Consider the following 576,716-nt stretch of genomic DNA (forward strand, 5'->3'; position numbering starts at 1 on the left):
GCGACGTCAACATCCGGGAATAGGCGGATCGTCGTGGCGACGGACTACTTCACCCGCTTCGCTGAAACTAAAGCTCTACCGAAAGGCAGCGCAGCCGAAGTGGCGAAATTTTTCGTCGAGCACATCCTGCTGCGACATGGTGCCCCAGAAGTCCTCATCACCGACAGAGGAACGGCTTTTACAGCAGAGCTCACCCAAGCCATTCTGCAATACAGCCAGACAAGCCACAGGAGGACAACTGCCTACCACCCGCAGACGAATGGTCTCACGGAGCGCCTGAACAAGACCCTCGCCGACATGCTAGCAATGTACGTCGACGTCGAGGACAAGAAGTGGGAGACGGTCTTGCCGTACGTAACCTTTGCTTACAAGACGGCGGTGCAAGAAACAACACAGATCACGCCGTTTAAGCTGGCTTACGGCAGGAACCCCACGACGACGCTTGACGCCATGCTGCCGCACGTCACCGACGAAGAGAATCTTGACGTCGCGACCTTTCTCCAGCGCACCGAAGAAGCCCGACAACTAGCCCGCCTACGGATCAAGAACCAGCAGCGCACCGACAGCCGACACTACAACCTCCGACGACGCTTCGTCGAGTACCAGCCCGGTGACCGTGTTTGGGTTTGGACCCCTATACGCCGACGAGGACTGAGCGAGGAGCTTTTGCGTCGCTATTTCGGACCGTACAAGATCATTCGACGTATTGGCGCTGTTACGTTTCGCCTACGACGCGCGGTATAGCCGGCGCGGATGCAACGGACGCCGGGGCTTCGTCCAAAGCGGCGGACATTTTGGCCCGTTCAGCGCCGCCGATACGCCTCCCCGCCACGCGCGTCCAGGCATGTTTCAGTGCCACGTGTCTTCAAGTGTGCGTGTGTGTGTGTGTGCATGTTGGTGCCCACGCTTGTCAAAGCGCGGCAGCCGGGGAGAGGAGCTCCCCAAGTGTGAAGCGAGGAGGTCTGACCGGCGCCGGCCTGGCGGATGCGTCACTACACTCGTCTCAACGTGTCTCTCAGCCTGTCTGTGCCCAGTCACGTGCGCTTCTATCGAGGCATTCCCTCTTGCTCTCAACTCCGAGAGTATAAGAGCAGCTGCCCCCGGACGCCAAGAGAAGAGGCTCCGATTTCTTCCGTTGAGTTACGTGCTCTCCCGTCTCTCCACTTCGGTCAACCTGACCGCCCGCTCTTTTGCGATGCTAGAATAAACAAGTTGTTCTGTTACCAGTCGACTCTTGCTTTGCCGGGACCTTCGGATGCTTCCAGTTGTGCCCCAGGCCGCCAGGCCAACGCTACCGTTGGGGCTTGCGACCCAGTTGCAACAACTCGTGCCAGCGGTCCGATTGCAACAACGGGCGTCAGCGCTGAGATTCCAACAACTGTCTGCCTGCGGTGAGATCGCGACAACGGAGGCCAGCAGCGAAGATATGCAGTTGACTGTATGCTGAGCAGCACAACGACCATTCGGGAGCAGTGCAACGAGCCCTGTGTGATGACTGGTTGCCTGCAGCGGAACGACTGCGCTGAATTCTTGGCTGCGAGGTTTGGTGAGTGCGGGACTTTCTTCTTCTGAGTTTTGCCAGGCTTTTGTTAGTGTCAGAAACAGAGCTGGTAATTGTGGTTGTCGTTGCTGCCGGGTTAATTTGCGGCAAGACAATAGTAGGCAGTAGAGAAAGCAGCATTCAGAGCAGCCATTGATTTGAAGTCGTTGCGCAAACCGAAATTGCTGGAGCTTGCAAGAGAGTTGGGTCTGGATGTCTCAGACAAACTCAGAAAACCAGAACTGCTAAGGGCTATTCTTGAGTTAGAAGCTGAGGATGACGAGCTGTCGTAATGCCTTGAGACCATTGAGGAGCGGGCAAAAAGACAGGAGCTCGAACTTAAAGAGCAGAAAGAGAAAGATGAGCGCGAACGAAAAGAACAAAAAGAGAAAGAAAAAGAAGAGCGCGACCGTCAACACGCTTTGGAAATGAAGCGTCTCGAGGTAGAGATGGAACGCGCTCGTAATGGAAGTCAGGCACACGGTGCAGGAGAACGAGTATTGTTCAAAATGACTGACCTGATGCGGCCGTTTAAGCTTGGAGAGGACATTGGTTTGTTCCTGGTTAACTTTGAGCGAACGTGCGAGAAGCAGATGTTCTCTCGGGAAACGTGGCCACAGCGCTTGCTCACTTTGTTACCCGGCGAGGCGGCCGACGTAGTCGCTCGCTTGAAGAGAGAGGAGGCAGAGGATTTCGACCAAGTGAAATCGAGTCTGCTAAAAAAGTACAGGCTGTCAGCGGAGGCGTTCCGTCGGAAGTTTCGGGAAAATGAGAAAGGCAGAAGTGAGTCATATACAGAGTTTGCCTACAGGCTAATGTCAAACATGCAGGAGTGGCTCAAAGAAGAGAAAGCGTTTGGTGACCACGAGAAAGTTCTGCAGTGTTTCGGGCTGGAACAGTTTTATAGTCGGTTACCTGAGAACGTGCGGTACTGGGTCTTGGATAGGCCAGACGTTAGTACGGCGGCTAGAGCCGCTGAGCTAGCCGAGGAGTTTGTGACGCGTCGGGCTCGCGGAGCTAAGGACGGTCAAAAGGGTGAATTTGGCTCCAAGTTTGAGAGGCCGAAGTTCACAACCATGAGAGCAAAGGGGGACTCACGTAGTGCGGATGCGAGTGAAAGCAGTCCGACCGAACGTAAGGAGACGGCGGCAGCCGAAGCTGAACGCAGAATGCGGTTCGAGACGAGGCAAGCGCGCGTTTGTTATACGTGCCAGAAGCCGGGTCAATTTTCGGCGCAGTGTCCAGAAACAAAAACAAAAGTCGTGTTTTTGTCATTATGCAGCACTGACGAGAACATGAAGCTTCTCGAGCCTTACATGCGAGACCTCCTCGTGAACGGGAAAGAGTGCCGAGTGCTTCGCGATTCCGCAGCTACAATGGATGTAGTTCACCCCTCTTACGTAGAACCCGATATGTTCACGGGCGAGTGTGCATGGATCAAGCAAGCCGTGGAAGCTCATAGCGTGTGTCTGCCCGTAGCAAAAGTGCTTATTGAAGGACCTTTCGGAGCGCTTGAGACGGAGGCCGCAGTGTCATCTATGCTGCCCCCCCAGTACCCGTACCTATTTTCGAACAGGTCCGATCACCTCCTGCGCGAGAAGGGGCTTTTGTTTGGTGAGGCTAGCGTTCAGGCCTTAACCAGATCGAAGGTTCGGGAGCTCGCTGCAAAGGCGGTAGTTGCGGGGCCGACGTTGTCAAACAATGAGAAAGGATCAGAGGCGCAGCAAGCTGATATTCAGAGCACGTCCGAATTGAATAAAATTGAGCCTGTAGCGTTAAAGGCACCAGATACTGGAGAGGAAATGCCCGACACGGGAAAGTTAGAAGAGCTATCTGCAGATTTGCTCATCGCGCCTACGTCAGACGGACTTAATAGGTTGCTAAAAGTCAGCCGGTCGGCTTTGATAGCCGAGCAAAAAAAGGATGGAAGCCTAGAAAACATACGCTGCAATGTCAAGGAAGGTATCGCCAAGAAAAATGCTCGTTTTGTGGAAAGAGGTGGGGTCCTGTACCGGAAGTATCTAGACCGCAGGGGAGTGGAGTTCGATCAGCTGATCGTGCCTCAGTGCTACCGTCAGGATCTGTTGCGCTTGTCGCATGGGGGTTCGTGGTCCGGACACCTAGGAGTTAAGAAAACTAAGGACCGTCTCTTGAAAGAGTACTATTGGCCAGGGTGTTTTCGGGACGCAGACCACTTTGTGAGGACATGTGACACCTGTCAGCGGGTGGGCAAACCAGGGGACAAATCGAGGGCGCCGTTGAAGTTGGTACCTATCATTACGGAGCCTTTTAGACGGCTCGTTATTGATACAGTGGGACCTCTGCCGGTAACAGCCACGGGGTACAGACACATTTTGACTGTGATCTGCCCAGCGACAAAGTTCCCTGAAGCACTGCCGCTTAAGGAACTCAGCTCAGTTGAGATAGCCACTGCACTACTGTCCATATTTGCGCGAGTTCGTTTTCCTGCGGAAATCCAATCAGATCAGGGCACAGTGTTTACTAGCGCTTTGACGACAGCCTTTCTCGAAAGGTGCGGGGTAAAGCTGTTACACAGCTCAGTGTACCACCCACAGTCGAATTCCGTTGAGAAGCTCCACTCCGTCATGAAGCGCGTGTTGAGAGCATTGTGTTTTGAACAACAAACTGACTGGGAGCTGTGTCTGCCTGGGGTGACGTTTGCATTAAGGACCGCGCCGCATGCGGCTACGGGGTTTTCGCCAGCTGAGCTGGTGTACGGTCGCTCGCTGCGGTCTCCGCTTCGCATGCTTCGAGAATCGTGGGAAGGCAGGGGCGACGACCCAGTCGTGGTGGAGTACGTGCTTAGGCTCCTCGAACGCTTAAGAAGGGCACAGGAGTTGTCAGGTGAAGCAATGGCAAAGGCCCAGCAGAGGGCCAAGGTTTATTATGATCGGACAGCCAGGGCCCGTCGTTTTGAGGTGGGCGATGAGGTCATGTTATTGCGCACGTCGCTAAAGAACAAACTCGACGTGCAGTGGGAGGGCCCAGCACGGATTGCTCAAAAACTGTCGGACGTTAACTACGTGGTGAGTCTGCCAGGAAAGCGGAAAGCACAGCAAGTTTACCACTGTAATCTGCTCAAACCCTATAAACAACGGGAAGCAGTGGTGTGCATGATGGTAAACGTTCCCGAAGAGCTTCCGGTCGAGCTTCCGGCACTAGGCTCAGTGACGAACAGGAAAGACACCGATCAAGTCATTAGTGACTTAATCAGTAAAGCATCGCTGTCGCCTGAGCAGAAAACCGAACTACACCAGCTCTTACAAGAGTTTCAAGGTCTGTTCTGTGAGAGGCCTGGTAGGACTTCTGTCCTTACTCATGACATAGAACTTACCTCCCCAGAGCCAGTACGATCCAAGGCGTACCGGGTGTCACCCCGCCAGAGCGATATTATGGAGGCTGAGGTAAAGAAAATGCTACAGCTCGGTGTTATTGAGGCGAGTGAGAGTGATTATACCTCCCCTTTGATTTTAGTTGAGGTACCGGGCAAGGAACCTCGTCCTTGCGTCGACTACCGCAGGCTTAATTCCATCACTAAGGATCAAATTTATCCGATCCCTAACATCGAGGAGCGCCTTGAGAGAGTGAGTAGCGCTCAGTTTATTTCCACCCTAGAACATGTCAGGGGTTATTGGCAGGTTCCACTTACAGAAGAGGCTAGTAGGTATGCGGCGTTCATTTCACCAATGGGGACATTCCGTCCTAAAGTTTTGAGTTTTGGTTTGAAGAACGCGCCATACTGCTTTTCAAGCCTCATGGATAAAGTGTTGCGGGGACAGCAAGAATTCGCTTTACCGTATCTAGACGACGTAGCGATATTCTCCGCATCCTGGCCTGAGCATATGGCCCACTTGCGGGCAGTGCTAACCCGCCTGCGCGATGCGGGCTTGACAGTCAAGGCTCCCAAGTGCCAGTTAGCAGAGGCCGAGGTTGTCTACCTCGGTCACGTGATTGGACGGGGTCGTCGCCGCCCCTCTGAAATAAAGGTGGCCGCTGTGCGAGACTTCCCGCAACCGCGCACGAAGACCGATATTCGGTCGTTCTTAGGTGTCGCCGGCTACTATCAGAGGTACATCCCCAGGTACTCTGATATCGCGGCTCCCCTGACGGATGCTCTAAGAAAAACAGAGCCCCAAACAGTCGTATGGGACGAGACAAAGGAAAGAGCTTTTAGCGCCCTAAAGAGCGCCCTAACAAGCCAGCCTGTGCTACGATCGCCAGACTACACAAAAGGGTTCGTTGTTCAGTGCGATGCTAGTGAGCGAGGCATGGGCGTTGTACTGTGCCAACGGGAAAATGGAGAAGTGGAACACCCCGTCCTGTATGCTAGTCGTAAGCTGACCAGTCGTGAGCAGGCGTACAGCGCCACCGAGAAAGAGTGTGCGTGTCTCGTGTGGGCCGTTCAGAAATTGTCATGCTGCCTAGCCGGCTCGAGGTTTATCATTGAGACGGATCACTGCCCTCTCCAATGGCTGCAGACCATCTCTCCCAAAAATGGCCGCCTCCTGCGCTGGAGCCTCGCTTTGCAACAATATTCCTTTGAGGTGCGTTACAAAAAGGGGAGTCTCAACGGTAACGCCGATGGCTTAAGTCGAAGCCCCTAACGTAAGAATCAGCCTCAAAGTTATTTGTTACTGATGTTTTTCTTCCTGAGGCAGGATTTTTAACATATTGCTTTTGTGTAGTGTTTCAAAGTGATGACGTGCTTTCTAGTGCAATTTTCCAATTTGTGGACGCGTTCTGAGTGCTGCTAGACTACTGTAAGAAACTAGGCAGTAGTATAATATGGGAAAGAGCCTGGCAGGGCTTAGTGAGGGTTGTTTCGTGCTTGCTGACTGAGCGGTTGAGTTTCGGCGTAGTTCTAACGCTTGCCGGGAACGAGAACAAAAATGTCAACTCTCCCGAAGTCACTTTGCAGTGTCCTGTGTTAACCTGAACGAGAGAACGAGGCCTTCTCTGTGCGCTGCGCTCAAGAAACGCCGAAGGACGCCCGACTTCGGTTATGAGCATCATCGAGCGACATCCCTCCGGACAGCGGATGCAGTCCCCTGACCATCGGGATCTCCTTCCCCCGGCGGGGCGGTCTGTTACGTTTCGCCTACGACGCGCGGTATAGCCGGCGCGGATGCAACGGACGCCGGGGCTTCGTCCAAAGCGGCGGATATTTTGGCCCGTTCAGCGCCGCCGATACGCCTCCCCGCCACGCGCGTCCAGGCATGTTTCAGTGCCACGTGTCTTCAAGTGTGCGTGTGTGTGTGTGTGCATGTTGATGCCCACGCTTGTCAAAGTGCGGCAGCCGGGGAGAGGAGCTCCCCAAGTGTGAAGCGAGGAGGTCTGACCGGCGCCGGCCCGGCGGATGCGTCACTACACTCGTCTCAACGTGTCTCTCAGCCTGTCCGTGCCCAGTCACGTGCGCTTCTATCGAGGCGTTCCCTCTTGCCCTCAACTCCGAGAGTATAAGAGCAGCTGCCCCCGGACGCCAAGAGAGAGGCTCCGATTTCTTCCGTTGAGTTACGTGCTCTCCCGTCTCTCCACTTCGGTCGACCTGACCGCCCGCTCTTTTGCGATGCTAGAATAAACAAGTTGTTCTGTTACCAGTCGACTCATGCTTTGCCGGGACCTTCGGATGCTTCCAGTTGTGCCCCACGCCGCCAGGCCAACGCTACCCTTGGGGCTTGCGACCCAGTTGCAACAACTCGTGCCAGCGGTCCGATTGCAACAACGGGCGTCAGCGCTGAGATTCCAACAGCGCACTGGACTATGAGGTCGTGCCAGACGGCATTTCGCTATCACAGCGGCGCCGCTCACGACCTGAAATAGTCCACGTTGTGCGACTCAAGCCGTACTACCAGCGTTAATGAACTTGGGACTTCGCGTAACTGACCTTTGGACTTTGTTTCTTTTCGTTGTTTTCTTTTGTTTAATAAGTGCCCTTTTGTGTTTCGCTCTCTTATATTTGTAGCATCGGGACGATGCTTTTGAAGAGGGGGGTAATGACACGTGTACTTATCTCTATCGGGCGACCACGTTTCGCCGCCTAACAAATGTTATCGCACAGCGTGGGACGCGCCTGTTGTATCCGAAGTTTCTGGAAAGTTATCGATGCTTCTATCCGCTGGCTGTTGTCGCCAAACCTTGCGTTATCTGATTTCATCGCGTGACGCGAATGGTGTAGAACTTTGTGGAAGGCACGTGGGTCCCAACGATTAGTCTGGAACATTCGACGACTGCTGTATAAAGGCCGACGCGCTTGACCCGCTCATCAGATTTTCGACGATCGCCGACCGTGTTAATTCGCCGCTATCGTTGTGCTATAAGTGTAGCCTGTTTTTGTGGGCACAGGTTCGCCCAATAAAAGTTAGTTTTGTCCTTCACAGTATTGCTACTGCGTTTTTCAACGTCACCACCACGTGACAATATTACTTTGCTTGTTATCTAGCAACACAATGTCGTCCGCATAAAACAAACCTGGAAGCTGCTGCTTCAATAATGTACCCGCCTGTTTATACGAGAGATTAAACCCGATATTACTTCCTTCTATCGCCATTTCCATCCTCACCATGTACACCATAAACAGCAGTGGGGACAAAGGGCATCCCTGCCTGAGTTCCTTGTTGATATCAACTTTCTCCTCGCTACTCAACCCTTCCCATTCAACGCAAACGTCATTTTCTAGATAAATCTCTCTGAAAAGCTGTAGACAATTGTCCCCTAAGCCTTCCCCTTCCAGAATGTCCCGCAAAATGTTGCGGTCTACATTGTCATACGCTCCTGTAATGTCTAAAAAGGCCACACATGACGGTCTCCATTCCACTCTTGACATTTGATTACACTGAGTACGGACACATAATTTATCATCAAAACGCCTACCTATTCTGGAGCCATTCTGAAGTTCTCCCAAAATGCCATTATTTTTTGCCCATGCTTGCAGCTCTAACTTAATTGCTTACATTGCTAACCTGTATGTTACCGATGTAATTGTCAACGGTCTATACGAGCGAATTCTATCTTAGTCCCCCTTACCTTTATAAATAAATTCTTTCTACATTCTCGCCGACTGTCTGGTATTCGTCCATCTTTTAGACTTTCTTCTACTGCTTTCAACAGAGCCTCCTTACTTATTGGTCCTAGTTTATTAATCAGCCTAACGGGAACCTCGTCTAGCCCTATGGCAGTGCGCTTAGCTATTTTCTCTTCGCCTTTCTTCCTGTTGAGTTTTGTCAGCACCAGCTCCTTTTCCCTCTGGTTCTCTTTCATGCTCTTTATTATTCAAATGAAACCTCACCATTGGCTCGGAATGATTCGGCTGTTATTTTTCGGGTGTAATTTAATGCCGCGTACCCTTTGTTGTGCCACCCTGCGTGCCTACATCGAGGTACCGGGCACTTCCCCCTTCCCACCTCGTTCTTCTGAAGTGGTTACCCTTGGTGACAAGCTGCAACGTTACAGAAAACTGCCGAACCCTTTCCGTAGGTTGAACTGAGGAGTCCGGGGGCACACAGCCCCACGACGAATCCACTGGCAGCGTTCAGAATTCCACCAAACTGCTGACCCCTGCCGTGGAGACCGGTTTTCTGCAGCTTGGGCTTCTCTTTCGACGAAAGAGGAAGCGACGCGGTTGATGTCAGCACCGCTCCTGCCTCGTCCCGCAAACGATGGGACACTCCAAAGGATTTAAGGCTGAGCCAGCCCATTGTTAGAGAGAGAGTCGCCTCTAGCCGCCCCGTCGACCTGGTGCGTTCTTCGGCAACGTTAATTGTACGCTATTACCTGCTATATGTACATATTGTATAAAGCTTTTCATCTCCTCTTCGCCTACTGCAAGAGTCTGCCTCTCGTCTACGATCCGAGTCGCAATAGCTTCCAGTTTGTTTCCACCTTCGTCTACGAGGTGTTGTTTCAGAAGGGTTTGGGTGCGAGCTAGTTGGTACGGATCATTCATATTTAAAACAGCGCCAAAAAACACGGACAAGGGAGGACATAGGACGAGCGCTGACTGCCAACAACACCTTTATTGGAGCCTGCGCAAATATATACAGTTATATACAGCAGTAGTTGAACGACGATGACTCGCCTTCCCCTCCCCTTCTTTCACTCTCTTTATGCCTGTTGCAAAATGTATATATTTGCGCAGGCTCCAATAAAGGTGTTGTTGGCAGTCAGCGCTCGTCCTGTGTCCTCCCTTGTCCGTGTTTTTTGGCGCTGTTTTAAATATGAATGAGGTGTTGTTGTATTGTTCCAGGCTACCTGTCTAAAAATTTTATGGGGTTCCAAAATATTCTAGGTACGGCCTTCTTTTTATCACATATTTCTGACAACCAACACTTCCTTTCACCTTTTCTCTTTGCTTGCACCAGTATTTGAATCATAGATGTTTTTTCTCCCAGTATATTTCCCATTTTCTAGCTATTTCATCCTGCGGCACGTGCGTTTTTTTGCCTGCCTGTGCTCTCGGGATGCTTTCGGTCGTTCGGTGATCCCTTTTCGTATGTCCCTATTCCACCAGCTTTTCGGTTTCTTTTTTTGCCTGTTCAACGAACAAGTTGCTTCTATTTCCGTGTTTCTGTCGTTATTACATTAGAAGCTCACCATATTCCCACTCTTTGCTTCGCCATTTGGAAAGTTCTTCCGCGACTCGTGACTATATTTGTTATGTGTTCAGTGTTCAAATTAGGACTGTCCCTTTCGCACCCCTTGATCTCTGTCCCAACTACATATCCCCTTTTCAAAATGATGCGTTTATGGTGACTCCCTATGCTGCTATACCCTTCCTCGTCAATGACCATTTCTCTCAACTTATCACGAAATCCTTCTGTAATCGGGCAGTAATCAATGGTCGATTACCGGTTCCCCACTTCACCCATGATCTGGCCTTCACACTTAGGCCCTGTATTTAAGATAACAAGGTTAAGTTGCTGACAAGGATCTAGCATCGACTTCCCGTTGCTATCATTATAGTCATCTAGATCCTGTATTTGGGCGTTCATGTCACGTAATAGGATAATTTCGGCGTCATTCCTGAAACCCTTAACATCAGCACTTAGGCATTACATTAACTCTTAGTTCTTTCCTTTGCAATTATTGCCGGTGCACAAATACGCTATGCCCAGTCAAGTTTTCTTTCCGCTCATTGTACCTGCTAACCAAAGATGCGCTTGACATTCTGAATTTACTCTTTTCTATTTGGCTCCCTGACAGCTGAGGATTCCGACTCCCGCTCCTTTTTTTTTCGAGTTAGTTCTATTCCACCCTTCTTAAGTATAATTTTCAATAACTGGCGGCTCTTCCGAGTCTCTAAGTTGCGTTTCTGTAACCGCATACACCCCTATTTGTTCTCTATTTAACTGCTCCTCAATCTCTACCCACTTTTCCTATAACATCGAGGAACATCGAGTTCATGTATATGCTCCAGCAGGTAGCAGAGTTACGCATAACTTTTCCGGCGCCGCTCGCACCGCTATTCGCCTAGCACTATCCCGTGTTACAAAATTACATCAAATGTTCAACTGAGACGCTGCGAAGCCAACTTTACTGGCGCGACGCCGACTCGTTTCCGTCAGTGGCACCGACATTGCAAATAGCGGACCGTGGACCGTGCGTTGCATTCACCGGCTCCGGGTGGCACGTACGGTATTCGGCGATATTAAGTTAAGGACTTTGCTGAAGTGATGCTAAGCACATCATATTGACACTTGTATTCGTGTATGACGGGGTGCAGCGCACCAAACTGCAAAAACTACATGAAAGACGGCAAAGTTTTTTGCACGGTGCCGTGACGACGGGCAGACGTGCGCTGGAGTATGGCTACTGCGTATGGGCTGAGACCGGCCGGCTCCGAAAGGGACCAGGATATGCGAGGTGCGTTCGCCTTATTTACACGTAAAGCAACATTTATCTCGAGTAAGACTCCTGTACACGCTGAAATGCGTAGCCCCGCCATGAAAGGTTGTTCACTGGTACGATTTTTGGTGTATATGTACAGCGCGACACAGACGCGAGACAAAGAATAAATTACACGTCTGTGTCGTGCTGCCAAGAATGTTAACTTACCAACTCACCCAATTCGCTGTGTTGCTTGTACGATTGTTCTGACTATGCAGGTCTAGAACAGTGTGTTCAAAGCAGAGTAACCCATGTGAAAATATTGCAACTGAAAAATGGGACCAGTTCAAGTGTTTTATGGCACGATTCCCAGTGGGGACCAGTTACCAGTGGGTCCTAGTTGGGACCAGTTGCCAGTTGGGAGCAGTTCCCTGTTGGTACCAGTTGGCACAAGTGGGTCCCTGGTACAGAAACCATCTGCTAGAGCGGTCTGAACTGGTCTCAGTAAAAATGACCTGATGGTGCCGTTTTTTCCTGGGGCTCCAGTGCAAGAAAGACAAGCCTGGATACTCATCGTATGTTTATTTGATGTGTTACCTACATAGTGATCCAGTCGTTGACTATGACCGGTTGTTTCTCCAGGTATTTCCTACAATCTTGCATTTTTCTACCAGGAGCCTAGGTACAGCATATAGCGATCCGGTCACATCCACTTAACGAATCTTTCCCCAATGCTGTAGTGTAGCTGGAAAGCAAAATATTACGAACATATGGGTAAAAATAATGTGTGCATACTGCATCAGGTCTGCGACAGTCATTTCTTCATAAAAGTTGACACACCAGTGGTGCAGAAAAAGTGGCGCCCACAGTTGTTACTACCACTTTAAGAACTTCCGTTCATAAACTTTTCCGCACGCTATGTTCAACCAATAGTGCTGCAAGGCAGTCATCAAACCAATATAAAGTTTGCAAACAAAGAGGAAATATTGTCAATGTGTTTAATGCTGCCCTCTTGGACTAGCTAGCTATAGTTTGCTGGATGCATAAAGGGAAAATTCCTATTTACCTGAAATGACGTCCACTTTTTCTGGAGTCAGGGGCTGCTTGGGCGTTTCACCAAGCACTCTCAATTTTGGTGCATCATTGTCGCTGACACTTTGCGCGGCAAGAACACTAGAGGTCCAAATCGCTTGAGCAGTGTCCTTGACAACCAGCGTTGCCTTTTTATTTCTTAAAATCTTTTAGCTTACGCTGCAGTCAGAATTACCCCTTTTGCAAGATGGAACTGTGAATAGTGAAAATGAATATATAATGACTTAAAGGCAGTGTTCTTCCGTTCACAATCCTTTCAAAAGTATATTTCAATAAACCCTGAAACGAGAAAATTGTACGTTGAGGTCCTTGAATTTTAACCGCATTCATAATGCTGTTAAATAATATTATCACAAACACTGCCGTCAGCCACTTTTGCTACTACATTTTTGAGCACACATGGAGACAACTAAAACGTGCAAGTATCGTCAACCGGCAACAGACAGAAGTTTGGAGTGGAGCTTGTTCAAAAAGTAACATAGAAACAGCGCTTAACAGTTGCATATAGGCAATTGAAATAAAAGAACTCAGATTTGCACTTACAGATCCATCAGCCCTGTGTGAAAATTCCTGTCCCAAGCCTAAAGAGAGCAATGGAAACATATCAACCAAGGGCACTGCTTAAAGATACATTTCTATATACAACATAGTAAATATAGTAAAGCCACCAGTGATGTTTCAGTTAGGCCTGTATTTTTTCCTTATCATGGCATGCACTGAAGCAGTCAGGCACATTGGAAATATTTTTTTTTTCGTTTGGCAAACATACTATTAATTTCTTTACATACAAATATATTTTGCAGTTTCAATTATTATACTATTAGGTGATGTGTCTGTACTGCCTTTCATTAGCTCACAAAGCTGTATAATATGAGTCTGAAGTGGCACATTCTAATTCTGGCTTTTCACACAAGTGATCTTGTCGTACTCCAAGTATTAAGACAACATAAATCAATGACAAGTACACAACCATCAACCCTGTCCCACAACGAACATAAAAACTGAGCTTAAGTGTTTTAGTGCCTGATGTTATAAGAGCATTTTGACCAGAGAGTTCATCTTGTAAAACGGGGATTACTGCGCTATAAGTGCAATTATGCTTGCACGCCTGTAATCTATTTTCATTTTGATAGACAAGCAGTTCGACTGGTTCGTTCATAGCCAAAATTCAGGAAAAGCATAAGCACTGATTTCATTCTCAGAATGTGTTTTGCTGCACTTTTTTGAGATTTTATTAAGTTTTATGCCATATTTGCACTGTAGTTCACTATATATGCCAGTATAGCAGTTCTTGCTTTATTTGTTAATTTTGTATCGGGGCAGAGAAACATGAAATCTTAATGTACGTGCTGCGCTTCTTCAACAAGCTCAATAATACCACTGTTTATTTACCTTTTAGTCCAGTGAAACAGATTTTAGCCATAGCTTGTTTCAATTGATTTTTAATCTTACTTCCTCAATAAAGTTCCTTAACAGTTCTACAACTTAAGTGTCATAAATAACTGAGCAGTAGACTGCAGAGGTATCTTACATTCTCATGATATCACAGATAACAGGCAATGACATGGTAGAGATCGACCTAATGCTATGTCAGAGCCTTCATTTCATTGAACATCATAAAAATTTATAATCAGCTACTACTTACAAGCAGTGGACTTCATACTGATCTCAACACAGGGTGGCACTTGCAGCTGACTTGCAGCAGCAGCAGCAGCAGCAGCAATAAGTTCGCAGCCTGAAAGAAGTTCGGGGTAGATTACTAGCAGCTTAAGCAGACCCTAAAGAGGCTAACCAAAGAAGGTGATTCTGGTATAAGTGCACTCTCATTTCTATTAATTTAGTGGAAAGATAATTATTTGAGAAACTGAAGGTCAGCTTCTTTATCTTTGTGTAAAAATCTCAACTCCAAAATGTGACATTAAAAATTTGAAAGTATATTGTAATTTAGCCATTGCGGCACAGCCAAATTTCAAAAAATTTCCTAGGATGGGCCTTCACTTTTTTTCGTAATCTGATGTAACCTGACCCCCTTCCTTTTGGGGATAAGCAATCAATTCGACAAAATCCATGATGTCGCAGCACCCTAAATAGCGGCACCAGTTTTTCATTTTTGAATCATTTATTGTTTACAAAGCCTCTTCTCACTGTATCACATTAACAGTGGCTCATTTAGTATCATAGATTATTATGTTACTAATACAGCTGAACACATATTTTTCTCATTACTGTTCATTTATCCACAGTGCGGCAGGTCACAAATTTACTTGAACATGATGTCGCAAAGCTCTTTACTTCAGTGAGAATCATATCAAAATGTGGACGTTTAGGACCACTTGACGCTTACAACATGTAGACTGGCTGTCCATGACCGATGCCGAAATTTGCAACGGTGGAAGTGCAGTGAACAGCGAAGCATCTGAAAGGTGCAGTCTTCAAGTAATTCTGCAACAGTATCTTTGTTTGACTAAACATGGTATTTTGAAATGGATGCGCGACTAGATTGAAAACGTATAAACTGCTCAGCACAGTACAGTATTTTGGTTCAGCGCTCGGCATCTGTTTCGAGAATGCATGACTACACAGAAAAAATAAAAACCTTACGCGCGTTTAAAACAGTGCTAATATTTCAGTTAAACAAATAGGTCATAATAAGCAACATATTTGTAACAGCACAGGTGCGCTCCTGGATGTGCCACAAGGAAGGATGCTGGAAAGTCACAAGTGTCCGCAGCGTCACCAGTAGGCAATTGCACATACTCTAGCATTACTTAGCCTACAACTCCAGTTTCAGTAGCCATTTTTTCTACATTTCTTTTCATAATTTTCTCCACAAGACACAAAGCATTATCAGGAGCAATAATGGTGACATTAAAACATTAGCACATAGTCTCTTTGAATGAGCATTTTTTGCATTATAGCGCTGCATAACAGCTGAGGCTTTGCACATGCATAGAGTGCTGAAAATACATTCACGCAGTATTTCCTCGGCATGCTTCATTCTGTAATTTTTTGTTCGAACATGCCATGGATGGCCTGCTTTTTACAATATACACTGAAATATGATGAAAACTTACAAAGTTCATTGTCACTAAGCAAAATATCTGTTCCGTCTATGTGAAACATGCTGGCTATTGCACCTTCATCTGTGCTGCAGATTTCCACTAAAAAGGAGGCAATCCAGACATGACAACTATCCCAGTAGGTCATTTGCAGTTTATTAAGAATATATATACCAAACAACTCTAAATATTATCGCGATGTTTAACATAAAGATGGTCTGTCACACAGAGGCAGAGAAGAGCCATCTTTACTTGTGTGTGCCAAATCTTCCTTATGTTCTAAAATTAATGTTAATGCTCACTTCAAAGCTATGATCTCAGCATTAACATTAATTCTAGAAATCACTTTTCAGCTACAATAACTGTCACGTGATAGATTCTTACTGAAACGCTCTTTGGAAAGAAAATTAGTAGGCTAAACAATCTGTGTGCTTAAAATATTTGTGTGGCAGCTTGTAACTACTTACACTTAAATGTTTTTGCCTCAAAGCAGCGCTGCAGTGATGCCATCTGTTGCATTAAAAGTCATTTTATTTTTCAAGCTTCAAGGCCTTTTCTTTGTTGGCATATTTTTTTCGGCCTTCTCCCACTAGTTCAGTTCTGAAGCCAGGCACAACGAGTCATCATCTGAAGAACTAGTTTCCAAAATGCGTCATTTCGTGCCCTGGAAATTAACCAAAAACATTCAACATGTTACACTTCCTGCAATGTAAACCAACACTCATTCGTTACATGTTACACTTCCTGCAATGTAAATCTATACTTTCATTTATTAACTCAAGAATCACGGCTTACTGGGTTCTGATGGTTGGATTTGGCTTTTGCACTCTTGTGTGCATCTTGCAAATGCTTCGCCAGTATTTCATTATGCTGCGCATTTTTGCTGTCCTTATTTTGCTTGTGCTTCGGAGATGCCTAGTTGAAACAACGCAGAGTACAAGATTTCCGATAGGTCAACCAAAAAAATTCCCTGCTGACAGCATGCCAGCTTCATGTAGTTACAGCGTGAATAGATTCCAGCTTTTCCCTTTTACTTTCCTTAGCCTCATCCGAGGCACCAACTTGCTTGATGAGCTTGAGGCTCGCAATATGAACTCTCTTAGGTGCCATCATGGGCTCCAGCTCCTCACGTTTTTCTGCAAACGAATAGGCAGGTGGCCGGTGCAGTTACATTCGTCATGATGCTTTATTTATGGTGTACTACATTCCAAAGCTGAGTTACACAAAAATATTTAAAACCGCGTCTAGCAGGTTGCAAAATTCTATTTTGACGCAAATTACTCAAACAGGCAAACAGTACTCGCGCAACTGAAGTGCATAATCGACAATGTCATATCGCCGATTAACCTTCAGTAGCTTTAGCACGTATTTCAATTTGCGAATTACAGCTAGGGAGTTATCAAGACTTGTTGTTGCCTCTAAACCATGGCCCGCCCATATTCAACTACTTTGGATATCAGTATAAACTAGTGCTGTGATAAACGCCTTCAAACTTGCGGGAAAATGCACTGTTGTACCACTTACTTTTGTAAGAAATGCTCTTTTGTGCATTGAAACGCAAAAATACCGTCAATGCATTTGGCGACACCCCTTAAGAAAGCTTATTAGTGATGATGTGATTAGTTGATTATGCATTTCGGTTTACTGTGCAAGTAATGTCTTCTAGCATACCTGTTCGAAGGATGAATTGTGTTCTATGCCACTTGCGATATACAAAAATACTGTGTAATTCATCTTGAAGGAGGCAATATAGTCTTTACAGATGAAAAGTAATCAATGGCGCCGTTTACCTATACTAGAATTATACGGCACCTATTGTTAGTAAACGCGTGAAGCTTACACACACGCACTGCAGCTGTCATGATCTTGGCAAGCCAACCATTTCAATGCAACTAAGGCAGCAGTAACTGCGCAGTACATATACAACCAGAGAAACTGGTACACTGTTAACAGAACATAGGCGTAATGTGCCAGTACGCGCCTTGTGGACGAACAGCTTACCGGCCATCATCAAACTGTGAGCATCGTAATTTTCCGTGCCTTCCCCATCCTCATTGGGAGAGAGAGAGAAGTGGGTCTTGTGTGGAAGGAGGAAAGGCTAGCACTGGGGTCAACCCAGAAGACGTTATAAACCTTGTCAAAAACGTCGGCACGGTCTGCTTTAAGTTGTCGATATTGTTGGCGTGCACCACGTGGAATTTTGAATCGTAGTCATCGTCCACAGCGCGAACATGCTAGTCGATGACGCTGATCACAAAAGAGTTCGTTATGGGATTGGTATAACGCAGCCGCCGTTGTCAGAAGGCCGAGGTACAAGCAGGAAACGTACCGTGAAGCTAAGTTGAAGCACGCGAACACGGTGACGAACAAATACGCATATATCTGAGAATGCTGGGGCATGATGGACGTAATTTATAACATCGTTGCCACCTCAAACAAAAACTTGGCTAAACATGGCAAAGTGGTACAAGATAAACAAACGCACATTATACGTCAATATTTTTAACTCCAAGTTTAGCTGTCCAAGCAATAACTTAAATATTAGGTCACCTATTGGCATATAAAGAACGCGAGGGCTCTGCTTTTTTTTTTTTTTTTTCAAAAGGGCAGAGCCATTTATTTGTTCCAGACAGCCTGCCAGAGCCTGTCGCTTGTTGAACCCAATCCGAAATCAAGCTAGGTACTCTGAATTTTCGGCAAGTAGGCGCGTGTAGTCGATATTGCTGTAGTACATACCTAGTGCTAGCTTTTTTTTGTCTGCAATGCGGCCGCGAAAGCGCTACCTGGATTCAGGAAGGACATTATCCGACTTTCCTGAAGCGACAGAAAGGAGATTGCTTCAAGCTCAGTCATCTGTCTCCGCGTCTACCGACGCAGCGTCTGCCGAACTGGCAGCAGACTCCGACGATGGCCTGGCAAATGACGTGTCAGAGCAAATGATGAACAAGGCGATGGCACAGACACAGAAGACACTGCTGAACCCGACCACGTTCAGGATGCAGACGAGCTAAGTGCCGAAGACTTACTAGTGTTGGTGATGAACTTCGTCATTGAGTTTGGACTATCATGGAAAGCAGCAGAAGCTCTGCAGAAGTTGTTAATGCAAGTACTTCAAAGAAGTGATCTACCAGCATCAAGCTTTCTCTTCAAAAAAAGCATGGCTGTTAGCGTAGAGGGAGCGAAATTTCTCTTCTACTGCAAGGAGTGCATGAGACTTCTTGCTGAAACATCCGGCAACCTTCGCGAAAGGATCGCAGTTGAGGGCGTCTGTCCGAGCTGCAGTAAGGAGTGCAGTGGGCAGAAAATGCTGCTTGATGCACACTTTTTCTTGAGCTTGCCAACTCAGCAGCAGCTTTCATCATTCCTTGGAGCGAAGAATATTTCTTCTGCCATCTTCGAGCGGCTGAAAGGCATAGAGAGGAGTCGGCAGAGCGTCATGGGTGAGATGTCAGACATTACTGAAGGAAGTGAATATAAAGCTTTGCGGCTGAGACTGGGCAAGCATGACTTGACGCTGACTATCGGTTCTGATAGCAACCCGGTGTTTGTGTCCTCCAAGTACTCGGTATGACCAGTGCAAGTGATGATAAACGAACGGCCACTACATCTCCGTCACAAAAATGTGCTAGTGGTAATGCTTTGGTACGGGCAAACGCACCCGGACATAACTTTGCTGCTCAACAGATTTGTGCTGCAAATAAGAGAATGTGAACCTCATGGTTTCACCTAGAAGGCTGGTACGACCATCATTCAGTCACAGGTAAATAACAATGTCAGTTTTTTTTTATGTGAGGCAGTCAGTGTGGGAAAAAGTCAGTTTAATTGTTAACATTCTGTGCCCTGCCAAGATTAATGCATGGTTTTTCAGGGTTTCAGAAGGATGTACAAATTAACCTTGTTTGGCAACGCACTCTCACACTTTCCTAGCGCATAAATTATAGTGCAGCTGCATGTAGCAAGCATAAGGTGCAACATTAGATAAAACTGCAGTTGACTAAAGGTAGGTATATATACCGTGAAAAATACCACGTAGTGAAAATAAACAAGAAAGAAAGGCGGGGATGTAAATCAAGGTACTTCTCACCTTATTCTCTACCCTACATGTGGAGAAGAAACAAAAGAAGATGGGTAATTGTGTGCATACCAGTAAATGAATGTTCACTCACAGCTGCCATGTAGCGGGAATATGGTAATGACAAAGGCCTCTTTCTATGTCCAAATACACTCTCAAATTACGTTACTTTAATGGGGAAGACGGCTGTGGAGATTTTCTTATGTCAGCTCACGTTCATGTCAGACAAGTAAAAATAATGTGTATATGCAGCAACATGTAGCATTGTGATATACCTCACATGTAACTGAATGTGTGATGATTATCTTCATTTTGCAGATTTGCTGCTTCAGCTGCTGTGCTGATGCCCCTGCCAGAGCATTGATGCATAATATGGTACAGCATAACAGATACTTTGGTTGCGGTTGGTGCTTACACGAAGGAACCCATGTTGATGGTGAGTAGCATTGTAACGAGCACGGTAAAATTATATTGGAAGTAAGGTCTGTGTTGTGTCTTCGTCATGCTAGTTCTGCGCATGCGCAGTATACTTCCGTTCCTTCTTTCCGCTCCCACTTCCCTTCCCCCTTCAGGGGATAAAAGCTATCACACTCCCCTAAATAAACGTCTTCTATGTTCGAGCGCTCTGTGCCTCGTAACTGTTCGGGCCGCGTGCCGTGGAAATGCTACAGTGGCGACGAGCCAGGGTTCCCCCCATTCGGTGAAAGAAGACCCGGAATCGGCGACCGCGAAGGCAGCCTCGCCGACGACAAGCATGGCTCATCATATGCTCCCTGCATTCAACGAAAATACAGATAAGCGGAAGCCGTATCTCATTAAGGCAGATGCCTACTTTGAAGCTAACGGAATCACTGATTCAGCCAAAAAGAGAGCACTTCTCGTGGCAGCATTGAGCACGCAAACCGTGCAAGTATTAGCCGGCAAGTTCCCACCGCGAGCCCCAAACGCGTTGAGCTTCGAGCAAGTTGTCGAGGTGCTAAACGAGTACTATGATCCGAAGCGACATGAAATAACGGAAAGTTTCAAGTTTTTTAATCGCTGCCAGATGGAAGGGGAATCTGTCACGCAGTTTCTAGTGGAAATACGCCGCATAGCCGATAACTGCAATTTTGGCAACGCCCTGGAGCGGATGTTCAGGGATCGTATTGTGTGCGGTGTGCGGTCAAGCGCCCTACAGAAGCAATTACTTGCAAAGGCCGACCTCACGCTAGCGGAGGCTGAAGCGCTCGCAATTTCAACTCAAACTGCCGAGAATGATGCTATGAAAATGTCATCCGAGCCAAAGGCTCTATTTAAATTGCAGGCGGCTCGAAAAACACCCTCCGGGGAAAACAGAAACGCTGAAGAACATCTAGAATGCGGAAGGTGCGGCAGCTAAACACACGATGATGTCAGTTGCGGATGGGCAAATGCACGTTGCTATCGCTGTGGGCGGCGGGGACACCTTGCTAATAAATGTGAAAGCCACCCTAACCGCGGAAGGTTAGCTGCCAGAGCGATGCACGCAAATGTACTGGCTATAACGGAAACAACGCCAATGGACGATGGCAGTGACAAAGTTCACCTTTAGAAATTGCTTTTGGAGCGTAAAAATTTTCTCGAGCCGCCAATCCGCCGCTCACTTATACGGGGCGGCATTCAAGTAGCCATGGAAGTCGACGCCGGGTCGCCAGTATGTGTCATTTCTCGGGATCTGTACATGAAGAATCGAAACCATTGGCCTGCCTTGAAGCCGTCGCATGTGAAGTTGTCTTGCTACGCAGGGCGGTTACCGGTGCTGGGCGACCTGACCTTACGTGTGGGCTTCAAAGACGTGCTCGTGGACTGTCCCCTCACAGTGCTCAACTGCGAAGGGCCAAGCCTATGCGGAAGGGACCTGCTGACGCTGCTGGACAACGCTGGCGCTCCGGTGCTACATGTGACGTCGGCCTGCGAAGCCACAGAAACAAGCGAAATGGACACCTGCAAGGTCAAGGCCATTTTCACAGACTACCAGAACATCTTTACCACGAAACTCGGTCTAATGAAGGGTCCTCCAGCAAGCCTGCACCTCAAAGATGGAGCAATACCAAAGTTTTGTAAGGCGAGATCTCTTCCATATGCTCTACGTGACAAGGATAGCTTTAGAGCTGGACCGACTCGTTTCCCTTGTCATCTTATCGCCAATCAGCCATTCGGATTGGGCAACGCCCATAGTACCGGTGTTAAACAAAAGATGGCTCGGTGTGGATTTGTGGCGATTTTAAAGTTACATTGAACCCGGTTGGCGCAGTCGAACAGTATCCTATTCCTGTAATCCAGGATATGTTCACAGCTTTAAGTGGCGGTGAATATTTCAGCACCCTCGACTTGGGCGACGCTTACAGTCAGGTGCCTCTAGACGAAGCCGCACGCAAACTTTGCGTAATCAATACGCACAAAGACTTATTTTGCTATAATTGGCTTCCGTTCGGAATATCGTCTGCACCGTCGATCTTCCAGAGAAAAATCGACACGATTATCAGTGGCTTACCCGGCGTTCAAGCCTATCTTGATGTAGTCGTGTCCGAGAAGAAAGGCGATAATGGAGAGGGATTGAAAGTCGTCTTAGAGCGTTTTCGGGATCATGGGGTTAAGTTACGGTATGACAAATGTAAATTTCGACAACCGGCAGTTATATACCTCGGACATCGCATTGACGGCGAGGGCCTTCATCCAATAGAAAACAACGTGGAAGCTATCATGCGCACACCTTATCCGCGGAACGTGACCGAACTACGGACATTTATCGGAATGTTGACTTTCTACGCGAAATTTTTGCCAAACATGTCAACGTACCTAGCACTGCTGTATCAACTATTGGAAAAGAACGCGCGGTGGCAATGGAACGCACCGCAAATGGCTGCTTTCGATGCAGCCAAAGAAAGTCTTAAAAATGCTCCAATTCTTGTACATTTCGACCCTGCAAAGGAACTCAAGCTAGAGTGCAATGCGTCGTCACTGAGGGTCGGAGCAGTTCTGTTTCACTCTATCAACAACGTAAATAGACCTATAGGTTTTCGCTCAAGAACACTGATCCAAGCAGAGTGGAACTACTCCCAATTAGAACGTGAAGCGTCGGCTTTGGTTTTCGGTGTAACAAAATTCCGGGACTATCTTCTAGGTCGTGAATTTACGTTGGTTACGGATCATCAACCACTCGTCAGCCTGCTGAGACCCGACCGCCAGACACCGACTATGGCGGCTGCGCGAATTCAACGCTGGGCACTGTACTCGGAGACTACAAATACAAGCTTCAGTATGTTCCTGGGAAACAACTACTGTACTCGGATGCCCTCAGCAGACTACCACAGCAGACCACCGGAGACGGAGGTGAAGGTGAACCCCCGGAGTACGTCCTCGCACTCGAAAACTTAGATGAAGGTGTCGTCCCCACGCGTGAACTGAAGGACCTAACGGCCGTCGACTCGACATTCCGTAAGGTTCAAGATTACGTGTTACGTGGTTGGCCGAAAAGCAAGACAAACATAAAGCCCGATTTAGCACCTTATTATGAGCGTAGGCTAGAATTGCCTTGGCCCACGACCTTGTATACTGTGGAAATCGCGTCGCCATACCAAGTGACGCCAGAGAGCGTTTCCTGCAACTTCTTCACGAAACCACCAAGGATCATCGGCTATGAAAGCCGTGACACGCTCCCTATTTTGGTGGCCAGGACTTGACCGCGACATAGAGCAGCGCGCGGCCAACTGTAGGAATTGAATTGCAAATTTACCTATGCCACCGGCCGCACCTCCCCTAAACTGGCCGAAGACGGAAGAACGGTGGTATCGGATTCATATCGACTTCGCAGGCCCCGTAACGGGGAAGATGGTCCTAGTTGTAGTGGACGCGCACTCCGAATGGATAGAAGCGATTCCTATGAAGTATGCAAATGTGGAACGCACACAAAGGGCTCTGAGGAGCATATTTGCCCGTTTTCGTGTGCCCCGTACAATAGTATCGGACAAACGGCACACAGTTCACGAGTGAGGAATTTGCCACATTTACAGCAAAAAACATCACGCATCTGTGCACGGCACCTTTTCATCCGCAGTCAAACGGAGCTGCTGAAACAGCGGTGCGAACGATAAAGGAGAGTATTCAGAAAAGAAAGGGAGGCGATCTCAACGGGAAACTGGTACGGCTACTGTTCAATTATACACGAACACACCTGAAGACTGGGAAATCTGCTTCAGAGATGCTCCTCGGGTATCAAATAAGGTCGCGTCTAGACACCTGCTGCCCTGTGACTGTTGCACGTCCAACTGAGGGGAGCCACGACTGGACACTGCCGCCAGACAGCAGCGTATACGTCCGCAATTACGGAGAGGGAGAGAAGTGGATCCCTGGTCGTGTCAAATCGGTGACCGGAGCTCGAATGGTAACCGTAGAGACTCCCACTGCCATTGTTAAGTGCCACGTCGATCAGGTGCGCCGCCGCTCGGATTCATCACCAAGGTTTCCGGACGCCGATACGACTGCTCGTAGTCCAGAGTCCAGCCACACGCCAGGTCCCAGCACGGCCACCAATGCAACCACTTCCTTGGAAGCGGCCGCCCCAGTTAATTCTCCAGATACAGCCCAAATGGCGGACGACAGCATTCGACCTCGCAGCCCTCCTCTCCCAACCACCTTGAGTCCGGCCGAAGCTTCGCAGCAAGTCCTGCGCCGGTCAACGAGGCAGCGCAAGCCAGTGCAACGGTTCCATTTTTGAGGAGAGGGCAGTGTTGTGTCTTCGTCATGCTAGTTCTGCGCATTCCGTTCCTTCTTTCCGCTCCCACTTCGGGGGATGAAAGCTATCAAACGCCCCTAAATAAACGTCTTCTATGTTCGAGCGGTCTGTGCCTCGTAACTGTTCGGGCCGCGTGCCGTGCAAATGCTATAGTCTGTTTTCGAAAAAAAAATACTTTTGTGCCAGTAAAGTGGCTGTGAATCCTAAAGCCTATGTGTCGTGCTGGTAATGGCAGCATATAAACCTTCGTGTTTATTAATGTTGAGTGAGTTACTGAGTTTGCTTATTAATGAAGCAAGGTTTGGGTACGGGCTAGTTGGTATTCCATGGTATCAATCGTCACTTACAGCGCATACATAGACGAGGGACAAAAAAGGACGACGAAGACAAGCGCTGACTTCCAACTGGTTTTTATTTTGAGAAACAAACATATATATACTGAGACACCAAGACAAAAGCGCCCCTTACACAGCATCAACCCGACCGGTCGCTCCGGTCGTACTCTACTCGTAAAAGCGCTATTCCTGTTGAAAGGGTGTTTTCCTACCTCACGGACAATAGTCTTTGTCTTGCAGCAGCTGACAAAGAAGGTGGGTTTTTCGTCACAACTAGATACAATTTCTTGGAAAAAGCGAAAGCTTTCATTGATTCTGTCTTTATTAAGCGAACTGGTGTTGATCTGAGGAGGGTAAAATCGCAGGCAAAACGCATATTATTGGAATTGAATCTAGGCACTCTTGCACAATCTGTAGACAGCAAGGAAGAATTGGCCCTTCAGATGTTTTTCTCGGCGAAAACCCACAAGCCAGGAACGCCCTTCCGTATCATTATTTCGGAAATAGGCACGTGGCAATATTCTCTTTCCTGTTGGCTTCAGTGTCACCTAAGAAGCCAGATGTTAATAATCCGTTTCTGGTTAAAGGATCTTTCGAGGTTATAGAATACCTTTCTCAACATTCTGACGTCCCACTTAAGGCTATGTCCATAGATATAAACGACTTGTTTTATTCTATTCCGCGTCAGGCGCTCTTGGTTGTTGTCGAAGAAGCCATTAGTAGTTTTGGTGACGTTGCCTTCCAGAATGAATGTGGTGTGTCTGTTTCAGACTTTATAAGATTGCTTCAACTGTATCTTTACTCAAATTTCGCCGAATGGAATGGAAATGTTTTCCTTCAAAAAAGCGGGATATATATAGGGTCATGTATCGCTCCCTTGTTGAGCGAATTATTTTTGGCGTACCTAGACGGGAACGTCATGTCACGAATGGGCAACACAAAAATTGAAAAAGCATTTCGTTATGTCGATGACTTTTTTGTTCTGTTTAATTGTGAGGACAGCTGTGTGGCGACCTCTGTTCGTCAAACGTTAGATCTGTTTGAAGAATGCTTATGAAGAATGCTCACACTCACGCATGAGCTTCAGGTGAATGGGTCACTCAGGTTTTTAGATTTGAAGTTATCTTTTACCCGGCAACATGTATGCTAAATGTACGAGCCGCGAGCCAACAAGCCTCTGTTGTTTTATGCATCTGCCCATTCAAAGCTCGTTAAGAGAGGTATCGTTCAGGCTTGTTTGCATAATGCACTAACGAAATCCTGTTATCATTTGATAGAACCTAGTTTCAGTTCGCAGATGGCTCGGTTGAGGGCGGCAGGGTACCCGAGCGACCTTCTTGTCTCAGTCTCGGAGAACTTGCGTAGTAAGTTTAGCACCGATCCTCACAGCTTTGAGCCTCAAGTACATGATCGAAGAAACAAAAAAGCTGTTATCCCGTACATTCATGGAATCCAGCAAACTTTAAAAAATAAGACAAAGAGCAGGTATTGACGTTGCATTCTCGGCTCCAAAAAAACTTGCCCAGCTTTGTGTCAGAACCAATCCTGTTGTTAAGGAACGTTGGATTTGCAGTATTAATCATAGAAAAAAGTATACAGTTTCTTCGAAAGGTGTTGTGTATAAGATACCTCTGAAATGCGCTCGATCTTATATAGGGCAGACAGGTAGATGTCTCAACGTTAGGTTACAAGAACACAGCAATAAAGTGCACAAAGGGCGGGAAGGGTTTCTAGGTGTTCATTGCGCACAATGCGGCTGTATCCCGCTTTTTTTCAAAAAACCACTATCTTAGCTTAGCATTCTAATGAATGCACCAGACTTATCATTGAAGCAGCAGCGATTGCCGATGGTAACTCAGTTAGCAAGCCATCAATTGCATTAACAGACAAAGAACTGGTTTTTCTGAGGTCGCACATGCGCTCTCGTTCATCTTAGGTCATGAATTTTGAATGCATACTCATGTCGGGTTGATACTTTGTAGGGGGCGCTTTTGTCTTGGTGTCTCAGTATATCAGCGGCGTAGCCAGAAATTTCGTTCGGGGTGGCGGGGCTCACGTTGCAGCTTGGCCTCCTCCTTAAGAGGAAGCTTTAGCTCGCGTGCTCCTATTTAAATACATGTAGACGCGGAATTCGTTTTCCCCCGCAACCACTGCACCAAATTTTACGAAGTTTGTTGCATTTAAAAGAAAAACTTAAATTCTAGTGATTGTTGGTTCCGAATTTTGAAAAATTGGCCAAAATCGCAAATTTTCAGAAAACGAAACTATCATGTTTAAAATTGTCTCTCAACAATGAAAAATTATGTCACAATTCTTTGAATTGCATCTAATAGTACATCTACAGGGAATATATAGATATTACACATGAATTAAAAAAATTGTATTATGGAAATACGGCTTTTGCAGAACCCTTATACACAACGCAACCAATTCACGTAAGATACAGATTGACATAGCAAATCCATTCATTCTGGCTATTAGAATAGATGCCGTTTACAGAACCGCGATATCTGTTCTTGATGTAAATGTCATGCTTCTATTTTTTCGAATTTCGAATTTTTTAAAATATTTTGAACTAGATTCAGGCCCTAAATCGAAATTCCGCTTCCAACAGACAATAGAATTTAACTTTCTTTCTCAAATGCAACAAATTTCATTAAAAGCGATTCAGGGATTATCTCAGAATAGCCTATCTGCGTTTTACATGTATTTTAATGGGCCACGTCGGAGTTGGCACCGAGCTAAAGCTTCGTCTTAAAAATTTTCTCGAGGCATCAAATACATGAATAATATAATTGCATTGCCATTGCCAAAGATGCTGCAAACGAATTCTTGAACACTACGCACTGTCGAAACAAGTAAAATATGCATTTTTCATAAAAGGACATACTCTTATGTGCCAAAAATTGCGCCCAAAATAACTTATATCAATGCTTCCATGTCTTTTTGTCTCTTTAATAAGTAAAGAAAATATCACACGAACTTTAGAACTAAATCAGTTCGAAATCAGGAAAGCAGTGCATGCCGCTGATATGAAAAATGAACAGGCTATAAAATGAACAAGTTGAGGACAAATACGTTAATGAAACTTTGTCATTCAAGAACCGTGTTTACATTCTTGTCCATATGCAACGGCCAGTGAAAAATCCCAATGACGCTGTCATTTGTTCCAATGTATTACGCAAGAGCAGCTGTCACAGGTCGTGTATCGTGAGTAATTGCACCGAAATTATAGTCGCAACAGAGAGCACGTATAAAAATCAGGAGTTCTGCAAGATATACGAGGGCGAGTCAAATGAAAGTGAGCCAATGCGAATATATGACTAACGGGGTACTGTATTTAAAAGTAGTCTCCATGAGCATTTAGACATTTGTCCCATTGACTAACGAGTCGCGTGATTCCCGTCTCCCAAAACTCTTTGGGTTGCTGCTTCAAAAAGTCTGTAACTGACTCTTTCACGTCAGCGTCCGACACGAATCTGGTTCCCTTGAGCTGTTTTTTCGGTTGCCCCAAAATGTGGAAGTCGCAAGGCGACAGGTCTGAGCTGTATGGCGGATGTTGCAGCGTTTCACACTTGAACTTTGCCAGTTTTCTGTTAACCACATCAGCGACGTGGAGACGGGCATTGTCGTGGAACAAGATGACTCCATTCGTCAATTTTCCATGTCGTTTGTCCTTGACTGTGACACGCAGCGGTTCCCGCGTTTCAAAATATCGGAAGCAATTCATAGTGTCTCAAGATTTAGCAAATGTTATCAGTAATGACCACTGACGATAAAAAAAAAAAGTCAACAACACCTTCCCGGCGGAAATGACGGCCTTTGATTTCTTTGGGCGTGGTAAATTCGAATGTTTCCACTGTAAGCTTTGCCGTCGTGTTTCAGGCTCGTAGTAATGGCACCATGGTTCGTCGCCGATCACAATTGCAGACAAGAAGCCGTCATCCTCATTGTGATACCGGATCAGATGAGTCAAGGCAGCGCCAAACTTATCCGTCTTCTGGCGGTGGATCAAAATCTTGGACAGGCATTGCGCACGCAAGAGCCGATAACCGAGGCGTTCATGAATTATGGCGTGAACCGAAGCGTGACTGATGTTCACACGGTCTGCCAGATCATCGATGTTTATCCTCCGTTGTTGTCTCATCAGCTCATCAAACTTTTAAATTGTGTGGGGGTGATTGCACGATGGCTTTGGCCCGGTCTTGAAATGTCTTTCCCACTTTACCATCCTTCGCTGAACCATTTCCTCCAACGCTTCACAGTGGCCAATGAAATGCAGTGTTCCACGTACACGGCAGCCATACGACGACTAATTTCTTTTTTGTAAACACCTTCATTGGTCAAAAACTTCGCGACGCCATGCTGTTAAACTTATGGAGTGTCCATTATGTCACGCAACCATGTTCAACCCAGTGCATGAGAGCATTAAAGAACATTTATCCTCCCACCTGCGTGTCACTTTTGTAAATGAGAGATGCGTGTGTGCTGCGCGCAGGCCTCGCAGATAATGAACCGAACCATTGCGCGGTGAGCGTAGGCTCACTTTCATTTGACTCGCCCTTGTACATTAGAAATGCGAAGATACAACGGGATATACAAACGCGAAAATACAGTTTGATAAAGGGCAAAAAAGTGTCACTGGAAACGAAGTTCACTGCGCGTATACACAAAACCTCGCAACAAGATATTTAAATATACGTATAAATATTCAATAAATCTACATATATAAGCAAAAGTTACTCTATATAATGCGTCAAACAAGGCAAATAAACATGTTGCGCCATCACAGATTCACAGAATCCTAGATTCCGCCCCCATTCCATCCTTACCCCCGATGTGTCGCGCGCGACGCAAGGCGGTGCGCTTGCTCCCCGCTTTTCTCCTTTGCGCACACAAGACTGATTCACCATGTTCGGCTCACCCATTCCCCCCCTCCCCCTTTTTACGCTTTCACTCGCACATACAGCATGCGGCGCGCCGTCACGATGTTATCGCCCTTGAACTCTATACGAAACATGAGGGCCACGGCGACGCCAGGAATTCGCTTGTAGTATCCATGTAACTGCTATCGCAATAATATAAGAGCATCCGGCAACTGAAGCGTCGCCTGCCCCATTACTGTCCGGAAAAGAAGAAGTAACAAAATCGAACTTTCACCATGCGACAATTCGCTGCGTCGCAACAATGTTTTTTTTTCCTTCAGTGAGGCGGGGGGCACCGCGAAATGAAAAAAAAAAGAAATGCATAGGAAAGTATGTTGGTCACACTAGAATGCCCGCTTTGGGCACCTAATGTGGCTACCGAAGGAATATCGAAGAAAACATGAGACGCTTGGTCCACCGAGAACCATAGGAATACTGCTCGGTGTCCTACACCGGCCAGACAAGACTTTCTGGAGAGGTTGCGCACAAGCGAACGCAGTGCAATCCGTTGAGTCCCCACAGTGATGGCGGAGAGCGACCATTGTTTCTTTTTCTCGTCTGCTAGCCAGGAAGCGTCGAACACTCTGCCAGGCGAAAATCCACTCGGCCAGAGTGCGCCGCGCGGTGGTCGGGGCAGCACGAGAAAAACGTACGCGCACTGGCTGGATATGGCAGCCCGCGGGTAGGGTAGCGAGAACAAAAAAATGTTGAAGAGGCTCAATGTGTCCTCGCGAATAAAAGTCAAAGTAGAGAAAATAATTAAGAACGTAGTTACCTTGGCTGGCTTTAGTGTCTTGACATGGATGTTCTGGGGTAGGTGAAAAAAAAATTTTGATATTTTCTTATGTGATATGATGGCACAAATGAACTACCAGAACGCTTCATCTGATCGGACCTCGCTGCGTGCTTTGTCAACGTGTCTGCTAGTGTGTTGATTTCTCGTTGTATGTTCCGATGTAAAACTTGAGAAAAGTCATTAGACCTATGGCGTCAATTGTTTATAACAACATTAAACCCACAAAGTTCTCCAATTGAAAATCTAAAGCACAACTTTGTAAATGTCAATGCACCTTTCACATCTAGAGTTTATGCGATTTATACCCATAAAGTTTCTGAATAGACATCCATGCGCCCCATAGATTCCGCGGCCTCGGCGGTATACCGCGGCGAGCCCGTTCGCCATCAAAACGTCCTTGAAACTTGGTGCTCGAATGGGGCTGCTTGTGTTATGTGACTCCCGGTGCATGGGTGTTGCCGCGAAATCCAGCCCGAGTTCGCAATGTTCGCGGTGAAATGTATTTTCGAGCGTGAAAAAGACATTCTAGACAAAATCCAGAATGATTTCCGACCACGCCGGTTGCTTTGGTCGGCAGTGCATGGACAGCACGAAAGAATTGGGGGGGGGGGGGTCTGAAGCCCCATAAGCCCCCCCTGGCTACGCCCCTGCAGTATATATATATATATATATATATATATATAGTGTGTGTGTGTGTGTGTGTGTGTGTGTGTGTGTGTGTGTGTTGGCAAATCATTTGGAAGTCAGCGCTTGTCCTCGTCATCCTTTGTTGTCCCTCGTCAATGTATGGGCTGTAAGTGACGATTGATACCTTGCTTATTGATATGGCATTTCTATGCACAGAGATTAGTAAATGGCATTTCAGTATCCAGATTCTTTCTCTTTATTGTTATTCTGTAGGCTTCTTTCCTGCAACTTCCATTTCCTTGCTAGAAAATTTGATTCTCTAATGCAATATTGACCTACTTTATTGAGTGTAAATTTATTAATTTTGATTCTCTAAACAGAAGCAGTTCTGTCTCGTTTCGAAAGGCATCTCCAATGCACGAAACAGGCAGCCGAGACCGTGAACTGTTTTGTGTACCTCCCTCCAGACGCGACTAGTGAACTCGCGGTAAGCGCTGAAAGCTTTTCATTTTCTAATTTTCTTTTTTTCCACACTACTTTTAAGTGCTGTTCCATTCCACTATAAACACATCGTGTATCCAGCCGCGTTCATGGCCCCTTGCGTAGGGTAGAATCCGAAACCACGATGTTAGAACCATTCAGAAATACTTTGCCGTGCCACCTGCCGCGATCATTAAGACCCGTATACCGCGGATAAGTCATGCATGTTTTTAGGCATCTGAGACATACTAAATGGACTTAAACTTACTCTACCGACATGCCTCGCGCTGGCTTTCTAGTGAGAGCCCCCCCCCCTCCAAAAAAAAAAGAAAATATTACAGCGCTAAAGGAGGAGAAAAGTGATGAGAAGGTTTGCAGTAGCACGCAAACAATAAGAAATAAATAACGTAACGCCCACAGTTGCAAAGTTCATATACAGATTTCCATCAAGTAAACAAAAAAGGCGCAGTTTGCGTCGAGTTATCTCTTCTACATTTCCTCTTATACTCGTTTTCGCGGGTTTCCGTTTGCACTCCTGTAAATCACGAGCATTTATTCGTGAATGGTTGTCGGTACGGCTGTAGTGTTTGCTTAGACGAGTTCGCGGCCGTCTGCGAACGTGCGATACTGGAACTACGAGGCCAGAACCGTTTAGAAATCGTTCTATATTGATCACCCATCGCGATCAGGAAAACACATCTATCGTGGATACATCAACAAGTCTTTAGGCACGTAAGATTTATGAAATGGGTTGCAGAAATCTCCGAAATGCGCTGCAGATATGTGCTTACTGAGATGCCCCCTTTTGTGTTCAAAGTGAGTGCATCGTGCACGTTATTAATATCTTAAACGCGACATGGTATCACCACTTCTATCGCGGATAATTCAAAGAAGTTTTTAGGCATGTAGGGCCCTATGGGCTCTACTTGTCGGCGATAAGGTAGCCTCGCCGCCGATAGGATTATCTGATTGAACTATGCCGACTGCTCGGTTGCCATAGTTGGAAGTTGGGATCTCTCTATCAGGTTTTTTTTTTTTTTTTTTTTTTTTTTTTTTACGATGCTGAGTTTGAAATTCACCTCCGCCAGCGCACAACATCTGCAGGCTTGGAGTGACGCCTGTCACCGGCAAAAGATACCGAGAGTGAGAGGGGCTATACTAAACCAGGTACAACCAAATTAGGAAGGCCCACTAAGCTTCAACAAGACACTTCCTCACCAGAACAGGAATTAGCCTCCTTGGTGCAGTAATCGGCCACTCCCTCCCAAGTGACTCACTCAATTACCCAATGCACCTCAGTCCCCAGCAGCTGCTGAACACCGGGCCAAGGCGGCGGTCAGACCTGTAACGCAGCAGAAGGTGCTAAGAATCTCTGGGTACGGACAGGCCGCCAATGGAAACTGACCCTTGCAACGTTTAACACCCGAACCCTCTCGAGTGAGGCTAGCTTAGCAGGACTCTTTGAGGAAATATCAGTCATTGTTTGGTATATGATCGGCCTTAGTCAGATTAGAAGAACTGGTGAGGCTTATACATTGCTGAATAACAGACATGTCCTCTGCTATCGAGGTCTAGATAAGAAGCAATACGGGGTAGGATTCCTAATCCATAAGGACATAGCGGGCAACACTGACGAATTCTACAGGATTAATGAGAGGGTAGCTGTAGTCGTAATCGAACTTAATAGGAGGCATAGATTAAAGGTAGGACAAGCCTACGCTCTAACAACCAGTCACGATGATGAGGAAATAGATCAGTTTTATAAAGATGTTGAATTAGCGATGGGAAAAGTGCAAACGCAGTATACTGTAGTAATGGGTGACTTCAATGCAAAAGTGGGGAAAAAGCAGGCTGGTGAACAAGCAATTGACAACTACGGTGTCGATTCTAGGAACGCTAGAGGAGAGATGCTGAAAGAATCCACAGAAAGAAATAAGCTTTGAAAAATGAACACCTTTTTCAGGAAGCGTAGCAACAGAAAGTGGACCTGGAAGAGCCCTAATGGTGAAACAAGAAATGAAATTTTCTTCATACCTTCTGCTGATCCCAGCATAGTGCAATATGTAGAAGTGATAGGTAGGGTAAAGGGCTGTGATCACAGGTTAGTGAGGTATAGGATTCGCCTCAATTTGAAGAGACAGAGTAAAATTGATCAAAAAGAAACAGATCAACCTTGAGGCAGTAACGGTAAAAGCAGACAAGTTCAGGCTGGTACTTGCAAACAAATATGCAGCCTTAGAACAGAAAGATGAAGATGACAGAGATAATGAATGAAACCGTAACTAGGCTGGCTTCAGAGGCAGCAATTTATGTGGGAGGCAACGCACCAAGGCAACCCGTAGGCAAGCTCTCCCAAGTAACAAAGGACCTAATAAAGAATGAAAGTGTCCAACAAGAGACCAGATAGAATTCGCGGAACTGTCAAAACCGATCAACAAGGTGAAAAGTGATATTCGTAACTATAACGTGACAAAAACTGACAAAGTCGTAGAAGATGGCCACAGCCTGAAATCAGTGAGGAGGAAGCTTGGCATAGGACAAACCAAAATGTATGCACTGAAAGATAAGCAGGGTACCATCATCAGCAATCTCGAAGATATAGTAGAAGCTGCGGAAGAATTCTATACTGACCTGTACAGTACCCAGAGGAACCAAGATACCTCCATTTTACACAGTAAGGAACAGGTTACAGAAACTCCTCCTATAATTAGCAATGAGGTCAGAAGGGCCTTGCAAGACATGAATCGAGGAAGAGCGGCAGGAGAAGATGGAATAACAGTCGATTTAATAAGAGATGGAGGTGGCATAATGCTTTGAAAACTGGCGGCTCTTCATACGCAGTGTCTGTCGACTGCAAGGGTCCCAGAAAACTGGAAGAACGCGAACATTATACTAATCCACAAAAAGGGAGACATTAAAGAATTGAAAAATTATATGCCCATTAACTTACTCCCAGTATTATATAAAATATTTACCAAAATAATCTCCAATAGAATAAGGGCAGCACTTGACTTTAGTCAACCAAGGAAACAGGCTGGCTTCAGGAATTGATACTCTACAATGGACAACATCCATGTCATTAATCAGGTTATCGAGAAATACGCAAAGTATAATAAGCCTCTCTATGGCTTTCATAGATTACGAAAAGGCATTTGATTCAGTAGAGATTACATTTGATTCAGTAGAGGCATTACGTAATGAAGGAGTACAGAACGCTTACGTAAATACGTTGGAAAATATCTGCAGAGGTTCTATAGTTTTGTTAACTCTACAAAAGCAGGAAGATACTTATAAAGATAGGAGTCAGACAGGGAGACACAATCTCTCCAATGCTATTCCATGCGCGCTTGGAAGAAGTATTCAAGCTATTAAAATGGGAAGTCTTAGGAGTAATATCGACGGCGACGCCATTGGAGAACCGACAAGGGACAGAAGCCATGACAAAATGGTGAAGCATATGAGAAAGGCAGCACTACTAAGCACGACTGTGAAGGGCGTGAAAGGTCCCTCACCCTTAATGAACCTTCCAAGTTTTAAACTAATTTGCGGGTTCACACCCGATTGCATGCACTGTGTGCTGCTTGGTGTGGCATGACAAATCACTGAGTTGTACTTGTCAAAAGTAGGTGAGAAATTCTACATTCGTAGTGCAAGGCACCTGAACTTGCTTCATGAGCGACTTTGCAGTGTGAAGCCACTTGCCCATTTTCACCGGCTGCAACGGTCACTTTCGTTACGAAAGTACTGGAAGGCGAGTGAGTGGCAACAATGGTTGCTGTTTATTGCAATACCATGTATGGATGGAATCTTAGATGCTAAGTATTTAAGACACTTTGCTTTACTCATTAGAGGTGTCTCGCTGCTTCTTCAAGATACAATCGGTTGTGAAGATGTTGCTGCGAGTACAGGTTCTCTGGTAAAGCTTGTAGTTGAGGTTTAGTTCCTTTTTGGTGAAACAGAAGGGACTTATAATGTGCATCAGCTTCTGCATTTGCCCAAGAGTGTTGCACAGCAGGGACCAGTTTGGGCATACTCGTGTTTTGCATTCGAATCAAATCTTGGACAAATAAAGGAACTTGTAGCATCTGCGAAAGGTGTCCCTCTGCAAATCGTCGAGCACCTAATGATGATAAGCTCATTTGCCATTCTGAAGGCTTTGGCCAGCGCTAAAGTTCAGACACTCCCAATCAAGAATAGCACCCTGCACCAGGAACGTTTTGACCCACTGGTAAGCCACACGCAGCTCCTCAACCACTTTTGAACCTTCTACAAAGCAAAATTTGCCATAATATTGGTTGTCCTGTAGTGGAGCACAATGGAGTTGCACCGCCTCGGTATATTCTTCACAGTGAGCAGTATGCAAGGCCAACCAAAACTGACTCCACAGCTGCAGTCACTCCTCTGGGAAAATGTTTCAGAATTGTTCATTTGCTCTCGTTTAAGGATATAGTTGGTCGAGTGCGAGCCTTTGCAGTGTCGAAAAATTTTTTAACAGCCGCGGCCTATCATACCACATATATTATGAAGGTAGAAAGGGTCCATTCGAGAAACCTTGTTGAAATAGAAAGTGGTGTTGTTCCATGTGTCTACGTTAAAGTTGCATCACAAATGTTTCTATATCACTTCCCTTCAAGGCTTTGTTTAGAATTTTCTGATAATTTTGTAAAATGTTGTTTTTTACTGAAAAATGGCGTTAATTTATTTCAACTGTAAGACATATTTCCTCTGGTAAATGGTGCCTTTAATTATATTGTGTTTTTGTTTACGTAGTTATAACATTGTAGAACTTGTTTTCTGGCTTTTCTTTGTTATTTGTACCTTCCTCACACTTTCTTGTGGAGCCTTTGAAAAATGTAATTATAAAGAGCCAGTTTACTCATTGCTTTTGCAAATAGAACAGAATGGTATGGGTTTCTTTTACAGATCAATAGAATGGAACGATCCCATTCTATTTCTTTCTCATCTACTGCTTATAACTGACTTGTCCTAGAGATAATGTAGGGGCAGCCCCACTTGGTCCACTGATAAAACAGGAAAAAAAGTCCATTTGAGTAGTTGTGTACACTATAGTGGCCAAGCACCACATTTCATGTTACTGTTATAATCCTTATGTCAATAATGATGTTTTTCTAAATTTCATTGAAACAAATGAATGATATTGCACTTTCAAAGAATGTTTTGCTGTTCTAAACTGTTTCAATGATATTTAGTTACCCTTTGGTGTTGTGGTTAACAATATCTTAGTGCAAGCGGATTTAATGTGACTAAATTTAATGCGAAGAAAACGTGATGAAGGCAATAAATTTTTCATCCCCATGCTTTGGTCTCTCCCTCAATTTTTCCATTAAATTAATTGCTTGGTCTTGCTGAAATAAGCAGTGTGACCAATTGATTTCATAACAACTACACAAATTCATTATCATTTGTGAGGCTAGTATAAATGCCATGTTATAAGCATTATAACCTTACACATTTTCCTTTTGAGCATACATACAAGTTAGTCAATAAATAGCAACTGTGGTATTTTGCCTAATTATATTTATGTGGGCCTATCATATAGGCAAATAAAATACCTTTAAAATATATATTCGCTAACAGATCACAGCTGACTAGGCTGTTTAGTTGTGGACACGCCCCTCTCTACAAGAGGGCAAAGCTTTTGTGAAGATACTGAGAACTGTTCTGTGCTCTTTCGTGTATAGTCAAGCTGACAAATTTCAACTCAAATTGTGGGGTTCTTTAAATTTATGAACTAATATCACAGACGGAAGTAATTTATAAGCTGATCACAACCATCATTAAATGCAATTTCACTCAAAGTTGATCCATGCAGAATGAATCGATGAAATTGTCTGACCATATAAACAAACACCAGTTACATATTTCCATGCCAGTTGGATCTGAGAACAGTTGCACAGGGACCACTTGGTTTCTGTCCCAACTGATCCCAGTTGCGAACCAACTGGTCCAGTCATGCCCACAGGACACCAGTCAGCCCCGCATTGGGACCAGTTGCAAGTGGTTTTCCTTGTTACTGGGACCAGTTGTGCCCAACTGCAAACCAGTTGCTTTCCAACTGGTACCAACTGAAACCAGTCAGCCCCAGTTGAAACCAGCTAAAGACCAGTTGGCTATGTTCACCTGGGAAATACTAGCAGATACAATTTTCCCGCTGCGCCCTGGTTTTTTCTCTTTTTTTTCGGCGTTGTGATTTTTCATATAACGTTGATTGATGTGGTAGTGTTCATTGTTTTCCAGTAAGCGAAAAATAGTGTGCTCACGCTTATGAGACAGCTTTGATAGCTTCAGTATTTACGTACCGCCCGCAATATCTTGCTTCTTCGATCGGCCTTAGAAGACGTGAGGAATGTAAAATTATTTTTGTATGTTTAATAAGCGCTGTGTTATAGTAAATTAACCTGAGTAGTATGAAGAGATAAATAAAAATCTGTAGTCATATTGAAGTGTGCAATATGTGAGTAATTAATTTACAAGTTTGACATGTTATACGATCAGTGCAATAAAAATAGCCGGTTGTTACTCCTTATAGATTGTTGCCTTTCCAGTGGCTTCGAATTTTGCCCCCAAGGCTCCAAGAACCAGTACTCTACCCCTGCTGCCACCAGCCGTTGCTCATCCATTCCCTTGTACGCAATAAATTTGATCTAGAAGCTTGTGCATCTTGAACCTTTTTCCACTTGCAGATTTGCTGCTACGAAGCAGCTGTTTAGTTTGCGGTATGAGCCAATCGTAAAAATGAGCTTTGCAATAAATGTGCGCGTGTGAACATTTGAAATGCCTTTAAATCTGCCTGTCTGCACCGGGGGCATAGCCAGGGAGGGGTGGCTTATCCGCCTTCAGCCCCGCTCCCCCCTTTCTCCCGAAATATTTTCGTTCTGTCGTGCACCGCCCAACCCAAACAGCCCCCGGCACCCGAAATCATTCTGGATTTTGTTTAGAATGCCTTTTTTTGCGCTTGAACAGATATTTCGGCACCAACATATTTTCCCTAACCTGGTTTTCACCTATCTTCCTCCGCCCTTACCTTTATAAATTAATTTCATTCTACTTTGTCGCCAACTGTCTGGTACTCTTCTATCTTTTAAAAATTTTTTGCACTGCTTTCACCAGAGCTTCCTTACTTTTTGGTCGTGGTTCATTAATCATCCTAACGGGAAGTTCGTCTAGTCCTGGGCGTGCACTTGGGAATTTTAACTTCAGCTTTTTTTCCAGTTGAAATTTGTCAGCACCAGCATCTGGTTCTCTTTCACGCTCTTTTTTTCTTCAAATGCAACCTCGTCATTGCCTTGGAAAGATGCGGCTGTTATTTTTCGGATGTAATTTAATGCCGCTTCCCCTTTAGTTTGTTTCCATCTTCGTCTAGCATATGTTGTATTTGTTGTTGACTTCCGGCCTAATAATTTTATGTGGTTCCAAAATATTCTAGGTGCGGCCTTTTTTTTTCTCACGTATTTCTGACAACCAGCCTTCACTTTCACCTTTTATCTTTGCTATCTTTGAACCACAGGCTTTTTATCCCCGTATATTTCCCATTTACTATGGCTGGATGGATGGATGCATGCTATGAGGGCCCCCTTTGGAACGGGGCGGTGGGTTCCGCCACCAAGCTCTTGCCATTATACTGCCTAATGGCCTACCCAGGTTAAAAAAGAAAAAAGAAACACGATAAACTCTCACAACCAAATTTTCTGACCCCTTATCGTGAACTTTGCTTTTGTACGTCTCCGTTTGTTTTGTTGTTGTTTTTTTTTCGTTTCCCTACTTTTCTTCCACCAATCTTGGATGGACGGACGGACGGACGGACGGACGGACGGACGGACGGACGGACGGATGGATGGACGGATGGACGGATGGATGGATGGACGGACGGACGGACGGATGGATGGATGGATGGATGGATGGATGGATGGATGGATGGATGGATGGATGGATGGATGGATGGACGGACGGACGGACGGACGGACGGACGGACGGACGGATGGATGGATGGATGGATGGATGGATGGATGGACGGACGGACGGACGGACGGACGGACGGACGGACGGATGTGTGTGTGTGTGTGTGTGTGTGTGTGTGTGTGTGTGTGTGTGTGTGTGTGTGTGTGTGTGTGTGTGTGTGTATGTGTGTGTGTGTGTGTGTGTGTGTGTGTGTGTGTGTGTGTATGTATGTATGTCTGTATGTATGTATGTATGTTATGAGTGTCCCCTTTGGAACGAGGCGCTGGGTAGTGCCACCAAGCTTTTGCTATTATACTGCCTAATGTACTATCTAGATTAAAAATGAAAAAAAAAGGAAAATGAAAAAACAACACGATGAACTCCCACAACCACATTTTCTGACCCCCTATTGTGAACTTTCCTTTTGTACGTTTCCGTTTTTTGCCGTTTCCCTACTTTTCTTCCACCAACTTGCCAATCGCCTCTTACTAATCCCCCAAGCAACAAAAAGTCCGTGGCAAAAAAGTCTGCCCGTCGTCTCCGGTCGACTGCAAAACGGTTGGCCCGACTTCGGCAACCAAGGGCGGCGCAGCTTTGGGGATTGACATAGGCCTAACCCGGCCGATCGTCGGCAATCGATGTAGGCCCGACCACTGTGGCCTACTTGGCCGTCGGCGTCTCATACGGGGACCTACCAAGGTTTTAGGTACGCAGTCAGTCGGCCAGCTTGCAGGCCATTCTATTTGGCCAACGCAGCCGAGCGCATGCCACACGCGGGCAAGCCACGGCCCTGACGACAATAATGGTCGGCATTACATCGGCCCGGTACTGAAAGCCGACGTTGCTTTTGACGCTCCGAATAATCGTAGCATTTGCACTTACAACAGCATGCGCATCATGCATCATGCTTGTGTGGTGGCCGGCATAGAAGTACCGGCCACACGAAAGCGAACGCTCTTTTGTACTTTTCATGCCACATAAATGCCCGGCAAAAGATTCTTATCCAGGTCTTTATTTCTTGTATTTGTCTTGTATATATACACCCACACGTTCACAAAAGTTTCAAACGCGAGTTCATGGTGGGCTTGAAGCAGGGTCACGGCGCCTTCTCTCGTTCCGGCCTCCATCCCTGTCAGCTGCTCCGACTAACCAGCGTTTGGTGACTCCAGCCACTGATGCCAGTGAAGCACCTGGGAAGGTGCTCCTCACAGATGCTGCAATAAAGCGACACATAAGAAAGCTGCCCCCGCTTTATAGTTCAGTTGGTTAGTCGCATTCCATTTGAAGAACTGAGTGAAACAATCAAAAAGATCATAAGCCAGATATTCACGAAACATTAAAGAAACGATAACAAAGCAACGTGCAAATCAGTATCGAAGTTGTCAGGAAAAGTGGCTGGACGACACAAATCGTGTATGTACCGGATAGCTGGTAATTTATATGTCGTTAGCAATAGGGGGAACTCAACACGGAACCATAACAAAACACGCACACAGTGGCTACTGTGTCTATAGGTAGCGCGGCTATTTACACCACGATCGGTCTTGTTGCTTCCCGTGAGCACTGCATGAAACAGCCAAGTTGAGACGCTGAGACAAAGAACGCGCCGGAGCCCGGAGCGCCAAGCGGCACAAGGAGGTGAATAGGTAAATGTCTGGTGAGGCAAGAGGGGAAGTTTATGGCATAATATATATACTTGCTGACATGATGGCAACGATGATAGGTCTATGTTTTGCAGAAAACAGTTAGCATACATGGATTAAAGCAGAAACAGCATATACAGCATATATTATGTGGTGAAGCAAAAACAAACTCCTCAAAAGCAGTGACAAAATATGGACGCCGCAAGTAGAACTCACTTATTACGGCATTATTTTATTCAAGAAAGTGCTAATACTGGACGCAGCAAGATGCAATATGCAGGAGCTTGTTTGAATGAAAAAAAAAACGAAGCATGCAGTTGGCAGCGATGTTCGCAACGTGCACAAGAAAGCTGATTGTTATACCATATTTCTTACTTAGAATGAGATTCGTGATGGCCGTGAGCTTCACGAAGGCGCGCTTCCTCCCCTGCGACCCTTTCCAGCTGAACTGCAGTGCAGCTTCATTTGTAAGTATGCCCTGCAGAAGAGTGCGCACGGCATGACCGGTGTCCGTTCCTCCGTATCTGGAAAAAAAGTTCACCTGCACGAACCAGCGCATGTAGAGTTAAACCAGACATCCAAATACGTGGTTATCGTGGTCTGGAAAAAATAATGGTCAGGATAAGAAATATGATCGCTCTCGTTTTAAATGTTTTAACCACATAAAACAAATATATCTAGAAACAACGTTCTATGACAGAACGGCATATGGCTGCGGTATTGTATGAATGACAAAATGAAAATCAACCAAAAATTAAACATGAATACATAGTTTCTCTAAAAAGAAAACACAGCATGTCACTCACCATCTGTTCCATGCGGGAATCTAAAGCTAAATATTCCTCTAAGATACGCTTTAGAGCCGCCCAAGGAAACATGAGGACAGGAAGAATGGATTTACTGGCTTGGCTCAGAATATCATTGCAAAAAAAAAGAAAACATCCAGGCAGCGCGATAAACGAATACAACACATAGTCTCACAAACAAAATTGCACGCAGACTGCCACGAGACAAATGTATAGGTATACATAACGTCGAGACCACGGTGACAAAGTATTACACGTAAACTACGAAAATGGAACAACAGAAAAATTGAGGAACAACTTACATAACATAACAACTTACATTCTTGTCTGATGTTCCTAGATCTACTCTAGTCCACATGCGGTGAAGCGCCACACACAATCCATTCTTACCTGCAATGCACCAGACGTATATCGTACAGGCATTTACAGTTTTGTTTTTTCATCTGTGGGAAGGAACGAAAGCAACTTCTAATTAATTATGACTTTTCCGCAATGAAAACCAGACAAGCGTCTTACCTGATTTCTTCCCGAATGGTGACAACAGTTTCGAGCGTAGCAGGTCATTCGCACACTGTGCTTCAATTTAAGCAGTGTCGTTCTAGTGTTTCCTAGAGAAAAATTAAGGAAAATACAAGACGAAAGAATAATATTAGAAATATATACATGAAAGTACGTCTCACATTTCCCTGTCCCAACTCTAGAACGCTTGATCCGTTCTCATATAAAGCCTGTTTTTTCTTTTTTCTTCCTGTCAGAAAAAATAAACACAAGAAACAAGCAGTTTATCATACGTTGCAAAACCACTTACGCAATACAAAGCGAATTTTGTTCACTTGAAAAAGACGGTTATGCATTACACAACATGAAATTAAAATGCCACTTACGAGTACGCATATCTTGAACGGCGAGATACGGCGGCTCCACTGCATGGAAAGGGCTTGCGCTGTTCTTGTCCATGTCACTTTTGTGTAGTTTGCGTTTATATGCGCAGTCCATGATAACAGAAATGCACCAACTAGTCTACCAAGAGACGCGGAACGAGCTGGCATCCAGAGCTAGCATTTGGCGGCAACTCGCGCCCCTGCTTGAGCCTCCGCGCCATTTGGCGGGAACTCGCCTGCGCCCCTGCGAGCAGGCGGCGTTGCGCTTGACGAAGAAAAAATAGATAGCAATGAAAGCCCCGCTTGGCTTTCTCGCCCCGTCTTCGCTGGTGGGAGCTGATGCTGCTTTCCAAGATCCTCTTCATTCCTTCTGGGAGAGGGAGTTCGACCGCGCAAGACTCGCAAGACGACCGCGGTTCCCCCAGTCTTTCCCTTTTTTTTTTTTTCAGGCGCCTCCTATGACGTGTCGCCGTTTCCTTTTGGTGTGTGTTGGGCACGTGCGTAAAAATGAAAATGTGCGTTCTATATTTTGCAGGGATTGGGAGCTCTATACGAATATGTATATAGCTTATGTATACAATAATTTTGACCTCTTCAATGCGTCGAACAGTACTTTGGGTGCTATGTACGTTAGCATGTAGGTTCTGTTTTCTTTTTTGGGAGTATCGTTTAAATATTGTATAACCTTGTTTTGTTTCCTTTTGTACTTGCTTAGTATTGTATAACTGTTATTACCGTGTGCAATTATCTTTGTTATAAAAGTCTTGCTGTAAAGGCTCTGCCAAGCGAAAGGGGGCTGCGGCTTCGTCAATCTGTCTGACAGCTTTTTCTGCGCCTCCGCTATCTGTGCCTTTACAAGGCTGAAATAAATCATTTGAATTTTAATAAATATTTATCGTCAAAGCATCACGTCTATATGTGCACGAAGTTCGATATGTGCGTGCATGCATACACAGTCAATACGCTTTCCAGGGAGCTTTGCACAAAAATGGTAGATATGCTTCACAGGAGACGGCGCTTGAAAGAACACTCATGATATACCATGAATTTTTTAATTCTTAATTGCTTGATTGTTGAATGTCATTAATTCATTGAGCAAAAATTGGAAGAATTTGATCTAACTCTAGTTTTTCCCAATCAAATCCACGTCGACAGCAGAAATGCTCCATTTTATGATTTACATTGATTAGCATACAGCCTTAACTATTCCTAGACGAATCGACAATAGCTACAAAAATTGCAGATTTAGACATCTCTTCACAATTCGGCTTGGTATAATCGCTTCTTTCACCCTCCCCAGTGAAAACATCCAACTGAAATGTTTCCTAGAACTGTACAGTCCACGAGTCACCTACGCTTAGATCGTTTGACGATTTTTGCTGTGCTGCGACAGGGCCGTTTACAATTTGTTGTATACTTATCGCGTGTCACACTGCATTTCATAAGTATCGCTTATCAGCCACGCAAGCAGCAGTCGGCGGATCACATGTTCATCATCCTATAAAAAGGGCACTGCATCCAATAAACGTTGTCTGTTCCACCCTGGCGTCCGGCTGATACGCTACAGTTGGCGACGAGGAAGCGGCGGCGATGGCCGTCGGCAGGATCGGCGAGTACCGTCTGGGCACAAACGCGTCATGGGACGAATACGTCGAGAGGCTCGAAATGTTCTGCGAAGCTAACAAGATAGCGAAAGAACAGAAAAGAGCCGCCCTGCTGAGTTGTTGCGGCGAAGAAGCGTACGGGCTCATCGTGACTCTGGTGAAGCCAGCAAGACCGACAGCAGCAACCTACGAGGAAATTGAGACGGCGGTCCGCAAGCACCTGCATCCAAGGCGTTCAGAGCTGTACGCAATGTTTTTGTTCTACAAAAGAAACCAGGCTGCCGAGGAATCGGTTGCGGACTACGTCACGGCGCTTCGGAAGCTAGCCGAAGACTGCGGTTTTGGCGACGAGCAGCTCCCGTTGGACATCATGATGCGAGATCGTTTCGTATGCGGCCTCCAGAACGAAGCCCTTCAACAGAGACTTCTCGCAGAACACGACCTTACGTTCAACGTTGCGTACGACATGGCCGCTACCGCAGAAGCGACAGCCAAGCAACAGCGAGACATACGCATGCAAGGCCGAGACGAGTCGAAGGACTGCCAGGGCATGATACAAGACGCCGCGGCAGAGGGATCCAGTTGCTACCGTTGCAACGGTAAGCACTCTCCGCATTTATGCATTTTTAGATAAGCGGCATGCTTCAAATGCAAAACGGTTGGACATATAGCGAGGGCTTGTCGTTCAAAAGACGAAAGTAGAGCGGCCTGGAAGACGCCTGAGCAAAAGAGGAAAGTTGAAAAGAGCAAGGGCGTGTACGAAATGAGTGCATTGTTTTCACTTTGCGAAGTGAATGAGCAAGAACAGAAGTTTATGGTTAAAGTACAGATACAAGGACAAGAAGTCCCGATGGAGGTTGATTCCGGAGCCTCATGCTCAATTGTGAGTGAAGATACATTGCGAGTAATCGAGAGAAATCGGGGTGAAATACCACTCGAAGATCCTGGAACAACTCTCGTAACCTGGTCAAAGGAGGCGTTACCGCTGCTGGGACGAGCAACCGTCTTGGTAGCATTCAAGGGCCGGAAGGCAAAGCTGCCTTTGTTGGTTGTAAAGAATCGAGGCAACAGCCTGATTGGACTAAACTGGTTTAGGCATTTGCTTGCGGGGAATCGAGCAAGTAAACGCGGAAGACGTGCGCTCACGATTTTCCGAGGTGTTTCGCAGGGACCTTCCTGGCTTCAACGGACCACCAGTTCACATCGAACTGAAAGACGACGCTCAACCAGTGTTTCTGAAAAGTCGACCAGTTCCACTGGCCCTCAAGGACTACGTGGGCAAGGAAGTGGATCGCTTGGTGCAACAAGGGGTGTGGGAACCCGTCGCCTACTCCAACTGGGCCACACCACTGGTAATGGTAAGAAAAAAAGACGGAACCTTACGCCTGTGCGGCGACTACCGCAGCACCGTAAACAAAGCTATTCAAAGCAGCGGGTATCATTTACCCACTACAGCTGAAATGCTCGCAGCTCTGGGTTAAAAAAAAATTAAATTATGGGGTTTTACGTGCCAAAACCACTATCTGATTATGAGGCACGCCGTAGTGGAGGGCTCCGGAAATTTCGACCACCTGGGGTTCTTTAACGTGCACCTAAATCTAAGTGCACGGGTGTTTTCGCATTTCGCCCCCATCGAAATGCGGCCGCCGTGGCCGGGATTCGATCCCGCGACCTCGTGCTCAGCAGCCCAACACTCTGGGTTCAAGCAATTTTTTTTTTTACAAAGCTGGATCTAGCTCAAGCTTATCAACAGCTAACGCTAGACGACGAGTCGGCTGAAGTGCTCACAGTTAATACGTTAAAGGGACTGTACATACAAAGTCAAACGGCTGCCGTTTCGGATTTCGGCGGCGCCGTGGATGTTTCAACGAGTTATTGACTCTGTTAGCAGGCATTCTCGGCGTGAAAGCCTATCTTGATGATATCTTGATTTCTGGCAGTATCGCGGTAGAGCACGCCGAGAGATTAGAAACCGCGCTATCGCGTCTGCAGAATGCGCACTTAAGAGTAAATAAAGACAAGTGCGAATTCAGCCAGCCGAGCATTGAATTCTTGGGTCACAGGATTGACGCCACGGGAATACATCCGAGCCGAAGCAAGACGGACGCCATCCATAAAACGCCCGCACCCACAAGCAAAAAGGAGCTGCAAGCCTTCTTGGGGTTACTGAATTTTTACAGCAGTTTCCTCAAGGGCAAGACTGAAGTGGCAGAACCACTCTATCGACTGCTCGACCATAACCACGAATGTAAGTAGTCAGGTGAGCACCAACGTGCGTTCGATAGACTAAAGACTTTGCTTAGCTCCGACTCTGTACTTGTGCCTTATGACACCAAGCGTCTTTTAATTTTGTGCTGCGACGCATCTCCTGTGGGAGTGGGGGAAGTGCTAGCCCATCGTACGACTGACGGGAAGGAACAGCTTATGCGTCCCGGACGCTTGGAGCCAGTGAACGTAACTATTCTCAGGTTGATGAAGAGGGCTTGGCTGTTGTCTTTGTTGCTGGGCGAGAATTTATGGTCACAACAGACCACAAGCCGCTACTGGGCCTGTTTAATACGGACAAGAGGGTGCCTGAAGTTGTGTCGCCCAGAATGCTCCGTTGGATTTTGTTTGTCTGCGTATAACTACAGCCTTCAGTACAGGCGAGGCCAAGAAAACTCCAACGCCGATGCACTCAGTCGTCTGCCAGCTCCGGGAGACGAAGACGAGCCACAGCCACCTGGGGTCATGCTCCTGTTGGAAGCGGTCGAGTGGGCACCGCTGCATGCAGGCGGCAGACATCACTGCGCTGATCAAGAAGGACAAAGTCTTATCCATGGTAAAGGAATGGATCCTTAGTGGCTAGCCGTCAACACAAGTGGACAGCAAGTTCGCGCCTTACGAGGTGAGGAAGTCAGAGTTGTCGTTGCATCGTGATTGCATACTGTGGGGGAATCGCGTTGTAATTCCTAACGAAGCAAGAGAAAGTGCTTCAACTCCTGCATGCAAACCATCCTGGGATGAGTGCCATGAAAGCGTCGGCTAGAGGGCTCTTGTGGTGGCCGAAAATGGACCACGATATTGAAGAGTTTGTACGGCACTGTCAGCCATGTCAGAGTAACCGGCAAAGTGATCCCAAGGTTCCAGTGCATATTTTAGATCAAGCCAGATCAACCTTGGAGTCGCCTACACATCGATTTCACTGGTCCAGTTAATGGAGAAGTATTCTTAATCGTGGTAGACACCTACAGCAACTGGGCTGAGGTCGAAGTCATGTCATCCATGAAAACTACAGCTATCGTCACCAGTTTAAGGAAGATGTTTGCGACACACGGTGTGCCAGACGTTATTGTTTCGGATAACGGCACATCATTCACTAGCTCGTAATTGTTTAAAGTGCAATGGTGTGCGTGCTATTTTCACTGCACCTTATAATCCCGCCAGTAATGGTAGGGCGGAGATAATAAAAGCTCAAGAAGCATTAAAGAAGGAACAGGGAGGTTCGACGCAGTGCGCGATTTCGCGGTTCCGGCTTAAACGGCACACGACGCCACATTCGGTCACGGGAAAATCTCTGGCAGAATTAATGATCGCACGAAGGCTGAGGACAGCCTTGGACAGACTTCATCCGGACCGGCAACACGCGCCTGAACCGCAATGACCGGAGATTAAGAGGTTCCGTGTCGGTGACGCGGTCTATGCTAAAAGCTGTTGTCCAGGTCCACGGTGGAAGGCGGCCAGGGTTGTGGCAGTCCGAGGCCCGGTGTCGTACATCGTCCAGCTGGACAACGGCGAGTGTCATCACAGGCACCGGAACCAGTTGAGGAGCGCCTGGACGAGGCTCGAAGCCGATCCAGTCTCAAGTGCAGACTACCACGTCAGGCTGCATCCTACAGCCAGACGACCACAACAGCTGCCGGTCAGCACGGAAGCAGCCGCAGGGGCAAATCCGGGCCAAGCTACCCAAGACCCGGTCGAGCCGCGAAGATCAACACGCGTTAGACCGCCTATCGCACGTTATGGTATTGATGAATAACCAGACATTTTGCCATTGTGAAACGAATCTTGGGAGAAAGGAATGTTGTATACTTATCGCGTGTCACACTGCATTTCATGAGTATCGCTTATCAGCCACGCAAGCAGCAGTCGGCGTATCACATGTTCATTCTATAAAAAGGTCACTGCATCCAATAAACGTGTCTGTTCCACCCTCGCGTCCGGCTGATACGTTAAACAACCGTTGGCCGCGTTGGTCGCGAACAATTTTGCTTGATTCTTTCCGCAGTTCAGATGACTTTAACGAGAACTGTCTAATGCAATATCCATATGATTAAATTTTGTTCCCAGTTAAATCGTTATTTTCTCGATAGTTTAACTACAAAAGAAGAAAGCAATAATGAACGATACAATAGTGTTGCAAACATATCCGTTTTTGAAGTATTGAAATCTTGTGCTTTTTGGTAAAGCAAATGCACTACTTATGCGATGTGTCTTCTTCGTGAGACTTGCACACTGGTCTCCACGTACTCTTGCTCTCATAATAGTGGTCGTTGCGTGACACCCGCATATATGGCGAAATTAAATTTGATTCTGATTTCATTATTCAGTCTAATTACTCGAGTTCGATCAGTCTAGAATAAAACACAGAACCATCCTTTAGCCGAAAGCTGATATAACTGCCAGATGAACAGTCACTAACGTCTGTATGGGATGGCTGCTGTCTTTCCCCGTGTGATGAACCGCCGTCATCGCTTTTGTATAGCTGGTATATATTCCGTGATTATATATATTCGTCCGTCAACATTTGTTAGGCAAAAGCAACAACAAAAAAATTGCTGCCTCTCACTTCTTCAAAGCACTGCGCAGCCTGTCGGAACGCACTGGCGCGTGTGAACGCATGACCTGAAGGCTCAATTTCAAAGTGTTGTTCAATTGCTGCCTGAACCACTCGTGAAGACCTTTCGCGCCACGTTACCTTATTATGCTCGCTTTTCTTGTGACCGATGACAAGACATTAAATTTGGCGGCCTCTGCAAGACAAAGCTGCATCAACACAGCTTCTTAAATATACGAATTGGCTCAGCGGCTGTCGGACAGTGTGCATGGTCCGTTGTGGCACGTCACTAAAAAACCAATTAAACACTTAGCGTATATGCACAAAATGACGCGACCACTATTATAACGGGAGCGGGGACTTTCGGTCTCACAAATATATATATATATATATATATATATATATATATATATATATATATATATATATATTACACGAAGTGATGCCGCAAGGAAACAGGAAACGACGTATAAAAGCGGGTGCTCGCAAGGCGCAATTTATTCCTCGTTACTGCGAACTGCCGTCGCACAATGCCGTGAAAGGACGAGTGCCTGCGCAATTGACTTCTTTGTCACCGTCGGCGATGACGGTTTCTGCCCCCCATGCGACCAAAGTTATTCGGCAGGCAGCACTTCAGAAATACCCGTAATAGAATCGAATACGGCGAAGGCACTGTGCGACGATTCTCCGGGCGACTTCGAAGGCCGCTCGCTTGGCGCGCCTGCACATCACCGCCGATCGTCTCGCACAAGGTTTCGATTAATACGCCGTAACCATATCGATGCGGCACTAAAAGCATCTTAAACCGGGAGGATAAAGGCGACGCGAAATGAACAGTGAGAACTGCCAGCTCGCGCGCTCTTACGCATGGTGAAATGTCTGCGTTAGATAAAGTATAAAAGAAAAATAGCACACATTATGTTCATGTCACGAACCCGAATATAATGCGAGGCGCGTTCCAAGGCGCGAAATTTCGGCGAAAAAACTCGCGCTATATTTGTGCAAATATTAAGTGCGTATCTCTCGTGTGTCGCCTCTTCACTGGCTCACGCTGGTAGCAGCAAGTAAAGAACACCTTCTTTTATAGTAATGTTATTTCAATGGTCAACTTACACCAGCATTCAGGCACTCCAGCTACGTGTGTCTCTGTGTGTGGTTGTACCCATTCGCTACATTATGTCATTTAATTACAAATACTCATATAGGCGTAAACCTCGTTTATGCATTATGGTATATGTCTTTATCAATTAGACGTCGTTTCGGACGTTCGGTGGTTTCGATTTGTCATGTACGTGCATCATAGCTCCATATAAAAACCAGAAAACATGTATATTCGAACGCGGAAACCGAAAGTTTGATCACGTCGAATGACTTTTTTTTTTTTTTTATATATGTGCCAGCTAGAAGAAGTGCGGATATCTACCGGACGTTCATATATAAAATATCCACAATGAGACTTCCGACGGATGCGATTTCGTACACTGAGGCAGTACATGCATGAGTCATATATTCTAATGACGCAGCTTTATTTTAGATGGGAGCTATAGGTTACGTGGGCGCCTGCATGCAGCGCGCAGTCTGCCATTTCGGAAGTGGTGCCATTGTCGAGAAGGCCCTTCCTCTTGCGCAATAGCGATATATGAAAGCGCTATACGTGAAAACGCATAATGTTGATGGACAATTGATGGACAAGAAAAAAGAAACCTATATAATATTGCCTAATGTAAGCCGTTACATGTTTTCAGCCAGAAACTTATAACTATATCAGGCAAAGCTGTATAGGTAGAACTATACTGATGAAAAAACTATTACAATTAAACTGTACATTTGTTGCATCCATGTTAATTCTTCCGCATGCAAGTGCTTTTGTGGTGCTGCCTTGGGTGCGTTTCTCAATTTCTCATCTTGGGCTCAGATAGATCGCACCGTTTATTCAAAATTTATTGACAACAGACACCGTTGGCTTCTCGGCCGCAAGCGCAGCCTACAGCGACCGAAAAGTTTCCCGCGCTTCTCCGCCTGCCTGCCCTGGTTGCACGTTTTGTATTTCTCTTTCTTTTTTTTCTTTCCCCTCCTAGCTCCATACTGCGGTTACCCGGCCACGCTACTCGGCCTTGGGCTCCGTCCTCCCTTCTTGCCCGCATTCTTCCCCGCCTCTGGACTATATTCCTTTTTTTTTCCCTTATAGTCCGAGCCGCCAGAGGCTATATCAGCTTGTCGTTGGAAGTAGGCATGCGCGTTTACATTGATTGTTCGTTCGCGCTCAAATTTCGCTATGAGGTCGCATTCTTTCTTCTTGCATTTTTCACAGAGTGTTTAATTAGTATCTCTGCTTGCCACGGTTTATGCGAAAAAGACACCTTCTACCCAGTCGAACCGAACCAGCTGCGAACGAACCAGTTTAAAAGCAATGTAAAGCATTTCACCAATGCGGAGAAACAAAAAATGCCGCTTTTTAGCGCAACGTGAGTTGAAACCAACACGAGCAAACTCATCAAAAAAGAATTTTAAAAAAGGTCCGCAGTTGCAGTCTGGTGCTTCGGCAGCGTGCGTCAGTTGTGGCACGGCCGCTCGATGCAAAGCAAGGTGCGGCCAGCTACGTCGCGCCGCGGACAATAGGCGGGCGCGTCTCGGCCGAGTTTACAGTTGCGACCGCTTTTCTTGGTGAGGGCGCCACTGCTCGGGGGTGCTTTCGCAACTTCGCGCCGGGGCTAAGCGGACGTTGGTTCTCGCGTCAGAACGTGTTTGTGTCGTGCTCTATGCATTCACCTCGGGCTTTTTCACGTGCGTGCGTGTGAGCAAGTTAGTTCGCGTCAGGACGTGTTTGCCTTGTGCTTTTGGATCGAGCGGCCGTGGTTGTGGCAGCATGCAAAATGCTTGTTATTATTGTAGTTGTGTGCTTAGTGCAATACATTTTATGCTGTCTAACAAAAAAAAAATACGTGGAGCCAAAGTTCAGTCGGCAACTAAAGCCGGCCCGATGCATTGCCGGCTTGTCGCACCGCCGACGAGCGTTTGGCGCGCTTGGCGTGCAGTCGTGCTCTGACGGAGGCCCAGCCGGCGCGGCCGGCCGCGTGCCGATGTGGCTGGAAGGAGACGTCGGGCCAACTGTTTTCGGAAGTCGGGTGGCCAGTGAAGCCGGCTGCCGACTATTTCCCAACAATCGGCCAATCATTGGCAGTCGGCTAGGGTTGCTTGGGAGCTCCATTGCGGACAAGTTTACTTTTCCCTTGCTCTCGCTGAACCAAAGGGCTTCAAGGAGGCCAGTGGTGCCTAAATCGACCGCTGGGCAGATGTCTTCACATTCTAATAAAACATGCTCCATCGTTTCCCTAGCTTTACCGCAGCAAGCACGTGCTCATTCTTCCTTCTTGTATCTCGCTTTATAGATGCGTCTTCTAAGGCATCCTGATCTCGCTTCGAAAAGTAATGGGCTTCCCTTTGAGTTATCATAAATTGTTGCTTTCCTGATTTCGTTTTTTTTCCTCTCAAGTAGTTACTCATGGCAGGTTTCTTTTCAATTGCCGCCACCAATATGAGATTATTTCAGCCTCTCTGACTTTCCGCTTGACGTTCTTTGTTGCTCACCCTACCGGCCACATACTTGCTGGTAAACTTCCTAGTTCCTTTTCTCCCCTGTGAATCAATGTTTTCCTCTACAGATACCTCAACATTCTCCCAGCCCATTTACTTTCTTCCATATTCCTCAGTCGTTCTTCATAATCAATTTTACTGTGAGCTTCCCTCACTTAAAAAGTAGTCCAGCCCATATATCGCCCTGCACAGCTTCATTTGTAGTCGTGCCGTAAGCGCCCAATGCGAGGCGTCCCACTGACGTTTGGTTCCCATCGAGTCCTGATTTTCAGAACGACAGATTGCTGAGCTAGTTGGTAAGGATTCACTATGCAAAAATAGAGGTGAGGCGTGCAGACAGGACACAAGATATGGCGTTCGTGTTGTCCACTTCTCTACTATTGTGTCCTGTCTACACGCCTCACCTCTTTTTTGCATAATGAACCCTGATTGTACCCCTGATTTCAAGCAAGCAACCGCATTGCCAAAAGTAAGTCTTGGAACCATTACACCTTTCCACATACCCCGGAGCACCTCGTACCTATTGTTTCACCATAGCGCTTTGTGCTTCATTATCTCTGCATTTCTCTTCCACTTTACTGTTACTGTTTTTTCCTGTGTTTCCATACATCAACTGCCTTCGTTTATACATATATCAAGGTATTTATATTATTTTACCCGAGGTGTTTCCTGACCGTATATTGCCACTGTCTGTTAACTATTTTCGTTGAATACCATAACACCTGATTTTCTAACACTAAATTTCAAACCTAAATTGTGGCCTTCCTGTCCACAGATATTAGCCAGACGTTGCAAATCACTTTACTTGTTAGCTAGAAACACAATCTCGTCCGCATAAAACAAACCTGGAAGCTGCTGCTCTATTACTGTACCCGCCAGTTTATACGAGATATTAAACCCGATATTACTTCCTTCTATCGCCCTTTCCATCCTCACCATGTACATCATAAAAAGCAGTGGGGATAAAGGGCATCCCTGCCTGAGTTCATTGTTGATATCAACTTTCTCCTCGCTCGAGATCCTCATACCTTCCCATTCAACGCAAACGGCATTTTCTAAATAAATCTGTCTCAAAAGCTGTAGACAATCGTCACCTAGGCCTTCCCCTTCCAGAATATCCCACAAAGTGCTGCGGTCTACGTTGTCATACGCTCCTGTAATGTCTAAAAAGGCCACATATAACGGTCTGCTTTCTACTCTCAATATTTCGATGCAATTCTTGGATGGATGGATGTTATGAGCGTCCCCTTTGGAACGGGGCGGTGGTTTGCGCCACCAAGCTCTTGCTACTATGCTGCCTAATATCCTACCTAAGTTAACCAATGAAGAAAAAAAAAACACTATGAACTACCACGTCCAAATTTTCTGATACCCTATTGCGAACTGTGCTTTTGTACGTCTCCGTCTTTTGTCGTTTCCCTACTTTTCTTCCACCAATCATCCAATCGCCTCTTACTGATGTCTATTGCGGACCTGTTTGCTTTACCACTGCTCCCGCTGAACCCAAGGGCTTCAAGGAGGCCAGTGGTGCCTAAATCGACCGCTGGATAGACGTCTTCACATTCTAATAAAATATGCTCCGTCGTTTCCCTAGCTTTACCGCAGCAAGCACATGCTTCTTCTTCCTTCTTATATCTCGCTTTATAGGTGCGTGTTCTAAGGCATCCCGATCTCGCTTCGAAAAGTAACGAGCTTCCCTTCGAGTTATCATAAATGGTTTCTATCCTAATTTCGTTTTTTCCCCTTAAGTAGTTACTCATGGCAGGTTTCTTTTCCATTGCCGCCACCCATGAGATTAATTCAGCCTCTCTGACTTTCCGCTTGACCTTCTTTGTTGCTGTGTTGCCCACCCCACAGGCCGCATAGTTGCTGGTAAGCTTCCTAGTTCTTTTCCTCCACTGTGAATCAATGTTTTGCCTGTACAGATACCTGAACACTCTCCCAGCCCATTAACTTTCCTCCATATTCCTCAGCCGTTCTTCATACTCAATTTTACTGCGAGCTTCCCTCACTTCAAAACTAGTCCAGCCCATATCCCCTTGCACAGCTTCATTTGTAGTTTTCCCGTGAGCGCCCAATGCGAGGCGACCCACTGACCTTTGGTTCCCGTCGAGTCCTGATTGTACCCTTGATTTAAAGCAAACAACCGCATTTCCAAAAGTAAGTCCTGGAACCATTACCTCTTTCCACATACCTCGGAGGACCTCGTACCTATTGTATCCCCATAGCGCTCTGTGCTTCATTATGGCTGCATTTCTCTTCCCCTTGACTGTTATGGTTTTTTCCTGTGTTTCCATATATCCGTTGCCTTCGTTTATCCATATACCAAGGTATTTATATTCTGTTACCCGAGGTATTTCTTGGCCCTGTATCTCCACTGTCTGTTCACTGTTTTCATTGAATACAATAACACCTGATTTTCTAACACTAAATTTCAAACCTAAATTGTTGCCTTCCTGTCCACAGATATTAGCCAGACGTTGTAAATCACTTTGCTTGTTTGCGAGCAACACAATGTCGTCCGCATAAAATAAACCTGGGAGTTGCTGCTCTATTACTGTACCTGCCTGTTTGTATGAGAGATTAAACCCGATATTACTTCCTTCTAGCGCCCTCTCTATGGACGTCAGACTCTGGAGTTTGGCAAGACGCGTAGCGCCACCTACCGGTGCGAAGAGGCAGTAATTGAGTAGTGCGAAGCTAGACTCCCTTGCTAAGTTGCCTATGCAGCTAGCGACTGCGAAAAAACGATTTAACTAGATTTTTGTCCATATTGCGAGCGTTTTGCGCATTTAACACCCCGACAGAGAGCTATGAAATTCTAGCTAGTCGGACACGCCGCCGAACTGCCATAAAGCGCTTGCTGGCCCACTTTTCAGACGGATGGCGCAAACGACGGCAACCGCGATAGCTCCGCGCGCTACGAAGAAACGCCGCAATCGACGCTACTGTTGTGTTGTAAATTGCCATGAACGTGAAGGACGGATGAACAACGTTCAGTTTTACTGATTTCCATCGCGATCGTATGAAGGGGAAAGGCGAGAGCGCTGGATACGGGCCGCCGTTCAACCTGTTGGGCAATCGAATTACTTGCATTCCCCACAACACAGCGGCTCGCATGAGAAAGTGCGACAATTTTGTTCTTCTGTAATTGTGTTGCGTAGCCCTGACGGAGGACCGTGGTAACCAAGCGAAAACTCAAGAATATGCAGCCGCCACTTCGTTGGTAACCGAAAAAACAACGTTGCGAACCATTCTTTTATGTGCCATGGATATCTCCACATTTTAACAGACGTCCGCCTCCGCTTGACTCAACAAGTAGAACGGAGAGATTTGGCAGGTCAGCTTAACCAAACATTTTGGTACGTTTATGAATTCAAAATCCTGTTCTAGAGCATCGTTGTATCGCGAGCTCATTTCTACTTTCGGTATTTTGTATGTCCTGCGCCGATACAACAAGCACGCTTCGCAATGTGCTGAGCCTGCTCGACTGCGTTTTTCAAATGTGAGCAATGAAGTTGCTGTAGGATCACTGGACAAGTAATTGCGAAGTAACGCACGTGTGTAAAGAAAAAAATGACGCGTTTATTTGCATTTATTTGTGCGCGCTTGTTGCTCGAAGCGTCTGCGAAAAGTTCAAATTAAGGTACGAGCGATGCTGTAGCTCCTGCGAGAAAGATGCAGCGCGCAGGCACTGTAGGAAGCTTTCTTTCGTTATGATCGCACGCTATTTGCTGCCTTGGAAAACGTTTTCTGTTTGCTGCCCTGGAAAATGCTATGAAAGGATTTACTCTTTGTACATAATTGCGAGACAAAACATTACGATAAAATACATAAAAATATAGGAGATACTTAAGTCTTGCGTTCAGGACATATTCAATATGAACCAATTTGAAATGCTTAGATATTTATGCTGATATGCCTATAGACAAACCTGATACTCTCTGTACTTGCGAGTTGCAGCACGCCGAAATAAAACTGGAGACTTTATTTTATATTGTACACGTACTTCGCCCTGCTGAGCTTCCTTTCCGAAGCGTGGATGGGCGGAAGACGCTTTCCAGGTCCCTGATTTTTAGGAAACCGTGCCTCAACACAAACGAAAGAGAAGGGTCCATTGTGGTCTATGCACCTTCGCTTGCGGACAGCTCTCCTTGCACTACCCAGTTCGCGTCAAGGCTCCGATGGGGGCGCTGGTGACGGGTTTTTCCGCAGCGCCGCCTGGGCAGAGTCTGAGGTCTGACCATGTACGTCATAAACAGCAGCGGGGATAAAGGGCACCCCTGCCTCAGTCCCTTGTTGATATGAACTTTCTCCGCGCTCCTCATCCCTTCCCATTCAACGCAAACAGTATTGTCTAGGTAAATCTCTCTCAAAAGCTGTATACAATCGTTACCTAAGCCTTCCCCTTCCAGAATATCCCACAAAATGCTGCGGTCTACGTTGTCGTATGCTCCTGTAATGTCCAAAAAGGCCACATACAACGGTCTGCTTTCTGCTTTTGATATTTCAATACACTGAGTAAGAACAAACAAGTTATCATCCAAACGCCTACCTATTCTAAAGCCATTCTGAAGCTCTCCCAAAATGCCATTATTTTCTGCCACGGAGGAAGGAAACTAAGGAGAGGCCCTACCCCCTCCGCGCGCTAGGAGAAAAGTGTGGCGGAAATGACGTAGTAGGTTCTCATTTTTTTGCTGCTTTTTTATTTTTTTTGTTGTATGGCCACGCCTTTTGGGCCACAATGGCGGCGTTGTTATGGTTTTGAGCGCTCACACGTGTTGCTCTGGTAGGTTTCGGGCCGTGGCAAAGGCGCTGAGTGGGCGGGTTTGCGTTAGTCACCGTGTCTTGTTGCGCTGTGTTACTTGCACCGTGCTCTGCCAGATGTTGCGCGAGCGCGCGCGCTCCGCGCGCGACACCACGCGCAGCACGGCGTGGTTTCGCGAAAGATGTAAACAAGAGAGGAGGGTGGCCCAAAAGGCGGAGCATCGCCATGAGTAACGCCAAATTCCGGCTTCACTTTTGCTTCACAAAGAGTGACGTCAGGGCCTCTCCTTAGTTTCCTTCCTCCGTGTTTTCTGCCCATGCTTGGATGCGTTGGATGCGCCCTGTAGCGCCACCTAGCATACAAAATACGAAGGCGATAGCGCAATGTTGTAGCTGAGCCCGAGACGTGGCGCCACCGGCAGGACCCCGAGTATCCCGCTCAGGTCAGCGGCTCCGCCGGTCGGGAGCCGGTTTTTCCGTGCGCTTTGAAAAGTTGCTCGGGTCGCCGGTTGTTTTTGGCTGCTGCGCGGTGGCGCGCAACAAGTGTGCCCCCGGCGACATGGACGACAAGAGCGAGCCGCGCGAGAACGACAAGTGCATGGAGCAGGGCGAGTCCACGGGTGGCGGCGGAATGTCCAAGCTTCGCGCCCAGGTCACCTCTGCCGTGGCCAACATCCCGTCGCTGGTGATTGTGCTGCTGTGCGTGCTGTTGCTCGTCTTCTTCGTCATCATCGTCGCCCTCTCGGTCAAGGTGCACTCGGGCTCGACGACGCCTGACGATCGCTGCCTGTCGGCGGCTTGCCTGGGCTCGGCGGCTCGCGTGCTCGCCGGTCTTCAAGACGCCGCGCCCTGCCAGGACGCGTACGCACTGGCCTGCCGACCCGGCACCCCTCGAGGCCTCCGTGGCCAGCACGCGGTGCGGCACCTGGTGGACCTGGTGCCTTTCGACGGCGACCAGGCATCGGCCGAGACGAAGGCGAAACGCTTCTACGAGACGTGCATGGAGCCGCGCAGCCTGAGCCAGGACGCCCTGGCCCTGCTCAACTACCGGCTGCGGCAGGTTGGCGGCTGGGAGCTCGTCGCCGGCTCGTCGTGGTCCCTGCAGAGCTGGGACCGGGACACCGCGCTCGAGAAGCTGCACGTCGACCTCGGAGTGAGCCCCTTCTTCGCCATCGGAGTCGCCGACCGAACAATTCGGGTGAGATTGGCGTCCTGTTTGCGCGGACGACCTCGATTCCGTGGCCACTCGCGCGGAGGGCTGCGCCGCCCACAGGGGGAAGCTTTTGTAACTCTGGTAGAAAAAGCTTGTAGCACTTGCCAGTTCCACGGCGAATCTACTCAAATTTTGTGCTGTGTAGGTTTCGTGGCGCAGCTGCACTTGGTGGTCGGCACCAGTTAGGTGGTTAAGCAGCGTGACCCACTTTAATCGATCCTTACTTCAAACGCCTTCTGGCTTATATATGGTGAGATTGGGCGAACAAAGCCGTGAATATAAGTTAATTCGGCAGAATTAACTGGCGGAAGGGGGTAGACCCCTTGCAAGCTTGTTCCAGCAAGATTTTTGCGGGCATGTTGCTAGTCGAAAGAATCACACGATTTCTTACTGCAGTTTTTGCAATTTTAAGGGTACGTTCGATTCGCCTGCACCACTTGAACCAGTTCACGAGGTGCTGCACCCTGCCATTCGTTTCAGCGGTGCAGCAATGGCGGCCGCAGAACCACGACGTTCGTTTCAAAAGCTGCAGGAAAGGTGCAGGGCTGGTTCATGATTTTGCTGCACCCGCTCCACTGTCGGTGCCAACTTGGTGCAGGCATACAGGTGCGAAGCAGCGACGCAGCAGACGACGCAGCACACGGGCGCGAGCACCGTAAAAAGCCCGCTTACACACGTGTGATGTATCTACGCAACTGTAGTGTGTATTTACGCCCCAGAAACCGATCATACCTGCAGTTCAGGACCTCTCAAACTTACGCACTCCGTGCACATTAGTCTGACATAGCATAACATTTACACCGCGTCTGCACCTTTGCATTCGTTTCGAGTGTTTCGCTGGGCCTGCACCTCCGGAATCGAGCTGCACAGTTCTTGAACTTCTCGTGATCCGCCGTGAACTGGTTCACAGTGGTGCAGGCGAATCGAACAGACCTTAAATTACCGAAGGGAGCTGCTTGGGAACGTAGAAAGCTAAAGTCTGACTAACGTTTCGGTACTTGCCAGTTAATCATGCAGTCTCGAATCGCATGCGTAACGCTTGCATCATTGCAATATCGTGAAACAAGGATTATGCAGGCAGGCGGCCACCCATGGTGTCATTTAGAACAGCATGTTGAACTATCTCACGGAACTGCTGGCAATTGTCAAATGTCTTGTTCCAGCAAGCTTTGTGCGAGCATGTTGCTAGTCGAAGGAATCACATGATCTCTCACACAGGAACTCTGGTGTTCACAAGGGCGATTTGATATTTCACGTTACTGCAACTCAGAATAACTGCAGGAAAGAAAAGAAGAAAAACAAGAGACATTCTGAAACCATTAGCAATGAAAGTTGAGCTAGTCGGTGTGAATTCATTATGGTTAAACAGCGCAAGTGAAACACGCAAGGGAATACCGGCGCCCTTGCTCTGTTTTTTTTTTGCCACGATGTAAGCATTGCGCCAATGTCAAGGCTACGTTCTGTCGCCTTCATTTGGTATTGGGTAGCGTCTGTGTTTCATTGCGTTTTCCAGCTTAGCTGGATTTTCTTGTAAATAAAAGAAGCCCCGCTCTAAGCGTATTCACCGAGCCTTGGAGCGCTCCCCTTTGCCAGTCTTTGATCATTTTTATTCTGGTGTCATTGGAAGCTGTGTAGCCAGGTGCTGTGAACTCCAGTAGCGGTGATTCTTTTGAGTGGTAGCGCCGTATAATATAAGGGGACCAAGGTTGCGGAGGAGAAACTCCGGAGTTATGAAATCATTCCGGAGTCATTCAATATTTTCAAACTCCAAGAATATAATGGGAATGGAATTGTGGCACCGTTCAGGCAGATGGAAGGAGTAGGAATGAAAATGGAGCCCGATATTCGGGAATGGAATGGGCACACATACTGTATAAGTACTGCACGCGCGCTGACCCGAAAGCCCCGGCAAGCGAGGGAAAAAATACTTGTGGCCGGCGGGAATTATTTGCCGCCTTGGCGTACCTTATTCATTTCCACGTAAAGGAAGGAGAGAGGTTTCAAACGCTTTCTTTCACGATGAAATAATTAATTAACACAGCGGTAAATAAATTCCGGATTATACATATGTTCACAAAGTATGTTGCCTACTGAGCCATAGTGCAAGTCGCTACAGGTTTCCATTTAATTTCTTGATGCTGTGATCAGGTGAGTGGAATAATATGACGTAATTTATTGCGTAAATAGTCCCATTGATTTCATACTTTCAGGTTTTCTCGCATAAATGCTTGAAACCAACGCGAATGCTGCAAAATCTTGCAACGTTGGCAAAGGGGATCTGGAAAATAAACCAGCGGAGAAAGAAATTAATGTCTCGGTGCGTTTTTTATTATTATTATTATTATTTTGAGGGAAGTTTTAGCGTGTTAAATGGCGCAGTCCTCACGCTAATTGCTTTCGTCCTTCCTGGCATTGCGCGGGTTCGCCGGGAAGGAAGAAGTATGACATGTTAAACTTGACAGCGGCAAAAAAAAAAAGAAGAAAGAAAGGACGGAAAAGAAAATACGTTGTTTACGCTGTGCATGCACCAGGCATAACACCCCGCGTGTTAAACTAAGAGGAAGCTGGCCCGAAATTCGCTCATGTTACGAAACATGGATACTACAATCGCTCACTGAAAAATTGACGAGTGTAAAATAAAGCAATAAGAATTCCTTATTCCATGTGACAGTGTGGTAGCGCTACCTTTCACCGATTGATAAATAATCGAGCTGGAAGAGTTTGTAGCAGCTTTGTATTAAGGAATTCTGAAAACTATGCGTCTTTAAATATGCATTCGCGCCAAGTTCGTTCGAATCGGTTATTGTTCGTTATTTAAGAGTGAGATAAATTGCCTAGCGCCGAACATGCTGCGTCTTCGTTGTATATTTGGCGAGCGTAGTTCGGAGGTTCATCGCGCAGCGACGCGCGAACATAGTGAACAGCTCCTCGGGGTAATCTTTGTCTCGTAACAAATGTAGTTAAACAGTCTCAACTTCTACGGTGTCGCCACAATAACCGCAAACATGCTTCACTCGGGGACTGACAACCGGGGGTCGGGTACGCACGCTGTTATGATTGGGGTTTCAATCCCATCGCTCGTGATCCGTTGTCAAGATTGGAGTCGGGCATGAATTAGAAGGTAGCTGGCCCATGCCGTCGTCCAACTTATCCACGCTGAGGACGTTGATGAAGGGAAGGACTGCTTCTTATCGAGAACGAAAAATATGGGTTTATTTACAGTATTTATATCAGTCTAACATGACTGTTTTAGAAAGTACATCAGTCTAACATGAATGCTTGAGAGAGAGTGTCCTGAGCAGCTGCACAATAGCAGTTTATAAACACTCGGTCCTCCCCCGATACCCAGGTGACGGAAAACGGCCGTCCAAGCACCGTAGGTGAGTTGACCAGGCACTGTAGGGGAGACGAGGCACCGTAGGGGCATTTATTCCCTGAACTGCAGCGTGCCCGCCGGCCGCCTATTGTCTGGCGTCTTGGTCGGCGCGTGGGAAGGGGTGTCAGTAGACGTTCCACGGCTCAGTAACAATAGTTGGTCCGCCGAGCCCGTTTAGTCATAATGGCGACTTCGTCAAACTCGGCTCCAGCGACGGAGAGTCGAGGACTCGCATATTGTTGTTCACACACAGTCGACTTAGTCACGCCGTGGCTAGAGGTTTGCGGCGACGCTCCCGGAAAGTTGCAGCCACAGTCGCAACTGGTTGGCAAAACTTGCACTGCAGCTGGCCGTTCTTTACAGCGCGGAGCTTGAAACTACCGGGCCCGAACCAGAAAATGCCGCCCCTGCAGTGATCTATAATACTGCAGCATTATATGTTAATCTTGAGCGAGGCTACTAAGCCGGCTGAATCGAATATTAGTCTAAACTCGACGGGGCCAATGAAATGTCGCAATTTCTGCTCAATGCCGTCTCTGTCTCAGAGGACGACCTCGGCCGCGAGCATTAGGGTCGTTCCATGCCGACTGCTCCGACCGAGAGAAAAACAGTTCTCTCAAACAATTGCGAAAAAATTACAAGTATATAAGCATTATCTGAACAGTATTTCCCCGAAAAATTTTGAACGGGAAGAATTTTTGGCCACGTGAGCGCCACTTGAATTTAACGAAAATATGGAAAACCAGGTGCAAGAAAGAATTTCGCCGAAAATTGGTCGTATTGCGCATTACTTCGAAATTGGAGTTTTGCGTTGTGCGAACATTGTCCTTTCATTACAAAACAGTTTCACAAAGAACTTCATGTTTTTTATTCCTTATCACCCAGGTGAAAATGCGCAAATTCTAGCGTTTTTGCAAAATGTTTCGCGAAGAAAGGTGAAGGGGGGAAACCTGGAATTACTTTTATAGAAGTGTCACTAAAGCTTACTATTTCCTAAAATTTTATTTTCGCCTATGTGATGTTCATAGACTCCAAAATAAAAGCCTGAATTTGGCAAAAACGCTATTTTGACCTATGTTCGACTCGATGGATGTTTCGAGCTTTCAGCGCGGCAAGCGATGCAAGAAGGGTCAGCCGCGTGGGTGTCGAAATCGCACCCCTGCACAGAACGTACGGTGGCCGACGAAAGCTTTCGGGTGCCCAGGCCCGTCGTCGGACGCCAAGCCCGTCGGCCTGCGCAGCCGCACGAAGACATTTATCTGGCGGTCGTGACTCACTACTTCTGACTGAACGACGTGTTAAGAGACGACGAAGCCACCCGCGTCACCAATTTCACACAAACGTCGACAAGCAGCGCGCGCGTGCGAGACGTTTGCGTACGAGCGGCATTGCGCAAGCGATGGCGGCGCTGAAAGATGCAGTCGCCTTTTCTGTAGTCGTCGTGATAAAATTGATTTGGAATTTTATTTTCCTTGAATGAATCTGTGTCTCGCTTTAAGAAAAAAAAAAAGACGCTCTATTTCTTGCACCCTCCAAACACCGTCGTGCTTCAGTCGCTGCTCCCATGACGACCCTCGCTGATGTCGGTGACAATTTGTTCCGAAGCTTCGCGACCTATGTGGATCGGCCTGGATAGCAGTGGGGAACACGTGACCCCGCATACGTTTGCCGGTAACCGTTGCGCCAGCTGCCGCGGCGACGGGAGACGCGGTGTGTGAGGCTTTCGTGTATAGACCGTTTTTTCGTAGGCGCCGCCATATTGTGAATGCAGTGGCGCCGCCTATGAGCAGCGCCATACTGGCTTGGGTGAAAGCGGTCTTTTGCATGGCAGGTATACGCTTGGCGGTAGGTTCTGGCGTTTGTTTTCGCGGTCGTGCGGTCTGTTTAGTATGACGTGCGTCTTCTACGTGGTAAACGGTTCTGTGAGACGTGCTGGAGTGGTTTAAGGCGTCATGGCCGGAATTTCTGCTGGCGTTGAGGTGTACAGAACACGCAGCGCGATGTGTACTCGCCTATTTGAGCCTACAATCAGCCTCGGAGATCAATTGTGTATTTCTAAATGTTCTAATCACTAATGTGACCTTATTGCAGTATTGTCCTCTATTTCTGAGCTGCGGTTTAGGAGCCTTAAAACATACGCGACGATCGTAACAGCATGGGTACTGTTCTGCTACGAAAGGAGCTGTGCTGTTTGACAAGCGTTCGAACTATTCACTGCAGGTTACATTGCGTGACTACTTGGTTGGATGGGTGAGGTTTCCACCCATGGATAAAATAGTTTTGGCTAGTAATAGCAGCATACCTTACAGTCTGAATTAAGCTTGTCCAACAAAGCGACCGTTTACGAACTGAGCGAGCGTCCTAAGCAGTAGTAGGTGCTGGATTACAGATATCTCTGTTCTATATAGCGCATGGTCCAAGCATACGGCATTAGCGGGTATATATTTACAAACGTTGTGCGGCGTTAGCCCGTTTTCTCGTGCTTTTTAGAGAAAGAGGACGATAACCGAATTTTTTTTTTTTCGGTTGTGTTCGTTCAGCTCTCTACGATGCCCTCACACGCATTACGGAAATTTTGCGCTCAAAAATAGCCTTCGCATTCTTTTTATGCGAACCGTCTCATATATTATGGCTGTATACAGGCCAAAAAGGCAATGCCAAAGCACACAGCTTCTATGTGTATCGTGCTGGCTCACCAACCGCAGTGGTCGCTGTGTTGAGAAGCGCCATGGGCCTCATGCAGCAAGGCTAGCGTAGACATATGGTAATTTCAAGCATACTAGACTTGAAATGCGTGAGAACGATGCCAGTGTATCACAAATATTTGATAGCGCCTGCCGCTCAGATGTTTCGTGGCTGTCTTAGGTTGGCCGTGCACGAGCATGCGCTCTTATGTTTTATGTTTTACTGCCTACGCCAATCGATCAGGCAGTGAGCTGATTTACATTTAATGTTGGTAATACAGAGACGCCGGTTTTTTTTGTTGAATTAAAATCGATATAAGCAAAATAGTAAACAACACATACACGTACCGCGACTGATAATGCTCGTACACCGCGGCTGATTATGCGTGCCACATTTTTGTGCCCCCAAGACATATTTCTGCCTACAGTAGTTACCGATGCACCGAAAGGCTTCCCTGACGACGTTATATCAACGAACATGGTGTAAATTTCACAAAGTAAGATCTAAAACACCTCGAAATCGTTCCGCAGCACGCGACAGCAATACTTTCAAGCAGCGCCGCGCCGGATCGCCCAAGCCAGAGAGGAGGAAAGGCTCTCCGCGCGCCCTTTCCTCCTCGCCCGATGAAACGGTCTATAAGAACGAGCAACTGATTGCAAGGTTGTTGCAACGCCGCTATGGGCGGCGGCGTGCTGTCACCACGATTCCTACCATTACGTAGCGCTACTACCATTAAGCCTTAAAAAGCATTCCGGTTGCAGTGATGGTTTTCAACAACTTCGGTGGACATGCACTTTCGCAGGGCCGGGATGGCGAGGTTTCCCCCCCCCCCCTTTTTTTTTTTTAACCAAAGTCCCTCTCGCTTTCAAGTCCGTCGTGAATATGTCACCCAACTAACTACTGATAAAAAATAACACCAGCCCTGACATTCAATTGTTGAGGGTACACGACGCACGCGCCAAATTTGCAAATGGTTTTCTTTGTTTGACTCTAGCGGACAGAGCGACCTGCCTGTCATTTATATGTTGAGAGAAAGAGATGTGTATCTACAGAAAGGATTTCTGCAGGGCATGATCGATGCACAACCTGACAACACTCTGTTTTAAAGAGCTTCGAACGAGCCGACTTACAGGGAAGGAGCTGCCTGGTTCGCCAAGGCCGCGACAATGAAACAAAACATACCTAAGAGCAAAAGCGTTCTCTAATTGAGCGTGTATTTGTGTCCTAAAATTTTCTATAAATCTGCTGTCAAGATGAGCCAACGTTTCATTTGATGTGTATTCACTGCATCAGCTTGTTGCCCACTTTCGTCTATACTGTTGTCTATGCCACTGCATCAGTGCTAAGACCCTTAAAACTCGGCTATCGCAACCATTGTTTATGTTGCCGGGGATGTTGAATGCGGTGGGGGTTTTTGTAATAGCGCCTCCGGTATGCACTCGCGCAATGGCCACGTGTTAAATGGAAGCCCATCGCTCCTCTTCGGGGACAACCTCGTTGTGCACGTGCAGACCTCCCCCAGCCCGAATCTCGCGCTATCTCCGTCCGATTGTTCTAGCGGCCGTTGACTCAGTTTTAAAAGTAACACCGAGCAGATAAAACGGAACGTCCCATCCCATATGCTTTTGTTTGAGTTCGCGACAGTAGCCGCCCGCAGCCGGCAACATTCCGATAGCGCCTCGGGTGAGAAGCCTACAGCTGGTCGGAACTAACCGTGCGTAGCGGGACGCCACGATTTCACTTGTCACCGATGCGATGGAAGAACGTTGGTCGTATCGCGTTCGCACATTCTGGCCGATGTCTTGTGGGCTGCTCGCTCCGCCTGGCCCGAGTTACTGGTCGCCTGGCGAGGCCGATGAGACACTCGTCAACCATCTGCTTGATCTCATTTGCATAACTGTCACATATGCTCTCACGACGCAGAGCCGCTCTCAAACGCATTTCGAGAGCGGGGTCGCCGTTCCATCGCGTGTTGGGCCTCCTTTCTCGGTCCAACGTTTCTGCACTTTCACCAAAATGTTCGCGCTTTCTCGGAGAAACTGTTTTAACAATGCTGTTCCCGGAGTTTCCAGCTTTATTTTCTCGTGCAGGCACGTCTGAAACAAAAATGTACATCCATACGATCGCAGGTAATGTTTACGATGATGGCGCAGTTAAAGTAACAGTGCGAAAGTAGAACTCCGACACCAGAGAAGGGACGAACCACTCGGGTCGTAGGTGTTAACGTGGCTGCCTCCGCTGTGCGGTTTCCTTAAGCGAAACTAATTTTTACCAATTGCATACGGGCCGTTCGCATCGCAGATTGGCGCTGCGTGTTCGTAAGAGGCGTGTCGTCGCTACCGCTCACGTGGTCCTCGCCTGATGTCGGCCACGACGACCGGAAGATGTTCAACATTTCACAATCGCCATGACACGCGCACGAGGCGAGAACATCTCGAAACCCTTGCAGGCACCGTCGATTCGGTAGCAGCCTCTGAGGTAGCACAAAACGGCCGAGGCCGGCGAATCGCTACCAATCGAACACTAATTATTCGTATTCGAAAATTGACTATTTGGTATTTTAAAATGTCGTTATACTTCGCAACAACCGACTGCTCAAGTTCAGTTTCTGTTCTCCGTCTGCTAAACAAAGTATCGCATATTATCAGAAGCGAAACAACGACAAAATTTTTCGAACCTGTGCAGAAACCAAATGGGTAATGCTTGCGTTGTTTTTGGTCTCACAGCGAGCCTACCTGACAACCTGTAATCCTTGCTTGTAGCCTTATCGTAAGAAACCTTCTTACGGTTATTAAAAATTGGGCCCCTTGTACTCTGTAATTTATCGTTTATGCTGCAACCAGTGAAATTTTCCTTGCAACGAGACGTTTTTTGCATGTTTCTACTTAACGCAATTCTTTCGGCAGATGTTTTTTTTTTCCACAATGTCTGAACTTTTTTTTTTAGAATTGCGGATAGAAAAAGCAAGTCATACAGCAGCAATAAAGTCTTGGAAAGCTTGTTCGCAACCGTGCTCGAGATCTAAAGATGTTGAGAGGCTTTTCTTGCGCTTAAAACTGATCCGCCGTGATCATGCGCTGTATTTATTTATTTATTTATTCATTTATTCATTAATTGCTAGTCAGTATAAGCGTAGTGCCTATGTCGAAATATATGTTTCTGCTGACAGTACGCAGGCGCGTATTGTCATATACGCGCCTGCGTGCACAATGCGATATTCCTTTCGATATTTCAGTAATGTTTAAAAGAACAGCGCTAGTACGATACGCTGGTACGAACAGTTCTAGTAAGATATTTCAGGTTTATTACAGTAATGTTGTACATTTCCGCCAGTACAAGAAAAGGTAACACGATGGGACGTCCCGAAGTTAGGAACAGTCAGAGCAACACCCTAATAATATATATAATCTTGTGAGACAACGTTTAGGCAGCCAGTCTCTTCTTTATTCTCCCGAGTGAGAGCCCCACCACCAGGCCCCAAAACGGTGATGATGAGTATGTACAGGTGAGAATATGAAGCGTATGCATAATACTCAGCCAGGCTGCGACTTAGCCAGGAGGGAAACGCCGAACGAATCGCTTGAGGCGCGAAACGTTAACGATCTCCGAAGCACGATAACGATGTTCCGAAGAAACGTCTATGGGAGTAACGCGATAGTTCACGGGGGATGTTTGTTCATTAATAATGTCCAAGGAAGCGGGATTCAACCTTCTCATTCAAACCGGGTGTACGAATGGGCGTCCAAAGGAGCACTTCCTCTCCAGGACGAAAGGAGACGTCGTTACGAGAGATGTAACGTTGCTTGCGATCTAGCCGACTCACTTCGGTGTTCAAGCGAGCACGTTGACGGCATTCCTCAAGTCTCGACACGAACTATTCGGGTATACCGGCCGAGGTGTTAGTTGTGGCATTGAAGAAAGCGGTGTCGATGGTGAATGTCGATGAACGGCCGTAAACTAGGTAGAAAGGTGAGCACCCCGTAGTTCGCTGGATAGGGGTGTTGTGAGCAAAGGTCACAAAAGGTAAAAGTTTGTCCCAGTTGTGATTTGGCCCGATATACGTTGATATATCTGTTCTGAAATCGCTCTGTTAAGCCATTTGTTGGTGATATGCAGATGTCGTCTTATGAACTGTGCCACAAGCTCCGAGTACTTCTTTGATCATTGTTGACAGGAAAGTCTTGCCGCGGTCACTTAACAGTACACGAGGTGCACCATGACGCTGCACAGTGGCATCCAGAAAGAAGGTGGCAACGTCTGAGGCCGAACTAGAGCGTAGAGGAGCGGTCTCTGCGTAACGTGTGAGCTGGTCAACACCTGTCACGATCCATCGATGAGCTGCCGGCGTTATGGGCAGAGGGCCGACTAGGTCTATCCCAACGATGGCAAAGGGTGTCTCGGGACATGGAATGGGCTGTAAAAGCCCAGCAGGAGGCGAAGTCGGTCGTTTCCGCCGTTGACACTGGACGCAAGAAGCGACGTAACTTGGCAACAAAGGTAGACATGCCTGGCCAAAAGAAACGGATCCTAAGGCGGTGGTATGCTTTGTGGAAACCCAAATGGCCAGCAGATGGGTCGTCGTCAAAGGCTTCAAGGATTTGTGTGTGCAGCGAACGTGGAGAAACAGGCACCCAGCGGTGTCCGTCGGAGTTGTAAATGTAGCGGTGCAGCTACATCTACAACTCGTTGTCAAGGTTAAATAGCCGCACTTGTCGACGTAATCTGGCATTCGGTGCAGAAGTAGTTCCGCACAGGCGTTGGATAATGCTGTTGCAGTAGGGATCAGAACGTTGACACGAGGCGAGCTGAGTGACACGATTGAAAGGTAACGTGCCAGTAACCGCTAGAGGTAATAACGAGAGTGGAGACTTCGTCTCATCATCAAGTGGCGAGCAATAGAGAGATATACTCGAAGGTAATAGTTGCAGAGGGCAGCGGGCAGGTCAAGGCTGCTATCTCTTCCCTCACGATATGGCGCCGCCACCAGGAGGCGTCAGATGGACCTCAGGAGGATTTGACGAAGCGTGGGCGTGCAGTTCCTCACGGATGATGGAGCGAATTGGGGCACGTAGCTCGCTGTCGTTGGAAGCCATGAAATCAGATGTGTCAGGGTGTAGGCGGAGCAATATATATATATAATGTTGGCCTTTGTACTGCTTACAAAGATTATACATAATGTAAACAGAACGTTTTATACTACGAACCATCGGACTATACAAAAATAACATTAGCAAAATAATTAAGAGAAAGAAAAAATTAAAAAAGAAAGTAACACGCATAACATTGCACTAGAAGCACAAACGATGCGCGTTAACAATTCGTCAGGTATATATTCTGGAGATTTTTAGTAAGAAATAAATGAATGGAACGATAAATAAATGAAAAAAGAACTAATTAATTAATTAGTAAATGAAGAACTGGATTTGATTTAACATTAAATGCTATTCCAGTTTGATATCCCAGCAAAAAAAGACTATTTGCTTGCCGCGATTAGTTCCAGCTTCTGGCAGTAGTAGATTTTGTAGCTATGCAAATCTGGTTTTGTTAGTATAGATAACTTTTTCAACAGTGAAACTTTCGGCAGTTACTTCATTGTGTAGAAGACTAGAACTGAATATTCATATCTTATGACAGCACAACTCATAGAGAGGAAGGATATTTTTTTTTTTTTATAAATGAAGAATGCCATATAAACAGGCTGAATGTCTGAAGTCTTACGCCTTTGTTTTTGTAAGTGTTGGAATGAATGAATGAAACCACGTTTATTCCACATTAAAATGCGCCGAAGACGCTGCGGTGGAAAGGGAGGGGTGTTATTGCAAAAGGGGAAAGGTAAGGCTGCCTCCGTTTTATTAACGAACGTCCTGGAGGCAGCTAACTGGGGGCCGCATGACGCTTGTGGCTGTCGCGGCGCCGATCGCCGACGGGTGGGGCCGCCGGGTCCTGGGGCCGCCGGGTGTGTTGCCGCAGGATAATTCGCAGTAAGAAAGGTGACTACAAGCGTAAGCGTAATATAGCTGTAAAATAACGTGGCGCGGAAAGTGCGTCGTAATAGTTACATGAATTCCAAAAGAAGCTTTTCGAAGCAGCAATGTGACAAAGATCAAGATTGAGGGATACACCATGAAACTTGGTACTTTCAGACAGAGGTGGAATGTGATTGTCAAGCGAAGCTGCTAACCAGACCTTATAAGTAATTGTAGAAAATGGAATGCGATAAATGTGTTCTTAGAAAGATTAGTATACAAGTTTGGTTTACATCAGGAATAGACATGATGAAGTCGGTGTTAAGCTTTTCTTGGGTAGAATTGTGAGATTTATCGACAGCGATAATGGTAGGATCACGAGCATATAAAAGACAACTAGAATTACAAACTACTCTGGGTAGCTCATTAATGAATGAAAGGAAGAATGGAGGTTGTGGGATTTTACGGGTGTCTCACGGGAGTACCGACCACGGCGGGTTCGAGCTTAGCGAGCCACAGGGCCGCGTCAGCCCCTAGCGCCGCTGCGCGCGAGCTCGGGCCGCGAGGGGCTGCCGAGCGACGCAGTATGGCCCCGAGCTGACGGAAACCGTCTGCGGTATCTGACGGCACTGCACAAGCGCTGCGGCGGGAAGAGGTCCAAGGGCGATAAATACAGTCAGGGGCGCCACGTCGCTGTGAGAGCACGGGCTGGGACACGCCGCTGGGAAAAGTCCCGGCGGCTATGCTACTTGCTCTCACGATAACCAATGGGCCAACTCGCGATAGCTCGGGCAATCTCCTTCAGCGTGGTACGACCTCGCGCGAGCACTAGGCACCCGTTCTTCGGCTTAGCGTCCGGACACGATTAACACGAGGTCCGCGCTCCCCGCACGGGCAAAGGAGCCGTTGTCAGATGGGAAGCGAACTTGGCACCTTTGAAGGCGCCGCCGCGTCCATGAGCTTTCGTGTACTCATCAACCCAGCATCATTCGATACATTGGCCCCGGCTCCCCCCTTCAACCCGGGTTGACTGGGCGGGGGGCTTTGATTCGGGCCAACGGTCCTTCCCTGGCAAAGGGACTGTTGTGGTGCAGCAACACTGAGTTACTGCACTCAACACACAAACAGCCATGTCGGTCTTACACGACACAAGCCTGACTGACCCTCGGACTGCCTTGACGCAAAAGAGGTCAAGGCATACTACCATGGAGAGCACCAAAGCCGTCCGCGGAGCAGCGTGACCACCCGGGGGTGCGCCACCACCGGTTCCAGCTCTGGGTTCCACTGAGCCAAACAAAACCCCGTAGATCGACTGGCACACACGGCCTAGTCGAGCGAGCTTGTGAGCACGCATCATAACTTAATGGATAGCTTTCCACCTGGCTCATCAAAAATCACTGCAGGACGAGCCCACACTTCGAGAAACTTCTCCCCCAAGCGGTGCCGCTCCCGGGTGAGCTGGAACCAGACCTTCCATGCTTTCGCAAGCACTTCGTGAAAGCCCGGTGCCCGACCCCCGAAAATTGCATCGCGGCGTGCCAACCAAACTTGATATGAGCACTCGGTGAGAAGAAGCACGAACTGGTTGACCGCCTGATTAGACAAAGGGTGCAAAAATTGAACTGTCGGATAAGGAATGCCTGGGAGATCTTAAATACACAACCTGGTCCGTGGATTATCACCGCGGACTTCAACGCACACCATGCCATTTGAGGAAGCTCAGAGGCTAGCGTGGCGGGACGACTAATAGCTTCATTAGTTTCCAACAATGGTCCCTACATTCTGAATGACGCGAGGCCAACGTTTCCGCAGGGAATAGCGTACAGCAGCTGCCTCGATTTGACTCTAGTCTCCCACCGCCTCGCCGCACATGTTAAGTGGTTTTTGGACATTGAAAAGCATGGAAGCGACCACATCCCCACTTACCTCAAGATCAAGGGGATGTCTTACCCGTATACGTCCACCACGATACGAAGAATAGATTGACCTATCTTTAAATCCCAGATTGAGGACGCTTGTCACAAAGGCCTCTCTTGTGGACTTCAACAGCTGTCAAGAAAACGGCATAGACAACCGCGCGCACACTCACGTGTTCTCCAAATTATTCTGAATTCGACCGGGAATTGGAGCAGCTCCCTGCGATACGCCGTCGTGCTGAAAGGAGATATCGACGCACTAAGTGAATTCAGGATATAAGGACAGCCCGGCGAATGCAAAAGGAGATACAACGCCGCATGGATAAACTAGAGGCACAGCGGTGGTCGAAATTTTGTGTGTCGCTAGTCCCCGCAAACCGCTATCTCAAATACGGAGAACTATGCGAGGTGTATACATTCTGTAGCATTTTCCGTTTAAGGCCCTAGACCATTCCAGCGCAGACAAGACGTTGATGTGGCGGAAGACTTCTGTGCTATGATTGCGGGCCAGCCAACTTGCACAGGTTCGCTTACTTTGAAACGTATTCCAGATTCACGAGATTCATGCACAAGTCCGCCTTTCACGACGCAAGAGCTTGACGCGGCTCTCGCCCTTTGTAATCGGTTGTCGTCGCCTGATCTGGAGGACATATCTTACCGTAGGCTATGTCACATTGGTGAACGGGCATGAAGTGCGCTCCTTGATATCTATGACGAGTCCTGGCAGGATGGCAAAGTTCCTCAAGATTGAAAGATCAGCCGCCGGGTACCGCTTCTTGAGCCTGGCAAGTTTCCCTTAGAGATTACTTCATACCGACCAATTACGCTGGCAAGTTGCGTTGGGAAGGTAATGGAGCGAATGATCCTCGACAGACTTGAGTGGTACCTTGAACATTACGAAATCTAGCCAGACACCATAGCTGGCTTTCGACGTCACCGATGTTCTGTCGACAACGTTATCGATCTGGTAACCTATGTACAACACCAAAAGGCGTGTAAGAGGTTATCGGTCGCGATGTTCTTAGATATAAAGGGAGCCTATGACAACGTTTTTCATGACGCCATACTTGAAGTATTGGAATCAGTAGACCTAGGCGGTCAATTATATCGTTGGACACGCAGTTACTTACATAGGCGGACTCAATTTGCTAACACTGAAGCTGGCCCAACCTCGCAGTATTATACGCACCATGGAGTTCCACGAGGCGGTGTCTTGAGCCCCACGCTTTTCAACCTTGTACTCATTGGTCTCGTGGAACGACTTCCGAACACAGTTAAATATAATTGTATGCCGCCGACATCTGCGTCTGGGTATCTGGTGTGACACGGCCGCAAGGCTTCAAAAAGCTGCGACGCCAACATCCACGTACCTAAATGAACAAGGCCTCAAGATCTCGCCAGAAAAATGCGCATTCGTCGCATTTAGCCGAAAGCCAATGACATCATACGATGTCTCAATCGACGGTCAAAGCATACCTTATGTCAGGACACACCGATTCTTAGGCGTAAGCATTGATCGTGACCTCTGCTAGAGTCCTCATGTGGCCTACCTAAAGAAGCGCCTGACGGATGTTTCTAATGTGTTCAAGTTTCTTGGAGGAAAAGCCTGGGGTACGTCAGTACATGCAATGATGCAACTAAGCAGGACGCTCTTTTTTGGGTATTTGCGATACAGCTTGCCTGTGCTGACCAACACCTGCAGCATTAATATCCGTACACTCGAAAGCGTCCAGGCCCAGGCACTTATAATGTGTCTTGGATTGCCGCGGTGCTCGTCAACAGCTGAAACAATGGCGACTGCACACGATTTCCCAGCCAAGACCCATGTACTCATGGAAGCGCTCAGAGCACACGTAAGAGACCTTGCTTGTGTCTTACCATCATCCCTGCCCATCATCTAGCCTCACTGCCATTGGATCGACCGCTTGCCTCCTTTCGTGAAACAGTCCTGCCCTATTGGGCATACCTTCCATTAGGTTATACAGCTCCAGCGAGAGTTCCGTTTCCCCCATGGTGCTTGGCTCAAGTAAAGGTTCGACTAATGGTACCAAGAATACGAACAAAAGCCCAACTACCGTCTCCAGCACTCAAGCAGCTTTCACTGCTCTCGTTGTACGAGACATACAACGAGCATCATCATCTATATACTGACGCTTCAACCATGGTGAATGGGTCTGCAGGATCGGTGATCTTTCCTGCAAGAACCTCCACCATAAAGCTTCGACTATCTCACCAGACTACATCGACTGCCGCGGAGCTCGCTGCTATTCGTCGTGCACTTCGTGTAATTTCTGCAGAACTACCCAAGAAATGGACCCTGTCCAGTGACTCCAAGGCTGCTCTTCATTGTCTGGTTTCTGCTTTAATTACGCCGCCGACCCCACGAACAAATAGTTCAAGAAATCAGACTGCTGCTTCACTACCTCGTCGAGCAAGGACACGACATCACGTTACAGTGGATTCCAAGCCACTGCGGCATAATGGGCAATGAACATGCCGACGCAGCAGCACGATCTGCACATGAGGAGGACTTGCAAGATTCCATTCCATTATCAAGAACAGACGCTGCAATGAAAATTCGTGTGCTTGCAAATGAAGCCATCAAAACTTTATGGAACACACCAAGCTTAAAGTACACACGTCTACACCTACTTGACCCATTTCTTCGACTTCGACCACCATCTGGACTCTCTCGACTCGAGACAGCAGTACTTTGCCGACTGTGGTTTGGTGTCGCTTACACAAGATCTTTCCCCTTCCGAGTCGGTATGGACGAGAGCGCGGCTTGCAGTCACTGCGGCGGCGAGGAGACTGTAGAACATGTAATTTGCCACTGTCCTCGATACAGCGCGCATCGGCTGTCACTAGCGACCGCGTTCGCACGCCTTGAGGGCAGGCCACTTTCAGAACAGTCAGTCTTAATGCCGACATGAATTGTCGTCGCATCGAAGGTCGGTCAAGGCTTTGTTGACCTTTTTACGCGGCAGTGGCCTATTAGAAAGACTATATTGATCCCATTCCGTCCCTTTTCATTCTTTTTTACGCTTTTCTTTTTGTCACGCTCTTCTTTCCGTATTTACTTCCCCTCTCCCTTCCCCTAGTGCAGGGTAGCAAATCAGAGGTTTTAGCTCGGGTTAACCTCCCTGCCTTTCTCTCATTTGCATCTCTCTCTCTCTCTGTGAAGCGCGAATAAATGTTTGGTTACGTTACGTAATTTCCACCGTATTTTAGTAGCTTGGCTTCGATATCACTTTCAAACAGACATCTCGAGGAATCGCACGACCTGAATACGCCATTTTTGCTATCCTCGATGTTCAATTAGCGCCCATCACGAGTGATGAGCGGCGCGCGTTGTGCTCACGCTGCGAAAACAGTTTCTTCGCATCAAACTGGAAAACGCTGCGCAGCTTGTCTGTCTCGTCACTCCGTTGAAACTGAACGTCCGATTTCCTTTTTGACGGTATAATCCTCGCGTGATATTGGTTCGCCGACTTTCTCACCAATTAGCACTTGCTCAAGATGTGGTCTGTCGACTTAATGTCGATTGAGGAGGCTACCCGGTTCTCTATTAAAGTGCCGCTCGTTTTATTTCAGTCGCTACCATTCTCTTCATCGAGGCTTCCGAACAAATTCACGCTCTTGTTTATTTCATCGATTTCGGTGCGCGAATTTGGCTCCTCGGACTGGATGCTTTTTTTTTTTTTTTTCACGTGTTTCCACTCAGTTTCTCCCTGAAATCGTGCAACATTCTCTTCCTCGTTTATTTAGCGCGAGCCAACGGAAAGCACCAACGCCGGGCACCGGCTGTGCAAGACCACCACTTGTGCGCACCAGCGCTGTATCGCACACCATACGGTCGTCGCCCTTCACCGTGTCTCGGCAGTCTTTCGGTGCTCTTCGAGACCCGCGCGCCCCGGTGTCCAGGGCATAGGATAAAAGGCTCGCCGCCGAAAGTTGATCAGGAAAGTTCGCTCCATCGGCCATGTTACACGGTCTCTCCTTATGCGGCACTATAGTTCGGTGCAGCTTCTCGCGGGTGTGTCGCTCCTTGGTCGTGGACGGCTCGAGATACGACAGGCCGAGCCGCCGATCAATCCGCCCTGACGGACCCCGCCACAACCGGCACGAGAAATAGTGGCGATCCAAAAACCCGGCCGACGAAGAGGGGGCACGCAAGGCACTGGCGCCGGCTACAGACCAGCACCGCACTTGCAGAGGCTACACAAGGTGTAACCCGACAGACACAAATGTCCCTGACAGCACATCACGTACGAGGCGCCCGGCACACGCCGCCTCGCCGCTAGTCGCGCTGTCGTGGGACTCGCCGCACGGGATTTGGGAAGCCTCGACCAGGCCCGGCGAGCCGCACAAGTCAGTGGGGCCCTGGGATAGGGGCTCCACCCATAGACTCAGATTCAATCAAGTTGTCGTTCTTCTTCGATCGCCGCTGCGTTTGCGCGTTGCTTCGGCGAACGAGCGACCGGCGGAACAGACGGACGAACGCGCGCGGAAGGCTCGCAAAGCGCGATGACGTCATTCGGAAGACGCGCGCATCGCGTAGTTGTTGCTCCTCGTTGGCGAGGGCGGAAAAAAGCGCGCCCAACGCAAGTCGACGTATCCTCGCTCTGTGCGCCCTGTATTTCATCCGCGGCTGAATACGCTCGCGCACTTGGCACACTTCGGGGTTGCTGCTCTTCTCTCGCGCTCGGCTGAGCAAAGGAAGTTAGTTGCGGGCCCGTTAAATGCACGTTCATCGGCGGACCGTGTCAACAGAGATTTGGCTTTGATGTGGTACGTTACCGTAACATGTTTTGTTTATTTGAACAGCGCGCGTCGCCGTGAGGACATGGTCGCAGCGGGGATGCAGCACGCATACTATGCAACGTTGCTTGAACGCCTCTCCGCGGAGTGACTGCTGGACACGTGGCACGAGATGGAATTCGCGCTAGAATCAAATTAATGATGCAGTCAGGAATTAGGCAGCGTACCACATCGTCACGTGTTATCTCTCGAGGCCCACTTGCACCATCACGACAGACATCTCGTACCAATAGCAACGACACGTCGCTAGTACATTGGCACCAAGCGATGACTAATTTGTCGCCATCACGACGCATTGTGAGGGGGAATTCTGATCCAAGTGGGCTGGTCTAGGCGCCGCCATGTTGTTAACTGCCGTGGTAGTCAGTGGTACAAGACGCGCAATGAGCCTAACGTGTCGCGTTGTGCTAGCTCAGAGCGCTGGGTGCGACGTCGTGAAAGCCAACGTGGGAAACAGGCTGCTAGGTTGAAATCTGTTTATCGTCGTGTCACTTGCCCGAATAAATGATCCAGTATGTGGGGATGCACGGCTCGCGTGGCCTGGCGCCCGCGGCGGTCGGAGTGGTACAAGCCCAGTGCGAGAGATGGCGCGAGTGTCGCGCCGCGGCGGGGTTACTCGGGCTCCGAGAGACAAGGCGCGTCCTCTTTGGGTTCGGGAAGCAAGCGGGACGGATGTGCCGTGCCGCGCGTGCGCCGACCATGCTTCTGCGAGACCGTCTCGCGTGGCCGCCTTGGACACCGTTTGCGTGACAGTACGCACGAACGACCAGGCGTTGGGATCCAGCTTGGGGCGAACATATTCGCTCGCTATCAGGTCGCGGTAAGTCGGACTTCTAGGTTTATCGCGCGCCCATCGGCATGTTTTGTGGATAGCAACTCGGCTAGCAGGCATTGATCTATGAAAGGTGCAATAAATGCCCTTGTGATTGTTTGCACTACTGTATTGTCGTTCCTTTGTCCCAAGAGTACGGAGGAGAATCCCATATACCCCACATCTAAATGTGGGGGCTCCACTCTGCGTGCGGCTAGGGCTGAAGGCGAGCTCCGGATCTAGCCCCACGCAGTCGCTTCGTGGTACTCCCAACCCGTAGCGCGGGAATCGCGGCTACGCCGGGTTCGATCGAATAAGGCAACCAGCGGTGTCAACGGTAATAACGTTTATTGCTATTAGCAATAGCGAACACTCGCAGAGGGACGTCCTCTCAGTAATAGTAGTAAAAGGCTTGCCTCGTTGTCTGGGTGGGTCAGACAAACGAGATCACTCACGGGATGCGGCAGGTGCTTTCGTCCAGGCGGTCCAGGTGTCGGCGTCCCAAGAGAGAGGGTTTCCCCCGGTCGCGCTGTTTTGTACCTTTTTACCTGGGCGAGGGGAATGTCCTCCTCGCCCGTCAGCTACCTGCCCGCGAGTCGGGGAGGAAGGGCGCGCGCGCGTCGCGAGAGCGAGGGAGAATCGGGAGAGGGCTTTACGCCTCTCCCCCGTCTATGCCGGCTCTCGACGCGACGGCGCGGGGGAGGATGGGCGCGCGTGTTCCCCACAAGTATTAGTCATGTTGTCAATCTTTCATTACGTGATAATAGGGCGTCAGATTATGCTTGCTCATCGTATACGAATGCGCGATTAACCCAAGCATAGGGTCGTTTCCCGGTTTCACTACGTGTCACGTGCTTTCACTAAGAAGCAACGCATTTCATTCAGCTAATTGGTTTATATTGGTGGTCTTCCCAAAAGTTAGCCATCTGAATTAGCTGTGCTTGCATTTCGAGTTGTACCAAGACTCACTGCGGTGCGGCGTTGTACGACGGCTAAACGCACCGCAGAGTCGAGCCGTGCAGCGCGCAAAATAGAAAACGCGATAAAGTAGAGCACTGCACATGCTCGTGGCGTTTGCTTATTCTGTATGTATTTTCATATATTGAGTGTTCTCGGGGACGAAATTGCCGCGCAACCCGCCTAGACGGTAATGCGTTTCCCATTGGGTCGGTATACGGCGATACAGCCACCGTCGAAACGAGTTGCGTGCACTGCAGCGGCACTTTCCCTCAAAACGCGCGGCGCCATCTAGCGCATTCGCCGTGAAGCCTCCGCGACCCATTGCGTTCGTGGCACGGCTCGCTCAAGCGTCGTCCTGAAAGGCGTCGATTGAGAAGCGGCACGAGCCCAGTGTGGCCTGCCACAGTTGCTGCAGGGACACTTGCGGCGAGGGTTCGCTCAGCGTCGGAGAAATTTAAAGGGTCTTTTTCGTCATCCTACGGCGGCACATGCAAAGTGGCACACGCATAATAACTCAAGTTGCTACGAGCGACGTTCACTGAAGAGCGGAAACACATAAACCGTGGCACAAGTTTGCATCGGTGTGTCTCGTTGGAGACCATCACAGACTGAATGGCACGTGTTCCAAGTCGGCGACAAAGAGTGGTCCATGTTAGTCCGATGGTTGGTTGCCAACCCTGTAGCCTCAGCGCAGCAGCCTCCGTGCCATTTGACCGCAGACTGCCTCTAGCGGCCGAGGTTCAGGCGGGAAAACGGTTACACCATAGTTGGCCCCTGGACAGCGCGTCAAGTACTCCAAGAAAGCATTAAAAAATTGGTTCCGCATACATCTTTCCGAGATTGTTGACGACGTTAATATTATTGGCAATCTATCTCATCGTGGGTTTTACATCGATGATGGTATGCGAGTATTGTGAGGAGTAGCACATACCCAGTGGCCTGAGTTGTCGTGAAAGGAAAGCGGTTAGTTGTGCGAATACATAAACACCGGAAAGTCCTTCGAGCATACCATCAGTGCTGATCGCATTTATAATTCGCGTGCCATGATGTATTTTGTCACCGTCTGTTTTGGAAGCATGTATTACATAGCGTGGCCTCCGAAATCGCGGCGGCGCGCGGTGCAATCTCGAAGGCCACGTGTATCGCATCGAATTTCTTACTAGGAACACTAGAAGGGAATCCAGTGAGCGTGTGGCGCCAACGTGGCTGGTCGTCCAGCATGCATGGCTGGGCAGTATCGAAGATACGCGGTACTATCTTAAGAGACTTTGTGGGTATCTGTATCATGATACATTCAAGACGTGTGCATCAATGTCTGTATTTTCGATGCATTATACTAAGTATCCTGTGTCTTAACATGGAAGATACACGTGCACCTGTCGCAAAATCGACCAAGACACCCAGTGACACTGATGGTACTTGAAGTTTATTCTAAGAGACCTCACAGTTATGCTAACTTTTAATTATCTTTTAATTTGTAGTCACTATAGTTTCTATTCTCCAGCCGCAAAATGGAAGTCAAGCCAGTGGGAATAGCACAACATTTCGCCAGAAACTGTGCTTAGAACCGGCTTCGAGAAGTACTTTCCGAACACGCCCCGGGAAAAAGCATTGTTGCCCCGGCTACGTACAGCATATTGCGCTGTGCAGAAACGTATGATCTCGGACAGCAACGCACGTTGCTGCAGACCTTGAGTACTTTAGTTACATTTTACGAGCGCTAATCAACTCGCTGCTACAATACCCGCACAGATGTTCCCAAATGGCATTAGGCGCTACAAAATCAGGCGCTCTAACTGAGAGAGAGCTACATTCAGATCTTTCCTAAGGAACGACCGGAAACGGCTTCGCTTCTCGCCCACGGGTGACAGCTTCGCCCCAACTGCGAAGTCGCGACGACGTCCGTATTATGCAGACAGTAGATCTCCTCGAGTCGGTGTGATCCCTTCTCGTGAAACGGGGCCGCTTGACAATGCTTCAAACGACGTTTATGAAAGAGGCGCTGAGCCGTGCGCGAGGTTTGGACACTTCCGCAAGAGCAAGATTGAGCGCCCTCACTTTAAAGGGCAACTCTGTCGTTTTTTTTTTTTTTTGCGATATTAGGATATTGTCATTTTCAAATGGCATTGACAGCCCTGTCACCGACAGAGTGGTTCAAGTTGCTTATAAATTCATCAATAATTTTAAATAACCAATAAACGTGATACCGAAACAGTAGCTGCTTCGTGTGACGTCACGATGAGTCGATGGCGTCAGATACTACACTACCGTAATGTAAACACGCAGAACGCTTGCTAAGCACGCAGTGGCGCTAACGCCAAAGAAGCCAAGCCTCCTGACGACACAGAGAGCTTTTACAGATCTTCCCATCTAGACAGCGGCGATTTCAGCGACAGTGGCGGTGTAGTCTCTGACGTCACAAACACAGGGGGGGCCAGCTAGAAGTCATGAGTTGGGAACACGCAACCAGTTTTTAAAATTCATTTTCAGGAAAACTAAATCACTTGCAGCCATATTGTTTGGCACAGATAATGAGAGGGCAAAGAGAACGTATATTCAAAATTGTATTAAGATCAGTGGACATGGAAAGATCCCCGGAGTTACCCTGTAGGCACAGCGCGATGCAGACAAGACGGACACTGAGACGCACACAGCACTCGAAAAATGACGCGCGTCATGTCTATGCACACCATGACGTCAGGGGTGTTTTTGGAATCATTTTGGTCGACCTTTAACCAAACGATATTTTCCAAAAGGCTCAACAAAAAACGATCCGGAGTCGTCAGAAGCTGCTGGCGGGCGTTCACACTCTTGTGTGTGGATTTTGAGGGTGGAATATAGGCGTCGGAAAAGTTGCCACCATGTTCACGTGCCTCGCAAGGGACAAGAAATAATGGTCACGTGTTTTGTTTCGTGCCGTGACCAGCACCTTTCTTTGAACATAATTACGCTTTATTGTGCAGGGGCAGATTCGTTCCTCCTGGAGAGACTCTCAATCGGCAACTTTAGGGTTTCCTATTAAGGCGATAAAGAAAGATGTGGGACAGAAACGCGAAAGGTTGTGAAATGCGGATGATCAGTTTCTCCATCACAACAGCGCTGTACCTCACACTGCTTTAGTAATGCATATTTGTACGTATCTGGGTACGTATGTATGCATGCGTACGTACATGCATACATACCTACACACTTAACAAAGGGAAAATCAGACATCCACCCGTTCGTAGCAATTGCTACAAAGAAAACCCATACGGGTTCCTCGAAAGAAAAGCCTCAGAGTTGAAGAAAAATTCGTCGTGGTCCGGGACTCGAACCCGGGACCACCGCCTTTCCGGGGCAGCCGCTCTACCATCTGAGCTAACCAGGCGGCTAGCAGATAGCAGGGCGAAGTCGAATTTGTCGACGACACACGAAGTAAAGGAAAGTGTTTGACGTAGTAGTTCTGCGGAAACCCGCAAGGTGGAGAGAAGTAATTAATAAAGGGAAAATCAGACATCCACCCGTTCGTAACAGTTGCTACAAATCAGACATCCACCTTGCGGGTTTCCGCAGAACTACTACGTCATACATACACACATCTTCATTTCAGCAGCTCACAGCCTATTCCACATTTCGTGCATGCAAGTCGCTTGTGGGCGGGCCAGGGCAGACGTGAGATGCCACTTCGCTGCTTACAAGAAAGAAATACGATACAGTATAACATACACATGGCAACAGCTTCAAAAGTACTCTATACAAATATATCTTAGTTACGAAAAAAAAGACCTTGATTTATTATTCCGATTCAGTGTTCAGTTATTTCCTTGAAAAGAAAAGTAAGAAGGCACACAATCTTCTTGCTGTGTACAGGGCAAGAGTTAAAAAAATAATTGCAACAGCTAAAAAAGAACACAATAAATAACAAATATTTTAACGACAAAAGAACTCTGACATCATATTTTGTGTGGCTTACTTTTTGTAATGTTCTAAGTTATTTCTTTGGGCAAACGGTTAAGGTAAAGAAAAAGAGCACAAAATTTTGGGGTTTTGATCCCGTAGTGTACACGCGGCGTTACGATCGGCCTGCAGGGGTCGTGACCTTCGAACCTCTCCCAGCCCGCTGCGACGAGTCGCTTTGTAAAGCCAACAAATGCGCCTCCTTCTGACAGCCCAACTGCGCCAGCAAGGCTAGCCGCGTTTTGCGGACCGAGTATAGTTATTTGACGTTAGGATGGATAGTTGGGCGTGTTGGTTAAGCATGATTCTGAAGTGAAGGCGCTAAAAAGACGGAGGCCCTGTGTGTGTGTGTTTCTTCTTTGTCCTCCGTCTTTTTAGCGCCTTCACTTCAGAAATCGAGTATTGTTAGTTGGTTCACTGTCGCCTTCACGGTCTAATTGGAGCAAGAGAACTCCTGGAAAAGGGTGTTTTACGTCGCTTTCTCACGGGCCTCAGTAATCGTCACAGTCGTTTGACAGACGCGGCGGCTAACTGCGGAGTCGGCTCTGGAATCAAGAGGCGCCAGTTTGAGTCAAGCTTGACAACCCCTGTCTACGTGGACCCTCTACGCTCGGTTTGTTCAGTGAAACAAAAGCTCGGGAATGAGTGTGTCATCTCTCGCCCTCAAAAAAGTGTCGACTACGACTACGACGGCTTTGGACGAAGGTTGGACGGCAGTTTTCCCTCGCCTAGGGATGTAGGGAGGACAGAGGAGTTTTAAGCAGCCGTTTTCGACTGATCGGTGTGCTTCGTTTTCACTCATGCTAGACTGATGGAACGTAACGTTCTCCTGTCTTCGCGTAGATATTGTAAATAAATCCAGTTCTCCTAGTTCACGATGACAGCAAGTTCCTCCCTTCAACGCCGTCCCAAGCGTGGATGAGCTGGACGACGGCATGGGCCCGCTACCACATATTTACATGCCCGACTCCAACTCGTACAGCGGTAAATTCTAAAGGCGCGTCTTTCTTAGATTCGCTCTGTGTTGAGAAGCTTGAGAACAAGTTAAGGACCACGCAAGCAGCGATGGAACGAAGATTGCTAGGCATAACGTTAAGAGACAGAAAGAGAGCGGTTTGGATCAGAGAGCAAACGGGTAAAGACAATATGCTAATTGGCATCAAGAGAAAAAAAATGGAGCTGGGCAGGTCATGTAATGCGCCAGTTAGATAACTGTCGGACCATTAGGGTTACAGAATGGGTACCAAGAGAAGGGAAACGCAGTCGAGGACGGCAGAAGACTATAGGTGGAGCGATGAAATTAGGAAAGTCGTGGGCGTTAGTTGAAATCGGTTGGCGCAGGACGGGGGTAATTGGAGATCGCGGGGAGAGGCCTTCGTCCCGCAGTGGACATACAACACGCTGCTGCTGATGATGATGTTGTTGTTTTGTGGTGATTCGAGGAAACATTGCGAAGAAGTGTCACTTGTACAAACAGCTCTGAAGGGCATTAAACACCTGCAGTGTTATTTCTGGAGTTATTGTCTGAGCAGTCATAAACGCCACCATACAGTACGCTCGCAGATATCCCATGTAATAGCTTATCCACCCGATCTACTTTTGTCGTTGTGGACGAACCTCAAACTGCAATACGATATCGGTGCACAGGCTGGCTCAGAGTCTTAGAAACTCACGTACGCAACATAAGGGGAGAATTACATTTAAGCCTTTATAAGTGCGCTGCTACCGCTCGTAAACGTTTCATTGCGTAGATACGGTCGTCAAAATAAAGTCCAACAGAATGGGATAACGGTAAAGAAACGCATGGACACCCTAAACACTGAGAACCGTGTAATTGAATGAACAGGTCAAGGTTAAGTGTTATGAGGATTTCCAAAACATCTCATGGTAGTTTTTTCTTTTTTTTTTCGTTGTTTAAACGTATGTGGTTTGCGTTTAAGCCATCAACCACACATTTCGCGTTTTTAAGAGTAATTTTACGGCATCCGCATGTGATGCAAGTGAATTAGCGCCCGGAGGCGTGGCATTTCGTGGCAGCACGTCGTGTTCCAAGAACAACGCCATTCTGTGAACGTGTGATGTTAGCAGTGCACGTTGAAATGCTGCAGCGTTGAGTTGTAGGTTGGCAATGTCACTGACACGAATGTGCTACGCGGCCGACAGTGACGTAGTGCCTCTCAGAGATCGCCAACCGAGCTCCCGGGGATCTCTGTCTTTATCCTCAATGAAGAAAATTCGATAAAGGAAGAATAGTCACCACTGTGCAGAAGACGACTTCGCAGGCTCCACTGGGCAGCATTAAACTTGAGGAGCTCCGCAGTTCCTTCGAACAGGTTGGACAAGCGTAGCCACTCCGTTAGTGATCAGTTTGAGAGGAACCTAGCGTCCTTAACGAAAATATTTTTTTTTCTTTTACAAACAGTCTTTTTAACAAACGGTACAGACGAACCGCGTGCTGCACAAGCTCGTCGTGGGCCTATTCGTAGAGGCAGCGGCTCCAAGTATCGCGTGCGTCGCTTTGCTCTACACTTCCGGCCATAAAATGGTGCGGTGAAACCCGACTTGGAAAACTTGCGAAGCTGGGTTTCAACTTCCATATTTCGTTCTGCCCTCACATCATCTCTTTAATGCTGTCTGTTCTGATGGTTAATCTTCCTTACGATTTCCGCTATTGGTGATATTTTTAAGAGAACCACTGCGGTGTTAGATTGACGCGTAAACATAGCGCCATATTGGCATGCTTTTTTAAGTTCAGCGTGACATAATATTACGACACATCGAATTTCGGCAGATAATATATTTTGTACATATTCGCATATTTAGGTTTCTGTGCAGATTCAAGCGTATATTATAAACAACCTCTTGAAAGCACCCGTGGTTTCTTTAATTTTTTTTAAACATAGAGACTGCAGATTTTCGGTGCTTTTTTGTTCCTCGTACCTCTGCGTTCGCCTCCGGGCTCGCCGGAATGTGAACAGTCAGTTGTGCTGACGTAGCCAACCCGTCGACATATTTTCGAGCGTCGGCCGTGATTGTCAGGCACATAGCAGTGTGACGTCACACTATTATATGCTCGGGCGACGACTGGACCGCCTGATTGTAACAGGGCCATGAGCAAGCTGCCGTAACCATGGGAACGAGGTGCCCAGTAGACAACGGAGTTGGTGGCCTGCATGCGCTGTGCCGATCAGGCAAAGCGCGCACCTTTGGTTTGTACGTGCTTTGCCGACCTCGTGTTTTGGCGCATGAAGAATGCGTAGACTGGGGAATTTACAGGGATTGTGTGGCTGTAAACAAGCGAGGAGAGAGAAAGAACCTCGTAACCATTTATACTGTAGGCGCTCACCGAGTCACAAAAGGCGCAATAATGCTTTCGCGGCCTTCCTGTGGGATATGGCAACCGTAAAAGTGGCCCGCGCCGCCAAATTCCTTCCGGGCGTCGTCCGAAAGCACCCGTGGCCGTCCTCGGCACACCCAAGCTGTGGAGGGGGAGACGAGAAGCCAAATTCGGGAGCGGCTCTATGAAGGTGGCTGACCAGCGAAGCTGCAGCACATCACACAGGGTTAGATAGCGGTACGTGTATTTACTTTCAGAAATTGGTGATGGTAGTAACAATATCTTGTATATACGGTTCGGTTACAACCTCATGGCCAAAGTTAAGTCTATACACGACCGTTGTTAAGTAGTTCAGTGACTTGGATAGGTGTGTCACTTCAAACCAGACTCTTCTAGCACTATCTGAGTGAACCAGTCATTGTCTGGTTTTGAAATGTCTACATTCAAGTCTCCAACGATAATCACAGGGGCAATGTCATCACGGCTAAGCCATGCAGAGTGCGCAGTCATGAACTTCTCGATATCACACTTGGGTGTGCCTGGAGACATATAAGACAGTTTTAGTATAGCGTAAAGCAGCAAACGCAAAGAGTTAGCGTTAGCGTTGCGTGCACCACACTGCGCATGCGCTATACGTAAACGCTACTGGAGCTCTTACGTACGTACGCTATTTTCAGGATTTAGCGTTGAACGCTAACGCACGCAAGGGGAGCCTTACGTACGGCAAGATGGCGGCGCCAGTCGAAGTGAGAGCAGCCCGCTTCGGATCTATCGAGTCGTCTGCCTGCACTGCTAGGCTCTATCCTTCCCCACTAATGCTCGTGTTCGCCTTAGATTTGTGTGATGATGCTTCGGCAGCGGCGCACAGGTGACAAATGGGCGTTGTTTGCGATATACGTCCTCGATTAGCCGGGCAGTAGGCTTAACTAGAGGGTATGCTAATGTTTGCTCATGTTTGTTGTATCCGCCTCGAGATGGCGCCCAAGTGTATTTCGCTCGTTCGCTTGGTGTAAAGCCAACGTTACTAAATCTAGTAACGTTGGTGTAAAGCCGCATGTGAAGCCGATGCATGTCATGTTTTCCGCGGCAAAACACAGTAGTGTGGTCGGTGCTGTGGTCACAATGCGTGTGCGTTTTACCAACGACGACGATATGAACCGCGTGAAGGAGGTTTTCGCCTTGAACCCATTCGGATGGACGTCAAGGTGGGCGTCCGTTGCAAAAAATTGGAAAGAAGTGGGAAATCCGCTTTCTGGAAGCGAAATTGCCGGCGAAACGTCCCCTCCGGTATAGCTTCGACGTTGAGTGGATCTTGAGGAAACGTATAACCTGCGCGGTCGCTCTCATTCCTGAAGCATGAGGGCGTCTATGTCATCCCAACTTAAAAAGGACACGTAATATGGGTCCCACAGAACACTCGATCGCGGCATGCCAACATTAATCGGTGTGTTTCGCGACTCTCGACAAAACAACGCTCGAACCAAACACCTACATGCGTAACTAACGCAGCGACTGTGGCTTTCGATAAGCTTGACTTAGGGACACACCTGCGGATTCGGCATTGGATAAGCTCGACATTTCGTGTGGATTTGGCTTTCCAGTACTTTGTGTTTTTACATCTAGATGGCGCTGTATTTGTTTGCGTTAACGTTAACGCTTTTCTCCGTTCCGCTATTCTAAAACACTACCTTGTGCCGCGCAGTGCAGTCTTTCTTTGCGTTAGCGTTGCGTCGCACGCTAACGCTAACGCAAGGATTTTACGCTATACTAAAACTCTATATACTCAGCGGACATCGCCATTCCTTCTTTCGTTTGTACGGCACAGACGTCCCCACAGTCGATGGCGTTGTCATGTGAGTCAAGGGTGTGTGGTTGCACATACATGTTGTCCTTTGCGTATGTGGCAATGCCTCATGCTCGCGAGTCCATCTGCTGTTCACAAACGATTCCAGTATTCCCATCGACTTGGAAGTTTCATCGATTTATTTCATTTATTGCCTATCATTATTATTATTAGGGGCGGACTGCTTGAAGGCTGCTTCACCTCCGCCGCGGGTCGGCCGGGTATTGCACTACCTTCGGGATCGGCCCACATTTTTAGAAAGCCCACTGACATGACAAATGCATTGGCTGGTAGCTTATGGTAGCTTATGCATTGGCTGGTAGCATATACAGCTTCGCTGTAAAAGACCAAGCACCAGGTCGCGGTACATCTCTGCCCATTCGAGAAAAAAATGACGGTGAGTTTCAAACGGCAGCAGGATTCGAACTCAGTACCTTCCGCAAAGGGTGATACTGAGTTGTATATCTGCGTATCCACCTCCTGCGCGCACTACTGCGCATCTCAACTCATTTTTCATTTGAACAGCGAATGACTGGAATAATCTGCCCACCGACGCTGCGCAGCGCTCCAATCCTAGCCACTTCAAGTCATTCATCGAATACGTGGCACAAATGTAATACCCATCCCTCATGTAAAACCGCGCACCAGGGACATTTGGGGTATAAATAAATAACTAAATAACTAAAAAAATAAATAGCGGCTTGCACTGCTCGTGTTCTCATTGCCAGAGTTCTACTAGTACGCCGTAGAATTCGTAATCCTTTCCTTCTGCTCTCATAACATTATCCTCGGCTGGGAATTTCACTGGCGCCTTAATACCGTTATCCATTGCGCACGGGCCGAAATAGAACTCTCGCCGCGGTTAGATTTGCCGCTCACCGGCATTTCTTCGCTTTCGAGGAAACTGCTTGTCCAAGCCGACGTTCCTCCGAACGCGTCGACGGTCGTGTCCTTGTACTGCAGCGGAATCTCAGACGGTGTTGCAGTCTCCATCTGACCGCTTTCTCACTCGGAAAGGTCTGCTGCTACTTTTTGCAACAGTGAACATCCCGCAGGACTACAACACCATTTTTGTTTGCAACTGGTTCCCGTACCTTGTGATGCTGCTCAGAGGGGACTTCGACTACCATCTGTGCTTCCATGGCGGTCAATTAGACAACAGGTCAAAGTTGAGTTTCCTTGCGAAGATGGTTGGTGCTACGTTATTTAACCCTCCACTAATTTGGCACCACGTCTCTCATTCAGAAAGATTAATTGGTAAAATCACTATTGCACCGTGCTGTGCAAAGTCGCGAGTAACTGCACAGCGACACGGACAAAAAGAACAAAAAACGTCAGTCGTGCGAAGAGGCTTGCAGGTGCATGCGGCCGTAACGAGTGCTGTCACCCGCTTCCGGTGCTGAGCCTTTGTCACGTCCGTGGCTCGAACACGTCACGGCGGGGCGCCAGCTGCCCGGAGTGTTGAGCGCGCGGCGATTCCGTCAAACCCGGCATGGTCGGCTGTCCTGCGCTCGGCGAGGCCTATAATATGCGGGCACATTTCTGACGCCCTCAGGTGTATACGCACTCGTTTTGCAGACCCACTTGCTCGCGAAGGGCACGTGCAGATGCTGCGTAAATGAGACGTCACCGCGACTTGCGACAGACTCATCTCGATAACGATGGGATTGTTGGCCATCCCTCGAGTCAACGTCTAACTTGTCTGCCTGATGCGCCAGCTCTCGGCTTGAAACAATGCAAAGTACAGTGAGCAGACAAACACCGCTCGGCAGCCAGCTCCACTTCTCGACGCATTCCACACCGCAGCTTTGTTTCCTGCCCCGCAAACGTCTGTTCGTTCAAGAGGCCCGCAGCGCGCTCACCGCGCATGTTGACGTGTGCTGGCAGGTGACGTTGCCGGGCTCTCGGATCCAAGCCTCGACCAGATCGCTGAAACTACAGTAGCTGCCGTGCATTGCAAACGCCTTCGCTCGCGTTCAGGAGTGTGGCATGGACGACGGCGAAGGCGATGGCTGCCTTGGGCCGAAGCAGTCCACGGGTGGCGGCGGAATGGCCAAGCTTCGCGCTCAGGTCACCTCTGCCGTGGCCAACATCGCGTCGCTGGTGATTGTGCTGCTGTGCGTGCTGTTGCTCGTCTTCTTCGTCATCATCGTCGCCCTCTCGGTCAAGGTGCACTCGGGTTCGACGGCGCCTGACGATCGCTGCCTGTCGGCGGCTTGCCTCGGCTCCGCGGCTCGCGTGCTCGCCGGTCTTCGAGAGGCCGCGCCCTGCCAGGACGCGTACGCACTGGCCTGCCGACCCGGCACTCCTCGGGGCCCCCGCGGCCAGCACGCGGTGCGGCACCTGGTGGACCTGGTGCCTTTCGACGGCAACCAGGCATCGGCCGAGACGAAGGCGAAGCGCTTCTACGAGACGTGCATGGAGCCGCGCAGCCTGAGCCAGGACGCCCTGGCTCTGCTCAACTACCGGCTGCGGCAGGTCGGCGGCTGGGAGCTCGTCGCCGGCTCGTCGTGGTTCCTGCAGAGCTGGGACCGGGACACCGCGCTCGAGAAGCTGCACGTCGACCTCGGAGTGAGCCCCTTCTTCGCCATCGGAGTCGCCGACCGAACGATTCGGGTGAGATTGGCGTCCTGTTCGCGCGGACGACCTCGATTCGGCGGCCACTAGCGCGGAGGGCCGCGCCGCCCGCAGGTGGCTCGCGGTTTCGAAGGCACACTGGCCCGTTGGACGATTGAGACTTGAATGAATACAGTGTGGGGGCATCATTGCAAGTGCGAGAGACGAAATTGAAAGCTTCACTGCGAATAATGGTTTTTAGAGAAGCTATGGGCGGCACGCTTGCAATGTTGAATTCTCGGCGCAGAAAGAAAGCACGGTGGCTTTCTAGCATGAGTGAGGGCACCAAGCTGGACGCGATGGAACGCTGCGCTGCGAAGCATTGCTAAGGACGTAAACACTAGACGCACATTAAGCGCAGAACGTGTGTCCTTTTTGAAAGTGGAGCACGGGATATTGACACGTATACCTGTATATCTTTAAGCCGATGCGCTTGACCGGCAGATCAGATTTCGACGATCCCCGACCGTGTTCGCAGCTATTATCGTTGTACTTTTGAAGTGTAGCCTGTTGTGTGGGCGCAGGTTCGCCCAATAAAACTTAGTTTCGTCTTTCACAGTATTGCTACTGTGTTCTTTACCGTGACACCTGGGGGAGGTGCTACTGCGTTCATGTACCGAACGCCCCCGCAAAGTCGCGATCCAAAGCGGAAACGCGAGGACAACACCAACGTTGATGAGGACAAGCGAGGTAGCCGCAGGCTTCAAGGACTACCCCCGGAGCACGGACTTTTGCCTGAGACGACCAGGAAGGTCGTCGACAAGTCAACCCCAATGGCAACTCCAGCGTCCCCCATCGTGCTGTAGCAGCCCAAGGAGCATCCGACGTTCCACGATTCAACATTCGAGGACCCGGAAACGTGGCTTGAGACGTATGAGAGGGTCGCTGCATTTAACAGCTCGAACAGCAACGACAAACTGCGAGATGCCTTTTTCGCATTGGAAGACGCCGCCAGGACGTGGTTCGAGAACCGAGAAGCCACCTTAACGACTTGGAACCTGTTCCGAAGGGGCTTCCTGCAGACATTCACAAGCATCGTACGCATAGAGCGCGCCCAAGGACTACTAGAAACCCGAGTGCAGCTGCAAATGATACCACCGCGATCTTCACGGAGGAAATGAGCCATCTATTCCGCATGCCGACTCGGATATGTCTGAAGAGAAAAAAGTCCGCCTGCTCATGCGTGGTGTGAAGTAGGAACTTTTCGCTGGAATGATACGAAGACAGTCGACGAGTTTCTTCGCAAGGCCACCAGCATCGAGAAGATACTCGAAATGCGGCACCGGCAATTCAACCGCCGCACGAACTCTACAAACTACGCCGGACTGCAATCGATGGCCAGCGACGATCTGCGCGAGACTATCAGAGCGATCGTGTGGGAAGAGCTGCAGAAGTTCTACCCAAGGTCGCAGCCTCAAGCGGCTTCAGTAGCTGAAATCGTCAAAGAAGAGGTTCAGCGATCGCTTGGAGTTCCTGAGGTGAAACCACAGTCGCCGCAGCCCCAGTCGGAAGCGATGACACGCCGCCGCCGCCAGCGCGCCCACCCGCGCCGCTATGCGCGGAAGACGAACATTTGGCGCGCCCCCGATCACTGCCTGCTCTGCTACCATTGCGGGGAAGCAGACCACATCTACCGCTGATGTCCTTACCGCGAGATGGGTCTGCGAGGGTTCCCCGTCAACGCACCGCACCCATAGCAAGGTGAACGCCCACGTGACATCGCCACTTACCTCGCCATCACTAAGTGGAGCCCTCGACGACCCTCCCGTTCACCATCACCAGGCCGGTAACTGTCGCCGCAGCGTACACCGGCCCAGCCCGTGGTCGGTACGTCAGCCCATATCCGGAAAACTAAAAGCAGCAACCGATGGAAGTGCGATTGCTGTTCGTCGAAATGATCCCCCAACACCGACGAACACGCCGAAGGCACTATCTAGACGACATAACGACACGCCGCCATTCCTATGAACCCTAGAAGCAAAGAATGCACCGACCAAGGATCTGATGACGCGACGTACCAGCCATACATCAGCACGACGCAGCCGTGATCCCAAGCCAGGACTGACTTATCATCATCATCAGCCTGGATATGCCCACTGCAGGGCAAAGGCCTCTCCCATACTTCTCCAACTACCCCGGTCATGTGCTAATTGTGGCCATGTTGTCCCTGCAAACTTCTTAATCTCATCCGTCCACCTAACTTTCTGCCGCCCTCTGCTACGCTTTCCTTCCCTTGGAATCCATTCCGTAACTCTTAATGACCACCGGTTATCTTCCCTCCTCATTACGTGTCCTGCCCATGTCCATTTCTTTTTCTTGATTTCAACTAAGATATCATTAACTCGCGTTTGTTCCCTCACCCAATCTGCTCTTTTCTTATCCCTTAACGTTACACCTATCATTCTTCTTTCCATAGCTCGTTGCGTCGTCCTCAATTTAAGTAGAACCCTTTTCGTAAGCCTCCAGGTTTCTGCCCCGTACGTGAGTACTGGTAAGACACAGCTGTTATAAACTTTTCTCTTGAGGGATAATGGCAACGTGCTGTTCATGATCTGAGAATGCCTGCCAAACGCACCCCAGCCCATTCTTATTCTTCTGATTATTTCAGTCTCATGATCCGGATCCGCAGTCACTACCTGTCCTAAGTAGATGTATTCCCTTACCACTTCCAGTGCCTCACTACCTATTGTAAACTGCTGTTCCCTTCCGAGACTGTTAAACATTACTTTAGTTTTCTGCAGATTAATTTTTAGTCCCACCCTTCTGCTCTGCCTCTCCAGGTCGGTGAGCATGCATTGCAGTTGGTCCCCTGAGTTACTAAGCAAGGCAATATCATCAGCGAAGCGCAAGTGACTAAGGTATTCTCTATTTACTCTTATCCCCAATTCTTCCCAATCCAGGTCTCTGAATACCTCCTGTAAACACGCTGTGAATAGCATCGCAGAGATTGTATCTCCCTGCCGGACGCCTTTCTTTATTGGGATTTTGTTGCTTTCTTTATGGAGGACTACGGTGGCTGTGGAGCCGCTATAGATATCTTTCAGTATTTTTACATACGGCTCGTCTACACCCTGATTACGCAATGCCTCCATGATGGCTGAGGTTTCGACTGAATCAAACGCTTTCTCGTAATCAATGAAAGCTATATATAAAGGTTGGTTATATTCCGCACATTTTTCTATCACCTGATTGATAGTGTGAATATGGTCTATTGTTGAGTAACCTTTACGGAATCCTGCCTGGTCCTTTGGTTGACGGAAGTCTAAGGTGTTTCTGATTCTATTTGCAATTACCTTAGTGAATACTTTGTAGGCAACGGACAGTAAACTGATCGGTCTATAATTTTTGAAGTCTTTGGCGTCCCCTTTCTTATGGATTAGGATTATGTTAGCGTTTTTCCGAGATTCCGGTACGCTCGAAGTGATGAGGCATTGCGTATACAGGGTGGCCAGTTTCTCTGTATACGCAATGCCTCATCACTTCGAGCGTACCGGACTGACTTAACTGCAACGCAAAACAAAGAGTCACCGACATCGACGTGTTGCTCGATGGCAACGCAGTCACCGCATTAGTAGACACAGGAGCCGACTACTCCGTCATGAGTGGCCCCTTCGGCGCCAAGTTGAAGAAAGTTAAGACTTCAGTTAAGAAAGGAAGACCCCCAAGTTCGGACCGCTGGAGGACACCTAATAACGCCGAATGGAATCTGCACCGTAAAAGTTCATGACAGGACTTACCCTGCCACCTTCATTATCTTCCAACAGTGTTCACGAGACGTCATTCTCGGCATGTACTTCCTGAACCAACACGGGGCAATCATGGACCTGAAGTCGAAGTCGATAACGCTGTCAGAAGATCAAGCGATACCACCGTAGAGCTGTCGTAGTCACCACGCCTTCTGTGTGCTCTAACATCAAGAGAGCATCCCGCCTGGCTCCAGCCAGGCGGGATGCTCTCTTGATGGCACCGTTGGCACCGAAACACCCTCAGACATAGAAGGCGTCATCGAGGGCGACCAACGTCTTTTACTCAACCGTGAAATTTCCGTCGCGAGAGGGATCGCTCGACTGCACGGAGGGAAAACGAAAGTGGTGCTGACAAACTTCAGCCAGGAGTTCAAGCACATCAGCAAGGGCGCGACGACCGCCTACATCGGGGAACTTCTGGAAACCAGCAGTCCGGTTGTCTTCTCGGATTCTGCCGCATCTACCACGACGACCATAGTTCCCGAACCAGACTTAGACATAAATCCAAATCTCCCCATTATTAAGCAGCAACAACTCAGAAGTGTGCTCCGACGATACAAAGACTGCTTCTCAACGTCATCGAATCCTCGATGACGATGAGAACGCTTTGCAACACCTGTTGCAAAGCGTCGCATAATGACCGAAGAGCGCGCTCGACCACTCCGCCAGAGCCCTTACCGAGTTTCGACGCGAGAACGTGAGGCTATAAGGCACCAAGTCGACGAAATGCTGCGCGACGACATTATCCAGCCGTCGAAAAGCCCGTGGGAATCTCGTGTAGTCTTGGTGAAGAAAAAGGACGGAACCCTACGTTTTTGCGTGGATTATCGTTGACTGAACGAGACCAGAAGAAAGATGGATACCCCCTCCCACGGATAGACGACGCGTTGGATCGGCTCTGCAACGCCAAATACTTCTCGTCGATTGACCTCGAGTCTCGCTGCTGCAAATAGAAGTCGACGAGAGAGATCACGAAACGACCGCGTTTATCACGCCACATGGCCTCCATGACTTGAAGGTTAGTCCATTTGGACTATGCTCGGCACCTTCAATGTTCCAGCTCGTGTTGCACACGGTGTTAAGAGGACTGAAGTGGCAGACCTGTCTTGTTTACTTGGGTGACGTCGTCATCTTCGCCGGAAATTTCGATGCCCACCTTAGGCGGCTTTGGAAAGATTGGTTGCGCTTTGTAGACGGTCACAAGTAAGAAGACAAGACAGGCGCAAACCCGACATGACCGCTGATGCTTGGCATGAAGAAGGGAGAACACTAAAGGAAGAGCCCGGCTTGCGACAGTACTAGAGGCCATCAAGTCATCAGGCGTCACACTGAAGCCGCAAAAGTGCTGCTTTGCTTACGACGAGCTTCTGTTCCTTGGCCACGTCAACAGCGAATCTGGAGTCCGCCCTGACCTGCAGAAAACAGCTGCCATCGCAAAGTTCCCGCAGCCTATCGAGAAAAAGGCAATGCGTCGATTCCTTGGCATGTGTGCCGACTACAGGCGCTTTGTCAAAGACTTTTCACGCATCGCTGAGCCGCTGACACATCTAACCAAATGTGATGTCGAGTTCAAGTGGGAAACGCCGAAGGCCGACGCATTTCAAGAGCTCAAACGACGCATGCAGTCGGCTCCTGTACTTGCGCACTTCGACGAGGACGCCAATACCGAAATCCACACTGACGCCAGTAGCCGAGGCCTCGGTGCCATCCTTGTCCAGAGGAAAGACGAACTGGTGATAGCTTACGTAAGCCGGTCGCTGTCAAAAGTGGAAGGCAATTCTACGATCGAAAAGGAATGCCTCGCCATCATTTGGGCTACAGCAAAATTCCGCCTTTACCTATACGGCAGGCGATTCAACGTCGTCAGCGACCATCACGCGTTGTGTTGGCTAGCGAATATAAAGGACCATTCAGGACGAGTGGCATGGTGGAGCCTCAGACGGCAAGAATATGACATCACTGTAACCTACAAGTCCGGACGAAAAGACTCTGACGCCGAATGCCTATCACGCGCCCCCATTGACTCGCCGCCGCAAGATGGCGAGGATGACGACGCCTTCCTTGAAATAATAAGCGCTGAAGGCTTCGCTAAACAGCAACGCCCAGACCCGCAGCTAGAAGACCTCGTTGAATATTTAGAAGGGAATACCGACGTTGACCCTAGGTCATTGAGGCGCGGATTGTCTTTGTTAACGCTTCGAAACAATACTCGTAAAGAAGAACTTCTCACCAGTCCGCATCAGCTACCTTCTTCTTGTTTCCTCAGGGCTGCGTCCAGAAGTACTGCACGCCCTACATGGCGATCCGACCGGTGGGCACCTCGGATTTTCCTGGACACTATCGAGGATACAGGAAAAGTACAACTTGGCGCGTCTGACTGGCGACGCAAGACACCACCGACAAGTACAACGGGATTACTACAGCCGATCAAGCCTCCTTGCCGGCCATTTCATCAGATCGGGATGGACTTGTTGGGACCCTTTCCGACGTCAACATCCGGAAATAAGTGGATCGTCGTGGCGACGGCCTACCTCACGCGTTTCGCTGAAACTAAAACTCTGTCCAAAGGTAGCGCAGCCGAAGAGGCGAAATTCTTCGTCGAGAATATCCTCCTGAGACATGGCGCCCTGAAGTCCTCATCACTGACAGAGGAACGGCTGCTACAGCGGGTCTTACCCAAGCCATTCTGTTGTACATCCAGGCAAGCCACAGGAGGACAACTGCCTACCACCCGCAGACGAATGGTCTTACGGAGCGCTTGAATAACACATTCGCCAACATGCTAGCAATGTACGTCGACGTCGAACACAAGACATGGGATGCCGTCCAGCCGTACGTAACATTCGCTTAAAACACGACGGTGCAAGAAACAACACATATCCCGCCCTTCAAGCTGGCTTACGGCAGGAACCCGACGACGACTCTCGACGCCATGCTGCCGCACGTCACCGACGAAGAGAATCTTGACGGCGCCACCTGTCTACAACGCGCCGAAGAAGCGCGACAGCTCGCCCGCCTGCGGATCAAGAATCAGCAGAGGACTGACAGCCGACACTACAACCTTCGCGGATGCTAAGTCGAGTATACCAGTCCGGCGACCGTGTTTGTGTTTGGACTCCAATACGCCGACGAGGACTTAGCGCGAAGCATTTAAGCCGCTATTCCGGAACCTACAAGATCATCCGACGCATTGGCGCGCTCGACTATGAGGTCGTGCCAGACGACATTTTGCTAGCACAGCGGCGCCGCTCACGACCTGAAATAGTCCATGTTGTACAACTTAAGCTGTTCAACAAGCGCTAACGAGCTTTGGGACTTTGCATAGCTGAACTTTGGACTTTCTTTAGCAGTAATATTTTCGACTTTCTTTCTTTGTTGTTTTGTTACTGTTTGATACTTGTCCTTTTGTTTTTTCGCTATCCTGTTATATTTGTAGCATCGGGACGATGCTTTTTGAGAGGGAGGCATTGACACGTATATTTGTATATCTTTTTCGGGTGACCGCTATTCAACGTCTGAAACATGATATCGCTCAGCACGGGACGCGCCCGCACTTATCGGAAGTTTCTCGAATGTTATCGACGGTTCTTGCTGATATGTGTTGTCGACGAAGCTTGTGTAATCTGATTGCACGTGCGACGCGAATTATGTAGAACTTTCTGGAAGACACGCGGGCACCGGCGATTAGTCTGCAGCCTCCGACGGCTCGTGCATAAAAGCCGACGCGCTTGACCGCCAGATCAAGCGAGGTAGGGGTCCACCTAGTGGGCGTGTCCATTTCACCTGCTGTTAAAGTGTTGATTGGCTGGTCTGGTCTACGCGTCCGCAGCAGCGAGGCGCCACTGCCAATCAGCACTTCGGCAGCAGATTTCATGTCCACTAGGTGGACTTTAACAAAATACGTCCCCTGATTTCGACGATGGCCGACTGTCTTCGCCGCTATCGTTGTGCTTTAAGTGTAGCCTGTTTTTGTGGGCACAGGTTTGCCCAATAAAAGTTAGTTTTGTCTTTCGCAGTATTGCTACTGTGTTTTTTACCGCCACTATCACGTGACATGTGTCGGAGACACCTTATGAGAGATTCCAGGAAGACGGGACAAATATGCAAGAGGACGAAATGCTGTCAGAGCTGCGCTGCAAGGAAAGGACGAGGCTCAGCACGGCGTCGTCGTTTCGATGTCGGCCGCATTCCGACGGAATTAAAGAAAAAACAGAAAAAAATCCCTCGCGTAATTTTATTTAGGCACGCGTTGAATAACCGTAGATGGTTAAAGTTAATCCGGAGTCTCTCACTGTGGCGTGCCTCGTAATGAGATCGTGGCTTGTGAAGTCCCGGAATTTAATTAAATAACGGAATTGTTGAGCCCACTAAATGCGTATCTTTGGCTACCTCGCAGGCAAAATTTTGGTCGTCTTGCACCGATAAACAAAGGAGTGCGAAGAGGAAAGCTTTACGACAGAGGTTGAGTTCACGTAAGGCAACCACATGCAGGGGAAAGGGGAGGACAGGAGTCACGCAGCTCGCTTCTATGCGAAAATCACTAAGCTAAGTGGAATAGCTTTTGTTTAAGCTAGTTGGTCCGACATCCTTGCATAAGTGTTAAAGGCCCCTTACCAGGCCAAGTAGAAAATTTTCGTTATACGCTGGAAGTTGTTACGTGCCCTCTAAGGGGTGTTCTACTGCAAGAACTTTTCAAATTAGTTCATGAATAGCAGAGATAAAAATATTTAAAATGCCGCGAACCCATGATTTCAGGAGGCGAGCGTCTCCGCCAACATAGACACTCTCTCCGTTTGCATCGTCCAGCCTCCGCAAGCAAAGTTCCTTCGCTGCGTTCTCCCATCCCGTGTACCCGGAGGATCGCATAACGAATAGCTCACGGGTCCGGCCGTCTTTTCTTCCTCTCTTTTTTGCTGCACGGCGCACTTCCGGTGGCGGCCTCGCGTGCGAGCTGTTGCATTTGTCTTGTTTCCGCAGCAGATGATGTTGTGCACTCTGCACGAGAACACCTGATTAGCGGTATAAGTCAGTGCCACAATCACGAGCAGTGAGGCAGGCGCGAGAGGATGAACCTACATGATCGCGTCGTTGGAACATGGTAGAAAATGGCATAGTTTCTCTCTTGCTACGGTACGAAGTAAAACAAAAACACGCAGACATTCGGTTTGTCACCTTCTTCATCAGCCTATTTTATGTCCACTGCAGGACGAAGGCCTCTGCCTACCATCTCCAATTACCCCTATCCTGCGCCAACCGATTCCTACTAGCTCCCGCGAATTTCCTAATTTCATCGCTCCACCTAGTCTTCTGCCGTCCTCGACTGCGTTTCCCTTCTCTTGGTACTCATTCTGTAACCAATTCAAACCTGCGCATTACATGACCTGCTCAGCCCCATTTTTTTTAATGATCATTAGAATATTGGCTATACCCGTCTGATCCAAACAGCTCTCTTTCTGTCTCTTAACGTTATGCCTAGCATTGTTCGTTCCATTGCTGTTTGCGTGGTCCTAAACTTCGTCTCAAGCTTCTTTGCCAATCTCCAAGTTTCTGTCCCATATGTCAGCACCGATAAAATGCACTGATTGCACCAGTGGAGTAGCCAGAGGTGGGCGGGGGGGGGGGGGGAGGTCTTATGGGGCTTCAACTCCCTTTCCCGAAATTTTTCCGTGCTGTCATGCACCGCCGACCAAAGGTACCCCCGTCGCCGGAAATCATTCCGGATTTAGCCTAGAATGTATTTTTTACGCTCGAAAGGACATTTCGGTGCGATTATTGCGAACTCTGGCTGGATTTCGCGGCAACACCCATGCACCGGGAGTCACATAACGCAAGCAGCCCCATCCGAACACAAAGTTTCAAGGGCGTTTTGATGGCAAGCGGGCTATTCGCGGCATGTCCCGGAGTCCGCGGAATCTACGGCGCGCATCGATTTCAATTGCGAAACTTCATCGGTACAAAGTTCTATAAACTTTTGTTGCGAAAGGGACATTGACATTTACAAAGTCGTGCTTTTATATTTTCAATTCCTGAACATTGTGGGTTTAGTGTCCTTACAAACATTTCACACCAAAGGTGCATTGGCTTTTCTAAGATCTGTGAATCTGTGATTTCACAGCATCCTTACTTGCCTTGTTTGGCGCAGTATATATAGTGACTTTTTCTTCGATACCTAGATCTATTGGAGACTTATACGTACATTGTTTTTTTGTTTTTTTTTTGGCGAGGTTTTGTGTATACGTGCAGTGAACTTTGTTTCCAGTGACACTCTTTTGCCCTTTATCAAGCTGTATCTTCGCATTTGTATATTCCATTGTATCTTCGCATTTCTAATGTACGAATGCGAGTGAAATGAAAGTGAGCCAACCCACCCCGCGCTATAATGGCTCAGTTGATTATCTACGAGACATGCGCGTAGCAAGCAGGCATCTCTCACTTACAAAAGTGACACGCAGGTGTGAGGATCAAGGTTCTTTAATGCTCTCATACACATACACTGGATTTAACATGGTTACGTGACATAATGGACGCTCCAAAAGTTGAACAGCGTGGTGTCGTGAGGCTTTTGACAGCTGATGGTGTTCCCCAAAAAGAAATTAGTAGCCGTATGGCTTCCTTTTACGTTTAACATTGCATTTCATTGGCCACTGTGCCGCCTTGCATCAAACGACTCAAAAAGAAGAACGTGAAAGTTGCAAAGACGATCCAAGACTGGGCCAAAGCCACCGTGCAATCATCCACAACACAACTGCAAATGTTGATGAGCTGATTAGGCAAGAATGGGAGATAAGCATCGAAAAACTGGCAGAGCGTGTGAACATCAGTCACGGTTCGGTTCACACCATAATTCATGAACATCTTGGTTATCGGCACTTGTGTGGGCAATGGATGCCCAACGTCTTGAACCACCACCAGAAGACGGAGAGGTTCGGCGCTGCCTTGACTCATCTCATCCGGTATCACAATGAGTGTGACGAATTCTTGTCTACAATTGTGGCCGGGGACGAACCATGGTGCCGCTACTACGAGCCTGAAGCAGCTTACAGGGGAAACATTCGAATTCATCACCCCAAACAAAGCAAAGGCCGTCATTTCCGCCGGATAGGTGTTGTTGACGTTTCTTTTCTTTTTTTTTTTCTATCGTCAGGGGCCATTACTGATCGAATTTGCTAAACCTGGAGATACTATCAATCGTTTCCGATATTGTGAAACGCCGGATCGGCTGCGTGTCACGATCAAGAACAAACGACGTGAAAAATTGACGAATGAGGTCATATTACTCCACGACAATGCCCGTCCCCATGTCGCTGATGTAGTTAACTGAAAACTGGCAAAGTTCAAGTGGGAAATGCTGCAACATCCGCCATACAGCCCAGATTTGTCTCCTTGGGACTTCTACATTTTGGGGCTATTGAAAAAACAGTTCAAGGGAACCTGAATTCGTGTCGGACGATGAAAGAGTCAGTTGCAGACTTTTTGAAGCAGCAACCCAAGGAGTTTTATGATACGGGAATCACGCGACTCGTTAGTCAGTGGGACACATGCCTAAATGCTCATAAAGACTGCTTTTAAATAAACTAGCTCGTTTGTCATATGTTAGCATTAGCTCACTTTCATTTTACTCGCCCTCGATATTTTGCAGAACTCCTGCTTTCTTTGTGTGCTCTCTGTAGCGACTATTATTTCGGTCCATTTACTCACAATACACGACCGGTGACAGCTGCTCCAGCGCAATACATTGAAACAAATTACAGCGTCGTTGAGATCTTTCCCTGCGTTGCGTATGTACAAAAAATGTAAGCAAGGTTCTTGAATGGCAAAGGTTCATTAAAATATTTGACCTCAACTCGTTCATTTCATGGCCTTTACGTTTTTCATTAAAACTTCTTTCTGGGCGAGTTGGTGCATACTTGACATGAAAACTGTTTACAGCGCAAACACATGCAACCACAAAGTATAAGGGACAGGACACAAGCGCTGTCCCAAAAACAGCGCTTGTGTCCTGTCCCTTATACTTTGTGGTTGCATGTGTTTGCGCTGTAAACAGTTTTCATGTCAAGTTTACGTTTTTCATATCAGCGACATGCACTGCTTTGCTGGTTTCGAACTGATATAGTTCTAAAGTTTGTGTGATATCTTCTTTACTTATTAAATAGACAAACAACATGGAAGCATTGATGTAAATTATTTCGGGCACAAGTTTTGGGAATTACGAGTATATTCTTTTATGAGAAAAAATACATATTTTGCTTGTGTTGACTGTGCGCGGCGTTCAAGAATTCGTAGTGCAGCATCTTTGGCAATGGCAATGCAGTTATTATTAATGCGATTGGTCCCTCGACAAATTCTATAAGGAGGAGGCCGAGCTGCAACGTCAGCCCCCCGCCTCCCTGCCCCTTCCCGAACGAAATTTCTGGCTACGACACTGGTGACTGTTAAATAATTTGTTAAATAAATGTGCACAATCTTTAATGCTACATGAAGCTTTCGTACGTCACACTGGCGGTAGAATTTCCCCGTTCACTCCGGCCTCGCCGTGCTGATGGCGACACGCGAGCGCGCAAGCGAAGGGTGTCACCCCCTCTCCCCGCGGGACCGGGTGAGAGCGACGGCAAACTGGAAAGGGCCCGAAGCTCAGACACGGCTCCAGAACAACCGCCGCTCGCTCCTGAGCGAGCCATCTCTGAGCTGTTGTCAAAGGATTGCTCGCACGAGCGGAATTTTCGCACGAATCGAGCGCGAGAATTGCACCAGCCGTCGCGTCACCGCACAACATCGTTGGAATCGCGGTCATCGGAACCTTCTCGCCATGTGAGGCCGAGCCCCGCCAAATAATCAGCGCCTGGTAAACGGGGTCCTGTGTCGAAAAAGTGATTCTACTGTACCGACTAGTTGCCCGATTATCGGACGTGACATGTTCGCAATAGCGACATCATCCTGCTGTAACGCCATCGTCTACCAGGGATAACACCGACTTGCGGTGAGCTAAACCCATGTTGCTCCGTTTCCAAGTCAGCCGAACAAAGACAGGCAACAGCCGCCACAGCGCATATCGCAAGAGGGCTACCTCGCGGCTACATTCGGATATCGTCGGCGCGGCGCACATGGAGGGACGCGCATGCGTGCAGGCGTCGGTCTCGACAACAGGGGTCACCGCTAGAAGGGGAGGAGTAAAGTCCCTTGATAATGTACCTCCATCTGGTGGAGGTGCACCGAAGTGCAGCCCAAATTGTCGCTTCCCGTGCCGGAAGCGATAACCTACGCCGCCGTCGTCAAGGTCCCCCTCCGCGACCGCACCAGGGTCGTCCACCGCAGCCAGCACGCCCGCCCTTCGACCAGCGCAGCCACCCGAGTAAGAGGGACATTTGGCGTACCCCCGACCACCACCCGATCTGCTATCACTGCGGGGAAGCCGGACACGTCTACCGCCGATGTCCTTACCGCGAGATGGGACTACGAGGGTTCGCTGTCAACGCTTCGCGCCCGCAGCAAGGTGAACGCCCTCGCCATATCGCGGACTACCTAGCCGCCACTCAGTGGAGTTCTCGACGACCCTCCTGTTCGCCATCACCAGGCCGCTACCTGTCGCCACAACGCCGTCCACACACTGACCCAGCCTGGGGCCGCTGTGCGAGCCCATATCCGGAAAACTAAAAGCAGCAACCGATGGAGGTGCGGTTGCTGTTCGTCGAACTGACGAAGATCCTCCGCCGCCGACGAAGACGCCGAAAATCCTGTCTAGACGACATATACGCCGCCATCCCGACGAAGTCTGGAAGCAAAGAGTACGCCGACAAAAGGCGACCTGACGACGCCACGTACCAGCCACATGTCAACACGACGCAGCCGCGATCCGACGCCAAGACCTAACTGTAACGCAAGACAAAAAATCATCGACCTTGACGTGCTTCTTGACGGCCACGTAGTCACCGCCATGTGGACACAGGGGCCGATTGCTCCGTCATGAGGACACATCGCCGCCCAGTTAGAGAAAGTTAAGACTGCATGGGAAGGACCTCAAATTCGGACCGCTGGAGGACACCTCATTATGCCGAATAGAATCTGCGCGGCAAGAATTACTGTTCATGACCGGACTTACCCTGCCACCTTCGTTATCCTCCAACAGTGTTCACGAGACGTCAGCATCCGGAAATAAGTGGATCGTCGTGGCGACAGGCTACCTCACCCGCTTCGCTAAAACGAAAGCTCTGCCGAAAGGTAGCGCAGCCGAAGTGGCAAAATTCTTCGTCGAGAACATCCTCCTGCGACATGGCGCCCCAGAAGTGTTCATTACCCACAAAGGAGCGGTCTTTACGGCGGAGCTCACCCAAGCCATTCTGCAGTACAGTCAGACAAGGCACAGGGTGACAACTGCCTACCACCCACAGACGAATAGTCTCACGGAGCGCCTGAATAAGACCCTCGCCGACGTGCTAGCAGTGTACGTCCACGTCGAACACAATACCTTGGATGCCATCCGGCCGTACGTAACATTCGCTTACAACACGGCGGTGCAAGAAACAACACAGATCACCCCGTTCAAGCTGGTTTAAGGCAGGAACCCGACAACGACTCTCGACGCCATGCTGCCGCACGTCACCGACGAAGAGAATCTTGACGTCGCCACCTATCACCAGCGCGCCGAAGCCCGACAGCTCGCCCGCCTACGGATCAAAAAGCCAGCAGAGGTCCGAGAGCCTCCGACGACGCTATGTTGACCGGCGACCGTGTTTGGGTTTGTACCCCGATACGCCAACGAGGATTCAGTGAGAAACTGTTGCGACGCTATTTCGGACCCTACAAGAACATCCGACGTATTGGCGAACTGGATTATGAGGTCGTGCCAGACGGCATTTCGCATTCACAGCGGCGCCGCGCACGATCTGAAGTGGTCCACGTGGTGCGTCTTAAGCCCTTTTACGCACGCTGACGAACTTCCTTATTTTGTTGTTTCTTTCCTACGGGTGCTTTTGTTTATTACTTTCGTTTTTTGGCAGCATCGGGTCGGTGCTTTTTAAGAGGGGGGCATTGACTCGTGTACTTGCTTATCTTTATCGGGCGACCACGTTTCACCGCCTAACAAATGTTATCGCACAGCGCAGGACGCGCCTGCATGTATCGGAAGTTTCTGGAATGTTATCGGTGGTTCCATCCGCTGTCTGTCACCGAACCTTGTATAATCTGCACGACGCGAATAGTGTAGAACTTTGTCGGAGGCACGCGGGTCCCAGCGATTACTCTGGAACATTCGACGACTGATGTATAAAAGCCGACACGCTTGACCCACTGATCAGAAGGGTTGAAATCTGGGCCAGCTGGTACATACTTGAACGAAAAAAAACAGTCAAAAACACAAAGGACAAGAGGAGAGGTTCACACCACAACGACTGGACTATCAACTGAAGTTTATTAGAATCGGTGTAGTCCCAGCAAGGCCAGCAGAGCATGCGCAACTGCATCATCGCTAATCACATAGCATGAAAAGACAAGAAACGCTTCTATCGTGACCGACCTAGAAATTCAAATTCTTTTTCAAGTAAGCGCACCGAGGTTGTACTAACGCAGTCGTCACCTAATAAGCTGATGTAGTACGCTTCCAAGATTTCTCGCTCTTCTTTTCCCTTGCCCCTACCAAGTATCGTCACATTGCTTGAACAAAGGGTAACAACCACACTCATTGCAATGGCGAGGCAAGTTTGCACCGTTATCTGACCGCAGGGAGGAGTGGTGCTCACGCAGGCGGTCATTAATACATCGACCGGTTTGGCCTATGTAAAATCTTTCGCATGTGAGAGGGAACTTATAGACAACCCCTGCAGCACGTGCCGTAAAACGGTTTTCATGCTGCGTTGTGCAAACGTGCTTCCTTGCCCTGCCTCGAGAAATGCGCGAGCACAGACCCGAAAGCTTACAAGGGGCAGAAAACACAACACTTACTCCCTGCTTGGCGGCAACCTTCTTGATGTTGTGGCTCACTTTATGCACATACGGCATAACTTCAAGTTTCCTACGTTCAGTTGCCCCACCATTTACCACCTTCGTACGTTCCTTCTTTAGCCTCTGAAGCAGCGATTCAGCCACCGCTTTCAAAAGAGGCGGAGGGAACCCTGCGGCTTCTAATCAGATCTGATCAGATTTCGACGACCGCCGACTGTGTTCGCTGCTGTCGCCGTTCTTTAAGCGTAGCCTGTTTTTGTGGGCACAGGTTCGCCCAATAAAAGTTAGCTTTCTCTTCCGCTGTATTGCTACTGTGTTCTTTATACGTCACTACCACGTGACAATATGATCTCCTTTAGAGGGCAGCCTGTGAACGGAAACATCACATGGCGTGATGTGCGGAACCTCAAGTTTTTTTGCGACAATGTTGAATCAGGTTGAACGTCAGGTTGAATCGATTCTTCTGAATGTACAACACAATTTATGATATGTAGTTTGGCTTTCGAAAAAAAAAATCACCTGAAACGCGGCTTCCTAATATTAAACACGAAATAATAAAAAAAATTGAAAACAGATTCTGTACATTGAACTGATTTATAGATTTTAGAAAGTATGCCGTGGCATATATGAAGTGTGGCGTGGTGGTGTTATCTATTATGCCGTGTTGGCATAGCGAATTCATTTGTGTGAAATAAAGAAAAGGGGGTTGATCCTCGGGCCTGTGGTAACCTTAATTTATATTATGCGTGATATTCCAGTCTCTCATAAGCCGATAATGTATGCAGATGATGCAAATGCTTTCCTCAGCGGACTTTCAAGGGCTGGAACGCGACGTAATTGAGTAATTTATTAAACTGTCACATTGGTTATGGTCTAAAAAGTTGCAAATGGATGGCAATAAAACTGAATATATAATCTTTGCTCCTATAAATAAGCCACGCTGATTCGCAACTATTATGTTTGAGAGAAAAACACTGGAACAGGTAGATAGCCAAAAATTCTTAAGGGCGTGGTTCACTGTGGGTTTAACATGGAATAAGCAGGCAGGAAGGCTCGTAATACAAGTGAGTAAAACTGTGGGCGTATGTACAAAATTGGATCCTTCCTGCCTAACTGGATGAAAACAATTATTTTACGCGGTCTTCTACTCCAATCTAACGTATTGTGTTCTGGTGTGGGCCACAACCACGTAACATAATTACAAGAAGTTATTAGTTGTGCAAAAGAGAATGTTAAGAATACTTGAACTAAGTGTACCACCTCAAACTTATGCAGTGAATTAAACGAAATGCACCGGAATGTCTCTCTAAACCACATCAGAACATACACATTACTCAGCACGTCAGAAAAACACAGCAGCTGAAACTAAGGACTAACTTCGGTAAACAGAGTGCATCAGATACGTGCATTGTTAAATCGCCTAAATAACATCAGAGATGCCAGTGTTCTCTGTACCAATTATGCGTTGAAATGTGCTTTAATAGAACACAGTGTTGCTGCACGCGTGTGGTATACGAACGAGGCGCGTGGGCGCCATCACTCCAGAAAAGAAGAGGAAGAACGAACTGGACTCGCGCTCTGAATCTAACCGGTCAGCGCTGTGACCGCTGTTGTAAATATAACCTGTTAATAGTTGCTCGTCTTACTGACTCGTCCTTCGCGTAACAATATTGAGGTTGTGTAATTAGTTCATGTTTTATCTTGTCATAGGTGTTTCATTTTTATGTACATAGCTTGTGCAATAGACCTATAATATTGTATGTGTTTTCCATCGCGTTCTATAAACTGTAGTTTTCATTATTTCTTTCACTGTAGTACTTGCTTGCTCATATTTGATTACCACGTGATTATTGCATGCTCGTCGAACTGCATCAGGAGCAGGGGCCTTTGTCAGGCTGTGTACAGCCTATAGCTTCTGCTCCCGCTGCCGTAAGTAAACAGGACAAATAAATTAAAGTGGGTGCTCAGTGATACGAAGGATAAATACGAGAGTAGACATGCAATCTAAAGTTCGAGCGCAACTACAAGGTAGAAATAAAATAAATATGACATTTGGTTAACCTGTGGGCGCGTACCACTAAAAACAACTAAACAAAGTGTTTAACGCAAGAAACAATTGACACGTGCAAGTGAGGAACAAGTAACACGTTCGATCTTGGGAAACACAAAAGGCAGAACATGCAGTATCCGGTCACGCAGCAAGGTGACGAAGGAAACGCTGTTCGCCGTTATTACACACGATGGAAGATTATTCCAGTCGATGATCGTTCTCGAAAAAAAGATTCGCATAGTTTGTCTTGCACAGTACTTCCCGCAGTTTATATTTACGATCTCTTTTCTTTTTTTTTTTTCTGGCACATAAGGTGGCAGTCTCAGATATTTACCTTTCTCAATTTCTTCGTCAAATCAAAGTAGATAGATCGCAGGAGCTATAATCGGCTTCTCCTGCAGTGTTTCTAGTTGGAGAAGTTATCTTGGTGACCGCTGGCTTCCTTGCCTGAATGCTGCTTGAATGACCGCGCGGCTTTGCGCTCCCTCTAACCTATTAACGATACATTGTTGGGAAAGGACGTCACCGAACGGGCGCCACAGCAAAGTGTTGGGCCAATCTGTGGCCACGTTGCGCGGTCGCCGAGTCTCGGATCGGTCCGCCGTGGCGTGCGTCTCTCATGCGACGACTAGGTGAAAGCGGTTTATTAGTGCGCCATACTGTCGGTAATTTCGAGGTCCAAGCTTGCACGACTGCCCTGTTTGCTCGGCAGACGAGCCTCGCTCGATGACGTGCGCAAAAGTGACCCCACTCGTTTACGGGGAGCATCTTTAACCGAGGAGAAAGGTGGCGCAGTCCAGTACGTCGCGTCCTTGGCGGGGCGGGGCGCGCGCGGGCGCTGACCCGGCGATTACCGAGGCGACCGGCCCTGCTGCGACCGAGGCCTCGAAGAGAGGCGCACGCGGCGAACATCCGCCCGCTAGGCGGCGAAGACTATCTCGGGCCGATTTTCTTTCGCCATAGAAAAAGATTCGCAGCTCCACCGGAAAGGTGAACCAGCGATTGCGATAGCAAACAAGTAGATAGTTGTACGAAGTAAGCAATTAGTACTTTTTATCGGCCGTATAAGCTTGTAAACATTCGCTTACTGACCAAATTAACAATGATAGAATATGTAAGCGTGACGGCGAGAACGTAGAAACATACACACAGAGACAGCGTTGTCTTTGCGTGTCTGCGTCTTTCTACGTCTTTGTTCAGTTGCGCTTACCCATTCTATCATGGATTCAAACCAACTTACCCGTCAACGTGTTTTAACTAAGTTAACCAGCACGGTGTCACTCGCGCACAAGTAAATATGAACACATCTCGCTCGATGAGCGCGGAAACTCGCTGTGAAAATTTTGGAGTTAGAAATCCTGGCAGCAGCCGCGAGCCAATTGACCTCCGTGCACCTGTCGCTTCAACGCGAACGAAACGTCGAAAGCATAGCGCATAAGAAGCTACCGGCAGTACGCGCACTCCGCAAACATCGCAGCTCGCTTTGAAGGTGAGGCCCGCGCGGACGCCCACTTCGGCCACGTCGCAGATCGCTTTCAAGACACACGAGCGCCGTCAACGCGTCGCTGCGGCATCCACCAAAGGCGTCTGCTGCGGCGTCCGCGATTCGCGTGACCAAAGCCGTAGCAGACGCCGCAATATGTCTCCACTCTGTACGGAGCGGCGGGCGAGGAGGACATCTAGAAGGCCCAACCACTGGCACGCGTCGGCAAACTTCGGCACGCGCCGACAAGCGAACGCTTCGCGTTCGTCGGAGGAAGAGGGCTCGCACCTCGGCTGCGGCACACTGTTGCTGGACCATTTTGACTTCATCCATCAAAGTCCGCCCTAAAACAGCCTGCTGTAAACTAAGCTTGAAACAATATGTTAATGATGTGTATGCTCTTTCAGATATGAAAAACGTGTTTGAATAATGACTGTACGCCTGCCGCAACAGTTTCTTTTTATCTTTGAAGTAACAATAGTGCGCAAAATATCGACATCAGCGCTCATGCTCGCACGTCGTCTGTCTACAAGATCACTTTGCAAACACCTGCACAATGCTGACATATCATATCAAAAACTGTTGTACCATTTCATTTTTTTGTAGCTCATTGCACAGCCAACTATGTAAGAATTAGGCATGCAATCTATTATTGAAAAAATCTGTGCTGGAAATATTGCAACAATAGCGGCGAGCAAGACGGGCGACGTATCCTTGAAGTAATCTGTGTCTGAAATATTCTCACGCAGTAGTGACGGTGAAAAATGATGCAGACTCAATCGCAGCGATAGCTGCGAGCAATGTCGGCAATAGTCAAAAATCTCATCTGCTGGTCAAGCGCGTCGGTTTGCATTACATCAGTTGGCGAAGATTCCAGCATATTCGCTGGTGCCCGAGCGCCTTTTAGAAACTACTGCACAATTCGTGACGCGTATGCAATCAGATTGTACAGAGTTCTTCGACAACCAGACAACTGACCGCACCATCGATAACATTCACGAAACTTCCTATACATTCAGGTGCATCCTGCACCGAGCGATAACGTTTAAAATTTTTTAGCCGGTGAAATACGATCATCGGATACAGATAAAGTATCCGTGTCAATATAATTATGCTTGTTGGTGCATGAAAGAAATGTGAGAAAGTGGGTTCTGAGAAAATCGGCAAAAAGAAATGAAACACCTGTATCACTCACAAAGAAAAATTTAGAATAGCTAAATTTTACGTAATTCGTAGCTTGTTTCCTTCCGATTCTTGATTATGTCAAATCTTGCCCATGAAGCACCTCATTTATTATTCCAAGTTGTTTTGATGCATCAACACCGCATCGAGAGGCCTTCACATTGAGTGCATTACTGGAAAACATTTTCACCGTGTAAAGGCCATGTTCTATTGTAACTGGTTTCAACATGTCAAGTTTGTCTTTCTGGACATTAATGAAATGACATACCGTCAGATAATACAAGCTTGAGAATTGGAGGGTTTTAATAGGGGTCTTTCGTTGCCCTTTGCAAAGTCGGAACTATTGAAGCGCTTATTCGAATGCAGGGGCGGCTCATTTGCATAATACAAGAAATATATATTTCTAAACAGGTTATTTTCACAATTTATGCACTTTGTCACCACAAAAAATATATCAGTTTATTGTTTTCAGCCTGCTATGGTGTTTTGACTGAGAAACATATATTCAATTTGTTCTGTGAGGCACGCAATAATTGCTGTGGCATATTTTATTGCACAACACTGCATACAGTAGCCAACCATTATTAAAACTCATAAGAAATTAGCACAATGCATATAATCAGGCACATAGCATATTATTACACTTTCTTAATTCATGCCTTTTTTTTAATGGCACAGAAGCTGCAGCACTGAAATAATGGACTAGTACAGACTTAAAAAGCACTATTTTATATTACGATAATAACCAATCATTCAACTATTTATTATAGTGCCCAGGAACAGCTAGAGAGCCTACGTACTGGTGCATTTAACGAGCAATATGCGAGACAAAATGTACAGAAAACATGAATGTGGTAGACGTAAAAATGCAAGATAGAGAAACAAATAGGGAAGAATTAAAACGAGGAAGAGTAAAAGGGAGTTAAGCATACTTGATTATCTGCAGATACACAAAACACAGGAAATGAACTATGAAGTATGTCAATATAGGCACAGTTCTTATTATGTGTTTTGGAGTCAAGTCATAGCACAGTCTTGCAACAAGGCCACGCACAGAATTTGGAATGCTGCCTGGTATACTGTTGTGGCACGAACAAATTCATATGATTGAGAAGCTTTAGGAAATGTATAATGTTGTGGACCATCATATATATACAGGAAAAAAAGGTGGGATTAATTGAGTCTTGAAGCTAGAGGTGCAAGTTGAGGTATATTTGAGAAGGCTCAACTGTGGTCGCCTGAATCACAAAAGTGGTGCTTGAAGATAGATATCAATTTATTTTGGATGCGTTAAGGAGACCTGAATTAGATTTACACGTTGCACCCCCTCCTTCAGAGGCGTACTCTAGTAGTGGAAGGCACACAGCAGAATTTCAGAAACACAACATGTGAGTGGAAATCACGTAATATACGGCATGCAATTCTAAGAGCGTGAAGGGTGTGTTGTGTAATTATCTATGTGAAGAGAAGCTTAGCATTTTGCCGAAGTACACACTAAGATCCTTCATTTCATCGACCCTGAGGAATGGAGCATCCCGTAGGGTATATGAAAATTTCACACGGTGTATTTTTCGCATGTAACTTAATGCCATAGTATTAGAAGCATTTAAGAGTACCTATTGTTTCTGTACCAGTTTGAGAGCGAAAAAATGTATTTTTAGAGGTCGATGCAGTGGTGAACACTGTTGACAATCTCAAATAGTTTTAAGTCATCGGCACACAAAGCCATGCTGTTTATTTATTAAAATGCTCTTAGCACTAACAGAAAGCAAGGAATCCAATGCCAATTAAAACACCTTTGACGCACTGCAGAGGATAGATATAGGCCGGCAGTTAGTAACTGCACATCTAGCACCCTATTTGTGCACAGGCAATGTCCATGCTACCTTCCGAGTGCTAGAAAACGTACTAGACTTTAGGAAGCTATTGAAGATGCTTGTGAGAACTGGGAACAAGTATGCTTCCATACGTCTCAACCCTTTCAGATGCCACTTTATCCCATTGATTGAAAACTTGCTTTCACCCAATCTCTTGCATTTTCAGAATCGTAGAAAGTGTACAGCTGCAGAAAAGATTAAGGATTTTCAGTTGTTTAACAAGTTTTGTCAAGTTTACAAAATTTCGACTCCATGCAAAAACTCACTACAGGAACATCAAATATGTGAACATGTACTATTTCGTGTTTTGAAAAGCTTAAAAAGCACTTATCCAGCCACTTGAAAATTAGGCTTAGTACATGACATTGTGAAAAACAGTGAAAGAAGTGAACCCACTACATACAACATACTGACAGAGTAAAAACACCCAGCCATCTACCTTTCCACTCATTTTTCTAAAACATTCTGCACATTATTCAATATTGCAGCACAGTTCCAATAATAAGTGTTTCAAGATGTATGAAACACATTTTAAATACCATTGCTTTCATCGGTGCTTTTGCTGTCAATGCACTCTGATGCTGTACACAATTGTGTAGACAGTGTCTTAGAGGGTTAAGCTCTGTGGAAGAAATACCATCAGCACCACAAGAAACAGAACGTTTGAGGCACTTCATACACTTGAAAACAAGGTTTTCATTGACTGATTGCGTACGCACCGTGCCAGACTGAGAAGCAAGGTTACTTGAAGCATATTTCACACCATATAGCGAACAGAAATGCTCTGCAAGGGCATCAGCAGTGTTCGAGACAACATGACCATTTTCATCAAGAAGACATACATCTTTGGCACTCTTCTTAGAAGAGTGTGAGTGCACGAAGCTCCAGAAATATGTTTAATTATGTGTCCCGCTTGCTTCAACACAATGAATGTCATCATAGTGATGATGATAATAACAATAATAATAATAATAATAATAATAATAATAATAATAATAATAATAATAGTGGTAACATGGCACTCTAGACTAAATGAAAGGCTGATGCCTCTATGTTAGAGCGTCTGATAGCCAGTCATCTAAAGCAGGAATTTGCAGGATGCAGAAGACACCCCCTTCCCCTTCACGTGCACACACACGCACATGACACGGTGCACAACACACAGAAGTGCCAATTCAGTCTGGTCGCTAGGAAGGGGAGTCCGAATGGCCAGGGGGAGAAAGCTCTGTATGCCAGATATAATCATGGAGTTGTAGTGTCGGGCCATACAGGCTCAAGCTGTGCTGACCACTTGTTCAGAAGTACTGAAGAAGAAAGATGAGTGCTGTCCAGAGAGCCATCAAGCACCCTGCAGAATAGACTAGTGCAATGTTGCACTGGTATTGCAGGGTGTGCCACTTGAAGGGTTTGAGGCAATCCTCGTAGGCTGGCATGAGCTTGTGACAACCAAAAAGACGGAAGTAGAAGGTGCATGTTGTCTGGCTCTGAACAATCTTAAATTTGTTAGCGTTGCGAGTTTGGTACGGGGACTATACTGATGAGCAGTACTTAAGTCGTGACAGAATGATAGAAATGTAGAGTGCTCGGAAAACATTAGATCCGCAGGGAAGGGAGACATGGGACACAAACCCAAGAATGGGCCGATGCTTAGATACAGTGCTGGTGTCATGTGCAGAAAAGTGGAGAGAAGGGCTGAATGTTACACCCAGAATGGTAAGGGCCCGAACAGTCTTTATAGGGCTGCGTCTGAGCAAGTAGGTTGGACACACATCAGTTTTGTTGTGGCTGATACTCATGGCAGCACTTCTTGCAGTGCTATTACAAAGTTTGTTATTGTAGGCCCAGTCATTCACCTTTACGGAAGGTATTTATTTCAAGCACATATGCTGTGCATCGGCATATTGTTGCTGGGAAAATATTAACTTGTTAATCAAACACATTCTGCGCAGATGCATTAGTAACTTAGTTTTGAGTAGCTCTTTATCCCGACTACAATTTATAGTATCGCAGCAAGAAACATTTTAGTAGAAGCTGAAGGTATTTGAGCAGTTTAAGCATACCAACTGCACAAAGCACTGATGACACCTTTTCACCTTCCCCGCAATGCACTCACACCATCTACACCTCCATAAACAAAAAGTGAGGTAAAAAATCAATCGCAGTTTCATTGACTCAGTACTTGCTGCTTCCGAAGCAGGCATAGAAGCAATCCTTGTATATGCTGCTACATGCATAGGTCTTGCATGATGCAGGTCCTGCTACCACTGCACACGGTCCACTTGTTGCGGATTTCTTTTTGCAGTGCTCAAGTATAAGGACACACTGACTCAAACATGACTGCACTGCCACGTATGCTTCAGTGCGTCAGTGTTCTTGAGTGCTACATGAGCGATTTATCCTCAACTAGCCCAAAAGATGCATGCACTTGAAAGAAGTGAGTAAAGGAGTTTAGTGAACTTGTACTGAACTGAATTCACGTGCCGAATAGAAGAGCGCACTTTCAGCTGGAACTGGCGGCGTGGCTGATGATGTACGTACTTCCCATAGTTTGGCTACTAGTGTCTTTCGATTTCGAAGGTTATCTTTGCCACTGGAAATAGTGAAGAGCTTGCCCGTTAAACTTGAGTCACCTGAAACCACACGAAACATGTTGTGGTTGACCACCCGAAGTTAGACCAAGGTCATTCGCAGGAACATATCTACAATGAGTTGTGATAACAATGAAATTGGACAGTTATAGCTGTAAGAGGTTGATTAGATTTTTTATGATGATAAGATACTGAGACTGCAACGCTATGTAGGCTGTCTCTGAACAAAGATGAATAGTTCCAGCATTTGATAATCCAATGATTTCATGCCATAAGGCGCGCAATCGTTAGGTGCGGCTGATTATCTTTTATCTTTACCTCACCCTCGCCCGTAGGTTAAATGTAGCAAGCTGAGCCGAATGCGGATATAGCAGCAAAAAAAACTGGGCATGATGCAAGTTGCGCAAGCTGACATTTGTCACGGGGGGAAACTGCCCAGCACCAGGCATTCTCCGCAATGCGAGCGTGTATGGTGAATCTCGCGCGTTGTCCGCTACAGGACGGCCCGAGAAGGCACAGAAGACAATCATCGCTGCTGTCCAACCATAGGATGCATAGTAAGGAAGAGCATTACTTATGTGGTGACTCAGCCCTTCTCTTATGACTCCTATCTCTCTTTCTCTCTCTCTCTCTCTGTTAAGAAAGAAAATTTCGCTTCATCTGTACTTTTGCTCGACTTTCCAGTATGCAGCCGAAAGTGGCCGCTTTCTAAAGAGGGAGGGAGCGGGGCAAATGATGTACTTAGCCTCCCCCACACTTTGGCAGTGGGGGGTCAAATGCCCCCCTTTCAAGTGTCAAGTGCCCCCATGGTGCCTCATAATCAGATCATAGTTTTGGCACACAAAACCCAATAATTTAATTCCTCTGAACCTGTACATCCGGGGCCAGCGTAATCACTACACACACACACACACACACACACACATATATATATATATATATATATATATATATATATATATATATATCATGAACAACATACTGCAGCATTTATTAACAACAAGAAAAATAATATTGTTTTTATACGCCAAAGGCGCAGGAGTAAATTGGGCAAATTTATACTATTTTATTTACCGTTTCCCGAAAGGTTAACTTCACATAGATTTCAACGTGTCCGTTGGACCTGCGTAATTTTTAACGGCTTGCATGGTTCGCTTTTATATTTACGCGACACACAACGGGCACACGTTATGCCTGGATGTGGTGGCTCTTTCTCGAGCAGGTCGATGAGTGTGGCGCCATTTTGTTTCTTTGCAGCTGCACCCATCAGGGTTCACGTTCCCTTCATACGAGTACTACGCCGACGGCAAGCCCGACACCCTCGCCGGCAAGGTAAACCCTTTCCTTCGTGCTTTCTATCACTGGCCGTGCTCTCTCGGCCACACCTCATCTGTTCTGCACGCATGTGTGAAGGGGTCCGCGAAATTAAAGTCCTACATACTGAAATCAGTCAGTTAATGTCAACTCTTTTTGCTGCAGAATTATTTTCCCCGATGCCCTTTATGCAAAACTCCTGTAGTCAGGTTTGAACAACTGCTGCAGAAGGACAATGGTACGACGACAGCGGCACAACAGCGGCAAGGCGACCGCACTTTACCGGCATCTAAAGCAGTCGAGTTTTTTGCGCGAATGGCTGCTCAATTACGCTTGCCCGCCGTGAACTGCCAAGTGCGAAAGTTGAGCTGCTTTTGGGGGAGTATGGCGAGGAGGTGGTGCCGCGGTGATGATAAAAAACATTTATAGGTAAGGGTGGCTCAAAAGCCGGTTACATGAATCGGGAAAGAGGCTGGCATATTCAGAGCAGTCCTCGGCGAAGAGCGCGCCCAGAGTCCATCGACTACATGCCCCGGTATTGAGCATGGCGCCGCAACTCCGCTCTGTGTTGCCCCTCTCAGCCACTGCGGAGAGGCGGGCCACTTTCGTGTTTGAGCTGTGCGTTTAGCCATATCCTCATATACGGTGCTACCCATGCCTTCGACTACTTTTGTAGGTCAACACGATCATTTATTGGCATCACCTTTGAAACGGAACTAGCCTGCTTGAGCTAATCAGGTATGTTATGCATGCTTTTCATTCTAGCATTTTTCTATAGGGGTCATTCCACGCCAACTGTCCCAACCTTGGCGATGTTAAATCGTGCGCTTCACAAAGGTCAGCGGACTGCCTCATTTGGTCTGAATGTAACATTTAACTACAAGAAAGACAGAGAAGGGAGGAAACTAAACATATTTATTTCTTTCTATCATCTTTTTAAATGCAGTAGTTTGAACTTAGGCATGCCAAAACATTTAATGACGAGTCGACATCACTCCTCTAACATCATTGCCAACATGGTCACTAAAACACAATTGTGTTGGCTGATATTTGCTACATATTTGCCGCAATAAAGCAACAGATAGTTTTCGTATTCACAAATTTTTTGCCCATTTCTAAATCTTAGTGTACGTAACTGCACTCTGTTCTTACCGGCGTAACTTTCCGATGCCGCGTGACGACACTATGCAGCCCGTCGGTGTACGGCGACATCCGGTTAAATGCACTCTATTAGGGCTCACGTTTTTTATTGGCTAGGCTAATAATTTCTTATAAAGCACTCAAGTAAAAACTTGAGGTGTTGATTATCTTGTCTAGATGTTCCTCCATCGACTTGGGAAATTTTGCATCCGCGCTAGTTCTACTTACCGCTAGGACGCTTTCCTACGAAGGGGAAACACGTGCAAGAACAGTGACCGGCATAACACAAATTCAAATATTTTTTTCTTGCTTAAAACAAAAAGCAATTTGATAAAAGTTTCTCAGTTTGTACACAATGAATGTTTCTGATAAATGCACTATTTAGCGAATTTTTACCCCGACCACCTCAATGCTAAATTTACGACTAAACATAGGCTAAAACTAACTTTTTTGCTCATTTGTCACTAGCTGTACAGGCCCTTTCACGTTAGATTCGTTCCAAATTATTTTTCGCTGACAGTAAAACTTGCTGGCAATCAGTTACTGTAAAATATAACCTTTCGGTAAAAGTTATCTTTCTGCAAAAAAATTTCCAATATGCACCAAATTTTCCATATTTAGTGCCGTATAAAAAAGCTCACGGAAACATAAAGATCGATAATACCTTTTTTAAGTGAAAAGTCTATCTTCATTCTCAAGGAAAAATTGTGTGCTCGCCTAATTTAAGAAGAGAAAATTTTTTTACAATGCGTTTTACGACTCGCACTTTCGAGCTTTCTAAAAAACTTCACATGTTTCTAGCGGTGCTGAAACGTTTTTTTTTTTTTTTTTTTTTTTCACAAAAATGTCTTACAGAAAGAATTCTTACTTTAAATAGATTGTCCTCAATTTTTTTCAAAGAAATTGCTGATGGTCGAGCGCCAAGGTTGGGACAGTTGGCGTGGAATGACCCATAGATCTCAATACTTTTTTCTCTTCCTCAGGATTTCCGTATGTAACTTGTACCACTTGTATGCCTGTAACGTATCCGATCGTATCACTCTCTTCCCTCTTTCTTTTTCTACCAATATTTTAAACATCTCTTGCTTATCTCGACTGCTGACCGGTTGATGCTTCCGTCGACTTTTAAGTTCAAGCGCTTCTGGAAGTTGTATGTTACGTACTGGTCTCGCTGGCTCAATCCCTTCGCATTCAATTAGGATTTGCTGAGTTGTGTCCGGATCTTTGCTGAAGCATACACAGGTCTCGTCTAGTTCCGAATATTTGCTCCGGTGTGTTTTTGTCCTTAGACAACAAACTCGAGCCCCAAATAGCATGGCGCTGCACTTTGTGTTATCGTACAGATTTTCCCTTCTAATTTCTTTCTTCCCGTTCTTGTAAATATTCATGGACGTTGTTTCCATTCTCTCCATCCAATTCACTATCTTCTTTTCTGTCACTTTTTTTTTTTTTTTTTTTGATGACTCACGTGGTTGCCAACTTTCTCGACCTCCGTGTCTGCACTTTTCAGGTACAGATAGTTGGGCCGTCCATTCTGTGTTCTCGAGTCTTTCTTCAAAACCAGTCATGGCACGTCCACGAACAAACCGAAAAACTCGCTTGTCGGTGCAACCACGCTCCTGCTGCCACTGCTCACGCGTTCCTTCCACAGTTGGCTCCATTGCAGCCCATCGCTTATTCATTGGCAAGAGGAATCTAGCGTCATCATCGCGATCATCACCAATGACTCGAGCGTCGTCTTCCACAGTCGTTGCCACTTGTCATTACAGCGTAGAATTGCATTTCTTTCGTCGACCTCCATACGCGACTTGAACTTTCTGATCAACCACTTTGGATGGCTGCTCGATCCGGCCGATGACAATCAAACACCAGTCCTCGTCGTTCGTGATTTCTACGTGCACGTGTCGCGGCCAGATGGCAATTGGCTGCCCTCGTTTATGCTCGAACAGTTCGGGCTACAGTTGACACCAATCCCAAGGTGCCAGTGGCCACGAAGTGCTCGCACAAAGCTATAGTAACTTGCGTGAAATAATAAACACCACCAAAATATTTATGTATCTCTGTGTTGTACATTTAGATATACCATCTTCATCCATCTTCACAGAATGGAATGGCTGCCCAATTACTATTTTTTTTCTCTGCGCTTCTCTGACTTCAAAAGAGGCCCAACTCATGTCACCCCCGCTGCACTGCCTCATCTGTGGTTTTACCGTGGTCTTATTTTACGGCATACATTTCAATAGACGCAATGTAGCCGGCGACTTGGCAAGGTATCCATATTGAACGATTACTCAGGACACCACCAGTTTCGAGGTATTAATTTTCAATGTGTCCGACGAAATGGACTGGCATTCCAGTTACTTTTTGTGCTTCAATGAGTATAAAAAAAGCCGTTTTCTTACAAAAGTAAGTGGAACAAAAGTGCATTTTTACCGCAACTTTGACGGCCCATATCTCAAAACGAGTGCCATCCTCAGAATTCGTTCCAAGTCAGTATGCCTTGCAAACTCACTAGCTACAGTTTGTAGATTGAAATATGTGCCGTGAAGTTATTAATGAAAAAATTGTCAGTTCCACCCGAAAGGTGACGCACCTATTGCGATAGCGAATTAGTAGATAGCTGTACGAATTAAGGATTGTACTTTTATCGGCCATATAAACTTGGAAACATTCGCTTACTAACTAAATTAATAATGATAGAATATGTAAGCGTGACTCAACGAGGACGTAGAAAGAAACAGACACACAGAGACAGCGCTGTCTTTGTGTGTCTGCTTCTTTCTACGTCCTTGTTCAGTCACGCTTTCACATTCTATCACGGATTCAAACCAACTAGCCCATCAAGGGAAAACAGGGGATAGGCGCGAGACAGAAATTCAAGACGATGAGCAAAACGAGAACAAGGTAAAAGCGAGAGCCAACGTTTCGACAAGTGAGCTTCTCTTCTTCGATGCGTCATATTGTTACGGGATGTTGGGAGTATAGAAGATTGTATTTACAATATATATACAAAATTAGTCATATTACATAAGATGGCTGACCACCAACAACACGCAGCAGCCAGCGTCCCGCGATCTTCCTCTTCCTCTCTTCTTTCATGTTTCCGTAACAGGACCCCTGGGTGGTGAAGCGTCGCCTCGGCGCATGGTAGGCGAAGAATTGCGAGCCAAGTATGGGCTTCAGCCGCGAAATGTGGACGACGTCAACAGGCATCGGACTAGAGAATGCATTAAACTGTGGGATACATCCCCCGATCTCAACCTAACTCACCGCATCACTCAGGCGAGGTAAACCTCCAAAACAACTTGGGAAGTGACCATTACATCCTCAAACTCTGTGTAGATTTTAAGCACAGACCGCTAGCCACGAAACCACTAAGGCTTACCAACTGGACGGAATTCAGAAAATCTCGCTGCAACACTAACGAAGAAACCATTACCGACATTGATCAATGGGCGAACGCCTTGCAGGCAGGCGTAAAGGCCCATACCACCACTCTCCCGCTAGACACACCCTTGGCCACAATTGATTCCAAGCTCCTGCACATGTGGGAAGCGAAGCAAGCTTTACTTAGGAAATGGCTAACAGCATGTTACAGTCACAAACTCCAAATCAGAATCGCCAAATTGAACTCTCAGATCCAACAATACGCTATCAAATCGGCGACACAGCAATGGACTCAGGTTTGCGAAGGAGCGCATGGTACTCTCAGCACTAAAAAGACCTGGAACCTGCTCGGCCCCACCACGTCTAGGACGCACAATAACCACCAGATGAATAAACTGCTGCATGAACTTGCGGCGGACCTGCCGACCATGTTCAGCAACGTGGCCTCCAAACATGTGCCCCCTCCTACGTAAATACCCATGCCCGACTATGCTGGTGAACCCAACGAGGAGCTTTGCAGTCTCATCACAGAAGCGGAGGTTCAACATGCTTTCAACCAAGTGCAAACCACCACAGCACCAGGCCCAGACTGTGTGACCAATAAAACGCTTCGCAACCTCGATGAGCAATCCATACGCCAACTAGTATTACAATCACTGTCTTGAAGAGGGCGAGATAGCCCAACAATGGAAAGCAACCAAGGTGATCTTCATTCCGAAGCCGAATAAGCCAATTCACATTGATTCACATTGAGCCAATGGAAAATTGGGAAGGGGATCCCACTGCATAAATAAGGTAACAAAAATATAAGAGCTAATTATCGCCCCATCTCACTCTCAAGCACTTGCTGTAAATTGCTCAAACATATAATTTTCAAACATCTTGTTAACTTCCTGGAATCTAATGCATTTTTCACACCAGCTCAGCATGGATTTAGAAAAACATTTTCATGTGAAACTCAGCTTGGAATCTTTGCGCAGAAATTGCATCGTATTCTCGATCGTTCGTCATTTCCAGATTGCATTTTTTTAGACTTTGCTAAAGCATTTGATAAGGTCTGCCATAAACTTCTACTTTATAAACTAAGTCAGCTGAACCTTGACACTAACATCCTGAAGTGGATTGAATGCTTCCTATCTAATCGTTCTCAATTTGTAACTGCAAACGACCATAACTCCCCACTTCGAAGCGTAACTTCCGGTGTACCTCAAGCTTCAGTACTCGATCCTCTTTTGTTTCTCATTTATATCAGCGACCTCCCTTCATCACAGTCATCTAACATTCACTTATTCTAATGCAGGGGACGCTAATCATCTTCAGTTTGATCTAATTACCTAGTGTAGCTAACGGGTGCAAACATTGGCTAATGGAACTAAACGTCGAAAAATTTAAAGTGATGCATGTATCCCGATTAACTAACAGCATGCATACATATTACCTAAATAATGTTCCCTTGAAATAAGTTCTTTTGTACATACCTAGGTGGGCATATCTCTGTTAATTTATCTTGGAATGATCATACCGACTACGTAATCTGCAATGCTAACCACATGCTTGGCTACCTACGCCGCAACTTTTCAACTGCCCCTTCATCCCAAAAAATGCTTCTTTATACTACTTTTATATGTCCGAAACTTGAATATGCATGCGCTGTTTGGGATCCTGCCATTGACAAACTAATTAATTCATTAGAACTCATGCAAAATAATACAGTTCATTTCATCTTAACTAATTACAACAGAACTGCAAGTATGTCTGCCGTGAAAACCAACCTTGCACTTACCCCACCTTCTTCTCGGCGTAAAATCGTACGTTTTGTCTTTTCATGAGTTATACCATCATTCAACACTCCGCAGTGATTTTCCACGACACGTATCGCCTCGAATCGACCACCGTTAAAAGTTGGTCTTGATTCATGTAACACTAAAACTTTTTTGCAGTCATTTTTCCTGCAGTCATCCATGGAATGGAACCATCTTCCTGGTGAAGTCGTATCCATATATGATAACCAATGATTTTGAGCAGTTCTAGCTAACATTGTCTAATTGAAGCATTTTTTTTTTTTCTTTACTGTATGGTTGTAACCGAAGCACTTTTGTATGGACCGCTTCGCTATGTTAATTTTCCACCAATTTATCATGACATTGTTTGTTAACCCTAGCTAAAACTGTATAATCAGAAGCCTTTGTACTTAAATGTCCTAACTGCTTATATTTGTTTCTTTTCCCATTTGCTGTAACCCACTCCTATATTTAATGTCTTTAGGCCTCAAGGTAATAAAAAATAAAATAAAAAATAATATAAATTCAGATGAAAAGCACACAAAGAGGACATTAGACTTGATACAAGCGAAAAATTTTGTAGATTGTGAACACAGTGTGATCTACATACAAGATCCCACTTTCATGTGGCAAGGCCTACGTGGGCCAAGCGGGACGTTGTCTCAGTGATAGGTTTATAGAGCACCGATACATGTGCCAGCAGGTAGCCACGTCTCGCAATCTCGCCACGCACTACAGAATGTGCAAATGCACACCAAACTTCCAGAAGACAACAGTCGTCTCTAGTGAAAAAGAAAAATTGACAAAAGAAATTTGAGAAGCTACAGAGGTAGAAGAAAAAGACAAATGTGTGGACACGTCTTCAGCCATGCTCACTGATCCCGAAATCACATATGCACGTGAGGCATGCATACTTGGGAAATCTTAACAAATACCGAGCAAGTAATGTGAGGATGTGACCAGACAGGATTTGTTAATTTCCTCCCTCACTTTGTTCAAGCAGAAGCAGTGCATTGTTGTGTTCATTTAAATATGTGATCTGATGTGTTAATAAACCAGTGGGTAGTTTGTACTTCCTTCTCTCAGTTTGCGTCTTTGTTCCCAGTCAGTGTCCATTTTGTTCCTATTAGTTTGTGCTGTACATAGTGCAATGACAATGAACATACGCCAACTAGCCCAATTCATCGCTCTGTTAAACGTTTGTAAAGAAACTTCGAACCCAAATGTAAGCGCAAGAGTGGACATTACAGTGTAGTACATGGACAGGTTTTATGTGCTTGTGATGCCAGGTGACTTTGTTTAAGAATTGTTCGCTGACAGATTTCCCTAGCTGCGTTGCCTCTCCAAGGCCCCAAAGAACAGTAAGCAACTCGTTGAATCGACATTTTCTATGCAATTGAAGAAAAGCGCAGCATCTCTTCCAATTTGCCGAGAACATACAGGTGACTAACACCCTTCACAAGCGTCATCAGCCGTTGTTCCCGACAGCAACTCTGCGAACCGCAGCGATCTAAAAGCTGAGATGATGGTATAGAATGAGGTTGCTCAGGCTCACCTGTTGGAGATTCTTCTTGTTTTCAAGTTTGCTGAGCGACATTCCTGTTTTAAGACTGCGAGTCGGCCTAGTTGGAACAAATTCATCTTAAAACTTATTGCGCTCGTCCTTGTGTTTCTTCTATTCATCGTCCCTGTTTGTTGCGCACAATAAGTTTTAAGATGAATTCCTGTTTTGTTTCCTCCCTCGTCATCGTCATTTCATCAGCTGAATTCAGCAGTGTGAAAAGCATTGTCCTTTCAGAGCTGAAGCTTGTGAAAAAGCTTTCAATTGGTAGCTGAAAATGTTTTGCAGCAAAGCTGTATACCTCTACCGTCCAAGGAAATTTTCATGCCGTTGTGGTAAGCAAAAAACTCCCCATATGTGGGCCGATCCCGGAGATGGTGCAATGCCGGGCCGACCCGTGGCAGAGGTCAAGCAGGCGTTAAGCACTCCCCATACATGGGCCAATCCCGAAGATAATTCAATACCGTCCCGATCTGCAGCGGAGGTGAAGCAGGCGTTAAGCACTCCCCATATGTGAGCCAATCCGAAAGATAGTGCAATGCCGGGCCGACCCGCAGGGGAAGTGCAGTTCGCCATTAAGGGGCCCACATACACAGCTTCACTGGTCATTCTTCTTCACAGAGTGGGAGGGCACTGAGATTTTTTTAACTTTCTTTTTACTAGAGCATTGTACATATGGATGAAGAAACTCACACAATTACAGTGTTTACGGGAAAGCAAGGAATAATACATACTCATAAAATGCATAACTTTATTGTTCCGTATGTTCATCATATTGCTCAAATGCTTTTTTTTTTTAATGTGAAGCATTTCTGTACTTAGTCAAAGCCAAGGTCAAACGCAAGGCTGTCCAAGGAGTCGCCGATGCACACGGAGTTGCCATGTGCCTGCTCGCACACTGCTACTGGCTTGGCACCTCCTGCTCGCACCAATACAGACATGCGCACCACAAGTAGGCAAGGCTCAGATGCGCTAGCTGTGCTATTCTATATGTAGGCCTCTACTTGGAGATACAAAATGGTTGAAAGTATCAAGCAAGAGAGGAGAAAGACTACAGAGGTATGTGATGTGTATCGAAGAGGCACAACAGAAGGCAAAGCGACTGGCCGTCGAGATATGCGCTACCAAGGAGCTTGAGCAACAAGAGAAGTGCCGTGCGGCTAAAGAAGAGCGGCACGCCAAGCGAGCAACCGTCGAACACGCCACCGAGACCAAGCGGCGCCGTTTGGAGGACCACCACTTGCAGGATGCAGATGCGTACTTTCAAAAGCACTTTGTTGAAGACAAATTTGGGGCAGTGCTTGCCACATTGCCACATCAATGTTCCCAGCTCAGAGGTGCTCGAATCCACAGCATAGAGCATAGGTGTGATGCCTGCGCAATATTAAAATTCCCCTAGTGACCCTAATGCCACACCTTTTAATTAATTTGCAACAACTGTTATATTGAATACAAAAACTATGAAAGGTTGGTGTATTTGGCAGTTACAATCTTTGTAAATAGACGCCGCTATACAAACATTTGCACCGACTGCTTTCCGCTTGTCGTCACACAGCGTCGCAAAGTCAAACGAGTGATGCCGTCCCCATCTGTGTGCTACGTTGATTTGTGTTAATATGTGTGGGAAAGTTTAATGGGCTGGCCTAGGTATTTGGCTAGTTTAAATTACTGCTTCTAGCTTCATTTTGCACTTGTTATCAGGGTCTAATCTAATTTGCTACCGACTGCTAAATTTGGTCACTGCTTCACCATGTGGAATATGTTATGATGCCCATTAATGTGCACCCATATCAATTGCGAAAACGCCTTGCTCAGCACAAACAGTCCACAACCAGCTTTTTTAAAAGGAGAATGCATTTTACAAGTTAGTTTGCTTGCGCACTCTCTCCTAAAAATATATACACCAATCCAGAGGGACCCTAATGAATGGCCCCCACTTTCCATACCATCTGTAGCAGAAAGCACGCAACATTGGTAAGTATTTGCTCTTGTTTGGAGGCCTTTTCACACACCTCTCACATTCTTACACTGTGGTTACACTAAGGCTCTGGAACTCTTACAGTGACTGTGCTTGACTGGAACCCTTACAGCGACTGTGCTTGACACATTACAAGTTAGGAAAGCCACAGGGTGCCATAAACCAACAGTTTAAGTGTTAACATTCTAAATGTTAAGACATATTGCCACATCCTATATGGTCACCGCGGGTATGTGCTAGGCGATGCACGAAAATTCCGCAATAAACCATCAGTAGTAGGCACAAAGGCCCAGAAAACGTCGCACAGCCTTTTTTTCTGATGGCATTGGGAAATTAGCGATGGAAGACATTTTATCAGGGTCAGGTCGGACACCTTCACAACTAACAACGTGACAGAGAAATTGAAGTTCTTCAAAACCAAAATGGCACTTTTCAGGTTTCAAAGTTAGACCAGCAGAGCGTATTGCTTCAAAGACAATCGTTAGTCTCCGTAAATGTTCCTCAAACGTGACGGAGAAAACAATCACGTCATTGAGGTACACCAGGCAGGTTTGCCATTTGAGGCCTGAGAGTACCGCGTCCATTAGTCGTGGAAACGTTGCTGGCACAGAACACAAACCGAAGGGAAGCACCTGAAATTGATAAAGCCCGTCGGGTGTCAAAAAAGCGGTCTTCTCACGATCTCTCTCATCAATTTCTATTTACCAGTAGCCGCTTTTCAAGTTCATCAACGAAAAGTAATGTGCATATCGTAGCCTGTCCAGTGAATCGGCTATGCTCAGTAGCGAATAAACGTCTTTCTTTGTGATCTGTTTGAGTTTTCAATTTTCGACACAGAAGTGCAGGCTACCGTCCTTCTTTTTCACCAGTACGACAGGCGGTGCCCAAGGACTCTTAGATGGCCGAATAACCTCGTCCTCAAGCATCGTCTTCACTTGTGTTTGTATTGCCTCGCGCTCTTTCGGTGCTACACGATAAGGATTCTGCCCAATTGGTCTGGCGTCGGCTTCGGTGACATACGGTGCTTAGTGAGTGGCGTCTGGCTAACTCGTGACATGGACGAGAAGCAGCTCTTAAACTCATCGATGAGCTAAAAAAGTCTGTTGCGTTCCACAGGCGATAAGGTGGGACTGATGTCAACCACAGGCACAGGCACAACCACGGTGGACATCGCGTGCTCCACTGAGAGGCAGTCCTGTATTGAAGTAAAGTCGTCGAAGTAAGCAACAGCCGTGCCTTTAACAATGTGTCGACGTTCCCTGGTAAAATTTGTCAGCAGGAGTTCAGCATGTCCATTGCGTACGTTAATTACGGCCCTGGCGATGGAAATTCCTTGACTCAGTACCAGTGCGTCGATGTGTTCAGCGACGCCAGTCTCGGTGTTCAAGTTGTCGCAGATTACCCGGTACAAGGGAAAAGCTTCACAGCAGAATCGTGACAGCGGCGATACGTAAGCAAAGTCGCTGTTGTTCCACAGGGTTGACGTCATATGAGCTCGTAGAAGATGTAACGACGAGGTCACAAACATTAATCACTGCACCATACTTTCCCAAAAACTTCCTCCTGAACGATAGCAGCAACAGAAGCCACCACTGGTGCCATGGGACTCTGGTGCCATGGCAATAAGACTCTGGCAGACATGATGAGTAAGTACATCGACGTCGACCACAAGAACGGGGACGAGATTTTACCATATGTTACATTTGCACATAACACGGCTCGTCAAGAGACAACACGCGTGACACCTTTCAACCTCTTTTACGGCTGGGTAGTGACAACAATGTTGGATGCAATGCTCTTACACGAGTGCGGTGATGACGAGACTGGTGCCGAGGAGTTTACGCAACGCGCAGAGGAAGCCAGGCAGCTTGCGCGTTTGCGAATACAAGAACAGAAATACAATGCCAGACACTACAATGTTAGGCACAGACCCGTCACATACAACGTTGGTGACCAGGTGTGGGTCTGGACTCCTATTCGTCGATAGGGGATGTCTGAGAAGCTCCTGCGAAGATACTTCGGGCTGTTTGCAGTTCTGCGCCGCATCAGTGATGTGAATTGGGAACTTGTCCCCGACAGTCATAACTGCTCAAACGCCAGCAGCATCTGCCTGAGGTTGTGCACCTGCTTCGTATGAAGCGATACTTTTCCTCATGACCTCAACTTTGCACCGTCTGTGCACTGCCTTCGGAGGTTGGGGCATAGGGACAATGCCTTTTCTTTTTTTTTTTTTCAAAGGAGGGGCAAATGCCACATCCTAAGTGGTCGCCACGGGTATGTGCCAGGGGATGAAAACGACACTGGTGTAGCGCGCAGGTAGAAAAACAGAGACGACAACGACGTCGTGTTGACTGCTCTAATAAAGTGCCTTTATACGTCCTCTACACCGGCTTTCCCATCTCTTACTAGGCTGCGGCAATATTGTTAAGCTAAATCCAGATTATGTCCTGTGCCAGGGATGCACGGTACAATGAATGTCCTAATGACATCTAAGAAAAAGCCTGGCTGGGGTATTCGTAGAACATCTGTTGGTGGTTTACTTGGAAAGTTTTCGGGATTGTATGTCGTAAAAAGACAAGGAACCCTTGGCCCTTCTGTCGTGGGGCCCAAGTACTGCCAGATGTCAAGGAGGGCTGAGTAGTAATCTCGGTCGGAGAGCATCTGGCAACCAACCCTTTCCCCTCGTGCAGGTGCTGGGCAGCTACAGGGAGCTGATCGAGCATGTTTCTAGCCACCTGCGGGACGGCCCACCCACCTTGGCAAACTCGGTCCTGGCCGACACCATCATCAACTATGAGCGGCGACTGCTCGAGGTTTGCTGCCATTTTTACTCATTGCTGTTCCAGTTACAAACTTATTAGATACGCATGCGGTGAAATATTCCCGTGTTTGGTTGGCAGATGGCTCTGCTGTTTTTCTGTCAGTTTATATTGTGTAACTGCACGTGATTGTGCTCCCATTACTTATTTGTTATTCTTTGTGCAACCAAAATACCTGGTCTTATTCTTGCATAATAGGCAGCCCATTATTTTCTTATACAGTGTCATAGTAGTGACATTGTGTACAAGCTTAAGTTTTGTTTGCTTCAACTGTCTCATTTGTAGATGTGTGAATATTCCAGATCTCAGATAGGAATTCAGTACTTCTATTTGGATTTGATGACTACGATGTTTTCAACAACTGCATGAGTTCAGTGGTAGGTAATTCAGTTCTTCATGTAACAGTGCATTCTCTGATTATTTATTTATTTATTTATTTATTGTTACATGCTACAGCTTTGTAAAAGCTACTGCAGCAGCGCGTGCAAATGAGACTCAAGGGCCCAATAACAGCACATGCATTTAAGCAAGGAGAGTATGGTACTCAAGCCTCAACAAAATTTTTAAGTTTGCAATAGTATGATGAAAAATGGGAAGAGCAACTCAAAACTTGAAGATTGTGTCAAGCATATGCTGAACGGAAGCTATTATATTCAAAGAAAAGGGACACATCGTGAGAGTTTAATTATGTGACACGATTTTTGGGGTGTACGAACATAGTAATTTTTTATACTGAATCGAATAGTGCCACAAGCGAGTCAAGTTTAATCAAATATTGAATAGTTTTCAAATAATGAACAGCCATTTTCACAATAATTAAAAAAGAATCTTCACATCCTAGTATTCATAACGTTAAGCAAATTTTTGTCATTACATTGTGCTTTATGAAGCATTGATTATCAAAAACACAAATTGACCATGAGGAACCACTTTATTTGCACACACAGGGCTCTACGGAAAGAACAAATTATTGCTGTGTAGCCTTTAAAAGGTCTGGCTCCCTGAGCAATGCAGCCTGCTCTACTACTTAAGTTGCCATGTACAATTTATTTACGTATTAATTTATTTACCCCCAGGTTTCGCACATTACAGATGGGAGAGGCATATTACAGACCAAAATTAGAAGAACAGTTCATACAATAGTAATGAGCATGAACAATTGACAGATTTATACAAAAATGTACAGCCGCAATAAAATGACAAAAAACAACACAAGAAATGTAGCAGTATCATCATCACAGTTGATGTTTTGAAAAATGATAAAACTATTGGAAAAATATTCATCTTTTTGGATAATGATTTTAAATCCAAAGGCCGAATGGAACAGGACACTATTCTATTCATTATTCAAAAGTTTCTGATATTTTCACGTCCCTAAAGATTTGGATGATGTGGTTCAGTAATTAGCACACATGCATAATAGCAAGACAATGTCATGGACCATAATAATGGTTGTAGTGAGCACTGCTTTGACATGCCCCTGTGGCACACCAAGCATGCCATGGTACAGATGTTCACCAGGTGTGGCTGAACAATCGTGTAAGGGATGTCTACAGAACCTGTTCAGCAAATCTCAAAGACATCCACAGAGTAGCATTTTGTCACTGCCTGGCTACATGGCAGCGAATGGTTCTGTTACTACTGCTTCAACTCGGATCACTTGCTCCTCAGCATCATTAGGGATGTGCTATCTGTCAGATGTTAAATATAAACAGAATTAAGGCATAGTAAAATGAAGCTAATTAAGTTTTACTTCCCAATGGCTGCGCGATGGGCCTGATGTGCTCGAGTCTTTAATGCGCAGCACTGTGACCTGGTGGTGAGTGATGAAATTGGCTGGATAGCATACAAGTCGCAGCTCTCTGCATTAAGTTACGCTGTCATTGGGCTGTACAGCCAGTCTCATGAAGCCAGTTCTGGCTTTGTTTGTGTTCAGGCTGAATTTCTTACTTTATTTGGGTGTGTACTAGCAGAAAAGGCAACTTCATTAACTGACAGTACACTGTGTCTCATCTCATCGAAAATTAATCCTGTGCTTCACTTAATCGTGCAAAAAGCTCGAGCGCAAATTCCATTGAGTCTCTAAAACCTAAGGTAGCAGTGTGTTTTTTTGTGCACTTATTTAATAACTGTGCACGGACAGAATTTTTGATGGCAAATTGGCACAGGTAATTAAAGGAAGGGTCATAAAGCAGTAGAAACTACTACAGAGCATGTCGCTGAAAGGATAAGCGAAACAAGATCAACTGGTCTACTAGTTGTACAAACAGCCAGCAGCTACAGAACGAAGCTAGAAGGCTGTAAATAAAAAGTGTTTCAAGATCTGTTGTTAAATTATATGTTGCTGGTAAACAAATGAATACATACATAAACATGTGTACATGCCTCTTTATTTTCAATTAGTACAACAATGCAGATATCGGGCCAGCCAGAGCCTCAAGGGCTTGAAATGTTGTGCCTGGCATACAGTAGGGAACCACTATTCACCTAATGAAGTTCATCTAAGAATAAAATAAAACAGTGCATTACAAAAAAAGAAAGGAAAGAAAGACATGAATACATGATGAAAAGCATGTCATGTCCAAAAGCAATAAGAATCATCAGCGGACACATAGTTAAGGAACATTTTAAGCTAGAACTTCAATTTAAGGCAAAAAATGCTGAGGTTTAACAGATTGCAAATATTGGTAACATGATATTTACATATGCAATTCCCATATTGTGTTAAACAATGGGATTTTCTGTAACATTCCGTTGGTCGAAGGCAGTGGGCTTGAACATACAGTGTTTTGAACAGACTCGTCCAAAAGTGTTTTAAGGCAATAACTTTGGTGAGCAGAGAATCAAAATACGGGAGCATCCAATAATTAAAAATGTTGCCTTGTTGCTTGATGTGCTGATCATATGCAATGATTGTCAACAAGGAACATAATATAGGGCTTATTCTTGATGACAAACAAATGGAACAGTTGCGGCTGCATCGTTCCCTCTCGGTGGTCTGCGTCTCAACACCAAGGCTAGGGAGACACAATCGCGCAATTTACCGATGGAAACTGCCTGGAAGTTGCCGCATAAGCATGTCTGTGTCCAGTAGTTCAACAGACGCCAGCAACGACACATAGCAGAAAAACTGCTCAAATTGAGTCTCGGTAATGCTATTGCAGCTTATTTATTCTTTAATAGTTTTACTAGTTTATTACATTGTCTGCCATTGCAGCTTGACGTGTGACTTGAGCGATACATGCTTGAGTGTGGCAGTGCAGGGAAACTTTGCCCAAAACTTCTTGTATGCAGTGCACGCATTTGGCCCAGAATGCCTTGCTCTTTTGGTGGTGGTAAGGCATGCTACAAAGCCTCCCATTCACGAAATTGTCCAAAATTTTCACCACACCGCCACTTGGACAAGCAGACATAGCGCGGGCGCCTTGCGTTCCCCAGCAGGGCCTCAGATTTTGTGCTGCCCAAACCAATAAGCGTGGCATGGAGAGCGCTGTTGACCAGGGTCTCTGCTGCACCATCTAGGCAGTGCATCACGCCCATATGTCCCTGTAATGCACCATCTGAAACCCTTGGACTTTGCAGGAAATTGATGTAGCTCAGGTGTAATTAGTGCTGTAAACACAGACACAGGCCCGATCATGAAAGCCTGTCCTAGCACCACAGGCGGCCCCACAGGCAGTGTTTATAGCCGTAGCCAAAGCCCCGACAATAATGCAAGGATGCGTCGGACAGCAATTTATTCGGTTGCAAGAAAAGATTGCACATTAGGTGTTGGAAACGCAGTGAATTGGGTTATGGTAACAGAAGCAGCAGCCAGACATAATTGCCAAAATTGAGGTCACAGAAGTGTGAAAGCCTTGTGCTCCAAAGTGAGCTTGACTCAAGTTTTCAATAAGTGCAGCACCCATTCTTCAATCTTAGTGGTTCTCGCAGATGTCTCAAGTTCTTTCTTTTTTATCACAAGGTGTCCTCACTGCTTGTCTGCTGAACCAGGTGGAAGTTGTCGTGGATCTTGCTTTCTTTATATTCCCTAAGTTTTCACGCTGAAAAAATTTCAAGGAAAGAGCGGTCAGTTGCCTTATCCACCACCAATGCCATTCTTGCATTTAGTTTGAGTTCAGGCTTTCAGCGTGACCGTGCCCTTCCAATGCAAAGCAGATTCGGCTCAGTTACAGCTCTAGTGCAAGTAGGAGGAGGCTGAGGTTAGTCAGGCTGCGTTTTCGGACAACTCCAAGCTCATTTCCCATTACTTCGAGTAGTGTTTTTTACATTGCTGCCCAGCCCCACTTTCTAATTGATGGAATCAGTGTGCACTGGGAAGAATGCCACAGCTGTCAGCGCACCCATGCATGTAATCTGCATAAGATAGCTTAACTTCTGTTCTTAAATAGCTTACACAATGCTGCAACACTGGGGATTGGATAGCTGCAACAAGCACTGGTAGTGCTGTCATCTTGTGATGCTTCTTTCTTCAGCCACATTGTGTTAGAAATGCTTTTTTTTTTCTCACTGCATCATTGTTCTTGCAAAAGGGGAAAAAAGAAAACTAAATCCAGTGTATGCAAATGATTGTTGTTGCCAACACTTTCTCACTAGCTTGGTGCCAGGGCTTTGCACCATGACCGTGCAGATATAAACCCTTGGGAATGTAAAGGTATTTTTCTACTCATCACACCCTGTGGGTGAAGCAGCACTGAACAGGATGACAAAGCGGAAAGAACACAAGTACGATTAGTCACTAACTCACACAACTTTCCAAATTATTGGAATACCACGGTACTTGTCATCGCTCAAACATAACTCTGCCAATGCACTTATGCACATGGAATAGAAAAAGATGTTTTTTGTTAAATATTCTCATGTGAATGTAGGAGTCATAAATTCTTTGTGTCGGTGGAAAGCATTGGCAAGAGGAATAAACAACCATCTAGAAAGTGTTCTGGGGCAATCTTATATACATGTATTTTCAAACCTTCTTTTCAGAGACAAAATGCTTTGTCCAAGACCTGTATTTTGCACAAGTAATTCTTCTGATAGCACTTCTTTCTTTTCTGTGCTATCCCAGAGCAGAGTGGTTTGCAGAGTGGTTGAAAGTTTCCGCGTATATATACATATATGTATATGTATACGTATATATATATATATATATATACCGCATATGTATGTATGTATGTTTGTTTTCACGGGTTTCTGTTTGTACTCCTGTAGATCATGAGTATGTATCCGCAACTGCTAAATTGCATGTATTGCAAGTTTGGTGGCAAACGGGACGTCAATAGGTTTCCTGCACGAAGTGTACAAACATTGTCTAACTGATCACAGGCAGAAGCTTACGCTGTAGCTTAAAGGAGGCGTCATATATGCGCTTTCCAACCACAGAACAAGGCCACTTCCAAGGTCGCCTTGTTTGGCGGCCCATCACGCCTCTGAGGATTTGCCTTTGAGCGAAAGTCTCTGTCAATGCACCCTCCTCACATCCGACGTCCCAGCCCTGTGCGGTGCATCAGTACCAGTTCCGTCTCATTTGGAAAGACTTCTCTGATTCATGAGACAGGCAGCCGAGACCGTGAACTGTTTGGTGTCCCTCCCTCCAGACGCAACTAGTGAATTTGCAGTAAGCGCTGAAAGTTTTTTCATTTTCTTATTTTCTTTTTTTTTTTTCCACATTAAGTGGTGTTCAATTCCATTGAAAATATATAGTGTATCTAGCCACATTTGTGGCTGCTTGCATACGGGAGACTCCGAAACCACGAAGTTAGAACCATTCAGAAATACTTTGCCGTGCCACCTGCCGCCATCATCAAAACCCGTATACCATAGATAATTCAAGCATGTTTTTAGGCATTTGAGATATACTAAATGGACTTGAACTGACTCTACCGACATGCCTCACACTGACTTTCTAGTGAAAGCCCCCCCCCCCCCTCCCCTCCGAAAAGAAAAATATGTTACAGTGCTAAAGAAGGAGAAAAAGTGATGAGAAGATTTGCAGTAGCACGCAAACAATAAGCAAAAAAAAGAATAACATAACGACAACAGTTGCAAACTTCACATACAGATTTCCACCAAGTAAAAAAAAATGTTGCAGTTCGCGTCCAGTTATTTCTTCTACATTTGCACTTATATTCGTTTTCGCGGGTTTCCGTTTCTACTCCTGTAGATCACGAGCATGTATTCGCAACTGTGAATGGTCATCGGTATGCCTGTAGGGTTTGCCTAGCCGAGTTCACGGCCGTCTGTGTATGTGCGATTCCGGAACTACGAGGCAAGAACCGTTAAAAATCGTTCTAAATTGATTACCCATCATGATCAGGAAAAGACATCTATCGGGGATAAATCAAATAAGTTTCTAAGCACGTAGGGCCCTCTGTGTTGTACTTGTTGGCGATAGGGTAGCCTAGCTGCCTACAGGATTATCTGACTGAGCTATGTCGAATGCTTGGTTGCCGCACTCAGAAGTTCGAATCCTTCTGTAAGTTTTTTTTTTTTAATTTGACAATGGTGAGCTTGAAATTCACCTTTTCCAGTGCACTACATCTGCAGGCTTGGAGTGATGCCTGACGCCCCCCCCCCCCCACATGGTTTTAATGTGGTTCGGCATGACAGAGAATTCGGGAGAGGAGGCGGTGTTGCTCTGTTTCTTCAATCGCACCTTAACTTTTCTGTACTCCTTGCCCCACTTGATATTAAGTCTTTGTGGTGTAAAGTTCAACTTGAAAATATGTATTTGATTATACATATTTACAATTATACATATACAATTTTACAATTATACGTATACATATTTACAATTATACATATACAATGGCGGACAGGCTGCCATTGGAATATGAACCTGGCAACATTTAACGCTAGAACATTATTTAGTGAGGCGAGTCTAGCAGTGCTATTGGAGGAATAAGAGGGCAGTAAATGGGATATAATAGGGCTCAGTGAAGTTAGGAGGCCAAAAGAAGCATATACAGTGCTAAATAGCGGGCACGTCCTATGCTACCGGGGCTTAGCGGAGAGGCGAGAACTAGGTGTCGGATTCCTGATTAATAAGAACATAGCTGGTAACATACAGGAATTCTCTAGCATTAACGAGAGGGTGGCAGGTCTTGTTGTGAAACTTAATAAGAGGTACAAAATGAAGGTTGTACAGGTCTATGCCCCTACATCCAGTCATGATGACCAGGAAGTCGAAAGCTTCTATGAAGACGTGGAATCGGCGACGGGTAAAGTCAAAACAAAATACAGTATACTGATGGGCGACTTCAATGCCAAGGTAGGCAAGAAGCAGTCTGGAGACAAGGCAGTGGGGGAATATGGCATCGGCACTAGGAATAGCAGGGGAGAGTTATTAGTAGAGTTTGCGGAACAGGATAATATGCGGATAATGAATACCTTCTTCCGCAAGCGAAATAGCCGAAAGTGGACGTGGAGGAGCCCGAACGGCGAGACTAGAAATGAAATAGACCTCATACTCTGCGCTAACCCTGGCATCATACAAGATGTGGACGTGCTCAGCAAGGTGCGCTGCAGTGACCATAGGATGGTAAGAACTCGAATTAGCCTAGACTTGAGGAGGGAACGGAAGAAACTGGTACATAAGAAGCCGATCAATGAGTTAGCGGTAAGAGGGAAAATAGAGGAATTCCAGATAAAGCTACAGAACAGGTATTCGGCTTTAACTCAGGAAGAGGACCTTAGTGTTGAAGCATTGAACGACAATTTTGTGGGCATCATTAAGGAGTGTGCAATAGAAGTCGGTGGTAACTCCGTTAGACAGGATACCAGTAAGCTATTGCAGGAGACGAAAGATATGATCAAGAAACGCCAATGTATGAAAGCCTCTAACCCTACAGCTAGAATAGAACTGGGAGAACTTTCAAAGTTAATCGACAAGCATAAGACAGCTGACATAAGGAAGTATAATATGGATAGAATTGAACAAACTCTCAGGAACGGAGGAAGCCTAAAAGTAGTGAAGAAGAAACTAGGAATTGGCAAGAATCAGATGTATGCGTTAAGAGACAAAGCCAGCAATATCATTACTAATATGGATGAGATAGTTCAAGTGGCTGAGGAGTTCTGTAGAGATTTATACAGTACCAGTGGCACCCACGACGTTAATGGAAGAGAGAATAGTCTAGAGGAATTTGACATTCCACAAGTAACGCCGGAAGATGTAAAGCAAGCCTTGGGAGCTATGCAAACGGGGAAGGCAGCTGGGGAGGATCTGGTAACAACAGATTTGTTGAAGGACGGTGGGCAGATTGTTCTAGAAAAACTGGCCACCCTGTGTACGCAATGCCTTATGACATCGAGCGTACTGTAATCTTGGAAGAACGCCAACATAATCCTAATCCATAAGGAGACGCCAAAGACTTGAAAAATTATAGACCAATCAGCTTACTGTCCGTTGCCTACAAAGTATTTACTAAGGTAATTGCAAATAGAATCAGGATCACCTTAGACTTCTGTCAACCAAAGGACCAGACAGGATTTCGTAAAGGCTACGCAACAATAGACCATATTCACACTGTCAATCAGGTGATAGAGAAATGTGCGTAATATAACCAACCCTTATATATAGCTTTCATTGATTACGAAAAAGCGTTTGATTCAGTCGAAGCCTCAGCAGCAACATATGCATTACAGACGAGCCGTATGTAAAAATACCGAAAGATATCTATTGCGGCTCCACAGCCACCGTAGTCATCCATAAAGAAAGCAACAAAATCGCAATAAAGAAAGGCGTCAGGCAGGGAGATACGATCTCTCCAATGCTATTCACAATGTGTTTACAGGAGGCATTCAGAGACCTGGATTGGGAAGAATTGGGGATAAGAGTTAAAGGAGAATACCTTAGTAACTTGCGATTCGCTGATGATATTGCCTTGCTTAGTAACTCAGGGGACCAACTGCAATGCATGCTCACTGACCTGGAGAAGCAAAGCCGAAGGGTGGGTCTAAAAATTAATCTGCAAAAAACTAAAGTAATGTTTAACAGTCTCGGAAGGGATCAGCAGTTTACAATAGGTAGTGAGGCACTGGAAGTGGTAAGGGAATACATCTACTTAGGACAGGTAGTGACTGCGGATCCAGGTCATGAGACTGAAATAATCAGAAGAATAAGAATGGACTGGGGTGCGTTTGGCAGGCATTCTCAGATCATGAACAGCAGGTTGCCATTATCCCTCAAGAGAAAAGTTTATAACAGCTGTGTCTTACCAGTACTCACGTACGGGGCAAAAACCTGGAGGCTTACGAAAAGGGCTCTACTTAAATTGAGGATGATGCAACGAGCTATGGAAAGAAAAATGATAGGTGTAACGTTAAGGGATAAGAAAAGAGCAGATTGGGTGAGGGAACAAACGCGAGTTAATGATATCTTAGTTGAAATCAAGAAAAAGAAATGGGCATGGGCAGGACACGTAATGAGGAGGGAAAATAACCGATGGTCATTAAGAGTTACGGAATGGATTCCAAGGGAAGGAAAGCGTAGCAGAGGGCGGCAGAAAGTTAGGTGGGCGGATGAGATTAAGAAGTTTGCAGGGACAACATGGCCACAATTAGTACATGACCGGGGTAGTTGGAGAAGTAAGGGAGAGGCCTTTGCCCTGCAGTGGGCATAACCAGGCTGATGATGATGATGATGATTTGATTATAGGGGTCGTTTATTTATTTATTTATTTATTTAAAATACCTTACAGGCCCCATGGGGGCATTGTGTAAGGGGGGTTACAGAGTAAGCAGCCTTCTAATGTGGTACACAAAAGATATACCTCAATACAGGCCTCATCAACAACACTACCAAGATTAAAACATGAAACAGGAACAACTGAAGCAATGAAAGGCCACAAAGGTACACTTAAGGAAATAACATGAGTAAAACGTAACGTAAGGCATTAATACTAGAAAATAAAATACACAAAAGATGAACATATCAGGGAGTACAATTCTTGAAGTGGTATTCAAAAAAGCAATAATATATACAAGGCATACAGGTGAACACACGAAGCAGCATAAAATAGCAATTCACAAGAGCGAGATAGCAATGCAAAAAAAAAAAAAATATCACACGATGTTCGAAGCAGATTGCAAAGTGTACGAAAAAAGATAAAGTGATTTGTAAGTGCTATTATGAAAAATGCTCGTGTAGGAGATGACGAAATTTTTCTTGATCTGACTCAGAAGCAATGTGCTCAGGCAGATTGTTCCACAAGCGAATGGCCGTAGGGAGTGCGGAAAAGTTAAAAGCATGTGTCGTACCGTACATGCGCGTAAAACTTAAGGGGTTATTTAATCGACGAGACGTGTTCGAGGCGGTCTGGATATGTAGTGTAGATTGTGTGGCATTATAAACATATTTGTGAAACAAGGATAACAGAGCGATATTACGGCGAAGAACTAAAGGCTGTATGGAATGATCGAGTTTCATTTGCGTTACGCTGGAGTGATGGCTATAATTACGTGAAATGAAACGGGCAGCTCGGTTCTGGACTGATTCAAGCATGTCGATTAAGTATGTAGGATGTGGGGACCAAATGGATGATGCATACTCGAGCTGTGGACGAACAAATGTATGTATGATCGTCCACTTGGTTCTAAAATTGGGCATTTACGCAATCTATGTGAATTTTTGCATGGTCATAATACTTCATCGAAGGTTATCTGCATGGGCGATTTTAATGCCCCTGGTGTTCATTGGTCTTCTATGAAAGTAAGCGGACATGAAGTAGCTATCGGGCGGGAGTTGGTCCACATTTCACTGTCCTGTGGCCTGCGCCAGATCGTTCAGGATTTCACTTGGCAAACTTCAGTCCTTGATCTTGTCTTTCTTACTGAATCTCTCTTTAATGCCGGTTACGAATACAACGTTATTATAGCATGTCTGACCACAATGCTGTGTTAATTTCAGTTACTGGCATCGTCCCTAAATACCGCTATATGTGCCGCACATTTCCTGACTTTAACTGCACTGATGATTTAGCAATAACAGACACCCTATGCGATTCTTTTCATGAGTTTCAACTAATAAGTACCACTAGTGATACTAATACCTTGACAAGTTTCTTCGAAAATCTTGTCAGTAAGTGTATTAATATTAACCCTTTTATTCCTTTAAAAACAAAGAAAACAAACACTGAAATTCCTTGGATGACTAAGGACCTTTTGCATTAATCACGTCGTGTGGCCAGATTACGTCGATCGAAACGCTCTGGTGACTCAACAAAACTCATGCGATTCCATAGCGCTAAAAAGGAACTCTATTCTAATATGGTTGCCGCAAACGAATTTTATTACAAGGTAACCTTGCCGAAATCAATGACAGCTAATCCCCGAAAATTGGTAGGCTATCCTACCACCTGGGTCATCCTCAGACACGTTAATAATTAACAATGTTGCAGTTTTTGATTCGCAGCCAATAGCGTCTTCTTTTAACACCTACTTCCACTCTGTATTTACGACTGATAACTCTGTGACCCCTGTTTTTTATTCCGATTCGTACCCTCCAATCGACGATATATCACTGTCTCCTGAGTGTGTACTTAACTTAATCCTAAATTTAGACACTAAGAAATCGAGTAGTCCTGACGGTGCAGCAGATATCTAACAATTATCTTTAGAAAATCTCCCTCAACCGCCACCCTTCGTGGAAACTTGCTTCAATTCTGCCATTATTTAAGTCGGGTAACTTTCAATTGTTATTTAACTATAGGCCAATCTCCTTAGCAGAACACTCATCTAAATTACTCGGACACATTATCTTTAAACATATTAAGAATTTCTTGAAACTAACAAAATTTTATGCACTTTCCACATGGTTTTAGACATGGCCTTAGCACTATAACTTAACTGACAGAATTCGTTCATGACATCAGCAACTGTTTAGACACCAGATTGATGCTATTCTTATAGACTTTGCAAAGGCCTTCGACACTGTCTGACGCCCTAAACTTATGCACAAGCTGTTCGCTGTACTAAAGAATGCACCTTTGGTCGGCTGGATATCAGACTTTCTTTCCCAGCATTCTCAATATGTATGTTTCAACTCTACTAACTCACCTTTGATGCCTGTTTCATCAGGGGTTCCCCAAGGCTCAGCACTGAGTCCGCTTTTATTCCTACTTTATATTAATGATCTCCCTGTACACACCTCAGTTAAAATATGCCTTTTTGCAGATGATTGCATTTTATATCATACCATTGCATCTCCTACTGATCATGTTGTCCTTAACAATTATTTTTCTGACTTCTGTAATGGTCCGAAGCATGGCAAATGAATATCAACTTTTCCAAAACTGTCTCCATGTCCTTTACACGACGCTAATCCCCTTCCTTTTTTGCCTATGCCTTTAACAATATTACTTTAAATAGGGTCTTAGAATTCAAATACTTAGGTATCCTACTAACACGTGATTTGTCATGGTCGAAACACATTAATGTCACCTGTAACAAGGCCCTTAAAAGACTAAGTTACTTACATCGTGCACTGCATCTTGCTCCTCAAGAAACTAAACTTCTTAAATATAAGACCCTCATTCGCCCCATCCTTGAGTATGGCTGCATTGTATGGAATCCATACAAACACTGTGACATCAAAAAACTGGAATCGTTACAAAAAAAGGCAGTGCATTTTGTTTGTAGAAGATATGACAAGGAATTTTTGCCATCTAACTCTCTTCCCCTACTTGGTCTCACTCCTCTTTGCAGAGCGTCGCAAACTTAAATGCCTAAAATTCCTTCACATGTTAATCAATTCTCCTTGCCTCTCGTCTCTAACTATTTGACTTCTTCCAAACCCTCATGTACGAGGAGTCACCATGCACTAAATATCTAAACCTTTTTTACCCGCACTGATTCCTTTAAACACAGTTTTTCCCCATCAATAATTGAAGTCTGGAATTCATTACCGGGTAACATCCGTTAACTAACACTGAAACAATTCACGCAAGCTTGTTTATAAATGTTTGTGTTTATTGTTCATCCCACTCCTGCAATAGCCTCATTGAGGCTGCAGTATGAACAAACAAATAAATAAATAAATAAATACATTGCTGAATAACAGCCATGTCCTCTGCTATAAAGGTCTGCCAGATGAGAAGTAATACGGGGTAGGATTCCTAATCCATAAGGATATAGCGGGCAACATTGACGAATTTTACAGCATTAATGAGAGGGTAGCTGTAGTCGTAATCAAACTTAATAAGAGGTATAGATTGAAGCTACTAGTACAAGCCTACACTCCTACATCCAGTCACGATGATGAGGAAGTAGATCAGTTTTATAAAGATGTTGAATTAGCAATGAGAAAAGCGCAAACTCAGTATACTGTAGTAATGGGCCACTTCAATGCAAAAGTGGGAAAAAAGCAAGCTGGTGAACAAGCAATTGACAACTATGGTGTCAACTCTAGGAACGCTAGAGGAGAGATGCTGAAAGAATCCGCAGAAAGAAATAAGCTTTGAATAATGAACACCTTTTTCAGGAAGCGTAGCAACAGAAAGTGGACCTGGAAGAGCCCTAATGGTGAAACAAGAAATGAAATTGATTTCATACTTTCTGCTGATTCCAGCATAGTGCAGAATGTAGAAGTGATAGGTAGGGTAAAGTGCAGTGATTATAGGTTAATAAGGGCTAGAATTCACCTCAATATGAAGAGAGAAAGAGTAAAATTGATCAAGAAGAAACAGGTCAACCTTGAGGCAGTAAAGGTAAAAGCAGGCAAGTTCAGGCTGGTACTTGCAAACAAATGTGCAGCCTTAGAACAGAGAGATGAAGAGGACATAGAATTAGGTAATGAAACCGTAACTAGGCTGGCTTCAGAGGCAGCAATTGAAGTGGGAGGCAAGGCACCAAGGCAACCCGTAGGCAAGCTCTCCCAAGCAACAAAGGACCTAATAAAGGATGAAAGTGTCCAACAAGAGATCAGATAGAATTTGTGGAACTGTCAAAACCGATCGACAAGGTGAAAATAAGTGATATTCGAAACTATAACATCACAAAGACTGAAAAAGCCATAGAAAATGGCCACAGCCTGAAATCAGTGAGAAACAAACTTGGCACAGGACAAACCAAAATGTATGCACTGAAAGATAAGCAGGGTACTATCATCAGCAATCTCGAAGATATAGTAAAAGCAGTGGAAGAACTCTATACTGACCTGTACAGTACCCAGAGGAGCCAAGATACCTCCATTAGACACAGTAATGAACAGGTTACAGAAACTCCTCCTATAACTAGCGATGAGGCCAGAAGGGCTTTGCAAAACATGAAACGAGGAAGAGCGGCAGGAGAAGATGGAATAACAGTCGATTCAATCAAAGATGGAGGAGACATAATGCTTGGAAAACTGGCGGCTCTTTATACTATCTATCGACTGCAAGGGTCCCATAAAACTGGAAGAACTCAAACATTACACTAATCCATAAAAAAGGAGACGTTAGAGAATTGAAAAATTATAGGCCTATTAGCTTACTCTCAGTATTATATAAGACATTTACCAAAATAATCTCCAATAGAATAAGGGAACTGGCTGGCTTCAGGATGGGATACTCTACAATGGATCACATCCATGTCATTAATCAGGTTATCAAGAAATCCACAGCGTACAACAAGCCTCTCTATATGGCTTTCGTAGAGTATGAAAAGGCATTTGATTCAGTAGAGATGCCAGCAGTCATAGAGGCATTACGTAATCAAGGAGTACAGACCACTTACGTAAATACCTTGGAAAATATCTACAGAGGTTCTACAGCTACCTTAATTCTACACAAAAAAAGCAGGATGATAACTATAAAGAAAGTGGTCAGACAGGGCGACACAATCTCTTCAATGCTATTCACTACGTGCTTGGAAGAAGTATTCAAGCTATTAAACTGGGAAGGCTTAGGAGTAAGGATCGATGGCGAATATCTCAGCAACCTTAGGTTTGCCGATGACATTGTTCTATTCAGCAACAATGCAGACGAGTTACAACAAATGATTGAGAACCTTAACAGAGAAAGTGTAAGAGTGGGTTTGAAGATTAATATGCAGAGGACAATGAATGCTGAATAGCCGGGCAAGGAAACAAGAGTTCAGGATTGCCAGTCAGCCTCTGGAGTCTGTGAAGGAGTATGTTTACCTAGGTCGGTTAATCACAGGGAACCCTGATCTTGAGAAGGAAATTCATAGAAGAATCAAAATGGTTTGGATCGCATACGGCATATATTCCGGCAGGCATACGGCTTCCAGTCAGCTCCTGACTGGAAGCTTACCATTATCATTGAAAAGGAAGGTGTACAATCAGTCTTGGAGACTGGCAAAGAAGCTTGATAACAGGTTAAGGACCGCGCAAGGAGTGATGGTACAAAGATTGCTAGGCGTAACGTTAAGAGACGGAAAGAGGGCTGTTTGGATCAGAGAGCAAACGAGTATAGACGATATTCTAATTGACATCAGGAGAAAAAAATGAAACTGGGCAGGTCATGAAATGTGCCGGTTAGATAACCTTAGACCATTATGGTTACCGAATTAGTACCAATGTATGAGAAGGGAAACGCAGTCGAGGATGGCAGAAGACTAGGTGGAACGATGAAATTATGAAATTTGCGAGTGCTAGTTGGAATCGGTTGGCACAGGACAAGAGTAATTGGAGATCGCAGGGAGAGGCCTTCCTACTGCAGTGGACATAAAACAGGCTGCTGCTGCCACCGCTGGCCTTGCGCAGAACACTTGGGAAAAGAGCCAGCTGCGCGCATCATAGTTTGCTGCGTCATTGATCGTGCTTCTCGGTCTTATTCACCTTTTCAGAGCAAAATAAGCAACGCCCTTCGCATGTGTGGGGTAGCCAAAGATTCAAGGAATGTCGAAGAATTGTAATTGTTACACGGTGGGAGGCTCAAATGCTGGCGAAAACATGCCGGCGATATGGTTCTAATCATCAGCCTTAAAGCCTTATCAATGGGAGCAACAGTAGCAATGGATTGCCGCCGTTCAGCGGGAAATTTCTTGTTCTCATCCTTTCCTTTGTCGTGTCAATATTCTTTCCACTCGATCCTATTTAGACGGGTAAGCGACCTGTCTGCAGTTCAGCATGCGGTTTAAAGGCATTTCACTAAAGTTCTGAATGCTGTTTTCCGCTTTTTTACCGCATTGCACTAGCTAGGCAGCACCACTGCATGAGCGCATTGTGTTGTATCTTAAAGCTACTGAAGCTTGCAAGAACTGAAATTGTTGGTTTTATGCGGCCCAGTAAATCCTAGCACCAGTTGTTGCGCACTTCATGGTTTGCACTTCATGCTTGGCTTCACGCATGTTGAACTGTTGCTAGTTGCTTCATACATAACTGTTGTTGATTTTTTTGAGGTACGAGGTTTTCACCCTGGCTTCTTTTTAAAGGGTCTAAATCACGCTGTGCCTTATCGAAATGATACCAAGCAAGCGCTTCTTTAAGAGCTTTATTCTTTTCACCTGAGGGCGCCTTAGATATTGTGGTTTTTGGGGAAATATGTTTAGATAATAGGTAGTTAAGGGGAGAGGGGGGGGGGGGGGTAGGGCTAATAGTTGCTGCATGCAGTATTTTTTTTCCATTTTTGCTGAAAAGTTCACGTCACGTTTGGGAAGTCATCACACCTCTATGCTGTCTGAGCAGACTTACCACGCCAAGTGATTTGTTTGTTTCACTACATAGTCCCTTTTTGCATGTGAATGTTGTACTCAACTTAATTCTTCCTTATTACGCTTACGCCACAGAGGACTAAACCGGGCCTTGCCGCCAGCGCTCATCTACTTTGACTGGCACTGCTCTGCCTTTAAATATATCACGTGGCACCTCTCTCTAGTAGCATTAAAAAAAGTACTGATATGTTGGTCAGACTTTAGCTTTGTACGTTTCCAAGCAGCTCCCTTGGGGATTTAAAATTAAAATTTAAGCTTTAATTTAAAATTTGAAACAAAATAGAAATTGCAGCTGCAAACTTCAGCCACCCTTGCTGCAAATGGTTGTCATCTGCTACTGCTCTCGAGCGTACTGTTCGAAGTGCCCGCTAGGTGGCTATCAGTGGTGCCTGTATAGGCGGTGCACTATGCGTATAGCAGTTGGCTATAGCAGTAAGCTACATATGCGTCTGTTATGGTATTGGTTGCAGCATAACTTAGCGCTTCGAATGGGTGCCTGAGAATACAATAGCATACTGATATACTTTCAGTAACCATGCAGGTGAGTCTTCTGGAGTTTTACTATTGGGCTCTTGCACAGCATGCACATGTTTGTTTGCCTTGGTTGAGGTGAAACCTGAAAGTTTGATGCAGTGGTGTCTGTTTGCAGGCGCAATGTGTGCTAACTGTGTATTGTCCTGCGCAGCGTCTGCGTCCTCGGGAGAATGTCACCGAGCCGAGCAGCCTGCGCACCACTGTGGCGCAGCTCACACGCTTGGTTCCCATTGTGAGTGCCATTGCATTGCATTGCATCGCATTGATTCTTTGTTTGATGCAGCCAGCTTTCTGTGATTGTTTAAATTACTGTTCTCTACTGTTTGCATTTACAAAACTTTTAATTCACTGGCTAGACGAGGGTTAACTTTTGCCATTTTAGAATGTTCCACCCACCTTGAGGACTACAGGGCAGTGAACTAGGAGCTTGTAGCCAAAACCCACAGTGAGTTACCTACTATATGAGGTCAATGCATCTGATCCAATTTCACAGTGACCTCACGCACTGAAATTTGTAAACACTGCAAGCCTCACAGCATCTTCATGCACCTAGAAAGGGCCACTCCACGAGTGCTTGTGTTATTTGTATTTATTTATTTATCTCATTACCATCACTTGGCATTACTGAGGGTGTAGGTGCATATACATACAAACTGTAGTAGAATCAAACACATAAAAGTTAATGGTATGAAACTAAGATGCCAAATTCAGAATATAGTTGGTAACGGCTGCCTTGGAGGGCATTGCATCTTGAATGCAGGTGATGAAAGGGCAAAGGTGATTCCACTTTGTGCATGTGTTAAGCAGAAACGAACAATAGAAGAATTATGCAGATCCCACATGGCTGTAGGAATAACTTAAAGTGAAGTTAGGCTGCAGATGGGACAACCACCAAAAGAAAGACAAGACGACACACTTGCATTTTGTATGTCGTCTTGTCCTTCTTCTTGTAGTCATTCTGTTTGCACTATACAGCCCGAAAATCCTGAACCAACAAGCCCAAATTTCCACTATTTTTTAAGTAGCTTTCATTGTCGTTTTCGATGAACATTCTGATTTCATAGCAATGATTTGCAAGTATGGGGCAGACGACCAAGTTGGGCACATTTTCACCGGGAGATGCCTTCCTCAGTGTAAACATGGGTCCTCGAATATGCAGATCTCACGCATCATGACAAAGTAATCACAGTGATGATACGACCACAATGGCATGACATGAGACAAGATGTTGGAATGACGACAGTGGGCTGATAATTATGGGATGACCACGACAGCATAACAATCACAAAACTTTTAAGGCAACGTGACCACGATGGTACGATGACAACAGCATGATGACGGATATAAGGAAGGTGGACAAAGACAAGCGCTACACTCACAACTGTTTAATGGAAGGATAGAATCGTACATACCCATCCTCTTGTCACACATGCACACACCAAGCAAAAGAGAACAGGCACATGTACATCAAAGGTGGCTGTGCAAGAAGTCAGAAATTTGGCATCTAGTAAAGAGATAGAAGGCTCACTTATATGCCTATCTCTATTCTTAATAAAGAGGGCTTAACATTTTTCAGAAAACACGTCAGTGTGCCTTAAAATTAACATAGCAAACATAGTAAATAGCCTCAAAAGAGCCAGCCTTGCAAACAGTGTGATCACACTAGTTGCTACGAATCCATGTATTTACAGGCAACCCATGTTAAGAAGTTGTTCAGCCTATGCAGTAAGATCTCTCCACTTTTTGAGGTACAAAAAGACATGCATTGTTAAGCAGTGCAACAAGTGCATAGAACGCGTGCACAGGGTGGGGGCATACAAGATCTTCCTGTCTTGCGGCCAGGTTTACTGTAATCGGACTGTGCTCTGTGAGAATGAACATCGAAGAGAGCGGGATGACAAAATGTGAAGAAAATGCTGATGGACATTTAGTGCTGCACTACCATAACTGCGAGTGCAGACTGTATTTTGATAACTCCATTATGCTATAGTATTGTGATTCACAACAGTGTTGTTGCCTGATGCTAGAGGTTGTGGAAATGTAGCATGATTAAGCAGATTGTGTTAGTGCACCTTTGACATGGCTTACTAAATAAGAGTTGACATTTCTTGAGGCTGCACAGCACAGTAACAGCTAAAGTGTGGCTCTGCACTTTCTCATGACACGTGATAGTACTACATTTTTTTTAACATAAGTGTATATGCAAATGTCATTTTGCAATAAAATCGCTACTGGTTAGTGCTCATGATTGTTTGTCCCTTTGTGTCCTCGTTGGGCTCACACTGCCTGTCCGTCCTGGAGTTCTCAGGGTGAGGCTTGGTGAAAAGGGTGTGCATATATGCTGGCGTTCAGGTCAAGTGGGAGCAGCTGCTGAGTGCCTACTTCCACGGCCACTCCATCGGCCAGGACACTCCTGTGCTGATAGTGCAGCCGCACTACTTCAGCGGCCTGAGCCAGATCATCTCGACCACTGACACCACGTAAGTGCTGCTCACAGCCACTTTGAAGGTGTCACTGGGGCATCGGAGCACGAGGCAGGGAATGCGGCTAAATTATGCAACGCTGGTTCGGAGCTGGACTTCATTTTGGAGACCAAGCAATTGTGTGTGCTCTAGTCAGAACGAGGTGGTACCAAACATGAGTGGAAGCTGTAAAACAGTACGAATTGCAATTAAAACATTGTTAAATGCTGCTTATGGCGGATAAGTTCTGCAGAAGCGTACAAGCTGGAGGATGGTTCATGAAAGGTAAAATTGTAGCCCACCTGACCGAGCATAAAGCTACAAAGAAAACCCAATATGAATGTTTCAGGAAGGAAGTGTTTTGATCATAGATAGCGCTGCATTGGCAGGGCCACGAGAAGGCATGTGGTTGCCCCACCCAGTGTGTCAGAACAAAACAAAAACGAAAAACGAAAAAAAAGGCTATTTTTGACCAGGACAAAAAACTTAACCAGAACATTATTTATTATTTTGCTTCAGAGTGAAACCGAAATATATTTTGTTGGATTTAAGATCAAAGGGAAAGTTTGCAATCTGGAACAACCAACATTAGGCAATGTCAGCATTAGGTGGGAATAAGGTGGGAATTAGTTGGGAATGAGCACGTATCTCAGGCAGACACAGTGTGAGTGATAGCTGATCAAGGGCTCCACTAATCTAAGCCTGCCGTTTGGTGCACTCATAGATTGGCATCGAAGCAAAACCCAGAGCTTGTGCGCTGAAGAGTTTATCATTTCATTTTCTACGGGTACAACGATTTATTACAGATGTCTTATCATTCATTTATGTTCGTTTAAGTTGGTTTTATCAGAACAGTGGCCTCACATTTCAGTGAGTATATTCGATGACATGCTACTTCAGAGATCATGCTCAGCACCTTGACTCAAGGCACTGAGCATGATCTCAGAGTTTATAAGTGACTTGTTTAGAAAAAAAAAAATACTATGTTCTTATCATTGCTGTGCTTCGAAAATTTTTACATGGGAACCAATACCGTATTGAACCATTATGAATCTTTTTTTTTTTTTTTTTTCATGATGGAGTAGAACTGGAACTGAACTTTTTTCATTGGAATGAAACTAAAACCAGAACAAAAAGCACTTCATTCTGACACCCTGGCCCCATCTATATGAAGCGGCCCAGAGTGTGGGGCTAATAGTTCAGTTTGACCAGTTGAGGAGGCTCACCATATTCTAATAAACATTTCTTATAACTTTTGAGGGAAAGCTTTGCAGTTAAAGAAAAATTTATCCTGGACCAGGGATCGATCCTGAGACAAGGATAAATCTTTCTTCTCTGCAAAGCTGCTTTCTGAGAAACCTTTATTCAGTTTTCATTGTAGCTTTGTGCTACAGTTGGGTGGATGACAACTTTCTCTTTGAAAAGTACTGCTTTATCTCTAGTGTGTGGAAATATTCAAACATTAAACTTTTATAAGCACCTGCTTTCAGCACACCAGATAGGATGGGGTTGCCTACGCTCAGTGATGCAGAACTGTCGTACTTCTGCAAATAAGTTATGTGGTTGTTTCTCAAATTGAAATACATGCAGCATCATATTGTTTCATCCTTGTATTCTGTATTCATTTTCTGCTGTTATAACTGCATTGTGAGTGTTGCGATTAATTCCCATTCACATATAATGCAACTTTGAGACAATAGTCTCACTGTCTCAGTGATCTCACATCCAAGTCCCATCCCAAACCCTAGGTGAAAATTTTGAAGTGTTGTGTAAGTGCATTAAAAGGCCATTTTATTTGCCACCACTTATTCGCCACCACTTGGCACCTGCAAGAATCAACTAGAACAAATTGCATTCAATTTATAATTTGAAAAATAAACTAACGTATATTTGGCTACTCATTTTTCAACCATGAAATGCGTTTGCACTCTTATGGTGAAGCAGTGCTGTAAAATATTTGTACAATTCTTACATTTGCTATCGTGCACAGTTAGTGGTTCGCCTAGATCTGTTGAGTCAGTTATTTCATTATAAACTTTAAGAACACAGACAATTAAGACAGACAACACCAGTGCTGCCATCTGTTTTGTTTGTATTTCTTGCGCTCATTTTACTTGTCGCATTTTCATGTGCTGCCCGTGCCACTGCTTGGAAGACTTAGTTGTCATTTTTCGTAATGTGAGTGGACTTCAGTTAACACTGGACTGCCTAACGAGAAAAATTGCTTTGCATGGTGGCTTTGCACCATCAGGTCATTTGGTCACGGTCTGCAACATCTGCCATTTCAACAGCAGAAAAAGAAATGCTCCAAGTGTTCAGTGAATCCACATTAACATAAGAACTTAAAGCCAGGCGAGTTGGTGTGGATTCATTATTAACTACTCTTATTATTAACTATTCTTCAAACGAATTCATTTGAAAGTCAGCGCTCTGTGTTCTCACTTCGTTCTTGTCCTTTGTCCTTCAGTTGTGCTGCAGTTAATAATGAATGAACAATGGCTGCAACTGTATTTCCCTTAGCTCTATGGTGATGAGGAAGTACAAACAATGCACCAACAATGTGAATCCAGAATATTTTGCGAGTAATATGCTCTGCCTTTGGTCATGCATAAAGCCTTTCAGTTGAAAGTACCGCGTAGTAGTTTATCTTTCTTTTATTAATGCAAAAGCATTATACGGCTCATGAGCCGGAAAACCCGGCGTTGGTATGACCACATCCAAGGAGGCTACAAACCCTCGACCTTTGATGGGAGTCGGATCCACAACCTTTGGTGTTAATTAAGACAACATTAATCAAGGCACAGTTAATTAGAGTTAATTAAGCCACTCGAATTCACAATCTTTGTTGGGAGTTGAACCCTCAACCTTTGATGGGAGTCGAACCAAGAACTAGGTGGCCCTAGAACTAGTTACTAAGGACTGAAAGAGCATAGGCATCGCGCAGTGGTCACAGTGCTTTCACATTCATCCACATAAGGACAACAAAGTGCCCCTTCAATTTTTTGTCTACTGCTTAGCAAGTAAGATACTGCAATAGATCTACACCAAGTAGCCTAAATGTTAATTCTTCTTCTTTCCTTCATGCAGTACACTGAACCACTACATGATGTGGCGCTTGGTGATGAAGTATGCGCCGCACCTGGACAAGACCGTGCGGTCTGAGTATTTCCGTTTCCAGCGGAACATTTTCGGTGAGCTTTTTGCCAGTTGTTTTTGGTGTGGGTTGTTGCTGTCGTTGCTCCCCTTGAACTTGGTCAGTGCAAGGGAGCCTTGTGCCCCACGTTTTGCCGCTTGTCAACTGCAGTGTTCTACAGAGAATCTTTGGAGAGGAGCTTTGCAACAGTTTTCATGGGGCAGTGAAGACCAGCGTGTGATAGCATCACCATATCAAATGTGAATGCTACATGCCTTGAAGAAGACAAGTCCACTTGTCGAAACGTTGGCTCCTGCTTTCACCTTGTTCTCGTTTTGCTCATCATCTTGAATTTCCATCTCCCGCCTTCCCCGTGTTTTCCCTGGAATGCTACACGATGCATGTTGGAGCCCTAAGTTTTCTTTTAAACGTAATGATCCATGATTATAAAATAAAAGATAGCTTGCATATTCATGTCATTCAAATAGACAACAACTTATATGGGTGATTTTTTTTTTAACCAGTAGTCTGTAATGTTGTTTCCCATGTCGTGTTATGCCGGCTCCTCATTGAACACCGGCCATGAGCTTGTGTGGCTTCTGTGGTAAAAGCTGACGCCTCAGCGCTGCAACACAGCCTGCGTGGGAGACAAAAGTACAGTCAATGCATGCCCCAAATCAGCTATTACTATGCGGACTGGGCTTTGCTAGTTTTAGTCTCACGGGCAGATGACCATGCCGGTGGTGTGTCACAACGAAAATATCTGCATGACTTGGTGGCCACATTAGCACGCAATTGTGCTGTCCGAATTATTGCACAATACACTTTGAGGAGTCAGAAATTTCGATCGTCTTTATACATTAAGTAGGGCTAGTGGCAGTCCTGCGGTGCTCTCTGAATAATCAAGCATGTTTGAATTATTGGTGTTAGAGTAATCGTTCGTTGACCGTAGTACACTCTACCAGTATACAATGACCGCTCGTAAATGGTGCATTGTAAAATGCATGTGCATGTTGTGTTGACGCCCGATTTGCAGCACGAGTGTCCTGGTGGTAGCTTGGAGCATGTTCATGCAGGCTGGCTTGCTTCCATGCTGTGTGTATTTCTATCTTATCCTGAATAAGAACGCACAACAAACACTTTGTCTTGTGCAAGGTGCACCATGTTCAATTCCGATCACCACAACCGGGTGATGCAGACTTCTAGGTTTATCGCTGTGATCAGTATATCAAAGACCATTCCACAGCACGAGTTATTTGTGGCATTCATGTGTAAAAAATGAACGTTTGTGCATTTGACACAGCCTTAGAGAAACGAACTGGTAAATTCCCGCTTTTCACAATCTCAGAAAACTGTTTGGAATGTGCGTCTTATATTTTGAATTGCCAATGTATCGAACTATTTTTCAACCCCCTTTGAGTTTGATGTATCCAAGATCAACTAATTCAACCAGTGGGTAGAAACACAGGACATGCGACAGGTGTGCACTCACAGATGAACTTTGTTGGTTGTCCTTCATTCATTTCATTTGGGAAGGTGCACCCGGCCCATTTCTACATTGCGGCATCCTGTGCTTTTGTGCGCTGCTGTATTATTATTAGCTGGGCAGGTCATGTAATCTGCCGGTTAGATAACCGTTGGACCATTAGGGTTACAGAATGGGTACCAAGAAAAGGGAAACACAGTCGAGGATGGCAGAAGACTAGGTGGAGCAATGAAATTAGAAAATTCGCGAGCGCTAGTTGGAATCGGTTGGCGCAGGACAGGGGTAATTGGAGATCGCAGGGAGAGACCTTCGTCCTGCAGTGGACATAAAAACAGGCGGATGGTGATGATAATGATGATGTATTATTTTTAAAGAATCTGTACTGACTATCCTGTTGTACTACAATTATTCTAAGTTCTGCAAGCCAGTCTCTGCAGCCTTTCTTCTATCTTGCACTGAGTCTTTCTGGCATTGCGGCACAACTGAAGTTGTTGAAGAATGATAATAGACATATATGGCTGCAACTACTGCTGTTGCAAATGCTTCCACTTTGCGTCTTCACTTTGCACATCTGGTTCCCACAAAAGATCCCAATAAATGCCCTTGCTTGCTTTTCCAGCATTATATGCCTCATGTGCCTTTATGTGGATCAGAGAGCAAATGGCCAATATTCTAGTATGGCCATCATTCTAGTATAGGAATTATTCATAGAGACTATGGCCAATATTCTAGTATGGCCATCATTCTAGTATAGGAATTATTCATAGAGACTATGGCCAATATTCTAGTTGGGACTAGGGAAGCACTGGCACAAGTTACAGAAATCTATCACACGTTTCCCATGGAAATGGCTCACGCTTGGCAAGCATGATAGTTGGAAAACGTAAGATGTTTATTTTATGTTACTAAAGTCATCTTGCAATGACAGGCTTGGCATCATTGACATTATCCTAATGTTATGAGGCGAAACAATATCTGCTGAAGCCGCGCAGCCTAGGTACAATGGTGTTGCTTGTGGAAAGCTCATGTGCTGCATGCTCAAGCTGCACGCGTGTGTGACATCTGTAGTGAATGCAGCGAGCCAGTGTATCACGACCTCACAGTGCATCTACCTGCTGACTGCCGAAACCATGACTGGTTTGTAGAAATGTATTCCAGCAGCCGACTGTGAGCGAGCACGTCTTTCTGGCCTAGAGCAATGCCTCCGAATCCGCAGTTTGAACACAAGCCATGTCACGCCGGAATGTAAGAGGGGAAGCCCTCAACCAGACCTAGGACACCCAGCTGTACGTCTGTTTCCGCTGTTTGCCACCAGTGTCATTTGCCTGTCTGTGCTTGAGCTTGCACTTCGATTTCAGTAGTTTTCTACTTGTATATCTCACCAAGAATAAGGGTTAACACTTTTTTTTACTTCGTTGTCCCAGCATTGCTGAACAACGTCATCGATGAAACCAATGACCTTGGGTCTCTTTGCTGGCAGTTGAGACATCCTTTCAAAGTGCCCCTTCATGAGTGGTGGCTTCAGTGTCACTCTCTGTGTCCGATTCATCACACGTATAACTTGAGGAATTCGAGCTAAAGTTGTCACTATCAAACATCAAAAGAAATGCAGCGTGCCACAACGAGTCGTCCATGGCACGTGCCATCACCACGAAAGCGGCAACTACCGCAGCACCACCGAGCGCAGTGAGCAGGAAATAGACGAAAATGGGTGCGTAAAGGAAATACGTCGCGCAGAGTTTTGGTCCACTGCACCGATTTTTATGTAGGAGCTTTGACTGCTCCACAAAGTATAATCACCGCTTGAAATCTGCTCATGATCTCCCATTGGAACATGCAACTTGTACCCTCACTCTGTCATTGGAATGCACTTGCTGCAAAAAGAGCGGGAAAAGTTGGTCCGACTCTGCACCAATAATAAATTAGTTAGGGCACTCTGGTGCTTGCCAGTACTGGGCCTTCATTTAACCCTTTCGCTGTCGGACCTTTCTGGCCGTGACGCACCCCCAGTGTCGGCTTGGTTTCAGGGAACGAGCATAACAGGGAATGAACATAGCAATTTATTTTTGATTATGATTGGTATACAAATAACGTAGTCAATGCTATATGCACATTTCACTGTTCTGCAGCTGCTGTTAGTAAACATCATCATCATCATCAGCCTGACTATAATATCCGTTCAACATCCGAATCTGACGATGCGGAACCTTCTTCCTCGCATGCGACTCGGTCCGAGTCCGAATCCGAGCTCTGCTCGTATTCTAAATCGGAATTGAGCCACCGCACCAAGGAGCAGACGAAGGTCCCTCGCGCTCAGCCATCCGAAAGTAACCGCGCGCTGGGAGGATGCGCTTTCAGTCGCCCGCACAACGGAGAGAAATGGGACGTTGCGTGATCAAGAAGACAGAGGGAGATGGAAAAAGGCTAAACAAAGTTCGAAGGGCTTTACGTTTACTGCTGCAAGTCGGAAGCGAGGGTTCGGCGAGAGAGCAAAAGCAGCAATCGAGTCACTCTTTTCGGAGAGGCAACGGCAGGGCACGTGCGCCTGAACTTGACGCGGCGTAGCAGACACACCAACAGAAGAAAAATAAAAACCTTCAAACCAGCGGAGATGGCAGAACAACCCTTGAACCCATAACAACACGCGCGCGACGCATGATCCAGCCAACGTGGAGCCACCGCGCCACTCAGCAAAGAGAAAGTGGGGAGTGGCAGTCGCACCGTACTCTTCAATACATGGGTTAACACAGGTCGGGGAGAATATATGAACTTGTAGAAAGAGTCAAGAGATGGCGTGGCCAATTCAGGAGCGCCAGCTTTGCGCTCAGGCGCAAAATTTTGAACGCACGATAGAGAACGTACCGGTACGTCAGTGACACCGTGGGGGGGAAGCGCGATGACGTACCGGTACGTCCGTGACAGCGAAAGGGTTAATGTAAAATATGACAAGTTGTAAAAAATGCTGTGCTTGTAATAAACGGCGATTCCTGTAACGCATGTGGTCTGTTAGGAGTGTGTGCAGTTAAGGAATGTCACATGAGTTTAGTAGATTTGGAGGCTCAGGACAGAGGGTTACACGTGACATGTTGCTGGGACTTGAAATGTGCCGATGATAAACACTCTGTGGTGGTGGATGCAGGTGCTCCAGACAGTGAACCAGAGGAAGAGTGGTGGGAGCAGTGCACCCGACACACGAGCCACTACCTGCGCCATGCTGTGGGCTACCTGTACGCCACCAAGACAGCTGGCAGCCGGGTGCAAGACACCATACAACAGGTGCACATTTGGGAGGTGTGGCAGAAATTGCATGAAGTAAATAAAACCGAAATGGGGGAGAAGAAGCTAGGAACAAGTCAAGCCTAGATGTCAAAAGGTCAATGAAAAGGTCTTTTTTGGGGCTTGCATTGCATCCTCATTTCTGTTCCAGGTTTTGGATGTGGGCTAATTGGTATTCCATTGTAAACATCACTTAGAGTGCGTGCATAGACAGAGGGACGGAAAGAACAACGAAGACAAGCACTGGCTTCGTTGTTCTTGCATGATTCATGGCACTAATTGTACAGGTCTGTAGCTTCATTGTCACCCTTTTTATTCAGCTGTGTTTGGGTGAATCGGGACAACATGACTTGACCGCGTGCAAACAAAGGCAGAAGAAATTGATGCCCATCAAGCTTCAACCAGATTACTTCTAGCTTCACCATCCCGCACGTATATGCGCATAATGCAGTATCCAAAAAAGACTTATAAAAAAAAAAGAAAAGCATAACGAAACAAGAAAATTATAATTTTAACAGCTCGCAGTGCCACCAGCCACACCACACTATCGTCATTCTAAAAAATTTCATTTTTCCAACAGCCCCATCTGATACCTTTCTCTTTTGCCAGCTGGTCAGAATATTCACAGTTTCTGCAATGTTTGTATGCGATTTCAATATAACGAAATTTCACTGCCACCGCAAACTAATACCGAGACATTATACGGAAACTTCCACAGATGCAGATGGTCAAAGGATTAAATTACAAGCCGCTGTTCGCAAACGCACCTCTCAAGTCACCAGCGGCGCAACAAGAGCGACCGCGGAAGTGGAGCCCCGTCATGTTCCGTACAAAATCCAACTGCGATAAGCATCATAAGGTCCTATCGCGGCCCGCACACTGTGTGCTTTAAGTGTGAGTGAAGACTTGCGAGGGTGAGACAAGAAAGAAGGCGGCTTCACGAGTGCCACCTTCCCGCGCGAACAAAGGGAAAGAGGAGGAGGGAAGCAATCTCACGGTAATGCGATCAAGCACGCGAGGGAGCAGGAAGAGGCACAGTGGAGGACAGGTTGGCACGCGTCTCGGTTTCTAGTGCGCATTTTGGCCGTGGCTGCGCAGGGCTCTAAGCGCAGCTGAGCGCATACGCAGCCTCACCCTGCTTAAGAGGTAATCTGCCGCGTGTGCAATGAGTGGGCGTGCCGAAACGGCAAGGCATCATGTAACCTATCTTCCCACGTGTTTAGTATTGGAGGTTGCACAATCTCGAGTGTTGGTGAGCCGTTGGAGTGAGAGGCAGACGAACCATTCGCTCTCCACTGCCGGCGCTTTTCACGAGGGAGACACTATCAGCCATTTGGGTAGATTGGGCACAAAAGCATGGCTGGCTTTGCTTAATTCATACCGTCGATGTGGAGATATCGATGTGGAATGAAACCGTATCATTCGTTGCCGACTTCCAAATTATCAAAAGGAATTGCTTTCTCATTCAAATTTGCTTTTTACAATTGTCCAATAATTAGGAAAATTCTGCAGCCCCTTTCCTTATAAGAAGAATCGGATTGGCGACCGTGCTTACTTGCATAAAAGGTCGAATTTCAATACACTGAAATTTCTATATATCGAAGCAAATTGCCGATTTTACCGACTTCATTGTATCCAGGTGTATCACTGTCTCTTTTGCTTTTCTCAATAAGCACTGTGTGAGAAACGGCTGTGCGTTGAGTTGGGCAGGAGTGTGCTCATCTAGGCCAAGCGGCCCATGTCGTGAAAGGAAGAAGCCACACAAAGTAGCAATGTGTTAAGAAAGCATGGGGCAGGCATTACCAAGTCACAACTGGCAGCTTACCATTATCCTTGAAAAGAATATTGTAATATCAGTGCATTCTGCAAGTACTAATTAATAAGGTTGACAAGCTAAGGCCTGCCCAGTGAGTAACAGGACAAACAGTTACAGGTGTAATGGACAGGAGGATGGACAAATGGGGGTGGACAACATTCTAGTGGAGATCAAGCGGAAGAAGTGCCTAGAAATGAACAGACGGAGTGCCTACAGTGAAGTGCTGTTGAAGGAGGTGCTGTGATGAGATTAGGTATACACGAAGTAGTTTGCTGGCACAAGGTAGTTAAATATTGCTGGGAGTGGAAAACATAGCATACGCTCACTGCGATAGAATCCAATGGTCCAAGTCCGTTCCAAAAGGCGTACAACGCTGGAGCTCAGGCACACAGTGGAACATTATGGTAGTTAACAATGGATGCATATTGAGGACCTGACACAGTTAAATACAGTGACTTTCATGCAGGCAGTAATGTGATCATTCAAAAATCAATTTGGTGGCAGCCGCAGTTGTCAATGTTGTGGTCAAAGACTACAGTCATTCCCACAAGTACGGCAGGCGGCCAGGTATAACAACCAGCACATGCAGTTGTCTGACTCCTGGACCTAGCACCTATCTAGACAGGTTGTGCTTTCAGGGACATTTGTGCAGCAGCACGATAGGTGTCCAGCAGAAGGACAGGTTTACATGCCATGCCAGGAGCTCTAGGCTGGACATGTAGCGAGGAAGAGCTGGCCTTGGAACACCATTTAGGTCGTAAACCACACTATTTTGAGACATGCACTGTGTGCTGTTGATTGTGTTCTTTGCCAACGCACCGTCTTTTCTGTTGTTTTCTTTGTACATGCCTACGTCCTACAAGAAAAGGCATGGGTCTGCAGGAAAGCATGCGTACAAAAAAGGAAAAAAATACTGGGCATCAGCTGACACAGTGTAGAACTGCTATTGTGATACGCATTCAGATTGACCAACTGGTCCAGCACATCAGTAGGCTGCATTGCAGCATTTCTTTTTTCCCTCTTTCTCACCAAAACTAGTCCCTCATGCTATGTCAATGGTTGAATTATGGTCATACACATAATGTGTCCTGTTTGTCGTCTTGTACTGTTGGCTCAGAGAATCTTGAACGACTACTGAGAAGCATTGTTCTCAGTCACTGCGTATGTTCGTCATTGGTACCGTCGTACCTAAATTTTTACAGAACATTGGTCAAGAATGGTCATTTATCAGCTTTTTCACACTGAGTGAAGCAGTCAAGATGAAATTAGGACTGTACGTTTCATTTTGAACAATAGGTTCTGCGACACCTGAACTAGGCCTTAAATGCGTGCAGAAAAAAGGGAACATGAATGGGCCCCAAAATATTGCAGCAAGTGGCTAAGGGTCCAGCTAGTGATGCAGGCAAAACATGAAGGAGAGACCAAGGGACCACGGCAGGGCTAATGCCCGCCCCCATCACACTGAAAAATTTCCAGTTGGCAACAAGATCGGTGCCCGAAAAATCTACATCGCGCAACAGGAAAAAGCCAGCGTTGCACCAACCAGTCTGAGACTGATTTTCGATGCTGGAAAAAAAAAATTCTGTTTGTCACAAGCCAATCAGGATGCGGAATTACGAGAGAATGGAGGTGGGTAGGAGTGGAAGCTGCCCTTCCTTGTAAGTGCCCAGTTAGCTGTTTTGCAAAATGGTGCAGGCGTGGCCGGCCACATTGTTGTTTGCAGGTGTACTTGATGCTGTTTTCTGAATTCATGCTGTGCTTTGTGTGTTCATAAATGAAACTCGTTGAACGATTTCCACTTTTTGCTGCCACTCTCTGCCTTTGTGATATGCAAAGTGTTTTCAACAGGCACAATTAATTGCCTTCGATGTCTGCAGGCGGAGGCCCTCGCTCAACGGGTGAAGAAGGCGGCCATCGAGAGTGTGGCTGAGGTCGCATGGCTGCCCGAGAAGGGTGCACTTCGAGAAAAGGTGATGAGTGCTACCACCTTGGCCTGTCCACACTCCTTGAAACAAGAATGGCAAAGCAGTGAACAAATAGTAATTTTTTACACCAAATGGAACATGAGTCAGAGCACTGCCGGAAGGAAATCGAATGTAGAATACTTTTCAAATAGTTCTTGAATTTTCAACAGCCTTGTTCACCATGCAATAATACAGTCAATCTTGGATATATCCCGCTCTGAAATATTACCTCCATTGAACAGTTGTAACACCCCCTTGGAGATCCCATGCAGATGTATAGGGCCGTGCGACACATGTACCGAACTCTCATTCACCGCCACATACATATCGAGCTTACACTGCGCCACTACAAGTCCATTTCTCATAGTGGATGCACGATCATTTCTTGCACCATTGAAAGTAATAGCTCTGTTTATGTCAGATGCTGTCAAACAATGCACTAAACCTGAAGGGCAGTACAGAGCAAAGATAAGCAGGGTGCGTGTCTCAGTTTTGCTTGGCGATGCGGCATCGCCACCAGTAAATGTTCTCTTCAGTTTTGCTCACTGCACTTCTGAACGGATCGTGCACACTGCGGCCATTCGTTAGCAGCACATCACCACACGGCTTCAAGAACACGAAAGCCTCCCGCTCCTCCACAAGAAAGCATGCACGACACCGACTGGCAGGAGGCCTGGGATGCCGAACTAGAGATGGCTGTGCTGCTGGGTTGGCCTTGCAGACAAGAGCCTTCCACAAATGGTATTTTAGGGTTCCACAAGCAGCCAAACCGAATCGGTCTCCAACTTCCTACCTAGATTACGTGTGAATTAACGAAACCACCACAGGTGAGATCATCTCAATTGACAACAAAGTAATCTGGTACTTCAAAAGTCACCTCAATTATGTCCAAATTCATTAATATTATGAAATTGCTAATCCGCAGTTTTCCTCTGTCATTACCAATGCTCTTACAGCTGCCACAGCATTGGTTTCCTGCAGAAAAAAAGTATCTTGCATCAATTAATCTTTGGTACACACTTAGTCTGTTAAAATGCTTGCAAGAAAAGGACACCTTATGCAATGCAAAAAATACAAAAAGCAACCAGTTAATCTTAATCTACATAAGTGTTATAAAGAATACTCCAACACATGAGGCAAGCTGCTTAAGGCCACTAAAGTACAGTACCTTGAAGATAAAATAAAGTAAGCCGGGACCAACAGTAAACAAAAGTGGCAAGTTGTAAATTCCTTTCTTGGCATTTTGACTTGATAACCTTGATTCACTCAGGAGACCACGGGTTTGAAAACTCGCATGATATAGCAAATGCTTTTAATGACTCATTCTGCGTCAATCCACCCCACCTGACAGATTTCTCAGCTACACATGCTGCCCACGTTTACCTCACACTTTCTTTCTTTATCCGGCTTCGCCCGAGGAAGTTTACAGTCATCAACAGTATAAAAAACAGAACCACTGGACTGGGTTCTTCCCAACAGGGCTGAAGAATTATTCCTGAAAATTATTCATGTTTTTGAGAAAGGCAACATGTGCCTAATCTCTAATTATCACCTTATAGCAATTCTTTCATTTTTCAGCAAAATTATAAAAGGAATTCTTACAGGATGGTTCAGAGGTTATCTAGACAAGTACCATATTCTTTCTAAATATCAGTTTGGCTTTAGACAAGGTTGCTCAACTGAATTAGCTAAAAAATCATTAACAGATGGAATTAAAACTGCCATCGACACCGGTAACATTGTTGGTGGCTTATCTCTTGATCTTTCAAAAGCGTTTGACATTCTACATGACATTCTACTTAATCTGTCAGTATAATGAGGCCCCCGTTAAAATAATTTGTTGTTACTTTCATGACTCAGAACAAATGGTATACGTGTCTGCCACCTATTCTAACCCTGAAACCATCAAGGTAAAGTAATAAAATGGGCCACAGTTGGTGCATGTTTGTGATTGCATTGCACTGAGTTTTACACTGCCAGGGTTGTAAAACTCATCAAGATGGCAAGTTGGGCCAGTTGGTTAGGACTCATAGTAAGGTTTGTTATAGCGCAACACAAGACACGGACAGAAGGAACGTACAATACGACGACACAGTGCTGACTCCCAACAGATATTTTATTGAAGACACGTCGAACATATATATAGGTGCCAGTTCATAACCATGACATGCACAAGACACAGAGATACATCGAGGCAACTCTGACCAACTTATGCATAATCAAAATTGACATAGCTAACGCAGTTCCTTGTCATGAAGAGCGATAGACAGTTTGCTGATACCTGCCTTGTCTCTAATCTTTATATTGTAAGCCTCAGTGATTTCCCTTGTCAATTGGCTTGCGTGTTTATAAATGACATTAGTTTTTTTTTAAAATAGGGGCGACAACCGCACAACTTGCAATGCTCTGGGAGATGGAAGTGGCGCAACCCCTTGAAGATTTAGGTCATGATCCCTAAGTCGAACATTCACACAGCGCTTCGTTTGTCCCACGTACTCTCTTCTACAAGATAATGGAATGGCATGTCCAGCCTGCTCAGTACAACATAACCGCGAACTAAAACCATCAGTATTTGCATTCCTCTGGGGTCCATAGTGGGTCTGCATTCATTTCTAATTATATTAAACATCTTCTGCAACATCTTGCACATTCTACTTGTATAATCTCTACATTCTACTTGTCCATGCAGACGATACCGCTATTTTAACTGTTGCTAAACAGGCGGATTTGCTGTTATCTAAACTTAATGACGACTTGATCAATGTTGTTGATTGGTTCAGCAAGAATGAATTAAATATATATGCTAGTAAATCGTACTTCGTTATCTTTTCAACAGCTAATCAAATTACTCCTACCAGTATCTTTGTTTCCATAGGCAATACTCAAATTCAGGCCACTTCCAGTGCTATGTCCCTCGGTATTGAGCTGGACGAGCATTTCAGGTCTAATTCGCAGGTTGTGTTCCTTACCCAGAAAGCGGCCTATGTGATTAGAATCTTCCTAAAAATTCCCCCTTTTCTTTCATTCTGAAATTCTGTTGTCGCTTTATTACACTTTCTTTCATAGCAATATTATCTCTTACATCTCATCATGGGGAAACGCATACATTAGCCATTTATCCACTATTCAGCACCTTCAAAATCAAGCAGTAAGTATAATAACCTTCATCAGCTTCATGTCCAATGCATCAGCTTTGCTCTTCACACATGGTATTTTATGGGGGCAAAAACTAAATGAATATTTTTTCAGTGTTATCATAAATAGATTTCCATAAACTTCCATTTCCTTGACTAACTCAAATCAGTTTCCTCATGTACCACCGACCTGCTTTGCAGCATTAAATAATGTCCTCTTACCTGAATCCAGGGCCAATTATGCCAAGTGTACTGCAAATTTTTCATCAGTTTCATTTTGGAATTCTTTGCCTGCAGGTGTACCTCTTTCGTTACCGCGCCTATAAAAATAGCTCAATTTGATCAATGCTTTTTTTCTTTTACACATTGTTAAACATTTATGTTATAACTGTTCTACTAGTAACATCATTGCATCGTCTTAAATGACAACTGAAGTTTAACTATTTGTCAAGTTGGACAATTTTTGGCAGGTGGGGGAGTCTGGAAAAATAAAACTTCGACTGGTGATATCGTCAAAACTAGCCTCCAGTGCTCCTAGCACTTCTTCAATTTAAAAAAATGCTAAATTTTCACTTTGGCTGACTCTGCGACATAATTTTAACTGACAGTAGTAGTGAAGAACAAAAGCTTCTCTGCAGTTGTCAAGTTTCCGATCCGACGTAATAGGCTGTTTTAATGATGTCTCAAACAAAGTTTATGCTCAAGATTGTGTGTTGGTTTAATAATTGTGTCCAACTAATATGAAGTGCAACTTTATTTTTAACACCGTGAGTTGCTTTTATACATCAGCAGTTCTACGGCGTATTTACTAATTATTGCAAGCAATCCTCCCGTTGCGTGGGGTTTCCACTCACAGAGCCGATTAATGACCAACCTTCGACCGAAGATTGACTAGCTGTCTAATATATTGTAATAAACTGAGTATGACGAGGTAGCCATCCTTGTTTATTGTCACTTCTTCTTCTTCTGCCCCGCAAACCTGTCCTCTTCGTCTTCTCCCTTACACTACCCCTCTTTTATGTCTCGCCCCTCCTGGGGTGATATGGAAGGATATTGCTCACAGCTGCAACTTCCAATTGTACACTATTCATATACCCAACAGTCTTGAGTACGCCTTGCTGCACACACATTTTCACGACCTGGAACGAACCAAGAATTTTTATGTCGGTTCCTGGTAGTCCCTTTCGGACAAAAACAAAGTTGTTTAACTTGATATCAGGTATATGTCCACGATGCCTCTTGTTGAACTGGCATTTCATCGCTTCGCGATACCTGCAGCACTCCTCGGTGGTTTTTGTTCGTTCAGTTAGCTGAAGTTTGTGGGAAATTCCAAGCTCCTGGTTGGCAGATAGTTTCCGCACTTCACCATACCCGGCGAAATGGAGGCTACATCCAAGGCTTGTGGTATGTGTCCAGTTATGGTGTATAACAGCTGCTTCTAGGCAGCACTTCCATCCACCTCGGAAATTTGGGTACGTTGACATAAACTGCTTTATATCACGGATAACCCTCTCCGCCAATCCATTGGCTTGGGGGTGATATGGAGAGCAGTGCCGCAGCACAACCCCACGACTGTCTGCCCACTGCTGAAACTTCTTGCTCATGAATGCGCGTCCGTTGTCAGAGACTATGACCTTCAATTTCGAAAACATCGCTCGGTCAAAAAGCGTAATAACACTATTTGTATCTTCTTTTCCAAGGCGTGCAGCTACCATTCTTGTGCATTGGTCGACTGCCACTAGAAATGACTGTGTTTGGCACACACCTTCGCTCTTTTTTTGTCAACTCGGCAAGGGCCACATGCACTACTTCAAAAGGTGCATCTGAGTGAAGCGGTAATATGAGCTCGTCCGGCCGTGGCCGGTACTTTGCCTTATTGACCTGGCACAAGTGACATGACCGAACATAGTTGTCTAAACCTCTGTGGAAGCTCATTATAGGTTCGCCAGAAACCATCATGACCGCCAGAGTCGGGAGTGTCATGGTACATGTGGAGCACCTTTAGAACGAAAGTCTCTGGCACCACGAACCTCCCATTGGGAAACTGTAGACTTTCGCATCCTTCCCATAGTTTCATCATGTTTAACACTTCATGTGTAACTTCAACCGCCAGTCTTGATAGTGCATCTGCATCCATCAACTCGCTGCCTGCCCCTTGGATAGCCTCAAAATCATACTGCTGCAGTTCGTTTATCCAGCGCACCAGCTTTCCTCTTGGCTCCAACTGACTGAGGAGATAGGTCAGAGCCTGATGGTTCGTATACAGTTTGAATTTTCTGCCGTCTATGTACGATCTAAAGTATTGCACTGCCATGGGGACGGCAAGGGCCTCTTTCTCCATCATAGAGTAGTTGAGCTGAGAAGTGTAGGAATGGTACCCTACAGACTCGAAGTTGTTGATTTAGTGGAGAACTACAATCTCTGATGCAGCACTGCCCCTGTACCATAATGTGATGCATCTGTGTTCATTTCGAACGGCAGGCTGAAGTCTGGTAGCGTTAGTACTGCGTTAGACGAGATGCGGCGCACTAGTTCTTGATAGACTACTTCACAATCATCGGACCAAATAAAGGGAACATCCTTTTTTGTCAGCTTGGTCAGGCACTTTGTCATCTCTGCAAAATCCTTAATAAAAACCTTGAAGTGCCCTGCTAGTTCAAGGAAAACTCGCAGCGAATGAAGGTCATGCGGCTTCGTAAGCGTGGAAATCCGATGTACAGACTCTTGTTTGGTACTTTTGATAGCACCATCGAACACTCTACCGAGAAAAAGGACCATGGGCTGAAAGAAGTCACCCTTTTTCTTCATTTATCTTGAGATCCGCATTGCTGAGGGCTTGTAAGACCTTCGCCAGGAGTTCGCTGCGCTCCTGCTCAGACCTACAATACACAATGATGTCATCAATGTAAACATTGCAAGAAATTCTGATATGTGGCTTTAGATCATTGTTCATCATCTTCTGGAACCATGCGGGTGAGTTCTTCCAGCCAAAAGGTAGTCTGTTATATTCGTATGTATCGAATGGTGTCACGAATAATAATAAACATTACCAAGCTTTTTGCTTCACTTTTGTATCTGATCATGCACAGTTGACAAAAGCAAGTATTCAAACACTTATGGAGAAATATCCGGAATAGTGTATAGTGAATGTTGAATTAGCGATCAGAAAAGTGCAAACTCGGTATGCTGTAGTAATGGGCGACTTCAATGCAAAAGTGGCGGAAAAGCAGGCTGGAGAACAACCAATTGGCAACTACGGCGTCGATTCTAAGAACGCTATGGGGGAGATGCTGGTAGAATTCGCAGAAAGGAATAAGCTTCGAATAATTAACACCCTTTTCAGGAAGTGTAGCAACAGAAAGTGGTCCTGGAAAAACCCTAATGGTGAAACAAGAAATGAAATTAATTTCATACTTTCTGCTGATCCCAGCATAGTGCTGGATGTAGAAGTGTGAGGAAGGGTAACGTGCAGTGATCATAGGTTAGTGAGGGCTAGGATTCACCTCAATTTGAAGAGAGAAAGAGTAAAATTGGTCACGAAGAAATAGGTCAGCCTAGAGGCAGTAAGGGTAAAAGCAGACAAATTCAGGCTGGTACTTGCAAACAAATATGCAGCCTTAGAACAGAGAGATGAAGATGACATAGAGAAAATGAATGAAACCGTAACTAGGCTGGCTTCAGAGGCAGCACTTGAAGTGGGAGGCAAGGCACCAAGGCAACCAGTAAGCAAGCTCTCCCAAGTAACAAAGGACCTAATAAAGAAATGACAAAAAGTGAAAGTGACCAATTCAAGAGATAAGATAGAATTCACGAAATTGTCAAAACTGATCAACAAGGCGAAAATAAGTGATATTTGAAACTATAACGTGAAAAAGACTGAAGAAGCCGTAAAAAGTGGATGCAGCCTAAAATCAGTGAGAAAGAAACTTGGCATAGGACAAACCAAGATCTATGCACTGAAAGATAACCAGGCCGTTTACATGAAGATGCGGACTGCTTTTCGCGCCATCCTGTCAACCCTCCTGACGTTTCTGCAGCCGGCATACCTGTCACCATTCTCTGTCTGGCTGCTTTTCGCGATATTGGAGCCAAACAACGTCGGGACGCCTCCTTGCAACACCTTATTCACCGACTCACTTCAACGACGCCCGATACTTCCCTTCGCATGTTTGAACTCCAAGATGGTATATTGTACCACTCTAACATGCACCCGGACGGCCCTGACCGACTCTTCGTTGGGCCTGAGCATCTGCATCAGACTGTTTTTGCCCAGCTTCATAATGTACCGATTGCCGGTCACCTTGGTGTGTCACGGACTTATGACCGCGTTCGTCGGCGCTTCTTTTGGCCTGGTCTATACCGTGACGTCTGCCGTTATGTCGCTGCATGTGACCTTTGTCAACGGCGCAAAACCGACCACACTCCCTGCTGGTTACCTTCAACCACTTGACGTACCATCAGAACCATTCTTCCGTGTAGGTGTTGATCTTTTAGGCCCTTTTTCTACCTCTGCTTCGGGAAACAAGTGGATTGCTGTAGCAACAGACTACGCCACTCGATATACAATCACACGGGCTCTTCAGACAAGCTGTGCAACCGATGTCATCGACTTCCTCCTTGAGAACGTCATCTTTCACCACAGCGCCCCTCGACAGCTCCTCACCGACCGAGGCCGCTACTCTCTTTCTAAAGTTGTCAATCACATTCTACACTCATGCGCGACTAAACACAAACTTACCATCATTTGTGGATGCTTACCATCCACAAACGAACAATCTAACCGAGCACCTTAACCGCACCCTTACTGACATGCTGTTCATGTATGTCTCTGCTGACCATCGCGACTGGGACGTTGCGCTGCCGTTCATTACTTTCGCCTATAATTCGTCTCACCATGATACCGCAGGCTTCTCTCCATTCTTCCTCTTGTTTGGCTGTGACCCTATGCTACCTTTCGACACTGTTCTGCCTGCTAGTCTGAATTCCATGGCAGACAGTGTCGTCTCCTGACTGGAAGCTTACCATTATCATTGAAAAGGGAGGCGTACAATCAGTGCATTTTATCACTGCTGACATATAGGGCAGAGACTTGGAGACTGACAAAGAAGCTCGAGAACAGGTTAAGGACCGTGCAAAGAGCGATGGAATGAAGATTGCTAGGCATAACGTTAAGAGAGAGAAAGAGAGCTGTTTGGATCAGAGAGCAAACGGGTGTAGACGATATTCTAAGTGACATCAAGAGAAAGAAATTGAGTTGGACAGGTCATGAAATGCGCCGGTTAGATAACCGATGGACCATTAGGGTTACAGAATGGGTACTATGAGAAGGGAAGTGCGGTCGAGGACGGCAGAAGACTAGGTAGAGCGATGAAATTAGGAAATTCGCGGGTGCTAGTTGGAATCGGTTGGCACAGGACAGGGGTAACTGGAGATCGCAGGGAGAGGCCTTTGTCCTACAGTGGACATAAAACAGGCTGATGATGATGATAATGAGTGAGTGGCAACTACAGTGAAACCTTGTTAAACCGTAGTTGGCCGGAGCTCGGAAAAAGTATGTACTAAACGGTAGTACTGCTTAAAAGGCCCCTCACCAGGCCCCATAGCAAATTTTGGTTATATGATAGAAGCTGTTACATGACCTCTAAGGAGAATTCAGCTGCAAGAATTTGTCACATTGGTTCATTAATAGCTGAGATAGAAATATTTTAGTGCTGGGAACCCATGATTTCAGGAGGCGACTGCCACTGCCAAAAGAGACACCCTTTCCACTTGCCCCGTCTAGCCTCTGCAAGCGAAATTCCTTCCTTGTGTTCTCATGTTCTCACATACCAGACCTCAAGGATCACATGACACATATGTCACGGGCCTCGCCTTCATCTATTTCCGCCTTGCTTTCTTGCTGCGCGGCACACTTCCACCGATGGTGGCGCACGCGAGCTGTGATTGTCTTGTGTTTTGCGCAGTACACGATTGTGCATGCTCTGAACGAGGACACCTGACTAGCAGTATAAGCCAGTGCTACAAGAACATTGAGGCCGGCACAAGCGGATCACAGAGCATGATCACGCGCTGGAACACGCTAGAAGATGACATAGTTTTCGTGTCGACACGTGCGACTCCACGACGTGGGAACAAGCAGACGAAATGGAAGTACAACTCCCTTGCTGTGGTGCAAAGTAAAACAAACACATGGAGACATTCGGTTTGTGTTTTTTAAACCTTAATTTGTCTATTGATGCAACAAGTTACACAAATAACAGATGTTGCCTTGAATAATTCTCGAAGTCACGTGTCACCACAAGCACGTCACCCTCCGGCTTGTAGCGTGGCACCCGCAAGGATAAGGGCAAACAGTGCTTGGTTTGAAATGTCAGCTTTTTCCACGGCACGTACTGAGTTAAATTATTTATTTATTTATTTATTTATTTATTTATTTATTTATTTATTTATTTAGAAGAATACTGCCAGCCTGAGTGTCAGGCTTAAGGCAGGGGTAGGTGTACAAAGCAAATGTGACGTTACAGCATTTCACACATGGGATCTTAACAAACATCACTGTAATCAAATCATCATGAGGACAAACCAGCACATTCTGCCAAGTTTTGTATGAAAAAATAGAACAGATAAAAAAGGAAAAACAAACATTACAAAACAAGAGAATAAAGACAATGCAACTTGGTGCCATGTTCTAAACTCCACTCAAAAAACAAAACGAGAAGCAAGTAACAATACGAAGAGAAAATTTCATGACAACACACGAGAGAACAACGAAACATCTGTGCATTGTACGGTATCTGTAGACAAGGCATTCCACTGCCAAGCTGCTCTTGGGAAGTACGACTCTTTAAAAATGTTAGTCTTGCAGGAATATTCCTTAATCTTTTTAGGGTGAAAAGAACATGTTTTGCGTGAGTTAGCAGTGTCGATGTAATGGGCTCTGTTAATACCTAGCTGGTCATGAAAAAGCAAGTGAAAAAGTTTCGTCCGTTCCTGTTAACGCCTTGAGGCCAGGCTTTCCAACTGTGCGTCAAGTAGGAGCTGCGTTGGGGATGCGTGCCAATTATATGTGTTATAGATGAATCTTACGAATTTGCACTGCACCTTTTCAAGTTTGGTAATGTTCGTCTGTGCGTAGGGGTCTCAAACAGTGGCGGCATATTCCAGTATTGGTTTAAGATATGTTTTATATTCTAACAGTTTTATGTCTCATGTTGATTTTACCAGTGTTCTTCTCAGGTACCCAAATTTTTTCATTGCCTTTTTTTTTTTTCAATATATGCTATGTGCTCGTTCCATCTAAAGTCGCTTGTAATTATTACTCCGAGATATTTATAACACGATACTACATCTAAGGCGTGGGTGTTAAGGCGATATGTGAAATGTAATGCTTTCTTTTTGCCAGTGACCGTCATTGCTACAGTCTTTTTGCTGTTTATGGTCATTTGCCATGTGGTGCGCCATTCCTGTATTTTGGCCAAAGAATAGTTTAAGCCAACCTGATCTTCAAAACTAGAGATTTCATTGTAAATTACGCAGTCGTCTACGAAGAGCCTGATTTTGATAGGGATTGCACCGGCAATGTCACTAATGAAGATTAAAAGAAAGAGTGGTCCAAGAACCAATCCCTGAGGGATTCCAGACTCAACTGAAACTGATTTAGAGGACACATTATTAATCTTCGGACAATGGCACGAGCGTAGCATTAGCAGGGTATCAGGGTATCATCAGCAAGGTATCATTTTTAAGTAGCAATTTTATATTTAATAACAGTTTGGGATGAGACACGCGATCGAAGGCTTTTTCAAAGTCTAAAACAATAATGTTGACCTGGCTATTGTTATCTAATGCTGCAGCGAGATCATTAACTATTTCAAGAAGTTGGGTTACTGTCGACAGCCCTTTTCGAAACCCGCGCTGCCGTATATCAATTACTTTCTTACTATCAAAAAATACGGAGATACTTAGCAGACACAATCGTTAGCATGCATTGTATGCACGGCGCTTGTCAGCTCAAATTGGCCAGACCTGATGAGGGGCCCTTTAACCGAAATAGCGTGAGATTGCCCACTTACCTGTCATGAACAGAACTTGGAGAGAGTGCGATGAAAGGGCAAAAAACATGCAGTATTTATTAATTTTGCACTGCAGAAGTCTGTTGTTTTCATTTGATGCCGCGGCGACAGTAGCCTCAAACTCTCTTAAGCTGCGAGCCAGCTTTTCTGCCAGCCCCTTCTTCCAGCCCCTTCTCAGCAAACACCCACACGAGGCTGACATAATGTGCAGCTTTTGCCACTGTCAGGCCTGAATTACCCATGCTGTCACTTTCCGTGTCGTCCTCATCACTGTCGTTAGGCGAGACTTCGGCAATAACAGAGGCAACGATGGTGAAACGTTGAACGTTGAAAAGTTGAACCTTGTACCCAACATGTTATAGCGGTCCCAGCAGCACTGCTGAGCATCTTCTCCTTCGCATTCCGAATGCTACACACCATCGTCAACGGTCAATATCTCTCACGTGCCAGCGCCGACTTTGTGCCATGTTCGATAGCACGAACGATGCCCAATTTTTCTTTTATGTTGAGCACCCAGTTTTTGTCCTAGCTTGCACAGCGCCCCAACACAGGCCACCACTAACAAGCCACAACGCTCTCTGGCTCGGCACCGAAATGATGTTAATGTGGCATCACCCTTCCAAGTGCCCTCTGCATTTGAGCTTGGAGGCTGTTCTGATCTCTGAGGCTCATTCTTCTGCTTGGCCGACCTACCGCCATGATTGCGCTACGAAAAGTGCAAAACTATGTGTTAATGATACGTACGCAATAAGCTAGTACGGATTATGCGGATACAAGACGCAGTACGTTCAATGGCCACCGAGTTCAGGATTTGACTTTACTACTTTTAAAACAAAACTACCATTTAAACAGTTTAACAAGGTTTTACTGGATTTGGTTGTCAGCAGAATGGAAAGTGAACAGGACAGGTGCTCACATCGTTTCCTTCCATCTTTATTCCGCCCTACACCAACTGCCCAAACAGTCAATGATTCTGAACAACAATTTGGTTCAGCGACTGAATTGAATAGGACAATATCTTCAGTTCAGTATTTGACACTTTCAAACCTTTGCACACCCCTACAAATTAACTTAAATTGGTATTTTCAAATTAAGTATCCCAGCAGCAATGCAAAAGGGATTCCACAAGAATAGAAGTGTCATAGAATAGAAGCAATAGAAGTGAATAGAAGTGAATAGAAGCATCTTGCAGCGCCTATAACTTGTACAATAATTTTTACATTTTACTTTGCCCACTCCTATTGCTAGCAGTAAGTTAGCGTCATTTTAGGTGGCAGACATTTGTCCAAGACGTTACTTCTGAAATAACAAGAGCCCAGAAGTGTGGGGAAAAGGTTTTCAGCAGAACAGTCGTTTCGAAGCATTTTATCAGGAGGCTCACGTGAACTGGACAGCCCTTTTGTTTTGAACAAATCGGGTGACTGTGTGGGAGCTTGTGTGCCATGTGGTGAACATTCTTTCTTGTGGCTGTGCAGCTGTCCAGCTTGGATTTTCGTGTGGGCTACGCTTTCAAGGACAAGCCAAAGCAGCTGGACCGCTTCTACCTGGACGTAAGTGTTGGCCAAGTTTGCTGGGACAAAAGCAACAGCTTGTTTGTTGGGCACCCAAACCGAGCCACCCTTTCCACTTGCCCCGTCTAGCCTCTGCAAGCGAAATTCCTTCCTTGTGTTCTCACATACCAGACCTCAAGGATCTCAAGTGGGCACCCCTTTGGGTGCCCACTTCATGGGCACCCAAAGGGGTCAGTTCCTGCAGTAAGGCAAGAGAGAAGTTACACAGTTAAAAAAAAGGAGTAACACACAGCACTGTGAATACAAAATAGAGCACGAGAAGAAAATGTCTGTTTTTCAGGTAAGGCTAAACAAAGTAAAAAAAAAACATGATTAAAACACTGTTGATTACGTAGTACACTACAATAAGAGCAATAGTACACTACAGTGCAGTCCACTTATAACGATATCGAGAAAGACGAAAAATATGATCGTTATAATGGATATCGCTATATCTGGACTGCAGTTATTAAAAAAAATTTTTAAATAAAAAACGCGGAACATACCTTTGCAGCTTCGAATTCGCTACTTGCTCTAATGAATAGATGATGTAAAAAGTGGGCCGTGAGAAACAAACTTTATTTCTAGCACCAGTGACCGTGTCAAGGGTTAGGCGCACCGAAATAGTCCGAAATCTGCACTTGCTTTTGCGGCAGCTTTTGCGGTGTGCATGGATTCCAGCTGCTGCGCGAACACTGGCAACAATCCTTTAGCATGCATAAAATCAATTAAGGAGTCGATCGACGACAGTGCACTTTGCGTGGACATCGTGGTCGGGGTCAAGGAGCCACTGTCAATCTCGCCACTGTCGCTGCCGCCATCGCCTCCGTCGCACAACTTTGCCGTCTGTCGAGACAGCACATCTTCAGCGATGACCTCGTCGGTGACCTCATCGCAGAACGAGGCAGCACTGTCTGCAGTCAAAAACTCCTCCTTCGACGCACCACCTGTTTCACCAGTAGGAACGAGCTCCCAGTGCTCGGTTATGTCAGCGACTTCCACCGTGTTGGTCTGAGTGGGTTGGGGAAGTTCGTCCTTACGCACAAAGCCCGCCTTTTTGAAGCAATTGGTGATGAACCACTGGTAAAGCGCCTCTTCAACATCGGCGTACAAAGGGTCTCTAACTCTTTCCCGCTGATCGGCATGGCCGCTGATAGCTCCTGCCTTCACAATCGCCGTGCTCCCGGTTTTCAAGATGGTTGATATCGTTAACTGGGCGAGCTCATACTTCTTCACAGGGGCGCTTACCTTGAAGCCGCATCGAGAGTCCTGCAAAATATCCATCTTCGTGTCAAGCGACACAGCTTTGCACTTTGTCGGCACCATCTTCGAACTGGGTTGAACCGTTGGTTGCATGCTGCTTCGGTGGCGTCAGCCTGCTATCGCAAGAGAGGGAGATGCGGGACGGGCGCCACCGCGCCGCTTTGCTTGTCGCTTCTTTTTTTTCTTTCTCTCTCTTTCGGAGCGACTGTGGCCGACGCGCATGAAGCAGCTAGCGCCATCTTGTGGCGCGCTGCGCCTACTCAGCTATTCTCCGGTGTGCGGGCGGGGCGGCACGCGCTGCGCGGTAGTGGCGGCAGATACGAACTTACGGAGGTCAACATTGCCTCGTCTCGACATCGTTCATTTCAGGGAACTAAGCAACACAAATGTTATGATTATTTGGCACGGAAAATGTCGTCCAGACGGCAAAATTTTGATCATTATATCCGATATGCGGTGAATAACTTATCGTTATAAATGGTTTTTTTCCCCATAGACCTAATGCATAAAATGACACTCTCATGTCAACCCATCGTTATAACCGATATATCGTTATATGTGGTATCGTTAAAAGTGGACTGCACTGTAGTCGCTAGTCAGCTATAACACATCAGTCTCATATTTCACTTAATTGTTCGTTTGAAAGTATGTAAGGTCTGTGATGTTGGCGTGTTATGACAAAACTATTCATCTAATGTTTAGTCTTGAATTGAGTTAGAATTGATATGCAACATTACACGCTGTATTCAAACTTGTTGACAATGAACTGCTCACATGCAATGGGAAAACTACAATCAAAAGAACATTCCTCATCTGCCACCATGGCCATGCCGATTCACACTCCCTGGGCTGCTACACACAAGAAAGTGGGTGGAAGGATGGTGGCCGTGGTAGCTTAATGGTAGAGCATAGTACACATAATGCAGAGGTTGCATGTTCAGCTCCCATTGGCAGCAAGTTGTCTTCTAATTTCCCTCATTACCTTCACATTCCGGTTTAACCCTTTGAGCCTCACAGTTGTGCTTGCACAGCGGCGGCTAAACATACAGAAATATGCGCATTCTCAAAACGAAGCGCCACGTAGCGTCGCAGTGGAGGTGGTGCAACCCTCTAGAAAGAAAATCTTATTCTGCTATCAGCTCTCGGCTTCTGCCAAATCTGATTTTTCTCTTCGCTCTGTGGTGGCTGCCAACGCGGAAGTTTAGGAGTATTCCCGCCTTGCTTAGCGCACTGCAGCTTGTTAATGCCTGCACTTGCACACTCTATACAATCAGCATTCTGGTGCATATCGTTTCATGCTATACACATTGGGAAAACTTATTTCTGTCTGCTTACTTATCACTGAAAGCAATAGTGCGAGACACTCGCCTGCATGGCTGGTTGGTGCTGAAAGAGTGTGTACTCCGGGAACATATGAACCGGTAAAGATGAAGCATAACAGTATTGGGTAATTTTTTATGTTCTCGATCAGGAACGGTGCCAGAAATCATACATAAATAACGGGTTTGTATCAACAAGGTTCTTCCATGCTTGGCTGACTGGCCATTGGACCAGTGCCCCATGCCTGTGGCGCCATCTCCCACACTCACTACACGAAAGTGTCACAAGCAGCCCTGGCTCGGGAAAAGGGCAAAGGGACGTGGTCTCTGTGTGTGTGTGTCACCTCTGTGACAGGCTCACTTTGAGTCTGTAAGGGGCCCACTTTGCAGCAGGGACAGCGAGTGACTATGATTGGTTCATGTCTTGAAGCCGCACAGGTTTTGACCGCCTGGAGTTGCATGCATGTCAGAATGAGGCTGGAACATTGTACTCGGCAGAAAAGAAATATAAACGTCTCGTGGAAGGCATTTATCTTTTATTTATCTGAGTATAAGTATCTCGGTGTCATTTTTACGCATAACATGTCATGGTCTAATCATATTGATTACATTTGTAACAAAGAACTAAAAAAGTTAGGTTACCTATGTTTTACACTATCCAACTCTCCAAATGATACTAAGCTACTGTTATATCAATCGCTAATCCGTCCTGTTGTTGACTACGCATCTATTGCTTGGAATCCTTATAAGCAATGTGAGATAACAGACTAGAAGCAATTCAGAAAAAAGCTGTAAGATTTATATGTTACCGTTATGATCGTGGCTTTTCACCCTCTTCTGCACTTCGTTCCTTGAATTTAACTTCACTCTATTCAAGTTGCCGCATAGCATCGTTAGATTTCTTGCACAGCATCATCAGTACTTCCGTTAGACTTTCAAAAAACAACTCTACTAACCAGAGTCATCGACGAGACTGCATCACATCTTGAATTTGATGCCCTACTTTGCACGCACTAATATGTTTAAATTCAGCTTTTTTCTCGCATTTCATAGAAGACTGGAATTCCTTACCTGGGTCTATTCGCTCATGCTTACCCCAAAGTTTTGTATCTGAAATCCAAGATGAATGGTCTTAGCTAGCACATCACCCTCATCGTTGTGTCGTATTTTTCTGTGTATAATTTCCCTTTGTTAATCTACTCCTGCTACAGCACTTATTGCACTGCAGCATATGCAAACAAATAAATAAAAAGCAAAACTTTCTTTGCCTGCTTTCCCGGGCTTGGCATGGTTGCCTGACTGCTCTAGGACCAGTTGCTAACTGGATCTATATATACATATAGTGGAATCTCGATAAATGGAAATCGCTTAAATGGAACTGCCTCTTAAATGGAACACCATTCACATTGTTGGTTGGTTTTGTATTCATGCAATTGTATTCAGCTTTGTCTCTCACTAAATGGAACTCCTGATAAACAGAACCGATTTCCCTGGTCCCTTGAAGTTCCATTTAAAGAGAGTCCACTGTATATGTATTGTGAAGACGAAGTGAACTGGGTCTAGAAGAGGCAGATGTAAACCAGGTGCAATGGCCATCTTGTCTGCTTCTCTCCTTTACAATATATATATATACATATACACACACACGCACACAAGAGTAGTATAATATAAAACTACCCACAAAGTGATTTATATAACCCTTGTAAGCTGACCAAATATGCCCAACTTTGTTCTGTGTAACCTAAAATAACTTCCTACATAAAACTGGAACGTATAATTCTGGCTCACAGGCATCCTTAAAGAATGCCGATCTGTTAATGAAATGGTGCATTATAATTGCACAGATTCCTCGATTTACTTCATTTTCTTTGAGTTAGCCACTTAATATGTGCCCACTGTGTGTGTGCGCTTGTTCTATGCCAATCCTCCAGAAGGGCATGTGCTCATCAAATCACACCAAACCTACCAAACCAGTCTTTATATAGCATTAAATAAGCATCACCAATCACCAAAGCTGCGTTAGAACGGCATCATATTTTTTTTTTTCTTCTTTCTTCTTTTTTTCCCCGCTCTCCCTGTAATTTTCACGACGAGGGAAAATACAGTAACCGAAGCCAAGGAATCTTCACTTGTTGACCATTTGTTGGCAGTGGGCAAGAGTCTTTGTTTTTGTTGTTCCTTTAGTATGAATATAAGTGAGATAATGAAATCAGACCTACATGCAAAGAAAACCACAGCTTAACACTCTTGTGTTTCGTTTAGCTTCAATGACTCCTGGCATTTCTGCTAGAGATACCAGATATGGTACAATGCAAGCTACCATAGATTACTTGTAATTTGGGCACATATATTGATGCACAAGTTTTCCATTGTTTGTGATACAGGCTGCTCTAAGACAGGCTTTATTTGCAAGAAAGACGGTAGGGCTCTAGCCTGTGGAAGTGGGAGGGACGACGACGTGTTCATGTGCATGTGCACAATACACCTGCAAAACGCCAGACCATGTAGCATGCATGAAAGGTACCCAAATAGTTTTTTTTAAAGATAGCACGTTTAAAATGTGTCTGCTTTGACTAACCCTGTGGTCCAAAGGTAAATGTTAGTAAAAGGGGGTTTAAAGATTCTCACTTCTGTAACCTGTCTTTGCAGCTCATTGTCAAGCTTGGCTCACACCTGGAGAACGTGTTTGAGGCTGAACGTTTCCTAGGACGCAAGAAGGCCCTGATGCTCAATGACCGATCATACCTGGCTGAAGAGACGGCTGAAGATGAAGCGTGAGTCAAAGAATGAGGTTATCAAGAGATGAGCCAATCACAACACCCAGCAAGGCTCATCCATGCTGGATGTTCCATAGTGGTAATTACTAGCAGTGTGCAGATATTCTAAACCTCGAATATGCAATTCGAATCAGTTAGTATTCAATTCGATTCGAAAGGCAGTTTTACAATAGAAAATATTCGAAGCCCCGAAAATTGTTTATCTGTTCTTTAAGTCTATTTCGCTGCAGTACAGTTGTGTATGTGGCAAAGCATACAGAATGTATTGTAGTGAAGCATATTTGCCGTGCAGTGAACCATATCAAAAGTAAAAAGGGGGCATTGTCACGAGTCTCCTACTGGTGCTTATATCCACACTGGTGCTGCCCCTTTGTACATCCGGACACACAAGCCACCAGGTGAAACCTCTGTCTGCTACTAATCGGACTGTTTCCAAACTACAAATTCAACCAAGTAGCAAGCTTGGCAATGTTTTTAGACCCTCATTCTAAAGTAGTTGAGTACCACCAGGGTGCCTCAACGGCAAAATGGATTAAAAACATGGCGTTGAAGAGGCAAGGAAAGTTTCGACACCAAGGAACCGAGATATGTCCTCAACAACGAAAGCTCCTGAAGAGGCTCCTTCCACGCCAGTACTGTGGAAAGAATTTGATAAGCTCATCAGCCAGCAGCAGTTTTCACTGCCACAAGCACAGGTTGAACTCTGAGTGCGTGATGAAACTTTAGGCCAAAAAGATCTATGTGAGTGGTGGCGTAAGCCTGGTGCCCACTGTTGGCTCGACTTGCGAAGTGACACCTGCCGATACCAGACACTAATGAAAAGAGCAGCTCTTTCCAGTGTCTGAAGGAACTGCCACAAACAGGAGGGTGTCTAGTCTCCCCGAACATTTTGAGCAGCTATCCTTCCTTCGTGACAGCATTAAATAACTACAGTTATAAAACCGTCAAGCAAAAGTGTTGTACTGGAGGATTTTGTTGACGACAAAGCATAATTTTCCTGTTTGCTATTTGCTTTGCAATAAGCTTGCTTTTTTTTTTCTCGTACGTCTGGTTGGTGAAAAAATTTCATTTTTCTAAAAATAATCAAAAAAGATGTTATTCAATTTGCATACAGTTTTTATAATTCGAATTTACTTAGAAATTGATAACTTTATGTTCACGCACCCCTAGTAATTAGTCGAACCCAGTTATAACAAACAGGTTTATGCACTAAAAATTGCATTACAATCGAATTTCAGTAATACGAACTCGAAGGGGCCCAAAAATGTGCTCAAATTAAATGGAGTTCGAATTAAAGGAAGCTCATTGAATGAAGCACTTAATTTCAGGGCTGCATTAGGCAGCACATGTGCACTGGGCTAGCAGAGTGATAAGTTCCGGAAATGTGACTTCATTTCAGCAAGGTGTGTGCTACCATGAAGCCATACACTTAGGTAAAATTTTCACTGCTGTGAAGCGTACAATTGGTAGAATCTGATCAGCAGGTCAAGTGCGTCGGCTTTTATACATGAGTCATTGAAGGTTCCAGCGTAATCGCTAGTGCCCGCATGTCTTCTAGAAAGTACTACACAATTCGCATCACACATGCAATCTAATTATAAAAGGTACGGCGAGAACATACACAAAAGATAGAATCACCGATAACACTTGTGTAAGTTCCAAATCATGCAGGCATGCTGAGTGACAACTCCAAGCTGCTATTGGATGAAATGCAGTCACAGAGAAAGGAACAAACAAGTACCGTATTTACTCGATTCTAATGCGCCCCCAATTGTGACGTGCACCTGTTTTCCATGACCGAAAAAATGAAAAAAATCGCCTTCAATTGTAATGCGCACCCATTTGCCACGACCTAAAGAAAGAAAAGTCCTTTACAGTACCGTGCGCCTCATTCTTTCATACAGGAACACAACTTTCTCTCATTTGGAAAAAACAAACATTTACTGCCGATACATTAAAGTTGCGATAAATAAAGAAAGTCACTGCTTCGCCCGAAAGGTGAAGCATCAATTGCGAGAGCAAATTAGTAGACAGCTATACGAAAAGCAAGGATAGTAGTTTTATCGGTCGTATGAACTTTTGAACATTCGCTTACTAACTAAATTAACAAGCATGGTGTCACGCGTGCACAAGCAAACATGAACACATCTCACTCAGTGACCACAGAAACTCTTTATCAAAATGCTGGAGTGCAGAAGCAGGAGTGAGCTAATTGACTTTTGTGCGGCCTTTCTCTTCAACGTGCACTAAGCAAAGAGCACACGACGCAGTGCGCCTGAATGCGTAGACTGTCTCCATCGCAGATTGCTTTCAAGATAGGGGCCACGTGGCCGTGCCATACATAGGACCTGCCGGACTAGAACGCTTCTCCTGTTTGCGCCAGCTCCGCATGCAAGTTTCGGGAACTCCAAACGCCCGTGATGTGGCCCCATTTCCGTCCACCTCCGCACACGTGACCACTTTCCTTTTAATTGCAGCATTGTGATGAACTCGGCATGTCTTTACAGTCGGCACTTCCATGCTGATAGAGCAAACACAAAAAAACGCGAAGACCGGGAAGACGGATGGTGCACTAATTTAAGCACACATACTGCAGCACATGGAGGAAGCTACGGCAGCTACGCTCGAAGCGCGTGCGAGGCAGCCATTTTGAAATGCCGATGGCGATATGGTAACGCAGATATAGGGTTGTACTCAATTGTAGCATGTACACCATTTTTGAACCCATATTATCGTAAAAAAAGTGCACATTAGATTCGAGTAAATACGGTACACATGTCAATGACCCCTCTTAAAAAGCTTCATCTCTGTGCTACAAACATGAGAGCTAAAACCTAAAGTACTCATATTAAAGAAAAATAACCAAGAAAAAAAGAAACAATGTTTGAGAGTTCATTGGCGCTGATAGAAAGGCTTATGGCACACAACGTGGACTACTTCAGGTTGCGAGTGGCGCTGCTGTGATTGCATAATGCCGTCTGGCACAACCTCGTAGTCCAGTGCGCCAAGATACCAGATGATCTTGTAGGGTCCGAAATAGCATCACAAAAGTTTCTCACTACATGCTTGCCGGCATATCAGAGTCCAAACTTAGACTCAGTTGCCGTGCTGGTATTCCACTGAGCATCGACAAAGATTGTAGTGCCGGCTGTCGGTCCTATGCTGGTTTGCTGGTTCTTGATGTGCAGGCAGGCAAGTTCTCATGGTTCCTCGGTACGCTGTAGATAGGCAGTGGCGTTGAGATTCTCTTCGTTGGGGATGCTTGGCAGCATGGCATCGAGAGTCGTCGGGTTCCTTCTGTAAACCAGCTTGAATGGCGCGATTTCTTGCACTGCCGTGTTGTAAGCAAACGTTACATACGGAAGGACGGCATCCCAAATCTTGTGTGCAATGTCGACCTACATCACTAACATGTTGGCGAGCGTCTTGTTCGGCGTTCCGTTTGGCCATTCATCTATGGGTGGTAGGCGAGTCTCCTCCAGGTGACTTGTCTGGCTAAACTGCAGCATGGCTTGAGTAAAAGCTGTAAAGCTGTAAAAGCCGTTCCACTGTACAGTTCAGAAGCACAGAGTACTTCTGGCATACCATGTCGCAGCAGGATGTTCTCAATGAAAAATTTCGCTACTTCTGTCACAATACCTTTTGGCAGGGCTTTAGTTTCTGCGTAACAGGTAAGGTAGTCTGTGGCCACGACAATCCACTTGTTTCTAGATGTTGACATCGGAAAGAGTCCCAACAAATTCGTCCCGATCTGCAGAAACAGTTGAAAAGGAGTCTTAATCAACTAACATAAAGCCACTGGCCTTGTTGGCGGTGCCTTGCATCGCTGGCAGTCTCGCATGTTTTGACGTAATGGGCCATGCCGGCAGTCAGGCACAGCCAATAGTAATTCTCTAGTATTCTAGTGAGCGTGCGGGAAAACCCTAAGTGCCATGCAGGGTCTGCAGGATTTCTGGCCGAAGTGCTGCGGGCACAACGAGAAAGTTCTTCGCACGAACTTGGGAGTTCTTCTTCACGGGGACATGGTTCTACAGTAAAACCTCGTTAAACCGTACCCGCTTAAACAGTAGTTTTGTTTAAAAAGTAGTAAAGTCATATCCCCGACTCAGCGGCCATTTAACATAATGTGTTTTGTATCCGCATAAACCGCACCAGCTTATTATGTACGTATCGGTTAAAACGTAGTGTTTCCAGTTTTCGTCGCGCAAACATGGCGTTGCGTCGTCTCCATCGGGCGGCCCGGCAGAACAAAAGCCTCAGAGATCGGAACAATGGCCTCCAAGCGCCCCGTGCGTTTGCGCGTGAAGCTACATCAATATCATTTTGGCGCTGTGCTGGAGAGCGTTGTGGCGTCATGCAAACAAAGGCCTCGCGTCAAGCCGAAGCTCGAATAAAAAAGACGCCGGGTGCTCAGCATAGAAAGAAAATTAGACATCGTTCGTGCTATTTAACGTGACACGAAGTCGGCGCTGGCACGCGACAAAGATCTGCTGTTGAATACGGTGTGTGGCATTTGGAATGCGAAGAAGTTGCTCGGCAGTGCTACTGCGAGCGCGAAAAGATGTCGGCTAAGAGGTTCGACTTCTTGCCATCGTTGCCTCTGTTGTTGCCGAAGTGTCAACTAGCAACAATGATGAGGACGACATGGAAAGCAACAGCATGAGCGATTCAGGCCCAACAAGAGTTTAGAAGCTACACGTTATGTGAATGCAGTTCTGAATGCAATCGTCGTGACAAGAACAGCACCCCTCAATGAAAAAGGCGCCCCGCGACTTCTGCAGCGCTAGTGCACGCATGCACGGAGAACGCCAATGAGGAATCTGCCATACGAGTGTTTGCTGAGAAGAGGGGGCTGGCTGAAAAGCTGGCTCGCAGCTTCAGTAAGTTTGAGGCTGCTGTCATCGCTGCTAGGCCGCCGCGGCATCAAATGAAAATAACACTTTTGTCACACAAAGTGAATAAACACTGCATGTTTTTTGCCCTTTCATCGCACTCTCTCTGAGTTCCGTTTTTGACATGAAAGTGGGGGATCTCGTGGTATTTCGATTAAGCAGTACTACCTTTTAGTACGTACTTTTTTCGAGCTCTGGCCAACTACGGTTTAACGAGGTATCACTGTATAACGAAAATGAAGACAATTCACGCCTAAACATCCTCAGGTCAAATTTGGTCTTGCCTTCCAATTACTTAGCAAGGCTTTTTAGCTCCGGGTCTGTTCGCTGCTGTTCGGTGAAGTTGTCGGCGCCCAAGGTCCTCGAGAAGGTGTCCTCATCTTGCGGCAGCGAGTCAGTGGTGACGTGAGACAGGCAATCTGCATCAGAGTGTTTCTGTGCGGACTTGTAGACCACGGTAACATCAAATCCTTACAATCTGAGGCTCCATTGTGCTAGGCGTCCTGAGGGGTCCTTTAAATTTGCCAGCCAACACTATGTGTGGTAGTCGCTCACAACTTTGAAGGGCCTACGTACAGGTAAGGTCAAAGCGTTGCAGTAGTTTGACTTCCGCTTTCGATAGGGAGCAGCTAGCGTAAGCTATGATGCTTTCGACTCCATCCTTCCTTTGAACTAATGCGTCTATGTGGAATTCTGTATCAGCATTTTCGTCGAAGTAGTCAAGTACTGGTGGTGACCGCAGGCGGCATTTAAGCTCTTGGAATGCTTCGGCTTGTGGCACTTGCTACTTGAACTTGACTTCTGATTTTGTGAGATGGGCCAATTGCTTGGTGATGCAAAAAAAAGTCCTTAACAAAGCGCCTATAGTAGGCAGAGGCCAAGCAACCTATGTACTGCTTTCTCGTCGACAGGCTGTGGGAATTTCACTATCACAGCTGTTTTCTATAGGTCAGGATGGACTCCAAACTTGATAATGATGTGGCACCGGAACATGAGCTCTTGGTACACGAAGCAGCATTTTTCCAGCTTAAAGGTGAGCCAAGATGACATGATTGTCTTAAAAACGGTTCCAAGTCGCCTGAGGTGATCGTCGAAGTTTCCGACAAGGATCCAAATAGACGAGACACGGCTGCCACTTTAGGTCTGCCAGGACTGTGCCCATTATGTTCTGGAATGTTGCATGTGCTGAGCAGATACCAAACGGCATAACCTTGAATTTGAAGAGGCCATCCAGCATAACAAAGGCTGTCTTTTCTCTGTCCCTCTCGTCGGCTTCGATTTCTCAGTAGCCACTCTTCAGATCCATTGACAAAAAATGTTTTGCATCGCAGAGTCAGTCCAGTATGTCATCCATTTGGGGGAAGGGCTATACAGTAAAAGCTCATTAATTCACAACTCGTTAATTCTAAATTTCGGATAATTCGAAGTAGCCGCCGCGGTCCGTCCAACCACATATAGAAGGCAATGTGTAACGCATCCCGCTAATTGACACTAAAATCCGCACCGCCACCGGTAATTTGAACTCCATGCCATCGTAGATGGGGAGACTGCTAATGCGCAGGAGCACGTTGGCGACGCTGGCTTTGCCACACAGTTTGCTCTTTCCATTTGTGGCCCTTTGTTTAGGCCTGACTGTAGAGAGACGCGTTTGCACCTGACCAGGCAGGGCCAATGCCTTCATTGCAGATCAATTCTCTCCCTTTCTCAAGAGCTTCAAGATAAAAACCCGAACGCGGTGCTGCGTGTTTCTTTTTTCTTCTTATTCTTTTTTCTTTCTTTACATCTTTCTCTTACATCTTGGAGGTTATGCTCTTTCTGTATGTAGTGTTCTGCCAAGAAGCGGTACCAGGTAATTTCTGAAACATGGAATGACGTTTATCGACACTCGCAGTACCAAAAAGCATAGCCTTTGAGATTCATAGCTATTACACGTATCCCAGCATCACTTGGATACATGTTTAACCGCTGCCTGTACGTATAGTGGAATGCGGCAGCGTGCATCTGGTGCAGCTATGAAAGTACAGCGGAAACCAATGTCACAGCAGGTTGTGCTGCATTTCGCGAGTGCATTTTAGAGTGTAGCTCTTTTTCCTGGTGTGAGCATCGGCGGCACAAAGGCACGTTTATAATCTGACGTTTTCAGCACGCATCGCTTGTGGCCAGTCACGCTATGCCGCTTGCGCTGCGCCAGCCGAAATGCCGTCTCCTGTAGACTTCGACGCATGCGACGTTGACTGCTCTCTTCGGCGCGTGCACAAAACAATCCTCAACTTGCACGCCGCTTTGAACACTTTGAACGGCTGTCTGTGACCGTCGGCAGAGCAGTTGGGCACCTTTTTTCTTCGCTCTGTGCATTGTGGGTCGGCGCAGTCGGCGCGATGAACGTGCGGATGGAGCAAGAACCATCTCGATGTCGGGCACGTCAGACCGCGTTGGCCACATCCGGTTACATTGGCTGCGCCTGTGCTTCGAACTATAGACTTTATTGTTCTCGCCAACGCGATGTGGCATGTGTGTGCGCATGCTCACGCTACGTCAGACTGTATACGCACCTTAACCGAGCAGTTTTTTTCTGACTTCCATTAGTTGGAATTTAATATAATTTGAATTTTCGTAGCATCCCCGCGGATTCGAATTAACAAGCTTTTGCTGTATAGTGGTGGTGGTGGCAGCTGCTGAGCACCTACTTGACTTTTTGGCACAATGCATTGCCATGCCATCAGGTGTTGCCTGTGAGGCACGGCAGTGGACAGAAACACTTTGGCTGTTTCTCATTTGGGCTGCAAACAAAAACAAGACTGCATGATTTGTTAACATAGGTCGGCAGAATAATTGGATAACTCACCCAAGCTCACTCACCGATCTTGGTACATAAAGGCCTACTGAATGACTCATGTAGCAAATTTTTATGTGCAAAGGCAGGGCTTCCAACTAAATTCATGTTTGATGCGCCGGGAACGTCCAAATAGACGGATTTTAACAAGTGGAACTCGATACGAGAGAAGTTTAACAAGATCGTCATCTGTAAATTCCTCCACACTGGAAATAATGCCAGAAGTTGTTCCCCATACACCGAAAAGGAATGAATGGAGGTGTTTCCCAGTTGTGAGATTGTGTTAAGGGTGACATCCACAGAAAGAATGTTCTTCCGGGGCTTTACTTGAATTTCTTCAACTCGGCCTGAACAAGCTTTGCCTGTTCAGCGAGCTTAAGATGTTTGTAGCTGTTCACATTTTCTGGTACCAAGTTGCTGACTGGTGAAGTCCTTCTTAATTTTTTTCTCCGCGTGGTGGCTGGACACCAAGGTAAAGTCCTCGTCCAAGGCCATCTCTTCCATTAATGATTCTTCAGAAGACAAATGTGAGGCAGCGCTAAGGTCAAAGTGGTCGACCATGCCCAAAAACAGTGACCTGTTCATCCAGGGTCTGCTCGTGTTGGAGCAGATTGTCCCCATTGCACAGGCTGCCAGCGTCAAGGGAATGCGGGAAAAGACAAAAAAGTACTCGGGTACCAAAGCACAGGCTCTGCTGTTAAGGCACTCCATCCCGCTCCGATGAAACTCTGCATTGTATCAAAGACGTCCATGACACGAGATGCTACTGGCATGGGTGCACACCCTATGGCAGGGCCTTAACCATCCGATGTTGCAAAATTATTGTGTGCAATCCTGACTAGGTTTTCATCGCTGATTTCTTTGCCAGTGGCATCTTTGCTCACAATGCACATTCGCAGCTTGGTGGCATCAGTTCTTTATCTAAATGGCATCAGAAGCAGTCGGCCCGAATAATAATGACAAAACATTCCTAATACTATGTCCTCACTTTGAGATAAAACTGAATGATGGCTGATTTTGCCATTTATTTGTTGCTGTTATGCCTGAAAGCAAGTAGCAGACAGGCTGAAGCGGGCAGCCTCACATCGAAGCAGGTAGCCTTGGCGCTGCCATGTTTTTATGCAATCATGCTAACCCATAGTAGCCACCGCCATATGGTAGCCCTCATGCGATTAGTGCCATCCACAAGTTACCGCACATAGTCCACACATGCACACCACTGTGCTTATCTTCGCCTTCCCAGCTTGAATTTGTCGCACTTTGTGATCCGTAATTTTCGTGGCGGTGCTTCCAAAATTGCATGGTGATGCGCTCGGTGATATGTTTCTGAGAAAATGGTATCGCAAGTGCTATGTAGATGACTGATGCTATATTAAATGGGGCTCTCTGTAGTTTGCATCTGTTTGCAACTCCCTTGAAGTCCTAGAGATCACACATAAGAAGAAGAAGCTGTCTAACCAGCGATACACCAAACACGTATTTTGACAGGCATTGTGTCTCTTGTGTGCAGGTGGACCATTTCGGCAGTTGACAGCCATCCCATATACAACCAAGAGCTGAACTCAATTGGTGAGTTTTCTTTTTGCATGTCTTGGCCACTGCAGGTGCATTTTTACCTGGTAGCATGTCATGTATTTACTCTTGTTTATTGCTTGCTGCTTGTTACTGCTGGTGATTGACTTACACTCCAACTAGGCCAAGAGTCAAAACATGCTATAGCCCCAGTTGGTTTGTCTACATTGTGAGTGAATAAACCGCTGGGTTTAGTAATGAGCTGGTGTTTATCTCACTAAGTACTGGCTTACAGGCAATCAGCTGGAGATGCACAACAGAAGTATGATGTGACAATGAGAAAAAAGCTGTGGTATGTTCCTGAAACATTCATGTAACCTATAGGTGTAAGAAGACTAGTGGAATCTTGTAACAACATGAATTTTCTATAGATCTATGACAAACACTTTCTTTTCAAAACTGTATGACCACCAAAGAAGGCAGGAAAATCATGGATAACAGAAGAACATATGAAAATGATAAAGCGCAAACATTGCAAGTACCATTAGTTCTTATTCTGAAATAGTATTAAAAGAATGCAAGGTTTTTAGAGACAAACTATATGCTGAACTTCAGCAAGTGAAACACGCTTACTATCAGCACATTTTTGCATCTGTTACTCAGCAGCGTGCTGACATGGTGTGGTGAATAACAAATAAGGAATTAGGTCATACCACCAAAATGAGTACAGTATTATGGATCACAGTTGTGAATTGAGCTGTAACGCACTTGCAGACTACTTTAATGGGCACTCTGTGAACCTTGCCATTTCTTGGGCCGATTCTTTGCCACCCTCGTCAGAAAGAAGAACGTTTCGGAAAGCATCTTCGTTCATCCTACAGGATGAGCAGGAGGTGCTCAACACATTTGATGGTTCACAGAATGCAGTCTTAGGCTACTTCAGAAATACTTTGCCAAAAAAAGTACTTTAATGCGTACAGCAGAAGTGGAGTCATTGGTAATCAAACACACCCTTTGTGGTGCTTCTGCTCTTTCTTCAATGCCTTTCACTGTGAAGGCTACGGCGGAGCAGGGTGTGCCCACAACGCTCCGCCTACCGAACGTCACCCTGGTGCACAGCTCAAATCTGATTTCGGATGTTCACGTAGACGCCACTGTTTCCAATTTTCTCAACTACAACGCACCAAATGTATTCAAATGTGCCAAACGCAGTTGTCCTCAATGAGCTGCAGTGCACTCAGTCAGTTGACTCATCGCGGCACCTCACGGCGGTGGCAGTATCTGCGCTATGTAGCTGACCGCAAGCTACATGCAACAGCAGCGTTTGCTTTGTGCACGACAGGGCCAGAGTGCGCGCTCGAGTTCATATGCTCCTGTCTGGCTGTGCTACGTTATGCAGACTGGCTTTGTGCTGCACCAGTTTGACTGATGGATTGTAGCCACATCCAACTTGCGCATTTTGAGACGCTATCAATCGCTTAATCATTACGAAGTGAAGCCTGCCAAGGTGTCTAACCAGGAGTGGCTAGGAGTGAGCACGCGCTGGCTAGTGTGCATGTGCTCCGACCTTAAGTTTTGCGTGGTTCGAGGCTGGTCGAGCATTCAGAAACTAGTTAAAATTAGCGAGACCCAACAGCTACGACACCGATAAGGAGAATGGCCCAAGTTGAATTCCTACACGGGCGGCCGCAGCCAAGTGTGAGCAGGCGATAGTCAGCTTCTTCCGGAATGATGTAATTATTATTGAAATTCGAATGCATATCTTTGCTTACTTCAACCTATTTATTAAATTGCATCAGTAGAGAGAGAGAGAAAGAAATTTATTTACAGGAAGGCAGAGAGATCGGCCTGAGCTATAACTTGCTCTGGCCAGCTACTCTACACTGGGGAAAAGGGACGGGGAGGGAAAGGGCTGATGAATGATGATGATGGTATAAGGAAGTGATGCGTGTATACAAATTCACAGAGTTGTAGCATCCTTAAAGCCGTGCGTCCAGCCCAGTGGCTTAGAGAAAAGCTATAGTGGCACTTGTTATCAGGGCTGCGCTGTTTGCAGTAGGCCATGGACCTAAAAGAAACTCGTCTGATAGCGGCCTCTTATGGATCTTTGCAATGGAAGAGACCAGTTGCTGTTGTTCTTGCGCGTATGCGGGCCACATGCAAAATATATGATAAAGTGTTTCTGGCAACTCACAGTATTCACAGTTTGGGCTACTGTCACTGCCACCTATCTTATGTCTATCAGTAAATATACGCAGTAACGGTAGGAAGAAGCGCACTGATCCAAATGCCCTTCTTGATTGATGTCAGCTGTTGGCCAATAGCAGCCTCATATGGGGATCCCCTATATTACGAAATAAAACGTCCAGAAAAGAGAAAAAAGCAGGCTTTTCTTGAATAAAGAGCATTTAAAAGAAAGATGACTTCATGCTCCACTTGCGAGATCCACGCGTCGTGCATGACTGCAAAATTGGCTGAGATATTCTCAGCAACGAATGCTATCCGTGGAATGTATTTTTTTATCGAGCCCGAGGGGTGCTTCGGGATCCCTTTAAATCTTGTACTGCTATAACGACTGCTTCAAACCAGAGGGCACACGGCAGCCCGTGCGCCACTCCAGTCCAACTGCGATGACGGTATGGCTTTCGAGATGAGCGAGTGAGCAACCGCCTCACATAGATTTCAGAAGCCGCAAAGAAGCTCATGCATGGTCACCTGTTTTCAAGGCACATCGCCACGGCAAGAGCATGCCGCGTGCAACATAAACAGCATGTGGCGAAGTATGCGTTGGCATGCAGTCGTAATGTCGAGACCTTGATGTTCATGCTTGCACCGCGAGCACATGCCACCCAACATTATTTATTTATTTATTTATTTATTTATTTATTTATTTATTTATTTATTTATTTATCATACCCTCAGGGCCAGAGGCTTTACAGAGGGGAGTGGTACAAAAGAAAATGTGGTACATAGGAAGTAAACAAAATGCAGCGATTAATATGAAAGATACGCAATGCTAGAATATGAGAGGTTTCTTTCCATACAATGTTAGCTGCTGTGTCACAAGAAAGGAATTCCTGGTGATACAATGTTAGCTAAAGTTTCATGAAAGAGGCTGTTCTCAGTAGTATTTATGATATCAGCGGGAAGGTGGTTCCAATCTGTACATGTGTGAAGGAAAAAAGACTGGGAGAAATGCTTTGTGTGGCATAGATACCGTAATTACTCTATTCTAAGCACCCCCTTTTTTTCGTGATCGCGATGCCCAAAGTGAGGGGGGTGCTTAGATTCGAAAAATCTAGAATGACCCCCCCTCCCTCTTTTCGCTGCGACATCATGACGATACGGGTGCGAGAAATAACATTTTATTTTGCAAACGTTCAAAAGAAAAAATCGGTGCATACAGTGAACCCACCGCTTGTGTCGGATGCTCAGTTACTATCATCACTGCCACTCAAGTTCGTCGCACCGCTTGAACCACCGCTCTCGGTATCCCACAGCAGGTCGTCTTCCGTTCCGTCAAATTGGTTTTGGATCGAGCACTTCTTAAGATTTGACCACAACATCCACTTGGACCCGCTTCCACATGTCCGAAATTCACTTTGCCGTGGTTGATGGGGACGCTTTCTGCAGCTTTCGCCGTACAGCCGTACAGTCCGGCTGTACAGCGTACTCGAGCCGCGGATGCCGTGCCACCTCAGGACTCCGACGGCCCCGGCTCGATGACAGAGTGAGCAAACGCGCTTGGCGGCCTTGGCCACACGCTCTTCCTAACAAATAGGGAGGTGCTTAGATTCGCATGCAAACTTTTTTCCCAGTTTTCTCGCGAAAATAGAGGGGGGAGCTTAGAATCGCGAAAATACGGTAGGTCCCAACTTTATGACAGTGATCAACACGCTGTGATACATAATGGGGTCTTGTAAAGAATTGCGTGTGCAGTGTAGGATGATGACAAATCCTATGAAAGAGTGCTATACAGGCAATTCTGCATTGAACAGATAGCAAAGGAAGACTAAGATTAACGTTTCATGGAAGAAATTCTTGCAGTTCTATTATAATTAGAAAAGATAAATCGAACTGAGCTATTTTGGACAAGTTCTAGGGTCATTTTTAGGTTATCCTGACCAGGATTCCATACAGAAATAGCGTATTCTAATTTAGGACGTATTAGAGTTTTATAGAGTAGGTGTTTTAGGTTAGAAGGCCATTTTTGTCATTTTTTGCCATGCCGACCGAGGGCGCCAACCTTTAGTGTCCACGCGTAACGGTGTCGGTGAGCGCTGCAGGACCCCCGCCCAGATGTAAAGGCGAAATGTACTCATCAACAAAACGTAGACAGTGCCGTCTTGGTTACATGCAGGTCCGCAGATGTGCCGGAAACATCTGCAGGGAGCTCTATAAGAGGCGTCTCGTGGTAGGCCAATTTGAGGCGGTCTAATGAAACTACCTCTTCATCACCATTTCATAGGATCGTGGCGGACTTTGTCATCTTGTGGAGGACATGGTACGGCCCATCGTAGAAGGGTGTAAGAGGTGCCTTTGCAGCGTCTTGTCTGAGGGGAATGTAAGTGGAAAACGCAACGTCCGGATGCTAAGATGCTTTGGTCCAAAGATTGAGGCAGGACAGGGCACAGTTGCTGAATGCAGTCCTGTAGGCTTTGAAGGTACTGCAGCGGCTGGGTCAAGGTGTCCGAAGGAACGGAAAAGTCTCCAGGAAGCCGCAAGGGCGCACCATAGACGAGTTCGGCCAGAGGACAGCCAAGGTCACGACGAAGGACAGCACGTAGGCCGAGAAGCACCATAGGTAGGGGGTCGACCCAGTGCTCCTGATCCAGGCGCACAGTGAGGGCAGCCTTGAGCTGGTGATGGAGCCACTAAACCATGCCTTTGGCACTGGGATGAGATGCACTGATAAGACAGTGTATAGCGCCCAGCAGGCGGTTGAGGGAAGTGGAGAGGGAACAGTCAAATTGCCGGCCGCGATCAGTGGTCACGATGCTGGGGCAGCCGATGCGGGAAACTCATGCTGAAACGAAGGTTTTGGTGACCGTTTCCGCAGTGATGTCCAAGACATAAAAGCACGGTCATGCTTGGAGAACGGCAGTATGCTGACCTCAGCACCAGTGTCTACAAGGAAGCACCAGTCGGAAATGCAATCCATGGCGATGAAAAGGCGACTGAGCTGTAAGGTGAGGTCACATGCCGCCGTCAGTGATCTCGCAGTGCTTCTCCCGACCACTGGCGTGGGGACTTGCACTGGCGGGCACGGTGCTGGAAAGTGCGATGGAGCCAGCAAATAGGCGAGCTTCTACGATTGTACGAGCGGGGACTGCTCGGGGTACGACGGCTGGGGCGTGAGAAGAAGCCGTGCTGGTCGTGAGAGAATGTCCGAAGGGTGTCAATGGGGACAGCAAGCTGGTCGATCCGGGACTCTAAGCGGGCCACGATAGAGGGCTCTGGTGTTGAAGAGCGGCGACAGGAGAAGTCGCGTCGTGGACTCGATCAGCGAGCTGGGCGAGGATGTCAAGGGTCAAGTCTCCTGCAGCAGTCAAGACATGGTGGGCGAACAGCAGCAAGCGCTGCAGGAAGTGCTCCTTCAACAGCGCACCATTCGCGTCGATGTTGCTTCAGCACAGGAGCCGTCGCATGTGGTTGAGCAGCTGGGAAGGGCGGCGATCTCCAAGCTCCTCGGAGGTGAGCAGGTACTGGAGGTGTGCGCTCTCAGACACCGTGGTGCAGTCCAAAATACTTTTCTTCAGTTGCTGGCAAGGGGCATCCCTCTAAGGTGCAGCAATGACGTCCGCCACCTCGTGAGCAACCTCAGGATACAGGTCGGCAAGTAAGTGGCGATACCAAGAAGTTTCCGAGGAGATGTGGTGTAGATCGAAGGAGGCTTCGACCTGGGTGAACCAAACATGTGGGTCCTTGTGCCAGAACGTGGACAGGCAAAGCTGTAGAGCAGCTACGTCCCGAGGGCGCGAGGTAGCGTCTGGTGGAAGGCTGCCTGAGGGCAGTAGGTTGCTGGGGTCGGTCATCTCGTAGTCCGAAGTCACCAATGTCGGGAACCGGGGGGTTGCAGCGGAGTGCCAGAACCAGATCCAGCATAGCAGGCTCTTAGAACGGAGTAGCGTGTGCCGGGCTTGCGCCACGAGCATATGCTTCCCAACTTTATTTTTGTCATATTTTGCCATGCCAACCGAGGACGCTGACCTTTAGCCTCCGCCCGTAGCAGTGTCGGTGGACGCTACAGTAGGATGCCTCAGCAGTTTTCGAAGTTTACGCTTCCAGCCAACTAGAACGCTTCACCATATGGCTTTGCTCTCTTGTGCAGAGTACATTCATGTCCCGCTGGTAGTAAAATATATCACAAGCTCTGGAATAAAAAATTGCGACTGCAGTTGCAGTTTCTAAATGACAGCTGATCAGAACCAGTCGCTGCTTAAGAGAGCGTTACGACAATGTATTTCATTCTTTAGATGGACGCTTCAAATGGAACTTTGTAGTTAGGTGCTGGAACGCACCAGGAACAAAAATGACACTGAAAATCTGGTTTTCAGACCAATGTGCTGCCAAATTTTAACTGCTGATGCCAGCTTCAGTGCGATTCATTTTAGATCATTTTCAAGGGCGAGTTCATGTATAACGAACTACTGATATAATCACGTCTCAAATTTGTTATAAACAAGTTCGACTGTAGTAGAGCACTCAATGTGGACAATTTGCAGAATAGAACTCAAGCATTGCATTGGTTACATTTCCCCAATACTAGCACACATATTCAATTTAGTATTTGAGTCGGTAAATGTTCCATATGCAATGAAATGTGCTAGGGTTTCAGCTATATATAAAATGGGAAGGGGGGGGGGGGGATAAAATAACATTTAAATGCAGCTTATTTCTTGATGGCCAGAAAATTAATATAGTTGATTGCCACATAATTCTAAGAGTTCATTTCTCGTCTACGTTGAGTTGCAAATGCGAAAGTTGTGGGTTCGGTTCCCACCTGCGGCAAGTTGTTTTTTCATCCACTTTAATTTCCATTAATTTATCGTTTCTTGATTTCATTTATTAAGTGCAAGTAATTTCCCCTATGTTGTCCTTGGTGTCAGTGTTTGTTGCCTTCTTATGATATAGCCACACTAGTTATTTATATCTGTAAAGAACTTTCTTCAATAATCGGGAGAGTAGCTTGCTGCTGCATTTTGCTCCCAGTTACAGCTAAGCACTAAATCTATTATGCTTTGTTTAATTCACATTTAATTTCTTGCACTTTAGTGTTGCATACCACAAATAAAAGTAGCATAAATAGGCTTCTCATTCCGTGGAAAAATATATTCACCTTATTAGAAATATGAATTCACTATCCACAAGATATGCTCTCCCAAATTCAGTATGATTAAAGTTGAACATATTTACACTTTCGATTTATTACAGGCTATGCAATTTTCGCCTACAACTGTTAAAACCTTTTTCACGAATCTGGCGTCTCTAGGAAGTCGTCAAATTGTTGTAAACACATGAAATTCAGACACTTGGACGATACCATACTCTTGCTTAATTTACAGGCACCAATATTTACTGCATAACCTTCCACTTACTGAAAATCAATATGCAGACACAAATGGCTTAAATTAGTGGCAGTTTCGTTCATATCTTGCTCATCTGTGAAATTAGAATGTTACTATATTAGTGTCATGGTGATATTTACAATGTGCAACGTTATTTATTAGAATGTATCTTGTGTGTGTGTATGTAGAATGTTTTAGTGGTTACATGGGAATTGTGTTGTGTAAACAGTTGTAGATATTTGAAGGCTACTGTGACTTACCATTGTGATTTTTGACAGTATCCAGTGTGATATATTAGAATGTATTCTGCATGCATGTTTGTAGACTGTCTTAACGTTTGTATGAATTGAGTCTTTTAACTACAGTCTATTTCTGTTAATTCAACTCTGACGCAACCTACGAAATTGATCGAATTATCCAGCAGGTTGAAATAAACAAGATGCATAAAAAATGACAAAACGCCGTCAAATCATTTGGCAGTATTTGCCAGAGTTTAACACACTCCTCCAATCAAATGCGTGCCCACTTTCTATGTGTTTAATGTAGAAGAGTGATGTAGCAACTACATTAAAGCTCATAAGCAAAGTAGAAATCTAACGCATGCCAGATTTTATAGCAAGAAAAATATGTGTGCTGCATAATGGCAGCCGGTTTCCTAAAGTCGGCTTCGCCTCTTACTATTTCAAAGTTAGCCTCGCCGCAGTACATTTGTGTTATGCGGTAAAGCATACAAATGCCACCCACAATGGTGTTTTGGTTTCGTACCTGCTTGCACCGTGCAGGCAACTTTTTGGCCCAGTTTTCTTGAAAAAAATAATGTGCACTTAGAATTAGGCAAATACCATAATCAGACGTTGTGAGCTATGGTTGTTGCTTGAAGATCTTCCTAGGGCTGGCTGAAAACAGGCATTTTCAACAAGTGATGACTTGTGTTCAACACATTTACCGTCCTCTAAGCTCTGCTGAAACAGACACTGCCACTACAGCGGTCGCTATTGGGGTCACCATAGGGGTCAAGTTGGAATTAACCAGCAAAGGCCAATTTTAGGATCGAAATAACGAAAGTGTGGGCCCACAAATATGCATGGGCGCTGGCCAGGACCTTCGGTTGAGCCGCAGTGGCCGCAGTGCTGTTAAAGTAGTGCACAACGAGACAGACAAATGTTACTCCTTCCACGTGCCCAAAGTCAGTCGAACCAAGACCCTCCCTCCTGCAGCTTGCTCAAACGAGCCACTCGCGACCAAGATTGCAATTGAAGCGCTACTAGCTTCCATATGGCTGGCTTTCCTCGGGAACAAAATGATCTCTATATGTATGTCGTATGTTCTGGCTGTGATCACTGATGTACTTCACTTGTTGCTTCCCAATTGGTTTCAGTGGTACCCTTGGCAGCATTGCAGCAGCCAGTCTTCTCTCTGGATGAACACCCGTGAGTTCTTGCATCCCTGTGCTGCATTCGTTATGCAAATGCACAGTCAGTGCATTCTAGCAGTACTGGCAAGTTATAAAAAGTAGGCTCTGCAACGATCACCGCAATGGAAATAAGTAACAGCACAGTGAGCTGAGAGCAACGAGCATGTAATGGTTAAAGTGTGTGACCACTGGTATAGCAGAGTAATGGAATCAAAAATAGCAGAGGCTTAAATCATGGGATGAGATTATGAAGTTTGCAGCCATGGATTTTGCAAGTGCAGGAGTTTACTAATACAAGACAAGTAACCATAAATCACTGGCTGATGTGTGTGTTTTGTAATTGACTTAAAGAAGCTGATAATGCTATGGAATATCTTCCCGATGCCACTCAGTGATAAATTAGATAGATAAGCTTTGCTGTGCATTTTAAGAAATATATATTCAAGTGCAAAAACGCTGCTTGAGAATCTCGACTGCAGACATTTCCTGACATTTCTGGCAGTGTCATGGCAGACATGTAAGTTCTTCTCCCACTACCATGGATAGACTTATTTAGACACTTCAAATATTGAATACATGAACTTGAATGTCACTGCTAAAAATGGAGTACTGATTTGAAAGTTTGTTCTGCCATTGTTTTTGTGTGTGTGCGAAGGTCCTCGAACTGGAAACCTTAGAAAAAAAAAAAAAACTAGCAAGACTCGGAGTGCCCTAGACGATATTTACTATGATAGATTTTCTACAGAGAAGTTTCAGTGTTGTTTTCCAGGAAATCTATATGTCATGACATCATGACGGAGAGGGCAGATAGCTGCATAACAGACCAGCAAGCAATCATAATGTCCTGCTCCCACATGACCACCCTCTGTGCCATGACCTGCTGGGAAACAATACCAACACGGGTTTTTAAAAAGCTGTTAAGTTATATTTATAGAGTTTTGTGGTCAAGGACCTTCACTTGACAAAAAAAAATTTCAAGTCAGAAGTGTCATCTCACTACTCCTTTAAGCAAAGAATTGGTATTAGTTATATGTAACAATAGCTTCTGATATAGGCGGAGAGAGTTCATTTTTCCAGGGGTGGCTGGGGCCCGACCAGCTTTCCGAACCCTATATTGACACGTGAACTCGTTTATCTTTTACGGGTGAGCGCTTTTACCATCTAACAAATGTTATCGCTCAGTGCAGGACGCGTCTACATGTATCAGAAGTTTCGAGAATGTTATCGATGCTTCTATCCGCTCTCTGTTGTCGCCAAACCTTGTGTAATCTGATTGCATGCACGCACGACGCCAATGGCGTAGAACTTTGTGGAAGGCACGCAGGTCCCAGCGATTACTCTGGAACATTCAACAACTGATCTATAAACGTTAAATGCGCTTGACTCGCTGATCAGATTTTCGACAATCGCCGACTGTGTTCGCCGTTTTCGTTGAGCATTGAGTGTAGCCTGTTTTTCTGGGCAGAGGTTCACCCAATAAAGTTAGTTTTGCCATTCACAGTTTTCTTGCTGTGTCCTCAACCGTCACTATCAGGTGACACCCCAATGGCAGCCCCAGCGTCCCCCATCGTGCTTCAGCAGCCCAGGAAGCTTCCGACATTCCACGGTTCAGCATTTGAGGACCTGGAAACCTGGCTTGAGGACCTGGAAACCTGGCTCTGGCTTGAACCTGGTATGAGAGGGTCGCTCCGTTTAACAGCTGGAACAACGACGACAAACGACGAAAACGAGCCCAAGCACTACTAGAAACCCGAGTGCAGCTGCCTAATGAGAGCACCGTGATTTTTACAGAAGAAATGAGCCGCCTATTCCACCACGCCGACCCGGAAATATCCGAGGAGAAGAAAGTCCGCCTACTGATGCGTGGTGTAAAGGAGGAACTTTTCACCGGAATGGTACGGAGCCCACCGAAGACCATCGATGAGTTTCTTCGCGAGGCCACCAGCATCGAGAAGACACTTGAAATGCGGAACCGGCAATTCAACCGCCAGACGAACTCGACAAACTACACCAGAGTTCAGTCACTTGCCACCGACGATCTGCACAAGACTATCCGAGCAGTCGTGCGGGAGGAGCTACAGAAGCTGTTCCCATCATCACAGCCTCAAGTGGCTTCAATTGCTGATGCCGTCCGTGAGGAGGTCCAACAACAACTCGGAGGAGCCCCTGAATCGCCGCAGACTCAGCTGCAAGCGATGACATATGCCGCTGTGGCCCGCCGTCACGTTCCCCCTCCGCGCCCACGGCAGGACCCAGTGACGACACAGTTCCCACGTGACAATATACCTTCATCATCAGCAACCTGGTTTATGTCCACGAAGGTCTCTCCCTGCTATCTCCAATTACCCCTGTCCTGCACCAACCGATTCCAACTAGCGCCCACAAATTTCCTAATTTCATCACTCCACCTAGTCTTCTGCCATCCTCGACTGCATTTTCCTTCTCTTGGTACCCATTCTGTAACCCTAATGGTCCAACGGTTATCTAACCGGCGCATTACATGACCTGCCCAGCTCCATTTTTTTCTCTTTATGTAAATTAGAATATTGTCTATACCCGTTTGCTCACTAATCCAAACCGCTCTCTTTCTGTCTCTTTACGTTATGCCTAGCAATCTTCGTTCCCATTGCTTTTTGGGCAGTCCTTAACTTTTTCTAGAGCTTCTTTGTCAGCCTCCAAGTCCCTGCTCCGTATGTCAGCACTAATAAAATGCACTGATTGTACACCTTCCTTTTCAGTGATAATGGTAAGCGTCCAGTCAGGAGCTGACAATGTCTGCTGTACGCGATCCAATCAATTTTTATTCTTCTATGAATTTCCTTCTCATAATCAGGGTTCCTTGTGATTAATTGACCTAGGTAAACATAGTCCTTTACAGACTCTAGAGGCTGACTGGTGATCCTGAACTCTTGTTCCTTTACCCAACTATTCATCATTATCTTTGTCTTCAGCATATTAATCTTCAACCCCACTCTTACACTCTTTCTGTTAAGGACCTCAATCATTTGTTGTAACTCGTCTGCATTATTGCTGAATAGAACAATGTCATCGGCAAACCGAAGGTTGCTGAGGTATTCGCCGTCGATCCTTACTCCTTAGCCTCCCCAGTTTAATAGCTTGAATACTTCTTCCAAGCACGCAGTGAATAGCATTGGAGAGACTGTCTCCCTATCTGACCCCTTTCTTTATAGGTATCTTCCCGTTTTTCTTGTGTAGAATTAAGGTGGCTGTGGAAGCTCTGTAGATATTTTCTAAGGTATTTACGTAAGCGTTCTGTACTCCTTGATTATGTAATGCCTCTGTGATTGCTGGTATCTCTACTGAATCAAATGCTTTTTCGTAGTCTATGAAAGCCATATAGAGGGGCTTATTGTATTTCGTGGATTTGTAGTCGCGCATCCCTACAAACTGCATACTCATGCAAGTGGTGCGGGCATTTGTGCTGTTTCATGACAGACACCAACACGTTGTTGCGTACGCGTCATACTTTGACGAAAGCAGAGAGCAATTATACAGCCATGGAACTGGAATATCTTGCTATTGTTTTCGCCACCCACAAGTTCAGATCTTATTTGTATGGCCACCATTTCAAGATTGTCACCAACCATCATTCTCTCTCCTGGCTTGTTGGACTGCGTGACCCAGCTAGGTAGCTGGCTCGGTGGGCCTTGTGTCTTCAAGAATATCACTTTTCTGTTGCTTATAAGAGTGGTCAGTGCCACACAGATGCCGACTGCTTATCTTGTCTTGCCTCTCAGAGTGAGGGTACTGATGATGACAGTTCCAACGGCTACTTGACTACAATCTCATCGGACTTCCCTGACTTTGTCATCTTCAAGAACGAACAACAGCGTGACCCTTCACTATAAGCCGATTATTGATGCGACCCACAAATCTGAATGGGCTACGCCATGTGTGATTTGTGACAGTCTGCTTTACCACAAGAATTGTTCAAACAACTGTTCTCCACTGCTGCTTGTCATCCCAAAATGCCTGCGCCTTGCTGTACTTCGGGACATGCACGACAACCTTACATCCGCTTACGTTGGATTAGCTCGAATGCTCCACCACCTCTGACAACGTTTCTATTGGCCTCAGTAATGGAAGACAGCCAAGCAGTACATATCCAGCTGTGATGTCTGCCTGTCACGATCCACCCCTGGTCGTGAACAAGGGATGGCTCGAGGCACCCTCCGATAGACGGACGCTCCATAGCGTGGTGGTGGTGAACGATGACTGACCGGCGAGCAGCCGTGCTCGTCGGTGTTTATTGTGGTGCAGTGACTAATGTTGCCTGCCGAGCTTTAGCAGGCCACCAAGCTTGGCGGGCGAACCAAGATTATGCCCGAAGGGGCGTCACATACTTGCTTGGCCTCAGTAATGGAAGACAGCCAAGCAGTACATATCCAGCTGTGATGTCTGCCAACGCACAAACAACCAACTACAGCTACTGCAGGAACTCTGCAACCGGTTAGACTGCCAACTTCACCTTTTGAGAAAGTTAGTATAGATTTACTCGGTCCCTTCCTCAAGTCTACCGCTGCATAATCGTGTGCATGGATTATTTAACACATCATACTGAAACAATGACACTTGTCTCAGCTACAGCATCCAATGTTTCGGGGTTTGTTTCACATTCGATTATCCCCCGCCACGGAGCTCCTCATGTGGTGATAAGTGATCACAGCCGGCAGTTCACCGCTGATGTCGTGGAAGAGTTGCTACACCTTTGTGAAACTCAATATCGTCATTCCATGCCTTACCATCTGCAAACCAACGGTCTAACTGAGTGTACCAATCATACCCTCGTCAACATACTTTCAATGTATGTCTCAGCGGATCATAAGAACTGGGATGCCGTATTACCACTCATCACATATGCCTTCAACACAGCCAAGCATGAAGTCACAGGTTACGCACCTTTCTTTCCCCTCCACACTCGCCATCCTCAAAGTTTTCTCGACACCATACTCCCTTTTTCACCTCTTTCTTTTCATAAGAAAGAAACACACACCACACCACGAGCGCGGACTACCAACTGTTTATTTTTGGAAAGCAAGCAACATACATATATTTCATTCGGGAACCTGTACACGTGTCCGCATTGTCACACTCACATGTACCAATAAACATAAAAACGCAAAAGATTGCTTGCTGGGTAACAGTGTATCCAATATTGCGACAAGCAATCACCAAAATAACCATGAGCCATTCTTACAGCATCATGAAAGAAGGGAGATAACATTAAAAAATAAACAGAGAGAGACCGCGAGTATGTGAATGAAACGGATATGGCACTTTACAAATAACCAGTGTAAAGGGTAAGGATGAGGGCAGGAAATCGTTTCAAGAAAGCAAAGAAGGCACAGAAAAAAAGACGGGGAATATCACACCAATCAACATATGTGGAAATGACATCATGAAAGCATGAGGCTCAAAATATGGCTTAATGAAAACAACCATGGAAAGTGGGGGTGATGGCGACTATTGAATCGAAAAAAACTATTGAAAAAACTAATGCTCAGTGGCATTCACAGCACAAAACACCTACAACAAACAAAACCAAAAGAAAAAAGGAAAAGAACTTAGACCGCCAAAAGAGATTTTTCTAAAATGCATATTCCAGAAAATTTACTTCTTCTGGAAGCAACGAGACAGGTGGCATGCTGATGCATTTGTCGCTATTTTTTAGCATATAGAACAGGAACGTTGTTTTATTAAAAATTGGTTCACACGGGTTGTTTCTTCCGCCCTCTTCTTTTTACCTCTGCATCTGTCACAGTGCAGGGCCTAAGTGCCTCCTGCCTCGTTCATTACATGCCACTGGTGTTGCCGTGCCCTTTCATTGAAACACCTGCCCATTTGTCCAATATAAATGTTGTCACATGTTAAGGGAGTCGAGGAATCTCTCTCTCTCTCTCTCTCTATTCTTTTTCTTTTTTTTGTGAGTCCGAGTATAAACACTGCTGTGCATGACTGCTGTTGATTCTGTTTTCGAGTGAATCCAGCTTGGCCTCATTTTGGTTACTGAGTGAATTATGCAGTATTTCCCAACTATCATGCACCAAGACTTGAAAAGAGCAGTTGCGTCACTGGAAGAAAACCTAATGCATATTATTTCCAGTACAGTGGAGTAGCTGCCAGTAATTGGTTCGTTACTGAGATTTAATTTGGTAATTGCAATGAATTACCTAACTCGAGAAGTACTGTCCTAATTTTCAAAGTGTCAATGAGGCATTTGTAGGCACCCCAAAATGACTTCTAACTGCGGTGTTTTCAGCGACATACTAATGGCGTACAATTTTTTCTGACAGTCAAAAAAACCCACGAAGTATGAAAAATACCACGTGAGTGCACTGCCACTCACATCATAAAGCAGTACCCTCAAACAAGCTGATTTAAAGCAACTGCATTGCCTGTCGCAAACCTGAAGCAGCGGCGCATCACCTTGATAATCGTACAGAAAGAGCGCCAACAGAGGGTTTCGCGGCTTCTCAGCTAGTCCTTCCTCTCATTTCTACATCACACTTATTATCCGTCTCTCAAGGCCGACTGATCACACTGATAACAAAAGCCCCTTGATAACGCGGTCGAAGCACCCCTCTGACCACGCACAAAGTACGACAAGCAATGTAATAGGCATAGAATGTTTCAAAATTCCGGATTTTCTCACACCGCATCGAAAGACTGCGCGTGAAGCTATATTTCGCGCCAGAAACTTGCTTCGGACCAAAGCCAAATTAAAGTGACCATCTTATTTTTCATGAACGTGTATACATGCTGCAAGGACAGGTTCGTGTAAAAAAATAAAATCGAAATAAATATATTGGGAAGCGACCAATGTGTAGAGAAAAAGCAAAGCCGATGCATTCAAGAAAGTAAATGTACCACTTTAATTGAGCTGAATTTGCAATCAGGATGTCTGCACCAAAAAAAAAGCAAGAAAAAACATCAGATTTCAATCTGCCCTTATTATCTATTAATTCGTAAACTCTGTTGAACACCAGCCTAGAGGACATGTTCAAATAGGCCTCCTTTTGCAGCTACGCAGTACTTTGTTCATGTTATCACATCTTCAATTGCTTTCTTGATGACCAATGCCAGAATTCTACAGCAGACATCCATTATCCTTGCCTTGAACTAATCTGATGTCCATCTCGATCATGTAAGCACGATCTTTCACAAATCTTCACCCGATTTCAAAGAAAGAAATCTGGTGGAGAGAGGTCAGGGGACCTAGCCGGCCAATTTACAGGCCCATGCCTTCCAAACTGTTGCGCATGAAAAGTTGCACCCAGCCAGTTTTGTGCTTGGCTGCTGCTATGTGTGGGTGCCCCATCTTGCTGATACCACAGAAGTGGAAGACGTGACAGCAGGACTTCGCTGACAAACTCCTCCACCACTGCTTCAAGGACTTCATTCACATAACGCTGTCCAGTCAGTGTGTGGTCGATGAAGATGGGGCCAATTATAGCACCGGAGTAAATTTCGAACCACACAGTGAACAACCACTGGTACTGGTGCCGATTGCGCTTTACCCTGTGTGGATTGGAGTCCCTCCAATAGTGTGCATTATGCAAATTTACCTAAGTATTTCTGCGAAAATTGGCTTCTTCTGTGCACATGATGTTTCTCAAAAAGTCTGGTGACTCATCAGCTTTTGTGAGGGCCCAATTCGAGAAATCTAGACGATTCTGCAGGTCCGTATCTTTCTAAGCATTGGTGCAGGCTAACATGGTACGGGTGAAAGGCCATCATTTAGAATCCTCCAAACTGAGGACTTGGATTGGTACCTGGGCATCCATGTCCCACGCCAGCATGAGCGTTTGAGGCCATAAATGCTAGAAGATCCGTGCGTAGGTTAGAACTCAAAGATGGAGTCCTCCGCCGCTGTTTCTTGAAGCTGCCGGTTTGTCTCAGGTTTTAATAATTTCTGATGATAGTCAATGCGTTTGGTCTATCGCCACACTTCCATGACTGATATATATATTTGCGACCTTCCTCTTGTTGCCATTTGCAGATCGCAAGGCAAGGATCATTTTCACCTTCTGCTCATTAGAGAAAGACATGACGACTGGGACGAAACAAAATACACCTTTAAACCTTTGCCTTGATGTCAATTCGCTTTCGTTGCGAGAGGTTTTGTGGCAAAAAACAAAAAAAACATCCATGCACTTTATCTACACTAAGACAAGAGCTATCACAGCTTGTTTCCAACACCAAATGCGACGTGTTACTTCAGCTGGGGCGTGGCAGATAAGGCACTAGCTCGATCACAATGTTTTTCTTTATTTCCTTTACTTTGTTCTGGAAAACTCAGAAGGAGCCTGTTCGAGGGTGCTGCTTTATGATCCGAATGGAAGCGCAGTCACGTGGTATTCTACATATTTCTCGACATTTATTTATCAGTCGGGAAAAAAATTAGTATGCAGTTAGTACGTCGCTGAAAATACCGCAGTTAGATGTCCCTTGGCTGTGCCTTCACATGCCTCATTGATACTTTGGTAATTAGGATAGTATGTCTCAAGTTAGATAACTAATTACAATTACCTAGTTAAATCTCAATAACGAAAAAATTACTGAAAACTACTCCACTGTACTGTAAACAATGTGCACTAGGTTTTTTTTCTAGTAATGCATTGCTCTTTTTTTAAATCTTGGTGCATGATTGTTAACTGGGACACCGTCCTTATATTTATGACCTTTGCATGCAACTGACGATGTTTCCATCCCTAATAAATGTTGCAAATTATTAGAAATGTTTTTTTTTTTGTGAGTCATTAGCATCGCTTACTGGAAAGAGAAGCAGTACTGAGACAACCAACATTCACATGCATTTCACACGCCATTGATAAAAGACTCTGCCGAAGGGTTCACTTAAGTCTGGTTTTTTTTCATGGTCAGAGAAGCACGCAAAACAATTTGAAGCGTCATAAACATTCTCTAGGCACTACCCATACCTTTAGAAATATTTTTGCTTGGTGCACACTTCATGCACTGTGGCTGCAAACCTTTGTTTAAGAAGACGAGTGATGGCCAAACATTCTAAACAAGTGACAAGGGAAGGTGTAGAGACGTTTGAAATTAACAGAAACAAAGATTGCACAAGCCGCCCATCTGTTGCTTTGTCAGAGAAGCTGTTCTTGTCACAGTAGTGGTGGCTTGTTATGCTCTCAGGCGATTTGTGATGCTGTGGTGACTCTACACTCCCTTTCCGCCTTTTATTGTACGCTGCTATTTGTACTGTGACCAAATGCAATGAAGCATCAGTTGTTAGTAGCACTGTGTCCTGTGTGCCTTCTCTCTTGTGCATTTTTTGCATTAAAAACTATCAGTATTAGGTGTGTTACGCCTCTATTCGACCCTTTAGCATTTTCGGTCATTATTTGTTTGTTTTTTATTTACTTATAATTCATTTCTGTGCCTGCATTCAAGCTAAAAGATTTTTATGTTTGGACACATGGGCTTTTTATCTATGTTGTAGAAATTTTTTACAAGTTTAGGCTGAGAATTCAGTGGCACAAATAAATTGAGATGACCAATTGAGAACACTTTCCTTCTCAGATGATGTAGTAAGAGAAAATGAAATGTGTGGATTGCAGGGCATTGCAGTACGGGTCCTTTGGGAGCCTGATCGGCCGCCTGGTCTTCGAGTGCCTCCGCCAGGAAGGTGAGGCGTGTTTTGAATGCCACTCTGATGATGCAGGGAAAATGTGCACCTGGCACAGCGGCCTCTTAAACCTGTTCAGCGACAGAAAGCTGGGTCCAAACCAAGTCTAGGCATCGTAACCAATATGGCTGCATTGTTAGAGGGAATACTGTGTGTATCCTCTATAGCTCCCTGTCAGGAAAAGATGGTGCCAGCTTGCGTCCAATCAGTTCTGCCGCCCATTTTAACAGATAGCCTGTGATAGGACCCAGGGTGCTACGGTGTCAGGTTCTCACTGGATCTTACTGGCCTCATAGGACTGCTACAGCCGCTGTGTAGTAGCAAGTGCAGTGGTTAGCCGCCTAAAGCGAGCACATGAATCAGCAAAAGCCCTGTTCAGGAAAAGCTTGTGACACGTTGGATTATATAAGATGAGAAAACAGAAAGCAGGAACAGGATTATCTTCACACGTGAGCTCTACAAGGGTCCTGCTACTTGCAGCAGTAGCTGGTAAGGGTCCTTTTGCCTTTCAATATTTCTCTTCGTGTAATGCTTTCAAAGCTGTCATCATTATCATCGTGACCACAGTTGTCTGGAGAGCGAACTGTGTATCAGCAGCAAGGAAGTTACTTTCAGACCTTAGGAATGCTGCATTTTATTCTCAAGAGGCTCCTGCGGTTTGAGTCAGTTTCGGAATGTGTGCTTGTTTTATGTGGCATTTGTGTATCTTGATTGGAAAAGGCACCGTGCTTCTCTAAGTATACCTGGCCTAAGCTTTTGTTCGCAATCCCAAACATGTTGTGCTGCAGGTACATAGCTGCAGTGTTGTACATTTCCTTTTGTGAAAGATCCATGGGACATCATAAATAATGGTGTTTGCCACTGTGAATAAGGAAAAGCCTTTGTCTTGCCTTGTTTCTAGATACAGAAAATAAAATGACGAATGCTTACAATGGAATGGTACCGACACTTCAGAAAATTAGGCCACTTTGTCTACAATGTGCAAAAATATTACCACTACATACCCATCGCAATTTTTCAATATTTCATTTCCTTTCTTGACATTCGCTGTTCTAAAAGCAAAAAATAGCAATGAGTCTTGTCCACTGTGTCACGCAGTACTGAGAAACATCAACAGTGCACAGTCACTCAGTGCCATCTGCTGTCTATATATCCGGAATAAATGAGGCACTCGTCTTATAGGCTAGCATCACCTTGCACTATGTAGGCCTGACAAAAACATTTTGAAATATTTTAGGATAATTATATTGCAGCTAAGGGTTAAATAAGAAAAACTGTAGATGCTTATACCACATAATTATGCAAGTATTAAATAGCATATAATAGTGAACATGCAAATATGATGACATGACTGAACAAGCAGTGTGCTCATGTATTCTTAATACGGCAGTTAAGGGGCATGAAAAGCAAGCGCGCGACATAAACTCCGCTTTGCGAACACATTCTGAGCGCTCGGGCTGCGATACCATCATGCAGGCTTCGTGATTGTGTCGGCGACGTGGCTTCTGAGACTGCGTTAGTTCAGAGGCCACATTAATGAATTCGCTGGGTAGGAGGCTATCTACTAGTAGTGAAGGAGACGACGGCAGCGATAAGAGTGACTTCCAGTCACAGTGCTTTAAACCTCGGACAGTCCCCAACAGCTGGGGCACATGGCTGTGATGCGCTCTTCTGTCGGGGCTAGTCGAACCGGAAGCCGCATAATGTTTTCGGACAGTCCGGGACTTCATAATCGAAGAGGCCCATTGAGTGCTGTGGAAAGGGGAGTCATAGAAGGCCACTTTATATCCAGTCTTGCACTATAGGCAGTTACGTTATAAGTGGTCTGAGCTTAGTTGAGAAACCGACAGCTGCAATTTTTTCTTTTTTTCTTTTACGTTGCAGTTTCTTGCACCATGTCCCCCCTGTGCAATTCTATGTGCAGCCACTTCTTTTCCTTTACTCATAGCCAGTTTACTCTGCTGTTAAAATACATTGAATAAATTATTTATATGAAATTTTTTATTGCAATGTGGCACTACCTTCATTAACAGCTTTTCATCTCATCGTGGTTTTGTCTATCCTCTTGCTTTTCTTGATGCACTGCTCATGTATTTGTGAGTACTTGGGTATGTGAATCACATACCAGGGTATGTGATTGCAGATGAGAGCCTGTTCCGCAACAATATGACACGTGCCAGTCTGCGAGAGAAGTTGCACTGCCTGGCCAACAGGTATCCTGCCTTGGACAGAACTTTGCCGGTAAGCATTAACATCTCATGGAGCTCCACATGTTCCTGCTGGCCCTAAGATTGTGACCCGAAATTTCTTTAGGCCTCGATTTAATCAAGTTTTTGTATCAATTTCTTAGTGGTTTTGCGCCTCACGTAATTTCTTTGTTTTCATATAATGGATGTCTTCCTAAGCATGCAGTGCAAAAAATTGTCGCCTCTGTCACTGCACTGTGTGATGCATTTCATTCTTTCCTGATATTTTGTTGTCTTTTGTGTATAATTGACTGCGAAGGCCACAATCGACTTCATTCTTCAAACTAGGCACAGGATGCATTCATGGGCTGGTCAGCAGAAAAGAAATGTGCACATTGAACAAGTATTGTGACTTCTGCATCTGTGATATGGCAGCCATGTTTTGCAATGGCCAAAGGGGGAAAGCAAACTCGGCTGTGTTGCAAAGCACCTTAACTCTTTCCTCAATGGGAGAAAAATGTCCATTTTTTGTAGGTTACGCTAGATTTTCTTTTTTCTGAAGCAACTACAGCACTCAGAATTTTGCGCAATACATATGTGAAAGCAAAGCAGAATGAATCCACTTTTCAAGCATACAACTTTTATTAACAAGATTTGTGTAAAAAAAATATAACTTGCCTAAGACAAGATTGTAATAAATTTGTTAAATGTACAAAATGTTTTGCAGTGTCATAGCAAAAGATTTGGGAAGGATATCTGCAAGGAAGTCAAAATGTTTCCTTGAAAACTACTTGCCCTACACCAGTTTAACTGGAAGCCCTACAGTTGGGCACGCCATACACCAAAGCAGCTCCTCCATGTGAAACATAGGGGCACACTGCAAGTCTTGCAGTAAACGAAGGTGTCAATGTGGGCTTGTTGGTTGTTCACCATGAAACAAGTGAGCTGTAGCATCAACAGGGTACTAGGATATGAGAAGGCACAAAAAAATACACACACGTACGTACCATCATACGCTACGTATATGTATTCTTTCGTGCCTTCTTGTGTCCTAGTTCCTTGTTCACACTACGACTCACTCACTTCTTGCAGCGAACTCTTGTTTACTGCTGCATTTTTGCTGTGATAACATTTCTCTTAGTTTCAGTATGTCTCCATGTTAGCTGGCTAGAGCTTAACGGCTTCAGTTGGTGGAGGAGCACAAACAAGCAGTGCATCCTCAATTTCCAGGTTGATATCTGTCATCATTTTTCTCAGAATCAAAGTAGGCAGCATCCTCCGACTCGTTGTTGCCTGCGCTGTCGATAAAATCGGCTCCAGGCACAGCGGAATCGTCTGCTGTTTCTGAAGGCGCACACTGCTTCTGGAGGCAGCCGGTTTTGTCTTCAACTCCGTCGAGCATGCCCGTTTTCAAAGCCTGTTCGAAAACCACCACCAAGTGGGAAAAAAAAACGAACTCCATAAGGAACAAAAGTTCTCATACAATACGTCAGATAGCAGTGTCTCCGTGAACAGTGCAGAAGGTCTCAAAAAACGCATTTGAAACCATCATTCTAACAGTGCCCAGTGGGTGCAGTAGGGAAACAGTTAAGGAGCAAATAATCACAATTTTTTGCCAAAATCCTGTTTCCATATTATAGAAGTTTCAGGTTTCTTTACTATCTGAGAATGTGCCAAAAAAATTTTATCTCATCAGTGCATTAAAAATGCTCGAAATAGTGTATTTTTCACAAGCCGGGGACTCCGCATGTGTGATAATAGTGTTTTAGCGTGCCCAGTATTCAGTTAAAATGCATGTGGACTGGGCATTTTACCAGATGAGCGGAGGCACAAACCTGAGCAGCCCGCACGGTGCAGAAACCTGGTTCCATATAACTCAAATCAGACGAACACAGTGCTAATGTAGCAGTAACCAAGTGTATTCTACTTTAATGCTGGTGTAAGTTTTAGGCAGCAACATGATTAAGCCACTGCCGAAAATTTGCACCAGCAGCAAAATAATATGCACTTGGTTACTGCAACATTAGCTCTGTGCTTGACTTGAGTTATGTGCAGCCAGGTTGCTGCACCGTGCAGGCCACTCAGGTTTGTGATTCCACTCATCTGGTAAAATGCCCAGTCCACATGCGTTTTAACTGAACACTGGACACGCTAAAACACTTTTGTGCACCAATTTCCTGCAGCTCTTTGCGGACTCTCCACGGTTCACTCATACACAGCTGCAGCGGGCAAGGAAAAATACTGCGCACTGACTGTGGCTCACAGTGATAGGAATCATGTACACTCTGAAAAGAAGGCAGCGATGGTTCTTGTTCTTTATTTTCTTATATATATATATATATATATATATATATATATATATATAAACGAGAAGAAAGGGGTATAACCAAGGGGTGCAATTTTTATTAATCATATCATGAGAAGCCAACAAACATTGACACCAAGGTGGGTCTCAAATCCAGCAACATTGATGCCTTCAAATAGCACGTGTGGGTTTATTGACCAGTTGCCTTCATCCAAAAAGATCATGTACTCATGACGCCTGAGGCAGAAAGGATGTTCCACATCTGCCGCTATGGTTTGTGAGTGGTGGCGCTGGCTAACACTCCCAGGGTTCTAGTAGGAAACATAAATACCCAAGAAAGTGGATGGGGAAACGGCACCACTGTAGCTTAATTGTTAGTGAGCATCACATGCATAATGCGAAGATTGTGGGATTGTTCCGCACCTGCGGCAAGTTGTTTGTTGATCCACTTTCATTTCCATTAATTTATCGTTTCTTTATTTCATTTATTAAGTACTAGTAATTACCCCTATGTTGTCCTTGGTGTCAGTGTTTGTTATGTATATATATAGGTGCCATACATTTCTCTTAGCACTCATTTCTCTCAAAGAGAAGCTCCGCTTTTGGAGACCTTGTTTGGTTTTCCTATGCGCGGGTAATACGATCACTCCGCAATTTTTTCCAGGCAGTGCTTGCCACAGGCAAAAGTCAGACTACTTGACAGCTTAACAGTGCCTCGGAAAAAAAGAAAGCTTGCAGCTATAGCCACAGAAAAATAATTTGAAGAAGGCCCAACATATGCTGCAGGATAATTTTAGTTACTATCGATGCAATTTGAACAAGGTGACACACTTCAGAACTCTTGGAATCATTTTTCTTAGTTTGTGTTTTTTCACAAAAGCTTGTGATTGCAAAAACGATTATTCTTGTATAAGAAAAGGAATACTTATTGGTAGGGTGCTTACTGGTATAGAATTTTGTGCAGAATGCAACTTTCAGATTTTCAGATTCCACAATTTTTTATGAGAATTGAAATTTTGGCTGCAATGTGGAGGTTAAATTTTTGGTGAAGCCAACAATGCAATCTTTTTCAATAAAAGCTGCGCAAATAGAACAAAACAACTGCACAGTGGCATTTTTGGCCTTTCTAATAATATATTATGCACAAGAATACTAAATGTTTTCTCATTTTAGAACAATAGTTTTCAGACCAACCACAGTCATTTCAGCATCTTAAAATTAGTAATTCTTTCAAGACTTCTTCTAGAATAATAAAATTTGGCACCTGGACTTATAATGTTGTCCTGGCAACGTCCTCCAATTTTTATCAAAATCAGACTAGTGGAACAAGATCTCACTTATGTAGGCCATGTCCCCCATTAAGCTGTTTCATTGTTCCAAAGGAAATCAGTCCATTTGGTGGATAGCTTTTGAATACGCTACTAAGTGCCTGTCTTCAAGCAGCAGCATGTGTGGTATGAATTGCAGACCATGCTTTTATTGTTTATCAAATTTCTAATCCGTCAGTGTGCTGCTTTATGAGCATATGCCCGCAAGCTTTGGCATATGCTCTGTTGTGTGCACTGCTTTGATTCCAGTGAATTCGACTGCTATTTTTGCTTCCACGTCGTGCAGAGTTTTTCCCATGGGCTATGAGCACACAGCTGCTGTCAGCTCAACCACAGAAAATTGGGGAGTGCCTTCACATCTGACATTCTTAACGCAGCCTGTGCGGGTGGAATTATTCCTTACTAGGAATGTATTCATTTCACACCCGGCCAAAAATCCAGGCAAGCATCCTTCTGTCCCTGTCTGTGTCGTCTGCAACTAAAAGCACCATGTGTGAAGAATTAATTTTTTGAGAAGATGCCTCATTGAAAGAGAGAAGAGTAATTGGGACATTTGCCCAAGAGGAGGAAAATGGGGAAGGAAGGTTGAAATGAACAAGTTTGTTGGTACTTTACCCTGGAAGTGAGATGCCTTGACCACTCGGCTTGCTTTCCCCCTGAACATACTAAGTGTGTGTGTGTGGTATAGCTTGAACTGGTCGCAGTAACTCAGAAATATGGTTACAATTGAAAAATCTACTTGCTAAATGGAAATGAAAATTGTTATGACCCAAACTGTCAACATTATTGAGAAAGAAAGACGAATTCCGAGTTGGCACTGTGTTTTCCGTATCGCTTTCTCAGTTTCAGTTTATTCTTCATTCAAAAAAACAATAAGTAAATAACAAATAGTATGCAGACGAGGCTCCCAAAGTCAATGACTGCAACGGGACCCTCTTGAAAGAGCAATGAAAAAACAATGGCACCAAGTGTATGACTCAGCCTGCCATCCATTTGTAATTCCCAGCATTGTGTGGTCTCCACTCCACAGCTGTAAGCAAACCATTGTGCATAGTGCCACCATATTACTTGTAACCGTTCTGTGGTGCATTGTGAGATGCTGCTGCTGCCGTGTGTGTGTGTGGACGGCTGATGTGTGGCAGTGCATACTCACGAGAGGGTAACCCAGCTTTGTTGCTCTCTCCCACACCACTTGCAAACAGAGTGACACCGCCACTGGTGAGTTCTGACAGCAGTTGGGGCGCTGCTGTTGCATGCACTTAGTCCCAGCTTGCACACATTGGGTTTCTCAGGCATGCACATGTGCAAGGAGTGATCTTGTGGGACATCTACACTGGACATATGTTGAGTGCATGCATGTTAGTGGGCATGTTTAAGTCGGCACTACACATTCACAAGTGCCTGAACCACTTAGTCGTTGTGTTAAATGAAGAAATCTCTTAGCCAAAATGCTTAGTTTGTTATTGCTGATTGATTACGTTATTTCTGTGACAAAATGTAAGTATTATAGGCTAAAATATAATTGACTATAGTCGGGCACAAATTTACAAGGTAGCGGCATTTGCCCTCAAAGCCGAATGCACACCAGCTTCCACCCGTAGGCTCTAGACTGACATCATGAGCCGGACAGCCGGTGACCCCGCCAACGGAGAACATGGCAGCTCGCGCTTCAGTCTGGGCCGAGTCGCGTCAGAGGGACTCTTTCTTCAGTCGCTGAGGCAATTAGCTGCCACGTTTCGGTCATCTGGGCGGGGCTTCTCCTTCCTTCTTAGGTGGTACTCAACTATAGTGTGACAATTTAAAGTTGCTAACCAAAGTTTACTTTGGATATGATATGAAGTAACCAGCTCCCTGCTGGTAATTGGCAAACAAAAGCATAAGGCAAGTATACACACTGATTGTTCCAGTTACACGTAGGCATGGCTGCTAACACAACCCCTTAACTCTTTCGTTACCACGCCTATTCAAATCGATCACCGGTGATCCATACTTTAAATCTCTGATTTTGACATGCTGGAACCATTTCTTATCCACTTAAGGACATCCAGTAGTTAGTACAGGCACTGCACTTTCAGAATCAGTTTACATTTTCGCGTTCCGGCGATGTGATTTTTGACGGACTTTTTTGCGAACTAATGTGCGTATGTTGTAGCAAAAAGAGGCTTGGCTGTCACCTTCTGCTGCACTCGAGAAAAAAGCATGCCGCTCACTACTATGCTGCACTAGCAACAAAATTTTGTAATCAAGGTGCACTGCTGGTGTCACTGCACAGTTATCGAAAGTCGCTCCCATGGCATCGTCCTATGCAGCTGCGTCACGAGAAAACCATCATGGTTGAAACTATGCTGCACCCGTACTTCAATTTAGTGATGAAGACTCAAGTTATGATTCTGAAGATGACAGCAAAGCAGATTCAAGCTCTGAAGGCAACTATGTTTTGAGTCAGCATGGGACATCCGCAGCTGTTCACCGGCCTTGGGTGGTCTCCTCCGTTGTGTGCTCTTATCTGCCGATCTTTTTGCACAACCTGAGAGCTCTACTGGTTATCTTCAGGGGGCACACTTCGCTTGGTTATGATGTGCTGCCATCGGCAGCAAGGAAACTTCTGTTCACGCCAAGAAGGCTGCCCATAGCACATCTCGGCCCAGCACTACGGATCAGTGCAAGACAGTTTACAACTGCGTGGGATTTCCTTGTACTCTTCTTCTCTGCAGAAGCGATAAAGACAATCTGCAAAAATGCAAACAGATATGCTTGGATGCATAATCTTGTAGTTGCTCATGTACGCTGAGAGCGATTGGTCCTGGAAGAGTTGCATGACTCTAGATGAACTCGTGAAGTACGTTCCTTGGACTTCTCATTGGACCATCCTCAGAAGATGCTGAAAAGGCAGGAACTGCAAAATGTCTTATGGGGACCACGAAGATGAACAAAAACCAGTCGTTTTGTGGGGAAAGTACGGAGTGCACCTATGCTTCCCAAAATCCAGGAACTGCTTCACCGCATGGCATGAGCGACGAACTGGTCTTAGTTTCTTTTTTGTATCCGAAGAACAGCAGTGTATGAGCATTTATTTTTTACAGAAACTATTCCTGGGTTATTTATCGTTGAAATATATATTCTGAATTTCCTTTGACATTAATGTTTTTGTGGATATCAGGTTATAATGTTTGTGTTGTTTTATATAATCTGTTTTGTTTTTCGGTTTTGTGCTCTTTGTGTAACACAAGTTCACCAATATTAAGGCGTCACGCTGTTCTTGGGCACTTTAAGAAAATCAATAAAGAAATGTTTTCATTGTTTTTATCAATGTTTTCAAATGTTTTTATCAGCTAGCAGCAAAACTGGCGCTTTCTAGAATTTTTATGTGTTACATAATAAATTTTTTTGCTTGGCAACATATTCTTTGGAAAAGAGCACTTCATTATGCACAATATGCCATGCTGCAATGTGTGCTGGAATATTATTTGTAGATGTGAATAATTTTTTTCTGAGACCTATGAAAAACAACCATTTTCTCACGGTAACGAAAGAGTCAAGAAGCCTTGGCAGTGTGGTGTACACAGTAGTGCTCTGATGTGTCTACACCACCCATTGTGTAGTCAGTCTCACCATTCCTCAAATGTTTTCACTGCGCAGTCACCAGTCTTGCCACTTTAGGGCAACACGCTGGTAGGCCTGCTCATCACCTCTTTTCATCTTTTGCATTTGATGTTCGGGAAGCATGTCCTTTGTATTTATTCTTTCAGTGCCGTAGACATCTGTGCACTGTTGAAAGACAAGATCAACAAGCTCCAGGGAAATATAAACATTGTCTATAATCAGACAGTAACCCTTACAAGCTAGGGTGCAAGCAGGTTCATGGCAACCTTGTTGACAATCAAGGCTGCAGATTTTCAGTTGTGCTCGGATTAGTCCCTTTTCTAGTGTGAATTAACGCATTCCACATGCACCGTGACAACACCTAACAGAGCATTCAAAAATTTCAAGACAACTTTTGCTCTCTTCTGTAGAATGCACATCCCAGCCTGCTTTTATCGAGCATGAGACTCTCATCTATGAAAACATCTCTCTCTGGTTTGTGTGCAGAGCATTAGTTCTCCAGTGGACAACTCAAACATGGCCATTCATTTATATCTTCAGTTGAGCATTATCACTTATACTGTTGACGCTCTTGCATTATCCACAAAGTGGGGTACACTCATCAGCAGCTCAAATCTGCTGTCGTGCATTGCCTCTCCAAAAATCAATTTAAACAAGAGCCCATTTCTTAACTAGTACTGGTCTTGTCGTGGCTTGTAAACGATTGCTTGCAGAATAATCAGTGCAGAGAACAAGTCTATTCCTTTGCCACAGGCACCCACTTTTTAAGGTGGGAATGCTCGCTGGGATGGCTGCTTTTCAGCTTCTCAGCAACATTCCGATTCATTGTTCCTTCGATGATCAATAAAACAAGCTCGTCACTGGGAAAACACTGAATATATATTGCAGCAATTTGAGAGGCAAAGTAGTGGCTATCACTGTAAGAGGAAAACAATTTTTTAGGGGAATGTTGTCAATCTTTGCACATGCACTGGCAACATTGTTGTCCAATCTTCCTCATTTTCTCATTTCAATGTTGTTGCTGCTATTTTGGCTTCGTAAAACAATGTACAGCTCTGTCTGAACCATCGCCATCGGAAAAAGCTGACAATAACAGAGAAATTCTTTTTTTTTCAAAGGCGGGTGGGCCAGCAATGCAAGTATTGCCTGCTCTAGACACCATTTTTAAAAGCTCATGTTTTCATACAAAAACAAGTGCTCCACCCATTACAACAAGAAGAAATGACCAACGATCTGCTGCCATCTTTTAAATGAGCATGTCTCGTCCGAAACCCTCAAGCTACACTCATCCTGAATGCTTTGGGGAAGGCTCAGCATGGACAAGCACAGCTTGTAAATGGTTAAGGTTCAAAAGGGCCCTCAGACACAGCAGTTATATGGTGAAACAAGACATCATGGGCAGACACTCCTGGATGGATACTCAATTATTGGCATATGCGTTACTTTTTAATAAAATGTGTGCTTGCTGGTGTTGGCTATATTCAGTTCTACTATATTAGCAGACAACCTGGGCAGACAAGACAGAATGCTTTTAAAGTGGAGGTGAAGAACATGGAAGCAACACAAACCTGTAGGACATCCAAGGTCCACACTGAAAGTAATGAACAATAGCTCTTCTGACAATATTGTGCTGCGTTATGTACAGTGAAACATTGTCTTTTACTTTTCATACTTTTGTTAATTTTCTCACGTTTCTCTGCATACATTTTCAATAACGATCAGCAAGCTTGAAAATACCCCTCTGGTAGAACTCCATCCCAGCATTGTATAGGTGCACTGTTGCATAGATTGCCTGCAGTGTCTCGTATCGTTTGCCTCGAATTTGAAACAGGTGCGAAAGCACATCCCTTCTGATCCTATCATTCTCTCCACTGTTAAGCGAGAAGTTTAAGCTGCAAGATCATTTTTCTTGCAGGTAGCTTATTGCGCAATGAGCAACAGAACTTGTGGAGTATTTCAACACATAAATTCATGCCTGTTTTCCAGCCACAGTCACTGCCTAAACTGCACTGTACCCTATTTCAAGCATTTTTGCCATATCCTCTAATGTTGTGCTCCCGTATTCTTCGGTGAGTGTATCAACAGCTGCCTTGTTTACTTCAGTCATGGCTGTCAGAGGGTGACCATTTCGAGGCTCATCTTCAGTGCTCATCTGGTTATCTTTAAAATGCCTGACCTCCACACACTGTATTAGCTTATTCAAGCATCAGCATACCCAAGCTGAAGCCTCTTATGAATTTCTGTGGCTGAAATTTGCTCTCTCACCACGTATTCTATCAGTGCATGTTCACAAAACAAGTTATTGTATGTTGTCATTTCATTTAACATACTGGTGGCTAGATTATGTAACCTGTTGATGTCAAATGGCCGTACATATATGCAGGAAAGATGACAGCACATGCCACCAAGCAACCATTCTTGTGTGCTTTGTGACTGGTGTGCGAAAAGGTCATTACTTTCAGCGCGACCCTCGTACATACTTGCAGCACCAGGGATGGTCATGCAGCATGACATATGTAGGACAAGCATTGTTTACCATCTAGTTTACTATAGCACAAGCAGACAGTACATAGCAGCAACAACACTGGCAGCAATGATCAAAGGAGACATTCATCAACTTTTACTGAAACAGCTGAATTTGTTGTTTTGGAACGCAGCAGAAAGGATGCTCACACAGTTGTTGAATGCGGAAGTCGCTTGAGCTCACCACCTAAACTAAGTGGCTGGAAAGTCTAGCATCTCAGCTAACATACATTCACAGTAAGGTTCGTTACCGCGCAACACAAGACACGGCCAAAAGAAGGAATAAAATGATGACTTGACACTTCTTCCTTCTTTTGTCCATTTCTTGTGTTGTGCTGTAATGAATCTTACTATGAATCCCAACCATCTGGCCCAACTTGCCGTCTTGATAAAGCTAACATTCATGTTTTATTTAGTAAACTGGGCAAAACTGCCAAAGAGGCCGCCTTTGCGAAAAGCCATGCTGTGTGCTTTGTCAAATGCAGGACAGGGTGCACATATCCATGTCTACATGTATGTGGCCAGACTGGGCCTCAGTGACAGGTACCATGTGCAGATGCAGGTTTTGGTGGAACCTGGCCATCTTGCAAATCACTGTAAAAGTTTGAGAACGCAACAGGTGCACTCATGTGGTTGGGAAGCAAAAATTTGAAAAAATTTTAATACGTGGAGAGGTGGAAGAAGACTATTATCAATGCACATGTGTGAGTACGTTGGCTCCCATTTCTACAAATGTTTTGGATCGGATTTTTTGCCTCAAGCCACAAGAATTATGCATCAATCGATGCAGTTTGCTCCAAGGAACAAGCGGCTACCAAAATCTCACCGGTGGCTGCATTTTTCGAACTTTTCCGAAACTTTTTCCACCGCACACCACATTGGCACGTAGCTACACCTAACGGGCCAAACCATACGGGACAGTCGGGTGGGCAGCGAGTCTACGCCCAACGTGTCGTCGAGCTAGAAAATGGCCTCCAACCCCAATACCTCGGTTGTAGAAGGCATGGAAATCAATCTGCAGGAAGCGGAGTGCTAAGCTGGATCGATGTTGTGAGCAAGAAGAAGAAACTTGCCGAGCGGTGTGATCCTAACGCACCAACGTCAGCAAAAGGAAGCGGTAATGGCGGTACCCACACCCACACAGAATGTGTTGAGACGGGTCGTGGAAGCCTCCAGAAGCGCAAACCTTCCTAGGGATCACTTTAAGACCATTATACGGCCTCGTGGAGGGTTGGATGTTAAGAAGACAGACCTTATTATCTTCAAGCATGCACACAGCGAGGCGGCTTCCCTAACAATGGAGCCAGTGTTCGACGACACATTGTGCACGAAATACGTTCTAGAACATTCTCGTGGTTGCCACAACGTTCGAGGTAAGCACGCACGCCTACACCAAGATTCAACAGATCTGTATGGGCTATTAATATCATCATAAAGGTGGTGGCCTACGTGGCTGTGTCGGACGACACGTGTAAAGGAGTGATCCGCGGAATCAACCTGGATATCTGTGACGCAGAATTGATAGAGATGATTGTCAACTGGAGAAACCCCAGTGCTCTGAGGGTTCAAAAAAACAAGGAGACACCAACAGTGATTGTCTTGCTCGACGAACACAAGGTCCCCCAAAACGTCATGTGGGATGGTATTCACTACCCCTGTTCCTTGTATTGCAGGCAAGTAGACATTTGTTATGCGTACGGAGAATTGGGCCACAGGGCCGACGTTTGCCCTAAGGGCAAAGACCAGAAAAAATGCCGCAGATGTGGCATGCTCACACCATCAGAGGATCATCAACATCATCATCATCAGCCTGGTTACGCCCGCTGCAGGGCAAAGGCCTCTCCCATACTTCTCCAACAACCCCGGTCATGTACTAATTGTGGCCATGCCGTCCCTGCAAACTTCTTAATCTCATCCGCCCACCGAACTTTCTGCCGCCCCCTGCTACGCTTCCCTTCCCTTGGAATCCAGTCCATAACCCTTAATGACCATCAGTTATCTTCCCTCCTCATTACATGTCCTGCCCATGCCCATTTCTTTTTCTTGATTTCAACTAAGATGTCATTAACTCGCGTTTGTTCCCTCACCCAATCTGCTCTTTTCTTATCCCTTAACGTTGCACCCATCATTCTTCTTTCCATAGCTCGTTGCGTCATCCTCAATTTGAGTAGAACCCTTTTCGTAAGCCTCCAGGTTTCTGCCTCATACGTGAGTACTTGTAAGACACAGCTGTTATACACTTTTCTCTTGAGAGCTAGTGGCAACCTGCTGTTCATGATTTGAGAATGCCTGGCAAACGCACTCCAGCCCATTCTTATTCTTCTGATTATTTCCGTCTCATGATCCAGATCCGCCGTCACTACCTGCCCTAAGTAGATGTATTCCCTTACCACTTCCAGTACCTCGCTACCTATTGTATATTGCTGTTCTCTTCCGAGACTGTTAAACATTACTTTAGTTTTCTGCAGATTAATTTTTAGACCCACTCTTCTGCTTTGCCTCTCCAGGTCAGTGAGCATGCATTGCAATTGGTCCCATAGTTACTAAGCAAGGCAATATCATCAGCGAATCGCAAGTTACTAAGGCATTCTCCATTAACTTTTATCCCCAATTCTTCCCAATCCAGGTCTCTGAATACCTCCTGTAAACACGCTGTGAATAGCATTGGAGAGATCGTATCTCCCTGCCTGACGCCTTTCTTTATTGGGATTTTGTTGCTTTCTTTATGGAGGACTACGGTGGCTGTGGAGCCGCTATAGATATCTTTCAGTATTTTTACATATGGCTCGTCTACACCCTGATTCCGTAATGCCTCCATGACTGCTGAGGTTTCGACAGAATCAAATGCTTTCTCGTAATCAATGAAAGCTATATATAAGGGTTGGTTATATTCTGCACATTTCTCTATCACCTGATTGATAGTGTGAATATGGTCTATTGTTGAGTAGCCTTTACGGAATCCTGCCTGGTCCTTTGCTTGACGGAAGTCTAAGGTGTTCCTGATTCTATTTGCGATTACCTTAGTAAATAGTTTGTAGGCAACTGACAGTAAGCTGATCGGTCTATAATTTTTCAAGTCTTTGGCATCCCCTTTCTTGTGGATTATGATTATGTTAGCGTTCTTCCAAGATTCTGGTATGCTCGTGGTCATGAGGCATTGCGTATACAGGGTGGCCAGTTTCTCTAGAACAATCTGCCCAAATCTGCTGTTACCTGATCCTCCCCAGCTGCCTTCCCCCTTTGCATAGCTCCCAAGGCTTTCTTTACTTCTTCCGGTGTTACCTGTAGGATTTCGAATTCCTCTAGGCCATTCTCTCTTCCATTGTCGTCGTGGGTGCCACTGGTACTGTATAAATCTCTATAGAACTCCTCAGCCGCTTGAACTATCTCATCCATATTAGTAATGATATTGCCGGCTTTGTCTCTTAATGCATACATCTGATTCTTGCCATCAATGAGTTAGCGGTAAGAGGGAAAATAGAAGAATTCCAGAGGATCATCAATGTAATCCTAAGTGTGCCATCTGTGGTGGGGCACACCAAATGGTATGCCATAAGTGCAAACAGCGCTTCCAGGTACCATATATCGTGTGCCAAAGACGGCAGCGCCGCAGGCAAGCACGGCACGTGCAGGTGGCAGCAGGACCACGTGGCTCCGACACAGCTAGCGGCGGAGAAGCAATGGCGGGAGAGAAACCATTCTCCTCCCACCGCCACAACATATCGGCATCGAGAGGGCACTCCCGCTCCTGTTCCAGAGGGCGCCATGGCAGCAGATCGCGCTCTCGCTCCAGAGGGTGTGACAATAGCAGCAGACGCTCCCGTTTGAAAGGACAATTGGGCTCCAGGGTTCGAATCCAGGAACCAATGTCCTGGGCGGACAAGGCCAGGATGAACATCCCAAGCAGCAAAACAGTAACACAGGGCACCTCACCGGAGCATAAAAGAGAGCAATCTGAGCTTTTAATGCTTAAGAAAGAAAAATGCAGGACTTAAAGAGGCACTACAAATGCTGAGGTCTGCGTTCGAGCTCTTCTCCGTAACACGCGCGTGAACCCCGCGAAGTAGCCTTACCCATCACGGTTCAAGCAGAAGGGTCGAATAAGCGCAAAGCCATCCCCCCCCCCTCCCCGTGACCATGGAAAGAGAGCCCATGCAAACTGACGAGTCTGCCGCTCGGGACCCTAAGTCAGAGCCAAACATACTCTGACAGTGGTTGAGGAATCACTCACGCAGATGAGAGAGGCCTTAGCCATTCAATCTAGCACTATCGAGCATATGGACGGGAAGATCTCCCACCTAACACGTAGAGTTGGCATCCTTGAGTCTAAAATGAAAATGATAGACTCTAGCAACATCGAGACCATCACAACTGGCACCATTGCAAAAGCCAGGAAAGTACAGCAGGATCCAGATAACACGAGTTCCCTCCAGGCTATGCGATTTCAATAGAAATTAAAATGGCGGGACAAACCGGAAACATGATTATCTGGCAGTGAAATTGTGCCAGCTTCTTAAGGCACAAGGCTGCTCTATTGCAGCTCATCAAAGCACAAGCGTCAATGTTGCACATGCTGCTCTTGGAAGAAACACCTAGTGAGAAGGTAAATTTATCGGGCGATCATTCGGTTAGCCAAAAAGGAGAAAATGGAAGAGGTACCGCCACATTCATCAGGAAAGACACCTCTTCTCAGGAGCACGAAGTCAAAATGTGTAACTCGGATAAGAAATCCGGTCTCGAGGCACAGTTAATTGAAATCATCCCCCACGGAAATATCCGATGTAACATTTTCATCCTCAACTTTTACAGCTCTCCTTCAGCTTATAAGCATAATCTCCGCTCACTACTAAATAGGGTCGCAACCACCACGAAATCGCAGCCCTTAATCGTAGCAGGAGATTTCGACGCTTCCCACCCGGCTTGGGGTTATGTAACACAAACAAAGAAAGGGGCCAACCTAGTTGCAGCGAGTACAGACCTGAACCGAATGCTGGTCTCAAACCCACATTTCCCTGCGAGGCTGGGAAACTCGGTTGCCAGAGACACGACGCCTGATCAGCAGCAGATGGAAAAATGTGCAAAGGAGGCAAATGGACCTCTTCAAACATCTCTTAGATGATGGACAATCCAAGTGTAATCAGAGACTAGTCATAGACCAATTAATTAATAAGGGAAAAAAAATTGAAGGCACCTCAGAAGCCTCCATATTTCAGAAACTAGCCAGAAAATACCTTCCACGTGGCCAAAGCCCAGGTTCTCCCTCCCCCCTCAGTATGAGGGCACGCCTGCCCCAGAGCTGGACGCCCCCTTCTCGGAAGCTGAGATCAGGGAAGTGCTGCACAATCTAAACAGAAGGTCTGCCCCAGGCCCCAACCGGCTCTTGAGAAATTTGAACGACAAAACCATTCAAGCCTTAATGAAGGAGATAAATGGGGTATGGGAGGAGGGCATTGTACCAGAGAGTTGGAAGAAGACCACAGTGGTCGTAATCCCCAAGCCAGGTAAATCACCCAGCTTTCAGAACCTCCGTCCTATCTCCCTTACTTCTTGCATTAGCAAAGTAGCGAAACATGCAGTGCATAACAAGATATCGAGACACATAGAGCGGAACAAACTGTTCCCATATAGTATTTATTTTTATTTATTTATTTATTTATTTATTTATTTATTTATTAGTATTACCCTCAGGGCCAGAGGCATTACAGAGGGGAGTGGAACATAAAAAAAAAGACACTATACAGGTTTTTCTTCTGCTAATACAATGTTAGCTGAAACGTGAAGCAACAAAAATTCAAGCAATTGACGGATAACAAATATAATTACATAGTTGGTTAGTTACATTGCAATACATTAGTGTTTAAAACATTATGAAACTGGGAATATTGAACAGTGGACGTAACTGCTCCAGGAAGGTGGTTCCAGTCCTGTGAGGTGCGGGGTACAAATGATTGATAACATGTTTGAGTTAAGCACGACATTATTCCCACCTTTTGTGCATGATCGAAACGAGGGGAAATGTATGATGGAGGAAGAATAAGGTCGTTGTGTAGGGCGGGACTGTAGTATATCTTGTGGAAGAGACATAGGCGGGAAAACTTGCGGCGGCAGGCGAGGGACGCAAGCTGTAGGGACTCTTTCATTAAAGTGATACTGGCAGTACGACTGTAGTTTCCTATAATGAAACGGACAGAGTTATTTTGGACAAGCTCGAGGGCAGAGGTTAATATAGCAGTGCTGGGGTCCCAGATTGAAGAGGCATATTCGAGTTTACTTCGGACTAAAGATTTGTAAAGGAGGAGTTTTAAAGAAACAGAAGCAGATGAAAAATTGCGCCGGAGGTAACCTAACGAGCGGTTTGCATTGCTAATTATTTTGCTAATATGAAGAGACCAGGAAAGAGAGGAAGTTATGTGCACACCCAAGTAGCAATAGGATGTTACGGATTCGAGAGCGGAATTCTCGAGCAAGTAGGAAATGGGGTAAGAAGTTGTACGGGAGATGCGTAATACCTTACATTTTGTAGTGTTGAGTTCCATCAGCCAGACTTTACACCAGTTAGATATACAGTTGATATCGTTTTGAAGGATCGTAACATCATTTTGGTCAATAATTTCTCGGAAGACTACGCAATCGTCGGCGAATAAGTGAATGTTAGAGGTCACGCATTGCGGCAAGTCATTAATATAAATGAGAAACAGGAGAGGGCCGAGCACTGAGCCTTGGGGCACGCCAGAATGAACTGGCTTCAACGGGGAATTATAAGTGTTAGCAGACACGAATTGTGAGCGTCCGGTTAGAAAATATTCGATCCAGGAGAGAAGTTTCCTATCAATGTTCAATTTGCTTAATTTAAAGAGAAGTAAACTGTGGCAAACTTTTTCAAAGGCTTTTGCGAAATCTAGGAAGACACAGTCAGCTATAGAACGACGATCAAGAATTGTATGTAGCTTGTGTGTAAAGGAAGCTAACTGTGTTTCGCAGGAAAGAGATCGGCGGAAACCATGTTGAGCCTTCGAAAAGAACGAGTTGGCATCAAGGAAATTAACAATGCTTGTGTAAAGAACATGTTCGATGATTTTACACGGGATACTAGTTAGTGAAATCGGGCGATAGTTTAGGGGTGAATTTTTGCTTCCAGATTTATGAACTGGAACCACCTTGCCGACTTTCCAGTCGGATGGCAGTGTGGATTCATCAAGTGATTGTTGGAATATTTTGGATAGCATAATACTAGAATATATTTTGGTACTTTTTAAGAATTTCGCATTGATAAGGTCAATTCCTGGGCTTGAGGACACTTTTAATGATTCGATAATTTTTTCGATGCCAAGGGGTTGTATAATTACTGGATCCATTGTTAGAGAGTCAAAACGCTGCACGTTGGGAAGTGTTGTAGACGAGGCTATAACAAAATTACGGCAAAATACATCATTTAATACCACAGAGCAGTCGGCAACTGGAATCGCATCACCAGAAGAGTCAAGTAACGTGATTTCGCTATTACGGTCGGGGTGAATCGTTCGCCAAAACTTTTTTGGGTCATTACTGAGCATAGCTGGCAGGGTATTTTGTAGGAAATTATTACGAGAACATTTCAGTGCGGAGACATAAGCATTATTCGCTTTCACATATGCATCCCATCGCTGCTCGGAGGGAGAATGCTTGGCAGAGCGATAGAGCCGCTTTTTTTTGTTACAAAGTCGTTTTAAATTCGAGTTATACCAAGGTGCTGTTGTATGCGAAGAAATAGTGCGCATAGGTACGTGCTTGTCGATTAGTTCATGTACTTTTCTTGTAAACATATTCCAGTTAGTTTCGGTAGTACGGCTTTCAAAATCATCTAAGAAAACGTTGAGAAACGTAGACAGTTCGTTATTAATAGCTTCAAAGTTGGCTTTACTGTAATTACGAAGGGACTTTTTGACTCTCTGGTTTATCGGCTGACAATACTTTACTTCAAAACAGAGCGTTAAATGATCGCTAATACCTGGCAGATACGATAAATCAGAGACCATATCAGGACAGTTCGTTAGTATAAGGTCAAGCGTATTTGCCGTATTGTGCGATAGCCTAGTAGGTTGGGAGACAAGCTGATAAAGAGAAAATACCGAGCAAAGATTAATAAAGTCAAAGCTTTCTGATGAAAACGGTTTCAAAGCCGGGGGCTCAGTAGACCAGGAAATGTTGGGAAAGTTGAAGTCTCCCAGGAGAAAAATGAAAGCGTTAGGATGACGTGCAATAACAGTATCAATGGCATCATGTAAATGGGCAGCAAAATTTGGGCAATTATTGGGTGGACGATAGCAAACCCCAAACACAAAGCTTTTATGGCAGATGTAAGCGTGCGCCCATACAATTTCTAGGTTAGTTTGAACAGGAATATAGGAAGACGGAATATCTCGCGAACCAACATAACACCGCCTCCTACACGTGAGTCACGGTCACAGCGATAAATGCTGAAGCTAGGTGCGTCATGAAATATTTCGTTGTCAGTAATGCTTGGGTGAAGCCAGGTTTCAGTGAGCGCAATGATAGATGAATTACACGTGTCAACAACTGATTCAAGTGACTCACGCTTATTAAGTACGCTTCTGACATTTGCCAAAAGTACAGACACACTGGGTGCCGGCAACAAACCACCACCTCCCCTCGCGCTTACCTATGATGATGTTTCACCAGTCAAGTTTGGCGCTGAAGGTCGTGATACACTGTTAGTTGAATCACCAGAAACGGGCGGGTTTAGCTCTTTAATGCTGCCGCCGGCTGCGTCGTACACGTAGCGTTTATTGTGGACAATCAGCTTGTTGTGCCGCAGCTGGAAGTTCGGTGACCCGGGTAAACCTTTGGCGAATTCAACCAGCTTCCTTCTAGCATGGCGAGTGGCGGCGGAAATGTCTTCGGCAACTGACATTCTATCCTCTTTAAATTTTGAGCGTAATTCCAACACTTTTTGTCTAGTTTTAAAACAAGTAAACTTTATAATAACAGGCCGACATCCTGATGCTGTGAAAGTGCCTAAACGGTGTGCGCGTTCGATCTCGGATTCCGAGATGCTACTGCCCATCATGGTGGACAACACGGCAAGCGCTTTCTGCTCGGTTTGTTGCCATGTTTCACGTGCGTCAGGAATACCATGTATGATCAAGTTTTCGCGTCTGGATCGATCTTCTAGATCGTCTATGCGATGCTGGATTGAAGTTTGCTGTGACGTCAGGCGCGTGGCAGTATCCTGCACGGCAGCTATGTGATGACTCATGGAGCTAGAGTCGTTGCTTTTACGTTCAAGGGTTTCAATGCGGTTAAGCATGTCAATGAGCCTAGATTCTAATGTTTCTTGGTTAGACTTGATTGTTTTAATATCGGCTATTGCAGTCGCTTGGCCCAATGAAAAATCTTTTGATAGTTCCTTGATGCTGTCATTTGTCTTTTTCAGCATCTGCATCATGACAGCTATCTGCGCGTGCTCCGAATCGCTTTCGGTTTGAGTAGATCGAGTGCGGGCTGGACCAGGGTTAGTCTCAATGTCACCACAGCAGAGCAACAACAAAGAAGAATCAAAGCAATTGCACAAGGTTTCACAAAGCACCCGTGGGCATGGGAGCACTACCAAGCAGCGGTTGTCCGACCTTCTAGCGAAGATAGAAAAGCGGTTACACACCTGCGGAGCGTAGAAAACGAAGGGATTAGCCATGCTTCCGCGACGGCTGCTCCCATGCCCACTGAAAGCACACGGTGGCGGCCAGGCATATAAATACGAGGCGGGAGTTGATTCCAGCGTCGATCTCGTCAACTTGATACCAGGGAAATTGGTGATCCGAGGCATGAATTCGTTGAGTGCGCGCGCACCTTCCAGGCGGTAGTGCTGCGCAGGGCTTTCGGTGAGCGACAGTGTCAAGGGCGGGATGGCGGACGGCATAGCGACCACGTAGTATACCACCAGGGTAACAAGGGCCTGCGGAGCGTAGAAAACGAAGGGATTAGCCATGCTTCCGCGACGGCTGCTCCCATGCCCACTGAAAGCACACGGTGGCGGCCAGGCATATAAATACGAGGCGGGAGTTGATTCCAGCGTCGATCTCGTCAACTTGATACCAGGGAAATTGGTGATCCGAGGCATGAATTCGTTGAGTGCGCGCGCACCTTCCAGGCGGTAGTGCTGCGCAGGGCTTTCGGTGAGCGACAGTGTCAAGGGCGGGATGGCGGACGGCATAGCGACCACGTAGTATACCACCAGGGTAACAAGGGCCTGCGGAGCGTAGAAAACGAAGGGATTAGCCATGCTTCCGCGACGGCTGCTCCCATGCCCACTGAAAGCACACGGTGGCGGCCAGGCATATAAATACAAGGCGGGAGTTGATTCCAGCGTCGATCTCGTCAACTTGATACCAGGGAAATTGGTGATCCGAGGCATGAATTCGTTGAGTGCGCGCGCACCTTCCAGGCGGTAGTGCTGCGCAGGGCTTTCGGTGAGCGACACTGTCAAGGGCGGGATGGCGGACGGCATAGCGACCACGTAGTATACCACCAGGGTAACAAGGGCCTGCGGAGCGTAGAAAACGAAGGGATTAGCCATGCTTCCGCGACGGCTGCTCCCATGCCCACTCCAATATGGTTGGTTTCAGGCCCTTGCTTTCAACGCAGGATGTCATGCTCCTGCTCAAAACACAGATAATCGACTCTCAAAGCAAAGATGTAAAAGGGGTCCTCGCACTGGATCTATCCAAGGCCTTCGATACTATTACACATGACTATATCCTTAAGGAGATATCGGCCTTGAACTTAGGAGTTAAATTTGTCTTCTTCATTGCATCCTTCCTCAAGAGTAGGACAGTGGCCGTAAAGTTCAAGCAGTCAGTCTCGGAATCTTTCACACTCAGAAGAAGGGGTACTCCCCAAGGGGCAGTTATCTCACCCCCTTGTGTTTAATATAGCAATGTGCAAGTTGTCGGAAAGCCTTGAAGCAATTCCTTATGTAGGTGATGCATTACGTTGAAACGGGCAGAGATATAAGGTTAAATGGGACTGTGTTTACTCTGCAGAAGATATGGCCGGTACAACCAGTATGGCCGAACATTCGGTTCGCCCCGCTACGTCGTCTCTTTCGTCCTGTTGGTGATCGTCATCTTTGTCCCTCTCATGGCACACTGACAATATGCTGACATTACAATCTTGTGTCCCGGAGGATTGGAGGTGACGGTCGAACAAGCTCTACAGGAGGCCCTGGATGTTACAGAGTCTTTCCTGGAAGGTACAGGACTGGCACTATCACCTGTAAAATCAGAACTCCTGCTGTACAGATAGGCTAGACGAGGTACTAGGGGACTCACCCCACTCGATCAGGTGCCCATTAACGTTCGTACCAGAGATGGGCACACCATCCCTATCTATCACTCTATCAAGATCCTAGGGCCTTCAATAGACTCAAAGGGCTCTAATGCTAAGACTATGGCCTATCTCACCACGAAAACGGAGAACATTCTTAGATTAATAATGAGAGTGTCCAACAAGAAAGGCGGCATAGGCGAGGAAATACTCTTAAGGGCTCACCATGCTTTCCTCATGAGCCATGTCATTTACATAGTCGCGGCCCTCAATTGAACCAAAATGGAAAGAGACAAATTAGACACACTCATGCACAAAAGTGTCAAAAGGGTGCCTGGCGTGCCTGGTGTGCCAATCATGGCTATCACTGAGAAACTGGTGACGTTGGGAGTACACAACATAACTTCGGAGTTAATAGAAGCACAAAAATAAGCACAAATTATTAGATTATCAAACTCCAAAGCAGGCAGAAGACTGCTGCATGCAGCAGGCCTCCATCCTAGCTTCAATCAGGGAGATACCACACAACGTAATATTCAAACAAGGAATTCCTTTATTGTAGACCTTTTTCCAAGAAATGTCCACCCCCAACACAATAAAGGTCGAAGGTTAGCGAGGGCTAGAGCTTTCTTAAAGAACATATCCGGAACAGAGACCTTTGTTGACGTGGCGCAACACGCCAGTGCCAAGTTTTTCATAGCAATAGTCAATGACAGGGGAGAACTCCTCTCGGCAGGCTCGCTGAAAACCTCCTCGGTCGACATGGCGGAACAGGCTGCTATAGCTCTCGCATTACTTGACACAAAATGCACTATAGTGTACACGAACTCCCGAGCAGCCATTAGAGCGTTCGTATCAGGATTGATAGCCAAAGAAGCAGCCAGGATTCTGAACGGCAAACCCCCCTCTGACATTATTAACCACATAGTCTGGTTCCCAGCTCACATGGGATCAGACATATTACGTACTGGGTCACCTGAACCCCAATGAGATAGCCCACAACCGTGCACGAGGTTTCATATGCCGCGACAGGGTGGTGTCTCGGGTGAGTTCGGGAGAGCTCGTCCACAGTGATCCTCTAGTTACTTTTCACAAAATCACATCTCATTACAGAGGGAATAGGCAGAGTTTTCCCTTCCTCCATCATAAGCTCAACAGGTCACAAGCTGGCACGCTCCGCATGCTCCAGACGGGGTCCTACCCCTCTAGGGGCTTTCTGAACATGCTTCACCTGGACATTGATCCACTCTGCTCAGATTGCGGCACTGAATTTTGCTCATTAAGTCACATGCTCTGGCAGTGCCTTGTGTTACAGGACTTTAACCTAGAAGAATACTGGATGAAGGCCATCACAGACACGAAACAAGACCTCCAGCTCCTGTCTGTCCAGAGGGCCCGTGAACGAGCAGAGAGGCATGGCCTCTCTGTTCCGACATGGGACTAGCCAACAGCTGGGTAGGGACCTACCTAGCAGTCCCCCTGCCTAGCTCCTTAGGACTCCAATAAAGTTGTTTACTACTACTACTACTACTACTACTACTACTACTACTACTACTACTACTACTACTACTACTACTACTACATGGTTGAAGCCTTATGCATTAATAACAAACATGGTAATAGTGTAAAGACTGCTTAGTCAGAGACTGCTCAGTTGGTTTTTTTCTCTTGATCATTGCTTCCAGCACAAGTGTTGCAATGACATGTTTGTTTGTGTTTTTACAAACTAGTTGAATGCCCATCCTGTGCATTTCATCCTAGTTTTTCGCTTCTGGCACTGTGATTATCTCATATTCAAGTCAAACAAACCAGCTTTCTGCCTCAACTAAGGTAGCATGAAAAGGCAGCTTGCCTTCAAACGTGAGTGTAAGGCATTCAATAAATCCTCTTACGCTGCCCGAGTGGCAGCCCACCATTTCCAGGGCACTTACATGAAATTAGTTTTGTGCCACTACTTTAGCAGCACTGAAAATCCACTTCAAGTATTACTGCATCATGTACAGCAATGTGTGTCATTGTGGTTCTTTGCAGGTCAATGGTCCTCTGGTTGCTCCTGAAGCACTAGCCGACCTTGCTGGCATCACAGCTGCCTTCAGGGTAAGATGCACCCTCGCTGAAGCAGTTCCTTTGCATGGGGACTTCGTGTGCCAGGCTAGGCTGCTCACACCTTCTGTACCAAGCAACATTATTCCTGAATTAGACTTTGTGAAATCATTTTGGACCAGCTGGTCATTCAAGGTTTGGCAAGATTTTGAACCATTTTTACTGTGCCTTTGGACGATTTACTCAACCACTTTGAGAACTAAGCCTACCACTTGGCTTAACCACCCAATACCCTGTTGATGCTCCATCCAGTAGCAGTGGAACGCACATAATAGTGGCGCCTTCTATGAACATGGAGAGTGATTGCCTTGACACATGCACACTCTACCAGTCTGGCACTTTCATTTCGTCCTTCTGCCTTGGCAGAGGTGTGCCGCACGACAAACAATGCATGTAATGAACAAGACTCTCATGATGGCAAGCATGAAGCAACAACTGCAGTATGCACTGCTTAAGTGGAAGCCAAGCATGGTGTACTGCAAGCCAGTAGTCTGGCAACACTGACGGTGCAGGGGCATATAAAAGGGCAACTACAACAGAATTTTCGACCACATAAAAAGCCCAGTTTCAGGTCATTTAGACAAGCAGTAGTCCCTGTGGAAAATTTTATGCTTCATTATGTGCGTCACAAAATGCTCACAAACGTTAATGTTTTCATACCAAAACTGAAAAAAAAAAAGAACGCTGCCATTTCCACTTGCCGGGTGTGACGTACAAATGAATCCAGATATATCGAACCTGAAGGGTGTCACAAAAAAGTTCAGTGTATAGGTGATTCGATATATAAAGTAAAAACGTTATAACAAAATTTTCAATGTGATTTTACTACTGTTCGTTATATACAATAATTCGCTATATGTGGGTTCGATATATCCAGGTTTGACTGTATGACTTAAGACTTTTGAGAACCAGCGCCCATGTCATCTGATCCCCTTGCTTATACCAGTCCAGTGTATCATCGAACAGGTCCCACAGTTCTGCTAGTCACAGAATGAATATCCTCTGCTGGGTGCTTCGTGTGCTGTGCTCACGCTGTTGCGTGCCCACAATGTCCTTTTAATGCGAAGCATTCTTCGAGTCAAGCAGGTTGTGTGCATGTGGTTATCTACTTTTAACGAGCAGAGCTTCGGTATCCACCTCCACTCGGAGATGAAGAGCACACTGGGGTGATGAAACTAAATGCGCAGATGTGGCCCACGTGCGGTGCAGTTACGCTGTGTTGGCAAAAATTAGATGCTCCACAGTCTATCATGGCTGGCACAGGAATAGAACAGGTCCTATCTCACAACGGAGCTGAGTGCATTCCACGCTAGCTTGGCTGAGCAGCAGCATGTTGGCCTACAGTTGGGGTTCAATGAAGTGCTGCGTTTGCACCTTTGACAAACAACAAAGCACTGGCTCTCCATGCACTTGCGCTGCAGCAACAACTGATTGCCACACTGCTGCAGGCCAGATTTAACGCACTGAACATTTTTTTTTTAAGTTTTGCGGCATATGTCATCAGCATGACATACGTCAGCCACTTCCTGGCATACTGGAAATGCTAGACTATTGTCACGTAGTAGTGACAGCAAAGAATACAGTAGCAATACTGTGAATGATGAAACTAATCTTTATTGGGCGAACCTGTGCCCACAAAAAGAGGCTACACTTAAAGCACAACGATAGCAGCGAACAGAGTCAACAATCGTCGAAATCTGATCTCCCAGTCAAGCAAATTGGCTTTTATACATGAACCATTGAATGTTTCAGAGTAATCGCTGGTGCTCGCATGTCTTCCAGAAAGTTCTACACAATTCGTATCACACATGGAATCAGATTACACAAGCTTCGATGACAACATACAGCAGCAAGAATCGTCGATAGCATTCAAGAAACATCTGATAAATGCGGGCGATAACATTTTTTAGATGGGGAAAAGCAGTCACATGAAAAAGATGTACAAGTACACATGTCACTATGTTCGCACCTTAGCTACCTTAGATCAACTCAATCAAACAGGCAGCTACTACCAACTGTGAACTAGCTCTGAGAAGTAGCTGAAGCTCGGCGGAAAGTGCGCATAGTCACAGTGGCACTCTGTCCATGGTAAAGTTTTGCCCGTTTCCGCTCTGATGGTATCGCATTCCAGCATTGTTTGCAGTCATGTCTTCACCATGGCTGCCACATCACATTCTCCTTCATGACAAATGCAGCATGACAAATGCAGCCGCTTTAGATATCTTTCAGTATTTTTACATACGGCTCGTCTACACCCTGATTCCGTAATGCTTCCATGACTGCTGAGGTTTCGACAGAATCAAACGCTTTCTCGTAATCAATGAAAGCTATATATAAGGGTTGGTTATATTCTGCACATTTCTCCATCACCTGATTGATAGTGTGAATATGATCTATTGTTGAGTAGCCTTTACAGAACCCTGCCTGGTCCTTTGCTTGACACAAGTCTAAGGTGTTCCTGATTCTATTTGCAATTACCTTAGTAAATAGTTTGTAGGCAACTGACAGTAAGCTGATCGGTCTATAATTTTTCAAGTCTTTGGCGTCCCCTTTCTTGTGGATTATGATTATGTTAGCGTTCTTCCAAGATTCCGGTACGCTCGAGGTCATGAGGCATTGCGTATACAGGGTGGCCAGTTTCTCTAGAACAATCTGCCCACCATCCTTCAACAAATCTCTCGTTACCTGATCCTCCCCAGCTGCCTTCCCCCTTTGCATATCTCCCAAGGCTTTCTTTACTTCTCCCAGTGTTACCTGTGGGATTTCGAATTCCTCTAGACGGTTTTCTCTTCCATTATCGTCATGTGTGCCATGGGTACTGTATAAATCTCTATAGAGCTCCTCAGCCACTCGAACTATCTCATCCATATTAGTAAAGATATTGCCGGCTTTGTCTCTTAACGCATCTGATTCTTGCCAATTGCTAGTTTCTTCTTGACTGCTTTTAGGCTTCCTCCGTTCCTGAGAGCATGTTCAATTCTATCCATATTATACTTCCTTATGTCAGCTGTCTTACGCTTGTTGATTAACTTCGAAAGTTCTGCCAGTTCTATTCTAGCTGTAGGGTTAGAGACTTTCATACATTGGCGTTTCTTGATCAGATCTTTTGTCTCCTGCAATAGCTTACTGGTATCCTGTCTAACGGAGGTACCACCGACTTTTATTGCACACTCCTTAATGATGCCCACAAGATTGTCGTTCATTGCTTCAACACTAAGGTCCTCTTCCTGAGTTAAAGCCGAATACCTGTTCTGTAGCTTTATCTGGAATTCCTCTATTTTTCCTCTTACCGCAAACTCATTGATCGGCTTCTTATGTACCAGTTTCTTCCGTTCCCTCCTCAGGTCTAGGCTAATTCGAGTTCTTACCATCCTATGGTCACTGCAGCGCGCCTTGCTGAGCACGTCCACATCTTGTATGATGCCAGGGTTAGCGCAGAGTATGAGGTCTATTTCATTTCTAGTCTCGCCATTCGGGCTCCTCCACGTCCACTTTCGGCTATCCCGCTTGCGGAAGAAGGTATTCATTATCCGCATATTATCCTGTTCCGCAAACTCTACTAATAACTCTCCCCTGCTATTCCTAGTGCCTATGCCATATTCCCCCACTGCCTTGTCTCCAGCATGCTTCTTGCCTACCCTGGCATTGAGGTGGCCTATCAGTATAGTGTATTTTGTTTTCACTCTACCCATCGCTGATTCCACGTCTTCATAGAAGCTTTCGACTTCCTGGTCATCATGACTGGATGTAGGGGCGTAGACCTGCACAACCTTCATTTTGTACCTCTTATTAAGTTGCACAACAAGACCTGCCACCCTCTCGTTAATGCTATAGAATTCGTGTATGTTACCAGCTATGTTCTTATTAATCAGGAATCCGACTCCTAGTTCTCGTCTCTCCGCTAAGCCCCGGTAGCACAGGACGTGCCCGCTTTTTAGCACTGTATATGCTTCTTTTGTCCTCGTAATTTCACTGAGCCCTATTATATCCCATTTGCTGCCCTCTAATTCCTCCAATAGCACTGCTAGACTCGCCTCACTAGATAACGTTCTAGCGTTAAACGTTGCCAGGTTCATATTCCAATGGCGGCCTGTCTGGCCTCCTATATGAACAAGTATATTGTCAATCATATTCACAGCTCTGACTTGCCCTTCAAGAATCCGAAACATCTGCCGTTGGAAGTACTCGAGTGCTTATGCCATCTCCAACGGCAGTCGGAGGAAGCAGTACCGTCCAATGGGGTTACGAACATTGTATCCTTATCGGCATCTTCATCTTGGCGAGCATGTGCAAGCGCTTCTTGCAGTGATAACTTCAGGTTACGAGCAAAGCTGGTCCAACAACTTTCGGTTGTGCAGACAAACGAAGAAACAGTCTCAAAAAAGCCTTTCTTCCACTTCATTTGAGCTGTAGTTGCAGAGTTTGACCATTGTATGCCGTGCAGTGGAAAGACGCTGACAGCCTCGCCAGGCTTTTGATTGCAGGGGTGGAAACGTGCCGATTCATAAAGTTCTTTCAGTGGATAAACGATGTGATCACTGAAGGCCTTTCTTGCCGCTGACAAGCCCTGAAGTGTGACGTTTCCAAGTGGTGTAAATGCCAAGACGACCCTTGCTCAATTGAGGGCTCATGCAATAGAGTGCAGAGCGTATTTGCACTTGCTGTTCCACGGCATATAGCCTCGTGGCGAAAGAACAGTCTTCATACTGCAGAAGCCACGAGGGCCAGAATCCACGATTTTCCAAATTGAACAGTGGCGGTTAGCATAGCTGCACGAGTCCTGCCGAGTATGGCTGGGCAACGGTGGTAATTGCAATGGACATTGCTGTGGCAGCATGAGTGGTGCTCATGGCTGGACGCACAAACAGATGCTTTGGCAACGGTGATGGTGGAGGACTGATGAAGCCAGATAGGGATGCTGGCTATGCCAGCAATACTATCTCACTTCTGACATCACGTTGTCATAGTAGTGACCTGAAAAATGTCAGCCAGTAGAATGTACTGCGATGCTCCAGCTTATTGCCTTTTTATTGAGCGCGATTTGTGTGACCTGCTGGTCACTACCACCAAGAATTTCAAAAGCACCCTGAATCTGCATTGTAGTAGTTATGCTGATGATATTATGAACTGCTGTACAAAAAAAAAAGCTTAGGGTTGTGGAGCAGAAAAAAAATCATTCAAGTGCAATTTGATTGCATCAGTGCATTCTTTCTTGCCACTGGCATCACATGAGCATGGTCTTTTCTGGTGCCATCACCAGAGAAGACCCAGTTCTTGATTCTTCACTGAAATGACATGCATGATGAGACATCCTATCCTGTCTTAGATTCATTTATAAGACAACCTGGGTGCAACTTCTTTGGTATCCCAATTAACAAAGAAGGCAACATCCAGCTTAACTTACATGTGAAGAATATCTCGTAATGCACTGACATGAATGGGGTGATGGCCTTATCACCTTCTGATGGTTTGCCTTGAGTATAAAATTCAGCGGAACCCATCTTATGATGACTGTTGACAAAATGTGTTGAATCAATACAGTGACACAACATATTGTCACTGTCAAAATGAGTTATGTATAAGGCATGCACTGCAGTGGTCCTTTCGTCCTTCCCTAAGAACACTCGGTGCCATCTAGTGCTTCCACTGGAAGCCTGAATGCTTAGAAATGCATCATGCAGCAACCATGCTTCACTCTCGCTTCTTTCTGGACTCGCTGCACCATCTAGTGGTGCCGAGAAATTTGTGTAGCCTCCGAGACAAGAAGCGGGGCACACCAATGCCTGCGAATGCTTAGCAGGCAATTGCTGAAAAATACTGTAGTTTATTCATCTGTTCTGCTTTCAAAAATTTTTCAGCAATCTTTAGATGCCAATCAGCTACCTGCAGATTGGAAGGTCAGGAAGGTGGTCCCACTTCACATGTCCGGTAGAAAAATTTGCCCCTCAACTATCCCCCCATTTCTCTCACCAGCATTCTGTGCAAGGTTCTTGAACATATTTTATACTCACATTTAGCAAGGCACTTAGACAATAATTCATTTTTCACAAAAGCACAACATCGTTTCCAAAAAAACTCCTCTTGCGAAACTCAACTTCTTACTTTTACTCACAGCCTTCATCTTATTCTTGACAAAGGTTCATTTGCAGACTGTGTTTTCTTTGATTTCGCCAAGGCCTTCGACAAAGTGTGTCATAAATTGCTTCTGTTTAAACTTAGTAAACTTAATCTTGATCCTAACCTGTTTGCATGGCTTGAGCATTTTCTCCTTAATCGGTCACAGTATGTTGTGTCAAACAATCATATGTCCCCATTTAATCCCGTAGACTCTGGTGTGCCCCAAGGATCAGTTATAGGCCCTCTTCTTTTCTTAATTTACATTCACAATTTACCCAATGACATTTTTTTCTAATATTTACCTTTTCGCAGATGACTGTGTTATCCTCCGTGAAATCTCAGACAAATCTGATAAAAAATTCTTACAAGATGATATAAACACTATCTCTGACTGGCGTGACGTATGGTTAATACAACATAGCATAACTAAATGTAAATGTATGTACGTAACTCGCAGAAGTATTCCTCCACCGAACTATTACTTTAATGATACTCCCTTAGAAGTCATAACCTCCTATAAATACCTAGGTGTCCACATAACCTCGTCACTTTTCTGGTCGTTGCACATCGATAAGGTAATTAACAATACTAACCGCTTGCTATATAGGCTGTCTTCGCTGAAGTTTTTCTTCTGCTCCTACATCATTAAAATTAATGTTATGCAAAACGCTTATGAGGAGTAAAATAGAGTACGCCTCATCCATCTGGGACCCGCACCTCGAAACCCTTATTCAATCACTTGAACTAATCCAAAACAATGCCGCACATTTCATTTATAGCAATTATAGCCGCGCATCCAGCGTAACTTCCACGAAAAACTCTTTGCTACTTGCTTCTCTCTCAGCCCGACGGAAGTGCTTTCACCTTGCTTTATTTCATAAACTATATTTCCACAATTCCTACCTGTGCGATAAACTTATATAATATCTCCTACCTACATTTCCTCTCGCATTTATCATAGCCATAAGGTTGGAATAATTCAATGCCACACTAGAAACTGTCACGACTCATTTATTCCTAGGACCTCCCAGGAATGGAACCACTTTCCCGGCGCAGTTGCCTCAATGAAGGATAACTCAAAGTTTCATTTTTGCTGTAGTAACTAACCACTTTTTGTTGCTTTGTTATTTACTCCCACTCCCCTCTGTAATACTTCAGTCTTCAGGGTACAATAAAATAAGTAAATAAATAGAAGTGTTCCCTAGCTTGCCACACACGTAAGGGCACCTATCAATGACCCACGCTGGCGAGAGCTTCACTGAAGAATGGCACGTACTCAGTGCATTTGTGGTGCAGCCCGCTAAAGCATTTTGTTCGTCCTTGAAGAACACGTGTGATGTGTGTTTGGTTTCGCTCAGCATCACTACCCGTTTGAACATGGACTCCCCAGTCCAATAAGAGCAATAATTGCTCAAAATTACTATAAGCAAGAGTGCAGCTGCTGCAGAAGACAGACAGCGCGGTAGCTGTCATCATGTTTTAACATGGCACACGTGGTACTCGCTGATATCTGCATCTTCTGTTTTAGTGGATGCAGTTAATTTGCACGCTCTTAAAAGGAGCGGAGCTGCGTGTTTGTTTTTAATGCATGGCTCCGCTAGCCATGCATTAAACAATATTCTCTGTCAAACAATATTCCTGATGGCACACTTTTACCAGTACTGTCACCTTGTTTGTAGGCCTTCCTGTACCTCTTTCTTTTTTTTTTAGGTGTGTCAGAGACCATTGCATCACATTTATACATGATGAAGGATGTTATGTTAGTCTGTCCTGGCACATGCAACATGGTAATCTTATTTCCTGAAAACAAACGCACTGATCGTAATGAAACTTGCTTGTGTTTTAGAAGTGGTAAAAACCGGTATAACACAAAACAAGCTCTAAGTAAAACACATTGTTAGGCTAGTTGGTGCATTGTATTTAAGAAAAAACCAGCCAAAAAAAGATGCACACAGGAAACATACTACAAGACAGGCCTGCTTCTTTCCTGTCTTCTTGTATCTTTCCTGTGTGCGTCTTTTTATGGCTTGTTTTTTTCTTAAGTAGCTCTAAGTGTATTTTTTTCAGAACTTTGGAAAACCAGAGACTACATAGACGGTGAGACTACATACGGGGTGTTTCTGTTTTTTAGACCATACAGAATTATCCAGAATAATCTGTGGCAGATAGCAGTATACTCCTTGAGCTGGGTTACTCGAAGCAGTGGACATTACTTGCATGAAAAATCAAATATCTACTAATTAACAAAAATGTCACTAATTAACTTTATAATAAAAAACATTAGGCAGAACCCATCTCACTATTGTCGACAATAACGTCTTTCACATTGAATCATTACAGCGCCTCAAAATATTGCCAGTATCGAAACAAGTTATGTATGAGACATGTGCTGCAGCGGGACTCCTCTTTCACACTCTTCTAAAAACACTCGTCGTCATCTAGCAAAACCTTGTGACATGGGTTTGATTCTTCAGTGTCGGAAAAATTTAAGGGATCTTTTCGTCATTGCAGAGTAGCACACTCCTTGTGGCACAAACCAAGATACCCAAGTTGGCGTCAGAGATGTTCGTAGAAGAGCAGCACACACCTAATGGCACACACTGAGTGACCCAAATTGGCGTCATTGAAAACCAGCACAGACGAAGTAGCACATACCCAGTGATCCAAGTCAGCATCAAAGAGTTTCTTCGAACAGCACTACCGGCCCAGTGCCACATCAACAGGGACCCATGTCAGTGTGTTGAAGAAAGGCATGTATGTACACACTGCCACACACAGTCAAAACCCGCATTAATGAAATCCCGTGACTACGAAATGCTCGCGACAACGAAATATTTTCATATCCCCGGCGGACGCCCATACAATTCAATGCATTTCGTACATCTCGGCAACGAAATGTCGCTGTGCTACAATCCCGCATCAACGAAATTGCCGGAATGTAACCCCGCATATTACCTACACGCACAAGGCTAGCACGCTTTAAGATGCACTCAAGTGCTACTGCTTTGCACTAAAATTGCATAAAATACCACCACTTTATACTTGCACGGGTGCCGCGTTTTTTGTTTACGAAATACAACCAAGCACCGAAAGCGATCGCGCCGGGAAATGTGTCATGGCCGCCATCTTGTTCATTGATCGCCCATTTGAAGCGGCACACATGTTGCTACCGGCATGTGACGACAGTTTTTGCATACCTAATGCAGTGCGTAGCAAAAAAAGTGCAGCAAAGACAACGAAATCTACATCCCACTGACGTGGAATTGTTTATGGCACTTGAGATGGTGGTCACAGCATGGAGTTCCATGCATCGGACCGTGATTGAGCGATTGTCCGGGAATACGCATTCCTTGTTTCAAGAATGTTGCTTTTAGTGCCACTTGACAGACATTGTGTGCGGACTCGCCACCGGACATAAATTTGCGCTATGGGGTCGTAATCTCGATCGACTTCCTTCAGGTATACGAGATGGAATCACTTTTGCGCTCGGCATGGGATTCGTCAGCACCTATGGGTGGGGCAACAGTGTGCACCGGAGAAATGCTGCTGCATACGTGGAGCGTTGTTGCTCTGCGCCTGGTACCGAGTTACACAAAATCTCGCAAAAGTGATCGTATCTCCGAAATCAATTGACCAAGAATACTGCTTCATGGCAGTGCTGCCACTGCTGACCGAAGCATGTGGCACACTTTGTACTGTCGGCAATGCGATTCTATATCCTCCAGCAAGCTTGCCAAAGTAGGCTAACAAAATTTTGACAGTGAAGTTTCGTTCTACAACACATTACCTATCTGTGCTGTCTCATTTCGCAACAACGAAGTTCTCACGAAAGCGAATTTTTTCGCGTTCCCCATTGATTTTATTATTGCGAGGTTCAACTGTAACCAGTGATCCAAGTTGGTCCGGTGCTTGGTTTCCTACCCTGTTTGCTCAGAACAGCAGCCCAATGCACCGACAATTTGACGCATCGAATAAGTAGCACATAGGGGCTGCTGTTCTGAGGGAACAGGGTTTTTCAAAGCGACCACCGCACCAACTTGGGTCACTGGCAGTGTGTACATACGTGCCTTTTTTAACAAAGTTCTTTCACGCCGACATGGGTCACTCAGATGCGGGACTGCGCAGGTACTGCTGTTTGAAGAAACTCTTTGGCGCCGACTTGGAGCACTGGGTCTGTGCCACCTCAGTTGGTTGGCCTTCAGTGAACCTCCTGGATGCCCATTTGGGTCGCTGGGCCGGTGCCACTAAAAATGTGCCACTCTGCAATGACGAAAAAGATCCCTTAAATTTTTCCCATGCTGAACGGAATCGAACCCACGTCGCAAGGGTTACTCAAGGACAGAAAGCCAACCCATTAGCAGGCTGTGCCAAAAATGCACTGTGTATGTACCGCTTTTCAGTGAGCGTCTCACCGACTTGGGTCGCTGAGTACGTGCCACAGAGTGTGTGGCAAGCAGGGGAACAATCCTCAGCATTCGCAGGCACCAGCGAGCCACGCTTCTCGTCTCGGAGGCCATGCATGGACTTCTCAACAGTGCCACTATACTTGCGGACATTTTTCTTGGCTATGAAGCGAAGGTTATGGAAACTAAGCATGCCTCTTTCAAGGCTGCTGGAAGTACTGCTGCAGTTTCGTTCACAATTTATTACGTGGGACATAGAAAACAATATTCTTCTTGTTTTTTGCAGCACCTAATTTGAAACGATACGTAACATTTGCTAGTCAGCTATTGGTATTTTATTGTATTTTATTGCATTTTTAGTTTGCTCTTTCGAGTTTTCGCACATCGAAAACTGTCACACGTTTTGCACATTCATCAAACGCAAAATGACACCCCTGTCTTCTGGTGAGTGTTTATCACTTGCTGTCCTGCCAATCAACTCCCCTGAGAGGCTGTGGACCAACTTTAGCAACAGAAGACTGTTGAAGCACACAAATAGAGTGTTTGCAGCGTCTGCGCGGAAACCAAGCGAAACCATTTGGAAATTGAAAACTTTGGTATGTACAAAACGAGTGAGCGAGCGAGCTGACTGCTGCACCAGCTCTACCCAACGTCAGCGTCAGTTGCGTGTCCAAGTCCTAAACGATGCCATACGGCTGCTTCGGAGCTCCCATGCAGGCTGCGATGCCTGCTGTTCAGAACTTGGTACATATTGCATGTGAATGAACATTGATTCATGCTGAGTTAATTGTACCTGCCTTCACTAAAGTAAAGAGGTTGCGCGAGGTTGGTGAAATCGAAACCGATGCCGAGCGCGCCCGGACTACATTGTGTACGAATACAGTCACGTGCAGAAGCTCCGCCCCCGTAGCTTTCGCCTCATAGCCAAGAAAAGTTGCCTGCGAGTATAGCTCGTGCAGCGTGTACAGGCAAAAGTGCGAGAGACAAGCACGGTTGCCGCATGATGTGTTTCTCGGAGTTTGCACTCACCATGCATTTCGCAGGCCACGTGCAGGCTTTGCGGTGGCACTAGACGGCAACGAGTGTTCTAAGGGAAGTGCAAAAGAGGAATACCGCTGGAGTACATGCCTCATGCATAACTCGTTTTGACAGTGGCAGTACATTGTGTCACTATAATGTTTCAATGCTAAACGCATTACTGTTGACAGTCGTCATGAGATGGGTTCTGCCACTTTTTTTAACCAACAGCCATTTTATGTACTAAAGCACAAAAGTACCTGGAATGCCAATCTAGTTCATCGCGCACTTTGGAAATTAATATCTCAAAACTGGTGTCATCTTTAAAATTCATTTCAAGTGGATAGTTGCGAACTCACCGGCTACACTTTGTAAATTGCAATATGTGCTTTAAAGAAATTATTTAAAAGAATAATTAGTGAGCATTTGTTAGTCGATTTTGCATTTCAATTTCTTGTGCTAGTAATGTCCACCTCTTTGAATAATCCAGCTCAATAACTAGAATTATGCTATCTGCCAGAAGCGATTGAAAAAATTTTGTGTGGTTTAATGAAACCCTCTGTGCAGAAACCCTAAATCAGACTAAACGCCCACCCTCAAACTCTGTGTGTGTGCAGGCTTTTGAATCCGAGATGCACGTCAAGGAAAAGCTTCCAGGGATGGAGTGGACACCAGAACAGCTGTTTTTCATTGGCTATGTGCAGGTACTGGTTGTTCTCAAAGCACATTGGCACATTTGTTTATGACTGATGGTTTTGATGCGCGACCACTTTGCTCATCTATGGTTGCTGTGCTTCTTACTGCATGATTGCTTTATGGTTTCCCAGTGTGTAGAAAAAAGAGCCAGGACCTCTAAACTCTTTCCATGTCATTTTTGTGGCAAAATATATTATTATTGTCATCTAAAGGAACTGGTATATTTTAAAGTAATATAGTCATTGTCTCTATGCATAACCTCATGGTTAAGCGTTGTGGCATGCCAAAAAAAATTAAGCAACATAAACTAGCAAAAATTGCTACGGGAACAGAAAAGAACAAAAAAAAAGTAGGGAAAAGAAAGGGAAACTACAGTAAACCCTCTTTCAGTGAAACTCTGATATCTCAAGATATCGGTAAAGCTGAAATATTGTCACGTGGTAGTGACGCCAAAGAACACAGTAGCAGTACTGTGAAAGACAAAACTAGCTTTTATTGGGCGAACCTGTGCCCACAAAACAGGCTACACTTAAAGCACAACGATAGCGGCGAACACAGTCGGCGATCGTCGAAAATCTGATCAGCGGGTCAAGCGCGTCGGCTTTTATACAGAATCGTCGAATGTTCCAGACTAATCGTTGGGGCCCGCGTGCCTTCCACAAAGTTCTACACAATTCGCGTCAGGCGAATAAATCAGATAACACAAGGTTCGGCGGCAACAGACTGCGGATAGAAGCATCGATAACTTTCCAGAAACTTCGGATACATGCAAGCGCGTCCCGCGCTGTGCGATAAGATTTGTTAGACGGCGAAACGTGGTTGCCCGATAAATATAAGTACACGTGTCAATACCCCCCTCTTAAAAAAACATCGTCCCGATGCTACAAATATAAGAGCGAAACACAAAAGGACACTTATTAAACATAATTAACAAAACAACGAAAAGAAAGCAAGTCCAAAGGTCAGTTACGCGAAGTTGCGAAGTTCGTCAACGCTGGTGGTACGGCTTGAGTCGCACAACGTGGACAATTTCAGGTCGTGAGCGGCGTCGCTGTGACAGCGAAATGCCGTCTGGCACGACCTCATAGTCCAGTGCACCAATACGTCGGATGATCTTGTACGGTCCGAAATAGCGACGCAAGAGCTTCTCGCTCAGTCCTCGTCGGCGTATAGGGGTCCAAACCCAAACACGGTCACCGGGCTGGTACTCGACAAAGCGTCGTCAGAGGTTGTAGTGTCGGCTGTCGGTCCTCTGCTTGTTCTTGATCCGCAGGCGGGCGAGCTGTCGGGCTTCTTCGGCGCGCTGGAGATAGCTAGCGACGTCAAGATTTTCCTCGTCAGTGACGTGCGGCAGCATGGCGTCGAGCGTCGTCGTCGGATTCCTGCCGTAAACCAGCTTAAACGGCGTGATCTGAGTTGTTTCTTGCACTGCCGTGTTGTAAGCGAATGTTACGTACGGCAGGACGGCATCCCAGGTCTTGTGTTCGACGTCGACGTACATTGCTAGCATGTCGGCGAGGGTCTTGTTCAGGCGCTCCGTGAGACCATTCGTCTGCGGATGGTAGGCAGTTGTCCTCCTGTGACTTGTCTGGCTGTACTGCAGAATGGCTTGGGTGAGCTCTGCTGTAAAAGCCGTTCCTCTGTCGGTGATGAGGATTTCTGGGGCACCATGTCGCAGCAGGATGTTCTCGACGAAAAATTTCGCCACTTCGGCTGCGCTGCCTTTCGGTAGAGCTTTAGTTTCAGCAAAGCGGGTGAGATAGTCCGTCGCCACGACGATCCACTTATTCCCGGATGTTGACGTCGGAAACGGCCCCAACAAATCCATCCCAATCTGCTGGAATGGTCGACGAGGAGGTTCGATCGGCTGTAGTAACCCTGCTGGCCTTGTCTGTGGTGTCTTGCGCCGCTGACAGTCTCGGCATGTCTTGACGTAACGGGCGACGTCGGCGGTCAGACGCGGCCAGTAATACCTTTCCTGTATCCTCGACAGCGTCCGGGAGAACCCGAGGTGCCCAGCGGTTGGGTCGTCGTGTAGGGCGTGCAGTACTTCTGGACGCAGCGCTGACGGTACAACAAGAAGGTAGCTGGCGCGGACTGGTGAGAAGTTCTTCTTCACGAGCAGGTTGTTTTGTAGCGTGAACGAAGACAACCCGCGCTTAAATGCCCTAGGGACAACGTCGGTGTTCCCTTCCAAGTATTCGACGAGGCCTTTTAACTCCGGGTCTGCTCGCTGCTGTTTAGTGAAGTCTTCCGCGCTTATTATTCCAAGGAAGGCGTCGTCGTCCTCGTCGTCTTGCGGCGGGGGATCGATGGGGGCACGTGATAAGCAGTCGGCGTCGGAGTGTTTTCTTCCGGACTTGTATATTACCGTGACGTCATATTCTTGTAGTCTGAGGCTCCACCGGGCCAGCCGTCCTGAAGGGTCCTTTAAGTTAGCTAACCAACACAACGCGTGATGGTCGCTGACGACTTTGAATGGCCTGCCATAGAGGTAAGGGCGGAATTTTGCTGTAGCCCAAATGATGGCGAGGCATTCCTTTTCAGTCGTAGAATAATTGCCTTCCGCTTTTGACAACGACCGGCTAGCGTAAGCTATCACGTGTTCATGACCATCTTTTCTCTGGACTAGCACGGCACCGAGGCCTAGGCTACTGGCGTCAGTGTGGATTTCGGTATCGGCGTGCTCGTCGAAGTGCGCAAGTACGGGCGGCGACTGCATGCGTCGTTTGAGTTCTTGAAATGCGTCGGCCTGCGGCGTTTCCCACTTGAACTCGACGTCACATTTAGTTAGCTGTGTCAGTGGCTCAGCGATACGTGAAAAGTCCTTGACAAAGCGCCTATAGTAGGCACACATGCCAAGGAATCTGCGCACTGCCCTCTTGTTGATTGGCTGCGGGAACTTTGCGATGGCAGCTGTCTTCTGCGGGTCAGGGCGTACTCCAGATTTGCTGATGACGTGGCCTAGGAATAGAAGCTCATCGTAAGCGAAGCGACACTTTTCCGGCTTCAGAGTGAGCCCTGATGACTTGATGGCCTCTAATACCATCGCAAGCCGCTTAAGGTGATCGTCGAAATTTCCGGCGAAGACAACGACGTCATCCAAGTAAACAAGACACGTCTGCCACTTCAATCCTGCTAACACCGTGTCCATCACGCGCTGGAACGTTGCAGGCGCCGAGCACAGTCCAAATGGCATAACCTTGAATTCATAGAGGCCGTCTGGCGTGATGAAGGCGGTCTTTTCGCGATCCCTTTCGTCGAGACTTCTATTTGCCAGTAGCCAGACTTGAGGTCCATCGATGAGAAGTATTTAGCATTGCAGAGCCGATCCAATGCGTCGTCTATCCGTGGGAGGGGGTATACGTCTTTCTTCGTGATTTTGTTCAGTCGACGATAATCGACGCAGAAACGTAGGGTTCCGTCCTTTTTCTTCACTAAAACAACTGGAGACGCCCACGGGCTTTTCGACGGCTGGATGATGTCGTCGCGCAGCATTTCGTCGACTTGTTGTCGTATAGCTTCGCGTTCTCGCGTCGAAACTCGGTAAGGGCTCTGGCGTAGTGGTCGAGCGCACTCTTCGGTTATTATGCGATGCTTTGCGACTGGTGTTTGTCGAATCCTCGATGACGTCGAAAAGCAGTCTTTGTATCGTCGAAGCAGACTTCTGAGCTGTTGCTGCTTAAATACGGGGAGACTTGGATTTATGTCGAAGTCTGGCTCGGGAACCACGGTCGTCGGGGTAGATGCAACAGAATCCGAGAGGACAAAGGCATCGCTGGTTTCCTGAATTTCCTCGATGTATGCGATCGTCGTGCCCTTGTTGATGTGCTTGAACTCCTGGCTGAAGTTTGTCAGCAACACTTTCGTGTTTCCTCCGTGCAGTCGAGCGATCCCTCTTGCGACGCAAATTTCACGGTCGAGCAGCAAACGTTGGTCGCCTTCGATGACGCCTTCTACGTCAGTGGGTGTTTCGGTGCCGACCGAAATAACAATGCTGGAGCGAGGCGGGATGCTCACTTGATCTTCGAGCACACTCAAGGCGTGGTGACTACGAGGGCTCTCCGGCGGTATCGCTTGATCTTCCGACAGCGTTATTGACTTCGACTTCAGGTCGATGATTGCGCCGTGTTGGTTCAGGAAGTCCATGCCGAGAATGACGTCTCGTGAACACTGTTGCAGGATAACGAAGGTGGCAGGGTAAGTCCGGTCATGAATGGTAATTCTTGCCGTGCAGATTCCACTCGGCGTGATGAGGTGTCCTCCAGCGGTCTGAATTTACGGGCCTTCCCATGCAGTCTTAACTTTCTTCAATTGGGCTGCGATGGGTCCACTCATGACGGAGTAATCGGCTCCTGTGTCTACTAAGGCGGTAACTGCGTGGCCGTCGAGAAGCACGTCGAGGTCGGTGGTTCTTTGTCTTGCGTTACAGTTAGGCCTCAGCGTCGGATCACGGCTGCGTCGAGTTGACCTGTGGTTGGTACGTGGCGTCGTCAAGTGGTCTTTCGTCGGCGTGTTCTTTCCTGCCAGACTTCGTCGGGACGGCGGTGTGACGTCGTTGTTATGTCGTCGAGGTAGTCTTTTCGGCGTCTTCGTCGGCGGCGGAGGATCTTCGTCAGTTCGACGAACAGCAACCGCACCTCCATCGGTTGCTGCTTTTAGTTTTCCGGATATGGGCTGACGGACCGACCCCGGGCTGGGCCAGTGTATGGTCGGCGCTGTGGCGACAGGTAGCGGCCTGGTGACGGCGAACGGGACGGTCGTCGAGGGCTCCACTGAGTAGCGGCAAGGTAGTCGGCGATGTCACGAGGGCGTTGACCTTCCCGAGGGCGCGGTGCGTCGACGGCGAACCCTCGCAATCCGAGGTCGCGGTATGGGCATCGGCGGTACACATGGCCGGCTTCCCCGCAGTGGTAGCAGAGCGGGCGGTGGTCAGGAGCGCGCCAAACGTCTGTCTTCCTTGGGTAGCGCGCTGCGCGACGGGTGGGCGTGCTGGCGGCGGCGGCGGTGGTCGACGGAACTGCGGCGTTACAGGGCCCTGGCGCAGTCGTGGAGGGGGACCTTGACGGCGGGCGACGGCGGCGTAGGTCATTGCTTCTGGCTGAGGTTGCGGTGATCGTGGTTGCACCTCAGGCACTCCAAGCGATCGCTGAACCTCTTCTTTGACGATTTCAGTGATTGGATCCACTTGGGACTGCGACCTTGGGTAGAACTTCTGCAGCTCCTCCCGTACGACCGCTCTGATAGTCTCTCGTAGATCGTCGGTAGCCAGTGATTGAACCCCGGCGTAGGTTGTAGAGTTCGTGCGGCGATCGAATTGCCGGTTTCGCATCTCGAGTGTCTTCTCGATGCTGGTGGCCTCGCGAAGAAACTCGTCGACGGTCTTCGGTGGGCTTCGTACCATTCCGGCAAAAAGTTCCTCTTTCACACCACGCATGAGTAGGCGAACTTTCTTCTCCTCGGGCATTTCGGGGTCAGCGTGACGGAATAGACGGCTCATTTCCTCCGTGAAGATCGCGGTTGTCTCATTAGGTAGCTGCACCCGGGATTCTAATAGCGCTTGGGCTCGTTCTCGGCGTACGACGTTTGCGAATGTCTGCAGGAAGCCGCTTCGGAACAGGTCCCAGGTCGTCAAGGTGGCTTCGCGGTTCTCGAACCACGTCCTGGCAGCGTCTTCCAATGCGAAGAAGACATATCGCAGTTTGTCGTCATTGTTCCAGCTATTAAACCTAGCGACCCTCTCATATGTTTCCAGCCAGCTTTCCGGGTCCTCAAATGTGGAACCGCGGAACGTCGGTGGTTCCCTGGGCTGCTGCAGCACGATGGGGGACGCTGGGGCTGCCATTGGGGTTGCTTTGGCCACAATCTTCTTGGTCTTCTCAAGTAGAAGTCCGTGCTCCGGGGGTAGCTGTTGAAGACGGTGGCTTGCTCGATGGTCCGGGACTACGTTGGTGTCCTTTTTGCAGTCCGGGCTTGGATCACGGCTTGTCGGGGGCGTCCGGTACATGAACAAAAAGCACCTCCACCAGATGTCACGTGGTAGTGACGCCAAAGAACACAGTAGCAGTACTGTGAAAGACAAAACTAGCTTTTATTGGGCGAACCTGTGCCCACAAAACAGGCTACACTTAAAGCACAACGATAGCGGCGAACACAGTCGGCGATCGTCGAAAATCTGATCAGCGGGTCAAGCGCGTCGGCTTTTATACAGAATCGTCGAATGTTCCAGACTAATCGTTGGGGCCCGCGTGCCTTCCACAAAGTTCTACACAATTCGCGTCAGGCGAATAAATCAGATAACACAAGGTTCGGCGGCAACAGACTGCGGATAGAAGCATCGATAACTTTCCAGAAACTTCGGATACATGCAAGCGCGTCCCGCGCTGTGCGATAAGATTTGTTAGACGGCGAAACGTGGTCGCCCGATAAATATAAGTACACGTGTCAATATTTTTTTAGTCGAGGTGTCAAACCATGTGTTTTTCACCCCTTATCTCGAAAATTTGTTGCACTGAACTCTGTACATTTTGAGATCTCAACTTTGAAACATCAGGGAAAAAACAAGGAGGCAGATCATTGGCAGTTGGCTGTGGCAGTTCGCCAGCCGAGCCAGACGCCACGTGTGTCCATCACCACCTGCGTGCTCTCTGTCACTTTGCTGTGGCCATGCAGAGCAGGGCTGAGTCTCCTTTTAATGCAAACGAATCATGTGCCCCCATTAAGCGAAAATCTGTCGGCGGGCCCAAAAGATGGTACCAAAAATGGCTGACAGCACCAAGAATACAAAAACATAAAAAATGCTCAAATTGAAATCAAATTTCTCAGGGTGGCCCTGTAAACAAAGTAAATTAATGAATTTGAAAAGAAAATTTGATGCATTTCGGTCTGGGTGGGAATGGAACCCAGGCCTCCGGGATGTGAGATCAGCAACTTTCCCGGAATCCACGGTGGCTCCAAGGTTCTGGCTTACTAAAGGGTTGGCCTAGTGCGTGCGTCATTGAGCACGTGACGGCACAGTCAATGGGTAGCGCCAAGTCCTGAGGGCATGAATTGAGTGTGTTCATGACATTCTGAGGTTACAAAGACCTCCGAACGGCAAAGAACTCACTCGTGAATCTGACAGCAACTAACCAATACATAAAAGCCGTAATAGAAGCCAAGGATAACTTTTCAAACACAACTCTGCCATCTATGCTTGCAAGCGAACTAAGGAAACTCTGGCACACGATAAAGCCACGCAAAGATCATTGCATCACCCTAGCTGATAGTCCGGGCTGCATTCCTGATAATGCATGCTGTCAAGTTCTTAACAAGGCCTTCTCAAATAACTTTTCTTCAAACACAAATCCATCAGTATCCCCCTTGCGTACTTACAACTACACAGCCATGTTTCCTTTAGTAATCAATTTCGATGGTGTAACAAAACTTATTAGGTCGCTAAAATCATTTTCCGCACCAGGATCCAATCAAATTGAACCAAAACTTTTTAAAAGTATAACAGCCTATTCATCTATCTCATTAATGATGATCTTTAAACAGACACTCGATACTGGTTCTCTTCCATCAAGCTGGAAAATTGGGAAGGTAGTTCAACTCTATAAATCAAGTAACAGGCATTCCTCCATTAAGAGGAAGCTTTAGCTCGGGTCCAACTTTGATGCGGCCTATTTAAATACATGTAAAATGCAAAAACAATTTACTGAGATAACCCCTCGACCCATTTTAAAGAAATTTGTTGCATTTTAGAGAGAAAGTTAAATTCTGGTGGCTGTTGGAAGCAGAATTTCGATTTAGGGACTGAAATTTGGTAAAAGAATTTTCAAAAATTCGAAAGTTAGAGAAATAGACGCACAAAGTTTATAAATTAATATCTCTGCATCAAGAACAGATATCACCGTTCTGTAATTGAATTAGATCATTCAAAGCGAACAAATTCGATATGTCAATTTATATTTTACGTGAATTTGTTGCATTGTGTACAAGGGTTTCGCAAAAGCTGTACTTCCATATTACTGAATTTTTTTAGGTACATGTGTAACATATCAATTTTGTCCACTGCGGATGTACTATCAGATGCAATTCACAGAATTGTGATATCATTTTTGCTCACTGAGTTAGAGAGTTGTAAACTTGACAGATTCGTTTTCTGAAAATTTTTTATTTTTGCCAATTTTTAATAAAACATTGACGATCTAAATCAAAAGCTTGAAACCAACAGTCACAAGATTTAAAGGTTATTTTTTTTTTTTTTAATGCAACAAACCTTGTCAAATTTGGTGCTGTGGTTGCCAATAAAAACCAATTCTCCTTTTACATGTATTTAAATAGGAGCACCCGAGCTAAAGTTCCCTCTTAACTACCAGCCCATCTCCCTTACTAGAATACCGTGTAAAATTCTTCAAAATGTCCTGTGCTCACATATTATAAACTTCCTTGAATCTAACTCGTTTTTTTTCATCATCGCAACACAGCTTTCGTAAAACCTGCCCCTGTGAAACACAACTAAAAACTTTTGCGCATAAGTTAACTGTTATTCTGTATAACTCTTCTGTAGCCGACTGCATCTTCCTCGACTTCTCGAAAACCTTCGATAAAGTTTGCCATGAACTACTTTTATATAAGCTTCATCTAATTAACATTGATCCTAAACTTCTGACCTGGATTGAATGTTTGCTACGTAATTGTTCTGTTTGTTTCAGCTAACAACACAAATTCAGGACTTACCGCTGTAAAATCTGGTGTTCTGCAAGGTTCAATGCTTGGACCTCTTCTTTGCTTAATATACATAAATGATGCACCTTCTTGCATCTCCTCAAATATTCTCCTTTTTGCAGATGATTATGTAATCTACAAGAAATTAACTTGTGATAACGACATAACCATTCTCCAATCTGACCTTAACACAGTCTGTTCATTGTGCAAGACATGGCTAATAGAATTGAACGTAACTAAATGTAAATTTATGCGCAAAACCAGATAAAGAACAATGCTACCTGTCTACACACTAAGCACATTAACATACCACTGGAATGTGTATCATTGTACAAGTATCTTGGTGTACACATGTCTAACATTACCTGGAATGAGCATATAAGGCACATTACAAATAATGCAAATCGCATGCTCGGTTACGTTAGTTGAAGTTTTTCAAGCTCACCTTCTCTCTTAAAGCTTCTCCTACATAAGTCACTAATTAGATAAAAACTTGAAAATGCTGCATCAATATGGAACCCTTTCCGGAAATCTGTCACATAGACTTGAAATGGTTCAGAACAACTCCATTGGTTTTATTTTCTCAGAATACAGCCGCACCGCCAGTATAACAGCTATGAAATCTAATCTTAATCTACCTTCTCACGCATCCCGACGTAAAATGCATTGTTTAATTCTTCCTCATGAGCTTTACTACCATCCACACTTGTGTAACAAACTAATTTATGTTCCCCAATATGTTTTTAACGGATCAGATCATAATCATAAAATTAGAATTCCGCCATGTAGAACTTACACATTCCTTAACTCATTGTACATCGAAAGAGTGGAATTGCCTTCTTGCACAAACGGCTAAAATTAAGGATTGTCAATTGTTCCTGCGTGCTTTAACAGTGATGTTATAACTCTTTTGCATATCTTGTACTTACTTTAACTGCTTCTTTCTATATACAGTAAAACCTCGTTATAACAAAACGGGATATAACAAACTAATGGATATAACGAAGCAATCCGGATTCCCATTGAAATTCCAATAGATGCCCATGTATTGAAAACCTCATTTTAACGAAGCTAACATTTCCTTGCAATGGGTATAACTAACTTTTTTTTTTAGAGCACAGCTCTTTGGTGCCCGTTCCTGCGTTTCGCAGCGCCGTCGTGCCTCGCCATAACCAGCTCCGTAACCGGGGCCAGTGCGTTGCTATAGCTGCGCACTCCTGCTGCCATCTCTCGTGCACAGTGAGAGCCTTGCTCTCTTCGCTGCTCCTCCAATGCCACCCCTGTGCAGCGGCAATCAGAGCACCGGTTCGGTGGCAGCTGGTCTCGATGATGTGCTGCTGCCCGAGCCGAAACACATAGCTGCCGCCGTTCGCCACTGTGTGTACCCCTTCCCCCCTCCTCTTTTTCATGGCAGTGACCGTGCGAGAATGTGCGGTGTTCTCCGGTTGCTGAAGCACCAGCTCGGTATCAGCGGATCACGGTGCGCGCTTCCCAAGCCGAACGCAAAGCCCCCTTCAGTTTACTCGCTAGCAGCATGAACGGCGTCAGTCAGTCACTGCCATCTCTTCGCCGTGCAACGTTCATATGCGCCTACGCGCTGCCTCCTGCAACCTGCCGATAAGTGGTCAGCCGACAGCTCGAGAGCCAGAGAGCGTTCATCGTCTTCGTCGGGGCACCCGCGTGCATCGGCCACAAGAAACACGCAATATGCATGTATCAATATTAATTGAGCAGAAGGTGCCTATGCTGAAAACTGTTGAGTCCGGCGGGAAGAAGAAAAAGGTGGCCGAAGATTTCGGCATATCGTTGAGCACGCTGTCGACGATTTTGAGGAGCAAAGAAGCTGTCACCAGTGCTGTCGCACGTGGCGTAAAAGGCCACAGAAAGAAGCTGCGAGCCACCGATTTCCAAGCTGTAGAGATGGCGGTCTGCAAGTGGTTTTTGGACGCAAGAGGAAACGGCACTACTGTGAGTGGGGTACTGTTGCAGTGCAAAGCAAGGGACTTTGCGTGCATCATGAGACACGACGATTTTGTTGCGAGTGTCGGCTGTCTGCAACATTTCAAGGAGCACAACGACATCATCAGCAGGGCTGTCAGCTGGAGCTGCAGTGGCATGAGTGGAGATAAACGTTGGACAGCTGCTAGAAAAATACAGTGCCAAGGATTTGTTCAACACGGATGAGACAGCCCTGTTCTACCAGATGCTGCCACAAAAAAACCTTGGTCCTCAAAGGTGAACGCTGCCAGGGCGGTAAGCAGAGCAAGGTCCACGTAACCAACGTTTTTAGAAAGGAATCTAAAAACATTGAGTGTAATCGTGTCACTTTGTGCCAACATGGATGGGTCAGCAAAAGTGCGTCGCCACAATTCTTCAAAGGCAAACAAAAGCTCCCAGTGAGTTATGTGTCCAACCTTAAGGCTTGGATGATGAGAGAAATTTTCGCACAATGGCTGCGGGAGTAGGATGAGCGGCTGGGCAAGCTGAACAGGAAAATATGCCTTGTGCTGGACCACTGCGCGGACCACCACACTGCCGCTCTGCTCAAAAGCATCGAGCTATGCTTCTTGCTGCCAAACTGCACTGCATTTGTGCAACCCCTCAACCAAGGAGTTAGCACGAACTTTAAGTCAGGCTACCACAAGCGTGTGATCGACCGGATTCTGTTCAATGTGAGCATGAAGCGCGAGTCCACGATCAACTTGTACATCATGATCGAGATGCTACAGGCTGCTTGGATGGCTGCACCGGCAAGCACGATCGCCAATTGCTTCTGGCATGCCTCATTTGGCATCAGCAGTGGCGGTTGCAGCCAAGATCTCGGTGCTAATGAGAGAATGCCACATCATGGGACGCTCTCCTTGACGCCGGCGTTGTGCCCAACTGCGACACCTTCTGCACGTACGTCAGTGCCGATGCTGACGCAGTGACAATGGAAGAGCTAACGGAAATGGAAATTGTGTGTGCGGTGACGGGGGTACCTAATGATGACAGTGATGAATGTGTCGACAACAGCCCGAAGCCTAATATTGGCAAACTCAACATATCGACGCCCACACAAGTGCTTGATGCGGCAGACCTGCTGCGCCGCTTTTTTGGCACTCACGATGACAGCGAGGACGGACTCGAAATAGCGGCTGCAGCTGAAAAAGCCATCATTTGCCTGAAGAAGACACGGCAAAAATTTATCAAGGACTTCTTTTCTGCAAAGTGAGCCGTTTGGCGTGAATAAAGTAGCAATTCCTTGCTGTCTCTTTTTTGCTTGTTTTTTTCTGTGCGATGGTCATTTTCTTTTTTACGTGGCTGGCTGCTGTGAGATTTGGTGGCGAGTACATTCTTTCTCGCTTGCTAATGGTGCATAGAAATGGATAGTGACTATAACGAACTAACAGTCATAACGACGTAATTATGACCCCCCCCTTCAACGTTGTAACGAGGTTTTACTGTATTGTGTTACACTGTGTTATTATTGTATATATTCTAAAACTTAATATTGTATTAAGCTATTATTGTATAATTAGGATTGACCACTTTTCTTGGATCTGTGACCACTCCCCTCTGTAATGTCTTTGATTCTGAGGCGAAACAAATAAATAACCGGTATAGTGATTTCATATTCCCACATTTAATCAGTCTTAGGTGTTTCCGGTCCGGCAATTTTTTTTTCTCCTTTAGGAAACTGTCAGGAAAGCATAAAAGTGTATTAATTGTGACCTTGGTCAAGATCATCGGCACTATACAATAAGGCCACATGCTGCACCCAAAAGGCAGCATGTAAGCCCACAGCATTTTAATGAGATCGCAGCTTCATAAGGATGCTCGCTTCATGCTCACACAATGATGAGGCATAAATGCTATGTCATTCGTAGGTGTCAGCTAAAGGTGTGATAATTGCATTACTCCACAGTTCAGTGTTCAAAGTGAAATTGTCCAAAATTCATTACGATACAGAAAGAGTAGCAATCTCAGCCTTTTGGATGTCTGGAATCAGCTATACTCAGATGACCAGTTTCAAATATTTCATTAGGATCAATCGTCTTAACTCTGTGCCAAGTATTCCGTCTCGGCACAGTGCTAGTAATGCCATTGCCTGCAGGTGGCACTGATGCACACGAAAGTGACCAAGAATGTTACTGGCGGCATTTTGCAAAAGCTCCATGTGGTCTATGTGCAAGGGCTTCTATTTTTGTGATTTTGCTTATCTCAAAATTTTGTGCGTTATGAAAGGGGATTACTGCGTTTTCCTTTTTTTTTTTAATATGTATACTGATTCATATCTAATGGCTCCGCATGCTTGAATTGTGCTTCTAGAATCCACAGTACATTCATATCATTCTTCTAACGTTTTATAACATACGCCAGTTAGTTTGCTTGTACAGCGGCTCTTAGTGCTGTGTCATCTGCTTGCAGAATTTTGTTTGTTTTGTCATTAGCATGTTATGTTCTCCATGTGGTGGGTGCTTCGCATTCTGCAACTGTTTTTCTTGTGTCTGTGTGATCATCATTTACGTGGCTTCATGTGTGCATGCTTTTGTGATGCCCATTTAGCTTTATGAAGTATTTTTTGAAAATCTGCATCTCTCTGTTGTCGTATACGTCTTTCTCTCGTATGCACAGACCGGAGTCTTGTCTACGAGGGCATGCAAATAATGTGTGCCAAGCGTGTGTATTCATAAATGTACGTTATGTGCTGCATGACCAGGGATTGATTGAAAAATTTGAAAATTTCTTTCTTTAGCCTACTCTAACTCCCTGTCGGTCCCTACGTGGGAGACTCCCGCTATGCACTAAGTGCATCCTATGACCATAATAAAGTTTTCCAGTCCAGTTAGCCTAGATTATGTGAATATGGTGTGTGCAGAAATATAAGCCACACACTTGACAACATTGCATAATACTTACTGCTCTGTCCTTTCTTAGCGAAGTCAGATGCCCTGCATGAGTGGTTTTTATGACAGTTGCTACTTTAGCTGGAATTTTTGTTGATCTTTCATTTCCCATGGGCGACTCCCATGGGCAGTAGGGGTGACAATGTCAGTCAGGCTCTCTTGTACAGAAAGCGTCATGTGCACTACTTTTATTTGTAGCCTCTGATGCAGTTTTATTTTTCTTCTCTTTTTTTATTCTTTCCTTTTTTTGCTTCATCATCTAAGTACTACGCAGGGAACAAATGGACGAGTTGTTGTAACTTGCTCTTGCTACAAGTATTTTGTTTTGGCAATGTGTTGTGCACAAACCAGCTTATCTAGATAGCTACAGTGGCACCACAGCCACTGCTTGGATGAGCCCTCCAGTATAGAAAGTCATACTGCGGGGCAAAACAGCCTCGAGGAGCTATAAAAGACAGGCGGTTTGTTGCACTCAATTTCCTACCATGACTTGCAGTATTAGTTTGATGCTGGTGCTAGTCAACATTGTTTGTGTCTAATTGTGAACTGAGCATCTCAGAGAGACAGACAGTGCAGCTGGGAGCCAGTGGTCATACGAAGTGTCATTACCATGTGTATTCCACTTACTTAGTATGCATGTTGTCTCCTTCAGTCCATGTGTGAAGAGGTGTCCTTAAGAAGATTACACATCTGGAGTCTTGTCAGCAAATCGGCGCCTAAAAAGCTCAGGTAGGTCGATATTTATTGCATGCACGTTTTTTTTTTTTTTTTTAAATATAGCAGTTTATGTGTTTACCATCCTCTCAAGGGGTTCACCGCACAATGCGAAATCTGACCATTCAATCACAAGCACTGTAGTGAGAAACGGGCGAAACTGAGAATTTGTCAACAACCGTTTAGTTGCAAATTTATATGCCATCTTTCATGGACTGCATGTAGCTTGTATGTTACGTGAAGCTGTTTATAGCAAGGTTGTAGGTAGCATGCGCAAATACCTATGTGCAGAACATAAGAATGTTGCTACACAATGTCCTTCTGCAGAAGCACTGGTCATTGCAGTGCTTTGGCGCCTTGCTCTGCAGTTGTTACCACAGTCGTAGGGCTCTCAGTGCTTTGTTTAGCATCCACCTCTTTAGCTGCCAACACAGGGAAACTTGGACGTATGTTCATGAAGTCTTGAGTGCAAGTGGCAAAGCTTGTTCTTTAGAACTTAAACATAGCAAATGCTGGCAAGCAGGGGCAGAGCATAAATCGCCGAGGATGCAGCAAGGCACTCCGTCGCCTAGCGCTCCCCATGGTGGTAGAGCCCCTGCTGGCAATACTGTACAACCTTGTTGATTTGATCCCATTTCTTACGATTTTCCGGCACCTACGTTTGCAATCGTGAACACAAAAAATTATTCACCACAGTTGCGCTTCTTCGTGACCAGGTAATACATGCCCGGAAAGTACGATTTTTCAGAACCAACATTAGATACATCGCCAAACTGTGATCGTATGAAATGTTTTCCGGCTACTGGATCCCATGTGAACAAGAAAAGGAGCAAGCAACATCTGTTCAAGAAGCTCCAGCCACAGCATCTTTCCTGCAGTACTTGCCTACCCGTGTCACATCCACAGCTATTGCCACCAACCCTATCGCAATAAGCATCCTATCTGTTTCGCAGCACATGTGGTGTAGTGCTGCTGGAAGCGCGCTGCATGCATTAGTAGGCGATAAGGCAAACTCGCGTAGAGGCTTGCCGAGACATTTGTTCAGACGTCTTTTGGTCTGCCCTGTGTGCACACACCCGCAGGTGAGGGGAATGTGAAGCACTGCGCAGCTGGTGCCTTCCACATACTTGGTGGGACATTGCTGTCGGGTGCAGTGTGATTGCTTGTGCTTTTGGACAGCACCACAGAGACCGTTGAGCTTGTTCTTCACTGAAAATATCAAGCCAATGCGTCAGGATGCAACCTCCTTTAGGCAATGTGATAGCCTGTGAATGTACGGAACCACTACTGACCTCCTGCAAATAGTTTCCTGGCACACTAGTGGGCTACCCTCACACTCTATTTCCATCTTTCAGCAGCTTAGCACTATTGGCATAGATAAGTAACTTCAGGTACTTTGCCTCTTCTAATCTTGCTACCTGCTCCTGGCGTTAATGATGAATCAAACAATGACTTGCATCTCGCTGCTCTTTTTAGGGGCTGCACACGCCTAGCACAGTTCGACCAAACACAACTAATGTTCCATCACAGAGATGTGACACCAAGGGAATTAATGGTGGCACTGTATAAAAAAAAAAAAAAAGTAGACATGTGTGCATGAGGCAGCCTTCGCTGAACCTTTTCTATAGAACACTGGTTTCCAATAAAAAAATGTCCATTGATAGTGCATGGACGGCAAGTTGGGCCAGTTGGTTAGGATTCATAGTAAGGTTCGTTACAGCGCTACACAAGACAAGGACAAAAGAAGGTATAAAACGATGACACAGCACTGTAACGCCGTGTCATCGTGTCATAGTTTTATACCTTCTTTTGTCCTCATCTTGTGTTGCGCTGTAACGAACCTTACTATGGTCCTGTTGTTTCATGTCTCCCCTTCATCTTCGTTGTTTGTGCTGTACTTGTTATGCTTCTACAGTTTTGGCCATTGCACAGACATGCTTGCACATAGAAGGAAGAATACGATTCAGTAATTCTTGTTTTCGAAACATTGTGTCGCCTCCATTGTGCAGGGTACTCCAGGCACTGCAGCAGTCTCCCGAATTTGGCCGAACATTTGACTGCAACACTGAAGAGTGGCAGTCCCACATTTGCCATGCATGGTGACCTTCTGCCGTGAATCTAGGCAGCTCACTGGTGCACAAACAACTGTGGCAGCAGCAGTAGGCCAAGGGTACCGATACTCCCAGGAGCAGCTGGTTTGCATTGGGCATGGTGTCTTGATTCACGTGTGCCTTCAGTGCAACTAAGAGCCGCTGGTTCTTTGAAGACAATGGGCATATCACCACAGCAGACATCTCACTCAATGCAGACATGCTGCTTGTAGCACTTGCAACTCAGCAAGCTGCTCTTGAACAAATGCAGCTAGTACTGCTTGGAGACAAAGTGGTGGGTGTCCACAGCAGTGCAGTTTGTAGTTGGACTGACTGTATGTAGTAGGGTATGTGTGAACTTTATTTAGAATGGGCTGAGGTGGTGTGCATGTAAGTGTGTGCGTGTTTGTAGGCATGTGAACTGTTGGCATTTGAAATGTCTTGTACAAAGCTCCATTCCAAGTTTCGGCCTCATGTTTCTGTTGAGAACCACGACAGAATAAATGCTTCAATGGTATCATCACTTTCATGGAAATACACTGTCTCATGTTTTTATCTACAGTGTATGGAAAAGCCTGTGTCACATTTGGGTCATTCTAATGATGCTGCCACTGTGGGAGAGTGGCTGACAATGCGCTATTGCAAATGTGTTCTCATTATTTTGCACTGAGGTACCGGGTCACTGCGGTCATGCAAGTGCTCTTCTCTGTTCAACCTCTGTTTGTTGGGATTTCTTGGCATATGAATTACTGTAAGTTCCCTATCAGGCTGGGACACTTCAGCAAAAGAAATAAATTCTCATATTATACGTAGTCTTACAGCAACAATATATTAGCATGTCATTATCACCATCATTATCATAATTTATTCTTACAGGGAACCTGTCAATGGCTAGGATCTGGCATATCGCGTCTGCGCGTATACCAATTTTTTATATGTGGACCGATCCCAAAGATGGTGCAATACCAAGCCAACCTGTGGCGGATGTGAAGCAGGCTTTAAGCACTCCCCATACGCGGGCCAGTCCCAAAGATAGTGCAATACCGGGCCGACCTATGATGGAGGTGCAGTTCACCGTTAAAAGGACCCTGAAACGATTTTGACAATTTTGTACAAATGTACCGATTCATTAGGGTAGGCCCTTCTTATCATTAATTGATGTATCTAAGTGTTCCGCGTAAAAGTTGTAATTTATTATAAGGTTTTAAAATGTACATCACTACTGATCGCAGCACGCCACTCGGCTGGATTTTCAGCAGCCCCTGACCATTTGACACAAGGTGCCTTGACACTAGTAGGGCACTTATCCAATCAGCTGCCCAGGGCGCATCATCGATAATTTGTTCAACTTTACAGTGAAAAAATTTTGTTCATAATAGTTGGAATGTTAGTTAATTTGTTTTATATAAAGAAAGTAACTGAAAGGGAATGCACAAAAGGACAATTTCTCACTACATTTAAGCTTTTCCAGCACAAATCAAGTGTCATCTGCTTGTGTTACAATGTGCTCCGTGTTGATGAGAGCTTCACGGTCAGTGTTGATCTCAATCTTTCTTTTCGCCAGTACCATGGTTCGCCCTTGTTACCTTCTGGGCTCCAAACGTAGCGACTGGCAATATATCGAGCTGCGACATCGTGTCCCTCTGCAAGGCAGCAGACGAGCAGAGTGGCCACAGCGCATCGGACTGTCACTATCCAATCGGCTCCAGGATTTGCGTGTTTGCAGTCATCACTTTACGCGAGAGGATTACGACCACAATAGTGTTTCACGTGTGGTAAACACAAGCGCAAGCGGACTGGGCCTGTCTATTTCACCATGCCGTTCTACAGGTTAAGCAGAGGTGCAAATGTGAATGGTCTGCATGGTGCAGGCACCTGGTGGTACAGAGCTCAACCAAACACAGTACAGTCAAACCCCGCGATAACGAAAGCCCTCAACAACGAAATTCTCGCAACAACGAAATATTTCGGCGTACCCGGCGGAGATACATAGGAGTACAAGTATTTCATATCGCTCAACAACACACCTTCAACTGGCAGCCCTGCGACAACGAGAATTTCTGCCATAGCGGGTCGTCAGTTTTCTTCGCATGGTCTCAACGTATCATAAAAACTGAAATCCTATTATAAATGTGCTAAAACATGTTTTTCAATCACTTTAGAAACTTGCTTGCTGCCACCTCTTGTTGCTTGCTTAGGGGCTAGTTGCAGCGCATAACTTGTTTTTGCTGGAAACCATACGCTGCCGCTTGACCTCCGGCTGCGACTCTGGCAGAAGTGGCCAGGCAGCTTGTTTCGTAACCTTCGTTGTCCTCGTCATGCTTGGCCGTTGTGTGCGGCAGTAAGCCTTGCGAAATGCCTCCTCCAGTTAAGAAACGCAAGTTTCTCACGCTCTTAGAGAAATCTCAAATCATCACGGAAGCTACAACTTGAAAAAAGAAAAATAGATGGATAACGTTGTCAAGTTCGGGATACCTGTCAACAATTTTAAAATCCAAAGACATTTTAACATCCAAAGCTGGAGAATAAAGCACGTGGGGAGCACAAGACTGTGACCGCTCTGGCTTTTGAAGATGTGGACTAGGCTGTGTACAAGTGGTTCCTGGACAAGCGTACAAACAGCATACCACTTTCTGGAAGATTACCGCAGCAGAAAGCCATAGACTTTGCATGCCTTCTGGGGCACGATGACTTCAAAGCAAGCGCTGGCTGGCTGAGCCATTTTAAAGCACAACACAACATCGCCTCCAAAGTGAGTTCTGGAGAATGCACAAGCATTAACAAGGAAGACGCAGGGAACTGGATGCAAGAGACTCGGGTAGCCATCATGGATGAGTAAAAACCCCGCAACATATACAGTGGCGACGAGACGGGATTGTTTTATAAGATGCTTCCATTGCGGACATTAGATTTGAAGGGCCAAAAATGCCACGGCGGCAAGCAGAGCAATAAGCGCATAACAATTTTCTCTACCTGAACATAGGCGGTTCCGATAAGCGTCCGCTCCTCGTCATTGGCAGGAGCAAAAAGCCACGGTGTTTCAAGGCACACGGTAGGCTGCCCATTGAATACTTGGCCAACCGAAAATCGTGGATGACATGCTCCATCTTAGCCACCTGGCTGGAAGCCTTCAACACGAGCATGCGATGAGCAAGCAAGTCTGAATGCCTTCTCGTGGACAACTGCATTGCACATTGTGTTGATGCCACTTTTACGAAGGTCCTACTGGTATTTTAGCTGCACCTCTGTCCTTCAGCCTCTCAACCAAGCGGTCATCAGAAGCTTGAAATGTGCCTACCATCAAAGGTTTATTCAGAAGACGCTGTTGAACATCGAGTACAAATGCATGACAGAGGTGAACCTTTTCATGGCCCTAGAGATTGTTGCTGCAGCATGATAATGAAAGCAAGCATAATCAAAAACTGCTCTAAACATGCAGTCTTTAAAGGGCCCCTGAAACGGTTTGGACAAATTTTGTAGACGCGTAGGGTACAGCTAAAGTTAATCATTCGCACCACAATTTGTGTGAAACGTCTCATATTAAGAGAGCTACGGACGATTACAAGTTACCCTCCTCCATAGTCATGCATTTTTGCCTCAACTCGTTCGCCGAGTGATTGGCACTAAGTTCCGCCTTCACTGGCTCTGCGTCACGATGGCACGTCTCGTAGTCGACTTCCGGTTCTCTAGGAACAAGCACGTGAAGCCTCTCTAAACTCTCCACCAGCTGCTTGGCAGACGACCCCAAGCGAGAGCTATTGAAGCAGCGTGCATTGCGAGTATTCTGTTGCAGTGCCGAACGTGTCTGATATCCGGTAACCACAAGCTAGCTGGGCGTTTCGACCAAATGAGGAAGGCATAAACTCAAGCTGATGAAGGAACTTTAGCGTAGACGTACGTGAGCTGCCTCATCGGTCTCCACGGTCCAGCCACCCATTGGCACAGAGCTTAACCTGCCAAACAAAGAGCTAATATTGCTCTAACCAACATTTTAAACATTTACAAAAACAATGTGTTAATGATTACACTCCTGCGAAAAATTTATACTAGCAACAAAGAAGAATGCATTTCGTTACTGCTACTGTGTGTGGTTGAGCTCTGTGCCACCAGGTGGCTGCACCATGCAGACCATTCGCATTTGCACTTTTGCTCATCCTGTGAAACAACACGCAATGGGACACGGCCAGGCCCTGTCCCCTTGCGCTTGCGTTTACCCTAATAGCGGACTCACGAAACGCTATTGTGTTAGTAATCTTCCAGTGTAAAGTGGCGGCCGCAAACGTGCAAATCCTGGCACCGATCGAATAGCGGCAGTTCGATGCACTGCAGCCAGTTCGCTCGTCTGCTGCCTTGCAGAGGGACACGATGTTGCAGGTTGACATATTGCCAGTCGCTATGTTTGCAGCCCACAACACAACAAAGTCGAATCATAGTTCTCGCGAAAAGACTGAGACCGACTCTCACCGCGGAGCTCTCGTCAAAATGGAGCACATTGTAACACAAGCAGACAACGCTTGCTGTGTGCCGGAAGTGCTTAAGTGTAGTGAGAAATTGTTCTTGTGCATTCTCTTTCTGTTACTTTCTTTTTATAGAAACAAATTAACTAACATTCCAACTATTACAAACATAATATGTTCACCATAAAGATGGAAAAATTATCGATGAGGTGCCTTGGGCAGCCAATCGGATAGCTCGCCCACATGACGTCAATTGGGTGATTTACGTTATGGGTAGGGGCGGCTGAAAGTTCTGCCGAGCAGTTTGCTGCGATCGGCAGTGATGTACATTTTTAAAACCTTATAATAAATTACACGCTTTATGTGGAGCACTTAGATGTGTCAATTAATGATCAGAAGGACCTACTCTAATGACTCGGTACATTTGTAGAAAATTGTCAAAAGCGTTTCGGGGTCCCTTTAATAACCAGCAGGCATCAGCTGCATCGTCGGATCTGAGTGACCAGCAGAAGAAGGTGGAAGTGTGTCTGCTGATGCGGGCGAACTTTCCACACTGAGCAAGGCATGGGATGCGCTTCAGTGAGTGGATGAAACTGCCGACGGCTTGGGTCTACACGGCTTCCTGTCTGTCGACGATGACTTGGTCGTCCACAAGAAACTAACATATGACGCCATAGCCGGCAGCATGCGCGGCACTGACAACAGCGATGATGGTGACATAACCACAACCAAGCAAGTGAGCCTGCAAGATGCTTGACGCACTCGACACCGTGCGGTCATTTCTCGCTATGCATGATGACGACGTGGTCATGCAACATATTCTGAGTTGTGAGGATCAAGTATTAAAACTCCTCCGAGGCCGTGGACGGCAGACCGAGGTGTCAAATTTTTTCAAGAAAATGTGATTCCTTTGTTATGTACCATTTTTGTCTGCCTTCTCTAATTTTCGCAATAATGAAGTGCTCGCTAAAACGAAAAAAATTGCTGTCCCTGACGATTTCGTTATTGCGGGGTTCAACTGTAGCAGTAACAAAGTGTATTCTACTTTGCTGCTGGTGTAAATTTTTTGCAGGAGTGTAATCGTGAACACATAATTTTTCTAAATGTTTAAAATGTTTTACACTTGGTTAGAGCAATATGAGCTTTTTGTTTGGCTGGTTAAGCTGTGCACCACCAGGTGGCTGGACTGCGCAGACTGATCAGACTGATCAGACATACGTCTACGCTAAAGATCCTTCATCAGCTTGAGTTTATGCCTCCACGCATCCGTCGAAACGCCCAGCTCTCCTGTGCTTACCGGAATACCGGACACGCTCGGCACTGCGACAGAATGCTTGCAATGTACACTGCTTCTATAGATCTCACCTGGAGTAGACTGCCAGGCAGCTGGCGAAGAGGTTGGAAAGGCTTCATGCACGCGCGTTTAGACAACTGGAAGTGGACAACACGACATGCCATCATGATGCAGAGCCAGTGAAGGCAGAGCTTAGCCCCGATCACTCGGCAAACGAGTTGAGAAAATGCATGGCTATAGAGGAGGGTAACTTGTAATCATTTGTAGCTCTTAATGCGAGATGCTTCACACATATTGTGGTGAGCATGATTGAATCTAGCTGTACCATAGGCGTCTACAAAATTTGAACCGTTCAGGGACCCTCTAAGCGGCCCGCATACACAGCTTCACTGGTCATCCTTCTTCAGAGTGGAAGGGCACTGAGTTCTTTCTTAAAAAATGTGCCAAAGGCAGTGTGGCTCCATGCTCTGGTGACATCAAGGCATGGTAGATCACATGGTATCAAATACAAATGCTGCATCCTCCAGTTGTTCATGAGTAAGCAATGCAAGCCAGGTGAGGGTGACGCTATATGTTCCCTGAGAAGTGGCAGTTCAGAAAAGATTGCATTCAGCACTACGCAAGTCTGCATTACAAATAAATGTCTGAGGAGCATTGTGCTGCTAAGCTCGAGGCCGTAGGTTCGATCCTGGCCATGGCAGTCGCATTTGGATGGGGGTGAGAACACTTGTGTACTGTAGATCAGCTGCACATTCAAAGCCCCAGGAGGTCAAAGTTAAGCCAGAGTCCACAACTATGGTATGCCTCGTAATCGTATGGTGATTTTGACTCATAAAACACCATAATTATATTAGTTTTAGCCTAAATATGTGAGAAGGGTCGAAATAAATGTTTTATTTAGTGAAGCAGAACTCGGCACACGTTTAGAATCACTTGAAGCACGCCCAGCGGTCAGTGGCATGGCGTATTCTGAAGAGCTGACATGTGCACCCATGACTAACACACAAAGAAAATTAAGCACACCACTTTAATGTTGGTGCCCCTTTACATGTAAACACTAGACACACTTGTTTTTAAGGACACCATTTCAATACCATGTAAATATTCATCCATTAATGAATATCAAATGGCCCTAGATCTAAGGCAGTTATAGGGTGTTAAGACAGCAGAAAGCCTGAAGATTTCTGTTGGACACTGTTCCTACAGGATCAACATATATAGGACAACTACAAAATAGTTAAGCCTAGGAAAGCATTCGTGTAAGGGACTGACAAACAATTTTATGGACCCAGTTTTTTATGGCACAATGAAAAGCTCACCCTCTCGGTAGCGTTTACACTTGCAGCAGTTACTTCCAAAAGCACATGGATATTTTGTAAGCAGAGTTTTTCAATCTGAGCAGCCTCTAAAAAAGAAAGAGTACCTACTACAGCAAGGCTGAGAAGTGAGGGCGATGCCAGTAGCCCACGAGCCTGCCTCGCAAATTGCGAAAGCTGCCTCGAGTACACACCTACGTCATGGCTGGCTGGCCCCTGGCATCGTCGTTCTGTCAATAGACGAGCCACGCCAACTCACCGAAAATGAAGGCAGCACCACTTTTCTACTCAATACAAGCGAATGCTTGTTTGCACAATGTAAGTTTGAAAATGCTTATGGTAGAAGAAAGTGTACTGCATTTCAACATTAATAAAACGACCAGGAACCACATACACTAGTAGAACATCATGTGATAGGTCACTTATAATCTTCATATTTTTGCCATGTGGGACACCAAATGTCATTTTTAGCTACTCTTAATGAATCATTAAAAATATAAATCCAAATTTAATGAGAAAAACGGGGCTCACTTCAGCCAATACGACAGGCAATCTTTCCATCAGTGGGGTTATTTCGATTCATGTTCTAAACTGTTCTCTGTCCCATTAATACCCTAATGTATTTGGTAGGTTTATTATTACTAGAGGAAATGAGAGGCCGAGCATCTTGAACTTGATGCCCAAACCTCTATGCCAGTACATCAGCATGACATCACTGATTTCAGATAATTTTTATTTTCTCATTTTGCCAGAGTAAATGTTTCTGAAGCCTGCTAGGTTGAGTGTTCAGTTCCTTTAGAATGCTACATAGTCCATATTTACAGAACTAGACCCACTTTTACTGATGTGCAGTTAAGTACAAGATCAAAGCAGATACTGTCAAAGTGCACGTGACAGAGTTTAGAGGGGGAACTTCTATGTTGTGTTACCAAGAAGGCAGTTGTGAGCTTAATACACATACATGGCAGCCATAGCATCTGAAAACCAGCACTTTATTTTTACATACTGTAGCCCTTTAAGATAGCTTGAGCTAATGCTGGTCGTAATCTGCATTTCAACCATATAGCCATTGTGCTCATATTGTTGTGGTCCTACAATTTAATACCGTTGTGTACGCTTTCTGCAGTCGAACAGTTTTAAGTTGCTAACAATCAAAACCTCTGCCAAGGACAACAGAAACGGTATGATTGCGAACTACAGAATTCCCCATCTGCGGAGGTGGCTGGCTGATTGCCGTATATGAGGTACTTTGCGAGCTGGCATTGATGTCTGTAAATCTCGAGTGCTCTGCAAGCATCCAAAAAAGCCTTTGGGATACAATCTTTCCCACAAGAAGAGAAACTGTAATGCCTGTTGCCTGTGATACATGGCACATACCTCTGACGAGGGATTGGCCAGGATTCTCCGTAAGTACATCAAACAGCATCATATCCCCACTAACTTGATAATAAATAATGGTGATATATAAAAAAATAAACTACATAAGTAACTGAAAAGCAAACAGGTCGATTTATGATGGAGCCACAGGAGAAAATATGGAAAAATTAGTGTTAATACAGTTTAAACCACGTATAATGATACCAGCTTTAATAATATATCACTCATAACAATGAGAAACTGCTGCACCAACGACTTTGGATGTTTTTCATGGTGAAATAACCCGGTTGCTACAATGCCCCGATGCTGCATTATCGGTTATAACGATGAAGTTTGGCTGCTGGGTGTCACGAGTCGAAAGGTAGTGAAATGAGAAATCCTTACAAAGAAGAAAACGAGAAATTCGAGTTGCTCTATGATCGGCCGCTGCTCCAACAGCCGCCACACGCTCATGTTCCAGCATGGGAGTGCACAGAACCATCACAAAGCGGCCATTGTGGCCTGAAAGGCATGGCCGCTACAGCAAAGAAATAAAAAAACAGCAAAAATAAGGAGAACCTACTATGTCATTTCCTCCACACTTTTCTCCTAGCGTGCGGAGGGGGTAGGGCCTCTCAATTTCCTTCCTCCATGCCTCTTACTAATGCCTATTGCGGACATGTTTATTTTTCTACTGCTCCCACTGAACCCAAGGGCTTCAAGGAGGCCAGTGGTGCCTAAATCAACCGCTGGGTAGACGTCTTCACATTCTAATAAAACATGCTCCATAGTTTCCCTAACTTTACCGCAGAAAGCACATGCTTCTTCTTATATCTCGCTTTATAGGTGCGTGTTCTAAGGCATCCCGATCTCGCTTCGAAAAGTAATGAGCTTCCCTTTGAGTTATCATAAATTGTTTCTTTCCTGATTTCGTTTTTTCCTCTTAAGTAGTTACTCATGGCAGGTTTCTTTTCCATTGCCGCCACCCATGCGATTATTTCAGCCTCTCTGACTTTCCACTTGACCTTCTTTGTTGCTGTGTTGCCCACCCTACAGGCCGCATACTTGCTGGTAAGCTTCCTAGTTCTTTTCCTCCACTGTGAATCAATGTTTTTCCTGTACAGATACCTGAACACTCTCCCAGCCCATTTACTTTCTTCCATATTCCTCAGCCATTCTTCATACTCAATTTTACTGCGAGCTTCCCTCATTTCAAAACTAGTCCAGCCCATATCACCCTGCACAGCTTCATTTGTAGTCTTCCCGTGAGCGCCCAATGCGAGGCGACCCTCCCATCGAGTCCTGATTGTACCCCTGATTTAAAGCAAACAACCGCATTTCCAAAAGTAAGTCCTGGAACCATTACACCTTTCCACATACCCTGGAGGACATCGTGCCTATTGTATCGCCATAGCGCTCTGCGCTTCATTATGACTGCCATTTCTCTTCCCCTTCAATGTTATTGTTTTTTCCTGCTTTTCCATATATCTATTGCCTTCGTTTATCCATATACCAAGGTATTTATATTCTGTTACCCGAGGCATTTCCTGGCCCTGTATCTCCACTGTCTGTTCACTGTTTTCATTGAATTTCATTTTCATTGATTTTCTAACACTAAATTTCAAACCTAAATTGTTGCCTTCCTGCCCACAGATATTAGCCAGGCGCTGCAAATCACTTTGTTTGTTAGCTAGCAACACAATGTCGTCCGCATAAAATAAACCTGGGAGCTGCTGCTCTATTTCTGTACCCGCCTGTTTGTATGAGAGATTAAACCCGATATTACTTCCTTCTATCACCCCCTCCATCCTCACCATGTACATCATAAACAGCAGCGGGGATAAAGAGCACCCCTGCCTCAGACCCTTGTTGATATGAACTTTCTGCTCGCTCCTCATCCCTTCCCATTCAACGTAAACGGTATTTTCTGGGTAAATCTCTCTCAAAAGCTGTAGACAATAGTCACCTGAGCCTTCCCCTTCCAGAATATCCCACAAAATGTTGCGGTCAACCTTGTCATAGGCTCCTGTAATGTATAAAAAGATCATATATAACGGTCTGCTTTCTACTTTTGATATTTCAATACACTGAGTAAGAACAAATAAGTTATCATATAAAGGCCTACCTATTCTGAAGCCATCCTGAAGTTCTCCCAAAATGCCATTATTCTCTGCCCATGCTTGAAGCTTTTTTTTTTATTGCCTGCATTGCTACCCTGTGTATTACCGATGTAATGGTCAACGGTCTATACGAGTGAATTCTATCTTTCTCCCCTTACCTTTATAAATTAAATTAATTCTACTTTGTCGCCAACTGTCTGGTACATATTCGTCTATCTTTTAAAGCTTTTTCCACTGCTTTCACCAGAGCTCCCTTACTTTTTGGTCCTAGTTCATTAATCAGCCTAAATAGAACCTCGTCTAGCCCTGTGGCTGTGCGCTTGGGAATTTTTTCTTCTGCTTTCTTCCAGTTGAAATTTGTCAGCACCAGCTGCTTTTTCCTTCTGGTTCTTTTCATGCTCTTTTTTTCTTCAAATACAACCTCGTCATTGGCTTGGAAAGATTCGGCTGTTATTTTTCGTATGTAATTTATTGCCGCTTCTCCTTCCAGTCTGTTTTCATCTTTGTCTAGGATATGTTGTATTGTTGTTGACTACCTGCCTTATAGTTTTATGTGGTTCCAAAATATTCTAGGTGCGGCCTTCTTTTTCTCACGCATTTCTGACAAGCAATGTTCACTTTCACCTTTTAATTTTGCTTGCACCAGTATTTGAGCCATAGACTTCCCATGATGGTTGATAAAGTCCCTCTATAAATTATTGAGGGACTTTAATCAAAGTCCCTATGGTTGAACGATCGCAGCGCCAGATTTCCCTCTAGTTATACTAATGTGAAACTCGATGGCCTAGACACGGCCGGACTCTCGTGCTCTTCCTCCGCGGAGAAGAGAGTCCAGTCCGGCCTGGGGGCCGTGGCCTAGAAGTATTGGCGGCGAGCTCCACCACTGGAAAAGCTGGCGCTACCGTCGGCGTGACGTGTGGCATGAGGGATCACGTGGACACAGCGGCCGCGTCGGCTGCTTCGGAAGCGCTGAAGCGAGCTGAAAACGAAAGTTTAAAGTCCCACCTGCGCCGCGGTTCTGATTAAGTCGTGAGGCTTCACCGCCTTGGGTGTCAACTTGACAATATCTGAAACTACTATAATAGGTAGTGGCTGCCTTTGGAGGCGTGCAGCATGGTAGGCTACTGCTCGGTGTCGCAGTGCCGGACGTACGCAACGGAGCGCGGTGTCAACCTTATTCACACGTAGCCGCAGGGCAAGGAGCTGCGTGAAGCTTGGCTGGCGAAACTTAGAACCGGCAGACAGCCATCGGCGACAACTCAGGTATGCAGCAAGCACAGACACGAGGAAGATTTCTGCTACGGCGCCGGGACTGCGCGATGTTCGGTGAGTAGCAGAAAACGCGCACTGAGACGCTCGCCCGCTGCCCGGCTAATGTGAGGACGGTTTGGTCTATGAACTTGTTGATGCTAGATACTGGCAAGTTCACTGGAACGGTAAAGGCGCGGTAAGACACACATTAAAGAAAGGCATTGGCATATGGTCATGTTTGACTATTAAGAATTAATGCACTGGATTACAAAAAAAAAAAAAAAGAAGAAGCAGAGGGAAATCGCACGCTGAGAAGTCTGATAAACATACAGTGCGACGCAACTTGAGAAATAATTTTGAAATATCCAAGAATTTAGAACACAAAAGATTGAATCGTCGCGACGACACATCACAGTCGCCGTAGGCGTCGAATTGTCTATAACGAAATTATTTTTGAACAGTTCTGATGGCGTCCACGCAACAATGGTTGGAAATGTACTGCCAAATGCTCGTATGCTGCGGCCTAAAGCTCACGGCACGGTGCGAAAACGCGCTCACGGCGAAAGCAAAACATTGTGCGCGGACATGCATGCAGACGCGCAGTCGGTCGCTGCGAACCCGTGCGATCGCTGCATTGAGGCTTCATTCTGTTATGTCCCATTTGGTTTTAACATATTTCACATAGTTTACTTTCAGCGTTTGCCTACCTTTCACACAAGAAGCCGGTTCGGGAGACTCCATCGCGGCGACCGCGAGTAATGGCGTTCGCTGCACGTATTCGGTAAAGAGATAGCGTCTGTAAACGATCCTGTGCTTTAAGTTTGCCCAAGATTATTATATGGACAGTCAAAAACTTCCCTCGTTTTGAGAGTACCTACATAAATGTGGCTGCCGTGTGGTGTTTTTATTGAGCGCCGTAAGCGAAACCTATGAGGAGCGCGCTACGTGATCCCTCATACTACGCAAGGGAGCGCTTCCGACAGATGGCAACTCCTCGCCGCACGCGTACATTCTAGGCACTGTACAAAGTTCTGTGTACCCAAGGTGTATCCGAATGCGTGACTCACCACTAGAGTGTACTCAGTGTACTAAAATGCGATGGAGTGGGACTAACGGCTGGGGCGGCGCATACTTTGCAGCCTTTGAAGTGAGGCGCGCCGCGACGAAAAATACTGTGGCGTCGCTGCGATCGAAGTGCATTGAACTGCATTAGAGTGGCAGCACCCGTGCAGCACATAGAATAAGGAACTGTAGCAGACGAGCGTTGGTATGAGTGGTGTTGTGATGATCAGCAGCCGGGTTGAGGTGAACGTACTGCTGCGGCAAGAGTGCGGCGACGATCGGCAAGGCTGTCCCGTGGCCGGCGTCGTTTTTCTTCGTGGGCTTTGACGTCCGGCGAGTGTTGGGCCGTCCCATGTTGCCGCTCGGCAGCGGTGAGTCACCACCGGCGGCGACTACGGGAGCGGCGCGCGCTTTGGCCTGTCCAGCGACCTACTTACTCGGCCACGACGTGGGCGGGGGATGCCTTTTCGATAAGTAGGAAACTTCTTGTCCGATGCCCCTGTGTGGGGCAGCGTTTCACGACAAAGCCTGGACGATTCAGGCGGGATTCTCCGCCTGTCACTGGTAGGTGAACGTCTGCCAGGCAGGAAGTGGCACGCATTGAACTGGCGAAACCGGGGTTGTCGCTCTTGTTCGCGGAGTCATTAGTAGCGAGGGCTACTCCGCGACAACTGGATGCATTGCTGTGATGTGCAAAACCTTGTCCGGCGCGGTGCTGAAATCGGGTCTCACTTTACAGCCTTGACACTTTTCTTTTGCTAGAGATTTCTAGATAAGCAGGGGCTCGGCCAACCGCATGTCTTGAACTTCCACTATGTCGCCTTATTGTTGAGTACATCATTATTCAGAGAGAGAGAGAGAAAGAAAAAAATCATAGTTTTCAAATTAGCAACTTCAAGGTTGCACTGTTTACACGGCGTATAGTGTGTTTTGCTATGTCAGTGGAGTTTTAGATTAGGAGATGTGCGACGACAGGCTTTCGTTCTGCTTGCTTGCAAGCCACTGGAGCCCCAGCAAAGCCCAGCTCACCAACCGATGCCGCTGACGGCATGTTCATATTCCCTTCCGCGTGCTCGTCTTGCTTGTGCTACACTAGTATTCCAAGATTAAGTACTAGCAAGACTGCGTTGCGACACTTTGTGTTCATGGTCACCTAAAACTCTAAAAATTTATTTAACGAAATAGATTCATGCCTGCCGAAACCAAGCTAGAGCTTAAGAGAAAATTCTCTGCATTATCAAGCACGCATTTGTAGTCATGAAACATACATATGAAATGTACTTGCATGTATCGTATACATAATTTGGCTTGAAAATCTTCTCCTTAACATTTTTGTCTTTTCACTGTAAACATAATGTAGTAAACATATTGCAGTATTAAAAATATTGTCAGGCACTGATTTAGAATTGGTACAATGTAGTAAAATTGTTCATGCTTGGCATGAGGGCTAGGAAACCATTCCTGATGAAGCTCTCAAATGGGCTGTCAGCATAAATTCAAATGCGAACAATGCTGAAACTACAATGAAATCTTGATAAGATTCTGCACAATACGCTTTTTGGGATAATACATTTTTAAAATCTTTTTCCCAGTCAATGTCTCATGGGAGCAATGTATTTTCATACAGTTATTAAGATAGTGTTTTCACCTAAAATGCGATAAATACGACTACAGAAGTCAGCTCTTACTGGTATTTCTAAAACTCTTACCTTTACTTTCCAGTGCACTAGCTTCAATAACATTCCAACAACCCTTGAACAATGTGTTAAGATTCTTTAGAGACTTATGCACCCACAAAGACAGGACTTAGAACGAACAAGGGACACACCACATGCGCATACTTCAACTGGCTTTTATTGGGTTAAGGCTCAGCCACATTGTAGAAGCGCACCACCAGAAGTAAAACGCTCTTGTGGCAGTGTGGCCACAACAGCGACTGGCGGTGCATTGCTGCTTAGCTGAGGGAGGAAAGAGCGGCTTCTTTTTTTCATTTCCAGAAAGCATTTTTACGGATATTGAAAACAAGAAAGTTCAGCGTAAACGGACGACCTATTTCAATGTCGCTGAATAAAAGTGCATTGCCTGTGGTTTGCGTGGCGTTAAGTGATGCCACATGAACTTCTGCTATTGAGTTTGTCCCCGAGTATGCCTATTTTTGTACATTTAGAACTTGATTTTTATAATGTGGTTTTCGGGTGATACATTTTATTTTCAGGTTCCTGTGAAATTTATAGTGACAAGATTTCCAGGCTCATCTGAATATGTAATTTGGACACTAAAAACATAAACTTAGAACTATTCCATGCTTAGAAACTGGCTATGGAATGATTGCACATCGCATACGTGCATGTAATTATGCTTAACAGGTTGCTGCTCACATTTTAATTCGTGCTAATTGTATATGCAGTGCACAATGGATATAAACCTATATGTATTTCATGATTTTTAGAGCGTCCCTAAAACAATTTTTGACAAGTTTTGTGAATGTGTAGAGCACAGCTGCTGTAAAACAATAGCGCCACTATTTAAGTGAAGTGCCTCATATTAAGAGAGTTACGGACGATTACAATTTAGCATTATTCCTAGCCATGCATTTTCTCCTCAATCGTTCCCCGAGTGATCGGGACTAAGCTCTGCCTTCACTGGCTCTGCATCATGACGAGACATGATGTCATCTACTTCTGGTTGTCTCGCAGCCAGCACGCGAAGCCTCTCCAACCTCTCCGCTAACCACCTGGCCATCGATCTCTTGAGAGAGCTATCGAAGCAGCATGCGTTACGAACATTCTGTCGCAGCGTTAAGCGTGTCTGGTAGCCGCATTTAAACATTTAAAGGAGACTACAGGTTCACGATTGAACTCCTGATGAAAATTTATGCCAGGAGCAAATACACTTTTTTACCGCTATATTAGCTCTGTGTATGTCTAGTTGAGCTCTGTGTCACCAGGTGGCTGCACCGTGCAGGGCATTCACATTTGCACGTCCCCTCATTTGGTAAAATGCCCAGTCCGCTTGCACTTGCGTTTACTCGAATACAATGCACTTCAAAACTCTCTATTGTAGTAATCCTTTGGCGTTAAGTGACAGCCGCAAACATGTAGATGCTGCAGAAGTACATGTTGGGCTAAACAGTTCATATTGCTGATCCTTTCCGTCCTTCCTTGTTTGCGCCAAAGCAATTACATTTATGGTCTACTCAGTGTAGATGCTGGCAGCAATCAAATACTGACGGCCCAATGCGATGCAGCCACTCCAATCGCATGTTGCCTTGCAATGGAACACAATGTTGCAGGTTGACATATCGCTGATTGTTAATTTGCAGCCCACAGCGTAGAAATAAATGTAAGTAGGGGAGTGGAGCCGCTGCACATTGGTAGCAATGCACATTTTTAAAACCTTATAAGTTACGCGCTTTATGTGGAGCACTTATATGCGTCACTTAATGATCAGAAGGACATACCCAATGACTCAGTACATTTGTACAGGATTTCCAAGATCATTTCAGGGTTCATTTAAAGAAACAGATGTACGAAACATGGCCACAAAACACAAAAAGGACATCACAGTGAAACTTAAATGTTGTGCTATGACAGAAAAGAAATAACAGGTGCATGTGCACAGCTTTAGGAAAAACAAGGCCACTCCGTCAGTCATAGACACAAGGGTTCACTCTGATAAGATAGTGGTTCAAGCATGACAATACTTTATGGAAAATAATCAAAGGCTAGCTTACACGTGCATTGTCACAATGGCTGACATGGCACGCCTAGTCCATAAGACGCGCTTGTGGCAGGTTAGATGATGTCGAACAGCAATTATTTGTGATCATTTATCTCTGGTTGAAGTAGTGGCCTAGCTGCCTCACACAAAAGCTACTATAACTAAACGTAAATGAATTTCATAAACTACTTCGATGTGGCATTCTACAAATTTGTTGGCATATCTTTCCCCTGTCAAATCTTCTTTCTGTTCAGCTGTTCTTTCTCTATGTAGAAGGGCATATGCTTCCAACTTACTGCCAGCAGTAAAGGCAGTGTTGGCCATGTGTGAACTAGTTGTTTTTTAGCATCTGTGAGTGGCAGAGAATGAATATAATGCATACCCACCACTCTTCTTCCTTCTGTGAACATGCAGAGGTGGTTTTCAGACATTCAGAGATAAGGGCTATTGCAACAAGTGGAAAACCTCTGTTCCCACTAAGCTTGGAACCTGCCTACTGAAGCTGACGTTCATTGTATGCATACAAGACTTGCTGAGGGAAGACTCGAGGCAAGACATTGGTATTCCATTTCTACAGCTTTTGAATGCCTTGAAGGAGACATCAGGAAAGTATATCTGATGGACTCAGACAGCATTGCCAACACAACCAATCGTGTGTTGGCAACATCAAATTAATATCAAGAAACTGAATGCAGTTGTTTAAGCAATTCCTGATATAATTGTAATGGCCCACCTTTTTCACAGAATTTTAAGACATACTTTCAGTGAGTTCAAATTTATTATTAGGACAAAAAGTTAACTAATGACTTGCATAGTGATAGGTCTTGGGAACATTGCCACCCAAAGCACAGTCTGAAATGCACTCAGTGTTTGTTGAGTACAGAAGAGGACAGGAGAAGCCTTGGAGTCAATACAGAATTTTTTACTTAAGTAAACATATAGGGGGTTCCAGCAAGTACAGATGCAAGCACAAGTAAAAGGAACAAACAGGGCAGTGCTTACTTCTTACTTAGGTAAGAATGCATAATCATTTCAGCCCAGACACAGAATTGCCAAACATGAACGTTTCCATGGAAAGCCCCATAGACACACATTTGTCTGTAAAACTGATGCATAAACTTGCTGATTAGTATACTCCACAGCCTCTTATAGGCTGAATTTTACTGCCTGAAGAAATACATCGAATTGCAGCTAGAAATACTTGTATGCGAGGTAAGAACACCCAAAATTACTCTTGTACCATTTGCTACTGCGGGTGAGATTTGATACTCATTTAAAGAAAACTGAAACAAGCATCTAGCACAAAACAGTGTCTTTACATTCATATGCTTTTGTACTGAACAAATTCAAACATAGCTGGTGAACCATCCTCAATATTTAGGTGTTGCTAATGGGGTGACTTCAATTTATGCAACTGACTGGGTGCAACATCGCGAGTTTCTTTGGATGTTCACCTTCTTTAGAAACGTCATGCACACAGAATTGCTTTCTCACACAGAGATGGGGACACAATGATGCATTGTTGCTGGAGGACAACACAAAATGTCAAAATTAGCAATTCTTTTGCTTGGGTGTCCCTTTTCTATTTCTTGGATCAGATTTGTACATGTTTTGAAATTCCAACAACAGCCAAGAAGAGGTTAAAAAGTGCCTGAAATGGTTTGGTCACGCTTTGTAAATGCGTAGAGTACAGCTACAGAAAACATTCGCACCACAATTGTAGTGAAGTGTCTTGTATTAATGGAGCTACAGATGTATGCAAGTTACCCTCTCCTTGCCATGCTTTTTTCCTCCTCAACCCGTTTGCCAAGCAATTGGGGCTAAGCTGGCTTCAGTGGCTCTGCGCCATGATTTGATGTCATGTTGTCTACTTCCGCCGTCTTGGAGTCAGCATGCGAAGCCTCTCCACTATGGGTGTGGTTGTCGATCCCTGGTGAAAGCTATCCAAGCAGTGTGCATTGTGAGCATTCTGCCGCAGCACCAAGCATGTCTGGTGTACCGGTAAACACTGGCGAGCTGCGTGTTTCGATGGATGGGCAGAGGTGTAAATTTGAGTGGCCTGCATGGTGCAGCCACCTAGTGGTGCAGAACCCAACTAGCCAAAGACAGAGCTTATATTCTTGTAACGAAGTGTAAAACATTTTAAACATTTAAAGAAAGCATGTTCATGATTACGCTGCTGCTGAAAATTTACACCAGCAGCAAAGTAGAATACACTTGGTTGCTGCTATATTAGCTCTGTCTGTCTGGTTGAGTTCTGTGCTACCAGGTGGCTGCACCCTACAGGCCGCTTACGTTTGCTCCTCCACCCATCCGCCAAAGCACCCAGCCTGCCTGCATTTACTGGAGTACCAGACAAGCTAAAACTCTATTGTGGTAATAAGCCTGAGCTGACAGCCGCAAGATTCTGGTGCCACTCAGATACCGATGGCCCAACACGCTGCAGCCTTTCTGCTCACCTTTTGCCTTGCAGACGGACATGATGCTGCAGCTTGACATGTTGCCACTCGCTAGATTTGTAGCCTACAATGCAACAAAAGCGATTTGTAGTCCTCCAGCTTAGGAAACAGACTAGCACTGGCCGTGCAGCTTGCGTAGAAACAAATCGCTTTTGTAGAAACAAATTAACCAACATTCCAACTATTACAAACAACATTTGTTCATAGTTTTGAGGGCAAAGAAACGCACGACACGAAAGAAGGCACACAAGACACAGTGCCTTCTCTCATGTCATGCATTTAATTGCGCTAAAAACTATTAACATGCAATACCAACTAGCCCACCAGTCTGTTTTGTTGAAAATTTGTTCACCATAAAGTTGGACAAATTATTGATGACGTCAGCTGGGCTAACCACGTCATTTGGGAGGGGCAGCTGAAAATTCACAGGAGTGACACCACTGCGATCAGTAGCGATGCACGTTTTTAAAACCTTTATGCTTTATGCGGAGCGCTTAAATGTGTCGCTTAATGATCAGAAAGACCTACCCTAACGACTCGGCATGCTTGTACAAAATCATCACAAGGTTCCTTTAAAACTTAAAGCAGAGAGTAGTGTAAATCATTAATGTCCATAATAGAAGCTAAGCATCTGGCAAGATTCCAGTTCATACAAATCGAATTAATGCATCTGAGTTTACAATAGCAAATAATCAAGTGAAACATTTGGTGATTACAGACAGTTCTGGAAATATCCAGTGGCAATGTGGCACTAGTCTTAAAAAAGCAATAAAGAAAGCAATTTCTTGAAAGGATATAAGTTCGGGCATGTTGGTATTCCATTTTGGCCTTTAATGCACAAAAGGCACAGGGACAGTGTAGACAGACTTCATCTTTGTCTGTCCACTGTCCCTGTGTTTTTTTTGTGCACTAAAGGCTAAAAAGAAATTCTCTCATGTGATTTTCCTTGAGTAAAAAGCCAGCTCCAAAGAGCGAAATCTTGTTTTGATAACACTGGATGCAACCTAATCAAACCCACATCTTTGCAACGGATGAACAGCATGCTTCTTCATAACAGTAAAAGTTTTCATGTTGTAAACACCGAAAGAGTGCCAGTGAAACTCTCCATGGTAAAAATTCACTCATTGAAAAAGGTGTGGGATTGTAATACAGTTAGGAATTACCTAAACAATTTCTAGACATTACTTGATGTTCCTGGACAATTTTGTGTTGAGAATATTTTGTAACTTCACCCAAACCTTCACTTTTATTTGTAGAACAAGTTTGTGCAATGCCATATTAAAGTAGTTCAGGGAATTCCTTATAGTTGTGGTTGCTCTTATGTAGACTGTGCAGGCCTGAATCAGAGATTGAATGACACTCATTTACTGGGGGATCACCATTTAACTGTTCGTTGCACTGCCACCGATATAGCTGCACTCCCAATTTCCGAAGATAGTGAATTTCTCCTCAGATGCAGGAATGAAAAAGTGTGATTTCGAAGAGTGCTATATCATTAATTACAGTAGCAGTGAGGCTTTGTGCCGTGTTTTACTCTGTTAGAGAGAAGAAAGCTGCTTTTTCATCTATATGTTTCACGCAATAATTGGAGCTATATTTAACATTGTTTGCGAACCACATGTAGAGCATTCATAGACTTGATAGTTTTGATCAAGCAGTAATTGTGCAATATTGTTGTCAGAAGCAGGGTAAAAATAGAATTTGGTCATTTTCACCGAGTTGAAACAATTATGCAGTTTTATTTAAAATCTGTCATAAGCCACATGTAGAGCAATCATGGATTTGATAGTGATGATCAGGGATGGCATGTGAATGAGGTAAACATTCTTGTTTTAGCACGTGGTTTAGAATTTGAAACAACAACAGTGGCGCTTCATTGTCTTTCCTCATTCTTTCACGTTCCAAACCATGCGCTAGAACAAGAATGTACACCAAGCCTGATAACCTAGCTTGCCCAAGAAGTTCTTTTGGGACGAGAGGAACTTGCTGTGGTGGCATTGCGCTGCTAAGTTGAAGGACACAGGTTTTAACCTGGGGCCAGCATTTTGATGGGGGCAAAATGGAGTAATGCTCATGTACTGATATTTAGGTGCACGTTAAGAGCCCTCATCACTATGGCATGCCTCATAGTCGGTGTTGTTTTGGCATGTAGAACTGCATAATTTAATTCATTTGATTAACAGCATAGAAGGTGTTAGAACAGCTAGGACTATCCATACAAGAAAATGTGGCTGTACCATGAGAATACCATAGTTGGCTTACTGGAAGCCTCCCCTTAGACCTCCCCTACGACCTGACTATGCTACAAGAATAGTTGGCTTTGCGAGGCTCAAATGTGCTTGATCGTGCATTCAGAACACAGCTTCGTTTGAATTGGGTTGCTTGGGCATTATTTTACAATATGCTTATTTAACCTCCGTGTAGAAATGCTGACTGATTGCTTCTCAAGATTATATGGTCAAGGTGATGCAGGTCTGAGCAGGCCATTTCTTCAGAGATGTTGCTGCTCTTGTTCTTCTTCAGGTGGGTGCACAAGATTGACTGGCACTCTTAGGTGCCAGTACACTATGCAACTAGCTCACCTCTGAAGTGTGCCCTCTGATCCTGGTGCCATGAGTGGTGAACGCCTTCCGTTTACAACTACCAAGCCTGAGGCTGCCGTGTTGCCTGTCCGACGTACAGCTCCGTTGCAGCAGGATGTACGCTCACCTGTGCGGCTCCAAGTCCCAGGAGCTGGAAACCTGCCAAGGCCAAAAGGTGCACATTCTCTGCTCCCAAGAGGCTGCTAAACATGTTCCACTAAATTGACAACTGGTTCTTGCATAAGAGGGAGCAAAATACAGCAACCCTGCTTCATAACAAAATCACTTTATTCCACATGTGATCACGTTAGTTGAAGGCTTTTTATGGTCGCAACTATGCTGCACACATCTTATAGACCATATTGTTTGAAGCATACAGTCTCGTATTACAAGAGGGGTAGACTTGATAGTTTTGATCAAGCAGTTCAGGCAGAAATAGCCATGATCACTCGGGTCATTTAGCTGTGGTGGGAATAACTGTTTTGCTTAGAGACCGCACATTGCAGCTTCTCTAATTGGTGGTTCATATGTGTTACATGCTAACTTCACATTTCTTTAGTTCAGGTAAGTGTTTTATATTCACCACTATTTCACTAGTACATAATTTCCAGCTCATAACTGTATTACTGCAGTTTAACATTGTGTTTTGCTAAATCTAGATGATGTTTAGTGAGTAGTGTTCACCATTCATAATGACTTTATTGCAATAGCAATTATATGGACACTCCAGGCAAGTTTTCGCAGTCACCATGATGTTTTCTATAACGTCTGATTGTGACAAAAGTCCAATTTCTATAAGTCCAATTGTGATAAAATCCTCATGCCCTGGACACTGATGCAAAGGTCAGCGTGCGAGGGTGAACCAAGGACGATGGTGGTTTGATGCACACAGTCTTTTCACATGCCCAGTGTTGCTAGCCGCATGATCAAGCATACGTAAGGGGAAGAGGGGAGGCAAGCGCATGGTAATGTGATTAAGCGCGCATTTGTGTGTGGAGGGTGCAAGCAAGTGCGCCTCTCCTTCTTTAGCCAGGCTGTGGCTGCAAAATGGCACTGCTGAGTGCCTACTGTTATGGCCTAGGGTGGCGTTAGGGCAAGGAATCCACCAAGCCAACTGACGAATACGTCGGGTAGTAGAAATGAAGGAAAAAGGGTTTATTGGCTTAGTTACACTGCTCCAGTTACAGAACCCCACTCCATGCAGGAGCAAGTTAAACGTCAGAGTTCACATCAGGACCTTCGGTGCTACAGCACGAAAAATCTCAGTTTTTAATACCGCCATCTTCCCTAGACAAGTCGACTAGAGAATGTGAAGATTGTCTGGCTGCAAATCACAATCGTCGAATCCATTGCGATACCATGCCTATGCTATCTCAACGCTCCGCAGTAACCCCGCCTCCGAAGTCCTATGGTATGGAATATGTAGCAGGATAGCAACCTGCGAATCCAAGGTCGCCATCATTCTTCAGTAGCACTTGATGTTCGTTGCCCTCATCATTAGTTTAGGCTGTCAGGAGGGAAATCGGAAGGATTTCTTCCAACGGCATAACTACGCCTCCCGAGTTAGCGGTTTCATCCTCTTTCTTTGCACTGTGTTCTGCGTCGTAACACAGCGCCAGACCTTCTTCATGAATTTTGGTCATGGAAATCGGTTCCTCCTGAAATCTCCTCCGAAAGGAGATTTCAGGAGGCATGACACGACACCGTGACTAGAATGGAGCATACACCATTTGAGCTCTTTCAGGCTGTCATACTGCTCAGCGTTGCTGTTCCCGCACCCGTCATGAACATGCTTTCCAGAGGGTCAGTGACGGAGGCAGTGCCTCTCCATCACTGGACACCGCCGCCAATTTTGGATCCAAAGCAGCTAACCGCCTGGCAACATCTACGTGATACCAGGACTGGCATCGCTATCTGCAAAGAGCGTGCCCGATATAAGCTGCTGGCCACCGACTGTGTGCTGGGGCATGACTCCGCGACTAGAATGGAGCATTCACCATTTGTGTTCTTTCAGGCTGTCATTCTGCTCAGCGTTTCTGTTCCCACACCCGTCGTGAACATGCTTTCTGGCGGGCCAGTGACGGGGGCAGCGCTTCCCCATCACTGGACACCACCGCCAATTTTGGATCCAAAGCAGCTAACCGCCTGGCAACATCTACGTGATACCAGGACTGGCATCGCTATCTGCAATTAGCGTGCCCGATATAAGCTGCTTCCCACCGACTGCATGCTGGGGCATGGCAGTGCGACTAGAATAGAGCATTCACCATTTGTGTTCTTTCAGGTTAGTTACCTTCAACACCGTTCTTGCCTAAAAACTTCGAATCGCTGTCTGTTTGTGGTATTGTGCCCCTGCGACTTGTTAGACATGCTAGCAAGTGGAAAAAACTATGCTTGCTCTTGTCTTAGACACATGTTATTGATGCTTTCCGGTGATATTGAGTCAAATCCTGGCCCCGATAATGATGCTGTTTTGATACTGTTTTGATGCTGTTTTTGGCTACTGTATTAGCAACTGTCCAGAGAATTAAATCCGGACAAGTAGGCACTCGCAGCGAGCTTCAGGTTATGAATCAGTGGAAGGCATCAGTCGACGTCGAGCTTAAGCAATTGTCAGCCAGGATTCGGGCCATTGAAGTGGATATAGTTAACATAAAAAGCGCCTCTGCAGTCCCACCACCATCTGTACCTGACAGCGTCACGCTACAGCTGAAGAAAATAGAATCGCACTGCGACGACGCAGAAAACGGGCAACGCCGATCCAATTTACTTTTTTTTGGTGTCCCTGATGACGCTGCAGAGATATGGTTGACTTCCGAGAAAAATGTGATCGATTTGTGTTTGGAACTTCTGGGTATTACCATTGTTTCATCCCACATTGAACATACGCACCGTCTTGGATGACATCAGCCAGATAAATTTAGGCCTATCATTGTAAAGTTCATGCACTTCAAAGACAAAGAGAAGGTTATCGGTCTAGGTAAAAAATTTAAGGACACTGACTATGCTGTTCGGGAAGACTTTTTGCGCCAGACGCGTATCGCCAGGAAGAAGTTGCATGAGTACGTCAAAGTTTTAAATGTTCTTTTCAAGCTTAATCTTGAAAGATGCGCGTGGGCAGCACCTATTATGTGTATGATACCGCATCAGACGCTGTTATGAAATCACGAAAATAGCTAAACCCTAGGCCGACTTCACGCACTACTCACAACTCCTGTCAAACTTACACCAGGCAGTCTCGGTTACCTCTTTCTTTATCTGTTTCATTTAGAAACACTAAAAGCTTGCTTCTGAAATGCGACCAACTTCGTTCTTTCCTTGATGATAGTAACTCTGATATCGTTGTCCTAACAGAAACTTTGCTTACCCCCAAAATTAATGATACTGAAATATTTCCTGATAACAACTCTTAAACAATACAATGTACAATGTACAACTCTCATACAATGTTTACCGCCATGTTTGTAGAACTAAAAGGAGAGGGGCTGTCCTGCTAGGCATAAAAAAAGAAGTTTTCTTCCTTTCTAATTGATTCGAAATCCGATCTTGAAATTGTTTGGTGTGCACGCTCATCCTCATCGACTAAGGTACTTATAGGTGGGTGTTATCGAACACCTAACTTTTGCCAATCCTTTGTGGATGAACTTCGCAACAGTGTAGCCACAGCTGTAGAGCTATTTCCTTCTGATTACATGTGCATTTTTGAAGATTTTAGTTATCCCCTAGTTCATTGGTCTTCCTTGTTTTCTTCCTGTCGTAAATCTATGGACTTCGTTACCTTTTCTTTAGATTTTAATTTCTTTCAGGTCGTTAACGAACACACTCGTGGTCAAAATTTGTTAGACTTCATCCTTACCTCTGCGCCTGATACAGTTGGGCAAATACCCTCGATGGATTCAGTGGTCATAAATTACTACATATACCTCTTTACATACCACTTGAAAATGTCAGCTTTACATCCAAGAAAATAAGAGACTACAATAAAGGTACCTATAAAGATATGAATTCCGATCTTGAAACATTCTTCTGCTAAGAATTTATGCTCTCTTTCTCTGTACGCCCCGTTGATGAAAACTGGACTATTTTCAAAGACAAAACATCTTCGCTAGTTGACAAGTATGTCCCATTGATTTACATATCAAGTAGCAGGACGAACCATTGGTTCAACAAGTACCTTCTTAGGTTAAGAAACAGGAAAAAAAGCTTATACGAGAAAGCCAAGTAAAACCTGACAGCTTGGGTTGAGTACGAAAACTTTTTAAAAGCTTACTGCTCTGCTATATCTGCTGCCAAAAATAAATATTACAGCCATGATCTACCCTCACTCCTCAAGTCGGACCCAGAAAGGTTTTGAAAAACAATTTCACAGGACAATGGCTCAACTCGCATTTCTCTGCACGGAGCCAGCAGTATACCTCTAGCTGACCACGAGTACCCTGTTGCTTTTAACAGATTTTTTTCATCAATATTTACGACAAAGCATCAGTCAACTGTACCCCTTATCCCTGACCCCGACTACCTTTACATGACCCACCATGGTTGCTCAGTGGCTATGGTGTTGGGCTGCTGAGCACGAGCTCATGGGATTGAATCCCGGCCACGGCTGCCGCATTTCGATGGGGGCGAAATGTGAAAACACCTGTGTACATAGATTTAGATGCCCGTTAAAGAACCCCAGGTGGTCGAGATTTCCTGAGTCCTCCACTACGGCGTGCCTTATAATCAGAAAGTGATTTTGGCACGTTAAACCCCATAATCTTTTTTTTTTTTACCTTTACATGGAACCTATTAACATCACCGTCGAATGTCTTTCTCGTCTAATTACGAACCTTAAATTATCTTCATGTGCCGGTATTGATAACATTAGCTCCAAAATACTAAAAAACACTGTCTCCGTTTCCAGCCAAATATTATTTCACATATTCCGACAAGCATTATCATCCGGTCGCCTTCCTTCTGACTGGAAAATTGCTAAGGTAGTGCCTGTATTTAAGGCGGGAGATAGAAATTCACCTGCTAACTACCGTCCTATCTCCTTAACATGCATTTCTTGTAAATTACTTGAGTATATTGTCACTTCTCATGTCTACAGCCACCTTGAGTCCAATAATTTCGTTTTTTACTAACCAACATGGCTTCAAAAAAGGGTTTTCATGTGATTCACAGCTATTTGAACTAACCGACCTACATTTTAGCATGAATAACAACAAACAATCTGATTGTATTTTCCTTGATTACTCAAAAGCCTTTGACCGTGTCGCTCATTGTCGTCTAATCCTGAAATTATCTTTGCCCCAGCTAGATTCGCTAAGTCTTTCTTGGCTACGGAATTTTTTGTCACTTCGCCAGCAGTTCACAGTTAATTCGTATTCACCCCCTTGCTATGTCACTTTCGGTGTTCCACAAGGCAGCGTTTTAGGACCCTTATTATTTTTAATATACATCAGCGACCTGCCTTCTAACATATCTTCTTCTGTCTGTCTTTTTGCTGATGATTGCATAATTTACCATACCATTAACTCTCTCGACGACCACATTGCACTTCAAAATGACCTCAGAATTGTTTGATTGGTGTAGTACCTGGCAAATGCATCTTAATGTATCTAAATGTAACATTATCTCTTATAGCTGTAAGCATGTCAATTCTAAGTTCACCTAGTTTCTAAACCACTCTCAGGTCTCGGAAGCATCTTCATATAAATATCTCGGAGTTCACCTCGCTCCTAACCTGTCCTGGGCATCCCATGTCACCGCCATTTGTGCCAAAGCCTCACGAATTCTGGGGTATTTACGAAGAAACTTAAAAAACGCCCCAACCAGCATCCGGAAGCTTGAATATGCAACATTTGTCCCGCCTCAATCAGAATTTGAAAGCCCTGTGTGGTCGCCTCATCAAAAATATCTAATCAATATGCTAGAAGCCGTACAGAACAGAGCAGCACGTTTTATTTCTTGTGATTATTACTGTTCTCATAGTGCAACTGAGATTAAACAGAATGACATCATTTCACTTGGAAACTCGCCGTTGCATCGCACTCCTCTGTTTCACAAGTACGTTTATGGTAATAGGCAGTCTTCACTACCTCTTGAAAGGCCTTTGCGCATGTCAAAATGCCTCCATAACAATTTCAGTTACTCGCACATTTTCAGTCACACATTAACCTTCAACAGCTCTGCGCTTCCACGGGCCATTTCTCTGTGGAACGATTTGCCCGATAATATTGCTTCCTTAACAAACCACGATTCCTTCCGCAACCAAGTCAGCAGTCATCTTTCAATTACACCTTTTTAATCTGTTCACCGACTTAATGCTTTTCATTGTTGTTTCTCAGTTGCATTCTGGTTTGTACTGCGCATCGGTTCAATCTTGAAAGAATGCTGTATCCCTTGTGTTTGAATTCTTTGTATTAGAAATGTATGATAAGTGACACTTGCTACATAATATGTTTACTAGCTCTTATAGTACTGTTTCTGTTTAAGCTCCTACAAGGGCCTGTAAGGTCTTTGTAAATAAATAAATAAATTCCTCTGCGGAGAGCTTGTATTTTGCAAGCAACCTCGGCTTCACTAAACTGTACATGCCTGTCTCGGCTGTGCTCAGTCAGATTATGACCTGCGAGACTTCTCCCGGCACCAGCTCAAACAACCGCTCTGGCCATGTGTCCTTGTGAAATTACCGCTTTTCACAAATTTGTTAAAAATTAATCAGGTAGAGACCGATGGCATCGCCTGTTTTGTACGGCTGAAGCAAACTCGTCATTTTGATGCTTTGCATTTGTGGTGGTGCTGCATCCGCCTTGTGCGCATATCTCGCTATCTCTTGTTTATTTTTGCGAGCTCAATATTATGTGTACTGTATCTATTCGTTATTTTTTGTGGACTGATAGAGAAATGTTCGTTCAAAGTGTAAGGCTCAGCGGCCTTCCCAAACGGGTCAACGGTGCCTGCTATCCTGGTGAGTAATGGTCCGGTGGCCTCCGCAGTCGAGTACTCCTCCTGGGCACCGGTGTTGACGGGCCGGGTGCGGGTGAGCCAGACTCACTCGGTCCGGAGGGTCCGCAGTGGTAAGCCTTGTGGGTGTTGCCGGACTTGACACTGGGCCCAATGGGCACCGCACCACTGGCAAGGCTTGCCGATTCTGAAGTAGGCGGCGCTTTGCTGGAAACGACTGGTGTTGCCACTGGTGCTCCTGTGGGCTGGACTTCTGACGTGGCAGTTGAGGGTGCTAGCCAGGTCCTGAGGCGAGGCCTAACATGGTCGGTGTGTCGGTGCCACTTGGCCCCCTCTGGCATGTGAATGAGCAGCGATAAGGTGCTGGCAGGGGACACCACCTGTCCAGCGGACTAGGGTGGGCCAGGATGGAAGTTCCGAGCGAAGACTGGAGCTCCCGACCCCGGCAAAGACCTGGGATGGCACCCTCGGTCAGCAGCCAGCTTCTGCTTCAGCTGCTTCAGGAGCGCTGTGGATCGGAAATTTGGATGTAAGATGTCCAAGGGTGTCTTGACCATCCGACCCAGCAAGAGCTCACAGGGGGCATGGCCAGTGACATCGTGGGGCGTGGTCTGGTACTGAACTCTGTGCATTGTCGGACACAATGACGTCCGGCAACCCCTGGGCAGTGAGGACCAGTCGCAACGCTGCAATGGTTGCGCCTGTTGATGGAGTGGTGACAGGTAGAACCTCCACCCACTTCGAAAAGGCGCCCACCACCACCAGGGCCGCTATCTTGTACACGTTCGAAAAGCCGACGTTCGATTTCGCCTCACGCGATTGGCCTAGATTGGCCTAGGCCGCGATATCGGCGCAGCCTGGACAATCGCGCGAGGCAAAATCAAACGTCGGCTTTTCGAACGTGTATAAGATAGCGGCCCAGGATGTAATGGCCCTTCAAGAGCCCCCCAAAGTCTGCATGCAGGCGGGACCAGGGTCTCTGTGGAAATGACCAGGGGGTGATTTCCACATGACGTGAGGCCCGCTGATGCTCCTGGCAGACTTGGCAGCTCTGCACCGTGTGAGCGATGTCCTGGTCCAGGCTAGGCCACCAAACGTGGGACCGGGCCACCATCTTGGTCTTGTCCATGCCAGGATGACCCACATGCAGCAACTGGAGGACCCTGGACCGGAGACTTTGTGGGATCACCACCCTGGAACCCCACAGTAGGCAGCCCTGCTGCAAGCTCAGCTCAACGGCCTTGTGGCTATAGGCCCGCTGAACCAATTCCTTCCCACAGGACACCGCCTTGACCGCCTGAGACAAGACTGGGTCCTGGCTGGTCGCTTGCGATACCGCAGACCTGGAGAGTACCTCCGGGTATGCGTGCTCCAGCATGAACACTTCGGGAAGTTCTGGAACAGCATCCGGCACCTCTGGCAGGGGCAGGTGGCTCAGGGCATCAGCAGGTCCCAGGTCCTTTCCTGGACGGTAAACCAGCTGGTAACTGTAAGCTGCCAGCCTCAAGGCCCAGCATACCACTCGAGGTGATGCCTGCACAGGAACTGCCTTGTCAGGCCCCAGCAGCCCCAACAGTGGCTTGTGGTTCGTGACCGCCTCGAACTTCCGGCCCCACAGGTACTGGTGGAAGCATTCAACCCTGAACATGAGGGCCAGGCCTTCCTTGTCCAGCTGGTTGTAGCATTGCTCTGCAGCATGAAGTCGACGAGAAGCAAACGCAACAGGGCGTTCCTGGCCATCCTTGTTTCGGTGCACCAGGACGGCTCCCACGCCGTACCGCGACACATCTATGGTCAGGATGACAGGCTTGGCAGGATCGAAGTGTACCAGCACTGGAGCCTTGGTGATTAGTTCCTTGCTGTGCTGGAAGGCCCGGTCCTGCTCCTTCTTCCAGACCCATTGCTGACCATCTCGAAGCAGAAGATGGAGTGGCTGTAGATGCTCCAACAGGTTCAGCAGGAAACTCTTGTAGAAGTTGATGAGGCCGAGGTAGCCCTGAAGCTCCTTCTTGTTCTGGGGCTTATGTGCCTTGAGCACAGCATTAACTTTATGGGGAGCCGGGACTAGGCCAGCCTGGGAGATGACATGTCCAGGTACTCAGCACTGGAGGCCAGGAAAATGCACTTTTCCACCTTGAACTTGAGATCGGGGTCCTGCAGTCGTGCCAGGACATTGTGGAGATTCTGCAGGTGGTCCCTGTCGTCGCTGCCAGTAACCAAGATGTCGTCCAAGTACACCACCATGTGCCTCATGCCCCTGAAGAGGTTGTCCATCTCCCTCTGAAAAATGGCCGGGGCTGAGGCCACACCAAATGGCCACGCAGCATGTCCAGCTGGTCCCCAAAGGCGCAGGCACTTGCTAACCCTCGTAGCGCAGCAACGAACTACCCGAGTCTCCTTCCCAGCGGCTCCGGTTATTAAAGCGGAACTGCTCTTTCAGTGTGGACGGCGCCAGGTTGAAATGCGAACGCGGTATGGTGAGCAGCTCACCCAGCGTCTTAACATGCGGTGTTGCTGGCTAGAGAAGGTCGAGCAGGAAACTGAAGATGCAGGTCCCGCAGATGGCCAGGAAGATGTCCCGCTGTTGGTCCTCAGATGTGTCATTTGCCCGGAAGAACACGTGGACTTGCTCCTCGTAAACTGGCCAGGCGGACCCATCTCCCTCGAACGGCTCGAGCCTTCTGTACAGCGGCATGGTGTCAGGAATGAAGGGCACTGTTTTATCGCTCGCGGCGGCGTGGGTCGATACGTGACTACTCGTTGCCAGTGTCACGATCTGCCCGGGTTCGTAAACGAGGGAGGGCTCGAGGCACGCACGCCGTTGTCAGATGGGAAGAGGACTTGGCACCCGGAGGTGCCTTGTCCCAGTGCTTACATGTACTTATCAACCCAGCATCATTCGGTACATTGACCTTGGCACTCCCCCTCTACCCGGGCTGACTGGGCGGGGGACTGGGCGGGGGACTGGGCGGGGGACTGGGCAGGGTCGGGCCAACGGTCCTTCCCGGACAAGGGGCTGCTGTGGTGTAGCACAACTGAGTTACTGCACTCAGCACACAAACAGCAATGTCGGTCTTACAGGAGACAAGCCTGACTGACCCTCAGACTGCCTTGACACAAGAGAGGTCAAGGCATACAACCATGGAGACTATCAAAGCCATCCGCGGTGCAGCGCGACCACACGAGGGTGTGCCACGACCGGTTTCGGCTCTGGGTTCCACTGAGCCAAACAAAATCCCGTGGATCGACTGGCACACACAGCCGAGTCGATCGACCTTAGGAGTATGCATCGTAACTTAATGGAGAGCTTTCCACCTGACTCACAAAAAAATCACGGCAGGACGACCCCGCACTTTGAGAAACTTCGTGTTGCCCAAGCGATGCCGCTCCTAGGTGAGGTGGAACCAGACCTCCTTCCGTGCTTTTGCAAGCACTTCGTGAAGGCCCAGCGCCCGTCCCCCGAAAATTGCATCACAGCGTGCCAACTAAACTTAGTACGAGTGCTCGACAAGAAGAAGCACGAACTGGTTGATCGCCTGTTTAGGCAAAGGGTGCAAAAAATGGACAGTCTGATATGGAACTCCTGGGAGCTTAAAGCAAACACTGCATAAAGATATTAAGAGTCCTCACAACCGCCACAAAAGAAGCACACTCCACGAGTCGGGATGACTGTGAAGGGCCTGTAACTCAATAGCAGGCACCTTAGCGCCAGGTGGTACATGAACGTAGCTCGCCTAGCTTCGAGGAAACTGGCCATAATGAGCTTCCAGCTTGGCCTGTGGATGGACAGATCGTGCCTTTGGCAATGCAGGGGGAGACCTGGAGTGAGGATATAGACGAGTTCTTGGATTGGAGTTTAAACTATGTCGATGCCAGGGTGAACCTTGCAGAGGCTTACCAGAGAATTGGCAGCCGCTGCATAAATGGTGGGCGAGGAACCTGAGTGAGGCACACACTGGGAAAATGTGCTCTGCATAAACAAGTGGAGTCTGGTGCTAAGGAAAAAGGAAGTAAAGCTTCGAGTCAGGAGCATATCCGTGTTAAGAGCGACCTGGGTCCACCTGATGTGTAGTGCAGTAGCCACGATGCCCAGGTCGGGAATTTCGAGTCCTCCGAATCCCTGGGCAGCTTGAGCACCTGCCTAGCTGCACAACCAGCTGTCCCTTTCCAGAGGAAGCGAAGGAGGACTCTCTCCAAGATAAGCTTGGTTCGGGTTGGAACAGGAGACACACACGCCACATACCTGAGGAAGGAAAGCAGAAGTGAGCGAAGAATTGTCGCTCGAGCAGTCAATGGGCACGAAAATGCGCTGAATTCCTGAATCCTGGTTTCAAGCTTCTCCTTAGCCTGTTGCCAGTTTTCAGGAGAGAAACCGTCTGGTTCGAATTAGAAACCTAGAATGCGCAACCGTGTTTTCACAGGGAGACCATGAACGGGCTGCGGACTGGATGGAGTGGAGTTCAATTACATGGCTGCACTTTTCAACCTTGCACCACTTGCCCCGCAGTAACTGTCCGTGACCTCCAAGACGCTGCAGGCTGATGCTTCGTCTGGGACGACAATGGACAAGTTGCATAGGCAAAGAGTGCAACCGGAGGGGAACATGGTGGGAGTAGGAACCTGCTAATTCTACTGTCACAGGACAACCTCTGCAGAAGCGGTTCAAAAGCGAGTACGTAGAGGGCAGGTGAGAGAGGGTCCACCTGCCATACACCACGTCCCACAATGAACGCCACCGAGATGCGATCTCGTATGAGAACAGCAGAAGTCGGTCGAGTATACAAAGCTTGAACCATCTGCCAAAAACCCGCACTAGAACCAGCCTATTCCAGAACCTGGAAAAGGTACCTATGGCTAATGATATCAAAAGCCTTCTCCTGATCGAAGGAACAAAGAAAACCTGGAAGTTTCCTGGTATTTGCCCACAGGAGAAGGTCCCGCACTGCTAAACCGTGAAGCTGAGTGGAATGCCCCTGGGCACAACATGCCTGCTATGGACCCAAAACAGTGTTTAGTACTGGCATGAGTCACATACCCAGGCATTTTGCTATGAGGTTATAATCGCAGTTCAGAAGTGTGATTGAACGCCATGCTCTCAGGTCAGAGCTTCTCGACTCTTCCTTACTAAGGAGAGTGATTAGCCCCTCTCGTTGAGATGCTGACAAAGCCCCTTCACTGAGTAGCCTATTCACCAGTGACGTGAACGGCTTTCCTAAAAGTGTCCAAAACTTCACATAAAATTCGACTGTCAGACCATCGGATCCTGGACTGCGATACGCTTCATAGACTTCAAAGCCGAAAATAGCTCATCCTCATCTCTGGCTGAGTCACAGACTTCCGGCGGCTCAGCTCGTGAAACAAATGGAAAGACAGCTAGAGAGGAACTGGTTTGGTATACGAAGTCATGTAAAACTGCCTCGCCCGTGCAAGAACTCCATCTGGTGAATCGACTATGCTTCCATCACTTGGATATGCTAGGGAAGAGAGAGTTGTGCTCTTCCTTGAAAGATGCCTATGTAGGACATTTCTGCTGAACCACACTTCCATTTCCCACTGCTCTGCTTGGGTTGTGGCTCTCAAGCCATCCCAGCACCGCTGCAGGAGAATGCGAAGTTCCTTTCGGAGTGAGGGCAGTGGCGGAGCAACACCAGGCCCACCAGACAGTGGCCTTGAGAACAGGAGGATCACGTCTGAGATTATTTTAATCTCTTCGCACTCGATGCTTGCCACCAGACAGTGGCCTTGAGAACAGGAGGATCGCGTCGGAGATTATTTTAATCTCCTCGCACTCGATGCTTGCCCCAAGACCTGAAGCACTCATGCACTCTGACCTTCACGTCATCCCATTCTGTGCCATCTAGATTCTTTCTGTTATGCAGCGACTGAAAGAAAATGGATGATACCTCTGCGGTTGCCTGCCTGTCCTTTAGGAGACGTGGATTTAGGCCCCACAGTCTCTTCCCTTGTGAGACTACCTATGTTAGAATTGGCAAACCGCAGAATTGGGAAGCTGTGGTCACTGAGAGCAGAAGGAATCAACCAAGAAGAATGCATACTAGAAGCTAGTGACGATGAAACGTAAAAATGATCTATGCGGCTGTGCATGCCCCTTCCTGTCCAAGTCATTCCTGACTGTCCAGGGCGAAGCACGTGCCAAGCGTCGACCAATCTCAGCCCATCGACGAGCTCTAGCAGTACAGCATTTCCACACATATGTTTAACTTTTGGAGTCCCTCTACGGGAGACGCGATCAACCTGTTCTAACACACAGTTGAAGTTGCCTACAAGAAGAAGCTGAGAGGGACCTGCCAAGTAAGGGTCTAATGCAGCGAAAAATTCTCTCTGATCTCTAGACTTGTTTGGAGCATAAATATTAACAATTGAAATGCCACAATCAAGATCCACCGACAAGATACGGCCCTCGGCATCCCTGGCATGGCGAAGAACAAGGCCGTCGAAATTCAGCATCAAAATTATGGCCGTACCTCGGCTGCCCGACTCGCCATAACTTCAGAAAGACCTGGTGTGAAAAATCCTGTCAAGGTGGCTGATCTGGCCTAACCTATGGACATAAGTTTCTCGGAGTATGAGAATGTCTAGCTTTTTGGATTTAGCCAAGTTGACAACGTCTAACTGTTTGAATGTCGGGACAAACTTCTACAATTGAAAGAAGGGAAGGAGCCATATTGGGTGAGAGAAAATTTAGCTGAAAGCTAAAAAAGCAAAGGAAACAAGAAAAAGCTAGAAAAAGAAAGACTAGGCTAGTATTAATACTAGCTGAATAAGATATAAAGGCTAGAACTACCTATGAGAGAGTTTCCGAAATTGGAGACCCCTCATTAGTAGAATCATAGTATTTGTCTGACAGTTCGGAGCAGTCGCATTGGGAGCAGTGGTATCCTCTATGTCCGAAGGAATGTCAGCATCCAAGTCGAAATCTGAAAGGTCCACAGCAGTGCGCTTGGATTCAGCAGCGCCAGGCTTCGAGCCATGGGATCCACCATTTTCCGAGCCCAACGCGCGCAGCGCATCCGCGTCTCCGGCAGGCGAGCCAGCACGCTTACCACGCTTTTTCTTATGCTTCCTGCTCAACTTCAGTGTCCAAGGAGCACCGTCGGCTGTGTCAGTCAGCGGCTCCGGCCTGCCAGAGGCCGCGGCCGGCGTGGCGGGCAGCGCAACTACGGGGGCGGCAGTGACCGCCGCGTCAAGCTTCTCGCCCACTCCCCCTCGCACGTTGCCTTGTCAGACGGGAGAGTGTTTGTGTCGCAATTCATGGAATCATCGCCGCCCTCAGCAGTGTCAACCACGCTCAAAGAAGCCCGGATGTTCTCGTCCTCCGAGGCAGCTGCTGTGCTATCTGCCAGCGAAGCAGCTGCCTCCACTACTGCAGATTCCTGCTGTTCTGGCCTCACGGTTACTGACGACTAGGTACAGACACTACATGCCAAGGCCACGTGGCCGAACTGTTCGCAGCGAGCGTACTTTGGCAGGTTGCACACGGCCGCGTGATGACCTGCCAGGTTACACCTATGGCACAATTAAATGACTCCCTCGTACTCACATTAAACAACACACTCTCCGACACGAAGAAGGTTAGGAACAGGCCGCACCATCCTAATGCACTGGTTCCCTGTACCAATGGCAGAGAACCCCGGCACGCACTCTTTGGAGATCCCGTGGACCCTACCAAAGACCTCTAGTTCGGTGACAAGAGCTTGGCCTGGAAGGTTCGCAGGGTAGCCAAAAGCCCTCACCATCTTCACACGAACACCTCGATACTCGAACCGGACCTCGATATCACGAACCTTTAAAGTGGGATCAGCTGAGAAGTGATCAACCGCGGCCTTATTCTTAATCGTAACCTCAATACGACCCGCACCAAAATCCTGCACTGACTTCAAGTCAGACAAACATTGACATCGATTGCGCCTTTCGGAACACGACCAAAGAAGGAGAGCGGACGACGCCACAAAGGGGCCACCATCGCGGTGAAAACCACGTGGCGCCCGCGCCTAGCCGAAGTTAAGCTCACCCTACACAAGTGTAAGAAGCTAAAAAATCTCGGCTAAACGCAGGGAACAAAGGCAGGAAAAGAAAAAGCCACAAGGGCACCTCACCAAACGGATGGACAGCAGGCTGGAACCCTCAAAAACCCGTGCCACATCCAGACATTCCGGGAGGGGACCACGTGGAAGGGATCAGCAGCACTCGAACTCAAACTCCACACCACGAGCTCTCAACTGCTCGGCTGGGGGGGGGACATCACAGTGTGAATAGCCGAGCAAACAAGACCGGCACCCTCTGTTAGACTCTTTGCAGCGTGGTGGTGATGAACGATGACTAACTGCCTAGCAGCTGTGCTCATCGGTATTTATTTGGTGTGGTGACCATTGTTGCCCACCGAGCCTGTGGGCGAGCAAACATTATGCTCGAGGGGGCGTCACATGCTTGTTACCACTAAAAATAACGACCCCAAAACAGACCCTTGGGGTACGCCAGAAGTTACAGTAACACCAGTTGATTTAGCTCCGTTGAGCGAGACATGCTGCGTTTGCCAAATCAATTTCTGAGCCAATCGACTTTAGCAGGGTGAATGCAGAGACATGATAATTTATGTAACAGCAAAGCATGAGGAATGGTATCACAGGCGTTTCGGAAGTACAAAAATACAAAGTGTTCCTGGTAACCTAAGTAAAAAAAGTAAGAGATCATGGCAGAATTTTACCACTTGAGTTGTACATGACAAGCCAGGCCTGAATCAGTGTTGGGCATTTGAAAAGAAACTGTATTGCTTTGAAGGTGCTCCATCACAGCACTGTAGATGTGTTCAGTTATATTGCAGCACACTCTTGTTCTAAACTACCATATTTACACGGTTGTAATCCGGTGTCGGACGTCGTTTCGGCAAAAAGATTTACAAACCACGCATACCCAGGCCCTCCATCTGAAGCAAGGAATTTACTGAATTATTTTAATTTCTCAATAATGTGGAAAGTTGGGCGAGCCGGCTGCTGCATTCGCCATTTGCGCGTGCCGGCGGGCGGGTGTCTTGGGGGTCATGCGGCGGGCCCAGTGCCTCAGCCGCATTGCGGCCCATGCAAGAGGCCGCGTTTCTGCCACAAAGCCCGCCTTCGTGCATAGCGTTCGTGGCCAGCATTTCCCGGTAAACTTTGCAGTTACATACGCTTCAGTTGCTGGGAAGTGTCGGAAGCAGTCAGGCATTTTTGAATGCCATCACATTCCATTCTTAAAGGCGAAGCTTAAGCGTCCTCCAAATTTTTTCTCGCGTTGCCCCAACCACTGCCCGGCGCACTTCAGTGCACGTTTGTTTTTCTTTGGCCGAGTGGATTTTCACCTGGCAGAGTTTTGGAATGCTTTCTGGGTAGCAGACAAGAAAAAAAAATAATGGTCGCTCGCCGCCGACACTGTGGGGACTCAACGGATTGCAACACGTCCGCTTGGAGCGCAACCTCTCCGGAAAGCCTTGTCTTGCCAGTGTAGGATACCAAGCAGTATGCGTATGGTTCTCTCTGGACCAAGCGCCTCTCGTTTTCTTAGATATTCCTTCGGTAGCCACATTAGGTGCCCAAAGTAGGCATTCGATTGTGGCCAACATGCTTTCCTTTGCATTTTTTCATTTCGGTGCCCCCACCCCTAAAAAAAAGAAGACGTGGTGCAGCGAATTGTCGCATGGTGAAAATTTGATTTTGTTACTTCCTCTTTTGCGGAAAGTAATGGGTCATGAGGCACTTCAGTTGCCGATACTCTTATTATATTATTGTGAGAGCAATTACATGCATACTCCAGGCACATTCCTCCGTCACCGTCGCCCTCATGTTCCTATAAAGTCGAAGGGCGATTACATCGTGACTGCGCGCCGCGTGCTGTATGTGCGAGGGAAAGCGCAGGGTGGGGTGGGGGTGGCATGGGTGAACCTACGATGGTGGCTCAGTCTTGTGTGCGCTAGGGAGAAAAGCAGGGAGGAAGCGCGCCACCTTCCGTCGCGCACGATACATCAGGGGAGTGGAGGGAGGAGGGCGGGCCTTAGGATTCTGTGGTCTGTGAATCTGTGATTGCACAACATGATTATTTGCCCTGTTTGACGCATTATATACTGTGACTTTTTCTTAGATATATAGATTTATTGGAGACATATGTATATTTAAATATCTTGGGAGGTTTTGTGTATACGTGCACTGAACTTTGTTTCCAGTGACACTTTTTTGCCCTTTATCAAGCTGTATATTTGTATTTGTATATTCCATTGTATCTTCGCATTTCTAATGTACAAGGGCGAGTAAAATGAAAGTGAACTAACCCACCCCGCACAATAATGGTTTGGTGGATTATCTGCGAGGCATGCGCGTAACACACATGCATCTCTCACAAAAGTGCCACGCAGGTGTGAGGATAAATGTTCTCTAATGCTCTCATACACTGGGTTGAACTTGGTTGTGTGACATAATGGACGCTCCAAAAGTTGAACAGCGTGGTGTCGCGAGGTTTTTGACAGCTGAAGGTGTTTCCTGAAAAGAAATTAGTCGCCGTATGGCTACCGTGTACGTTGAACATTGTGTTTCATTGGCCACTGTGAAGTGTTGGAGCAAACGGTTCAAAGAAGGACGTGAAAGTTGCAAAGATGATCCAATACCGTGCCAAAGGCAGCGTGCAATCACCTCCTACACAATTTTAAAGGTTGATGAGTTGATCAGACAGGAATGGAGTGTAAGCATCGATGAACTGGCAGAGCTTGTGAACTGTTGGTCACTGTTCGGTTCACACCATAATTGATGAACATCTCATTTATCGGCTCTTGTGTGCGCAATGGTTGTTCAAGATTTTGAACCACCGCCAGAAGACGGAGAGATTCGGTGCTGCCTTGACTCATCTGATCCGGTACCACAATGAAGGCGACGACTTCCTGTCTGCAATTGTGACCGGGGACGAATCATGCTGTCGCTACTACGAGCGTGAAACACGACGGCAAAGCTCACAGTGGAAACATTTGAATTCACCACCCCCTTAAGAAAGCAAAGGCCATCATTTTTACCGGAAAGGTGTTGTTGACTTTTTTTTTCTTTTTCGATCGCCAGGAGCCATTATTGATAGAATTTGCTAAACCTGAAGAGACTATCAATCGTTTCCGATACTGGGAAACGCCAGGTCGGCTGCGTGTCGCAATCAAGAACAAACGACTTGGAAAATAGACGAACGGGATCATCTTGCTCCACAACAATGCCCACATCACTGATGTGGCTAACAAAACTGGCAAAGTTCAAGTGGGAAACGCTGCAACATCTGATACAGCCCAGACCTGTTGCCTTGTGACTTCACATATTGGGGCAATTGAAGAAACAGCTCAAGGGAACCAAATTCGTGTTGGACGATGACGTGAAAGAGTCAGAGATTTTTCGAAGCAGCAACCCAAGGATTTTTATGAGAAGGGAATCACGCGACTCGTTAGTCGGTGGGATAAATGTCTAAATGCTTATGGAGACTACTTTTAAATAATGTACCCCGTTCGTCATATATTCATGCTGGCTCACTTTCATTTGACTCGCCTTCGTATATTTTGCAGAACTCCTGCTCTTCATATGTGGTCTCTATTGCAACTATAATTTTGGTGCAATTACTCACAATACACGACCGGCGACAGCTGCTCTTGCGCAATACATTGGAACAAAGGAGAGCATCATTAAGATTTTTCCCTGGCTGCTGCATATGTAGATAAATGTCAACAATGTTCTTGACTAACAATGTTTTAATGAAATATTTGTCCTCAACTTGTTCATTTCACGGCCTTTACATTTTTCATATCAGCGGCATGCACTTCTTCGCTGGTTTCGAACTGATATAGTTCTAAGGTTCATGTGATATTTTCTTAACTTATTAAACCGACAAAAAACATGGAAGCATTGAGATAAGTTATGTTGAGCTCAACTTTTGGGACTTACGAGTATATTATTTTATGAAAAGATACATATTTTACTTGTCTTGACAGTGCGTAGCATTCAAGAATTCGTTTTGAGCATCTGGGGCAATGGCTATGCAGTTATTATTTATGTATTTGATCTATCGACAAATTCTATAAGGAGGAGGCCGAGCTGGAACGTGAGCCTCCCACCGAACGAAATTTCTGGCTACGTCACTGGTGGCGCTCCTTAGGGTAAGCTTTATATTGTACTTAGTTAACTAAGATGAATTGTGCAAATTGTTATAATATTCACTTTAGGGCGAAGTGCGTTTCATTACGTTGTAGAGGGAATTCAAAAACGACCAATCCAATTTCTTGTGGCAACGTATATGCTGCTTGGCGATTTTTCCCAGTGTTTAAAAAAAGCCCGTGAAATATGAAATAAAACCGTGTGACTGCACTCGTACGCTACTGTATTGCAGCACTCTCGACCTCGCTTCAATTACAGTCAAACCCACTTATAACAACATTCAAGTGCCGCGAAAATTCCATTGTTATAACCGATAATTGTTATAACTGGGTTGCATGAAAAAATTAAAATAAGGGGATGGCAAAACTGATATGAGAAAACTATATAGGCAGAGAGGCCAGTGCCCCTTCCCACCACCTTCTTCCGCCCGGCTGCTGATTGTGTTCACTCATTTAACTGCTTCCTGGGCGTTCCGATCGCGTGTAACAAGCCACGGCTGTCGGCGTTAAAAAATGGCACTGCTATCGCAACTGCAAAGAGGCGTCACGGGTGACAAGCGATATGTGAGCACCGCCGAGGCATTGCATTGGTGGCCCCAAAAGGGGACATTTAAAAATTTTGAGAAGGCTGCCGTGGCAGTCTGTCGGCTTCAAAAATCCAAAAGAAACGCTGAGGAGAGATCGCCACAAGCATCTCGCCACATACATCTCACTGGCTTGCATGAGAAAAGCCTATGTCTGTCAGCCATGCATGCTTTACGCGAAGCTTGTCGACATCCTTCTCCAAGGTATCCAAGCGCTCCACGTAGTACAGCGGAAGGTTCCTCACGAAAACGAAGCCGCAGAGGGACTGAATCCTACTGGGCCTCCTGTGAGGACAACGTTGAGGCAGCCTGCCCTACCGTATCAATGCTGCCGTCGTCACCGTCGCTATCTGATGAAAGCACGTTCCCAACAATCATCTATCAGTTCAAAGCACTTAGTTTCCAAATCTATAGCCTTGCGCTTTCTTTTCACCGGCAGCGTCATGCATTGCCGATGATCAGCGGGCGGATCAGCCATCTTCCGTTTCGACGGCGCATCAAGCAAAGTTCACATATAGATAAAGATGGGACAAGCATGTGCATAAAACTTGGGGGCATTGTTGCTCCCCACCAGGCCTTCCTGTAGTTGAAGAGCTTCCCATTTCGGGTACTTGACCGAATCGTCAAGCCCACTGCACGGAAGAAAAGCATTCCGAAAATAATGCAACTTGCTTTTCTAAGAAACGCATCATAAGCACATCTCAAACTAGACTAACAGCAAGCTCTTCTCAAATTTATTAACATAATGAAAGTCATAGGTAAGGGAAAGAAAAATAGGAAAGAAAAAAGGGAAGGGGGTGCTTATTATGCGTTTCCTAGACAAGCAAGTCTCATTATGCTTTTCTTCCGTGCAGCGGGGTTGGCGATTCGGTCAAGTTCCAGAAATGAGAAGCTCTTCGACTACACAAAGGCCTCGTGGGGAGCAACAATGCCCCCAAGATTTATGCACATGCTTGTCCCATCTGTGTGTGTGGAATTTTTAGCGCTGATCCCCCCTCAGCAGTTATGGTTAACACGATCCAGGATGAGGGGGAGGTGCGCCATGAGTTGGGCTGCAATGGGAGAGGGGATCGCCTCATGACAACCTCACCCCACCGTTGGACTGCCACTAGCCCTTGCCTTGCTTTTACTTTCAAGCTTTCCCTTGCATCCGTGTCACTCTTTTGGAGCCCATCTCCTGAAACTTTCTGTTCCGTGGGATAGGGTGAAAGGGGGTTCATCAGAAAATTTCGGAAGGGTGGGGGGGTTCGACACCCAGCTTCCCCCCCCCCTGACTACGCCCCAATGCCATTCTTTATTATTACCTTTACAATGTTGTATATTTACTTCTTGCATCCTTGTTACAGTATTCTTCACCTGAAAGGTATTGGTGTATCAACCACACCAACATAGCATCTTGTTTCTGTTGTGGTAGGGGCTGCTCTTTGAATTGAGCAGGGATGGCCTTATTAACACAGGCTCTTGTCTTTGTGTGTGAGGCTTGCATCTGGGCCTTTCTAGTCTGTTGCCTGAGTGGCACTACCAAGACAGAGGCGCCTTTTTTCATCAATATATATATATATATATATATATATATATATATAAATAACTTCAAAAATGACCATGTGCTTGACCACACATGTTCATCTAGGCTGCTTTACTGGCCTGGAGAACTGTGAGAGCAGTTGGGACACTGTGTGGGTTAATCTACAGGATTCATGTTTATTGCTTAGCAGGAAGAAACCAGTGTGCATGGGAAGTGACATAATTCCATTGCTTTTCCCACACTGTGTCAACATGGCTCAACTCGAAATACCAAGGGATTGTCCTGAATGGGTTGACCCTCCACAGTATCCCAGTGGTTATGGTGTTGCACTGCTGAGCTTGAGGGTTCAGTCCCAACTGCAGCAACCACATACCGATCGGGGTGGGTTTCAAAAACGCTCATGTATTGTGCGTTTGGCAATCCCAGGTTTTCAACATTGATCCAGAGATCCTCACTATATGGCATGCCTCATAGTCAAATCGTGGTGTTGGCACATAAAACACCAGAAATTTTTTTTTTTTTTTCATTTTAATAAATCCGACAGGTGCCTCATAAGACCAAGTGCAGCTGCCATGGGCTGAGCACGGATCGAAGGTGAACACACCAGCTCTGATTTTGGTTGCCTTCCTGTTGCCTGCCTTGCAGAGCATGTATGATGGGAATGCAATAAACGACATTGCTATGGTATTTCAGTATGTGGCTTACCATATTTTACGTTTGCGTGCAGATGTGCAACCAACATTGGTTGCACTGTGGCATGCATGTCTAGGAAACTAGTGCCTTCAGTCCCCAGTAGGACCTAGATTTGTTCATAACAATACTAGTAACCTAGTTTTCTAACATATACTAATGGGTTAGTCTTTGCCAACTGTCCCAACCTAACCCACCGCAATTTCTCTTAAGAAATTTTGAGGCTTTCAGCATAACATAAAATGACTTTTCAAACAATCTTTTTCACCAGCGTGAGCATGGTCTTAAGTTTGTCGTAAGCCACAAAACTATGAGAGATTGAAAGCGTTTCCGAGGAACTTGTTGCTTTATTTTAAGGGCAAGACTTGGTTCTTTCTAGAGAATGGTCAGGGATCTCACACGTAAAATAGCTTTGATTAATTATTAGCCATTTCTTTACACTCTCAAATTGTGGCAATTTTCCTGAAACAAAAAAAAAATGCTTCCAATAAAGTCTAAATATAAATCTCAGTTAAGGGTCCAGGAGTTGTACAGCGCATAATTCTTTGTTTTATGGCAGAACAGGAATATGAGGGAGGGACAGCTGAATTTGTGAACTGTTTCAATTTTTGGCGTATGCTTTGTAACTTAAAGGTGCTGCCAATAGGAATGTGCCATGGTGCACCTCCAATGGCACATTGTATTGCTTTTGAACAAAGGAAGTTTCAAGTTTTGTGAAAAAGGATACTGAACTAGTGTCCCATCTGTCTCAAAATTTGTATCAAGTTCCATCATCACTGCTAAGCATTCATAATGTACAAATTGCATATGTTTTAAGGGAGAGGAGGATTTGTCTGGGAGCCTCAATGGAATTCCTTGGTGAGCCTTCTCGTAAGTCGTCCGGATATATGTACCATTGCAGCAAATGGCCATAGGTACAACATACCATGTTTAGGCCGGGCTGTGTGATCAGACGTGGATATAGTTTTTGAAAGATTTGTGGGTCTTTATATGGCTCTCTGTCATGTCATGTATTGTGCCACTGAGGAATAGTAAGTTTATCAACCGCGAATGTGTAGGATGCTGCATTTGCATTGCATGCGCTTGATTTGGTCATATGCAGACAAATTTTTTTTAAAGAACGATAGTAAGCTTTGCATAACCTGCCAAATCAACTCTTGTGACTGGGGCAAGAACTCTGTTCTCATTGCATACACAGTGTCATTACATTCCACAACTGCTGCTGTCGGAGCACTGTTGCATGTCGAGCATTGCAGGTCATCTTACTGTAGGTGGCAGGGAGAGTTGCCACAGATGCTTGACCTACAGCTTACAATTAGCATGTAGTTTCAATTGTGATTGTGTTGCAGCTTGCAACAGCAGCAGCTGTGACTTTGGATTTTTACCATATAATGCACACTATTCTTGACTCAAAAGATTCCGGTGTGCTTTGCATTGAAAAGAAGGCAGGTATTAGTGTTGCTAAATGCAGCTTGGTAAATGGGTCAAATAGCAATGAATTTGTCTCCTTTGCCTTGATATTCATTCTTAGAGACACCACAGATATAGCGTACAGTTAAACCTCGATACAACAAACTTCAGTATAACGAAATTCTCTATATCGCTACATACTTTTTGTCCATAGAACACCATGTATTTAGAACCTCAATATAACGAAGTGTGTTTGTGATTTCATTATAACAAAATTTCACTGCCTCCGCAAAGGAATGCCGATACAATAAATGGAAACCTGCTTGGATGCAGATGGTCAAATAATTGAACTACAAGTGGCTGCTTGCAAACGCACCTCTCAAATCGCGTGCCGCGTGACAAGAGCGACCGCCAAAGTTAAGCCGCGTCATGTTTCGTATAAAGTCCAAGTGCACTAAGATTTTATCGCGCCCCGTGCACGGTGTGCGTTAGGTGCGAGTGAAAGTGTGTGAGAGTGAAACGCGAAAGATGGTGGCTTCACGAGTGACTCCTTCCCACTCGAGCAAAGGCAAAGAGAGGGAGGGGAGCGAGCTCGCGGTAACGCGATCAAGCGCGCACGAGGTTGCGGGGCAAGGGGTGGAGGGGGATAAATTGGCGCCCGTCTTGGCTGTGGCTGCACAACCTGCTTTAGAGGTTATCTGCTCCATGTGCAAAGAGTGGGTGTGCCGAGTATTGGAGGTTGCGTAATAGGGAGCTTCGGTGACCCGTTGGAGCAAAAGGCAGACGAAGCATTCGCTCCCCGCTGCAAACGCTCTTCCTGATAGCGTTGACCCAGTGCGGGTGACGGTATCAGCCGCAGGGATGCAGTGCACGTGAAAGCGCGGCTGGCTTCGCTTAATTCGTACCTCCGATGTAAAGATACCATCGACGTTTGTGGCATGAAGTCGTATAATTCGTTGCAGACTCCTAAATTTATCAACATGAGTTGTTTTCTCATTCAATTTTGCTTTTTTGATTGCCCAACAATTGGAAAAATTCTGCGGCCCCTTTCTGTGTAAGTCAAATCAGTCGGCGACTGTACTTGTATGCATAAAAGGCCTAATTTCACTATAAAAATTTTACTTACTGCTTTATATAAAGGTGTAACTGTATTTTACGTGCATAAGTTGGGAAAAAAATGAAATAGCACAATTCACAGAATTGCTGTCACTTGAAGCTGGTGATACTCAACAGGCTTATAACTATGGAGAGAGTGTGCTGTCAAATAGGGCAATTATTGGAACCTGACAGAAGCAGTTTGAGTTGGCATGTTGGGCTTGAAGGGGCCTGTTGAGCTCGTGTAAAAACCATCGGGTTGTGCTGAGAAAGCATTGAGTCCAACTGCATGGGTTACGTTGACCCAGCCTGACCCATTTGCAGCACGCATGTAAACGCACACTGGTGAGACCAGCCAGCACTGAGGCTCGTGCAGGACCTCTGAGACAGTCTTATGTGTCAGCTGCATGAATTGGAAGCCCTGTTCGAACCTGTTGATGTCTCGACTCAATGCTGCATGCCACCATTGTCTACTAGACCTGTTAGAAGTGAGCTGATGTAAATGCAGGCTCTGTCAGCCTGATTTCTGACTCGACCCGCTTGTGCCTGGTTGATGTCCACAAGTAGAGGAGTCACTTTATCTATGTTCAGTGATATTAACCATGCTTTGTATGTTAATGTCATTTATCATATTGCACATTTACATACATAAATAGCTGAACTTGACATTAATGAAGAAGTATTCTACTGGGTTAAATTTCTTTTCTAATAGGACTCTGTATGTATTTGAATATAACTTGTCTTCAAGTCCTACCTTTGTAACTTCAGGCGTTAACCAAGGTTCACTTCTTGGACCGCTCTCTGTTCTAATCTATATTAACAACTGTCACAATCCATCCGGGTTCGTGAACAAGGGAGGGCTCGAGGCACCCTCTAATAGATGGACGCTCCGCAGCGTGGTGGTGCTGAACGATGACTGACTGCGAGCAGCCGTGATCGTCTGTGTTTATTGCAGTGCAGTGACCAATGTGGCCTGCTGAGCTTGGCACGCCACCGAGCCTAGCGGAGAACAAACATTATGCCTTAGGGGGCGTCGCATGCTTGCTACACCCCCTTACCCCCAGTTTGTTTGTTAAATAAAAGAAACAAACGTCCAACGTCCTCCACCCTAGCTGGGTCGACGGTGTCTGCTATCCAGGCGAGTAACTATTCATTAAACATAATATGCTTAAAGTGTCTAAGTTATATGACTATAAACTATCTCTCTATATGTATAAAAATAAACTCCCACACAATACAGAACATTCCCCGTATGACTACAGCATACGTAACAGGCTAATACCAGTGCCGCGTACACGTACAAATTACGGTAGATCTAGGCTGGATTACTGCATACCAACACTATACAACCTCTTAAAAAATAACATTAATTTCAGTGCCCCACTCGGCACGTGTAAATCAGAGGTGCATGATTACCTGATGAAGCAATGAACTTTTCTCTTTTCCCCTGGCTGCTACATTTCCTGGACTGTTTATGCATTCTGTGATAGTGTCCACCTTGTATGCTGCATCTATATGAAACAAGTTCATTTCTTCTTAATGTCTGTATGTATTTACAATTGTTCGAATTTGTGAAATCCACTGCCTGCTGCTCTCTGTAGGCCCCCAGGTCCCGTCAAGCTGTCTGCGACAGCTTTTTGCCTGGGGGCCCCCAACTAGTGTGTTGGAAATAAAGTGGATTCTGATTCTAATTCTGACGGCACCCTTGATCAGCAGCCAGCTTCTGCTTCAGCTGCTTCAAGAGCACTGTGGATCAGAGGTCCGGATGCAAGACGTCCAAGGTTGTTTTGACCATCCGACCCAGCAGGAGCTCACAGTGGGCACGGCCCAGTGACATCATGGGGCGTGGTCCGGTACTGAAATAGTATCCAGGCAATCTGAGTCCGGAAATCCCCAGTCTGGCTCTTTTTGAGCTTGTCTTTGATGGTTTGCATGACCCGCTCAGCTGCACCATTTGTAGCAGGGTGGTACGGCGGAACCATCATCTGGCGGATTCCATTCTTCGTCAGCCAGGCCAGGTACTCTGTGCTGGCGAAAGCAGGATCATTGTTGAACACGATGACATCCGGCAACCCCTGGGCGGCGAAGACCTGTCGTAGCGCTGCAATGGTCGCGCCTGCTGATGGAGTGGTGACAGGTAGAACCTCCACCCACTTCGAAAAGGCGTCCACCACCACCAGGAAGTAATGGCCCTTAAAGGGTCCCCCAAAATCCACATGTAGGCGGGACCAGGGTCTCTGTGGGAATGGCCAGGGGGTGATCTCCACATGGCGCGAGGCTCGCTGATGCTCCTGGAAGATTTGGCAGCTCTGCACCACATGCAGGCTGGCTTCTGGGTACTCTGGCAGACGAATGCCCAGTGCATGAATCCAGTTTCAGCCCAGCAGCATCGGCGACGACCCCTTCGTTAAGTAAAGGAGAAGGGTTGCCTCCCTGTCGCCAAAACAAACGCTGACCTGCGCCTGACCCTGGACCTGGGATGGTTGCCCGGAGTAGCTGCGCAGCATTACGCCTGAAGCCTCGACGGACACACCGGGGAAAGTACGCTTGAAGAGTTTCCCGGCCATTACTGACACGCTGGCCCCTGTGTCCAGCTCCATGAAAATGGGGTGCCCACAGATTTCGACAGTCAGCATGTACGGCGGCACAAACGACGTTACAAAGCCTGTGTGCCACATGTCGAAAATCGGCGGGTCCTCGGCCACGACGTGGAGCCCGGCCACGGAAGAACTTGAGCCTGCTGCCGCACGCCCCCACCGCATACCCTTGCGACGGCTACCCTGGTCGTAGGCTTGTCTGGTACCTGGGCTTGAATCAGGCTGCTGCTGCTGTTTGCTGTTCGTCTTCCCCTTTCGGCATACACGTGCCAGGTGCCCAGTTTTCCCGCACGTAAAGCATTGTGCTTGAGAGAACTGGCACTGTGGGGGGGAGTGGGCACACCACCACAGCGACCGCAGGTACTGCCCTTTGTTGCCAACTTGTTGACCGCCGCTTGCGCCGACGGTGAGCCAGTCGCACGGGAAATCTTGCCGGCGTCCTTGGCGGCAGCTTCCATTGCCAGCGCTGCGTTCACGGCGGCGTCCAGCGAGGGGTTGGGAAGCTCCAGGAGTCGCGTCTGCATGGCGGGGTTGTTGATGCCGCAGACGAAACGGTTCAGGAGCAGCGAGTCCAGCTTGTCCCCGAAAACGCAGGCACTCGCTAACCCTCGTAGCGCAGCAACGAACTGCCCGAGGGTCTCTCCTTTTTGGCGGCTCCGGTTGTTGAAGCGGAAACGCTCCATTAGTGTGGACGGTGCTGGGTTGAAATGTGAGCACAGTATGGCGAGCAGCTGCAGCTCACCCAGCATCTTAACGTGCGGCGTGGCTGGCTTGAGAAGGTCGAGCAAGAGGCTGAAGACGCGGGTCCCGCAGTTGGCCAGGAAAATGTCCCGCTGTTTGACCTCGGGTGTGTCGCTTGCCCGGAAGAACACGTGGACTTGCTCCTCGTAAACTGGCCAGGCAGACCCATCTCCCTCGAATGGCTCGAGCCTTCTGTACAGCGGCATGGCGGCAGCAACGGGGGGCAGTGTTTCGCCGCTCGCGGCGCCGTGGGACGATCCGTGGGTACTCGTCGCCAGTGTCACGATCCACCCGGGTTCGTGAACAAGGGAGGGCTCGAGGCACCCTCCGATAAATAAACGCTCCGCAGCATGGTGGTGCTGAACGATGACTGACCACGAGCAGCCGTGCTCGTCGGTGTTTATTGCGGTGCGGTGACCAATGGTGCCTGCCGAGCTTGGCAGGCCACCGAGCCTAGCGGCGAACAAACATTATGCCTGAGGGGGCATCACATGCTTGCTACAACAACCTTCGTAACTGCCACAGGTTCTTGTCTTTTAAAATGTTTGCTGATGACTGCATTCTCTATCATAAGGTTACTGACTCGTCTGACATTAGCAAGCTTCAACACGATTTTAATAATGTGTCACAGTAGTGTTCTAAATGGTGCATGACATTATATATACTGAAAAATACAGTCGTGCATGTGACTTGTCGTCCTAACAGCATTCCTGCATGCGACTATATTCTTAACGATTATCCCTTGTCACCTGTTGCATGCTGCAAGCACCTTCGAGTTCAAATTGCTAACAGTCTATCATGGCACGTCCATGTAGACTACGTTTCTACCTACGCTAACTGCACTCTTCACTATCTGCATTGGAATTTTAACTCTGCACCACCTTCTCTTAACCTCTCTCTTTATAGAACACTTGTTAGACCAAAACTGGAATACGCCTCTGCGATTTGGCACCCAAGTCAGCTCACTCTTATTAATGCATATGAATGTACAGTAAAATGTCGTTACTACGAACAACACATTAACTAACTTTTCAGATTTACGATTTTTTTTTAATCCCTGCCAAAATGGCTATATTTTCAATGTAAAAAGCTTTCAGTACTACGAATTACAGATTACCGAATATTTCAGAATAACATACATAATTTACTCCCGTAATCACAAAGTTGCTTTGTTATTATGAAGTTCCATTGAAGTTTCGGTACCGAATCCCCGAGGCTTACACCTATCATCATCATCCGCAGCAGCAGCAGCCATGCGCTGGGGAACCCGTTTCAACGTGTACAGCCCCAGCAACATCAACATCAGCGTGAGCGTCGCGTATGGTCATGTTCAGACTCTCCTACTATGTCGTAGGCCTAGCGTCACCATGTTGATAGCGATCAGCAGGAGCTGTGAAGTTATCGGTGCTGGGATTGTGTTGTGGCGTTCGCTTTGCTGACTGTGTTCTCCTGGCCCGGCGTTAAAATGAAGCGATGCCAATTTCCGTTAAAACAAAAAAAAAGTGGACATTTTGACGCAGCTGAATGCTGGAAGAAAGCAAGTCGACCTGTGCAGGAAGCGTGATATTCCCCCGTCAACAATGGCAACGATGCTCAAGGATCGGAAAAATATCATGAAATTGCATCGGAGAGTCATAGTTGGCTCCCTCAAGAAAACGCTTGCGGCTTGGCAATTACCAGAACGTCGACGGCATCATCCTCACATGGTTTAAGGCTGCCAGACAAAACGATGTGCCCTTGTCAGGCCCGATTATTCAAGAGAAGGCGCTACAGTTTGCAGCCGCCTTGGACATTTCCGGTTTCGATGCAAGTGCTGGATGGCTTTACCGCTTCCGGAAAAGGAATGGCGTTGCGTGGCAGGTTGCTTGTGGCGAAGAAAAGGCAGCAGATGCCGAGAGTGCGGTTACCTAGTGGAACGAGCGCTTTCAAGAGATCATAGTCTTTCTCTCCAGACGGCGATGAAACGGCCTTCTTTTATCAGTTGTTGCCTGATAAAACAATGAACTTCAACGGTGACAGGTGCAAGGGCGGAAAGAAATCACGTTTCCGCTTATCGGTTCTGTTCTGCTGCAACTCCGCAGGCACGGAAGAACTCAAGCCGCTAGTTGTTGGCAAGTCTCCTAAGCCACGCTGCTTGAAAAACGTTGTCTCATTGCTTTGCGACTACCGAGCCAACAAAAAAAGCGTGGATGACGCGAGAATTGTTCACTCAGTGGCTGCTGCAGCTTGATGACACAATGAAGAAGAATGACAAAAAAATTCTCCTCATTGTGGACAATTGCTTGGCACATATCGTGAACGAGCGATTAAGCAATGTGCAACTTGAATTTATGCCCCCGAATTGTACTTCTTTGCGCCAACCTTTGGACCAAGGCATCATCAGATGTGTGAAGGCCGAATTTCAGAAGCGTCTTGTGCAGTGCCTCCTGATCAATATTCGACTGAAGCTGCCCACACAGGTAAACATCCATCAAGCTGCAGAAATGCTTACAGGGTCGTGGTGGAACGTGAAAGCAAGCAGGATCAGCAACTGCTAGCGAAAGGCAGGCCTTTTAAAGGCATCACCTATGCCACAAGACTGCGAGGACACAGCGGAGCTCAACCCAGAACTGTAGAATGAGCTTACCGAGAAGCTCCTCCGTCGACACCGCGGTGACCTTCGATGGTTACATTGACAGCGACAGCGCGGCGGCTACATCCGCAGAGCTCACCAACGAAGACATTGTGAATAAAGTGTGTGAGCAAGAAGATTGCAGTAGTGACGAAGACGATGCTGACACTGGATGAACACACAAAGAGGAAGAGACAGTTTCCAGCTCGGATGTTTTTAGTTTTTCTAGAAAAGAGGCGATCATTCCTCGGGCGCTGTAAAGATGTCCCCGATGACGTTCAGAGGAAGGTCGAGGATATGGAGGCGTTCGTCCTGCAGTGCTTGCTGTCAACTCGCCAGAAGATTACAGACTTCTTCAAGCAATAAATTGTAGTTAAACTGTGCCCAGCGTTCTCGTTTATTATTTACGTATGAACATGCGCATCTGTTGCTAAGATATGTAATTTTCGTTGTTGTGTTACATTACTGACATGAAAATATTGGTTTTTCAGTACTACTATAATTGAAATTAACTAATTAAATTCGGCGGTCCCGCAAAGTTCGTTGTAACGAGATTCTACTGCATAGTGGTTCTATTAAATAGAGCCGCTTGTTTCATTCTTTCCAGTTATTCATGTCATGCCAGCGTCACATCAATGAAAACTAGTTTAAACCTGCCAGATCTTTCAGTGCGTCATAAGTGTTCCCGTCTTTGCCCCTTTCATAAAATTTGCCATTATAACCTTGTTTTAAAAGAAGCTATATTTGTTCCACCCATCTACACTCCAATTTACACCACAAGTATAAAATAGAAGTTAGTGCCAGTCGTTTATTTGTGGCCAAATTCCTCATGGTATATCTCTAAGCATACATATAAGCTTGAAGCAGATTTAAATTATTGCTTCAGGTAAAAGTAAATAATGGAAGATGGTGTAGAGAACCACGAGGATTGCAATGTGGGCTTGTTGGTAACGCATCTTGAATAGGTGTACGGTAGCGTGATTAAAAGACAGGACTAAAGAAGACACACAGGGACACACACAGCGCTGTGTGTCCCACTGTGTCTTCTATTAACCTGTCTTTTAATCGTGCTACCGTATGCCTATTAAAGAACCAAGCTTGTACTGAGACCTGAGTATGACCATGCCAGGTGCACACCAGTGCTGGAAGGCAGTTTTGAGTAGAGTACGGCTTGTATTCCTCATCTATAAAATAAATACTACAGTGGCGCCCACTGACGCTGCTATACACAGATGCTAAAGGTCGGCACTCTCAGTCGGCAATGCAAAAAGATGACAAAAATAAAGTTGGGTGGCGCGTGCTTGCTCCGCAAGCAGGGCACGCCCTAGTTCATTCTAAGAACCTGCTACGCTGGTCCTCTGATTCTGGCACTCCGCTGCAACCCCTCGGTTCCCGACATTGGTGACTTCGCACTACGAGATGACCGACCCCAGCAACCTACTGCCCTCAGGCAGCCTTCCACCAGACGCTACCTCACGCCCTCGGGACGTAGCTGCTCTACAGCTTTGCCTGCCCACATTCTGGCACAAGGACCCACAGGTTTGGTTCACCCAGGTCGAAGCCTCCTTCGATCTACACCATATCTCCTCGGAAACTTCTTGGTATCACCACTTACTTGTCGACCTGTCTCCTGAGGTTGCTCACGAGGTGGCGGACATCATCGCTGCACCTTAGGGGATGCCCCTTGCCAGCAACTGAAAAAAAGTATTTTGGACCGCACCATGGTGTCTGAGAGTGCACACCTCCAGCACTTGCTCACCTCCGAGGAGCTGGGAGATCGCCGCCCTTCCTAGCTGCTCAACCACATGCGACGACTCCTGGGCTCAAGTAACATCAACGCGAATGGTGCGCTGTTCAAGGAGCACTTCCTGCAGCGCTTGCTGCAGTCCGCCCACCATGTCTTGACTGCTGCAGGAGACTGGACCCTTGACTGCCTCGCCCAGCTTGCTGATAAGAGTCCACAACGCTACTTCTTCTGTCGCCACCCTCTCCATCGGAGGTCTGCATCGGATGTCTGCATCGGATGTCTGCATCGGACGTCTGCATCGGACGTCTGCATCGGACGTCTGCATTGGACGTCTGCATCGGACGTCTGCATCGGACGTCTGCATTGGACGTCTGCATCGGACGTCTGCATTGGACGTCTGCATCGGACGTCTCCATCAGACGTCTCCTTTGGACATCCTCTCATGACCAGCGTGGCTCCTCCTCACGTCTCAGCTGCTGTCCCTCTTCCCTGAGCAGTCCCCGGTTGTGCAGTCCTCGAAGCTTGGCTATTTGTTGGTACCATCGCACTTTCCACCACCGCGGCCGCCAGTGCAAGTCCCCATGCCAATGGTCTGGAAATGCACCGCGAGATCACTGACGGCGGCTTGTGACCTCGACTTACAACCCAGCCGCCTCTTCATCGTCATGGACTGCATTTTTAGCCTGCGTTTCCTTGTGGATACGGGTGCCGAGGTCAGCGTACTGCTGTCCTCCAAGCGTGACCACGTGGCAAACTCTACCTCTATCACCACGTGTGGTCTGCAGTCCTTCACTCTCGACCTTAGCCTGTGGCGCACATTTTGGTAGGTCTTCATTGTAGCCGACATCAATCAGCCTATCCTCGGCTCTAACTTCCTGACCCATTTCGACCTCAACGTTGGCATGGGTCGGCGTCGGCTGTTGCTCCCACGGGCGTCCACACGCTGATTCCACCATGCCCATACGCTCACATCCTCGAAGACTTTCCTGTGGTGACGAGGCCCTGCAATTTAAATCGGCCACCCAAGCACAACGTAACCCACCATGTTGTCACGCGTGGCTCACTTGTCGCATTGTCCGTGCCGCCTCTTCGGTGACCGTCTGGCCATTGCTAAACAGGAATTCAAGCACATGTTCCAGCTGTGTATTATTCGCCCTTCATCCAGCAGTCGGGCTTCCTCACTTCATCTGGTGCCCAAGAAAGAACCAGGTGACTGGTGTCCGGGCGGCGACTAACGAGTGCTCGATGCTCACACAGTCCATGATTGCTATCCCCTTCCACACATCCAAGGTTTCATAGGCCACTTGGAAGGATGCAAAATCTTTAGTAAAGTGTACCTTGTCAAGGCCTATCACCAAATCTCCATTGAGCCTGCCAATATCCCAAAGACGGCCATTACTACATCCTTCGGCCTGTTTGAGTGCGCGCTTTGGGCTATGCAACGCAGCTCAAACGTTCTATATTCATTGCCGAGGTAATGTGCGGACTCCTGGCTGTATTTACCTACAGCAACGACATCCTCGTCACGAGTCCCAATCCACAAGAACATGAGGGTCATCTCCGGGAACTTTTCCAGTGCCTTCAACAATTTGGCCTGGTTGTCAACCCCCAGAAATGTGTCTTTGGGTCTTCCGAGCTTGAGTTCCTGGGTCACCACATCTCGGTGATGGGAATTCATCTGTTGCCCTCCCACGTCCAGGCCATGCAACATTTCCCAGCACCCATTATGCTATGTTATGCTACGTTCCCAGCACCCATTATGCATGACTTCGTGAACCTAGTTAATTTCTCCTGACACTTTATCCCATACTGCGCTGAGCTTTTGCACCCATTGACTGACCTTTGCATGACCAAGGGCTCCTAATCCACGATTTGCTGGTCTCCCGAAGATCAAGCTGCTTTCAGGGCTGCTAAACAAGCAGTCACCGATTCGGTGCTTCTCATCCACCCGAGAACTAACGTGTCTACTCATATCAAGGCAGAGTCTTCCAGTGTGCCCATCGGCACTATTCTCCAGCAGCAAATTGACTCCGAGTGGTGTCCACATGGCTTCTTTTCTCGGAAGCTCCAACTTGCTGAGACTCGCTAGGGCGTTTTTGGCTGTGAGCTGCTCGTTGTTTACTCCACCATCCAGCACTTCTGGCAGTTCTTGGAGGGCCAGCCATTTTATGTTCTAACAGATCATAAGCCTCTGGTGTATGTCTTCTGTAGAAACTATTCCTAGTATGTCACATGTGAAATTCAAACTTCGTCAACTGGCTTATATATTGGAGTTCATTATGGATATCTGGCACATCAGAGGCACTGAAAACAAGGCAGCTGATGCACACTCGTGCATCACCTCCCTCGGCACTTCTACATCAACTATCGACTGGGAACACCTTGCTCGGGCACAGATAGAACACCCTGAGCTGCAAGCTCTGCATGACTATCCCCGTTCCCTTCATCTGCAACTAATTCCCCACCTGTTTGTGCCTGGCTCACTCTGGTGTGACATGTCAGTGGCTGCACCTTGTCCCTTTATTCCGGCTGCCTGCCATCGTGCGGTGTTCCAATCCGTTCACGACATCTGCCATCCCAGCCACGCAGCACCTCATTACACAGTGCTACATCTGACCAAGTATTAACACCCATGGTCGCCAGTGGGCACGTTCGTGCCTCGCATGCCCGACCGCCAAAATGACCTGCCACATGGCGACTCCCACACAGTCTTTCTTGCCGCCTGGCTGTCGCTTTGACCACGTCCATCTTGATTTGGTTGAACCACTTCCTTCCTTGCACAACAGCCGGTACATTCTAACAATGATTGACCGCTTCACTTGCTGGCCCGAAGCCATGCCCATTCCGGACATCACTGCGGAAACAGTCATGAAAGCCTTTGTTTCAGCATGGGTTTCCCACTTCGGTGGCCCCAGCATCGTGACCACTGATCGCGGCCGGCAATTTTACTGTACCTTCTTCACTTCCCTCATTCGCATGCTTGGCACTAAACACTGTCGTACCACAGCATGTCATCGCAGTGCCAACGGCATGGTTGATTGACTCTACTGCCAGCTCAAGGCTGCCCTCACTGTGCGCCTCGATTGGGAGCACTGGGTCGACCACCTTCCTATGGTGCTTCTCGGCCTGCATGCTCTCCTTTGTCACAACCTTGGCTGTTGTCCGGCCGAACTTGTTTATGGTGCACCCCTGCAGCTCTTTGGAGACTTGTTCGTTCCTTCGGACCCCTCACCCCAGCCACTGCAGTACCTTCAATGCCTACAGGACTGCATTCAGCAACTGCGTCCCATCATGCCTCAATCTTCAGACCACATCATCTCCATGAATCTGGACCTTGCGTCTTCGACCCACGTTTTTCTCGGATGAGATGCCGTAAAGGCACCTCTTACACCCTCCTACGATGGGCCATACCGTGTCCTCCGCAAGATGCCGAAGTCCACCACCATCCTATTGAATGGTCGCGAAGAGGTAGTCTCATTAGACAGACTCAAGCCGGCATACCTCGAGAAGCCTCCCATGGAGCTCCCCGCAGATGTCACCGCCATATTTGCCGATCTGCATGTAACCAAGACAGCACTGTCTCCACTTCATCTACAAGTACATTTCGCCATTTCGTCTGGGCGAGGGGCCCTGCGGCACCCACCGACACCACTATGCACAGACACTAAAGGTTGGTGCTCTCGGTCGGCGCTTTCGGTCAGTGCTCTCAGTCGGCACTGCAAAAAAATTAGGAAAAGAAAGTTGAGCAGCGCATGCTCGTGGCGCAAGCATGGCACGTGCTTGTCCGTCCTAAGAGCTTGCTACGCTGGCCCTCTGGTTCTGGTGCTCCACTGCAACGCCTTGGTTCCTGATGCTATGATGTGTACAAGTGCTTGATATAGCAAATAAAGAGTTTAAACACAATGAAAGCAAACTATTTATTGGCAGCAATTTATTTAAAAGCTGCTCGCAAGTTTCACATATATGTGCCACATTTGATGCAAACATAAAGAATCTCAAGCTGAAGACAAAGCCCTCTTCAAGCACACATATTTCCACACTACAGATTGAAGTGTGCTTTCACTAGTTCATCTGATTAGTGTACCTAGTTGCATTGAATTCCAGCACTTGACGCCTTTCTGATGGAGGCCTCATAGTGCCCAGCCTGTGCAGACGACACTTGGAATGTGCTGGACAAAAGGTGTGGCTGACTCACTCTTGCAAGGTATTCCACACATGGATTCCTTTGGAAATTGTGCCTCGACAGCTTTTGCATTATGTGGCATATCTGTCATGCAGCAGCAGTGCATAGTGCCATCGCCGGATGCATATGCACACCTTACGTAATTTGGCTTCCATATCCTCCGTTGAAATCTCTAGAGCCGAGCTGGAGCTGAAAGGAATGAAATTTCTCCCATCTCGACACTTGCCTCAACTGCAGTCTGCAATCTGCGACTGATCCACTGTTCACATAAAGTGGTTGGGGTGAGAAAAAAAAACTATCTGGGACCTCCCGTTGTCCTGGCAATCAGTCTGGAAGGGGCTGACGGAACTGGGTAAAGTGATTGACTCCCTAGAGAGCAGCTGTGATCAGCACAACCAAAATCCAGAAACTTCTAGCTGAGAGACGAGGTCAGCCTGTGGTTGCCAGAGACGAGCCCTTTGCATGCAGATTCTGTCTGATCATGCATGCATTTTTTTATAGACTGAGGCTGCAGCTGCTTACAGATTGCTTCCCAGTACAGACATTTGAGGGACAGCAGAAGGTTGGCAGACCTGTAGGGGGCTCCTGCTACTGTTAAACATAGTGTACAAAACCATGACAGTATGTCACGTCAGGATCACAAATCAGTGACAGTACAAGGGGGACTTTGCACAACCTGCAAGACATTGTATTTTGTCATAATGCACTCATTGGACATACTGAAAAAGATTGTGAAAATAAAAGGAACGCAGTATGAGAAAGTCGTGTATATACAATTGTAATTCAATGCACAACTCAATTAAAACATAAATTTGCATGATATGTAGCGATGTAATTTATCTTATGCCACCTAAATATAGAGATGTGACTTGACATGAGGTTACTGATGGCGTTTCACAGTTTATGGAAAACTCTCATGTTAGATCTGCATGCAGAACCAATGGCATCTTCGCAGTCTCATTTCATTCAGATGATTTCACAACTGAAAAACTTTTGTGATCAAAGAGACTTCCAACCAGACTGGTATCCATCGTTGATGCAGTGTATCCTTTTGCCTCCCTTTTAGAGAGCTGTTTACTTTGATAATTGTACTGTGAAGTGTTTGTTTTGTGCTCGTAGACACGGCTATGACTGTTTTGGCCACTGTGTAAATAACTTATGCAAGTACGCACTTGTAATAAATACCATGAAAGACAAACAAATGTAATATCTGGACTTGCGCATATACAAAATAAGTTCATCTGTATTTTATTCCATTACTATAATTTGCGACATCATCCATTGTTGCTGTTCTCCTCACTAGTAGTGTGCATGCTCAGCTCGGTTCTCTCGACGTTGCCCCTCATTTGCTATATTTCTTTCATGAGTACATTTTTTTTTCCTGTTTTCCTTCCAAATACCCTTTTTCTTGATTCACTTATTAGCACTTCATAGAAACAAAAGTATAGCAAGGACAGAGCTACTCTTGTGTTGGACCAAATTTGTTATGCCATGGGAGCATAATGGTGTTTTCTATGACTACAATTAAAAACAGGATTTTCCCAATGCACTATGTCAAAGACTGACCAACACAATGCCATTTATGGCATCTGTTACCCACAGCCTGAGCAAAATGGTGTTGCTTTACAGAGTCTGCATTAGTCCCTGTAATGTCATGAATTTTTGCACCTCATCTTGGTTAGTATATTCTTGTCCAAATAAAAGTATTACATTGCGTTTGAAAGCGTGCAAAGAGTCAACCTGGGAACTTGGAGAAACTTACCTGCCAGAAAATGTTCAAAAATGCTGTGAAATCTGCGACGTCACACTGACCTCACTGACACTGTGGTTTGCATGCAAGATTTGTGAACGAATTGCTGGTTCATTTTTTATGTGAAGGATTTCTTTTTTGTGTTTTTCCTTGAAGTGTTAAGTGGAGTTTTGAAAAGACACGTCGCAAGCCTTGGCTGATGCTGCATTTTCCTTCAGTTAAAGCTTTCCTTTAAGGCTCTCTGCAGTTCTTGCACTATTCTAGGTTCCAGTATCATGTCATTTGATCTCAGAGGTGACCCCATTCTAGGTTACAAAGAATGCACTCTAGTGCACATTGATGGGAGGGGATATGCAAAAAAGTTTGTGAATTTAGATATACCAGATGCTCAAGATTAAACCTACTTCGGCATGCCTCATATTCATGTAGTGGTTTTGGCATGCAGAACGCCAGAATTAATGTATTTATTTTGACTGTGTGGTGCAAGTTAGAAAACCCTAGGGGTTCCATATAAACAGAGTGCGCTGCCTTTCTAGCTTGCCTGCATTGGATTGCATCACCAACCTCATAAGCATGCATATGCCTATGCGTACTGCACCCGACTGTTTCCCCCCTGATGAAATGTTGGCTGTAATAAGTGCACTACTATCAGATGACTTGGTGTTTCCCACATTGCATGTGAAGTGAATGAAGGCACTTACTGGCGCAGTTGTTCCAAGGCCTGGTTCACGGGTTGCATCCATTGCCAAGAGCTTTGAGCAGCTCAGCTTGGCCGAGCCTACCAGTGTCGGGAGGAGGGCGACGACAGTTGCAAACCGTCGATCGTTCCGAGCCACGTCCGGCATTGTCCGACCCTCAGCGGTGCGAAGGACCCATTCAGTGCTGACGCAGCAGAAGCCACTGACTGCTGTGCAGGTGGCTGTGCGCAACCTGGAGGCACGCTGCACCAGCCCTGCCCCCAGGGAAACTCTGGCCAATCACTCCTTCCTGTGGACACGAGACGAGAAGGGTACTTGGCTGCCATTGCAATTTTGCTCACTGTTAATGTTACCTGCGAGTTTTGCGAGGCAGGCGACAGTGCCACGGAATATACTGTGGAATCTCATTGATACAATTCTGCATAGTATGTGTTTCTGGCAGGCAGGCAGGCAGGCAAAGAACTTTATTTAGGTCGTGAGGAGCGACTCAAAAACCCCCTTACAAGGGAGGAGCCGCTGCGAGCCGCTCCCACGTCGGGACGGGCAGGCTGTGCCTGATCGCAGCGCCGCAGGCTCCAGGACGGCCCGTAGCTGAGCGGCAAGGTTGGCGCTCTTGAGCGCCTCCTCCCACTCTTCTTCCGTGGTGAGATGATCGTGGTCCCGCAATGAGGGACACCACCAGAGCATGCGTTCTAAAGTGCAGAAGGGATCTCCACAATCCGGACAATTGGGCTCGTACGAGTCCATGTGCCTGCTGACCCTGGCTAGGCTGGGATAGGACCCGGACTGCAGCATGCGAGGCGTGGATAATACGTTTTTTTTTTTTTTTTCTTTCCTGGCCAACACCCCACAGAAGCAATGTATTTTCATACAGTTGATACGATTGCATTTTCACCTGAAATTAGATAATACGACTGCAAACTGGTATTTTGGGAACCCCTAGCTTTATATCAGTCTACTAGATTAAATTACATTCCAGCAACCTACAAACCAGATTCCACTGTATAGACCAATTAGTCAACCAGGTAAAAGAAAAATCTATCATCAAAAACAACTGTGAGCAACTGTGTGTCAGTACAGTCTTCTCGGCAAAAATTGTGTTATCACTGAACTGTGGCAGCATTCTGCAGTGCCTAGACAAATCCAGTTCTTGTCACTTGCATGTCAGATGGATTACCACAACAGTAAACTGCACACAATCTTTGAACTCAAAGTGCTGGATGTGTTTCAGTGAAACATACTTCTTGTGATATTGCAGAGCTCCAATATGGCGGATCACTAAGCAGTGCCTGTGGTGACACAAGCAAGAAGTGAGTTGACGAACCGACCTCCCTTTTCATTCTTTATGTTAGTTTGTCTTATAATGCGACTGTTTAGTACTATATTAAAGCCTCGTTCATTCGACCCTCATTAATTTGGAAAATCAGATAATTCGGACTTGTCCTCTGGTTCCAGCAGGCGTGTGCATTATTTAATGCAATCAGAATCTCGTTAATTCAAACGTACTTGGCCGCACATCGGTTAATTCAGACAACTCTCAGAGATCGGCGAGTGTCAAGCACCACAAATGGCATGCAACCAAAATGAAGTGGCAGAATCTGCGTCATCATACTCATCAGCAGAAATCGTGTCTTAATGACAGCTACACCGGAACACTTCATGCATATTTGTGCCTTTAAAGCCTTTATTCTTCCAACTGTTCTCGCTTTGACAACCAACGTCAGACTCTCCAGTGTGCCTTGAATAGACTGTACGACAGGCCATTTACAGACGCAAAGATCTTGGGAGCGTGGCCTCACAGTTCATTAGCCCAGAAAGCAGTTCGAGCGCTTCTGCACTACCTGAAGGCAACAGACTTGAGTGCCCGACTGTAGACATGCTGCACCTAGCTTAGTACATGTGCAGGTGCACTATAGACTCATGCTCTCTCTCTCTCTCTCTCTCTCTCTCTCTCTCTCTCTCTCTCTCTCTCTCTCTCTCTCTCTCTCTCTCTCTCTCTCTCTCTCTCTCTCTCTCTCTCTCTCTCTCTCTCTCTCTCTCTCTCTCTCTCTCTCTCTCTCTCTCTCTCTCTCTCTCTCTCCCCATTCACACACTCCCCATTCTCCTTGCCACATGTAGCAAACTGGACTCAGTCTAGTTAACCTCCCTGCCTTACGTTCTTCCCTTCTCCCTTCCTTCCTTCCTTCCTTTCTTTATTCTTGCAATTACCGTCATGCATAACGGCGCGTAGGCCCACGTGCCTTCATGACTGCGTAGTTGTTGTATTGTTGCTTCGATGTTATGTTACATTGTGCAAATTCGATAATGTGAACTATTAAAAAACTATTAAAAATTATTTGCATTTTCTAATAGTGACTATTTGATTTGAAGATGGAATTCGAATAGAACAATAGTTGCTTTATTATTCTAAGCTTTTGGATATTTGCACGTCCCTAAAGCGCAATGTATCTTTTCTTTAATACATATCTGCGAAGTTTTTGCCAGTTCAATAAGGCATGCCTTCTTCCTAATGCTCCGAGGGCCTGTTGATATTGTTACGGAACGATAAAAGAAGAGAACAAGAAGATGGCTGACGCTGGCTGCTGCGTGTTGCTGCTGGTCAGCCATCTCAACCACATAGACTTTGCTTGTATATATATTGTAAATACAGTCTGTCTATACTCCCAACATCCCCGTAACATGTGCAGGGATCGTCATAACATGTGCGTAACAGGTGCTGGGTACCACAGCTGGAAACAGAGGTCCACAGTGGACATCACGTCATTGTCCTCACCATGAATGACGATAAGCACGTGGGATCAACGTCGCTGTCCCCTTCGGTTGTGGTTGTGCAGCCCAAGGATCCCGGAACTTTCTGCGGGACTGACGGCGTTGACATTGAAGAGTGGGTGGTTATGTACGAACGCGTGAGTGGAATCGACAGATGGGACCCTACGCTTATGCTAGCTAACCTGCTGTTCTACCTAAGAGGCAAAGGTGTGGTACGAAAACCATGAAGAGAAGCTAATCAGCTGGGACCAATGCGAAGAGTAGTTAACAGAGTTGTTTGGCAAACCAACCCAACGTAAAATTGCCGCAAAGCAGAAACTGGCGTCCCGTGCCCAATCCCCCATGGAGTCCTACATCTCGTACATTCAGGGCGTGCTGGCGCTTTGTCATAAAGCTGATCACGACATGACAGAAGCTGAGGAGGTTGGGCACATGCTGAAGGGCATTGCTGACGACGCGATTAATCTGCTCATGTGCAAGAGCTGCTCTACAGTGGATGCAATCATTGAAGAGTGCCGACAATTCGAGCAGGCCAAAACCCGACACGTCCTGCAACCATTCGCCAGACTTCCCAATACTGCCGCAATGTCGACGTTTGAAGATCAGCCCGCACAGCAGCGTGTGTCACCATGAGAGGACGTGGTGCAAATCGTTCCACATGAAATGGACACGATGGCGCCCGCAGCTTTCTGTTCGTGTAGCCCTGATGCTACCCCTTTTTCAGTTCCCCTTGTATAAGCCATTGTTTGCCAGGAACTTGAAAACATTGGTCTACGTTCCGTCTGTGCTGTCGCCAACCCCGGGGCCAATGAACGCCCTTCTACTGTTTTCACTCCACCCTGACACTTCTCTCCGCGTTATCACAACCCGACTGAGTGGGGAACTGCGGACGACCTGCCGATATGTCTCACCTGTCGCTGCATTGGTCACGTTGCCCGATACTGTCACAACTCGTAGCCCTCAACACCTTGCATGCCAACCAACCTAAGCTGTTTTGATGGAAATACCCACAATATTTCGTTCACCACCGAGTCTAAGAGCGCCGACAACTCTGCTAGGAACACATGGTACAGTCTCTCACCATTGCCATGCGGACACCAGTCTCGTTCACCGCAAACACGTTGCCCATCTTCCCATTCACCACAGCCACGTCGCCTTTCGTTCCCTTTGGCTTTTCGCCGCACCCTTTCTGAAAACTAAGAAATGCAGCCCTTGGAGGTGTTGCTGCATGGCCTACTACTGCAGCAAATCCTCTGTCTGTGCCCACAAAGAGAAGTGTCAATGATGTTAAAATAGACGGCGTACTTGTCCAAGCACTCGTCGACACTGGAGCCCATGTATCTGTTATGCGTGCTAGCCTACGTAGACGTTTAAAGAAGGTCCTCACCCCAGCAGCTGCACAAGGGCTTCGTGTGGCCAACGGCGGCAAGCTGGTTGTTCTTGGAATGTGTCCTGCGTGTTTTAAGTACAGCCGGCCACCCTACTTCTGTTCTCTTTGCTGTGATTGACAACTGCCCTCACGACATTATCCTTGGATTGGACTTTTTATCCAATCATTCAGCTGTCATCGACTGTGCAACCGGCGTTCTTCAGTTGGAACTGCCTCAACTTACCGATGCTCCTAGCACCGCCCCACCGCACTTGTGCTCGCATCACGGTGTGCGTCTGTCACCCGAGGCAGTTACTTACGTCACTTTGATAGCCCAGCCACAGGTTTCTGATGGTGAATATATGCTTTGCCCCTACATCGACCTGCTTTTGAACTGCAACGTTGCTGTTCCACATACGCTGGTCACGGTTACTAATAACGATGTTGTCCTACCGCTTCTGAATTTCAGCCTGTGCCCTCAAGTGATTCCGTCCGGCATGTTCTTGGCCAGCGTTTCTAATGGTTCCGAATTTGACATTGAGAGTCTCAATGCTGAGAGTGGTTTATTAGCGCCAATTGCAGCTCGCAGCTCTGGTTCCTTAACAGATGACTTCGCAGAGATGATTTCACCTGACGTCACCTCTGCACAGGCCACGGACATACGTCTCCTGCTCGAATCGTACAGTGACATCTTTGATTTTGGCGACAGGCCTTTAGGCCAAACATCTGTTGTTCACCACCGTATAAACACTGTAGACATGGATCCTATTCGTCGGCATCCCTATGATGTATCGCATGCTGAACGTAGAGTCATCCAATCAGAAGTGGACAAAATGCTCCGCAAAGGGCTTTGCCTGTCGTCCTTGTAAAAAAAAAATATGGTACCTGGCATTTTTTCATCAATTATCGCCATTTAAACAAGACCATGCAAAAAGACGTCTACCCACTACCACGCATCGATGATGCCTTGTACTGCTTACACGGAGCTAAATACTTCTCGACCATTGATCTTTGATCCGGCTACTGGCAAATTTCAGTTGATGAAATGGACCACGAGAAGACGGCCTTCATTACATCGGATGGATTATATTTATTTATTTATTTATTTATTTACATGTACTTTACAGGCCTTCAAGAAGGCATAGTGTAAGGGGGGAAATATGGTAACATATTAGTATGGAGTCGGTAAAAAAAAAAAACATCAGCATAATGAAAGGAGCACGCACAGAACATGGAAAATTAATACATTAGCAAATACAATATGTAGAGCAATAACAACATATGGTAAACAACAAAATAATAGCATAGTAACATTGTAAACGTTTTGCATGTTATACAGTAGTAAGTATTGTCAAAAAAATTAAGACCACTGAAATTCTTAAACTTGTAAAAAAAAATGCAGGAAAATTACAAAAGGCCTGAAGTTTTTAGACGGTTGAAACGGCGTATTGATCGGTTAGCAGATTGCGAAATGAAGTGTGTTTAGATTGGCAAGCAATGGTATCTGGTAGAGCGTTCCATAAACGGACCACACGGGGCAAAGCTGAAAAATTAAAAGCATGTGTGTTGCCATAAATTCAGGTGTAGCTGAACTGATTGTTCAGTCGTTGTGATGTCGAGGATGCTTTTTTCAGGTTTGATAAGATTAGGCCAACTGTGTGAACAAATCTATGAAATAATAATAAAAGGGAAATATCACGGCGAGTAGTTAGTGGTTGCAACGAAAGATTGATTTTTATTTGGGTTACACTTGACTGGTTACTATAATTTTTTGAAATGAAACGGCTCGCTCTATTCTGGATGCTCCCCAGAAGTTCGATGAGGTAATTTTGATGAGGAGACCATATACAAGAGGCGTACTCAATTTGTGGCCGTACAATAGTTACGTAAGCTAGTTTTCGTAGTGGTGTAGGCGCACTTCTTACTTCTTAAGTTACGGCGCAGAAATCCTAATGATCCGGATGCGTTAGCTGAAATGGAGGTGATGTGTTTAGTCCATGAAAGATTGTGTGTAAGGAGCACTCCTAAGTACTTATATTCTGTGGTGTGGTCAACTATGTTAGAATCCAGGTGATAAGAAAAGTGAGAGTTAACAGTTTTTCGAGAAAAGGAGACTACTTTGCACTTCGACACGTTTAGGGACATGAGCCACGTAGCACACCAGTCACTGATATGTGCAAGATAATTTTGGAGTGCCGCGTGGTCAGAGAGACAGTTAATTGAACGGTATACAATGCAGTCAGCAAATAATCGTACAGAATATGATGTATTGTTCGGTAAGTCATTAATGTAAATTAAAAAGAGAAGAGGTCCAAGTACACTACCTTGAGGTACACCAGAGGTGACGTCAGAGAGGCCAGAGGAAAAGTTAGCAACAACAGTGAACTGTTCGCGATTAGTAAGAAAATTCAAAGCTTTGCCCTTTGGCCTATGCAATGCTCCTGCGACATTTGAACGTATGAACTCTCTTCTGCGAGGCTGTAAATGGACCACCTGTATTTGTTACGTTGACAACTTTATTCTTTTTTCTGCCGCATTCGGCAGCCACCTTACTCGACTCGCTACCATTCTTGCGGTCTTCCGAAAAGCCGGCCTCCAACTGAACTCCTCAACGTGTCAATTCAGGTGCCGTCAGATTACCGTGTTGGGACAGCTAGTTGACGCATCCGGTGTCCAACCAGATCCGGAAAAAGTTTCCGTCTTTCGCAGTTTCCCTGTACCAGGTTCTGCTTCTGACGTGTGCTGCTTTGTCAGCCTGTCTTCTTACTTTCGCCATTTCGTCAAAACTTTACCGACGTTGCTTGGCCTTTGACAGATCATCTAAAGAACACGCCATTGTCATGGGGCCTGGAACAGGCTCACGTGTTCGCTGCTCTCGTCAGGTTTCTGACCACCCCTCCCATACTTGCCCACTTTGATCTATCTGCACCGACCAAAGTCCACACTGACGCAAGTGGCCACGGCATCGGCGCTGTTCTCACCCAACAGCAGAATGGTATCGAGCGCGTGATAGCTTACGCCAGCCGTCTGCTGTCACCTCCCAAGAGAAATTACTCCATCACCAAGCAGAAGTGCTTGTCTAGTTTGTGCTGTCGCCAAGTTCCAGTGATATTTGTGTGGCCACCTGTTTTTGGTTCGGTCGTTACAGACCACCATGCCCTCTGTTGGCTGTGTTCCCTCCGGGACCCAACAGGACGGTTTGGTTGCTGGGCTTTGCGGCTGCAGGAATTCTCATTCATTGCCGACTACAAGTCTGGACGTCTGCACAAGGACGCTGACTGCCTCTCGTCACCCCGTGGATCCTCCTGATCCTGTTGCACATTATCCAGTGACCTGCACGATGACTTTTACTGACATGACCGACATGTGCACTGAACAACAACGCGACGAATCCTTACTGCCCATCGTCACCGGAGTGCAATCTGCCAGCACTGATTGCACGGTGAGGGGGGTAGGCCCGGCGATGCCGAAGCCTACCCCCCTCACCCCCACACGCACCCATAGTGTCATTACTAGAGCTTTCACTCACATCATTTGAGGTTTCTTTTGACTTGCCTCGACCTTCTCACTTAAAATTTTATTGTGGCTAGTAGCTTACTACATTATTGTTGGTGCAGACGTTATGTCTCAACACCACAAAGGGTGTTAATTGAACATTTTCCACGTGTCAAACCACCGCACTTCCTAACCAGACTTCAACGTGGTGTGGACAGCGACTAAAAGCGCTCACCCCACCATTACCTGGAAATCGGAGAAAAAGATGAACGAGGGGGAACCCCGTGAATGAATGGATCAGTGCAGTTAATTAGATGAGTCAGATCACCTTGCAGGCTGAGTGAAGAAAAAAGACAGTGTGTAATGCGGCTGCAGGATAACCCAAAAGGCCCTCAACCCGCACTTCACTTGTAGCGGCAGCTGCATCGGTGTCACATGAGAATCACGTAGACGCTCGTGTCTACACGAGGCACGAGCGTCTGTCACGCTCCGGCACGAGCTAACATTCCGAAAGGAATTTTAAAAAATGCTACACTAAGAGTGTCCGTTTTTTTCTCTCGCATGAGAGCTCGAGACTTTACCGGTCTACGTGTTCGCTCGCCACCACAGTTTGGTGACCGTGAACGGGATACTGCCATACGCTCATGTGGTAGAGATGAGAGCTCAAGGCCAGAACCCTTCCAAGGAACGCGGTGAGCCCTCCTATTCAGCCATCGCTGTCCACCTCCCACAGTACTGGGACCAGCATCCTTTGGCATGGTTTCTTCAGGCCGAATCGCAATTTCAAGTCGGTGGTATCCACTCTCAAGCCTCAGTTTCATTACACTGTTGCAGCGCTCTCGCCCGCTACCATTGACGATGTAGCAATTTGTTGAACTCCCCATTGCCTACCACCGCCTATGACGATCTCAAGGTAGCCCTGTTACAGCACACAGCAGCTTCACAGCGTTATCTCATCCAGCAGCTTCTGTCCGCTGAAGAACTCAGTGACTGACGCCCTAGTAAACTTCTTTGCCGAATGAGGCAGCTCCTTGGAAACAATGCGAGATCCATCGACGATGCACTGTTGCGCGAATTGTTTTTGCAACGACTCCCAGCTAACGTGCACATGGTCCTGGTGACAGCCTCTACCATGGACCTTACCGGACTTGCCACTTTGGCTGACAAAGTCATGGAAGTAGCTACCCCAACCATCGCAGCCACGGCATCGTCTCCGAGTGACAATACAACCACCCTGCAAACCCTTCCCTGCTCTTCAGCAGCGCAATCTCCACTCGACTCCTTGTGTGAGCACCTGGAACGCATCTTCTGTGGAGCGGAACATTGCCGCGCGTCATCTCGTCGCCCAAGCAGCCGTAGTTCCAGCAAATCAAGACGCACGGGCACTCGCAATGAAACATCAACTACAACGTCTGGCATTTGCTACTACCACCGCTGTTTTGGAAACGACGCTCGTCACTGTTGGCGTCCCTGTGCTTGGCAAGGAAACAAGCCGGCCGACCTCTAATGGCGACGAGTGGTCCGGCCCAACACACAAGTCGCCTTTTCTACGTGACAGAGTTACGGGACAACAATTCTTAGTCGACACAGGAGGTGATGTCGGCATTCTCCCTGTCCACCAGTCCGACTGAAAAGTGACACCTGTGTCGTTTTTGCAAGCCATCAATGCCACCAGGATTGCAGTTTTCTCATCACGCTCCGTCCCGCTAAACCTTGGCCTTCGATGAGCGTTCTGCTGGATTTTCCTGGTTGCAGCCGTCCGTCATGCAGTCATTGGAGCAGACTTCTTGCACAACTACAAACTCCTTGTCGACGTCCAACGACGCCGTCTCATCGACTTCCTAACCCAGCTATCCATTCCTGGCATCCCATCATCAAGCACATTGCCAATCGCGCCTATTTCTGCTATGTTGGACGAACCTTCCACCGTGCTCCTATGGAAGTTTTCCACTTTGACGCGCCTGCCGGACTGGATGCAACCGGTGCAACATGACGTGTGCCATCACATCGTCACCTCTGGCCCACCAGTCTATATCCGAGCCCGGCGTTTGTCCCCAGTGAAACTCAAGATTGCTCGCGCAGAGTTCGAACACATGCTGCAACTTGGCATCATCCACCCTTCCTCCAGTAATTGGGCATCACCACTTCACATGGTGCCTTTGAAGACGGGAGACTGGCACCCATGCGGCGATTACCGGGCACTAAACAATGTTACAGTTCCTGATCGCTACCCTTTATTTTACCGAACATTCAGGACTTCACGGTAGCGTTGCACGGTGCGACAATCTTTTCTAAGATCGATCTCGTTCACGCCTATCATCAACTACCGTTCGCTGCAGAAGACATTCCCAAGACCGCCATCATGACACCCTTCGGTCTTTTTGAATTTCTCCGCATGCCTTTCGGTTTACGGGACGCAGGCCAATCCTTTCAGCATTTCATCGATTCGGTCACCCAAGGCTTGCCTTTTGTTTTTGCATGCATTGACGACATTCTTGTCGCAAGCTCTTCCACAGAAGAACATCTTCACCACTTGCGTTTGTTGTTTTCACGCCTTGCCAGTAAAGGAATTGTCATCAACGCCGCCAAGAGCGAATTCGGTCAACCCGAACTCGAGTTCCTCGGTCATATCGTCGACGCTAACGGCATTCAACAACTGCCATCCAAGCTTCGCGTCATCGAAAACCTTCCCCGACCGACCACACTCACCAAGCTTCACCAATTTCTCGGATTTATCAATTTCTACCGCGATTCATTCCCGATTGCGCACGACTTATGGCTCCGCTAGACGCTATGTTGGTAAACAAACGTAAACAAGTGCTTCAGTGGACTGAAGAGGCCACCGACGCTTTTACAAGGGTCAACTCTGCCCTCGCCGATGCCATGCTGCTTAGACACCCAAAGCCAGACGCGCCCACTACCATCGTGACCGACGCTTCAAACACCGCAGTTGGTGCCGTTCTGCAGCAATTCATCGACAATGTGTGGCATCCACTCGCATTTTTCTCCAAGAAACTGAAGCCTGCGCAGTCCCGCTACAGCGTATTCAGCCGTGAATTACTCGCCATTTACCTGGCTATCAGACATTTTCGCCATTTCCTAGAAGGCCGTGCATTCACCGTCATGACTGACCACAAGCCCCTTGTGCACGCAACGAATCGTTCGGCGTCCTGTTACTCACCCCGCAAGATTCGACACCTTTCCAACATCTCAGAGTTTACAACAACGTTCTGCCACACCAAGGGCACCGACAATGTTCCAGCCAACGTTCTCAGTCGCGTCAATGCCGTTTCCACATTCACGTCAGAACCTTTCATCATCGAGGTCGACTTACTCGCCAGTCAGCAGCATGACGACACTGAACTTCGTACACTCCGGAATTCATCAACGTCCCTGAAATTGGAGGACCTCGTTGTGACCCCAGATGGTACGTCCGTCGTCTGCAACACTTCTACCGACACACTTAGACCATACATTCTGGCACCCCTTCGCAGACGTCTTTTCGAAACCGTGCACAACCTGTCGAATCCTGGCATACACGCGACACAGAAGGTCCTTTCCAGTCGCTTTGTTTGGCCTCAGCTAAACGTGCAAGTTTGCGATTGGGTTCGCTGCTGTTTGTCGTGTCAACGCTCTAAGATCCAGCGTGACCCCATTCCTCCTGCGAAGTCTTTTACCGGATGCTTCTTTTGATACCGTACACCTGGACCTCGTCGGCCCTCTCCCACCTTCGAAAGGTTACAGCTACATACTGACATGTATCGACCACTATACACGATGGCCAGAAGCTACACCTATATCTGACATCTCAGCGCCCGCTGTTGCAGCAGCTTTCGTGTCTACATGGATAACAAGGTTCGGCTGCCCATCCACAATAATCACGGATCGCGGTCGGCAGTTTAACTCGGCACTCTTGAACGAGCTACTCAAACTACTCGGAACAACACATTTTTACACGACTGCTTACCACCCGCAGTTCAATGGACTAGTTGAACGTTTTCACCGGCATCTCAAGGCCTCCCTTATGGCGCATGAATCACCGGTGAAGTGGATTCTACATTTGCCGCTCGTCTTAGTTGGCATTAGAGCCGCACTCAAGAGCGACCTAGGTTGCTCCTGTGCCAAGCTAGTCTACGGCACTCACCTACGCCTTCCGTGCGATTTCTTTGTCGCCACCACCAAAACACCTATGCCATCACCTGCCATCACATTGCCGAACTGCAAGCTTTCTTCAGCCAGATACACCCCGTGCCTACACGTTCGCAAGAAGCAAGGTCTCCGTACGTTTCTCCCACACTCACCTCTGCTACCCACGTTTTCGTGCATAACTGTGCCATGCAGAAGCCTTTGCAGCCACACTACTTCGGGCCATATTGTGTGCTCGAGCGTCATCCGACGACTTTTGTCGTGAATGTCAACAGCCGATCAGACACAATTGCCCTGGAACGTCCCAAACCCGCCTACATTGAAGCACCCACGCCATCGGCCCCACCAATATGCGACGCAAGCCTGCTGCATCCTTCGACGCCTCCGTACGTGACACTCAAGACCAACGCCAGGACACACCACGTCATGTGGACTTTCCATCGTTCGTCGAATTTTCCTCCTCTCTAAGGGGGGGGAGCCCTCTATACCGGCAGCAGCATCGGCATCGCATGAAAATTTCGTAGACGCTCGCGTCTACACGAGGCACGAGTGGCTGCCACGCTCCGGCACGGGCTAGCGTTCCAAAAGGTCATTAAAAAGAATGCTACGCTAAGAGATCGAGTGTCGGTTTTTTCTCTCCTGCGAGAGTCCGAGACTTTACCGGTCTTGTCACTGATCGCCACAAGCTCAGGGCATGGATAATGGATGCCTGCCCTAGAATTCGAGCGTCCGTCATCAAGAAAGCCACTGAAGATGTGATAAAGGGAACTCAACTGCGTGGCTGCAGAAGGAGACCTATTCGAACACGTCCTCTAGGCAGCAGCTGGTGCTCAACAGGGCTTACAAATCGATAGATAGTAGGGCAAGCTGAAATCTGATGTTTTCTACTTTTTGTGCAGGAATCCCAACTGCCAATTCGGCTTATTTAGAAGTATATTTTTTTCTTGAACACATCGGTTTTGCCTTTTCTCTAGATGTGGGTCGCTTTTCGGTCTGTTTGTTTCTCTTTTATATTTTAGCACGAACCTGTTTTTGCAGCACGCATACATTTTCATGAAAAATAAAACCATCACTTTAATTTCGTTTCTGGCGTGAAATATAGCTGCGCGTGCACTCTTTCGATGCGGTGCTAGCAGAGCCGGCATTTTGAAACATTCCATGCCTATTCCATTGCTTTTCACATTTTGTGCATAGTCAGTGCGGTGCTTCGGCCGCGTTATCAAGGGGCTTTTGTTATCAATGTGATCAGTCGGCCTTGAGAGACGTATAATAAGTGTGTCCTAGAAATGAGAGGAAGGAATAGCTGTGAAACGCAAAACCTGCTGTTGATGCTCCTTCTGTGCCATTATCAAGGTGATGTGCTGCCTCTTGGGGTTTGCAGCAGGCATGCAGTTGCTTTCAACCAGCTTATTTGAGGGCGCTGCTTTATGATGCGTGGGTGGGAGCGCAGTCACATAGTATTTCTCATATTTCGTGATGTTTCTTTGCCAGTCGAAAAAATTGTACGCAATTAGTATGTTGCTGAAAACTCCCTAACTAGATGTCATTTGGGGGTGCCTTCAAATGTCCGATCAACACTTTGATAATTAGGACAGTATTTCTCGAGTTAGATAAATAACTGTAATTATTGCATTAAATATCAGCAACAAAGAAATTACTGGCGGCTGGAGTAACGCTACTGCTTTTTTTTTTTAAGTCTTAGTTAGTTGATAGTTGGAGCACCCTGTATAATTCACTCGGTAACCAAAATGAGGCCAAGCCGACTTCATTTGAAATCAGAATCAACAGCAGTCATGAGCAGCAGCACCCATACTTAGACTCACAGAAAATGAAGAGAGAGAGAGAGGCTGCAGTTTCACTGGAAAGGCGAAGCAATATTAGTGATAGCCTGCTATTACACGAAGGAAGATCACACCACCGCCGGATTCTTGGGGGTGCGAGAGGACCACACGAAAACAATACAGCTGAATGAAGTAGTGCCAGCCGTCGACACGCACCTCCTCCACCTCTGAGAAGCCAGAAGAGCTCTCCTCAAGAGGTGGAACAGACAGAAGTTAAACAAGAAATTAAAGAAGCGAATTGCCTTCCTCACCGAGCAAGCACAGGCATACGCGGAGAGATTAGGAAGACACAACTGGCACGCATTTTGGGACAAACTCCAGGGAACCCTGAGCACAAAGAGGATGTGGCATCTCCTGCACGCCCTTCTCGACAACGGCCCTACGAAGACGCAGCAGCGACAGGACCTCTGTAGGCTCGTGCACAACCACGCCGGATCGGAAGAGAACCTCCTCTGAGAAATTCAGAAGAAGCTGTGCAGCGACCCACCCGTTAATACGACGGCACATGACAAAGTTTACGGTGGGAAATCAAACCCCGACCTTGACCAACCTTTCACGCATGCTGAACTCTCTGCAGCACTATCGATGCTCACCAGAAGCACCAGCCCGGGCAAAGATCGGATCCTGAACAAGCATCTTCGGAACCTTCTGCAGCAGGCTACTGCAGCCCTGCTCCAGTACTTCAATGCATGCTGGGAGAAAGGAAAGCTACCGGCTGCCTGGAAGCACTCGGAGATTAGCATGATCCCCAAACCAAATAAACAGCTCAACATCGAGAATTTGCACCCAATTTCCCTTACCTCGTGCGTAGGGAAACTTTTCGAGCATATGATTCACAACCGGCTAACCTTGTACCTCGAAGACAATGGATATTTTCCAAACACTATGTTCGGTTTCAGGCAGAACCTGTCAATGCAAGATGTCTTCCTTCTATTCAAGGAAGACCTCATTGACCACCTGAGTACCAGAAGCAAATCATCGATTTTAGCCATCGACATAAAGGGAGCTTTTGACAACGTCAGTCACGAAGCTATCCTCTGCAACCTCGAAGACCTGGGCTGCGGTTCTCAGACATACGACTATGTCAGGAATTTCCTCACGGGCCGCATGGCCACAGTTGGAATATACAACCTGCGCAGCGACAGCTTCCAACTACCGAGCAAAGGCACCCCGGAGGATTCGGTCATATCGCCGTTGCTCTTCAACGTCGCAATGATCAAACTACCCAGCCTCCTCGACGCGATACCAGACGTAAGACACGCTTTCTATGCAGATGATATCACGTTATGGACAAGGGCCTCAAACACTGGAACACAAGAAACATGCCTACAGGAAGCAGTAGATACCATCGAGAGCTACTTGCTCAAATGCGGCCTCCGCTGTGCTCCCGAGAAGTCCGAACACCTCGTCCTCAAGTCAAGAACGAGAGGCAGACCATCCGGCTACGATGAACCTGATCCTAACGTCACCCTCAATGAAACGCCCATTCCAAAAGTGGAGACCCCATTAGTTCTAGGGCTACTCATACACAAAGAAGGGTCCGGGGCGGCCACCCTCCCGCGACTACAGCGAACGCTATCACAGCTGACGCATCTCGTCAGGAGAGTTGCAAGCCATAGAAGCGGACTTAAAGAACAAGACACGCTACGCGTGATGCAAGCACTCCTCACCAGTTGAATAACATACGGCACGTCCTACCTCGTGCTGAAGAATGTAGAGGTAGAAAAAATTAACATTCAAATATGGAAAGCCATCAAAATCGCCCTGGGCCTACCATCTACGGCTTCGACTACAAGACTTCTCAAGATGGACATACACAACAGCTGGCAAGAACTAGCTGAAGCTCACAAAGCCAGTCAATTAGAACGACTGAAGCTCATGCCCACTGGAAGATCAGTGCTGCAACGGCTGAGCTACGGTGAAACCTTTATAGCCACCACGGACCGAAAAGAAAGAATTCCTTCAAACCTCCGCGAATCCCTGTGCATAGCCCCAATTCCACGCAACATGCACCCCACGTACCACAAGGAAAGAAGACAAGCCCGAGTGGAATATCTACGGCGAAGACACAGGCAAGATCCGGACGCCAGATACACCGACGCAGCCCGCAAAGAAACGCTTACGCCCTGAGCGTCATAGATTCTCAGGGAAGAGAGCTAGCGTCTGCCACAGTCCATGCACAAAACCCCGAGACTGCAGAAGAGACGGCGATCACCCTAGCAACTACCACGTGCATGGACGCAGCTGTCATCTTCTCAGATTCTCAAGCAGCCGTCAGGAACTACGCTAAGGGTCACGTGTCGACAGAAGCACTGAAGCTATTGAAGCACTGCAGTACTCCGATCCCCTACACCTGCGTGACATGGGTTCCTGGGCACGAGGGGCTGGAGGGGAACGAAGCGGCACACGCCGCGGCCCGAGGCCACACCTGCCGGGCCAACCCTTCCTACTCTCGAGACGCCCGGTCTGCGTCAGCGGAGGCAGAGACCGTACCCATCACGTACTCAGGAATCCTTCAACATCACAGGCTGGAACGCAGGGTGTACCCACCACCTCACCCAAAGCTTAACTAAGAAGAAAGCACTACACTCAGAAGACTGCAAAGTAATACTTACATCCACAGAATCATCATGCATAGACTGTACCCAACGCTACAAGGATACCACTGCCCAATGTGCGGCGTACCGGACACCTTAGCGCACTTGATCATCGAATGTCCATGGCATCTAGACAAAGACGCATTGCCTTCACCGAGAGACTGTTGCAACGCCAGACAAAGCGAAGACCTCATAGAAACGTGGGAGGCCAAGCTCGTCTCCGAGGACCTGGAACAACAACGACGCCTCGTCGCCAGGGCCAAGGAGGCAGCGAAGGCCAGAGGGTTCCTGAAATGAAGAGACCTCCCACCGAGAGTAGAACCGGGGCTTACCCAGGAATACTGTTTCCAAAATAAAAGTTTATGTATGTATGTATGTATGTATGTATGTATGTATGTATGTATGTATGTACGTACGTACGTACGTACGTACGTACGTACGTACGTACGTACGTACATACATACATACATACATACATGTAGTTCGGAAAGCTGGTCACCCCCCCCTGGAAATATGAAAGCTTTCCTCCTATAATTATGGCGATAATATATAACAGTGAAATCTCGTTACTTCGGAAAATCAGGTAATTCGAACTCCTCTTCTGGTCTTGGCACGCGTATGTGCTATTTACTGATTCATCATCAGCCTGGTTACACCCACTGCAGGGCAAAGGCCTCTCCCATATTTCTCCAACAACCCCAGTCATGTACTAATTGTGGCCATATCATCCCTGCAAACTTCTTAATCTCATCCGCCCACCTAACTTTCTGCCGGCCCCTGCTACGCTTCCCTTCCTTTGGAATCCAGTCCGTAACCCTTAATGACCATCGGTTATCTTCCCTCCTCATTACATGTCCTGCCCATGCCCATTTTTTTTTCTTGATTTCAACTAAGATGTCATTAACTCGCATTTGTTCCCTCACCCAATCTGCTCTTTTCTTATCCCTTAACGTTACACCCATCATTCTTCTTTCCATAGCTCGTAGCGTCGTCCTCAATTTAAGTAGAACCCTTTTCGTAAGCCTCCAGGTTTCTGCCCCATAGGTGAGTACTGGTAAGACACAGCTATTATACACTTTTCTCTTGAGGAATAATGGCAACCTGCTGTTCATGATCTGAGAATGCCTGCCAAACGCACCCCAGCCCATTCTTATTCTTCTGATTATTTCCGTCTCATGATCCGGATCCGCCATCACTACCTGCCCTAAGTAGATGTATTCCCTTACCACTTTCAGTGCCTCGCTACCTATTGTAAATTGCTGTTCTCTTCCGAGACTGTTAAACATTACTTTAGTTTTCTGCAGATTAATTCTTTAGACCCACTCTTGTGCTTTGCCTCTCCAGGTCAGTGAGCATGCATTGCAATTGGTCCCCTGAGTTACTAAGCAAGGCAATATCGTCAGCGAATCTCAAGTTACTAAGGTATTCTCCATTAACTTTTATCCCCAATTCTTCCCAATCCAGGTCTCTGAATACCTCCTGTAAACACACTGTGAATAGCATTGGAGAGATCGTATCTCCCTACCTGACGCCTTTCTTTATTGGGATTTTGTTGCTTTCTTTATGGAGGACTATGGTGCCTGTGGAGCCGCTATATATATCTTTCAGTATTTTTACATACGGCTCGTCTACACCCTGATTCCGTAATGCCTCCATGACTGCTGAGGTTTCGAGAGAATCAAACGCTTTCTAGTAATCAATGAAAGCTATATATAAGGGTTGGTTATATTCCGCACATTTCTCTATCACCTGATTGATAGTGTGAATATGGTCTATTGTTGGGTAGCCTTTACGGAATCCTGCCTGGTCCTTTGCTTGACAAAAGTCTAAGGTGTTCCTGATTCTATTTGTGATTACATTAGTAAATAGTTTGTAGGCAACGGACAGTAAGCTGATCGGTCTATAATTTTTCAGGTCTTTGGCGTCCCCTTTCTGATGAATTAGGATTATGTTAGCGTTTTTCCAAGATTCCGGTACGCTCGAGGTCATGAGGAATTGCGTATACAGGGTGGCCAGTTTCTCTAGAACAATTTTACCGCCATCCTTCAACAAATCTACTGTTACCTGATCCTCCCCAGCTGCCTTCCCCCTTTGCATAGCTCCCAAGGCTTTCTTTACTTCTTCCGGCGTTACCTATGGGATTTCGAATTCCTCTGGACTATTCTCTCTTTCATTATTGTCGTGGGTGCCACTGGTACTATATAAATCTCTATAGAACTCCTCAGCCACTTGAACTATCTCATCCATATTAGTAATGATATTGCCGGCTTTGTCTCTTAACGCATACATCTGATTCTTGCCAATTCCTATTTTTTTACTCACTGCTTTTAGGCTTCCTCCGTTCCTGAGAGCATGTTCAATTCTATTCATATTATACTGCCTTATGTCAGCTGTCTTACGCTTTTTGATTAACCTCGGAAGTTCTGCCAGTTCTATTCTAGCTGTAGGGTTAGAGGCTTTCATACATTGGCATTTCTTGATCAGATCTTTCGTCTCCTGCGATAGCTTACTGGTATCCTGTCTAACGGAGTTATCACCGACTTCTATTGCACACTCCTTAATGATGCCCACAAGATTGTTGTTCATTGCTTCTTCACTAAGGTCTTCTTCCTGAGTTAAAGCCGAATACCTGTTCTGTAGCTTGATCAGGAATTCCTCTATTTTCCCTCTTACCGCTAACTCATGATCGCCCGCAGCTGTTGTGGCAGCGTGTTTCCATTTTGTTAACGATGCAAACACGAGAGGGATACGCTGTGTTTTCCAGCGTGCGTGGTACGAGAGCAAAATGTGGAGACTGCGCTTAGGTACTACGGACCCGGACAAGCTTTTGTCCGTTTCTCCGTAGCGGAGCTGCACTACGCCAATGCGTAATCGATGATAAAAAACTCCAGTATAAGCTCTCCGCTCATATTTGATGACGTTGCGGTCACAGGGAGGGAAGGCGTCCGAATTCGTGTGAACATGTTTTAGAATTTTAGAACACGGTTTTAGAATTTATGGCTATAGGGTGCCGTGCATTTTTGTTCTGCGTGTGCAGACACCGTGGGCCGATCCCGGAGATAGTCCAATACTGGTCCAACTTGGAGGTGAAGCAGGCTTCAAGCATTCCAACAACTTGCAGAAATAAGTTTAATATCTTGCGTCAAAATAGAACACGTATCAGATATTAAGCAGATAACAGATACTACACTTTGACCTGCGTCGGCCATGTCTACATTCGCAGCACCCTCTTTTCGTCGGTGTTCTAAGCCCTTGCATGTCTACTTCCCTTCCGCTGTCCCGTGGTAGCGGTCCCGTCGAAGCATCATGCGTGTCTATTTACCTCCGGCTCCTCATCGTCCACGCGAATGTATATAAATATCACGGTAAATAAGTTTGTACCTTTGTTCAAAATTCTGTGTCACCTCTGTGTTGTGCGCTGAACAGCTTCACAGATCATCCACTTTCGCAGAGTGGATTTTCTTTCTTGTTAATCTTTTTAATATGCATTATATGATTTCCCCATATCACTTCTGCAGTAGTTTTTTGTGTTTGCTTCACCGCCGGGCCTTACACCGAGGGTTCTTGCCAAGGGGAGCGAAGCACGGGGTTGGGGGATTATGTAGATAATGCTTTAGCAGCTGCACACCAATGAATAACAACACGTTGTTACTGCGAATTTCTTGTATTTTAGGTTTCCCTGTTACAGACTGTATTGGCCGCATTGATCAGGTTTGAACGGAAATTAAGTGCCGGTTCGTGAGCACTGCCCTTGCCTTTGGCTAGTGGCAAACGGAGCAGAGTGCGTACTCCTCCGTAATACCTAGGCACAGTCTTCAGATATCTTTCTCGCAGCTCACACAAGCTTCGGGCAAATGTGGCACACCTGTTGCATGTCTGCGCCGTTGACAAAATGGAAATCGGCGTTGCAGCACACAGTAGTTTCGTTTTCACTCAGTGCGTACGGCGGCCGCGTCTCTCCAGAAGTGGGGACGGTCATCGTCCACAATTTCGTTGATAGCGATGGTAGTGTCGTCCACAGCAGTTTCTTCGAACAGTAGTTTCGTTTTGACTCGACGCATATGGCAGTCGCATTCCTCCAGAAGTTCACCGTCGCCACGCATGATCGCGCTGATAGCAACCACAGTTTCGTTCGCAGCATTTGCTGCAAACAGTAGTTTCGTTTTGACTCGGCGCGTACGGCAGTCCCATGCTTCCGGAAGTGCACGTACACCGTCCATGATTTCGTTGGCAGCGACCGCAGTTTCATCTGCAGCAGTCGCCTGCCTCCAGAAGTTCACGGTTACCATGCTTGATTGAGTTGATAGCAACCACAGTTTCGTCCGCAGCAGTTGCAGTGAACTGCAGTTTCGTTTTTACTCAATGCGTACGGCAGTCGCATGCCTCCAGAAGGTCACGATCGCCATGCATGATGCATTATTGAGCTGATAGTGACGGTAGTTTTGTCTGCAGCAGTTGCAGCAAACGGTAGTTTTGTTTTGACTCGACGCGTTCGCCAACTCAAACGGTCACGATCGCTGTCCATAATGGTGTCAAATGCAACCACAGTTTCCTTCGCAGTAGTGGAGGAAGGAAAACTGAGGAGGGGCCCTGACGTCACTCTTTGTGAAGCTAAGTGAAGCCGGAAGTTGGCGTTGCTCCGCCATCATATAGAGTCAGTTCTCCTCTCTTGTTTAAATTTCTAGCGAAACCACCCCGCGCTGTGCACAACCGGGCTGCTCGGATGCGCGCACTCCGCAGCCATACTAAACAAAAGGATGTAATCGCGATATCTCATTGCATTACCGCTGCCGAAGTCATGTTGAAAGAAGTTCATAATGAACTTCGCAAATTGTGCCATGAAGTCGAATCGGCGTCTTTTACCGACTTTTATGAAAGTAAACATGCTTTATAAGACCAGCCACCCGAACTATTCTCATCAACCGCAGGTACCGGCCGCTGCCCAGTTCTTGCGTGTTTTTAAAAAAGGTAGCCTTTATTGCTGCCTTCTACTTGCTTTTCTCTGCTTGGGGTTCCTGGGGCTCTCAGATGGTCTTGCGAGCTAGACGTATGGCGATACGAAAAAAATTTACGCTTTCTCACTGCACTGCAAGAATGCACTGGAGACAAGTACGACACATTGACCCATTTACGATCCATTTGGAGTTTATGAGCACAAACACATATTCTTGCTGTGGCTTTAGAAATCGTCATACAGATTTCGGGCGGCCGCGCATCACTACTACAGCGTGCCGGCGAGGAGGCAGAACGTCATTTCTGACTCCACATTTAGATTCATTGACTGCGGCCTGAGGTGTCTTCTTTCCACACGTGAAGCTTCACGGAACAAAACTTTTGCGATAGCCGGCGCACGGTGCAGAACAGTACAGGCGTAAAACCAGCCGACGTGTGACCAGGGAACAGCCGTTTGATGTGTTCTCGGGATAACGTTCTGTGGAGCCTTGCTCACTTGCAGCGCATCCGCTAATCTTCATTTTCCTGCGCTTCTCACGCACACAGATTACATACGCCTGCGGTAGGGAGGATCCGTTTCCTAAGTCAAAGCAGCCGCTTCTTTCCCATCTTTCCGGATGAAGCATCGACTGGCCGGCGCACGGTGCCAAGGGCAGCAAAATGCACATATTCTGCATAACGCTCAATCAGCACGTGTATCATGGTACACCTGTGCAGGTGTGCATGAACTTTGAACTCACTCTGCCTAAAAGACTTTGTGCTGTCGCGAGTACTGCGAGAAACAAACAACAGTTAAGCAACATGTGTCTTAATTTTCACAAAAGTGAATTATTGAATGGTAATGTTCTAAAACCAGGACTATGCATTCTTGCATAATGCATGTTCTACGTGCCACAAATGCACCATGTGCTGTCAAGATCAGGAATCACTGACCTGCAAGGCGTTCATTGTACAGATTCGGAAACTCATCGGTTTCGGCTTGCGCTGGCATGTTAGGATGATTCCGCCGAAGGGGGCAAAATTTCCCGTGGATGTTTTCTTCGTCCATGTCCATTGCCGTGGCGTGATACATTGCGTACAGTGTTGCATACGCGTTCATTTCACGAGCTTTAGTTCCTCCTGTCCCACCTGGGTACAGCAACATCCGGGAGAGCACGGTCCAGACAACACAGTGCAACAAAACATGGAGACGAACGCAAACCTGCCCACACGGCACCTTTGCCACGGTACGAAAACTATGGAGCAACACGTGTGTGTGCACAGAACTATAACAAAACCGCCATTGTGGCCCAAAAGCATAGCCGCTACAGCAAAAGAAATAAAAGAACAGCAAAAAAAAGGAGAACCTACTACATCATTTTCTCCACACTTTTCTCCTAGCGCGCGGAGGGGGTAGGGCATCTCCTCAGTTTTCCTTCCGCCATGCTCGCAGCAGTTGCAGCAAACAGTAGTTTTGTGTTGGCTCGGTGCATATGGCAGTCGTGTGCCTCCAGAAGGTCACGATCACCGTCTGTGATTGTGTCGATAGCGACCGCAGTGTCGTCCACAGCAGTTGCAGTAAACAGTAGTTTCATCTTGACTTGGAGCATACGGTAGCCCTATGCCTCCAACAGTTCTTCGTCGCCCTCCATGATCGCGTTGATAGTGACCACAGTTTTGTCCGCAGCAGTTGCAGCAAACAGTAGTTTCATTTTGACTTGGTGCAAAGCGGTCGAAGATCATAAGTGTTGGCTACATCGAGATGGACAGACATCAAAAGTGTGTCTCGAATGAATTTGGCGCATGCTACGGCTGCGCTGCGAAGAAAGTCGCAATGCCTTTGCCGCTGTGATTGCTAATCAGAAACGAGATAAAGGGAACTGCAGCTTCTGCACCAGTTCTGTGCAAAATATAAATAGCATTTGTTGACTCATTCAGTAAATGAAAGCGTGTTGATGTAGTACGCATTTGTTTACAGCTTTCTTGATACCCTCAATTATTCAACATTCACTTAATCACTTAGTTCTGACAATTCTTACGTCCCGTGAAATACGGATTAATGAGTTTTTACCATATTTAAAATTTATGACAAGGCAATAAATAGCATAAGCTGCAATGGATACAAATTTATAGTTTGCCAGTCAGTTTGTTGTTGTCATCCAACTGGCAGTACCAGTCCTTTGACTACCCTGTGACATTGCTTTAGAGGTGGCCACTTGTGCCACTAGTCCAAAGAAGGGTGCTGTAATCCACTGCTTTGGTGCAGTGACCCACCGTGGTGCACGGCAGAGAGCGACAAGCCATATGAGGACATCACCTGGGAGATGGTGAGTGGAAAGTCCTACCACACCATGAGAAGCTCTAAACTGTGTAGGCCCAGCAATATTGTTGTATTTGTGAGCTAATTGCTGCTGAAAGTCTCATTTCTTGCTAGTTGATGCTCAGTGTGATCATCTCCTATTTGCTGGTGCAGGTGGATGACAGCAGCTCATCATCGACCACTTACGAGCACCTGTACGAGCCCATCTACGATGTCCTCGACCACCAACTGCCGGTGAGGTACAGGGGCTGTCACTTAAATTCCGACAAGAGATTTACTTCTGAAGAAGCACTTTTAATAAGGGGAACACACATACATTGCCTCGGAGGGACACAAGCTTTTAGAGACAGGGAAGGCCGATACAAGCTCAAGCTGCCCAGCGCCGCAAGCCACACAAGTGTTTGACGTGCGACGCACAACTGCACACGTCCAGTGTGGCTTGCAGTGCTGAATGGCTCGAGCTTGTATCGGCCTTAAACTTTTCTGACCTCTAATGTTTTGTAGCAAAGGAACTCTAGCAATGGCAGGACATTGAGCACCATTTTTATTCAGATGCGGTCCTTGCAGTGTGCAAGTCTCCCGGCTATGAACTATTCTTGTGCCCTGCAAGCAGCTCAGCTCAAGCATTAGTTGGGCCAGGAGAAAGCACTGTAGTGGATATAGCATTCTCTCTGTTTCATTTCTGTAAACCATTATGAAAATATCTTTTTCAGTAATTTTCCTTCAAGTGTCAAGACATGCACTTGTATCACATGCACTCTTCAGTGGTACACGTGACTTTGTTCTGGTGACATGCCTGAAGTGTGCATGTCGCCCAGAGTGGGCAGTTCAACCGACACAAAATAAGGAAGGGTTTGTTGACCTGTTAGTAGTAAGGATACACAGGGTCTTTGAGAAAAAAAGCATGAGAAACCTTGTAGTAGCATCAGTTTGAGGCTGCTTTCTCGGGTAATAATAACAGTGCCTATATTTTCTGGTGTACATCCTGCAGACTAACATTTTGCACTTGGTGAACTACCTTAACGTGCAGACTGCACATGATTTTTGTTTTTATAAAAGCTGGCACTGTCAAACCAGCAGTTTGCGTTACCACGCAGATGATGTGCTGCTAGCACCTGCAGCTATCTTGATTCGGATATTCTGGTTTTCGTGAAAATAATCGTTATTTGAACATTCTTTTTAGTTGCTTTTTGTGAAAGAAATCTTCTGCGCGTGCATGTGTACTTGTGGTATTTATTTAAGCTCTTGATATCCTAATAAAAATTCCGTTTGAGTGTAGCAATCATGTGCGTGCCTCCTCTCCTCGTATGCTCCACCTCTTTCTTTCTTTTTTTGCACTACAGTTCAAAATGGTCAACCTATGCCAAGTTACCCAATGTATGACAAGATAATAAGTAACCTGAGCCGCAAGGAATACAAAGCTGTAGTTTGCCCAGTTGTCGCTGTCATCCAACTGGCAGTACTTCGACTGCTCCTGCAACATTATTATCAGGGAGTGTACTTGCGTCACTAGTTCGTAGAAGGGTGCTGCAGTCCATTGCTTTGCTGCAGTGACCCACAGTGGAGTACAGCAGAGAGTAAAAATCCATACAAGCACACGCCCTATTTTCTATTTTGCTAGAGGCATTGCTTCTCAAACTTCTTCAGAGCTTGCATTCGAGTTTCATGCAGCAAGTAAGTCCCACTTGCAATTATGCCATCGGTCAGGCACTAGTACGGAGGGCCTGTCGATAGCCAGATTTGTCATTTAGAAAAGCAGACAAGTGTATCATCAGTTTGAAGAGTGCCATTTTTTCTGCATGCGGTTGTGTGGCTTGTCCTTGCTGGAGAGCAAGTGTTCCATGCTCAGATTTAGAGCAAGTACCGTGTACTGGAGGACGGAAACTGGTTGGGGACCACTCCGGATCTTGCATTGCAATTCAGCCTTAGTTGGAAGGACGCGATAAATACTCATTTAAAACTAACATGTTTTATGCCGGGCTCCATCGAAAATTTGTCCCATGTACCTACGTCATGCAATCATCATCGTGCAAATGCACGAGATGGCGATACTTTGCCATTTTGTGCCTACCTAATGATTAGGAAAGTAGGCACGGAAAGTTTATAAAGATTTGCTTTATTATAGGGATTCTGCTTTTCATCACGTATATTTGTTGCAATGAGGATATTGAGGTATCATCTGTTTTATTACTGGGTAAGTCCGTAGAAAATATGGCTGAAAGCCTGGACAGCTATAAAGGTTGTAAAGATAGTAGTTCTTGCAAGTGTCTTGCAGTTTAACTGAGTCGACATCTGCAGGTGATGGCATTCCTGGGGCATTTCTGGTGCTTTTTGCAATGCGATCCCTGACCACCGTCATCGTCCGGTGGCGCCGTTCTTGCGCATCTGCTCACCCTTGAACATCTGCAAGGAACTCTTAAGACTGCATCTGCAGCACATATGCACTCATTGTCATGTTGGACACCCATGATGCCTGGTAGCTTCTGGATTGCAGTTTACACTGCGCAACTGCAGCACATGCCTTGCACGCTTGCTATCGCCATCATTGATTTGCTCATTTCTTTGGCCTTGTTGGTTCGCTGAGACAGAACAGATCGTCAAACATCCGTTTGCAAACGATAAAGGTCTTTGTTGTCATTTGAGCCAGTTACATCTTCACTGTTTTATGAGTTGTGATTTCCTCAAGAAAAAAAATATCATATGCCAATATGATCTGAATCTTTGTCCATCACTGCAGCAGAACAATGAATCGCTTGCATGGTGTGTGGTACCACCTTACTTTATGTTGTCTGCCTCACGAACGTTCCAGCCAATGGCTGTGGAGGCACTACATCATGCAGGCTCTCAGATGGATCCACAATTTTCTATTTTTTTAACTGCTCTGCGGAGTGATCTCGGCTTGAGATACACTTGATATCTGCCAATGGAGCACTCAGGCTCCAAAAAGGGTAGAACAGTTTGCTTTGCTCCAAACCTGCCACTAGTATTCAGCGTAGGTGTAGTTGAGCACTTGAAGAATGTCAAGTTAGACGTCAAAAGTGTAATAAGTTTTGCAACAGATAACTAATTGCCCTCAGTGGTCTAGCTGCTAGGTTTGGACAGTCCAGTAAAAAAAATTTTTATCCGGAATTCTATAGTCTGGAAATTACCATACTTGACAGCCTTTTATGTCTTGGTGCTGTTCATAACTACTGTATGTGTGAATGTTCCAAATGTCTGAGATGACAAGTTCTCTGTGCATAAGAATGGGCAACTGGTGGGACTTCCAGACATGGGTGAGCTGTCAAAGTAGACAAATGAACTAATGCTGAATTAACAGAAGTTGAGCGTATAGCTAGAGGGTCTCCAATTTTCACCTCCCAGCTTCCTTGGACTAGTGAGCACCGATCTCAAAGGTGGGGCTGTGGTGTACTGCAGGTGCTGGAAGCAGTTGCAGGAACCGGGAACACGTCGCCATCTTTTTCCTTCCTTTACAGTGCTTTTCTTGCACATGCATCTCCAAATGTGCTCAAGGCCCCCACAACTGTGCAAGCCATCTGCTAGTGAAGTCCTGAAAAGCTTGTGTTTGGCATGTGGGGCCTACAGTGAGGAAGGCACACATCCGGCCAACCTGTGGCACCATTCGACTTTTTAGCGATTATTTCGTATCCAAGACCTGTGTACCCCCTTAAGTGACATTTGTGGGTTGAATCATTTGCTGTTCAGGCACATTTGAAAGATTATCCCATAATGTATTAGGTGAGCAGGTCACATTTACTGTTTCGCCTGCTTTGCAGGTAAGTTTTAGTGAAAGCTACTCATTATGCTTGGCTGTGCTGAGTTATTAAACTGGCATAAAAAACTTGACTGGAACGCCGCTAACTGCACAATGTCTTCTCGTAGGGCAACCAAGAGGATTGCTCCAGCGATATCAGGGTGGAGATCTCATCGCACTGCACCACCAACCTCCCCAAGGTGGGTCTCGGCATTTAATCCGAGATGGCTTCGAGCTGAGTATGCCTTGGGGCTTCATACACCACGGGACTTCTTCCTCCGAGGACACCCTTGTCACTCTCTACAGTCACCTGTAACACTAGAAACATCACAGTGCTTTAACTTGTATGGGTATTTAAGGCTCATTAATATGCCTTGTATTTTTATGAAATACCAGGAGAATGTGCAAGAAGATTCTCAAGTCTGTACTTATACCAAATATCACACATTTGTATTTAGTGTGTATTTGTGTAATTTCTCACTAAAATGACACACAATACGTTAGAAACAGTGGCAACAACAACATCATCAAGCAATTGGAATTGTTGCAATCATGCCACTCAGGACTCTTGTTCTGAAGCATACTGGCCTGGGTTTTGCCAAAGGCAACAAATGCAAATGCTAACACACAGTATTTTCCCATATGCTCAAACTAATCAAATAGGGCAACATTTTCTTTTTGTTCAAAGCAGCCATGAAATTTTCTGCTGTACCCAGAAAGTTTGTCACGTGTATGACCCAGTGATCCCTCAAGCGTTGTGAAAGTACGTAAGAATCTGCATTAGAAGGGAAGTTCTGTGGTGGTCCACTACGTGAAAGAAGTTTCATGAAGGGAAAATTGTTGTTCACCCGAAAATGCCGTGAAGTGGCAGTGGAGGATTATGAAGGGGAGCTTTTGCAGTTGAAGAGAAATTTGTGATAGTACCACCATTCATCTGGAACAATTGTTTTTCCAGTCAAGTTAATCAGGAGGCCGGGGCAATGGTCACTTAATCAAGCATCACCTGGACTGTTGAGCTTTTTTCGATTGCTTGATGGTGATTTCATGATGCTCCTTTGAGTGCATTCCTCAATTGCTTTCTTGTGTGATGAAAATTTTTGTGCTCAGCTTACGTCAAGAATGGACTCCAAGCTGCTAATTGGCTTGAGCCACTTAAGATCAATGATGAAAAAGTTAATTAACATAGCTTGGTCAATTACATGCATAACTTAGAAAATTACTTAGGGGTGTCGCACTCCTGAGTAATTTCAATCCTGTGCCAGTTGCTGCATTTTGATACATATGCAAATTCCTGCACTAAACTGTGCCAAATGCAGAAAATTGATGGAAATTCCGCCACACTGCGCCACAACGGCTTTGGCATGTGTGCTCTGGCAGTGGCTGCAAACAGCAAGCGGATTCGCTCTTCGAAAAAGCCTTTCACATGCTGCACACAGCGTGACGGCGCCTCCCGCACGTTTTCTCATAATTTTTGCCCTTATAACTTTTTGGCACTTCCGGCAAGTGGAAGGCACGCGCGCGGCCATGCACTCGTCATGCTGGCGGAACGGACAGGGTGGCTTTGTTTTAGAGTGCACTAGAATGCAGTCGAGTGGGCCGAGTGGTGCGGCGCTCCCTATAGCAAAACAACAAAAAGTAGGCTGTCGGTGCTGCGAGCAAATCAAGTATTAGGGAAGCGCGAGCGGGCGTCTGCCCCGGGCTGGTATAACGTAAAACTATTGCAATCTGTTTTTATGCCTATTTAGGTGAGGCCTGAGCCATTTTGACACTAATGTCGCATTTGGAATAAAAAGTCGCAGCTTCGCCCAAAAGGCAAAGCATCGATTGCAATAGCAAATTAGTAGACAACTATACGAAGTAAGGATAGTAGCTCTATCGGCCGTGTACTTTATTCTTTATTCAGAGCTTACCCCGCATTGCCCAAAGGCGCTACAGTAGGGGGGTTACAGCATTGACATAAACAAATCTTCATTTTTACAACACACTTGCACTTGAGACAACTTGTTCCATTCTTTTATGGTTCTAACAAAAAAGGATTTTGTGAATAGGTCCGTCTTGGTATGCTATTCCCTTATTTTGAAAACATGGTCAGTTCTGTATGAACGGTAATGAGGTTCTTTAAAGTATTTTTCTTTGTTAATCCTCTTTTATCCTAAAATATCTGAAAAAAGAACTTAACCGCAATTTTTGTCGGCGCAATGAAAGCAGTTCCCACTCAAATTCATTTTTATCCGAGTGCAGCTCTCCCCCCTCTGGTACCATTCCAAGACGAACCTAGGTGCCCGTTTTTTAAATTTCTCTACTTAATAAATCGGTGTAACTTGCAAAGGATCCCATACAGCACAGGCATAGTCTAGTATAGGTTGAATACATGTTAGATAGGCTATCTTTTTTATGTTGCGTGGTATAAAATTTAGTGCCTTTCCAGCTCTCCCAACCACATCGCTTACATGCGCATGCCATGAGCAATTGGTTGAAAAGACTACTCTTATATATTTATATCTAACTGCTTTTTCTACAGGCTCAGGCCCAAACAATGAAATGTTCCTTTCCTTCGAGCGATTCCTAGCCTTACGTGAGGCCTCCTTACAGTGAAGGACCGATGGAGGAAGCAAGCGTACTCTGAAAGCTCCCTTCACCCGTCCTCACGTAAGGAGCGGTTGCCGCATGCCTGGGTTCGAGATTATCTCTTAAAAGCTTTACGCGAACACCATTATTCTATAAAAAATGTTGTATCGTTCCACAATCTTTAAATTGAAGAGCTGATATAGAGAAGCGTGGACGCTTTCTTCTAGCTTTGTGTGCTAAAGTTTAAAAAAGTAGCGCATTACAGTGAAAAACTTGACATGCTCCATCAACGCTGGCACGCCGGCGTCGTGCAACGCCTAGCAACGCTTTCATGCCGCATGTGTGACTGAAACGAACATGCCTGGCAAGACGTACCGTGCTCGCGCTTCTCCGCAGGTGGGCGACAGCGCGCATGCGCAAGCAAACGTCACGTGGTTAAGCAGTGAGGTGAAGCGCTCGTTCAGGGCCAGGAGCGGCGTAAGGACGCATGAAGGTAGCTCTGGAGCTACCTTACGCTGAGGAAGCACCAAGGAAGCCTTCACCGAGGGCCCCTCAGTAAGGAAGCCTTCAGAGTGACATAAGGTAGCCTCACCACAATGAAGGCTTCCTTACTGAGGTAAGGAAGATTTCATTGTTTGGCCCTCATTGTTTAAGAGGTACTGAGTCTCCATTGCCGTCCGTTTCCTTGTAAAAGAAATGCGGACACGCTTTGTATTATTTAGGTTCATTTTCCACATATAGCATCGATCCTGAACACGTTTCAAGTCAGTTTGCAGCTGGGTAACATCACTCTTACTGCTTATGTCTGTACACAATCAGTTGTCCACAAACAGTCTAAGATGTGATGAAATACCCACTGAAATATCATTAATATAAACTAAAAGTAAAAGTGGCCCCAATACAGAGCCCTTGCAAACATTGTATGTAAACATTTGCTTACTAACTAAATTAAGAAGCATGGTGTCACCTGGGCACAAGCAAACATAAACACATCTTGCAAGATGACCGCAGAAACTCAGTTGTAATGCTGTAGTGAGGAAGCATAGCAGCAGGAAAGAGCGAATTGACTTTTGTGCTGCCTCTCGCTTAATACAAACTAAGCAGCGAAAACACAGCACACATGAAGCTTTCAGCACTTGCACTCTGTCCCCATTGGAGATCGCTCTCAAGATGGGGCCCGTGTGGCCGTGCCATACCTAGCAGCCACCGGAGCTGAACGCCACCTGCCCCCTGTGCCTTGTGCGCGACGGAAGACGGCACGCTTCCCCCCACTTTTCTCCCTTGCATGTGTGAAGGTGAGCCAACGATGGTGGCTCAATCTTGTGCACCCAAGGGAGAAAAGCAGGGAGGAAGCACGCCGTCTTCCGTTGCGCATAAGGCACAGGGGGCAGGTGGCGTTCAGCTCCGGTGGCACAGCCACGCCCTTGGACGCTTTCACTTGCGCATACAGCATATGGCGTGCGACGACAATGTTAATTCCCCTAGATGTTACATGGAACGTCACGCCAATTCCGATGGCAGAAATGCGCTTGGAGTGCCCATATAATTGCTATCGCAATAAAAACGAATTGCAAGAGTTTTATGTTATACCACCTCAGGGTTGATGAAGCTTTCTGGGTGACATACGGGTGACATATTGTGACCCAGAAATTATGTTACTTCGTTGATTGGACTGCATAATTTGAGAACATTTTCCGCTATCATCATGAGTGTCGGCGCGGGAATATATAGTTAGCTCATAGTGCCACCGATGTTTTTGGCTTTACAGGAAAACATACGCCGTCCCGCCGCTCGACCCATTCTACCATTCTAGTACGTTATAGCTACCAAGTGCACTTCTGCTATGTGTTTCGTGTTGGTTTATTTCGTGTTTCATCGTGGTATCAAAGTGCGCTGTCATATTCCATTATTCCACCAAAATTCAGATTGGCCTGCTCTAAGCTGCTTCAAAATGAAATTTTATCTGCTTTGAATTACTCCAAAATGAAATTTAGTCTGCTCCAAGCTGCTACAAAGTGCAACTTTGTCGTCTCAAAACTGCTCCAGAACGAAATTTTACTTGCTTCAAAAATTGCTCCAAAATGACTTTGGGCAGTCGCATGGTGAAAGTAATGTTATCGTAATTTGTGTTTGTTTTAGTGCAGTGAAAGTGCGGCCGGTACGGCTATGTGCTGCTCTTGGGTCTTAGTTGTGCAAGGCGGGATTTGAACTATCCTGCAGGAGTCCACTGGCAAGCCGTTGGGCGACAGCAGCCGACGGAGACCCCTGGCCACTTTCTACGTGCAGCTCTCTGTGGACGGTGCTGCCACCACCACTACAGCCTCCGGCACAGGTGGCTGTCTAGCTGTCCTTGACAAGCATTTGGTGCAGCATGTGTCTGCTTGCACGAAAGCCATTTAGTAAAATAAAATGGAGCTCCCAGTGTTCAGCAGCAGACTGGAGAGGAGGCCATGGTGCTTTTTGCGTGACGCAGACAGTGGCGCCTATTTAAGGATGACCTCGAAGGAAAGCATGGGTCGTGCAGACAGTGCATGCCAATTTGGGTGTTTGGTTGTAGGATGGGGTAAAGATAGGAGAATTAGTTGAGGTGGCCCATTTCCTTCACTCAGATTTGCAAAACAGTCTGCTAGAACCTCACTGGGGTTGCTTGAGTCTCTTTATGATGTGAACAAGGAGAAAGAAAATGAGCTCGATTTTTGTTAGTCATGACCATATAAAGCCAGTAGGCAATGAAGCCAAGGAAGGCATGTGGTAATTAGCCGTGGTTGCAACAAGCTATCTTTTTGTTCACTTTCATTTCCACTTTTCTTCACTATTTTCTACATTTCAATTTCAACAGCAGCTAATTACCTCTATGCTTTCCTTGGTTTCATTGCCCGCTGGCTTTATATTGTGTTAATGCTATGAATTCCTTTCTTTTTTTCGGTTTTGTTTTTTTCTGTGGTTTTTTTTTTTTTTTTTTTTTTTTTTTAACTGCATGGTGGCATCTAGTTTAGTAAAACCTGTTGCTTCTTTCAAGGAGCTTGAGCTCAAAAAAAAAAGTTTTGGCCAGTGCAGAGATCCAGGTGTCCCTCATCGAAACCAAAATAAACTCTTTAAAGAAGGGAAACGCAGCACTGAGGCATTGTGCAGAAGCTGAGAGTATGTCAGGACAGTTGAGGTTGGCAATTACCAGCTGTTGAGAGAGACTTTCACTTTTGACAATGTTCGGGCCTCATACCTATGAGCTTGCTATCAGTTCACAGAAATGTCTCGTATTCTAAAATATTTGCTTCTGTATGCTTCTCCTTTTTATTAGTATTTGAGAATGTTCAACTCTATTTGCAATTGTATTTACCATATTTTTTTAAGATATCTCATTTGCTGTGCATTTTACTAACCCCTCGCTTCTTTATTCTTTATGAATAAAGTAAACACTACTCCTTACTATCCAAACTGGATTAAGTCACTGTTCAAACATGATTAGATAGTTTGTTTTTTTAACATGCTTACTAGGGAATGACAGCACCGGGCGACATGGTGTCAGTCCGTCTTGACAGAAAACTAAGTTCTCTGTCACCAAGGAAATTTTGCAAAGGCACTCAGGGAAAACGTGGCCAGGGAACTTGAAGATGTCAACTGAGTGGACACCCTGGCAATACTGGAAAAAGTACACTTTACATTTATTCTGCAGTATTCTGCCATCTTAACTGAATAAAAAATCACCAGAGGGCAGGCACTATGCGAACGGCGTTCACTTTACCTTGATGGGTGTTGTTCATGGTAGCCACTCTCAATATTTCTCATTGATTGTGCACGAATACGTTTAATTAGCTGGATTTATAAGTTTTACCTAATAAATCTTATGTTAAATGAAAAAGTTGTGGATGACATTGACAAGTGACCGCTGACAGCATTCAAAGCAACCTAGGATTTGTGGGGACTTTTTTGAGAAGAAAGAAAGCCCATGAAATAAATAAGAAAGAATGAAGGAAAAAAAGAACACTGACCGTGACAACCCTCCTGTGCACCAAAAATCACATCAATCTTTACGCAAACCATGTCAAACAGTGGCACTGGGAAAGAGCGGCCACACTTTTTTCTTGTTGTGTCGACAGTGATTGGCCTCCATCTTCGGCCCCTATCACATGCGAAGTAGCAATACCTCGTAACGGTTCGCTTCTGAACTGTTACAAGACCGTGACCCAAGTTTGCATGTTCGTAATATATGCAATGCTCTGATACGTTTACATAGGAGAGCGCTTCTATTATTGGTGCGGGGACGCGTCACGTGGATTAAAAAAAAATTGTAGGCCTCGCCTTGCTTTATTTTTTGTTGTTGTTGTTTCTGGGAAAAAAAGGACCACACAAGTCCTAGGTCGCTATATATGTGGTTATCAGTTATTTCTTGACGTTTTACACAACCTTTGCATTGGCATTTTATTGAATAAGTAAGGCAATAAATGTTAGTTCGTTAATATAAATATTAGTTGCCTGTTCACAGGAAAAACAAAAATGCTTAACTAGCATAACACAAGCGTATGAACGAAAAGTCTTCGGTTATTTTTCTTGGCCACATTTAGTTGGCACATCCGGTATGTAATTTTATTTTGGTTTCCAAGAACCCTGTATGGGTTTCCTTGTAGCTTCATGCTGCAGTCATGTGGTTGACAGTTTTTCCCTGTCACGAATTTCGCTCGCCTTGCAGGCTTCTGCAGAACTAATGTGCCGTAATCTAGTAGTGGTTCTGCTAAGTCAAGAAAGGAACACCTTTTCATCGTATGCCTGTATTTCACTCATATTGACATTTACAAAGCTGCTCCAAAACGTGTGTTTACTGCACCAAAACAGGCAATTCATGCTCCAAACCTGCTCCAGAGTGCAAAATTTGCTGCTCCCAGAGCTGCTCCAAAGCTTCCTTGGCTGCTTCCATCCCTGGTCTTGCTGCTTGACGTATTCTGGTTGAATTTGTATATTTTCGTTGTGTTGTTTGTGTAGGTTGTAGCTGTAATTTCTTTTTTCTATTTCACTGCATTGTACAAGTTGTATCCTGCCGTGTTGTATTTTTTTTTTTATTATCATCATCACATGACTGTGTTTCTGGCTTAATTTGCATTGAATTCCCTGCCATCAGTTGTGCTGAATCACCATGAGAAGCTTGGCCATTGTGTCAGGTTGTGCTACTGCTTGCCCCTGCTGCTGTCCAGTTGAGCACCACCCGAATTAGTGTGTGGGTACAAGTGCAATGAGTGACACATTTTGTCCCAATTTCAGCATATCTGAGAGGGAGAGGAATACGGGTGTGATGTGCCTGCCATTTATGGCCGCCATACTTCAAGGAATAGTTTCCTTACAAATGGCACAAAGAGGAAAAGCCTTGGGTATTCAGCAGCTGTGAGCATGCTTTGGCCAAGCACTGCATGCACAAACATGACGGGGACAATGAAGTCTGCACATTTAGAAAAAGGAGTCAGGAGAAGGAGTTCACTGACCTCCTTTATGTGTGGGTGGGCACCACTGGAACATTTCATACTGTGTGCAAATACTTGCCAAACAGTGTCTGGATTTAGCGACAAGCATAGTTGAGACTGCCATAATTCATTTATGCACTGGGAATTATGTAATTGAATGGATTAAGTGTAAATTTTGAGCACTTAGTTGGTCTTGTTTAGCTAGAAGATAGTATTATATGAAGCTGCAGCATGCGTGGCTTAACGTGTCCATGCCCAATGCATTCTCATGGTGGCTGAGCTATTGCAGCGCCCTCTGTTAATCTTTGTGTAAAGGTGAATGGCGTCACCTTGAGTGTGCAAAGGGAACTGAGTTTGTGTCGCACGCAGGGTCACGGCCACAGCGACGGCGCCGCTTGCGTCGCATGTCAGCCGTACCCAGGCGACCCCAGTCACCACCACCTCTGCCACCGACGGCAGCTGCTGCAGGTGTGTTCAGCAGCTCCTGTGCACATTAGGGCCTGCTTGTCTCCCATATGTGCATGCCCTCCAGGAGCATTTCTAAACGTTGCAGCAGCCCGAGCATGTTTCTATGGTACCCGTTGCTCCTTGTGTCGAGCGATTGGCCCTTTCTGTGGTCGCTTGTCTTTTGTTGCTGCACTGTCGGCCTACACTGACACAATCTTCAGAAAGGCATGCTTCAATTAATTTATGCATTCGGAACATGTTATCAAATTAGACATTACTGGAAATGGCTCATTACAACGCTCTCTACCTGCGCCGTCAAGTGGCTGCTTTACAAACAATGGATCTGAAGGTGTTCATTCAGCGGTCAGGTGAAAAAAAAAAAGTGCACTCTGTAGCCTCTCCTCGACACTTCCAGTTAGGAGACTGCAAGAGACATAAATGGAGATGTAATCCTTTCAGTGGGATCCCTTTTGTCCAGATTTGCACAAGGCTGTGTCTACTCATTAGTGGAAAAAAGAAAATTTCACATCACACAAACCGTGCAAACCACCATTGGTGTCATTTGGCAAGTTGCATAGCGTTTGTACTGGCGACACAGTGCACCAGACAATGAATTGGAAGAGACAAGACGTCGACTCTCAGCTCGAGTACTAAAAATTAGTTCACGCACACTTACCAAAAAAAAGAAAAGGCACCTGCAGATGGCACCAAAACTAAGACCACAAAACATACTGCAATGCAAGAACCACACCTTCTTAATTTGGATATGAATTTTTCTTTAGGTGTGGCCCATGCAGAAATAGTCTAAGACCAATGTTTCTGGTGCATGCTTTTTTTGGATCTGCTCGATTATTTGGACTTCCCCACAGCACCATCGCCTGCTCTATAGAAGTAGTGTATAACAGCAACCAAAAATTCAGCTATCGTGTAGTGCTTCGCTCAATTTCTTGGGCGTGATCCATGTGCTCAAGATTGCAAAAATGGGGTGCACGAACCAAGTTGCTGGTGTTCCCTTGCTTTCATTGGCTAAGTGTCTTCTGGCTTTTTGAGCACCATGCAGCGAATAGGTCTGTGTCAACTTCGAATCAAGTGAAAGAAACTACAGTGCAGAAATGGGCAACAGACCAGTTGCAGGGACCGACACAAGTGATGCAGCCTAGCCTTAACTCTTTCAGGGTCGATTTTTTTCGCCATAAGTGACTGCTCAGGGTAAATCTTTTTTTATTGGAGATTCCAATTCTTCTGAGAAACCTATTTCAAAAAAGATTTGCTGTAATTTTTCTAGGGTGACCGTAAAGAAAAAAATATTTGCGTTAGTATATAAGTGCTCTTTATTCATGAATAACAATAAAAAAAAAGGAAATAAACTTATAAGAATTAGAAATTTGATGCATTGTTATAGTCCAAGGCTTAGAATATGCACACACGAGAATATTTCGCAAGTCTCAAATGTTCCTGCTCTTACACTAATATTTACGTCCATAGCGTAATCGAACTGCGTAGGTGAGCGCACTCAAGAAAACTGTGGTTGTGTGCCCATCAAAAAAGCGAAACATGTGAACAAACTTCCACTAATCTTCATCTTATCGCCAACCAGATGCAATCAGATATTGCGAGTCTCCCCCCCCCAAAAAAAAAGAAAGCTCATGCACGGCGGCATCCTTCATATGCTCACCCCTGTGAGCACCAAACAGGCGAGAAACAGGCGGCTGCCCTTTGAGCAATTAGTAATGAAATAGCCATCAGCTTTGTGAACGCAAGTAGCCGAAACCGCCCGCAGAACAAAACCCAAAAACTGCTGCCCGCCCGCCCGTGCTCCAATGCGCGAGCGGTAGTATATAGATGCGCCGGAGCAAACTAGCTATAAAACAAACCATGCAACGAAAACCGAGAGGGGGAGGCGCGAGAAAAAAATTACCCGTATTTCCACATAGTGACAGCACATGCCAGGAAAGAAAAAATTAGGAAATTGGCGCGCTTTTTAAACGTACAGACAGCGCCATTAATATACGGCATCAGCCATTTTGGGCTTGTTCTTGGCACCGTATATTTACGCCATTGACCCTTAAAGGGTTAACTTCAGTTGCGAACACCCAACGAAGCAGCGCTGGTTATAGGCCTAGGGGCCTAGACAGTGTAGCAGTGTAGAGCTGTGTGGCCGCAACAAAAATTTGCCTGCTTGCCGGTGGAGCAAGGGACGAAATGCTACCAACTTGTTCATACAGATGGCTCATTGGTGATCGTGCCTGATATATACCAGGCCCGTATGATGGTTGTGCCTTCAGCTCTGCATGGGCAACGAGCTGACAACCATGAATGGGCCTACCAGGTCAGTGCGGGACAGAAGTGACAGCTCCAAGCTGAATACACACAATACAGCGTAAACTGTAGTCTTCAGGGTGGCATCTCCACATTGCAGAGGTGTGCAGTGCACATTCATCTACGCTAAGGCAAATGTGAGATGCATCTGCAGCATCGACTGTCACAAGTTCAAGGGGGTATTGTTTTACCGAAACACAGTGGTGCTGAGAAAAAGTCTGCAAACAAATTTTCTGTGCTGTCGACATAAAAAACGAGCAAAATTAATTTTTCTCTAGCAATGTTTCTTTTTTTTGCCTGCATGATTCTTTGGACATTTTTTTGGCCCCATCAATGTCCAAGAAATCAGTCCAGTCAGTGACTGTAAATGTGTAGCTGCATGGATAAACACGCATGCATGCCACTCTGTGTAATAGCCTTAGAAAGCTTTCGTATAGCATTGTTTGCTGCTTCATTCATTATCGCTGCCGTGTAACCGTAGAGATGGAGCAGCGGTAAGCTGTTTTCTTTGAATTGCACGCTTCAAAGGTCAAGCACTCTTTTCTCTTGTCATCGTACTGCACTTAAGGCTGCATGACAAAAAGACTATGGGGGTTTTCACGAAAGATAGGCACAGAATGTTGTAATCAATAGTGCCTGCATGTGTTTCACTTGGTGCAGATGTAAAGAAAGCTCATTGCACAAACATGCACCTACAAAGTGCCTCAAGTCTGCGTATTAACGTACCCGGCAATGTGCACAGTGTGTACGTTACGGAGAAACACAGTGGGACACGAATTTCTTCGTGACAACATTGACACTTATTTGATGAGCTTCTCTCTAACAGAGTACACAAGCAACAAACAAATTGATTACAAGCCTGACATGCCTCTGCGCACCACACTGGGTACAGGTACTAACATGCATGTCACAGATGATGATGCTTGGGAAATATAGGTACTGTATAACCATAGGGCAAATAATTTTCCAAGCAGAGCAATAAATGGGGCTAGTCAGTCCATTTTGAAAAACTTTACAGCAACAGATCTCGAGTGCAGAATACTAGAGAAGATATACAAAATTGCGAGCAAGGTTCTAGGAAACATTGGCCTGGTAAAGCTTCAGAAAAGTGTCACACATAGCAGGGAGGTCTCTCTCTGACCATTCTTCTCCATCAACGTGCATAAAGAAGACATCTTTTACGGTCTTAGTAGAAGACAAGGAAACATCGCAAAACCAAGTAGCAAGGTACTCACAAGCTCATCATTCGGTGCTTCCAGTTGATGACCCATTAGGTATTGGTGGTTCACAGAAGGCAATAGAATTCTTCAAGAAAAGTTAGCGTGCTTCTCGGTTGACGTCAGACATATTTTATATTGTTCTGCAGTGTGCAGCAATTAGAGCGGTAGAAGGCAGCATTGGCAACACAAGGTTCATCAACCAATGTCTCACTGGAGTTCAAGATTTTCTAGACTATGAATATACCTGCAGTTGTTATGTGTGTAATGTGAAGGAACCGTGCATGCGCAAAGGGAGGGAATAACTGTTGGGTCCTGTACTGCTTATTCACTTTGCAACTTGTTCATGGCAGAAGGGGACCATGTATTCAAACAAAAAATGGAAGGCATGGATGCCGTAGCATGTTCTATGGATGATTTTATGCTATTTTTTCCGTTTTAGAGCAATGTAGAGCATTTCAAAGCATTGTAGATTATGGTTTGGACACATTCCGTGAAGTGTTCAAAGGTCTTGATTTTATATTTGAGCTACCAAACAATATGGTTATGAAATTTCTTGATGGAAATTTACATGAATGCCCGTCATACGTGCAGGTGTACGTGACAAAAGGTGAAAAAGGGCCGATGACTTATTGCATTGATTGCAGTGGCCACTCAAAACTTGTAAAAACAGGTGTTGTGCTATCCTGTTTATCTTTAAGAGATCCTGTGACCACATGATGTTAAAGCTTGTATGTGCAGGTTAAAAGCAAGTGGGTTGCTGGACTCATTAGTTGACTCCATCGCTGAAAAAAGTTTTCAAAATGTTTTGGGGAAAAGCCAACAAAGTCAGATCCCGGAAGAAGGAAACAAAGGCTGGTCAGTTATCCCGTATATTTACACCATAATGCATAGGCTCAAAAAGGTAGGTAGCAAACATGACGTACCCATTGCATTCTACACACTGCAAAAGCTGACAGGCTTATGTAACAAAATCAGCGGTAAAAAACAAGCGTGAAAAGCTAAAAGGTGTACAGCTGAACGTGCTCCGAAGTTTGTTGGGTGTCAAGTTGAACCTGTATACGGTCGAAACTCTTTATAATGAACTCGATAGTTCTGTGAAAAGTGGGTGTTACATCAGTAGTTCAATTCATTACATATGGGCTCGCCCTTAAAAATGCTCAAATATTAACCTCACTGAAGCTGGTGACAGCAGTTAGAATTCAGCAGGACCTTGGTCCAAAAACGAGATTCTCAATGTCATTCGTGTTCCTGGTGCATTGCTGCACCTAGCTGCAAAATTCATAAATGTTCATCTAAAGAATAAAATGCAGCATCGTATAGATCTTTCAAATCAGTGCCCGGTTCTGACCTCCTGTCATTCAGAAACTGCAAGTGCAGCCACCATTTTTTATTTGAGAGCTTGTCATATATTCTGCTACTAGCGGGACATGACTGTATTTTGCACAAGAGAGTGAAGCCATATGGCGAAGCATTCTAGTTCGCCGGAAGCATTAACTTCGGAAACTGCTGCCATGCTGCGAAGGTCTGGGACGTCTTAGTCTCAGCATTACGACTGCGCATCAGCCACGCAAGAGCTATAAAATTATGTTATCTAGTGTCACTCTGGGCGAAAAAAAATTCAGTGTTCGAAGGGTAAAACATCACCGTGAACCATTATAAGCCATCGGCAATGCGTAAACGAAGTGCTGCGGAACCGTGACCTTCTGACAACAGTGTAGTAACCGCCAATCCTTTGCAACATTGCGTGACGGCAGTGTGTGGTGCAGGGTCCTCCCCGACTCGTGGCATGTGAATATCGATGGCAACGACAGGAGCACTTGAGCGGCTGTTGGATCTCATGATGGAAGGACATAGATGGTCGTTTCAAATCATCGAAGTAGGTGTAATGCATGTGGCTCCGTACAGACAGTTGCGCAAAAACAAGAGTGCCACCATCGTGGCATTTGATGTTGCACCGGCACATGGGCCATTACATTCCATGCACCATGCTGTTTCAGTACGCCTTCTTCCTGAAGGCTTGCCTTGAAAGCACACGAGCTTCTTTGTTGCTTCTGAAATCTGCGCTTGGTGGTCGCTCACTCATCTCGAAGGCCGTATCGTCGTCACGGTTGAACTGGAGTGGGGCGTGTGCCCAGTTTGGTCATGCTTCCATGCTTTGGTACTTCGTGTGTGCTCTCTTTTTACCGGGACTGGTTGAAGCACTCGTTGTTACAGCACAACGCATTAAAGAAATTTTCGTTATATCTGGAAGCAGTTTCAATAGGCGGGGCCGAAAAATTGTAAATGCACTGAAATGTGGTCTTTATAACCGATAGATCGTTAGAAGTGGATTTGACTGTACATCAAATCATTAACGTCTGGGAGGCAATAATATGAGACAAATGTCAAGGTGAACACAAGACTTAGGAAGCATAGAAACAATTGTAGGGGAGTGACCTACCCTGGAAACCTTGCCACACACTGTAACTGATGTTCATGTGCACCAGCGTTTTCCAAGACAAAAATCTTGGAGTGAATAAAAGACGACAAAGAAAGAATAATTTTTGAATCCGCAGTCATGGCTTCACCACCTGAATAACAGAAGTGTAAAAGTGCACCATCTCTCTTTTTATCGCCTGTGAAAATTGATTTGATTGCCAGCACACAGAAGAATATGAGTAGGACAGTGTGGTGTCCTATTGCTTGCTTGGCCAACCATGTACCCATAAAAATTTGACTAGCGTATGAAAGATATGTAGAAGTGTCCAAATATTCAAAAAGTTCGAATATTGCATATTATATATTTAATATTTGTATTTGATACGAAAAATAGATATTCGGAAATGTTCGAATATTCGGTTGGATACGAGTGTTCGAATTAAACCTCAATCAATCAAAATATTGCTGCCAGTGCGGGAGCAAGAGCAGTTCTCGGCATTTTTTTTCTATCTAATCTAAGGATATTGGGGCGATCTTATGTTGAATTTTCTGAAGATTTCACGCTGCTAGCAGAAGTTCGTCTTTAAAGCACACTTAGCCGTTAAACGTCTGAACTGAGTGGGAAAGCCAGCCTCTTAGTAGTAAGGGGCACAGGTTTGCGGACAGCAAGGGTGCATATTTTCTTTGACAGCGGAGCTGTTCTAAGTCAAGCCGTCGCCATCCAGCATTCGGTGTCACGCAGGGGGGAAGGCTCCGGAGCTCACCGTCAGAGGGCACGCCGAGGGTAGGAGCAGAGCAAGAATCATGTGCGATAAAGCTAGGGAAACGATGGAGCATGTTTTATTAGAATGGGAAGACTTCTGCCCAGCGGTTGATTTAGGCACCAATGGACTCCTTGAAGCCCTTGGGTTCAGCGAGAGCAGGAGAAAAGTAAACATGTCCGCAGTAGAGATTAACGAGAGGTGATTGGAAGATTGGTGGAAGAAAAGTAGGGAAACAACAAAAAACGGAGACATACAAAAGCAAATTTCGCAATAGGGGATCAGAAAATTTGGTTATGGGAATTCATCGTGCACTTTTTTTCTTTTTTTCTTTGTTTACCAAGGTAGGACATTAGGCAGTACTATAATAGCAAGAGATTGGTGGCTCAACCCACTGCCCCTTTCCAAAGAGGAAGCTCATAACATCCATCCATAGATCCAGGGCCCTGCCAGGGTGGGAGCAGACCAATCAGGGCTCACCGGAGGAAGAGGGAGGAGAGGGGCTTAGGAACAGGTGTTTCACTGGTGCGCGCCCTCTCACTGCATGGGAATTCCCACTGCCGCTCACGCTTGGCGTGAGTGGCAGTGGGAGCTCACTTGAGAGCGGCAGCGCCAACGTCGCACAAATCCAGATCTTCGAGAGCGAGAAGCACAAGCAAAGCGCCAGTGGAGGGAAGCCGCTACCGCTGAGGATCTAGAATGGGAAGCACAAGCCAATCCCCAACTTCGAGAGTAGGAGGTCAAGCAGAGACGTTGATGCAGAGAGATTCCTCCAACGGAGAGTGCTGATGGATGGTTCAAGAGAGAATTCCTCGACCATGAGTGTGGCCACAGCTGCAAGATGTGTGATAGACTGTGGTTTGATCACAAGCTCACGCAACTGAAGAGTCTGGGCAATCTGGAACGGAAGCTCAAATCTAGCAAAACGACGACGAGACAAAAGACTTTCATGAAAATTGCGATAAACACGAGTTCAAACTTGAGAAAATGACCACCAGCTTTGCTGTTTTGACAGCTTTCACTGCGTGGAACTGGCTTAACTTGTTTTTTCGAAACGCAGCTCTTAGTGGCTCATTCCTGCAGCAAGTGGCGGTGGCAGCAGCGTAACCGAGCGAACGAGCACAACAGCGTAAGATGAAAGAGCAAACGTGGAGTGGCAGATGAAAGAAACGAGCCGTGAATGGCGGAGACCAATGAGAGCAGCCCCTTCAGTGATGTGCGTGTGGGACACCGGCTTCATGCAGACCTGCCCAACCACTCGATGTGTACTCGTATCTCTTCTCAGCCGGACCGCTCGTTTCGTACTATCGTATGCTCGTGTCAGAGCTCTCACTCGCACTTGTTTGGTTTGCTTGGTTTAGTCTCTTTCACGCTTGTTGCGGTTGTTATGGCTTGCAGTTGTTTTGTAATCTCATTGTATGCATGACACGAATTGTATAGTACTTTGTGGAAGCCAAGCGGCACCAACAATTACACTGGAACCTTCAAGGAGTCATGTATAAAAGCTGACGTCACGCCAGGCTCGGTGGCCTGCTAAAGCTTGGCAGGCCACCGAGCCTTGGCAGGCCACCGAGCCTGGCAGCGAACGAACATTATGCCTGGGGGGCGTCACATGCTTGCTACACCCCCTTACCCCCAGTTTGTTTGTTAAAGAGAAAACAAACGTCCATGTTTTAAATACGAGGCTCTGCCTCCACCTTAGCTGGGTCGACAGTGCCTGCTATCCTGGCGAGTAACGGTTCGGTGGCATCCTCCGTTGAGTACTCCACCTGGGCACCGGTGTTGATGGGTCGGGTGTGGCAACGCCGGGTGCTGCCTGAGCCAGCCTCGCTCCATCCAGAGGGTCCGTAGTGGTCGGCTTTGCGAGTAGTGCCGGGCTCGACACTGGTCCAACGGGTGCCGCACCACTGGCAACGGTTGCCGCCTCTGCGGTGGGTGGTGCTCTGCTGGAAGCAACTGGTGCTGCCGCTAGTCCTCCTGCGGGCTGGAACTCAGAAGTGGCAGTCGAGGGTGCTGGCCAGGTCCCGAGGCGAGGCCTGACATGGTCGGCGTGTCTGTATCACATGACCCTGTCTGGCATGCGCACGAGTAGCGATGAGGCGCTGGCAGGAGACACCACCTGTCCGGCAGACCAGGGTGGGCCAGGACGGAAGTTCCTGGCGAAAACTGGAGCTCCCGACTCTGGCAAAGGCCCGGGACGGCACCCTTGGTCAGCAGCCAGCTTCTGTTTCAGCTGCTTCAAGAGCACTATGGATCGGAGGTCCGGATGCAAGACGTCCAAGGGTGTCTTAACCATCCGACCCAGCAGGAGCTCACAGGGGGTATGGCCAGTGACATCGTGGGGCGTGGTCCGGTACTGAAATAGTATCCGGGCAATCTGCGTCTGGAAATCCCCAGTCTGGCTCTTGAGCTTGTCTTTGATGGTTTGCACCACCCGCTTGGCTGCACCATTTGAAGCAGGGTGGTACGGCGGAACAATCATCCGGCAGATCACGTTTTTCGTCAGCCAGGCCAGGTACTCTGTGCTGGCGAAAGCACGACCATTGTCGGACACGATGACATCCGGCAACCCCTGGGCGGTGAAGACCTGTCGTAGCGCTGCAATGGTCGCTCTTGCTGATGGAGTGGTGACAGGTAGAACCTCCACCCACTTTGAAAAGGCGTCCACCACCACCAGGAAGTAATGGCCCATGAAGGGTCCCCTAAGATCCACATGTAGGCGGTACCAGGGTCTCTGTGGGAATGGCCAGGGGGTGATTTCCACACGACGCGAGGCTCGCTGATTCTCCTGGCAGATTTGGCAGCTCTGCACCACATGCAGGCTGGCTTCCAGGTACTCTGGCAGACAAACGCCCAGTGCATGAATCCAGTTTCGGCCCAGCAGCGTCGGCGACGACCCCTTCGTTAAGTAAAGGGGAAGGGTTGCCTCCCTGTCGCCAAAACGAACGCTGACCTGTGCCTGACCCTGGTCCTGGGAGAGTTGTCCGGAGAAGCTACGCAGCATCACGCCCGAAGCCTCGACGGGCACGCCGGGGAAAGTATGCTTGAAGAGTTTGCCGGCCATTACTGACACGTTGGCCCCTGTGTCCAGCTCCATGGAAATGAGGTGCCCGCAGATTTCGACGGTCACCATGTACGGCGGCACAGACGACGGTACATAGCCTGTGTGCCACATGTAGAAAATCGGCGGGTCCTCGGCCACGACGTGGAGCCTGGCCGCGGAAGAACTTGAGCCTGCTGCCGCACGCCTCCGCCGCATACGCTTGCGATGGCTACCCTGGCCACAGGCTTGTCTGGTACCTGGGCTTGAATCAGGCTGCTGCTGCTGTTTGCTGTTCGTCTTCCCCTTTCGGCATACACGTGCCAGGTGCTCAGTTTTCCCGCACGTAAAGCATTGGGCTCGAGAAAACTGGCACTGTGAGGGGGAGTGGCACCACCACAGCGACCGCAGGCACTGCCCTTTGTCACCAACTTGTTGACCGCGGCTTCCGCCGACAGTGAGCCAGTCGCACGGGAAATCTCGCCGCCGTCCTTGGCGGCAGCTTCCATTGCCAGCGCTGCCTTCACGCCGTCGTCCAACGAGGGGTTGGGAAGCTCCAGGAGTCGTGTCTGCATGGCGGTGTTGTTGATGCCGCGGACGAAACGGTCCCGGAGCAGCGAGTCCAGTTGGTCCCCGAAGGCGCAGGCACTCGCTAACCCTCGTAGCGCAGCAATGAACTGCCCGAGGGTCTCTCCTTCACGGCGGCTCCGGTTGTTGAAGCGGAAATGCTCCATTAGTGTGGACGGTGCTGGGTTAAAATGCGAGCACAGTATGGCAAGCAGTTCACCCAGCGTCCTAACGTGCGGCGTGGCTGGCTTGAGAAGGTCGAGCAAGAGGCTGAAGACGCGGGTCCCGCAGCTGGCCAGGAAAATGGCCCGCTGTTTGGCCTCGGGTGTCTTGTTTGCCCGGAAGAACACGTGGACTTGCTCCTCGTAAATTTGCCAGGCGGACCCATCTCCCTCGAATGGCTGGAGCCTTCCGTACAGCTTTCTAGGTATACTTTGTGGCGCAAAATGCATTTCTTGAAAAGGGTCCCTTTTCAAGAAATGTATTTTGCGCCACAATGTATACCTAGGAAATCTAAGCACCAACTTGCCCAAGAAGAAGTCCTTTTGAAACATCTTTCCGTACAGCGGCATGGTGGCAGCAATGGGGGGCGGTGTTTCGCCGCTCGCGGCGGTGTGGCACGCTCCGTGGGTACTCGTCGCCATCCTCGTCGCCAGTGTCACGAGTATCCCGGGCTCGTGAGCAAGGGAGGGCTCGAGGCACCCTCCGATAGACGGACGCTCCGCAGCGTGGTGGTGCTGAACGATGACTGACCGGCAAGCAGCCATGCTCGTCGGTGTTTATTGCGATGTCGTGACCAATGTTGCCTGCCAAGCTTTAGCAGGCCACCGAGCCTGGCGGCGAACGAACATTATGCCTGGGGGGCGTCACATGCTTGCTACAGACGTGTTTGGCCCGCAGATCAGATTTCTGATGATTGCCAACTCTGCTACGTTTCTCTCCGAAATACTTTGCCTCAATATACCGCAAAATGAGAACATGTATAGAGCTGTGCTCAAATTTTGCCTTAGGGAGTATCGTAATCAAATTCAGTCATCGCCCAAGGAAAGAACTGGACAAAGCAACAGTATCTGGAATCCCCGACTAACCAAACAACCGCCCACATGCTTAATCGAAACGATGGCAATCTCCCACCAACATGCGCAAGATGCCTGAAGCGATTATTGACGCGGATTTAAGCTGAAGGTTTTTTGCCTCTCAGCTCAGTGAACAAGGCTTCTGTGTGGAAGCCGAAACGTTAATCTCTTTTTGACAACCCCCATTTCAGTCGGGGTTCTCTATTTTATTCCTATTATGCCAAGTATCAGAATCGTCAGGGTTTTTTTTTTTTTTTTTTTTTTTTTTTTTGTTTGGCAATGCCACCCCCAATTCTGAGCTTATTGCTTGACAGAAAGTGAGACAACTGGCGAAGGGTCAAATGCCTCAGAGTTTAAGGGCATTTGATGCGATATAGTAAGGCACAGGCTGGTGAGGACAGCTAGTGGACATTAGTAAATTTTCCAAGTTTACGTGAGCCAAATACACAATGTTTTGGTAAATGGCTTACTAGTCTAGTTCTTTAACATTGACAACATAATTGCGATGCTCCAACATAAGAAATTAATCCAACTTGCTAATAAATGTCTATGGATATCATTTGCTATTTGGTTTGATATTCGAAGCTAAGTACAGTAAAACCTTGTTAATTCGAAATCTTGGATAATTCGAAGGTTTTGTGCGGTCCCGTATTTTCCGATGTAAATTTGACTGGATAATTTGAGCTGGTGGCCTTGACCAACCCAGTTAATTTGAAGATTTGGGGTGCTATGCGGCAATTCCCGATCCCTATTTCAGCGACGACCATTCGGAGCCACGAGGGGATGCCACATAGCAATTGCGATTATTTGTAGATGAAGCGCCCGACCTGTAGTACTGCTAGCACAAAAATCAATCCACGGTACACCCCACGCACCACCAAAATGCGCGCCTGCAGGGAAGACGGGCTTCACTGCAACGCAGCAGGCATAGGTTTTTGTCACATGCTCTCGTCCCCCACTCCGCATGCCCCTCGCAGTCGCAGCAGTCACAGCGTCAGTGCGTGTTTCGTGCCGCTGCCACTGGCTGCCATTCACCCATTCTCTCTCTGCGCCTGCGGCGACGTGTGTGCGGTGGTTAGGGGTGTTGCAGCTAGCGTGGTGCTCCTTTTTTTTCTGAACTGTGCAGAAGTGCCAGTGAGCGAAGATGCCAAAGTATAAGAGTTTAACACTGCAGCAGAAGTTCTGCTTGATCCAAGAAATGGGTAAGAACACGTGTTCCAAGACCGAGTTGACTGAAAGGCACAGCATGGCCCTTTCGACGTTGTCCACAATATTGAAGAACGAGTCGAAGGTACTGGAGGCTTACAGCAAGACATATTCTTCGAAGTAGTCGCGAGTACAGGCTCCCACATACCAAGATATGGAATCAGCTTTACTTCGCTGGCTGCAGAAAGCAAACACAGCCCACCTTCCCGTCAATAGAACAATACTGCGGGAGAAGGCCAACCAATGACTTGGCTCTACAACATGGGCACGAAGAGTTCAAGTGTAGCAATGGATGGTTCAGCCATTTTTAAGAGTGTGATAATTTGACCTTTGTCGCCGTCTGTGGCGAGAGCGGCAGCGCAAACGAGAGCGTCGTCGACGACTGGAAGAAACACACGTTGGCTCTGTTGCTTAGCGAGTACAGTGTAGACGATGTGTACAACCTTGACGAGGCAGCCCTTTTTTGCAAGATGCTGCCCACAAAAAATGTTCGCAGCGAAGGACACTGCGGTCAAGAGTCGAAAGCAGGGCAAGGAAAGAATTACAGTTCTGTTCGGCGCGAACGTGTGCGGTAGACACAAGCTACCACTACTCGTAGTTGGAAAGACTGGGAAGCCTCGCTGCTTCAAAATGCACGGCTGTCGCCAAGGGATGAGCTTATCTACTGGCACAACGAGAAAGCCTGGGTCGCAGGTGCAATATTTGAACATTACTTTCGGCAGCTTGACCGCAAGTTCACTGTTGTTCGTTGTTAATTGCCCAGCACATAGTGACATCCCACACCTGAAAGCTATCGGGATGGTATTTCGTCCTTCAAATACCACGTCGATCATTCACCACACAAGGAAAATTTACCGCCGCCACCTGCTCAAGCACATGCTCCTTTGCTATGACAACGGCAAGGAGTACTCCGTCGACCTCCTTGGGGCCATATGTCTTATTGTGTATGCATGGAAGCAAGTGGAACCCACTTTAATCATGTGGTGTTTTGAACACGCTGGCTTCTCGATGGAAAGCACCGTCGATGCTGATGCTGACTATTCATGTGCACATGATGAAGAACGAGCCAAGTATTGCGACCGCATCAATGCACTCTGCGCAGAGGATAGCAAATCCGGTGCAGTCGGCTTCACCGACTATCTGCACTTTGAAAATGATCAACAAACATGCTACTCAGACTTGGAGAGTGAAGCTACCACTGATGCAACCATGTGCGATGACAGCGAGGACAACGACGCTAACTAGCCCTCCCGAGCACCTACTCTCAGGGAAGTTATCGGATTGCTGAACGTTATCCACAGTTTTGTTGAGTGCCATGGTGGAAATTCTCAAATGCTGCATGTAGTTGACCAACTATAAAACATGACCCTTAGAGCCTCAAACCCTTAGAGCCAAACCAGCATCTCTGATTACTTTAATTAATCCAAATATCGCCGAATGAAGGTAGCGCATTCCTGCAGCGATATTTTTTGCCTGGATTGCATTTGTTTTTGTGTTTGGTTAATGCGAAAACCTGCTTAATTCGAATATATTTTGCAGTCCCAGTGACTTGAATTAACGAGGTTTCATTGTATTTGATTTGTATTCAAAAAATTGTGATATTCACATATCCCTAAAAATAAGCAATTGTTAGTAGCACCTTGTCCTGTCAACTTGTGTTCAGGGTGTCTACCAAACGGGAAAACCGGGAATTCTCAGGGATGTTGAGTAGTCAGGAAAAACTCAGGGAAAACTCAGGGAATTTGTGCTTCCATCAGGGAAAATTAGCTGTAATTTTATTGAAAGGGTCGAAAGTCGAGGTAATGCTGGCTCGAGTAACAGACAGGAATCGTAATGAATCGTCTTTGACGCCCTGTCGTCGGCTGGAGGAGTTGCCAGTGTACAGTTAACGACCGACTTTCCGGATTCCCGATAATTTGGACGGCTTCGCGGCACCACCACGTACCCCATAGAGTCAATGTATCAGAACGTCTGAAATTTTGGACATAACTCTTCGTCGTCCGATTTTCTGGAGGTTTTTTCGTGACCGCAGGTCCGAAACGGCATTAATCAAAGCCACCACCGCTGCCATTTTGATTACCTTGCCGCCTCGAACCGGCGCTCTCGCACGCAGATCCGCTGGCAGCCGTAGCCACCACGGCGGCAACGCTAGGCCTAGCTGCTTCGACGTTCGCTACGAAGCTTCTTGCCGTTGGATGCCGTGTTTTTTATTGAAAGGATTCGCTGCTGTCAGCAATGGCACGGACTCCGCCTTTGTGATCCTCGCGATTGGCTTAGAAGCTTGGAAAGCACGATGCGTTGCATAATGCCGGTTCCCGAAAGTCTGCTTCGCCTTCGTACACAAATGTTACTTGGTGAAGCATATGCAAAAGTATTGCAGTGAAGCATAACAAGCGTGGGAAGGGGCTATTGCCATGGGACACAGTATGTATTCCTTAATTATACACGCGTGCACCCGGTATTTCCTGTCGCAGTACGAGCTCCGATATGCCTAATACGTGTACCGGCAGGCCTTCAGAGCGTTTCCGAATGTGTCTGTGGCGGTTTGAGCCCTTAATGGCAGTAAATGACATGCATTTATTTTTTTCAACTGGCCGATTTTTCTGACGCTTTCGCGGCCCCTAAGGAGTTCGAAAAATCGGACGTGGACTGTGCGACCAAGAAGATGCTTCAAGTGGTTTGTGCGGCGAACGAGTGGCGGAAGGAGGAGAAGAACAGAAAGGACCTATGCATTGAGGAATGAACGGGAAACGAAGCGTGCAGCCGCCAATGTGAAGGAGCTTGAGCTCAAGAAACAGTGTTGGCTGATGCCGAGATGCAGGTGTCCCTCATACAAACCAACATAAACTCTTCAAAGCAGTGAAACACAACACTGAGGCGTAGTGCGCGGGCTGAGTGATGTCGGGACAGTTGAGGTTTACTTACAAGCTGTTGAGAGAGAATCTCAATTGTGACAAAGTTTGGGCTTCGTACCAATGAGCTTTCTATCAGTTGATAGAAATAGCTCATATTCTAAAATATTTGCTTCTGTATGCATCTGCTTTTTATTCGTATTTGAGAATGTCCGACTCAATTTGCAGTTTTTTCGAAGACATTTTATATGCTGTGCCTTTTACTAATCCCTCCCTTCTATTCTCTTTTTAAATAACATAAACAATACTCCTTAGTATTCAAATTGGACTAAGTCGTCTTTTTTTTTTTAATTTGTCGTATTCTTACTAAAGAGTGACAGCATCTGGTGATATGGCTTCAGCCCGTTTGACACAAAACATAGTTCTGCATCACTCGAGGAATTTTGCAAAGGCACTCGGGGAAAACCTGAAAACTCAGGGAATTTGTAAATGTCAACTTGGTAGACATCCTGGTGTTTCCGTCTTGTTTCTTCATGTAGTGCTCTGGAATGTTCGTAAAAGAATCCAATTTTCTCAACTTCTTTCTTAGTATTTGGACAGAAAATTAAGGGCGCCTACCCAAAACTGTATCATCTGAGCACCTCTTGTACATTATACAGCGCGCTTCCATTATGAGTATATGTGCAAGAACAAAACCCTTTATTGTGAAAACATTACCTGCCCCATTACGTAAAGACCCATCAGTGTAGTCGACTGAACGATGGTACCAGAAATGGCCGATAGCGCAAAGTGTAAAACCACGTCACAAATTGCTTGGATTGATGTCAAATTTTCACGGAGGTTCCTGTCAATAAAGTAAATTAATGGTTCTGAAAGAAAATTCGGCAAATTTCGGTCTGGGTGGTAATCGAACCCAGGCCTCCGGGGCGCGAGACGAGCACGCTGCCCCAATGCCACAGTGGCTCCACAGTTATTGCTGAATCAAGGAGTGGCCTAGTGCGTGTGTCACTGCACACGTGATGGCTCAGCCAATGGGGACGAGGTGGCGCCATGTCATTAGTGTATAAAATGAGTGTATAAAATAAAAAGCATTGATGTCCAATTGAACAGCACTGAGCGGCCCTTCGAGTTGTGCACGTTTCATGGGCAAGCAAGCGCCTGAGACGCTTGGCTTGTTTTGAGTTGGCCTTACCGAGATGCAGTTAGAACGCAGGCAAGGGCTTGCACTGACAAGGAATGTGCGGAAAAAAATATTTCACAAGAGGGACTATAATGCTTTGCATTCCCACACGTAAGCAGTCTTAAGTGTCTCTGCTGCGTTTTTCATATTTGCGCCAGGTGACAACTTGAGAGATTTTTATTGCTTCTTTTTAAATCTTTTTTCAGTTTTTGCAAGTCATGCATTTCAAATACAGTAGAACCTCGATACAATACCATTTTGTACAATTTCCTAGCATCAGCATTCGCAGTTGAGAACATAGAAAATGACCCAATACAGTTATGCTTCCTTTTTACTGGTTGATATGTTCCCAGAAAACATGGTCATTCAGCACCAACATTCAGTAAATCACCAAACACGCTTCCTTTTTACCGGTTGATACGTTCCCAGAAAATGTGATTATTTGGCACCAACACAACAAGTAAATCGCCAAACTGCCATCGTATGATACATTTTCCAGCTGCTAGATCCCGTAAGAACAAGAAAGGGCACGAGCAATCAAGAGCATTAGCCACGGCAGCTTCCCCGCAGTGCTTGCTTGCATGTCACAGGAAAGTGCCAGCATGCACTCAGTTCTTCCAGTAGCAGTAAATGTTCTTGCAGGTCGTCGCACATTGCATTCACTGCTATTGCCGCCAACCCATTGTGATCAGCATCTTCACTTGTCTGTTTCACAGTGCATACAGCGTAGTGCTGTTTGAAATGTACTGCATGTTGCAGGCGGCATGAAGTGAACATTGCGTTTTGCTCTGGAGGAATCGCATTTTGCCGTTGCCCACTGGCTGAATTTTGTTTTGGTATCTCATTGCCATCTATGCAATCTAGCATCTATGCATCTATGCATCTAGAAAACAACAAATTGTGCCTTGGGCAGCTCGGTCCCCACTGGCTCGGTGCATGTTGATGTTGCGTGCTGCATCAATTTGCACAACGCTTTGAAATTACGTAGATGTCTACTGCAGCCGAGTCCGCCAAACTTTATTGGGACTTTGAGTCGTACAATTTTCTGGTTAGTACATTTTATTTATTGTGTTTTCTTTCAAAATGCACGGGAACTTTATTAATAAATGTATGGTCATGTCTGGCCGATGCTCCAGTGTTGCACCCGTTTGGAGGGCATTAGCCTGTTTCATACAAACGTTCTAAATGTATGTAAGCATTGAGAGTTGCTCGATCAAATCAGACAATGAAACCTGCCCGGCTCTCTTGTGTCCAGACTGCCCGGGCTGCACTGAGATCCTCTTCTACTCGAGCTCGTTTTCTTTTTTTGGGGGGGGATGTGCAAACATCAAAATTTTCAGATACAAATACTTGGCATCGAATATTGAATATCAAATAATGATATGCATACACCCGTTTATTAGCAAGTTGGGTTATTTTAACATGCTGGAACATCACACTTGCATTGTGAACAGTAAAATATAAGACTAGCAAGCCGTTATCCTAAAAGATCGTGTATTTGGCTCGTGTTAACTTGGAAAATTGAGTAATTCCTACTAGCTATCTGTTGTGGCCAACCTGTGCCATATTGTGTGACTCGGAGGCACTTCACCCTGTACCAGTCATGTCACCCATCGCATTTTCTGTCACGCTCAGGTTGGGGATGGCGTTGCACAGGAGCACCCTCGCTGTGTGCAAACCCGTGCCCCTTGATACTGAAAGACTGGCTTTTCCACTAAGCTTCGGCGTCCAGCGGCTAAACGTACTTTACAGGCAAAATTTCGGCGGCAGCACGAAATTGTCACAAAATTCAGCACGAGATCACTCGCATATTTTTCGATTAGACAGAAAGAAACTCTAAAAACCGTGTTTGCTCCTGCACAGCCAGCAATATGTTCGATTTGCTTAGAATATTCATAACCAAATATTCGAACATTTTCGAATACCTGGTTGCCATATCAAATACACCTATTAAAAAGATAATTTTCTATAATATACGACATTTTTGAATATTCACATAACCCTAGTTCTTTTCATTAATATTTTTTTTTGCGAGTGGGTCTTGCCTTTTACCACAGCTTTTGAAATGCTCGCATCCAATGTGGCAAGTAATACAGGTTGTCCAACATAACTTGAGCCAAAGTTTTAAAAACTAAAAGCACTCCAGACGCGAGTTGAACTGAATGCATACTGTTTGCACTGGCCTAGAGTTACTTGGGCTATATTTTATTTTCCCCTTAACTAATGGATAAGTTATGTTTAATTAATCAGATTGTTAATTAATCAGTATTGGCTGCAGACCCCAAGTGTGATACGCAAAGTTGTAGAGCACCTTGAAAAACCTTTCAATAAATTGTTTCGAACACGATATATTGCATGTGGTCCTTTTTTCTGCGTTCCAAAGAAAGCCCGCGAAATATAAAAAAATACCACATGACGGGGTGCTTGCGCACTGTTATTGTGCTGCTCTCAAGCGTGTAATGGGTGAACAAGGTCGGCTGCAGCGAGACTGGCCCACGACAGGGTGTTATGTCTGGTGTAGGTATCTGGGCATGCGGCTTTTATCGCATGATGGTGCAAATGTGTGCTGCTGGCCGAGCGGTGCTGAAGCGATGAAGCGTCCAAGGAGACGAAAGAGAACAAGAACATAGCTTTATTTTTTTATGCTTGAAATGGGCAAGAGCTGGCAGCTTGCTGACGGAGTGTAATGGGGTTGGGTGGGGAAGCGGCGGCGTTAGGGGCCGGAATGATTTGCCAGTGACCTTCAACCCAAAAAGTGCGCTTTTATTAAAATGCATGTGCGAAGGGGTCACCATCTGCTGCAATGCAGATTTGGCATCTGATAGGCACATCTTCCGAGGCATTCTTGGTCATGCTATCAGGGATGGAGTTGCAGACTTGTCTTATTTGGTTTTTTAGGTTCTCTGATGTTGTGGTTGGTGTCCAGAATACTTGACCCTTGACGTAACCCCAATCCACTGCTGCGGGAATATTTCATACATCCATTTGCAAGCTTTGCTGCTGCCGTGCGCGGGAGCACCATCTTGCTGATACCAAATATCCTTGATCCTAGCCAATGGAAGTTTGCAAAGAATATCCTCAAGTGCCCCATCAAGGATGTCGTTGGCGTATCTTTCGCCTGTAAACGTGTTATCAAAAAACACAGAGCCAATGATAGTGCCACCGTGAATTCCACACCACACATTAACCGACCACTGATATTGGTGATGTGTCTTCAAAACCCAGTAAGGGTTTTCATCGCTCCAATCATGAGCATTGTGGATGTTCACTTGGGCATTACATGAGATGGTAGCTTCATCAGTCCACAGTATTCTGTTGACAAAGCCTGGGTCCTCTTCCGTCTTGATTATAATCCAGTTTGCAAAGTCCTTTAGATTTCGGAAATCGCAGGGCTCCAACATCTGGTGCAGCTGCACGTGGTACGGATGAAGTTGCGTCTTCTTAAGTACTCTCCACACTGAAGACTTTGACACTCCAGCTTCGGCACCCATACTACGAACATTTGCATGTGGGTCTGAAGAAAACTTTGACAGAATATTTGTCTTTACGCCCTCGCCCATGATTGAAGTTTTATGTCGTTTCTTCATAAAATTCCCAGTCTGTCTCAGCGTTTCATATGCACACACAATCATCATTGAGCTAGGACGCGTACCTAGATGCCAGCGTTGAAATAGCTCAACTGCGTGCCTTCTATGTCCGCTTGACACACTCGGAGCCAAAACCATATCCGCTCTTTCCTTACTGCTGTGGAGAACGTACGTTGCTGTGGAGAACACGCAGGGATACGGGCACCTGAGGAGCACTGGATATATTGCAGTTCGCTGGGAATCATCCAAACGAGGTACATAAGGTATGGTCAAGATCCGGCAAACTGGAACAGCCTGCGGGCACACTCTCTCAGAGACTGACACGCTGATCATGGTGCACAAGTGTGAAGCCAGGCGCGGCCACCTGATACTGCGACCACTAGGTGATGCGCCTAGGCCAGTGCCAACATTAGCATTCGGTTCAACTCGCGTCCGGAGTGCCTTTCATTTTTAAAACTTTGGCTCAAGTTATGTGGGACAACCTGTATAGTATACAGAGGGAGGCCCCATAGTCAAACACTATATCGGGATCGTCTGTAAAAAACAGTTGTCATAACAACTCAAAGAACAGTAGCACATCAGTAAGGTAGTGCATAGGAAAAAAAAAAGATGTTTACAGAACAAAACACGGAATTTATTTTAAAAAATAACGATGTTTTAGCAGATATCATGGTAGCAAGGCAAATCACAATATAGCAGAAAATTCTTATGGGTATGAAAAAAAGACAAGAGTTTATTCGCATCATCACAAGAGCACTCAATAAAAGAAAAAAAAATGAATGCAATAAATATTCTATTAGTCTGGCCATAAGTGTATTTTAGTTCTCTTTTTAATTGGTATGAAGATCTTGCATTTTTCTTTCACTGAAATGAATTCACAGTTTGTTTACCATCGTTAGTGCACTCTCGCTAAAAGAAAAAGTGGCACATCCAATCTATATTCAGCGAAGCTTTATGTGAGTGCATGAAGAGTCAAAACACACCCACAAAGGGGGTGCACACAAATTATACTGAGCCTTTTGTTAAGCAGAATCTGATTACTAGCAAGCACGATGGATGCCTTGAACACATAGTGGTTTCAGAGGCAGCATACACATCCGTACGCAGCACAAGAAGCCTTTACTTCCTCATTACCATGCAGGCACATACATGTGAAGGCAAGCTTCCTGGTTGTTTTTTCCCTGCATGGCCGCCGTTGCCGCCATCTGGTATTAGTCAGAGGAAACCGGCAGCACGTGCAGAGCTCATACTCTGCTGAGATTAGTTGGCCTATTCGGCAAAAGAACAGCCAGGCTGCAGCCACGGTCACGAAAGGCAGCGAGGCTCGCAAAGAGAAAGCTTTGCTTTTGATTCTTATGGAACATAAATGTGGTGGTGCTATAAATACACAATGTTCTACTGTATAAGGTTGCTATTTGTACAGCTATTTGTGATCGTTATGGGCGCAAGAAAACACTAAAAAATATCTTGTTTTTCTTGCCATGGCAGTGAGAACAAAATGCTAATCTGCATAAAAATCTTTAAATTAAAAAAAAATTAAAATATTCTTGAATGTGTTTTCTTATGAGACTACCATAGTTGTTACAAATTAAAATACCGCTAACAATTATAAAGTGAAATGAAGATAGCATAGCCATATTTATCATGCATTCAAGTATATACATGCCAGATTTCATTGTAAGGCAACAAAATTTAAGCCTTATAATTTGGTGACATGCATAGAGGTTGCATGAAAATAACAAAGAAAATAAGCATTTTAAACTTTCAGCAAGCATATAATATGTGAATCAACATACATAGTACTATGTGTGAACAAACTCAACAGAACGCACTATCTCTCCCTGCAACAGCGGCCCTAAGTTCAGACAGTGTGATAGAGATGGCAAGCTTCACCCGAGAACACAAGGCTCTTGACCAATGGCAGACGTGGCTTTGTGCCTTGTGATTTAAAGAGTCTGGCAGTATGGCTTGATGGGGCAAGAAAAACGCTCATTTTACAGTGCTGTTAGCCTCTTGGTGGTCGGCATTTTTCGTGTGCTGTCTGTGAGCGAAAATTATCATCATCAGCAATGGCTCGTACCTTTGTAAGCCAGCGAAAAATGCAGTGGCTCATACTCCTCTAAGGCAGAGGCTACAAGGGCTCAGCAAAGTGCAGCAAACAGTGCATTCATTGAAAATCATTCATACAACATACAGAACAGCATACATTTCAATAAAGAACAAGCTCAAAACAAGCATCCGAAACATCACTAAAGCGTTGCATATCCACCTCAGCAGTTGTAGTGATCGTTTTGCGACACCTTCGCTTGACATCCACTTTTGCAGGGCCGGGATGACGAGTCAATTTTTCTAATTTCGTTTTCAAGCTACGAAACTACCGCAGGATGTATCAGAAACAAGGAGGCCTATGCTAAGAGCCCACAGTGGTAGGAAATACTGCTGTTTTCGAGTAGCTCAAGTGTGCTCATGTTTCACTCACCTGTTGCATTTGCATTGCTGTATTGACTAATTTCATGTTTATATTCGATACTGATATTGTTGGGCATTGAGGGGATGTCATACAGATAATGAAACAAGCAAGAACCAAAAATGCTATTTTTTTAATGGAAATTGCTGTTTTTTCACGTGATCCCTTAATTTGACTCTGGTTAATAGAATATCCTCTTTAGTTCGACTTTAACCAAAGCTCCCAGCTTGCACTCGTACATTTCTGTGGGTGAAACTTTTGATATTTTGATCCTGAAATTTGCCTTCACCAGATTATTCATACTCAACAAGTCAGCAAGAAAGCCTGATCTTAAAGGGCCCCTTATCAGGCCATTTACAGATTTCGGTTATACGCTAGAAGTTATTACATGCCCTCTAGGGAGCATTTTGCTACGATAATTTTTTTAATTAGTTCATTAATAGCTGAAATAGAAATATTTCAGTGCTGTGAATCCATGAATTCAGGAGGCAAACGCCTTTGCGAAGAGAGACACCCTCTCCACTTGCCCAGTCTAGCCTCTGCAAGCGAAATTCCTTCCATGTTCTCCCAAACTAGAATTCAAGGATTGCGTGACGCATATGTCACGGGCCCTGCCTTCATTTTTTTTTTCCCCCCTCGCTTTCTTGCTGCGTGGCACACTTCCACTGACGGCATCGCGCGCGAGCTGTTGCGTTTTGCACAGCGCGCGATGTTGCACGCTGTGCACAAGAGCACCTGACCAGCAATATAAGTCAGTGCTACACGAACACTGAGGTAGACACAAGCGGTGCACGGAGCATGATTGTGTGCTGGAATACGGTAGAAAATGACACAGTTTCGATGCATATAAGACAATGAAGAAGATTTACAGGTAAACCTCGATATAACAAAGTCGTTAAAATCGGCAATTTGCTGTGTTATATCAAAATTTTGTTCTATTGAAATTCTACCTTTTATTTATTTATGTTTGTTTGTTTGTTTGTTTGTTTGTTTGTTTGTTTGTTTAAACATACCTTACAGGCCCCTAGAGGCATTATGTAAGGTGGGAGAGTACACTCAAAGATTATAACATACAATAATTAGAATACATATATATACATGTGCAAAAAGTACAGTGCAAGAAATGCGCTAACATACAGTAACATGGTGTTACAATTGTACGGTGGACAAACCGAATGCTTTTGAATTCGACAGGTCATTGAATAATAAACTTTCACACAGTAAAATATAATCAATAGAATTACAGAGCGAGCTGTACATAATAAGGCTACAACAAAACAGTATTTAATGGATAGTTGCACATTAATAACAAAATAAGTACACATGCCGGTCGACTTTTCTTACACGGAAGGGAGCTGCAGAATTTTCTAAATTACTGGGCAATCGAAAAAAAGCAAGTTTGAATGAGAAAACAATTCATTTTGATAAATTTGGGAGTCAGCAACAAATTGCACGATTTCATGCCACGTGATGTCAATGATATTGTCACGTGGTAGTGACGGTGAAGAAAGCAGAAAAACTGTGAATGGTGAAACTAGTGTTTTATTGGGCCAGCCTTTGCCCTAAAAACAAGTTACGCTCAAAGCACAACAATAGCGGCGAACTCAGTTGGCGATCAGCGAAACTTTGATGTGCGGATCAAGTACGTCGGCTTTTATTCATCAGTCATCGAAGGTTCCAGAGTGATCGCTGGTGCCCGCGTGTCTCCCAGAAAGTTCTACACCATTCACGTCACACGATGAAATCAGATTACACGAGGTTCGTCGACAACGGAGAGCGGATACAACCATCGATAGCTTTCGAGAAACTTCCAATACATGCAAGCGCGTGCTGCACTGTGTGATAACATGTGTCGGCTGTCAGTCTTCTGCTGGTTCTTGATCCACAGGCAGGCATGCTGTCAGGCATCTTTGGCATGCTGGAGATAGATGGCAACGTCAAGATTCTCTTCGTCGGTGACATGCAACTGCATGGCGTCAAGAGTCGTCATCGGGTTCCTGCTGTAAACCAGCTTGAACAGCGTGATCTGCGTTGTTTCTTGCACCGCCATGTTGTAAGCGAAGGTTACATACAGCAGGACGGCATTCTAGGTCTTGTGTTGGACGTCGACGTACATTGCTACCATGTCGGCGAGGGTCTTATTCAGGTGCTCCATAAGACCATTCGTCTGCAAGTGGTAGGCAGTAGTCCTCCTGTGGCTTTTCTGGCTGTATTGCAGAGTGGCTTGGGTTAGCTCCACTGTAAAGGCTGCTTCTGTCGGTAATGAGGACTTCTGGGGCACCATGTCGCAGCAGGATGGTCTCGATGAAGAATTTCGCCACTTAGGTTGCGCTACTTTTCGGCAGAGCTTTCGTTTCAGCAAAGCGGGTGAGGTAGTCTGTGGCCGCGACGATCCACTTATTTGCAGTTGTTGATGTCGCAAAGCCCCCCAACAAGTCCATCCCAATCAACTGTAGTAATCCCGCTGGCCTTGTTCGGTGGTGTCTTGCGTCGCTGACAGTCTCATCATGTCTTGATGTAACGGGCGACGTCGGCGATCAGGTGCAGCCAATAATACTTTTCCTGTATCCTCGATAGCATCCAGGATAATCTGAGGTGCCCAGCGGTCGGATCGTCATGTAGGGCGTGCAGTACTTCTGAACGCAGCGCTGAGGGAACAACAAGAAGATAGTTGGTGCGGACGGTGAGTTCTTCTTTATGAGTAGGTTGTTTTGAAGGGAGAATGAAGACAATCGTCGCCTAATTGCCCTAGAGACAACGTCGGTATTTCCTTAGTAATACTCCACGAGGCCTTTTAGCTCCAGGTCTGCTCGTTGCTGTTTAGTGAAGTCTTCCGCGCTTATTATTCCAAGGAAGGCGTCGTCGTCCTCGTCGTCTTGCGGTGGGGGATCTATGGGGGCGCGTGACAAGCAGTCGGCGTCAGAGTGTTTTCTTCCGGACTTTTATATTACCGTGACCTCATATTCTTGCAGTCTTAGACTCCACCGCGCCAGCCGTCCTGAAGGATCCTTTAAATTCACTAGCCACACAAGGCGTGATGGTGACTGACGACTTTGAATGGCCTGCCATATAGGTAAGGGCGAAATTTTGCTGTAGCCCAAACAATGGCGAGGCATTCCTTTTAGGTTGTAGAATAATTGCCTTCCGCTTTTGACAACGACCGGCTAGCGTAAGCTATCACGTGTTAATGTCCATCTTTTATCTGGACTAGGACAGCACCGAGGCCCAGGCTACTGGCGTCAGTGTGGATTTCGGTATCGGCGTGCTCATCGAAGTGCGCAAATACGGGCGGCGACTGCATGCGTAGTTTGAGTTCTTGAAATGCGTCGGCCTGCGGCGTTTCCCACTTGAACTCGACGTCACATTTAATTAGCTGTGTCAGCAGCTCAGCGATGCGTGAAAAGTCCTTGACAAAGTGCCTGTAGTAGGCACACATGCCAAGGAATCAACGCACTGTCTTGTTGTCGATAGGCTTCGGGAACTTTGCGATGGCAGCTGTCTTCTGCGGGTCGAGGCGGACTGCAGATTTGCTGATGACGTGGTCTAGGAACAGAAGCTCATCATAAGTGAAGCGGCACTTTTCCTGCTTCAGAGTGAGCCATGATGACTTGATGGCCTCTAGTACTGTCGCAAGCTACCTGAAGCGATCTTCGAAATTTTCGACGGTGACGACGGCGTCCTCCAAGTAAACAAGACAGGTCTGCCACTTCAATCCTGCTAAAACTGTGTCCATCACGCACTGGAACGTTGCAGGCGCCAAGCACACTCCAAATGGCATAACCTTGAACTCATAGAGGCCGTTTGACATGATGAAAGCGGTCATTTCGCGCTCTCTCTCGTTGACTTCGGTGTGCCAGTAGCCAGGTTTGAGATCCATCGACGAGAAGTATTTAGCATTGCAGTGCTGATGCAATCTATCGTCTATCCGTGGGAGGGGATATACGTCCTTCTTCATGATCTTGTTCAGTCGAGGATAATCGATGCAGAAACGTAAGGTTCCGTCCTTTTTCTTCATCAAGACTACAGGAGATGCCCACGGGTTTTTCAACGGATGGATGATATCGTCGTGCAGCGTTTCCCCCAGCTTGTTGCCTAATAGCTTGTGGGGTTCTCCTCCCGTACTGTTGGGACAAAGGAACGACAACACATTAGTGCAAACAATCACAAGGGCATTTATTGCACCTTTCATAGATCAATGCCTGCTAGCCGAGTTGCTATCCACAAAACATGCCGATGGGCGCGTGACAAATCGCGGAAGTCCGACTCACCGCGACTGGATAGCGAGCGAATATGTTCGCCCCTTGCTGGACCCAACGCCTGGTCGTTCGCGCGTGTGGTCACACGAACGGTGGCTCTTTCGCATGAGGCCTCACGAGATGGTCTCGCAGAAGCATGGATCGGCGCACGCGCGGCATGTCCGCGCTGCTTGCCGGCCCGAACCAAAGAGGAAGCGCCTTGTCTTACCCGCACCCAAGTAACCCCGCCGTGAGTCGGCGCTAGCAGCGCAACACTCATGCCATCTCTCGCACTGCGCTTCAACCACTCCAACCACCCGCCGTGGTTGCTTGAGTTGTGACTATATGCTCGTGTTCATGATGCCGGGATGGTGGCTGCATCGTCATTCCAGCTTCGTAATTCAACGTTCACCTCTGATTCTCGCATGCCATCTGTGCTTGAGCCAGGTGGCATGTATAAGAAAATCCTGGAATCACCTGGCAGTGGTTGTATCCGTTCAAACAGCGATTGAAAAGCAAGTTTTCCTTGAGCGTTGGTTTCCGAGTGCTGCATAGCAACGCACTATCTCCTCGTTCCTCCCAAAGCTTGTACCTGACTTTCACAGCCCTTCTCGTCGTTACTAGGCCGCTTAATCAAACAGTGAGGTGTGCTCTTTTCTGGTGCACATAGTATCCGAGCACGACAACACTGTATCAGATTCCACTATGGGAGCGTCGTCACGGCTCGCCCAAGGTGAGCAGCTGCACCACACCACTCGCTCAAATGGCTATAAAAGGACACGGGCTTCATTCAGTATCACCATCATGTCACCCGTTTGTGTCATCTAAGTTATACCATGTGCTACCATCAGAGAACATTTAGTATCTGCGTTTCTTACCTATCTCGCACCTCCATGCTGCTTGTTCATATCAATTTAATCATTCATAAAAGTCTGGCAGCTGTCGTCTCATACTCTCACTCATGTTAAGTATAGTTCATTATGATCGTGTCGCACACACAAATACTGGATTTACACCAGCACATTGGTCAACTTGGTAATGCTTTAAGGAACCCAAAAAAATGCTACCAAACTAGCTGCCTGCGAAATGCTTCTTTTCTCCTCTCCCTTTTTTTTTTCTTTTTTTTTTTTTTTTTTTTTTTTTTTTGACAGCACTACCTGATTGCATGTATAGATGCGAACAAAAGTTTGGGAACCAAAGGTGCCCGCAATATCTTTTTTTTTTCTTTTTTTTTTCGCAGACTGGCTATTTTGGCTGAAATCAAAGGCGCACGCCTACGTGTGTATGTTTGACCAATACAATGTATTAAACCAATTCCAGGCTGCAAAGCTGTGCTTGAATATATTTTAATTTTTTGCTGATGCCGTGTTCTCCAAGCTTTTGCTCGCGACTGCGCAGACCTGGAAGCATGTATATAGTACATGCCACTGTCCACACAGGGTTGGCAACTGGAACGCTTTAACTACTAGCATTTTCCTTTCTCTCTGTATCTTATCTCTCTTTGCACATGTGCAGTTGGTTCACGTACTTTCTCTATACCCAAGGCAGTTTGTTGATAATGAAGTACTAGACATCTCTGTGCCTTGTGGTGTGGTCCCAGAGATGCTGACCATTTTTGTTCCTTGCGTGTGATCTATGACTTATGTTTATGGGATAGACATCAGCATCACTGTTGACTTACTATTTTCATTTTGTTCCTTTTGTTTCTGTTTGTTTCTGCCTTTATCTTTACATTTCTTTGTGTACTACATAAATGACAGACTCTTACCTGACTATTCACTGTTTGCCTTTAGCCTGTGGTAAATGCTGTGCAGTTGTTTATCTATTGTTGCTGTATCCTTTCCTCGGAGATCGACAGTTTGAGTTGAGTGAGGCTGTCTTGAAGACACTGCTGTGGCATGTTTCCTGCAGGTCTGAGTGCATTCATAGCACCACTTGACATCTTGAAGGAAAGCTGTTTGTTTATGACAGCACAGCCTGTTCCCATGCACATGCTTCTAGGTTGTGAATCTATACCTGACAGTAGACACAGCCTTTGCATTGCATCGTTTTACTTATTCTTTACCTGGGTCTATTTGCTCGTTCCTGTCCCAAAGTTTCGTATTTACCATCCAAGATGTATAGTCTCAGCACATCACCCTTATCACTGTATGATATTTTGCTGTGTATAATTTCTCTCTGTTAACCCACTCCTGCTATAGCGCTTATTGCGCTACAGTACAAATAAATAAATAAATAAATAGCAGTTCTGTACTGTCTACCACAGATAAGCCTATGAGTAGCACTTTGTTTTGGAATATGTTTCATTGCATCAGGGCCTGAGTGATAATTGATCATTTGAGTGACATGGTTAATCATTTAATCAGCTAGGATTGCAAGTTCCAGACAATACTACTTTTTACATTGCGAGAAAATGCCTTCGGGGTGTATCATGGTGTGTTCATGCTTTGTTTGTTCAGTTGTGCATTAGTGTTGCTAATCAAATACGAGTAAGTGTTTAGGAACTGGCTGCAGTGAATTGGCAGCACTTAATCCTCTTACCCTGAGGCATGCACTGGCTGGGAGCCACAATGCAGGATGACGTCAGAGGGGGGACAGATACAGCACGTCTCAACCTTTGCTGCTCTGGTGCAGTATCAGCTTGCCAGTCATTTTTGAGCTGCTTGACTGTGTTGCATGGGAGATTAGTACTGGGTGCCCGGAAGCATAGGTTGTGCACACAAATGCACAAAGTATCGGCACTGTCTGACTGCATTGCTCTACATGTTCTTAAAGGGGCTCTGAAACACTTTTTGAACATAGTATGGAGAATAACTGCGAGTCGGCCTAATTGGAACAGATTCATCTTAAAACTTTTTGTGCACAAACAAACGGGGACGAAGAATAGGAGCAACACAAGGACGAGCGCTTTCTAACAACTGGTTTTATTGTTGAAGAACCACCTGCTTAAATACCCACAGATCTGCGCGATCTAGTCAACAAAGCACGCCTATAGTGCATATGATACCCGCAGATCTGCGCGATTAAGTGAAGTGAGCACGTCAATAGTACATATAACACTTGTGATAAAAAGACGTGGACAAAAGCCACCCGGTCAACATAAAAACAGCAAGGTGCATAAAACAACCACTTATAATAAAATGCGTTAAAGATGTGATGATAGAAGCGAATTTTCTTTATCCAACAATGAAACAGAAGGATGGCTGATGCATTTTTCTTTTTGTTTTTCAATCCAGTGTGCTTCCACAATTTCCCTAGCGGTTTGATTCCTATGCCTATACAAAATGTCTGTGCTACTAAGACACGGTGAGCAATCATGTTCTTGGCAATGCATTGCCAAATGCTTACTAGGGCGACCTTTCAGACTAGACAAGTGCTCCCTTAACCTCGTGTTAACGCATCTCGCAGTCTGTCCTACGTACACATGACCAAACGTCATAGGAATCTGATAAACAACGTTATTCGCGCAATCAACAAATTGGTTCTTGCACGGATGTTTAAGACTACATTCTTTCTTTACATCATCCTTACTTTTGAACTTCTTTTTAACCTTAGAACACACACTACCTATTTTGTTTTTTGCCAAGAATACCACTTTTACTGCATAACTACCAGCCACCTTTTTAAGTCTGTGTGAAAGGCCGTGCACATACGGAATCACTGAAACCTTGGAAGCTACATCCTTTTGCCTTTGATTCTTTGTGCATTGTCCTTTATCCTTTTTAAGTTCTTTCATTAGTCTAGCGCACGATGCCAGCATCACAGCGAGCGGGTACCCAGCCTTTATCAACCTATCAATTTGCTCAAAAAATGCAATCTTTACAGTGTGGTGACATGACTTCAACAACGCTGACCGGAAACACGAAATGACTATCCCATTCTTCACATGCCTGGAATGGTTTGAGGCATAGTTCATTAGCGGTTTTCCAGCTCGGGGTGAGAATGACCAACACACATGTTCCGGTAGGAATTTTAACTTGACATCAAGAAACTGTAGCTTATTATCTACCGGTACTTCCGAAGTAAATGTTAAGCCCTTGCCCAGAGAATTGAAGGCTTCTACAATTCTATTCCTGAAAGCACCCTTGTCTACAGGACAGCCTAAAATCAAGTAGTCATCGACATCATCACATCTTTAGTCATCGTTCTATCATCACATCTTTAACGCATTTTATTGTAAGTGGTTGTTTTATGCACCTTGCTGTTTTTATGTTGACCGGGTGGCATTTGTCCACGTCTTTTTATCACAAGTGTTATATGTACTATTGACGTGCTCACTTGACTTGATCGCACAGGTCTGCGGGTATCATATGCGCTATAGGCGTGCTCTGTTGACTGGATCGTGCAGATCTGTGGGTATTTAAGCAGGTGGTTCTTCAAAAATAAAACCATTTGTTAGAAAGCGCTCGTCCTTGTGTTGCCCCTATTCTTCGTCCCTGTTTGTTTGCGCACAAAAAGTTTTAAGTTAGTATGGAGACATTGAAGATCTGTACTAAATGCTTCTGTGAACAAGTGAGTGAAATATTATTGTGCTGCGTGCAGCAGGGAATTGGCAGTCTCATGTCAAAAACAGTGAAAAGTTGCCTGCTCTTGCTTCGGCAACGTCATCATGCAGCCTTATAGCAAGCAGTTGGACCTGCCAACGATTGACTGGTTTTGTAATCGCGCAAACATTCTCAGTAATACTATACTTGCTGATTGTGAGTTAAATAAATGAAAAATGTCTCTGCTATCCTAAAAAGAGAGAAAACGAATTTCATCGTTGCGCTGCCGGTCTACACTTAGCAGTGGCGTGCTGCGTAGCGTAGTCTACCGTGGCTGCCACGGGCTGCCACAACAAGCCCTCTCGCTACTAAGACTGTAAACTTTTGGGCGGGGTCTTGCCCCCTTGCCATCTCCCCTGCACAGCTTCCAGTGCGCTAGTGGAAATTAAAAGAGAAAGTTGTATATTGGTGTGATAACTACGTCCAGCTTTGCCTGTGCTTGAAGGACGCGAAAAGATTTTGCGGCAGGAGATTCATGAGGCGACATAGTTTAATAGTGAGATCATTCTATGATGAGCTAGAAGAGTGTTCCAGGGCCTTTTTAGTAATGAGTGACACAAGTGGTGCCTGTTGTCTATGTTTGTGGCTGGGGCGTGTGCCTGTTGTGACAGCCCAGCGTGATGCCTTGCAGGCTCCTCCCCCCCACCAGCAACTCCCTGTCCTGAGACCAGGTGCGTGTGCAGAGCTGTGTGCAGCTTGGAGACCGTTCACGGTATTCCCAGCAGCATGCAATACTCCACGACACAGCTTGATTCGTGTGCTGCTCCACCGTCTGGCGTTGCAATAGCTTGGTTCCCTGTACTGGCAGCTCTAGCTTAGGACTGTCTGGAACCTCCAAGGTGATAGCGCCTAAGACAGGCTAGTCAGCATTTTATTACCTGTCAATCAATTAATTAGTTTTTATGCTTCCAAGAAAATAAATTCAAGGTGAACGCCTAGATTGTTTTTAATTCTTGTTCACAAAGTACCTGTAAAAATGTTGGCGAGCCTGTTGAAGGTGCTTCTTTGCCCCAGTTTGCTTCCTTTTTCCGTAGTCTATGAAATGAACCCCAACTCGCACAAGGTATTGCTCGGCTTTTAGCATTGCTCCCGGTTGCTGGAGCCTTCATCTGAAATCATAACCATTGGTCAATACCTTATATTCTCATGTAAGGCAGTACTTAAATTTAAAGGTAGATTTCCTCTTGCAGCGTGTGTACAAATAAAAAATAAATAAATGTCTACTTGTCTTACAAGACAAGTGCTGCAGAATGCAGGAACCTTTATTTGACCTTTGATCGCAACTTCAGTTTTGATGTCCGCTGTAGGACGCAGACATCAAACAGACCACTAGTTCAGACCACTAGCTCTCACCCCCTTTGCCCTTGCTCGCGCGGGAAGACGGCACTCATCAAGCCACCATCCTTCTCGGCTCACCCTCGCAAGCTCTCACTTGCACCTAAAGCATACTGATCTTATTGCACTTGAACTTTATGTGGAACGTAACACTGCAACTCTTCGTCAGTCATTCACGGTTGCGCAGTGCGTGATTGGAGAGGTGCGTTTGCAAGCAGCCGCATGTAATAAAACCATTCTACCATCTGCATCCACAGAAGTTTCCATTTATTGTCTCCATATTCCTTCACGGTAGTGAAATTTCGTTATACTGAAATCGTGTATAAGCACACACTTTCTTATATTGCGGTTCTAAATATGCGGTGCTCTATGGACAAGAAGTTATGTGTTAAACTATTCATTACATTGACAGGTTCATTATATTGCAGTTCCTTATATCGAGGTTTAACTGTATAAGTACCCGAACAAATTTTTGTTGGTTCTACCACCATTGGAGTGCAGCGAGTGGTGGCCAGCACCGAACCCAAGGCCTCGTGCTCAGCAATGCCACTCAGCAGCACCGATGGCAGTGCAATGGAGAAGCACTGCATGGACTCTCAAAAATGTTGTGTGCTGTAGCAACTGATTATGTGTGCAGGTGCCTGCTCACTGCAAGTGCATAGAGTGCAGGTGTGTATTGAAATATCAACAGACACAAAGCAGCCAAGTGTCAGGATGGAAAATGTTGCGTATAAGAGACAACACATGCTCTACATACCTGTCACTATTTGAAAGCAGTGCAGGTTCTTGCTAATGCAAACAGAAAAAAAAAGTGATGCTGGATTAGTGACAATGAGCCAGAAATGTTGTTTGCATTCTTGTGCAGAGTGCATGCATTAGTGATTTAGAGGGCAAGGAAAAGTGGGCCTTGTGCATAGTTTCGGTGATTTAAACGGACACTGAAGGCAAATATTAAGTCCAGCTAAAGTGATAGTTTAGTGCTTGAGAATCTCTGAGGCGTCAACATTATCGCGAACAGGGCCTTAATAATCGAGAAACTGAGGTAAATGCAGGACATGATTAGAGATTCCCCTGGGACATTCAAGCTTTTGCCCAATGCCGAAAGCACTCCTCAGTTAAATTCTGTCACTAGTACTCAAACACTCATTGCAAAAAACATCATTGTATTGTATTATAAAACGAAATGAAATGCTGCTTATCCAGTTCTATTTCATTTTTACGAAAAGAACTAACTGAAGTTACTCTTGACAACGACGCAGGCGGTCGAAAGGTTTCGTTTTCACTCAACTCTGCGCCACCCATGCTTCTGCGTTTCAGCAGTTTTGTTATTGCGTAGTGCTGCGCTAGTTTTGCTGGCTCGTGAAACTCGCACAAACTGCAAGTAGCAGAGAATTCAAATTCCATGTGATGTCGCGGGATGCCCAAATGGTCTACGCCACTTGGCCAAAAAGCAGCTGCAGCGGCGAATCCACCGCTCTGTCTTGGCTTAGTGCCCATAGTCTGTTGGGCGCCGTGTTACTTGCCGATGGCAGCAAAGGGTGGCGATGGCGTATGCAATGTCGCCACACCCCCAGTTGGGTGGCGGGAGATTTGAATTTCGAAAAAGGTATTCGGATCCTTCAGATGCGATTTTCTCGTAAACTAAGTCCTTTTTTGGCACGAAAGAAGCGTTGCGAGATTTATGAATGGCATTTAAAGTCCACATTGACTTATTATTTGCCTTTAGTGTCCCTTTAAATATATATGATGTGTAAGTCTTGAGTTGAATACAGATAAAGTGTAATTGTAATCAGCAGCAATCTTTGGATTTTTGCAGCTTGTTATTCTGTACAGTGGAATTGCAATATTTCTATCCTTATTGGCCTGGAGAGCAGTGTGCCTGATGAAATATAACAGAGCCCATTTGGGCTTTCTCTCTCTCTCGAGAACTTGCTGTTGTAGGTATTCCGCCAGCCCTTAAACACAAACTTGCATTCTCTGCTTTTTTTTTCACAAAATCGAAAACACGCAGTTTAGTCCTATTGACTGTGTTTCACTTGTGTGCAATGCCCTGTCAGCAGGTGTAACAGGGCATTTGACCTTGCAGCTAGTGACAGTTTGCATTACACTACAGTTCTCTCGCTGGTTGCCTGGCACACCCATATTTTCCAGATCATGCAGTATTGAGTATTGCTCAAGATTTATTGCGAAGGGTCACGTTTTCAACATTAATGGCATGGTTTGCTGCAGATAACATCAGCTGTTGAGCTGAAGGCCGAGCTGTTGACAGCGTCGTTTTGTCCATGAGACCGACTTCACCTTCATTCTGGATGTTCTTTGGATGCAAGCAAGCAGCTTACTTTTCTCTTTGAGGTGTGCACAGAAAGCAGTTTCCTGGCTGTGTGGCACGTTTTGATGGTACTATTACTGCTGTACTGCACTACACTTTATTCACATCACTGGATCGATATTCGGCCAGTTTTCCAACTTGGGCATTGCAACTAAATAAGGTAAAACCTGATTGATATGTGCCCACCTACAATGTAGCAATGAAGATGTAGCTGCGATGAGTTCCAAACCAAGTCTCTACAGAGCCTAATCTATCGGTCCACTTAAGCTTTAGTCGCTCATCGTGTGCACACCGGTTAGTGCGTACCCTAATCACTTTTTGTCATGCAAAACTGTTATGTCTGGGGGTGTCATTGCACATAAATGTATGCGTAAGCCACAGTAGTCCAAAAGGCGTAGACAACCGAGAACAGATAAAATCTGCTTTGTTGTGTCAAGCACCATTGGAGGCAGAAGCCAAACTCCATGCCGAAGAAAAATGGCTGTAGTGCCGTGCAAAGAATGGGTACTCGGGCTGGAAAGTGCATGGTGTAGGCAGAGCTTCTCTCAGCCGGCAGGATTTGTCAGGGGCCCGTTCTGGGTGCAGCCGGTCCAGCGTAGTAGACAATCGGCAGCCCATCACTAGTTCAGACAGGGAGCATCCTGTGGCAGTGTGTAGAGTTACATACCGCTGTAAAGTGGCCTTAAAACGGTGCATCCAGCCTGCGGCTTCAAAATGTCGGCGTGCATCATGCTGCCTCCGGCAGTGGCAGACACTAGCAATGTGCCCGGCTTTCCTACATCCCCCGGACTAGGCATCCAGAACTGGCACAGGCAGCATTCATGTGGTCCCCCACAGCTGGTACAGGAGTCGCTCACCAGTCTCTCAGTGTTCCATTGCTGACTGGTGCTTGCATGTAATTGAAGATTGTCTTCTTCAGCGGTGTCTTGCTCACCATCGGCAACAGTCATCATCCCTTGGTGCACTGGCTCCAATCACTGCGTGGTTGTGCTTTGGAGCGAGGGTAAGCTGGCATCTCGGGCATTGACCTCAGTGGCAACTGCTTCCTCGACAGCACTGGTGAGGGACACCTTCTTTTTTTGCCAGCAGTCGCCGCTTCACCATGTCGTTCTACCATCCGAACACTAAACGATACCGTAGCACGGTGTCAGGGTATTGAAGTTGCAGTGCTGTGCCGTTGTCCAAAGGGCAGTGACGTAGGCGGTGGCAGGCTCACTCGGTGCTTGGTCACGGTGGTGTAATTTGTATCGCATGGTAAGCTGCGGTGGTTTCGATGCTAGGTTATCTTGCAGCGCAGCGAGGATTGTTTCGAACAGGTTATTTTTCAGCTGGGCCTGTGCTACGAGCACCTTGGCCAACTGAAACGTGGCAGGACCACAGCAGCTGAGGAATGTTGACCTCTTCTTGCCAGCGTCCATAGTGTCCTGCACCTCCAGAGAGAACTCCAAACGTTGCACATAGTCCTTCCACTATTCAGGATGGGCAATGTCGAAAGGCTCGAGCCACTGTATTGTGGAAGTCGTCATTGTATACAAGTGTGCACCGGAGCTAGTCTTCTATGGCGGCAGTTTCAGTTGAGTGGCTCACTTCAGCTTGACCCTCGTTGCCAGTGTTATGTAGCACGGGTCGTATCATAAGGCAGCATCGGCACGAGTCGGTATGGAAAGTATCACTTTCCAAACACAGAATAAGGGAAACACAGAATAAGGGAAACTGGCTAACCAAACACAGAATAAGGGAAACTGGCTAACCCAAGTATAGATATATACTTTTGTGCCCGGGAGGTGGCACTCTTCGTAATCGGGGTACACCGACTGTGCTCATCTTAGCCGCTGAACTCAGCAGCCAAGTTCAGTGCAGAACAGAAGGATTCTCTGAAACCTTAATTAAACGATGCAGCTGGTTGAGATGTGCGCATTTCACTGATGTCGAACATCCACGAGCGTAAGCCTGTGCACTCTAGTACGGTTGGCTCGACCCAGCCTGCTTGTCTGTTGAACTGGTATGTGAGTATATGCGTTGGCTTTTATTGAGCCTCCTGCAGCAAGGTAGCTTTTGTTCCTCCTGAGGTGTTTTTCCGGAGGTTGAGGGAGAAGTGCTGCGAGCTGGGTTCTCGTCTCTTGTCCGAACGTCAGTTTCACTGGAGTTTGCCCTGCTGTGCTTAGAATGGTGTTGTGCTGCCTGAAGACAAAACGTGCGATGCAGCGCTGCAGTGACCCTCTGGGAATGTTTTAGGTCAGCCACATAGCGCTAGGCTTCTCCGCCCGCCGCGGGTTGGTAAGGAGCTGATAAGCTGATGTAACGGACAAGATGCTGTTGTCACTAAAACTTGAGAATTCCTGCAGATACAGATGGAGTTCTGTTCGAAACTACCTTGCACGGTAGACTGAACATTGCAAACAATGACCGCATAGCATCAATAACTGTTGCCGATGTCGCTTTGCCCATTTCTCTCACTTCCAGCCACTTTGCATCTACCTCTACCGGGAATGTAGACCCTTCAATAGGTCCAGCAAAATCAATATGCAGGGTGTGCCAGGGCATTTCTGGTGTTCCCCATTCAGGAATAGGGGCTTGTGGTTGCCTTGGCAAGGCTTGCAATTTCGAACCATTATTTCATGTTGTGGTTAATACCAGGCCACCACATGTAACTCCCGGCACACTTTTTCATGGCAAAAATTTCTCGATGGCCTACATGAAGGAGCGATGTGTGCGATGTGGCTTGTCCGCTAAGTGCTACTGGAATCGCAACTCGTGATCCAAAAGCAGTGCGGCCATGATGAGTGCTCAACTTCGCAGCTCGCTTGCGATAAGTGTTGAAGTGATCATCCTTGATGCTGTGCATGTTGCCTTCTTGGACAGCTGTGTAGACCTCCTCCAATATTGTGCATTCCTGTGTTGACGCTGCTACGATATCAACTGTTAGGAGTATATATCCAGGCAGGGGCAGTTCTTCTACTGCGGTGTCTGGCAGCAAGCGGCTTATTGCATTAGCGTTCTGGTGCTTCTTTCCAGTGTGGTATATAAGCCTGTAGTTGTGCACTGACAACTTGATGCACCAATGCATAATTCGTAGTGAAAATGTCTGTGGCATTGCCTTCTGAGGACCCGTAATATCCAACAAAGGTCAATGATCAGTTATTAACTCTTTCACTACCATGGGCGAAATAGGTGTTTTTCATAGGTTACACCACATCTTTTTTTCTGAAGGGTACATAAGGATACATAAGGATACACAAAAAAAAAAGCAGAATGAATGTACTTTTGACGCATAAAAGATTTATTAATGAGATATAGGTCATAAAAAAGACAAAATTGCCCAAATCAAGATTGTGGGATAACATTCAGCAAATTTTGCAAAGGCACGCTTGTATCTACTAAGAAAAATATGTAAAAAAAATTGAGATACAAAATGTATTGGTATCTAATAAGCACTGTCTCCTAAAAAATCAAAATTTTTTATTGAACAGGTGGTCCACTACAAAAATTTAACTGCAAGCACTACAGTTCGGCATGCCGGTCTGCGGCTGCTGATGTTCTGGGCTGGCTTGCGTCGTCATCACCCTCAAAGTTTAAGTCCGACGAAAGGGCAGCATCCTCAATCTAGCTGCTGCTCGATCCATCGATAAAATGAGCCGCAAACGCAGTGGAATCACGAGATCTGCGATTTTTCGAAGCATGCGCGTCGCTCCCAGAGGCGGCTATTTTTGCTTCCTATACTTTGACAATCGCGAAACTTCGGAGTGTGTTCAAAAATGACTGCCTCTTGGGAAAATATCAAACTGCTCAGAAAACAAAAATATACTTCTCCTCCTTCACGTCTGATGGTGAAGTGTGTCGATGAGTGGTGCAGAAGGTCTCGATAGTGGCCTTTCAAGCATTCAGTAGGGGGCTGCCATTTTTTATTTCTACTTTGACGATCGTGAAACTTCAAGGCGCATTCAAAAATCACTGCCTGGTGGGAAAAAAAGGAAACTGCTTAGAAAATAAAAATATAGTTCTCCTCCTTCACGTCCGGTAGCACAGTGTGTCCGTGTGTGGCACAGAAAGTCTCGAAAGCGGCATCTCAAACCATCGTTAGCGGGCTACACAATGGATGTGGTACAGAAAGAGTTAAGGTCACTTCTCGGCCAGTAATATACTGGCAAAGATGTTCGGCTGTGTAAATGATGGCAAGCCCCTCTCTATCTAGCTGGGAATAATTCCTCTCTACTTGTGATGAAGTGTGCAACGCAAAAGCTATCAGGGCTTCCCATCCTTGGTCATGAGCTTATGAGAGGACTGCACCTACTCCACATGGTGATGCATCACAGGCTAGCAGCAGGGTTTTCTCTCATCATAGTGCCTTAGGACAGTGCACTTCCAGAGAAGCTCTTTTAGGGCTTCAAATTACTTTTGATGGCATGGTGACCCAGTCCAAGGAACTTCTCTTTGGAGGAGTTGATATTGTAGTGGCTGCACCTTGATCAAGGCAGCATCATCATCGCATCAGCAGAAATCTGCATACAGGCTTGCGCTGAGGTTTGCCTGCTCCGGGTACCTGCTGACGCATTTATAATAAATCTAGTTTTTGTTTCGGCCTGACATCCCTTCTTTACGCTCTGCTCCGCTCCATCTAAAGTCCTATAGTGTGGTGACCCGAACGTTTCCTCTACGTCTTTACGGGGCCATGTCAACCGAGCAGCTAACACAACTCGCCGAGGGCCAAGGCACCATCAACCCCATGGAAGTTGCCTGTGTCACCATTCGACTGCTGGCGTTTTGGGACCAGAGCCCGGCAACATGGTTCCTCCAGGTGGAATCCCACTTTTCAGTGACTGGCATTTGCACCCAGCTGCGCTAGTACCACTTGGTCGTCTCTGCGCTATCCCCATCTGCCATATCCGAAATTAATGACATCTTGTCTGCACCATCTTTTGCTTTACAATATGACGATCTCAAAACTGCATGGCTACAGCGCACGACGCTGTCATCACGTAGTCGTCGATAACAGTTCTTCTCTATAAAAGAGATCGGAGATTGTAAGTCTTCGCAACTTTTTTGGCACTTGCGTTCATTGCTTGGCCCAATTACAGCTAACATAGACAATGTACTTCTATGCGAGTTGTTCCTGCAGCGCCTACCAAAGAATGTGCATATGGTCCTTGCTCCTACTGGTAACATCAGCGGACCCAACCTCATTTCTTTGGCCGACAGCGTGATGGAAGTCACTGCATCATCAGTCTCGGCTCTCACTTTCATTTAAGACCCAACTCCTGTGAGCAGCCAGTCATTGTCAAGCTCCTCTGTCACTCCGTTGCCGCTTCACAGTCTCTGTGACCACCCTGAATGCATCACATGTGTCGCAGAACATTGACGCTCTTCACTTTGTCACAATCATTGAAGGCACACCAGCATTTCTTGCTGCAGACCTGCCTCCCATGCACGCTCCCATACTCCACCCGGAGTGTGCTGGTACCACAGCCGTTTCGGGAAGGATGCACGCCACTGCCTGAACAACTAAAAACAGCGAGAGCAGAGTTCGAGCACATGCTCAAGATCGGCAGCGTGCGACCTTCTTGTAGCGACTGGGTGCATCCACTACACGTGCCTTCTGCGAAAACTGGGGACTGGCGACCTTGCAGCCATTACGGTGCATTAAACAGAATAACAGTTCCCAACAGATATCCTCTCCCAAACATCCAAGACTTTATGGTTGCACGATGATCTTCTTGAAGATTAACCTGGTACATGCTTACCATCAGCTACCTTTCGCAAAAGACGATATACCAAAGAGTGCCTTAACCACCTTGTTCGGCCTCTTCGAATTTGTTTGGATGCCTTTTGGCCCTCGCAGCAGCGCCAGCCAGTCCTTGCAAAGGTATTTAGACTTGGTCACTCGAGGGCTTCCTTTCGCATCTGCTTATATGTATGGCCTGCTCATTGCAAGTTCTTGAATAGCATTTCAGAATGCTATTCTTGTGCCTTGCAGGCCATGGGGTTGTGATCAACACGATGAAGAGTCAACTTGGAGAGCAGCAACTTGAGTTCCTTGGACATCTGGTCCACCCCTCTGTTATTAAGCCACTACCAGATATAGTTTGCGCTATCAATGATTTCCCTCTGCCCAAGTTGGTGACAAAGTTACGGGAGTTTCTTGGCTTCATTGATCTTGCAGTGAACTGAAAATGTTACCAAGGCATTCACTCAAGTAAAAATCGCGCTCGCCAAGAACTCGCTGCTTGCACACCCCAAGCCTGACGCGCCAACCTCCATCATGACCGATGTGCCCAGTACAGGTGTGGGTGCTGTTCTACAGCAATACACTAATGGAGCATGGCAGCCTCTCACCTTTTTCTCAACGAAGCTCAAGCTGACACAAACATGGTACAGCGACTTTGGGCTGGATCTCCTAACTGTCTACCTCGCCATAAAGCATATTCGCCACTTCTTCCAGCGTCGACACTTTGTGATCCTCACTGACCACAAACCTCTCATCTATGCGGTCAATCTCGACCTACACTCAGAGATGAATACTTTAACTTTCTTTCATTTCGAAATTTGCAACTGATTTCCAGTATGTCAAGGTCACAGAAAACATTTCTGGTGATGTACTGAGTCACATGGATGCTGTTAGCAATGTTACCTGGACACCACCTCGTTTGGACGCAGAACTTCTAGCTCGCCAGCAACGCGATGACATGGAAAGCAACCTTGTCCATCGGTTGTTCACATCACTGCAACTTGAAGACATTGTTTTTCCTGCCGATTCCACCATCGTCTGTGACACCTCTACTGGCTCACCCCGACTACTCTTGCCTCAGACTGCCCAGATGGCAGTCTGTTTACCTTGTAGAGGCCCTCGATTGTGCTGATAGTGAGCAATTTATAAGTTTGTTTGCTCACCTTCAACTTCTGGTAGACTTGGGCCAAGTCCAAGGTACTGAAGATTTTCTCACCACAAAATGTGGTGAAGACAGGGTGTCAGTAGCGGGTACAAGGATGCTTTTGCCACTAGATTGATGGTACTCCAGTAGTCCCTGCAGAGAGACAACGCTCTGTTCTTCTTTTGGACGACAAAAAGTGGTCTAGCCCATTCCGAATGTTGCATCGGCTCAGTGATGCATTATCATTCGCTGTGGAGCGCGTTCCCCAGTCACATCAATGATGTCACAGGCCAGATGATCACGTTGGCGATGAGACGGGCCCAAACAGAACACAACAAAAAGATAATCGGTGCCTTGACTTGCAATGTGGTTGGCACAACAGTGTGCCGCAGCAGATCTTCTGCCTTTACACAAATGTGGAGACCACTCTACCAATGATTCTGGCTTCAGTGCGGGTGCAAGGATGCCTACATAGGAAATGTGAAGAAATGAAATGGCTGCCTCAGCAAAGAACATAGCCACTGATGGGCTTGCCTGTGTCACTTAGCTCCACTAAACCTGTCACGATAAGCATCTTCACCTATCTGCTCAGCAGCACAAGTGGCCTAGTGCGTAACAGTGTTGAAAGCATGCTGCACGTCTTTACGAGAAGTATAAACCACATGCTCCACTGTTCTCTGCCACCACTTAGAGCAGGCAGGACCGGTCCAAGTGCGCACCACTTCTAGGAATGAAAGCAGCCCGCAGTCGCCAGACTGGCTCAACAAGCTATGTGCTGCACTCGTGCATTACGTGTACAGCCAGGAGTGGCATGGGAACGAAGACAGTGCACTGCACAGATGCTCTCGGAAAACAATGGTGCAGTCAGTCGGCAAACATAGATGCATACAGCAAGCATCTTTGCAGAACGATGGCATGTACTTAGTAAGCGATGTGCAGCAAACAATTAACACACTACATGTTTTGAAGAAATGGTGCTGTTCTTACTGAGTAAATTTTTGTGCACACATATATGCAGGCAGATAAAGGGAAACTTGGCAGTGCTGTGCTCCATAATGAAGTTTTGAAATGATGCTTGGTATTGCCTATATTCTATAGCATGGTCACGCAAAAAAGCTGGGATTGTAATGCGCAAGCATTCTTTGGCGAGTACTATCCGTCACACAAAAAGTGTAATGCCTCGTACACGGTGTAAGAAGAACAGGTGCTCTGACGATGTGGGGGTCGCTGGGGAGAAACCCGTCTCACTATTGGTGGTGTTTCACGTTGACACTGCTGTGTAGCAGCACACGTTATGAGGCTGGAAAAATAGGAAATTTGAACACATAAGTAATTGTAACTATGCGTAAATCGCGTTGAAAAAGTTAAAACAAATTTTTTTGCTGTTCCTGTTGTCCACTATAATCATTCAAATCTCTTAGGCGCCGTAACAGACGATAATGACTCTGACGCAGCAGAGTCATTGCGAAGTCGACAGACGGCATGTGTCGATCCTTGGGAGGGGTCACCGACAAGTGGCACGGGCAGACAATGAGCTCTAAGTTAAGCAATGTTTCTTTCGAAATTGAGCCATTCAGACAAACAGTCTGAATCGCAAGAGAGGGAAGGGAGGTCTGCATCTCGAGCTGCGACGTTGCCCGGTGGAGATGGATTGTAGGCAAGAAGTGATTTGCGCCAAACTGCAGCCGCAGGTCTTGCACGTGTAAAGACAGAGTTTCCACATTTGGTAAAAAGAGTCGACTGCACGGTTCCTAGGATGCTTCGAGCATGGAGGCTAAGTCCCGTGACAAGGAGAGTATGGGTGCTAGGAGCACCTAGATCTGGCATACATCACGAGTTTACGGACAGCAGTGCCCAATAAGTTTGTTCTCATAAGCACTCCCAGAAGAGCAAATCTGAGAAATCTTGCTGAGGTCGTGTAAAACTCAGCTATGAGATGGGTCACATGGGTGCATGGTTATACTAGGAGAATGCCAGCAAACTTGAGAGTAGAAAAAAATCAGCCACCTTCCTGTCTCTTTGTCTATGTCTGCCTCTTGATTTTTTTTCTACTCTGAAGTTTGCTGGCATTCTCCTAGTATAACCATGTACCAACTAGCCCAACAAGCCACTCTCATGAACATGGGTACATACGTGCCTTCTGCACATCGATTTACATTTTTATTTTACAAGTTGCATTCATCTCAACTTTCTTTTCCATCTTGAATGTTCAATAAAAAAGCATGTAAAATACACTGCGTCTTCTGTCACGAAGAGTGAGTTTGAGCCTGGCCGCAGAGGCCGCATTTCTGTAGGGGCGATCTAGGTGCATGTTAGAGAAGACCAGGTAGGCAAAAATTATACTGAAGTTGCCCGCTGTGGTGCACATTTTTAGTGGAATGTGGTTTTGACAGGTTAGAACCCTGAATTTATTTTATTTTTTCACGGTTACATTAATTTATTAAAGAATACACGCATTTATTTCATGGAAAGTTATACGCATAAGGGGCGGCAGCGGGGCTTATGAGAAATTAGCTGTCTCTCAATTCGTGGCATCTAGAATTTGAAACTTCTGCATAGAATCTGTATGCGAAACATGGTATACATATTTTTGTTTGACTATAAGCAGTGAAATATATGGACGTTAACCCTCTTTATTAGGTGAAGGCACTTGCATTTATTTAGAAACAAATCGTATGCAACACTTCTCAGTATCCTGCTTCCTATGAAAACGGGAATGCTGCATATTGTGACACATAGTAGTGATGCTGTGTTCAAACACAAGTAGCAAAAGCAAATTAAGTTGCTTGTGGATTAAGCAAAAGACATGAACTGTGAGTGCTGCAGGGAAATAAATACTACACCCTTTTGTTTAGAAAAGGCAGCCAAGTGCCTCGGCAATTAAAATCTCATTTTAAAATTTTGTAACGCGGAGAAAGTGGCTTAAGGTTTGTCGTTAAAAAACAGTAGCGGCACTCTAAAAAACACGGGCTGCAAAACACACTCTCGTTACAGTGGCCGGGGAACGTCTGGCCCCCAAACCCTAATCGCGTGCTTCCCCTAGCGGCGGCCCAGCATTAGCGAGGCGCGCCACGCTTCCGTTGGAGTGCCTGTTGTTCTTGCACGGTGGCCTTTTGTCTGCACAAAAATGTGTAATTTGTGAAGGGCAGACATTGAATCATTATAATAGTGTAAATGTAGATGATTAATACCTTTACAAGTGATAAAGAATAATTGAAACAAAAGAAGAGCGATCAGATAGAATACCCATGCGATCGGATTTATGCATACCCATAGGGATACATAGAGCTCCATAGAAAATGCCTGGGGAAGCCCAAGTAGGGGTGGGCCAAATGAAATTTGGAAGTGAGCCAACTTAAATTTGGGGGTGAGCCAAGGTACACTAATTCGTACTTGAACAATTCCAGTGGAGTTTCTGCATAATTATTTTTCCACCTTTTTGCAAGAAAGAAAAATAATTCTCAGAAACCTTTTTGTACATAAATTTTAGGTAGTGATTACCGTATCATCAAATTTCTTTCTTTGTAGGCGATGCACATAAAGAAACTCAAATTTGGAGTGGCTGCCTAGTGCATACTACCGCATAGGATGCAGCTATGCCACATTCCCATGAGCTCGCCCAAAAAGATCATGTTCTCGTGACACCTGCGGCAGAAAGGATGTTCCACATCCGCTGCCAAGGTCTCTGAGTGGTGGCGCTGGCTAACACTCCCAGGGTTCTATCTGTCTGGGGGCTGAGAGGGATACGAGTGAGAGGGATAGCGCTCGTCACGCACTCTTCCCATGTGCAGCCCGCAGTCCCTGCACTGGCTGTGCTGACAGATGGTGACTGAAGTCAAGATTATGTGTGCACACTCTAAGCGTGGGTGTCAGAGTGAAAAAAATCTATAGCCGCACATGCGATATGCAATGCACCAGAAGTTTCCTGGGGATGAGGATGCACTCCTCTTTTGAGAGGGCTGCTTTGAGGCACTCTATTTGAAAGTCATGCATGCCCATAGTCACCCATACGCTGACCAAGATAAGTCACACCGCAATGCTTTCTGTTGACAGGCTTTTGCAGTTGATAGCAGGCTATCAACTGCAAAATCAGCAGAGACTGAAGAGAAGCACACGTCTTGTAACACTACACCATAAAAATGGTGGCTTCAAAACTTGACCGCCACGCTTGGTGTCTCAGGGCTTCGCGAGGCACGCTTCGTAAAGGAGGTTGCAGCCATTGTGCGGTCAGTAACCATAACATCTTGTCTGAAATGTTTTGTTCGAAACTCGGCAGTGTGGCACTTACACAAGCATGTACAGTACATTTGCTGGCAAACCACCACTTCTGTCTGAAGCAGCACTACATCTTTTGTGTCAGACGAGTCGTGCCAGCTGTATTGTGTGACAAGCAGTGATCCTCTGGATGTGATGACACAGTGACGGCCGGCTGCTGGAGGAAGAGCCCCTGTACCAGTTCTACCAGCAGGCCGTGGTGCAGCAGGCGTGCCAGTGGGGATCGGTCGACGGAGACGAGCCTTGCGGACAGCGCACCCTCTGGCGAGAACTGCCGCAGGTGGGCGTTCCTCGGTCATGCCGTGTGTGTGACTAGGCTGCGTCGGGTGTCTTGCAGGGTTTGTAAAAACCAAACACTGGCTTTCTAAAAAAGCTGCATAAAAAACACAAAAAAAGAAACGACTTGAATGCCTGCTAATTGTCATGCAAGGAAAACATCTGGTGTTCATTCTCTTTACTATGTTTCATACTGGGCAGGCAATGCAGCGGCCATCTCTGTCCAGTTATCGTCATGGGAGGCCTTACTCCACATGTTCTTGCAATGATCCACATAGCTTTAGACAGAATGTATTATAACTACAACTTATTGATGTGAGGCTATACGTCAGATCACACGGTATTTGTACAGACGTACTTACAGCATGCAACATATACTATGTCTTGGTTTGAATGCAACCATTGTGCACTTGGCCACTGGTCGCAGAAACATGCTGCTCCACTTGTTTCGTGATGGCACTATGAGTTCAGATCTGCTACACCTTCCACGTAATTGTTGCACCTTGATGTTGCATCAGATTACATGATGCGCACCTAAGTATGTATTTCGCATGCAGTGATGGAAGTGCTGTGCCAATTGTGCCAAATGGCGCCATGAAGGAAATGCTGTGCCAAATTGGCATTTATTGCATGTATCGCACTGCGCCGACACGCACCTGCTTCGAATGTTCGAGCAGATAAAAAGAGTAAAAGACACCTTCAGCTTATCCAGGGCCTCCCTCCCTTTCTAGGTCTATCATTGTGTATGGAGAATGTAGCAGTGACATTGTGATGTTCGAATAATGAGAACACTTGCAAAATATCAATGAGTGAGAGACATATTGCTATATGACCAGTACTTCGGCCCACCATCATCATCATCAGCCTGTTATGTCCACTGCAGGACGAAGGCCTCTCCCTGCGATCTCCAATTACCGCTGTCCGGCGCCAACCCACGAATTTCCTAATTTCATCGCTCCACCTATAGTCTTCTGCCGTCCTCGACTGCATTTCCCTTCTCTTGGAACCCATTCTGTAACCCTAATGGTCCTACGGTTATCTAACGGGCACATTACTTGACCTGCCCAGCTCCATTTTTTTCTCTTGATGTCAATTAGAATACTGTCTATACCCGTTTGCTCTCTCATCCAAACTGCTCTCTTCCACTCTCTTAACGTTAGGCCTAGCAATCTTCATTCCATCGCTCTTTGCGCGATAACTTGTTCTCAAGCTTCTTTGTCAGTCTCCAAGTCTCTGCCCCATATGTCAGCACTGGTAGAATGCACTGATTGTACACCTTCCTTTTCAATGATAATGGTAAGCGTCCAGTCAGGAGCTGACAATGTCTGCTGTATGCGATCCAACCCATTTTTACTCTTCTATGAATTTCCTTCTCATGATCAGGGTACCCTGTGATTAAAAACGTACTCTTTCACAGACTCTAGAGACTGACTGGCGATACTGAACTCGTGTTCCTTCGCCCGGCTATTCATCATTATCTTTGTCTTCTGCAAATTAATCTTCAACCCTACTTTTACGCTCTTTCTGTTAAGATCCTCAATAATTTGTTGTAACTCGTCTGCAGTGTTGCTGAATAGAATAATGTCATCGGCAAATCAAAGGTTGCTTAGATATTCGCTGTCGATCCTTACTCCTAAGCCTTCCCAGTTTAATAGCTTGAATACTTCTTCCAAGCACGCAATGAATAGCAGTGGAGAGATTGTGTCTCCTTGTCTGACCCCTTTCTTTAGAGGTATCTTCCTGCTTTTCTTGTGTAGAATTAAGGTAGCTGTAAAACCTCTGTAGATATTTTACAAGGTATTTACGTAAGCATTCTGTACTCCTTGATAACATAATGCCTCTATGACTGCTGGTATCTCTACCGAATCAAGTGCCTTTTCGTAATCTGTGAAAGCCATATAGAGAGGCTTATTGTACTCTACGGATTTCTCGATAACCTGATTAATGACATGGATGTGATCCATTGTAGAGTATCCCTTCCTGAAGCCAGCCTGTTCTCTTGGTTGACTAAAGTCCAGTGTTGCCCTTATTCTAGTGGAGATTATTTTGGTAAATATTTTATATAATACTGGAAGTAAGCTAAAGGGCCTATAATTTTTCAATTCTTTGACACCTCCCTTTTTGTGGATTAGTATAATGTTTGCATTCTTGGAGTTTTTTGGGATCCTTGCCGTCGATAGATACACTCCGCATAAAGAGCCGCCAGTTTTCCATGCATTATGTCTCCTCCATTTTTGACTAAATCGACTTATTCCATCTTCTCCTGCCACTCTTCCTCGTTTCATGTCTTGCAAGGCCCTTCTGACCTCATCGCTAGTTATCGGAGGAGTTTCTGTATCCTGTTCATTACTGTTTCTAATGGAGGTATCCTGACTCCTCTGGGTACTGTACAGGTCAGTATAGAATTCTTCCGCTTCTTTTACTATATTCTTCGAGATTGTTGATGATATTACCCTGCTTATCTTTCAGTGCATACATCTTGGTATGTCCTATGCCAAGTTTCTTTCTCACTGATTTCATGCTGCGTCCATTTTTTACGGCTTCTTCAGTCTTTCTCACATTATAGTTTCGAATATCACTTATTTTTGCCTTGTTGATCAGTTTTGACAGTTTCGCGAATTCTATCTTATCTCTTGGGTTGGACACTTTCAGTCTTTGTCATTTCTTTATTAGCTCCTTTGTTACTTGGGAGCGCTTGCCTACTGGTTACCTTGGTGCCTTACCTCCCACTTCATTTGCTGCCTCTGAAGCCAGCCTAGTCACAGTTTCATTTATTAGCTCTATGTCATCATCATCTTTCTGTTCTAAGGCTGCATATTTGTTTCCAAGTACCAGCCTGAATTTTTCTGCTTTTATCCTTACTGCCTCTAGGTTGACCAGTTTCTTCTTGACCAATTTTGCTCGTTCTCTCTTTAATCTATATCTTTAATCTATACCTCTTATTAGGTTTGTTTACAACTACAGCTACACTCTCATTAATGCTGTAGAATTCGTCAATGTTGCCCGCTATTTCTGGTAAGCAGCCATGAACGCGGCTAGATACACAGTATATTTTCGGTGAAATTCAACAGCACCTAAAAGTAGTGTGGAAAAAAAGGAAAATTTGAAAATGAAAAATCTTTCAGCACTTACCGCGATTTCACTAGTCGCGTCTGGAGGGAGGTACACCAAGCAGTTCACGGTCTCGGCTGCCTGTCTCATGCATCGGAGAAGTCTTTCCAGACGAGATGGAATTGGTACTGATGCGCCACGCAAGGCTGAGACGTCGGATGTGGGGAGGGTGCTTTGACAGAGACTTTCGCTCAAAGGCAAATTCTCAGTGGCGAGATGGGCCGCGAAGCAATAGTTCTGAGCCGCACATAAAGTAGGGGACCTTGGAAGCAGCCTTGCTATATTGTTGGAAAGTGTTTATACGATGCCTCCTTTAAGCTACAGCGTAAGCTTCTGCTTGCAATCAGTTAGACATTGTTTGTACACTTCGCGTAGGAAACCTACTGACATCCCGTTTGCCGCCAAACTTGCAATAGATGCAATTTCGCAGTTGCGGATACATGCTCGTGATCTACAGGAGTACAAACAGAAACCCGCACTAGTTGACTGAAATGCACTTATCTGTTTTCTTTTGACTTCAATTTTTGACACCTATTTGTCACTTCGTGAACTTCCGTGGCACATCATTTCTCGCTACTACAAGTCCATGAGGTGGGGAAGGCTACGCTCATCCGCGGTGTCAGCTGCCGAGGTCAGTCCATGGTACCAGTGTATGTGATGGGGATTACTGCGCCTGCAAGGGGCAATGGTGAGCAGATATAAGTAGGGAACAATGTCGAGCAATGCGAAAACCCGCAAGGTGGAGGTCTCCACCTTGCGGGTTTTTGCAGAACTGTTACGTCAAACTCTTACCTTTGCTTCGTGTTGTCGACAAATTCGACTTCGCCCTGCCATCTGCTAGCCGCCTGGTTAGCTCAGATGGTAGAGCGGCTGCCCCGGAAAGGCGGTGGTCCCAGGTTCGAGTCCTGGACCAGGACGAATTTTTCTTCAACTGTGAGGCTTTTCTTTCGAGGAACCCGTATGGGTTTCCATTGTAGAAATTGCTACGAACGTGTGGATGTCTGATTTTCCCTTCTCTCCACCTTGCGGGTTTTCATGGAACTGTTACGTCAAAGTCAAGAACATCCAAGCATCAGCGAACAGCTGCTACTATGGCAAATGTGAAGCAAAATTCAAGAATCATTGCTAACAAATGCAGCTAAATATTCATGTAAAGGAAGTGAGCGAATGTTCCTGGCTATGGTATACCAACAGTGTGTCGCGCGATGAAAAAATTGTATATCTGTAGGGGTCTCAGCTTTGGTAACAGGTAATAATATTAGGTTTACAAGCACTATATGTAGTGAATACTTCAGTGAAAGTTAAATATGTTGTCCTTGATAAGTGGCAAGAAGAGTTAATTATGTTGTGCAAGAACTTCCCTCGGCAGTTTGGTGCCTACTCCTGCCTGCTGTCTTAAGCCTCTCAGTCAGATATGCATAGGCAGTTTTTGCGGTGTGCAAGAAGATGTGCATTGTTGGCATTTACCGATGTTAGCATACTCCCCTTGCCAGGCATTAATAAAGCACCCCATTTGTCCAATCTAGGACTTGCCCACATTTTAGGCAAGTGCAGGGGCCAGACTGTGAAGGAATTATTGGACACTTTTCAAATCGGAAAGAAAATCTGCTTGCATTAGTGTCACATCTATCACACTGCTTTCTGATGAGGTGTGCTTTTTCAAAAGGAAGCTTTTGTGACTATTTGTTTCTATGTCACGCATTCTCCGTACTGTGTGTGCGTGAAAGGATTCTTGGTTTTGTATCTGGGACCACTATTAAACAGCTGGTAGTGGACATTTTAGATTGTGTGGCACAGCGGGAAGCAGGTACAAGGGACGCAAGAAAAATGAGTACAAGCGCTTACTGCCAACTGAAATTTTATTGTCTTGTGCAAGGTGTTATATATAAAGAAACAAAGGGAAAACGACATCAAAGATTTATACATAAAAAACAAACAATACAGATGAAAAAAAAACAAGAAGAAAAACATATTGAAGATGCCATCACTGCTCACTGTTCGCGCTGCCCTTGTCTAAGAATGCTAACTCCCTTTGTGATAAGGCCAGGGATGGCTTGCTTATACACAGGCATTCTTCACGTGCCATGCTAGCCAATTCAGTGATGATGCACGTTCGATCATCCATGCGTGAAGATTACGTCTTTTTCAAACAGAGGGGTGCATTCGCATGTGCTACAATGCAGGGCTAAGAAACCTTGTTTTCCGTTCTTAACATTATTCGCATATTGCCGCTAGGTGTCATGAGCCAGCGCTGAAAAAGAAGTTGGGACTGGAACGCGCGCTCAGCAAGAGATGGGCGCTGGAGTAGAAGAAGTAGAAGCTGAGGACGCCGGCTTGACTTTATTGTATGCCATCTTGTACAACTGTCTGCCTCGCTGACGCCAGGCACATCTTACATTGTCTTTTCGTGACAAAACTGGTGGAGGTGCGGGGTACGGTTCATCAGATGCCACAAACCCCTCCTGGTAGCAGGAGTACCAGCCCTATACTAGTGGACACCCCTGTTCACCGGGCAAGCAGGAGAATCTGAGGATTGCCTCCGGAGCTTGATCCTCTCTCCGCAACAACATCGACGCCCGCACACACCGGTATGGAAGGAACATCGACGTCCCTACCGACCACTAGGCAAGGTACGGCCTCAACGGCAACTCGGTATCTGCTGCAGAATCTCCGAGTGCCGAAAGTGCTCCACGGGGATATCTTCGAGGATGTAGAAGACTGGCTAGCCCAATTTGAGCGCGTTGCCGAGATAAACGAATGGAGCGACGCGGCGAAGTTAAGGAACGTCTATTTCAGCTTGGAGGACGGTGCCCGCACTTGGTACGAGAACCGAGAAGGGCTCATCAAATCGTGGCTCGAGTTCCGTCGTGCCTTGCTAGAGACCTACACCAATGCTGATCGCCGCGAACGAGCCGAACGGGCGCTCCAATCCCGCATTCATCTGCCGAAGAGAGCGTGACGTCGTACGTCGGGGATATGACGCGCCTCTTCCATCGGGTGGGCCCAACCATGTCCGAGGAAAAGAAGCTGCGCCATCTAATGCGGGGAGTTAAGGAACAGCTATTTGCTGGCCTTGTTCGAAGCCCGCCGAAGACCGTGGCTGAATTCTTAACCGAAGCCACCAGGATGGAAAAGATGTTACACCAGCGCTCAGCTTTCTATGAAAGGCAATTGAACGCAACTTCACCTTCGGACCAGCGCTCAGCTCCGTATGACAGGCACGCGAACGCTGCTTCACTGACGGACGCGATGGCCTTTGGAAACGTGGACGTTCTCCGAGACCTTATCCGCTCTGTGGTGCGTGATGAGCTTCAACGGCTCACCTGCCCGCCTCAGCCCATGCTAAGTTCCATTTCTGCCCTTGTGATGAACGAAGTGCAGCAAGCAATCCAACGTCCCGTTCCAAGCAGCAATGCGCGCCGCCTGTGACAGCACAGTTGCAGCGGCCGTCGTATGCGGAAGTTTTGAGGCGAGTCCCTGTCCCCGCTCCGACCCATTTCGACCCCACCACGTCTTACGCCGCGTCATACGCCCCGCCGCTCCCACCAGTGCAGCTGATCCAATGTATGGAGGATCGGCGCCCGCTCGAAAGGAAGTCTGACGTCTGGCGTACCCCGGACAGAAGGCCTCTGTGCTATCATTGTGGAGAAGCCGGTCACGTATACCGCGAGTGCCCATACCGCCGCCTCGGACTGCAAGGTTTTGCCGCGGATTCACCAAGGCCCAGATATGGCGAAAGGCCTAGGGCGATTGAAGAATACTTGACCCAGCAGAGTATGCCACTGTTCCCGCGGCGGCAGTCGCACTCGCCGTCCCCCAGGCGTTCTTCCCCCGCTCCTAGAAGCCCCCCAATGGCAGCGCAGGGACGATCGCCAAGCCCTCGCCGGGAAAACTAAGAACAGCGACCTTCGGGGGCGAGGCCGCTGATAATCGCCCTTGCGAAGACCTCCCATCGACGCGAGCACGGTCTATTCAGCACGATTCAGCGACGACAGCAGCCGAACTCAGCGACAGACTCTCGCTAGACATACCTGTTGTGCTCGACGGCCGCCACGTTAGTGTGTTATTGGACACGGGGGCCGACTACTCAATCTTGTGCGGAAAACTAGTGAAGGAACTTAGAAAAGTCACCATGCCTTGGTCTGGAACGCAAATTCGTACTGCTGGCGGGCACATCGTAACACCGTTGGGCATGTGCACGGTCAGAGTACAAATTCGTGGGTCCACGTTTCCAGCCAGCTGCCTTATACTCTGCGATTGTTCTCGGGACCTCATATTGGGCGTCGACTTTCTGCGAGAGTATGGTGCCATTATAGACCTCCGGGAGCGCACAGTGACTTTTTCGACAGAAAGAGCAGCGAACAACCGCGACAATTGCCGACGTGACGCGCTTCGAGTTTACGCCGACAGTGTAACTGTACCACCACGCGCAAGTGTCCTGGTAATGGTCGTATGCGACGATCTGCGTGACGGCGAAGCTGTTGCAGAGGGCAATTCCTCTCTTATGCTTACTCATGGTGTATGTGCAGCCCGCAGTTTCATTATGCTTCGAGGTGGACTTTCGGCGCTCCTCGTGACGAATTTCAGCCAGGAACATCGGCACCTATTTCGTCGTACTACTATCGCTTTCGCTGAGCCCATAGCCGACGTTGCTGAATGCTTTGCGTCTATGACGAAGGAGAACCCAGCTCAGACACTCAGCAATATCGACATCAATTCAGACCTTTCGGAGGAAAAGCAGAAAGCGCTGCGCGGGTTGCTCCTTCGGTTCAAGGAGTGCTTCGCATCTTCCTCTAAGGTACGCCAGACACCCATCACGAGGCACCGAATAATCACGTATGACGATTTTCGTCCCATACGACAACTGCCTTATCGCGTATCGGCGAAAGAGCGCAACGTTATTAATGCACAAGTGAAAGAAATGCTCGACGATGACGTCATACAACCATCCCAAAGCCCTTGGTCATCGCCGGTGGTCCTCGTCAAAAAGAAAGACGGAACACTTAGGTTCTGTGTTGACTACAGAAAGTTGAATAACGTCACAAAAAAAGACGTTTATCTGCTTCCGCGGATCGATGATTCGTTAGATCGACTGCGGCGAACCAGGTATTTTTCATCCATAGATCTGAAGAGCGGATATTGGCAAATCAAAGTTGACGAACGAGATCGCGAAAAAACTGCCTTTGTTACCCCTGATGGACTGTACGAATTTAAAGTACTTCCATTCGGCCTGTGTTCTGCACCGTCCACATTCCAGCGAATGATGGACACTGTTCTGACGGGTCTGAAGTGGCACTGCTGTTTAGTATACTTAGATGACATCGTCGTGTTTGCGGCGACCTTCGAAGAACATCTGAAGCGTTTAGAGGCGGTACTTGAGGCGCTCCGCTCCGCTAATCTCACACTAAAGCCAGAGTAGTGTCACTTCGGTTACGAAGAGCTGAAGTTTCTCGGGCATGTCGTGAACGCCGATGGCGTCCAGCCTGACCCAGACAAAACATCTGCTGTTGCTGCTTTTCCGACTCCTCGTGACAAGAAAGCAGTACGCCGCTTTCTCGGTCTGTGTGCGTACTATCGTCGCTTCATCGCTAATCTCTCGCGCATCGCCGAACCACTCATACGCCTCACGCGAGAAGACACACCCTTCGTTTGGATGGATGAGCAGGACGCAGCTTTCACCGAGTTACGGCAACGCCTGCAGGAATCGCCCGTCCTCGCTCACTTTGACGAGGACGCTGACACCGAGGTACATACCGATGCAAGTAACATCAGTCTTGGCGCTGTACTCGTTCAACACCAGGAAGGCATCGAGCAAGTCATCGCTTACGCCAGTCGCACACTTTCACGAGCCGAAATCAACTACTCCACCTCCGAGAAAGAGTGTCTAGCGGTTGTGTGGGCCATCATGAAATTTCGGCCTTATCTCTACGGTCGCCCTTTCAAGGTGGTTACAGACCACCATTCCCTGTGTTGGTTAGCCAACTTACGAGACCCATCCGGGCGACTTGCTTGATGGAGTCTCCGTCTGCAGGAGTTCGATGTTACCATCGTATACAAATCGGGCCGCAAACACGAAGGTGCTGACGCGTTGTCGCGCGCTCCCATCAAAACTTGCGATAAGGACATGGACGAAGACGGCGCATTCCTTGGGGCCCTCACCGCATCTGACTTGATCATACGGCAGCGCGAGGACGCCGAAATACGCCCTGTCATCGATCACCTAGAAGGCAAGAATGCTACAATCCCACGACACATTTCTCGCAGTCTTTCGACCTTCTGCCTGCGAAATGGTGTCCTCTACAAGAAAAACTCGAGTGCCAGCGACAAAGAGTATCTATTGGTCGTACCTGCCGCCCTTCGTGATGACATTCTCCTAGCCTGCCATGATGAGCCCACGTCTGGACACTTGGGATTTTCACGCACTCTTGCAAGAGTACGCCAGACGTACTACTGGCCCAGACTTTCTACCACGGTAAAGCGTTACGTGCAAAGCTGCCATGAGTGTCAACGCAGGAAGTCGCCGTCTTTGAAGCCCGGGGGGTTACTCCAACCCATCGCACCACCTAGCGCGCCGTTTGATCAAATCGGCATGGATATTCTGGGACTCTTTCCCTTGTCAGCCAGCGGAAACAAGTGGATTATAGTCGCCACGGACTATCTAACACGCTACGCCGAGACGAAAGCTGTACAGCGTGCCACGGCCTACGAAGTTGCCCAGTTCTTTATCGATCACATAGTCCTCAGACATGGTGTCCCATCACATGTCATCACTGACAGAGGCACTGCCTTTACAGCCCAACTGATAGAGGACATATTCGAGCTGAGCTGTACACAACATCGCAAGGCGACTGCCTATCATCCGCAGACCAACGGACTGACGGAACGGCTAAACAAAATCATAGCTGACATGCTGTCTATGTATGTGGACGTCCAGCATAAAACATGGGATCAAGTCCTGCCGTACGTTACATTCGCGTACAACACCGCCATTCAGGAAACCACACGATTTACACCGTTCCGTCTTGTCTACGGGCGCGAGGTCCAGACCACGCTAGACGCTATGCTCCCGCACGAGACCGACGCATCACTTACTGCCGACGCCGAGCAACTTACTCAACACGCAGAGGAAGCTCGTCAACTTGCGCGCATACACATCGCGAAGCAGCAGAGTACAGACGCACGACGCTACAACCTTCGACATCGGCAAGTCGAGTACCAGCCAGGTGACCAAGTCTGGGTGTGGACTCCAGTCCGTCGCCAAGGGTTGTCTGAGAAGCTCCTTAGTAGATACTTTAGACCCTACAAAGTGATACGCCACGTTAGTGAAGTGAACTATGAGGTCATTCCCAACGGTTCTGCATCGCCTCGGCGTCAACAGCACCACTCGGAGATAGTGCATGTCATTCGCCTAAAACCGTATATCCCGCGTTAAGGCGACGCCAATCCGATCTCATAAGACTTCCACACTTCCTCTTTCTAGTTTAGTAAGCATCGGGTCGATGCCTTTCTTTTGGCGGGGGAATAATGCCGCTAGGTGTCACGTGCCAGCGCTGAAAAAGAAGTTGGGACTGGAACGCGCGCTCAGCAAGAGAAGGGCGCTGGAGTAGAAGTAGAAGCTGAGGACGTCGGCTTGACTTTATTGTACGCCATCTTGTACAACTGTCTGCCTCGCCGACGCCAGGCACATCTTGCATTGTCTTTTTGTGACAATATATAATACCTTGCACCAGGCAATAAAATTTCAGTTGGCAGTAAGCGCTTGTCCTCGTTTTTCTTGCATCCCTTGTCCCTGCTTCTTGCTGTACCACACTATCTAACATGTCAACTACCAACTAGCCTAAACCATCACCCTTCTAAGGTAGTTGACGCTTCTCTGTGTCTTTCTCGTTCCCTTGCTTTGTTCTTCGTGCAGTGCGCCACGAACAACGTATATAGTGAACCAAACACCAACTTGCCGAAGGCAAGTTCTTTTGGCCGAATTAACCTTTAGTGGCTGGCCTAGGCGAGTGTCTCATCCTAGTCTGGCTCTGCGAAGGTTCGTGCAAGTGGTGTGCTGGAGCAGCTGACGGATACCGAGCAACACCAGCACGAGGCACTGTTCGAGGTTCTCACCTCGGAAGCATCATACCAGCGCAGCCTACGCCTCCTGACGGACCACTTTGCACCCGGATTGCACGGCACGCTCGAGCCACGCGAGTGGGACGCCCTGTTCGGCAGCCTGGGACCCCTGCGCGAGGCCAGCGAGCGGCTGCTGGCACGCCTCGACCAGTGCTGGGACGGCCCGCTGCTTTGCGAGCAGCGCGTGTGCAGTGCACTGCAGGAGCACGCCTCGCAGCACGGGGCCGCCTACGTGCGCTACTGCTCCCACCAGGGCCACCAGGAGCGGCTGCTGCGCGAGCTCAGTGCCTCACGGCCAGACGTGGCCGCGCGGCTGCGGGACCTGGAGGCAGCCCCCGACTGCCAGGGCCTGCGTCTCCACTCGTTCCTGCTGCTGCCCATGCAGCGTGTTACCCGGCTGCCCCTGCTGGCCGATGCCCTGCTGCGACACGCACCCGACAGCAGGCCGGCCAGGGACGCCCTCGGTGCCCTCAACCAGGTACTAGGTGGATTGCACCCCGAGTAGACTGCTTGCCGAGTTCGTGATGAGCAACTGGAATCGGAGGCCTCCACTCAAACTACTAAAACATCATCTCGCTAACAGACGCCAGTTTCATTGCATAGGCGCAATTACATCATTAACTAAAGAAACACTTTGTGGTGTCCAACAGGGCAGCCCTTTGTACCCGTTACTCTTTAATTCATACATTAATCATACTGTATTTGTAAATTACGCTGATGACACCAGTGTGTTCATCACATCTGATTTTTACACCAATTCAATTAATACAGCAAATTAATCTTTACATAGCTTCTTTTATTGGTCTGTAAAAAACTGCTTAAAGGTAAACTGATGAAACAAAGGCTGTAATTTTTTGTACCAAAGCTACGCTCGACTTCCATTAATTCAATCTTGATGGGACTGCCAAGACTGGTCGAATTACCTGGTGGATCGAATTAAACAAAAGGCAGAAAGAGCGCTGAAACACACCGTTAATTCACTTGACATTGTTTTAGCTTTGTCGCCATATAATCGTTGTATGCGGCAAAGCATACCAAGTGTGAAAAGGCGTCACTGCTAGAGGACACAGCACTTGTTTCTAAATTTACGCACGCGCATGCGGCGTCTCCTGTGAGCTCCAAGATGCCCAATATGTTTACTTGCAGGCCATCAAATTTTTTTATAGACCCCCGCTTTGTAATGCAGTAGCGCTAAGGGCCCCGTGTCGCAGAAAATCCGCTGACGGCATTCGGCGCTGGTGTCCCCGTTAGCGAGAATTCCTGTATATACTAAGTATGTGTATGTGCCATGCCTTGCTAAATGACACGCACTATGTGGGGTTTATACGGCCACACCATCCTATTACTAACGTTGCTCATACCTTGTCTTACATTCTCGACAAAGTTATTCCTTGGAATTTTGAGAATGACAGCACACAAGCAAATGTCATGAAACAAAACACCAACAGCGCATGCTTCTTACATTAAATACCCTGAGACTGAAATATAAAAAGTGCGAGACAGATGATCAACCCATGCAGAATACCGCATTTATACCAGAAAGCTTGCCTTTTTGCGTAGTGTTTGCCATCAGTGTTTACCGGTAAACATTACGGTTACATAAGCTGCAGTTGCCTGGAGGCACAAGAAGCAGCCAAGGATCTTTGACTGCTATTGCGTTGCACTTTTAAAGGCGAAGCCTAAGCATCCTCCAATTTTTTGTTGGCTCTAAATGCCCCCTTCACCTTTGGAGTTTTTTCAGCTTAACACCTTCCGTTTCGCTACCTTTCCCAAAACACAGATGGTTTTTCTACGCATCACGCTGCATGGGCACGTGTGCATGCGTATAATTTAGGAATGTGTACTAGGCCTTGTTATCGGCTTCATATACGAGACGCGTGATGGGCAAAACAGGGGCTCAAATTGGCACAGCAACATCAGAGAGAGCTCTTAAAGTGCAACTCCAGCGATTTTTTGACCATGTCAAGGTAATGGAATATTTAGGTTCCCGAGACCCCCTTTCACACGTCTGATAGTAGAATTGTTACACAAATTTGCAAATAATTTCGAATCAGCAAAAAAGTGCAAAAAGGAAACCAAAACCTTACCAAGCAGCCGAGCGAACCTCTTCATGTGACATCAAGAGTGTCCCCACCGGGAGAGGCATGCAAGGCATGCCAGTCTCGCCCGCTGGCAGCGAAGAGCAGATGCTCGGCTTAATCGCGACCACGCGGGACCTTCTGGTGATAATATGTCAGCAACACTGGCTTTTCGGTTCTGTCAAATATTGACAGTTATGATTCTGACGAATTCGATAGTCGCGAATTGCCCTTCGCATTCGACCCACCACCATGAGAGCCAGCGCCCATGCGCTACATATCGTGCTGCATAGCTATCTCTTGTTGAAGTCTGAATAAAAGCAGTGCATCCTGTAAACGTCCTGGTTTTAAGTAAAGTGAAAGCCGTTTCCGGGAGAGATGACATAAGGTAATTAAAATTGGATGGCTTCTATAATTGCGCAGTTACACATGACTATTATTAAATGCCATGTAAGGCTGTGCTCCAGGGGTGCGATCAGAGATCTTTGTTCGATACGCATTCTGTTCAGTTGCTGCAACATCGCAAAGTGGCATATGCAAAATTTGTGAGAACGGGGTGGAGAGAGCAGCCAATCACCAAGCGGTGAACTCCCTGGAAGTTTACTTCCCTCATTTGTCGTCTGCTTGCAGAGGGTATACTGTAAAACAAAATGTTTCTCGTCTTCCGATGAATGAAATCTTTATCTAAAAAATGTATTTTTTTTTTCTCAAGCTTAAACACGTTTTCAAGTAGTAATACGTGTGACTACTACAATTTGTAACTATTAGTTTCTCTGCATCATCCCTAGGTGGTGTCACGCACAGCGAGGAAAAGAAAAAAAGAAACAACGGGCACAGTGGCGCACTTTTCAAGAGGCAACAACATTCCAGTGGCACACTGTTTTTGCACTATTTGTTTCAAGAAATGAAAGCGACGCCAGAATTCGCTTTCTGTCATTTCTTCAAACGCTTTTCACACCTCCTCTTGCTCTTGTTCCTGACCATTTTTTTTCTTTCTGCTGTTGTTTGAGCTGAAGTATAATATTCTAGGCACCATGGCTGATAAGGCGTACGTCCATAGAAAGAGGTGACCCTTACGGATATTTTCTAGTCGGGCCACAATATGATTCTACTACTTGCTCATGCGCAGGTTCCCTTTGTCTGGATGACCTTTAATGTTATCAAATTTGTGGTTGCTTTACACATTAATTTGCAAATAACTACTGAGCCTATGCTAACAAACTTTTTCAATAACGAGCATGGTTATCTGAGTATGTCTAGTACTATTGCATTCATGCACAGGTGGTCTCATTAAGCCTCTCAACATTGCCCTATTAGAATAACGTTTCTCCTGGACTCAATGTTGGTACATCTTTTTTTTTTTCTATTTTGGGCCACAAGCCTCTGAGCTTGCATGTACATTTAGGAAAAATGATCTTCAGTTACAATAATAAATCTTACTCGGTACGTTTTAGTTCTTGCGATATACAAGCCTTCAAAATTTTCTAATCTCAGCAAAGCAACGTATTGCTTTCACCTATGTACCATGGTATTGCAGAAGAGGTGTGCAGTATTTCACAGAACCAAAGTGTATTCCTTTCATCAGACACATTTTTGCATCTCATAAAAGTTATAGTACAAAGAACAGTTATTAGAACATGTCCTATGGTAAACTGAATTGAACTCACAGACACTTCTTTCAAGTGTTATATTAATGTGTTTGACTTTAGTATTGTGCATAATTCATCTATTTATGGATAATGCATCCTGTAAGGCAGTGCCAAAAATACAGTAGATGATAAGGGGCAGGCAGCTAATACGTAGCTCATCAGTTACTTATGAACTACAATTGCATAACTAGGCTAGTATGCATGACGAAAAAAATTGTTGACATGTGCAAGCATTTTTCCCCATGCTCCTGCCACTTACTTGCTGTTGCACATAAATGAGCTTTTCATAGAACTCTGAAGTAACCAGATTATACGAGTGATTGGAAAGGAGATGCTATCTAAATGATGTAAATGGTATGAACATCAAACGGTGTGAATGTGAGTTGCTTAGAAGTGGCTTGACTTGTTTCCTGCTGTAGGTTGTAGCCGACTGTAACGAGGGCGCCCGCAAGATGGCGCGCATGGAGGAGATGCTGCACGTGTCACGCACGCTCGAGTTCCGCGAGTGCCGCGCAGTGCCCCTCATTTCGTCCAGCCGCTGGCTGGTGAAGCGAGGTCCGCTCGTGCGGGTGTCACTGGACAGCCGGAGGCGCACCTGGGGCCGCCTGGTGCAGTGCGCGCGCACTTCGCTGCACTTGTTCCTCTTCACCGACCTGCTGCTGGTGACCAAGCGCAAGGGGGACGACTACTACGCCGTACTGGACCACTGCCCACGCAACATGCTGCAGGCGTGCGCAGAGGCCCCAGCCACGCTGCCATCGCGCCTGCCCGACTGCTGCCGTCACCTGTTCCAGCTCACCCTGCTGCAGAACAGCGCCGGACGCACGGTCGAGATGCTGCTGGCTGCCGAGTCCGAGTGAGCCTCATTGCTTGACCTACACTAGGTGGCACCGCCATAATACAGAACTGGTACAGTGAGACCTCGTTAAACCGTAGTTGGCCGGAGCTCGGAAGAAGTACGTACTAAACGGTAGTACTGCTTAACTGAAATAGCATGAGATCACCCACTTACCTGTCAAAAACGGAACTCGGAGAGGGTGTGATGAAAGGGAAAAAAAACCATGCATTCTTTATTCAATTCGCGCGAATTGATGTCGCGGAGGCCAGCAGCGAAGACAGCGGCCTCAAACTTACTGAAGCTGCGAGCCAGCTTTTCAGCCAGCCCCCTCTTCTCGGCAAACACTTGCATGGCAGATTGCTTGTTGGCGTTTCATGTTCTCCGTGCACGCGGGCGGTAGCGCTGCAGAAGTCATGGGGCACCTTTTTCATTGCGGGGTGCTGTTCTCGTCGCGATGATTGCATTCACGAGGGCACCGTAACACACAGCCTCTGCCACTGTCGGGCCTGAATCGCCCGTGCTGCCGCTTTCTGTGTCATCCTTATCACTGTTGCTAGTCAACACTTCGGCAACAACAGAGGCAGCGATGGCAAAAAGTCGAACCTCGTAGCCAACATGTCTTCGCGGTTGCAGCAGCGCTGCCGAGCAACAACTTCGTATTTCAAATGCCACACACTTTGTAGCTGATATCTCTTCGTGGTCGCAGCAGAGCAATTTCTTCGCATTCAAGATGCAGCACATTGTAGTCAACGGTAGATCCCTGTCGCGTGCCAGCACCAACTTCTTCATGTCACATTCGATAGCATGAATGATGTCTAATTTTTCTTCTATGCTGAGCACCCGGCGTCTTTTTTTATCCGAGCTTCGGCGTGATGCAAGTCCTTCTTTGCACGACGCCACAGTGCTCTCTGGCACGGCGCATGGCGCCGAAATGATGTTGATGTGGCTTCACGCGCAAACACACTGGGCACTTGGAGGCCGTTCTGATCTCTGAGGCTTGTTCTGCCGGGCGGCCCGATGGAGACGGCGCACCGCCGTGCTTGCGCGACGAAAAGTGGAAACACTACATGTTAACTGATATGTATGCAATAACCTGGTACGGTTTACGTGGATAGAAAACACATTATGTTCAATGGCCACTGAGTCGGGGATTTGACTTTACTACTTCTAAACAAAACTACTGTTTAAGCGGGCACAGTTTAACGAGGTTTTACTGTATTGATTAGGTACTCTGGTGGCTTATTGCTTGGCTTGCGGCGCGGCTGCCGTATCTTGCAATCTGTCTGCAACGTCGACAGAGTACACTCGCACGGGCCTCGTCTTCAAAGCGATCTGCGATGTGGACAAAGTACACAGAGTGCTGGTACCTTCGTATGTGCAGTGCTTTCGATGTTTAGTTCATGTTGCAATGAGAGACGGCACGAAGGTCAATTTTCTCACTGCTGCTGCCACGCTTCCTAACTCCAGCGTATTGACAGCGAGTTTCCGCGGTCATCGAGCAAGATGTGTTCGTGTTAACCTGTGCTCACGTGACACCGTGCTTGTTAATTTAGTTGGTAAGCCAATGCTTGCAAGTTTATACAGCTGATAAAACTAATATCCTTACTTCTTATAGCTGTCTACTAATTTGCTATTGCAATCGCGGCTTTGCCTTTCGGGTGAAACTGGAACTTTTTTAGACTACCCACAGTTTTAAAAAATTACCCTAGGCAAATAGCACAAATATAGTCCTTGAGCTGGATGAGGTGATGATAATAATAAAAATGTTTATTTCCCATCAAGAAAGATGGAGAAGGCTGCAGGTAAAAGCTGTACAAACAAACGGCAGCTCGACAGGGGCCCGCAGCCCCCTCTACAAGGCGGCAGTAAAGAAAGGTTACAAGAAGGAACGCCAAAAACATACATAATGAGGTGGTTATTACTTGCACGAGAAATTGAGATGCATAATTGACTAATTATAGGAAACTCACTAATGAACATTTTATTTAATTACTTTACAGCACACACTGTAATTTAATTGTAGCCGGTGAGTCCAGGAGGCATGTACACTTGGAATGAACTCTTAGGATGGCACTAGTTTCAAGATATTTAGTCCCATAGCGGGCAAAGAAATACATTGATGGTTCAGTTACTCTTATTCTTTGCTGCATAAAGTGGCGTTCTGTAAAAAAGTAAGTGAAACAATTGTGCATTTATACCACAAGTTTGATGGCATATATCTTGAAACCTGTGCCGTCCTCAGAATTCATTCCAAGTCGATATGCCCTTGCAAGCTCACTGGCTACAGTAAGTGCTGTAAAATAATTAGTAAAATCCCAATTAGTTAGATTTTTCTTAATTAGTCGATTATGCGTTCTGACTTCTCATAGAAGTAATGTCCGCCTCTTTGAGTAATCCAGGTCAAAGATTAGAATTGTGCTATCTGCAGCAGGCAATATTTAAAAGTTCTGTGTAGTCTAAATATAACATTCCTAGAATAGCTAAACATTGTACAGTGAATTCCTAGCATGATGTTTGCCCTAGAATTTATGCTGTATTCAGTTTTAGGTTATTCCCAAAGCTCACAGACTGCTGTAAAGGAGCAGACACAAAAAGCCACCTGTGAACAAATATTTAGTGGTACGAAAAATGCACAACTTTAGGGGTAGGCGAATATACGGTGTTGTCGTATATTCAATTAAGTTAATCTGTATTCATTATTTGCTTTGATTCAAATTCAGGTATCTGATATTTTCGAATTATTCAGCACTCCCGAATAGGCAGCTGGAAGCCACGAAAACGGCCAGTACAAATACGCATCTCGGAGGCTATGCTTATATGTCATGGCTGCCATACAGCAACCATTAATCTCAAAGGCTGTACATTTTTCCATTAAGGAGCCGGAAATGTGCTACGCAAGAGAGCAAAAAGGTGCTAGCGTCCAACCGAAATGAAGTGGCGGAGTCTGAATCACCATAACCTTCAGCGAAAATCGTACGTGAATGACAGCAATGCCGGAACGCTTTGTACCTATTTGTGCCTTTAAAGTGTTCATTCTTGCGTTTACCACCACGCATAACACCACGCTGGCTGCGGACTCTCATAATCCGCCTCTTTCACGGCGTGATGGCGCATGCGCCCTGCCCTGGCAGATTAGTCGCGAAACGTTTTGGAAAGGACGCGTACGAGAGCTGATATCGGGGCAATGTCCCCGCAAAAAACAACAAGAAAGCACACTGCAGCAAAGACTCATGCAGTGTACCACGTTGGAACTTCACTGGTATATAGCTCTGTGTCGGTGCATAGCTGAAAACGTGCATAGCCTAAACTGAAACTCCACTTCAAAACAGAAAGCGGCCAGGGTTTCATGCGGACTTCACCGTGAACCACGTAGTTGCTGCCTTGCATTGTAGGCTAACAAATTTATCGATGAAGCCATGCGTTACACTCTGGCACCACTTAAAGACAACACGTTGATGAAGCCTTGCAGTGTCAGCCCTCTTTTACTGGTGGTGGCAGCGCATGCCGTACTTCACGTACTCGTCTAAGGCACAGTAACACTAGGCCGGTATGAGACCGACAAGACGCTGACACCAACGATCGGCCGCCTACTCAGCACTGTGTGGCACTGAGACTATTTTACCATTACGTGCCAACAACGCGGTCGACGGCTGCGAATTGTAGGACGAAGGGATTTCTTGTCAACGGCACCGACAAAATCGGCATGCCAACCATGATCGTTCGACCAAACTCCATGCGAGAAGCCGTCAAACAGACAATGCAATATATATCGCTTGTATATATAATTAATTGCACTCAACATGAGTCGAAACGTGCCTTCGGAATTGCAATGCATAAGCTTCAATCCTCTCAAGCCTTGGACATGAAGTTTGAGCCAATGTTGATCCTGCTTAGCTAAGGTTGGGTTAGGCCTGGTCCCATCAAGTTCATGCAACCGCTACTGGTGGACTTGAACTTAAAAATAAGCAAACAATAATGAAGAAAACTGCTTTTATTGTTCAGTTGTGGCAGTGATTTCATATTAACTACTCTTCACCTCACACGGCGCAGACGCAGTAAGTGGCAAGCAGCGACACAACGATGCAGCATGCGCCAACATCTGTATGTCACCGTTGTCGAGATCGCATCTGCTAGTAGATGGGTTGGTCTGTAGGTGTTGTTACGCTGACATATTTTTAATTACAGAGAAGCACTGTTTACCTCTGCTTCAAACGAGAAACAAGAAACAGCACATTCGGTACAGCAGCATAAACTATCACTATCTGTTGTTACCAACAGTGTTAGCGATGGCATCCACATTTTCTGGAGAGAACTACACGGCCTATAAGTGAGCGCTTATGCAGAGCACAGTTTTCTCTAATAATACTTTATGGCATGCGCAAACTGTAAGTACGATGAAGTTAAAGAAAAGCGAGAATGAATAGTAACAGCCCGTAATATGTGTCTCGATCACATGTTATCGTTGATTAATTGGCTCGGCCACTCATATTGGCTAGTCTCAGGGTGGAACAGTGCATCTCAGATGAGCAGATATGTAGGTTTTGATACGTTTTGACATTATTTCATATTAACAATGCGCCGTTTGCACAATATTCAAAGTTAACAACGATCTGTGGCTGTACATGTCGATGTATACTAATGCACTGCTTTGGCAAATCCGATGCGAAAGGCTGTGCTCGAAGACTTCTTGAATATGCAAAATGATTATGAATGGGTAAAAGGAATGCAAAAAGCAAGGTGCAAGAGCAGACATCGGCGACAAAATGCACTACTGAAGCACACTCAACGCGTTGAGTGTGCTTCTGTTGTGCGTTTAGTGGATCACAAGTATTTATTAATGGCCTCTCCTGGGCAGCATTTCAGAGAGGCCAGGTAGAGGCGCAGGTACACAAATCAATCTGCGAACGCCTCAGCACCTTTCCAAAACGTTTCCAGCAGCATGCGGCAGAGAGCAGCACACAAACATAAATGGTTTAAGCAGTGATGTCAGGAAGAAACGCAGCTGCAAGCAACGCAAGAACCCCATCCAGGCAGACACACCCCGTGAGGTATTGCTGCTGGGCGACAGCAATGTTCCCCGAGTGGCGGAGGCACTTCGACGTATACTGGCCGTGAAGGTGAGCATGAAGACCTGCTCGGCGAGACATGCTACAGTCAAGTATGCGCACCGGTTGCTGCTTCGCCACCACGGCCAATTAAGTCATAACCCCCCTTTATTGGTCCTGCACGCAGGCACAGCTGATGTGCTTAAGAGAGCCCAACCCCACGTTGTTACTGCAGCCATGCACAAAATTGTGACCGCGTACGCACCAGCGCTGATTGTTTGCTTGGTGCCGGAGGTGGCCATGCGGGGCAAGGAGGCACAAGCACGAGCAGTCATGCTGAACTCTTAAATTAGGAAGCTGTGTGCCTCTACCAGTGCAAAGTTCCTGGACAACGCACAAGTGAAGGAAGGAGAGGGGCATTTCACGCAGGAAGAAGTTCACTACCTTGCCAACAAAGCACATCATGTGGCTGGTCACATCGGGAAAGCAGCATGCCATTTTTTAGAACTTGGGGAAGAAAAAAGAGAGTGCAGCTCTCAACCTCACCGCCCCACGAGAAGAAAATGTCCAACTTGGAAAGTACCCGTCACACCGCCTGGACCCCCAGGCTCTGAGATTGGCTCCCTCAAGCCTGCAGCAGAGTTCTCTCTACATGGGGAACATGTAACTTGCTCCTCCTATGCCGGAACAAAGGAAACAAATCAATCAAGCTGCGGCCAGTTTCCAGTGCTTCCCTGTACCAACCACCGGAGCCGATGCACTGGGCTAAGCTGCTGAGTCGGGACAGACCAGTGCAGACTGCTTCCTTGAACCAACCCTCCCTGAGCCTATCGGTGGTGTGCCCGACAGGCCAGGCCATGCTGCATCAGCCAGTCTTCCACATGCAACCTTTGGCAAGACCTCAGTCACTTCCCCCATCTCGTGCAATGCCACCTCCCAACATGGGATTTGACCTAGCCCGATGATTGGCGACCGGGTGTGCCAACACATGACCCAGCAATGGTAGCAGGCAACACAATAAGACCCAGATCGCAAGCCTCAGAGAACACGCTTCATAACTATCGCACAGCTCCCGGCGTAAATGTCACAATACCTCAGGGCAATACAGCCTACAAAAAACATGCCCGGTGTTCAGCCAAGCACACAGGGCCGGTCAGACAACAAACCCACAAAAGGAAACATCGGTCGAAGTGGCAATGCTTCAGATTGGGGTTGTTAAACCTCAACGGGGCTTGCCGGGAGCAAAAGTGGATGAAATTATACCACACTCTCAGTGTAGAGAAGTGTTCCGTTTATGCAGTGGCAGGAAATCACCTGCGGGACCTTGAAGAGCCTGGGTGGTGCATTCAGAGTGGTGCTGGATGGGCCAGAACAGATCTACCCAAAGTCGCAAAGGGGTTTGTTGGTGGCGTTGGTTTGTTGTGGCATTGCCGGCTTCACTGGCAACGCCTGGATGGGGACTGCAGAGGCCACCTTTGGGTAGTTGGGGATGTGCATGCCGTGACACCACTGCAATGTGTGTTGTGTACCTGTCAGTGCAAGGTCTTGTGAAGCGTGTCCGCAATGACGCACAAAGGCTGCGGGGCGGCAAGGAGCTTCTCATTATTGGCAACAGGCATCTCAGTGAACTAGATGGCCGTACTGATGCGAACGGCAAGCTCCTTCTGCAGTTAGTGGATGATTTAGACCTTGTGATTGTGAATCTTGACCCACACTGGGAAGGACAGTTCACATGGTGTGCTCGTGGCAGTAGCACAACCATCGCCCTTCTAACACCCCACCTTGGAGTCCTCATCTACATAGATGCATGATAGACAGGGAAGGCGTGTATAGCCTCAGCAGCGACCTAAATTGCTTAAGGCTCGACTTTAGTCACTCAGGCCAACGTGGCCCTAACAGCAAAAGACGGCAGAAACCCGCCTATACTTGCCAAGTCAGGCCATTGAGGCGGTTGCCACGAACTTTGAGGCCAGTGAAGAAAGGCTGTAGGCCACTACCTATGAGGAATATGTGTCTTCCCTGTCGTCTGTTATGCAGGGTCATATGGTTCGTGACATACGGTCAACATGTGCAATGACAAATCCATGCTGGGACCGTGAGGTTGAGGTGGCATGGCAGGCAAGATGTGAGGCTAATCGGGAGCACCGCAAAGCCATCAAAATAGTGGATACAGATGCTTTTATAGTGACGAGAACGCAATATCTGTATCTCAAACAAAAGGTGCTAGCGTTGGTGCAGTCCAAGGTCACCCGACATAACCTGCAGCTCATGCAGGCTTTACGAGAGGAGGGCAAGCAGGCAGGCCATAAGTTTGGGTGATATGTGAGGTCACTCGACAGAAGGGAAGAGGTGTCGCATATACAGCTCAAGAATATGGTAACTGGCCAGCCAGTCACAGATCTCAGGGGGCACCTCAATCAGCACGTGGCGCTTATATATGGCACCCCTGGTGTACAGAACGTTGAAGATAAGGACTGTGAGAACTCACTCACTGCCTGCAGCCCCTCCACTCACCAGCAGTTGTGGGTTAACAGAGCTACGCTGGGAGGTCAGCAAGCGGATGGTGGGTCGTGGTATGGTGCATCTTAGCGCACGGACAGCTGCTGGACGAGATGGTATGCCAGCACATTTAATGAAGAGCCTGGGGCCTAATGCACGGGAACAACTTGCCGCTCAGCTGACTGGCATCCTTGGAGGCCTGCAGATTCTAATGGACTGGCGGCAGGGTCGCATAGCATTTATCCCCAAGCAAGGCGGCAACGTAGAGTTTCTCCAAAGCTACTGACCGATCATGGTCACAGGTGTTCCTTACCGGTTGTTTGCCCATGTACTAAAGGTGTGGATCAGTGCCTGGGCAGAAGCTAAGCATGTGCCGGCAGAATTACAGAACGGCTTTCATTCAGGTCGCCAACTGGAGGATAATATCGTATTTATTCGAATCTAGTCCGATAGTTTCTTTTTTTCAAATAATCATATTCCAAACTCTAGGGTCAGCTTAGATTCAAGGATTTTAAAAAATGTGCCAGTTTTTCATTGAAACTGCTAAATATGGTGCATAGCTAGCGCCATCTAGACAAGTCAGTATCACAGCCGCTACTAGCCGTGCCAGTAGCCAACCGTACACAAGCCAGGTCGCCATTTTGACCTGTGTCATGTCGGCCGTATTGGTGTGCGGCGTGGTGTTATTGCGATGGCACCAAGCAGGAGATGCCACTACAGTGCCGCTTTCAAGCGAAAAGTTGTGATAACCGCAGAGGCATCGTCAAACCTTCAAGCCAGGCGTGACTTTGGCGTCGACGAGAAAAACGTCCGTCGTTGGAGGGGACGACAGCAGCTTTTTGCGTGCGCTGCATTTCGTGGACCAAAGAAAGGCCGTCACCACGAAGTGGAGACAGTTTTGATCGACTTTGTTCGGACGCAGAGAGCAGCTACCCTTCCAGTGACAACAGAAGTGCTCCAAGCGAAAGCTATGGAACTTTCGAGGGAGCGAGGCCTAACGCCAAAGGATTTCAAAGCCAGCCGGGGCTGGCTTCAGAAATTCATGAAGCGCTTCGGCTTCAGCCTCCCACGTCGAACTTCAATCACCCAGAAGCTGCCAAGCGATTTCGAAGAAAAGCTGATAGCTTTTAAGCGCTACGTGCTGCGAAAGAGAGAAGCGGCAGGCAAACCGTGGGCAAATCGGCAAAGCCGACCAGACGGCTGTGTATTTTTATATGCCAGTGGCGTACACCGTGAATAAAAAGGGTGCCAAGGAGGTGAAGGTGCGCTCTGTGGGCTAGCTGTACTGCACAGCTGATGGACGTAAACTCCAGCCTTGTATGATATTTAAAAGGAAGACTCTGCCTGCTCGAGAAACTTTCCCAAGAAATGTCATTGTGCAGGCAAATGAGAACGGGTGGATGACGGGTGCGATGGAGGAAGAGTGGGTTAAGATTGTGTGGTGAGGGCGTCCAGGAGCCGTCTTGACAAAGAACTCGCTCCTTGTCATCGACTCTTACCGTGGGCACTTGACTGACAACGTGAACGATGCGCTCGCCCAAGCGAACACAGACCTCACTGTCATACCGGGCGGCATGACGGGCCAGTTGCAGCCGCTTGATGTCTGCATCAACAAACCTTTCAAGGATCGTCTGCGGAAGTATTACACGGACTGGTTGACTGACGAAGACCACATGCTAACTGCAATGGGCCGCATCAAACGTGCATCACTATTGCAGCTGGCAGGCTGGGTAGCTGCAGCATCGGATGATATCCCAGGTACTTTGATCATGCGCGCCTTTAAAAAGTGCAGCATATCTAATGCGCTTGACGGTACCGAAGATAGTGCACGGTTTGAAGGTGGCAGTGACAAGAAACACAGCGACGAGTCTAGCAGCGTCGATGACGTTGAATGAGCTCTGCACGTTCAGATTCAATAAATGCTGTTTGCATTTTGTGAACACTGTCCTCGCTTTTTTTGTTCGGCCTACAGTAGAGATAATATTCTCTTTTTTCTTTTTTTTCCTTCGAACTTTAGGGGGTCGGCTTAGAATCGGGGTCGGCCTAGATTCGAGTAAATACGGTATCTTTATCCTCACTCGATGTGCAGAACTTGCTAGGTTCGAGGGACGGTCTCTGCTATGCTGCTCCCTTGATGTCGAGAAGGCATATGACAATGTACCACATGCACCTCTGTTTGACTGCCTTGCCACTTTGGGTCTGCCGGAAGCGTTGTTGTCAATAGTCAATAGTTGTCAATGTTTGTTTACAGGGAACAGCGTCACAGCGCACTTTGGAGCTGTTAAGTCTGAGCCTGTCATAGCGGTCAGGGGTCTTCGTCAAGGTTGCCCGCTGTCGCCACTGCTGTACATCATTTATGTCTCCGGCATTGAGAGAACGCTTTTGAACTCGGGCCTCGGCTTCCGCCTCAAGTACACCACCATGGGATGTGGAGTTCTGCTCCATGCTCTTGGGACAAAGGAATGACAACACAGTAGTGCAAACAATCACAAGGGCATTTATTGCACCTTTCATAGATCAATGCCTGCTAGCCGAGTTGCTATCCACAAAGCATGCCGATGGGCGCGCGACAAATCTAGAAGTCCGACTCACCGCGACGGGATAGCAAGCGAATATGTTCGCCCCATGCTGGATCCCAACGCTTGGTCGTTCGCATGTATGGTCACGCGAACGGTGGCGCGTTCCAAGGTGGCCACGCGAGACGGTCTCGCAGAAGCATGGATCGGCGCACGGCACGTCCGTACTGCTTGCTGTCCCGAACCAAAGAGCAAGCGCCTTCTCTCTCTATGCTTCTCTTTCGGCGCCCAAATAACTCCGCCTGTCGGCGGCGTTAGCAGCGCAACACTCGCGCCCTCTCTCGTACTGCGCCTCAACCACTCCAACCGCCGCGGGCGCCAGGCCACGAGGCGAAGCCGGATTTCAGGATATGCGCCGCGCGGGAAAACATATCAGGGGATGCGTGAGAGTCGCGCATCCCCACAGGGGATAGACGAGGACAACGAATTACCGGCCTTGGCTTTTATTTTGCGGATGACCAAGTGGTGATGGCAGAGTATGCACGGGACCTTCAAGCCTTGCTAGATATCTGCCAGTCAGAGATCTCCAGTTTAGGGCTTCGCTTCAGCGCCAAAAAGACTGTAGTGGTCCAACTTGCAGGTGACTCTACAGGTGACATCTTGGTGACCTTGGATGGAGAACAGGTGATTTGCCAATTTGTGTACAAATATCCTGCTGTGCAGCTGTCCACGGCAGCAGATATGTACGACATCCATCACAAAAAACTTCGCCTGACTGGACTCAGGGCCCAGTACATATTGTGTCGCCGTTGTTTGTGGGGCTGTCATCAGTACGTCATATGCTAGAGTTATGGAAACGTGTGCACGTACCCAGCCTGTCATCTGCCAATGCTGTTGTTTGTCTGTCTGCCAGCACCCATGGATGGCTTCAGCGGCGGCAAGGGGAAGTGGGATGTGTTGCGCTCGGCTGTCATGGGAAAGTGGCTAACAAAGCAGTGCAAGGGAACATGGGGTGATCGAGGTTTGAAGCACAGGAGGCTGCCAGTAAGCTGACATTTCGCGGGCGCCTGCTCTTTGTGCAGCAAGATTGATGGACACGACGTGTGTTCGAATACCTGACGATCACATGCCTTCGTGCGGCGTGGGTGAGACGTGTCTACTGATTGGAGAAGCTGTTTGGTATTTTTTTTTTTTTTTTAAAGAACCGCTGAAAGCGAAGGGCAGACAGGCTCACGCACATGAGGTGCGCCGACGGGTGACTGCAGAGAAGTGACACAGGTGGCAACAACGATAAGATGACAAGTCAACACTCGCTCTAAACTGTCAACACAAACACAACATTGCCGCTGGGCATTTGTATAACAACAGCTTGGGAAGCACGCTGCTGTTCGAGACGAGGGCAGGAGCCCTTCGGACACTTGTGCGCGGGAAAATGTATGACAGTGCTGTGAGTAGGGTGTTGTGCCGCTCATGCAGAAGTGCAGACGAAGCGATCAAACATGTGGTGTTGAACTTCAACCAACTAAGCGGCCCCATAATGGCGAACACAAGCCTGAAAGTTGCATTGGGTTTCACGGACACGAATGGGGCAGTCAACACCAGTGCTGCCATGCTGACCAAGCGGCACCTTGAGTGTTGGAGAGGAGCAATGCACAAGTGTTGATAGTTGTGTGCACCACTGTGGCCCTTTGTTTTCCCCCTCCTTACTTGCAGGTTGTTTGTTTGTTTGTTCTGTTTATTTGCTTCTTGTGTGTGTTTTTGTTTTTTATCATGGCTAAGATGTGCAATTGACATGCCTGCCCATTGCAAAGGGTGAAGCCGCATTACATCATCATTACATCATCATCAAAGGCAGATTGCATAGTCGTCATTCATGATCGCGTCGATAGGGGCCGCAGTTTCTTCCGCAGCAGTTGCGGCTAAGAGTAGTTTCGTTTTGATTCAATATGCGCGTTGGCTGCGCACCAACTGTGTAGTCGCCATCCATAATCGCAGAGAGAGCGACTGCGATTTCGTTTTGACTCAGTGCAAAGCTGTCGAGGATGAAGAGCACCGGCTACATCGTGAGTGACCTGTTGGTGTGCTCACTGGCGAAAATATAATCGGGATGAATGCGCGATAGTGCAAAGCGTGTCGCAAATGAAGTCGCGCACCGTGGCTGTGCTGCAGAGGAAGTCACGAGGCCTCGAGCACGACTGCGGGAGCCAGTCAGTCACGAGATGATGAGAATTGCAGCTTTTGCACTGTTTTTGTGCAAAATAGCAAAAGGATTTGCTCGTAAGTTTACTAATAAAAGCTTGTTGACATAGTAAGCATTTGCTTATTGTTTTCTCAATACCGTCAAAAATGCGACATTTGGTTAATTCGGACTCTGACATTTTTTGGGGGTCCCGTGAAATCCGAATTAATGAGGTTTTGCTGTAATATGTGATATATACTATGCAAACTATTTGATTCGAAATTATTCGATCAAATCACTATTCACTTCGAACCTCAAATTGCCCATCCCTACACAATTGTGATCTATTTAGTTTCAACAGAGCCTTATTTTACGAAACTTTCTTTCTCTCTTCTGAGCCCAACTTCATTGTAACAATGTTAGATGAAAAGCAACTGAGCAATCTTATTCATTTGCAGGAGCGACAAGACGCGATGGATGGACGTGTTGACGCCCATGGTGTCCAGTGACCCTGACGAACGCATCTACGAAGAGTGGGGTCAGTCGTGGGTGCAGCGATGCCCCCCATATCTTTTGCCAGGTCGAGGCAGAGTTAAAATCTATACCAATGAGTACAACTGTATCTTAAAAAAATCGTCTAAGAAAAGAGAGGCATGGGACTGGAATCGACGCATGCAGAGCACAGACCGTGTTGTGTTTCTTCCAGCTTTAACAGTACACCAGAACTGTTTTCATTTGGTATAACTGTGTACACTAACACTTGCGCTTATGTTTTAATAAGACATTCTTGCATAATAATACAGAAAATACGTCATTTTACTTACTGTTCTGGGGGTGCTGCAAGCGCTGCTAGCTCTCAGTCAGGCTTAAATGAAAAGCGACGGCGGCGTGCTGGTTGTTCTTGGAATGTGTACTGCGTGTTTTAAGTACAGCTGGCCACCCTACTTCTGTTCTCTTTGCTGTGATTGACAACTGCCCTCACGACATTATCCTTGGATTGGACTTGTTATCCAATCATTCAGCTCTCATCGACTGTGCAACCGGCGTTCTTCAGTTGCAACTGCCTCAATTCGCCGATGCTCCTAGCACCGCCCCACCGCACTTGTGCTCGCGTCACGGTGTGCGTCTGTCACCAGAGGCAGTTACTTACGTCACTTTCACCGCCCAGCCACAGGTTTCTGACGGTGAACATATGCTTCAACCCATCATCGACCTGCTTTTGAACCGCAACGTTGCTGTTCCGCATACGCTGGTCACGGTTACTAATAACGACGTTGTCCTACTGCTTCTGAATTTCAGCCTGTGCCCTCAAGTGCTTCCGGCTGGCATGTTCTTGGCTAGCGTTTCTAGTGGTTCCGAATTTGACATTGAGAGTCTGAATGCGGAGAGTAGTTTATTAGCGCCAGTTGCAGCTCACAGCCCTGGTTCCTTAACGGATGACTTCGCAGAGATGATTTCACCTGACCTCACCTCTGCACAGGCCACGGACATACGTCTCCTGCTTGAATTGTACAGTGACATCTTTGATTTCGGCGACAGCCCCTTAGGCCAAACATCTGTTGTTCACCACCGTATAAACACTGGAGACACAAATCCTTTTCATCGGCGTCCCTGTCATGTATCGCATGCTGAACGTCGAGTCATCCAATTAGAAGTGGACAAAATGCTCCGCAAAGGGGTCATCGAACCATCAGCCACCCCTTGGGCTTTGCCTGTTGTCCTTGTGAAAAAGAAAGATGGGACCTGGTGTTATTGCATCGATTATCGCCACTTAAACAAGATCACGCGAAAAGACGTCTACCCACTACCACGCATCGATGACACCTTGGACTGCTTGCACGGAGCTAAATACTTCTCATTCATCAATTTTTGATCCGGCTACTGGCAGATTTCAGTTGATGAAATGGACCGCGAGAAGACTGCCTTCATTACGCCGGATGGCTTACATCAGTTCAAAGAATTTGCCCTTTGGCGTATGCAATGCTCCTGCGACATCTGAAGGTATGATGGACTCTGTTCTGCGAGGCTGTAAATGGACTACCTGTCGTTGTTACCTTGACAACTATACTGTTTTTTTTCTCCCATGTTCGGCAGCCACTTTACCCGACTCGCTGCCATTCTTGCGGTCTTTCAAGAAGCCGGCCTCCAACTGAACTCCCCGAAGTGTCAGTTCGGGTGCCGTCAGATTACCGTGTTGGGACACCTCGTTAACGCATCCGGTGTTCAACCAGATCCAGAAAAAGTTCACGCCGTACGCAGTTTCCCTATGCCACGTTCTGCTTCTGACGTGCGCTGCTTCGTCGGCCTGTGTTCTTACTTTCGCTGTTTCATCAAAAACTTCGCCGGCGTTGCTCGGCCTTTGACAGACCTTCTAAAGAAGAACACGCCATTCTCATGGGGCCCAGAGCAGGCTTACATGTTCGCCGCTCTCATCGGGTTTCTGACGACCCCTCCCATACTTGCCCACTTCGATCCATCTGCACCAACCCAAGTCCACACTGACGCAAGTGGCCATGGCTTCGGCGCTGTTCTCACACAACAACAAAATGGTAGCAAGTGCGTGATAGCTTGCGCCAGCCGCTTGGTGTCACCTGCCGAGGGAAATTTATTATTTAGTATTTATTCGCGTATAACCCGCACCAAAATGTGAAAAAACGCGCTTAAAAAGTGGGGGTGCGGGTTATCTGCGAATTTTTTCGGAGGGGGGGGGGGGGGGTCGGCTTCACCGCAATGTGCGGCGGCCTCCCCGTGTAGTCTGCCATCCCCATCGTCATCGACGCTTGTCAAGCCGATGAAGGGCCAACGTAAGGCCAGCATTGTTGAGCCTCGCGTTAGGCGCTGTTTAGTGTACTTACCCCAGTTTGCACTGTTTGCCTGCTTTGTTTTGGCATCATAAGTGCGACTCGACGGCAGTGTTTCACAGCGAAAGAGAAGCTAAAGATTATAGCCGCTGCCGAAGAAATCGGCAACAGAGCTGCTGCAAGACAGCATGACGTCGACGAGTCGTGCATTCGCGACTGGAGGAAGAAAAAAGAGAGTCTCGAAGCAACGAACCGGGACAGGCGAGCGTTTCGGGGTCCGAAGACTGGCGCGTACCCCCACCTCGAGACGCAGCTTGCGAAGTTCATTGAGGAGCAGAGAAGTCGTGGCCACGCTGTTTCGACTGAGATGGCGCAAATGGAAGCCCTGAAGTTGGCCCGGGAATTGAACATTCCACGTGAGTTTCGTGCAAGCCATGGATGGCTTCAGCGCTTCATGCGAAGACATGGATTTTCTATGCGGCGGCGAACAACCGTGTGCCAGCGGCTTCCTGAAGCCTACGAGGAAAAGTTGTTGAACTTTCAACGATATGTGATCGCACTTCGGAAGGAGCACAGCTATTTGCTGTCTCAGGTGGGAAATGCTGATCAAACACCTGTGTACTTTGAGATGCCGATGGACACGACCATGGAAAAAAAGGGCTCCAAATCAGTCAGCGTGCTGACCGGCGGAAATGCCAAGCTGCGCTGCACAGTCATGCTATGCGCTTTGGCTGACAGCACGAAACTGCGCCCGTATGTCATTTTCAAACGCAAGACGCTACCTAGCATTCCACTGCCCCCAGGAATCGTTGTGCGTGCGGAAGAAAATTCGTGGATGAACAGTGGCCTAGTCGGTGACTGGCTTCGAGTAATCTGGGAGTGAAGACCAGGTGCCTTGCTGGCACGCCGGTCGATGCTCGTACTAGATTCCTTCAGAGGCCACTGCACTGATGCGGTGAAGGCTCGCCTTGCCGAGACCAGCACCGACCTCGTCATAATACCTGGCGGCATGACGTCCATGCTACAGCCACTCGACGTGTGCCTGAACAAGCCGTTCAAGGCACACGTGAAGCGGCTGTATGCCCAGTGGATGGCCGACGGCATTTACGCCCTCACACCGACGGGACGCGTGCGAAGGCCTGATATTCCATTGCTGTGCCAGTGGATCGTGGATGCGTGGAAAGCGATACCGGCCGATTTGGTGCGCAAAAGCTTTAAAAAATGTGCGATCAGTAATAGTTTGGATGGTTCCGAGGACGACTACGTCTTTGAGAGTGGCGATGAAGCCTCGGATGGCAGTAGTGAGAGCGGCGACGATTAAGAATCGTATAACCAGTGACGTGGTGGCGGTCGTTTGAATAAATGTTCTGAAAACGAAATGATCACTGAGTGTGAGTTGCATCTTTCTAGCGCTCATTTTTTTTTTTCAGGTAAACGTGCGGGTTATGCGCGAGTTTTTTTCCGCCGAGTTCAAAGTTAGGGGTGCGGGTTATACGCAGGGGCGGGTTATACGCGAGTTTTTTTTCCGCCGAGTTCAAAGTTAGGGGTGCGGGTTATACGCAGGGGCGGGTTATACGCGGGTAAATACGGTACTCTATCACCGAGCAGGAGTGCTTGGCTTTAGTTTGGGCTGTCGCCAAGTTCCGGCCATATTTCTACGGCCGCACGTTTTCGGTCGTTACAGGCCACCACACACTCTGTTGGCTGTCTTCCCTCCGGTACCAGACAGGACGACTTGGTCGCTGAGCTATGCCGCTCCAGGAAATTTCGTTTGTTGTCAACTATAAGTCTGGACGTCTGAACAAGGACACTGACTGCCTCTCTCGTTACCTTGTGGATGCCCCTGATCCTGCTGCGCATGATCTGGTAACTTGCGTGATGGCTTTTGCTGACATGACCGACATGCGCGCTGAACAACAACGCGACGAATCGTTACAGTTCATCATAGCCGGAGTGCAATCTGGTAGCACTGACACCACATGCCACATGTTTGTGCTGCACGACAGCATCCTCTACCACCGTAATATCAACCCTGACGGCCCTGAGTTGCTCCTTGTGCTTCCTCGACATCTGCGATCCATCGTTCTCAAACAACTTCACGATGCACCGACGGCAGGACACCTTGGAGTTTTACGTACATACGACCGCGTACGACGCCGATTCTTATGGCCGGGTCTCTACCGCTCTGTGTGTCGTTATGTCGCAACTTGCGAATTATGTCAGCACCGGAAGAAACCTCCCCTGCCACCTGTCAGCCGACTCCATCCAATTGAAGTTCCCTCTGAACCATTCTTTCGCGTAGGCCTTGACCTGCTTGGCCCTTTTCCGACGACGTCTAGAGGGAATAAGTGGATCGTCGTCACTACTGATTACGCAACGCGCTACGCGATAGCAAAGGCGTTACCAACTAGTTGCGCAACTGACGCCACTGATTTTCTCCTCCACGACGTCGTTCTCCAGCACGGTGCACCTCTACAGTTACAGACCGCAGCCGCTCGTTCTTGTCTCAAGTTGTGGATGACCTCATCCGCTCTTGTGCCACTGACCACTAGCTGTCTGCCGCCTACCACCCACAAACGAACAGTCTTGTGGAACATATCAACTGAACACTCACAGAGATGCTGTCGATGTACGTTTCCAACAATCACTGTGACTGGGATGCCACGCTGGCCTATGTGACATTAGTGTATAACTCATCCCGACATGACACCGCAGGATATTCACCCTTTTATCTTTTGTATGGTCGCAACCCCACTTTGCCCTTTGACACCATCCTACCTTCAGTGCCCCGCGTTGCCACTGAGTACGCTCGTGAAGTCATCAGTCACGCTCACATAGCGCGTCAAGTCACCTGATCTCGCTTATTAGCCTCGCAGCATCTGCAAAAGAAACGTTACGACCGGTGCCATCGCGATGTTCAGTTCGCCCCAGGTGCTTGGGTGCTGCTTTAGTCACCATGTCGTCGGGTCGGCCTCTCCCAGAAACTTCTCTCTCGCTACACAGAGCCTTATGAAGTCCTATGTCAAGTTAATAAGATCAATTACGAGATCGCACCATTACAGTTTCATCCATCCTCAAGGCTGCCGCCTGTTGACGTCGTGCACGTTTCGCGGCTGAAGCCATACTTCGCTCGCAATTCTTCGCCTACCATCACGACCCATCACCACCTGGGGGTCCTGTTACGGAAAGACAGAAGAAGAAAGGGAGACGCTGGCTGCTGCATGTTGTTAGTGGTCAGCCATCTTAACTACTCTGACTCATCTTGTATATATATTGTCACGTGGTCCTGACAATGAGGAAAGCAGCAATACTGGGAATGATGAAACTAGCATTTTATTGGGCAAGCTTGTGCCCTAAAAAAATATGCTGTACTCAAAGAACCTCGACAGCGGCAAACACAGTCGGCGATCGTTGAAAATCTGATTAGTGGATCAAGCGCGTCAGCTTTTATACATCAGTCGTCGACTGTTCCAGAGTAATCATTGGGACCTGCGTGTCTTCCACAAAGTTCTACATTACTCGCGTTGCGCATACATGCAATCAAATTACCAAGGTTCAGTCACAGACAGCGTATGGAACCATCGATAACATTCCAGAAACTTCCTATACATGCAGGCGCGTCCTGCGCTGTACGATAACATTTGTTAGGCAGTGAAACGTGGTCGCCCAATAAAGATAGAGAAGTACACGTGTCATTACCTCCTCTTAAAAAAAAGCATCGTCCCAATGCTATAAATATAAGAGAGCGAAACACAAAAGGACACTTATTAAACAAAAATAACAAAACAACGAAAAGAAACAAAGTCCAAATGTCAGTTACGCGAAGTCCCAAAGTTCATTAGCGCTGGTAATATGGCTTGAGTTGCCCAACGTGGACTATTCCAGGTCATGAGCAGCGGCGCTGTGATAGTGAAAGGCCGTCTGGCACGACCTCATAGTCCAGTGTGCTAATACGTCGGATGATCTTGTACAGTCCGAAATATTGACGCCGTAGTTTCTCACTAAGTCCTCGTCGCCATATAGGGGTCCAAACCCAAGAACAGTCGCCAGGCTGGTACTCGACGTAGCATCGTCGGACGTTGGCTGTCGGTACGCTGTTGGTTCTTGATCCGTAGGGGGGCGAGCTGTCAGGCTTCTTCGGCGCGCTGGAGTCAGGTGGCGACGTCAAGATTCTCTTCGTCGGTGACGTGCGGCAGCATGGCATCGAGAGTCATCGTCAGGTTCCTGCTATAAACCAGCTTGAACAGGGTGACCTGCGTTGTTTCTTGCACCACCATGTTGTAAGCGAAGGTTACGTATGGCAGGACGGCATCCTACATCTTGTGCTCGACGTCGACGTGCATTGCTAGCATGTCGGCGAGGGTCTTGTTCAGGCGCTCCGTGAGACCATTCGTCTGCGGGTGGTAGGCAGTTGTCCTCCTATGGCTTGTCTAGCTATATTGCAGAATGGCTTGGGTTAGCTCTGCCGTAAAGGCCGTTCCCCTGTCAGTGATGAGAACTTCTGGGGCACCTTGTCGCAGCAGAATACTCTCGACGAAAAATTTTGCCACTTCGGCTGTGCTACATTTCGGCAGAGCTTTAGTTTCAGTGAAGCGGGTGAGGTAGTCCGTCGCCACAGTGTCCAATACAGTCTTTCTATACTCCCAACGTCCCCTTAACATATCGAGAATTTTGTTATATTGAAGTTCGTTATACTGAGCTTTAACTGTGTCATGCAAATGTATAGGGCTGGTGCATGTGTATTTAGAACACCCCTCTCACCAGCCCATTCAATATATCGAATGCAGCACCATGCCGAAGACCTCAAAACACATTTCTTTGTGCACTTTGAGGCCTTCTGGCGCCTGGAGGTCGAGAAGGGAATCGCACACCCAGGAGAGTAGAGAGCAGTGCACAGCAAAGCAGCGCCACCTAGAGGAAAGCCTAGGTGCCTTTAAGTGGATTGGGGAACAAGAAACGAGGCGAAGCGTTGCGCCGACTCGTGTGCTTGCCCGTCACCTGTTCTCACGAAGCATTTATTATTTTTTATTTATGCAAAATACCCCTAAAGGCCCTCATGGCTGAGGGTTCTACATGGGGGGGGGGGGGGGTACAGTCAATTGATAAAAAATAGAATACACCAAAAATTCATTGAAAAAAAAATTAAGCACACGTCATGTAACATTAGAATATAAGTACTAAATGCTGTTAATTCTGACAAGCACAAAAAAAAGAAGCAATAACACGAACAGGGCAGTAGTAAAAAATTATACCGATTATACATCTTCCAAACAACAGCATAATATGAAACAACAAGATCTACATTGTTAGAAATTCAAAGTAAAAAGAAACAGTTCAAACATGAGATAATGATACACGCATCATGTTAAGCAGTAGTTAAGGCAGACAACAGATTGCAAAACCTGTCGGGATCAGTGGCTGTAGCAACACGGGGAGGCAGAGCATTCTAGTTAGTTATGGTGCGTGGTATTAAATAATGTGCATAGTTAAATGTACGACATGACAAGCGCTAAACTTTAAATGGATGGTCGCGTTGGTCGAAGATGGAGGAAGGCAAACGAAAAAAGTCGTTATGAAATCTATGAAGTCATTATGATGGTACAGCTTATGAAAAAGTGATAATCATGCAGCTTTTTAGCAGTGACATAGTTCTTGCAGGCCTGCATGCACATTTCTTTCATGCTGTGATGCTGGTTTGACGTGAGTAATCAGCGTAAATAAAATGAACGGTACAGTTCTACAATGATTCAATGTTATTTATTAAGTATGCTTGATGGGGGTCCCAAATAGCCGAAGCACCTTCAATTTTAGGTCTAATTAGTGTACAAAAGGCCCCTAATTGGAGGTGAGAAGGAGCTTGCTTCAAGTTATGTTTTAGGAGACCTAATGACCAATTAGCGGATGCAAGAATAATGTTAATATGGTGGTTCCGTGTTAGGTCTGAATGAACGTGAATACCCAGGTACTTATATGTATTTACCAATTTGACTGTAGCATTATTTAAGGTGTACGCGGTTTCCATTCGGGACTGCCGGTTAGTAAAAGACATAAATTTTGTTTTAGAAAGGTTAAGTTGCATGAGCCAGGCAGAGCACCATGCTGTTACTGAATCGAGGTCAGATTGTAGGGCTAAGCAATCATCATTAGAATGAATTTGGCAGTAAATTACACAATCGTCAGCGAAAAGTCTGATTTGGGAAGAAATGAAGTTAGGGAAATCGTTAATAAATATCAGAAAAAGCTAATTGCCAAACACGCTCCCTTGTGGAACCCTGGAACGTACTTGGCTGAAGGATGAATTATGGTTATTAGCAGTAATGAACTGATACCCGGAAGAGAGAAAATCTTTAACCCACGCAATAACAAGAGGGTGAATATTTAGCAGTGTTAATTTGCTTAACAACCTATTGTGAGGTACTCTATCAAAAGCTTTGGAAAAGTCTAGAAATATGGAGTCGACTTGAATACCAGCATCAACAGATGAATGCAATCGTGAATAAATCCAACAAGTTGCGTTTCACACGAGTAGCCTTTACGGAAGCCATGTTGCTATTTAAAGACGATGTTGTGTTCTTCTAAATAGTTAATTAAGTACCTGTCAATGAATAACGTGTTTAAGGAGATTATAAACAGGGCTAGTTAGTGAAATGGGTCGATAATTGAGTGGTGATGAACAATCGCCAGATTTGAATATTGGTACAACTTTGGCTAACCACCAGTCACTTGGAACAGAACCAGAAGAAAGCAACTGCGCAAAAATAGCAGACAAGATGCGATCAACACCTTCAGATGAATTTTTGAGTATTATACTGAAACCAATTAATAAAGGGAAAATCGGACATCCACCCATTCGTAGAAATTGCTACAAAGGAAACCCATACGGGCTCCTCGAAAGAAAAGCCTCGCAGTTAAAGACGAATTCGTCCTGGTCCGGGACTCGAACCCGGGACCACCGCCTTTCCGGGGCAGCCGCTCTACAATCTGAGCTAACCAGGCAGCTAGCAGAAGGTAGGGCGAAGTTGAATTTGTCAACAACTCGAAGCAAAGGCAAGAGTTTGACATAATGCTTCTGTGGAAACCCACAAGGTCGACAGAAGTAATTAATAAAGTGTAAATCAGACATCCAACCATTCGTAGCAATTGCTACAAAGGAAACCCATATGAGTTTCTCAAAGGAAAGCCTCGCATTTGAAGAATTACTTCTCTCCACCTTGCAGATTTCCACAGAAGCATTACGTCAAACTCCTGCCTTTGCTTCGAGTTGTTGACAAATTTGACTTCGCCCTACCGTCTGCTGACCCGCCGTAGTTGCTCAGTGGCTATGGTGTTAGGCTGCTGAGCACGAGGTCGCGGGATCGAATCCCGGCCACAGCGGCCGCATTTCGCTGGGGGCGAAATGCAAAAACACCCGTGTACTTAGATATAGGTGCACGTTAAAGATCCCCAGGTGGTCTAAATTTCCGGAGTCCTCCACTACGGCGTGCCTCATAATCAGAAAGTGGTTTTGGCACGTAAAAACCCCATATATTATTATTTTACCTTCTGCTAGCCGCCTGGTTAGCTCAGATGGTGGAGCGGCTGCCCCGGAAAGGCGGTGGTCCCTGGTTCGAGTCCCGGACCAGGACGAATTCTTCAACTGCGAGGCTTTTCTTTAGAGGAACCCATATGGGTTTCCTTTGTTGCAATTGCTACAAATGGGTGGATGTCTGATTTTCCCTTTATTAATTACTTCTCTCCACCTTGCGGATTTCCGCAGACACATATAATGAAACCAAGATGATCAGACGCTGATGACGGTTTAAGTTTCCTTTGTAAAGATAAAATACTGTTCTCATTAATAATTATTTTGGACATTGAGGTATTAGAATAATTCATAGTAATAGGAGCTACAGAGCCCTATCTTCTAAGGTGAAAACTGCTGTGAATGCGATATTGAGAATTTAAGCACATTGAGCAACAGGAACACTGCCTCCTTCAGCATTGGTTAAACTAACGGCAGAATTATTCAAGGGGTTTATTGCCTGCCAGAATTTACGCGGGTTGCTTGTTAAGATTAATGGCAAATCATGAGTGAAGAAATGGCGACGAGTAGGTATCGATGCCGAGTGATATTCCCTATCGCATGCTTTGTAGCGTTGCCAGAAATCTGATTGCCTGTTTTTATTGGCCTGTCTGTAACGCTTTTTTTTTTTTTTGTTTAATGGCAACGGAGATGCCTATTAAACCAAGGCGTGGTGTTCGTGCATGGTAAAGTGATGATGGGTATGAATCTGTCGATGAGGGAAGAAGGTTTGTCTCTGAATAGATTCCACTTGACCTCCACTGAAAGTGTTAAGAAATCGCAAAGAAAGGTCTCGGCAAGAACTGTCAACTTAGCGTTCAATTCGCTGAAGTTAGCACAGTTGTAGCACCTGATTTGTTTATTGCGAGTGCATTTTTTTATGAGGCACAACGTTCACCTTTCTGGTGATAATAGAATGATCAGAAAGGCCTTCTATGTGCTCAATATTGGAACAGTGGTAAGGGTTATTGGTTGGGATAAGATCAAGAATATTGGCAGACGTTTCGGAACGACGTGTGGGTTCAGAAATAAGTTGGTGCAATGAGAAATCGAGACAACACTGGAGGAGAGCCTGAGCTTCAGGATCATTAGCAGGAAATGTTAATGAGGACCAATTAATTGTCGGTAAATTAAAATCACCTGGTATTAGTAAGCTTGAATTCGGAAACCGGACAGTAAGTTCACCCAACATTCCACAGAATTCACTTGAGAATAAGGTGTTCATGTCAGGAGGGTGGTAAATTGCACCAACAATGAGATTCATAGCCCCACATTTCAAATGAACCCACACTGACTCGAGGTATGACGTGACTTCAGTATAGACAGCAGTGATCACTTTCTTAACAGCCAGAAGTACAACCCCACCCCTATGGCCCATGTGGAAATATGTTAAACCCGGAGTCGCAGACTAAAATAATATTTTTGGGAATCGTGTCGTTTAACCAAGTTTCGGTAAGCGTGATGATAGATGAAGAGTACCAATCAATAAGTGAAGAAAGAGCCACGTTTTTAGGAAGCTTCTTATGTTAATGTACAGGAAGGTAGTATTGGAGTCAGCACAGCGCTGTGTGTACTACCACGATGGTGGTTTGCCTGTCGATTTACAAGGGCTGGAGGGCGTGTGTCACTCATGGGGACACAGGAATGGCACGACTGGCTGCAGCATCCCAGAAATACGACACGCCATTGATGAGCAACTTATCAAAAACCAAGCGCACTTTGTCACCTTCTTTTTTTACAGATTTTTCATACTTTAGCAGTTGGCGGCGTTTCTCGCAAATGATTTGAGAGTAATCATGTGAAATACTGAAATTCAAATCTTTTAGCTTAAAGCCCATACTCATCACGATGTCCACTTCTTTTTCATTACACAGTTTAGCAATATTTGGCTGCTTTTTGTCTGCAGAAAAACTGCCTATGTGGTGAGTCCGTGCTTACGACGAAAAAGACCATGTTTTTGAGAACAAAATTCTTTAACAAGGTGCTCAGTCTTCCCAGGGCTCAGCCCTATCAGTGTCAGTAACGCCATAAACGAGTACGTTGGAATAGTGAGAACAGTTTTCAAGATCATCAATTTTAATTTTTATGTTAGACAGGTCATGGGTACAACACGATGAAGCCCCTGATGTGCACATAGATTGGTTTTTAAGCTCAAGAACTTTCATACGTTTGACCAGAGATTGCATTTCAGATTGCAGGTCTGGATTTGTCTGGTATTTAAGCTCAAGTTCTTCCACATGTTTAGCTACATACTGCATTTCTTTTTGCAAGTCTATATGAATAGTGAGGATCTTATTGACACTTTCGAGAATGTTCGTGCGGTTTACCCCAAGCCTCTTGAACAGCATCGTAAACAAGCTCGAGCTTTTCCTCCCGAGCCTTTGTCATGGGACCAGGGTTTGTCTTGACGTCCCCTGCCGGAACCGAAATGCACCAAATATGCACTGCCTCTGTGCGAAAATATTCCAGTATGTGGGGGAGCCGTGATACCGCCCAAAGGCAGACATCATCATCTCGATAACTGAAGTAATCGTAATAACTAACCTGAAACAGCATGAATAGTGTGTGGCGTGGCATTTCGTGAGTGTTGCCGTGGCCCAAGGGGGTGGTGAAATCCTGAATATAGAAGTTCGGTGGTCAGCTGATGTATCATGTTGCCAGTTCAGAAGGCCGAAAGTCTCCAAACACTGCAGCGATGCACACAGCTGATATGAAGGGCTGTCGCAGTCATCCAGAAACCAGTCAGCAGCGCCAGCTTGTGGAACTGGTAGGGATGTCAGTGAAATGGGCGGGTGAGAGCCAAATGCAGTCAGTAGCAATGCCTGAAACAGCATGAACGGTGAGTGGCATGAAATTTCGTGAGCCGTGCCGTAGCCCAAGCCACTTCACTGTAAAAGTAAAATGTCACTGTAACCTTTTTTTCTTCTTTTGCGCTTTTTGTGCACCTCCTGCGTGCAGTCAATTGAGCCCCGTCAAGCTGTTCGGCAACCCCTGGGCTACCTCGAACGCCAACATTCGTTCTTTCCAGTTTTCGTGGTGTCATCGTGTGGGTTGAGTGCCTATTTGTGGTGTCATTTTCTACAAGCAATGGCTGCTGTAAGTGTCAAAAAAAGAACCAACTAGGACTTTGCAATGAAGTTGAAAGTAATCCAGCCTGTTGAGGCAGGCGAGAAGTCCACAGTAGGAGGTGACTCTGGCATCCCACGCAGCACTTGAGCTCGCTTCTGATGAACAAGGAGCAGGTAAAGCTGCGAACCACTTACCAAACAAAATTGGGAGCCTGTCATATGCACCCTCGTGCCAATGTGAAAATCGAGGAATGACTTTATGCGTGGTTCTTGGAAATTCGGACAAGAAATGTTCCGGTGGATGGCCCCATGCTAATAGGTAAGGCCAAGTGGTTGGCTGCTGTGCTCGGCGAGGAAAACTTCAGCGACAGTACTGGTTGGCTGCAGAGGTTCAAGAACCAGCACAACATTCTGTGTAAAGTCATTTCTGGAGAAAGCGAAGCTGTTAGCATGCAGCAGATGCAATATTGGCTTTCTGAGGAGTGACTGGAAATATGCACATTTTCTCCTGCAGAAATTGTCATTACAGATTAGACCGGGCTATTCTGGCAACTGTTGCCAAATAAGACTACAACCTCCAGGCCAGCACTTGTCACAGCGGAAAAATTAGTAAAGTTTGCGTGGGTGTTCTGCTTGCAGCCAATATGGATTTATCGCACAGGCTGAAGCCATTTGTGATTGGGAAAGCAAGGTCACTGCACTGTTTCAAAAATTGCGGGCAGCTCCCAGTTCCCTACGGCTTCAATGGGAAAGTGTGGATGACACGTCAGCTATTCACCAATTGGCTTCGCGCATGAGGCACCGAATCAGGCAAGTCGGGCCGCAGAGTTTGCCTGCTGGTAGACAACTGATCAGCCCATCATACCACCTGCGACCTGGAAAACATTGCGCTCAAGTTTCTCCCACCCAACACGACAGTGAGTCTGCACTCACTTGACCAGGGCATCATCAAATCGTTCAAGGTTGGCTGTAGGAGGTGACTCCTGGAGATGCTCCTGGTGAGCTTACACCTGGGCACCGAGCTGAAAAGTGACCTGCTAGTGGCCATCCAAATGATCACAGGCACCTGGAACGACGTGAAGCAGGAGACTAGCCAACTGTATCCGAAAGACAGGCTATATGGTGGCTGCCAATGAACTTCTGGAAGAAACCACAGATGATGGATGCATGAACGACATGTTTCGTGAGCTCTCCCTCTTCACAGAAATTATTCTGGCCGAAGTTACTGCAGACAGCTTTGTGAACGCCAATAGCAATGTTCAAGCTATAGCGAATCTCGATTACAAGGGCACTCTGGCAAGCATCGCGGAAACCCAGGAGTAAGGTTGCTCAAGCAGCGACAAAGATCATTCAAAAGAGACAGCAACATGTCCATACATAGCCTCTGAACTGGCATTGGCACTTCATGTTGTGTCTGCAGCCATAAGGGAGGCACACGGCTTTTGTAGCTCGCCAGTCTTGACAAGATTGTGACAAGCATTTTCAACTTCATTTTGCAGAACAAGCAAGCCAGGATTGGCAATATTCTTAGGCTTAAAGTGTGCCTGCCTTTTTTTTTTCAGAGTTGCGTGCAGTAACTTAGCAGCCCTCGGATGCATCAATCAATAAGCCACGATTTGCCTCGAGGCCTATTATTTTATATATCAAATTACCTATACATGAAACTTTATTGTGATCCCCTTCAGATTCGATATATCCGGGTTCGACTGTAAGTGCTTACAAGCCTGCCTCAAAGTGCCATAAATCTGTCCAAATGGCGTTCACAATCACAGGAAGTCGTTGCAGTTACAGTTTGCCTGCAGAAAACTTCTGTATACCTGGTGTCATTTGACGCCAAGCCACACACTGACTGCTCTGCCCGAATAAGACCAGGATGGATTCACTTTCTTCGAATTCAGCACGCAGGGTGTCCTATATTAGTCGCAGGTGGCTTTAATTCTCCATCAGGATATAACTCGTCATCAGCTTGTGGGAATCATGTCTGGGACACATCTGTGGATGCACACTTCCAGCTGTTCCACAACATTGCAGTCAGTGGAAAAGGTCGTTCTGATCACCCCCAATCTCTGTCCTTCCTGCCCAATTTGTGATGGCGGTGAAGGTATAGTGCATTCGGATGGTGACATGAACAGGACTGCTGGGCGAAGTGGCTAATACGCCTGCTCTCTCAAATTTCTACACATATTCCCGACTTCGTCGCTGTTGCAGAGTTGTTACTGGGGCGCCTTTCAGGAGGCATTGCTCATAATACAAGGTCTGTCGTCGCAAAACCGTCAAGAATTTCTTTGAAAGGCACTTGATTCAGCAATGCAGATGTCCTAGGCAGATGAAGGTCATCTGGCCCCAGATCTGTAGCTGTTCCATCTTTGGGCGACTCGGCGCTGGGCTGAGCTTGCTGCGGTGCGTGATCCCACCTTGATAGATGGGAAAATTCAAATGTACCGTGTTGCAGCACAAGCCCGTCGGCACGGACGAAGGCTCGACAGTGGACGATGGCTGGATTGGTGCGAGTCCCTCAGACCCTCATCACGCACATCCCCTCTCTGGCGTACTTTTCATGCAATATAGAAGGGCCAATGTCAGCCCGACCCAATGAATTCTGAGCTTCTCACCTCTGTGCAGACGCCGCTGAACGCGGCGCGACAAATCGCGTGGCCATTGTTCCCACACTATGGTGTGCTTCCTGCCTCTCTAGAAAATTGTGATCCTGCCCTGTTATCCTGCCTTCGATGGTTGGCTGGCACCCTAATCCAGAGGCAATCGCTGGAATCCCGCCACCATTCACTATGCTAGAGTTGATAGCAAGTATTGATGTGTTGAGACCATGCACAGCACCTGGACCTGACGGATTACCTTACAAATTGTTCAAAAGCATTACAGAGACATCATTCGTCTCACTCCTGGATAACATTAATCACGTGTGGACTGAAGACAATATACCAGCATCTTAGACACACGCGTAGGTTATACTAATGCCCAAGCCAGGAAAAGACCCTAATAATCTCTGCAATGTTCGCCCTATTGCCTTAAATGCCACGGTCTGCAAATTAACTTGAGAATATGCGTGCTTCGCAAATAACATGGTGGCTTGAACAATTTAAATGGTGTCATCCTGCACAAGTTAGGCTTCGTTGGCACCTGGGTATAGAAGAGGGACTTGGAACACTTAATGGCATGGTTTTGGCAGGCAGTCGGATGCACCCAGTGGAAGCAATATTAGCCATGGATGTGCATGGAGGTGCATGTACATTGCTATACTTGACATTATGCGTTGAGTGGGACTACCCGAGCTTGTCTGTAATTTCGTAAAGTGCTTTCTAACTCAACAGATGTTTGCCATCTGCATGGCGGGACATGCAATTGGCAGTTTCAACACAAAGTAGAAAGTGACAGAGCGCGCAGTGCTTGCACTGTTGCTCTTTAACCTGGCAATGCTACCCCTCGGGTGGGCCCTGGCAGCAATCTCGGACGTATAGTGCATTATATACGCCGATGATATTTTCTGCTCGCATACAAGCTGACACTGCTACTCACAGTGAACTGCCGCTAACTTTGCAAGCACCTTTCCCATGTGACCCCCAGGGTGATTTCCTCTGCTGTGCCACTTGAGGTTTAAGTCCACCGTGTGGTTCAAACCTCCCAGGCAGCCTTACCTGCCAGGAGGAGATGGTGTTGCGGGGATTCCGTGTGGGGGCGGCCTTTACCCCATCAGTCACCTATGCCTGGCCACATCTCCGTGGACCCTTTGGGGATACCTGCCCATATATTGCTCAGCTCGAGCATCTGCAGCTACGATCAAACACCTGTTGTGGACATGCCCTGGCCTAAACCAGATACGGTGCTGCTACCCGCAAACAGTGGGCCTTCGTCCCACGAGACCACCTGGACTATGATTCTTGGCTCTATGGGACCAAGCATTCAGCACTATTGATGCACATCGCTGAAACTGGCCTGCATTTCTATATTTAATAGTTTATGCCATTGGGCAAACTTTTAAAAAAACAAAAACAGAAAACTTACTGTTGTGCCAACTACAGTGAAATCATGATGATTCGAAATCTCATATGACGGATAATTAGAACTGATCAATTGCTTGATCAGATGATTTGAATAGGAAAGAAGTCCTGTGAATTCAGATTCCTAGAACCACGCAACGGTTATTTCGAACAAAATTTCACACATTTACAGAGCACCTTTTGGGCAAACCCAGGCCACTGCGTCACTAGCTGCATTACACCAACGTGTAGCGCAGCAATTGAGACTTGTAGCTACCTGCCGTGGTTGCTCAGTGGCTATGGTGTTGGGCTGCTGAGCACGACGTCGCGGGATCGAATCCCGGCCACGGCGGCCGCATTTCGATGGGGGCGAAATGCGAAACACCCGTGTGCTTAGATTTAGGTGCACATTAAAGAACCCGAGATGGTCAAAAGTTCCGAAGTCCTCCACTACGGCGTGCCTCATAATCATAAAGTGGTTTTGGCACGTAAAACCCCATAATTTCAGACTTCTAGCTTTGCATGATACATTAAGCCCACCGTGCAAGCTCCACCTCTCCATGGGGCAAAGTGCCTTACGTCGAGAGTTTCAGCGTACTGTCATTGCGTGCCATGCTTCAATCGATAAGTACATTAATGACGCAGTAAAGAATTACCTTATTTATTTATTTTTATTTGTACATACTACGAATTCATTTGGTCTAAAGCAAGAGTGTGGACTTGTAAATAAGACAATACAGCTAAACCTCAATGTAACGAACTTCACAATGCACTGTCCCACTTTGTTCTTGCACTCGTTGCAGATTCATCCTGAAGAAACACTTGCAGCACTGCCATTTATTCATTCATGAGCAACACCATTGCGGTAATATTGACAATGCCATGTCCGGCATTTTGAGACCACCTTTGGTATTGAGTTAAAATATCTTGTGTTTCCTGACCGTAGTGCTTGCCAAGTGTTCTATGTGCTAAGAGCGTGTGGTTCTAAAATTTCAAAATATGAGTCCATGAAGCACAGCGAACCATCTTGGCCAGCAGACACCCTTACTGAATAAAGAACTTGGAGCAGACAAATTTGTTCGGAGCGTAGAAGTGGTGGAGTGAACGATTCCGCATTGGTCTCTGCAGACTGCCCACAGGTGCAGTGCCGGCACGCATACACGCCTCGGCAGCCTGACGAACTGGCCCTGGAGGAGGCTGACGTGGTCAATGTGTTCCGCAAGATGTCCGACGGTCAGTGTTGTTTATGCATGTTGTTCACTGTGTGGCAGAGCAAAGTGCCCAAGAGTGTTCAGTTCTCGTGAAACAACAGAAAGATGGGGGAATTCTTACGGCGCCATGATTTTAAAAGCCTATACAAAAAGACATGCATTCATCCTTGAAAGAAAATAGAATGACCATATGAATTCTGCCACTGTGGAGGAACATTTAATTTGGCAATCGGTGTTTTTTGCACCCGTTTTTGAAATAATGCCTTTCCTCTTAGCTGGAATGCCCATCCATGACTGCATGACTGCAAACAAAGAACAATGAAAGCGTGCTCAAATTTCACTTAGTTACTTTGTAATTCACTGTACAACAGCCTTGATCACTGGTGATGTTTACGTCCCACACCTGCCAATCTTAGATATTGAAAAATAATATGGTTGCTGCCAAAAAATACCATAATTTAGTTAGAAATTGTTTCAGTACTCAAGGTGGCTGTTCATTAAAAATTTGCTGGCATTTGCTCCCTATTTCACAGCTAGAATTATCTGCACCTCAACTGCTTTGAAAGCTTATTCAATAAATATTCTCATGACAGTGCCCATAATTTCAGTTGTCATTATACACTGCTTTTATAAGTGGGCATTGCTGCCGCATGGGTAGGTCTGCATAATCGACTGGTCCAGAAAATGGCGCAGTGAAAACTTGCTTGGTGACTGTAAAGCCTGGTGTGTGAAGGAAAATGAAATTGTTGGTATCAATGTGGCAATCATAAACGTGCTTTAACATCGGACGTTTTGCGACAAAACAATAAAACGTGGCAGGTATGACATCCTTTCAACATTTTTGTGGGTTGATCAACAACAGAAACTGAGATTTTGGAGAACTGTGCTGTTATGCTGGTAGTCATGTGCAAAAACTCTTGAGACAAGCACGTGCCAGATTGCTTCAGCATGCTGCCTGTGACGTTTACTTATGCACGTGTGCAGTTTCTGATGCATGAGCATACAATTGGCAGGTGCACTTGTCTGCATTTGCCCAACTGAAGACTGAGCACTAGCTGCACATGCCGGGACTTGTCTCTTGCTTATAGTTTCACCATGAGGGAGCCACATCTACATTTTTCAATTTCACAATGCGAGCAAAGTGCGCTTGTGCATATTTCTTGCAAAAATGACCATGCTGCCATTAGTTACGCAAAATTTCCCCTTAAAAATAAAGCCAGCTTTACAGTTATGAAGATTATGTGTCCTCCGCTTCTGCAGAGGAGCATAAAAGAAAGCTGTAAGCAGCAAATACTGAGCAATTGTGCTGGTTTGGAAAGTAAACCTACCATTACCTAGTGGCAGATTATTGATTACTAACTGAGAAAGCTTGTTTAAAGGGCCCCTCACCAGGCCACATAGAAAATTTCAGTTATATGCTGGAAGCTGTTACGTGCATTCTATGGAGCGTTCTACTGCAAGAATTTTTCAAATTGGTTCATTAATAACTGAGATATAAGTATTTAAGTGCCGCTAACCCATGATTTCAGGAGGTCAGCGGCACTGCCAAGAGAGACACGCTTTCTACTTGCTCCGTCTAGCCTCCGCAAGCGAAGTTCCTTCCCTGCGTTCCCCCATACTGGAGCTCGAGAATTGCTTGACGCATACGTCACAGGCCGTGCCTTCTTCTATTTTTTTTTCCCACTTCCGCCCGCTGATGGTGTCGCATGTGAGCTGTTGCATTTGTCTCGTTTCCTGCAGTGCACAATTTTGCACACTGCACACAAGAACACCTGACTTGCGATATAAGTCAGTGCTACACAAACAGTGAGGCAGACACAAATGGATCACAGAGCATGACCACGTGCTGGAACATGGTAGAAAATGACATAGTTTCGCTGTCTGCACGGGTGACTGAACGACGTGGGGACAAGTAGACGAAACAGAAGTACATCTCTCTTGCTACAGTACAAAGTAAAACAATAACACGCAGCCATTAGGTTTGTGTGTTTTATTATGTCTGTAAACTTTAATTCGTCTATTGAAGCAACAGATTACACAAGTAACAAATGTTGCCTGGAATAATTGTCGAAGTCACATGTAACTCTGAGTGACGTCGCAGCACATACATGTATGTAGTATACATACATGTATACATACATGCTCTTGCGCATGTGTCGCCTCTCTGGCTGGGAGCACGGCACTTGCAAGGAAAAGGGCAAACGATGTTTGGTTTGAAATTTGAGCTCTTTCCACAGCGCATAGAGATGTAATGATTAGCAGACATGATCGTTAGCGTGCATTGTATAACTGACCCTGTCGTGAAAGCCATTTGCGATGGAGGATAGAGTGCGCCGAGTGCTGATGGTTTCATGTCCGCTGTGTTTTCGCCGCTTAGTTCGCATTGAAGCAAGAGCCAGCGTCACAGAGCCCAACAGAGCCCACAGAGCCCAATCAGAACATGTATTTGTCAGCGGTCAGATACTGTGATTTTATGGCCAGATGAGGTCCCTAGATAAAACAACCTTTATCTGGGGATCTTGGCCAGAAGGCTCGTCGCGGCACCCAGTGGCGGTCACAGTATCCACGCTATGCACTACACTAGAGCTATCTGTGAGGCCACGTGCAACAGACACAGCTATGTGCAGCTGTTGTGTGTAAACCAGAAGTGCAAAGCGGAAATACCTTTTTGGTCTGTTTGAGATCGAAGACCACATATATTCATTTATTTAACTGTACATTAGCCATAATCGCATTACTGATAATGTTCTTCCAATCAGGAAATCTGCCAATACTGGTTGGTTGGCTGCTTGTGACCTAGCCGCTGACGACGTCGCAAAGAAGAGAGAGCAGGCGATGTTTTTTGTTTTGTTTTTTTTTAACACTTCCCTGCTGCTTGCAATGCAAATATTTGGCTCACATGTTCACAGGAGCCTCGTCTGCAGATCGGCAACATCTTGTTATGTCAAAAAAGTGTTTCAGGGCCTGTTTCGATTATTTGGGGCACTCTGAAACTTGCTTCTTTTTTTTTCTTTTTTTTTTTTTTAGAATTTCAAGGTCCAGGATCTTCACTTAGTGCAAAAATGCAAACTGAAAGATGCCATGGCGGTAATACTTTAAGGGAGACACGCGTGACTGAAGAATATTGTTGATACCATAATTCCTTAGTTAAACTTGCCAGTGTTTGCGGAGTTCCATAGCCTGCTTCTTTTTGGATTAGTTGGAGCTGACTTGCTTCAATTTACATGTCAATAACTAAAAAAGTATGTGAGCTCATACAAGCCTGTGGTATCTTATCTTAGTAAAACGTTCTAATGTTATCTTTGAGCCAAGAAATGTTCATGTTGCACTTCTAGCGATATTAATTCTGAAACTCCTTTTTTGAGCAAAAGATTAACGATTAACGCAGTGCCGGGCGACTGGACGAGGACAGAGGTGCACGCACACAGCACTGTCAAAATTCTTCTCTGTCCTCGTCCAGTTGCGCTGCACTGTGTTATCATGAATCCCAACCAACATGCTTTAGATTATTTTGGATGTTGTCATTTGAAAGCTACTATGGTTTGAACTAAAACCCAGAATATTGAAATGTGTTTAAATTTTTGCATGTATCGTAATGAGGATATCGCTGCTGGATGCACTATCATGGCTTTATTCTTCACATCATGGGCCGTCCATCCTTCGTCATTCTCCTCTATTCATTTAGCCATGCATCCTGCTTTCGCGCGTTTCTTTAATAATTTGTTTGAAATTACTTAGGAGAACATACTTTAGCCTGCACAAATCGTTACATTTACCCTAGACATTGAATGGAGAAAGGCATAGTTGCACTCGGTGTGGTTTGGCAGTGATGCACCCAGACCACAGGAATCCTGTTTTTACAATATTCTCAGAGAAGGCATAATACTGACACTTATCTATCGTTGAGAATGTCGCCTAGCCTTTCTTTTATCACTATATTTTAACTGCCAATTGGAGCTAGATGGAAAGTGAGGCATACTGAAACAATCATGCCTTCCGAGCTGCAAATTTGTGATTACAGCAATGCGCAGATGTTTGACTGCTACACAGCAAAGTATTTCTTGAATATAAAATATGAGTGAAACATCTGTGAACTTGTGTAAAACTGAACTTGATTTGGCCTGGAGAAATCCTTTCATTATATGCATATCTGAGGGTCTATGTTTGGTGCATACTGATGCGATTTGCTGAAATTAGTTGTGAGTGAGCCTCTGTTCTAGTGTCCACAAACGCAGTGTTCTCTTTGCAGGCTGGTATGAAGGGGAGCGCCTGCGAGATGGGGCACGAGGCTGGTTCCCTGCATCGCACACGGTGGAGTTGGTCAACCTGCACGTGCGCTCACGCAATCTGCGCCTTCGTTACCGCCTACTCATGGCCTCACAAACACTGCTTGAGCAGCAGCAATTTGGCAAGAGCGATGCCTAAATAAACTGCCTCTTTGTCTTTCTGTTGGTGTAACTCGGGACTTCTTATCAGTGTTGGTAGCATTTCTTGTATTATAGTCACCAACTTTCAACCAGAAACACTCCATTTTGAGTGAAAGGCTTCTGAGTGATAAGCACCATCACTTGCTCGAAATTGCCTCTTGAGTGTTTATTGTTCCTAGATGTCTACCTTAGTGTTTAAGGGTGGCTGTAAAAGGCAGCTGACCCTCCTCCACCCCCTTGACAATAGAGTACCCTCCTGCACCCACAACATAAATGTAGAATCATATTCAGCCCCCAAAAATGTGTTCTTGCTACCATCAAACCTGTATAATTATAGTACGGAAACTCATTTTCTCCTGCATGCAACAAATTAATAATTACATTTAATTTTATTGCAGTCAGCCTTGGTTTTGATTTGTAATAGTATCACAAGCATGTGTCTTTTAAACAGAGCAGGTTACCCATTGTATCACTAACCATTGTATAGTAGTATGCAGGACACACCCACATAATGGCACAAATGCCAAGAATCGTATAATATCAATCTGCCATCACTGTATGTGCACTGCCTGCATCGTGTGTTCAAGCCTGTTTAGGCAAACTGTCCGAATGCACATTTTCATTTTTACCTGTGAACAAGGCCGCTGTGTGGTAGCCAAAATGTCTTTTTTAAGGATCCCTGAACCACCCCTTGGGCTTGGTGAAAAAACATAGTCCGCAGATGGCATACGCGGCTGTGAATATTGCAGCCAAGTTTTTCAGTCATGCACAGAGCATGTAGCTCGCAAGCAGAGTGCGAAGTCACCTTTCTCTCAAACGCTCGCATTTCAACACAAGCTTGCTCCTCGCTCTCTTCTGGACGCTTTATTTCATCATATAACGGGTTCCCATACGCAGCTGCATACGTCTATCAAAAAGGGTGTTGGGATCAGTGCACTTCTTCCTACTGTTACTGTGTATGATTATTTACAAAGTTCAATAAACAGGCTGAAGTAAAATGAAAATGTGCTTTCAAATTTCGATTATGTACTTCCGGAAGATGCCGACTCTCGTCTGCTCACGCTGGGCCGCAGCAGCCCATGTATAAAATAAACTTTGGCCAGCCTGCTTATCAGTGTAGTAGCCGTCGTATCTCATCAATTTCGGCTAGTTTGGATACTCAACTAACCTCAATCCATGTGGAACTTAAGGTCAGACCATACTGACACTTGCCAGTATGCACTCACTTGTGGCCGCTCCTGGTAGACACCTTGGCAGACTAATTGATAGCACTTCAGAAATGCGCAAGTTGGATGTGGCTACTATTCGTCGGTCAAGCCTGTCCTCTCCACGTAGCATGGTCAGACTGCTGCATATGAGAGCAAGCACGCACTCGAGCCTTGTCGTGCACAAAGCAAACGGTGCTCATACGCACTACGCTTGCTCATAGCTTGTATCTGCTACGTAGCCTAGATACCGCGGCTGCCACAGGGTGCCACGACAAGTCCACTGGCTAAGAGCGCTCTGGCTCACTGAGGCCAGCCACATTTGGCTTACATTTAGCGTGTCACAGGTGCCAAAATCAGAAGTGGCATTGTCGTTAACACCCAAAACCAAATTTGAACTGCACACTACGGTGACATTTAGAAGGCGGAGCACTGTGGGCACGCACCACTCTGCCGTAACCTTTGCACTGCAAGGCACTGAAAGAGTGGAAGCACCGCAGAGGCCGTGCTTGATTGCCAGTGACTGCGCTTCTGCTGAATGCATTGAAGTACTTTTTGCAGCAGCGTATTTCTGAAATAGCCCATTTTCATCAAGGGAAAATGGGACATCCACCCAATCGTAGCCATTGCTACAAAGGAAACATACGGGTTCCCAGAAAGAATAGCCTCACAATTAAAGAAAAATTCGTCCTGGTCCGGGACTCGAACCCTGGACCACCACCTTTCCGGGGCAGCTGCTGTACCATCTGAGCTAACCAGGCGGCTAGCAGATAGCAGGGCAAAGTCGAATTTATTGATAACTCAAAGCAAAGGCAAGAGTTTTGGCGTAATAGTTCTGCGGAAACCCGCAAGGTGGAGGGAAGTAATTAATAAAGGGAAAATGAGACGAACTCATTACGTCAAAATAGAAAACTATTACGTTAGAAATAGCCTCTTTTCACTTCAAGTGCGTTTCTCGACTTTGATAAAAAGTGTTTCAGGGCCCCTTTAAATCCATCTTTTGGTCGGTGCAGTACCTTGAGTTTTTAGAGCGCAGCTCTTGGACGCCAATTCCTGTCTTGAGCATCGGTACCTCATCATAACTGAGAGAACAAGCACAGTGAAGGATGAAAGAGTGAACGCAGAGCACAGCAGGGGATGAAAGACAGCGACAGTGAGGAGGGTATGGCAAAAGCATAAGCGTAGTGCCACGCAAGACGGGCTCTACGGCGACGATGGCTGTAAGATGGTGCCAGAGTAGCCTGATGTTGTCTGTTCACAGATGGCGCCATCGATAAGGCATGTGGCGGGCGCATCCACTGATGCCATATATGAAAACAAAGTGCTGCATGAGGGAGGTCTCTGCAGCAGCCGCTGTGAGTCGCACCACACTTCGCTCCATTTGCAACGTGCTGAATGAGGGAGGTCTCTGCGGCAGTCACTGTGAGTCTCACCGCACTTCGCTCCATTTGCAACGTGCTGCATGAGGGAGGTCTCTGCAGCAGCCGCTGTGAGTCGCACCACACTTCGCTCCATTTGCAACGTGCTGAATGAGGGAGGTCTCTGCGGCAGTCACTGCGAGTCTCACCGCACTTCGCTCCATTTGCAACGTGCTGAATGAGGAAGGTCTCTGCGGCAGCCGCTGTGAGTCGCACCACACTTCGCTCCATTTGCAACGTGCTGAATGAGGGAGGTCTCTGCGGCAGTCGCTGTGAGTCTCACCGCACTTCGCTCCATTTGCAATGTGCTGCATGAGGGAGGTCTCTGCAGCAGCCGCTGCGAGTCGCACCACACTTCGCTCCATTTGCAACGTGCTGAATGAGGGAGGTCTCTGCGGCAGTCGCTGTGAGTCTCACCGCACTTCGCTCCATTTGCAATGTGCTGCATGAGGGAGGTCTCTGCAGCAGCCGCTGCGAGTCGCACCACACTTCGCTCCATTTGCAACGTGCTGAATGAGGGAGGTCTCTGCGGCAGTCGCTGTGAGTCTCACCGCACTTCGCTCCATTTGCAATGTGCTGCATGAGGGAGGTCTCTGCAGCAGCCGCTGCGAGTCGCACCACACTTCGCTCCATTTGCAACGTGCTGAATGAGGAAGGTCTCTGCGGCAGCCGCTGTGAGTCGCACCACACTTCGCTCCATTTGCAACGTGCTGAATGAGGGAGGTCTCTGCGGCAGTCGCTGTGAGTCTCACCGCACTTCGCTCCATTTGCAATGTGCTGCATGAGGGAGGTCTCTGCAGCAGCCGCTGCGAGTCGCACCACACTTCGCTCCATTTGCAACGTGCTGAATGAGGAAGGTCTCTGCAGCAGCCGCTGTGAATCGCACCACACTTCGCTCCATTTGCAACGTGCTGAATGAGGGAGGTCTCTGCGGCAGTCGCTGTGAGTCGCACCGCACTTCGCTCCATTTGCAATGTGCTGCATGAGGGAGGTCTCTGCAGCAGCCGCTGTGAGTCGCACCACACTTCGCTTCATTTGCAACGTGCTGCATGAGGGAGGTCTCTGCGGCAGCCGCTGTGAGTCGCACCACACACACTTCGCTCCATTTGCAACGTGCTGCATGAGGGAGGTCTCTGCGGCAGCCGCTGTGAGTCGCACCACACTTCGCTCCATTTGCAACGTGCTGCATGAAGGAGGTCTCTGCAGCAGCCGCTGTGAGTCGCACCACACTTCGCTCCATTTGCAACGTGCTGCATGAGGGAGGTCTCTGCGGCAGCCGCTGTGAGTCGCACCACACTTCGCTTCACTTGCAACGTGCAACGACTTGGAAACTAGAAACGGGGAGATATTTCGTACTTGTTTATCGGATTTTTCAGAATGGATGACATGGTACCGTGGGAAGTTCGGTCTTTGACGACCAAAGAACTGGAATACATCTTCGGTGCGCCCTCTTTTTTGAGGGCGATCAGGAATTGGAGGAAAGGAACTTGCCATAGAAAAATGTAGTTTTCGGCAATAACGCCAGCCACCCACCATGGATCCCTACGAGGGTACGCTACAGGGACTGTATGAACAGGTCCTGTAAACGCCAGCTGTACGTCATCACTATAACCAAATATGAAATAACCTAGGTTGGCTATTCACACAAGGTTAACCCTTGCTGCCTGGAAACTTGGAAGTAAGGGAAGCTAGGAGAAGACAGGAAAGATGGAAAGTGAGAAAAGACTAAGGTTGGAGGGAGAGAGAGACAGGAAAAGGCAACTACCGATTTCCCCCGGGTGGGTCAGTCCGGGGGTGCCGTCTACGTGAAGCCGAGGCCAAAGGGGTGTGTTGCCTTTGCCGAGGGGCCGTAAAGGACCAAACACCCGCCATCGGCTCAACCCCCAGGATCCCCTTTTCCCCGGACACGGCTAAGCCACGCACGGTTAAACGCGGGAGGGTCCAACCCTCGTGTACTCGGGTACGTGGTGTCGCAACACACCAAACGCCTGCTTACGCCGACGCCCCTGCGGGGCAACTAACGTCTGTTACCGGTATGCGCTTGGAAATATATGGCTTCATGCCCGTGAGCATTTTCAAGGCTAGTAACGACATACTGACCTTTACAGAGCCTTCACTTTCACGTACTGCGACATTAACGCAGTGCGGCGGGCCCCTGATTGCACTCGTCTGCAGGCAGAGCGATTCGACGTTGACCTTGGTGTCTCTAATGGAATAGTAAGCTGTTGGGCTAGTTGGTTTGACATGATTTTTGCAAAGGGGAGCTCAGAAGCACTGCGGCAAAAGTAAATGTGGACAGGAAAGACGCTCACTTGCAACTAAGTATATTTTCAGAAACAAAACGATTTCACACAACCTAAAAAGGATCGGGAAAAAACATGGCGTTCACCTCGTCTTCACAGCTCCTCTTAAGCTTTCTCAGTTGTGAGCCCTTACAAGACGGCCATAAGAAGAATGAGACCTGTGAAAATAAGCACACGAAACCGCTCACTTCCTGTGCTACCGAAGTGGTATACAAGATACCACCCCACTGTGGGATAGTTTACATTGGGCAAACAGGGTGCTGTCTAAATGACAGGCAAAGAGAACATTCTTCATTTTTAAAGGCCCTGAGCAACTTCACACATTTTCCTGCGCATTGCAAGAATGGTGCAACATTATTTTTACAATTATCGATGAGAGCGCGTGCGCAATAACGTTCCTGGTGGTTTTTGTAACCAGTGGCTACGTCATCAAGAATATTTGATACGCATGCGCAAGCCTGGTATGCCTGTGTATAAACACACATGCTTCTCGCAATAAAGCACTCTTTTGTTTCCTGCTGCTCGGCTGTCTACATGGTGTCAGAAGTGGGGACGGCGGTTCGTTTTGCTACCGCCGCCAGTCGGCAATGAATGATTCCACGGACAGACTACAAACGCCCATTGCAAGAATGGCGTCGACTCTGCTACAGCCACCAAGGCCACTCGATACGACTGGAGACAAATTTCACAACTGGACCGTATGGAAAAGTGTGTTTGACCTTTTTGCTACGGCGACGGGACTGACCCAGCAGCCTAAGGAAGTTCAAGCCGCAACTTTTCTGATGACAATAGGCGAAGACGCGAGACGAACGTACTATACTTTTAAGTTTGGCAGCGAAGACGAGAAGAAAGACCTCAAAATCCTTTTAGCAAAGTTCGAGGCCCATTACAAGCCATCTGAGAACAAAACCTTGAACTAATTCCGATTTGGCTCCAGAGACCAACAAGAGGAAGAGTCCTTTAATGACTGGCTCACAGAACTGCGAATTCGGTGAGCTAGAGGAACGGCTGATACGAAGCAGACTAATTCTCGGCATTAGAGATGAAGACTTCCAGCAGAAGCTCCTTTCGGAAAACCCCTCATTTTCGAAAGCAGTAGATATGTGCCGCGCACGAGAACAAGCACGAGTGCAACTTCGAGAAATCCAAGCCAGAACGGCCGACGTGACAGTCGCCGCAATAAAAGCGAGAGCAACGCCTTGCTCCAACTGTGGTCTTGAAAGGCACACAAATGGGAAATGTGCGGCTCAGGGCAAACGCTGCAACAACTGCGGTAGAAGCAATCATTTTGCTCAAATGTGCCGTCGGACACAACAAAGATCAAGGTCAGCGGCATGCGAAGTCAAACAGGTTGTTTTAGAAACTGAAGAAGAATACTTCCTGCACACGGTAGAAGCATATGCTATCGCCAGTGAGGACAGTTGGTCGGCGGAAATTATCGCAGGAGCGGTGGTTGACTACAGAATCGACACGGGAGCCAACAGCTGCATCATGCCTGAGACGATGCTCCGAAAACTATCTACACAGTCGGCACAGCCATGCTCGACCACTTTGCGCGCCTTCTTCGGCCACTAGCAAACAGCTTTTCTGAAAATCACCTTGACTACATCTTACAAGGCTCACAGTTGTGTAGCGGAATTTTTTATCGTACCCCAGGCTGTTCCAGTAACAATCAGCGGCAATATTGCAGAACGCTTGGGACTGATAATCCGCGTACGCTCAATCGACGCGCGGCCAATGCAGGACCCAAGCGCCGGATTTGATTATGTATTCCAAGGCCTCGGAGAACTGAAGGGTGTTACGTACCACATTCAACTCAAGCCAGGAGCACGAGGCAGCGTCAAGCCAGCCCGAAGGGTGGCGGTTGCTCTTCAAGAATGCGTGAAACAGGAACTCTATAAAATGGAGCGCGACCTCGTCATTGCAGAGGTAACTGAACCTACTGTCTGGTCAAGTCACATGGTCGCAGTGGTTAGAAACGACAAAGTACGCATTTGTTTAGATCCTTCGGATTTGAACAAGGCCTTACTGAGAGAGCACTATCATATGCCAACATTAGAAGATGTTGTTCCGTGCCTGCATGGGGCAAAGTACTTTTAACTTTAGATGCGTCATCAGGGTTTTGGCAAATTAGGCTTGACAAAGAAAGTTCATTAATATGCACTATGAGCACTCGCTACGGCCGCTACAAATTTCTGCGCATTCCCTTTGGGATTGCCTCTGCCCCGGAAGTTTCTCAACGGGCAATGCACAAGTAGTAGAAGACTTAAGTGGCGTCCCCATTATAATGGATGACATTCTAGTCTGGGGAGTCTCGAGAAGAGCATGAAAATAACCTAGCAGCTTTACTTGTGCGCTGCAGGGAGCACAATCTAAAGCTAAATAAAAGAAAGTGCCATTTTTTGCAGCCGCAAGTTCGCTACATGCGACATATCCTCACACAAGAAGGACTTTGCCTGGATCCCGGGAGAGTGGAAGACATTTTGCAAGTACCGCCACCGAAAAATCATAAGGAGCTGCAAGTTTTTCTTGGGATGATTAACTTCGTGGCGCGCTTCATCCCCAACATGTCTTCCCTGTCCGCGCCCCTCCGGGAACTATTGAAAAATAACACGGCATGGCTCTGGACAGAACTGAAGAAAGCTTCCAAGACCTTCGGGCCTGTCTAACAAAGGCACCTGTTCTCGCCTATTTCGAGAAAGGAATACCGCTGACGTTGTAAGTAGATGCAAGCCAGAAAGGGGTCAGGGCAGTTCTTTTGCCTACTCATCATGGTCGCTTACCGAAGCGCAAAAGAAATATGCGCAAATCGAGAAAGAAATGCTAGCCATTGTTCATGGGTGCACAAGGGTTGAAGACTACTTGCTAGGGCAGCCAGAGGTCATCATCGAATCTGATCATTGCCCCCTAGAGTCAATATTTAAGAAACAGCTGTGTGAGTGCCTGTTACGCTTGCAGCATATGAGACTCACTCTTCAGAGATTCCCTACAAGAGTGACCTACAAGCCAGGAAAAGAACTGTTCCTAGCGGATGTGCTGTCACGCTTTCGGAACAAGACGGAGCTGAAGGAAGAATCGATGGATTTTCAAGTACATGCTCTTTCTTCGCTTCCAGTCTCCGATCGGCAACTGCAGGGAATCCGTGAAGATCTACTGAAAGATGCAACAATGATTGAATTGTGTAGCTACGCAAGCAACGAATGGCCCAAGAGCAAGCAACAGGTATCCGAGGCCGTACGCGCGTACTGGAATTACCGCGACGTACTACACGTCGAAGACGGTCTCCTCTTAAGAAGCAACAAACTCGTCATTCCCCCCACAAAACGACAAGAGGTACTTCGTCTACTCCACGCGGCACACGGGGGCGAAGAAAAAATGAAGGCAAGAGCTAAAGAAGTAATGTACTGGCCTGGCATGTCGGCGGATATTGCAGCTCTCGCGAAGGCGTGCCTACTTTGTCAAAGGTACAAGAACAGGAACGCCAGGTTACCCATGCTTAGTCACGACATACCTACTCTGCCGTGGCAAGTAGTTGGAGTCGACCTTTTCTACCACGAGAGCAATGAGTACCTTGTTATGGTAGATTTCGATTATTTTTTTTTTCGAGATCGAGCAGATGCGTCGAACAACAGCAGAAGCAGTGACAAACGTGTGCATGCAGATTTTCGTCACTCATGGCATCCCAGCAAAATTATGCAGTGATAATGGCCCCCCGTTCAATAGTGCGTGCTTCCGCGTTTTTTCCACACAGTTGGGCATCGTTCACGAGACTTCCAGTCCGCATTACCCTCGCGGTAACGGCATGGCTGAAAGGGCCGTCCAAGAAGCAAAGAAACTGCTCAAGAAGTGCCGGTGTGGAACGCTGGAGTTCTACAGTGCCTTGCTAGAATGGAGGAACATGCCAAGGGACGACCGCCTGAAGTCGCCCGCACAACAACTCATGGGACGTCAGACGAGGACTAAACTGCCAGTACTTGACTGCCACCTCGAACCACAAACCGTGCCAACCGAAATTGTCTGAAAGCGACTCGACGAAATAAGGCGCAAACAACGCGCATTCTACAACAGAACAATGCGAAGTCTACCGGATATTCAGAGGGGCTCTACCATGACTGTTTATGATACGACACATAGGACATGGGCACCAGCAGTTGTCATAGGCCCGGCAAGTACACCGCGCTCTTATGTCGTTGCGACAGAGAATGGGCAGCATCTAAGACTCGCAAGGGAGCACCTGAGATCAACAGGACAAGCTTTCCCCCAGCAGAACGAGTGTACGATAGCGACCCCTCAGTCCTCCCCTCAGCCGAGCAACAAGCACCCCAAGAGGCGCTCCGTAGAAGCACACGACAGCGTAGAGAGCCGCAACAGTATCCTCTCCCGGAACGCCACACATAGACAGTTCAGTGAAAGCTGTGCAAATTGTATTAGTTGGTTGTGCAATCTTTTGTACAACCTCGTTTTTTTTTTCCTCAAAGGAAGGTGTGACCAGTGGCTACGTCATCAAGGATATTTGATACGCATGCGCAAACCTGGTCTGCCTGTGTATTAACACACATGCTTCTTGCAAAAAAGCACTCTTTCGTTTCCTGCTGCTCGGCTGTCTACAGTTTTGTCTCTGAAAATATACTTAGTCGCAAGTGAGCGTCTTGCCTGTCCACGTCTCCTTTTTCCGCAATGCTTCTGCTCTCTCCTTTGAAAAAATCGTATCTAATGAACTTGACGCCGCAGCATAAGATGTGACCGCGTTTAGTTTTCTCTCTCTTGAACGTAGCTTCGCCTTCATTTACACGCCTTCGCGTCTCTTTAGCAAAAGAGGAAGTATGGTTTGCAGCGAAACTAGGGGGCCTGACATGCTCTGCTGCTTGAGATGCACACGCTTGCGAGATCACCTAATCACCATCTTAGCAGCCATTATGACCTACCGTCGCGTTGCCTATAGTCGCTGGAATGACCGCACGCACCAAGCAGAGCTTCACGTACACAAAGGTTAACGTTCAGCTCTGCTAATGTGCCGAAGACAACTCACGAGTTCTTTTGCACCCACTGCCGATGTAGCTCACTGCGAGGACAGATGCGAGCTCTCCCGCATCATGACTTCTTATGAGGATTTTGATGATTCAATATCATGGACGAGGATTGAGAAACTTATCCCTTAATGGATACCTTCCTCCTCAGCGGTGCACAGCAAAAGCAATCATGAGTGGTCAGATCCGCTGCACGTCAACTGCGACGCGGCACGAAGAGTAACGTGCGAAACACGGATATGGACTACAGTGCCTTGGCGTGTCCCACGGGCAATGATCGCTCCATCGATCGTGGATCTGTGGGTCTTCTCTGTGCCTTGGTTTGTCTCCCGTGCTGTGTAGTAGACGTCTAGGATTTTGATCACTATGCATTCTTGTGGCTTGCAGCTACATACCTGTGCAGCTGATGTTTTCTGTTTTTATTTTTCACACAAACACATACACACACATATATATAGCCTTATTTCATTTATTAAGCACGAGTAATTTTCTCTATGTTGTTCGCGTGCGTCTAAATGTCGTACAAAAATCCCTCACGTGACCTGGTCCTAGGTGCCTAAGGACAGGATCGTTTAGGGATTTTTGAGAAGGCTAGATAATGGCGCCGGGCGATGCCGTGGCATGTTCGTCTTCTGGCCCACGCATCGTTCAACGTTGCTTGTGTGCTTGTGTTAGTTGTAGGTTCCGCAAGTAGTAGTGGTGCGGCAGTGCAGCTTTGGCCTCGGTGAGCTCTGGCAGTACAGAATCTGTGTTGTGTAACCCGTACTTCCTTGAGAACTCGGCGGTGGTGACAATTGAGATGTCGAAGTGGCCTAGTGGCCACTTGAAAACTTCACTGCCTCGGCAGTGAAGTTCTGCGAACCGCGATGTGGCGTCGCCATGTCTGACTTTGCTTCACATCACGGGATGTCATCAAGGGATGTGCTGCTCGCTACAAGTCATGTAAATGTGACTGCGTCAACCGCTCACTGTTCAGCGCTGAACGTGTATTTGGTGTGCTGTGCTTGAAACGAGTGGTGCAGCCGTGCAGCAGGGTGATGGAGGAGCAGAGTGGCGAGCACCTTTCTGTAGTGAAGGAGAGGTTGATGGCTGTGCTCACCCCTCAGCGGTCGTAGGTGGGTCCTCCACTGTTCAGAATCACCAGTCCGGCTCTGCTGATGGCGTCGCGGAGGGTTCAGCCTCGGCGGGAGCAGCTGAGGCTTCCCCAGTCTGTGGTGGGCGTCGCCACACAGGTCTGCCTGCCTGCCGAGGTGTAGAGCCAGCTGGACAAGGATGGAGAAGTCCTATGGCTTCCCTGGATGGATGTATATGCTCGCCACGGTCATGTCTTGGTTGCCGAGACGCACCGTGACAGCACAACACTCCAGGGGGCCTCCTATGACGTTGGCCAAGGTTGCTCCGGATGTAGATGGCTGCCCGAGGCTTACCAGTGTGGTGGGCGTCGGCCAGGCACGGTGCATCAGTGCAGCCGCGTGTCGTGCAGGTGGTGGCACCTGAGTAGCCGGTGTATCCCGGGAGCCACAGGTCCTCGGCCACAGCGTACACCTCCTGCAGAGCGAGTATGTCACACTCGCTCTGCAGAAGATGCAGGGTGACGTCCACGTGTCACTGCCGCAGAGAGTTAGTGTTCCACTGGAGAACACTCGGGCAGCGGCGACCCTTCCTTGCTGTTGGCCGATCAGCCATGTTGGTTGGCTGGCTGATGGCATGCCACTGCCTGCAGGCAGATGGACCAGAGCGGGTGGTCAGCTGGCAGCACAGTGCTGACTGCTTGCCTGGTAAGCAGCAGCTTCGCTACCAGCTGATCCACAGTAGTCTGGGCAGAGCAGCCGTATCCTGTCTCCTGGCGGTGGGAGGCACGAGGGGCTGGTACCAGAGGCGTGGGTGCAAAGATGGGTCCCTTCAGCACGTTGGCATAGGCCTGCGCTATGGGTAAAGAGGACTGGCAAAGGCCCCCATATTTTCTCTCGCGCCTGCGCAGAAACGTCGAGCGCTGCGAAAAACGCCCCGCTGTACGACACGTTGCGATTTCCTCGGCGTTCTGCGGCCTCTGGTGCCCTTTCTCTTCCTCTACTTTCATTCCCTCACCCCCCCCCCCCCCCCCCCGCCTGTGCAGCACGGTTGAGGTGTCAACTGAGAGACAGTTACTGCGCTGCACTTTACCCCAATTTTTCCTCCCCAACAAGAACTCTCTCTCCCTGACTGGTAGCAGAGAATAGCATCCTTTTCTCCTCCCTCCGAATCGCTATATATATATATATATATATAAGGCAATTGTAAAGATGCGTCCGAGGCGGCAGTGAGCACATCTCGTTCTGCGGCGGGGCACCGTAACAGGACGTGCTCGAGCGCCTCCACATTGGTACACTGGACGCAAAAGGGGCAGCCGCGGCCCTTGCGCGGCCGCAACTGCGGTGGATTGCCGCCGACGACAGGACGGTCCGGGCATACCGGCCACGGTGTGGCCATAAAGAACCGTGTGGCGGTCGATGTCGAACGGTCTCACTGGTCTATCTGGGTGAGCCTCCTTTGCCAGCCGGTCTGTTTCCGCGTATGCCGATGTGTGAAGGCACCCGCTGGAAAACGACGTCACGCTCGCAGAGGCCGTCGATCTTATATTCGAACTTGCGCATCGTATCCGCGTAACTTTTCACAAATGTTTGCGCTCCAGAGCGATGCTAGGAGCATAACAAAATTGAATACGGTATGTACAAATAACTCGGTTTTCTGTTAAGCCGTGTTGCATCACTCACTAGTGCACTGTACATGCTGCATCGCATAAGCAGAATTTAGGTGCAGTTGCGCTGTCCTCGAACGTGGGGGATTCGCGCAGAGGAGCGCGCACGGGCTAGAAATCCGTGAACTGGTTGTTATACGAGATCGGAGCCCATGGTTACGGCGGCGCGATAGATCGATGTGGGTCCGCGAATGACCGGGCGAAAACGAGAGGTCACGGGGGTAGGAGCACCGCGGTAAACGGTTCCGCCGAAACAAACGTTTCGGGTGGCCCTGACGAGGGCCGTTTGTGTGTGCCCGTGGGGCAGACTCGTGGAGGACGAGCTTTACTTCTTGGCTGCCTTCTTTGGGGTGGCCGCCTTCTTGGCCGCCGGCTTCTTGGGTTTCTTGGGCAGCGACGCCTTCTTCTCGGCCTTGGGCTTCTTTGCTGGCTTGACCTTCTTGACCGCCACCTTCTTGGGAGCCTTTTTGGGAGACTTCTTGGGAGTCTTCTTGGCGGGCTTCTTGGCGGCTTTCTTGACGACTCCTGCAGCCTTGGCCTTTTTCTTCTCGCCCGCAGCGGCGCCCGCAGCCAGCTTGAACGAACCGCTGGCGCCCTTGCCCTTGGTCTGGACCAGCGCGCCCGAGGTGACGGCCGACTTGAGGTACTTGCGGATAAACGGCGACAGCTTCTCCACGTCCACCTTGTAGGTGGCCGCCATGTGCTTCTTGATGGCCTGCAGCGACGACCCTCCGCGCTCCTTCAGCTCGCCGATGGACGCGTTCACCATGGCCGACACCTTGGGGTGGCTGGCCGTGGTGCGGGGTTTGCCGGCTCCGCGCGCCGCCTTCTTCTTGGGGCTCTGGGGTGCCGACGACGCGGCCGGCGCTGCTGCGGCTGTGCTCGTCTCCTCAGCCATGACTGTTGCGAGAAAGAAAATGCTACGGACAAAAAACCTGTGCGAACGCTACGAGAGCAACCGACGAAGTGGCGTGTGACGGTCGACCGGGTGCGCGGCTTCCCGGCGGCGGCGGCGAAAAAAGCGCGCTCGCCGCTCATTGGCACAAATCGTGCTGCCGACCGGCCAATCGCGCGAGGCCGCGAGCCCGCGGGTCTCTACGATGCTGGAAATGTCGAAATTTCGTATCCGTTCACTTTTAGAGACCAGAAATGTCGCAAAAGATAGCTTTACAATGCCAACTATTTAGCACAGCCTGATGTATCGAACTCCTGGCTACCTGTAGAACCAAAATTGAACACTGTGACGCAGCGCATTACAATTTGGTGCGCACCAAACTACAACCATAGCATAGAAGACGCTATCGCTACGGTGTTCACGTTTGCTCATCGATACACTAGTTTCGGTGTCTAATCCACCTATCGTGTCACGATGACATCATTGGTCGATGCTGAACAGGCGACTCGCAAATTCTGGCTCAAATACAACCCGTTGGAGCTCAGGTTGCCCGAGTGAAAGCGCAAACTGCGCCGTACTCCGACATCAGTTTTTGTGTTTCTCGGGTCGCAGTTCGGGACCATTTCGGGCCCTAGTTTCACGCCTTGTGCCGCTTCGACCGGCCGCAACGGCGGCCCAGCGTATAGGGCCGCGTTCAGGCACTTTCTCGGCTCGGCACGAAAGTGCGGGAAAGTCCCAGGCGATCTGAAAGCGCTGCTTGCGGCCCGAAAAAGCCTGCGCGGCAACATTCTGGGCGCCGCAGCAGGCCAACGAAGCATCGCGCCGGCTTGTCTCGAACACGGATTCGCAGCTCTGATCTCCTAGTTTCAATCAGTAGGGCATCCCAGTTATGGGCTGCAACGCGAGCCCCTCCAGGAGCAGTAGAGGCCTGTTGCGGAAGCACACGCACCGACCGCGCGCTGTCTTCTCTGGGGGTGGGCAGGCTCAGCCTCACGGCAATGTGCACCGATTTTGTGTAATTGGAAGCCATTCCTCCGACGCCAGAGCTCTGCACAAAAATCAAAAACCATCTTAACCGCCCTAATAAAAATTCTAATAGAAATATATTGGTGTATATAGGTTTCTTCTTATTGGATTATGAAACGATAGACCTGATACACCAGTAGGGGTGATAGCCTTTACTGGTCTATTGGACCATAAAATAATATGCCTGATACACGGGTAGAACAGATAGCTTTGTATTGGTGTAGATAGTAGCACTGTGTACCAAAGCGGTTTTGTTCTACAAAGGTGCATTAATTGTTCATTCTAAAGTGGATCTCTCCACGTGAAGCCCTGCCAGACATTGCTCGTGGGTGCTGCTGCTGCCTTCTTGATGGCATGTTCAGGATGAGGAGCACCAACTTTCAACTGTTTGTCGAAAGTTGGCACTCCCCTTGTTCTCTTCCGTCCCTCCTTGTTTGTGCCAAAGTGATCATATTTATGGTCTACTCAGCAAATGTATACCATGCGTCCCAGCTAATGTTAACAGGCTATTCAACGAATAAAAAAAATTAATAAACACGGTGCAAGTGTTCAGTCGTGAGAGGTCTGACCATCAAAGATCGTAGTCTTAAAATTGTATCTTGCACCGTGTTTTTTCTTTTTTTCCTGATTAGCTACAATTCGGGTGGATGCCAATTTTTGCCTTTCTTGTACTTTCCTACACTTTGCGGGCTTCCGCAGAAATGGACACCCTAGCTTTTCACAAGCAGTTTGAGACGGCACTTTCACCGGCGTACTGCATGTTGCCTCAGCCAAGTGCACGAATACGAAACCATTACCTCTTCTGCCCTGCTTCTGTGCGATCATCTGTTGGAAAATGCAACTGAGTTTTCGCTAACGCACTGTGCTCCATTCATGCTGCAAAATATGGAGCTGTGGAGTCAAGACGTGTGCAGTAGTGACTGACATATTAAGGAATGTAATGAATCTGTGTGTCCGAGTTCACGGGCTGCTGCTACATAAGGAATGCCTGTGTTGCCGGCGCTTCGCAACGCTCAGCTTCTTTCAAGGATAAAAAAATAATCACTTATCCACCAACGATATAGCACTAACTTCCAAGGAAAGGACTTCAACCCCGGAATGTCTGCACAAGTGAGTAGCGCTCATTATATGGTGACAAAGGGAGTAATGCTGCTTCTTAGCATATAGAAAGTTTCTCGCACGTTATCTACACATCCTAACCCCTAACCACCCTAACGCACACACAAACTTAAGCACGGCCTATTTCTATCGTATCAAAAATAAGTCAATGCACCAAAGTCAGAGTGATAGCAACTACAGAGTAAGCAAGCGACTAGCGATGATGTCTTTGCTACAAGCTATTACAAAGAACAGAATATCTACGTTCCAAGCCTTGTGCCCAGCAAGAACAAATCTAGTGCAAATGAGCACACCCATGAGTGATCAGGCAGAAAATGAACAATCAGATAGTGACTGCCTGGAGAACTTTACTGGAGGAGGAGGAGGAAATAAAGAGAGAAGGCAGGGACGCCAACCAGAAGGGAACTTTACTGTGTCAGAAATGTGACAAGCCGCTGCTTGAAAAAATAACAAAGAGCTAAAGACACTGATACCAATTCAATTCATAAGCGGAAAGTTATGATAGCTTAGAATACATTTTTTAGCACTGCTTTTATAACAAGTACCTTAGACGCTGGTCGTGCCGTTTGGACAAAGCGTAATGAGCTCTGGAAGCGCTTACATGTCCTTTGAAGCTATAGCCAAAGCTGTGCGTGTCCTCCACCCAGTCACCATCTACAACAACCGCTGAAACAGGTTTGCAGAACCTCACCAGCGTCGCGTAGATCCATTGTAAACATAGAGGCAGCTGAGGCAAGCAGTGGACACGTCACCACATGATCAAACATGGCAGCGCCCATGGGATCGCCAAGAAAAGGATTGATATATCTACGATGGTAGTCTTGAGATGCTATATATTTGTGTCACACTTTCTTTTGTTGCTAATTAACCGCCACTTACCACACCAACATGTCTGTCTGCAAGCTCAGTCATTTTGTAAAGGCAGTGTGGCAAGCCCTCTTGCACTTTCAAGTTCATTTTAGTTTATCAAAACATGATTACAGAATATGTGGAAGAAGGTCCCAAAGTCAGGTGACCGTACCGAGAATCTCTATGCAAAAATGATAGAAGAAAATTACAAGCGAGCAAAAAAAATAGAAATCTAAGCAAGGCAATAGAAAACCACACCAACTGCAGAAATGGGTAAAAGGAAATTAGGTAAGAGAGCCAAAATCGTCAATGCAAGTGGAACACAAGAAGCCAAAGCCAGAAATTTATTCATTGAACAGAAACTCTAACACTAGAAATATGTAAGTGAAGTTACATCGTTATCACATACGACTGATTAAAACAGTACTAGGAAGAAAAACAAAGTAAACAAAAATTTCCCTTAAGAGAGTGCATATGAAATACTGAAAATCTGTTTGCTTGTTTTTTTCTAGTGATTTCGTAAACACAGAAAGTGACAAAGATGGGGTAAGGAAGACGATCTCGCGTCCTAATAGCGCAGAATGAAGCTATTATATTCCTGTAATTTGTATATGCTTTAGGAAATTTTAAAGAATTCGTCTGAGTAAGGCAATGGAGTCGGGAACTAGCATTCGTCAAGGAATTCAGTGAAGTTGTACATGAGCTCATTATCCAGTTACCTGAAAAGGCATGGTAATTAAGTGGAGTGCAAATAAACCATTAATTGCAAGTATCTTATTCTTCATGTGCATGATATTGATATTATTATCTCAACTAATGTTAGAAATAATGTGCAGAGTCCAGTTTTATATGTACTGAAAAGATATGATATATGGCACCGATAGGTGTTACCATAAGATGTGGCTATGAATGAATGCATGATAGAGCGAGGGGAAGCAGTAGTAGACAGGGATCAACTGAATGGCTATTTGCAACAAAACAAAGAAACTGTGCCAATGACTGAAGTAGAACAAGAGAAAAGGAAAGAGAAAATGGTGCTGCAGATGTGTTCGGTTTCTAAGAGGGAGCCAGACATAATGAAGTACAGCCGGTTGTCGAGGCTTCTTCGTGTCACTGCTTGGGTTTTTTGGTTCATTCAAAAGGTGAAATCCTTGATAGTGGTCTCAGCACCGAAGTGATCAATCAAGCAATGGCTTATTGGATTAAGACTGTCCAACAGTTTAGAAGAACTTCTTGCTGGACTAGTTGGTGCATTGCTTTGAAGAACCAAGTTGTGCAATCAAAAAAGACAACCACAGTGAAAGGCGACGGAGACGACATTGCCTTTTCTTGTGGTTGTCTTTCTTGAACTTGGTTCTTCAAAGACTGTCCAAGGGGACACTTATGGAGCTGACAGGCAAAACTTGATTGAAAACAGAGCCGTATCTCATCAGTCTACACGTTGAGTCCCTTCATTGACAATGATAGACATCTGCGTGTTAGTGGAAGATTACAGCGTATCAAAGAGGCATCCCCTTTCTACACCCTACGCACGCATTCACTAAATTCGTGAGAAAATGTCACTTGACTGTAATGCACGGTGGGGTTCAGGACACTATGACCGAAATAAAAGAAAACTTTTGGATTCCAAGATCATGCCAAGTTGTGAAACAAGTCATTCGACCATGTAATGGTTGTATACAAGAGAGACTATGAGCAGCTAATGCACCGACAACGCCTCTTCCCATTGACAGAATCTCACCAGGTAGTTGTTTTGAAGTCGTTGAGATTGACTTTGCAGGTTCTCTTTTTCACAAAGGAGAAACTCAATGAAGAAAAAGTATACATAGCGTTATTCACCTGCGCCATCACTTGGGCTATCCATTTGGAGCTCGTATCAGACCTCTTCCAGCTGGCCTTCCAGTGCCTTGCAGCACGTCATGGATTACCATCAGTTATCTACATGGACAACGCTTTAACATTTAAGAAAACGTCGAAGGACCTGTTGCAGTTATTCAACTCCATGAAGAGAAGAGAATTTACTAGTGTGCAGAGCATCAGATCCAATGGAAGTAAATTTTTGAGAAAACAGTGTGGTGGAGAGGCTTTTGGGAGCATTTAGTAAAAAAACGTCAAAGCGTGTCTTCAGCGTGTACTAGGAAACACATATCTGAGCTTTGAAGAATTAATGACAATGCTCAGCAAAGTTGAGGCCGTCATTAATTCATGGCCCCCGACTTTCCTGTGTTCATCACCAGATGAAGCAACTGACTTGATACTGTCGCACTTGCTAACTGGCAAAAGATTGCTAGCACTTCCCGACGGTCATCCGACCATCCCATTTACAACTTCAGCCAAGGAAATGGTGCGAAGATGGAAACATTGCCAAAGAATATTAGGCCATTTCTGGTGTCGGTGGAGAAACGAATATTTACTACCGCTAAAATCGGCGCACAACTCCACTAGCAAAGAGAACAACCTCCTCAAGAAACGCGATTTTGTCTTAATTTATGACGAGGAACTACCTTGGCTCCTCTGGAAAAAGAGTCGTTATTTACAAGGTGCTCCCCAGTCGAGACGGACAAGTCCACGGCTTCGCAGTGTGGGTGCCAGATGGTATATTTCTTCACCAGCCTGTGCAACTGTTATATCCAGTTGAACTCGGTATCTGAGGGGAAGAAGGGACTCGCCCAATTTTAGGGGGCAGTATGTTTTATTTTGTCCTCTGGCATTAGTTTTAACCGCACGTGCGCACTCCAGACGCCTTTCCTAGGGAAATCTCCTCTGGCCAGAATGGAGACGGCACCATCTGCTTTGCCCTCAGTGATTTAACAAAGAGCAGTGCATTGCTCCTGTTGTGCTTACATATTAAAGCTGGGGTGGAGTTTCGAGGACGAGAGGGGCAGACCGTGTGCGCGTGTGTGTGAGAGAGAGAAGAAGAGACACTCTTTGGAGACCAGGCAGAGTGGACGTTGCATCCTATGGTGCGACATTTTCCTTTGTTAAACTCTACAGCAGAACCAGACTATAAAATTTCCTCGAAACTGAGTTCTGTGATATCAATCTTTCACAGTTGGTGGAGCAGTCACTACCCTGATGCAGGCTAGTACGCTTGTGACATTCCTTGTTTGCCCAGTGTTAATCATTTGAGGGACACAGATGAAACAAAGCGAAACTACTTAATTAAACAAAACAACCAACATTCAAGAATCAAGCACACGGTGCTTGATCATAGCCACACATCAAGAAGTCACCACAGCTGCTATAAGAGTCAAAACGTCCCCATCATTCCAGTATACTGTGGGTGTGACATCATAACAGGTCAAGTGACATCGATGAGGTGACCTAGCAGTGTATATCCACGTGTCTTTATTGGTGCATGTTGTCAGCCACAAATGAAGACAATATATCCTTGTAAAGCACATAGCAGCTCAGTTATTGTTCTTTAGTAGCTGCAAAAATCAAGCACATCTGTTGCACAGAATTAGCGTGTCACCACTGCTGCCATGTTGCAATTCACACAACAGACTGTGCGTTTCCTCTGCAATTTCTTGTGAATCCCCCAATTATTCCAAAACCTTGAGATACTCTTTGTTCTACCAAATGTTTATTCGGATAAAGCTATTCCTTCTGTTACAGCAATCATTTTAATCTCCCTATGCATGTCATTAGTGTGTGAGCAATTAGCAAGATTTATAATTTTTTGACATCCACAATACACTGGATATAGTGGCCCTTTTGCACATTCTCTTCAAAGCAATCAAGTTCAGGATAGATGCTCTTTCTGCCCGTTCCTTTTTTCTGAACTTTTGTGCCACAAACATCAACAGCTATGCACCAGCTATAACCCAACCTCGCATTTTGTTAAACTACATTTCTTCTACAGTGGGCCATTTTGCATGCTCTCTTCCAAACAGCCAACCTCAGGATTAGTGCTCTTTCTGCCTGTTCCTTCCTTCCTAACTTTTTTGCCACAGACATCAACAGCTATGCACCAACTATAGCCCAACCTCGCACTTTGGGAGTTGCAAATTGATCCTTGCAGTGCAAAAGTACCACCACATGTTGGCATTGAGGTGCCAATGGATGCTGTGTTGAAAGACTGCGCATCAACATCTTTTTCTTGGAAAAACAGGCTCTGACATTTTACAGTACCGGAAATGGAAGGACTCTGGTACCAGTAAGGAAATTGAACACATAAGTAGTTCTTGAGGTACCATTCCAGTCAGACCTATGAAATGCCCCCTAAACTACAGGTATGACAAGTTATGTTACTACTACAGTTCGATCCAGCAGTAATACCATCTTAATTGCGACCATGTATATTGCCATGGACACAAATACATTATATGTCTTTTATCAGAGAGAAGTGTTTTCCTTGGTTGATGATCATATTTTTTTTCGAACAAAAATGTCATTTGTCTGATATTTTTCATTGTGAATAGAGTATAAGTGTTCTCGTCTTTGTACTAAAGATGTCCTCGTATAACAAACAAAACACTCACAATAACTATGAAAGAAAATGATATCAATGTGAACAGTATTCTTTGCCTACTTCGAGCCTGCCTATCTTGTAGCCAACCGGACGTTATTCTGGTTAACCTCCCTGCCCTCTGCTTTTCTCCTCCTTGCCTATCTATCTATCTAGCCACTTACGCTGACCCAGTGGCCCAAGTTGTCTACCAATTTGGGCCAATAAGTGCTCGTGATGCCATGGTGACTCCATCATCGTCATCCGAATATTGTCGCGATGTCATCGTGCCTTCTATGCCAAAACAGTGAACCAGTTGTCCAATAGCTTGGGCCGCTAGGTCGCGACGCCATCACGGTCACTGCATCATCATTATTCCAGCTTTGTCATCCGACTGTCGTCACGCCATCGTAGTCATAGTCTTCATAATAGAGCCATTGTCATCCCAGTGCACTCATACAGTGTCATGCTATCGTCATCACGGTCTTAATTTCCATCATCGTCATAGCACGTTGGTCACTCTCATCATCATCCATCGTCCTCGTGTCATGGTCACGCTGTCAATGTTATACCATTGTCATCTCATTACCGTTATGCTGCAGTCATCACAATACCTTTGTCATACCATCGACGTCCTATATTTTGTGTCGCTGCGTACTTGTCATACAGCAATCATCATGCCGTTAAGCTCATGGGAGATCTTGGTCTTTGGCAAGCGAGTGCTATACAAAAGCAAGCCAACACTGGAAACAGTGCATGCCACATATAGTAGCGAAAGCAACAGAAGTCGCGGAATGAGCACTACAAATTTTAGATAAACACGACTACAGCAATACCGTGTGTCGCTACATAGCTTGAATGCTAAACGCATTACCATCGGCAGTCATCGTGTGATGGGTTCTGCCGTAATGTTATTTTTATGTTCTCCGGAGAGATTGTACTCTGGTTAAACCACCGATACACATGGGTAATTAAATGCTTGCTGCTGCTTTCACCACTCTTCTCAAGCTACTGTGTCAGCCAGGCGAGATCATGAACACAAATTATTGAGATCTAGTTTGTCAAGACAATTACATAAGACAATCTCCTAGTACTCTTGTACAAGCCAACAGTAGGTCTTTTATTTCCATAATCACTAACAAAGGCCGGCTTAGCATTTTGTGTGTGTGTGGCTTTCAATTAATGCACATGCACTCATTGTTTCTTGAGTTACATACCACATTACTTGTGCAAGGCTCACAATTTTTGAAGTGAAACTTTCTTTGACTAACCTGCCTCCACAGTATTGCATGGCTGCTGCCAAGCTGATATCTCGCCTCGTGCTCCAGCCTGTATGTAGTGCCATTGAGCACACCTTCGTACTGCGTAATCATACACGAGTTCTGCGGCATGTTACACTGCTGTAGCACGTGAAGGTGAAAGCCTGCTACACACACGAGACGTTGATTTGAGGGATCGCCAGCCGTTTGTGGGCAGGCGTGAGTTAGAGCGGGCACGAGAGAAAACCTGGAGGCTTCTGCTCCTTGAATGTATGACTCTGCCTAGGCACTACGGAGGAGGTTAGCGCGTGTTGTAGACGTTTGTCCCTAGGCGTGCCGGCATGGCAGTGTGTGGTCCAGTTTGTTTACGCTCGGACGCTGGCTGCCGGCATGGTAGAATAGGTAAAACAGCGGGCACTGACACCCGATTTGGCGACCACTGTGTCGGATGGACTGTCTAGCACCTGCGGCGCTCGGGCTAAGTCAATCGTGGCGGATCATAGCTTTCTCACACCTTACGGCGATGCACCTTGTATACATCATCACAGATGTTTCTGTGGCAGCAGTGGCAACCGTAGTAGAGCCCGGGCCGCATATATTAAATATCTAGAAGGCAGAGCTCCTTAGCAACCGCAGTTGAACGCAAGTGGCCAAAAGGCTGCCGGTGATGACTCATTCAGAACCAGCGCGGCAAGGCATGCCAGGGCTGTATAAGATAGGTTGGCAGCGACATTGGACGGCCAAATATTTTGTGCGGACACCCCCTGGCACGCTTCAGCCTCCGTGGTACCAATCCACGGGCCGCCCTGCTTGCACCTTTGATCCCCCCACTACCCCTTGGGTGCCCTGGAGATCCTACGCTGCCTGCTTTATTATAACTTCAGGTGCTCTCCTGCCGGTTACATGTGCCCTCATGGAGCAGTGCTTGTAAAAAATCCATCTATCGTTGCGGCGAAAAAGCGACCCGCGACTTATACAACACCAGTCAGAACCTTGCCCCTTCAGACACAGCGATCACCAAATGGAACACCCGTGCCCACTGCCTCACCGCCCACTGCCGTGTGGGCAGCCAGCGGCGGAGCGTAAACTCGACCGCACTCCGTCATGTCTCGGGGACAAACACATACAACATGCGCGAAGAAACCTCCTCCGTAGTGCCTAGGCAGAGTCATATATTCAAGGAGCAAAAGCCCCAACTTTCTCACGCCTGCGCACAAACAGTTGGCGATCCCTCAAATGAACGTCTCGTTACTACACACTTGGTAATGTGCGGTCTCGCATCATCACGTTGCTGCATTCGCAGTTCCGCTTCTTCGGCTCGTTTTCGACACTTAGCTGCGGCTTCGTGCGCTCATATAGCAGGTTCAGACTTGCACCGTTTTGATCAGCAGGAGACTGAAGTGTATGCTGTTCTGTGTTGTAAGAGTGATTTCACTGAATGTATGCACTGTTTGCATCACTTTGGTAAGCACTTGTAGCCTCAGCCTTACAGGGGTATGAGCCGTTGAGGTCATGTACCACCACAGACACCACGACTAGACACCACCTGACTAGACACGTTTCTGTACGTCGTACATGTGATTCGAATGAATGTATGCACTGCATGCTTGACTTTGCAGAGTGCTTGTAGCCTCGGAATTACGAGAGGTACGAGTCATTGCTGATGGTTTCTGTATCATTGAATCGGACTTAAGGCTTTTGGTTTAATATTTCATAAAACCTATACATACGTCAGCCCATTTTTATCTATAAAACACAAACACCTCTTAACAGAATAGCACACCATACTAAATGGGTCTTTTGTGCATGCACATCGCTGCTACATCATCACTCAGTCACTATTCATCCACCTAAGATTGTGTTTGCATTACAGCACGCCTTGTCAATGGTGTGGTGCATGACACATTGCATTACATGTTGCGCAAGATGAAAACGATGGCAATTGTATGCATCAGATGTAATTACTTGCCTCAAATAAACTCCATAACTTTCTCAATGTTATCTAAGGATGAACGTCTTACACATGCCCGCTTATACATGTTAGAGCAAAGCTTTCTTTGCGAAACCTATCCCGCTGGCAGCCGAGGCCCTTGCGCGGCCGCAACTGCGGTGGATTGTCGCCGGCGACACGAGGGTCCGGCTGACGCAATCGCAGCATACCGGCCACGGTGCAGTTAAACACCGTGGCCGGTATTTTAGATGCAGTTAAGCGCGCTGTCCGTACTACTATAGCTGTCCTCGAACGTGGGGGATTCGCGCAGAGGAGCGCGCACGGGCAAGAAGTCCATGAACTGGTTGTAATACGAGATCGGGGCCCATGGTTACGGCGGCACGATCGATCGATGGAGAATCATCATCATCATCAGCCTGGTTATGCCCACTGCAGGGCAAAGGCCTCTCCCATACTTCTCCAACTACCCCGGTCATGTACTAATTGTGGCCATGTTGTCCCTGCAAACTTCTTAATCTCATCCGCCCACCTAAGTTTCTGCCGCCCTCTGCTACGCTTTCCTTCCCTTGGAATCCATTCCGTAACTCTTAATGGCCATCGGTTATCTTCCCTCCTCATTACGTGTCCTGCCCATGCCCATTTCTTTTTCTTGATTTCATCTAAGATATCATTAACTCGCGTTTGTTCCCTCACCCAATCTGCTCTTTTCTTATCCCTTAACGTTATACCAATCATTCTTCTTTCCATAGCTCGTTGCGTCGTCCTGAATTTAAGTAGAACCTTTTTCGTAAGCCTCCAGGTTTCTGCCCCGTACGTGAGTACTGGTAAGACACAGCTGTTATAAACTTTTCTCTTGAGGGATAATGGCAACCTGCTGTTCATGATCTGAGAATGCCTGCCAAACGCACCCCAGCCCATTCTTATTCTTCTGATTATTTCAGTCTCATGATACGGATCCGCAGTCACTACCTGTCCTAAGTAGATGTATTCCCTTACCACTTCCAGTGTCTCACTACCTATTGTAAACTGCTGTATCCTTCAGAGACTGTTAAACATTACTTTAGTTTTCTGCAGATTAATTTTTAGACCCACCCTTCGGCTTTGCCTCTCCAGGTCAGTGAGCATGCATTGCAGTTGGTCCCCCGAGTTACTAAGCAAGGCAATATCATCAGCGAATCGCAACTCTTATCCCCAATTCTTCCCAATCCAGGTCTCTGAATACCTCCTGTAAACACGCTGTGAATAGCATCGGAGAGATTGTATCTCCCTGCCTGACGCCTTTCTTTATTGCGATTTCGTTGCTTTCTTTATGGAGGACTACGGTGGCTGTGGAGCCGCTATAGATATCTTTCAGTATTTTTACATACGGCTCGTCTACACCCTGATTACGCAATGCCTCCATGACGACTGAATCAAACGCTTTCTCGTAATCAATGAAAGCTATATATAAAGGTTGGTTATATTCCGCACATTTTTCTATCACCTGATTTATAGTGTGAATATGGTCTATTGTTGAGTAGCCTTTACGGAATCCTGCCTGGTCCTTTGGTTGACGGAAGTCTAAGGTGTTCCTGATTCTATTTGCAATTACTTTAGTAAATATTTTGTAGGCAACGGACAGTAAACTGATCGGTCTATAATTTTTCAAGTCTTTGGCGTCCCCTTTCTTATGGATTAGGATTATGTTAGCATTCTTCCATGATTCCGGTACGCTCGAGGTCATAAGGCATTGCGTATACATGGTGGCCAGTTTTCCTAGAACAATCTGCCCACCATCCTTCAACAAATCTGCTGTTACCTGGTCCTCCCCAGCTGCCTTTCCCCTTTGCATAGCTCCCAAGGCTTTCTTTAATTCTCCCGCCGTTACTTGCGGGATTTCAAATTCCTCTAGACTATTCTCTCTTCCATTATCGTCGTGGGTGCCACTGGTACTGTGTAAATCTCTATGGAACTCCTCAGCCACTTGAACTATCTCATCCATATTAGTAATGATATTGCCGGCTTTGTCTCTTAACGCATACATCTGATTCTTGCCAATTCCGAGTTTCTTCTTCACTGCTTTTAGGCTTCCTCCGTTTCTGAGAGCATGTTCAATTCTATCCATATTATATTTCATTATGTCAGCTGTCTTACGCTTGTTGATTAACTTCGAAAGTTCTGCCAGTTCTATTCTAGCTGTAGGGTTAGAGGCGTTCATACATAGGCGTTTCTTGATCAGATCTTTCGTCTCCTGCGATAGCTTACTGGTATCCTGTCTAACGGAGTTACTGCAGACTTCTATTGCACACTCCTTAACGATGCCCACAAGATTGTCGTTCATTGCTTCAACACTAAGGTCCTCTTCCAGAGTCTAAGCCGAATACCTGTTCTGTAGCTTGATCTGGAATTCCTCTATTTTCCCTCTTACCGCTAACTCATTGATCGACTTCTTATGTGCCAGTTGCTTTCGTTCCCTCCTCAAGTCTAGGCTAATTCGAGTTCTTACCATCCTAAGGTCACTGCAGCACACCTTGCCGAGCACATCCACACCTTGTACGATGCCAGGGTTAGCGCAGAGTATGAAGTCTATTTCATTTCTAGTCTCGCCATTCGGGCTCCTCCATGTCCACTTTCGGCTATCCCACTTGCAGAAGAAGGTATTCATTCTCCGCACATTATTCTGTTCCGCAAACTCTACTAATAACTCTCCCCTGCTATTCCTAGTGCCTATGCCATATTCCCCCACTGCCTTGTCTCCAGCCTGCTTCTTGCCTACCTTGGCATTGAAGTCGCCCATTAGTATAGTGTATTTTGTTTTCACTCTACCCATCGCCGATTCCATGTCTTCATAGAAGCTTTCGACTTCCCGTTCATCATGACTGGATGTAGGGGCGTAGACCTGTACAACCTTCATTTTGTATCTCTTATTAATTTCACAACAAGACCTGCCACTCTCTCGTTAATGCTATAAAGTTCCTGTATGTTACCAGGTATGTTCTTATTAATCAGGAATCCGACTCCTAGTTCTCGTCTCTCCGCTAAGCCCCGGTAGCACAGGACGTGCCCGCTTTTTAGCACTGTGTATGCTTCTTTTGGCCTCCTAGCTTCACTGAGCCCTATTATATCCCATTTACAGCCCTCTAATTCATCCAATAGCACTGCTAGACTCACCTCACTAGATAACATTCTAGCGTTAAGCGTTGCCAGGTTCATATTCCAATGGCGGCCTGTCCGTAGCGAGGGATTCCTAGCACCCTCTGCAGCGTCGCAGGTCTGACCGCCGCCGTGGTCAGTTGCTTCGCAGCTGCTGGGGACTGAGGGCCGGGGTTTGATTGTTGTGTTCATATAGGAGGTTGTGGCCAAGTACTGCACCAGGGTGTCCAATCCTGCTCTGGTGAGGGAGTGCGTTACCGGTTCTGGTCACCGGGATCAGGCAGCACTCCAGGCCTGTTTGTGCAATTTTCTCAACACACGGTTTTTTTTTTTTTTTTAGTCCGGTGGAAAATTGCGCGGCACCGGGATTCGAACCACGGACCTCTTGCACGCGAGGCGGGTGTTCTACCTCTACGCCACCGCTGCACCTAATAACTGGGCGAAAACGAGTTGTGAGAGGTCACGGGGGTCGGAGCACCGCGGTAAACGGTTCCGCCGAAACAGACGTTTAGGGTGGCCCTGACGAGGGCCGTTTGTGTGTGCCCGTGGGGCCGACTCGTGGAGGACGAGCTTTACTTCTTGGCTGCCTTCTTTGGGGTGGCCGCCTTCTTGGCCGCCGGCTTCTTGGGTTTCTTGGGCAGCGACGCCTTCTTCTCGGCCTTGGGCTTCTTTGCTGGCTTGGCCTTCTTGACCGCCACCTTCTTGGGAGCCTTTTTGGGAGACTTCTTGGGAGTCTTCTTGGCGGGCTTCTTGGCGGCTTTCTTGACGACTCCTGCAGCCTTGGCCTTTTTCTTCTCGCCCGCAGCGGCGCCCGCAGCCAGCTTGAACGAACCGCTGGCGCCCTTGCCCTTGGTCTGGACCAGCGCGCCCGAGGTGACGGCCGACTTGAGGTACTTGCGGATAAACGGCGACAGCTTCTCCACGTCCACCTTGTAGGTGGCCGCCATGTGCTTCTTGATGGCCTGCAGCGACGACCCTCCGCGCTCCTTCAGCTCGCCGATGGACGCGTTCACCATGGCCGACACCTTGGGGTGGCTGGCCGTGGTGCGGGGTTTGCCGGCTCCGCGCGCCGCCTTCTTCTTGGGGCTCTGGGGTGCCAACGACGCGGCCGGCGCGGCTGCGGCTGTGCTCGTCTCCTCGGCCATGACTGCTGCGAGAAAGAAAATGCTACGGACAAAAAACCTGTGCGAACGCTACGAGAGCAACCGACGAAGTGGCGTGTGACGGTCGACCGGGTGCGCGGCTTCCCGGCGGCGGCGGCGAAAAAAGCGCGCTCGCCGCTCATTGGCACAAATCGTGCTGCCGACCGGCCAATCGCGCGAGGCCGCGAGCCCGCGGGTCTCTACGATGCTGGAAATGTCGAAATTTCGTATCCGTTCACTTTTCGAGACCAGAAATGTCGCAAAAGATAGCTTTACAATGCCAACTACTTAGCACAGCCGGATGTATCGAACTCCTGGCTACCTGTAGAACCAAAATTGAACGCTGTGACGCAGCGCGTTACAATTTTGTGCGCACCAAACTACAACCATAGCATAGAAGACGCCATCGCTACGGTGTTCACGTTTGCTCATCGATACACTAGTTTCGGTGTCTAATCCACCTATCGTGTCACGATGACATCATTGGTCGATGCTGAACAGGCGACTCGCAAATTCTGGCTCAAATACAACCCGTTGGAGCTCAGGTTGCCCGAGTGAAAGCGCAAACTGCGCCGTACTCCGACATCAGTTTTTGTGTTTCTCGGGTCGCAGTTCGGGACCATTTCGGGCCCTAGTTTCACGCCTTGTGCCGCTTCGACCGGCCGCAACGGCGGCCCAGCGTATAGGGCCGCGTTCAGGCACTTTCTCGGCTCGGCACGAAAGTGCGGGAAAGTCCCAGGCGATCTGAAAGCGCTGCTTGCGGCCCGAAAAAGCCTGCGCGGCAACATTCTGGGCGCCGCAGCAGGCCAACGAAGCATCGCGCCGGCTTGTCTCGAACACGGATTCGCAGCTCTGATCTCCTAGTTTCAATCAGCAGGGCATCCCAGTTATGGGCTGCAACGCGAGCCCCTCCAGGAGCAGTAGAGGCCTGTTGCGGAAGCACACGCACCGACCGCGCGCTGTTTTCTCTGGGGGTGGGTAGGCTGAGCCTCACGGCAATCTGCACCGATTTTGTGGAAGTGTACAAAGAGCGAAGAATCATCTTTTTTTAGGTAGCAGTAGTAATTAAACTTAACAAGATGTATAGATTATAGGTAGTACAAGCCTGCCCTCCAACATCTAGTCACGATGATGAGGAAGTAGATCAGTTTTATGAAATTGTTGAATTAGCGATGAGAAAAGTGCAAACTCAGTATACTGCAGTAATGGGCGACTTCAATGCAAAAGTGGGGAAAAAGCAGGCTGGTGAACAATTAAGCAATTGGCAACTAAGGCGTGTATTCTAGGAACGCTAGAGGAGAAATGCTGGTCGAATTCGTAGAAAGGAATAAGCCGCGAACAATGAACACCTTTTTCAGGAAGCGTAGCAACAGAAAGTTGACCTGGAAAAGCCCTTATGGTGAAACAAGAAATGAAATTGATTGCATACTTTCTGCCGATACCAGCATAGTGCAGGATGTTCATGTGTTAGCTAGGATAAAGTCCAGTGATCATAGGTTAGTCAGAGTTAAGATTCACCTCAATTTGGGGAGAGAAAGAGTAAAATCGGTCAAGAAGAAACAAGCCAACCTAGAGGCAGTAAGGGTAAAAGCAGACAAATTCAGGCTGGTACTTGCAAACAAATATGCAGCCTTAGAACAGAGGGATGAAGATGATATAGAGGTAATTAATGAAACCGTAACTAGGCTGGCTTCTGAGGCAGCAAGTGAAGTGGGAGGCAAGGCAACCAATAGGCAAGCTCTCCCAAGTAACAAAGGGCCTAATAAAGAAATTAAACTGAGAAGCTAAGGAAACATAATAACAATAAAACGAAATGTCCCACGGTTGGTACCCTATAACAGCGTAGCCTTCCGGGTGCTTCAGTGAACGTGCGCAGAGCACTAATCATCGAACCATGGCTTGTGCCGAAGTGACAGGCACCAGAAGGCAAAATGTTTGGTGTTGTAAGTGCTAAACCTAATTTTCTAGTCTAAAAAACAGGAACATTTTGCGAAAGGAGGAGAAGCGGTGGCAAGAAAGGAAGAAATGGTCAATAAGTTTCTGGTTCATTACCGAAAGAACAGCGGTTAGTCGTGGATAGACCAGATCGGTAAAAATTTAGGCGGGGAACTCGAGAGCGGAAACTTGATACCGTCACCTCGCACTGGCGTGAAAGGCATTTGCTGGTGTTCCACTGAAACTTTAGATGTTGAAAATCACGTGCAGAAAGTATGGATGATTCACTACAAATCCAGAATAAAAGGCGTTGAATCTGGCTCCTATTATAAAAGAGGAATCAAGAAGTACATTTAAAACCGGACCATTTAGCGATGACGATGCGAGCGAGTCAGCTGATTCATGTAAAAAGATTCCGCTATGTCCGGGGTTCGGACAAAGCGGACTTGAGACAAATAGTCTGGGACTAGTGTCGAAAATATGCTCAACAGGTGTGACCGACCAGTGCAAGTTAAATGTGTACAGACCGAAAGCGCGCCTGTAACCATATCTGTTGACCAATTTTCGGATGGCCAGAATTAGCACAAGGAATCGAGCAAGGAGTACAATCGGCGAGACGGAGAGCAAGAGACCAGTTAAGCTGAATTGAAAAGATGCCAACGCCGGCCTTGTCTAAATGCTGTGATGCATCCGTTGAAATTATTATGTGAGGCGGAAATTGATTAAGGTAACCTTGAAGGAGGCCTTCAAGTATGCGCGCCGGAAGAAGCTTTGCGTGTTTTGGAAAAATAGAATGATAGATGAGTTTTACCTTGAACCAGGCACGTACCGAGAATTTTTTTTCGGGGGGGGGGGGGCAACCCAAGGTAACTTTTCTATGCAAATGAGGGGGGGGGGGGTACCTTTACTAGTACAAATGTTAATAACGCCCGCCATCCGCCGCAAAGACCCGTAAACCCGCAAAAGAGAAATGAAATAAGGTGTATCTCACAGGTAGGCCTGTGAGATACACCGCTCCTTTATTAGGCAAGCAAGGAACCACATCAAATGAACTCGCGCAGGAAGAACATTGCCAAGAACAATTAAAAAAAGCGAAAGTGTAAAATAAAGATTTCTATGGTAGCATACAACTAAAAAAAAAAAAAAACAGCAATTGAAAAACAAGGCACACGGCCCACGCGGGGTTGTGTTACTCTGCCAGCCAATCACAGAAAGAAACAAAGTCGTCGTCATGCGGCCTTTTCAAAATGGCGTCGTACTTGATACCTCCGGAGCGTCTGCTATTCTTGAAGAGTCTTTTCATCGACGGTAGCAATGAGGTGTGCAACAGACATGGACAAAGTGTATGGAGTCTTAGCACTTCACTCTTCAAAAGTCTGCCTGTCATGGTTGCTTAGTGGCTATGGTGTTGGGCTGCGAAGCACGAGGTCGCGGGATCGAATCCCGGCCACGGTGGCCGCAGGGGCGAAATGCGAAAACGCGCGTGTACTTAGATTTAGGTGCACTTTAAAAATCCCCAGGTAGTACGAATTGCCGGAGTCTCCCACTACGACATGCCTCATGGTTTCGGCACCCGTAAAACTCCATAATTAATTAAATATTCAAAAGCGTGCGGTATATTTCACTGCTGAGCCCGTTTTACTCATGAAATTTCACTGCCAACTGAATTGCAACTTGACAATATACTGCATAGTTGCAGCGAAGCAAGGATTTCATTTCGGTTTAATAATAAAGAATTAGGCATTCGTGATTCCACTATAATAGGCGAGAGAAAATGTATAAATTTACGCGCTAATAAATTTATTTTTGTGGTTACCGCCTGATTTGGGTAACAGGCAAAATTTGAAGTACGAATTATTCGCAGCCTCGCGGAGGAACAGTGGCTCACCGTTATGAGGGCGTGTGCAGGGCTTCACTGCAGACTTGAGTTATATTCGATTAAAACAGCGTTTTTTTTTTTATTAGCTATGGAAGAATTACAGAGGAATATACATTTGTGGAACAACCACAATTCTTTTGGATCCCTCGTTTACATATCTACCAAGTGCCACAACCGACTCGTATTGTTATTTGGGAAGTTACGTAAGGATGCGTGGCCGCCAGTCCCGTACTACCGTGTAGAGCGCAGAACGATGTGGTTGTAGACGTACTGAGCCCACCGCGGAAGGTTAGAAAAACACCTATACATAAACACAGCAGAGAAGTGGCTACGTCAGGCGGCTCGACTGATAACTGCAGAGGCGTCATTCAGAACACACGGAATTGTTCTCCACTTCCGGTGGCTTTTTCTCTACTTCCTTTTTAAATAAAAAGATGTTGATCCATAAAGATTTTCATAAACAGCGGTTTATGTAAATTTGTTAATTTTCGCTTTTTCTTCCTGTTTGGCTGTTGCCTTGGCTCTCTCCCTTAGTAGGTCGCTTAACTTCTCAACTCCTCGCGACTCTTGTTTCCAGTTGCCAAGTTTGCACGAAAAGTGCTGTAGAATTAGGGAAAAACCAGACGAGGTAACGGGTGACAGTCATAATGCTTATGGGTTTATGAGGAAGCCTTAGCTCGGGTGCTCCTATCCGAACACATGTAGAAGGAGAATTCGTTTTTCTCGGCAACCACTGCACCAAATTTGACGAGGTTTGTTGCATTTAAAAAAGAAACTTAAAATCTAGTGACTGTTGGTTTCCAATGCTTGATTTAGATTGGCAATTTATTACTGAAAAATTGGCAAAATATCAAAAATTTTCAGAAAACCAAACTATCACGTTTACAACTCTCTAATTCAGCAGGGAAAAATAATATGACAGTTCTGTGAATTGCACTTGATGTTACATCTAAAGGGCACAACAACGATATGTTACGCATGAATCTAAAGAAAATCAGTATATAGAAATACAGCTCTTGCAGAACCCTTGTACACAATGTAACAAATTAACGTAATATATAAATTGACGTATCGAGTTTGTCCGCTTTGAATGATCTAATGGATGCCGTTTACAGAACCGCGGTATTTCTTTTCGATGCAGAAGTATTAATTTATAAACTTTGTGCGTCTATTCTTTTCAAATTTCTGAAAATCTTTTTCACAAAATTCACCCCATAAATCGAAATTCCGCGTCCAACAGTCACTAGAATTTACCTTCTCTCTCAAATGCAACAAATTTCATTAAAATCGGCCCAGGGGTTAACTCAGAAACGCGTTTTTGCGTTTTGCATCTGTTTATCGGAGTTGGGCCCGAGCTAAAGCTTCCTCTTAAAGGTTATTGCAGGGTTTGTTGATGGACGCTGCTTCGCATTGTTTTATTTTTCACCTTATCTAACCCATGTCGCGGGTATATGGTTCCGAGGATCTGCCACCGTCGCGGCGAGCCGTCCCTCGAGGAAATAATGAAGCAAAAGGACAAGTTAAACTCAACTGGCGTTTTGTCAGGCCGCAACTCGTTTCTCGCCCATACAGACCAGCTGACCACGAACGGAATCTCTTTCCTGGTCTCTAACGAAGCAACAGCAATGCGCGTGACCGTTGAATGGGTGGTGACTGCTGAACGCATCTGCGCTGGCGCCGAATCTGTGAGAAAACGCCTTCACACCCCAGGAGATGCCGATAACTACCGCCATACAAAAGGAGTGAAAAAGGCAGCAAAATGTTGACCGCGAAATAGCTCTGAAATCTCAACATTGATTTGGCGGCGCTGTAGGAATCTGTGTGAGGATTGGTGGCGTGGGCGGAGAGAGGGGGGGGGGGGTATGCCGCTTAATTTCGGGGGGGGGGCTCTTTGGGTACGTGCCTGCCTTGAACGAATTAAATTTTGGAGAAATCACGTTCAGCAGGCGAACTTGAAGTTTCGATAACAGCCCCTGAACAAAAACAACTTGTGGCTGTTGCTTCAACTTGTTCAACGTGTTGCAACTTGTTCTGTTGCTGAATATGTGCTGTATCGGGAGTTTCTCATGTTGCTGTACAATTCACTCATTGACACTTTTCTAGATAAATATATAATTTGAGAGGTTTATTAATTAATTAAGACTATTTATGTAAATAAGCGGAATGCAAAAAAATAAAATAATCTGGGTATCTCCAGGTCTACCTTGGTTCTGCCTAGCTACGTGGCGTATTTTTAAATGTTGGAGGACATGCTGTACAGTTGGGACATGCTGTACATACATAACCAATGGCGCACGTGGCACAAGGCCTGTGTGTAGGGACTTTTGAAGGAGAGGAAGAGTGCCGTAACTGATTCCTCTTGCGAAACTGGTACTGGAATAACCAGTGTTACGACTCACTTTGTGCGGCCAAGAATGGAACGGGTGCCAAGCGCCCGAGACATTGAAAATTCCTGGCATATTCACCCACAGGAGAAGGTCCCAGACTACTAAACCGTTAAGCTGAGTGGGACGCCGCTGCACACAATTAACATGCCCGATATGGACCCAAAAGAGTGTTCAGTACTGGAGTCGCATACACAGGCGCTTTGCTAGGAGCTTGTAATCACAGTTCAGAAGTGTGATTGGACTCCATGTTCTTAGATCGGTGCTTCTCGACTCATCCTTACAGAAGAGAGTGATTATATAGCCCCTCTCTTTGAGACGCTGACAAAGTTCGTTCACTGAGTAACCTGTTCACCAGTGATATGAACGGCTTCCCTAAACAATGTTGAAAACTTATAAATTCTACTGTCAGACCATCGGATCCGGGACTGCGATTATGCTTCATAGACTTGAAAGCTGAAGATAGCTCGTCCTCGACTACAGCTGGGCCACGAAGTTCCGGCGGCTGGTGAAACGAACGGAAAGACTGGCCGGGCACACAAGTTCGTGTGCCTCGCCATTGCAAGAACTCCGTCTCGCTCGGATCCCCCGGAAGACGGAGGTCCACTTCACAGCTCTGCAGCTCCTTTCAGAGTCGATCTCCTCGCGCGCTCGAATCTTGAAGCACGTTCATCCTATTCTGTGTCTCTCTGCTGTGGAGCGAGTGAATGAGTGATGCCGTGGATTTAGACGCCACGGTCTGTTCCATTGCGAGAATAATTTCGAATCGGCAAAGCTACTGGGACGTGACTACGTAAAAACGATCGATACGGCTCCGCACACGTATACCTTCACTGATCAGGGTGAAGCACGCGCCAAGCATCGACCAGCTCTCGCAGTACGACATCTGCAGCCCTGGTTTTTAAATTTTGCAGTTTCTCTGCAGGATACACACAATCTATCTGCTTTAAGACACAATTTAAGTCTCCCACGAGAATAAGCCGAGAGGGGCCTAGCAAGTATGGATCTAATCAGCGAAAAACTCTCTGACCTCTACCCTTGCATGGAGCGTAACATTAACGCTTCGAATGCCAGAATCAAGATCCACCGACAGGATACGGCCCTCGGCGTTCCTGGCATGACGAAGGCCAAAGCCGCTAAAATCCGGCATCAAAATGATGGCCGTGCCTCGGTTGCCCGGCTCGCCACAATTGCAGAAAGACCTGGGGCGTCAAGGCGGCCGATCTGACCGAACCTGTGGACAAAGGTTTCTTGGAGCACCAGAACATCTGCCTTTTTGGATTTAGCTAAGTTGACAACCTGTAACTGTTTTGAAGCCCTAGACAAACCTCTACAATTGAAAGAAGCTATAGAAAGAGAAGGAGCCATATTGGGTGGAAGAAATCTATCGGAAAGCTAAGTCGAGCGTAACGCCATAAAACAGTAGAAAACGAAGCGCGAACGATACAGGTTAGTGGATGCAAGAAACTCAATTAGAGCAGCAAAGGCTCGTTTGAGCAAACATGGAAAACCACGTGGGAAACGAAAATCCTCAGGACGGGCGTTTCCCAGCCATCGGATGATGAGTAGTTTTAAAAGAGAAAATAGAAGATATAAGTACAGCGCCGTTACTGCCTCTCGTGCGAGGGCACCTCCACAGCGCTGTACAGGTACGGGGAAAGGGATTAAAAGAGTAGTGGAGAAAATAGTGCATAGATAGAGATATCCTTCCCTTATTTTTTAACATCTGTTATTGCCACTTCGGATAAAAGAAAGAGAAGTTTAGTTTGGTCTAGTTGGCGCCTGTCTTGTGTGTCTGCTTGTTAAAACACAAGGCTCGGCGTTGAGGTGTCAGCGGATGTAGCTAGACATGCAGTTACAGCTATTTTACTACTTTACGTGCATTCATTTTAAGTGAAAAAAAAAGGACAAGAAAACACAGTGTGTGTGTGAAGTAATTTTAGAGAGAATGGAAGAGATAAGTGCAGTGCCGTAACTGTCTCTCACAGGAGGACACCTCAACAGCACTTTTTCATGCAGATGCCAGGTTGATGATTTGCAGGTTCAGCATGATCGAGTTAAAACTGTCGTGCCGATTGCCGAAGTATTGAGTTTTATTGCTCGCAACCGTATGATGAGTGACAGATGATCAAGAAAAAGAGAAGCATAATTAACCCAAAGAAAGCTACACGGCATCACAAGACTGCAGTTTCATCGTAGATTTACACAGCGTGTTTTATAACTGTTTTGCAGATGGTCCACTCCGTAGCTGTTGTTCTACATAAAAAAAAAAGATGGTTCTTCGCTCTTTGTACACTTCCACAAAATCGGTGCACATTGCCGTGAGGCTGAGCCTGCCCACCCCCAGAGAAGACAGCGCGCGGTCGGTGCGTGTGCTTCCGCAACAGGCCTCTACTGCTCCTGGAGGGGCTCGCGTTGCAGCCCATAACTGGGATGCCCTACTGATTGAAACTAGGAGATCAGAGCTGCGAATCCGTGTTCGAGACAAGCCGGCGCGATGCTTCGTTGGCCTGCTGCGGCGCCCAGAATGTTGCCGCGCAGGCTTTTTCGGGCCGCAAGCAGCGCTTTCAGATCGCCTGGGACTTTCCCGCACTTTCGTGCCGAGCCGAGAAAGTGCCTGAACGCGGCCCTATACGCTGGGCCGCCGTTGCGGCCGGTCGAAGCGGCACAAGGCGTGAAACTAGGGCCCGAAATGGTCCCGAACTGCGACCCGAGAAACACAAAAACTGATGTCGGAGTACGGCGCAGTTTGCGCTTTCACTCGGGCAACCTGAGCTCCAACGGGTTGTATTTGAGCCAGAATTTGCGAGTCGCCTGTTCAGCATCGACCAATGATGTCATCGTGACACGATAGGTGGATTAGACACCGAAACTAGTGTATCGATGAGCAAACGTGAACACCGTAGCGATAGCGTCTTCTATGCTATGGTTGTAGTTTGGTGCGCACAAAATTGTAACGCGCTGCGTCACAGCGTTCAATTTTGGTTCTACAGGTAGCCAGGAGTTCGATACATCCGGCTGTGCGAAGTAGTTGGCATTGTAAAGCTATCTTTTGCGACATTTCTGGTCTCGAAAAGTGAACGGATACGAAATTTCGACATTTCCAGCATCGTAGAGACCCGCGGGCTCGCGGCCTCGCGCGATTGGCCGGTCGGCAGCACGATTTGTGCCAATGAGCGGCGAGCGCGCTTTTTTCGCCGCCGCCGCCGGGAAGCCGCGCACCCGGTCGACCGTCACACGCCACTTCGTCGGTTGCTCTCGTAGCGTTCGCACAGGTTTTTTGTCCGTAGCATTTTCTTTCTCGCAGCAGTCATGGCCGAGGAGACGAGCACAGCCGCAGCAGCGCCGGCCGCGTCGTCGGCACCCCAGAGCCCCAAGAAGAAGGCGGCGCGCGGAGCCGGCAAACCCCGCACCACGGCCAGCCACCCCAAGGTGTCGGCCATGGTGAACGCGTCCATCGGCGAGCTGAAGGAGCGCGGAGGGTCGTCGCTGCAGGCCATCAAGAAGCACATGGCGGCCACCTACAAGGTGGACGTGGAGAAGCTGTCGCCGTTTATCCGCAAGTACCTGAAGTCGGCCGTCACCTCGGGCGCGCTGGTCCAGACCAAGGGCAAGGGCGCCAGCGGTTCGTTCAAGCTGGCTGCGGGCGCCGCTGCGGGCGAGAAGAAAAAGGCCAAGGCTGCAGGAGTCGTCAAGAAAGCCGCCAAGAAGCCCGCCAAGAAGACTCCCAAGAAGTCTCCCAAAAAGGCTCCCAAGAAGGTGGCGGTCAAGAAGGCCAAGCCAGCAAAGAAGCCCAAGGCCGAGAAGAAGGCGTCGCTGCCCAAGAAACCCAAGAAGCCGGCGGCCAAGAAGGCGGCCACCCCAAAGAAGGCAGCCAAGAAGTAAAGCTCGTCCTCCACGAGTCGGCCCCACGGGCACACACAAACGGCCCTCGTCAGGGCCACCCGAAACGTCTGCCTCGGCGGAGCCGTTTACCGCGGTGCTCCGACCCCCGTGACCTCTCGTTTTCGCCCGGTCATTCGCGGTCCTCCATCGATCGATCGCGCCGCCGTAACCATGGGCTCCGGTCTCAAATAACAACCAGGTCACGGACTTCTTGCCCGTGCGCGTTTTTCTGGCATACTGCGTGGTTAATGTATGTAAGTTCTGATTAACTGTATAATGTATCAAGATATTAGGAAAGGTAGTTGACCTATGACCAGTTTCTGTGCTATATTGGTGTTTTAACTTCCTGAACATGCCGTTAACAGGCTTCTTAACAAGAGAAAGAATACATATTTTAGAGGGATAATCTGCTGAGACGGCTTTTGGTATCGAGGAACAGCCGGTTATGAACATAAAAAAACTTTGCTATTGAAATATTTTGGAAACGCTGTGAAGCTATTAAATGATGGTGCCTTTTGCTCTAAACCATCTGTATCAATTGTGGGAAACCATCAGGGCTAATTAATAGCTATTTGAAAAACTCATTTTGTCAGATTCGAAGTGTCAGATCAAGCTCAGCAGTAATACACAGCAGTGACTCTTAAGGCCCCATTTCGTTCCTGCTTTACATTAGTGATATAATATTGATACCTTGTAATCTGCATCTTGATACCTATTCATACCTGCATTTTACCGGTGATAACATATGGGGCAGAAATTTCCCGAGGTTGACAAAGAAGCTCGAGAACAAGGACTGAGCAAAGAGCGATGGGATAAATGCTAGGTGTAACGTTAAGAGGCGGGAAGAGAGCGATGTGGATCAGAGCAAACAAGGACGGCCGATATTCTAATTGACATTAAGAAAAAAATGGAGCTGGGCAGGCCATGTGATGTGTAGGATCGATAACCGATGCAGTGCGTTGCAAAGCACAATTGAGGATGGCAGAATGCTAGATGGGGTGTTGAAATTGGGAAATTCGCAGGTGCATGTTCGTATTGGTTGGCGTAGGACAGGGTTAATTAGGGAGTCCTGCAGTGGACATAAATATAGGCTGATGATGACCTTGGAACACCTGACATTGTTTTTATGTACATGAGATTTTTGTTTGTGGCAGTGACATCGGGGTACGTATTCTTGCACGGTCGCTTTCAGTATGGGCTTATTGGCTGTTTAAGCAAAACCAGAATAGCTGATTGACTAATCAAGTACTATGAAAAGCGATAATATCGCTGTAAGTGACAGTCCGAGAATATGCCCCCAGTTCCCTGATGAAGCAGGTGCGAGCTGGTTAAGAGGCAACCAACTTTCCCTAAATGTTGCCAAAAGCTAGCTACAGTTGTGTGGCGTCACAGAAATTCATACGTATTTCTGTGAATGCTTGTACTGAAGACAACATACGCTGCTGTACGTAGCGACTTATCAAGAACAGTAGGCATGCCTAAGCAATAGCGATATGCACTGCCATCGTGGTTTAACTGTTAACTTTGCTACTGAACTTCTCACACCTGCACTACTGCAATTTAGCTTGAAGCACCATAAGAAAGAGTAACCTGAATTGCATTTGTCCTCTAATGTTGTCATCACAAGCTACCATATTTTCGTCAGAATAATATGCTAACATTAACTGAAATTATGTGAAATTTGTTGTCCTTGCCCATTAGGGTTGCCAGATCTGGCCACTTATGATGGCTCGTGGCGGGAAACACTTAAACTAGGCTACTCTTAAAGGCAACATTCTGTCATACGAGCTACAAGCAAGCTCACTGTACTACGCTTGAACGCTACTCATCGCCATGTTCGAAAGGGGCGGCGCAAGCTTCACATAATGAGGATAAAGTTCGGACTGGGGGCTGAGGATCTCTAATTACCTGTTCATGATTGGTTATCCCTCCTCATATGATGTAAGTACTATTATTAATTGCTCACTAAACTGCTCTCTTTGCAGTAGAACACGTTGTGGAGCTAGTTGGTTCATAGCTTTCAAAAGTTAAAGTGCCAACAGTGACAGCACACCAAGAAGGAACAGGACAAGACGCTACTTGCAAGCTGTGTATTGAGTAGGAGATTCTTAAGGTGGAAAGGTGAAAAATTGGGGTAAAGTGTAGTGCGGTAACTGTCCGTCAGTAGAAGACACCTCAACCGTGCTGCACAGCGGGGTGGGGGAGAGAATGAAAGTAAAGCTCAAAGGCGGCTGAATACATAGTCATGGGGAGAGGGGGAAGACAAAAGAGGTGGCTTTCATCTATTAATGAACGTAGTGTCCCTGTATATGCTACCGCAGGGAGCAGAGTTGCGCATAGGTCCGCCGTTGTGTTCCAGCGCTGCAGTGACGCAACTCTTCGAGCGCGCTGGAGGCAAACGCAGCGCGGTGTTCCATTTGCTTTCTTCTCTGCTGGTCGTGAGCTACATGCGGCAATTGTTCGGAAGCGGTGAGCAAGAGGATACTTTTTAATGTAGGCTGCGCTCGAATGATTGGCGCAGCCGGAGGAGTGCCAACCTCCCGAAATATTTGGTTTGTATGTGCATATACTTACGGGGAAATAAAACATATGTATAGCCGGCCTGCAGTGGTGGAGAACAGAGATCAACCAACCACATACAACGAAATTGCGCAGCACTTTTATCTCGGCAGGAGAGACTTTCCCCTTCCACACAAGAAGTTAAACAGAGCGCAGGCATTGACCCTCAGATTATTGCAAACAGGCTCATATCCCAACCCGGCTTTATTCCCCAAAATTTATCCCGACACCTATGCCACTAGTTCTTGCAGGCACTGCAATGACATCGCTAGCCTAGACCATATGCTCTGGCGTTGCCCCTCGTTACGAGGCACAGAACAAATCAATGAAGACAAGTGGCTCTCCGCTATCAAGAGCCCCGATGCCGGGGTGCAACTATGGGCTGTCTAGAGGGCCCACGATGCGGCGGTCGGGCAAGGCCTGACTGTCCCAACGTGGGAGCGGCCCGCAGCGCGCCGAGTCGCGTACCTCGGGACCTTATTAAAGTTTTGCATCCATCCATCCATCCATAGTTGCGGGGAAACAAAATATATGTATTTACAATATACACAGTTACGAGGTTGTAGCTCAGTAGCCCGGGTACGAACACCTATCGATCGTCGAGACACTTCAACCTCCTCTTCACCTCACAACGTCCAATCGTCCACAACGGCACAAACTCGTACGTGACATTAACCCCCGGTGGCAGAAGCATCGTCTCGATGCTTCCTAGGGTGTCAAATCAGTGTGTGAGTTATAGGGCTTTAGTCGCGAAACGTGCACGATGTCAGTTCTTGGTGGGTTAGAAGACATCGAAGTCGCAGGTGATATATGTGAGGCTGGTGACTTGGCGAAGAACTCTGTATGGCCGAACGTGTCGCGGCAGCAGTTTTTCGTAAAGGCTGACGCGACGGGAGGGTAACCAAAGCAGGACAAGTGACTCTGGGATGAAATGAACGTCCCGACAACGACTGTTGTAACGGTCCTTCTGGCTATTCTGAGACTCCAGAAGACGGTCACGGGCAATGCGACGTGCTGTGGCCGCGCGAACAATGGCGTCGTGAGCATAGAATGTGGTAGTAGTGGCATCGATCGGAAGGGAGCAGCGAGTCAAGAGGGAGAAGTGGGTCACGGCCATATAGTAGATAGAACGGAGAATAACCAGTAATATCGTGACGCGACGAATTGTACGCAAACATCAAGAAGGGTAAGGTGCAGTCCCAATCCCGGTGATCATCGGACACGTACATGGAAAGCATGTCCGTGAGTGTACGGTTGAGACGCTCGGTGAGTCCATTTGTCTGTGGGTGGTAGGCTGCCGTGAACTTGTGGGACGTGCAGCAAGAGTGAAGAAGGTCGTCGACAACCATAGGAAGAAGACAGCGGCCCCTATCAGTGAGTAGCTGACGTGGGGCACCATGATGTAGGATCAGCGCATGAAGGAGAAAATCAGCCACATCAGTCGCGCAGCTCGTAGGGAGGGCCCGCGTTATGGCATAATGCGTGGTATCATCGTCATCAGCCTGGTTACGCCCACTGCAGGGCAAAGGCCTCTCCCATACTTCTCGAACTACCCCGGTCATGTACTAATTGTGCCCATGTTGTCCCTGCAAACTTCTTAATCTCATCCGCCCACCTAACTTTCTGCCGCCCCCTGCTACGCTTCCCTTCCCTTGGAATCCAGTCCGTAACCCTTAATAGCCATCGATTATCTTCCCTCCTCATTACATGTCCTGCCCATGCCCATTTCTTTTTCTTGATTTCAACTAAGATGTCATTAACTCGCGTGGTATAGTCTGTCGCAACGGCCACCCACTTGTTGCCAGAGGATGAAGTTGGAAATGGGTCAAGGAGGTCCAGGCCGACGCGGTAAAATGGCTCACTGGGGATATCTATAGGGTGAAGGTGCCCAGCGGGAGACAATGGAGGCTTCTTGCGGCGTTGGCAGAGTTCACAGGCAGCGACGTAACTTCGAACAGAGCGATATAGCCCAGGCCAAAAAAATCGTCTGCGCACACGGTCGTACGTACGTCAGACACCCAAATAACCAGCCTTGGGCACATCATGCAACTGCGAGAGATTTGAGCGCACGTGCTGGGGAACGACCAGAAGCAGTTCAGCATCATGTGGACTCGTATTGCGTCGGTATAAGGTCCCGTCCTGGAGAACAAACATACGGAGGGAAACGTCCTGTTGCTCCGAGGTAAGGCGTTCGATGATGGATCACGAATATGGGTGCGTGATAAGTCGATGCGTGATAAGTCGGAGATCGACAAAATGCAGGTACCTGTATAGGTTGTGGTGCCATGGGGATGGTCGACAGGATAGCGGGAGAGGCAGTCTGCATCCTTATGTAGCCGCCCAGATTTGCAGGACACGGAAAAGGCGTACTCTTGCAGTCGTAAAGCTCAGCGGCCAAGACGGCCTGTCGGATCCCGTAGTGAGGATAGCCAACATAAAGCATGATGGTCCGTCACGACCGTGAAGTGTCGACCGAACAGGTAAGGGCAGAACTTAGCAATGGACCGAACAAGGCCCAAGCATTCACGTTCTGTTATGGAGTAGTTGCGCTGTGGTGCTGAAAGAAGACGGCTAGCATACGCGATCACGCGATTGGTGTCCCGATGTCGTTGGGACAAGACAGCGCCAATGCCATGGCCGCTTGCATCAGTGCGAACTTTTGTGTCGACATGCGGATCAAAATGACCCAACACGGGTGGATTGATAAGCGTTGAAAATGCTGCTGCCTGGTCGGGTCCCCAACAAAAAGTGGTGTCCTTTTTGAGGAGGTCTGTGAGAGGACGAGCGATTTCGGCAAAGTTCTGGATAAATCGCCGAAAATAGGAACACAGCCCTAGGAAACTTCGGACATCGGTATAAGAACGTGGAAGTGGAAACTCACCGACGGCACGAACTTTATCAGGATTAGGCTGGACGCCTGCAGCGTCAACCAAGTGACCAAGTACTCGTATTTGGCGGTGGCCGATATGGCATTTGGCAGAATTTATTTGTAGGCCAGTTCGTCGAAAAACAGCAAGGATAGCTGAGAGTCGGTGGAGGTGGCTCTCAAACGTCGGTGAATATACAATGACGTCATCAAGGTAGCAGAGGCACGTGGTCCACTTGAATCCGCGCAGAAGGGAGTCAATCATGCGCTCGAAGGTAGCAGGGGCATTCTACAGTCCGATAGGCATCACTTTAAATGGTTGAGACCATCTGGGGTGACGAAGGCGGTTTTTTGGCGATCTCGTTCATCCACTGCGATTTGCCAGTAGCCAGAGCGCAAATCAATCGACGAAAAATAACTGGCACCGTGTAAGCAGTCCAGCGCGTCGTCAATACGCGGAAGCGGATACACGTCCTTTTTGGTAATCTTATTAAGGTGACGGTAATCGACACAAAATCTCCAGGTGTTGTCCTTCTTTTTAACCAGAACGACAGGTGGCGCCCACAGACTGAGTGGTTTTAAAACAGAAAAGGAAGAGATAAGTACAGCGCTGTTACTGTCTCTCATGCGAGGGCACCTCCACAGCGCATGGACTGCAGGAAGGCTCGATAATATCTTTGCAGAGCATTTTGTCCACCTCCGATTGGATCACCTGGATTGAATAACCAGAAGCGTCACCAGTGTGAATTGGATGGGTGACGACACGGGTTAGACCTAGCGGGCGATTGCCAAAATCAAAGAATTTTTTTTTCGCTCTCTTTCCTTCTCTCCCTGATCTTTTTCTCCCCACTCCCCTTACCCTGTGCAGTGCTGTTGAGGTGTCCTCCTCTGAGAGACAGTTACGGCACTGCACTTCTCTCTTCCTCTCATCTAAAAAAATCACTACACACACAAAATCAAAGATGTCTTCATAGGACATCAGAATGCGGCGAAGGGCGTCGGCGTAAGGCAGGTCGTAAATCACTAGCTATCAAGTGTAAACTTGTTGCGTGAAGTAGGAGGGGCAGAAGCTGCAGCAGTGTCGAATCGTGACCCAAGATCATTTTACTTACTTTGTCAACGCTGTTCGAGATTTGCGGACATAATAATATCAAGGACTCCAGCAACACTATCGCGCAAGTTTTTCTTGCATGGATGTTTGGCACACACACGAATCTAGAAACACAAAACACCCTTCCATTATAGCACTAATTATAAAGGAATTGAGTGTCTCCTGATACTTGCTAAATGGAAAAATCAATGGGAATGTTCCTAAAAATCCTCGCAATATTGAAAAAACTTTGGCTGCACCGACAGCACCTATGCCTATGGCCTATTTCTTACAACCCACCATTGCACCACTGAAGTATTCGCAAGGCCACAAAAATGATAACACATGTCAATGCCACGCTTAACATAAAGAATGATTAATCATAGAAATGAAGCTCTAAAGTGGCCCAAGGTTTCAAAGAATTTTTAATAAATCAAATCAATGACACCGCTACTTAAGCAAAATGTTTCTAATGCACCTTCTAGAGATTTGCTTTGTGACTGTCTGTTATCACAGATTGGTCAATCAGGGTGTCTACCAAGTTGGCATTTTCAAATTCCCCGAGTTTTCCAGGCTTTCCCTGAGTGGCAGAGAACTTTATTTTAATATCAAGACAGGCTGACACCATGTCGCCTGATGCTGTCACTCAAGTAAGCATTAAAAAAACAATCCAGTTTGAATAGTAAGGAGTAGTGTTTATTTTATTCAAAATAGAAAACTGACGGGAGGGGATAGTAAAATGCACAGAAAATAAAATATATTCGAAAGAGAAAAATGATAAAGCCCATTGCAAATCGAGTCTGACATTTTAAAAAAGAAATAATAGTAAGCTTTATTTCCATCAAAACGATGGAGGGGCCGTGGGTAAAAGCTGCTGAACAGCTTGACTAGAGCCCACGGTCCCCTCTACAAGGCAGTACAGGAGCATATATGAAACACACAGGAATCTAACGAAAGACAAACACAAAATTGATTCGATTTAATGCATTACAAGGAAATCAATATTAAAATTGTTCAAAGACATAACATATCACGTGGCGCAGTTCGCGAACTGTAGTACGACCTAAATCAATTCCACATTTATTCAGATCATTAAGAAGTTTAGGCAAAATATACGATAGTGTGCCCATAGAATAGTTAGCACGGGGAGTGACCACCTTCCAGTATTCAGACTGATGTATAGTATAGTATGTGGGCTTCATTTCCAGCTTGGCTAGGTTGCGAAAAAATTTGCGATTTTCTTTTAATTCGCTCTTAAAGGCAACAATCAGTCTATAGCTCTATAATTTCCAGACAGGCATTATATCTGCTTTAATGAACAGAGTATGTGTATGAACATTGTAGGGGACATCAAAAAGAAGCCTAATTATCTTTTTTTGTAGGATGTACACCTTTGTAAAGTTAGTTACTGTGGTAGATCCCCATACTAAAAAGCAGTAAGAGAGGTGAGAGCAAAAAAGAGAATTATATGTAAGCCTTTTTACGCTGAATGGTAATATCGACCTGCATCTGGATAAAATACCAACGACACCTGACAGTCAAACAGAATCTACATGAACATATATTTTGCGGAAACGTGACCCCAAGACTTTTAATACCACTTACTATTTCTATTTTTCTGGTGCCGTAGATACGATCTATGTTCATATTTACCTGTTTTGTTTCGGTGTAAATAGCACAGCCTTAGTTTTCTTGGTGTCAACCCCTAACTGATTTGCTACAGACCATTCCAGAAGTTTTACAAGAGCGGAGTTTGCTATGTAGCTGATTTGCTCACAGTCTGTAGCGGGAAGAAATATGCTGGCATCGTCGGCGTACAATATATATTTGGCTTCAGCGCATGTATTTACAAGACCATTTATATAGATATTAAAAAGAAAAGGTCCAAGAATGCTGCCTTGAGGCACTCCTCTTGCAATCTGTTTTTGGTCGGAACAGTGCTCATGTATTTGAACATACTGGCGCCGATAGCCAAGGTAAGATTTTATGAGATTCCAGCAATGGCAACGCACTCCATACAATTAAAGTTTTTTGAGTAAAATGGAATGAATAATGCAGTCAAATGCTTTCGTGAAGTCAATGTACAGGCCCAGTACAGCCATCTTACTTGAAAACCGTGATAAAATAAACTCTTTTTGCTCTATCAAGGCTAGTTCCGTAGACCTATGCTTTCTAAACCCAAATTGAGCTGGGGTTAGAGTCGTATTTCTGAAAAAAAAAATAATTGAAAGGTGCTCGTGAATAATCTTTTCTAAACCCTTTGAAAATATTGGCAACACTGAGATAGGGCGATAGTTCTTGATGTCATTTCGATCACCTTTCTTGAACAATACTGTAACCTTAGCCACCTGCATTCTTTGTGGGAAAACGGCACTTGAGAAACAAAGGTTAAATATATGGATAAGAATCGGTGTGATAAGATCCATAATATGTTTAAGAGGTCGAATTTGCATACCTTCAACGTCACAACTAGAGCTTTTTTGAAGAGACATAAAAACGGACCGAACTTGTTCTTCGCTAACGGCCTCAAGAAAGAAAGTAGATTGGTTACTAGGGGGCATGAATCTTGAAAATTCAGACACTGGAAAATAATCGCCACTCTGCACAAAATAGTTATTCAATATATTCGCCAGGGTGCCACCGGATATCTCGACTTCGCCGATTTTAAGTTTAACTGTTCTTGGGGACTAGTTACTGCGATTTAAAACAGTGTTCAACTTTTTCCACAAAAGATCAGGCGTACGAGAGCAGGCGTCAAGTTCCGCATAAAAATAGTTTTGTCTGCTTAGCTTTATTTCTTTATTTAGCCGATTTCGGTGCATCTTAACCTCCTTGAGTTTTTTGGGATTTTTAGCTTTTATAAACTGATGGTACATAGTATTCTTCTCATTGATCTTTTTAATGAGCTCTGGCGTGATCCAAGGCTTGAGTATTTTGCTACCAAGTTTCAGTTGCTTAAGCGGAAAGTGCCGTTTATATATTTCAGCGATTTGATCAACGAACATGTCATACGCCTTAGCGCAATTAATCGCAAGACGATATTCGAAGTCAGAATTCAGCACGTCATTCCTGAAGGCATCTAGGCGAGTAGGATTTATTATTTGAGACTTTATAAATTGTTTTTTTTTTTATATGATGATTGTGTCCATCTAATATTATAAAGGTAGGAATGTGATCACTTAAGTCGCAGGTCATCACATCCGCAATGTTACTTTCACTGACAGAGTTAGTAATAATTAGGTCTAACAAAGTTTCGCTATGTTCTGTGATCCCAGTGGGCAAATTGATTTGGTTTGAGCACCCGTTTGAAGTAATGAGCATATTCATAGTGGTTTTGGCTGCTGAATCTCCTAAGAAATCAATATTAAAGTCGCCAGCAGATACAACAAAGTAACGAGCCTCAGAAATAAACGATATGAACTCTTCGTAGAGCGAAAAATGTTATCAACATTTCCATAGGGAGAGCGATAACACACCGAGAAAACAGAATTTTTCATTTTCGCTGTCAAAAGCTCGTAATCGCAGCAATAAACACAGAAACGAGAAAGCAGTTCACATTGTATCCCTTCCTTCAGTAGCATCATTACGCCGCCGCCACGACGATTTGAGCGATTTAAGTAGAATGACTGATAAGTTGTAAATCCGAAGTGACCATGATCATTTTTACACCACGTTTCAGTGAGCATTATCACATCAAACAGAAATGAAAACTAGATATGCATGCAGAAGCAAATGTTTTCGAAAATGAACTTTTTCTATCGAGTGACAGTAAGATCATTGGCATTAGGCCCGAACTCTGTCAGAAGTGAGATATTCTCAGCTGCTGGAAAGTAAATTTCAACTGTCCTCACATACTCTTAGTCCGCGCACAATGCCTTCGTTTTGTGTTTCACTGCTTTCAAGTGTTTGTTTTGGTTTGTATGAGGGTCACCTGCATTTTTGCTTTTTGAGCTCCAGCTCCTTGAAGGAAGAGGCGGCACAGTTACTTTCCCGATCTTCTATGCGACGGTCATTTCTGTTCTTGTCCTCGTTCCGCCGTGCGTTCGCCCCGCGGACTATTTGAAGCATTCAGTTGTACAGTCAACATTCGATTTTTCAGACTTACTAGGGGCCACGAAAACGTCCGAGAAATCAAATCGGGCACTCCGAAAAAAAAAAAAAATGAGTGCATGTATTTTACTGCCCTCCCGCATGCCCGCCAGGGGCGCTGACGCATGTTTCACCTGAAAAACTTCTCTTGCCTCGTGTTGCGGTTGCAGTGGTGCGCTCGGTACAGCTCGGTTGGTTCGGCGTTGTCGGCGCTCGACTGCAAATACCGCCGGCGTTGTATGCGTGGCAATATCTCTCTGTGCCTGTGCTGTGCTTGGTGCTTCGCTCAATGTGCAGTATGTGTGCGTGAGAATGCCTGGCCGCCGCCGAAATGACTGTTTCGCGCCCGGGTGCCGGACTGGATACAGTCGTGCGAAGGATGCATCAAAGGCGTCTTTGTTCAGCGTCCCACATGATGAAGAACGGCGAAAAGAGTGGGAGAGGAATCTCCACCGTGCAGATAAGAAGCTAGATGAGTCTTGTGCAGTCTGCGAGCTCCATTTTGAACCGCGTTTTGTAATCAGGGACTTCGTGCACATAATAGACGGCAAAGAGCTGCGCATTCCTCGTGACAAGCCGCTGCTGTCGAAGGATGCCGTCCCCACGATTCTTCCGAATTTGCCGCAGTACCTTACGAAGAAGACACCGGTCGATCACGACCAGCACACAGAGAGGAGCGACTCTCGGATAACTTATTATGTGTCTGGATATGTCGCACGAAAGTGCGTAATGAAATTAACCAACTGCCAGGATTGCATGAATGCGCTAACCGTGTCGTCCGAAGATGAGAATCCTGGGCTTGCTGCGTTAACACTGCACAGGGATAGAGGCGGGCTTCTCTACCCACGTGGAACACTTTTTTCGTTTGTAAAAATGCTTGAAGACATGTTTACTGAATGCTTCAGCAAAAAACAACTACATGCTGATAGCATCTTGGATGTGCTTAGTCTGGTGAAAGCAAAGCGTTCGCACAAAATTGGTTGCAGTGAGCATTCAGCCGAACTCACCAAGAGTGTAATAAGCTTTTATATTACAACGCGGCTCCATTTTTTTACAAAGGGCATTAACTCGGAAAAACACGAGAGAAGGAAAACAGTCATGCACAGGAAGATCGCGAAAACTTCCTGAGGCGAGTCTGCAGGTGCATGTTTATATCAATTTGTAAACATCTCCACTTATAAACGTTCAGCCTTCTTGAGCCTGATTTTTCTGGTCCACATTCGTTCCTCGTTTCTTTGTAAATAAACATTGTATAAATGTACCTGGATTTTATATTTCCTTTCTATATGCTGTGTCGTGTTAACAGTGTGAACGATGTCATGCATATAAATCATGAGCTTAACACTCGAAAAAGCGATTATCTAATGTTAAGTGTCGTGGAAAAAATTTTGCTTTGTAGCGCGCATTCCCGCTGCAGGCATATCCGATTACGAAAAAAAAAAAAGGCAATGCTAAAATTATGTCCAATATGACTGCTGCATTAGCGAAACGACATTGCACATTTTAATAGCAGGAAATAAAAGAGGATCGTCCATTGCTTCGCGCCCTGTATATGCGTTAATAGCCAGGCGCGTTCATCCGCGCTTCCGGTACAAGACATCGCCTACGCTCCGTAGATCAGCCACAGCGGCGGTAATTCTTTTCTCTGTACACTGATAAGACGCACCAGAATTCTTTTCTCTGTACACTGATAAGACGCACCAGAACAAGTATCGCGCATTGCACATCGTGAGTGTTGCATTTCTTTCCGGGACTGCAGCAATGCGCGGTACCCGTTCTACTCCGACATGGCAGCGAGGTTCAGGTGACGCTGCGAACCGCGCCACCTGTCGGCGGCGACACGAAGTGCATCAAGAGCCGCCACCATGTGAGCGCACTACCTCCTTCTAGAACACTGTAGCCCCGCGTTGCCATGGTGGTGGCTACGGTTGCCAGCGGACCTGCGTGCGAGAGCGCTGGTTCGAGGCGGCGAGATTATCAAAACGGCGGTGTTTGCTTTAATTAATGCCGTTTAGGACTCGCGGTCGTGGCAAACAGTCCGGAAAATTAGACAGCGAAGGGTTCTTGCGTCAAAAATTACAGACGTTTTTATAAACTGACTTTACGGGGCTCGTGGTAGTGCCGCGAAGCCGCCCGCATTATCGGGCATTTCCCAAAAATCGGGCGTTCGCCAAATCAGTAAACCCGCCGTGGTTGCTCAGTGGCTATGGTGTTAGGCTGCTGAGCACGAGGTCGCGGGATCGAATCCCGGCCACGGCGGCCGCATTTCGATGGGGGCGAAATGCGAAAACACCCGTGTACTTAGATTTAGGTGCACGTTAAATAACCCCAGGTGGTCGAAATTTCCGAAGTTCTCCACTACGGCGTGCCTCATAATCAGAAAGTGGTTTTGGCACGTAAAACCTCATAATTAAAAAAAAAAAAAAATCGGTCGTTGACTGTACACTGGCAACTCCTCCAGCCGACGACATGGCGTCAAAGAGAATTCGTTACGATTCCTCTCTTTTACTCGAGCCAGCAGTTTCATTCCCTTTCAATAAAATGACAGCTAATTTTCCCTGATTGAATCACAAATTCCCTGAGATTGCCAGACTATTAAAATCCCTGAGAATTTTCCCGGTTTTCCTGGTTGGTAGACACCCTGTCACTTCATGATTCAAGGAGCTGGCTTAGACAGTTCCACAGCCTATGTACCTGCAGACAATGTAGCTTGTTCCTAATGTTGCTTTAACTCAGATTTGTCACCTGTAATTAGAAAGTCGGACAAAATATTAACAAATACATGTTACAGTGAAACTTCGCTATAACAAAACCGGACATAACGATTATTGGATCTTGCAATCTCCGTGACATCCACGTTTTAAAACCTTATTTCGACGAAGTAAAATTATCCTGCCAATAGACCTGCCGAATTTGATTTGTCTCCGAAATACAAACTTGATTTGTCTCCGAAACAAGAAATGCCCGACCCTTGGAGGCTCAATCGCATTCCGCGGGGTTCGGCACACATTAGGTGCCAAAACTTTTGGGTATTTGTGTTGAATTCACCGTCGAACACTGTTCCTTGTCACCACTGCGCGTAGCTGCGCATAAGCAGAGGCTCATTATGGCCACCGCGATTTCTCCGACTGCGGCACCGCGCAGGCCAGTGCAGCTAGGCGTGGCCTCGGAGATTGTAGCGGTGCAATATTGCAGACCACGCCTCCGTGTGGCCCGTGCTGCGACGAACATTGTTGGCGTCGCAGCGTGCAACCTATTCAACCGCGCCGCCATTTCGCGATGCTAGAGACAAGCCAATTGAAAGCGGAAACGAAAGACCATCGCATTGAAACAGAAGGCAGCTATCGTAAAGACAATCGTGTAAGATGCTAAGAAGCTGTGTGTTAAGGACGCCGAAATTTCTTTTGCTGTTTTATGTTCAGTGCACGTGGCCATGCGGCGGTTCTACTGCCCGCAAGGCCGTCTTCTATGCAAGTTCAAAATTGCGCACTTCAATACTCATGCATTGCAGTGAAGGGCAGTAATGAGTATAATGGAACAATTTCGGCTCCCCCTTCAACGTCGTTATAAAGAGATTTTATTGCATATGACTGATAAGAGCTCCCACTCATTTATACGGAAGCCTTGTTTTCAGACGCCAAGTACTGGAAATTCGACCTAGGCATAGGCGGAAAGTTTTCAGTATTCCGAGGGGGGGGGGGGTGGCTGCAGTCCGACGAGCTTTCCGACCCCCCCCCGCCCCCCACACACATATATATACGGAAAGAGGAATTCCTCGGGCTACCTTTAACACGTAATGAACTTGAGCTGTGCTACGAGGTAAAGAGACCAAGTATTTAATTTCAAGAGTTTCGATCGGTGGACCGATCTTCATCAGGGTTTGCAAAGAAATGGCAGTTCGGCCCTGATAGTGAAGACACCAGATCGGGTGCCCGGTCGTTCTCAGATACATCAAACCGAGAGGGACAGTTGTGACAGTGATTGACTTTCTCTCGGCACTTTGGCAGATCTACAGCTGCCTTATTGGCAACTATGCAGGGCAAGAGGAAGGCGGAGTCCCATGTATGTAGAGCAAGGAGGTCAGTGAAAAAAAAAGAAAGAAAGAAAGAAGAAAAGAAAAAAAAATGGCCAGGCTTAGCTTGGTTAAGCCAAGAATGCGTTGCATATTTGGGAGTTGGGAGGAGCGGGAGTCAGGTGGTGGCTGCGGCCGCGCGCGACCGCGCGAGTTGGGGCCCAGCTTGTCCTCCGTGACGTCACGCGCCGGCGCAGCGCCCCTAGCGGGAGGAGCGGGAGTCAGGTGGTGGCTGCGGCCGCGCGCGAGTTGGGGCCCAGCTTTTCCTCCGGCTGTCGTGACGTCACGTCACGTGGTTGCGCTAAAGGTCAATGGTGGCTGCCCGGCCGCGCCCAAGGGCTGAACTGAGTGATTGCAATATGCAAGGCATAAAAGAAAAAAAGCACACAGGAGGAGGGAGACAAGTCGGAGAGTGGAAGGGGGCGGGAAGTAGCGGCAGCTAGGTTCCCGTTGACACGAGGCAAGGAGGGAGAAAACGGTCGCTGCGCAGCACCAGTGCGCGTGCTGCCGTTGTAATCTCTTCATGTAGCGGGAGAGAGGGCAAGTTGAGAGAGAGATTCTTGTTGGAGGGAAGAAAAATTGGGGTAAAGTGCAGCGCAGTAACTGTCTCTCAGGTGAGGACACCTCAACCGCGCTGCACAATAGGGAAAGGGAATTGAAAGAAGGGTGAAAGAGACGCGGCGGCGGCTGCCCAAACAGTGCGCGAGCGCAAGTTGTTTACATTCGCTTATGAGGCGCGGTGACGCGCCTAGTCGTGGTGAAGCAGAGCTTCCTGCGCGGCGAGAGCCGCGTCGCACATCTGTCGGACGTTGCCGTCGATAGCTGGGCACTGAACGAGCAGAGCACGGAGTGCAGCCGCGAGAGCGGCTATGAGCGCGTCCCTGGGGTCGCTGCTCGGAGCGGTTTGTTTGCCGCACAATGGCTCAGGGGCGGCCGTCTGCGTGTGGCGGCCACGAAGGACGTCACTGTAGGATCGACCCTGCGGCGAGCGAGCAGACGTCGGCGGAGCGGCTGTATGCGGCTCGCACGATGTAGTGCCGGCCAGCTCAAGCGCTTTTTTCCTCGAGAGGGGCCGCTCAGACGAAGACAACAACACGGCCGCCTTCCTCTCGCGCTGCCACTCGGGACAGCTCGGCTCTGTTGAAAGGTGTCGACCACCGCAATTTAGGCAGCGTGGCTTCTCAGCGGGGCAGTCTCCTGTAGGATGCGAGTCACCGCAGCGGAGGCAGCGGGCGTCGCGGAAACAGGTGGCGCCGGCATGGCCGAAGACGCCGCAGCGGTCGCACTGAAGTGGCCGGGGCAGACGGGCACGAACGGCGCGTAGCTGCTTGAAGAGTCGCACGTTCGGAGGCACGACGCTCCCGACGAAAGTGACGGTGACGCTTGTGCCACTCCGCGAGCACGACAGCACCGCGACGGGTGCCTCCAGGTTTTCGCTCACTGTGCGGGCGTCGAAAGAAGGGTCGACCCCATAGATGATGCCCACACAGGAGTTGCTGTGGAGTGCCTTCGAGCGTACTGCCACGTTACCAATGACGCACACCTCGAGAAGGGGCGCCGAGTCGGCACCGCGTGTCACGTCCACAGCCACCACGTTGCGACGGAAGTTGACACGCACACGCCTCACGCCCGGCACGGCGGATAGCTGAGCGGCGACACTGTCTCGCGAGAGAGCCAGGAACGTGGCTCTGCGCTCGATGGGCCGGTAGAGGATAGTGACGGCGGTATCGTGAGTAACGCCGCCGTCAACGGGTGGGGAATGCGCCTCAAAGTCGACGAACCGTCGGAATCGGCGTCGTCTTCTTGCGGCGTTTTTCGACTTTCCCGCTGCGGGCTGGCAGGCTTGCGAGTCCTTAGCGGTCGCGGGCGGCAGCGGAGACTTCCTGAGGAAGTGCTGCCCTGATCCTTCCGCAACTGGGGTAGGCGTTCTCGGCCGGCTGTGGTTGGAAGCCGGGCCGTCGGCGGCATCCTCGAGAGGCAACGTCGCAGTCGCGCACGGACTCTCGTCTGGTGCGGTGTTGAGCGGAGGCGACGAGCAGGCTTCCGTCGATGAAAGCAAGGGGCTCTCCGGGCGGATAGGACTTGTCGCGGGTGAGGCGGTCGCGTCCGTGCGGGAGGACGTAACGTCGGAGCCAATCATACTTGCGGTTGGCAAGTAGAAGGTGCCGGCACTCTCGTCGGTGTCGCCTGTCGACGGGCAGCTGGCACTGTCGTCGGTGGAAGCTGCCGAAGTGGGGGCCTCCGCGGTAGTATCCGTTGAAACGGACGGCGCAGCGTGGTGGAAGCTGGCAGAAGTTTTCAGCGCGTCAATAGGAAATGCGCGGAAGGGTGTATCCAGCGCAGATGGGGCGCGTATGGGTGGTGTCGCGCTCACTGGAGGAGGCGTGCATGACGCCGCGGAGCTCGCCGAGTCCGCCGAGAGCGTGCGTAGCGTGCGAGCTTTCAGCCCCCGCTTCCAACGTAAGGCGGGAGGCGATCTGCCGGGGCGTGACTGCCGGCCACGTGGGTGGAGCTGCTGGGCTCGTCTGGACGCCGGGCCATCGGTGCAGTCAGGAGATTGCTTCGTCGGCCTCTTCCTCTGCTGTTTCTTCGGAGGGTCGCCCATGAGATGGGGCCTCCGCCTGTCATGCGAGCCCTGAAAAGGGCTGCGCTCGTAAGCGCGGTCGAATGCGGAGACGTACGCGCGCAAGAAGTGGCGGGCGAGCCGTAGTCGTCGGAGCGAGGGGCGATGCGACCGCTCGCTTCGAAGGTCCGGGAGCGTCTCCAGGGCAAGTTGAATCGGGCGGCGGGTGCACAATAGAGAAGGGGCCCAGAAGGAAGACAGAAGAGCGGCAACTTGTGCAAAGAAACACAGTGTCACAGTACACATATACATGGCACGGCCCGTTCCGGCAACTCTGTGGTCCAGCTACGGTGCGAAATAAAAAAATAGTTCCAAAAAGAATATATGCGTGGGATTCGCAAAGCAAGTGCGCCCCTGGGCTTAGGTTTAGGGAGCCGAGTTAAAAAGCCTCCTTGTGGTACAGTTTTTGAACGTTTAACCGACAACCGACATCACGTCAGCTCGTGCGGATTCCAAGAAGGGGCAATAGGTGACTCAGAATGACCACTTGAGTGGCAGGGTGGAGTGGATTTATTGGTTTTTCGCTCACCCCCGTGAGGCGCATGCGGAGGGAGGAGCAAGCAGTGGCCAGCGTCTCACTTTTAGAGTGCAGAACATGTATTCGCGCTTGCCATGTACTCTCACGGCATATCCCGGACGCACGTCAGCCGCCCCGGACTCTCATCAATTCCTTTAGCGTACGTTCCAAATTTATGGTTGAAAAAAGATTCTCTCTGCTCGCGTGCACGGGTGTGTTGGAAACCAGACTGCAAGAGCACAACGCTCACGCGTTCAAAGGAGTGATCTGGCAGTCGAACGTGCCTGGAGAACGGTAAATTCGGGATACTTTTCACATGCGCGCGGTGATTGTTGAACCGCAGGCGGAAAGGGGTCTCTGTTTGTCCGATATATTTCTGCTTCATTAAAACCTCTTTCTGGGCGAGTTGGTGCATACTTGACATAAAAATTGTAACAGCGCAAACGCATGCAACCACAAAGTAACAAGGACGAGACACAAGCGCTTGTGTCTCGTCCTTGTTACTTTGTGGTTGCATGTGTTTGCGCTGTTACAATTTTTATGTCAAATATTCCTGCTTACACACGTCGCATCGAATTTTGTACACGACGTTACTGGAATCACAGTCAAGATTTTCGTTAATTTTATGTACGAAGGACGAGTTCGACGCCTCAGCCTTGTCGTTGTCATGTGACGGCATACCTTGCAACGAGGTTACCCACACAGTCGACGCCCAACGGCAGCACGCGCACTGGTGCTGCGCAGCGACCGTTCTCTCCCTCCATGCCTCGTGTCAACGGGAACCTGGCTGCCGCTACTTCCCGCCCCCTTCCACTCTCCGACTTATGTCTCCCTCCTCCTGTGTGCTTTTTTCTTTTCTTCTTCTTTTCTTCTTTCTTTCTTTTTTCACTGACCTCCTTGCTCTACATACATGGGACTCTGCCTTCCTCTTGCCCTGCATAGTTGCCAATAAGGTAGCTGTAAATCTGCCAAAGTGCCGAGAGAAAGTCAATCACTGTCACAACTGTCCCTCTCGGTTTGATGTATCTGAGAACGACCGGGCACCCGGTCTGGTGTCGTCACTACACAGCCGAACTGCCATTGTTTTGTAAACCCTGATGAAGATCGGTCCACCGATCGAAACTGTTGAAATTGAATACTTGTTATGTTTACCTTGTAGCACCGCTCAAGTATATATATATATATATATATATATATATATATATATATATATATATTTCTTGTGATTGAACAAACTTCGTGTGACCTCGAAGAATTGTTCACTGAAGTGACGACCTTTATATGAGAATTTAAAAGACCTCATACTAGGAGACAGTCCAACTTCACAGCCGAAGCCCTCTCCCCACAACTAAGAAGCTGACGTCTCTCGGTGGTGTAATCTTCCTTCGTGTAATTGTCGTATACTTCGCTGTCATTCATACTGCTGCACATTTCCGGCGAAACTGCAACTTCTCTCTGTCTTCTTTTTCTCTGTGAGTCCGAGTATAAGCGCTCCTGCGCATGACTGCTGTTGATTCTGATTTCGAGTGAATCCGGCTTGGCCTCACAGAATTCTGTTACTCAGTGAATTATACAGGGTGCCACAACTATCATGCACCAAGACTTAAAAAAGAAGAGCAGTTGTGCTCCTCGAAGAAAGCCTAAAGTACATATTGTTTCCAGTACCGTGGAGTATCCGCCAGTAATTCTTTCGTTCCTGAAATTTAATTCGACCATTACAATTAATCATGGAATTCTAGAAGTACTGTCTTATCAAAGTGTCAATGAGGCATTTGTAGGAACCCCCAGGCACCCCCAAATGACAACTGCTGTGTTTTCAGCGACGTACTAATTGCGTACAATTTTTCACGACTGCCAAGCAAGCCTCACGAACTATGAAAATACCATGTGACTGCGCTCACACCACATCGTAAAGCAGCGCCCTCAAATAAGCTGATTGAAAGCAACAGCACTGCCTGTCGCAAACCCGGAAAGACAGCGCATCACTTTGATAATAATACAGAATGAGCACTAACAGCGCGCTTCGCGGCTTTGCAGCTATTCCTTCCTCTCTACGTCACACTTATTATCCGTCTCTCAAGGCCGACTGATCACACTGATAACAGAAGCCCCTTGATAACGCGGCCGAAGCGCCGCTCTGACCACGCATGAAACGCGAAAAGCAATGGCATAGCATGTTTGGAAATCCCGGCTTTGCTCGCACCACACCGACAGAGTGCGCGCGAAGCTATATTTCGCGCCAGAAACGTACTTCGAACCAAAGCCAAATTAAAGTGACAGTTTTAGTTTTCATGAAAGTGTATACGTGCTGCAAAAACAGGTTCATGACATAAAATAAAAGCGAAATAAACAGCCAGGGAAGCGACCTACCGGTTGAGAAAAGGCAAAACCTTCAAGAAAGTAAATAACGACTTCTAAATTAACCCAATTGGCAATCGGGACGCCGGCACAAAAAACAAACAAGAAATACATCAGATTTCAGTGTGCCCTTATTATCTGTGAATTCGTAAGCGCCGTCGAACAGCCCAGAGGACGTGTTCGAACAAGTCTCTTCCTGCAGCTACGCAGAGCACTGCACCAACGCTCCAATTCTACGGTATACATCCGTTATCCTTGTCTTGAGCTAAACTGACGTCCGTCTGCATCATGTAAGGCCGATCTTTCACATAACCCCAAAGAAAGAAATTGAGTGGAGAGAGGTCAGGTGACCTAGCCAGGCAATTTACAGGTCCGTGCCTTCCAATATATCGTGCATGAAAAGTCACATCCAGCCAGTTTCGTGCTCGGCTGCTGCTGTGTGCGGGTGCCCCATCTTGCTGACACCACAGAAGTGGAAGACATGAAAGCGGGATTTCGCTGAGAAACTCATCCACCACTCCTTCAAGGAGTTTGTCCACGTAACGCTGTCCAGTCAGTGAGTGATCGAAGAAAATGGGACTAATTATAGCACCGGCGTAAGTTCCGCACCCCACATTGAGCGACCAGTGGTACTGGTGCCCATAGCGCTTTACCCAGTGTGCATTGTAGTCACTCCAATAGTGTGCATTATGCAAATTTACCTGGCTGTTTCTGTGAATATTAGCTTCGTCTGTGCACATGACGTTGCTCAAGAAGTCTGCTGACTCATCGGTTTTTGTGAGGATCCAATTCGAGAAATCTAGGACGATTCTACAGTTCCCTATCTTTCAAGCATTGGTGCTGGTTAAGGTGACACGGGTGAAATGCCGTCGTTTAGAATCCTCCAAGCTGATGACATGGAAATTGACACAGGGGCGGCCACGTCCAGCACGACAGCATGAGGGTTTGAGGCCATAAATGCTATAGCATCCGTGCGTGGCTGGGACTCAAAGATGGAGTCCTCCGCCGCTGTTTTTCGCAGCTGCCGGTTTGTTTCAGGTTTTCATAATTTCTGATGATAGTCGATGCGTTTGGTCTACAGCCACACTCCCATGACTGATATATATTTACGGCCTTCCTTTTGTTGCAATTCGCTGCACCCAAGGGAAAGATCATGTTTTCCTTCTGCTCATAAATGTCTCCGCTGCCGAAAAATGATATCAAGGTTATCGTCAGTATCAGGGGAGGTCTGGATATTTCTAAAATTGGTGCGGCCGCGGTGCCTGATGCAATCACGGCTGCTGCTTGCATTGACAAGGTGAAGCGAGAAGCGGACACAATCTGCCCCAATTATCAGCAGAATATTGTGGCGGTTAGCACGCCGGAAGAAGAAAATGCCACGAAGTACGTGAGGATCAAGGATTTATGCATTGCTGGGGACATGGGTGAAGTTTCGGCATATCGTGCGGCGCCGCATGAAACGTGCAAGGGTATCATAAGAAATGTTACTCTCAGCGAGGGACTCGAAGCGCTCAGTCGCAAGATTGTTAACCCGCGTAATCCCCTGGCCCTGGCGGCAAAACGCATCAAGGAGTCGGGTACAGTCATCATCGCCTTCGATGGGTACAAGATGCCCAACTACGTTCGGTATGGCAACGCGCTGGTTAAGTGCACGCTTTACCGCAAGCAGATTGATGTTTGTTATGCTTGTGGAAAGCTGGGGCATCGCGCTGACGTCTGCCCCTCGCCGGAAGAAGTGGTTTGCAGGGGCTGCGGTTCAACCAATCCCGGTGAGGCCCACCGGTGTACGCCCAAGTGTGAACTCTGTGGGGGAGGGCATATCATGGCTGCCAAGCAGTGCCAGCAGCGGTTCCGTACCCCATATGTGGTCCGGCGCCGTCGTTTTGAGCGGGCTTTTATGGCGGATATCAAGGCTGAGGATGAAGAGAAGGGAGGCTTCAGGTACGCTGAAAGCCAGTTCCCGACGTTGGGGAAAACGCTGGAGGCTGGGCAAGGACAGATAGTGGGCGTCGACGTTCAAGATCAAGGAAACCAAGATCAAGGAAACCAGGAAGAGCATCTCGCAGCCGCTCCGGTGGCCGGTCTGGGAGCAGATCGGCGTCTAAGGTGTTCTTCGGGCTGGACGGAGAGTTGCGAACTGAGACTTCGCGTGGCCCCTGAGGGACAGGGTATGCGGGGGACTGAGGGACAGGGTGTGCGCAAGAGTGGTATGTTGCAGGGTCTACAAGGCAAGGGCCCCGATGGAGCGGCCAGTGGTACTACCTGGGCGGATTGCGCAAGTGCTCGAATGGTGGTGCCTAGTTTGGTAAGGCCAGAGCATAGCAAGAATGAGGCGAGATTCAAGAGGCCAGAACAGGAAAATGCAGAGTTAAGAGAAATAATGAGGTTACTTAGGGCAGAAATCTCGGCCCTTAAGGATGTGGCAGGCCCGCACCGGCCGAGAGGGCAATGCTTGAGCCCATAGAGAGCATGGAATTTGCTGATGTAGGTGAGGCTAGTGGGTCGCGACCCTCAAAGAGGAAGGCGATGACTCATGAGGCGGATCCCGCGTCGAGGAAGCTGAGATCTGAGGTGAAGGAGATGTCGAGTGTTGTGGATAGTGTTAAGCAGGTCAACGATGGTCTGGCGCAGCTCAATACGCGTCTCACAGAGTCGCTCGGCTCGATCGATGGGAGGTTCAATGAGCTGCAATATAGAATAGAGGCGTTCGAAAACAAATCCAGTCTGAGTGCCTCTCCCCTTCTTAGGTCGGGATCTCAGTCGGCTGGTTCCTCGACGGGGAAGTCTCAGGTTTAGCAAGATGGCTTGCAGCAACTGCGTCAACATGGCGCGACAAAATGAGACTTTTTGTGTGTGGCAATGGAACTGTAGGGGGTATGCACGTAAACGGGCGCCTCTACAGCAGCATATTCGCGCGTGTAAGGGTAGGCTGCAGTCTATTCTACTGCAGGAGACAATGACGGAAGAAGTTTCTCTGACGGGCCACCGAACCGTCTTCGCGGGATCGAAAGCTCGGGGATCTGTATTCTGTTAAATAGCAAACTGACGCAGGTGGTCCATGATCTTACGATACCTTTCAGTTCCCTGGAGATGTCATGATTGAGGTTATTCCTAACCGGGTGAACAAGAAAAGCGTATTTATTCTGAACGTGTACAGTGCCCCGAGGGACAGGGTGCAGAGATTCAAGCTGCTTCTGCAGATGGCTTCTAAGCTTGCCGGGGACCACCTACTGATCGTGGCCGGGGATTTTAATGCTCGGTATCACGTGTGGGGGTGCAAGCATGACACAGTTAAAGGGAGAGACCACTGGTAGAACGCTGCGGAGTTTGACCTTACGCTGGTCACTGACCCTGCCTTTCTGACACGTATAGAGACGTCGACGTGTAGGGATACTACCCCTGACCTCTGATTTGTAATGAACGCGGCCAAGCCTAGTTGGCGCAATCATGCCGAAGACCTAGGTAGTAATCATTATATTAACCAAGTCGTTTTTGAGGTTGAGGGTAGGCGTCCTAGGGCGTTAAAGTTTATAGACTGGGATAAGTTTCGGATGATCCGGGAAGAGAGAGGGAAAAGGGGGAAGGAACTTGAAGGCCTGTACCGACCGTCCCTGGAGGATTGGGCCACCCAGGTGAGGGACGATGTAAAGGAGGCTACGGAGGAGATCACTACGAATTTGTAGGTGGATAGTGTTGATAGCAGGCTGGCCCATCTGAGTGAAGCCAAGTGGTCTGCGCTGGCTAGGTGGAAGGGGCAGTGGCTTAATCGCAGGCTGCGTAAAAAGATTTCCGAGCTGAATAAGCTGATTGAGGAGCACTGTAAGCTTTTGTCTAGGCTACAGTGGGAAGAGGTATGCAACTCGGTGGACGATCAGGTGCGCAACGGAGGTCGTGGGGCTTGCTTAAGCATTTGTTGAACGACTCCAATACGAGAGTTAGTCAGGGGCACCTCCTTGCTAGAGCTGTACACGAAACAGTGGGGTTTGCATCGGAGGAAGAGCTGGTTGAGAAGCTGGCCAAGAAATACCTGCCTGTTTCGGACCCGTATGCTCTTCTGACGGAGCAGGCCTACACGGGAGAGGACAACTTTTCCCTAGATGAGGACTTTTCTGTGGAAGAGATACGCATGGTTTTGCGTAACCTTAACAGCAAGTCGGCTCCCGGACCGGACGGGATTTCGAACAAGCTTTTGAAGAACCTGGACGATAAGTCGATCAAGTACCTTACCTGGGAGGTTAACGCTATGTGGAGAGAAGGGGTAGTTGCGGAGCAGTGGAAGACAGCTCTCACGGTGCTGACTCCCAAGGCTAGCAAAGGCCCGAGCATTGATAACTTAAGGCCTATTTCGCTCACTTCGTGCTGTGTGGGCAAAGTGGCCGAGCATGAGTTGCTTAATCGGCTTACAAGGTACCTTGAGGAGAACGAGGTCTACCCCCACACTATGATTGGTTTTCGGGACGGGCTGTCGACTCAAGACGCAATGAAGCTAATCAAACATCAGGTCATTGAAGGAGACGGAAGGGGCGTTAAGGCCATCCTAGGGCTGGACCTGCAGAAGGCTTTTGACAACGTTCGGCACTCATATTTTTAAGTCCATTTCGCATCTTGGCCTCGGCGCGCGCTTTCATGACTATGTCAGGTCCTTCCTGTCAGGCAGGAACGCTACCCTAAGGCTTGTAGACCTAGAGTCAAAGACGTTAAATCTTGGAGACAGGGGCACTCCTCAGGGGGCCGTCATCTCGCCCACATTGTTCAATCTGGCCATGGTCGGATTGGCCAAGAAGCTCTTGGAGATTGAGGGCACACCATGTATACAGATGACGTGACCATATGGTGTCCGGGGGGTAGTGAGGGCTGTATCGAGAGTGTTCTGCAGGAGGCATGCAGTAGATGTAATCGAGACTTACTTGGACCCGACGGGGTTAAGGTGTTCCCCCTCCAAGTCGGAGCTGTTGCTGGACAGACCCACTTGAAGGGGACCCAAGCCAAGGGGATAGATCCCCGTGGACAAGCTGAGCATTCAGCTTCGGACAAGAAATGGCGATCTCATACCTAGGGTAGATAAGATCGGTGATGCTTATTGAGTCGAACGGCGCCAACACGCTGACGATCCAGAAGATCATTGCTAAGACAGAAAATGCGGTACGCCTAGTGAAGAGGGTGGCCAACAGGCAGACGGGGTTCAAGGAGGATAGTCTGATTAGGCTTATGCATGCATTTGTATTGTGTCACTTTACTTATGTGGCGGCCATGCACAAGTGGAAACCATCAGAGAAGGGAAGCTTGACACACAGATTAGGAAGATCACCAAGAAAGTGTTGGTAGTGTCAATGCGCACCAGCAACGACCGACTTCTCCAGCTGGGCATTCATAATACCTTGGATGAGATAGCTGAGGCTCAGGAGAGGACGCAGATGGTGCGTCTTTCTACGACTAGCGCGGGTCGGCAGATTCTGAGGGAGTTAGGTGTTCCTCAGGAGAAGATTTCGCAGCTTCACGTCAGTATTCCCATGAAGGAACATTCCTCCGGAGCGAAATATGGGAAGAAAAAAGGCCAGGGGGGCTTGCCTGCTGAGACTCGATCATTCGTGATGAGAATCAGAAGGTTGGCTTCGTCTATGTTTCTTTTAACGAAAAGAGAAAGGTGCTTACCGTAGTTATCGTGGACAATGAGGGAAGTGTCGTTAACGCTGCTACCGTTCGGAATGATAGGCCAGAGGTCGCGGAGCAAGCTGCTATTGCGCTCGCCCTGGTTGACAGGCGCAGGCCTTCTGTATATAGTGATTCAAAGTTGGCCGCTAGGGCCTTTGAGGAGGGCTCGCTGGCTAAGGTTGCTTTTAAAATTATGCAGACCTGTGAGATCTCTCAACACTACTTATGTTGGTTCCCCGCTCGCCTTGGGATGATTGAGGGAGCCCCTCCGAATCTCAGTGAGTCCGCTCATGAGGCAGCGCGAAATCTTAACCTCCGCTCTGCCCCGCGCCACGGCGTGGCGGTACTCCCCAAGAACAGAGACTCCCCTTCCACATACAATGAGATCACGTGGTATTACTTTCTTAATCGTAGGGTTTGCGGTTTGCCACATCCTAAACTAAACAGGGCTCAGGCACTTACATTACGATTACTACAGACTGGTACTTATCCTTGCCCATGGAGGCTGAACATGTTTTATCCTGAGACGTATACAGAGCCTTATTGCCAGGATTGTGGTGCTTTACCCACGCTCGAACACATGCTCTGGTCTTGCGAAAGAATTGAAGTCTCGGCGATCAAGGACGCGTCCAGGTGGGAGGCTGCACTTCGCAGCCCGGACATGGATGAACAATTATGGGCTGTCCAGCAGGCTCACGACGTGGGCGTGAGGCTTGGCCTTCCGGTCCCGACGTGGGAGCAGCCCGCTTAGTGGTTAATTATCACTACTTGCAGGACAAAATAAAGTTTTCTATCCATCCATCCATCCTTCTGCTCATTAGAGAAAGACATGGCGACTGGGACGAAACAAAACGCACCTTTAAACCTTTGCACTGACGTTGTCGATTCGCTTTTGTGGTGATTGGTTCTGTGGCAAAAAAAGAGCAATCCATGCACTTTATCTACTCTAAGACAGCAGCTATCACAGCTTGTTTCCAACTAACACCAAACGCGACGTGTAACTTCGGCCGAGGCGCCGCAGATAAGGCACTAGCTCGATCATGATGTTTTACAGCGAAGCTGTATATGGCAAGCCGATTCGTCTGTACGTCCGTCTGTCGCCTGTACGCCGCAAACTCCTCCGGCGCAATCCCATGCGAATGCACAAAAAAAGCGAAAGAGAGCCGCGCGACTGACTGCGCCAGTAGTGACGTCGTTGCTGTCACAGCCGAGCGGGCGCACAGCAGTTTCTATCCGGCTCCGAAATGGGTAGGCCATGCGCCATACGTACTCCCGAGGAGCAGGCAGCTTTCTATCAGCAACGCCGCGAGAACAACCGGGATCGATCTCGTCTACGCCGTCCGGATGTTGCAGCCCGAGGTCAAGAACAGGCTGATGCAGCCGAGCGCCAGCAGTAACTGCATACCGAGGATCCGGCAGCCTACCAAGCCGTCGTTTAATGAACCGTCAGGATTGACCCAGCGATGAACACCAGGGCCGCTTGTTTCAGCTTTGCTGGTTAACCATCTGTACGGAGTGCTTGCGCGGTGATTTTTTTTCTTTATTTCCTTCATTTCGTTCTGGCTAACTCAGATGGAGTCTGTTCGAGGGCGCTGCTTTATGATGCGGATGGGAGCGCAATCACGTGGTATTCGCCATATTTCGCAGAATTTATTTATCAGTCGGCAAAAATTAGTACGCAATTAGTACGCCGATGAAACTGCCGAAGTTACATGTCCCTTGGCTGTGCCTACAAATGCCTCATTGACACTTCGATAATTACCATAGTACGTATCGAGTCAAATAATTAATCACTATTACCTAATTGAATCTCAGTAACGAAACAATTACTGGCAGCTACTCCACTGTGCTGGAAACAATATGCACTAGGTTTTCTTCGCGTAACACATTCCTTTTTTTTTTAAATCTTGGTGCATGATAGTTAATAGGGACACCCTGTATACCTCTGCATGCAAGTGACGATGTTTCCATCCCTAATAAATGTAAATTCTTAGAAGTGTTTTTTTTTAATGAGTCGTTAGCTTTGCGCACTGGAAAGAGAAGCGATACTGAGACCCATACCATTCACGTGCATTTCACACGCCGTTAATAAAGACTCTGCCGAAGAGGTTACTATATAAAGTCTACAGGTTTTTTTTCAGGGTCAAAGAAGCATGCAAGTCATTTTGAAGCGAGGTGAACATACAGCAACATATTCATTCTCTAGGCATAAGCAATCCATATCTTTAGAAATAACTGCTAATTGGCTACCTTTCCTGGGTATATATTTAAATAGATTGCGTATGTGCATGGTGTTTACAGTGGAAATTTAAAGGCCGCCGTTCCTGCGACCCGGTCGACGGAGTGGAAAGGGGGGGTAAGCGTTATAGTGCCCTGGTCGTTCGAACGCTTAGGGCCCAAAAGCGTTAGGTTCACCCAAATGGACGCTAAATAATGGTTTGGCTTGGCTCCGTATATTATTTTTGAATAGGTGGCGCTAAAGCGATGAACGCTACGAGAGCCCTGAATCGGTGCTTCCGTTCTGCCCGTGCGGTCTTCGCCTGTGTCCGTGGCTGTAGAGAAGTGATTGTAGCTGTTTGATGTCGTTAAATGTGAGAGCTTGTGGCGAAGTGATTGAGTATGGCCGTAGTGGTTCTGCCCATGTAGTGTTTTGCGGACTTCACCTGTGCCTGTGACTGATCGTGTTGCCCAATAGCTTTGTGGAAGGCGACGTGGTTTGTGTGGATGTCATCGCAGCTTTTGCCAGCTCCTGGGTGGCCCCTGTGCCAGTTATTGATGGTGTTGCCCGGTAGCTTTGTGGAAGTTGATGTACCTTGTGTGGATTTCGTTGCCGCTTATGACTGCCTTAATTATAGGTGGTCACGCTGCTTTTTGAAGCGCGTCCGAGCGCGAGAAACTTCACCGATTCTTTTGTAAACAACGTGGACGTCTCGAAATGTTAGCTAGAAATCAACTAGCAGCAAGCCAAGTCTGTATTTTGTGGTTTTTCGAGCTTATGCTCATGCGAGCAGCAGAAGAAGAAAATGTCCGTTACATAATGTCAGTTCCATAAAATCAGCTTTGCCACAATACAGTCATGATATGCGGTGAAGCATACATAATGTATTGCGGTAAAGTATATGAAAAAGCAGGCAGGGACCACTGCGTTACTGGGGCGGTTTTCTTGTATTATGGTCATGGCCGTGCACGAACAAGGAAAAATCACGGTCGATGCGCATGGCACAAACCTTGCCAAAGCTTCAATTGAAAAAAAAAGAAAACGAATTGGAGTGGGTGATGCCAAAAACAAAGCCTTGACTTTTGTATTATCAAAGCAGTTCCGAGAATAGTCAATCATATTCCAAGCTCCTGCATTATTTGATTGCTTAAAGTATATGCATATATTGTGCACCAGCCTTAGCACCATTTCTAATGTACTTTAATGATGTAAGTTTAATAACACGTGGCAAATATATAATTTGTGCTGTATGGTGTTGTGCTGTTTATAAGCTGCTGCTTTCATGTGGTAATGTGTACATTGGCTGGAAGAGTTGATGCATCCTCCTTATAGAACTCAGTGAAAGGTGAACCACCTGTCAAGCCATCATTGTTCTTTCGGTTGTACACCAGATTTCACAAACATGGGGATAGTTATGATATAGAAAGAGTAGCTGAGGTTTAACATATCCACATGCATGCACAGGAGTGCGGGAGTCGACCATCTATCTCTCTAACTCAGGTTGAATGTGCATACTTGAGTAACGTGTAACGCTTGTTTGGTGTCAGGTTACTTTTATTGTTAGCCTAGTTTGTGTGTTTCTCCCATTTGTAGGTTTTAGTGTGTGTTGCTGTGTATTATATATAATTGCTTCCAGAGTGGCTTTCTTGTTGCTAATAAATTTAGAGAAGGCAGCGTTTTTCATTTTGTGCATCAGACAATAAGTGAGCATGTTTCAAAGGATGTTGGATTTTGTTGCCATAAGCAGCAAAAAGGCATAAGCATATAGACTGCTTGCTGGAGGTACTCTTTATAGCATTAAGGATATTATCATGCTGATAACTCTGTGCACAATAATTAGAAAGATCACATCATGTCTGATATGTCTTCTTGCCACCATGAAATCTTGTCAGATGCATAACACGGGACATACACCACAGATCTTGGCCAACCATTCTCATTTGTGGTCTCGACCTCCTACCATTGAGCAGACTGGTCCAAGAGACAAAACATGCAACTTTTATCTGATTAAATGTAGTGCATGTTGCACAAAATTAGATGTCAGGTGTTATTGTTGACACAGATACATATCTGTGAGCCTCATAAACTAATGTCAAAAGAAAGAGAGTAATACCCATGAAATGCACTCTTGGTAGGATGGCAGGACCATTCTCTTGCAGAGTTAAATAACAACCATGCAGCAGTATCATGATATCAAGCTGAACAATAATTCACTCCAAGAATAGGTTTTTTCATGCAACATTGCACTGATAGTCTTGAAATACAATACCCATTGCTAACAGAAGGCCTTCCAAATTATGCATGACAGGAGGGCATAATTTAGGAAGCAAGAATGAAAACGGAGCCGGTTAACTATGAAAGTTGTGAATGCAACTCTTGAGAAGTTAGAAAAATGAACCAAATGGAATAGTTTAAAAGTAAGTGGTTTAGAGACAAAAGGCCATTTTATTCCATGCCAGAAAAGCAAGCAGAGGTTGAAATGCTTTCCACATACATACCTTCAAGGTGCATGTACAGGGTCTGTCCTGAGAGTAATGTCAGTAAGGCGATTAAAAATCATTTATTGAATTTGTTGTTACAAAAAGTTTACAAATCTTCAAATACTCTCCTTTTGCGTCAATACATCGGCTCCAGTGAGACTTCCAGCTCTCAAATGCGTTGCGGTAGTACTCCTCCAGAATGGCCTTTAATGCTGTGGTGCTAGCTGCTTTGATCACGTCCACTGTCCCAAAATGATTGCCTTTCAGGGGTGTTTTGAGGCATGGAAACACAAAAAAGTCGGGGGGGGGGGGGGGGGAGCCAAGCCTGGGCTGTACGGGGGCTGGGGGATTGTTGGCACCCCTGCTTTAACCAGTTGGTCGGTGACGATGAAGGCACTGTGGGCCAGCACATTATCGTGGTGCAACTTCCAGTTGTGTGAAATGTCCGGCCGGATATGTTGAACCCTGCGTTTCAGTCTTTCGAGGACATCCACATAAAATTTGGAGTTCACAGTGGTTCCAGGTTCTTCAAACTCATGATGAACCAGTCCGTGGATGTAAAAAAAAAAACGATGAGCATGATCTCGATCTTTGATTTGCTCATCCTGGCTTTCTTCTGGGGAGGGGACGAGTGTGTGTGCCACTCAGATGATTGCCTTTTGGTCTCCAGGTCATATTCAAATACCCAAGTCTCGTCTTCTGTAATGACGTTGTCCAAAAATTTTCGCTCACGTTTGCACATGTTGAGATTTACTTGGCACGTTTCCACGTGGCGTGACTTTTCGTTGTCAGTGAGCACTTTTGGAACCATTTTTGTGCACGCCTTCCGCATGCCGATATCGTTTGTAACAATTTCATGAACTTGAGTTTTCGGAACGTTTAACATGTCGGCCATTAAACGAACACTTAATCATTGGTCTGAGTTCAACAGTTCCCTCGCTCGTGTCACATTGTCAGTCGTAGCGGTCGTGGATGGCCATCCAGCGCAGTCCTTGTCGTCGCCCTCTTCCCGGCCTTCCAAAAGGCCTTGTGCCACCGAAACACTTGCCAATCTGACAGGGCATGTTCTTTATAAGCAGTCTTGAGCATAGTAACAGTTCCCGCAGCGGTATTGCCAAGTTTCACACAAAACTTGATCGCAAATCTTTGTTCTAATGAGCGCTGCATTTTCACTTGCACAAGAATAAAAAACAGCTCTCACGGACAGGCCCGTCCAACACTCTCCAATGTTCGGAGCACACTGAGTGACGGACCGCTGCTTAGCTGGATTCCGTCACTACTAGTTTCAACCAGTTAGACCGCTCTGACATACAGTCACATCACAATAAATTTACTGACATTACTTTCAGGACAGACCCTTTTTAGATATAAATGTTGGGAACCTGGATGGAGGTGAGGGACATGTACAGTAAAAACAAGATGTATAAGGTCAAAAATTAATTCTTTTAGTCAGAAATTGGTCAGTGGTGTCTGGCTTCTCTTGATCCCTGGCCCTGGATGGTGAATACAAAGTACATATATATATATATATATATATATATATATATATATCTATATATATATATATATATATATATATATATATATATATATATATATATATAATTGTGTACAATCAAGCATAGAATCATTGCCTTCTACCTGTGCTAACGTATGGGGCAGAAACTTGGAGGTTTCTCGGAGACAAAAAAGGACATTGTGTTGTCATGTTGGAAAGCACTTTTCCGGAGGAGGGTGTGTCAGCCACTGACATAAATTTTAATTAAAGTTATACCAATATAGCTGACATAAAATGTTGAGCTGTCACGAAGTTGAATCAGTTTGGTTTGACAACAGTCTCAAATGATTTTAAGGTGGAAAAAGGTCTTCTTTTATGCGCCTTCTTCAGTGCAAAACACACAAGCTTAGGGAATCCATTTCAGAACCATTGTGTCGGAATATAAATCATGGCTTCATGTTTCAGAATTTCTGCAGACCCACCTTGACAGGCTGGGAATCAACGACCAATTCCTTGCTGCCAGCTCTCAGACTGTTGTACACTTCCTGCAGGAGCATAATCTGGGAAAATGGACAGGCTTTAGTATAGATGCAGAAGATCTATACAATTATTTGCCGCAGGTGCGTCTCTTGCAGTTTGTTAAGGACTGCATACACAATCAAACAGGTTAGCTGGAATTTGCTGAAAGGTGTAAAATTCTTGTTGCAAACTTTCTGGAGCTTCTTGATTTCTATTTAAGGTCAATTTTGGTCTAGTGGGAAGGTAAAATATGTGTCCAGAATGCTGGCATCTGCATAGGTTCTGGTGTTGCACCAGTGCTCAGTAATATTTTAAGTTATGTTGACCAGAAAATAATCAAAACCTGAGTGGGCTTGCTCTTAAAATTTTCAGATACGTGGATGATTATTTGTTTTTCATGAGCAAATGATAACTTTCGCAGAGCTGTCATCGAAGTACTGAAGCTATTTAGAGAACAATAGCAAGGTTTCAACTTCACTTTAGAAGTTCCAGAAAAAATATGTGCTGCAACTTCTTATATCAGGCTTACTTTTATGTGGGATCACGTATGCTGGGGATATCAGTCGAGAACTTCTAAGCCCCTTCTTGATTATAGGTCTAGCCATTCAAAACTTATTAAGTACAGTATTGCCACTCACACAATTAGAGATGCCCCAACCAAGAGCTATCCTCACCTTATCCTTGAAAGTGTAAGGAATCTGGCGACAAGGCTTAATGAGGCAGGTTATTCAGTTTCAGTGGCATTTTTATATTGAAACACGTTAATTAAGGAACTTAAGGTGCAACCAGGGTGGAAGAAGCTTAAGGAGCAAGAGCGGAACAAAGTTGCCATTATCCCCTCTATTAATTGTCGCACAGGCAGAAAAAGGTGGCTTCTAAGTTCCAGGAGAGGATTGGGTTTTCATTTAAATATAAGCTGAAGGGAATATGTGAAGCAATAAACAAGCACATTCTTCACAACGGGTGTCTGAGCAGGGAGGACTGCAAAGTGAAATATAGCATACAGTTTGTCTCTTGCACACGAAATGTTGTTTATTCGATTCCTTTTTCTTGAAGCCTACAATATATGTATCAGTCAGACTGGAAGGTGCTTAAACATTCGACTAAGGAAGTACCATAGTTTCTTTAAGGGTTTTTGCGCATCCACACCTTTCTGTGCATTGTTGCAGCATTGGGCGTCATCCAGTTTTTGCAAGTACTATTCTGCTGTTCACACACGTGTGAAAAGCTCTCACATGAATTAATGGAGGCTTATAACATTAGAAAGAAAAGCTCACTAAGTGTTAGCCAGCCATCCATCTCGCTGCAAGATAGCGAGGTTGCCGTGTTAGATCTTAAGTAAAGCCACTGAGTTGCATTGTGCCTTAGTAATTGTTTTTTTACATTGATTAATCAGCCGTGACTTGTGTGTTGCCGTCAAAACATGTGCATTCGGTGATGTGAAGGTTGTTTTGGTATGTATCTGCATATGCTAGGGGGCTGGGTGTTGGTCACGTGATGTGTGTTATATATTGGTTGTTTTCTTTCAATAAACTTCATTTGATAGTGCTGTATCCTGTCCCATTCTATTACTTTTGTCGGCATCTGTCATGCAGTAGCTGCCATGAAGCTTCAACAACTTGCCCAATTTTCTATCGTATTTTCTATCGTATGGAGCATTAGAGTTACGGAATGGGTGCCATGGTATAAGTGTGTGTGTGTGTGTGTGTTGTGTGCGTGCGTACGTGTGTGTGTGTGTAAAGGTAGAATGGTGGTAAGGTGGGGTGGTAAAAGTAAAATGAAGAGATTTTCACATCATGACTAGTCTTTTTAACACATTTACCTACAAAATTAAACACTCTGTTCTTATTAAGCACCTTGTACATAGGTATTCATATTACTAATAATCTTCCAATGCAAATGCATATCAACTTTTTGAGTAATGCTAATAACTGAACACATGGCTTTTTGTGCTGCAAGTTTTCTTGGACTCCTGCTTCCCTTAAACTAATACTGTATAATATGCTTGTAAGATCAAAACTGGAGTATGCTTCATCAATCCGGGATATACCTACAAAAAACACAACTCTCATATTTAGTTGAAGCCATACAAAACCAACCTGTACATTTTATTGTAGCTGCTTATTCCCATACCGCAAGCATATCAACAATTAAAGGTTGCCTTGATTGGCTAGGCAACAAGAAAACTTACCTGTTTATTTCACAAATTCTCAATTGAAACATGTTTTTATTACCTCCTTGTAGCTCATTGATATATATATGTGTGTGCGTGTGTGTGCGTGTGTGTGTTTTGAGGCTGCCTTTTACAGGAATAGTAAAGATTGGTTTGGCAAGTTGGCACCTGTACCTTGAGGTTGTAGTTCATTCTCAATGAGATACAAGGAGGTAATAACATATGTTTCAATTGAGAATTTGTGAAATAAATGGGTAAGTTTTTTTGTTGACAAGCCTGACCAATCAAGGCAAGCTTTAATTGTTGATAAGCTTACGGTATGGGAATAAGCAGGTGCAATAAAATTTACAGGTTGGTTTTGTATGGCTTCAACTAAATATGAGAGTTGTGTTTTTTGTGGGTATATCCCGGATTGATGAAGCATACTCCAGTTTTTTGATCTTGCAAGCATATTATACAGTATAAGTTTAAGGGAAGCAGGAGTCCAAGAAAAATTGCAGCACAAAAAGCCATGTGTTCAGTTATTAGCATTACTCAAAAAGTTGATATGCATTTACACTGAAAGATCACTAGCAAAAAATCTGATAGGGCAACCTAATAAAAATTATATCACTTTTTTTCTATTGCATTATGAAACAATACAACTGATACACTGATAAAATTACTTTTAGTTCTATTCTGGACGTATCTGTGCTATTCTGCTTGTACAAGTCTACTAGTGCATTCTTTTTATTAGTGCAATAGTGTATTCATATTAGTTTGCCAGATCTATAGTCTATCAGTATCTATGTGTGTTGTATAGGTGTAATGTGCTTCAAGGAGAAGCAAGCTTCCTCATTTGCCCAAAAAATGAGTAAAAAATAATGCATTTATATTATCACAAAAGACAATACATATAAATCAAATATGAAGCCCAGGATTCAGAAAGGAAAGATTGTTGGAACAAATATACACCATACAACAGCTTAAAAAGAATAAAAATGTGATCACGTTTAAAAGAGAAAAGATGTTTAAATTGGTTCACAACAAAGTTTAGCCTCTTTAAACAGGAGGTTATTGGCAATCAAGCCACCGAATTGGTTCACACGTACACCACGAAGATTATCAGACTTCACAATCTGGAAAGCTAGTGAATGGAAGTGTGTGGGTTCTTCATTATTCATTACCATGCCTTCATAGCTTTTTGCCGGATAAGTATGTCAGACATTCCAGTTTGCTTGTGGAGGGTGTCTATATACTTCTACTAGACACCGTCACTTCAGATGACCATAATGAGATCATCTGATCTTCTCTCGGAGTTTGTTGTGAGAGCACAGTCTTTGTATGGATTGGGTGCAATGGCATACAATGTACACCAAATCCTGCATCTTCCTAAAAGTGCGGCTAAACTAGGACCTCATTGGTCGCATTGTTCATTTGTATTTGAAGGCGGAAATGAACTTCTTGTGAAATTGGTCAGTGGAGCTAATGATGTTCCTTTACAAATATTGAAATGTTATGTACTTGCTTGTAAGTTACAGGCAGCTAAAGCTAGTTTAAATCTTTCACCAGAAGCAGTGAGTTTTTTTAGTGCGCAGGAGAGGGGAGCTGATCAGCAGACAGTTTTGTTAGGCACTGGAAAGCTGTGCCTGAACTTGGATGAAAGTGAAAAACAGGCTGTAGTCCACAACCGTGGCTGTGACTCAACAAGTGTCACTGAATATTACCGAATGGTCATCAACCAACCATCATTCCACTCTCTCCAGTACACTTGAACTATAAAGACTAAAAACAGTGCATTTGTCAGCTTCTCAGGTGCGTTTTCTCTCATTTGTAGAATTCTTACTGGAGCGAATTCTTTTATAATTCTGAAATGCAAGAAACTATTTCCTGTTGAAATTCTCCATGCAAAGCACCTTTCAGTCTGCGTCAGGAGAAAGGAGCCACTAGTTTACGTAACACCCAGCGAAGTTATGCGCCTTTATGTGTTTATAGAAATAAACAACAATATTTTTAATGGACAATACGAAACCTTTATGAAAGAGACTAATTCCCGTGCTCAAGACATGGCAACGATGAACAGTATGTCTTTAGCCATGGTACATGAATGTCTGGTTATAATAGGTTATAGCTTTAAAAAACAACAGTTGGTAACAGTGCACCACGCTTTATGGCGTTCTGTAATAATCAGCTTTTTGATGTTTGAATACATTAAACAAGCCAGAGCCATCAAAATTCTAGAGTGTTTATTTTTTCTTGCGATAGCTTCTTGTTTTCCTAATGAACCAGCTAGCCCAATTTGCCACTCTTCATTATTGTACTCTTGTTAATTAAGTTCTTGGGGAATTGCATGGTCTGCATGTTGACAGTAGTGACGCAGCTGCTGATGAACAGTTGCAGTAGCCAAATCATGACAATATTTTACAGGACTTATGCACAGTTTCAGGTCGGTGTCCTTACATGTAGCGAAGGGCCCTACTTAACCACGTGACTGCCTTGAGTGGGTGATCACAGTGAACAAACAGTGCTTCACTAGCAGATGGTGAAGAGGTAAAGCTTCTCACTCTGTATGCAGAGGCATGGAAAGCAGCTGAATGTTAAGTGAGCAGTTATGCTACTTGATACAACAGCATCATTTTCACACCGTGCATCTGTCTTCCTCACTTTATTTTCTCCTTTGACTCAATGTAGCTGGTGCAAGTTTATCCGTTAACTGTGGCGGCATGACTAAGACACTATCTTTTTTCTGAATGAAACAAGCGAACTGTGAAACTTTATTTTAACAGTGTATTACGGTTTGAATCAAAGACTCCAAACACTATATATGAAGCCTGTTCTGATAGTCTTCTTTGCTGTCGCGTGCTGAAGGCTACACAGGTTAAACTACTTTTACACATTTCGACGTGCGGTGGTTGAACTAGCACCCAGTGAAGAATTGTGTCTTCTGATTTTGCAATATGTTCACTGATGTTTAGCTGTTTTTGTTCATGAATGTATGGTTTTAAAAATGGTAAATCCATGTTCTTACTTGAATAAGTTCTCAGATCTGTACTCACTTTTGCTTAAATAATATTGCTGTATTGTCATGTTCTGATATATTGCTATAGATCTTGTACCAATAGCGATGCTTGTCCTGTTTCCTTGCTTCCTGTAAGTGTGCCATGCCAGTTTGTTCTTTTTGCTCAAGCTCACTTGTGTTCTGTCACATATCACAACACTTTTGGGATGAATGCAAAAGTGCATAGTCTAGAGAAAATAGCTTCATATGAAGTTGTAATATTATAAAAGCATGTGCCAATTAGACCTGGTGTTCTATACAGCATCTGTGAGCACAAATGGGCATGGTGAAGTTGGTACTTCAGTCTGTGTTCTTCCTCTTATGTGCTTGTTTAAATGTGGCTAAAGTTGCTTGCTTATTCTTTAGATAATGGAGTGTAAAATAAACCCTAGTCATGTTTGTAGTCATGTTGCTTGTGTCTTGTCCTTTTTCCTTTGTGGATGGATGCATTAGCGTTGTCATAATTTTCAAATCAACTATGCACCAACTAGCCCAGAAAGTAGCTTTAATGAAATCACGTTGGTAGTGTCTAATTTATGGCATTCACAAACTCAGCCTGACATGTTAGAGCTACAGTTAGTATCCACAGTCTTGAAAGTGCTTTGTTTTGCTTTTGTAAATAAACTTTATTACAACAGTAGGAAGATACCTATGAAGAAAGGAGCCAGACAAGTAGACACAATCTCTGCAATGCTATTCACTGCGTGCTTGGCAGAAGTATTCAAGCTATTAAACTGGGAAGGTTTAGGAGTAGGGATCAACGGCGAACACCTCAGCAACATTCGGTTTGCCGATGACATTGTTCTATTCAGCAACACTGCGGACGAGTTACAACAAATGATTGAGGACCCTAACAGGGCGAGTGTAAGAGTGGGAGATTAATATGCAGAAGACAAAGATAATGATAAATAACCCGGCAGAGGAACAAGAGTTCAAGATCGCTAGTCAGCCTCTAGAGTCTGTGAAGGTGTACGTCTACCCAGGTCAACTAATCACAGGAAACCCTGACCATGAGAAGGAAATTCACAGAAGAATAAAAATGGGCTGGATCGCATACGGCAGACATTGTGAACTCCTGACTGGGAGCTTACCATTATCATTGAAAAGGAAAGTATACAATCAGTGCATTTTACGGGTGCTGACATATGGCGCAGAGATTTGGAGACTGACAAAGAAGCTTGAGAACAAGTTAAGGACCGTGCAAAGAGTGATGGAATGAAGAATGCTAAGTATAACTTTAGGAGACAGAAAGAGAGCAATTTGGACAAGAGAGCAAACGGATATAGATGATATTCTAAAAGACATTAAGAGAAAAAAATGGCGCTGGGCAGGTCATGTACTGCGCAGATTAGATAACAGTTGGACCATTAGGGTGACAGAATGGGTAAAGAGAAGGGAAGTGCAGTAGAGGATGGCAGAAGTCTAGGTGGTGCGCCAAAATTAGGAAATTTGCGGGTGCTAGTTGGAATCGGTTGGCGCAGGACAGGGGTAATTATAGATCGAAGGTAGAGGCTTTCGTCCTGCAGAGGACATAAATATAATGATGATGATGATGATGATGATAACAGTAATCCTGTTTTGGATATGCATTAAATGTTGCACATCCGTCTCGCAAAATTTGTAAATGTAATTTTGTATTAAAAGAACTGGAGCACACCTGCTGCAAAGATGGACTGATACTTTTCTCATGCAACTTCCCCAATGTAGTTTCACATACTAAGTAACGCTGCTATGCTTTGAAAACGTGTGCTTTAATTTATGTTGAAACATTTTTAGGATAATATATCTGCATACAAGCTGTAAAAAGTTATGATAATTGCACAGTTAACACACTTCATTTTTATTTGATACTCTAATATCCCAACTGTGTTTGTTAATCTGTTCACGTGGCAGGCAATGCATTCAGGGTTGTATATTCAGTTCATTTTAAAAACGTCTCTTCAGGCGTGTGGGCATCGGCATGCGTGCTATTTCTAACATGCTTTATCAGTGCCTCAATCAGATTCCTGTACGTCATATGATGATCTCTATCTGGGTTTAAAAGACTGATACATCATGCTATTTGGTCTTGTAGGCAGCACAGTGAGATCTATCTGCTGCCTGCCAGTCTGGTAAAGAGTTCTATGGGTCAGGTAGGAATATATATCACTCTTAGAAGGACCCGTACAACCTATACATATTCCTAAGAGACTTGTAGACATTTCTATCAGTTTTTTTTTTTTTGCTAGGGTACTGATGTTAGGTTTTTAACTAGTGATGGCACTCCGGAGAGACATTAGTGGAGACATTGCCCCACTGAGCATGTGCAGCAGCTAAGCCCAGAGGGGGGGGGGGATATGGACTGGGCGCCGGCTTGCAGTTGCAGGACTGGGCGCCGGCTTGCAGCAAGGATGACGTGCCATTGCGGCGGCGCCCTCTCCCCTCACGCAACAGCTGGCACGCTAGAGTGACGGCAGATGTACCCTTTCACCCGCTCTGCTCCGTAGAGGCACGCTCGCAATGTGGTCACAACGAATGGGATTTGAGGTTCCATTTCGCTGAGACAACAGACGCTGGCTTTTTTACTCAGTGGGCCATTTGTTTAGTCTGTTTGAACAGAAACGGACCTGCCAGAGTTTGGTTGTTTCACGACAATACACACAGTCATCAACAGAAAGTTTAGTTTTCTACGTTCTTTGCGAGATATAAAATGAGAAAAATCAAGGGCCTAAACACTCAGCATTGTGGCATGCCAGAAGTGACAAAAGACAGATTTGTGAATTGGAGTTGTTAACATACAAATTGTGTTTAGTCATGAAGAAAGCATTCAGTGAATTTGAGTAATTGCATGTGGATCAATATTGTCACGTGGTGGTGACGTTGAAGAACACAGTAGCAATACTGTGAAAGACAAAACTAACTTTTATTGGGCGAACCTGTGCCCACAAAACAGGCTACACTTATAGCACAACGATAGCGGCGAACACGCTCGGCGATCGTCGAAAATCTGATCAGTGAGTCAAGCGCGTCGGCTTTTATACAGCAGTCGTCGAATGTTCCAGATTAATCGTTCGGACCCACGTACCTTCCACAAAGTTCTACACCATTCGCGTCACGCGATGAAATCAGATAACACAACGTTCGGCGACAACAGACAGCCGGGTAGAAGCATCGATAACTTTCCAGAAACTTCGGATACATGCAGGCGCGTCCCGCGCTGTGCGATTACATTTGTTAGGTGGCGAAACGTGGTCGCCCGATAAAGATAAGTACACGTGTCAATACCCCCCTCTTAAAAAGGCATCGACCCGATGCTGCATACAAACGAAAGTAATAAAGAAAAACACCCGTAGCAAAGAAAACAACAAAATAAGGAAGTTCGTCAGCGTCCGTAAAAGGGTTTCAGACGAATCACGTGGACCACTTCAGATCGTGCGCGGCGCCGCTGTGAATGCGAAATTCCGTCTGGCACGACCTCATAGTCCAGTGCGCCAATACGTCGAATGACCTTGTAGGGTCCGAAATAGCGGCGCAATAGTTTCTCACTCAGTCCTCGTCGGCGTATCGGTGTCCAAACCCAAACACGGTCGCCGCCTGATACTCGGCGAAGCGTCGTCGCGGGTTGTAGTGTCGGCTGTCGGTACGCTGCTGGTTCTTGATTCGTAGGCGGGCGAGCGGTCGAGCTTCTTCAACGCGCTGGAGATAGGTAGCGACGTCAACATTCTCTTCGTCAGTGACGTGGGGCAGCATGGCGTCGAGCGTCGTCGTCGGGTTCCTGCCGTAAACCAGCTTAAACGGCGTGATCTGTGTTGTTTCTTGCACCGCCGTGTTGTAAGCGAAGGTTACATACGGCAGGACCGCGTCCCACGTCTTGTGCTCGACGTCGACGTACATTGCTAGCATGTCGGCGAGGGTCTTGTTCAGGCGCTCCGTGAGACCATTCGTCTGCAGATGGTAGGCAGTTGTCCTCCTGTGGCTTGTCTGGCTGTAATGCAGAATGGCTTGGGTGAGCTCTGCTGTAAAAGCCGTTCCTTTGTCGGTGATGAGGACTTCTGGGGCACCATGTCGCAGCAGGATGTTCTCGACGAAAAATTTCGCCGCTTCGGCTGCGCTGCCTTTTGGTAGAGCTTTAGTTTGAGCAAAGCGGGTGAGATAGTCCGTCGCCACGACGATCCACTTATTCCCGGATGTTGACATCGGAAACGGCCCCAACAAATCCATCCCAATCTGCTGGAATGGTCGGCGAGGAGGTTCGATCGGCTGTACTAATCCTGCTGGCCTTGTCGGTGGTGTCTTGCGTCGTTGACAGTCTCGGCATGTCCTGACGTAACGGGCGACGTCGGCGGTCAGACCCGGCCAGTAATACCTTTCTTGTATTCTCGACAGCGTCCGGGAGAATCCGACGTGCCCAGCGGTTGGATCGTCGTGTAGGGCGTGCAGTATTTCTGGACGCACCGCTGACGGTACAACAAGAAGGTAGCTGGTGCGGACTGGTGAGAAGTTCTTCTTCACGAGCAGGTTGTTTTGTAGTGTGAACGAAGACAACCCGCGCTTAAATGCCCTAGGGACAACGTCGGTGTTCCCTTCCAAATACTCGACGAGGCTTTTTAGTTCCGGGTCTGCTCGTTGCTGTTTAGTGAAGCCTTCCGCGCTTATTATCCCAAGGAAGGCGTCGTCGTCCTCGTCGTCTTGCGGCGGGGGATCGATGGGGGCGCGTGATAAGCAGTCGGCATCTGAGTGTTTTCTTCCGGACTTGTATGTTACAGTGATGTCGTATTCTTGTAGTCTGAGGCTCCACCGCGCCAGCCGACCTGAAGGGTCCTTTAAGTTAGCTAGCCAACACAACGCGTGATGGTCGCTGACCACTTTGAATGGCCTGCCATAGAGGTAAGGGCGAAATTTCGCTGTAGCCCAAATGATGGCGAGGCATTCCTTTTCGGTTGTAGAATAATTGCCTTCCGCTTTTGACAACGACCGGCTAGCGTAAGCTATCACGTGTTCATGTCCATCTTTTCTCTGGACTAAGACGGCACCGAGGCCTAGGCTACTGGCGTCAGTGTGTATTTCGGTATCGGCGTGCTCGTCGAAGTGCGCAAGTACGGGCGGCGACTGCATGCGTCGTTTGAGTTCTTGAAATGCGTCTGCCTGCGGCGTTTCCCACTTGAACTCGACGTCACATTTAGTTAGCTTTGTCAGCGACTCAGCGATGCGTGAAAAGTCCTTGACAAAGCGCCTATAGTAGGCGCACATGCCAAGGAATCTGCGCACTGCCTTCTTGTCGGTTGGCTGCGGGAACTTTGCGATGGCAGCTGTCTTCTGTGGGTCGGGGCGTACTCCTGATTTGCTGATCACGTGGCCTAGGAACAAAAGCTCATCGTAAGCGAAACGGCACTTTTCCGGCTTCAGAGTGAGCCCTGATGACCTGATGGCTTCTAACACTGTCGCAAGCCGCCTAAGGTGATCGTCGAAATTTCCGGCGAAGACAACGACGTCATCCAGGTAAACAAGGCACGTTTGCCACTTCAGTCCGGCTAACACCGTGTCCATGACGCGCTGAAACGTTGCAGGCGCCGAGCACAGTCCGAATGGCATGACCTTGAACTCGTAGAGGCCGTCTGGCGTGATGAAGGCAGTCTTTTCGCGATCTCTCTCGTCGACTTCTATTTGCCAGTAGCCAGACTTGAGGTCCATCGACGAGAAGTATTTAGCGTTGCAGAGCCGATCCAATGCGTCGTCTATCCGTGGAAGGGGGTACACATCCTTCTTCGTGATCTTGTTCAGTCGACGATTGTAGTATAGTGTCGCCCCCTGTCAGATCTATGTGTCATCGTACATGTATGTTTTGTAGTTGTTTAGCTAGATGGCGCACCCCCCTTCTGTCATGTGACGAGCTTGTACCAATCGGGAGGTGTCATCTAGCGTGTGAAGCCTTTATAAGTAATAAACAGCCGCGGGTCGGCGGAGTCTTCGTTCCGGTTTTCATCGGGAGCAGTTAGCTCCGTGTCTCCTTCACTGCGCCGGCGCTAGCCGCGCGTTCGCCCGTCGGGGCCCCCCGCTTGCCTGCCGCTGCCGACACAACAACGATAATCGACGCAGAAGCGTAGGGTTCCGTCCTTTTTCTTTACCAGGACTACAGGAGAGGCCCACGGGCTTTTCGACGGCTGGATGATGTCGTCGCGCAGCATTTCGTCGACTTGTTGCCTAATAGCTTCACGTTCTCGCGTCGATACTCGGTAAGGGCTCTGGCGGAGTGGTCGAGCGCTCTCTTCGGTTATTATGCGATGCTTTGCAACTGGTGTTTGTCGAATCCTCGATGACGTCGAAAAGCAGTCTTTGTATCGTCGGAGAAGACTTCTGATCTGTTGCTGCTTACTCATAGGAAGACTTGGATTCACGTCGAAGTCTGGTTCGGGGACAATGTTCATCGGGGTAGATGCGGCTGAATCCGAGAGGACAAAGGCATTGCTGGTTTCCACAATTTCCTCGATGTATGCGATTGTCGTGCCCTTGTTGATGTGCTTCAACTCTTGGCTGAAGTTGCTTAGCATAACTTCCACTTGCCCTCCGTGGAGTCGAGCGATCCCTCTTGCGACGCAAATTTCACGGTCGAGCAGTAGATGTTGGTCGCCCTCGATGACTCCTTCTACGTCAGCGGGTGTTTCAGTGCCGACGGAAATAATAATGCTGGAGCGCGGCGGGATGCTCACTTGATCTTCGAGCACACTCAAGGCGTGGTGACTACGAGGGCTCTCCGGCGGCATCGCTTTATTTTCCGACAGCGTTATTGACTTCGACTTCAGGTCGATGATTGCGCCGTGTTGGTCCAGGAAGTCCATGCCGAGAATGACGTCTCGTGAACATTGTTGGAGGATAACGAAGGTGGCAGGGTAAGTCCGGTCATGAACGGTAATTCTTGCCGTGCAGATCCCAGTCGGCGTAATCAGGTGTCCTCCAGCGGTGCGAATTTGAGGGCCTTCCCATGCAGTTTTAACTTTCCTCAACTGGGCGGCGATGTGTCCACTCATTACGGAGTAATCGGCCCCTGTGTCGACTAAGGCAGTGACTGCGTGGCCGTCGAGAAGTACGTCGAGGTCGGTGGTTCTTTGTCTGGCGTTGCAGTTGGGTCTTGGCGTCGGATCACGGCTGCGTCGTATTGAACTGAAGCTCGAACGTCGCGTCGTCAAGCCGTCTTTCGTCTTTGTAGTCTTGGCTTCCTGACTTCGTCGGGACGGCGGCGTGTCGTCGTTAGATTGTCGAGATGGTTTCTTTGTCGTCTTCGTCGGCGGCGGAGGATCTTCGTCAGTTCGACGAACAGCAACCGCACCTCCATCGGTTGCTGCTTTTAGTTTTCCGGATATGGGCTCGCTGACCGGCCCCGGGCTGGGCCAGTGTATGGTCGGCGCTGCGGCGAAAGATAGCGACCTGGTGATGGCGAACGCGACGGTCGTCGAGAGCTCCACTGAGTAGCGGCAAGGTAGTCAGCGATATCGCGAGGGCGTTCACCTTGCTGCGGGCGCGGAGCGTTGACGGCGAAACCTCGCAGTCCCATCTCCCGGTAGGGGAATCGGCGATACACATGGCCGGCTTCTCCGCAGTGATAGCAGAGCGGGCGGTGGTCGGAGGCTCGCCAAATGTCCGTCTTCCTCGCGTAGGTGCGCTGGGCGACGGGTGGGCGGGCTGGCGGCGGCGGACGACGGAATTGCGTCGTTGCAGGGCCCTGGCGCGGTCGCGGAGGGGGACCTTGACGGCGTGCGACGGCGGCGTATGTCATCGCTTCTGGCTGGGGCTGCGGTAATTGTGGTTGCAGCTCGGGAACTCCAAGCGATCGGTGCACCTCTTCTTTCACAATGTCGGCGATCGAAGCCACTTGGGGCTGCGACGAAGGAAGGACCTTGCGCAGTTCTTCGCGCACAATGGTCCTGATGGTCTCATGAAGGTCGCCGGAATCCAGTCCTTGGATGGCGTACTGCGGCGTGAGCCCCTGGCGGTTATATTGCCGGGTGCGCATCTCCAGAGTTTTCTCGATCGTCGATGCCTCTGCAGAAAACTCACCTACGGTCTTCGGCGGGTTACGAATAAGTCCTGCGAAAAGTTCTTGCTTGACGCCCCGCATCAGGAAGCGGACTTTTTTCTCCTCTGACATTTCCGGGTCGGCGTGCCGGAAAAGACGGGCCATCTCCTCCATGAAGATCGCGATCGTCTCGTTTGGCAGCTGCACTCTGGTTTCTAGTAGTGCTTGGGCTCGCTCTTTTCGCACGACGCTTGTAAACGTTTGCAAGAAGCCGCTTCGGAACAGGTCCCACGTCGTTAGGGTGGCTTCTCGATTCTCGAACCAGGTCCTGGCGGCGTTCCAGTGCGAAATAGACATGCCGCAGCTTGTCGTCGCTGTCCCACTTGTTAAACGTAGCGACCCTCTCATACGTCTCGAGCCAGGTTTCCGGGTCCTCGAATGTTGATCAGCGGAACGTCGGAGGTTCCCTGGGCTGCTGCAGCACGATGGGGGACGCAGGGGCTGCCATTGGGGTTGCCTTGTCCACAATCTTCTTGGTCTTCTCAGGTAGAAGTCCGTGCTCCGGGGGCAGCTGTTGAAGACGGCGGCTTGCTCGATGCTCCGGGACTACGTTGGTGTTCTCTTTGCGGTCCGGGCTTGGATCACGGCTTGTCGGGGGCGTCCGGTACATGAACGAAAAGCACCTCCACCAGATGTCACGTGGTGGTGACGTTGAAGAACACAGTAGCAATACTGTGAAAGACAAAACTAACTTTTATTGGGCGAACCTGTGCCCACAAAACAGGCTACACTTATAGCACAACGATAGCGGCGAACACGCTCGGCGATCGTCGAAAATCTGATCAGCGAGTCAAGCGCGTCGGCTTTTATACAGCAGTCGTCGAATGTTCCAGACTAATCGTTCGGACCCGCGTACCTTCCACAAAGTTCTACACCATTCGCGTCACGCGATGAAATCAGATAACACAACGTTCAGCGACAACAGACAGCCGGGTAGAAGCATCGATAACTTTCCAGAAACTTCGGATACATGCAGGCGCGTCCCGCCCTGTGCGATTACATTTGTTAGGTGGCGAAACGTGGTCGCCCGATAAAGATAAGTACACGTGTCAATATTAAGTTAGCTTATTCAGGAGAAGGAGGCAGTGGCACAAAGTAGCAGAATTTAAAATGCTAAAAGCATCCATTCAACGCAAGAACTAAGTTCAATGGAGGAGATCAAGTTAGTGAACATGACAATATAGTTGTGTTTTTCATGAGAGACAAGGTCTTATGGCAACCATGTTGACATTTGTTGTAGAAGTTTTGTGACACAATTTAGGATTATTATGGAGATTGAAATAAATGATGTTACAGGGAGGCTTGGCGATTGAGGCCAGCAATTGTTCCGCCCAAGTGTCTCTCATAATATTACTGCGGTAGATCACCGCGTGCATTCTGTTCTAGAAGCTGGAAAGGTAATGCTAATCTGTGTAATGCATCTGTCAAATGCCGACAACAGTATGATGCTGATGCGGTGACAACGATGACATGATCGACGATGGGATGGCAATTCTAGAGTCATCATGATTGAGGCATAACGACTTTGGGATGATGAGTGCATGCATGGCAATGACTGCGTATCTACTACACAGCGTGAAGGCGGCAGCATCCAACGGCGTGATATTACAACTAATTTGAAATGACAATGCAATGATGACGACAGATTGAAGACTGTGAATGGTGAACAATGATGCGTCCACTTGGCAACTAAAGAAAAACATGTGAGGACAGCTAAGCATGTCTTATCTGAATTGTGATTGCGAAAGCATTAATGCCCAATTGAACACCGCTGAGCAGTCCTTTGAGTTTTATGCTGCAAGTGATGCACCCTAGAGCTACATTGGGCCCGAGCTAGCAAGCAGCAGCAGCCTGCGGTGCCAACACTACATGCCACCGACGTGCTGCACGACCAGAGACCAGGAAACAGCAGTGGCCACCAAGGCCGGCAGGCACGCGCAGCAGCTAAGCCCAATGGAGGGGGGAGATACGGACCGGGCGGCGGCTTGCGAGAGCAAGGATGACGTGGTGTCGCGGCGACGCCCTCTCCCCACACGCAAAACCTGGTGCACTATAGCGACAGCAGGTGTACCCTTTCACCCACTCTGTTTCATAGAGGCGCGCTCGTGACGTGGTCGCAGCCAATGGGATTTGAGGTGCTGTTTCGCTGAGACGACAGACGCCGGCTTTGTTGCTCAATGGGCCACTTGACGCTTTCGCATAAATAATCACTACAGAATAATGACGACGTGGTTATGTTGAGCTCGCGTTCACGCTTCATCTGCACGGACCGCCCTACCTGTGTACTTTTGGTACTGGGGCCAATTCTGTACCATGCAATACACTCAGCCATGGAGCACCCGCAACGATCACACGATAGGCAAAAAACGCTGTGCTTTAAACATGCACCCATAGAGTGCCCCAATATTGCAACCAGCTGATCCGCGCATAATGAAGCGTCCGCATGGCCGCGTTTGCCACGTGGCCGTGCTATGCGAGTGTGTGGCTGATATATTAATTGAGTAATCGAAAGACTGGTTCCGAATGCATTTACTAACCAATTTGAGTCCGCGGCACTTTTATGTGCTGCTTTGAATAACTGCGTGTGGTACCGTGGTTCCCGCAGTTGCCCAATGCATGTGGCGCGTACTTTAGCAGCAGCGCTCGGCGTGTTTTGACTAAAGCAATTGCTTTTAAATTCTGCTCGCCACTCATGGCAGCTGTAGCTGCTTAAAGTTATACAGTACTTTGGTTATAAAGTACAGTAAGTCTAGTTAATAAATTTTATTGAGATGTGAGGTTTTATTTTGTTAAATCGAGAATTTCGTCAAATTGAAACCACTTGATTAGATCACGCAACATGCCGTAAAATTGATGCAAGAGCCAAAAATGTCGTTTTTGCCTACGTTCACACTTATTGTAGCAGTTGAGCATGTACTCTGCCTTAACGGAAGAAACGATTAAACATTCTTAAAAGCTATATGTCAGTGATACTAAAATCACCAGAACTCAATTAGACCTACTATACCCACATTTTTCTTTTTAATTATGGCAAATCAGACAAGATACTATTTGATTCTAGGTTTTCAGTGCTCATGAATGTGACAGTGAAAGTATTGAATGTCATGTAGTGTAATGCAACGAAAACAAGGACACAAGAAAAAGCAAAACACAGACATAATTAGGCGCTTGTGTCTGTGTTTCATTTCTTCTTGTGTTCGTGTTTTTGCTGCGCTACACTACATGCCGTTCCATGATGATCAACGAACAAGCCCACATTGCCACCCCCGTGTAGAGAACAGGAAATTTCGTTATACAAATCTTGATATAACAAAGTAGGTAAAATCGGCAATTCGCTTCGTTATATAGAAATTTCCTTGTATTGAAATTCGATCTGTTATGCAAATGAGTACAGTCGCCGATCGATTTTTGCTGCACGGAAAGGGGCCATGCAATTTTCCGAATTATTGGGCAATAAAGAAAAGCAAGTTTGAATGAGAAAACATGTTATTTTGACGAATTTAGGAGTCAGCGATGAATGATACGGTTTCATGCCACGTTGATATCTCACGACCGGCTTTAGTAATAAAGCCGGTCGTGCGATATCTTCACATCAGCGGTACGAACTAAGTGACGCCATGCTTTCGCGTGCACTCCGCCCTAAAGCGTCGCCCGGTCGCACTGCGACGACGCTATCATGAAAAGCGCCGGCAGCTGGGAGCGAATGCTTCGTCTGCTTCTCGTTCCAACGGGTCATCAAAACTCGAGATTGCGCAACCTTCAATACTAAACGTGCCGGAAAACAGCTTACATGATGCCACCCCGTCTTGGCATGCCCGCTCTTTCCACACGCAGCAGATTACCTCTAGAGCAGGGTGCGCGGCTGCGTATGCGCTCAGCCGCGCTTACAGCCACTCGCAGTCATGGCCGAGACGCGCGCCAACTTACCCCCCCCCCCCCACTCCGCCCCTTCGCGCGCGCTTGATCGCGTTACCGCGAGCTCGCTTTCCTTCCCCACTTTGCCATTGCTCGCGTGGGGAAGCCGCACTTATGAAGCCACCATCTTTCTTGTCTCACCCTCGCACACTTTCACTCGCACCTAAAGCACAAGTGCGCGGGGCGCGATAGGATCTGATCGCACTTGGACTTAATTTATACGGAACATGATGCGGCTCCAAGCTGTTGTTCTTGTCGCGCTGCACGCAGTTTGAGAGGTGCGTTTGCAAGCAGCCGCTTGTAATTCAGTCATTTGACTATCTGCGTCCGCGGAAGTTACCATTGATTGTCTCAATTGGCACTCCTCTGCGGCAGAAGCGATATTTCTTTATATTGAAATTGCGCACAAACACACTTCTTTATATTGATGCTCTAAATGCATGGTGTTCTATGAAGAAGAGGTTATGAAAAGTTAAATACTTCGTTATATCTAGAATTTCGTTATATTGAGGTTTAACTGTATAGAGATTTGAATTTATATACCTTGTTGTGCAGCTCCTTGGGTCATGGTTTCTATGACTATGACTCATATGACTATGACTCGTGTGACTCTGTATCTGTTGCGCAGAAAATCTCTCTCGTCCCGTTTCCCTACCGTTCTCATTTTGGAGGAGGCCCCCTCTTGATGCTATCCTTGTTCCACTCTTGGCCCACATCATTTCATAATCGAGGCATGTAAGGCCACAGTTCCTTATGCTATGCAGCTCTGACATCATGCGTACCATACATAATTGTACATGAGCCTAAGCCCATGCATAACCATTCTTCTGATCAAATGTTAATATTTAGACTGACGTCCTTTCCTCTTGAATGACAGTTATCTCTGCTGTATTGTTGCTGCTCTCTCATGTATGTATACCAATAAATTATCTTAGTCAATTTCTTCTTGAACATTGAGTCCAATCATTGCCAACTTAAGTGTGTGTTGAATGTTAATTTTTTAAGACCTGTCTTCACAATCTGCCTCCACCTCATCCATTTTAGCATCCTCAATTCAGTCACTTCTCCATCCTGACTTCTAGGTGACTTTATTAAAATTGTTTAGGTTCCATACAGTATTGCTGGTCATGTATTGTCTTATAAGTTTATTAGACAGTGAAAATCTTCAACTTGACTGGAACCTGTGTAACATAAATATTATAATGCATCTTTTCAGTTTTTCCAAGCTATGTCAATTCTGCTGATTCTGTGGGCAGTCCAAATTTTCCATGTTGGTGTTTTCAGTTATCATTGAACCGAGGTCTTCTCTATGGCTTACCCTCAAGGCTTCCCTTTCATCTACTCTGAGAAATTGGCATGCGGCTACCAGATGTGGGCAGCTTGCCTCACAACACATGCACATGCTCAGCTACTTTCGCCAACCTTTGTGCTAGATGTCAATCAGCATGAGTGAAGCAGTGAGAATGGGGAATTATGAAATTAAGGCAGAGGTTCGAGCATTAAGGGAAGTCATACTTATGAGGTGAGTACATGTGAAGAAAAGCATTCAGAAATGTTGGGAGTTTGCAGTTTCCTGTTTATTGGTCTATTAAACTCTCCCTAGCTATTTCAGTTATTTCATCATGTGTTGCAATATTTAGTTGCAATATGTTTTTCTTAAGTGCTGCCACACTTACTACTAGAAGTTTGAGAACCTATATTTCTTATTCACTGGGTTCATTTATACCTACAAGCAGCAGTCTTTTCACTTTACATCAGTTATTGAATGCAATGCCCAGATATGTTCTCAGTCTACTTCAGTGGGAGTCACTAACACAGTGAATGATCATGAAGCATGTGTGTTCTTAGAAAGTGCCTTCATGTGATGCAGCTGTAAGTTAAGGTAGGGGATGCTTTGGAAAGCATGTTATGTGGCTTACATGAGAATTATTTTATGCCAGAAAGCACACAAATATTCGTGTTTATTTCTGGTGTTCTTCTTACTTAATTACCTTCTTGATTCAGCGCATATATATGAAGCAAGAGATCCTGGCTTGTTCTTTCTTTACATTAGCAAATTACATTAATCATATAATAGCACACTTTACATAATTGAGCACACTAAAAGTCACTTGGCGAGCAAAACATGTACTTGTCTTTTTGAATATCCCAGCTTATGTTTTAGTGTGTGCAGTTTGGACGTGATTCTTCAGAAGCACTACATCTGCTTCAAGTATATGAGGTATAATTACTCTTGCTTAAAAATAATCCTAATCTTCCTTGATAGCTGTCCTTTTTTTTACTAGACAATATAAGCATGGTGCTGAATTCCAAGATAAATATGCCTGCTGTAACTGTATGCATCAGTGTTTGACTATTCGTTACCTACTATTCCTATTAGAAAAATGTATTTGCCAACCTCCAATTATTTGCATTGAAGTAGTGAAGAGTTTGACGGCAGCCTGTCTGGTTTTGTCAAAAGAGGCACGGTAAGTAGTTTAAAATTAGATGCCAACCATAAAAATGAAAAATAAGAACTGGTTCAACTGGAGCTTTGTTCACAATCTTTGTGAACAAGGCTTTCAAGTGGGAGCCGAAACATCTATCTTGTATGCCCGATCTTCATTTGCTTATTATTATTATTTGAATTAATCTAGCCCTAAAGAGGTGGCAATTTATTTCGAATACTACTCTTTGCATTTTGTTTCCATTGCTGAGTTCTTTTTTTTAAAGTAACTTCATGCACCACACAAGTACAACTCAAACATTTTCATTCTTTCAAGGACGTCACAACTAGTGGAAGGTATTCTGCACTAACATAATTATTTTGAGATTTCCAGTAAATATGTATTCCTCATAAAAAGTATCTAAATAATTTTGGCCTAAGCGGTTATACATTAACCATGTAGGCTTCATCAACTTCTGATATCACTTGGTCTTGGCAAACTTGTGAGCTGACAAGTTTGAGCATGCAGTCACTTGCCTCCATATTTGTTTCGATGAAGGCTTGCCCTTTGGTGCTACTCTGGATCCACCCCCGTTTCCTGTGATAACCACTACGGGCTTCAAGGCACACACCCTCAGGAAAACTTTTCATGCACCAAACCTGGTTCTTTCACATTTTTACTAAGACAGACATTGAAAGCAAGGATGGCATAGCAGGCATGTTGGTCACAGAAGTACTTTATTAAATAGCTTTGTAAGTATTCATCTAGTGGACATGTCCATATCCTCTTCTGCTGAAGTGCAAATTAGCTGGGGGAGCATGTCTCCTTCTCATGCATATGCTAGCCCAGCCAATCAGAACTTCAGGAGCGGATGAAATGGACATTTCCACTAGATGGACACAGAATACATCCCCTGTTCTCTGTCCTATCTTTGCACCCTTCTCCATGTATTTTACTCAGTAAACTAATGGTTCAGCATGTTGGTCACCTTAATCAATCTTCCAGTAGCTCAGCACTTAGAAGGTATACAATACAAATAAGGCACTGTAAACCCAAGCAGTTAGGCTGGCGATTGCTGCTGTTATGCACCATACAGGCTGAAGCAATGGCTTCACCGTAGCTTTCTAAGTGAACTTTACTGAACTTTGAATTTAGAGAAAGCAGAATATAAAAACAGACTAGCATTTTTCTTATGTGCTTCACCACTCTGCTTTTTTGTGTTACTAAAATAAGTATATTGAACCTAAATGAAGTAAAAAGACAAGGAAATTGTGTCACTAATTTCATTTCACTGTCTTTTTAAAAGTATAGCAAGATTTTTTAATTGCATTACGAGTTGTTACTTATGTTTCGATCTTAATGTTCATTTCTCATGCTCCATATAGGGCTACAACTGTTCCCTCATCCACAGCTATCAATGCCTTATGGCAACTTTGGAAGCTCTCTGAACTGAGTAAATGCTATGCATTGCATAATTTCTTAATACATTTTCATGGCTGCCTTTAACCTCTATAGTTCCTCATTAAAGCCAGCATCTCTCTTGTGGCCACCTTTAAAGACCTTGTAGTAATGTATGCCTAAAAAGAAAGATGGGTGCTTTGTAGTGCTAGTATGCTCTAAGTAAATCATTTTATGCAAAAATTGCTGACATAATTGTCTGACAAATACTGCATCATGTTTGCTATTTTTCCTTCTGTTTCAATTTCACTGCATCTATACATTTTACCAGTGCATGAGTAGGGTTCAAGGCTGTTCTTTAAAATGCTCCTGAGCACTTATCATGATCAGTTCCCCATATAAGTGGTTTTGCTGAAGAGAATACAGGAATATGAGCAAAATTGACATGGAACCAACATATAATAACGTCTGCATGACTGCCTATCAAAAGTTATATTTTCTTAGAAAAAAAAAAAACTGGAACGTGCATCGCGTAATGTAAAACTTATTGCATACACCGCCTTCATTAGGATGATACTAGAATATTCAGCGTTGTTTGGAGTCCCGATCAAGTGACGCTTAAGAGGAAGTCGGAAAGGATACAGAGTCTGGCGGCGCGTTTTATTTGTTCGACATGCCGAAGGAAGGAATCGGTCACGCTTATGTTACAGTGTTGCAACTTCGATCTTCTTGAGGTATGTAGGAAAAAATATAGGCTGAAGGTGCTCTATCAAATAATGCAGGATCAACTTAAGGTTGATAAGCTCAAATATCTACATGCTCCAGGCAAAAGATACCCGCGAACTAACCACGACTACGTCATAAAGCCGGACCATACCAACAGTGATACACATCGATACTCATTTTTCCTGGATGCGATAGAAATGTGGAACCAATTGCCAAACGCTATTGTTAGCCTAAAGGATGTCACCGACTTTGAAAATGCTGCTGAGGCATATTGATGGGAGTTTTCGATTTAGTTTTGAAGTGCCAAGTGATATGTGCGACTTGATATTCATTGTACGTATTTTGATAAATGTCAGAAGTGTGCTGAACAGCATTCAAGTGAACATCTTATTAACTGTGAATTGACAAGTGTTAAGCAACTTTACGTGCATTGCCATTGTCCATATTTGATTTATGTAATTGTATTGTCCTCTCTGTTATGACCCTCTATGAGGGTTGACAGTATTAATAAATAAATAAATAGACAACGAGGAATGTGGGTAAAAACACTTTATTTTCAGCACACGTTTTTTTCATGAACTGCTGTTATACTGCTAAAATCTGCACATTTAATAAAAGTACACTGCTCTGCTTCATTACTCCATGGTAAGTGCAAGTATCCTGTACCAGGAAGTCAAACCAAGACGTGGGATGTTCAGTCTGTGAAAATAAAAACGAGTTAACGTGCAAAAACTAAAGCACACTCAAGAAAATAAACACAGCACAGGAACATATCCAATGAATCAGAATTACCTTTGAGAGCAAACATAGTTTCTATGGCACAGTGAAGAAACCTTATTCCTCCGGCTTTTTTTGTGCGCGAGAAAATATGAAAGTGCATGCGTTCTCCCCATATTGTGTATCTGTCACCTTTTCACACACAACAAAGATGTCTCAATGTGCCCAACTGTCTTTGCATATCCATTTCTCTGCTCTCATACCATGATACCTACAGTTAAAGGCTGTAGCAATGCTTAGCTTGAATGAACCAACACAAGCTACATGCACTGTGCTGTTGAACATGGCATTGTAAGTTAGATTCATGCACAGCACATTCATGTGCCATAAACATTTGATTGTGATTGTAGGCGAGATAAATAAAAAGAAGGTATGTAAATAAGAATATTCCCTAATAAGCTGTGCAGAAGTGCTCTCCCGTTTGGACAGAACCCGAGCACAGCTGCAGTGAACAAGAAGCCAACTTATACAGCATTTAAAATCTAGGTTCTAAATGTGCTACAGGTTTTTCTGAATTCATGGTCGAAAATGTAGGTGTTAAAGGTGACAAACATTTAAACAGGTCTCTATTCGGACTGGTAATGCTATGTGTCACCTAGTTTGATAAAATATGCCATATCACTGGTCTCCCAAGCAAGCTACGGCTGCTCTCCAGTTGCAAGTGCAAATCACTCAATTATGTCTAGGGCACGTTTGAGCAAAAGGCAGCCAAGATTACTGTGCCACTGAGATCTATTTCCTGACATCTGATTTCTTCTCAGAAAGCTACCTCTAAAAAAAAAACCTTCACAACAACATAACCCAAACCTTTCTTGAGTAAAGCCATCACACTGGTCCTTCAACACTATTTACACAGTGGCTGTAATGTTATGTACGTCAGCACCTAACAAAGTACAGGAAAATTTAATAATGGCAGCGTGACAGGTACACAAGAAAGTAAAGGGATAAAACATCACACAGGCTGCCATCAGTGTTCATATCTCCATTTCAATGTGGATGTTTTTAGCAGTGAATACATGTTCTCATTAAACTGAGTCATATTATTACAAAGGCGAAGGGCAAGGGTCTTTACATTCTAAACTGACAAATGTGCTTTATTACGATTCACCGCAATACAGGAGGTGTTTTGCAGTGAACCATCACATAAGGTTTTGGCTAACTACAGCGGGCGTGTCCTGCAGCGGGGCCTCTTGTGTATTGCGGTAAAGCGTATTATTGTGACAAGAGCTAACCTGGCATGTATGGCTTTAGCCAACAAAAGTTCTCAAGACATCATGCATCCTGCCACGAAAATCTGCTTTGATGAGAGTAGAACATTAGGTTAGTCGCTGACAGAAACCATACATTCCAGATTCACGTAAATCTTTCCCAATATCGGCATGCTTCACCGCAACACACAAATATGTTGCGGTGATAACGGTGGTCGAACAGGCTGGTGCAAATGTTTCGACAGGGGAGCGTGTCTTCATCAGGGCAACTGCTTTCCTTGGCCGTTTTCATATACGTGAGTCCCCCCAACTCCCAACAGGGGAGATTTACCTGGACCTTTGCCAAGAGACGTACCGACAAGCGTTTGGTAGTGGCTGGTAGAGATGCAGGAGTCTAAAGAGCGTTGCGAAATTCGGTTCCGTAAGGTTAGCTTCACCGCAATACAAATATGTTAAGCGGTTAGACATACAAAATATGTTGCGGTGAATCATAGCAAGGGTACCTGGCCTTTGATGCAAAGCAGCTTCCCAAGAGGCACGGTAATCCCGTGGCTAGTTATGCAGTTCCCCGCATGCGAGTGAGTTCCCTGCGTTCGGCGGTTTCCCAGTGACATACAAAATTACATTGATTGACTGTGTTGTAAATGGGCGACGGCACTATATGCTGATGCAAAAGCGTCGTTTCGCTTTCGAAAACTGCGCTCGACTAAAGAGAACACCTTGACTCGCGTATGACCAAAGCAGTTGAACAGGAAACTACGAAATTACGTAGCTATTATGGAAGAAATCAACAGCTCAGAAAAAAAAATGGCCGTGTAAACATTAACTGGCTTACGAAGTCGACAAACCAACGGGTCAAAGCATCACAGCCACGTCCGAAATAGCGCTGAAGGCCGGCCAGTACACTTAGGCGCCTCGGCGCGCGTAATGTAACAGGAGACGGCAGGTGCACGCGTACATCATTAAGGAACACATATTATTTATGTCGGTGAAAGCGGTCACTCTTCAGTTCTGACATGCTTCACCGCGTAACACTAGTCTACTGCGGCGAAGCTGACTTCAGGACGCCGATTTCTTCAACTCATCTAGCGAGGCAGGTCGGTTTATCACGCTTGGCAACGTTTGACATTTTCTGCCTTAATTTCGTTTGTTCTTTTTAATTTTCTTATCACAGTGACCCTGTATCACGCAGTAGCAGAGCTAGTGCCTCGTCTTAACTGCGTTAGGAAAGGCAAGCGTGTATGTAGCAAGCACGGCGGCATTGGCTCTTGTTTGGAAACTTCAAGAGACGCTCTTCCGCGCAGCGATGTCATTTGTATTATTAAAAGAATGCAGGTGATGATTAAATGAGCCGCAGCAAAGCTGTAAAAAAGCAGTGGTAATGCTGTTCTAAGATCCTCTCGCTCGAGCGAGATGGTCTTGGAAAAAAAGCGCGATGTATATAACGCGAGCTGACGGAACAGCTCGTCATGCCAGTGTTTTCTTACGTCCTCGTTCTTTCGCGCATCCTCCCCTGAACCAGACTACTGAATGGTTCTGTGCACGCACTGACGATCCTGACGGAGGCAATACCACTCACATGATATGAGATGCCACGGCCCATTCCACATGCCGGCTGCAATTTGACGCGGTCAGGAGGCAAAATATGCGCACAAGGTACCTAATGGTAACGCATCAAACTGCTCACAGCCCCAATCCTTTATTACACGCATATAGCGTGGAAAGATGAATTACTCACGCTCTAAGTGGGCACGGAATACGGACCGTTTCGCAGCGCAGTCGGCTCCGTAAGACGGCCGCCATGGAAATGAGCGGATGTGACATCATGGGTTATAGCGGACGTGACGTCATAGGTGAACGTAGACATTTCGGGCACCTTTCGTCTGCTGTGCCCCGGGCACAGCAGACACGGCCAAATTTAAAACAATGTTGAAGTGAGAAAATACGGATGAGGCAGCCGCCACTGGTACTTCGCATGAGCTTGTTCTATTGTCAGGATTTGCACAAATAAAGGAAAATATGAATTAAAATTCGTGCAGGTCCGCGCTAACAGTGATGCAGTAAGCTAAGCCCCAGTAAAATTTCAAGTGAAAAGGTCGAGGCAAGTCAAAAGAAGCCTCAACTGATGTGGGTGACAAAACTCTAGCAATGACACGTTAAGCGGGGGGGGGGGGCGGTAGGCTACGGCATCGCCTGATCGCCGGAAAACTCCGGAGAGGGCTCGGGCCCTCCGGATATCCACAGGGCGTCCATATTGAATATAAATGACCATAATTGGTATGTTCCTCAGAATGGACACTAGCAGTGCAGCAAGCCTGCTGCAATTTACATACCATTAACAAAGTAAGCTTGGCCTGGTTTCGTGATGGCTTGTGGGCAATGATGAAAAGGAACTGCATGGCTCTTGAAGATCTATCCCAGCGTTCCAATGAGGTCACCAAATATTTTTTTTGTCATGCAAAAGCTGAAGTACCAGGAAACAGGCCAGGAATACAGCCCACCGCATCTCAAAGCACGTTAAATGAAGGCTGCAGTGCAGCTAAGCATTGTGCACATGGTTCCCTACTACGCTAAGCAAATACATACAACTTGATAAAAAAGCATTAATTCAAGACATATAGACATGCAAGCTATACTTTTTTGTGCTAACGGGAACGAAGCTACAGAACTAATTTCTGCAGGCTGCTGAATCGTTTGACAATCTCATTAAATATACAGCATTTATTTCAATAAAACAGTTGCAGGAAGACCACTAGTTCAACTCTGAAATGCAATCAGCAGTTTTCAGTAAAGCCCATCAATGCAAAAAAATAAAACTAAATAATTTAATCATACAAGCTCAGCCATTAGGAGTTATTTATACCGCACCATGGTTAGTAAAAGCGGACATGAATCAAATTGTTTACAAATGCACTTTGGGCAGCAAGAAAATTTAAGAATTCGCAGTGGGGCCACTACAGAACTTATCACGAGGCTTGCTGTAGGCTTCCTTCAGTGATCGCTGGCACATCAATGCAAAATTTTCTGAATAGTTAAGATATGTTAGCCACTTTAAGCTGCCAGAGCCTTTCCCTAGGCCATATTCAGTAGTTACACACACCAACACGAGTTATGCTAAAGATGTCACAACTACATTAGGCATTAACAATTACTTCAGTGGTCACATACAGACACAAACAGCTGCTGTATGATCATCCATTTATAGAGCAAATGCGCTATGCATCCATAACAAGTTATGGTGAAAGGTCACGAGAGCAAACGTCGACACTTTCGTGTAGTGACGAGACCATTTCAGTTGAGCTAATAATTTGCAGATGCACCTCGGCCAGTAAAAAAACTTAAAAGCCCTCTGCTGGGGTGGGGGAGTACAAAGGAAGTTAGTAGGAGGGCTACTGTGGGCTGGCTGACTTCAACGGTCGCAGGCACATAAATGCAATATTTGCTGGAAAGTTCACAGGTGTCTTAGCAATGAAGGAAGCTACTCCAGCCTTTCTGCAGGCCTGCTTCAGTGGTCGCACACAGTAAAAGTACTAAATATCTTATAGACACACTGGGCATTAAAAATTACTAAAGGATCACTTAAGCAGTTGCAAACACGAACATTGCTGGAGAGTTCACAGATACAAAAGCAGTTACAAGACACTGGCTTCAACACAATACCAAACTGATTTCACAGGTACTAGCAGCTACAAGACACTTGCTCTACTTGAGTGGTCCCAAACACAAATTAACCATAAGTGTTCATGGGCTTGAAGGCCTCTAAGCAAGTAAAGAGAAGCTGAATGTGACCTTTCCGTGGTCACAGCCAAATATTGCTGAAGCCGTCACAGGTACCTTGGCGACTACACAATTAACTAAAAGCTTGCAGCATGCTCACTTCATCAGTCATAGACAGAAAAATGCATTGTATGAGTTCACCCGTACCAAAAGCTAACAGAGGATTTGTGTGGGCTTTCTTCAGCGGCCACACACAAACACAATTTCATCCTAAAAATTCATGGGTATCAGACAGCCTCGATGGAAGTTACCAGAGGCAGAGCGTGGCTGTTCTTCCATGGCAGCAGATACAAATACTTCTGAAACGATCACAGGTATCTCGGCGACTCAACATTTTACTAAGGCTCACTGCAGGCTGACTCAGCAGTCGAAGACAACTACATTGCAGTTCACGTGTACTAAGATATTCAGTGGGGCATTTCCGTGGACTTGCTTGAACAGTCACACAGACAAAAATTAACCCACAGTTCACAGGTACATCGGCCCATAAGGAAGTCGCCACACGCTGGGTGAAGCCTTTCGTCCATAGTTTCAGATGCAGAACAGAATAGATCACGGGCACGCAACCCAATTTACTAGTCATCCTGAAGGATCGGTTCCAGTGGTCGCAGACACGAAAATATGCTGTTAAAATAAGAGGTACTAAGAAAGTTAGCAGATTTACGTGTGCTTGTTTCTGTGCTGATCAATGAAGAATGATGTCGACCCAAAGTGACACCAGGCTGACGGCAAGAACACAGCATGTCTGTAAAGTATGCAATAAAAACGTGTTAGAAATTATTACGAAAACTGCTATCCACCATGTGCATGTTAACAACCTGCACGTTTAAGAGCAATCTGCAAGTTGGGACAGCAACTTTGCTTCCTTGTGGCTTAATACAAACTCGTGGAGCTAACAGTTATCAGAAAAGAAGTAATAATTTCAAATCTGTACAAAGATAAAAGGAATTCTCCTAGTCTCTACGTCACCATAGCTATGTCAAGCGAGCTGATAACAGTAAATAACGTCGCAGTTTCGTCCGAAAAGCGAAGCAGCGATTGGGAGAGCGAATTACCAGACGGCTATAATTAAGCAGCTGTACGTGTTATCGCCACTGTAAAATACAGTAAACCTTCACTTCCTTGTTAAATTAACCAACGGTGTCGTGCGCAAAGCCAAACATGAACACATCTCCCTGACGGTAAACACGCTGTGTGAACGCTGGCGTGAAGCGGGGCAGCAGCGACAAGCGATCGCTTCTTGTTGCTTCCAGCCACAATGCGTTTCCAGAGCAAAATTTACGCGACCTTCGACACTAAGCTGCGCGGGAACAGCGCCCACGAAGCCACTACCCACCGCAGCGCACGTCCGCGTCAGCGGAATTTCGTCAGGAGTGTCCCTACAATTTCTATCGCAATAATACAAAAATTAGGCGATTGTCGACTATATAACTCCAGTAAATATACAATGACAATACGGGGATGCAACAGTCTCGTAATCTTGCCCAACGCGTCGCGCACACATGTCAGCACATAGGCTGGCCCAAACGATAGCAAATGCGAGAAGAAAACTGAAGCAGCACGGTTGGTCAAGCGCCCTGCAGTGTGTGCGAGGTGCTGCCATTGAAATACAGATGTCTACAATATAGTTCCGTTATTCGGAACTTCCGCGATTGTATTGGTCTTGCAAACTCGATTAGCAAGGAAAACACAAACGGTAGACGACACTTAAGCGAAAAGGTTAATCAGTGAGGGCGGACGCGTGACGCAAATTTAGCAGTCAACGAATATCGACAAACGTTCCTCATTACTAATGCGAAACAATACGACCACGTGCGAAAGAGCTATAGTACAAGTAGCGTAAATGTGTTGATCGTTACAGGAAGCTTAGACCTAAGCTTGATCTTATTACACTCATAATAGCATGCATCCGACCACATGCAAATAGGCAGCAGCCGAAAGCCGAGACCACACGTACGCTTGCGGACGCGCGCAAGCTCGCGTCCACGCGCCTCGCGAGTAATGGCGGTTTGCACCCACAAGAACGCGCGACAGTGCGCGCTCACTGGGCTCAATCATAGTCGCCTTGGCAGGCGCCGCTTCGTACTTTGTTGCGTTGCTGCCACCCGGTCGATGGAGTGGAAAGGGGGGGGGGGGGGTAAGCGTTATTTTGCCCTGGTCGTTCTAGCGCTTAGGGCCCGAAAGCGGCGTGCGTCTAAATGTCGCACAAAAATCCCTTACGTGACCTGATTCTAGGTGCCTAGGGACAGGATTGTTTAGGGATTTTTGAGAAGGAATGATGGTGGCGCCGAGCGACGCCGTGGCGTGTTCGTTCTCTGGCCCGCGCGGACCGCGCGTTGTTCAACGTTGCTTATGTGATTGTGCTTGCGTTGCTTGTGTGTTGGTTGTAGATTCTGTGTTACTTGCCGGAAAGCTGCGAGTAGTGGTGGTGCGGCAGTGCGGCTTTCGCTCGGTGAGCTGTGGCAGTACAGAATCTGCGTTGTGTGACCCGTGCTTCCTAGGCAATTGAAATGTCGAAGTGGCCTAGCGTCTCGGCAGCGAAGTTCTGCGAAGCGCGATGTGGCGTCGCCGTGTCCGACTTTGCTTAACGGACGTCGAGGGATGTGCTGCTCGCTACAAGTAATGTAAATGCGACTGCGTCGACCGCCCACTGTTCAGCGCTGAATGTGTGTTAGGTGTGCTGTGCTTGAAACGAGTGGTGCAGCCGTGCAGCAGGGGTGGTGGAGGAGCAGAGTGGCTTAGGGGCACCATTGGCGCGTTCACAGATATGTGCTCCTGTTTTGGTCTCATTAGCGGCTGTCGCGGGATTATGGTGTGCTCCTTGCCTAGTATGAAGTTTACGACGCTAACACACAGCATGTTCACGTTCTTCCGTGCCATATGTCATTTGCATGACGACCGAGTTGAAAACTAGGCATATGTCTGTGTGCTTTGCGTTTGTGTGTTGTAAATTACTTTCTATTGTGGAAGTCCTGGCAGTCTTATTACGCGAGGAGTACGAACATAAACATATAAACATATTTCTGTGTGTGAAATTTTGAATTACCCATAATACCCTTTACGACTGATAAGTGGGCTAGACAGCCTGTGTGAATCAGCTACCTTTTGTTGCGACGCTCTTCCATGTGGTAGGCTGATGCATTGTGCGCGTTTATTTCTGTAATGTTGCAAAAACCATTTGTTTATTCACTCAATACAAATGTAGTGCTTCTTCTTCGCAGTACATTTTAGTTACGCGGTGAAGCATACTAAAAGTGGGAGGCGGCCGCTATCACCCAGCAGAGTATGTCCACTTAGGCGACCTGAGAAGCGGCAGGTGCGCAAGTGTATAATTAAAGAAATCTTATTATGTCCAGTGACAGTGGCGCCTTACCACTTTTAGTATGCTTCACCGCAGTACATTGCTTAGTCTTCACCTTGAAACATAGGTGTATTGCGAAAAAGGTAATCTTAAGAGGAAGCTTTAGCTCGGGACCAACTCCGACGTGGCCTATTCAAATACATGTAAAACGAAAAACGTTTTTCTGAGATAACCCCTGGACCGATTTTAATAAAATTTGTTGCATTTGAGAGAGAAAGTTAAGTTGTAGTGACTGTTGGAAGCAAAATTTCGATTTAGGGCCTGAAGCTTGTTAAAAAGATTTTCAAGGATTCGAAAGCTTGAAAAAAAAATAGAAACACGAAGTTTACAAGTTGATAGCTCTGCATCAAGAACAGATATCGCGGTACTGTGAACGGCATCGATTAAAGAATTGAAATCGGACAAATTACAGATGTCATTCTATATCTTATGTGAATTTGTTACGTTGTTTACAAGGGTTCTACAAAAGCTGTATTTCTATGTTACTAAATTGTTTTAGATTCATGCGTGTCCTATCCATTTCGTCCGCTTTAAATGTACTATTAGATGCAGTTCGCAGAATTGTATTACCATTTTTGTTGCTGAGTTACAGAGTTGTAAACTTGATAGTCTCGTTTTATGAAAATTTTTGATTTTTGCCAATTTTTAATAAAATATCGACAACGTAAATAAAAATTCGAAACCAACAGTCACTATAATTTAAGTTTTTCTTTTAAATGCAACAAACCTCGTCAAATTTGGTGCAGTGGTAGCCGAGAAAAACGAATTTTCCTTTTATACGTATTTAGATAGGAGCACCCGAGCTAAAGCTTCCTCTTAAAAAGCCCAATTATTCAACGTTTCTCTTGTAGCTCGCTACAGCGCAATACAGGGGTGGAAATAAGCATTGTGCAGTAAAGCACACTGAGAGTGGAAAGGGCACATAGGTTTACACTGCGCTCATTATTTTCAATTGTGATATAATTTGCAAGTGCATCTGTGCTCTTGGTAAGCTTCATTGACAATTATTTTTACATTACAAATTCATATTGCAGGGAAGCTTACTAAAGCACATTCGCCATTTTGTAACGCATTATGCACCTTCAATGCAGGAGCACAATGCCGATTCATGCCCATGCTTCTGGCTGTATTGCACATGCTCTTTGAGAATTGATTCGTTGTTCATAAGTGCACTGGTGCATTACTGTAAACTGGAGGGCTGAAGTTGATATGGAAGCACAATTTACATAAGGGGACAAGATGCTGCCAAGATGGTTGCAGCACAGCTCTTTCTTTTCTTACAGGCACCTTTTCTACTAGAAGCTTCCATTGCAGTGTTTCGAGCCTCTTTGAGCCAGCACATAGTGTACATAAAAATCGGACACCGATTGGGAACATCACCTATGCTCTCTGCAGTAAGCTGTGCACAGGAGAAGTTCATGCCTATCTATAGAAAAAAATGTAGCATGACCAGACAAAATAAAAAAGGGGGTGGGCTGCAGCAATACTAAGTGTTAAATTGTGCCTTATCCGTTCCCTTGCGTTTTCTGTTTTTGTGCTTTTTATTATGGATCCTCCACAGTAACCACGCGAGTGCCGCACTAGAGCTTGTTGGTTTCAGATCTCGTGGTTGTTACTAACAGAAGAGTGTGATAAACGAACAAGGGACTTGGAGGCATCCAGTAACCTCGCTTGTCTCATGGTGTCGCTTCATGAGCGCCGTGAGCCTCCAGACCAATTAGGAAGGGAGGTTTGTTGCAATCACTTCTGAACTGTATTGCCACCAAACCAACAGTGCTATCAATGACAACTTTTGGACAGCAGAATGCTTGCACTCAGCAAACTCTAAGAAGGAAGCATTCAGGATGTGCGAAGTGGGCCTTTTGAAGCTGGCATCATTGCTGAAGGGGCTTTGCCTGTCTGCCCTCTTTATGGATACACAAAGATGATTTCCTCTTTGAGAGGGATTGTTTCAGAGGTCGTTACATGGCCACAATGCTGGGTGTATAGCAGCAGAGAAGCTTATCTTTGACTACTGTCAATAATCTGTTCCTTCTCCTGTGCCCCTGTGGAATCGCCTACTTTTTGGACGCAAAGTGCTCTCCATGCATGCATACATTTTTAGCTTGTAAGGACATCTATTACCCCTTGTCTCAAGCTGGTCCTTGCTGATGTCCCCCAACAAGGCATTGGGGAGTATGGCGATGCACACTTACAAAACACTGTTGATACCAGTGAAATCAGATTAATGGAGTTGCTGTTTTCTTGTCCACTCCATCTTCGTCAGTTACAATGAGCAGCTCCTTGTCCGAACAGAAGGCATATGTAGTTGGTCATGCATAGCCTGCACACTAAGACTTGTTGGCGTGTTACAAGAGACCTGCCTGAGAACCTTACCACAGTGTCTATATGCAAAGACATTCTGATGTGTTGATGACTTCTTTCTCTTTATCACACTTTGCCTGATGAAGACAGCAATTGCGTCAACCAGATGTTCAACAGGCTTCCCACTAGTTTTCGTAGCGTGTCCTTCACCTGGGTGCTGCTCATAGATATCTGTTTTCTCGACCTTGCGCTGCACTTCAGCCATGGTCACACCTGCTGAACCTATAGCATGCGATCAGAAAAGTGCTATACATCATGTTGCTCCAAACTCATGACATGTGCTACAAGGCCTTGAGGAACACCCTCATTTATTTACGCCCTCATCATACTGTATGAAGCTTCGCATGATAAGTGCGACAATTAACATCTGCTGGTTTCTCAGTGATATTCCTGTCCAGCTTGCTAAAAGCTATCCTGAGTGTTTCAAAAGCAAGACTGCTTCCTGACAAGTAGGGCATAAAGAAAGGTTCGCTATAACCACATATGTCAAACAAAATGAAGAAGGCCACTGAGTACAGGCGGTTTACTTCATATCCAACAAGCTTGGTTCTCCCTTTGCAAGTGAGTAAACTCAACTTGCCCCGAAGACTTGGCCTGTGACAAACTATGTGCCAGATGCTGCGTCCCCTGCAAAGCTGAAGATGTGTACAAGATCCTGACACCCGTAGCGGCTTCTACACTGGGCAAACAGGCTACTATAAGAACGACTGCCTTCATTAATATGCTAATAACATGAAAACGGGCAGAAATTTGGCTATTCATTGTGCACAACTGCAGGTGCAAGCCACTCTTCCACCAGATGTGTGTTGTTCACAGAAGCTGGAGCTACACAAATGCAGATAAAAAGAATGATGTTTGAAAGTAGTAGAGTTGAACTATATTCTGCACAAGCAGTGCTACTTGCAACGCTGGTACCTTATAGCTACAATTCATGGCTGCACCACCAGGCAAAGGCACTATTCTTGAATTATTAACTTCGATTTATTATATTTACGGTGGCCATATATTGCAAGTACATATCCACATTGTGTGCAATATGGTTAAATTATGTGAACTATGATAGCCATTTCTAATCTGAGGTGCAACAAAAGAACAAATATAGGCGACAAATTGTAATTCAAAAAGACAAAGACAACCAGTGCACAGCATAAGTGACAAACTTCGTTTTATTGAAAAAAATACTGTCACGTGTCATGCCACCAGCAGTGGGTAGCAATCTTTCAAGCATGGGTGTCAGAGGCAAAACTTAGCAAAATGCTACGATCATACTCAAATGTGAAATGGCCTTGGACACAAAAAACCAAAGTCATATTGTACAGAATGAAAGGGCAAGACTCCATCCAAGAACACCATGGCACCACATACTTGACATGGTGTAAGAAATGTTGACACGCCCTATCCATAAAAGCAAAAGAAAAAGCACGGTAAATGAGCCTTAAAATGCGATGTGCAAAGTCTCAAACCAAGAAAAAACAACAACCCAAAAATGGTTTTGCGAAGTCTCTAAATGATTAAAATTGTCAGTGTCACGTCACTTCTTAACGAACCTGCACAGCTGAAAAGGAAGGAAAGAAAGCCCAATAGTAAAGCCGCAGAAAATGCAACCAAATAAATATGCTTTGCTTACCAAGGATACCTCTGGTTTAGTTGTGGTCAGACTTTGCACAATAATTGTGTATAAGCTTTTCTTGTTTATGATGGTTTAGCAGATAGGGAAAAATTACCATAAGAGCACCAGGTGTATGCATAGTCTACGTACAAAAAGCCACTGCTTTCTTACTTTTATTTTTTTCTCTACTACTACTCACGAATATTTAAGTGCCTAATAGCACTGCTATCATCCTACTGTAAAACACAAAATTTGGCAAGTTGTGGCATAAAGAATATTACAGTTTCACTCATAATGAGAAACAATGATGCAGTAGCTGGTGAAATATGCGCAGGAAGCTTGCTTCATGCTGTGTTTGTTGAAGTGAACACTTGCCAATGCAAGTCAGTAACCTCCTTTAAAGAAGTACGAGTCGTATTTATTTGTGGGAGTTGTGCCTCCCAGTGTTGGAGAAAACAACCCTTTAGCTTCTTATTGCTGAATTCGTTTTGGTTTTCTCAAATCTATATTTGGGCTACCCATTGCTAGGTCTCGCGCTGTGCTTGAGGAAAAGAAGACGCCAACATCCCCATCCAGTAAATCTGAGAAGCCAAGCACTAGAAGATTAATGAAGCAGATACACCCAATCACTGTCATTACATGTAAGAAGAAAATTTAACATAGGACTGCCTTCACAAGTGGGAAGGTGAACTTGAAGGCATGGACGACAGCTGTATATACAGTACGCAGACATTGAGCAGGTGCTAGCCAATCATTGCACCTGTTGGCTAGATCGCGCTCTCCAGGATCAGTATTGGCCACGACTGTACCTTCAGCAGAGTGGCTGAAATGTATAATTGTGGACTGCCAATCTTTTGATCGTATGCTTGAATCCTCGCAGCACAATGAGAACTTTATTTGCAATATTCTAGCAAGAACTTTGGGAATTCCAGTGAGAACACCAGAAGACATCAGAACAACCAGGGGAGTTAGCCCATAGCAGCTCATCATCATCATCAGCCTGGTCATGCCCACTGCAGGGCAAAGGCCTCTCTCTCCCATACTTCTCCAACTACCCCGGTCATGTACTAATTGTGGCCATGTTGCCCCTGAAAACTTCTTAATCTCATCCGCCCACCTAACTTTCTGCCGCCCTCTGCTACGCTTTCCTTCCCTTGGAATCCATTCCGTAACTCTTAATGACCATCGGTTATCTTCCCTCCTCATTACGTGTCCTGCCCATGCCCATTTCTTTTTCTTGATTTCAACTAAGATATCATTAACTCGCGTTTGTTCCCTCACCCAATCTGCTCTTTTCTTATCCCTTAACGTTACACCTATCATTCTTCTTTCTATAGCTCGTTGCGTCGTCCGCAATTTAAGTAGAACCCTTTTCGTAAGCCTCCAGGTTTCTGCCCCGTACGTGAGTACTGGTAAGATACAGCTGTTATAAACTTTTCTCTTGAGGGATAATGGTAACCTGCTGTTCATGATCTGAGAATGCCTACCAAACGCACCCCAGCCCATTCTTATTCTTCTGATTGTTTCAGTCTCATGATCCGGATCCGCAGTCATTACCTGTCCTAAGTAGATGTATTCCCTTACCACTTCCAGTGCATCACTACCTATTGTAAACTGCTGTTCCCTTCCGAGACTGTTAAACATTACTTTAGCTTTCTGCAGATTAATTTTTAGACCCACCCTTCGGCTTTGCCTCTCCAGGTCAGTGAGCATGCATTGCAGTTGGTTCCCTGAGTTACTAAGCAAGGCAATATCATCCGCGAATCGCAAGTTACTAAGGTATTCTCCATTAACTCTTATCCCCAATTCTTCCCAATCCAGGTCTCTGAATACCTCCTGTAAACACGCTGTGAATAGCTTCGGAGAGATCGTATCTCCCTGCCTGACGCCTTTCTTTATTGGGATTTTGTTGCTTTCTTTATGGAGGACTACGGTGGCTGTGGAGCCGCTATAGATATCTTTCAGTATTTTTACATACGGCTCGTCTACACCCTGATTCCGCAATGCCTCCATGACTGCTGAGGTTTCGACTGAATCAAACGCTTTCTCGTAATCAATGAAAGCTATATATAAAGGTTGGTTATATTCCGCACATTTTTCTATCACCTGATTGATAGTGTGAATATGGTCTATTGTTGAGTAGCCTTTACGGAATCCTGCCTGGTCCTTTGGTTGACGGAAGTCTAAGGTGTTCCAGATTCTATTTGCAATTACCTTAGTAAATACTTTGTAGACAACGGACAGTAGACTGATCGGTCTATAATTTTTCAAGTCTTTGGCGTCCCCTTTCTTATGGATTAGGATTATGTTAGCGTTTTTCCAAGATTCCGGTACGCTCGAAGTCATAAGGCATTGCGTATACAGGGTGGCCAGTTTCTCTAGAACAATCTGCCCACCATCCTTCAACAAATCTGCTGTTACTTGATCCTCCCCAGCTGCCTTCCCCCTTTGCATAGCTCCCAAGGCTTTCTTTACTTCTTCCGGCGTTACCTGTGGGATTTTGAATTCCTCTAGACTATTCTCTCTTCCATTATTGTCGTGGGTGCCACTGGTACTGTATAAATCTCTATAGAACTCCTCAGCCACTTGAACTATCTCATCCATATTAGTAATGATATTGCCGGCTTTGTCTCTTAACGCATACATCTGATTCTTGCCAATTCCTAGTTTCTTCTTCACTGCTTTTAGGCTTCCTCCGTTCCTGAGAGCATGTTCAATTCTATCCATATTATACTTCCTTATATCAGCTGTCTTACGCTTGTTGATTAACTTCGAAAGTTCTGCCAGTTCTATTCTAGCTGTAGGATTAGAGGCTTTCATACATTGGCGTTTCTTGATCAGATCTTTCGTCTCCTGCGATAGCTTACTGGTATCCTGTCTAACTGAGTTACCACCGACTTCTATTGCACACTTCTTAATGAAGCCCATAAGGTTGTCGTTCATTGCTTCAACACTAAGGTCCTCTTCCTGAGTTAAAGCCGAATACCTGTTCTGTAGCTTGATCTGGAATTCCTCTATCTTCCCTCTTACCGCTAACTCATTGATCGGATTGTTATGTACCAGTTTCTTCCGTTTCCTCCTCAGGTCTAGGCTAATTCGAGTTCTTACCATCCTATGGTCACTGCAGCGCACCTTGCGGAGCACGTCCACATCTTGTATGATGCCAGGGTTAGCGCAGAGTATGAAGTCTATTTCATTTCTAGTCTCGCCGTTCGGGCTCCTCCACGTCCACTTTCGGCTATTTCGCTTGCGGAAGAAGGTATTCATTATCTGCATATTATTCTGTTCCGCAAACTCTACTAATAACTCTCCCCTGCTATTCCTAGTGCCTATGCCATATTCCCCCACTGCCTTGTCTCCAGCCTGCTTCTTGCCTACCTTGGCATTGAAGTCGCCCATCAGTATACTGTATTTTGTTTTGACTTTACCCATCGCCGATTCCACGTCTTCATAGAAACTTTCGACTTCCTGGTCATCATGACTGGATGTAGGGGCGTAGACCTGTACAACCTTCATTTTGTATCTCTTATTAGTTTAACAAACAGCTATTGCTGTAAAAAAGAAGACTAGCATAAGCACAAGAATTCAGGTGGGCGCATTACATGGCTTTGTCCTGGTAGTGGTCCACTAATTTGATGCTACGGTTAATGATGTCAAATGAGTTCAAGGAACAAGAATTTAGCCCAGAAAGAAATATTACGCTGAACAGCTGTATCGAGTTGTATCATTTGCCTATGTAGCTTTATATAACCCTGTCCACACTTACCTAAAGCACATGAGTGGCATCCTGTAAAAAAAGCGCTTTTGATATTGCTCCGGAGAAAATTCACCTGTTTCGGCCTAACAGTATATATACATACTGCACATACCTGCATTCGGTATACCTTATCACCAACTGTAAGTCACCTCCTTACCTCATCAGCGAATTGCTCCTGCAACCAAGTGTGCTGGTCTGGGTTTTACCTGCATTTACACCTGTGCAGTTGGTAAAAGTCTTTGGCAACACCGGCAACCCTAATGCCTGGGCAGGCTTCACGTAAGGCCACCAGTACCTCCTCGTTGCAGACTGTGCTCAACATCCTTCTTGGTTCGACTGACTAAGAACGCATATATCTTTCCTCCGAAGCGGCTGGTATTGACGATGCTTTGATGAAGAAAGACGCTATTGTCGCACATGTCAACCTTAGGCCAGAAACCAATCTGGCACAGGTGGAAATAGTCTTGTCTTTGCCAGATGCTGGTTCATCCTCGCGAGGCACATTTCTTCAGTCAATTAGCACACTGTCAATGTGAGTGAGACTGATCAAAGGTTGGCTATGGTGTCGGGTTTCTTGCCTTTTTTCGGCAGCGGCATTATGACCAAGTGTTTCCACTCTGTGGGGAATTCCAATATTCCAGATTTCATTGATTGCAAGCAATAGTGCTTGCTTCCTCGTTTCTGCAAGATTCCTCAACATCTGGAAAATGTCTTCCATCTTTGCCACGTGCGCTTTAAATGTTGACATGCTCGAGAGCAACAAAAGCTTCTGCCATCATAAAGAGGATTTCCATTCCTTCTTTGGCAAGTGGTCATAAGGTGCGTACAACTCTGGTGACGGTCAGTCACTGTGAGGTGGTCGGGGAATGCATCTGCAGCTTGTTTCTCAAAGTTTTCAGATGTGCACTGAAGATCGAGGAGCGTGTTTTAAATAGTATTACAGTACTTCATTCATCCTGTTATAGCCGAGAATGTGTCACAGCTTACTGAGACGTGTACGTTCAAACGACGCGCAGCGGTCCATCCACTAGTCTAGCAAGTTTCTTAGCATGGCATCTTGCCTGCTCAGTCTTGTGCAGAACAGTGATCAGGGTTTGTTGCGTGCAGCCACAATTTAAGAATGCAGTAAGCAACTTGGCTCGTTCACCCCAAAGTTGCAGCAGGTGCTTGTCAGGGCTGGATGTAGCCCCTCCCCTAGTAAGCTCTAGTTCGCATGTTGCTCTTTGCAGTGTGTAAAGGATGCGTGTTGCTAGCGATTCTTCAAACCTTCACATTCTGCACACTCAAGTGCATCACGGGAATGGTCCCAGCCTGAAACCCTGATTTCGTGAATGTGGCATATTTTCACCCCTGCATCAAGTGTTATATCGGATAATGGTCTCTGCCTCTTGGGGCAGAGCCACACTGACACTCTGGATGAAGGCCCCAGTTGCCCATGCTAGGTAAGTGGACTGCCCTTCTGGTTTTAATGAAGGGTGTGGCAGTTGGGACAGATGGTGTCATTTGTTAATTTCAGGTCTGTGGTGTCTGCTTCGTCAAGGTGGCATCCTCATGGCTGTACGTTTTTGCATCCCCAATGTGGGTGATCTGCGTTCAGCTAACCTCGACTGAGTACCCTCTGCTCAGGATAGTGAATTTGAAGATGTCAAATCCAAGTGAAGTCGACTCGGCTGTGGTGATTGGTTTTGGGACAGAGGTAGACCAATGCGAAAACGGCTTGCTTTCACTGCCTTAGCCTGCAGCACACCCCCACAACTTTCTGATCAGACAAACGTTTATTCAAGATGTTCTTTCCCTGCCCTCATTTGATAATAGCCAATTTTAGGAGCTGCTAATCAAGTTGACTTCAGAAGACTGCCGATTTTTTAGCTGCTTCTAGTAGCTTATTGCTTGGTTAATTTTTTAGTTGGGCATGACATGCTTAGTGCTGAGAAAATGAACTGTTTAAAGAATTCTTGGATTAATATTAGGATAGGCAACTCTGAGTGATCACTGCTTTTGTCGCAAAATGTGGCAGTGAGCTGGGCAGATGCTGTCACGACAGCGTAGTGTTTAGATTGTATGAGTATAGAAGAAACAAAATTGAAGTTGTGAAGTTCAAAGCCCTATTTTTACAGCCTCTCTTTATACTGCCGACATTAGAGGGATTTAGATTAGTGGACGCAAGCAGCATGCGTAAACAAGAACTCTGTTTGGCTATTTCTGGGGTCCATGTGGTTTGCATAACCAAGCAGCACACGAGTCGCTTGCATCCTCTTATCCAATACTATTATTTTCATTGTAACGCAACCAATATCGCAGTAAGTCTGATCAATCTGCATCAATATGCTAGAAATTTTTAAGCGCTTAAGGCGTGTCGGTTGAGTGTTTAAAGCACTTTACCACACCCTTGGCCACTAGACTTGTGCTGTCCAGTATTACTTGCTAGTCAACCCTTGAGGTGTTTACATTGTTTACAGCTGTTAGGTCTGACACGGTCAAAGTATTTGGCAACTTTAATCACCTTCACCTCACTACATATATGTATTGCGGTGGGACCATTCAGCGTGTGAAAATAAAAATACCGGCAAATAGAGAGTTCGAGAGCACCTGAGATAGTAAAGCGGGCGGAGCAGTATATTCAGAGTAACGGGGACATCAAAGCTGGAACTAGGGCTGCCATACATCCCGTCACCGCAATACACTGTTTGCTTTATCGCATTACACAAATGTGTGGCGGTGAAGTTATTGCAGACGCATATGCACATTCATTTATCCCAACTTTGCACATAACCCTGCGTGCCATTGCTAAATCTAAGAGCGCGAAAAACGGGCAAAGATGCAGCTGAACATCACAGGGCACAGTATCAAGCTCCACCTGGCTGTGTTTATCACGCCCTTAGTGTCAACAATATTAAAGATCTACTCAGCATTTTAGTTTGTGGAATTCTGGCAGGCCATGTGGTGTCACTAAAGCTCCGTTTGGTTCATGGAACTACGCGATAATTGTCGTAAAGCCCACGATACAAGTAAATCACATGAAGTCACGGATAGCGCACTAGCGCTGAACATTATATGCGCTGAAGCGTATGAGTGAAAACATGCGCTGCCCCATGTCAAGGACGCGTGAACAGTTGTGAGCCAACACCACCTTAAGCATTATATTACTTACGTAAGCCGTGGCGAAGAACACGTACAATACCTCCGCCCTACAATGCACGTCAAGTAAAGGTGCATGTGTGATGTGATGACGCTGCCAAAAAAAATGGCAGTGGCTTAGCTAAGGTTAAGCCCAGGATGCGAAGCATACTAGAGTAGAAGTACTCCCAGATACACTCGCAACTTCATCCTTTACCTCGGACTCTGTGGAAGAACGCTGCTGTTTAGCCGCGTACTGTGCACGTCGCTTGGCAAGCCGAACTTCTCGTTCTTCGGCCGTTTTCGTGGCTCTTTGTAACTTGCGCTTTGCGGTCTGACGAGCGGCCCTTTCCTTTCCCGCCATCGCGCTATACAACTGGCCTCGACGAGAGCGCGCCGCTCTTTTATACAGCTGTTATGACGCCAGTGCCCTAGCGGGAGGAACGGGAGTTAGGCCGCAGCACCGGCTGTGCGACCGCAAGAGTTGAGCCCGGCTTGCAGCTGTTGTGACGTCAGTGCCTTAGCGGGAGGAGCGGGAGTTAGGCCGCAGTACCATCTGTGCGACCGCAGGCGAGCGCACGAGCTGAGACCCGGCTATGTAGCTACGCGGCCGCAAGCGAGTGCACGAGTTGAGCCTCCGCTTTTGCAGCTGTTATGACGTCATATGGTAGCTATGGACGACCGCACGCCAAGTTTCATCCTAGACGCCAGCGCTCGTTTCTCCCCTGGCGGAACGATTTCATCTCCGACGGGTGTAGGTTTCCGCCGCCGCTTCCGCGGTCGCGCCCGCGTTCAGTTCGCGCTGCGCGCGAAACGTCTCTTGTTTGCGACGGCGCCTCTTCGGATGACCGGAAATTATGATTGTGTTGTTAACTGTCACGACAGCAATGTAAACACGAAATGGTTGATGCCACCAGTAAAATTTTGTCGATTCACAAGAAAATGGTACGAAATAAGCAGACGACACACATGGATTACTGCGGTGCGCCGAGCGAAGTAAACAACTGGCAAACGAAACGAGCTCGTTTATTGATCCCTCCTGAGTGTATGACGGTTTTTATATGTAACCCACATGAATTTAATAATTACTCGGTACATAATCCTTTTATTCATATAAAAACTTTAAGTTGTTCGACGAGCGCTTGTCCTGTCTTCTTTCTCGTGTTTCGTTTATGTGTGCGCTGCCCAAGAATGGAAACCACTTCTGTTGTATACGCTAGCAGTGGCCGAAGTTCACGCGTGCCGAGAAATTGAATATGTGCACGATGCATTGAACATGACCGGAGTTCATTCCCGCTTCACCACTGCACCGATCGATCGAGTTGGTGGACGATACACGCCCTCGTCTTGGTCGCGCCGGCATTGCTGAAGCAGGAATGATTACTAATACTTTCAACTTACGTCTCTTGAGAACTGTTAAAATATGACCAAGCTTACATTGGTGCTTCTATTCCATATTGTAGGGGACGCACTAGTTGAAGTTGTGTGCGCATGTCGTACTTGTGCTATGCAGCGATATATTTTTGAGAGCAGCATTCCGGGCAAGTTGGTAATCCATTACTTAAATGATATTGCGCGACAAAAAACGACACGGACATGAGACGACACACCAAGCGCTTGGTGTGTCGACGACATGCGCTTGGTGTGTCGTCTCTCACGTCCGTGTCGTTTTTTGTCGCGCAATATCATTTAAGTAATCGATATATTTTGTTTATTTGCGCACAGTGTCGATGGAAGACCGTTGTCGCCATCAGAGACAACACGGATTTGTAGCAAACATATTGTGAGAAACTGCAAAAACGACTTTAGCTCGTATGTGCCGTATGTATGTGCCGCATCGTATGTGCTGACAATTTTTCCGGCGGTACATACGATGTCGTTTCCAATCACCTGCTCAGCGTCACTTACATGGTTAAGAAGACGCTGCCATTTCGCTGCATTGCAGCCATAAAAATAATAGTCAAGCGTACTGATCTTCTTAAAGGCAAATAGAAGCGTGTACAGTCTGTTTCACACTTAGGGGAAAACTCGGAACGTATTGCATCGCGATGCGGCAAGCAACGGAGTCGTGCGGTGGCAGCAGCTCGAGCAGGCGCAGACGCTCGAGGGGCGGAGTCGTGATCTGCGTCGTCTGCTACGGCGGCGCGCGCTGGCCGCATTGTCGGGAAGCGTGCTACTGTCAGGGGCAGAGCACGTATATTTCTTCACTGTGTGTGCTACCGTAATAAGCAGCGACAAGACGCACCAAGATGTGCGCGCAACGTGTTCAGTCTTTGTTTGACTCGAAAGGAAAACAAAGCACTCAACAATGATAACTATGGGAGTCGAACACGATGAAACAAACGGATAGGACTAAATGAATGTTTTAGGTTCAGACAATGAGCTGGAAATGATTTTTCTCGACAATCATTCGCTACACCAGACAGACTCTACCCGCCGGCGGGGAATTGGACACGTCACGCTCGGAACTTCAGTTAGTATCTCGTCATGTCCCCGGCGGCAGCGATGACAGCGCTCATCCTGGAAGGCAGTGAAGTGCAAAATGACTTGATCAGGGATGTGTTCATTCGCAGCACGTCTCAGTCGCTGACGATGGTGGATCGAAGCCTATCCTCGGGCGACTGATAGAGGGGATGGTGCGCCAGCGATACTTTCAACGAGCCCCAGACATTTTAAATGATGTTGGCGCCCGGGGATTGAGGCGGCCACTCCAAGAGAGTGACTGTGCGCTCCTCTAGCAGTTGTTGCACCACACGAGCAGTGTGGATCGGCGACCTATCGCGTTAGAATATATAGTCGCCTTCCAGAAACGGGCCGTCAAGAATGTATGGAATCAGTACGTCGTCTATGACTGCCCTGCAGCGATGAACTTACCTTCGAGGCGTATCAGTTGGCGTCGCACAACGCATAGTAAAGAATACCGGCTCATTTCACGCCGTAACGATGAGATCGGCGCCCTGCAACTGATAGTAGAACGTTCACCGACAATGCGGCCAGCGCGCGCCGCCGTAGCAGACGACGCCGTTCAAGATCCCGCCCCTCGAGCACCTGCGCGAGCTGCTGCCGCCGCCTGACTCAAGCGCTCGCCGCATCGCGATGCAATGCGCTCCGAGTTTTCCCCTAAATGTGAAACAGACTGTACACCGCCCTTCACGCGCACACACGTAGGCACACACCGCGCGCGGCGCGAAACGTGCCCAAACACGCGCAGTGCAGGAGGCAATCAAGGCGGCGCGCACGAGAGATGGGAGAGGGGTACCACCCGCTAATAGAATTTTGCTTCGCATGCGGCGCTCTCAACGCCGGCGCAGCAGCGCCGCTCTCGGTGCCGTTCTTGTCCATACGCAGCCGCGCGCGGCGCAGCAAGGAAGAGTGTGGTTGTGCGGCTAGTATGCTTCGCATAAAAGGGCGAACACGGTGACGCTGCTGCACAGCGCCGGTTCGCAAATTGCATTGCCGAGACGCTACGCCACTTGAATATTTCGATCATCAGCACCACTGAATTCTTCAGAAATACGGGTCTCAGACCACCAGCAGAGTTCACCGAGACCAAAAGCCGACATGCCACACCACTACTACACTCTTAGGCAAAGTTACACCCTTTGGCTTGCCCCTTCTGCCACACAACAATAATCGTTATCTGCCTTGATGCGTTTCCTTTCTTCAACGCTGCGAGCCCGGAACTTTCCAGTTACGAACGCCACGCGCGTTATCAACAGGGGCACTCCAAAGGGTGTAAACTGTTCTATGCTGATAACGCGCGTGCCGTTCGTTACGGGAAAGTACCGGGCTCGCAGCGTTAAAGAAAGGAAACGCATGAAGGCAGATAACGATTATTGTTGTGTGGCAGAAGGGGCAAGCCAAAGGGTGTAACTTTGCCTAAGAGTGTACTGCACGACATTCCGCCAACAAATACTGAACCCACTGTTGAGACATCATACGGATCATACGACCAGCGGTCGGCATGGGCCGCACATTCAACGTAAAGCCCCTCAATTTTTCAAAAGTAGCGCCATTCTTAGATCTTTCCGCCACCCCGCTCACCCCAGCGCGTCCTCCTCCCCGCCTCCTGTCGCCCCAGCCTCCTCCGCTCCCCCATTGGCCAATCTGTGTCACGTGGAAGCGGGCGCCGCGCTTTTCTATATTTTTTTTTCTTTCCAGCGCGGAGCAGGCGCCGCGCTTTTGTATATTTTTTCTTTCCAGCGCGCGCCGACCTCCATTGTTGGGCCTGCGCGACGAAAGTACGGCAGGCGGACTGACGGAGTGCGTTAGCGTTAGAATGTGCAGGGCCGAGAACTTAATTGCGATGCCATGCTGCTGCGCCTTCGGTTGCCGCAACAAACACATCGAGGGCAAAAAGCTTTTTGCTTTGCCGTCCGGCGGGCGCAACGCAAAAAGAAGTGTGGATTCGCAGGATCGGGCGGGCTGACTTCGAGGAAGTGGCAAAGAACGCACGGCTTAGTGAAGTAAGGACCACGGCTACTCACAACCTCTTATTTTGAGCCTAGTTCACGCCATCCGCTTCGAAAAAGTGGGTGTTCATGCTCTGCGTGGTTTTTAGCGCGTTGTTTGACTTTCTTTTTTCGAATGTGCTCTCTTTGTTTCAAGTAGTATCGTCTTGCGGTGAAATGCACGCATCTGCAGCTGGCCTGTGACATAAAAGCGACTTTATTCAGGGTGTGTTTTGAGCTCCACCAGAAGTTAGCACATTCTCGACGCTATTGCAAGGCTCACAATGACTTACGATGCAGTCTTTTAGCTTCGAATGTACGCCCGCATATATTGATTTGGTTTGTGGTGATTAATGTTTTTAACGTTCCGAAGCGACTAAAGCTAGGATGGAGGTCGTAGTGGATGGCTCCGGATAACTTTATCTAGCTCGCCTGGGGATGTTTAACGTGCACTTTGATCGTAGAGTCGTACGTGGGCCGGTAAATTCCTCGTTGGCGTTTCATAATACTCGCGCGCTATCGCTGCTTTAGTAGTTGGCGCCTCGGCGCGATTGTATTTCTTCAATAAATTTTATTTACTAGTGTAACAACTTGTCATTATTTCGTATTATTGACGGCGCCTCCAGGGCACCAAAGCGGCAACGGGAACACCAAAGCTAGAACCAGAGCTGGATGGGGCTCGCCGAAGCCTGTGCATGCCAAGGGGGTATAAGATCGCGGACAGCCAATTTTGTACGCGAACACTCCCTGTGACGCCTGCATTAGTGTAATGTTACGTGCTCTTTAGAGGCCTCCGTTAGCCATTACATGTGCCGTCCTGGAGCAGTACTTGTAAAAAAAAAAACAATATATCGTCACGATTACCAAAGCACCCCGCAATGAAAAAACGGCCCTGTTGCCAGGCATTGCTGACCGCACACAGCCGGAATCTCTCACGTGCCGACTGAACAAAAGTGTCCTGCAGGTACGTGAATGAACCTACGAAACCACGTACACATACTTTCACGCTGTCAACACCTGAAACTTTGGTAATTACGCGCGTGTTTGAGTAAACCTCGTGCTTGCGTCGTGTTTCAGCAACACGAACTCTCAACGTGGCGCGCTTTACGCCTTAAAGGGACACTAAAGGTTACTAGTAAGTCAACGTGGACTGTTGAAATACCATCACAGAAACCTCGAAACGCTTGTTTCGTGCCAAGGAGAGACTTATTTTAAGAGAAAATGCGTTCTGAAGCGTCCGCGTACCTCTAGCGCAGTTCAAATCGCCCGCCCTCCGATTGAGGAGTACTGACATCATGGTCTCATAGTGACGTTGCGCCATCGGTGAGTAGAACGGCGTCCGCAGACGGCGCTACGGCTTTTCTGCGCAAAACGCAAACGCGCGGCCAGAAACAGAGCCAAGACAGAGCCGACAGCAGAGCGAAAGCGGGAGTATGGTGGCTAGCGGAAGGAGAAACGAATTACGTCCCACGGCACACGGAGAGTCCGTTTTCGTTAAACTATAGGCTGCGGCGAGCTCGCAGCGTGGTCGGCGTGGTCTGTGAGAAGTGACGAGCCTTTTCGCACTTGCAACAGGGCATAAAAAAGTGCGAATCGACGCAAAACTCGGCCTAGAAACGTGCTTCGCCACAGCCAGGGCTCAATACGACCCAAGCTGGCACGACCCAGATGTCGTTTCCCGCACCGCCACCAGGCGCCGCTACTATACCTCAAACTCCAGCGGAAGACGCCCATAAGCTGGTACTTCATTCTATGACGCAAACTTCGACGCTCGTTGCAATGGACCCTGACACCGACAGATTGGCTCGCAATGGTGGGCTCAACTTCAGCGATTTGAACACCGACGAGCGCGACCTGCTGCTGACGGCTCGCACTGCCGGCGTCGTTGCGTACTACGACGGCGGCCTCGACACCGGCTCTCCGGAGCGGGAAAGCAACGAGGGCTTCCCACGACATCACATGGACGTGGCATTCTCGCTGCTTGTTCCAAATGAAACTTTCGCGAGCCAGCAGAACCCTCACAGCACGACGCGATAACGAACCTACTGAAACTCCAAAGCGTGCGCGGCGCAGAGTCGAGCGCGCGCAGTCGAGCGAAAACGAAACCTTTCGAACACCCATATTACTGAAGGGTAACCTCAAAATGTTTTTTTTCTTAGAATCGAATAGACGTAGACAAGTAGCATTTTTTCCGTCTTATAATCAAATGAAATGATATTTTTAATACGAGTAGTTGAGTATTAGTAACACAAATTATGAGGAGTGCTTTCGTCATCGGGTTAGTACCGGAATGTCGCTGGGGGGTCTCAAATCGTGTCATGCATTTACCTCAATTTCTCGGTTACTAAAGCTCTGTTCGCGATTATATTGACGCCTTAGACGTTCTAGAACATTGCTCTACCACTTTAACTTGAGTTTCTGGTAACCTTTAGTGTCCCTTTAAATACGCCTTGAATAATGGTCATTTTCTCTATTTCCTCCGCAATTCTAACACGAAATTCTAAAGGCCAGTTACCGACTGACGAAGAAAGATCTCGATTGAAAAAACTGCTCCGCAGGGCTCGAACGAACTTTTCTGCGGATTTCCTCCCGTAGCGTGTTAGCCGTCGTCTGCTACGGCAGGCCCACCACCGGCGGCGCCACCGTCGAGGCCGCGCCGAGCGGAGGAGGAGGGAAGCGAATGGCGCTACTTTGGGAGATTGAGGGGCTTTAATTCAACGCGCCACATGGCGCCACGGCATCACTTGGCGCCACAGAACACCTATACAAACTTAGAGAAGGGAAACTGTACCTTCCACAGTGCTACGAAAATAAGCATAGCGGTGGCGTCGTGAACTAAAGTATGCGACCACAGGTGACGCTGTACAACAGGAAACGGAAACGGGGTTTTGCACACGCTTTACCAGGTGTTCTGTGGGTTTACTGGGTTTCTGGCTGCTGCGCCTCGATCGTGCTCCCGCCAGTTTAGTTGCTGTGTAGCAAACGTAGCGCCTGCATATTAATAGGCGCTACGTTTGCCACACAGCAACCAAACTGGCGGGAGCACGATCGAGGCGCAGCAGAATACATGTAGCACTGAGTCATACCGAGTTAAGGCACACTCTAAACTGACTTTTAAGGGCATCCCGAGCGGTTTTTCGTTTATTACGCCGCCGTTACCCTGAGTTAAATTGTGCCGCCGCGCTCCAGCTGTTGCATATCGTGTAGGGCTACTGACAGAATGCGGTTTCCAGGTGGCACGATGGCCTCGACTGGAATAAACGCACACGACACCAAAGATTGAGTAAGCCTGAAAATATTTTATTTGCATTTTACAAGTACAACAAAAAGCACACGTCTACGCATCCACACAAACGCGGTTACATAGTCAAGAAATGGCTCATTAATAAGGGTAGCACAAACGCACAAGAAAGAAGACCTGAGCTACAAAACGTACGGTCGGCTGCTAAGTATAATAATTTCCCTGTCACCGCGCGTCACTTTTATACAGCATCTTTACAGCACTACCAGGCCGGGTAGTTTGGCGGAAAGAACGCAACCGCTTATACGGCCGTCAGCTGCCTCTTCCTTACGGTGTCATAATTATCCTAATCTCCGCATCAACGTCGTGCAAGTTCGCATACAGGTATCTGTATCTGAACCATATGTGCCAGCTTAATACACGTGTAGTGAAATTATGATAACCACTGCGTCTTATCAAACGTATTGGTTTTGCAAATGCGCATTACAGCTGACGGAACGACATACTGTAAGTGAAGCACAAGAGAGCAAGGACAAAAGGAGGATACAACACTTGAAGAAATGAAGAATTAGTAGGCATACAGCAAACAAGCGATGACGGAGAACACACAATGATGCATCGGGTGTTCTGTGACATCGGTTTGCGTACTTGCGGTGTTATGGAGATCAACGGCATAAAAACGTACCTTCAAGCGTACTCCCTCAACCTCCGCCGCATTCATTATGATAACCAACGCCTAAACAAAATGAGGCACTATTCTTTGCCAAGAGTAGACCTTTTTACAGCAAGTCTATGTAATGACTCGCAGACGAAACCAGCATGCTTTCGAAAACGTTTTACCGCCGTAGTATTCGAACGCCAACGGCCAGGAAACACATCGATACCAATAGGCTGTCGGCTGTCGGTGGTTAATCGAGCACAAAAACCTTGACGCTATGACTAAAAAGCAGCTTCAACAATCAAATATTTAAAAAATCAACTGCCTATTTGCCTGAGGTAAAAAAGCATCCTTAGACACCTCGATTGTTCATGTCAATGGTTTGTGTAAATTAAAAAATTCAGCATGTTTAGCGCCCCTAGCAGAGAAAGCACAAATTAAAGTAGTCGACCAAATTACAGTAGCTCCACTTGCGCGCTTACGCTGAAACGCGCCTCGATTGATTTTTCGCCCTCTGTGGCCATTTGTTGAACGTGAGAGTGTGCGGGGCCTGTTGGCGCCACCATCGCCCCTTCTCAAAAGTCCCTAAA

The 576,716-nt window shown here is 46.5% G+C and overlaps 6 protein-coding genes, 3 long non-coding RNA genes and 2 pseudogenes across 13 annotated transcripts; 5 read left to right on the forward strand and 6 right to left on the reverse strand.

Moving 5' to 3' along the window:
- The first annotated feature begins 18,970 nt into the window (after nucleotides 1-18,970).
- On the forward strand, nucleotides 18,971-24,341 carry LOC129386107 (uncharacterized; annotated as a pseudogene).
- A 16,142-nt stretch (nucleotides 24,342-40,483) lies between these two features.
- Nucleotides 40,484-43,308, reverse strand: LOC129386091 (uncharacterized). 2 transcript variants are annotated; one of them, XR_008613559.2, is made up of 5 exons: nucleotides 42,815-43,308; nucleotides 42,611-42,678; nucleotides 42,447-42,538; nucleotides 41,500-42,373; nucleotides 40,484-40,695 (listed from the first exon to the last, which is right to left on the reverse strand). It is a non-coding gene; the product is annotated as an uncharacterized lncRNA (long non-coding RNA). The 2 variants fall into 2 exon arrangements; XR_008613557.2 differs by having other exon boundaries at nucleotides 42,447-42,678.
- Nucleotides 43,309-44,364: 1,056 nt separating this feature from the next.
- LOC126537166 (uncharacterized) lies at nucleotides 44,365-45,275 on the forward strand. The gene has a single exon (XM_050184348.3). It carries the CDS (start codon nucleotides 44,402-44,404, stop codon nucleotides 45,047-45,049), a length of 648 nt encoding a protein of 215 aa, XP_050040305.2. The 5' UTR covers nucleotides 44,365-44,401; the 3' UTR covers nucleotides 45,050-45,275.
- A 12,744-nt stretch (nucleotides 45,276-58,019) lies between these two features.
- LOC126524322 (endothelin-converting enzyme 2-like) lies at nucleotides 58,020-261,780 on the forward strand. Its single transcript, XM_072286991.1, has 19 exons — nucleotides 58,020-58,790; nucleotides 90,401-91,072; nucleotides 117,190-117,264; nucleotides 129,784-129,906; nucleotides 147,248-147,328; nucleotides 149,449-149,576; nucleotides 152,646-152,749; nucleotides 157,317-157,453; nucleotides 161,147-161,239; nucleotides 173,915-173,989; nucleotides 179,221-179,345; nucleotides 188,584-188,642; nucleotides 197,532-197,583; nucleotides 207,170-207,237; nucleotides 209,381-209,478; nucleotides 232,536-232,601; nucleotides 244,762-244,848; nucleotides 259,094-259,170; nucleotides 261,165-261,780. Exons 1-19 carry the CDS (start codon nucleotides 58,152-58,154, stop codon nucleotides 261,256-261,258), a joined length of 2,853 nt encoding a protein of 950 aa, XP_072143092.1. The 5' UTR covers nucleotides 58,020-58,151; the 3' UTR covers nucleotides 261,259-261,780.
- An 11,076-nt stretch (nucleotides 261,781-272,856) lies between these two features.
- On the forward strand, nucleotides 272,857-454,964 carry Exn (Ephexin). 4 transcript variants are annotated; one of them, XM_050184427.3, is made up of 16 exons: nucleotides 272,857-273,114; nucleotides 282,804-283,037; nucleotides 321,619-321,918; nucleotides 322,866-322,917; nucleotides 345,023-345,083; nucleotides 345,230-345,310; nucleotides 348,959-349,030; nucleotides 353,619-353,730; nucleotides 357,218-357,316; nucleotides 389,399-389,438; nucleotides 403,717-403,852; nucleotides 414,995-415,555; nucleotides 419,224-419,660; nucleotides 432,340-432,419; nucleotides 450,435-450,539; nucleotides 454,767-454,964. In XM_050184427.3, the coding sequence occupies exons 2-16, from the start codon at nucleotides 282,893-282,895 to the stop codon at nucleotides 454,940-454,942; spliced, it is 2,457 nt and encodes an 818-aa protein (XP_050040384.2). In that variant the 5' UTR covers nucleotides 272,857-273,114; nucleotides 282,804-282,892; the 3' UTR covers nucleotides 454,943-454,964. The 4 variants fall into 4 exon arrangements, 3 of the variants coding, with proteins under 3 accessions (XP_050040384.2, XP_054929423.1, XP_050040376.2); XM_055073448.2 differs by lacking the exon at nucleotides 272,857-273,114 and adding an exon at nucleotides 274,141-274,665; XM_050184419.3 differs by lacking the exon at nucleotides 272,857-273,114 and adding an exon at nucleotides 274,141-274,472.
- Nucleotides 340,862-341,033, reverse strand: LOC126524802 (U2 spliceosomal RNA; annotated as a pseudogene).
- On the reverse strand, nucleotides 403,860-410,180 carry LOC129386119 (uncharacterized). The gene is made up of 3 exons (XR_008613591.2): nucleotides 407,752-410,180; nucleotides 406,981-407,632; nucleotides 403,860-403,945 (listed from the first exon to the last, which is right to left on the reverse strand). It is a non-coding gene; the product is annotated as an uncharacterized lncRNA (long non-coding RNA).
- A 12,642-nt stretch (nucleotides 454,965-467,606) lies between the features above and the next one.
- On the reverse strand, nucleotides 467,607-470,459 carry LOC126537423 (histone H1-like). The gene has a single exon (XM_055073471.2). The coding sequence runs from the start codon at nucleotides 468,530-468,532 to the stop codon at nucleotides 467,960-467,962; it is 573 nt and encodes a 190-aa protein (XP_054929446.1). The 5' UTR covers nucleotides 468,533-470,459; the 3' UTR covers nucleotides 467,607-467,959.
- An 11,408-nt stretch (nucleotides 470,460-481,867) lies between these two features.
- Nucleotides 481,868-484,345, reverse strand: LOC126537443 (histone H1-like). The gene has a single exon (XM_055073466.2). The coding sequence runs from the start codon at nucleotides 483,458-483,460 to the stop codon at nucleotides 482,888-482,890; it is 573 nt and encodes a 190-aa protein (XP_054929441.1). The 5' UTR covers nucleotides 483,461-484,345; the 3' UTR covers nucleotides 481,868-482,887.
- A 7,155-nt stretch (nucleotides 484,346-491,500) lies between these two features.
- Nucleotides 491,501-494,065, forward strand: LOC126537434 (histone H1-like). Its single transcript, XM_050184446.3, has one exon. The coding sequence runs from the start codon at nucleotides 492,968-492,970 to the stop codon at nucleotides 493,538-493,540; it is 573 nt and encodes a 190-aa protein (XP_050040403.1). The 5' UTR covers nucleotides 491,501-492,967; the 3' UTR covers nucleotides 493,541-494,065.
- A 53,018-nt stretch (nucleotides 494,066-547,083) lies between these two features.
- On the reverse strand, nucleotides 547,084-551,175 carry LOC140216830 (uncharacterized). The gene is made up of 3 exons (XR_011893524.1): nucleotides 550,295-551,175; nucleotides 550,123-550,185; nucleotides 547,084-548,505 (listed from the first exon to the last, which is right to left on the reverse strand). It is a non-coding gene; the product is annotated as an uncharacterized lncRNA (long non-coding RNA).
- Between the last annotated feature and the right edge of the window lie 25,541 nt (nucleotides 551,176-576,716).

This window comes from Dermacentor andersoni, chromosome 3 (assembly GCF_023375885.2).
Source record: "Dermacentor andersoni chromosome 3, qqDerAnde1_hic_scaffold, whole genome shotgun sequence".
Taxonomy (NCBI): Eukaryota; Metazoa; Arthropoda; class Arachnida; order Ixodida; family Ixodidae; genus Dermacentor; species Dermacentor andersoni.

Coding starts and splice junctions, on each gene's coding strand:
- LOC126537166 (XM_050184348.3), top strand. CDS start 44,402: ATGGCCGTCGGCAGGATCGGCGAGTACCGTCTGGGCACAAACGCGTCA.
- LOC126524322 (XM_072286991.1), top strand. CDS start 58,152: ATGGACGACAAGAGCGAGCCGCGCGAGAACGACAAGTGCATGGAGCAG. Junction 157,454..161,146: donor TGCAAGACACCATACAACAG/GTGCACATTTGG, acceptor CGATGTCTGCAG/GCGGAGGCCCTCGCTCAACG. Junction 232,602..244,761: donor GCATCACAGCTGCCTTCAGG/GTAAGATGCACC, acceptor GTGTGTGTGCAG/GCTTTTGAATCCGAGATGCA.
- Exn (XM_050184427.3), top strand. CDS start 282,893: ATGAGTGGTGAACGCCTTCCGTTTACAACTACCAAGCCTGAGGCTGCC. Junction 283,038..321,618: donor AAACCTGCCAAGGCCAAAAG/GTGCACATTCTC, acceptor TTACTGGCGCAG/TTGTTCCAAGGCCTGGTTCA. Junction 415,556..419,223: donor CCCTCGGTGCCCTCAACCAG/GTACTAGGTGGA, acceptor TTCCTGCTGTAG/GTTGTAGCCGACTGTAACGA.
- LOC126537423 (XM_055073471.2), bottom strand. CDS start 468,532: ATGGCTGAGGAGACGAGCACAGCCGCAGCAGCGCCGGCCGCGTCGTCG.
- LOC126537443 (XM_055073466.2), bottom strand. CDS start 483,460: ATGGCCGAGGAGACGAGCACAGCCGCAGCCGCGCCGGCCGCGTCGTTG.
- LOC126537434 (XM_050184446.3), top strand. CDS start 492,968: ATGGCCGAGGAGACGAGCACAGCCGCAGCAGCGCCGGCCGCGTCGTCG.